Source organism: Notechis scutatus, chromosome 1 (genome assembly GCF_049901735.1).
Source record: "Notechis scutatus isolate UNSWTSFEM ecotype Mainland chromosome 1, rNotScu1.2, whole genome shotgun sequence".
NCBI classification, from domain to species: Eukaryota; Metazoa; Chordata; class Lepidosauria; order Squamata; family Elapidae; genus Notechis; species Notechis scutatus.
The window spans coordinates 200,842,249-201,359,603 of NC_142009.1; the positions used below are offsets into that span (position 1 = coordinate 200,842,249).

Sequence of the window (517,355 nt, forward strand, 5' to 3'; positions counted from 1 at the left end):
TGGCCTGTTCTCTTTATCGTGTCATAGAATGAGGTGTACTATTTTCCTAGTCTGAAAGTTATATCCACCAAACATCCTTAATCTTTTCCATCAAAAGTAATATACCGTGATCATTATGCTAAGTTGGCCTTCCACTTGGATCTTGATCTCAAATGTGCTGCAGTCCTTATTTGGACTTCCTGCTTCTTCCTTCCTTCCTGGAGTGAAAAAGCAGCCCTGAGCACATGCAGCCCATTGTACGTATAGGGGAATGTCTTCATTGAAAAGGATGGGAAAACTGGCACGCCAGAACTTTATAAATGCATCATCAAGAAGATGTTTTGGAGCTCTTTGGTTAGTAAGGGACTGTCAGGTCTAGAAATGTCAGAAAACGTCGCATCACGTACACTTCACATCTCAGATTGTTCTCAGAATGGCAAGCTTGGTGTTTATTTTCCACAATAAGCTGCTAATTACAAAATGATAGTAAGGAATACACACACAGAGAGAGAACCTTCTGACCAATATATTCAGTACAAGATTCTAGCGCTCATATTTCTGCATAAGAATGGCTGTTTGAGGAATAGGTGTTGAAAAAAGTAGGTGAGATTAGTGTTCAAGTATTAGAAAAGAGCAGAAAATTATAAAAATTTTCTAAAATTTTAAAATCTAAAATTATAAAAAGTAGAGTTTGATACAAGGAAAAGGTGCACAAATAGCTATATTAAGAAGGGCTATACCAATAATGTGAAGTGGACTAAGGTTACATTAGTTTGACAAAGATAAAATAATATTCGTGTAACTGATATACCTGATTGCTAGAATACAGCAAATGAAAGAATTGGATAGGACATTTCTGTACCTTTTCTCACTAAGCTATGTTAAGATATGTTCAGATAGTTAAAGAATTGAAGCATGAATAGAGTGGTATTTATATATATTTTTTCCTCCAAATGAGAAGTGCACACTACTCACCAGAAAGACTTCAAATACATACACATTATAAGGCACTCAGGTAACTGGAACAGAAATATTCATATTTAATCATCAAAGCATAGGGCATGAGGTTTAATCACATATCAGAGGCCTTCGTTTTAGCACAGAGAATGCCAAATCATACATGATGTTAATTGTCTTTAAGGCTCTTTGGAACTCTTCAAACATGAGGAAATTGCAAAATGTCGTACACATTTTCCCATTGCATGCTGCTGGATACTTACAAAGTAGACATTTTTGTATTTGACCATCAAATCTCAGGTCATGAATGTTACCTCATAACGGAGACCAGTACTCCAGCACAAACCTGCTTATAGACAGTCAGTGGGATGTGGAGCTGCAGTGCCCTTTAGTTGTTTGGAATTAAGGGGGAAAGGACTGTCAGATTTAAAACCAGCAAGGAAGACGTATCCAAGTTGGCCAGATGAAAGATTCATTTCCTACCATAATATTACGAGCTCTCTAAGAATGAATGCAAAATTGTAGAATCACCTCTGTAATTGGCTGCTGCTGATTTTGTAATCTGGGCAGAATGTTTGACGGCACCGTTGGTATCATTCTGGAGCCTTCTTGGTGAGCAGGGTATCTTCTGAGCACTTGCACTTTAATGTATGCCCCAAACTTACATATTATTGGAAATATTTCCTATACAGGTAGTCCTTGACTTACAACCACAACAGAGCCCCAAATTTCTGTTGCTAAGCAAAGCAATTGTTAAGTTTTTTCCCCAATTATGACCTTTTTGTCACAGTTGTTAAGCGAATTGCTGCAGTTGATTAGTGAATCATATGGTTATTAAGTGAATCTGGCTTCCCGCAATGACTTGGCTTGCAGGAAGCCAGCTGGGAAGGTTACACATAGTAATCACATGGCCCCAGGACAGTATAAGGGTCATAAATATATGCCAGAATCTGAATGCCTGAATTTTGATTATTTGACCATGGGGATATTGCAACAGTTATAAGTGTGAAAACCTGTCATAAGTCACTTTTTTCACTTCTGCTGTAACTTCAAGCAGTCACTAAAACAAATGGCTGTAAATAGAGGACTACCTATAGTGTTGTATTTGAAATCAGACGTTTGAAGATCAGTTTTAAAACCTGATTCCTTAAATGTATTTAGAGTTGTATTTTTTTATTTAGGGAAATCATATTTTATGACCGTTTTAGGCTGTTACGTAATAGATAGTCTTCTAATTCAGCTTGCGTTGTGTACTGGTCCTGTCTCCAACATAGCATTTTATTGGATGGGGAGAATTTTGATGATGAGTTCTTTGATTTGTAACTTTCATGTTCTCCCACTTCTTTGTAATTCTTAAGACCCTTTGTTAGGGTAGCCCTTAGTTGCAAAAATTCAGAGAACCACTAGATGACAAGGAAGAAATTGGCTGCTATCTGACGTTTCTCTGGATTTTTTTTCAGCCCCAAAATTGTAACTAAGGAGTAAAAGTGTTTTCCTTAGCAACTTTAGAAGGTGTCCATTTGGAAGTAGCCTACAGAACAAGAAGAAGGCAAGCCTTAAAGAAGATACTCCAAATAAGAATGGGAGGAACCTCCTTTAAAGGGTGGGCAACTGTGGCCTCTTTACGACCTGTGGAGGTAGAATTCCCAAGCCAGCATGGAATGCTGGGAGTTGAAGTCCCCAGATCATGAAGAGGACATAATTGCCCAGATTAATATATGAAGCCTGGCTTTTAATTGATGAGATAACACCTCTATTCTTCTTTTAGAGAAGTGTTGCTGGTAATGTCCACTTTAAAAAGGCAATTGAAGCAACAGCTGTAGGCCATTTCTCCAGCAGCAATTTATGGCACTTCATAACATCACCTAGCCATTGCTGAACTGATGTATAGCTATTTGCTTTACTATTATTTTGACACACTCGTGGTAGGGTGAATTTTGAAGGTGTTATAAATCTCTTCTGGGGAAATATTCCTAGACACAATTTACTGGGAAGAGTAAAGATTAAGAAAGAAAGGCATAGATAGGATGGTACTGAATTTACACTTTTTATTAGGCCGGGCATATCGTTGCAATTTTTAGAAAGAAAAATTGGGAAATAAAGGAGCTTGGGAAAGAGCAGAGTTGTTATTTAGTCACTGTTGGTATTGTAAACCCAATTCAATACGTGTATTTAAAATTTGTGTTACCACATTTTTAATTCGCTGTTGTAAATAATGGGCTGGCTGGGCAGGTTTTTTGTTTTCCCTTGCAACAAAATACAGCCCCCCCCTCAACTTACAACCACTTGTTCATGGAATGAACAGCCACTTGTTCATTTTACTCCAGACTTCATAATACTCTGTCTCACCCTTATCTTTGATTTCTAAAGTTAATCTGTCCAACTTTGCACAGACTAATATTTTCCTTATTATTTCACTTTCTGTAGGGATATCTTCATTCTTCCAGTTTTGAGCATACATCAAGCTCAACTTATAACCATTCATTTAACAACAGTTGTAAGTATCTGGAGATAGCAGAATAGAAGAGAAAGAACAGGAGAAAATCACAAAATACAAAGACCAGTAAATAGTGGTAGAACGGCTGTGGCAAAAGAAAGCAAAGATAATAGCACTAAGAGTAACAGACACTTTGGATGTACTCTCAAAATAGAATAGAACAGAATAACAGGGTTGGAAGGGACCTTGGAGGTCTTCTAGTCCAACCACCTGCTCAGGCTTACCCTATACCATTTCAGGCAAATCGTTTTCCAATTTCTTCTTAAAAACTTCCAGTGATGGAGCACCCACAACTTCTAGAGGCAATTTGCGACCCATGCCTAAAGTTATAGTCATTGCAGCACCTGTGTGGGTCACACGATCAAAATTCAGGTGCTTGGCAGCCCACCCACATTACCACAAGGGCGCTGCAAATTGCCCCACCCCCCTGTTTCCTGGCCTTTTGGCTTCCTGCTGCCTTGCCTCCCCAGCTTGTCTTTGCCGCTGCCTTGTTCCCACTGCTGATGAGGCATGTCTGGTCTGGGGCTGGGCCAGCCTGAAGCTGACTTTGTTCTGTAAAAAAGGGGGGGGGGGAGCCAAAAGCAGTCAGGATTTCTCTTTTTCACAAGGTGAAATCAGCCCCAGCGTGGCCCAGCAAACAGGCCAAGTAGCGCCATTAGCAGTAGAAGCAAGAATTCAGTAAAGAGCCAGGGTGGCGCAGTGGTTAGAATGCAGTATTGCAGGCTAACTCTACCGACTGCCAGCAGTTCCATCCTGACCGGCTCGAGGCTGACTCAGCCTTCCATCTTTTCAAGGTCAGTAAAATGAGGGCCCCGATTGTTGAGGGCAAATAGGGTGACTCTTCTTAGAGAGGGCTGCAAAGCACTATGAAATGATGTATCGGCATAAGTCTTAAGTGCTGTTACCTGGGGTGCAGGGCAGCAGTAGCCTCGGAGTGCAGGTAATAAGGGTGACTGGAATTGGCTTCCTGGAACATGGTAAGCAGCCCAGAGCCAGACGGCTTGGGGGCTGCTTGCCCATCTCACAAGGCAGGGTTGCAGGTCGGCCAAAGGGACAGTGATGGGGAGGGGATGAGATAGGCAAATCAGGGAATTGGAGGCAGTTCCTTCCTTACTGAGGCTGGAGACGGGGACAACCCTTGAATGGAGTGAATTGGGCCGGGTGCTCAGCTAATGACCAATAAAATTTGCTTAACAATAGCAGTGGCTTTACGACCGCATTGCTTAGCAATTGAAATTCAGGTCCCAACTGTTGGTGTAAGCTGAGGACTATCTGCACCTACTGTTAAGTTCGGAAAAATAAAACCTATATAGCTGAAGTGGTTTTGTTAAGGTAGCAAAGATGAGTAACTGCATTTACAGCAAGGAGAAATAAATTGGAGCACCTTGGGGAGAAAGATATGTTTGACAATAAATATGTTTGACAATAATGTGGCTATAGCTTGTTGGGAAGAAATATGGGTTCAGCATGTTTGGACTACAGGGAAACTTGATTTTTGGGTCATACTGAGCATCATTTGTCCTCCCCTATAGTGTTTATTTATTGCAAGACATAGAATTGTTTCTGAGGTTTTGCTCCCAGACATGCCAAATTGCTTGGCCAGTTTTAGATGCTGTGCGTCTTGATATGGCTGGATAAGGAGTCCCATTTACTAATCTGCTTCAGGAAGCAGCACCACCAAACCCTTTCTTCTTTCATGAAAAGCATGCACTCCGACATATAACACACAGCACACCCAGTATTCCTGCCTGACACTTTGAATTGAAAGGTAAGAAGAGATTTTGGCACAACTGGGGATGTTCAGGTAGCACCTCCCTACAGCTCGAAGCGGTAGCAATTTTTCCTGGGGTACACAGTCACCTTCTGCCCCACTATCCCAAGAAAAAGCACATTTACCTTCAAGAGTTGCAAATGGGCTACATGACTGCAGTGGGGAAGCTTCCCCACCCTTGGAAAGACAGGATTGCCTTTGAGTTGGAAGCACTATAGAGTTCTAGAAAGCTACTTTGGTGAAGTGGTGAAAGCACCTGGCTAAAAACTGGTAGATGGTGGGTTCTAGTTCCATCTAAGGCACAGAGTCCCTTGGATGACCTTGGGCTAATCACTCTAATAATGCAGTGGTGAACCACTTCCAAAATTGTCAACAAAACTTGTCTAGGCAGTTGCCAGGAGACAAAAGATGACTCAAAGGCATGCAAGTATGCACATGCACGCACACATATAACACACACACACACACACACACACACACACACACACAAAACTCCTTAATAAGTCTAAACCAGAAAGTATCAAAGAAGTCCTATTTGCAGACTTTCAACAAAGGAAATATGCACTACAGGGTAAATGTTTGGGTGGATTATGAATTAGACTAGACATATTTCCAGAAAGAAACTCACAACCAGTTGTACAATGGGTCAGAAACAGAGGCAGGCCTGTGTGTGTGTGTGTGTGTGTACACATATATATTTTAAAAGATGGCCTGCCTCTGTTTCTGACCCATTGTACAACTGGTTGTGAGTTTCTTATATATGTGAAGTTAATGTTACTGCTTGTGCGCTATTTGCCAATTTGCCCTGGCAAAGCAATGCTTTTTTCCCAGAGGAAAAGGCCCAAGCACATAAAATGAATAAAAAATAAACAGAGGAAGGAAAGTTTTTTAGTTTCCATGGAAACAGACTGGAAAGCAGTATCTCTATTTTCCCTGTATCATTGCCCTCTATTGCTTCTTCCTCAATTTCCTTCATCCTTAAAACTAAATTAGTGATCTTTTAGTTATTCTCTATTTGTAGTTTGGGAGTCTGAACTCGGAAAGCTAAACAGAGTTGGACTTGGCTAGTATTTGGATAGGAGACCACTAGGAGATAACAAGGCTGAGGACCAAACTGAATTTACTTTAAAATCCAGAAAAAAAGGCAGTGGCAAACCACATCTGTATTGCCGCTCGTCTATGAAATTACCAGGAATTGAGCTGGATTCAAATTATCTTTATGTATATTACCCTTAATGTAATTGTAAAATTGTTCAGTCTGACGGTACTCTCTGTGAAGTCTCTATTGTTAAAATCGTGTTATGGTATTAAAGTAAAGGTGGCTGCTGTTGTCCATGGAATGGGAGTAACGATAAACAGTACTTGCACATCAGAAACTCTGCACAGCACCCCAGCATAAATGCAAACTCCTTTATTGCAATTGATGATTACATTTTTAAGACAGAGAACTTTTTTAACCATGGTTTAGCCTTCTTTTAGTGTCAGAATTAACCTATGAAAAGTAGACTATCATCTCCTGTGGATAGGAGAGTTGTGCAAGGCTTTGGATTCAACCGGGAAGACATGCTTTGAACATGTGGGAGCATGAATGCAGGCAGCATCTCTGACTCTGATTCATTAATTCAACTGCATCTTTTTCTCAAACTGTGGCTGCTCTAGGGAAGATACAAATGCTTTATCAAATTACCAGAGCTGCGTTCATATTTGTATGCATTCCACATAAATAAAAAGAATTGCACCGTTCTAACAGATACATTTTCCAAGCTATCTTATTTAAGTACAAGTAACTTTTATTTCTGTGTCTAGGTTTTTCTGTTTCCCTCCCTCCCCTCTCCCTTCTGGATAATTCCTTGACAAAAGACAGTTGGCATAGAATTTATCTGGAGGTTCAGTGCAATCCAAAGATGCTGGTTCAGTGGTTATGTAAGGCTGCAAATAGAATTATTTCAAAAATCATCTTAATTTGTATTCAAGATAGGTAAAATATATTTGAAAACTTAAATGGGGAAAAAGTTGAAGAACATAAAGAGTTTTGCAGACTGGCAGCTTTTGGTCATCCCGATTGTATATTCAGAAGTCGAGTCACAGTTAGTTAATAGCATAGCAATATCAATCGTTGCTGGATCATTTCACAATTCCAACAAAGTTTCCAACTTTGTGCAGTGATACTCCCGGGCAAAATAGGATATAAAGATAATGTGCCTCCTTTTTATTCTGTAATCAAAACATCATTTCTTAGTAATGTTATACCTCTGAGACGGTAATGGTGATGAGGATGACTGATTAAAGGCCATTCACAGATCTGTAAAAAGCTCTCCAAGCTAATGGCTGCCATCAGTACTCCTAAATTTGCTTAAGTGGGTTTCTCATTATAATTACAATACTTCCCATGGACATCACTGCAGTGAATAGTGAATTTGGCTAATGAATTGCTGTTGAACTTCTGCTTGCTAGCGCGACAGTTGCACTTTTTTACTTACAGGGGTGTCAAACTGACAGCCTGTGGGCCGGATGCGTCACACACAGGCCACACCCACCCCAGCTCCGCAAAGGGAAAAACCATTGTGAAAATGTCACGTGACAACAACGTAAATGCTATGAGTTTGACACCCGTGATTTAGTACTTTATACTACAATCCAGTAGAGCCTTTCCTTCAACGTGGACCCCTTTAAAGTACCTTTTGTGGCCATGGAGCCCCAAGACTTAAGATTTAAATCATAACATTTCTTCAAGCCCTTGCGGATACCACCCCCACCCCCTGTGATGACACTGTCCCACCCCCATGGTCTACAGACCTCAGTTTGTGAACCACTGCAGTAGAGCATTTTAGAATAACATTTAATGTCTTGATTACATACTGCATATACATGGGCATGAAAAAGGAGGCATGGGGGCGGGGCGCTGTGGGAAATTCTCACAAATTTTAGCAAATTTAGAACCTCATTAAATTGCCACAAATTCTTTGAAATCAATCCATCTGGTTGATTGCTTTTTTTTGTTTTCCAGCAGCATTATGACTGGACTATTGAATTGCTTGAAGAGATTTGTATTGTTAGTTTTGCAATGGTGCTTGACATACTAAAGGCATTTAGCATTTCAGAAGAAAAAAATAATTAATTTTGTAAGATTTTTTTTCCACACAAGCTGTTGACAATTCTAATGCAGGGGTGTCAAACTCAAGGCTGGACCCGGCCTGCGGGGTACTTAGATCTGGCCCATGGGACCGCCCTAGAAACAGCAAAAGACCGGCCTGTGGTGCCCCTGCCAGCAAAAACAGAGCTTGGGAGGACCCTTCGTGGCCCTACCAAACTCAGTTTTCACTGGCAGAGAGCTGCAGGAGGCCGGTGCAGACAAACACAGAGCTCGGGAGTCTGTTTTCCCTGGCAGAATGCTCAGACCATCACAGGCGCCCCCGACATGAGTGATGTCAAGCTGGTCACGCTCACCCCGTCCCCCCCTGCCCTCCTGAGGTCAAACACAACCCTGATGCGGCCCTCAATGAAATCGAGTTTGACACTCCTGATCTAATGAAACACACTAAGGAAATAATTCACTAAATGACATTATTATCTTATGGTAGAAAATTACTTTTGCATACTCATTTAAAAAAAAAAAAAGTGCTAATATAGTACCTTCCAGATGTGTTGGATATACAATTCTTAGGACACTTACATAGTATTGTCATCAAGTAAGCTGGGAATTCTGGACTAACACATCTGGATACCACCATGTTGGGTGAAGATTTATTGATGGAGTCTCCTCTTGTTTGTTATGTAACAATAAGTTATTTCGTGCCGTCTTTAAATTTAATTGCTGGTACCTGCAACTCTGGGAAAGACTATACAAGTAATAATCACACACAAAAGTTAGCATTGTGTTTTTTATTTGTATTCCTAGCAAGGCAAACATGAAAAATAGAAAGTTTATCTTAGAGTCAATCTAGACTATAATTTAGGTAGTCCTTGACTTACAATCACAACTGAGCCCAAAATTAATGTTGTTAAGTGAAACATTGGTTTAGTGAATTTTGCCCCATGTTGTGACATTTTTTGCCACAGTTGTTGAGTGAATCACTGCAGTTGTTCAGTTAGTTGTTAAGTGAATCTGGATTCCCCATTGACTTGGCTTGTCAAAAAGTTGCAAAAGCTGATCTCATGACCCTGGGACACAGCAACCGTCATAAACACGAGCCAGTTGCCAAGTGTCTTAAATTTTGATCATGTGACCATGGGGATGCTGCAAAGATTGAAACTGAAAAATGTTCCTAAGTCACTTTATTTGCGGTTGTAACCTTGAACGGTCACTAAATGAACCGTTGTAAACCGAGGACCATCTGTAGGTATAGGAGATCCCACTCAGTTCCTTGATCAGGCTTTTTATTTAAGTCAAGAAGTTCTCAATTTTTGTCCTCTGTATGAGCAGAGAACCGGTTTGAAATATGGCCAAGAGAGAGAAGTTAGAGCCCTCAAGATGTTGCTGAACAGCAATTGTCCACACTCCCAGTCAGTGGGGAAGACTGCTGGAAATTGTACTCCATAGAGGCATATAGGCCTTTCCTGAATGGCTTGGTGCTTCCAAACAATCTTTCTGTATGCAAATGTTTTTCCGTGCTTGACTAACCAGAGCCCAGAATATAACAGGTAACGAATTTTCAATTAAATAAATGCCTTTTCTTCTCTTCTTTGAACATTGGGGGAAGGAGGCGGGGGTGGGTGGGTAAATAGAGTATTACTGTGCTTATTCAACCTATTTAAACTATTAAAATGTATGTTCGGTTTTCAGCAGTGTTGTTGTTTGATTGCTGATTTTTTGTGAACTTAATGAAGAATTGAAAAAGACCGTGACTGCAATTCTATGTAAACTACCTATTGATCCTAAGGGTAATTTCCGTGCAGATTTACCTAAGATTCAATATAGGAATGATTTTGCAGTTGTAATGTAAATGCTTATTTAAAAAGTGTTACCCTGCCTCATATGCAGATCGGGTCCCTGAAATATTATGTACAGTATACAGATATTTCAGAATATTTCAGAAAGTGTGTCTCTGGGTGTGTCAATTTTAAGACATTTGAGGGTTGTTTATAATTTACTTTCTGGGAGGAAAGAAATCTGTTCTGAGATGATTAGGATGCATCTTTATACAAAGTTTTCGAAAGCAGGCAGAAGTGCATCAGCAACACTTTTGATCCTAGCAAAATATTTCCCCTAGCTGGGATGTTGCACAAATAACTGAGTAGCAGAAAGACATCTCCCTTGGATTATTTCCCTTTGCCTTGATTGTTTTGCCAAGTTGTATTTTCAAGATTGGATTGTGAAAGGTTATTTTTGCAATCTGTGTAATTGAACAAAATTGATCATGGCATGTGCACCTAAACACTGAATAGCGTTTTAGATCCATGTTGCTTATTAAAATAAACTCTATAGCAAACCCTCCTATGCACAATTGAACCATAACCATTCACTAAAACTGCTTTTGAACTTATTTTGGAATGTGCTTTGAGATCCATAATACAAGGTAACTCTCGGATATTCTGAAGTTCAAGGGAGTTTCACCCGGAATTATTCTACTTGGTAGAGTTGGCTTGGTCTCGTGGTTTAGTCACTAAGCTAGAAACTGGGCGATCGTGAGTTGTAGTCCTGCCTTAGCCTGAAAGCCATCTGGGAAACTTTGGGCCAGTCACTCTCTCTCAACTCACCTCACCTCACAGGGTTGTTGTTGTGGGGAAAATAAGAGGAGGAAGATATGTTGGATATGTTCATTGCCTTGAGTTATTTGTAAAAAAATGAAGGCAGGATACAAATAAATAAACTTGATAGGACTTTTGCTTTGGAAGTGATAATGTGCTATCTACCTATTATAAAGGCACTATAATTGGTGGGGGGGAATGTTTGTTGTTTTGGCTTTCTGGTTTACCTCAGTGAAACTCTTTTACATCAGGTAGGCTAAAGAGATGTATAAAAATGTGCAATGCATAGCATTAAGGACATCTAATATATCCATCGTTCTCATCTGTTCTATTTTTTCTGGGGTCTCCCTATCTTTTAGGGCCGACCCCATCTATTTATTTCTCCTTATTTGGTGGGGGGGGGGGAGGCTATCTATTGCATTTTGGGAATGAGAAATTATAACAACAATGAAAAAGAATTTCTGAAAGTATAGTTGATGAATAAAAATGACATATCAGCAGGGCTGTAATTTAACCATCCAGATTAAATTTCCATAATTTATTCAATCTGCATGAATTTATAGTTGACTCAAACAGTATTTTCCAACCACAAAAGCTTAATGACTGTCCTTAGCCACCATTCAGACTTAACAATGGTGCTGGAAAAAATAATTTTGTGACCAGTCCTTACATTTAGGATGGTTGCAGCACCCCATTTTCACCTGATCACCATTTGTGATCTTCACAGCTGGCTTCCAACAAGCAGCCAATGGAGAAGCTGGCAGTAAAATTGCAAATCAGTATCATGTGATGTCTTAAATCCTGCGTGATTCATTTAATGACCATGGTGGGAGTGACTTAAGTCTGGCCTGGTCGCATGATGTTTCACCTAATGACCACATTGCTTAGCAAAGAAAAATTGACAGTCCCAATTGTGGTTTGTTAAGTGAGGACTACCTGTGTCTGGTTTTCACATAAGAAAAGAGTAACTTTTGGAGCGGGCCTAACAAATGTAAAAACTAGCTAAGTGAAACCATTAAAGATACTCCACGCTTAGTAATATTGTCTGTAACAACCCTGCAGCCTAATCCATAGTGCTGAAGGAAAAGCAGTTAATGATAGGAATTGATGTTAAAAACATTGCTGGTAAAACTTGACTATGGCCGTTTCTATGGCCAACAACAGGGGCCTTCTGATTGATTCACCATCTGGAAACTTCAATCTCACTAACTGAGCTTTGCAATGCTGGGTTATATTGAGCTATTTCATCTTTTTTTTAAATGACCTTTAAAGTGCACAATATTATTTGTTCCCCATGTAATTTTAAAGTGATTAACATATTGACTTGGGTCTTTTAATCTCAATAAAGCGAACTGCTTATTTGTAGAATTTAACATGTAAATGTGATTACTGAGACAATTTATGTTATCTTCATAAAATACTTCCACACATTGAATGGTATATTCCAAACTGAAACTGCAAAGTATTATCAATGTAGATTTGTCTTTGGTTTAATTTGTATACTTAATTTGGTCAAATTAGGTTTGTTCAGCTGTAATTTATTTTGCTCCCAGTAATTTTCATTCCTTTACATTTTAAAAAGCTGAGGTGTGTACTCTGTTAAGTAAATAAAATAAAGACATAATCATCAAATCATACCTTACTTAATGAACATTCAGGAATGAATGCATTTTTATTAAATTAAATATTGTTAACCTAGCCCTGTCAATTTAGCTGAAAGCAACTTTGTTTCAACAACTAACATAAGGAAAGATTAAATGAAGAGCTGTAAATTCTATCATGGAAAAAATATATGAAATCATACATAAAGGAACCATTAGCATTTGTTCCAATTTACAAGGTTTTTTTTTTACAAACACCTAGTTACCAGATAATTTCTTTATCTCATTCTCAAGTATATTTTAGAAACATCAAATTAAAAAAACTTCATGTTGTTAATGTAATGGTTTTATTTGAAATTAAAGTGGAAAATAAGGACTATGGACAATATTTGATTGCATTAACAGTGTTCAGTAAATTTGCTTTTACTTTTTTTTAATCTCAGGCACCACTAGATTTAACAATGGGGAGCTCATTCCATTATTTTGGAGTCTGGATGTTGTTAACTTGTGCTATCAGCTACAGATTTACTATTGGAAGTTGGTTCCACTAAAAGGAACAAATCAGAGAGTGAATATACTACTATGCCCAATAGTTCAGTGTTTTTATATGTCGTACATGCTTTCTGAAAGTTATTTCAAAAGCCAACATTCTATTGCCAAAACTGCTATGATTTACTGCAGTGTATTATTACTAAAAAAAGTTAAGCCATGCAGTGAACTATCATAATGTACAATAACAGTTTTTACAATAACGAATATAACATAGAGAATAGCACATTTATAATAGCACAAACTATAATTCCATTGCTAGCTTTGGCATTGAAATTTTCAAAAAAAAAGTACTTATTCCAGATTCCAGAATGATATTTTTGATCTTTTTAATCACATGTTAGACTTCTTCAATGGTTCATTTTAAAATTGTCATGTTCATAAGTAATTTCATTTGTGTTAAATATACACTGGTAAAACTGGGATGAATTAACTTCTCCAAATCAACTGCCTGGATTGATAGAACCTTTTCTTTTTCTTCTTCTCCCCTTTTTGTACAGTATGACCTCTTAAATTTGTATCAATTTGAATTCATGCTTTTTGCCCATAATACAGGTAGTCCTCTGCTTGTGACCACAATTGGGACCGGAGTTTCCATCACTAAGTGATACAGTTGTTACGGGAGTCATGACATGATCATGCGTGACTTTGACCTATTTGTCATGGTCTTTAAGTGAATCACATGGTCGTTAAGTGAATCCAGTGCCTCCCCCTAGACTTTGCTTGTCAGAAGCTGGCTGGGAAGGTCACAAAGGATGATCACAACAGCAATTGTCATAAATTCATACCAGTTGCCAAATGCCCGAATCATGATGACTGCAGGGACATTTCATGGTCATGAGAGATTCAGTTGTATGTCACTTTTTTCACTGCTGTCATAATTCTGAACAGTTGCTAAACAAATTGTTATAAATGGAGGACTATCGGTATCCCCAAATAGGGCATACTTAATAAGTATCTTAGTGAACAATTCATTCTTCTAACAGTGCTCCTTGAAATAATAATAATTGCGGAAAGATTAAACCTGGCTTGAATAATTTAGTGCTGAACCAATCATAGCTCTTATGATTGGTAGGGGAATAGGATGTTTTGGTGGATGGGAGGTTGCAGCAGAGCCTTACGCTAATTGTGGTTGTGAATGTTTATGGAGATTGTCAATCATCACCCAGGCCATGGTTATTCCAATGGTGCTTTTTTTCAAGAGGCAACTAGCCTTTCTTGGTTTTCTTGGAAGACATTTCACTTCTTATCCAGAGCTGAGGAAGCTTCTTGTATGAGAAGCAGAGGTGGCGTTCAGCAGGTTCTGACCAGTTCTGGAGAACCGGTAGCAGAAATTTTGAGTAGTTTGGAGAACTGGCAAATACCACTTCTGACTGGAGATTTTACAGTATCCTTCCCCTGCCATGCCCACCAAGCCACATCCATACAACTGGTAGTAAAAAAAAAAATTGAATCCCACCACTGATAAGAAGTGAAACGTCGTCAAAAAACCCAAGAGTGTCCAGTTGCCTCTTGAAAAAAAACACCTTTGGGACTTGGTTGTGGATGGCTATAAAGAAGACACCATCCAGTGGAAAAATTGTGCTAGACTTCAATTTCTACCTGAGGGCCTTAGGCACACTAAATGGAATCTTAAGGTTAAAAAATAAGATGGTGCAAATTATCCAGCACCGGAATCTGAAATCTCAGAAAATGCCTACTAATCTATCCTAAACTCTCTCATCGTTAACACAGATTAACATTTTCTACTGAATTAATAGGGACAGGAGGACCCAACACAGCCCAATAATTTGGGAGTACAAAAGTGTATGACATTACCAAATCAAAGCATTGAGTTCTTTTCCTTTTGTTCTTTCTTTCCTCTACTTCTATAGATACTATACGTGTAGCATTCTACAGGCATGCTGGGTACAATATACTATGCAAATGAGTATAGTGTTGCATGGTTTGCAGCCTCTCTGCTTTTAGTGGCTTTCAATGAAAATGAGTGTTTTGTTCTTTTTGTGAGCCCAGGGCATCTAACAGAAGAAAATGCGGACTGCATGCTTACATTATTCTAATTTCTATGGAGTTGTTTTATGGAATTTAAATGTATTAAATTGCATTAACATTTTTTCTACAATAAAAGAGACAAAAACATCTCAGCTACGTTTACATGTTTGGCTTGTATGTTAATATCAAAAAGGGTATGAGATGGTATTAAATTGTTAGAGAAAAATCTCCACAGGCGATGACAAAGTTATTTATTATAAAGCCAGATATGTTTTAGAAACATCCTGCTTAATTTTTTCCCTCTCAAAGTATACCTTGGAGAGGAATTCCTTCAATTTAATACAAACCAACTCTGTGATATTGATTGAGCTGAAAGACAGTGATTGGCCTAGTCATCACATAAGCTTTTGCATTTGCATTTGCATAAGGCTTTCTCCATTCCTAGTGTAACACCTTAGCCATTGACTACACCAATCTGAACTTGTAACTACTGCAGGGTAATTCACACAGGCGATTTTATGAATCATCTTTTCTTTGGCGAAATCCTTGACATCAGCGGGGTTTACTTCTAAACAAACATAGCAAGGGTCGCGATGTAAATAAATTATGAGGGATCAGACTCTGCTTGAGACAATGCCATTTTCTTTCCAGAGTAAAGAGCCATACATGGCACTGCCTGCTGGGACAGAATCAGTCATGACTGCCCTGAGAAATGACATCCTGCAAAAAAGTGGATCTTGCTTATTCCTTCAACAGCTTTTGGTGCAACAGTGTCCTCCCAGAGTGGACTGCAAATTAAGTTAGGGTCAGTGGTGGGATTCAAATAATTTAACAACCAGTTTGCCCAGGATCAGGTTGCTTGTCGTGGGACGCGTGGTCCATCCCCATCCTGCAGCTCCGAACCTGACCCTGGGCTAGTTGTTAAATTAAACCTGCCCCTGGGCTAGTTGTTAAATTCCACACACACACACACACACCAGTTATCAAAGTGGATCCTGGGAGCTGCACTGAACTGCAATGGAGAAACTGGCAATGGAGTGGCTGGCACAAGGGAAGGAGAAGGAGCAAAGAGAAGAAAGAGGGAAAGCGGCCTTTTTCCCATGCACTGGCCGATCTGTTGCCTGTTTCTCCATTGCAGTGCAGCACCCAGGATCCACTTTGATAGCACGGGGGTGGGATTTCACAACTGGTTTGCTGAACCGCTGCAAACCAGCTGAATCTCACACTGATTAATGTCGCTGGGTGACAGTGGTTCCATTCCTACTTATGGGAATGGCCACAGAGAACAGTATTGAACTACTACATTTCTGACTCTTAGCAGTTACATTATAGGCTTCAACCAAAGCTGCCTTTTCTTGGTTGCCTGTGCTTTTGAGGATCCATATTAAACCCAGTGATGAGCCAAGGGGGAAAAGTCATCAAAAGATATGTAGTGCTGGAAATTGAAATTCAGCAGGAGCTTCTTGTTAGAAGATGGATTCCTGAATACTTCTGAAACTCTCAAAGAACACTGAGGTCCCTTTCTCCTAAAGTCTCTTCTATTTGGGAGCCCAAATGATTTCTCAGGTCAAAAAAATGCCAATCAGCAAGATCTCCCAGCTACCTTTGGTTGGGCAGGGAAATCCTGAGCTACAGTGAGTCTCACACTCACACTCTCAGATTACTGTGATGCATTTTATGTGCGGTGCTCTTGCATTTGATCTGAAGCTGTAGCTGGTGTGGAAGAAGCTGGCTGGGTTGCTGAGAAGGCCACTGGCTGAAGCAACTCTGTTGGCTGCCAGTTTTGAACCTAGGACAAGACTGTGCTTTTAACATGCAATATATGGCCCTTAAAAGTTGTGTTAAATGAAAGAATGCCTTTGCCATTACATTCTGGGTTGATCAGGACGATTGCAGATCTGGAAATGTAATCAAAATAAAAGAGTGCCCTCTGGTGGTTTCTCATGACTTGGCCTTTTGGGCAGTTATTGGTACTTTGTAAATTTTGTATCTCTATCCCAGAAAAACGATGAAGCCCATACAATTATGTTTTTAAAGTAGTAGTTATACATGCTATTTTTGGGATGGGGGGAGGATGAATATTGTAGGCACTTAATAATTATTCTTTTGGTGCTTCTGATTGAGCATTTTCCAATTCTACAATGTATTGTGGTTTACATTTGAATTGATTGGAAACCATGTTGAGATGTGTAATAGGATATAGTACATAAATAAAAGAAGCAATAAATGAGGAATAATGTCCTTTTGTGCCTCCTCTGAGGTTACCTATTTGATGTGCTGAGAAGGCTCTGACAATGCCACTATAATAGCAATAAGTTATATACCACACATCACAGAGAGAGAGATTTCTCAAATTTCTTAACAACTGGTTATGTGGGTGTGGCCTAATTTGTGGGTGTGGGTTGGTGGTCATGTGACTGGCTGGGCAAGGCTTGTATGTAAATATTTATATAATATTGAACTTTTTATAAAAAAAGAGCAACTTTTACCCAAAATCAGGCAGAGCAGGCAGGCAGATTGAGTTGCTCACAGAATCACAAATTCATTCAGAGATTTATCTTTCTGCAATCGGCTACCTGAGTCTGTCACATAACATTTGCTTGCAAGCAAACCCATAAAATTTGCTAGCAAGAAAACTCACAAAATTAACTCACACAACACACCATATATGTAAATATTGATTTTTTTTATTTAAAAAAGTGCAACTTTTACCCAAAATCAGGCAGAGCAGGCAAGCAGATTGAGTTGCTCACAGAATCACAAATTCATTCAGAGATCTGTCTTTGTGCCATCGGCTAGCTGAGTTTGTCACATAAAATTTGCGTGCAAGCAAACTCACAAAATTAACTTGCAACACACCATGTATGTAAATATTGAATTTTTTATATAAAAAAGAGCAACTTTTACCCAAAATCAGGCAAAGCAGGCAGACAGATTGAGTTGCTCACAGAATCACAGATCCCCTTAGAGATCTGTGTTTCTGCCATTGGCTAGCTGAATATGCACTGCTTCAGTCCTAAAGAAGGTTCGGCTCTGCTTAAAGAGCCGAAGATCTAAAGGTTAGCTAGAAAGCAAGAAATACAACGATTTCCTGCTTTCTAGCTAATCTAAATCTCCCGGCACATCAGAACAGCTGATGGTTGGAAAAAAGAAAAATAGCAACTTAGCAGGCAAGTTTGCCAAGTAAGGAGTGAGTGGGCGGGGAGGGAGGGCCACGTGGGTGGCGCAGCCTTGTGTTCCGGAAGCCTGGATTAATTGCTTTGGTGGGGTGCTCTGGGGGTGACATTTCTCTGCGGACCACCAATTTTTTCTTGTGGACCACTAGTGGGCCGCGGCCCATCGGTTGGCGACCACTGCTTTAAGGCGATTACAGAGTTAGCATATTGCCCCCAACAATCTGGGTCACTTCACTGACCTGAGAAGATGGAAGGCTGAGTCAACCTTGATCCAGTCAGAATGCAGTCTGCAGAATTAGCCTGCAAATACTGTATTCTAACCAGTGTCACCACGGCTCAACAATAACTGCTGGCCTTCTAGAAAGTCCTCAAAACAAAGTTTTATAAATTGGCTGAAAAATCCCATGATACAGCAGTGCCTGCTAGATGGTTCACATTATGGTTGACTAAATGAAGTCATGATATTTTTTTGCCATTTTAAAAAACTCGTTTAAAAAAAGATTTTTGATTTTTTTGGAGGGGGGGAGTTATTTTGTCTTATTTATTTATTTTGATCGTATTTTAATTGCTTTTTATCTATTTGGATTGTATTATTGTCTGCACCACCCAGAGTCAGAAGATGAGATGGGCGGCTTTATATAAAGTCATATAAATAAATAAAACTCCTGGTAGGGCCACCCATCCCATTAAGGTGAAAAGGGAAGGGAATGAAAGCTAGCTCTTCAAGAATGAGGTGACCAATCCTTAAATGAAGGAACCTCAAAATCAATCCCAGAGGGTGACAAGTGGTTTGGTTTGGAATGGCAAACCATTTTTGTATTTCTATGAAAAAAATATGCAACGTTCTGTATAGACTTGGCTGAGGCATTTAGGCAGATTGGGTACCAAATGCTAACCTACCCACCTTCCCCCGCCCATCAATAACCAAATTTCAGGACAATAGTGAAATAGCACTATATCTCTACAAGAGATCTGACAGCAAGGACAGGTCCCCAGATCCAAGTTGCAAGGAAGGCTGGGTATGGATGGTGCCCGTAATGAAAAGATACATATGATAGAAACACGGTAGGTGAAAAACATGGACTACGAAACCATCGAGGCTGTCATAGTGGAAAAGAAGCATACTGATTGTTTCAGAAATGTTTTAGAAATTAGTAAACTTAGATTGAATCAGAAAAGTTAAATTAAAAAAAAAAGTTAAATATCGGCTACTTCCATGTAAATGGATCATATCTTCAAGAACTAGTGGGTATGTTGAATCTCAGTGATATATTATAGATTATATACAGGTAGTTCTCGACTTACAACCATTCATTTAGTGACTGTTCAAAGTTACAGTGGCACTGAAAAAAAGTGATTTAGGGCAATTTTTCACACTTACAACTATTGCAGCATCCCCATGGTCACATGATCAAAATTCAGAGGCTCGGCAACTAGTTCATATTTATGACGGTTGCAATGTCTTGGGGTCGTGTGATAAGCTTTTGCGACCTTCTGACAAGCAAAGTCAATGGGGAAGCCAGATTCACTTAACAACCTTGTTACTAATTTAAGGACTGCAGTGATTCATTTAACACCTGTGGTAAGCAAGGTCGTAAAATGGGACAAAACTCACTTAACAAATGTTTCACTTAGCCACACAAAGTTTAGGCTCAATTGTGGTCGTAACTCAAGGATTACTACCTCTACTCTTATTATAAGTACAATAGTGGAAAACACTAGGTTCTAGCACTTTGCAAGAAGTACTAAAGAATCTTCTAGAAAGGCAAAATGTTATTAATAAAGTAGTCACTAGTGCAATGCAAAAATTGAAGAAATTGATTGGTTAATCAAGTTCTGCAAAGTGAATTCTTTGTTCATTGCTAATACCTTCTTCAAGCAACACAAGCACAAACTCTATTCCTGGACAACGTCCAACTGGAATCAAATCAACTACATAATAGGAAACAAATTATGAAGAATGATAATCCAGCCAGTCGGAGCATTTTCCATGGAGATACTGGAACAGACCATGAATTGCAGATGCTAAACCTGGAGAAGGAAAGAGTAGCATATCAAAGTGGAGGCTGTCAAGTCACAACGTAGGATCAATTTAAGGTAAAATTGGAAAAGAAACCGAAGCAACGAAATTAAACCGAATCGATACTATCTTCTGAGCAAAAAGGGTAATTGATCTTGCAAATGAATAAGTGAAGCATGTATATGGGACAAGGGATACACGGATCTGTCAGTTTAGAGCGAGATACAAATGCATGGATTCATTTCTGGACCCCTGTACACTGCACATATATTTCCAAATCTCTTTCTCTTAGCCTCAAGATCAGTGCTCATTACAAGGACCAAAGGAGCAATAGATCAGAAAATGATAAGGTCGGAGGAACTGCCTTTTTCCCCCCCAACGAAACCACATTTCCTTTCTTCAAGTTAGATAAACAAGGCGACAATAATCAAGTTCCACTCCTCTTTTTATTCAGTTATTAATTCAATGACCCTCCTCAGCCCAGCCCTCGCTCTTCCCAGTCGCCCCAGAGATGCGACGAACCTGTCTGTTTCTTCCCAAGCTCCGCCCAGGAACGCTTCTCCTCCAATCACAAAAGAGGAGAACACCGGACGGGTTTCATCGAAGAGGCAGCGTTTCTCGGCTGATAGAGTCAGCGAGGAATTCAGCGCCCGCCAATGAGCGTCCCTCTTCGGTAGCCCCGCCTACTAATGCTTGCTCCATCTGTCCCCTTAAGCCCCCCAAAAGCCAGATTGCTTGGCGCGCGGGCGGGCGGCCAAGCGCCCGCGGGGCCGGTGAAATTGTTCCGGCGCGTGCTTTTCGTGTCTCTTGGACGGTGTCCGACGAGGCTCATTCCACGGCCGCTATCCTCTCCCTTAGGACCGCGTAGGCCTGGAAAAGCGAAGCCTAACGAAGGAGGCCCTTAAGAAGTTGCGGCGAGGCCAGGCCGGCGGCAATGTCCGTGAGGAGCGGCGAGGGGCGCGCGGTTGCGTTGCTGCGGGTGACCACGACGGCGACGACTACTACGGCGACAGCCTCGAAGGCGCGGGGCCTGCACCGCTTCCTTTCGTCCGCGCCGGCCTGCCTGTTGTCTGCTTTTCCTCCTCGCCACGGAGCCCTGCCGGGGCTCTGGGCCCGACAGTGAGCCGCCTCGGGCTGGGCCCGGGCGGAAGAGCGCGGAAGACCGAGATTGCGGGGCGCAGGGAGCTGCCGAGGGGGGCAGCCTGAGCTTCGGCCGCTTGAGCATGGGAATCCTCTTCACTCGGATATGGAGGCTGTTTAACCACCAGGGTGAGAAGGAAGGCCGTGGGGGAGGCACGCAAGGCGGCTCGGCTGGTTAAAAAGAAAAAAGAAAGAGAGAAGGGCTGAGGGGGAGGAGAAGAGCGCTTTGAATGTGGTCGGTTCGGTTCCCGGCATCTAGTCCCGGAAACCACCTCCAACCCGGGTGCTTTGGGCTTCTCCCCCCGACGCGTCCTGGCCTTGTTGGCCGGTGGGAGTACGGGAGCTAAGTTGCAACGCGTCTGGGAAACGCCCAGCACCACTTTGTGTATGTGGGGTGGGGAAAGAGGTAGACTTAGATAAGAGCCCCGTAACCGAGACTCAAATAAAAGACTGCAGAGAAGAGCAACACAGATAATTAAGGGACTGGAGTCTAAAAACATGAAAGACACACGGTTTCAGGAATTGGGTGTGTCTAGTCTAAAAGGAACTAGGGGTTGACATGATAACAGTCTTCCTATATCTCAGGAGTTGCCACAAAGAAGAGGGAGTCAAGCTATTCTCCAAAGCACCTGAGGGCAGAACAAGAAGCAATGGGTGGAAACTAACCAAGGAGAGAAGCAACCTAGAACTATGGAGAGATTTCCTGACAGAACCTTTAATCACTGGAACAGCTTGCCTCCATGAGGTGTGGGGGCTCCAACAATGGATTGGTACAGGATTGGTACTCCGAGGTACCAATGGATTGGTACTCCGAGGTACTCGTTCATTGGTTTCTGGAGGCACGATGAGTACCAAAAACGATGAGCGCAAACATGTTTTTCCCATAAGGAATAATGTAGTGAGTCACAAGGCAGACAACCCAGAAAAGTTCCAAGTTCTGGCTTGTAAGTTGAGTACTTAACAAATGATGAGTACCGGGACAAAATTTTTGTGTCAAAACACATTGAGCACCAAATTTGATGAGTTTCAAAGCAGTTGAGTATCAAGGTTCCACTCTATTAGAAAAGGCAGTGTAGTAACAGTGTGTGACACTGTTATAAACCATCTTGGCCAACCACTTATGATATCCTGCTTTTACCTTTTTTAAGATTAAATACTTAGCCATGGAAACATTGCATAGTTGAAATTATGGTTTACCTCTTTCTCCAAACTGCACCCCCCATATTGGCTTAAATTTTGAAAGCAAAGACTGAAAGTGGTTGGGGTTCCTGTTTTGGAGATTTATTAGATGCTTAAAAAACAAAGAGGAACATTGGATTTCACAATTGGAGTTTATTCATTGGAGGCAGAGGGGGAACAACAATAGTCATTGTTAGCAGATAAATTCCTATTTAAAAACAAATAGCTTGCATGCTAAGTGTGGCTATTGAATAAATGATTGGCTTCCTAGGTTACTGACTTGTTTGTGGATTTATCAGTCCTTCAGATATTGCATGTCTCTTCTCTAATGCTTTGTATGAACCTATAGTGAGAGGATTCCTTCATAGTTTGCATACCACCTAGAACTCACTGGCACACAAAATGTAATTATGACCACTATCTTGAATGACTCCAAAGGAGGATTAGGTAAATCTGCAGGAGAGAAGGCTGTCAATAATGAAAACTGTATATTGTAAAATCTTTAAAATGTTAAAAGGAGGGTGCTATTACCCTTGCTTGCTGGTTGTGTCCTTTTCATATGCATCTTGCTGGACTATTAGGCCTGTGGTCAAATTCATCAGGGCAGTTTTTACTTTATGTTAAATATTTTTTCAAGTGCTCCAAAATAATTTGTGGTGATTGAATGTCAGGAGAGAGATGTATGAATGTGTCATATGTTTTTTTTTTAAGGTGGGCACTAAGCTTATAATAAAGTGGTAAATTTGGGTTTGCTACAGGTTTGTAGTTTAACAAAATAGTTCTATAAAGTTACAGAATCTTAGTTTCGATGTATTGAAATTATATTCTTTAAAAACATCATGTAGCCTTTATTAAATGTAAAATAGTATCAGAATCATGGAGTAGTGTTTGATTGTGTAGCATAACAAATTGTAAAGGAATATTGGCTACATTTGTTTGTCAAATACAGAATTTCCCTTGAAAACTTAAGCTTGAAGAATACATGGAAATAGTTCAGAGGGAGGGTGTAAAAGAATTAAATAAAGGTAAATATTTAGAAACTCTCTTATCTACAGAATTCTGGAGGTTGGTTTTGGTTATTTTCTGTTTCTATCTTTTATGTACATAAGCGGGGAAAACACTGTTTGCTTCTTGCAGGTTTTGAGCTGTGTTATTTGAGCAGGTACCACCTGAAACCAACTGAGAGCTGAGGATACAGCTCTCTTGCTTCTGCCCCATCAATAATTGAAATGCTATAATAGTTGATAATCAGTTGATAGGGAAGAATTGGGCAAATGGGAGTTCCAATGTATGTATGTACTGGGTACATAGACGACTTATGCATCATTCTGAAATTGTAAAACTGTAAGACTGACTTATTTCCTTCATTACTTTGATGCTTCTCAGACGTACAAAAAAATTCTGATAAATTTGTTACATATACAGTATCCTCCATATAGAATTCGTTGTTTATTAACCGGGTAAATAGATTTGCCTAATGCTCATGTGATTAGCTTTATAACTGGCGACTTGCTTTATGGTCATTGTAATGTTCTTATAATTGAGCCTGGTCAACTGCAATGACTTATGATCAAAATTCCAGGCTCCATTGTGGTTGTAAGTTGAGCATTATCTCTGCAAATAAAATGTTTTAGATTATGATGCACACAAAGACCAGTGACTCCTTGAGTTTTACTTAGAGCAAGGATGTCAAACTCTCATCGCGTCATCACGTGACGTATCTTAACTTTTTTTCCCCTTCGCTAAACCGGGGGTGGGCGAGGCCAGCGCGTGATGCATCCGGGCCATGGCTTAGAATTAAAAGGAAATTGTCAAATGTTTGGATCTTGCAGAAGAAAATTATAACTTTAGTTTTTAATTAAGCATCCTGTGTCTTTGCTTTGCCATTATTTCTTTCCCTTAGGAAGTAATTATTATGTGAGAGAAATTAGTTCATGTAGTTATTGCATGTGTTTTCAGTCATGCAGTAACTACTATGATTGCTTTTAAATGTAATGCAACAGGTGATCTGCACTTGTGCATTATAGTGATTCCATTATTGGAATAAAAACTATTTATTAAATAATTTAGATATATCACAGATGAATTAAACTTACCAACTATGTGCCATCTAGTTAGTGTTGACTTTTAATAATCTTCTCCAAGATAATAACACAATAAAACTCAAAACAAAATTCAGTAAAATTACTATTACTATAAGTAAATAAAATTGTGAACTGCATAAAACAACCAGTAAATGCACTACTAGAATACCACTACCAGATCTTTACCATTTAGTACCAAGCTAAAATTTACAACAGTGCCAAAATCTGGATATTACTGTACTAAAATATCTGGGGAGATAGAAATATTAATTTAGTACCAAAAAATAATAATATGGGCACCAGTAAAGCTATATAGAGAGAGATAAGCCCAAGATATTTGAAAAAAAGCCTTTATCCTGGATAGATACATATGGAATAAGATACATTTACTTTCTGCCAAGTAAGTTTTAAGTTAATTCTAGTAGGAACATGAATAGGACTTAAAAATAAAATGAAATCTAATCACAATGCCTGAGGCAAAAAGATCTGAAAACATATTTTACACGCTGAAATATCTTGTCTGTTTTGAGAAACCAACCCCTGTATTATCAAATAATACAAATAGTAAGGCAGGATCTCTGTAGTTACATATCCTTGTTTGGACAGGGATAACCACAAATGATAAGGAAATACCCAGCAAGCTAGCATTATTTAAAAGAACCTATTTAATACTTAACGATATGTTTAGGCCTTTTGCATCAATTGTTTGAGAAAATTTAAGATTATTTCATATGGAAATAAGCAGTAATTAAGTCAATTCTTCTAATTCTAGCCACATGAAATACTTTTTTCTTCTTTAGTACAAGTTCAGAAACCAGGGGCCATACATATAAACAAGCATGAGATCAAAAACCCCAATGATTTGGGACTTTTTCTAGCTATGTACCATTCAAAGTGTTGGTGCTTGTGTTTTTTTCCAAGACAGCCGTCTCTTGTTGGCAGAGAAGAAGGATGCTCCTTGATTTGAGTTGGGAATGGGGAAAGATGGCATAGCAGCATGCACATGGTCTTTCGGTGACCTATAGACTCAGTTTCAAGCAAAGTGCTGCTTGTTAAATCTTGGGAGATCAAGAACAGTTGGTCCTCGACCTACGACCAAAATTGAGCCAAGATTTCTATTGCTAAATGGGACAGTTGTTAAGTGAATTTTGCCCCAATTTACAATCTTTCTTGCCATAGTTAAGCACATCACTGCAGTTGTTTAGTGAATCTGGCTTCCTCATTGACTTTGCTTGTCAGAAGGTCACAAAAGGCAATCACATGACTCTGGGACACATGGTTAAAATGGTTATAAATATGATTCAGTTGCCAAGTATCTAAATTTGGATCACATGACTGGAGATGTACAACTATTGTAAGTGTGAAAAATTGTCATAAGTCATTTTTTTTAGTTCTGTTCTAACTTTGGTCACTAAATGAACTGTTGTAAGTCAACGACTACTTATATTAACAAATTCATCCTAGGCCAGTCCACTTCAGTAGTATCTCACATATAAAAAAGACAGTAAACCAATGCATGGAAATAATAAATATTACATTTGAATTGCATCTTTCTGCATTGTGCAGTTGGTAAAAATTTGATATTTAGAGAATAACTTCAGAAAGTAAATTAAAGTTCATAATGTGTGGAATACATTTTGAAAGAATAAAGTTGAAAACACAAAAAACGCTAATATTGTATGTGATGTGTTTTACATACTGTATGTTAGGTCTCCTATAGAAAACAAACCTGATATGAAGGTATTGTGAATTCTGTACAAAACAATATTTACAAATGTTGTAAATTATTACAATTACTATTAAAAGCTTTATTATAGAAACATAAAAAAGATAAAACATGTATTAGGCAAAGAACAGGTGTTAATGACAGTGGATCCACGTCAATATTTTATTAGTACTCTGAAGTCCCCAGGCATTCATTGTCATATGATAATCATTTTTTGTCAAAAAAACATTCAGAGACCTGAGCCGTATATACATTATTATACAGGTAGTCCTCGATTTATAATCACAATTGAGGCCAAATTTTATTTTGCTAAGTGAGAAATTGGTCAAGTGAGTTTTGCCCCTCTTTATGACTTTTCCTGCCACATTTGTTAAGTGAATCACTGCAGTTAAGTTAATAACACAGTTGTTAAGTGAATCTGGCTTCCCCATTGACTTTGCTTGTCAGAATGTCACAAAAGGTGATCACATGACCCAGGGACACTGTAGCTGTCATAAATATATACCAGTTGTTGAGCGTCTGAATGTAAATCACATGACCATGGGGTTGCTGCAACAATCATAAGTGTGAAACATGTCATAAGTTACTTTTTTCAGTGCCATTGTAACTTCGAACAGTCACTTACAACGAACTGTTGTAAGTCAAGGCCTACCTGTAATGTGTTGGAAGTTTATTTCCAAAGTGGTCTTAATATAAATAGTGTTGTAATATGACAAGCTGAAATTCTCTGTTCCACATTCTTGTGATTTATATGAATGGAGTTAGAAATAATTGCAGGGAGGGAAGTAGTGTCTGTGTGGGGTCCTTGCTGATCTTTGAGCTTGCTTGTTTTCTTGCAGGCCTTACAGTTATCAAACCAGGTGCTAGACAGCCAAGCTCAGATGACAACTTTATGATTTATGACCATAATGGACAGGCTCCATTATGGGTATAAGTCAAGAATTATCTGTAGAATTCACAGTAAAAACAATAAAATTGGTGATTATGGAATCAGTGACTGTTTGACTAGAAATAGGCAACCTAGTGACCTCCAGATATTTTGGGGTCTGTTTCCCATCAGCTCCACATAATTTAGCTAGCAGCAAGGGTGTGTGAGGCATGAAACATGACTATATGCTCAACCATTCTGTTTTCTTTTTCTTTTTTTCATTGCAGAACACAAAGTGATAATAGTTGGGCTTGATAATGCCGGAAAAACTACCATTCTTTATCAGTTGTAAGTATAAAGTAGCATGAACAAGTGATTTGAATTGCCTTGTTGATTTTAAGTGCTGCCCTTGACAGCAATAGGCTAAAATCTCCATGTGTATGTATATATGTATGTATGTATGTGTGTATGTTTGTATTTATACCCCACCTTTATTGTTTTTACAAATAACTCAAGCTGACAAACATATCTAACACAAAATGGTGACATTTTGTAATTAAATGGTGGCCTAAATTTATATCGCTGTGTAAAGTTCATTTTAAGATCTCAGAAAAGGCGTTCTGTACACATATCTTGCAGTACTCTCCTTATTGCTAAAATCTATTGATTACAGTATATGCCAGGTTATCTAAAATGATGAGGTAATTCAATCATTATTTCAGACTTTTTGCTGCCCCCACCAGAACCTCATGATTTCTTATAAGTTTAAGGTAGAAAAGATTAAAATTACAATGTAAACCCTAAACGAGGTTTTACCTATTAAAATTATAAAGAAAATATTTCTTCAAATAAATAGGAAAAAAACTGAAAATTTCAGCATCACTCAAGTGCAGTGTTGCCCAGAAGAAAATTTTAAGTTGCAAATAATCATATTTGGCAATGTAATTATTTTTTATTAGTTTAGAGTAGAATGAAACATTCTTATTTTTAAGACTTGCAAAAAATATGGTTATACTAAAGGAATACAAAAATTAAATTCTATGCTCAGTTACTCAGAATTTAATTCTATTGAAATGTATAGGATTATATTACAAATATTTCAGAAATAAATGTAAGTGTATTTTTATAACTATTACAAAGAAAAGAAAATTATTTTTTTTTTCTTTTGCAGTTCTATGAATGAAGTAGTGCATACTTCCCCAACAATAGGTAGCAATGTGGAAGAGATTGTAGTTAATAATACACGCTTTCTTATGTGGGATATTGGAGGCCAAGAATCTCTTCGATCATCATGGAACACATATTATACAAATACTGAGGTAAGAGCATAATCCCTATAGGGAAATCTTAGAAGTAGGGGCGCAACCATATCTGAAGTGCAGAAATCCACACAACCTTTGGATAGTTTCTTTGCTGCTTTGTAATGGTTGGATATTTTTACCCCAGATATGGTGGCTCTAAAACATTGCTGTGGGTCATTTCATATAAAACTTTTTAAGATATGAATCAATAATTTGCTTTGTTGTTTTTAAAATGAAACATCACTTATTTACTTAAATTAGCCTATTAATTTAAAGTGCTTATTAAAAGTGCCTATTTTTAGAGTTAACAATCACCTTTGTTCCAAGAAATTTATATACCTCATTTAAAATATATTTTGGAGAGAAAGTGCTTGCTTTGAGATTAGCTCAATAAACCAAATTCACTTTTCTGTTAAATGATAAGGCAGATTTTGAGAAAGAACCAACCTCCTGTACATGAGAATAGGATGTGTGTGTACATGTGTGCTTATGAGCATGCATTTGGAGGAGTAGGATGGTTTCCATCTTTTTTCAAGATATAGTATCTGTAATTCATTTGGTTTACAATTTTTGAAAACCCTTGGGGAATATATACATTATAACTGTACATCACAGACATAGATAATTATGACACCTGACCTTCCATGAAGTGAGGCTGCTATGAAATTATCTCTACTCTTTATAAGATTTACCCAATTGAAGAACTGTATACTCCTTTCAAATAGTGCAGGAAAGATCATGTCCTGAAACCTTAGTGCAGGGTCATTATGAAGAGAGCTAAACATTCCTCACTGGCTGGCTAGGCTGGGAGGGGCTGTTGAGGTGAAGAAAACAAAAACTCATAGCAGCATTGTCTTTGAGATCAGTGTGAACTACAGAATACATCAAACAAAAAGATGAATTCAGTAATACAAATTAAGGTACTGCCAGAAAAAATACATGTATCTTTTACTGGGTTAGAAATAAAACACTAACAATTTAGGTGCTACTTAAAAACATGGTTGCTAAGCTACCATGAACAATTTTCTAAGAATGTTTATATTGGACATTTGGATCAGTAGTTATGGTGTTCTAATATTTAGTAGAATACTGCTAATAATGCAATCAAAAATATGGCAATTGCTATTGGATACACTCCTCAGAAAATTACACAGAACTACTTGTTAGATTGGGCAGTTTCATTTAGTGTTCCATTATCAAGTCTTGCAATTCTTGCAATATTATAATTGTCTTAATTGATAGTGTTTTGATAAGGAATTGTTTTGTGGAAGCAGCCTTAATCTTTATCTGATTTATGATTCAAGATATGTATGGATATTAATTTACAAATATCTCTGATTCTTACAGTTTGTAATAGTTGTTGTGGATAGCACAGACAGAGAGAGAATTTCTGTAACTAAAGAAGAATTGTATAAAATGTTAGCACATGAGGTAAGTACTTTTTAAAAAGTTAACCTGAAGCAGAAACAATTTCTAAGTTGATGCTTAAGTTTTGTGACTGGCTTCTGATTGTACTTCCATGTTGTTAATCACCTCCAGAATTATATTTTAAAAAGTCATCCCCCCTGGTCCGTCATCCCCGCCCCCCCAGCCCTGGGATTGGGGAATTTCTAGATTTAATAACAATTTTTAGAACAGTACAGTATCTTTTATTTCTGATTTTTTTTCACTACAAACTAAAAAATGGTTTTGCATGTTAGGGAAATAATAAAATGTATTTGTAGAAATTAATATGTATGTTTTCCAAAATAACATTAGCCCCAGATTTCTTAAAGAGAAATTAAAAGTATGATACTTTTTGTTATTAAAACTGCCGTCCGCAACTTTGTGAAGTAAGTGTATTCTGGGAGATGGTAGCAGAGGTGATACATGGTATTAATAATTGCATTTATTTGATAGTACTACATATTAGGATATGTTAGGATATTAGGATAAAAATGCCATATAAAAGAAGTCAAATGATTCTCTTTCATTTATTTTGTATTATATTAAGTTGAAAGAAAGAAAGGTTTTATAAGCATTACAATTTTTGATAATGGATCAAATATCAAAGAGCATTATTTTTAAACTCTCATATTTTAAATGCTGTATTATGGAAATTAAATTCAGTTGGTATGACTGTGACAAGGTAGATGCTAGATTTGCTACCTATTTTAAATAGGTAGATTTAAATAGGTAAATGCAGATTTTAAATGTAGGTTGGCAATATATCTGCACATTCGGTTAGGAAATCATAGGCACTGAAGTAAGAAGTCTGTCCATCCACATACCCCACCTCAAATACTTGCAAACCGACAGCTGTACAGACAGTGAAACCAACATTCCTCTTCCACATATTTAATATGAAATAATTTAATGCTAACAATGTGTCCTTTGTTCTAAGAAGTTGTTAGTATTTAGCTTTTGCATACATCACAATATTTTCTAATTGTGAACCAAATTTCTCTAAACAATGATATCTTTATAAAAATATATACAGAGATGTTTGACAGTATTCCATAGCTCATTATCATTATCGTCTTAGAAATTCATTCAGGTTTAAATGTAAATATTTCTTAGAATTGTTGGAAGTGACCTTTTAGTTGAATTCTGATCGTTTGACATGGAGTTGCTCTGGTGTGATTTTTCATAGAATTTGTGTTGGTTTACTGCATTTTAAAATCAATGTTAATTAAATACAACAACAAATATAATAATTTAGTGGTATAATAGAAAAGAAATAAAATTGAGAATATACATATATATATTTTACTATAGGACTTGAGAAAAGCAGGCTTGCTCATCTTTGCTAACAAACAAGATGTTAAAAACTGCATGACGGTAGCTGAAATTTCTCAGTTCCTAAAACTAACATCTATTAAAGATCACCAGTGGCACATCCAGGCATGCTGCGCTCTTACTGGCGAAGGGTAAGAAGTATTTTGATTGTGAATACTTTTTAAAATAAAAATCTACATAAAGTAATGAGATCATGTCAACCTCTGCAGATATAAGTAAGTCGATAGAAGAGAATATACACTGCTCAAAAAAATAAAGGGAACACAAAAATAAGACATCCTAGATCTACATGAATGAAATATTCTTATTAAATACTTTGTTCATTACATAGTTGAATGTGCTGACAACAAAATCACACAAAAATTATCAATGGAAATCAAATTTAGCAACCCATGGAGGTCTAGATTTGGAGTTACACTCAAAATTAAAGTGGAAAAAAACACTACAGGCTGAGCCAACTCTGATGTAATGTCCTTAAAACAAGTTAAAATGAGGCCCGGTAGTGTGTGTGGCCTCCACGTGCCTGTATGACCTCTCTACAATGCCTGGGCATGCTCCTGATGAGGTGGCGGATGGTCTCCTGAGGGATCTCCTCCCACACCTGGACTAAAGCATCCCCCAACTCCTGGACATTCTGTGGTGCAACGTGGTGGATGGAGCGAAACATGATGTCCCAGATGTGCTCAATTGGATTCAGGTCTGGGGAACGGGCGGGCCAGTCCATAGCATCAATGCCTTCATCTTGCAGGAACTGCTGACACACTCCAGCCACATGAGGTCAAGCATTGTCTTGCATTAGGAGGAACCCAGGGCAGTGTACATAACTTCTATAATTCCACATAATTCTAATCATCAAATTCCCAAATTGAAATTATTTGTTAGTTTCTTGCAAAATGTTGAAAAATTCTCTCAAAATTCTTATAATCTTTCAAGTCCACTTGTAGTTTCCATGAAGTAACTTCAGTTAAATTTCTTACATTTCAGTTTGAAATTGTAATCTACAGTGTTTTTCAATTTTGATTCTCCATTGCCTTTGTAAATCCAATAAGAATAATAATAAGAAAACCTCAGTTTTCTCCAGAGGGATTTGCTGATCACCAGTAGTAACTTCTGATTCCAGTAAAGTATTAAAAAGATTAAGCACTTCACAGATCCATAAATCAAATATTTCCTTTAGTTCCATATTGTGCAATGGTAATTGACCATAGCACATTCAAAGTTTAGTTTTACAATTGATAATGTAAACAAGTCAGCTTCCCCACACGAGTTTGTTTCTATTCTCTCTTTTTTTTTAAAAAAAGTTGTTTCGTTCCATTTAAACATTTTAATGTCTTTAGTTCTCAACTTTTTGCAAGGCAAGCAAAAAACCAGCCAAATTCTCAGACTTTTCTAAATATTATGGTACAATCCCAGAATTTATTAAAATCACCAAAGAAAAATACTTATTTACTGAAGAAAGTCTCTCTTTAACTGAAGAATAAATTATAATCCAAAAATAGCATTAGAAATAAATAAGGTCGATTCTAGTGGCCCTAAATTTATGCTGTGTCACAGCTAAGAACTTGATGACAGACCCCTCGTCCCTGTTTCTCCCATCGGAGAAATCTCCGTTTTTGTAACTAGAGGACCGATCGGTTAATTTCAGATTTCCCTTCTTAAATCTGAGGAAGAAAAATCACCACCACCACCCTAATTGGGAGTGAAACTTGGGTGCAACATTGTCTTCCTTTGGAGGCAATTAAACCACATTTTCCTTACCAAAAGCTAGAACTCAGATCTGTCCCTGGATTTCAAAATGGAAAGTGTCATGAGCTACAGCACATTACTTTGGTGAAGTTTATTATGATTTCCATATTATTTTGTAAGGGTGTGAGAATGGGAGCCCTAATATATCTAACAAAAAACCATAGCTGTGATTTGAAGTTTGACACAAATGATCTCTATTAATGAATTTATATTTTTGTTTAATTTTTTTTACAGATTATGCCAAGGACTTGAATGGATGATGTCAAGACTTAAAATCAGATGATTCTAACTCTGTACAGACATTGTACAAAAGAGAACTGGCTATTTGGCTGTGAATTATTGGCTTGTGTATATTTATAAAAACAAGATGACTTTTTCTTTGCTACTTAAAGAGATTTCAAACAAGAGAAAACAATTGGAAGCTCAGCCTTGACTTTCTTTGATGATTTCTTTGAACTGACATTTAAATACTGTGGCTGGCCTTTCTTTTATCAAGAAATAATGTGCAGAGATCAAATACAAGGAAGAAATTTTAACTTTGACTTTTTATTATTCAAGTCTAACTCACTAAATAGAAATGCTGACTTTATTATTTCCACAAATCAGAAAAGAAAATCAGTGGTACAGGTATTGACTGTTTAGTATTGAAACCGACTGGGATGCGTTTCAGAAGTGCAAAAATGTTCCTATATGTGAACTATGTGTTTATGTAATTATACCTCATGTTAAGCTTGATTAAAATCTGTTGAGCAAATTGGTTAATATCATTAATTCTGCCATAGTACTCCTTAAGTAGCAGTATGTGATTTGAGCCACTTGGGACCTATTTGAGTTCCATGTGTTACAGCCAATCTTTTTTGTCTGACCACTGAGCAGGTTCTGTCAGGACAAATTCTTTATCTACTTTCTAACTCCTCTCACTCTTCACCAGAACTTTGGTGAAGCTGTAGCAAGCTTTGGGATACGTAGGAGGGGGCTGCTAGTTGAACAGGATGCTGAAAATGTTGAACCAGGTCATCAAAACCCTGTGCAAGCAATGTTTTGTATCACTGTGCCAGTAGGTTTGGGGTCAAACTGTTTGAATTTGTAATGGTTTATTTAAAAAAAAAGGTGGTGTGGTGGGGGATGCTGCTAGTATATCATTATCCTTTTTGTATTACTCAAAACCAACAGAGACAAAAGTACAGGTTATGTATTATTTTATGTATTTCCTGCAGTTCAAAACAACCACAAAAGAATTAAAGATCCAATGTATTATTATTTAGAAATTTACACTTTGATTGCATTTGCTGAGATATGCATTGCTTCAAATAGAACATTTGAGTTACCTAAATATACACTGTGGTTCAAAAACATATTTATACTTGTGGTGTGCATAGAACATTCCCATTTGATGTGTTATGTTGAAGTTAAAAGTGGGTTTAATCCAAAAGAAATAGACTAATTAGGAATTTCACAGAATAGGTATAAACTTGGGAGTTTCTTCTGGGAAAATTGGTGACGTGCTCTTTATGTGATCACCTAAAATGAACAGAAATTTGTAAATACACTAGGTTGCACTTAAAATCACTTGAATGAGAAATCTTGACCAGTCTTATTGATTTACTAGATAAGATCAGCTAAGTTTTGATCAATTCCATTGCTGCTTTATAGGGGGCAAAGACTAGAATATAAATAGCTATGTTAGTAGCCTATTAATTGAGCCATTTGCTTTTCAGATTCTCTAGGAACATCCCAAGTGTGTATCTGTGTGTGTACACACATGCACATTTATATGACTTGATTCATTGTTCCTTAAAGAGAAAATTTAAACTAAATGCATGAACCCTACAAAGCAATTTTCCAGTTTTATATCTTCCCTGTTTCAAAACTTGAAGTGCATTAAAATATGAATAAACTTAATTTTCCTGTTACTTTATGCTGCAATGATGGTAAAGGTGGATAGGAGAATAAGTTGGTGCCTGGTATAGGAAAATACAAATTATTTGAGATACTATTTTAGTCTTCTGAATGTTGTGCTGAGCATTCTTTCCAGGCTTAGGGGGTTATTTAGAAACAAGTGTATCCTTAGTATCGGATAAACTAAACGCCTTCCCTCCTTTTCTTTTTTAAATCAGGCATTAAATATAACTTGGTCTGTATATTTCAAGTTGGATTAAAGCAATTTAAATGGTTGGAACTCAATACAATGGCAGCTTTGTACAGCACCTCATGAGTTTTTCTGATTGGAGACATGCTTAAAATTAGTGCCATTAAACTACAAATCAGTATTTGGCAGGAAAAAAAATGGCACACAATTGGTTTTTGTTTTTTTAATGTTTTACCACAAACTGGTTTTGAAATAACTCTTAACTTTGAAATCAGTTTGCTATGAAGGTATTTTTAAGAGGCATAAACAAATATTTAACTACTTGTAAGTTGTTCCATGCGACTTTGATTCTTACTCATATATTTTTTTAAATCACTTGTCATCAGATGAATGCCATGAGAAAAATTGTTTCAACGTACACATAATTACAGTTAAAATTGAACTAGAATGCATAAAGCTTTTGACTGTATCCAAGTTACCAAATGTATTAAATACCCATACTAACTTTAACAAATATAAATATGAGTGCATGAGTTCCCAAACAAGATGAGTTTCTCTAGGTTAAAAAGAACCAATTTCCTTCCAACATTCTTGTCTCGACTCTCGACTAAAATGGCAGATGGTTGTGAGAAGGAGTTACCCTTTTTTCAATGACTTCAGTAAAATTGAAAGCATAGAAAATCCCACAGGCATAGTCCAGCTCTGATTCTTGACTGACTCTCAGCATTAACAAAAATGCTTTATTTCAACTTTATTTCAGCAACGGGCAATTGGGTCAGAAGAAAGCTTAATACAAAGCCTTTGGATAATTAATCTTATTTTGAGCAAGACGTTATCAATCAGTTCTTTAAAGCTAAAGCCCTTTTTTGTTTTCATATATATTTTTATCCAAAGCAGGCTTTGGACAGAACAGCTATGTGTGAGCATTAATTTCAAATTGATCTGTTACTGCCATTCCTCTAAAATGCGTTGGGAGACTTTGGGTGTCGTTCCTACTTTTGATTTTCAAGCCACACCATTTTTTTTCCAGAGGATTTATGTGTGCTTATTACAATAATATTTCTTTACATATATACGAGAAAAGCATACATTGCTGTGTGCACATTTTGTGGTTAGATATAAACAACATCTATTTTTAAGAGTGAAGGAAAATGTCCTGTGCTTCCATAGGATCAGTGAATGATGGTATCTTGGTTGATGTCAATCTGTAGAGTGGAAGAAGCAGATCAGGATAATATACCCAAGACAAGCTGAACATAACTAGTTTCTAGATTTAGGTTGATGAAAGAATTGACTTACCATTTTGTTTTTGTTTTTTCATTAGCCCTGGCTGCATGCTTGCTTCTGTGCCTATATGTAATGCCTACTTAAATGTGTAAATTTTGTAAATAAAGGATTACTACAAAGATAAATATAGTCTCTCTTATCTGTAAAACCAGCCTGCAAAGCAGCCCACACTGATGCTAACTATTGATGACAGATTTGTCAGACTTGCGGAGCTTAATACGTTTAGTAAATCTTACTATTTGGGAAATTATATTGTTACAAAGAAGGAAGTTTGAAACAGTACTACGTTAAACTTTCTCTGTGGCAGTATTAAAGTTCACTTGGGGATAGCGATGATGAATCATACAATCAATAGCTATGTAAACTGCTAATGTAATACGCATGATAGTGATCTTCGGTGAATGATTAATAGACTGCATCTTGTTTCCAAAGTACGGTAGAAGCTGCTGCTATTCAAAAGAAACAAAGACTACCCTGAGTATTACAAGTAGCGGTTTTTGTTTTAGTCCTTTTTTAAACAGTCACAAAAATTTATGACAAAATGGCATTAGAAGAGGGAAAACTAAATGTTGAAAGGGAAATGAATACTTCTCAAATACAAGATTTCAGGGTTAAGTTTAGTTATACTTTTAATTTGGTTTTTAAGGAGTAGTCAATATGCCTGCTGCCTGAAAATATTTATAAACAATAATAAAGAAAGGATAAAAATCAAGTTATGGGCATCAACACCCAAAATCCATGGATAATTGTGCTTGATACTCAATATTTATAAAATAGACTCAATGCCTCATCTACTTTGCCATATTAGATACAGGTAGTGCTTGGCTTACGACCACACTGAACCCAAAATTTCCATCGCTAAGTATGTTAAGAATTTGTTACATGAATTTTGCCCCATTTCTTGTCATAGTTGTTAAGTGAATTGCTGCAGTTGTTAAGAACATGGTTGTTAAGTGAATCTGGCTTCCCCACTGACTGCTTGTCAGAAGGTTGCAAAAGAGGATTACATGACCCTGGGACACTGCAACCATCAAAAATACGAGTCGGTTGCCAAATGTCTGAATTTTGATCATGTGACCATGCAGATGCTTCAAAGGCATAAGTGTGAAAAATGGTCAAGTCACTTTTTAAAGCATTGTTATAACTTTGGTTATTAAATGATCTCTTGTAAGTTGAGGACTATTTACATAGTATTTCTACTATATACATATACATGCCTCCCTCTACCTTACTAATGCTCCCATCTCATTTTTATAGATTACCATTTTTATAAAGTACCTGTTATCTTAGTCTCATAAATATTTAGCTTATTATTTTGTACATTGTATAGGTTTTTTTTAGATACTCATTTTTTAATCTTCCATTGTTTGCATCTTTTACATTTATAGCTATTTTCCTTTCACTTTTTATGTTTCTTCCTAATGATTGTAGCCCATCCATTTATGTTGGGTCTATGATCTTAATGAAGACCGAAACTGAAAGCTATACTTTCTCAAATGTTACAGCAAATTATAATTGTCCTGCTGAAAGCACATCATTTATTGGATTAGGATATATGTGAATAATTACACGGCTTTGACAGATAAATGTGACCAATGTTTGCCTGCATGGGGGGGAAAAAGTCACACTCAGCTATTTGTAACCTTTTGACTATAAAGTTAAGCCAGGCATCATTTTTCCTCATAAATGAATGATGAGCTCACATGATAAAACTAATATGCTGTATAAACGCAGCTGATCCTGTTGTTGATACTGCTGCTAAACATGAAGTATGGAAACCTTTTGTGATAAAAACTACAGCAGCTGTCTTGGCGTACATGATGCATGACTCTCCTGCTATAAATAATGATCATTTGATTGTATAACAGCATCAGAAGAACTATATTATTATATTGGCCACAACATTTCACCAGCCTTCAGATGATTCCGAATGAGCAAAACATAGGCTGGGACCCTCACTCTGGTTATACTGTGTGGAAATATCTTCCTTCTTGTCTTGTTTTACCTATATTTTATGGGATTATGAACAGTTTTAATTATTTTTTTAAGTTCTTGGACCCGGAGTCACTTTAGATGGCTGGAGTGTGGATGGCCATATAAATCTGACAGCACAAATTGCACTCTTCACTTTCATGTAAGCAACCTTGTGGAAAACTCAGGGGGAAAAATCAGATACAACACAAGAAAATACAGCTTATTTTAAGCTGTATTTTATTTTAACACCGTTCACTTTATTCCTTTCTGTCTTTGTAAACTTCTGCTTCTGCTTCTGCTTCACACACTGGAAATCTTTAAATATCTTGCCTCTCATTTGTAGACTTCATTATTCTATCCAGGGGTGGGCTTCAAAAATTTTAGCAAAGGGTTCTCTGTCTAGTTGCTGGGTGGGTGTGGCCTAGTTGGCCTCCTGCACCATGGCAGGGGGGTGTTTTTGCCCTCCCTGGGCTCAGGAGGTTCTCTGGAAGCTGGAAACAGGCTGATTTCCAGCCTTCCCAAACATCCGGGTGGCCCATTTTTTGCCCTCCCAGAACTTCCATGTGTGCCCTGCACTTACCTATATCCAAAACAGGCCACATGGGGACTCATGGGAGGGGCGGGGAGTGGTGAGTGGGGCCAGCCAGGAATGGGATTTGGGCAGGGGTGGGATTCAAATTTTTAACAACCAGTTCTGTGGGTATGGCTTAGGTGGTGGGTGTGGCTTGGTGGTCATGTGACTGGGTGGACATGGCTTGGTGGTCCTGTTATTGGCTGGGTGTGGCCAACTCAAGATCACTCACATCGAGGCAAGCATCTCCTCGCCTGGCCTCTCATGACTGTGGGGATGCTGCAACAGTCGTAAGTGTGAAAAATGGTCATGTCACTTTTTTCAGTGCCATTGTAACTTTGAATGGTTGCTCCACACAAGCAAAGTACCAGCAAAGGAGGGGGGAAAAACTCCAGAAAAGTTCCTGAGACAGGAAGTCTAGTCTTGCCAGGAATGTAATAAGGGTTAACGGAGAGGCAGTTTCTGTAAGCAACACCAGAATGTTTCCTTCCTGCCTTCCTTACAGGATTAGGCCAGGAATTTCTTCTAACAACCGGTTCTCCAAACTGCTTAGAATGTTAACAACTGGTTCTAGCAAATAGGTTTAAACTGGTAGAATCCCGTCCCTGGATTTGGGGGGGTTCTCCAAACTGCACAGAATCTTAGGGACTCTTCTGAACCCCTGCGAAGCCCCAGCAGCCCACCCCTGATTCTATCCAACTGTGACTTAGTTATCATTTTGACTCATTCACTTTAATATACAGGTAGTTCTCAACTTACAAAAATTCATTTAGTGATCGTTCAAAGTTACAACAGCACTGAAAAAAGTGACTTAGGAACGTTTTTCACACTTACAACAACCATTGCAACACCCCCTTGGTCACATAATCAAAATTCACGTGCTTGGCAACTGACTCATATTTATGATGCTTGCAGTGTCCCGAGGTCTGATGATCATCCTTTGCAATCTTCTGATAAGCAAAGTCAATGGGGAAGCCAGATTCACTTAACAACCATGCTACTTAACAACTGCAGTGATTCACTTAACAACTGTGGCAAGAAAGGTTATAAAATGGAACAAAACTCACTTAGCAAATGTCTCGCTTAGCAATAGAAATTTTGGGTTCAGTTGTAAGTCGAGGACTACCTGTATTTGATTTGTCCTTTGATTTGCATTCATGACCAAACCACTAAGAGTATTTCTTACGTTTTCTCTTTAATGTACACGTATACAATAAATGTTCATTGATACATTACATTGCTCAACGATGAGCAAAAAACCTGCACATCCCTTTCAAACAGAAAGCCCCACTCCACTTCCCAAATGTTGTTAATTGTCACCTCTTGTACTCAGAATTCTGCAAAGGCCAGATAAAGCATATGTGACAAACTATTTCCAGTGTAACACTAACTATTGCTAGCTTTTCTTTTGTCCAGGAGGACATTAGCAGCATTCTTCCCATCGTTGGGTGCAGCAATGCAGCTTTTGTACAAGTCACATTTCCAGAGTGGGTTTCTTTATTACTTGGCTGGGCTTTGTTATATTTAGAGAAAAGTTTCTTTGGAGTATCAGCTGTTTGGGAATAGTACATCAGTTCTTTGAATATTGCTGGTATTGAATTCATAGAGGAGTCAGTACAATAACACATCAATGCATGGGCAAACTATATATATTTAAGATTTATCCCGCTATATCATCTATTTTTCCAGCTTTACCATTTCTCAACAGTCTCTTCTTTCATCAACCCCCTTTTGTTAATATTTATAGCATTTGTTCCTATACTAATGGTTGTGAATCAATAAAAGTAACTAAGCCCAAATGCAAAGCGGGTTTTGGAAGCCTGCACACCTGATTGGTACTTAAACAACGAACAAGGATTGGTCCATAACAAGTCCCTGATTGGCCAATACTAGGACACTTCTTATTGGGTATTAGTTGAACTTGTTGCACATATTATTGGTTAATAGGGTAGCAGCCAACCCTATAAAAGGGTTACTGCTGCCCATAGCCTTGCTCTGTTCTGTTCTAACTACTGTTATTAAAGAGTTTGAAGTCACTGGTCAGATGTCTGGTCTCCATTATTCTCCAAACTTAACACTGGCGACGAAGGTGGGATGCGGAGACCGAAGAGCTGACTGATCTACAGAGCAACCAACAGAGCACGTGGTCGAACACGCACTATCAACGGCAACATGGCCAGCGGTGCCGTACCACCCGCTCCATTCGACCCAGAAACCGAAGACTGGGAGTCGTACATGGATAGGTTCCAGATGTTTCTGGAGACCAACAACTTGAAAGATGCAACAGCCAGCAAAAAAAAAAAAAAGAGCTGTATTTCTAACCCACTGCGGGCCTCACCGTGTTTAAAATGGCAAAATCACTTGCCAAGCCAGCCAAGTAAAAGCATTGGACTGGGACGTCCTCGAGCCTTTGCTACGGGCCCACTACGCGCCCACCGTGCCAACCTTAGTCAGAAGGCACGAATTTTACCAGAGGGTCCAGCGGAAGGCGAAAGCCTTGCCAACTACGTCGCAGACCTCCGAAACCTTGGAGGCCTCTGCGGATTCTCTAACTTAGAAGAAGCCCTCCGAGACCGCCTAGTTCTGGGCCTGAAGACTGCACGATCCAGAGCAAAATCATGGCTAAGGGGACATCCGGGCATCGTGCGAATGAAAGCACTCGCACGGAGCTACGCCTGGTGGCCGGGAATCGACAAAAGAATCGAGGCCTGGGTCGCTACTTGTCAACGTTGCCAGGACGTCAGCAACGCCCCACCTAAAGCAAGCCCAACCGAATGGGAAACCCGAGGGGACCATGGTCGCGTATTCATATTGACTTTGCGGGGCCTACAAAGGGCACACTTTCCTTATTACAGTCGACGCCTATTCAAATTGGCTCGAGATCCATCGAATGAACACAACTACAACGGACTCAGTCATCAACAAATTAAACAGGCTATTTGCCACACATGGTTTTCCGGACATTCTGGTCTCAGATAACAGCCCACAGTTCACAGCATTACCATTTGAACAATATCTTGCTGACCGGGCATCCGCCATGCGCTAACCTCGCCTGCGCACCCTGCGGTGAATGGACGTGCAGAGCGCATGGTACAGTTTGTAAAAAGACCCTCCACAAAATGGAATTCGGCGACATTGATGAAAAAATCAATCGAATTTTATTGTTGCAGCACATTACACCTCACAGCGTTACCAACAAAACGCCCGCCGAACTTCTTATGGGGCGGAAACTACGATCCCACCTTGACCGGCTCCACCCGCATACACACCGAAAAGCCTTTCGGCTCCAGCAGCAAATGCCGGGAATTTAAGGTAGGTGATTTAATCTTTGCCAAAAACTTCTCCGGTAACCCTTTATGGATACCCGCAACCGTCACCCACCTCACAGGGCCTAGATCTTACCGCCTGCTAACAGACGATGGGAGGGTGTGGAAACGCCACATAGACCAACTCCGTTCGAGATTACCACCCAGCGCCCATGGCTCCCGGGTTCACCAACTGAGGGGGAGGAAATATCGAGGAAATTGACTTCGATATGACAGATAGCAGGCCAACGGAAACCCTATGGCCCAGCGAAGTACCGGGAATTGAAGCAGGGAGGGAGTTGACTTTCCCATGGGACGTGAACACGGGGAAACCGAACTGCAAAACCCGAAGAAACACTGATTGGCGGGGACAACCACAACGAAAGCAGCACGGAATTTCCGTGCAGCGAAACGAAGCTTAACAGAGATCATCCAAACGCTCCACGGAACCGGACCTTAGGCCAAACCGGGGGAACCACGGAAATCATCCAGACAGACCAAACGGCCTGTCTATCTTGAGGATTTTGTTACAGCTCCCTCAAACGGAGCCCAAGGGGAGGGTGTTGTGAATCAATAAAAAGTAACTAAGCCCAAATGCAAAGCGGGTTTTGGAAGCCTGCACACCTGATTGGTACTTAAACAACGAACAAGGATTGGTCCATAACAAGTCCCTGATTGGCCAATATTAGGACACTTCTTATTGGGTATTAGTTGAACTTGTTGCACATATTATTGGTTAATAGGGTAGCAGCCAACCCTATAAAAGGGTTACTGCTGCCCATAGCCTTGCTCTGTTCTGTTCTAACTACTGTTATTAAAGAGTTTGAAGTCACTGGTCAGATGTCTGGTCTCCATTATTCTCCAAACTTAACACTAATGATTCTATACAGACTTCTCTAATACTCCCACCCATATTCTCTCAATTCATATTCATTCAAAATAATTTCACTTTTATTTTTAATTCCATTCACTTAATTTATGTAGCTCTTCCCTTTTTACTCCTTTTACTGCTACTTCCTAAGACTGGTAATCATCAATACATTTTGTTCTCTATGAGTTATTAGTCTATTAGTAGTTTATACTGTATTTTTTGTTGAACTTTTATGTATAGATTTGCCAGCCAACAAATACATCACAACTTTCCCTTAAATCTCCCTTATAAATGTAATTGAAATGATTGGACGTTCTTGTTGTGTGTATCATGTATCATAAATATTAGTTTCATTTTCTTGATGGTATTTGCAATTTCCATATCTTTACCCATTTTGGGGAAGACCATCTCATTCCTGTATTTTAAATACTTCTTTTGTATAAATCCACATTTGAAGTAGTCTTCTGATGAGCAGGTAAACCAGACAAGACACATAGCCAGACAAGTTTTTTTCTAGTTTATTGATAAGCTATGTTAAGAGCCAGGGTGGCGCAGTGGTTAGAATGCAGTACCGCAGTCTACTTCTGCTGACTGCCGGCTGCTAGCAGTTTGGCAGTTTGAATCTCACCAAGCTGAAGGTTGACAGCCTTCCATTCTTCCAAGGTGGGTAAAATGAGGACCCAGATGGTTGGGGGCAATATGCTGACTGTAAACTGCTTAGAGAGGACTGTAAAGCACTGTAGAGCAGTATATAAGTCTAAATGCTATTGCTATTAACAGAACCTTGCAAGTCTGAAAGTATAGTTCACCTGCCTTCACCTTTACAGCTTGATAAGTTAGGTAAGATCGCTCCTGAGCCTTTTGCTCCACACACCATGCAGCCATGTGCTCTTATCTGATCACTCCCTAGGCAACATTCCTTTGCTCAATCACCCAAGGTCACTCTCACGTCATGCTTCTATTCCATTTTTTTAAAAAGGTAAAACAAAACAAAAAAACCCACACATGGCCCTGAGGGTATTTGTTCCACTAGATTGGATAATTTGCATGATCCAGGTGCCTTCCCTCAAATGTTGCCATCGAGGGGAATCTAGGAATCATATTCTTTCCATAGTGGCCTCTGCCCTTTCTAACAGGAAGAGTTGGCTTTGCCCCCCAGGCACTAGGACAGTGAGTTTCGATCCTGGGGGATTGAATAGGTGAATGGGTGTAATTCTTGGATTCGGTGCTTGGTTTTTCTTGACTTTTGGTTGTATTGTTTTTATTGTTGTTTAATTTCTGTTGTTAGCTGTTACAGTTGAATGTCACAAGTTGGGTGGCCATATACTTTTACCAAACTAACAAATGAATAAATAACAATATGCAATATGTCAACCATGCACCAATTTTAAGGCCTGATGTAGTTTTCAAAGCCACTCTTGCCTGTTCAGTTCTCCTATTTCCATATTATAACCCCCATCTTCCCTCCAAATGCAGTCTAGCTATTTATATTGTTGCCCTTCCTGCATTTTATTTCCTTTTGAGATAATAGTTCATCTACATAGTTAAGCTAATTATTATTATTAATGATTATTTATTCCCAATATTCTTTTAAAGACTCTTAAAATAGCTTCAGAGTGCATATTAAATAACCAGGATAATAATATAAACTCTGGTTGCACTTCAAATAATATTTGAACTTTAGTTGCTTTGTCTTCTAATTTTAAGAGCTGTACTTTGCTTGCAATAAAAATTCATAAAAATGAACAATAATACATTCAGTCCAATAGTTTTCAGAATGTCTATTAACTTACCATTTTCCCTACTTTTTATGATCAGCAACCATTCACATTCAAATCTCGGCACCTTTCTATTCAAATCTGTACATTAAAAGAGAAGTCTTTTTCACCCATTCCGTAACTGACTTTTAAATTAATAAAAAAAGCGCTCTGTTTTTACACTTTTTCTGCCTTTTAAAATCTGAACTGTTCACTTCTGAGTCCATATTTTTGTAACTTTTTACTTCCATGCACAATTTAGAATATCTTCCTTTCTCACAAGATGCTCTTATTTGTATTTTTTCTCAGCTATAGTCAGTTTCACGTCACCATTTCATCATCCTTTTTTATACTTCCCATTATTGTAACTTTACATACTTTTTATACTCTGCTACCATAATTATTTCTACCCTGTTGCAAGGAGTTACCACACTCTCTTTTCTTAGACCCAAGAATCATTCATTCTGCTGAGAGATCAACTTGTCTTCCAATGTGTTTTCATGAAAGACACATTTTTCTCTTCTTGCAAGAGACTTCTCTCAATCTCTTCCCTTCCTCCTCCCTCCAATTTCTTCTATTCCTTTCCTCAAATCTTTTCTTGATGCCATCACAAAAATAGTCTGTGTATGTCACCAATAAGGCCTTTGTCCCAAATGGGCTGCCTTATTTTGGCAGCTGGCTGCAGCAACAAGTGTGTAGACTGGTAGAAAAACCACTATTTCCCTACCCCAAAACACTGGAACTTAAATACTGAGAGAATGCAATACCCTTGTAGCACCGAGAAAAAAATATGTTTGCAGTAAATGGATATTGTAAAACTACTGTAAGTTTGTTAAGCTCTTCTATATTAAGACCTTGGGCTGTTGCTATACTGAAAGGCACAACTGGGGAACAATAGAGAAAACAGACATTGAATACCCATGTGATTGTCCTCTTGATATGGGCCATGTTGAAACATTCATGTACTGCTTAACATTAGGCATACATTACCCCACTTGTTGAATGGGTTCTTTGGGAATGGCCAAACATAATAACCATTAATTAGAAAATAAGAATGCTCTCTCTCTCTCTCTCTCTCTCTCTCCACTCCCTCCACTCCCTCCCTCCCTCCACTCCCTTCTCCTCCCTCCCTCATATATAGATATAATTTCTATCTGTAACATTTCTCTATCATCTCTATATATCATCTAACTTTATCTATCTATCTATCTATCTATCTATCTATCTATCTATCTATCTATCTATCTATCTATCTATCTATCTATCTATCTATCTATCTATCTATCTATCTATCTATCTATCTATCATCTATCTATAGTATCACCTATCATCTATATATTATCTATATTCTGCCTTGGATGCTTCTACCATTCTCATACTGGAGAAACTGCCCCTCTTGTAGGCCTGCAATAAAATTCAGCTGCCAATAAGGCCTGGAATGGGGATGATGGTAGAAGGGGAAGTTCTCCCCTTGGGCTGAGACAATATATCTGTGCAATAGTCTGGCATATGCATCTTTGCCTTTAAACAACATGGCTTCCATACTTACTTTAGCCAGGTGAAAAAATAATGAATAGTTTATTAGCCCATAGCAGCTCTTCTACCAATTATAGACCATAACATTTTATTTTTAAAGATAAATTTGCCATTGAAACAGAAATAATATTTTTCTGCCCTATTACCTCTCCAAATAAGCGATGAGACGGAAAACATTGATCAGTTGCTTACTCCCATTAATATGTAGAGCGTTCAAAGCAATTTCCTTCCATTAGAAACAGCCAGAAAATTAATTACTAAGCATTTCAAGGTAAGTGGGTTTTTTTAAAAAAATATTATTATTACATGAAAGTATCACTATTTGTTGTCAGAGTCATTTTCTGCATGCCACGCTACTAAGAAAGCAAGAATTCTCCTCACTGCTACATATGAGGTGGCAAATTGCCCCAAAATAAGCAGGCTGCCTGATTCGTGAGCATAACGCTGATGCTATCTTTACCGAGGACAGGGAAATGCTGCACCTGGCTCTGTCCTTTCGCTATTATAAAAAAAGACCAGGGAGTAATAGACAGTCTGTTCCACTGCCTAGGCCAGGGGTGTCCAACCTTGGCAACATTAAGCCTGAGGACTTCAACTCCCAGAATTCCCCAGCCAGTTGAAGTCCTCCAGGCTTAAAGGTTGCCAAGGTTGGAGACTCCTGGCCTAGGCAGCAATTGCAAAGAAGCACAAGAGCAGCAAATTCTGCAGGGCTACACACAAGTTCTGTGCAGTATGTCGAAGGAAGGAAATGAAGGAAGGAAGGAAGGAAGGAAGGAAGGAAATGAAGGAAGGAAGGAAGGAAGGAAAGGAAATTTAGTTGGTTATTACTGGAATTAATATCATTGTAATCTATTTAACTTTCAGTGTCATTCTGAAAGTAGAAGCAGGCATGTTGGACAGAGGGCCTGGAAGCAAGAAAAAAGGAGAATGTTCTTACATGAAAGTAATCGGGTAATAAAAGACGACAAAGGAAAAAAAAAACATGTGCAACAAGAAAACTGAAGTGGCATTTTTTTTTCATGTTCCAAAAGAACAAACCAAACACATTTTAGACTAGAGTGGCTGAGAGAGCAGCTTGATCTATCACGTTTCTTTGTTGGAAATGTACAATAAACCACATTGCCTTACTCAGCCGTTTACTCCTACTTGCATCAATATTATATGAGGAAGAGAAATTATGGCTGAGCAAGGGGTATAGAATAGATCCCTTAGGAATAGAGCTTCAGCTGTAGTTTATTATCTCCCTCGCTTAACCAGATTGCCTCAGGAATATGTGAGACATTTGCTACCTTCAAGTATTTAAGGCTACATTCAAGGAGAGTCTTACTGTGCAGGCCTAATATGAATTCACATCCTGCAGAGTCTTGGATAAGCTGGATATAAATCAGGAGATCTGTTGTACTGTTCATAAATATTTTATTTAGTTAGGATTTATTGGCTTCTCACTATCAGGCTCCCAAAGTTACTAGATGCAGTCATAATAACCATTGCAAAGGAACCAACCAAGGGCTGATGTTCAAAGAGGGCCTTTGTGTGCAGGAAAATGAGGCCCAGCCTCCAAAAAGTAGCAGAGGAGACTCCAACCAGTAGTAGATAATCCAAAGCCGCCTTGTAGAGCTAGAGGGATGATGAGGTTAATGTTGGTTTCAATTAGTTTCTGGTTTTTGCCAATCTGTCCAATCTGTTAAATCAATGTTTTCCGAACTTGGCAACTTTAAGGTGTGTGGATTTCAACTCACAGAATTCCACAGCCCAGTGTATTTTTTGCTTTTTTTACATTTGAACTTAAAATTTGTAGGAGTTTCTCTTTCTCCAGGCACCAAATTTGTTTTCACAGTAGTTTCTCTCTAATATAATTGATTTTGTCTATTTTCCCCATAAGTGCATTTTTGTATGGAGTTTGTATAGTACTCAATATCCATTTTTATTGGCAAATTTCTTTGGGTTTTTGAGGGGTTAACGTGTAAGTTTTGATTTGTGGATTGGCTCAAAATGCCAAATTAGATTAATGTGAGAACTGCCCCTTCCTTGTAGAAATCATTGAATCGAGCTTTCTTGGTTTGTTAATTGTTAATTTTGAGGGTTTTAGGGCAGGTTTCAATGATTTTTGACTTTTTTTTTACTCTTTTTGCATTTTTTACAAATGCAAAATCTGTGCTGTCACACTGGATCACTGCTCAGGCACAAAGCTAAAGGAAGTATGTACAAGGATCACTCTGTTCAAGATCTTGTGATCCTAAACTCTGTATATAGAACAACAGGAGGTGGAATCAGGGTTGTGTTGGGACCTGTTAAATTGTTCTGAGCCCTTCAAATGTATCTCCTGTGAACACACAGGCATGTATGTATAAACACATATCCATATTCTTCAAAAGAAATATTACATACAATGGTGCAAAGCCCTTTTTAATGTGTTTTAGAGGAAGTCATCTTTCAGGCAGTTTTAGAAGTAAAAGATGAATCATTTTTCTTTCTTGGAAAAATAACAAACGAAGTCCAGCACATGCATTGACACCAATCCCTAAGATTCATCCCTAAAACGGTAGACATGTGTTCATTGCTGAATTTCCTGAAGGGAAAGCCTTCTTTCTAAGAAAATTATTGATTAGCATAACATTGTAACACTTTGTCTACATCTCTGATTTTTACTAGGACTCCCAATTTGGCCTTTTATGAACCTGAAAGCAGGGAAGGTTCGCTTTCAGAAATCTGGGAAACATGGCTCCATCAAAAAAGATGTGTTCTGTACAAATCAATTTACATACTCGTAGCCCCGCGTCGCGATTGGTTAAAGCGCGTGGCGACCGGATTGGTCGAGCGAGCCGCACTGATTGGCCCGTTGCGAATCCCCCGCGATTGGTGGAAACTAATCGCGGGAGATTCAAGCGGTGTCATTGGCGCGGCCGCCGCGCTCGGAAATAAAAGCCGCAGTTTTCCCTTCAAGCTTAAGCTGTATCCGGAGCCAATAAAGAGCTGAAACTCAGTCACTGACTCCGAGCTTCCTTTCTCGACGGACACGACACTGGCGACGAAGGTGGGATCCAGAGAATAACCACCGAGCACGTGTCCCGAGGAAGACAAAGACCGACGAGATGGCCAGCATGACCCCACCAGCACCCTTCAACCCCGCTACGAGGACTGGGAATCATACACGGATAGATTCCTGATGTTCCTCAAAGTAGCAATTTGAAGGATGCGAACGGGCAGAAGAAAAGGGCCGTCTTCCTCACACACTGCGGGCCCGCAGTGTTTAAGATGGCCAAAGCCCTCGCGAAGCCCGAGGACGTGAAGGCGATGGACTGGGTCGATCTCGAGTCACTCCTTCGAACCACTACGCCCCGCTGTGCCCATCCTCATCCGGCGGGATGAGTTCTATCGGCGGAACCAGCGGCAGGACGAGAGCATTAGCGACTTCATAGCCGCCTTGCGAGACCTAGGGGGATGTGCGAGTTCAGGGACCTGGACGATGTCCTCCGAGATCGCGTGGTCCTAGGCCTCAGGGATCAGGCGCTAAAAGTCGACTGATGGCAAAAGGCAACATCGACCTCGGGGCGCCCTGGCCGAAGCTTCCGCAGCCGAAGCCACCCGGAAGTCAGCAGCCAGACTTCGGAGGGCAGACAACGGAGACCACACTGAAACCCCGAGACAAGCCGACGAGAAACCACCACACACCACGGGGACCTGGACTCCGCCTCCGATACCACGGACGAGGAGGAAGACGTCCACCGACTACAAACAGGACGGGACCGGCGAGATCAACGGGTCGTAAGTCGGGAACCAGTGCGCGGGTGCGGGGAAATCACCTTCGATCAGAGTGCCGTTTATCGACGCGATCTGCCGGCATTGCAACAAGAAGGGCCACATCGCCCGAGTCTGCCGACTCAAAAGACACACAGCCCCGCCGGCGAGAACCAAGCAACCGGGACGAGACGACACCCCCGAGAACCAGAGATCGCCAAGCCGACTATCGCTGGAACCGAGACAACCGAGGACGACGGAGCGGGAAGGCCGCCAGAGAGAAGAAACCCACCAGACGGTCACCATCGGCCATGCCGAAACCACGGATGCCCGGAAGGTCTACGTGGAGGTGAGCATCGAGGGCGAGCCATGCCGGATGGAGGTAGACTCGGATCCTACCTCTCCATGGTCGCCTGGAAAGAACTCAGCGTCTGGTGCCAAACATCCAGAAAAGAGGACTGGAGAACCAGAAGCTGATCATCAAGGACTATCAGGGGAACCGCATCCCCGTCATTGGGACCGGACAGTTCGAGGTGACTTTCAAAAACCGCACCGCGAAACTTCCCCTGACTATCGTGGACCGGAACCGACCCAGCCTTTAGGACTCCAATGGTTCGCGCCACTCGGGATCGAGGTCACGGGAGTAAACCACACCACAGAGGCCGACTGGGAGCAGCAGCTGGCGAGGATTTCCAAGAAGTATTCGACGGCACCCTAGGCAAGTACAAAGGGCCCCTATCTCTTTTAGCCTAGACCCAAATGTCGCCCCCATACGCCTAAAACCCAGACGGGTGCCTTTTGCACTCCGGAAGAAAATAGACGAGCAGATTGACAAGCTCGTCAAACAGGGGTTTTGCAGCCAATCGACCACGCCCGGTGGGAGACCCCTATAGTCACCCCAGTCAAACCAGATGGGTCAGTAAGGATCTGCGGGGACTATAAGGCCACCCTCAATTGCGCCCTGCAACAAAGCGCCTACCCCGTCCCAGTAGTGCAACACCTATTACACTCGTTGGGGGGCAAGGTCTTTCGGCTCGACCTGGCGCAAGCCTATCAGCAACTGCCGGTCGATGAAGAAACCGCCGAGGCGCAAACAATAGTCACCCACCGGGAGCGTTTCGTTGTAACCGACTCCAGTTTGGAGTCAGCGTAGCCCCAGGAATTTTCCAGAGCCTCATGGAGAGACTGCTTCGAGGAATCAAGGGGTGGTTCCCTATTTTGACGATGTATTGGTGTCAGCAGCCAACCAGGAGGAACTAGAGGGTCGCCTAAGGGAGGTACTAGAAAAATTCAAAGGGGCTGGGCTAAAGGTGAAGAAAGAGAAATGCCAGCTATACACAGAGCAAGTCGAGTTTCTGGGGTACCTCCTAGACCGACATGGCATCCACCCAACCGGAAGCAAGGTCAAAGCCATAAAGGAAGCCCCCACACCCAAGAACAAAACAGAGCTGCAGGCATTTCTGGGACTGCTAAATTTTTACAATGTGTTCTTGCCCCAAAAGGCGACCGCGGCGGAGCCTTTGCATAGGCTCCTGGACAGGACGGCCAAATGGACCTGGGGGAAACGGGAGGACACCGCATTCAAGAATACCAAAGACCTGCTCACCTCGGATGCCGTTCTCATTCAGTATAATGAGACCCTACCATCGCCGTCACATGCGACGCCTCACCATTTAGGCGTCGGCGCCGTCCTCAGCCATACACTCCCAGACGGAAAAGAAGCACCCATCGCTTTCTTTTCAAGAACACTCAGCAAACCCGAAAGAAACTACAGCCAATTAGATAAGGAGGCACTGGCCATCGTCGCAGCAGTAAAGAAGTTCCACGAGTACCTCTACGGCCGCCGATTCACCCTCATCACGGACCACAAGCCGTTGCTGGGCATCCTGGCGGGGAACAAGGCCACCCGAACATCCTATCCCCCAGGATGACAAGGTGGTCTGAGTTCCTCGCCGCCTACGACTACCGGCTCACACACAGACCCGGTAAGACGATCTCCCATGCAGACGCGTTGAGCCGCTCGCCGCTTCCCGACCTAGACGACGATCCAGCTCCCACGACGGCCACCCTCAGCATAGAGACATTGCCGGACCTACCCGTAACCGCGTCAGACATTGCCCGAGAGACTAATAAAGACAAGCGTCTGGCGCGGGTATTACATTGGGTAGAAAAGGGATGGCCAGAGAAAGACAACGATGAAGCATTCAGGACATTCCGAAACCGGCAAACAGAACTGTCACTACAGAAAGGTTGTTTGCTATGGGGGGACAGGGTGGTCATACCGGAAAAACTGCAAGGGAAGGTATTAAAATTATTACACGAAGGGCACCCGGGGATTGTGAGGACTAAAGCTTTGGCCAGAAGCTATGCTTGGTGGCCAGGTATGGACAAGGAGATCGAGGCCTGGGTAGCCAAGTGCTCGCGCTGCCAAGAAACCAGACCAAATCCCCCGCAGCACCAATATTAGAATGGGAAACGCCCAGGGGACCATGGTCGAGACTCCATATAGATTTTGCCGGGCCCACAAAAGGGAACACATTCCTCATCACGGTGGATGCTTACTCCAACTGGCTGGAGGTAAGCAACATGAAGACCACCACAACAGATGCGGTAACCAAGGTCTTAAACAAACTTTTCGCAACCCACGGTCTCCCGGATGTCATCGTGTCAGACAACGGACCCCAGTTCACCTCGCTGGAATTGAAAGATTCCTAGCAGAACGAGGCATACGACACGCACTGACAGCGGCGGCGCATCCGGCGGCCAATGGTAGGGCAGAACGGATGGTTCAATTTACAAAAAGAACCCTCCAAAAGATCGAACACGGGACATACAAGAAAAATAAATAAAATGCTCCTAATACAACATATCACCCCAAACACAACGACTAACAAAAGCCCGGCAGAATTACTGATGGGGAGAAAACTAAGGTCACCACTCGACAGACTACACCCCACATATAACCCGGAAAAACCCCCGACTCATCTAGCAAGCACCGGGTTTTGCACCAGGCGACGCAGTCTATGCAAGAAACCTTACCGGAGACCCACTATGGGTACCGGCAACTATAACTCAACTGACAGGACCCCATTCCTACCGGCTACAGACAACCGACGGACAAACATGGAAACGCCACATCGATCAAATAAGATCAAGAACAAAAACACAACCGACACGCAACCAAACACAGACGACCCCGATAACACAAACCAAGAGGGAGGGAAGATACAGGGGATCAAATAGGAAATAACCAGCAATACTCACCAGTCAACAGCCAGCCCGAAGTCTCACCAGGAAGGAACAGCCAGGCCAGCTCAACCAGCCCGGAAAGACCAGGCAGGAGCGGCGAAAGTCGCAGCTCGACCGACCCGGGTAGACCGGGAGGAGGAGCTGCAACAAGAGGCCCAGCGACACCTTCCAGGGGTTCCATCGACAGGACCAAGAGAAACAGAAGTCCCGACCGAACCGGCCGGGAGCCAAACAACAACTAAGCTGCGCAAGTCAAGTAGACAAGTACGAAGCCCGCCTACCTACGGGACTATGTTACGTAGGACCGAACCAAGAGGGAGGGGTGTTCTGTACAAATCAATTTACATACTCGTAGCCCGGCGTCGCGATTGGTTAAAGCGGCGTGGCGACGGATTGGTCGGCGAGCGCACTGATTGGCCCGTTGCGAATCCCCGCGATTGGTGGAAACTAATCGCGGGAGATTCAAGCGGTGTCATTGGCACGCGGCGCCGCGGCTCGAAATAAAAAGCCGCAGTTTTCCCCTTCAAGCTTAAGCTGTATCCGAGCCAATAAAGAGCTGAAACTCAGTCACTGACTCCGAGCTTCCTTTCTCGACGGACACGACAAGATGGAATAGCATGGCTATGATATCTAAGCTCAAAAATAAAGATGGGAATTGGGTGGCAACTAAGACTTAGGCATTCTGTCTCTTTTGTTTGCCATTTAGTGGCCATTTAGATAGCCAAAACTCAGCTATGATAGCTCTATGGGATGGTGACTAAGAAGCACAATCCTAGAATAGTATTTATTTATTTGTTGGAAGTATGGTGTTGTTCAATTCCTATCTTGTCTTTCTTTAGCCTATGCAGCACTCCCTTTAGCTTTTCCCTACAACAACCACTCTCTTTTGTAGGTTGGACTGAACAAGAAGGGCTCAAAGTCCTTCAAAGGCCTCAGAGCCATCTTACGAGCTGTTGTGACTTGAACCTGAGACTCCATAGGCCTTGTCCAGTTTTTCAACTGCTACACCACACTGACTCTCTTTTATCAATGAAGCGCTAAAACATTTTTATGTAGTACAATAAAAAAAAAGACTGAGAAGACCGGCAGAAAAAAAGAGACCCAACAACCAGGAGCAAACTCCCTATTGATTTATTACAATATCTGTGTATTCATGTTGCTGAGAAGACTCCTGAACACACCCAGCAAACGGTTTGCTTCTAATCCAAGCGAAGGCCGGTTGAAAGCTGGAATCTTTTAAAAGATACCCTGAAGGGTTAATCTTTTGTGGGTAAACTGAATGCTGCATAATATGCAACATTCTGTACATGCAGCCCTCCCTTTGGTAGTCAACTTTAATAGATGACTAAGCAAAGCTTTATTCAGCCAAGGGAGTCCCAGGAGGTGAAATGTAGGATGCATCTGAGTAATGTATCTTTCACCTCGCACAAGCAGCTAGGAAAATGAATTCTCAAAATTGTATTAAGAGCTGGTGCTTGAAGGAACCGTGGAGGGGAAGACTAATAGGGTTCCTATGCATATGTGACACCTTCTGTATCTACATGTATTGCATACAATTGAATGGGGTGATTTAGTTAAACTGGGACAAGGACTCCCTAGTTATGCTTTGGCATCCCCTTAATGAGTCTGTTTTGCAGTTAAAATGATCTCATCTGAATATATTAACGAAACATCAGGTAAAAGGGTATCAACCCATCATCACCCATGCACTTTTTTTGTATTAATAAAGTATTTGAAAAAAAAATGGCTGAATGAGAATGGTCTAAATGCACAGTTTATTTCCATACAATGTCCAAAGAAAACTTACACGGAGAACAGGAAAGGAATAGTATGTACCTTTAGCAATAATATATTTAATTCCTTGTCATCTAGGAAGTTGTTGATCCCCTAGATCAGGGGTCTCCAACCTTGGCAACTTTAAGACTTGTGGACTTCAACTCCCAGAGTTCCTCAGCCAGCTTGAAGTCCACAAGTCTTAAAGTTGCCAAGGTTGGAGACCCCTGATCTAGGGGATCAACAACTTCCTTCAACTTCCTTCTATTTTTCATTTACTTTAAGGTTTATTTTACAGTTGTTCTTAAAATTATGAGTTATATGACTTTCAGAGTCTCTTTTTGCATCTTTTATTATTTTCTTACCTATGTTCAGTACATTTTTTTTCTTATTGTTTGGACAATACTGTCAAATTTTGCAGGAAGTTTGCTTTCTTCCTACAACTTTTACACTATTTATAAATTGATTTATGTCTTATAGGATTTATTATTCAAAGCTGATTATCAGCTCCTTCTATACTGTACATGTAAACATAGCAGAAATAAGAACTACTAATCTGGTTGATGTTCTTCCTGTCTACCTCTTAGATTTTGCTAAACAAGAACTTAAAAATCCAGTGTCTAGTAGCAATAGCATTTATATACCACTTCATAGTGTTTCACAGCTTCCCTCTAAGCAATTTACGGAATCAGCATATTGCTCCCAACAATCTGGGTTCTTATTTTACCGAAGGATGAAAGGCTGAATCAACCTTGAGCCACTTAGAATCAAACTCCTGGCTGTGTGCAGAGTTTGCCTGCAATACTGCATTGTAACCATTGTGCCACCATGGCCGTATTGATCTAGAGTCCTGAAAATGCAGCAGTCCCACAAATTTGGGACCCTTAATGGAATTAGTGGGCAGGGACCTGTCGAGTACTAAGCACCAATTAGTACCCTGTAATGAATGAAGCTCATGTGAGTCCAACCATTGAAAATATATGAACAGGATAACAGATCCATAAAGTCAGAATTGAATTTAGCATAGAAGTCAGTGTATTATAAATCTTGTACATAAATAAATATAGTACAATTATTCATGTCTTTCAAATTATTGATAGGTCTTCTAATGGACTGATGGTACCAAACATTTTGAGTAATGAAGAATGTTCCCGTCCACAATTTAAATTTGGAAACTGGATTCATCATTTCAAAATCAATGATGAAGTCACCAGTCCCACATGCTTATGCTTCATGATGAACTATGGGGGGATCGTTCAGCATCTGTCTTGAAGTATCATAAAAGTACTGTGGTGACATTCAAAGGGATGTCTCATCATTGTAATCAATCCCATCTCATTATACATAAGACTGTTTTTAAAACTCATTATCAAGGAGGAAGTCATGTAGTCATTAAGTAGCGGGCATAATTTAAAATAAACAAAGAAAAGAAAAAATTAAACACTAGCTTACATTGTACACATATAATGGCATTCAGCTATCAAGATACAATCAATATGCAATGAAGCAACCAATGGCATGAACGTAAGGGAAGGGAATAGAGGCTAGATAAAGATCACCTTGAATTTCATGGGGATTCATCCTTCACAGTAAGCCATAATAATGTGGCTTTGATTTTGGCAATCCATACCTTAGTAACATACATAAGCTCAATCCATATGTATGGCCTTGTGTTTCAACCTGTAACCACTGTATTTGGCAGTATTCTAGGGGGGGGAATTCAGGCCTGACATGAAAACATAACCTTTTATTCAACTGAGAAGACAATTAGCTATATCAACAAATGTAAAGTAGGAATGTCTTAGAACTAGAATAAGTAGCATTTTTATGGAGAAGCCCACGGCTGCAGGAGGTATGAAGATGATGATAATATGATCATGATGATTATGACAACAATTATACAACTTAGAACATGGAATCACTGTCTTCCACTTTGCATGTACAATCTACTTCCCAGTCCCAGAAGACTTTGAGATCCAGCAATTATTTTAACCCCCCTCTCATATCTCAAAGAATGATTCTGGGCAACAAATGGAAGTAAAATAGAATAAAAACAATAGCAAGCATTACAAAAATTAAAATATAAGTAGCTAAGAAACAACAACCCAATCATTAACACAACCAGGCACCTACAGATACCTGGGCCTCCAAGCTTGGGCATAGAACTGGGTATTTAAGGCCTTATGAAAAGCTGGCAAAGTTGGGGCCATCCTGATCTTCAGAGGAAGAATGCTCTCTAAGGTGGGTCAACCATCGGAAAAGGCATGTCTTCTAGTCCCCATCAACTGTTTTTGACAGTACCCATTTTGTCAAACTTTTCTGAATGCTATAACATAGAACATAGAAACCACTTTGGTCTTCCACTTTGAATCTACAACCTATGTTCCAATTCTAAAAGATGTGAGAACAAGAAGAATTGGAAGAATTGGATAGAGAAAAGACATCAATACCTCACTCCTGATTATCTAAAGCAAGGGTCTTCAAACTTGGCAATTTTAAGACTGGTGAACTTCAACTCCCAGAATTCCCCAGCCCAGCATGGTGAGTTCTAGGAGTTGAAGTCTACAGGTCTTAAGGTTGTCAAGACTGGACACCCCTGATCTAAACTGTTATCTTCCCTGTCTTTGATGAAAGACTATGGTAAATCATCTCAAGTTCAAAAACCATAGATCTTCTGGGAGAGTGGGATGGAAAAAAAAGTCCTTCCATTAGCTTATTGTCTTGAACTTCATTGTAATGAACAACCCTTAATAGTGGTTTATATTCCACAAGTCTTTGTGAGTAACAGTTGAACCATTTCTAAGGGTCTGATGCTCCTGCTGTGTTTTGATTGAGTTTAAAAAAAACAAAACCAAAGCAATGATTTGTATGAGCTACTTTCCTTTGCTTGGAGGGTTTACCGAACAGGTGGTCCTCCAAAGGGTCACTATGTATATTTAGTATCTGAAACTTGAGCACGCCTAACCTGATTGGCTCCCCCCGACCACATGATGGTTTAGGAGCTGATGCATCAGACTAACATTGCCTTTGCCCAGCTTGTCTCAGGAGGGAGGACAGTCAGAGAGGCTTTGCTCCTAAGGAAATTTATTTAAATATAACGGGTAAGCTTGCGCCTTTTACTTTTTTTTTTTTTTTTTTTTAAAGAAAGACAGGTTGGGTTTTTCTTTCTACCAAATGATTGTTTGCGGTTGCTTTTGTTTGTCTGTTTGTTTGCAGACTTTATGCCCTAGGGGATTTTTTTTTATTTTTTACTATTTTACAAATGTTAACACACTTTTTTTTCAGCATCAAAGTAATCCCGCTTGGGAAGAGATCAGTCCTGAGTTTGATGAGGCTTTAAAAGCAGATGAGAGTTTGCCTCTGTTCTTTGGAAACATTTTGCACATGGAGATCAATGGCTCCTTTGGCTAAGCTCTCTGGAAGTCTCTCTTTCTCTCTCCTTTAGGACTTGTCCTATTCCCTTGGTGAAACAAATATTTTATCCTTTGATTTTTTTTTTTTAATGTATCACCTTGATTGAACAGAATTGGCACTAGGAAAAGGCAGCATTTGAAGGGCCTATATTTAACCTACAGCACTGGAGTGCTGCTTGCCTCAGAAGGAATGGCAGTTCAGCTAACTAGACAAAACCAGGCAATCACTCTGGCGTATTGGCTTACAGGGCAAATATTTTTGTACTAGGAAGCAGCTGTTCTAACCCTTCATCTTCCCTGCACCAGAAAAGAGGCACCTGCAATCTCTCACAGCAGGCTCATTCCAGTGCATTAATTCATTCCAAGGCATTCATTCATTCATCGCTTTTCTGCCCTCTGAATAACCAGAGTCTTGGATCTTTTCTAGGACTGAAGTTGGAGAAATACATCAAGCACCCCAGAAGCAAAGCAAGAGAGCATCCCTGCAGATAAATGGTGGGACGAGAGAAATTAACTTCATTAAGTTAAGGTCATTTGAACAACATTTGTATGACTTAATGTTTGTGGTTGTTTACTGTTGTATAAGTAAGACCCCAAGTTTATTAGCTTATATAGAGTAATGTTACCTTGGCCTGCAGGTATTGTGGCAGGATCTGAAAAACAAGGGGGGGAAAGCTCAACTAAATTTCTAGGTTAGGAAAGCTTTCATGGAAATGACCTAGCAAGCTGCTTTTCGTCTGTAACACAATTAAAGTGGAAATTTCTTCAGCTTTTTGTCCCTGCCCTAGCCAGCGTACCTCATTGCAATGCTATTGTTCTATGGTACCACGTTGGCTCAATCCTTATCCTAAGGATTAATTTATAGCTGCTGGAAAACATATTTAGGATCTTCTAGTTGCAGTTCACAATCAAAACTGTAAGTGAATGTCCATTCAAGAAATATTAATGGGGCACCATTAATTTTGGTTGGCTGGCTTTGGTTTTGGTGCTGGCTGAGAATTGTCAATTATTCGTCTCCCTGCAAATGTTTTTGCATGAATTCTCAGTGCACAATGCACAGCCTCAGGATTGTTATATATTCCATTTAACATACTCTGTTGAGCTAGGAAGAGATTTTATGATATCTAATTTTTCATTTCAAGTACATCACTCAAGAGAGTTGGTAGATATGATAATCTATGTTTGTTCCTTGTCTGCATCCTAAGCAATTCTATTAAGCAGAATTGCTATATTTATGCTCATAAAGGAAAATAACAGTGCAATTTGGTTGTAGTTGGTTTTTTTTTTGCAAAAAAAATGTTACTGGCTAAAACATGGAAGGAGGCCAATGTCTCCACAATAAGAAACTGGCTTTTTCCTCTGTGTATGAGATATTGGAAAGAAATACAAGTTATGAAGGGATAATAGCAATCTGATGCTAAACATCTCAAGATAAATGGTATCCCTTTAATATATTTTTAGAAAGATGAAAGGTTTGATAATGTTCTTGGTTTATTAATATTTTGAAGTTTTCTGAACAATATTTTCTAAATATTAATCTTTATAAATATTAAATATTTAGCCTATATTGTTGAACAAACTACGGATGCATGTCTGTCTGCCTATCTCACTCTCTCTGTGTGTATGCCTTTCTGTCTGTCTCTGCGTGTGCAGACGCATTCTTACCATATGTTCATAGTACATAGAGATACTAGCTTTGATAAGTGAGCAACATTGACTTCATCATGCTGATATTTATTTATCTGACTTGCATTGTTACCAGTGAGTAGGTGGACGGGCTTTCTGCAAAGATGGCAGATGAAGACGATTACGATGAGGTTGTGGAGGTAAGACTTAAATGTTTGATTTACTGCCTTAAGCTATGCAGATGAGTTCATTATTTCGAAGAAACAGCAAATAATGGCAGGTCAGGAACTTGAGATGGCTGCTTCAGAAGTGAGTGTGTCTCCAAATTCAGAGCTGGTGACCGGACAGTTATAGAAATTGATATATTCTAAATGGCCTCCAGCAGCTGTTGGATACTCCAAGGGAAGGCCTAGGACGTGAGGTTGTAAGAGTGCATGATGACAGTAATGCCCAGTGATGCCCTTTCTTTCCTCATCTTCCTGCAGATTAAGCCTTTTCCCTTTTAAAATATATATATATATATATATATATATAGAAAAATACAGCATAAATGATGCTAATAATGTTAACATTCATATGTGCATTTAAAATGCCCGTAATTCTATCTAGCAACAACTTACTGGCCTACATAGGACCTGTGTGAAAAATCATGGATACATTTCCTTGCCGGGTTCCATTTTACCATGCCAGTTCTCTGTGCAGCTTTTGCAAGTCTTGGGTTGTAATTCCAGATGCACATTGATTATCAAATTGAATGTGTTGCACATTCATCCTACTAGAGTAAAACTCTTCAATATTTCTGATGACCAGCATCCAGAATTAAGGAAATGTTTTTAACTTTTATTACAAAAATCTTCTCCTCCTCCTCTTCTTCCTCCTCTCTTCTCCCCTCTTCTCTTTCTTCCTTCTTCTTCCCATCTCATGTATGTCTGATAGCCATGCCCATTGTCTTATCATTGTCTGTCTCTTAGAAGACTAATAGTGGTTTTATCTTTCATATTATCATTTCAGTTTTATATTGTTGCATTGTCTCTTCAGATGTCTGTCTTTTTCAAAACTCTTGTCTCTTGGGATGTTTGTAGCAGGTTTAAAAAAAAGGCTGCAATTGTTTCTAATTTTACTGTTAAACAAGATGACTTTTTCCAGAATCATCTTCCTGGTTTTTTTCCGCTCATCTTTTGCCCTCATGCTTTAATTTTGTGCGAACCAGAATTAAACGTGCAACGTATTAGAAAGCAAAATAAGTATTTATTTCTGAAGAGATAAATTTGTATTTTAAAGGGCATGCAGTAGAGTCCTCTTAAAAGTAGCTTATGCTTTTCATTTTGATTTGGACTTTTTAATGCAGAATACTTAGGTGAGAAGAAGGCTCTGTTTTTGCTTGGCGTGATAGCCAGATTGCCAATTTTAAGTTGGTCAGTAAGCCATGTGAGAGAAAAAAATGGTCCTTTCATGTTTCTTCCATGCTGGGGTAATATTCTTTCTCTCTAACATACACACATAAACACAGAGACACACAGATGTACATTTGTATGTATGTAATCTGACATGGAATTAATAAACAGAAATAGCAATTCATTTATAAAGGCAAATGAATGCACACATTCTCTTCCTTCTCCTCCCCAAAATTTTCTTAAATTTTCCTTTTCATCTATGGAGATTCTCAGTCATTCATGTCATGGTTGTCCCAAAGCTGTTTTTTCAAAAGGTGACTGGACTTTGTTTTTCCTTGGACATTTCGCTTCTCATCCAAGAAGTCAGAACTGGAATTGGTTGTCAGAACCGAAGAAGCTTTTTGGATGAGAAGAGAAATATCTTCAAGGAAAAACAAAGTCCAATTGCCTTTTGAAAAAGCACATTTGGGATTTTCCTTTATTTGTGGTAGTGCTTTAGCAGGGATATGCATGCTGTTAGTTGTACAAGCACCAGGCTAAGTGGTGCACAGTGAAGAAAAAAGCAGGAGGACCATTATCTCTTGATATTCTTCTCATAAAAAGAGCCAATTATATGTAAAGCTTGAAATAAACAGTACCTTGACAAAGTTATCTGGAGAAGTATAAATCATCTGCAAAGAGTGGCAGTGAATCAGGCTCCGTTGAAGGGTGCCAGTATCTTTGGAGGCTTCTTGTTAATGTGATTCATGGAAATGGAGAGGAACCTTAATGCACTAAGTCTGAGAATTTAATCAATGTTTTAGATCCTATTAAATTGAGCACGATAAATCTTTTAATACCAAAAATACATGAAATCCAGTAGAATTTATTGGTGGAATACATGCTTAAAAGTCTAGGCCGATCAATAAAATGAATCTAATAAGGTCAAACAGTAAAAGAAAGACATGGAAATAAATTATATTGGGTCCTACATGGACGGCATTAGCATCTTCTACATCTCCATTTTTCAAGACTTTTCAATATACCGGAGAAATAATTCTAACCAAATGCATTAAATAATTTTTGGTGAATTAAGCTTGCTCTTATGGTGATGAATGCTGTTTTAAAGTAAAATGCACTTTGAATATTTTGCTAATTTAAAGCTTGATTTGATGCTCGGCAAAGTTAGGCTAAAATTAGCGGTTGCTATAGTATTAGTGAAAAAGAGTTTGGGGAAATAATTTGGCACTATCTTTAATATTAAAGCAGGGACATTTCTAATAACGATGCAAGTTCATTCTTATTATTAAAGATCATTCTGGGCCATTTCAACATTTCTGCTTCTTCTTTACTTACCCTGACTCATATTTAAGAAGGTCCTCCTATGAAATTAGTCTAATATATTTTTACCGGTACTATTAACATTCCAATATTGCTGAGAGCTTTTCACAAGAGTTTGTGCTGGTGTAACGTAAAATGAATGGCGTCTTATTAGCAAAATGATTTGTCCCATTTTTTTAGGTTAGCTGATTTGAAGAAACATTTTATTGACATAGCTGGTCTTAGTACATTCATTTCTATTAGATTTGCCCTGAACACCTGCTTAAATTTGATGAAATTTGTAGGCAATAGTTCCAAAAGAGAGTATAAAATCCACATAAACAAGCTGCAACTGAATTCTTTCTTGGCTTCTTCATGAACAAGAGAATATTTCAGACACTGTTCGTTTCATTATGTATCTTGAAGGATGATAATACCACTTTCTTTCCTGTGTTGAAATCAGCATATTGATTTGAGGTGATCAAGTGGACTTTAAAAAATCTTCTTAAAACACTGCAGTCATCAATCCCTCTTTACAATTGTCTTCCACATCTTGGTTCTTTGTTTCTTATACCTCTGTCCTGCTTTCTTTGGAAGATCAAGGGAAATGAATTTCGTTTGTACTTTTCTGGGAGCTGGATTGTTCCATAGGCATTGGAGTCCTTTTTGTGGAATTTGAGTTCAGTCATGATATTGAACTTTATCTTAGTTAAGATACTGAGAAACAGTAGTTCAGCCTTGATACAATAGCAACTTCTTCCTCTCTCTCTCTTAGTAGTAACAAGACCCAATTCAAAACATGAAAATAGCCTAGAAGGAAAAAACACAGCAGTTGTAAGATATAATCTCTATATATAAAAGTGAAATACCACGCACGCATCATCACAAAATCTCCAGAATCGTAAAGCCTACAAACTTGAAATTTGGCGCATAAGTTCCTCTTCGTTTCTAGGTGCTCACTAAGAAAGGATTTTTCGAAATGACCATTAGAGCATTAGTATTTCATATATTATTATTAACACTCTCTGATGCTAAGGAGTTCTACTCCCCCTCCCCACCTGAAAAGAAATCTGTTCCAAATGCAAAACACAAGCAGAGGAGAGGAGTTTCAGTTACAGTTTCACAGCACCAAGCAGCTTTAGTACAGACCAGTTAAGCTAAGCCATGCCCAGGCTCCTTGCTGTCTCCTTGCTTCACACAGCAAATACTGTTTCAGTTTCCAAACAGCCTCAACTCTCTCACACACTGACAGGACACTAGCCAGATGAATACTGATGGATACTGGTAGGCAGAGGCAGAATTCCCCCCCCTTATTTTTCTCCCCCAAAACTAAGCCCAACCACATAGTTTCATAGTAAAGCATGGATATCGAGCTAGTCTAATATAATATAGTCTATTAAATGTGAGTTAGTATCCACGAGTAAGACCTATAGATATGCACAGTATACTTATGTCAGTTGTGTTAATAAAAATAAAATCAGCTTATCAAATATAGCAGGCAGACAGAAAAATCAAGATATTCAATTCCTTGTGGCTTGTAGGAGATTGGATACAGGTGACTGATAGCTTGTATTCCATTTGGTCAGTCACATATATTGTGCAGAACTATCAGAGAGGTTTTTCTCCCCCTTCAGAGAAAGGGTTGTTTTAGATTGCTGATAAGATTTTTTTTTTTGTCCAGTAATTCTTGTTCAGGCACGGTTTCTTCTGAAATTCAATGCCTTCTTCCTTTGAAATTAAATATGATAATTCACCCTGAAGCATAAACAGTCCTGAGAGATCAAAGAGAACTTCTGTAAGAGTATTGGCTATGCTTCAGTTCTGGCTTGAATTATTTCAAATAAAATTTGAGTCATCCATTCGAATAATCTCACTGCAGCTTTGCACAGCCCTAATTAAGAAATATATTTAAAAATTTTTGTAATGTGTAACTGTCATTCTAGTAAACTATGATCATGTTTTGACAATTCATTTGCCATTTTATGAAAACCTTTCTTTTACAAGAGCAAACTTAAATGAATAGTCCATGACAAATGTTCCTAGGACATTCAATATTTCCTTTTAAAAGGATTCACAGATGAATAAAATCTTTTTCCTGTTGCAGAGTTGCTTAGTTCTCTTACAATGCCATTTTCACAAGAAAACAATTAAATGCAAGATTGTCAGTGAGAGTTGCAGATGTATCACTTTGGAAATATTGTAGGTTTAACTGCTTTCTGCATTGGTATTTGAATTATCTTTTGGATTATCTCTCCCTTTCCTTAATACCCGAAATAGTACATACAATGAAAGGGTGGTGCTTGATCATGATTTCAGGTTATGGCTAATGATCTGGTGAACTCATGTATCCTGTTTGCTTGCCATTCAGTCATGACTTTTAAAAGATATCTGAACAAGTCAATGGGTGTCCAAAATTCCTTAAGTGCAAGCAGGAGATGTGAAGTCTTGGAATTCTTGAACTGGATCTAATACCACATTTTAAAAGCTAATTTTTTAATGATACAAGAAAAAGTCACTTTTTAAACAGTTTTAAGTATTATGAGCAATTGGCAGCCACAAATCCACTGGTGTTCATGGAACAAAATGCCCGTGGATCTTACCAGCAGCTAAATCTTTGAGCACTTTCCATGAAACATCCTTATTAATCACTTCATTCTTCAGACTGAGATTTTGTTCTTTGCCTCAAGAGAAACACACGTTTTTATGAATGACCGTGGGAAAAATAATGAGGTTTCTTCTTCGTTTATAGTACTACATAGAAGAGGAGGTCGAGGGTGAACCAGGCGAGGTAAAAGCATCTGTTTTATGCACAAATGTCTGATTTTGTGGAATTTAATGTTTTTTTTTTAAGCATTTTGTGTGTATGTGTAGAATATAAAATAATTTAATAGATTTTTTTTTACATAGTTGAGTAATCTAATAATAACCTCTGGGAAGAAAAAGTCAACCAACAACTTATATAACAGAGTAATGATCCTGCTCTGAGTGTCTTTTACTAATGCAATGATGGGCAACTTTTTGATGGTAAGGGCCAGGCATATAAATTTTGTGGTTAGGAGGTGCAATAGATGATAATACCTGCACTTATGCCTACTCTACATGAATGGAATAATCTTTTTTAACTCAGGTGAGGCTCTGATTCCCCAGTAGAGAAAAATGTAGTTTGGGTTAATAAGTTAAGTGACTTTCTGCCTGCATGATTCCTATATTCTTTTTTTTTTTTTTTTGGGGGAGTGTAGGAGAAAAGACAAATAAATGAAAATCCAAATTTTTTTCCTCCAACAAGAGTTGGAGACTTGTTTTAGTTAATGTATAATTGTTCACTTCTACCTTTATGTACCTTAATTTGCAGCAGGCTTTAATTACACTGAACTTTTTTCCTTGTCCATATGCTCAATGGTTTGTAAAATACTAGCTGAGATGTTTTAAAAACACTTTATTTTCTTTTGGGAGATGCAGATGTATAGTGATGCCTGCATCCTAGTGAAATGGATGAGTAATTTTTGATTGGCTTGAATGGTATGATTGGTCTAAAATGTATAGATATATATCTCTGCTCTGGAAATCTTGGCCATCTACCAGAAAACAAAGGGGAAAACACTAATTCTTAGAGGTTACTTAATGGAAGGGGAAATTTGACAACTCAGCGAAGAAGAGAGTAAATGTGTATCTACAGAATATTTCTTCCTGCAAACTTCTGTTAGTGTGTTTCCATTCATTTGTCTGATGTAAATTCACTTTGGAATGTCCAATGTTGTTTTCTTGTTTTTGTTTCTTGTTCAAGTTGCATAACTTATTCATACATTGTTCATTGTGTTCATCTTTGAAACAAGACTTTTCTTCTCAGGGTTATGTTTTCATAAATGTCATGAACAACCTGAAGATAAATACTGTAACATTATTTTACTCTAAACATTTGTTGTTTATTCCTCCTGACAATTCTTTTAATATACTTTTTTAATTAGAAGTCTAGCATTGTTTATGATATCAGCATGACTGTAAATATTAGAAGCACAATCCCTGGCTACCTTTTCCAGACTTCAGAATTACTTAAGAGGATCCTAGAATCTTACAGATTAGATTACAGATTATTATTATTACAGGCTGGTGCAGGACAGATAGGACAAAGTTATTTCTTCATTAAGAACATTAATTTTTGTGTTGATGGAGAAATACAGTTATATGATTCTGAATTTATGTGGTTTATTTGTGTGTATCTCACTTTAGGGGAATAGTTCATAAAATAACCTTTGAGCATATATTCAGAAAATATAAAAAAAAGGCTTATTATTTTCATAGATTAATTCTCTTATACATTTTGGAATAATCTCACTAATATCGAATGAGGTTAAAGCAAAGGGGGAATTTGTCTGTTTCCATATATATATTGTCAAAATTCAAACTGCTATAAGTGAGAACGATGGTGAGGAAAATCCTTGTAAAATCCAAAAGACTTGGTTGAATAAGACAATTCCTTTATTTAGAAAACAAATATTTCATTTTATAGGAATAAATTGAATGATACGTGCACATTATAAAGCACTTTTCAAATTGAAGGGAAACTTGACTGGGGACTAGGGAGAAAGTTATATGTCTTTTGTTTTTGTTTTTTTAAACAAAATTCATGGTTGATTCAATTCAGAAAAATAGATGTAACATGTCAAAAGGACCTTCCTGAATTCAAGAATATCAGGATATAATACTATTGAATATAATACGGTAGCTATATGACTACTATCATGTAGTAGTCATATATGACTACTCTCATGTAGTAGTCATATAGATCACTGTATGAACGATTCTTTGCATAGTCTCTACAACTATTCCATTATTCCCTGTCCAGAGGTCTAATCTTGGGAATTTTCTGCCTTCACTATTTATCTTGAGGATAGGTGAAAACTCAGTTCAAATTTGTAATTTTATACATTACACAGCCATATGAAATGACATATGGTAAAAAAAAAACTATCTAAATAAAACATTCATATAATCTATTGTGGTGGCTAGATTACTAATTTTGAAAATTCTTTGGAAATTGTCAAAGACTGGTTCTCAACGAAGTGTATCTGTATCGCAGTTGCGCTGATTTTCAAAAGATTATCAGGAATATAGTCAATTATAACTCTACAAATATCAACTAAAAAGGCTCTGAAACTGAGTCGGGAGATAAATTTGAAACACCTTTCCACGTTTCTAGATGACTACTGAGATCACAACGACCACATACAGCACTGGCTCCGCACCGTACACAGTAACAACAAAACAGACTTCAGAAACAAGCAGACATCCTTCAGCAACAAGAACGCATACTTATGAAACAGCCACAACCACAACACATACTTTGGATAGTACAACACAACCTCCGGAAGCCATAGACACTTCTCACAAGGCCTCCCATCCTGTCAGAAAAAAAGTTGTACGGAAAAAAGTGGACACATCTAAGTTTCGGACACCTTACTTGGATCACAGTTCAAAAATGCAAAAGCTCTTCAGCGATGTAAGTCAGACATTTATATCTTTTCAAATTCAAAGCTGTTTAATCCTACTTTAGTGAGTTTCAGTCAATTTTTAAAAAGATTTATTTTATACATGTTACTTTTTCAATGTATCAGAAATTGATAATAGCTATCAATTACTATAGCACAAGGGGGAGCTGGAAATCCCGGTCTCTAGAATAAGCTAGTCAGAAAGTATCAAAGCTTAGGGTCATCCCAGTTTAATATTTAGAATAATATGAAAAAGTTCAAATTTATAGCCTTTCCTTATTCAGACCGTAATTTCTGTGGCTAAATGAAATAACCTAATTCACCTCATCTATATCTCTTTAAACTGTCTCTCTCTCTCCCTCCCTCCCTGTGGATGTGTGCAAGTGTTTTGTACTCAGAGCATAAATACGGTACATTCAGAGGGAGCCAAAGATGATCTGTAGGGCCATAAATCTGGAGGAAAAAAATGTCTCTTAATCAGAACATTATGCAATTTATATATAAATCAAACTTTCATCTAATTATGCATGGGGATATATCTGCGTTTGTATGCATGCCTGCAGATACACCCCCCTCTACTCACATACCAACTTGATGCCCCCAGATCTTATGGAGTCTATTTCCTATTACAGGTAGTCCTTGACATACGACCACAATTGGGCTGAGACATTTGTTAAGTGAATTTTGCCCCATTTTTTAACCTTTCTTGCCACAGTTGCTAAGTGAATCACTGCAATTGTTAAATTAGTGACACGGTTGCTAAGTGAATCTGGCTTCCCCATTGACCTTGCTTGTCAGAAGGTTGCAAAAGGGATCACATGACCCCAGGACACTGAAATGACCATAAATATGTGTCAGTTGCCAAGCCTCTGAGATTTGATCACATGACCATGGGGATGCGATAAGTGTGTGTCATAAGTGTGAAACGGTCATAAGTCAGTTTTCTTCAGTGCCGTTGTAACTTCAAATGTCACTAAATGAACTGTTGTAAGTCGAGGACTACCTGTAGTTAAGCCTTTTTGGCAAATAGTAAGGAACTGTGGGATTTGAAATCAAAAGAGTTTATTTAATTCGGATGCGCCCACCTATAGAAATACATTAAAGCTTTAAGCGCAAGGCATTTCCACAGGGACTCTTAACCATAACACTTCAACATGCTAAAAATAGATCTACATTTTGCTGTCTTCTCTGCTCCCAGAAAAAGTACAAGGAAAAATTTGAAAAAGAAAAAGGAAAACCATCTGGAATAACAACTGATACTCCCCTACATCGGAGAATCAAAAAAGTCCAGGACCAGCTCAGTGAGGTAAGGATGAGGAAGAAGAAACCATGACTAGGTAATACTGTTTTAATTCTAGTCAGGACAGCAAGTCAACTCATGATATTACAGTAAGCCAGTCTGGAACTTTAGGATATGAATACTGCTAAATCCTTGGCCAAGGAAACTGCAGACTCTGCTTGAAGCTAGAAATTTGAGACTTCTTACCACATACTTGCAGGTTAAAATTACAGTTCTTGACTATCTGAAAAATACTACAGGCATGAAAGCTGCTGGTGTAAGAGAAGAGGAGGCAGAGCCCGGGTGGGAGAGTCAAGAGAGGAATCAGTTTGGAGTCAAGCAATCCAAGTCCAGCCCCTCTGTTGGCTCTTATCTAGCACCAATTTAGTGCTGGCTGTTAGTTGACTAAATTCCTGTGTATAGCATGAGTAATAAATTAGCTTGACTGGAACTTAACATGTGGTCTTGCTTCTTCACACCTGACAGCTGGCTTTTATGGATTGTCTCAGCATAAGAACACTGCCAATCATCCCCAAACCCTCTGACATGGCCTCCAAGAGTTTTCCCAAAAGCTAGCACTGTTTTCATTTTAAATGTATGCTAAATAAATTTGAAGAAATCACATTAATTACATGCTAACTTAATTTCAGTTTGCTTTGGCTCCATTTTCTGTTTGCAAAGCAATGGTTTACTACAGTTGTAATGAGTTCTAGCTGTATGTTCCATTTGTGGGTTTCATCCCACCAAGTTTCCGTAATGGCAACAATATCATATCCGCCCTCATTTACCTGAATTTCTAATTCACCCCGTTTATGGCATTGGTGTGTAGACATTTGAGTCCTTTTTGACTGACCTTGTGTTAATTTACTTTCTACATAGCCTGTGTGGTGCCTGAGTTCCCCTACTTCCTTACCTCCTGTTTGATTGATGCACTGTTAACCTCACTGTTAGCAGAGGGTTGGACTAGAAGACCTTCAAGGTCCCTTCCAACTCTATTATTCTAAACTTTAAGTTTTCTATACTGCAGCCCAGTGGTAGTCAACCTGGTCCCTACCGCCCACTAGTGGGCGTTCCAGTTTTCATGGTGGGCGGTAGGGGTTTGGTCCCCTAATCACCATTACTGTGGAACCGGTGGGCGGTTAGAAAATTTTACTACTAACAGAGATACAAAAGTGGGCAGTAGATATAAAAAGGTTGAAACCCCTGCTGTAGCCTATATGTATTTTCTGTAGGTTAAGTATCGCATGGCTGGGGAGGCAGCTAGAACCGATTGCCACCTTGATGAGAAAGCAAGAGACATTGAGCATGCAAAGAAAGTTTCTCAGCAAGTCAGCAAGGTAAGTTATCCTGTGATGTAGAAATTATTGAGATTTGTAAAAAAAACCAAAAACCCTTAAGTGGTGCTTATGCAGCTCAAATGGTTTGTTTTTGGAAAAATTATGAGAAGAACCTGTTATTACACATCAACAATATATGTGTTTTATTACTTGTCATCCAACTTTCCAATAGAATAGAAGTTTATGCATTTCTCGTGAGTTATAAAGATAATCCTCATTCACTGACTGCTTCTTTTAGCAACCATTGCAGTTATGATAGTGATGAAAAAAAAACTTTATGACCAATCTTCTCTTTGTGACCTTTGCAGCTATGTAAAGGAAAGGAAATCTGAAATAAGATTATAATCATAATTGTGGTTTCATTTAGCAACTGCTTTGCTTAATGACTGAGGTGCTAGTCCCAATTGTGGTCACTAAACAATGACTATCCCTGTGATGGGTGGAATGCCTTTTCACAACTTTTCCTTCCACATTGTGATGACCCGGGGCGTGGCACAAACAATACAGTCAGATAATCAGTAGCAGTCCCTTTATTAGCTCCAACTTCGCCCCCAATCTCCTGGTTACCTTCTGGCTGGAGAAAAACTCTACCAGGAACAGCCTTTGGCTGCAGAGAATCAAGTCCAAAATGTGGTCAACAAAAACTGTAACTATAAGTCCAAACAAGGCAAAATGAGGTAATTAGTCCGACAGGGCAGGAGCAAGAAGTCCAGACGTGAAGGCACAGCAATAACTCAACATGGTTGGGAAGATGCCAGGGGCACAGATAAGCAAAGTCAACACAAGATAAACTCATGTTTTCTCCCAGCAGCTGCCGCACTCAGCATGCATTTCTTTTAAACTCTCATTCCCAGGTGTGGCTAATGAAGGGAATGAGGGCCCTTTCCTCCCCTGTATGCCACGCAAGCTATGTTGCTCTCTTCTCCATTCCTCCCTGTGTGCCCTAGGATGAAGAGGGGGTGGGCCTGGGTCCTCCTCTGAACTCCCTCTCCCTTATTCTGCCTCTCCCCTGCTCCGCCCAGCTGGACTTTGCCCTTCCCCAGTTTTCTCCATAGCCAATGGAGTCACACTCCCAGTCAGCTGTTTGTCTTCCTAGAAAGACATAATAGTATTGTGTGAATAAATGGAAATATATATGAAAATATAGGCAATATATATCAGATTTTTCCAAACTGGAGCTCTCTGGGGACTTTGGATTACAGTTCCATGATTTGCAATCATTATGGCTTTTGAATCAGGAAGGATAGAAATTGAAAGCCGATGCACCCAGAAAATATTGGGTTAGGCAAAACTGGTTTGTTTGGAGTCATCGACAACATCACATTCAGATGTTCAGTTTTTCAGGTGATACAGTGTAAGTCACATTGCCTATTTCAGTTTAATGCTTGAAATATAAAATAATACCTTATTCTCCTCAATCCCCAATAAATATTTACCCAGACAGTGAAATATGTGTAAACTCTCCTTAATCAGTTACCAAGAGGTCTCAAAAAGGTTGCCGAGACTTCTATTTCTCCTTGAAACTGCAATTTTACCACGATGCAGCTTAATTTTGAAGGAATTTGCCTGATATATCCAAGCTATAGGTAGACTATGATAATACCTGTACTGATCAGTGGTGGGATTCAATTTCTTTTACTACTGGTTCTGTGGGTGTGGCTTGGTGGGCATGGCAGGGGAAGGATACTGTAAAATCTCCAATCAGAGGTGGTATTTGCCGGTTCTCCAGACTACTCCAAATTTCTGCTACTGGTTTTCCAGAACTGGTCAGAACCTGCTGAATACCACCTCTGGTGCTGATCCTCCCTATTCTAGATAACATAAACCACACGTTTCACACAAGGGATTGTCTTGAAATGTTTGTCTCAGTATAGTCGCTTCCTGTCTTTCTGGATTGGCGCTAAACTGTTAGTATCAGCTATTGTGACCAAAACATTCTTCCATTGTCCTACAAAATGAAGCAAGGACACAATCAACAACTTTGGTTATTAGATTGGGCACTGGAGATATGACTCCTCTGTTTATTACTGGAGAAATTATTTAAAAAGAACAAAATGTCTTTTTAGCAAATTCTCATTTATTCACTTAGGTGAATGAATACAATAAATCACCTTTTGAGGCTGCCTACCTTCACAGAACAGCTTAACATAGTAGAAATTTGACTTTGTTCTGTGCTTTTAAACAGTAATTTTGAAGAATCAAGGCTAGGCAATTATGTATAAAAGATGTAAAGGAACATTGAGAGGGATTGGCAACTATCCTGGCAAGTGAATTCGATTATTGTTGGACTTTATGAAGAATCAGACTTAAAAAGGAGTTTCTTTACAGTTCCTTTAGCCAATGTGGTATTTTTTTGTTTTTATCATTATAGGTTTTATACAAACAGAACTGGGAAGAAAACAAGGAAAAGTACTTGCTTCCTCCTGATGCTCCTGAGCTTGTTCATGCCATAAAAAATACAGCCTTATTCAGTAAGGTAGGTGTACTTCTGGTTAGAAGAATTTGTTATCCTTTCTTATGTAACTTGTGCTTCTTTCCAGCCTGGGCCTAATGAGTTTTATGGTTACTTTTCCCTCAGAAACCTTACACTGAAGAGTGGGAAGCAGACAAGTCCCTCTTCTATCCTTATGATGACAGTCCTGAACTTAGGAGAGTTGCAAAGGCACAAAAGGCCCTCAGTGATGTAAGTAACAGGGAAAGAGAAAATTCTTGGTTTTTCCTTTAAAATGTTTTGTTTCTCATCCAAGAAGAAGCAGAGGTTGTATTCAGCCATTCTGACCGATTCTGACATACCAGTAGCGGAAATTTTGAGTAGTTCGGAGAACTGGCAAATACCACCTCTGGCTGGGCCCACCCATGCGCTCTCGGCCCTTTCCTGACCTATATTTCCTTGTTTTTTTAGTTCAGCTGATTCACATGGCAGAGCGGATTGCCGGGCCTCAGCTGAGCTAAAAAACAGCTCATCTCACTAGCGCTGACACAGAGGCCGGTTTCTGAGTGAACTTGCAAAGCATGCTTTCATAGAACTAGTAGGAAAAAATTTGAAAACCCACTGAGAAGAAGCAAAACATTTTCAATGAAAACCAAGTGTGATGACCCGGGGCGTGGCACAAAAGCAACAAAGTCACAAAAGTAGGTAAAGTCCCTTTAATACCTCCAACTTGGCCCCCAATGTCCAGTTATCATCGGCTGGAGAAAAACTCTCCCAAGAATAGTCTTTAAAGGGAAGAAATTCAGTCCGAACCCAAAATAAATATAGATTATAAATAAAAACCAACACAAACCATGCTGCAGCAATTAACGAGACAGGGCAGGATAAGGAATTGCAGACTTCCAAAAGATAGCGAAACACACACAGTTAGGAGGATGCCAGAACCCAGATAAGCCTCGACAAACAGAGATAATACACACTTTGCTTCCAGCAACTTTGCTGTGCTGCAGCTAATGAAGGGGATCAGGGCCCTTTCCTCCCCCATAAACCACATAACTCATGTTGTTCCATTTTCCGTTCTTCCCTGCGTGCCCTAGGTGAAGAAAGGGTGGCCCTGGGACTTCCTCTGAATGCCCAGCCGGACTGTGCCCATCCCCAGTTTCTTCCACAGCCACTGGAGCCACACTCCCACTCCCTGTCAGCAGCTCGACTTCCCCCTCAGAATCAGATTCCAACAGGGGCATGACACCATGAAACTCCAGTTGCTTTTTGGGAAAGCACATTTGGGACAACCATGACCTGGATGATTGAGAATTTCCATAGACATTTGGGAAAGGGCATCTAAGAGTGATGGATTAGAACAGTGGTTCCCAACCTTTTTTTCACCCCGCACCCCTAAAGAAATTTCACTCGAACCTCGCACCCCCTGAAATTTATATTTTGCTCAGTTAAGTTAATCCATTGCAAAAGAAAATAAAAATGCCAACATATAGCCAATATCCTATTATTTACCTGGACTTTTCTCGCACCCCCTGGAATATCAAGCACCCCAGGTTGGGAACCCCTGGATTAGAAGAATCTAGATTTGCATCAGTATGTTGTTTAGTGGGTAAGCAATGTTTAGAAGCTGACCAATCTTGAAAGGGCTTTTGCAAGAATGAAATAGAAGGCTATATGTAGCACATTGTCTTGCCCTTTGGCACGGTCACAGCAATAGAGGAGGCACTGGAATGGGATGGACAGTGCATTGAAGGTGATAGAGAAAAAGTCTCTGGAAGCACTTAGTTGACATTGGCTGATCTCAAAAGCCTAGCGGAGCTGAACCTGAGTTAAGACTTGAATGGGAACCTACAAGGACATTCCAGAACTGTAGGTTAGACAAAAGTAAAAAAAAAAAAACTGGAATGAAGATGACAGCAAGTCATTTTTCTATTCTGCCAAGAAAATTGGAAGAATATAGTTACTAAGAACTGAGTCTTATTTGAAGGAATGAAGGCAAGAATGTTCCCATTTTGGAAAGTATATATTCCCAACATGAGCCATTAAAATAAATAGCCCATTAAAATAAATGGTGCAGCAGAAACTTTCCACACCAACTCTTAATTTATTAACTTCTATAAAGATGGCTAATTTGTTGTAGTAAAGAGCAAATTTTACCACCTAGCATGCCGAAAGCCAAGCAAATTGAACAATTGCTTCCTCTGATTATCTTGTTCTATTCCTGGTATAAAATCCTAAAATAACTATGCTAAATTAACAGAGGCATATTTTGCTTCCATGAAAATTAACTCCTATTTAGACAGGTTGCAAGAATAAATATGCTTGTTTAAATAATCAGCCCTCTTCTTTTCCTGACGATTTCAGATTGTTTACAAAAAAGGCCACGATGAGCGGAAATCGAAATACACGTCTCTGCCTGACCCACTTGATGTGGAGCTTGCCAAGAAAGTTACTCGACAGCTCAGTGATGTGAGTATTTTGTGACAGAATTCATTATAATATATTCACCTGAGTTGGGAGCAAGACAGTAATTAAGGATCTGTAAAGTATCTTACAAGGAGGGGAAAATATCAGTGCCCTTTACAGGTGAATCTTGACCAGAGGTGGTATTCAGCCGGTTCGGACTGGTTCTGGTGTACCGATAGTAGAAACTTTGAGTAGTTTGGAGAACCAGCAAATACCACCTCTCGCTGCCCCCACTCACCCACCCACGCCATTGCCTCTCCTGTATTCCCTTGCTTTTTAGCTCAGCTGATTCACACGGCAGAGCGGATTGCCGTGCCTCAGCTAAGCCAAAAAAACAGCTGAGGTCACCAGCGTTGACACAATGGTTGGTTTTTGAGCCTTGCATGTGCCAGTGATCTTGACCCTTGCCATCCCAATCATTCTGCAATAATGCTTCTTCCCATTCTACCTGTTTTAACATAAAGATTATCAACCAATACATTGCTTATTGTTGATAGATTACTCATTCCCTTTTTAATGTCTCTAGGAAGCTTTCAAAGTTTTGAATAGAATAGAATCCAATTTAGAGTTGTTTTAAGCTTCCTCTTAAACCATAGTAAGGATTGAGTTGATTTATCAAGGAGATGAGAGAGATACATTTTATAATAAATAAATAAATAAATTTATGCTACCTAAGTTCCAACAGGAAGCTGTTTAATGATTTGAGGCCAATAACTGAAATATAAATGTGCCAGGACCTAAGTAAGATTGTAAGGGTGTGTGTAGACTTTACAGAAAGAGGCAATCCTGCAAGCAGTCTCACAATCTTGCAATGATTTACAGATTGGCTGGAGGTTAGAATTGGTTGGATGGCCAAAGCAGAGACTTCCAGCATTGTAGAGAGTAAGGAAGTTGACCTTAATGGAAAATGCAAGCATTATTATAGAAGCAAGAGGAGCTGAAATATATTTAAGTCCAGAAAAGCAAGATAACATTTGGATGCAACTCAAGGAGATAACTCCCTAATTCATGGAGGAGGAGGAGGAGGAGGAGGAGGAGGAGGAGGAACATCACAATCAGAACATCACAAGATCCTATTAGTATAGTCAATTGCAATTAGAGTATTGAGATATCAATTCCTTGCTGTGGAGTTGCTATGGGGCTGACCTACAGTAGAATTATGTACTGTATCATTTATGAGAATATCTACGTAGTCCAGATAATACCAAATATGAAGCTGCCTCAGATTCCACAGACTATTCTTTCTACTGTGGCAAACCAAGAATGGTGTTTCTAGCCCACTGTCCCTGGCAACTACTTTATAGTTCCACCTTTTTATATATCTTAATTTAGGTTTGTTTAATAGGGCAACATTCATGTTTTTTTTGAGTGGCCTTTATACTTTGGACTAGGTATGGTGAAGGTATTTCTTGTACTTTTAATTGTTGAAATTTCTCCTGGCACATTTTGAGTAATTATTGTTTGTGTTTGTAGAGTAATTCATGTATAGAAAGAGCCTCTAAAGACCCATTGTTTTGGTGAAGCCAAAATAAATCTCCCTTTCTAATTTTAGATTACCTTTTCTGATTCCATGTAAAATAATGCCTGATAAGATTAAAAAAACAACAACGGGAGAGAAACAGGCATTTAGCACAATGGATGAGATTCATGAAGCATGACTCATAAACTTGATATTTATATATATATATCATTAGATTTTATTGATTATTAATGTGTTCATAATTTATTATCCAACCATAAATTTAAACTTACTAAATTCAGTGCTATATCTTTAATGGAATGCAATGTGACCCTTCCCTCCACATTAGTTATATTTGGCATCAGAAGCAAGCAGGATAGGTACCAGACTGACTTCTCCAGGAAGATTTCCATAATGGATACACTGAGACCTTCTGCACTGGAGACAAATTTCTTCTGTGTCAAATCATACTTGGTCAAATAAAATATTCCTATTCTATTCTATTCTATTCTATTCTATTCTATTCTATTCTATTCCATTCCATTCCATTCCATTCCATTCCATTCCATTCCATTCTTCTGAGAAGATTTTGGAAAGCTATAGAACAATTATGTTTTATTCAAACCATCCCTAAGACAGAACAGTCCAAAAAAGTTATAGTTAGTTACTATTATGCAATAGCTCATCTGTAGCTGGAAAGCAAACCTACTTTAAGAATATATTTCTTTTTCTAAAGTAGTTTATCTACAGTCCAATATTTTTCTCTTTTTTGTTGTAGCACAATTATCATGAAGACTATAAAAAGAAGAAGGGCAAATGGAGCCAAACACCATGCTATGATGTCGTAATCGCCAAAATGAACTCTGACAACTTGAGCCCAGTAATATCAAAATGCCATTTTGTGTTTGCTTCTCCCCCCCACTTTCTCCCTCCCCCTATTTTATATTGATTGACTGCCTTTGTAATAAAATTCCAATTTTGAGCTGTACATTCTTGCACTTTCTGCTCTTTGCAGAGAAAATACCAGGAAGACTGGGAATCGAAGAAAGACAATATTTATTTCATGCAGACAGAAACACCAGAGTATGCAGTTAATAAGCGTGCTGGAAATGCTGCCAGTAAGGTATGACAATAAGTTTAGCTATGTGTTTACATCGAGTCCATTGGGAAAATCAGGAGATGGCCTTGCCCATAATGTGCTTGGAATCTTCTGATATTTCAGTTTACATACAAAGAAAATTCTCAGGGACAACTCACATCCCAGTCAGCACTTCTTCACTCTCCTACCATCTGGTAGGAGATAGAGAAGCATAGTCAGCCACATCAACAGGCTGAAGAACAGTTTCTACCCGTGGGCTGTCAGACTTCTGAATGGAAAATAACTTAATGTCAACATAGTATGATAGACTTGCAGGGCCGGCACATTGTGCAACAAGGTCACATAGTGTAATAATATTGGGACTGGGTTAGGGACTTCTGTCCTCACCGTGAGTTGGGTGCATGAAGGGAGGCTCAGCCAATCTTATTGCACACATGTTGTACTCTGACAATAAAGGTAATAAAATCCCATCCAAAACAGGAGTAGTTCAAAGCTTTTGGTCATCTCACATGGGTTGAATTGAAACGAAGGCATTTCTGTGTAAATTGAAAGTGTGTCACACATAGGGATGTTTGCTGGAGGGGTCAAGAAGTGAAGATGGCTGTTGCAACCAGATGAACAAAGCCCCTGTTTGCTTGTGACATTGACACATGTACAAAAAAGGCTTTGTTCATGTGGTTACAGCTGGCATCATGCTCTTTTTGACCCAGTCTATTCCACTCTGATGGAATTTACTGATCAGGGAATATTCTGCTCATTTATACAGCTGGTATTCCATATATACTGTGCAGTCTCTCATCTCATCTTGGTGGTCAAGGAAAATTTTATGTGAAGCACTATTAAGTTAGACTTGGATGCATCTGTTAGGTCTTGGCATTGTTCAAGAAAATGTGTTTGAGCTTAACAAGGGAGTTCTGCAAAAATTGAATTCCTTTGTCGCTTAAGTTGGTGATCCAATGGAAACTTTTGTTGGTGGAAGAGAGAACTTTCATTGATTCATGTTTCCCCTTAGTCACAATCCTATTTTTCTGGGAGGCAAAGGAGACCATATGGAAAATGATGAAAATTGCCTCCCTCATTTCTGTTGGGGTGTGTGTGTGTGTGTGCATGTGTTGTGCCCACATGTGTGTATATGTGTCCCAACAGTATAACTGTGCTAAAACATAGTTTTGGATCCTAGCTGTTGAGAACGCAATGTTCATCATTTCATCTTTGAGTGTTTACTATCCTTTTTAGATTTAGTAATAAAAGTTTAGCAGAAGAGATAATAGAACTTGAAAAGGATTTTTGCTAATGACAAAAGGTACTTAACTCTTGAAAGCACAACCCATTCTGGTTATATTTCATCAGCAATGGTTTTTTGACTATGGAATAATTGCCAAATGCAAGTACAAATAGCATTTTCCAGTTGAAATTGTTTTCTTAATTGAACAGATGGCATCTCTTAAGAGACGCCAGTGTGTTTGATTTAGAATGGTACATGAATGTTTCCATTTTTTAAAAAGTCTTTGAGCTAAAAGCCCAAATAAAAAGGTCATCGGATTACACCAAAATGAATTAATTTTTCCCCTTATTTTTTCTAGATAAAATACAAGGAAGATTATGAAAAAGCCAAAGGTTCAGCAGATTATAATGTACTTCCAGCAACGGAGAATCCGATGCTCAGGCATCTAAAAGCTGTTTCAAATAATGTAAATGATGTAAGTGTGCTATTTTTTCCCCTCAGCGATGTTTGACAAAACAAAGTTTCAACAATTCATCATTATATGTTATTTAAAATTAGGTTTCTTTACTAATAGGTTTGCTGTGAGACCTCTTGTCTTGTTATGAAAATGCAAAATTTAATCAACAAATTGGTTAGATCAGAGTAGATAATAAAATTTCCTTTGAGTAGAATGTCCCTACTCAAAGTAGGACAAGATACATGATCTTGTTTGAGGATAGTAAGCTTATAGCTTGCTTACTTCAAACATACGGTGCTTACCACAGAATCCCAAAGTATAATATCTACGAAAAATATCTTGCTCTCTATTCCATTTGTATTGTAAGAGCTATCAACTCTGTGCATCTTTTAATCTTGGACAATGGCTGCACAAGGGGACGTCAGATAAAGCTTTCTCCCTTGTTGCATTCATATTGTAAACCGTCTATGAGAGTGTCTCGCTTCCCCAGGTATATCGCGAGCCAGGTCAGCGAGTGAAAAATGCTCTGGGATTACATTTTGTTCAGCACATGTGAATTGGGAATGACATAAAATGACATGGCTCAGACTACTCTGGTGTTTTTTTTAAAAAAACCTTTGATTTTATGAAGAGGTGTTTGGGGAATTTAGCTTAAAATTATCTAAATTTTAGGCATCACAGGAACCTGTGTCCAGGGTTGATAGTATTTTGAAGACTACACATGGACATAATGCTGGGCTTTTAACAAGGCAAGATATACATTGGGAATCTGGTTTCTGGGACTTAAACAGAAACCAATCAAGTATTTAAACTGGTTAGTGGTTGGGGACGCAAATGAAAGGATGTGTTCCTAGAAAGTTTTTTTCACTATGTGTTTTAAAATCTATCTTTAGTAATTATTCTTGTGCAGTTAGTCCTCAACCTATTACCACAACTGAGCCAAAATTTCTGTTGCTAAGTGAGACATTTTTTAAGTGAACTTTGGCCCATTTTAGGACCTTTTCTGCCACAGTTGTTTAGTGAATCACTGCTGTTGTTAAGTTAGTAATGTGGTTGTTAAGTGAATCTGGATTCTCCATTGACTTTGCTTGTCAGAAGGCTCACAAAAGGGGATCACATGACCCCGGGACACTGCAACTGTCATAAATATGAGCCAGTTGCCAAGCATCTGAATTTTGATCACATAGCCGTGTGGAGATGCTTGCAATGGTTGTAAGTATGAAAAACAGCCGTAAGTCACTTTTTTCAGTGCCGTTGTAACTTCGAACAGTCACTAAATGAATTGTTGTAAGTCGAGGATATCTGTGTTTCCTCTTATTTCTTTTCTTCCTTTTGTATTCTATTATTTTTATAACCATTTTTTTTAAAAAAAGAAGCGTAATAAAGAGCATTGCAAAGCTTAGAGAATGCAAGAAAAAACGAAATCTCAGAGCTTGTGCCATTCAAAAATTATCCCCAGGTCCAGAAGCGACACAGCTTTGAGTTAAAAACAAAATAAAGGGAGGAAGAGACATATGGAAGAAGGGGTTTTCCTTTCATTAGAAGAAGCAATTGTACAGAAATCTTGTCTACCATCGTAGAAAAGAGAATGCTGGTTCTCTTATTTCTTCCAGAAATGCTTTTCTTTCCCAATGTTCATAACTTGGATAAGATAAATAACTGAAAATAAAGAATTGCATTCTATACCCTCTTGCTTCATTTGAAGGCAGCACAGGTTTGATGGCATCGTAATCAGCAGAATAATTTACATTTGTTTTTCTGTGTTCCTCTTTATGCTAATACTGCTATAATACTTTATATTCTTTTTTTTTTTTTCCCGGCAGAGATTATATAAGGAAGCATACGAGAAAGCCAAAGCAAAAAGTATAAACTATTGTGAGACTCCAAAGTACCAAATCGACAATGTTCTGAAAGACTTTAGTGATGTAAGTGTGATAGAAATAGTTCTTTAATGCGCTCCAGATAAAGTCATGCAGTTTCTTATAAAAAACTGATGGCATTCTGGTTTTTTTTTAGGTCAAATACAAAGAGCCTTACAAAGCCAATGTCTTGGGCCGGTACATAGGCACCTTTGAAGACCCCTATCAAGCACATTGCATGAAGGTGGCCGCTATGAAGAGTGACGTGAGTATGAGTTCTGTCTACCTAATCTGGCTTTGCTGTTTTTTTAATGGTTACTGATCCCTTATTGTTTCTCTAGAAAAACTATAAAGCAGACTACGAAGAGGAAAAGGGTAACTTCTACTTCCCCCAGACCTTGACTCAAGAATATGAAGTCCAGAAGAAGCTAGACAAATGCAAAGATGTAAGAACCGCTGTGAAATCTCGTATCTGTGTATGGCTCAGAACCTCAGAGGGAGGAAAGCATGCCTTTCAAAACTTATTTCAAGCAGCTGGAATCAGTGGTGGGATTCAAAATTTTTTACTACCGGTAAAACAGCTTGGTGGGCGTGGCAGGGGAAGGATACTGTAAAATCTCCAGTCAGAGGTGGTACTTGCCGGTTCTCCAAACTACTCAAAATTTCCGCTACCGGTTCTCTTGAACTGGTCAAAATCTGCTGAATACCATTTCTGTTTGGAATGCCTGCATTATGAAATGTGTTTTGAAGATAGACAAACACTGGACCTGCAGAAGTGAACACAGACTTAAATCTGACTGTTTCTAGCTCAGGATTGACATGAGGGCTCTTCGATGCTCTCTGAGTTTGCTTGTTTTCTCGCAGTTGTTTTGTTATCCAAACTAGGTAACATCATCAGTGCTAGTGCTGTAGATGTTACCTAGTTTGGGTAATGAAACATCTGCAAGAAAACACCAAGGACCCTTTAAATCTGACCACTGGTTATGTTTTAATATTGCACAGAAGTGGAAAAAAGCTATCTTCTATTGGAATATTTATTCTGCTTTGTATTTAAGAATCATGGTCTATGTTAGATAGAATAGAATAGAAATCTTTATTGGCCAATTGTGATTGGACACACAAGGAATTTGTCTCGGTGCAAATGCTCTCAGTGTACATAAAAGAAAAGATCCATTCGTCAAGAGTCAAGAATCATAAAGTACAACACTTAATGATAGTCATAGGGTACAATAAGCAATTGAATCATGCTAGGAAACAGCCAATATAAATCGTAAGGATACAAGCGACAAAGTTACAGTCGTACAATCATAAGTATGAGGAGATGCGTGAAAGGAAGGATGGGAGGATTAACAGAAATACTAATAGTAATGCAGACTTAGTAAATAGTTTGACAGTGTTGAGGGAATTATTTGTTTAGCAGAGTGATGACGTTCGGGGGGAAAACTGTTGAATTAGGATCACATCACTGAGTCCCATTATTCCAACAGGTATACTGAAGAACTGGCATTTTGAATAAAGGAGTGAAATAAGACAAAAAAATATTGAATTGAACTATTTATAGTCTATGCTATTTGCTTGGTCTTGGCTGAAAACTGCAGCCTGAAGAGGTTGCTTTGTATTAATTTTAAAAAAAGTTTATTTGCATGTAATGTGTAGTTTGTCTTCAGGTGGTATCTTTCTAACATCTTACATCATCATATTAATTTATAGGCAGCTCATGACATCTAGTGGTTAACATGTGTTTGGGTCATATACCATAATTTCTCAAGCAAAATCTTATTTATCAATTCAATTCACTTTCTGTAGAATTGGACATGGTGGTGTAAATGATCACCTTTAATACTCTGTACACTCGCTCACTCACAAACACATTAAATGACAATATGTATGGGCTGGATTAAGGATAGTTCACATTACTGAATAGTAAATAAGTCAAACATCTCTTTAATTGAGCATCTGATAACTTTTGATGTTTTCATAATTATCATAGGCTGAAAACTTTCGGAATTGAAGGAAATACGGGTAGTCCTTGACTTATGACCACAATTCAGCCCAAAATTTCTGTTGTTAAGTGAAATATTTGTTAAGTTGATTTTGCCCTATTTTATGAACTTTTTTTCCACGGCTGTTCAGTGAATCACTGCAGTTGATAAGTTAGTAACACAGTTGTTAAGTGAATCTGGCTTTGCCACTGACTTTGCTTGTCAGAAGGTTGCAAAAGGTATCCACATGACCTTGGGACGCAGCAATAGTCATAATCATGAACCAGTTGCCAAGCATTTGAATTTTGATCACATGATCCTGTGGATGCTACAAAGGTCGTAAGTGTGAAAAATGGTCCTCAGTCACTTTTTTCAGTGCCATTGTAATTTTGAATGGTCACTAAATGAACTGTTGTAAGTCGAGGACTACTTGTAATACATTTTGATTTAGCTCATGCTACTGTATTTATAGCCTATTTGTATTTGCACAATGCCCTTAGCCTTGCCATGGTAGGGCTTATTGAACCGTCGAAATAAACCATGGCTAAGTTTGCAAAAAAGGTAAGATGCCTTAACTATAGCCAGAAGTGGGAATTTGTATATGACGTACCTAGTTATGCCAGATTTATAAATATCTGACTAGCTTCTGGTTTGCCAGTCATTATCTCCCTGGATAATGAAATGGATTCAGAAGTGATCACAAGACAGAGGCCACTGATTCCCTCCCACTGTTACTTCTGCCCTTGATGAATCTTAATGTGTGTTATTGAGAGAATGTATTCTAGATGCAACATATATATTAAAATCTGCTATCATTCCAGATGCAAAACATACTGAGATGTCTTGATTATATGCTTTGATATATATATATAAAACCTCTGAGAACTCCAGACAATATTAGTATATCAAGGTTTTGTCCAATTAGATGTTTTTTCAATCAGCATCATTAACTGCAATGCTATTTTTTTTCTGAATGCTGCTTCTTTTTTTTAATCATTTATATATGTTGATCCAAAAATGGAAGACCATAGCATGGCAGCTTGAATATTCATTATGCTTTGCTTTCATTTCAACCAGGTTGTCTACAAGAAACCTCCAGATCAGATTAAGTTTACTCAGGTGGCGAATTCTCCTGTTTTGGTACAAGCACAGATTAATACCAAGCAGTTAAGTGATGTAAGTTAACCTGCAAGTTAAAGAATGAGTTCTTCTCTGGTTTTTAATACTTCATGAAACTTTATGTGTGATAAAATGTTTCCAGCCATAATACTGCATATTTAACAATGAAAGGGAGAATTAATAACTCATGGTTGACCAAGAAACATACCTATTCTGCTTTTTAAAGCATTATGCAGTAGAATATTGCATCTTGAATAAACAGTGGTTAGTTTCCAATAGAGCAGGGGTATCATACTGGTGGCCTGTGGGCCAGATGCATCACACACAGGCCACGCCCACCCCAGCTCCACAAAGGCAAAAAACATTGTGATACGTACATACAATCATGTGATGTGATTGAGTTTGACACAGTCCTGTTTCAGGACTGTGTCATCTTAAGAATCTGATATTGTGGAGAAGGATATAGAAAGAAATTGATGGAGATTGGTGTAAGAGGAATCTCTCTCTCTTCACTTATCCTGCCATATTCTTCAATATGGTGGTTGTTTACTTTCATGTCTTAAGTCCTATAGTAAAAAAAAAAATCTTAAAGCACAAAACCCCACTTTTTCAGACATTATAATAAACTGAAAGGTGGAACCAGACTTCTAGCAATAAGACAGGAATTTATTTTTCTTCTTCCTCTGTACACATATAACACCTGATTTTGTGGGGCAGTGGTAAGACTACTAGGGGAATAAAATTGGCTTCCTGCCATTACATTTGCATACATGATTTCTATTAACATAACAGTAAGTTAGATCTCACACAGATAAGATATCAAAATAGGAGGGTGCCATGCGTTTTAGACTCCAGCAACCAGTTTTAATGACTTGGTGGTTGTTGTGTCTTTGAATCAGGTTTTTGAATTCTGGTGACTATTTGGACTAATTCCTGCAGTTTTCTTGGCAATATTTTCAGAAGTAATTTGTGCCTATCTCCTTCTTAAGGTTGAGAGAAAGAAAGCGATTGGCTCATCATCACAGCTGGTTTTGTGTCTAAGGCGGGACTAGAACTCACAATCTCCTGCTTTCTAGCCTGATGCCTTAACCACTGCTCCAAACTGCCTCAAGTCTTAATGACAGCACATCCAAATACCAGCCTGAAATTTCCCTATCTCTTACCATTTTTATTGAAGAAGCTGTATCATAGAAATGCAAGCAAACTGTTCTGTCTGCATGCGAGGCATATTTCATTCCAGATGATTTATACTGATACAGTCTACCAATACACATCCTTATGTTGCTGAACTATGGCTAACTATGGCCTGCTTTTGAAATATTTGAGTTGAAACATTTGAATCCATTGTCTTGATCAGATCTCATCTTAGCAATACATGATAGTGTTGTAATTCAACTTTTTTTCCCCATGTGAACTCATTTTATGGCATTGCTTATTCTGCATTTCAGATGAATTACAAAGCCAAACATGAGGCAGAAAAATCCAGATTTTCCATACCTCCAGATACTCCTTTGCTTCTCCAGGCCAGAGTCAATTCTTATAATATCAGTGATGTATGTATTATGGACAACTGTCCTTGCAATTCAACTTCATAATTAATAATAGTGTTACTACTATGAATTACTAATATTATAATATTAGTGATGTAAAAATTGATAGATAGATAGATAGATAGATAGATAGATAGATAGATAGATAGACAGATAGATAGATAAATAGATATAATAGATATATGTGATGACAGGGGCATGACATATATGATAGAGATAGAAGTAAAGATAGATAGATAGATAGATAGATAGTAGCTAGCGATATAGAGATAGAGAGATAGAGTGAGAGAAATGACAGACAGACAGACAGACGGACAGACAAATTGATTGCTGGTTTAAACTAGTTATGTTTTGAAGGAGAAAAATGTAAAAGAAGAAAGTCCAAAAGAATGGGAGAAAGCGAAGGACCCAAGTCTAATGCTTATTTAGAAATATCTTTTTAAAAATTGAAAGCAAGAGGAAGTAACAATGGGTACTTACAGATGTGGCTACTATGGTGCAGTTACTCTTTCATATTTATAGAATTCAATGGGTGAGCAGAGGTTTTCATCTTCTATTTATCATTGTTGTAGTTCCCCCTTCCCAATCTCACTGCCTGTTTCATTTTTTATTACCATGAAAAATCCACTAAGGAAGGAAGGTGGCATACCTGGACAATACCTTTGAATTATTAACACAATGAATCCTGTATCTGGATGGCATCTTGGGGATAATTATTATAAGGTAGTAAGGAAAAGAAGAAATCCTTAAAAGGGAAAAATTAAATGACTGAATGGGAGAGAGAGAGAATGAGAGAGAGAGGGTGGAAGGGAAGGAGGGAGGGAGGGAGAGAGAAGCAGGTAAAAGAAATGGAGGAAAAGGAAAGGCTAAGTGGGAAAATGACTGACAGGTGGAATGATTGAAACAAAAAATTCAGTAGAGATGAAGAAACAATATAGAATGAAGCAAAGGAAATAGAGAGATAAAGGAAAGAGAAATGTGTACCAATGGATAACAAATAAGAGGAACATTGTGTGGATAACTCAACACTGTTAATGGAATTTTTTTTTTTGATACAACTATCACTGAATCAATATATGATCTCTAAAAACCAAGAGGGATCTAGTCATTTCATGAAATCAACACAGAGATGAACCTAGTACTTCTTTTTCTTCAATACCAATATATATTAGTAATAAACCAGGTTTCCGAAGCAGCGCTGATTTCAATGCATGACTTGAATATGCCAGATTGTTGTGATGTTATATATTTTCTACAATAAATGGCTGCTTCGGTTCTTTATGTTATACTTCCCTTATGTTTTCTTATCATTCTCGTTTGGTTAGAATTGGTATAAGTATGACTGGGATCAATCCAAAGCAAAGAAGTTTGATATCAAAGTGGATGCCATCCCGATTCTGGCTGCCAAAGCAAAACAAAAAATTGCAAGTGATGTAAGTGTTACCCTGAATTTTAAAAAAGGCAATTCTTGGCTTTCTATTTTTATACAAATTTATAGCATACGAAACTATGTCATTCTCATTTCCCAATTAGGTTGAGTACAAAAAGGGCTATGAAAAGAACAAAGGGAAGTTTGTTGGAGCTTTGTGTGTTGAAGATGATCCTAGGATCATGCACTCACTGAAAGTAGGCAAACTGCAAAGCGATGTAAGTAACCCCAATGTATAGTATTGTGAAAACAGGAAGTGTGGGAGGCATACAACATTTTCCTTGGATTCCAGGAACTTACAAGCAAGGGGACAGAGTATGGAATAACAAGTCCTAAACATTTTTTAAAAAATATTATAATCTTGACTCTATAATTAATTTCAAATAAATATATTGGCTGTATGATATACATACTGAACAGTGGTTTTTTTTGTTCCTTAAACTTTTCGCCTGTCAAATCCATCTAACTACAAGTTCCTTAGTCTTCTCCTTCCTATTGGCCCGTTGACTATTATTTTTCATATATTTGATTATGCTATTTATTTCCCATAAATGTTTGTTATTATTTCTCAAGATAACCAACACTTCAATAGCAAAATTTTCTAAATGGGAGACAACATCATGCATATAAGAAATATTGTCTAAATCCCTGATGCATGATTATTTCTACTTTTTCACTCTTGCAGAGATTATATAAGGAACCACATGAAAAAGCAAAAGGAGTAAGCATTAACTATTGTGAGACTCCACAGTATCAAGTGGACAATGTTCTTAAGAACTTCAGTGGGGTAAGTGTGGTGAAGATTTCTCCTTTGCTTCTGCTCCAGACATAGTCTTGCTTGTTTTGCTACAATGTGTGACTGTTGCTCCACAGGTGAAATACAAGGAGCCTTATGTAACCAATGTCTTGGGCCGGTACATAGGCACTTTTGAGGACCCCTATCAAGCGCATTGTATGAAGATTGAAGCTATGAAGAGCGACGTAAGTATGAATTGTACCTATTTCTCTCCCCCACCCCCCTTATTCAGTTCATGGTACTTACTGAATTCTGATGGTTTCTCTAGAAAAACTATAGAGCGGACTATGAAGATGACAAGGCTAAATGTTATTTCCCTCAAACCATAACTCCAGAATATGAAGTCATGAAGAAGCTGGATGTGTGCAAGGATGTAAGTCATTGTTCTAGTGAGGTTATATTATGTATGATTTTCAGAACTAAAAAAAATATAAATATCTCAATTATTATTATTATTTCATGAAATTCTTCAAACAATAAATAAAATAAAATATATTATATGATCCAAAAATATCTGAAGTATTGCTGGTGGCACAAGAACTGAATTCAAACTTCATATAGCAAATACTGTCAATTTAAATGCTACCTTCTCCAACAGTACTTTTGCTGAATGGCTGCATGGATGATGGTAACACAATGGACCTTCATATAATGTATTATGAATTATAAAATCATAAACTTGATGTCTACCAAAAATTAATTGCCGCTGAATTTTAAAAACTTTCTCTCCCTAGTCTGCCTACAAAAAGCCTCCTAACCAGATCAAGTTTACTTCAGTGTCGGATTCTCCAGTTTTGCTACAAGCACAGATTAATACCAAGCAGCTGAGTGACGTAAGGCTTTGCATGCTTTTGTATTTTCTGCTAAGTTGCCTGACAAAGAGCCCACGGTTATTTGGGACTTTCAGGGACTTAATATTGCAATAATGTTAAGTGATTGGAAGGAATTGTCAGGAACTACAGGTTGATACTTAACTAGAGTCAGTTTTTGCAAAATGAAAGTGATCATTTTTGATTGCTGAGCCACTGAAAGTCAAAGACATTCTTAATCTGATGGTGCTAAGAAACTCTTTTCCTCTGCTGTGCAGATACTAGTAGACATTAGATGTCAGTCTCTGACATTAGATACATATGTGGCACACTGTTGAGAAATTATCTGTCTTCTGAACAGTGTGTTTGCGTGGCATTTTTATACATCCCCACAAAGTTGCTTTTTAAGTCCTCAGTAACTCATTCTGCATTTCAGATGAACTACAAAGCCAAACATGAGGCTGAAAAATCCAGATGTTCCATGCCTCCTGATGCTCCTGTTTTCCTTCAGTCCAGAGTCAATGCTTATAACATCAGTGATGTAAGTATAAGACTTGTGATAATTTTGCAGTTAGAGTGATATGTAATTTAAGTTTTGACTCAATTACGTGAAATTTTACTATTGCTAGTAGGATAATAGGGCATGAATCTAAAACATTGCAGTGTGATATCAATCAGGTAAGCAAGGAGTAAGACTATGAATGCCTTCTGAAGACACTGGGATTCTTTCATAATCCATAGTCGGTATGAGCAAGGGCATTAAACTGGAAAAGAGAACTAACTTAATTTTAGAACCATAGAGAAAAGAGTACAGAACACATTGATTGTTGGGGAAGAAGAATGAAGCTTGTCAAAATTATGACATAAGAAAGGTAAAAAAGAAAACAAAACTTCAACAAATATTTAGGAAAGACTATATGGGTCAGGAGAAAGGAAAAAGGTAGCAGGAATGATAGGGAAAGAGTCTAATCAAGTTGTGCAGACTTAACACAACCTGGAAAAAAAATAGATCTAAAAGCAGTTGTTGGGAATATTATGGAAGGATGTGTGATTCAGCAAACACATCTCCAATTATGTCATAAATCACAGCTTGGTTTTGAGGCAAGGATCAGGTGCTGATAAAGAACTTGATTAGGTGAATGCATTGTGCCTTTATGTTCAAGTACTGCAGAGGATAGATTGGTTACATCATTTGTTTGCATATGGTGTACTGTTCATCTCCTAAGAGGCTTTTTTTAACAACTTCCAAATTTTAAAAAGTGCTTATATATTTAGTAGTATTTCATAGTAGCATATAGAAAGGTTAGAATTTATATTTCAGTTGGCTAGAAATGTTTGCCCTTAACTTGAAGAACGTTTTCATTTTGTCAATCAAACTGAGGTATGGTTACAGATAAAAGTTCAAGTTGACCCACTTTATTTTCTTCTTCTCTCTTTGTTAGAATTGGTATAAGTATGACTGGGATCAATCAAAAGCAAAGAAGTTTGATATCAAAATGGATGCTATCCCGATTCTGGCTGCGAAAGCAAAACAGAAAATCACGAGTGATGTAAGTGTTGGACAGAGTAATAAGGGTAACCTTTAGCATTCAATATGCATACAAAGTTCGTAACCTATGCAAGTATTTTATTCCAATGTCCCCTTGTAGGTTGAGTATAAGAAAGGCTATGAAAAGAGCAAAGGAAAGCTTATTGGAGCCTTGAGTGTCCAGGATGATCCCAAGATCTTACATTCTCTGAAAGTAGGGAAACTGCAAAGTGACGTAAGTAAACCCAAATTACAATAAAGTGAAAATGGAGTTTGTGGCATATTAGAATCTTTGTGATGATGTAGTACAGCTTTTTTTTTTGCTCCCTGTATTCTAGAGCAGGGTTGTCAAATTCATGGCGTCATGTTGTTGTCACATGACATATTCAACATTTCCCCCCTTTGCTAAACTGGGTGGGCATGGCCAGCATGTGATGCATCTGGCCTGCAAGCTGCAAGTGTGACACCTTTGTTCTAGAGCTATAACACAAGAAAAATTAGTAGCGAAATAAGAATTCTCACATCATTTTTTAAAAACTATAATCTACAGTTTTACTGTTCTAATAGCTAGTAGAGACGACCATAAGCACCTTCAGTAATTTGTTAATATTTTTATGACTATCAAATTGGGAACCTCCAGCTTTATAATAAATATTTATATAATTATCCCAATTATCCTAATTCATTCAGAATCAAGTTAAGTAGTCAGTTGTCTGATGAAAAAAATGTTTCAACTAAAATAAATCATGAACATCAACATGTTAAACCATGAATGAGATAAAAGGAACATCCATATCAGAAAGCTGCTTACACAGAACATTAATAGCTATTGTTAATTGATATGAAGTATCCTTGCCATTTTATTTATAACCTAATTTGGGTTTCCCATAAACACTGCCTTGCTACTCTTGGAGAGAAACCCTTTGCTAATCTATAGCCTGGAATTAAGCCAGAAAGATAGTTCTTATGTACCCATTCTAATTATGAATTCACAAATGACATTTTCCACATGACTTCCTATAACACTTCCTCCTTTATTTTTCATTCTTGCAGAGACTATATAAGGAACCATATCAAAAAGCAAAAGGAGTAAGCATTAACTATTGTGAGACTCCACAGTATCAAGTGGACAATGTTCTTAAGAACTTCAGTGGGGTAAGTGTGGTGAAGATTTCTCCTTTGCTTCTGCTCCAGACATAGTCTTGCTTGTTTTGCTACAATGTGTGACTGTTGCTCCACAGGTGAAATACAAGGAGCCTTATGTAACCAATGTCTTGGGCCGGTACATAGGCACTTTTGAGGACCCCTATCAAGCGCATTGTATGAAGATTGAAGCTATGAAGAGCGACGTAAGTATGAATTGTACCTACTTTCCTCTATTTTTTCCTGTCTTGTTCAGCTCATGGTGCTTATTGAACTCTGTTGGTTTCTCTAGAAAAACTATAAAGCCGACTATGAAGATGAAAAGGCTAAATGTTATTTCCCTCAAACCATAACTCAAGAATATGAAGCCATGAAGAAACTGGACATATGCAAAGATGTAAGTCATTGTTTTAGTGAGGTCATATTTTTAATGTGTTTCAGAATTGAAAAAGAATCCCAGTAGTGTAATATGTCACGACGTTCTTAAAATAATAAATGAAATACAAAATACGTGAAAATATCTGAAGTATTATTGATGGTACAAAAACTGAATTTTAACATCATGCAGTAAATACCAATATAAAAGCTGCCTTACCCAGCTATATTTTTGCTGAATGGATGCATAGATGATAGTAGCAGAGCAGAATGTTGTAAAGCATATCATGCAGTAGAAAAACGTAAGCCTGATCTTTACTGAAAAGTAATCTCTGCTGGTTTTTATTTTATTCTTTTTCTAGTCTGCCTACAAAAAACATCCTTACCAGATGAAGTTTACTCAAGTGTTGGATTCTCCAGTTTTGTTACAAGCGCAGATTAATACCAAGCAGCTGAGTGATGTAAGCAACCTGGAAATGGACAGGACCCGGCTTTGCATGATCTTACATTTCCTGCTAAATTGTCTGACAGACCGCCTAGCATTTAGTTGGGACTTGCAGATTATTTACATTGCAATAACATGAGTCTCTATTCGGAAAGTGAGAATTTTGTGGCAACACTTTTGAAAAGAAATTGAAGCAGTTGCTTAGAATGTGTCAGAATGAGTATGGCAGCGCATCTCAGTTTTCCAGAAGCTCATCCTCTTCTTCATGTATGTGCTTATTTAGCAAAAGATTCTCAGACATGAATCAGATAGATTAGGTTCTCTGTCGCAGACAAGAATTAAGCCCTGGGAGGCAGGCATGCCTTTACATAGGGTTGTGCTTTGGAATTTTAAATATGGGCATTTTTTCTGTCACCCTTCTCAATTAACAGGAGTTTGTTTGGTGCTCAGAATAGCTTAGAAAGGGTAACAAACTGATCGTTTTTAACTTCTAGAAACTGCTAGTTGCTACTTCAGCAGATACCACCTCTTTTCTTTTGTCTCTCTCTTCCCCTCTTCAGGCTCTGGAGAAGCTGACTATGTCATTGATGATGATTTAGATGATTCTAAAAAGTTTATAATTGTACCCTTAGCTGTTTTTTTTCTTTTCTTCAAATCATGAGATCCTTTCCTATGTCCCGCTAACTGTGGCAGGAAGATGCCTTCATAGCTATTCCAGAAGTATAGAAATGGATATGACCATCTTTAAATTCAATCTTGTCCCATTGGAAAAACAGTCTGTTGTCCACTATTTTTGTTCTGTTTTAAAGGGGCATTTTCCACCATAGGCAATAAGAGTCTTGTAGTTCAGCTGGTCTGCAGTACCTCATTTGTAGGTAAAGTTAAAGAGGAGGACAAACTGCCCTGCTGCTAATGGCTTCCTCTGGCTCCCTACTCATTCAACATTTTACAACAGGAGAATCAAAACTTTCCCATTGAGCCCCAAAGCCATTTTTACCACAGCTCGGGCAAAACTTCAAGAGAAAGCAAGAAGGATACCAGGGAATAAGCCATGATAAAACCTCTAATTCTCCTGTTCTGCTGAGATATTCTGCAGGACTGGAATGCTCTGGGGAAAGAAAAGTAGAAGGAAAGTTGTTCTTTAACTGTCAATCCCCAAGATGAAGCTGTTCATCCTGGCTTTGTGGAGAAGGCATAACTGGTTTTCAGGGTTGGCTGGGTGGATTTGTTGACCTCTACCAGTGGTCCATCTACAAGTCTTCTGCTACCAGTAATTGACACCAAAGAGGCATTTCCCCCCACCTCTTTGTTTACTTTCCTCATTGATCAAACCTGTTTACCTCATTACTGAGGTAGAAAATAGTCAGAAATAGAACCAGTGCATTTGAAGCCATTGGGCTTTGAGCAGAAAAACACTTCACTGCTCAAGTCTGCATGTGTTTTTGATCATCTCTGTCTGTCTCTCTTTCTGTGTGTGTGTGTGTGTGTGTGTGTGTGTGTGTGTGTGTGTGTGTGTGTGAGAGAGAGAGAGAGAGAGAGAGAGAGAGAGAGAGATTCAGAAGGAAGTTAAGAGAGAGAAGTTAAATGTCCAGCAATAAAACTGAAAATCTAAAAAATCAACACCATCATATTCTGAAAGGATAGTCATTTGCATAAAGAAAATGTAGACATTTGTCTTTTTCATACAAATGTTTGTAATAAAGTTGCAGTCTCCCTAAAATACATTGAAAGTATTAAAATAGGATTCCCCCTAAGTACCTATATTGAAGAAATATTACTTTTTGTAACATTTAACTTGTTCTGTATAGTCAGGGGAATTGTAAATAATCTGTTAATATCAATTATAGATAAAAACAATGGAAGTATTTACATTGACAACTAGATTTCCTTGGAATATTCCAAAATATTTAAAATAATTCCAACACCAAGTAAAAATCCACAAATTTCCATTAACGCTTTAGAAATAATAGGAATTATATGAAATTATATTAATTAAATAATTTGATAATCAATCTTTTATAGTTTTATTTACCATTTTGGTAAATAACATTCATAGCTATTCAATTAAAAATATCAAGGGAAAAATGTGTTCAGCTCTAGCCATTTTTAAGCCCACAATGTCCTTCTGAGGCCTAAGAAAATAGGCTAAATGTTCCAATAGAAGGAGAGGAGGATGGAGTTCCATCCTGTCAGGGCAGAAAAGAATTACACATGTGTTATGCCCCACTTGTATCCACAGGTGAGCAATCACAATTCTGAAGTTCCAAAAATATAAGCAAACAGAAACAAACCCCAAACAAGATAACTGCTGAAGTTTTTCCAGTCCTCAGCAGTAATTCCGTTATCTGTTTGGCAAACCTGAAGTGCCTATAAATCACAATGCCTCAGAGAATCTTCACAAGACTTTCTCTCCAACAAAACACTTTGTTTCTGGCAAATTTCTCAAGCCAATCCGTTTCCTTTTATCCCCTAAGGGGGCGTGTTAGTCTCATCAATTAATCATCGGCTCGACGCCTCCTTCCCAATTGAGATTGACGTCTCAATCTCTGTTTATTTCTCACATCAAGCCAGGATCCCTCAAATCCCTCCTCCTCTCCTGAAACCTCTCGCCCATTTTCCTGATTATCTGCCACCGGCTGCTGCACAATCAGAGAGGGAGAACTGGAGGAGGCAGAAGACTCTGTCAGCTCTAATAAATTAGGTTCGTCTCTCATAGCCAAGTCCACTTCCTCATCCTGGTTATCTTCGAAATCACTCAGCAATGCGGGCTCAAATTTCACTGCCAGATCCTCTTCACTCGAGCTCACATCTGCCAATGGAACAGATTCAAATCCTGGAGTCACAACACATATGTATTAGTGTACTAATGATATCTCCTATAAATCCTGTTGAATCTGAGTGGCATATAAATCCAAGAAGGAAGGAAGGAAGGAAGGAAGGAAGGAAGGAAGGAAGGAAGGAAGGAAGGAAGGAAGGAAGGAAGGAAGGAAGGAAGGTTGTTCCATCCAAATGAGAACTAAAATTGGACTATATTTCAGGCCTCTTTATTCCCTCCCTCTGCCATGCACTGGATAGCAAAAGGGGGACATATTTTTACCTCTTCTTGGTCAGGAATTCCTCCCATTCCTCTCCTCATTGCCAAATGAGCCATTCTCCAGATCATATTAGTTATACAAATATCTGTTATTCACTTGACTAGATCTTCAAAGTTAACTCTCAAGCACACCACAAAATTACCATGGTTGTCTGAACTTTTCTGAATAAGCACTAGGGGGGAGAGGTTTTTCATTTTATAGCTCCCTCCATCAGCAAGCTTATTAAAAATCCTATATCAATTATGTTGGAAATAAAGCATTTGGTCTCAGGCAGAAATATGACTCATGTGAGATAGGAAAGTAATAAATTTTCTTAGATTTCTAATATTTTTGTCAGGAAAAGAGGTTGGTATTCACAAAGTTGAAATTGCTGCTTTTGGTGTAAGGGAATAACTGGTACTGCATGGGCACCACCATTTTGTCCTATCTGCTCCTTTAGAAGGTTCATTCATTTGGACACCATAGTTTGGGTACTGGAGCAAGGCACTGATGATTTGATCAATAGTTAGTGGGGTTACAAAGACCTCTATAGCCACAGTTGGTCTCTAGAAGAAGGAATTCTTCCCATATTGAAGAGCAGTGTGTATTAGTCATTTGTATACCACTGTTTGTTCATTCTATATTTCAGATGAATTACAAAGCTAAACATGAAGCTGAAAAATCCAGATGTTCTATACCTCCAGATGCTCCTTTGTTTCTTCAGTCCAGAGTTAATGCTTACAATATCAGTGATGTGAGTATAATGGACAACTGCTCTTCTGACTCAATTTCTTAATAAATACTATTATTGCTACTATGATAATAGGCCGTGAATCTAAAATATTTGCAGTGAGATGTCTATTAGGCAGACACCAAATAAGCCTAGTTAAATGTTTTTTTGAATACATTGGATAGACTTTTGTAACCTAGAGTTACCATGGACAAGGACATCAAGCATGAAAAGAACCAATCTAATTAGCTATATTTAAAACAACACAAAGACCAAGATTTATTGATAGAGGATGAAATAAAATGAGAAAATGATATGATGACATAAGAAGGAAGAGAGAAAGCAGGATTTATCAACATGTCTAGGAATGTGTTGTGCGTATTTGACAGGAGAAACAATAGAAATAGAAATGATGTAGAAGAACGAAGTTGGGTTCTAAGGATCTCACAAGTACTTAGAACATGAGTGATTGTAAGCATAGGGATTACTAGAAAAGAGTCTGGGTAGTGAGTAGGAATGGGAAGTGAAGGACAGGGAGATAATGGTTTTATTTGTCCAGATGTTAGCTATAAGAAAATAATCATTATATGAAGATATGCATTTTCTTTATGTCTAAGTGTGTCTATATAGTTATATCTATATCCTTGTTGATAAATAGATATATTGATAGATGATAGATAGATAGATAGAAAGATAGATAGATAGATAAAGAAATATTCTAAATCTGTCCCATTAATATGGGATAGACTGCCAAGACAATCTGTACATATAGATTTATCTTAGAATGGACTCATTTTGTGAAAGTTCCAAATATGTAAAGACAATTCTTTTTCTTGATGGTATTTTATTGAAACCTAAAGAAAGTTAGAATTTATTGTTCAGTTGGTTAGAAATGACAATTGTTGCTCTTACCTTAAAGAATATTTTCATTTTGTCAATCAAATTGAGGTAGGGTTATAGATTAAAAAAAAAAAGATCTATCCTCCTGATTCCTAGTTCGGGTTGATCCACTTTATTTTCCTCTTCTTTCTTGGTTAGAATTGGTACAAGTATGATTGGGATCAATCGAAAGCAAAGAAGTTCGATATCAAAGTAGATTCCATCCCGATTCTGGCTGCTAAAGCAAAACAAAAAAATGCAAGTGATGTAAGTATGGCACAGAGTAGTAACACTTACCTGTAGATTTCAATTTGCATGCAAAGTTTGTAGCCTACGAAAATATTTTATTCCAATATCCTCCTGTAGGTTGAATACAAGAAAGCCTACGAAAAGAGCAAAGGGAAGCTTGTTGGAGCCTTGAGCGTCCAGGATGATCCCAAGATCTTACATTCTCTGAAAGTAGGAAAACTGCAAAATGATGTAAGTAAGCCCAAGATATGGTAAAATTGGGTGTGTGGCATGTTGGAACCTTTGTGATGATATAGCACAACCCCCCCCTTTTTTTGCTTCCTCTATTCCAGAGCTATAAAGCAAGAAAAATTAGTAGTGAAATAAGAATTCTCAAATCATTTTTGAAAATTATAATCTGCATCTCATAGTATTTTATTAGTAGCCAGTTAAGAAGACACATACCACATGCATCTTCAGTAACTTGCTAACATTTTTATGGCTCTTATAATCTTCTTTTATGACTATATCAAATTTCGGACCTTCCAATTTTGTAATGTATAATGTATAATTAATATAATTTATTCACAGGTATATTAAGTAGTGAATTGTCTGATGATACCAATAGAGCTGAATATCAGTAGCTCAGACTGGTAACAAAATATCTGCAAGCAAACAACTTTGCTCAGAGAGCAGCAAGGATTCCACAATTGTCTGATGAAAAAATATTTGAAATAGAATAACATTATGAGCCATGGTGGCTCAGTGGTTAGAATGCAATACCGCAGGCTACTTCTGCTGACTGCCAGCTGCCACCAGTTTGGCAGTTCGATTCCCACCGACTCAGTGTTCCATCCTTCCGGGGTCGGTAAAATGAGGAGCCAGATCGTTGGGGGCAATATGCTAACTCTGTAAACCACTTAGAGAGGCTGTAAAGCACTGTGAAGCGGTATATAAGTCTAAGTGCTATTGCTATTAATTCATCAACATCAACATGTTAAATCATCAATGACCTAAATGGGACATCCGTATTTGAAAGATGTCTAAATAGATGATTAATAGCAACTATTGTTAAACTGACTTAAAGTACAGTCACTGTTGCCATTAGAATTTATGATAGATTTCTCATAAACAACTTCAGGCCATTCTTGGAATTAACTTATTTGACCATACAGATCATGGGCTTAATCCAGATTACATGATTTTATTTTCTAGGTGATTAGGGCCCAATTCCCTTTTGGGTGTTTTTTTTTTAAATATTTGGTTGTTATTTTATATTTTATGTACTGAGCTTTTCTTTTATATAGTTATATATTTTTTAGTCTTAGTTTTATTGTATGCTGTCCAGAATCAAATTGTTTCAGTTGGGTGGCCTTACAAATGTATGCAAAAATAAATTAATACATAAAATATCTACTTATGTTTCCATTCCAATTATGGATTCAGAATGCAGATTTGGATGAAATCTTTTGGAATGCATTGTGATGTATATTTCAGGATGAAAGGGAAACAGAAGTGTGTAAATGGGAAGCCAGGCAGACACAGAAGGAACAACATTTGTAACATCATTTCCTATAACCCTTTTTCCATTTTTCCCATTCTTGCAGAGACTATATAGGGAACTATATGAAAAAGCAAAAGGAGTAAGCATTAACTATTGTGAGACGCCACAGTATCAGGTGGACAACGTTCTTAAGAACTTCAGTGGGGTAAGTGTGATGGACATGTCTCCTTTGCTTCTGCTCCAGACATAGTCTTATTTGGTTTGCTGCAACGTGTGACTGTGTTTCTCCACAGGTGAAATACAAGGAGCCTTATGTAACCAATGTCTTGGGCCGGTACATAGGCACTTTTGAGGACCCCTATCAAGCACATTGCATGAAGATTGAAGCTATGAAGAGTGATGTGAGTATGAATTGTACCTATTTTCCTTTATTTTTTCTTTCCTTTTTGTTCAGTTCATGGTGTTTATGATGTTTTATGGTGGTTCCTCTAGAAAAACTATAAGGCAGACTATGAAGACGAAAAGGCTAAATGCTATTTCCCTCAAACCATAACTCAAGAATATGAAGCCATGAAGAAACTGGACGTGTGCAAAGATGTAAGTCATTGTTACTGTGAGATTTTATATTTGTACATACAGTAGTCTGGAGTCTTTAAAAATTGTTTTTAAAAAGGTAAACTTTAATATTACAATGCTGATTTATGTTTCCTTGGATTGATCTTGACCTATGGCTGATTATGCACATGAGGGCTCTAGTTCCACATTCTTGCCCTCTGCAGAAATCCATCCACATAGTTTTCTTGGCATTAGAATGGAATTAACTATTTTTCTTAAACACCAGACATAATACTGAAAGACTTTTCCAATGTAAATTGGAAAGAATAGGTCACATGTGATGCCAAATCAGAATTTAAGAAACCACAGAACTGTTACAACAAAGTGGTACAGACTAGGGGTATTTTCCTTATAGTGTTCATTGATTCAAACACTTCTTCCTGAAGAGATCAGTCTGAAGCCTGGTAACAGATGCCTTTGTAGCATCATCTGGGCATCTTAATTTTTTTATGTTTTGGCAGGCCAACATTGGAGTTTGTAGTACACCTTGCATTATACTTGCTTCTCCAGTTTTGTTACTATTCCTCTATTACTGCGCTGAAATGTGGCTGTTCAGATATACACGTAGGATACATCTGGTGGTAAAGCAGACTGCAGTTGAGTTACTTACTGGAGGAGACTATCCTCAGTATAATCATCCATTTTCTGCTGTTTCAATGGCTTGAATGAGCTCTGTGCTGCAGAGTGAGCACACTATCTCTTTCTCCTTTTCCCCATTTTTAAAAATCCTGGCTTGTAGTATTGTTGCAATGTATCTAGAATAGATTGGTAGCCTCTCCAATACATGTGAGTTTGTAAAAGTCAATCATGGGTTAAAAATCCAAGGTTAAAAAAAAATATTTTGCTTTTGGAGGAACTCTTTACCGCAATTGCTGCCTGTCCACCATCTTGGCTTCTCCCCACATCTGCTGATTGTCTTTTAACGTAGTTTTTACTTGTGGTTATTGACTATTTTGGCATTTATTCATGTTTCTATTTTATATTTACATTTTTGTTATTCATTGCAGATGTTTTATATCTGTGTTTTCTGAATGTAAGCTACCACGAGCCCCTGTTGTTTGCAGCAGGAAACAAATACAACAAATATTGTCATGAAAGCTGATACATGCATGTATGAATGTTCTTCGTGCAAAGTGTTTGAAGGGGATATTTCACAAACGGATGCCTTCTAGACATGGTTATGGTTACTAAACCCTGAAGCTCAACATTGCCTGAGAGATATCGGCTGTGAAAGCCTATACTAGTGTAGTAAAATAAAGCATCTTTCTTAGGAGTACCAAAGTTGTTTTTTCAAGAGGCAACTGGACTTTCTGTTTTTTCTTTGAAGGGAAAACAATCACTTCATAAATACATGGCACAACATAGGAGAACAGACCCATGAGGACTAGATTCAGCAATCCATCTGCATTTAAAAGACAAAGGCCACTCTTTTGAAGACAGCAAAGTCCACATTTTGGACAGAGTGGACCGCTGGTTTGAAAGAAAGGTCAAAGAGGCCATCTTTGTCAAAATTGAGTGGTCCTATTTCAATAGAGGGGGAGGGATATGACATCATCTATCTCCAATCTACAACACAGTTTTTTCAATAATTCTAAGAAGGTTCCACACACATTTGCACCACTGATGACACAGATAAACCTCCAGGCGGTCTTAACCACTTGCTAAAAGAATGCAAATGACCAGCTGTCTGCAAGGAGTATAAATTCCATTCCCCGCCATCCAGTCAGAGCTGTAGAAGCTTCTTGGATGAGAAGTGAAACATCTTCAAAGAAAAACCAGAAAGTCCAGTTGCCTCTTGAAAAAGCGCCTTTTGGATAACCATGATCTGGGTGATTGAGAATCTCCATAAACACTTCCTTGGGAGTGTTAAGGTAGCCTTGACTTTTTCAAGGCTTCCTCATGTGCTTGAAAAACTGTCCTGGTTGTTTGCACACATGTGCATGACACTACCACTTCATTTTACAGACAACCCCTTCACAGGCAGACCTGCAGACCCTGAAGAAACAGATCTGGAAACATCTGTAAAGCCTTGCAAACAATTGGTGCTTTAGTCCACAGGTGTCAAACTTGTGTGACATATCACAACATTTTTCCCCCCTTTGTGGAGCTGAGGTGGGCGTGGCCTGCGGGGGCCACCAGTTTAACATCCCTGCTTTAGATTTTTGAAGTGAGAGGATTTGTTTCCAATATGTTGCATAGATTTACTAGTAGTAGGCTTCATCCTCAGCAGTGCAAATATAGGTTATAGCACTGTACGTGTGTGTAACAAGTATGGGACAATATGCTTCTATTCACATCTTTTCATTAAAATAGCAATATATATATATTTGATAATCAGAAGGCTTTAAGATTTCTAAACGGCAGTGGGTTTAGACATATTGTTGATGAATGAATGGACCATGTTTGTATGCTAGAATTTTTTTAAAAAATATTTTCTCGTAGATACTGAAAAGTAGAACTGTATTTTGATACATACTAAAATGTAAATGCAATTACCTTTTGTTTCCTCATTTTGTCTAGCATGCATACAAGAAACATCCTTATCAGACCAAGTTTACCCCTGTGACAGACTCACTGGTTATGGTACAAGCACAAATTAATTCCAAGCAGCTGAGTGATGTAAGTAACCTAGCAACTCTAACAAGGTCCCATCTGGCCTTATTTTGTAGATGCTTTCTCTTCTAGTTTCTATTCATGAAGTTGTAGCTTTATTACCTAACCGTTGAAAATGTTCCAGTTTATGATTTTCAAAACATACCATGCGATGAACACAACATTTTGAAGAATGTCAGAATGCCTCATTATTCTCTAGACCAAGGGTGGGCAATTAATTTTCCCACATGAGAAATGGGGATTCTTGTGAAGTGCCGAAACAATAAGGCCATGAAGATGTGTAGACATGCACACACAAACATACATAAATTTAAAAAAAAAAATAGCAGTCACCTTCAAAATAAAAACAATTCTTGTAGGCTTGGAAGGGAGAGCCAAAGGGTGGGATATGACTGAGGAGCCATAAAATGCCCCGGTCTGTTCTAGACAAGGGGTCTCCAACCTTGGCAACTCTAAGACTTGTGGACTTCAACTTCAGCCAGAGGAACTCTGGGAGTTGAAGTCCACAAGTCTTAAAGTTGCCAAGGTTAGAGACCCCTAGTCTAGACCATACCAATCCAGCCATCCTGAGGGTAATCCAAAAGCTCAATGTAAAGTTTATGGAAATGTGAAGCTGGATTATGCTGGGAACATCACAGATTACTTCTTGTTCCAGAAGATTTATTTCTGGAATTTTTTTGGATCATCTCTGGAACAACCAGATCCATAGTAGTAAAAAAATAATAATGGAATAGTTCAGTATTCCTTGGAATGTTTTGTTTTCAGACTTGTATATTTTTGTACATATTTAATACCAGAGCCAATGAAACAAGTAGCAATATAACTGGGAAAACAAGGGCTGAGCTTGTAATCAATCTGCAGGGATGTGTAGGTTGTTAGTGTTGCTTTAACACAGGAGATCTATTTTTGACATTGTTTTGTGGTAATGCTTCCTATTTTTAATTTTCAAAAGATGTATGTTATGAAAGCAGATGGGGATCTGTTATTGTTATGTTCATGAAAACCAAAGTCCAGTCATATCTTTATGTTGGCTGACATTGACACAGCCTTTCCTGAATTAACTGAACAGCGTAAACATACTTATTTACTTGACTTATACCGTGCCTTTCTATTATGATGGTTATTAAACTATAGTGGTATCTTGGTGCTTAACTGCTTTGAAACTCATCAAATTTGGTACTCAATGCATTTTGACATGGAAATTTTGTCTTGGTACTAATCATTTAACAGATTATCAGAGTTGGAAGGGACCTTGTAGGACATCTAGTCTCCCCAAGCGGGCAACCCTACACCAGTGGTTCCCAAACTTTTCCAGTCTATTGCCCCCTTGGTGCTACAAACTTATCCTTGGTGCCCCCACCCAGGGGTGGGATTCAAATTTCTGTGGGTGTGGCCTAATTTGAGGGTGTGGCTTGCTGGTCATGTGACTGGCTGGCCGTGGCTTGCTGGTCACATGACCGGTAGGTGTGGTTTGGTGGTCATGTGACTGGGTGGGCATGGCCAGCTGATTGGCACACTCGACATGCAAGTGGTCCTCACTTAATGGCGAGTTGCTTAGCAAGTGTTCTAATATACGACTGGCCTCCCCAGAGCTACTTGAGCCTGTTTTGGAGTTTTGACAGCCATGCGCACAAATACACACACATTCCCTTCTAACCCTGCTGGAGCAGGTCATTGGACTAGATTTTTTGTTTGGTATTCAATGCACAAGCTAGAATTTGTTGGTATTAGGCTGCCTTGTGACTCACTACATCATTCTGTATGGAAAAAATTGTTTTTGGTACTCATCAGCCTCCCAGAAACAACTAAGGATGAGTACTGAGAGGTACCACTGTGCAGAAACTGAATTTACTTTAAATGGTTTTGGATTTCCCTCTTATTTTGCACAGGCATTAATTGTTTGGTACTCATGCTAGCATGCTTAGGATGCTAGCAAAAATACTTTTTAAATGGATTTCTCGTTTTATATTCCCTCCAAATGATAACTTTTAAATGTGATTTTCATTTTATATTTCAGTTGAACTACAAAGCCAAACACGAAGCTGAGAAAAACAGATGTTCTATCCCTCCAGATGCTCCCTTATTCCTCCAATCCAAAGTCAATGCCTACAACATCAGTGATGTAAGAATCTTATGAATGATACTTTCACAGCTAAATAAAACCAAGCTACTGAGGAGAATCATAATGCTATTCATGATAGTGAGGACAATAAGGCATAAAACAGGATATATTTGATTGTCAGGTAACACCTGCCAGGAAGATTAGTTTAGAGGCAGAGAACTTAGATCACCACTTAGATTTTCTTCATAATCAGTTGTCATCACCTCTAGTTAGTTTGGTGAGTGGCTTCAGCTTTGCGGAAAGGCCAATGATGAATTAAGAAATTAGATACTAAAGAGGAAGAATGATGAACAGAAGGCAATGAAGAAGAGATAAAAGAAAAGGATCAAAATAGATATTTAGGATAGCCTATAGGTGCTGGCAAGAAGAAACATGCTAGGGAAAGAGACTGTTGAGGTTCTAGGAGGCTATGAAGACCAAGAAAGCACAGCAAATGTTAGTGTGTATGTGTTTGCTCTTATGTGAGAGTTGACTGACAGAGACTCACCTGAAAAACCTCATTTAATAAATGTTTAATTATTTACTATGGATAAAAAACCCATTTGTTCTACAGACTGCTTTCCAGCTTTGAAAAAAGATTCTTTAGGGTACATGGAGTCCAATGAAGAGCTTCATTCTAGACTGATGTTCTGAAATTAGAATTTACATTGTTTGGATCATATCTTTGACAGCCCTTGCAATATAAAGTAATGTTAATCTCATAAAGGGACTACTTTATACAAATTCTACATATTTGATGAGTGGATGTTAAAGAGCTTGAAATCTTGTGGATCAAAAGATTAGTAAAAAGAATATTCTATTCTGTTATTTTACTCATTATTCTACTCTGTTATTCTGTTAGTCTACTCATAATAACATGCACATTGAAATAGTTATGCATATAGAAAATCTAGAATGGTAATAAGATATGGAATGGTGTATAAAAGTGAGCATGAATTTGAATTTATGTCTGTACAAAGAGATGTAATCCGGGATCAAGCTGCTTTCAAAAAAGAAGTTTTATGTTTTTATGTTTTGTGTTTGGTCTGTATGTTTGTTTTTTAAAAATTAATAAAAATTTGGGGGGAAATAGTTATGCAGTTATAGGGTTATCCACTCCCTAAGATAAATATATTGATTATATAGAATACATTTTGGATGTTATGTCATGACTTGTTCATGTATTTTTCTCTTCTCCCTTGGGTTAGAATTGGTATAAGTATGACTGGGATCAATCAAAAGCAAATAAATTTGACATCAAGATGGATGCCATTCCAATTCTAGCTGCAAAAGCGAAGCAAAAAATTGCAAGTAATGTAAGTGTTACACAGAAAATAAGGTAGATCTTGGATTGTTTTACATTTGCAGCCAGGTTTTTAGAATACCAAAGTACATTATTATCTTGTGACCATACAGGTTGAATACAAAAAGGGTTATGAACAGAGCAAAGGCAAGTTAATTGGAGCTCTGAGTATTGAAGATGATCCCAAGATGATACATTGCCAAAAAGTGGCCAAGCAACAGAGTGATGTAAGTACAGATAAACCAAATAATATGTGGTTTGTTGATGATATGCTGCATTCTCTGAAAAATGTTGATTTATCTAGATATAAAACCTTTCTCAGAAGATATTTCTTTAGAGTTTCCCTTTAGGTGAAGTTTACATTCAGTGAATTCTTAATAAAGAACCACTGATCTCTAATTTTTGAAAACACAATGAGCAAGTCCAGAGTGTTAAATCCTCTGATGGGAAATAATAATAATACACCCTTTGAGGAAAGTAGGTTATCATAATTGCCTAACAAAATGATCAGGAAATGCAAATGTTAATAAAAATAATACTTGGGCTATTAACCTGAATGCTTATGAAGTACAAAAAGTAAGTGAATCTTAGGTTATTAGTAGATGCACCACATTTTTAGCATAAGTTGGGCATATATTCAGAAGTGCATGTAACTGTTGACAGTGGCTTATTTGAAAGTCAACATAACCCCAACCTAGCCTGTTTCTTGCTATGACTGTAGTCATTTCAGAAGACCTACTCATGTTGCAGAGAAAGGATTCTTTAAATAAACTGTGCCTGCTTTTTGGATATTGTAGAGGGATTATTACCCACATTTTACAAAGATCTGTTTTTTTTCCCCAACTCCAAATGGTAAATTACTTGTATTAATTGTATCATAGCTGCTCTATAAAAAAGATTATGAAGCATCAAAGACCATATACACAGCACCACTGGATATGATTCCTGTTGTACAAGCAAAGAAAGCTCAGGCGATCGTCAGTGATATAGACTACAGGCATCGGATCCATAATTACTCCTATCCTCCTGATAGTATTAATGTGGAGCGGGCCAGGAAGGCTAATGCTATACTAAGTGATGTAAGTAGCAATGTTTGTTCAAACCTAGCATTGTTGAAGAATACTTCATACAGAAAAGAGGAATGGCAGTGTATTTCCATAGCAATAGCACTTAGACTTATATACCACTTCATAATGGTTTACAGCCCTTTCTAAGCAGTTTACAGAGTCAGCCTATTGCCCCCAACAATCTTACCGACCTTGGAAAGATGGAAGGCTGAATCAACCCTGAACCTGGTGAGATTCAAACTGCTAAATTTCAGGCAGTCAGCAGTCAACAGAAGTAGCCTGCAGTACTGCATCCTAACCACTGCGCCACCGTGGCTCTGGAATAAGCCTTTTCCAGAGTTTGACTACTGGAGCAGGAAGAAACCCAATTGAGGATTCTCTATTTTGGCTTTCCCTAACTGCTGTCCTCCAGGTTTGTTGGGAATATAAGTCCCAGACAACTGTTGGACATGTCTACCCTTAAAATCTAAGTTGGCCATCAGCTGTCTTGAAATTATGCTTACCTGTAATTATCCATACAGCATCAGTTAAAGAAGAATGATTTAAAATATTAAAATGTTGACTGGTGAGTATTTGTGAAAAAGAGAATAGATTTAAAGACTGAAAAGAAATTCTGCATCTGAAAGGAATAATAGGTAGCTGCTATCTAGGACTGTACAGTACAAAGATTAAATTCAAAGATTTGATTCAAATGCTGTTCAGTGAAATGTCCAAATCAAATTGACTTTTTAAATCAGTTTGATTATTCAGGCTGAATCGCTTAGTCAAATAAAGTATATTTGAATCAGTTCAATGATTATGAATGTTCCATGCCTGCACTGAAGCTATTTTTCTGAAGAAGTTCAGAAACTCAGGTCAGTTTGATCGCATGTTTGAGTCAAGTTGATAAACAGATTTGAGTTCTGAACCCAATAATTGATTTGAATTAGATTGAGGGTGTTCCATACATCCCTGCTTTCAATGTTTCCATCTTTAAAAACTTGTGTTCAGTATAATTTTCAATAAATGTTTCTTGGGATATAAAATAGAATTGAAGGTTTAAATCTATAAAACATTTTGTAGCTTGTTTAACAGAGATAATATCTATTTGCAATATCCTATTGTTTGTAAAGGATGATCTGGAATTCAGAGAGCTTTTAAAAATATTATACTATTCCTGCCCATGAAGTCCTAACTATTACACAGAGCCAAGTGTTGCTTTCAAACTGAGTTCAGCTTCTAGTGATTATACAGAAAAGTTCTTATCCCAGGATATGTTTCTTTAAAAATGTCTTAGTATTGCCTACAGGTCTGGTTTTTCCAGATGGACCTTATAGATCAAGCACCTTTCAAAGCTGATTCTGCTTTCATTTAGGTAGTGCTACTGTTTAATGAAACATATCACACCAGTTTTGGAATAATTTAATCATTTTGCTTTTGGCAATAACATTATCATCCTAATTTTAATTCATGAATTATAGTTTCTGTTGGCTACCTTTTAAAAGAATGTTCCATCTACACCAGGGGTGTCAAACTCATGTTATCACGGTGGTGTCACGTGACATATTGTGACTCCCCCCCCTTTGCTAAAACAGGCGTGGGCATGGCCAGCACATGACACATCCATCTCGTGGGCTGTGAGTTTGGCAGCCCTGATCTACATATAGGACAGCTCGAATAAACTGTCACATGAACCCAAAGGCAAAAATTTCCCATTTTAAAACTCATTATGGTCTTTTCCAGAATGAATATAAAGCTGATTACAACAGTTGGATGAAAGGATGTGGTTGGATACCTTATGGATCCCTGGATGCAGAAACAGCAAAAAGAACTTCAGGATACGTAAGCGAGGTAAGTAAAAAAAGCCCGAGTTGTTTCAGGTTAGGTATAGTATTCATTTTTTTTTCTTTTAACAACTCTGAAACCCCTCTTGTATTGGGGTAGAGTTGGGGTGACTAAAGGAAGCTGAGTGTTTACTGGCCGGATTCTCTTCCTGATGCCTATGCAGAGTTCGCAGCAGATATTTTCTCTTTGCGCCCAAATAGAAAAACATCTGTTGCTACCTAGAATTGAACTCTTAACCTCCTGAGTGTGAGGAGGGAGTCTACACCTTTAGGCCATTGCAGCGCTTACTGGGCTTCTCCATATTTAATTATAGCTAAATGGGGAAAAATCAGATACCCTAAATGGAGCTATACACTGAATCCCCAGTCTAATCAATAACCCTCTCACTTATAACATGTTTTGCCCACTGTTTTTCAACCCAGTTACCCAATACTTGCACATTTTTAAAGAAGACTCACATCAATGCAATTCCAGCAGTTACACTCAACCAGAAGGCAGATTTGTAGACTTAAGACAATGTTCTGATACAACTAAAATTTAGAATATTGTAACCCATAACCTTCAGGTCATATCTGTTAGAAAAGTGGGTTTGTTGTATAATTTCAGTAACAAGATTATGGATTTCAAGAATATAAGCAAGTCATTCAGTATCAGTGGCACCTCATCCTGGATTGATAAATCCAAGGGAGGACCTTCCAACCAAGTATTTTTGTAGAAGACTTCCTGAGAGCAACAAAGGATGACATGGTCCTCTTCTGACTCCTGGACCATCATAAATGCAACATGTCCTTGTATTTTTCTGCTTCAATTAAAAACCTCTGTTTTCTAATCAGAATTGACTTAATCCCTGTTTAAGAGCAGATGGTCTCCAGCAAGTCATGCTGATCTAGCAGCAACTCCAGGTTTGATTGGCTGCAGGATCTATCATTGTACCTTCCCTCCTACAGTTGCAAGCTTTAGCTGCTTGCCTTTTGGGTTCTCTGATGGTGGGCAGTTGTTGGTTTTTACAGTCATCTTGTATTGAAAAATGCAAAAAGGCCCATAAAGTGCATAAAAGATTATTAATCCTAGAAGATCATTCTTCAGTCACCTCTTATATCTCCCTATGGACACCCTTTTGCTTTATGCCCAGGCTGGGTGATGCATGATCTCCTTGTTTTCCCACTCCTAGCCCACTTCTCTTCCTTTTAGGGTTTTTTTAAAAAAAATATTAGGACATATGAACATTGTTATTTGTTTTTATAAGCTGAACTATCCTTCTTCCTAGCTTAATATTTCCTGTGAATCTACAGAGGGCCGGAGGAATGAAAGGACAACTGTTGGCTATTGGTTTCATTCCCATGGCATTAGAGTCATAGTGGTGTCATAAGGAAAAGATAAAAGAAATGAAAGGGTTTTGTGTTAAAGGAGTTAATGGGAGGGCAGAGAAGTGGAACACGAAGGCATCTATGTGAGCAGACATCAGGAAACCAAGGGAGACTAGTAAGAAGGGAATAGCTCCTCAAAGGAAAGAACAGGCACTAGTAGTGTGGTCTAGCAAGCCAGTGAGTCCTGCCTTCCTTACGCAGATGGGAAGGACAAGAAGTAGCGGAAAGACAAATCAGTTTGAAGTCTGGTTTGAGCACTAGTCCTATTATGTTATCAACTCACTGCAATGTGGACTGGAATTTCTGAAAAGGACAAGCAACTTAGATCGTTGCATGAAATTTGTTTTCTCTTTCTCCTCCTCTTTCTTTTTCTATAGTAATAGAAACAAATGGAAGTTTTATGTTCATGTAGTTGGTTAAATTATCCATGAATGCAAGTTTCTGTAGTTAGTTCTGCTTTGCTCCATCACTCTTAAGCCATAATGTGGTACAATATGATCTATGAAGTGGTTAATTGTGTCCCAGTAGATAGAAAAATTGACTGCACTTCTTTTAGGAAAGCTTTATTTATTTGCTTGTTTCTAATTAATTAATTACAACACCAAAACCCAATTCTTGGGGTAGAATAAGTGTTTTGCATAGAAAAAAAGTGTTAATATTTTAGATTTGTGGAAGTCTTTCGGCCTTGATTACTTTTTAAAATCACTTGGACTTGGAAAAAAAATCTTGAAGATGTATTTTTAGTGAAGTGGTAGATAATGATTAGAGGGAAGCAATGAAAAAATTCAGTAAATGAGACTGATTTGTTTTTTTCACAAACAGAAAAAATACCGCCAGCCTCCAGACACTATTAAATTTACACAAATTGAAGATCATCCTACTGTGGTTCAGGCTAAAATCAATCAAGCCCAGCGGAGTGATGTAAGTATGAGTAATGTCTATATGTCGGTTAACGTTTAGACTAACTGCATTATAAATTTGCTGCAGGTCATAGAATCTTTAAAAGACTAAGGGGCCTTGATCAAATGTAACCTATACTTCTGAATTGAAACAAAATCTGTAATTTGGAATTATTTTTATAATTATAAAATTATAAATTATAATGTTTGTTTTTGGTTTTGAATGTCTCACTGATTTTCATACTTGATTCCTCTTCAGGTACTTTATAAAGCCAAAAATGAAGAAGTAATTCACAATTATAACCTCCCGGCAGATGCGCCTCAATTTATCCAGGCAAAGGTTAATTCCTACAATATCAGTGATGTAAGTTTGCTTTGGGCAATTTTTAAAACGGAACTTTAACTGCACATGTAGGTGGTGGGCAATTCATGACTTAATAAATTCATTCTCTTTCAGACTTACTACAAACTGGGTTTGGAAGACCTGAAATCGAAGGGCTATGACCTGAGGAGTGATGCCATTTCCATTAGAGCAGCTAAATCTGCCAGAAAGGCTGCCAGTGACGTGAGTATACCCATCATAAAGAGTGGTTTTCTTAGGGGCAAAGGGAAATTCCACTACCGTAATTCACCTTTAGGACTTGGCACTAGTTCATCTGTCTAAGAAAAAGGCCATCCGTGCTCCATCACCTGCATTCTAGTGGACCGATTTCTGAATTAAACCAATCCCAGAAAACAGTGGTACTTTTCTGGAGTCACTCTGGGTAGTGAGATGGGGGCGCATACATTAAATAAGTAAAGAAATAAATAATTCAATAAACAAACAAGTAAATACATAAATAATAAATAAATAAATCTGTTTATAATGGATTTACTGATTTGTACAATTTGCCAGCCATCGTTTAAATACCTCGACATGTTAAGCAGTGGCTGAGCCTGTATCATTTGGTAACAAGGCTTTGACGACTCTTGAGTGAAGCATATCTTTTGACTTCTCAGTTTCATGGAACTTCAGAGCGCAGAACTTGAATGGCACTGTGCCTTGTCTTTTTTTCAATGAGCTCACTGCATCATTTGCATCTTTGTTATGGGTAGCCTTTGCAGAGGGGAATGCCCTCCCATCTATGACTTGCCAGGCCCCAACACTGATTCATTTTCAGGAGCCTTTCCAACCTTTAACTTTTCATGAGTATCTTTCTGAGCTGGTGACTCTTCCAATAGTGTATATTTATTATTTTCCATGAATCGTTTCAATTATTTCTTTTCTCTCCCCTCCATTTTATTCTGTTTTATAATTACAGTAAGCTGCTTCAGATATTTAACCAGTGGTGTTTAAATACTTTTGATTAATAATGCATTAGTGCACTAAGTTTGGTTTCTTATTTGGCTTTCCTTTTCTCAGATGGTAACATTTATGTTATCTTACTGTACCTTGATTTTTGTCTTTTAATGACCCCGTAATCCCTTACATCGGGGCGGAGTTGGGTAACAGAATGGAGCAGAGTGTTTACTGGCTGGATGCCCTTCCTGTCACCAATGCAGAGTTTGCAGCAGATAATTTCTCATTGTGCTCAGAGAGAGAAATATCTGCTGCTACCTAGGATCAAACTCACAGCCTCCTGATTGTGAGGCGAGAGCTCCACCTCTAGGCCACACCACCACTCATTTTACTCTACCTCGATCACAGTTGCAAATTCTGTAACAGTGCTAGAGAAAATCTGAGAATTGCGACTATAATCTCATAATCTTACCTTACCAATCAAGCCTTGCCATAGACAATGGGATATACATTTCAAATGAAAGGGCATAGGGTGGATGCTGGACTTCCATTTAATTCCCAGTGTATCAAGTGGGAACTATCATCAAATAATTTAACCATGATCAAATTTCCACATTGTCTTAAATATTAGATCCGTGATGGCAAACCTATGGCACACATGCCACAGCCATTTTTGCGGGCACACGAGCCTTGGAAGTGATGAAAAGGGCCCATTTTTTTGGCCTCCAAAGGCTGCAGAGGCTTCCCTCGAGCCCCCAGGAGGGCGAAAATGGCCTCCCCCAGGCCCCAGAGCCCCTTTGGAGGCTGAAAACAGGCACTTCTGGTATTTCTGGTATTTCTACAGAATACTGCTTACCCAGAATTTAGCACAATTCTGCAAATGCCCGGGAATTTTCACCAGTACTCCAAAAGCATACATTATATGCTGTCGCTTGTTGCAGTTCTTGTGGCACTACTAAATGCATGCATTCAATCTGGAAAGTAGACACTTTTCTGCTCATGTTGACCTTATTGTCTTTTTGCGTTCAATATTGCTTTTATGTAGTATCAGTTATAGGATGCTCACCAGGAAATAAATCTCTTTCTCAATCTTATTTTGACAGTTTGAATATAAGAAGGGCTACGAACAAGCCAAAGGCAAACTGATTGGCTTCCAGAGCATTCAAGATGACCCCAAATTAGTCCATTATATGAATGTGGCCAAGATGCAATCAGGGCGGGACTACAGGAAAGCTTATGAGCAAAGCAAGACTAAGTACAACACTCCACTTGATATGGTGACTGTTGTAGCTGCTAAGAAAGCCCAGGAAATTGTCAGCAATAGCAATTACAAGCATCCCCTGCACAATTATACGTTATTGCCAGATGATATTAGTGTGGAGCGAGCTAAAAACATGATGCAGATTCAGAGTGATGTAAGTTTGCTCAGATATTTGTGTTCAGATAAATGTAATTTGAAAATAAGTTTTTTCAGCTAACTAGTTCTTCCCTCCCTCCCTCCCTCCCTCCCTCCTTCCCTTTCTTTCTTTCTTTCTTTCTTTCTTTCTTTCTTTCTTTCTTTCTTTCTTTCTTTCTTTCTTTCTTTCTTTCTTTCTTTCTTTCTTCAGAATCTTTACAAGACAGATTTTAATAACTGGATGAAAGGTATTGGGTGGATCCCAATTGGTTCCCTTGAAGTGGAGAAAGCTAGAAAAGCAGGAGAGGCTCTCAATGAGAAGAAGTACCGACAGCATCCAGACACTATTAAATTTACAAGTATTGTGGATTCTCCTGTCATGGTCCAGGCTAAGCAGAATGCACTTCAGCTCAGTGATGTGAGTAAGGCTTTGGAAAGATAGGTGAAATGCTAAGCCTTATGGAGTTGGAGAGTCCTCTAAATCCAATGAATGAATGAAATTAAAGAAATGGAACCTTGTATTTAATAATTATGCAAATGTGGCTAATCCTATTCTATTTATTTTCGTCTTGCATGTCAGTATTTGCTTTATGAAGAGTACAAAAGAATGTCCTATTTAGGAAGGGTATGAGATTGTGCGTGGGTTTTTTTTTTGTGTGTGTCATTATTGACTCCTGGCAAATGCCTGGACTAGTCCCTGCAAATTTATTGGAAAAGTTTTCAAAAGGAGTTTATCACTACACCAAACTTTTTCTATCTTTGCTTCCCCCCCACAAATGCTATGGAGTTCACCATTGTCTGCTCACAATACTAAGGGACTTAGAAATTATCTGCTCCTTTACATTTCTCACTATGTCAGATTCCAAAATCTGTGCATTCTTTCCTTTGCATTATAAAGTACCAGCCAAGTTACTTAGATCACCAAAGGCTTATAATATCAAAATCTACTGGGGAAAAAAATAGACTAAAACAGAGTTCAGACAGGGGTGGGATTCTCCTGGTTCGGACCGGTTCAGGCGAATTCCTTCAGCCTGAACTGGTTCACTCCGGTGAGCATGTGGACCCGCCCACCCCTGCTCTTTCCTGTGCTTTATGTCTTTTTATTAGAGCACAGCTGATTCGCGTGGCAGAGTGGTTTGCCATGCCTCAGCTGTTTTCTTCAGCTACACTTGAAGGTAATTATTAACTTTTTAAAATGTGGAGCATGTGTGGGTGTTTGGTGCGCGTGCGTGCTCCAAGCCCACGCTCACCGAACCGGTTGTTATACCGGTTGAATCGCACCCCTGAGTTGAGGGTATTGTTGATGGTACATTGTCCCCTGGACAATGGCACCTGTTTTCATGAGTTTTTGGAAAGTCCTGAAGATAAGGTTATGTTCCAGATATAGGTTGGATCATTAGTTGGACCTGTGAAGAGTTTGTTCAATTTGGGGCAGATAGGTGGATTTTTTTTAAAAACCCGGTTATGTTGTGTTAGTAGACTATGTTTGTAAATGTTCTTAGCTAGCTAGCTCAGAGTCATGATGGTAAGATGGGCAGCCACATAAATTGGATAAATGAATAAAAATTCTAAGGTATTTTGTTTTTAAACAAAATAGGCCAGGATGTAATACCTGAAAATGTATTGATTCTGCAGTCATTTGTATTGTCATTTAAAAAAAAATCAGTATATATGTAACAGCTTTAACAACATAATTAGAAAGTAAGATAAATCTCAGAAATTTTCCACTAAATTCAATATTGCTGTGTCTAAATTTAATAGCTCAAGAATAGATTTGTGTTCTATTAATAGTATTTGAGATAATTCATTTTTAGTTATTGAATAAGCTTTAAGAATAAACATATACTCAAGTGCTTGAGGCTGAGATTGTAGTTTCTAATAGTAATAGACAGAGCCATTTGTTTGAGACTGAAGGAAGTTAGGTGTTTCCTCTTTAAAACTTTAGTTTTCTTACATCTAGCTTTCCAGATATCTTTGTTCTGCTAATGAACCTAGAAGGATCTTGTGGGTTTTATAATGATCTGGAAGTGGTTGTTTGATTAATTATAATTATTATAATTATAATTGTTAATTGATTCAACTTAGCTACCTTGTAGCAACATTTTTCATAATGACAAATAAGTACACATGGAAATGTAGTAACTGATTCTAAGGATAATTCATATAACGCCTTCCTATGGACATTCTTTTCTCCCATGGAAGAAAGTACAACTTGTTTTCAGTGGCTGTTAAGCAGACAGTTTTACGCACTAAGGTAATATGTAAATTCAACTGTTAAGAAACACCAGGATATATTATTGTCTTGTTTCTTTGATTTTCAGATATTATACAAATCTTCTGGGGAAGAAATGAAGCATACTTACAATTTGCCTGCAGATGCCCCTCAGTTTATCCAGGCCAAATATAATGCAGCTAATATCAGTGATGTAAGTGACTATTCAAAAGCTGTGCATAATTTATACTATGGCAAATAATGCAGAGTTTTATAATAAATATTATTCTGATAATTTGAAAATCAAATAGATAACATAATTTGGTATGTGATGATATTATTGTTTATCACCTGATGCTGTGCATGATATAAGTAATTTTCTTTTTTCCTATTGGGAGAAGGGAAACAAGAAATGGAGGGATCAAACATTGATAGTCATATCAATAGAAGCTCTGCTAACATAGTTAGCCATAGTTTCAAACCAACAGATCAAGCATAATCCAGAAAAAGCTAACTTTTAGTCGAGATAAATGCATTGTATGGACTACTAGATTCTAAGTAATTCTAAATTAATCAACAGTAATGACTTAAAATGACTTGTTAAAGTACAGTATGAGACAATATTATATGTGGATGTCAATGTTGTTGAAAAGGTAAGATTTGTACTGGTGGAAAATAATAAAAATTTATTGGGGGGAAAAAATCACTTGTTAAATCAGTAAGATGCTCTTTTTTCAGAATTATTATAAATATGGCTATCAGGACCTCATAGCCAAAGGACCCAATGTACTGGGTGATGCCATTCCAATTACTCATGCCAAGGCCTCAAGAAACATTGCTAGTGATGTAAGTAATCCTTACTAAGTTCTCTTTATATACTATCAAAATGATTAAAGTTGCTCTTAGCTTGCTATGTAAATGATTAAATTATTTTCTCACACATTACCTTCTCAGTTTGAGACCATTATATCCTTAGGCTTAAAGATTTTTGTTGGCAAAATTTCTTGTCACTCTCATTCAATTGTTTCAGTGTTCTTCACTACGGAGGACAGGTGTGAATCTATCATTGTTTCTTCTAGTGGAAATGATTGGCTGCTTGTTCAAGAGGGAAAAATTACTGGAAAAAAATGGAAGCAAGCTATTGCACAACATAGATAGAACTAAATATTATGCCATACATTTTATCCCATTTCCAGCAATTTGGTCATCTATATGTATTCTTCTGCACAGACTATAACAGTAACTTTCAGAAATCCATTATTTTCAGTTTCTTAGTCCAGCCTACAGGACTGCCAGTAATGCATGATTATAATCCAGGCATAATTATGCATGTACACAGGCATAATTTCACTTTTTCCTACTATGGGAGGGTTTTTTTAAAAAAAGAATCATGTCATGTCCATCTTAATGATTCACCTAAAATTATTTTTCTTCATTACTAATTAAAAAAATGAATTGCCAACTAGTCCAGACACTTTTCTTAGCTGCTTGTATACCAAATCTCACAATCCAGGCCTAACTAGTTACTCTCTCTCTTTGTCTCTCTGACTGGAACTTTAGTTCAAATACAAAGAAGCTTATCAAAAGACTAAAGGCAAACAGGTTGGTTTCCGAAACTTGCAAGACGCTCCTCTGCTTGTCCATTCCATGAATGTGGCCAAGATGCAGTCTGGGCGTGAGTACAAGAAGGATTATGAGAAAAGCAAGACATGCTACCACACACCAGTGGAGATGGTCAGTATCCAAGCTGCCAAGCAGGCTCAGGATGTAGCCTCCAATGTCAACTACAAACATCTGATCCATCACTATACCTACCTGCCTGATGCTATGAATGTGGAGCTGGCCAAGAATAGGATGCAAATCCAGAGTGATGTAAGTGGGGCAATATTTAAATGGTCATGGTTGCCTAGAGACAACACAGCATAGTTTACCTAGCAAGCAATGATATCTCTTTTCTAGAATCATTTCTAAGAATAAATTATTTAAAAAAATATTTATTTTTTAATCACAGGGTCAGATTAATCATTCTTAAAGATGCTCAAATTATTAAAATGGCCTTTTGAGCTATGGAAGAAGGAAGGGGAGGTGTGGAAAATGACAGTTCCTTGAATTCTTAATTATCTCTAATTCCCAGGGAAATATTGCTTAATTCGGCAAGGGAAATCCATCCGCACTGATGATGCACCCCAATTTTTCAGATAACTTCATCAGTGTGATAGATGGCTATATTTTTAAAAGCCACATTTGACAAAACAATTGGGTTGGGACCCTCATTTAAATAGGAAGGGGAGAGCAGTTGAGAATGTTAGAATCATTCGTGTAAACTGCTCTTTGTTGGGAGTTAAAGCATGCTATGTCAGCAAATGATCAGTGAAGCAAGTTTAAGAATTATAACAGAAACAAGATTTCATTGCAGTAAATTTACAAAAAGGCAAATGCTTGGTATCTAGCTAGTTATGTCTCTTCCATAGGAGAATCACATCACATGTGCCCTTTGTGTGTGTGTGTGTGTGTGTGTGTGTGTGTGTGTGTACACAGGCATGCGTGCACCTGGAAAGATGAAAGTGACATCAGATTAGCAAATAGATTAGCATTTCTTAACTCTGTTAATTCTTTAATCTGTTAATCCTTAACTCTCTTTATGGTCATCAGGTCATGGAGAGACTGAAGAGTTAAATCTACATCTCCGACACTTCTCATTTAGCCAAGCTTCAAACAAAATAAATTAGTACCATTCTGTATTTGAGATCTCACTTCCAGTGTCAGCTTTATACTCTTCTTTGCTTCACTTGCCACTTTCCCCCATAACTTTTGGTATATGAACACCAAGTTGGACTTGATACACAAATTAATTAATACCTTTTCTGTCAATGTAACAATTTTCACAGGAAAGCACACTTGAAAACAGTTTTGGGGTTTGAGTTGGAAATTCATATATAAAAATGAGTTGTTGCCTTGAGCATTGCCAAAGAAATGATTGCATGAATTTTACTTGTGTTCTCCTTTCTCTTTCAAAAGGGATGCTCTGTTCCTGTCTGATTGTGATGGATTTTGCTTGAATGTGTATACCCAATTCCATTTCAGTATTTTAGTGCTCAATAGATTTGCCTTCCAAGCTCACAGATAAATGGAATGCTAAATTGGATGCTAATGTTGGCTGGAAAACTATACTTTTTCCTAAGAGCTTTTGTCTCAGTCTAAAATAAATAAATATTGTTTTATGATTATGTATATAGCTAAAATTTATATAGAGTGACAAAAACAAAAGAAGTCCACCTTGGAAGAAAGTTATGGAAATACTATTATCAGATAGCCAGAAAGTGAAGGATTTTTGTCTCTCACTTTGCCTAACTTTGCAGACTTTATGTTATAATAAGGACATCCAAACATTTAACTTAGACAATATAAATGCATCCCATTGGAGTGCCAATGCTTATCTTGGGAACTACTGTATGTACTTCTTGATCCTTTGAAAGGCTTTCCCCATGCTTCCAGAGCTTTGAATCTCCTTTTGGTTTTCCTCAGATTGCTTACAAAGATGACTACAACAACTGGTTGAAAGGTGTGGGATGGAGTCCCTTGGGCTCCCTAGATATGGAAAAAGTTAGAAAAGCTGGCGATGCAATATGTGAATCTAAATATCGCCAGCACCCAGACAAACTCAAGTTTACAAGTTTGATGGATGCTATGCCGATGGTTTTGGCTCATCAAAATACCAAACAGCTGAGTGATGTAAGTTCAACCCCAAAGGGCATCATTTCCTTCTTTTAAGTTATTGTCTTAAAAGTGCTGTGGAATTCTAAAATATTTATAAGCGGTCTTGGGCTGGTTCAAAGTTTTGGCTTTATCTAAGAAATTCCTGTAGAGGCTCTTCCATATAACTTTCAAGAGTTTTGCAAATCCCCAGCTATACAAGCCTAAATTGGATTTGTTTTCCTATGTGCTCTGGGTACAAATTTCCATTCTAAAGGAGGCTTTTCAAGTCTTTAAAATATGTTGGGATTATGGTTTCCAGAATTTCCAGACTGTATTGCATTTGACTATAGTGATTATGAATTTTAGGAGTAAAAGTCCAAATATACCTGGAAGATACTAGTTTGAGCAACATAATTTTAAATTAAAACTTGTACCTGCTGCATAAATTGTTTTTTTTCTTTCAGATAAACTATAAGATAGAAGGTGAGAAAGTGAAGCACAAGTATCATTTGGATCCAGATGTACCTGCATTTATTCAAGCAAAAGTCAATGCCTACAATATAAGTGATGTAAGTACTTGGCAGTTTCTTTGATGTCTAAATTAATTCATAAACTGATGTAAGACCTTCATCTATAGAAAACCAAAATTAGTGATTCATTTTATTCTTGGATTTTGCATTTCATTTTTTAAGCCACTTGTAAGAAAAAGATTAGGGTTTTGTTCATTAGAATGGGTATAAATTATCTTCATTCTAATTGTAACTCTCACTTTAAAAAAACCTTTCATGTTAATATAAGAATATTCATGGACCTTCACTGCTAGAACTTAACTAGAGGCTTTAAGAAAAATGATTTCTTCTCTTTAAGAATCTCTACAAAGCAGACTGGAAGAGGCGGCTTGCTGAAGGCTATGACATGAAAGCAGATGCTATTCCTATTGTTGCCGCGAAAACTTCACGCCACATTGCCAGTGATGTAAGTTAGTCCTAATAAAATCTTTTAAGGCACTTTCAAAAATTTTAAACAGCAGGGTTTGGAAGAAAGGCCTTGGAGAAATATAGGTAGCACATGAAGGGGAAAAAAACCAAGGGAGAATTTAGTTTTCTAGTTTGATATACAATAACTGAATGCAATTGTGACATTTTTAACAACAACAACAGCAACAAGAACAATGGGAAAGTGGTTATAGCCAGAAAATAATCAAAGCAAGGGTAGAAATAAATACCCAGCATTGAGATACTCTCTATCACAGAGAGTGATACCACTCGTTTTGCAATGGCTTAAATGTCTTCGTTTTGATTTTTCCTAGTACAAATATAAGGAATCCTATGAGAAAGGAAAAGGAAAGCAAATTGGCTTCCTTAGTCTGCAAGATGATCCTAAATTGGTTCATTATATGAAGGTGGCAAAACTACAATCAGAACGTGAATACAAGAAAGGCTACGAAAGCAGCAAAACTAAATATAATTTACCTCTAGACATGTTCAGTGTAGTGGCCGCTAAGAAAGCCCAAGAAGTTGTGACTGACACAAACTACAAACAACCTCTGCACCATTACACTCTTCTTCCTGATGCCATGAGTATGGAATTGTCAAGAAACAGGATGCAGATTCAGAGTGATGTATGTAATTATTAACACTATTGTGCCTATGATTAATTAATAACTTGGAGAAAGCCAGGACAGCTTTTTTTAAAATACAATTAATACATATAAATATAGATAAATGTACAGATAGTTAAGATTTATGTAGAAGTATGTATACCGTCATGGAAGCGTTGCAATGAATGGAAATGATGTTGTATATGAGAAAAATTGTTTAATAAAAATTAATAAAAAATAAAATAAAAGGGTATATACAAATAACAGACCAACATAGTGATCTGGATAATTTTCCTGTATTAGATTTACAAAAGTACTTTTTAAAGTTTTAAAGAATTTTGTGAGACAGAAAAAATGAAAAGAAATAAAGTCCAACAACATTGTTTGAAGATCAAGATTGTTAGCAGTAAACAGAAGGAATATAAAGATGGTTTATTTAATTAAGGTTAAAATAGACAAGTTATTACCTAAGGTATCCCTTACTGGACTTTTGCTAACATTAGGACTGAAGTGATGAGCCTTTAAAGATTTGTTTATATAAGATATGAGAAGAGATAATTTGTTGTATTTTAGAGATGATGTTATTAAAATTGTTTGTACTTCTAATGAATGGGGAAGACACTTCTTTATATATTTCCTTTTTCTTCCTATGTTTTTGTTTCTCCCTTTCCCTTTTAATTTTTATTCTTTTAGTTTGCATTAGTTTTTACTGTTATAATTATAATCTTTAATAAAATTACTATTAAAAAGAAAAATACAATTAATACAATTAAAATACAGTTGATTAACCTGACATAAGATTGTTTTTATTTCCAGATATGTTCCAGTCTATTTACTGGAAGTGTAAAGTTTTTCATATGACCACAATTAATTGTGGTATGAACAGGTTTTAATAAATCACAGAGACATTTTGTACTGGAAGAATGTGACATACATCACATTCTTATTGGAAGAACATAGGCTTAGATACTTACATAGACTTGTTCTCCTTTAACTGGAGAGAAGATTTTCAGTCAAAAGCTACCATTTCAGTGTGCATTTTGATGGAATGCATTTTTTAGGCCATGCTACAATTACGATTATTTTGGAATATTATGAATATTTTTGATTCATATCAAGTTATTTCTTCTCCTTGCTTGCCCCCTCCCCCCAGAATCTTTACAAAACCGACTTTAATAGCTGGCTGAAAGGAGTAGGCTGGGTGCCAATTCAATCTCTGGAGGTGGAAAATGCAAAGAATGCCACTCATATTCTCAGTGAAAATAAATATCGTCAGCACCCAGACAAACTGAAGTATACCATTGACATGGATGCTATGGAACAGGTGTTGGCTAAACAAAATGCCCATACCATGGATAAGGTAAGGAAAAACAAAATGTTCCTAGGAACAATTTTTCAGGGACAAATTTAATTTAGAGTCTATAGTCAAATGACCCAGTAAAGATGTACTTCATTCTTAGTAAAAAGCATTTATTGGAAGTTCTACTGCTTCAATGGCTCATTAGTTTTAGTTATGGCTTATTGAATGACTAATTAGCCAATAATAAAAGAAAGTAGTTCTTCACCCAGTGCATATTCATAAATTTGCTATCATAAGGTGTCTTAATGAGATCTGTCTCTGGTAAATTGTTCAAGATGACTAAATATCAAATTAATGTAGAAGTTACCTGCATGGAGAATGATTATGGCCTTTGTAATTTGCATTTTAATTTTCTTAAAGGTTTTGGATGATGGTAAACTGGATTAAAAGGAATTTTGATCCAAACCAGGGATCAATAAGCTATGTGCACAAAACAAGAATCAATATGGCTTTTTAAGAACCATTGCAAAAAATCCAGATGGAACACAAACCAACCTGCTTGAAAAAAGAGCCCGCATAATCCATTAATTATGCTGAGAAATTTCTCTATAAATAGGGCTATATCTTGATTAACTGTAGTGGCCAAAATTGTTTTGGATATGGTTTCTTTCTAATATTACTTGTTCTTATGTCCTGGGTTTTCTTTTAAGCTGAGACCTGCCTCTAGAACAGGGGTGGGCAAACTTTTTGGCTCGGGGCCGCATTGACTTTTAAAATTTGACAGACGGGCCGGGTCAGCACAAGATTTTTGGGAATCGCCCCCCACCTTTCCCCTCTTCTCCTCCTTCCCCTCCCCTCGGAGGCCCCAAGTCAGGAGTTGCTACCACCAGCGCGGCTCTGCGCGGCTCCAGTCCCACGTTGCCTCAGGAAGGAAAGGCAAAAAGGAAGAGCCGCGGGCGGTGCTTTGCAACGGCAGCAGCGGCACCGAAGCTCAGGCTCAGTGGCTCCTGGTTTTGCCATTTCCTTCCCAAAGCAATGCGGGACTGGAGTCGCGCGAGCTGCGCTGGCGGTAGCAACTCCTGACAGCCCCAGCTGGACACCTGAGCGGAGCCCGGGTGGAACTGCCTGTTGCTGCTGCCGGAGCACTGCCGGGTCACCTCCTCCAAGCAGCCCGCCCGCCCGCCGGGCTTCCCTCCGCTGTGCGGCTCGGGCCAGGCACGAGCGCCCGTGAGTTAAAAGGAAGCCGAAAGTTGCTGGGAAGTTGCTCGGTTTCCGGGCTTCCAGGCTTAAACTTTGCACAGGCAAAGTTTGCAGGCGGGCGCCTTCTTCCGCCGAGGAGCGGAAGGGTTCCGCCCGGCGGGCGGGCGGGCAGGCTGCTTGAGGAGGCGACCTGGCGGCGCTCCAGGTTTCCTCCGCCGCACAGTTCGGGGCCAGGCGCGCGCCCGCGAGGAAAAAGGAAGCCGAAAGTTGCTGGGAAGTTGCTCGGGTGCTGGGAGCAGGCTTTTAAAGTGCCCCGAGCAAAGTTTAAGCAGCCCACCCACCTGCTGGGCAGAACCCTTCCCGCTCCTCGGCGGAAGACGCTCCAGCCTGCAAACTTTGCCTTTGCAAAGTTTAAGCCTGGAAGCCCCGGAAAAAAAGGGGGATCGGCGGAGACTCACCTTCGGAGAGGTCGCACTCGAAGGTGATTTCGAACTCCCAGCCGAGGCCTTGCAAAGTTCTTTTCTTTCCTACCCTGAGAGCGCTCTGCACTGTTTTGCAGCTTTGGGAGCCACGCGGCACAGGGCAATATGCCACACCCAGCGATTTTTTTTCAGGGGCGGGCCGGATTGGACAGACCAATGGGCCGGATGTGGCCCGCGGGCCGTAGTTTGCCCACCCCTGCTCTAGAAGCTTGGCCATGAATAAGTAGAATAAAAGATCAATTGAAAGGGGGAAAATGTCTTCTTAATTCTTATCATATTAATTGCACAAAAATTGGATCCTCTAAAATACTGTAGGTAAATTACTAAAATAGATATATTAAAATAACCATACAGGAGAAAATGACATGACTATTTGTTGTAGTAAGTGGTAATACTGTATATACTATAGCAATAGTGTCCATTTTACATTTATTTAGAAATTCAGCCAACAGTTAGGGTTGAGCTATAAAAAAAAACTAATTTTATATACTGTTATTTTGAGTTTGTACAGCTTCTTTGTGAAATCAAGAAATTAACAATTAAATTAATATTTAGTTGGTTTTTTTTTTTTTTAAGAAAATATTGTATATTTCTAGTTTAGGAAGCAAAAGCAATAATAAAAGGTTTATCATTACAGATTTAGTTTTATTTTGCCTAGTGAGAGGGAGTGTCTTAGTGGCACAAAATGTGCAAGCAAATAACTTGGCAACATGCAACAATGTGATTTGTTTACAACTTTTTATTTTAACTGCAGAGGCGGTATATAGAAAAATGGAACAAAGACAAGACTGATATTCACGTAATGCCTGATACACCAGAAATACTTCTGTCCAGAGCCAACCAAATCACCATGAGTGATGTAAGCTAAGTATAGGATTGGACTTACGTATCAGTACATTAATATGGGTCATATTAAAGTACATATCCATCATTCTATTTTTTCCTTGAAAAAAATAGTTCTAAACATCTACCTGTGTTTCCTTCTGTTGTGGAACAGAAAATATATAGGTCTGGCTGGGAAGAGGAGAAGAAGAAAGGCTATGATCTACGATCAGATGCTCTGTCCATAAAAGCAGCTAAAGCTTCCAGGGATATTGCAAGTGATGTAAGTTTAATTTTTATATTGCCTTATTATTGGAAAATGTATTTTTATCCTTAATCTGACAATTTCATTTGCTGTCTGATATTTAATGTATACAACCATATTAGTCTGAATTATTTATGTTGCCTGAAGTATGAATTTGCTCTGGCAAATCTATGGAATTTGTTTCCTAAAAATTTTAAGGGCTTCATAGGTTTTGTGGATATCTTGTTACTTGCTCAAACATGCTCCTGGTGGAATATGTTTAGTATATTTTATCTATCATGTCTCTTTCTCTCTCCCTCCCTCCCATCCTCCCTCTCTCCCTCTCCCTTCCTCCCCCCACCTCTCTAGATCAGTGTCTTTCTATACTTGTCAGTAAACAATTATATCCCAGTATAGTTCTTTGTTGATTGCCTCATTAACTCTGTCCTTGTCAACAAGTCTTTTACGATCTCTAGGGAATTTACCAGAGGGAAATATTGAAAGATAATTGGTACAAACTTCTATCTTGCTAGTGGATAAAGATAGTATTTATTCCATTCCTCCCAAATATTAGGCTACAATGTAACCCATGAGTTAGATTGCAGCCTAATCAATATTATTAATTTGAAAGGGCTTAATGGGATTTAATTCTATTAAAAGGTTAATTAATGCTATATTACACCAAACTTATGGTGACCTAGGTGATTTCCAGGTGGCAATGCAGATATGCTTATATTTAATTTGGGTCTCCAATGGGTGTGCAGTCACCCAGGTGTGGTGGCTGGATGTTGAGAGTGGATAAAGGAGTCACTGTGCAAGTTGTGTGATGATTAATCAACATCACAAGCTTATAAAACTCTCATCATTTACTCTATTTATACAGGGCAATGGTTTGTTGTGCAAAACTGGGGCAAGTGGGATGCAGGCAAGCATTGTCCATCTATTACCAAGAGGAGCAAATTCTGTTTGGTGTTGGCTTTTTGTTTTGCCGGTTGAAAAAAGCAAATATTTCTGTGCCTGTAATATTCTGGTATTTTTACAGATCCAGAAATATTTAGAAAAGTCCAAGCAATTCCTGCTGAATTGTAATTGTAAAATCAATAGATTTGGGTGATAGGAAATGTTACATTTTATATACTCGATATATAGTAACATATATCAAATTTTTTATCAGTCACTGTCAATGAATAACATAACTAAATATCTTTTTGTGTGTGTGTGTGTGTGTGTGTGTGTGTGTGTGTGTGTTGTTTCGTTATTCTATACGGCTTATAGTACAAATACAAATTGGCCTTCGAACAATCAAAAGGAAGGCAGATCGGCTTCCGTAACGTAAAAGATGACCCTAAGCTTGTGCACTATATGGAAGTTGCCAAGATGCAATCAGAGCGTGAATATAAAAAGGACTATGAAAAATCAAAGACCCGGTTCCACATTCCTGTCGACATGTTCAGTGTTGTGGCAGCCAAGAAAGCACAGGAAGTGGCCACTGATACCAACTACCGGAATATTATCCACACTTACAGCGCTTTGCCTGATTCAATGAACCTTGAATTGGCCAAAAATATGATGCAGATCCAGAGTAACGTAAGGATTTTTAAAATATATATATATATATAACTGCTTGAATGACAAAGTTAGAGAAGTGAAGTCTTTGTTACTTTGCAATTGGGAGAGAACATTTGGAAGATATATCACAACTGTTTTTTCACTGCAAGTGGCATTTAGCTTTTCCCCTGAAGAAGCAGGACATAGAAAATATGCAATGTGCTGCTATCAAACTCCCATTTACATGATGGAAATAGACAAAGCTCTTCTTCCCTCTGTAAATTTAGAGAAGATTTGAAAAGGGTTTACTGAGAAGTAGATTGACACTATAGAAAACATTATTAATTTAATATATGGGTGATCTTATGGAGCGCCTGTTTATATTAAATGTTAGAATACCAGAGTGGTAGTCATAGTTAACAGCAGATTAAGCCATGGTCTACCTCTAGCTCATGGGGCAGATTTATATGTCTATCCCAAATTCAGCTGGTGAGTTGACTGTAAATGCCAGTTCTCTCTCACAACATTGCTATGGAGAGAAACTTGAGGAGGAAGTCCTGCTACTTTGAATTCCTACCACAAATTTGGTGTATCAAACTAATAATAAAACTGTAATGCAGATAGCATGCAAAATCATGGGATAAAATAATAAACAGACACGCTCAGATTAGTGCACAGTTTCACAATGATGAAACAATGCAGGATCACAACAATGATATGTATATTTTTCATTTGTGTGTCGAAACATGCTTCCTTTTTGGTCTTTTCTAATATCATTTATAATCGAGACCGCACACTAAACTATTCTCAGAAGTTCAGTCTTTTTGTTTCAAATATAGAAAGTTGTTTTTCCAAATATTTTATATAAACTTTCCTTTCATTTTGTTTTCCAGAATCAGTACAAAGCAGATTATGATGAATTCATGAAAGGGATTGGATGGATACCACTAGGATCTCTAGAGTCTGAAAAGAATAGGAAAGCCATGGAGATTGTCAGTGAGAAGAAGTACAGACAACATCCAGACAAACTGAAATATTCTATTCTAATGGATTCTATGCCAATGGTTCTGGCAACAAGTAATGCAAAAATAATGGATGATGTAAGCCAAGGAATATTTATTTATCTACTTGCTTACTTACTAAGATTTGGGTGGGCTTATAATCATATAAATCAAATATCTGCAGTCAGGAAATATGATTCATCACAAAAACAAATAACTAAAATATGAAGTGAGACACAGAAATATCCTTGCCCAAAGTCATTGAACAAATCTGTAAGAATATAATAAAAAAGATTAGGCACAAATTAACTTGTTTGTTGATTCAGTGGATATATATCTAGCTCTTCACAAATGTATATTATTTCTTCTACAGTATTAAGAAAGTTACTGTGAGGACAATTAATTCAGGAGACAACTTGCCAATAGCTGTATACATTGGTCATATATATATTTCTAATTCATAGGTTTGATTATGGATTGTATAATATTTCTAGGTTAACAAGTATCATCGGTTTCATTTCTTTGAGATGTAATCATATTATTTACTAGTATACTTAGGATGAAGTGGTGAATAGATTTCTATTTGCTAATATTTTCTAATTGCTATGATGTAACTGGCTTTTAAAAGATGTAATTTAGGGTGATATTTACATGTTTGTTTTTCTCCCAATGAAAGGGGTAAATTTTCTTTTATATTATTGTATGACCAACATACAAATGCACATGAAGTCTTTCACAATCCCATGACACAAACCCTTTTCAAAAAGGGTTACTTTGCCACTTTACTAATTACAAACTCCAGGACAAGTTTTAATGGGAAAATTTCTGCTATTTTTGTGGTCCAAAACTTCATTTCCGGCCCCTTTTGAGAAATCGAGGCTTGGAAGGATATATTTATGAGGGGTTCAAAAATGTTCAAAGTATACAAATTTACACGGGTTCTTAAGGAAGAACAAAAGGAGGCAACCCTACAACTAAAAGGCCGTGAGCCCGACAGAAGCTATGAAATCTGAAAATTCTATACATGAGCAAAACCTGTCATCTGGTTGAGACCCAGGGGTGAAAGCAACACGCAAGACAGGACTTTAATTACCCCAAACGTTTCCACGTTTACTACAAGTCCTGGAGCAAAGCTTTCACATGCACCTTCAGCAGCTTCTGGCTGTGAGTAGTCCAGTAAGCTAGGTTATCCAAACAGTAACCAGGGCCAGCAGTCCAGTAAGCCTGGTTAGCCAAATAGTAACCAGAATAAGAAATTCAGTGAAGCAGGCAAACTGGGGAAGCCCCACAAGTCAGAGTACAGTAATCTCCAGGTGTCGGCAAGTACACAAAAGGCTCCACAGATTCAACGCTTGTTCCCAACAAACGCCCCTCCCACCGGCACCTCCTTACATCTTAGTCCCCAGGTGTGCCTTTGAAGGGGGGACAGGGCACTCTCCTCCCTTGTAGCCGGCTCAGTCGGTGTTCTCGTCTTCTTTCTTCTCTCCGTGCTCTAGGATCAGAAGGGGGTGGTCCTTGATCATCACCTGAACTCTGTCTCTCCTGCTCCTCCCTGTCTACAAGCCTTTCTAATCCTGAAAAGCCCTGCCCGGACTGGCTCTGCCCTTCCCCAGTTTCCTCCAAAGCCAATGGAGCTGCCCTCTTGATCTCTGTTGGCTCTTGTTCCCCGCAGATTCAGACTCCAACAGGGGCATGACAGCATGGTTCAGTCAGATTAATCAAATAATTCCATTGTCTAGTAAAATGGACTGGTGAAATATTTTTCAATCATCAAAGGACTGATATAAAATAAAATTTAATTATGGTATTGCTTTTATTATGGTGTGTATTTTTTTAGCTGCGTTTTTTTTTTTAGGTTTATTTCAAAGTTATTTTTCAATGATACATGTTCCCTTCATTTTATTTCAGCACCTTTACAAAAAGGATTGGGAAGCAGCAAAGACGCAGATTCATATCACACCAGATATTCCTGAGATTCTTTTGGCAAAAGTCAATGCGTATAACATCAGTGATGTAAGTATGCAGGTTGATTAAGCTTAGTGCTAGTACTAGTGAATCAGCAAAACTACATGTTACATTATTTGTCAAACAAGTTACGACACATCGCCTAGCAGAAAAGCTAGCCTTTGAGTCAAATCCTGCATTATTGTTCATTGAAAACTCTAAGTAGCAGAATTATTTGTTTGTGTAACTTTTTATACACCACCTTTCTAAATAATTATTCTCAAATTAGCAGCACAAAATTAAAAAAACCCACCACACCAAGTCAATAATGAAACAGGGGAAAAAATACAACTTAAAGAAGAAGAAAAAAATCAAAATCACTATTCACCAAAATTTGAATAGAAACTTGAGAATTATCTTGGCACCGTATTTAAAATGCTTGTGAAAGCTTTCCAAAACCAGTGTTCATTTACTGAAATGTTCCTTTGCTAGGTAGGTGTAATTAAAATAGGTCTTTTTCTAGCCAGACACCATAGTGCCCTGGGGATCTTTGGCAATAGTTTTGCATCCTACTCTGACTTACTCAGATTCTTTCTTAGCTGTCTTTGCAAAAAGGGAGGGAAAAAAAACACGACAACCTGTTGGTGGTGTGATTGTTGAAGGAAATGGCAAACCTGCCCCACTGGAATGCCTTGGAAGCGGAGGGGGAATTGTGGTCACAGACACCTTAGCAGCTCAACTACAAGAAGGAAGCGAAAATCTTGGGATCCCTTGAGCAGACTAAGTTTCAGTGTAAAACTGCCTCTCTAGAGTTCCAGTAGAATTGCTTTAAAGCTTTCATTGCTCTTTTGGGTGCTAAGAATAGTTATATATGTTAATTAACCAAGTCCACAGCATCATATATCCATATGGGGACATGGCACCGACTGCAGATTGTGTGGCTTGTTTGTAAAAAGGGCCCTAGTGTAGGTTTGTAATCTGGCATTGATCAACATATGAATGAATGAATGAATTATTTATTTATTGGCCAAGTGTGATTAGACACACAAGGTATTTATTTTGGTGCATAGGCTCTCAGTGTACATAAAAAGAAAAGATACATTCATGAAGAATTATAAGATAAAACACCTGTACCCTATAGTGATAGGGTACAAATAAGCAATAAAATCATACTAGGAAACAGTCAATATAAATCATAAGGATACAAGCAACAAAGTTACAGTCATACAGTCACAAGTGATGAGAAGATTAATAGTAATAGTAATGCAGACTTTGTAAATAGTTGGACAGTGTTGAGGGAATTATTTGATTAGCAGAGTGATGGCTTTCGGGAAAAAACTGTCCTTATGTCTAGTTGTTCTGCTGTGCAGTGCTCTATAGCGTCGTTTTGAGGGAAGGAGTTGAAACAGTTTATGTCCAGGATGTGAGGGGTCTGTAAATATTTTCACAGCCCTCTTTTTGACTAGTGCAGTATACAGATCCTCAGTTGAAGACTGGTGGGTAGTAATTGTTTTTTCCGCAGTCCTAATTATCCTCTGAAGTCTGTGTCTCTCTTGTTGGGTTGCAGAACCAAACCAGACAGTTATAGAGGTGCAGATGATAGACTCAATAATTCCTCGAATATAAATTAGCAGGGTAGACTTTAAAGCCTATTGTGCTTTTTGAAAGATTCAGGATGGCTCTCAGAACAAAGAATCATAACTTTTAACTGGAAGAATCATTGCACTACATTAATTTAAATGTGCTTCGGTTTTAATTCTACTAAATCAAATTTACTTTTTCTTCTGGATCTTCCTAATTTTTCAGGGTGCTAAGAAATAATCACACCTTATAAAGCATTAATTTCTGTCTCTGTACTGAGTATTTTTTAAAATATTTTGGTTTCTTTTTCCACATAGAAAATATATAAACATTCTCTGGAAGAAGCTAAGAAGAAAGGCTATGACCTCAGAAGTGATGCAATCCCTATTAAAGCTGCTAAAGCTTCTCGGGAGATTGCCAGTGATGTAAGTTTGCAGTCAATGTTGTTGGCTTTTTCTCCTGCTGAAGAAATGTTACAGAAGGCCCCGGTGAACAAAAAAGGCACCTTTGGAACCAACTTTACCATATTTAACAATCTGTTCAATCCGTACCTATACTCATTTTCATTTTATTACTGTATGATAAAGTTACAATTCAGTATTGGCCTTCTCGAGCTTACATTTCACTTTCTGTTTTCTCTGCAGTACAAATATAAATTAGGTTATGAACAGGACAAGGGTAAGCTTGTTGGCTTCCGCAGCCTCCAAGATGACCCCAAGCTTGTCCATTTCATGCAAGTGGCCAAGATGCAGTCAGATCGCGAGTACAAGAAAGCCTATGAAAGCAGCAAAACGAGATACAACATACCTGCTGATGCTGTCAGCGTTGTGGCTGCCAAAGAAGCACAAGACAATATTACCAATATCAATTACAAAAGGCTCATCCATAAATATATCCTTCTGCCGGATGCCGTAAATGTAGAACTGGCCAGAAACATGAACCGGGTTCAAAGTGATGTAAGATCTTGCAATCTCTCTCTCTCTTTTTTCTTTTTTTACTATTAGTTGAAAGTTTTTATATTAGCTTTTTATGTTTGTTTATCTTTGGGGGAGATGGGCAGTTCAAAAATGTGAAAAATTAATAAAAATAAAAATGCTTTAGTAAACAATATTTTATAATAAATGGATTTAATATATATAAATATACAGATTATTTGCAATATTCAGTTAGAATTGTCCAGGATAGAAATGTCTTGAGTGATCAAAAATCAGAATTATACTTCTTTCCCACTCAACAGGATTTTTAACAATTTACCGTATGCTGATTTTTTTAGCTGGGGAAAAAATTCCTTTGGAAAATTATTCCCACATAGTTAAAGGGGAAATCCCAATTTTTACAGATGTCAATAAAAACATTTCAACTAAATGAATTTGATAAATTACCAAATACACTATCAATACATTTTAGTATAAAATGCATAATTATAGAGAAGACGTAAGCTATCATCAACACATTATAACAGTTTGGGTTCAACTCCACCCACTGTAAAATGTGTTCCATTTGTAATAGCAAATCTGTACCTATATTAACAGATTTAACAGATAATCAGAGTTGGAAGAGACCTTGTAGGTCATCTAGTCCAAACCCCCCCACCCAAGCGGAGACCCTACACCATTTCTGACAAATGGCAGTCCAATCTCTTCTTGAAAGTCTCAAGGGCAAGCTGTTCCATTGGTTGATTGTTCTCACTGTCAGAAAGTTTCTCCTTATTTCCAGGTTAAATCTCTCCTTGTTCAGTTTCCATCCATTGTTCCTTGTCTGGCCTATAGGAGCTTTAGAAAATAGCTTGACCCCTTCCTCTCTTTGGGCAGTCTCTCAAATATTGGAACACTGCTATCATGTCTCCCCTGGTCCTTCTCTTCACTAGACTAGCCATGCCCAGTTCCTGCAACCATTCATCGTATGTTTTAGCCTCCAGTCCCCTAATTATCCTGGTTGCTCTTCTCTGTACTTTTTCTAGAGTCTCAACATCTTTTCTATAATGTGGTGACCAAAACTGGATGCAGTACTCTAGGTGTGGTCTTACTAAGGCTTTATAGAGTGGTATTAGTACTTCCCTTGATCTTGATTGTATCTCTCTGTTAATACAACTTGGGATTGCATTAGCTTTTTTGGTAGCTGCTGTACACTGCTGGCTCATATTTAGCTGGTTGTCCACTAAGACTCCAAGATCCCTCTCACAGTTACTGCTATTGAGCCTGGTTTCATGCAGTCTATATGGGTACTTTTGGTTTTTCTTGCCTAAGTGTAGGACTTTACTTTTCTCTACATTGAATTTCATTTTGTTAGATACGGCCCAGTGTTCTAGTCTGTCAAGATCCATCTGGATCTTGTGAAGTGAGATAAAGGACGTTCTTGTTAAGTTCAGCAAGATATCTTGCTAGATGAACAGATCATTCCATTTGTAGTATACTTAGCAAAAAAGAACAGTGTACCACGTATTGATCCACATTCTGTGACCACGTAATCCACACTATGTGATCACATAAAAAAGGAGGAAATCTATAGTTAGCCAACACTTTTTACAAACTTTCACATTTGATTGATTGATTATGTGCCATCAAGTGATTGTTGACCCCTAGTAATCACATATATTTTCTCCATGACAATCTACTCCTAACTTGTTCTTTCAAATTTTCCAATGTTGCATTCATTGCCATTAGGCCTATCTACCTGGTTGCTGGTTATTCTCTTCCTTTCCTTACATCTTTCCCAGCATTACAGCTTTCTCCAGAGAATCTTTTCATAAAGTGCCCAAATTAGTTAATAGTTAATGAATACTGAATAGTAAGCCAAAACTTTTCTTTAGTCATTCCCATTGCACCATCTCAAAAAAAAAAAAAAAAAAAATCCAGCGAGATTACTGCTGCAGATTTTAGGGTTTTTTTTGAATGTCAGTAATCTAATAATATATTTTGTCAACTGTGTACAAAATGATATTGTGCAAGATGGATGATTGAAATCCATCTGCATTCTATATGCCAGGGTCCACAGCAGTAGTTTTGCATTAAAATAGAACAAGTAAATTAGTCAGCAGAACTGCAGAGTCAGCAGGTTAGTCACCAGCCTTCAAAATCATAGTTATATAACTGACAGAGAAAGGGGGGAAAGTATTTTAAAAGGCATTATTGTATAGATCTGCAATGTTTGTTTTTCTATGTCAGTAGCGTAACAATTGAAATAAGGCATACTGTATGACACAAAATTTAAAATATAAAATGCAAGATTAAAATATGTACAAGTTAAACAGATCTTGCCCAGAAACTGGCAACATTAATTGTGTTGTGTTGGTTGTCATGAGGTCCTCAAGTATGCACTGATCAGGATAATCTGCAATGATATTGGGACAAAGAATTCAATACTGGTCTTATACCACTCAGTGGAATAATTATCTGGACTAGATGCGTTTCCTGGTTCATAGATATAGTATAACTATAATTTCTTGGAAAGATGAAGTTGCAGCTTAATTAAATGTACTTTTAGGAAAGATCTATACCATGTACAAATGTATTAAATGCTTTCTCAATGGTGTGATACAGTTGAGAATAAAAATTAAAATCTGCTAATTTATAGAGTCAGAATTATTACTGCAGTATTCTTTAAAAAATCATATGAGAGACACTGTTGTTCAGTACTTTAGAAAGAAAACACTTGTTTATTAACTAAATAGTAAACCAAACATTTTTTTTACAATTTTCCAATACTTATTGATTAAATAATAAAGCAAACAAAAGACAAGAGGATTATCTCTTCCTCAAGGGTGACTGAAACTGTAATTCATTGTGTCCTCATTTAATCATAGGATGCCTCTTTTTGATATGTCCATATATTATTATAGTTAAGAGCTGTGCAACTATAAATGTGTTTTATTTTCTGCCTACAGCATGAATATAAGCAAGATTATAATGAATGGTATAAAGGTCTTGGTTGGAGCCCTGCTGGGTCATTGGATATTGAGAAGTCCAAGAAAGCCACTGAAATTGCTAGTGATACCAAATATCGCCAGCATCCAAGTGCTTTCCCATTTAAGAAGCTGACTGATTCAATGGATATGGAACTCGCCAAGCACAATGCTAATGTTATGAATAAGGTGACTGTTTCTTTTCTGAGTGCAAATAATGGCATATGCTACATCCCACTTTACCCCTCTAGCATTACTTAAGCAAAAGAGCCTCAGCAGATTGTAGATGCATGTTATGAGTGGTAGAGATTTTGTAAAAACCACTGAACAATTCCTAGCAGATTTTTATTTTATAGGACATAATTATTTGTTAGCTGATTTCTCAACTTAATGGCATCTGTTAGTGGTATATGTTAGCAGTATTTTTGAATTAATGTTGTCATTCTCACTTGTTACTTAAACGGACTTTGTGTGTCCCTAAAAGGGTTTATGCAGATGAAATTTGTGAGGTGTTATATAGAGAAAAAAGCTAATTTATGGCCAGAAGATCATCCCAAGCTCATTATTAAATATAGGTCATCTAGGACATATAAATATATTTCCTTTTCAGAGTACCTGCACACACTTTCAATTTTATATTAGAATTTTATTTTAAAATCAGACTCACATATGCATATTGGTAGAACTGTCCACATGCCAACATTATTGTCTATGAATGCATTTATGGATCTTTATTGTTTTCTTCTCTAATAGCGTGCATACATAAATGCATGGGAGAAAGATAAGATGACGATTCATGTCATGCCAGATACACCAGATATTATGCTGGCTAAAGCAAATAAGTTTAATTACAGCCAGGTAAGAAAATATTCAAGCATGTGTTTTAGTAACTAGCCTTCATCATGTTGGTTATATTATCCCGAATGAAATGATTCCTTCGTTAAAAATGTAAAAAAATGTCAATTTTTGGCATTGCTGTTTCTTGAAACTCTGATTTGAAGCAAATCAAAAGATTTCTTGTGAGGCAAAAACACGAAAGAGAAAAAAGCTAAGTCTTATACTAATATTATTAAACGTTAGCAGGGCTTTCACAACTACTGAGATAACAGAATGCTGGACTAGACAGATGTTTGCAGAATCTAAAAAAAAAGTCATATTACTTTGTTTAATTAAAAAAAACATTTGAAGATAATATGTTCCTCAAATAACAGACAATATTTGAGGAAAGCTAAGGCATTACTAGGCAGGTTTCTTAGGGATTTTCCCATTGCTGTCACAAGATTAGATTTCTCCATGAGGAATAGCATATATGGGGTGTGTTTCAATTTTAGGACTGGGTTGTAAATGTTTAATTTATTCAAATTGCTTTCCTTCTTTTTAATCCATGCTACTTTTTCATGCTAGAAACTGTACAAAGTTGGATTGGAAGAAATGTTGAAGAAGGGTTATGATCTCACTACTGAAGCCATATCAGTGAAAGCAGCTAAAGCATCCAGAAACATTGCTAGTGATGTAAGTTATCTTGTAAATTCTCTCTGATATCATACCTTAGTGTTGAGGTAATTCCCTGTTAGGAGAATGAGTGCACACAGGGAGACGTAGTGAGAGTAGTGAAGAATAACACACACACAGCACACAGCCACACTGTATAGTAAAATGTAGGTTTTTACTTCCAGTAAAACGGGTAAGCAAAGTTCAACAAAACAGTCCAAGTCATTCACAGTTAAAGCAGTCAGTTTTCAGTCCAGGGATAATCCAAATAACAAAGTCCAGTATCAAAAACAGTTCAGTAACAGACTTACATCAACGATCAGCAACAGTCAATAGGAGGAACGACAACACTCTCAGCAACAACAGAATAGGACTACCCAGGTTTCTGACTCCATCTTATGGACGTTTGAGGAACCATGCCCAATTACAATTTTAGCATTCCCTTAAAGAGACAGTATTAAAATGTCTATCCTGGTTTATATATTTTCCAACCTAACTGTTAGGTGAACTTACATTCCTAACACTTAGGCTATGACTCTTTTTAATGTTGGGGTTTATTAATTTCCACTGCCCACTAAGTAAGAAACCTGTATTTCTCTCATGTGGGTCCTTGAGCGGGATTTTCCATTGTGTCACTGAAACACAGACTTTATTAATGTGCCCTGGGGTCTTAATCAAGCATCTTTATATTTAAGGCAGGGGTAGATGAACCCAGTTTTCAGGGGGGTGGGGCTGGCCTGTAGTCTTTTATAGTTATAATATATTGATATACATTGATATATATATATATATATATATATATATATATATATATATATATATATATATATATATATATATATATAACTACACACACACACACACACACACACACACACACACACACACACACACTTTGTCCTTCCTATAAGATTCAACTTTGATAAAGCTTTGCACTAAAAAAAAATTGAGCTATGTCCAGACCATTTCTTTACAAGTAAATTATACAGAAATCTGTAGAGACTTACTCGGTTTGTGTACATAAATATGTAACCCCAGTGAACATGTTAGATATTGTCATGCCCCTGTCAGAATCTGATTCCGAGGAGGAGGCCAAGCAGCTGACAGGGAGTGGGAGTGTGGCTCCGTTGGTTGTGGAAGAAACTGAGGAAAGGCAAAGTCTGGCTGGGAAGAGCAGGGGAGAGGTAGAACAAGGCAGAAGAAATTTGGAGGAAGACCCAGGCCCACCCCCTCTTCATCCTAGGGCATGCAGGGAGGAACAGAGAAGGGAGCAACATGAGTTGCGTGGCTTATGGGGGAAGAAAGGGCCCTGATTCTCTCCATTACCTGCAGTTGGGAAGTATTTAAAAAGGGAAAGTGCACACAGCCAACTGTTGAGAGCAAATCGTGAATTATCTGGCATTGTCGAGAGTTATCTGGGTTCCTGGCATCTTTCCAACTGTGTGTGTTCTGCTGGCCTTTCAAGCCTGCAATTCCTTCTCCTGCCCTGTCAAGTTAATTACAACAGCGTGGTTTGTGTGGATTTTTATTTACAGTTTGTATGTACTTTGTTTTCGGATTGAATTCCCTCCACTTAAAGACTGTTCTTGGGAGAGTTTTTTTTCTCCAGCCGAACGTAACCTGGACATTGGGAGCAAAATTCGAGGTACTAAAGGGACTCTTCTTACTGATGTGACTGTGTTGCCTTTGTGCCATGCCCTGGGTCATCACAGATATACTTCTTAATCTGACACACAATAAATTTGGGTCTGCAAATTATTGCTGATGTTGACTTTTTCTCAATCTTTCTATTCTTTTTTTAATTTTAGTACAAGTACAAAGAAGGTTATCGCAAGCAACTCGGCCATCATATTGGAGCTCGCAGTATAGAAGATGATCCTAAAATGTTGCATTCTATGAATGTGGCCAAGATGCAGAGTGAGAGGGAATACAAGAAAGTTTTTGAGAAGCTGAAGACCAAGTACATCAGTCCTGTGGATATGCTGTCAGTCTTGGGGGCAAAGAATTGCCAGAAGCTGGTCAGCGATATTGATTACCGTAATTATTTGCACCAGTGGACATGCCTCCCAGATCAAAATGATGTCATCCATGCCAGGAAGGCCTATGAACTACAGAGTGATGTAAGCCGCATATTTCAACTACTTCATTTGATAAAACTATACTGACTATGCAGGCTGGAAGTCTTTCCCTGTCTATTATTTATCCTATTACCAATTAATGATCCTGCTTCTGTCTTCTGCATTCCTTACTGAGATCTGAAAACGCATGTTTTATTTTCTTATTACTCTTCTGCATTCTCTGTGTCCGTAACTTAGAGTAATTGCAGACTCTGATATCCAATTTACATTTCCCTGTTCCTCTATTAACTTGGTAAGGTTGTGTTGTTGTTTTTAATTTCCTGAACGTCTCTTTTCCTTGCAAAGGGATTTCTTTTTTAAAGTCCAAGTCTGTCTTTTTCTTCTCAACCATTGCTCTCAGTATCTAAATCTGGAAAAATTATGAAAGAAAACTATGCAGAGATGGCATTTTGAAGAAAATATATGGCATCCGTTAGTAAAATATGGGCCTAGTACAGGAAAGCAAGAACGTATAAAAAACACACACCAGGATATACTAAAAAGTTGGACTAAGAGGAAGGGAAGAGGAAACAGTGTCTGGTTTTCAATATTCTGTTGTTATACTCTTTATATTATAAAGGAGTGTTCTTGTATCTCTTGTGGCCTGACATAAAAATACGTTTCTAACCTTAAATCCTACTTTGCACTTGTATTCATAATCCACCAAGATATATTACAGAGTCCTAAATCAAAGAGGCATCATTGGATGAGACAAAAATATGTACAAAATTCTAGTTCAGTAAGTAAGGAACAAAACACCTTCAGAGATTTTGTAACATAGAATGGTGGCTTCTTTTTTCCCCCCTGCCAGCTTGCATATAAATCTGATCTCGAATGGCTTAAAGGCATTGGATGGAATACATTGGGATCTCTCGAGTCGGAAAAGAACAAGAAAGCTTCTGAGATTCTGAACGAAAGAACTTATCGTCAACATCCAGACACAATTAAATTCACAAGCATTCCTGATTCAATGGAAGTTGTTCTGGCAAAGGAAAACTCAAAGCATAGAAGTGATGTGAGTGCTTCTCAATTTGAGGGTTTTTGCCGCGTGGGGAGACAGTCAACCACATACAAACAGCTTGAAAGTGGGAGAGGGGAGAAATCAGTAGATTCCGCAGTATAACGTAGTTGTTTGATTCCATCCTTGAACCTATATTTCTTCAAAAGTAAGTTACATTCAAGTAAACTGAAGATAGTTTAGAAATTTGTTTTTAGAACTGTAGCTCTCTTTAATAAATTGCAGTTAAGATCCCCTGATCAACAGAATTTGCTTCCAAGTAAATAAGAATAAAATTTTATGATGGTAAATATATTTAAAAAATAAAACTTAGTGTAGGAAGAATGAAGTTGCTCATTGGATTTATTCAGAAAAATGATATTTTTTTGTAAGTTTGATTTCAGTTTTCTTCTAAAAAATAATATAAATGAGCATCTTTGAGGATATAATGAACTTTACTTAATGTAAAGATGAAACAAAAGAATCTCTTTTGCCTAACCATTCCACTTTGTAGATAGGTTATGAAGAAGGAACCTTCTAGCAGCATTTTCATAACTATTTCTTCTGCATGCTCAGAAAAAACTCATAATGTTTTTCATTATCTGAGTACATATTTTACTGTGCTGGGAAAGGTCATATTGTATATAATTATTTTTTTATCACTGAAACATATTGATTCAGTCTTTGTTTTTGCTTTCTAGAGACTTTACCGAGAAGCTTGGGACAAAGATAAGACTCAGATTCATATCATGCCTGACACTCCTGAGATTGTGTTGTCCAGAATCAACTTAGTTAACTTGAGTGATGTAAGTTTGATACTGGTTTGATTACAGAAGCAAACATTTAGTGTTGCACGAGTGTTGAACTCCTAACTTTCATTGGTTCTCTTCCTAGAAACTCTATAAATCAGGATTGGAAGAATTGAAAAGGAAAGGCTATGATCTTCCACTTGATGCCATACCGATCAAGGCAGCAAAAGCATCTAGAGAAATAGCCAGTGAAGTAAGGAACTCTGTTATGTGTTTTAAGGAAAAATGGCATGCGGTCTTTTGTTAAATCTTTCTCTTATTTGGTATCTGAGGAAGGGTAAACTGAGGCCCTAGCATACTTTTTAAAGGCCTCTGAAAGCAATCCATTCACTCTTAAGGACTCAGAGTCTGATTCTTGATGGAGAAGTAAATGAATATCTTGCATATCATAACTGGTCTTTGATTTCCACAGGGGCTTTGTTTCAGTTTTGTCTCCCATTGGCATGATGGCGCCAATCCTTGGTTTATATGTATGACCACCACATACCCCGCTTTTTAATATAGTCTCATTTATCAATTAAGTTGCTAATTAGTCCTTGTGAGATTTTTCAATAGAGAGTGATATATGCTATAATCATTATCTTCTATTTACATAAAATAATTTAAGGTAGCATTTTAATTAAAGGTATTAAATTTAAAGGTATTAAATTTCCTGCTGGACTAACCATTTTCAATTTTGAATGCTCATCTGATTAATGAAAATGAACTGGTGATTTTTAACCCTTTTTGAAAATCATAAGCAGGGAATTCTAAACCCCTTTCTTATAACTTAATACTGCTTCAAATCATTCTTCACTTAGAAGGCGTATATTTGAGATAGGCAACTGTATCAACTGAATAATGAATGAATGCATGAATAAACAAACAAATGAATACTAATCTCACATATCTTTTATTGCTAAGAAAAAATATTAACCTGTTTTACTATTTAGATTAATAATTTCATCATTAAAATAAATAATATGAAGTCCACTTTAGTTTTCATTTTTGAAAACTAATAGGCAATTAAGGAATATGAAATGTAAATAAAAATGTACTACGGACTAAAAGGAAATCCTATTTTGATAAATATATAAAAGTAGAATTTTTCATATAAACAAACCAAATTTCCCCCCATAATTCTTTAATATGTTAGCAATGTTACTGGAATTCAAAGAAACACCCTAAATCATCCCCTCAAGGATGATTAAACACGCTCCATACATATACTCCTTTAGGTACAGAAACCATCTGGGTGATTTTGGGCCAGTTCCACTCTTCCATCCCTAGACTGGAAAGTTCAAAAGCATCTACTTATTAACCTGCACTGGGTTAGCATAGTGATACTCTATGATGTACTCATTAAATAAGACCTTTAAGAAGGAGCCAAGTCTCAGAGTTGTGAGACTCGGTTGGGTTCATTAGTTGGAGCCTTGACATACAGATCTTTCAGCTGAGAGACACCTCTGGATGTTACCCAGTCATGTTGGAACTCAGCACGTGATCAAATTGACTGAAAAAAGATTTCAGTTTAGCACATTTAGTTATATGAGGAACTAGATAAAAGGGTATTTTTCCCCCTCTCTCTCTTTCTCTCCTGTACAGTATAAATACAAAGAGGCATACCGTAAACAGCTTGGTCACCACATTGGAGCTCGCAGTATAGAAGACGATCCTAAAATGTTGCATTCTATAAATGTGGCCAAGATGCAGAGTGAGAGGGAATACAAGAAAGTTTTTGAGAAGCTGAAGACCAAGTACATCAGTCCTGTGGATATGCTGTCAGTCTTGGGGGCAAAGAATTGCCAGAAGCTGGTCAGCGATATCGATTACCGTAATTATTTGCACCAGTGGACATGCCTCCCAGATCAAAATGATGTCATCCATGCCAGGAAAACGTATGACCTTCAAAGTGATGTAAGTGGCATTTTAACAACTTTGTAAATGTAAAGCCATGCTTAATAGAAGCTAACCACCTTCTTCAGCTCAGCGTTAGCTGTGTTCTAAGAAGAACCATTATGGATCACTCAGTTTGTTTGAATGAATTTCACTGTTACATTGTTTCTCAAAGTTTAGAGATGTTTTAAGAAGCAGTAGCATTAATAAAATGTTGAATAATAAAATGGAAAAATGAATAACGTTTCCTTCCTACAGATTAATTATAAATCAGACCTTGAGTGGCTCAGGGGTATTGGCTGGTCTCCTAGTGGTTCTTTGGAAGCAGAGAAGAATAAAAGAGCTTCTGAGATCTTGACTGACCATGGATATAGGCAGCACCCTGCTACCTTCGCTTTTACCAGCCCTATTGATTCCTTACCTTTGGCTTTGGCAAAACATAACTCTGAAATTATGAATCGGGTAAGTTTTATCTATGATCCTTTCTTTAAATACACACACACACAAACACACACACCCTACACTTTGATGGAATAATATTGTCTTCTGTAATAAGACTTCAAAGTAGGTTATATAGTTGCTCTACTAAAGTTTTAAAGATGCATATCAGTATATAATGCACCTTAAAGATGCATTGACTTTAGTTGGCTTTTTAGAGTTGAGGGGAAAGTTCAGAAGACACAACAAAGCATTTCTTAGTTTTAGGTCAAAATATGTTCTTTAGAACAGTATGGGAGCTTAACAGAACTCATCAGAAATGGCCTTGGAAACCTATTAAATACCTCATTATTGATTAATTCCTGATGAAGAAATTCCTTGATAAAGAGGTTAGGATTTTATTTGCGCAACAAGATTGTCACAAATATGGAATCTATTTATATTCATCTTATTTACAACCCTGGCTTTAAAAATGAACACATTAAAAATTAAGTAATTCTTTCTCATCTATTTTTGGATCTAGCCCAATCTTAGACACTTGACTGCTGTCTGTATCCTGTAATTATAATGATCGTAATTAACAATATGAAATGGGTTTCATAATATCCATCCACAACACATAATTAGAACTGATCCTATATTTCAGTTTTAATAAACCACTGATTATTTTATTGTGCTTTTTTTTAGCGTATGTATGTTGATGCTTGGAATAAAGATAAAACCACTATCCATATTATGCCTGATACTCCTGAAATTCTACTGTCGCAACAGAACAAAATCAACTTCAGTGATGTAAGTGGATTTCTATTTGTCAAATCTATGAGAAGGGATGGGGAAAAAATGCCCTCAGAAACACTAAAGCGATATTTGCCCTCCATTTAGAAACTGTACAAACTGTCATTGGAAGAGGCCAAGAAGAAGGGGTATGATCTTCGGATAGATGCAATTCCTATCAAGGCTGCTAAAGCATCCAGAGATATTGCAAGTGAGGTATGTAGTTACATGAAATGATACAAACCACAATTTTTTATTTGATTGCAATGTTACCTATAATTTTAGACTTTTCCTTTGCAGCAAGAATTGGATTTTTTGAGGCTTGGTTGATTATGCAAATTATTTTGCAAGTGCTACAAATGTTCAGGATATATTTAAATGGACTAAATAGTTTTCCTTGGAAGTATTGATAGTATGGGCATTTAATTTTTCAGCCAAAATAACTACAAAGATAAATGGAGCATATCTTCACCAGCCTGATTCAATTACTCCATGGTTTGTTTTTTTTAATGTAAATTTTATTTGGGTTTTCACAAAAAACATAATATAAATAAAACATCTTTTTTTGAGAATAGCAAGATTCCGGGTTATCACTTCTTCATACAGACACAAACTCAATTTCATGTTCATCTTTGTGTTCTATTCCATGTCTTATTACTGTTTAACTTTTTCTACATAGTTTTTCCCCTCCTTTTATTTTCTCAACTTTATTTTTAATTATCTCATTTTTCAATTCAAATAATTATATTTGTACTTTTGTCTGTCCTGTTCCAATTTCATGTTATCTTTTCTCCTTAAACGAATTTTCCCCTGTAGTTACTAATTGGACTATGACACCTTTATATCTCTTAATTTTGCCCACTCAACTCTTATTTAAACTTCAATTTATACCTTTAAGATTATAACATTCAATATAATACATAACTTTCAATCGTATTCTGCTTGGCACATTCTTAAAATACACACTATATTCTTAAAAAATTATATATATATGTAAATAAAACACTCATTCCATTCCAATTCAATTCTATCGTTAATATTCATTAAAATCTTAACATTTTTAACATTTCTTTTCAATTGAATATCATACTTCCTTGTGAACACTTATAAACTTTCCATAATTAATTCTTTTTTCCCCATATTTCTCTTCACTTATATTTTTATAAATCATTAATAATAATTAAAGTTCCCATCCTTTCCTAATTTCATTCTCTCATTCACTTTATTTCATTTATTTATTAACAAACATTCCACTGCATTACAATAAATATTTTATCCATCATTTTAGTCATCATATTTTCTGAAATTATTTTTATTTCTAATATAACAATACTATCTTATGTACCTTTGCAGAATCCCTTTTTCAATTAAATTTTCACCCATTATCTCTAAACAGGCTTATATTTTCAATCCTTATACCTTTTCCCTGTTTCTCTATATCTTGTTTCTGTCTTTTATAACTTCTTTTCCTTTCCTTCTTCCCCCACTTCTTCTCCCTCCCCTTTTTACCCCCTTGTCTCTCTACTTCTACTTCTCTCTTCTGTAATCCCCTCTTCTGTTGCTTTCTAGTATTGTAATTATATTTCAAACTATTCTTTTTTGGGGTTGTTTTTTCCCCCCTTTCTTTTTTTCCCCCCACATAAAATTACTTGATCATTAAAGATGGCTTCTTTTTTGTCCCAATCTTCTTGTTCTACAAGCGTTTCTTGTTGTTTCTCATCATTCCAGATCTCCATTTCTAAGAATTGAAATATGAAGCCAAAAGAAATTCTTCTTTCTTGTGCGTCTTCTTTCTGCTTTTTAAGTTCCATTTTCAGTTCTTCTAAAAGTGATGCCATTTTAAACACTTTTAAACAACCACCCTATTGATTTTAGGCATTTAAATGCAATAGCCAAAAATCCAAAAACCACCAAGTAATCCAAATAATCCAAAGCTGTTTCTTCTTGCTTCTTTCTTCCACTTTCTGTTCCTGGGGTACTATTATTTTGTTACAAAGTTTCAGTTAGAATGTATCTTTTAGGAATCTTGTTAAGGTTTCACTGTAAATTCCTTTTAGTTCCAGGCAGTTTCCTCCATTTTTCCAGATCCTGCCCTTTTATTCTTTTTCTCTCCTTTCCTGCTTTTAAAATTTTTTAAGTATCCAAAAATCTTTGTTATCCCTTTGACATTTTATTTTCAGCTTAAATGCCTATTAATGTCAAAGTGGATTTTTGTCAATTTCTTACTTAAGTCTCTTAGCTGTCAGTATAAGGAAGGGAAGAAAAAAAAGCCAAATCCTTTCCCTTCCCTCTCTCCTTCGCTGCTTCAAAGTCTTCTTTGGGAACAATGTTATTTTTTATAGTTTAAATTCCAGGGTACCTTACATTGTTGCTTTTTCAGTTTAACCCAGTCAACCAAAACTTTCTCTTCTTATCTTCCTCCTGCATATTCTTTTCCGGTCGAGTTCTTCTTTGAGGTGGCCATTTCTGACCACCACTGCAACCGCCTTCGGGAAAGGAAGTAATGGCCAGCTGGGGAGGAGAGATGCGGCTCTCCTCGACCCTGCTGGCAGTCTCCCCCCTCTTCACCACCTCTACGGGGTGGCTTAGCCCCGAAACCAGCCGGCTTGGGGCGCTCTGACGGCGAGCACGGATCGAAGCCGCGCACGATTGCGGATTTCAGTCCGTCGCCGAAGGAGCTCAAACCGGAAGTCCAATTACTCCATGATTTTTCATCTCTCTCTGTGGATATATATTAGAAACTAGTAATAGCAACCTAGAAAATGAAATGAAGGTATGAAACATTGGAATTAATTATATTTTCTCCTTGTAAATTTGCCAAAGATTGAAAAAGTGAACATGAACCCAAACCCAGATATAAAAATCTAAGTAGTTTGGTACAAACAATCTGGATAAAGTTGCAAATATGTACAATACTTGATTTAAACTCTTCTAGGTCTTAGGAAACCCAGGATAAGTAACCATTATGTTTTAAACTGCTTGTTATTGTTATCAACAGTACAAGTACAAAGAAGGTTATCGCAAGCAACTCGGCCATCATATTGGAGCTCGCAGTATAGAAGATGATCCTAAAATGTTGCATTCTATAAACGTAGCTAAGATGCAGAGTGAGAGGGAATATAAGAAAGTTTTTGAGAAATTGAAGACCAAATACAGCAGTCCTGTGGATATGCTGTCAGTCTTGGGGGCAAAGAATTGCCAGAAGCTGGTCAGCGATATTGATTACCGTAATTATTTGCACCAGTGGACATGCCTCCCAGATCAAAATGATGTCATCCATGCCAGGAAGGCCTATGAACTACAAAGTGACGTAAGTTGTGATGGATTTTAACTTCACTGAAACTTATCTCTGAGAATAAATTTCTTGAGTTTTGGAAAAAGTTAACAAGATTTGGTTCATTAAAATATGTTTAGCTTGGAAAATATTTCTAAAAATATTTGAAGAAACACTCAGTAATATTTGTACTTCCAAAATTCTGTCCCTTCATTGACTTTTTATATTACTTAAGTTGAAGTCAGAAAATTAATAGAACCTTAATGTTAGAATAAGGGTGTGCAATATTCAAGTGCTGGGCTTATTGACTGAAAGGTTGGAAGTTCAAGACTAAGTATTGCATGAAGAAATGAACTTCTATTACTTCCTACATCCTACCAAGTTAGCGGTTCAAAAGCATATAAATGCAAATAAACAAACAGGCACCACATCGGTGGGAAAGTAACAGTGCCTTCAGTGTATATTCATGCCAGCCATATGACAATGGAAGCATCTTCAGACAATATTGGCTCTTCTGCTATAAATTGGAGATGAGCATCACCCCTTAGAGTTGGATATGGCTGGCAGGGATATCATTAACCTTTTTTTTTAACCTTCCATATATAAATATGGAAGAGTCTAACTGGGGCCCCCAACATGACACCTGGCATATGCTGCAAGGTTCCCTGATTCTTTTAATATTTTTTAACCAAAAACACATTATTTAAGTTAAAAAATAATGAGAAGCTAGTGGAGAGCAAATCATGCTTTCTAAAAAATGCTTCAGAGTATCTGATCAATTTGTAATTTAAGGGATGGAATTTTTCTGTTGTGGCAATTTTCTTTTGCTTTGATGTCAAAAGACATTCACAGTAGTAATCGTGTGTGATCACAACCTTGTCTTAATGTTTCAAATCTGAACATCGCCTAAAACAGTTGGGGATCACAAGTCTAAAACAAGTTTAGTTTTATAAATGCATAAATGGAGTGTTATTAGAAACTTGTAATTGTGACAATATTGTAATATCTAATTTAGCCATTCTTCTTGGGTTTGTAAAAAAAGAAATTGGGAAAATGTTTTAGCTCAGCTGAAAAAAACTAAACCCAGAAATTATTGGTTTCTGTTTTCTTAATAAGGACCCTTATCTCTGGCATTTGCTAAATCAAGAGTTGATGATTTAGCATTTTATTTTAAATGGTGATGTTAGGTGATGTTATTAGAGAATAAAAGATACTCATATTGAAGACAATTGTGATTACAAGGGTGTGGGGAGGTGATGGGATATATTTTAAAGGAAGTATAAAGACAGCTGTTGTGTTAATACACACAATAGTGAGTTTCAATTCATAAACTGTCTTAAAAGAGAAGAAATAAAATTCAATGATTAAAGCACTTAATTGAGGACCATAAAAACTATAAGGCACGTGAACCTGGTGTAATAGATAAAACTTTGGACTGTTAGGCCTTCAGTTCTGACTAAGTACCCTTTTCAATGTTCTGCTTCACAGAATTACTACAAGTCTGATCTTCAATGGTTGAAAGGTATTGGGTGGGTCCCAATTGGTTCCTTGGATAATGAAAAAGCCAAGAAAGCTGGAGAGATCCTAAGCGAAAAGTTGTATCGTCAGCCTCCAGACAAATTCAAGTTTACAAGTGTGACAGATTCTCTAGAAATACTTTTGGCCAAGCATAATGCAGAAAATATGAATAAGGTGAGCACTGGTGGTTTGTTTTAGATATATAACTTAGTATTAAAATAACATTTGTACAAGAAGCTTAAGAGATTGAATGTAATAATTAATATGGCAGTTTTAAACTTTGTACTGGCTTTTTGTTTAATATAAATATTATTTGTAATACTTTATTTAATTGTATATAATTAAATAATATGCATATAATTCACATGTACATATTAATTGTCATTGTTTTTCTATAAAGAATGTTTTTGAACATAAAGCATCCTTTGGATCTTAGGATTCTTTTATTTGATACTAGCAAATAGAATTAAAAGAATGATTTATTGAAGTCCTTATTAAAAACCTGCAAAGCTTCTATTTAAGCAACACTGCAAATACATCAAACTAGTTTTAAAGAAGTATCATTTTTCAAGACGTATGAAATCCGACAGGTACAGCATTTGTTAAATACAAAACCGTGATGCTGTTAATATCTTTGTAAAATCAATAATCCACTGCCTCATTTTTGTTTGATATACTTTAGAACTAAGGAGTGCTTTCTGATGTAAACTGCATTAATTATCAACACAGAACTGTAGAATGGGATGAAAGATGTGTGAAAGATGACAGCTGCAACTGCACATTTGCCTTTTTTGTATGCATTAGAACCTAGAATTTAGAATAACAGAATTGAAAGGGACCTTGTAGGTCATCTAGCCCAACCCCCTACTCAAGCAGGAGACTCTATACCATTTCTGACAAGTGGCTGTCCAGTCTCATCTTGAAAGCCTCCAGTGATGAAACACCTACAATTTCTGAAGGCAAGCTGAAGTTGCCTTCAGTGTTTCAGACATTGCATTGGTCATGGAATATATACAAAAAGAGGCAGGATTTTGATTGCACATTGAGGCCGCCATCTTGACTTTTTTTTTTTTTTACATCCTCTGAGAAACCCTGCTTGGTAATGGTATTTCTACTTGAGCTTTAAGAGCGATACAATGGGATTAGAGAAGGACCCAAGTTGATTTCATTCCAATACCCGTCTTACTTTCTTCCTTGTCCTCTTTTCACAGCGCTTGTACACTGAAGCTTGGGATAAAGACAAGACGCAAATTCACATAATGCCTGATACCCCCGAAATCACTTTAGCAAGACAGAACAAGATCAACTACAGTGAGGTGAGGTCACTGGTTTGAAGCTCTATCAAACATTCTCGTTATGATGTGCACCCTCCATATGAAGAGGGTTCTCTGGGAGAAGATAACTGATCGCCGAGGAAGAGCTGATCATCATCTGCAAATAGGGTACAGGGCTGAGGGAAGAGGGAGAAAGGATAGTAACAAAGGACAGATGCAGTGGGGTAAGAGAGAGAAGTCTGTGGGAATCCTTGTCGTAGCTCCAGCATTTTTCTCACTGGTAGTCTAAAAGGGGGTGTACAGTGTATGATCTACTAAAGCTATGGGCATGAACCTCACTCTCAAAACTTACTGTCAAGTTGTAATATCTAATGTACAGGTAAGGAGACTGATGACATTCTTGGATGTTTTATATCTGAACTAAACATTGCTGTTTCCCCTTTTTACTAAAATAACTTTAAAGAAGTTATTTAGTAAAGACTGTTAGACTGTTTGATTGTAAGATTCAGTCTGTTTACCTCTGTTATGGCATTGTTTACCAATAGGTAAAAACTGTACCTATTAATATTTTCTTTTTCTCTTTTTTAAAAAGAGTTTATATAAGCTTTCCATGGAAGAGGCAAAGAAGAAAGGGTACGACTTACGAATTGATGCAATTCCAATTCAGTCTGCCAAGGCATCCAGAATTATTGCTAGTGATGTAAGTCTTTATTTCTGTGGGAAGAAAATGAATTCATCAGTAGTTTTTGTTTTAAAACAAAATGAATTTCCTACCCTGGGGAACTTAAAATAAACCTGTTGTTCAAAACTTAAAATCAGAGAGTATTGCAATTAACAGAACACTTTCTCTGATATGAACTCTGGAGCAGCAGCCAGACTGAATGGAGCAGCTAAACTCAACCACCTGAATGTCTTAATAGAACTTATGAACAGATTGGTCACAGATTTTAAAAAATGGAAAGCTTCTCCAAAGGAACAGGAGTTATGTTACTTCATGCTAGTTTTGGAAGGTATTAGATGTTACATTTTCTTGGTTAGTGAAACAAACTATAGTTCCTACAGAGCTGTAGAATTAGCTTCTCAGGCAAATGGAACAGATTTTAACTCCAGGCAAAAAAGGCAGCATTTCTTGCTAGTAGACATAGGATTATATACTTTAATTTGAATTATCTTTTAATATTTGATTATAAAGTGTCAGTTGAAGTTCTTCAAGGAGTTAAAATTGGCAATAGTGTTGAATAGTTTAACTTTGCAAATTTTAACTTTGCTATAGTTCGGGCACGAAAAAGAAACATAAAGATATGTCTTACTGTATGCTTGTACATTTATTTCAGTACAAATACAAAGAAGGTTATCGCAAACAACTGGGCCATCACATTGGAGCTCGTAGCGTAGAAGATGATCCTAAAATGATGCATTGTATAAATGTAGCCAAGATGCAAAGTGAGAGGGAATACAAGAAAGTCTTTGAGAAACTGAAGACCAAATATAGCAGTCCTGTGGATATGCTGTCAGTCTTGGGGGCCAAGAATTGCCAGAAACTAGTCAGTGATATTGATTATCGCAACTACTTGCACCAGTGGACATGTCTACCAGATCAGAATGATGTCATCCATGCTAGGAAAGCTTATGATTTGCAGAGTGATGTAAGTATAATTTTGTCTTATACTAGTTGAAAGAGGGGCAATTACACTGTCTCTGGCACATTTGTGCCACATGCATGTACAAAATATGGATAGAAGTGGTGTTTAATTGTTTAATCCATGTTGTTATATGGATGAACTGAGATGACTCTTTATCCAGTCTGCTCTATTACTCCAGGGTCTTTTCCCTTTCTGAAGGTCCACATTAGAGCGTTAAACATGATTCTAAACAATGAAACAAGTGTTATTGGTGTCTTCTGGACTTTATATGTTGTTCTGTCCCAAAGGACAATGTTCTTCACATACTCATGGGACATATGCTTGAGTTTTATCTAAAACGGGACATTATTTTATTGGATAAAATTAGGAATCTCCTGGAAATGAATTGTACCTTGGACCTTTTTCATGGTATTCAAGGTTTTTATTTTGTTTTACATTTCCCTCAGCAGCAGGAATACAATGTGCCACAAGTGTCATTAGATCTAATTGTTTTTCCAAAAATTACGAGATTACCTTTCTAATGAAATTTTAATTCACAGAATTGCTACAAAACAGATCTTGAGTGGATAAGAGGCATCGGCTGGGTCCCTATTGGTTCACTGGATGTTGAGCGTGCTAAGAAAGCAGGAGAGATCCTGAGTGAAAAGATGTACCGCCAGCCTCCAGAGAATTTCAAATTTACCAGTGTGACAGATTCTCTAGAAATGGAATTGGCCAGGCATAATGCTGAAACCATGAACAAGGTGAATTCTGGCTATGCAACTGATAAATTAGCTTGTTTAATCATAGCAAATAATATTTGGTGTGATTCTAAATATAATTCAGAAAGTCAGTATTGTCCTCAAGTTTTTTCCATCATCACAGATTTCCATTCTGTAATTAGATAAATAAAATAATATGGCTATAAATGTATTAATTCTTGCTGGACAAAGTAGTTTATATTGCACATGAATCATAAGATAGTAATGAGTTTTATATAGTCTTCTGGTGCAAAGAATCTTTGAGCCTCTTTTTGGCATTGTTAACTTCCTATTTTGCTTGGATGACAATTTCCAGAATTTCCAGCCAGGATATTAATTGTGAAATTAATTTGTAAATATCAGGGATAAGACAATCTAATATAATACTGCGTTTCCCTGAAAATAAGGCCTAGCATGATTCTTCAGGATGCTCGTAATTTAAACCCTACCCCCAAAATAAGCAAGTTAAGATCATCAGCCAGACTGACTCATTTACTATATTTCCCTGAAAATAAGACCTAACTGGAAAATAAGCCCTAATGAATCTTTTAGAGGAAAAACTAATATAAGACTCAGTCTTATTTTCCTACAAAATTACACAAGGTATGGTGACAGAATAATAAACTTCATTCTTAGCAAACTTTTTAATTTAATTGCAAAGGTAAACCTCTGTCATAAGACCTAGATTACTAGAAGACTAATAAACAGCAGCTATCACTTTGGGTTTACTCTCTTTCCGATTCTGTTCTGCAGAGGCTGTATACTGAAGCTTGGGATACTGATAAACTCACAATCCATGTCATGCCTGATACACCGGAAATTGTCCTAGCAAAGTTCAACAAATTGAACTATAGCCAGGTGAGTATAAGGATGAATAAGATAAGAGCCACTGGAAGACTGGGTCTCCTTCAAGATTTACAAGCAATGGCAATGTTTACTTCAGGGTCTGGGGTCTAATTGGATTGTGTGGGGATCCAGTTTCCAATTTGCACCAGAACTTCCATCTAACATATCTGCTAAGGGATATGATGTTCTCTTTATTTCCAAGTGTAGCAGAAAAAACAACACAGCATAGCATAAAACCAAACATTTTTCTCCTCCCCAGAAATTGTACCGATTGGCCATGGAGGAAGCAAAGAAGGATGGCTATGATCTGCGTCTTGATGCCATCCCAATTCAAGCTGCCAAGGCTTCAAGAGCTATTGCCAGTGACGTAAGTGTCCATAAATAAGAATGGTTTTTAAAGAAAATGTTTTGAAAAATAGCTACTTGGCTCCATAAATATCAGTGGTTTTTAAAGTAAACTTTTTGAAAAACATCAAATCACTTGGTGCAATTTAAGAGCTGGTTGCTATCTATAAAGTCATAGATGGCATAGAGTCTGGTTACTTGACTCCCATAGTATCTGTCCAACCCGTTTTATCTGGTAGGGCTGGTGCACTCCAGGTTCCATTGATTTAGCAATGCTACTTATCGGGATCCTAGAAACAGTACCTACCCTCTGGAATATGATTCCCCTGACAATTGAACAGCCCCAACCCTACTAGACTTTGGAGGGCCTTAAAGACTTGGTTCTTCACTAGGCTTTTGGAGAGGAGAGGAGGATGCCCCTTTATTTTTGTTCTCCTCTGGGTTTATTTTCTTTGCCATTTTTGTCCTTTGCCTTGTGCTTGTCTTCTGTTTCTTTGTATTGTTCCCAATCATTAAAATGTTTTAACAATTGAAAACCACTTGGAGTTTCTGGAAGTCAGGAGGCATATGCTTTTAATATACTATACTATGTTTATATCATTTATATTATGGTAAAAGAACAAAATATAAAATCTTGATTATAGATTATGATCAAATAAATTCTTATTAAAATCAAAACTTGGAGATTTTTAAACAACAGATACCAAAAAAATAACCATGTTAAATTAGTCCTTCAACTATGAATTAAACATGGCTGAGAGGTTCCATTTGCTAATTCCATTTGTTTCAAGTCAATGAAAAGGATTCACAAAATTATTTAAAATGATAATGGGATCTCCCTTTTAAAAAATGCTTAACAATAATGCAATCCAGGTAGTATTTAATCTGTGATTAAAATATATGTGTTTATTTCAGTACAAATACAAAGAAGGTTATCGCAAGCAACTTGGCCACCACATTGGAGCTCGTAGTATAGAAGACGATCCTAAAATGTTGCATTCTATAAATGTAGCCAAGATGCAGAGTGAGAGAGAATATAAGAAAGTCTTTGAGAAACTGAAGACCAAATATAGCAGTCCTGTGGATATGCTGTCAATCTTGGGGGCAAAGAATTGCCAGAAATTGGTCAGTGATATTGATTATCGCAACTACTTGCATCAGTGGACATGCCTCCCAGATCAAAATGATGTCATTCAAGCCAGGAAGGCTTATGAATTACAGAGTGATGTGAGTATAATTTCATCTTCAATCGTATCAGTTGAGAGAGAGAAAACTATAGATGCATTTCTGCCACATGCACATACAATACAAAGTATTGATAGTAGTAGCGTATAATTGTTTAACTCAAGCAGATGCATGAATAAGCAAATAAAACCTAGGTTGCGCTATTGCTTCATGGCCTTATTTCTTTCTGTAAGCATAATAGCGTATATTAGAGAATTATACAAAACTCTGGAAAATTGTGAAACAAATATTATTAGTGTCTTCTGAAGTTTTTTTTTTTTTAATCCATAGTAATAGTAATTTTTTTTTCATATGTTCACATGTTTTATATCAAACAGAGGCTGAGATTAGGACTCACATGGGCATGACTTGGATATTTTCATGGTTTCAAGGATGTTATTTTTTACATTTCTTTCATCAACATGAACATAACGTGTCATAAATGTCATCGGATCTAATTGTTTTTCCAAAAATTACGAGATTACCTTTCTAATGAAATTTTAATTCACAGAATTGCTACAAAACAGATCTTGAGTGGATAAGAGGCATCGGCTGGGTCCCTATTGGTTCACTGGATGTTGAGCGTGCTAAGAAAGCAGGAGAGATCCTGAGTGAAAAGATGTACCGCCAGCCTCCAGAGAATTTCAAATTCACCAGTGTGACAGATTCTCTAGAAATGGAATTGGCCAGGCATAATGCTGAAACCATGAACAAGGTGAATATCAGCTAATAAAGACTGGCTTGCTGAATAATATTTGAAAAAAATAATGCAATTTGTCCAAGATTCTTTTCAGACCCAATGATTCCCATTTTGGAAAGATTTAAAAATTATATTTTAAACTTCATAATTGAAATATTGGGTGCTTTGAAATATGAATATGAGAATTTTTCTTTCAGTTAATAAAACAAGCTTATCTTATTATAGTTATTGAAAGATTCCAAATAAAATTCAAAAGATCAGAATTAATGTAAATCTTTTTTCAAGTCCCAGTGATTTCCATTTTATTTATTTATTTTTATTATTTTTTTATTATTATTTTTATTATTTTTATTATTATTTTATTATTATTTTTATATTATTATTATTATTATTATTATTATTATTATTATTATTATTATTATTATTATTATTATTATTATTATTATTATTATTACATTTCTATGCTCTCCATCTTATTATCCATATACATGTTTGAGATTCCTATATACTTTTAAATGAAGTCATGTGGACCTTAAGATATCAATACTAATTCTTGCTTGTTTATATCATATACCATCCACAAACTATTTTGACCTTCATATAGATTTCTGCTGCACAGAACTTTAAACTGTCTTTCCATAAATTGATGCCTTCTACATTTGCTTGAATGAGAATTTCAGTAATTCCACACTGGTACTTTTAGGAATTATATTTACAAATTTGATGAGTTGTAAGAAACCAGGGATTTGGAACAAAGTGGGATTGACACCTGTTGTCAAGCCTGAAACTGACCTGGCCAAAGCCATCTTGGAGCTTCAGTGCTGACACACTGGAGCTGAGGGATAGGGAAGAGGGATTAGTGATAGCCGGGGTTGTGTAGTCAAAATACAATACTTTTTCTTGGGAACCAAGGATGTTCTCACACCTGGCTGGAGGAAAGAGGAGTAATGTCACCAGACCAGCAGAAGCTGCATTGATTGGGCCATGTGACTGAGGGAAAAACTTTCACTTTTAATTAGGTGAAAACCAAGCGCCCCCTCAGACCTGTCTTATCTAACAAATCTAAAAGAAGGATAAAACTGAAGTAAAACAAATGTTAAACTTCACACACAGTCCTGACTGAAAAACATTTTGTATCTGGATTTTCCTCTGGAATATGAGTCATAAACATTAATATATTATACTTGCTCTGAGTAGTGTCTTTCCTGTTCACTAGATTTTTAATTTGATCTCAGAAAGCAGTTTCCATGCTGCAACAGCTGGATGAATGGAGGTCTATTCGTAAACAGCCATCACTTTGTACTAACTCTCTTTCTGATTCTGTTCTGCAGAGGATGTATACGGAAGCTTGGAATACTGATAAATGCACAATCCATGTGATGCCTGATACGCCAGAAATCGTCCTAGCAAAATTCAATAAGTTAAACTATAGCCAGGTGAGTATACAAACTAATAAAAGCCACTAGAAGAACTGGGTCTCCTTCAAGGATTTGCAAGCAATGGCAAAATTTCCTGCAGGATCTGGGGTCCTAATTGAGTTCTGTGAAGATTCAGTTCTTGAGTTGCACCGAAGAACTTCCATCTATACAGTATAGAACAATCAAGAATTATATTTCTGCTAAGTATAAAATGTTTTCTTTATTTCTGTTTGTAGCACTGAGACTAACATTTTCTTCTTCTTTTTTTACAGAAATTGTACCGACTAGCCATGGAGGAAGCAAAAAAAGATGGCTATGACTTGCGTCTTGATGCCATCCCAATTCAAGCTGCCAAGGCTTCAAGAGCTATTGCTAGTGACGTAAGTGGCTACTTGACTCCATAAATAGTAATGATTTTTAAAGGAAATGTTTTGAAAAACAGCAAGTCACAAACTACTCTATATCCTACTGAACTTAAATTACAGGACGTACTTCAGATTTCCCCAAGCAGATCTGTCTGAGAATTTATGGGAAGGAATTCATACTGTGAATTACAAAATCACAATGAACAGTTGTAATTCTTTCTTAGTTGCACTGAGGAATTATGTCACTGTTTGTATGTTGCTTTGAGTCAAAATGAAACTGAAGCAAAATAAAATAGCGTGTAATAAATAAATACATTCTGTGAGTAAGCAAGTTTTGCAAAATTATGCCAGAAAAATATCAGCTGTTGTATAGGAAGCTGAGAATAAACTTGGGAAGAGAGATAGATAATAATTTGATATATGGGCAGCTGTAAATCTAGACAATAAATTTAGAAGAATTACTGTAGGATAGATTTTCAAATCCAGGGTATATCTGGATTTCTACGTCATATAAGCATTGCTTTAATGGCACAGAATGAAAAAGCCTTTTAATTTCGTGGACATTTATCTGCACATTTTAATTTATGTGGAAGAGGAAAATTTTAATATTCCACATGGCAGAACTAAATTCTTGAATTATCTAATGTTGTTTTAAACCTATGAATTCAGTTAACTATAGATAGAAAAAGATTTTACGTGCCAAATACAAATTTCAAATTTGATAAGGAAAATCATTAATAGATAGACTTAGACTTATTGTCACTTTGAATTGTACACTAATCAGCATACATTAAAATGAAATTTCATTGCATAGGTGCACCTCCAATATATACTACATAAACATGACTAAAGAAATAAATGAGTAAATAAATACAAAATTATGCATATACCGACATATATGACACAGAGAAACAACACAGTCTAGTTCGGAAGTATACATGTACATGGCAAGAAAAATGAATCTTGCAAGTTTACCATATGGAAGGCATAGGGAAGAAAGCTGTTACAGAGTCTGACAGTCCTGCTAGAAACACTTCAAAACCTCCTCCCAGAGGGGAGCAACAGAAACAGACCGTGAAGTGGGTGTGTGGGGTCTCTAACAATGCTTTGAGCTCTAAGCACATAGCACTTATAAGCAGTATCCTGAATGACAAGAAGCGAGCTTCCCATAATCTCGGTTGTCCTTACCATTCTCTGAATGGACTTTGTTAGGTATAACATTGATACCAAATATGGTTTGGGTGAATAAATATATAAAACTTAGATATCATGGTTTAAGTGCTTATCACTTTAAGCACAATGCAGCAGAAATTAGCCGATTAAGGGTGCGGTTAGAGTTACAATATAAGGAAGCATTAGAAGCTGGAAAGCTTACTGACTGTTACTGTCTGTAGCTGTTACTGTGTGCTGCTGCGACTAACTGTGATTACTGACTGTGAGTGCCTGTGACTGAACTGTTTTTGTTTGCTACTGTTTGCTGAATATCCAGCGTTTGTTTCTCTGGAGAGTGAAACCGGAGGAGGATAAGATATCTTTATCGGCTGATAAAGATATTGCAAGAGACTCTTAACTTGGACTATACTAGTGAGTCTTACTGGATGGAAATACTGTGAATGACTTAATGGACTGAATGACAATGCTTAAACTCTAACTGGATTAAAAACTATTTAAACTACAAACAGTGTTTGTGTTCAGTGTGTGTATACTCTGGGGCCCTTCCGCTCTCCTTTGGTTGCCTGGCTTGACTACTGCTGCAATACTCTGCTGGGGTTAATCCTCAAACCCTAACATTGGTTATGGGCCCAGCAGCATAGTCTAACTAACCAGGATATAGCAGAGAGAGTTGGTGTGAGTTGCACATTACTGTAAAAACAAACTGTTTTAATTAGTTTAAAATAGTTAAAATATCTGAAGAGCAATGGCACAAGTAAATTTGTCACAACTGTCCATGATATCCAGGCTGGATGGAACAAACTATGTTTCATGGTCAATGAAATGCAGTTTACTTCTCGCAGAGAAGGTTTGTGGGACATTATAGCAAACCCACCAGATGTGAGTAGCTGGGATCCTGATAATGATGATGATAACGAAAAGTTACAAGACTTTAAACTGAAGAATGAGCAGGCTTTATGCATCATAGGACTGACTCTCTGTGATCAGCAGCTTGTCCATATTCGTGGAGAAGAAAATGCTGCAAACTGCTGGGAGAACCTCAGGAAGATTTATGTTTGGGACAGTGTAGGAGCACATATAAATCTTACACGGAAGCTTTTTCGAGCATCTTCAGAGGAATGGAGATATGTTAGTTCATTTAAACTGTATGAAGAGCATTTTCAAGATTTGCAAGAAAAAGAGCTTATATTTAATGAACTGCAACAAGTCTACATAATATTATCTTCATTAGATCAAAGCTATGATGACTATGTGACTTCGTTAGAGGTATTGACAAAAGAAAGCCTCTCATTAACCGAGATTACAGGCAGGCTACTAGAAGAAGCCAGAAGAAGGCGTGAGCGTGACGAGCTGAGAGAAGATAAGAAAGAAGAGAAATTATCTTCAAAGCTTGAAAGAAACCAGCAAAGCAAAGTAAAGCACCTGGAAGAAGAGAATTTATCTTCGACAGCATACACAATTAAAAGTGTTTTAATTGTGGAGGCAGAAGACATTGTAAGATTCTGCAAAAGAGAAAAAGCCAGAATGTAAAAAGCCAAAGAAAGCATTTGAACTAGCCATGTTTAGCAACTCTGATGTGAAGAATAATTTATGGGTGGTTGACAGTGGCGCATCCCACTGCATCACAAGAGATAAGACAAAATTTATAAAAATGTATACAAGTTCTCAACATATATCTCTTGCAAATGGCTGGAACCTGAAAGCAAAGGTCAAGGTTTTGCACGTTGTCCGTACATAAACCAGGATATAAAAATGTTGTATGTACCGCAACTAAAGTTTAATTTGCTTTCAGTAAGGGTATTAGATAAATTAGGTTATGTAATTACTTTTAAAGATAATAATTGCATAATTGAAAAAGATAACAAAGGGTAACTGCAGCTTTAAATGGAACATTATATGTCTTAGATAATAGTAAGAAAGGGAGGCTCAAACTGTATTTAATAATATAAAGCCTCATGATGAATGTATCCATTTATTGCATAGGCGTTTGGGGCATGTAAATTTTAAAATGCTAAAACGCATGCAGTTGAGTTATCTGAAGGAATAAGGTTAAAACCTTGTGATAAATATTTGCGTTGTAATGTTTGCTGTGAAGATAAGAGCAAGGTATTGCCTGCAAATAGGCTAAATGGTTTCAAAACAAAAGAACCTTTAGAAGTAGTATTTGCAGACATAATAGGTCCAAAGAAACCCAGTATGGGGGTGCTAGATATATACTGAGCATTATGGACCATTATTCTAGATATGGGTTTTGCTATTTAATGAAAAGCAAAACTGAAACATATCAACATTTTTCAATTGGCTTAGGTTTGCTGAAAGAAAGTCTAAGCGTCAACTGATAACCCTGGTGACAGATAATGGTACGGAATTTATTAATAACAAATTCCAGAACAGACTTAAGGTAGCTGGAATAGAGCATAAGAAGTCTGCTCCATACAGGCCAGAACATAGCGCTTTTATTGAAAGAAGAGGCCAAACACTACAGGCAATGGTTAGAACAATGTTAAATGATTCTGGGTTACCTGATTCTTTGTGGGGAGGCTACAATGTGTGCTAATAACATATTGAACAATGTTGTTAACACAACGACAGGTGAAATACCATTCACCAGGTGGCATGGCAGGAAACCTGATCTAAGTTACCTGCACACATTTGGTGCACCAGCATGTGGTGCATATTCCTGCACAACTCAGGAAAAAGGGCAACATAGAGCTAAAAGATTTTTCTTCGTTGGTTATCAGGCAAACCATAGGGCATATAGATTTTGGGAGAAAGGCACATCTAAAGTGTTATGTAGTGCTAGTGCCCAATTTCTAGAACATGAAGGATGGGAGAAATTAGAACAGGATGCCAATAAAGATGTAATTATTGAATCATATAGAAATCCCATTAATTATCCCTGTAACTTTAAAAATAAAGTAAAGAGACAAATACAGGATGAAATAGTGCCCATAAAGGAAGAAACAGATTCAATAGCTGAACAGGATGAGGAAGATGAACAGGTAGTAGTTCAACAAAGTCCTCCTGTAAGCCCTGTAATTCCCAGAAGAACTACACGTGTATCTAGACCGCCTGATAGGTACCAGGCTAACACAGTGTGCCAGATTAATCAAGTTCCTAATTCTGTTGAAGAAATTAAAAAAGTATCCTACTAAGGAAAAAGAAAAATGGTATGCAGCAATGAATAAGGAACTGAATTCATTAAGAGATATGAAGGTGTATGAAAATGCCAAATTACCTGTAGGAAAGAAAACCATTGGCTGCAAATGGATATTTAAGGTAAAAATAGATAAAGATGGTAATTTAATCCATAAGGCAAGGTTAGTAGCCCAAGGTTTTAGGCAGAATGCTAATGACTATGATGAGGTGTTTGCACCTAGTCTTAAGGCAGCAACCTTGAGGGCAGCTTTAGTGTGGGCAGCTAGTAAAAACTATATAGTTAACCATTTAGATGTGGAAACTGCTTACTTGCACGCCCCATTAAAACATACTATTTATATGAATAAACCTGTTGGTATTAAAAGTGAAAATAAGGATAATAATGATTGTTGGTTGTTAAAGAAAAGCCTCTATGGTCTTAAACAATCAGGCTATGAATGGAACCAGTATATTGTAAAGGAACTAGACAATATAGGATTTAAAGCTGGTTTAGCCGATCCATGTTTGTTTAAGAGGGAGACAAATGGGAAAGTATCATTATTATTACTATTCACAGATGACATTGCATTGATAACTGAATCTAATGATGAAGCAAATAAAATAATATCATCATTAGGAAAGAGAATAAAGATCAAGCAATTAGGGAGATAAATAAGTATCTCGGTTTGAATATAAAGAAAACACGGAAAGGTTTTAAGATATCTCAGGAAGATAAGATAAGCAAATTACTAAAAGATTACAAGATGGAGCTTTGTAAGCCAGCTAAGACTCCAATGAGTCAGGAGTTTAGCAACACTGATATACAAAGCCCTGAGTTTGATAAGGTGATTTATCAATCTTTAATAGGTAGTTTGAGTTATATTAGTAATTGGTCTAGACCAGATATATCGTACTGCGTGAATCAGTTGGCTAGATTCAATTCTGCACCATGTGAAAGACACTGGAATGCAGCTAAGAGGATATTAAGATATCTTAAAAGACAATGAATTATTCATTGTATTTAGAACCAAAGGGTGATTTAATTTTGAGTGCTTATGCAGATGCTAGTTTTGCATCAGAAAGAGACACTAGAAAGTCGACTTCAGGAACAGCCATAATGCTGGGTAATACATTAATAGGCTGGAAGTCAATAAGACAACAGCATATAAGTTTGTCTACTATGGAGGCAGAATTCTCCTGTTTATCATTGTTATGTACAGAGTTAATAATGTATAAACAAATGTTAATTGATATAGGTATAACTGTAGATTATCCTATAATTATACATGAAGATAATCAGGCAGCAATTCAAATGGCCACAAATATTGGAGTAAAAACAAGGAGCAAGCATACAGATCTAAGATACCTAAACGTGAGACAATCTGTAAGAAGTAAGATGATTCAGCTAGAGTACTGTATGTCGGAGGACAATTTAGCTGATAATTTTACTAAAGCCCAAGGTGCCAGTAAGCACCAGGAGAGTTGTGAAAAATATGGGATTAGATTGTAAAGTATTATATATTTATTTCACCCAAAAGGGAGTATGTTAGGTATAACATTGATACCAAATATGGTTTGGGTGAATAAATATATAAAACTTAGATATCATGGTTTAAGTGCTTATCACTTTAAGCACAATGCAGCAGGAAATTAGCCGATTAAGGGTGCGGTTAGAAGTTACAATATAAGGAAGCATTAGAAGCTGGAAAGCTTACTGACTGTTACTGTCTGTAGCTGTTACTGTGTGCTGCTGCGACTAACTGTGATTACTGACTGTGAGTGCCTGTGACTGAACTGTTTTTGTTTGCTACTGTTTGCTGAATATCCAGCGTTTGTTTCTCTGGAGAGTGAAACCGGAGGAGGATAAGATATCTTTATCGGCTGATAAAGATATTGCAAGGACTCTTAACTTGGACTATACTAGTGAGTCTTACTGGATGGAAATACTGTGAATGACTTAATGGACTGAATGACAATGCTTAAACTCTAACTGGATTAAAAACTATTTAAACTACAAACAGTGTTTGTGTTCAGTGTGTGTATACTCTGGGGCCCTTCCGCTCTCCTTTGGTTGCCTGGCTTGACTACTGCTGCAATACTCTGCTAGGGGTTAATCCTCAAACCCTAACAGACTTTGTCTCTGCAGCCACCAAACCAAACAGTGATGCAGTTTGTTAAAACGCTCTCAATTGTGCCTGTGTAAAAAGTGGCGAGGACAGAAGGAGAAAGATGTGCTCTCCTCATCTGATGCAGGAAATGCAGACACTGGTTTGCATGCTTCACTAAGGATGATGTATGGAGAGATGTTGCTATCATAAGATAACCCAAAAACCCCAAATATGAAATCTTGTTTATAAATGTAATCCAGTATATTGACTTCAAAAACAGAAGGGGGCATTTTGAAAAAACAGATAATGGAGATTAAAAATCCCATTTAAAGGACTATATTTAATATAGTCTTTAACTATGACATAAAATTGGATGAGTTTTTTCCTAATATTTTGTTATAAGTTCAAAGAAAATATTTAAGTTAATCACTTTTAAAATGATGATCTAAGATTTCCTTTTGAATTACTGAGCAATTACAGAATGAGTACTTTTCTGTGTTGGCAACTCAAATATTTGTGTATATTTTAGTACAAATACAAAGAAGGTTATCGCAAGCAACTGGGTCATCACATTGGAGCTCGCAGTGTGGAAGATGATCCTAAAATTTTGCATTGTATAAATGTAGCCAAGATGCAAAGTGAGAGGGAATATAAGAAAGTCTTTGAGAAACTGAAGACCAAATATGCCAGTCCTGTGGATATGCTGTCAATTTTGGGGGCCAAGAATTGCCAGAAATTGGTCAGCGATATTGATTATCGTAATTACCTACATCAATGGACATGTCTGCCAGATCAGAATGATGTCATCCAAGCTAGGAAGGCTTATGATCTGCAAAGTGATGTAAGTATGAGGTGGAAAATGTAAAATAGATGCATTGGTATTCTTCTATTGAGATTGGTCTGTGATTCATTAAATGTGTGCAGGATAGAGCGGGAAAATATTTGAAGCTTTCCTTTTCTCCCAACAATTTTGCCTTACAGTTCCACATGATTTCTCGAATGTCTGAAATAGACTGATGTGGAATAAAGAATGCCTACGTGTGGGAAAGACTTGCCCTGTGTCCGTTTTAGGAAGAACATTCTGTCAGCTGACAGATATATTTAAATACTGAGGAAGTTTTCCTCTTTAAACTACCTACTTGTGTATCACAGTCTAAATATCTATTCATACCATTTCAATTTAGACAGTATTTTTCTCCCAGAAAATCAGAAGTAAAATAGACTTTGCAATTTTTTCCCCTTTCCCATCTTATTAGATGTTTAATTTATGATTATTTCTCACTGGTAGTTCACAGATGTATCAATTTCACATTCTCATGGTTTCTTAATTTTCATTTGTACTGTTATCACATTCACTTGGGTGTTTTAAAAAATAAGTTTGGACTAAAATTTATATTGGTTCTATGTATAATATAAGAGAATATTTTATGCCTAATAATAGTTTTTTGCAAGGATTTTTTTTATTTTATTTTTGCACATTATATGCGTTGTTCAGGTTTTTCATATGTAACTTCACACCAGAGTAGCTGTTTTATATAGTTTTAAAGTATGACTAGGTTTTGGGTTTTACTTTGGATTGAAAATAAAATTAATAAACATATTAAAGATGAGTTGAGATTCTGTTGCTCAACATTATTATTTGATTTTTTAAAATGTGTATTCATTACATTTGTCCTAAATGGATAGCTAACTGCAGCATTACACTTAATATGGTTTTGGCTGTCATCATTATTCCTTAAATATGCATATCATGATGCTTATTTATAACATGTAAAGTTGCTGAAAATCAATTGAGTCACTTTTAGTGAATTTCAACCTCATAGATCAATTTTCACCTGAAGTTTTCAAAATCAAATTCATAATTCAATTAGCCAGAAACTTTCCCCCCCAAAGCTGTTATAATGCATGTTTGTTGACTTCTCTAAATACTGTTTATTGCTATTTATGTTCCAGTCTCTTTACAAGTCAGATCTAGAATGGCTGAAAGGCATTGGCTGGGTGCCTCTTGGTTCGTTGAATGTTGAACATGTCAAGAGAGCTGGAGAAATCCTAAGTGAAAACAAATATCGGCAACCTCCTCATCAAATGAAATTTACCTGTATCACAGATGCTTTAGATGTAGAATTAGCAAAGCATAATGCTGAGATCATGAGCAAGGTAGGTTTTCTGACTAAAGTAGTTAATCTTCCATAACAGACAATGCTTAAGAAATGAATGATCACATGCTAAATTTAGGATTTATTTAGGCTGCTCGGAGCCAAAATCCGAATAAAATCATCCTTCACTGATGTCTTTCTATTTTCTGCTTGAATCAATGAACTACTTTGTTAGTTAAGAAATTGGACTTTCAAACTAGTCAGATTGCAGCTCTCATAATTTCCAGCCAGTGTGACTATTGACTGTATTGAAAAAACTAATAGTACAGAATATCGCAGCTAAGAGGAAAAAATAGCAGCATGGGCATAGGAATGTAAAGACAAAGATTGCTGCCCCATGAAAAATGAGCTGAAATCATAGAATTGTACATGGAATGAACCACAAAACCCACTAATCTCTCAAAACCTCTGTGGCAATATTTGGCATATGAATCAAAGTATCTTACAAAGTCATGTTTTGATTTGGATGCTGCTTTGATGTATTGGAAATCTATCTGCCTTTTTTCTAAGTTTTTGAGCACAAGAGCTTGGCCTCAGACTTAAAGTGGATTTTTTTAATTTTTTTTTTAGAAAACTGGAGAATTCAGATGCTCTTTGTTGACTTTCCTTGTTAAAGTTGAGTTCTTGGGTCTTGAACACAAGAGTTCTTTTAAACAAGTTCAGCCAGAAAATCTGAACTAGAAAAATGTGTTGATAATGTCCGTAAAATATAGTTTACCATATGGTACATATGACTTTGGAGCATAGTTCATTAAAATAGAAATTTCCCTCATTGAGGTTCATTACAAATTTTAGATAACAGTTTTAATGAATATGACTTTGTCTAATGTTATAATCTCACGTTCTGTTTTGAATTGTATTTTCTGTAGGCAAAAATCAAATATTTTTTCCTTATTCCTTTGCAGAAATTATACACTGAAGCATGGGATACTGATAAAATCAAAATCAATGTCATGCCAGATACCCCAGAAATTCTGCTGGCCAAGGCAAATGCTGCAAATATCAGCCATGTAAGAGAATGTTAACATTGTTTGAATATTTAATAATTGGGGGTGGGGGTGGGGTTGTTTTCACTTTACAAAAACTAATATGACTATATGAACACATTGATTTTAAATTATAGATGCTATAAGTGGTTTTACAGTCAGATATCCTTTTATCACATCTTCTACAGAAACTTTATGTCCAAGGATGGGAAGATACTAAGAAGAAAGGCTACGACCTGAGAACCGATGCTATTCCAATTAAAGCAGCAAAAGCTTCGAGGGATATTGCTAGTGATGTGAGCAGATGCTTTCCTGTCCAGTAACTTCCCCACATTTTTTTTTTTAAAAGAAACCACAAAAATAAAAAATAATGGAACAGACAGAAGATATTAATGGAACAGATTTTTAGAAAAGTTCATTAGACTGACCCAGAATGATATATAACAAGGTTAGATCTATAGCCATTAGGGCTATAGATGGCAAGGACATAGGGAGATTAATTTAAAATAACATCTATTGATTTTTGGCATTAGGATCATGGGTGGGATTCAAATTTTTTAACAACCAGTTCTGTGGGCATGGCTTAGTTGGTGGGTGTGGCTTGGTGGTCATGTTATTGGCTGGGTGTGGCCAACCCAATATCATTCACATCAAGGCACGCATCTCCTTGCCTGGCCTCTCATGACTGTGGGGATGCTGCAACAGTTGTAAGTGTGAAAAAGTCACTTTTTTCAGTGCCATTGTAACTTTGAATGGTCACTCCACACAAGCAAAGTACCAGCAAAGGAGGGGAAAAAACTCCAGAGACGTTCCTGAGACAGGAAGTCTAGTCCTGCCAAGAATGTAATAAGAGTTAATGGAGAGGCAATTTCTGTAAGCAACACCAGAATGTTTCCTTCCTGCCTTCCTAACAGGATTAGGCCAGTAATTTCTTCTAACAACCGGTTCTCCGAACTGCTTATAATGTTAACAACCGGTTCTAGCAAATAGGTGCGAACTGGTAGAATCCCAGCCCTGATTGGGATGCATTATTTGTCCCAGGTCAAATAACATGGAATAAATTTTTCATAATAAGAACTGCGCTTAGACAGCAGGGTTTCTTAGCTGAATGCTTTAAATGCTCATTTAAGGTTCCCTTCTGGTAAATAAAAAGAAGTCTGGAAGATGAAGAAATCTACTTTCCCTATTTGATTTTTGTCATTGGAATCATTTTGTGTGTTAGGCAAATACTGGGTTTTTTTCACCCTCAATCAAAAACCATTGTAGAAAAAAGTATATTAAGAGCAGAAGTGGTATTCAGTTCTGGAGAACCGGTAGTGGAAATTTTGAGTAGTTCAGAGAACCAGCAAATACCACCTCTGACTGGAGATTTTACAGTATCCTTCCCCTGCCATGCCCACCAAGCCACGCCCACAGAACCAGTAGTAAAAAAAATTGAATCCCACCACTGATTAAGAAACCTTCTGCTGATACCATGGTACAAACAGATTTTTATTATATTTTACAGTGATATTCAAATGTCACAAAAATGTTAGTCAACAGTTGGCTCAATATGATATTTTGAAGAAATTTGAATCCAAATTTCCCTTCTCTTGATTTTTATCACTTTAGTAGCTGAATCGTTGTTAGCTTCCCTAGCAGCATTTTTTTATTCATTTCAAAATGTATTGTTTTCTGTTACAGTATAAATACAAAGAAGCGCATGAAAAGCAAAAAGGGCATTATGTTGGGGTTCAAAGAATGGAAGATGATCCCAAGTTGGTATGGTTTGCCCATGCAGGCAAGATTCTGAGTGATCTGGAGTACAAGAAGAACTTTGAACAGTGTAAAGCAAACATCCATTGTCCCGCTGACATGCTATCAATCTTAGATGCTAAGAATTGTCAGAAGTTGGTTAGTGAAGTGGACTATCGCAAACATTTGCATGAATGGATGTGCCTGCCAGACCAGAATGATGTTATTCAAGCAAGGAAAGCATATGACCTCCAGAGTGATGTACGTATAGTTCAAATGTAAAATGCATATGTCTGAGTAAGACTAGTGTTTAGTGAAAGAACCTGTGAAAGGCATGCAAAAAGTTCCCAAATAAATTCCTTCCTGAGAATGGAGAGCAGCTGACCAAATGGGTAATAGTACAACTTTGAACAAGATGGAGAAATTTCTCATAGAAAATCCCTGAATACAATTTATCCAGGGGTGGGCTGCTGAGGGTTTGCAGGGGTTTGGGAGTGCCCCTAGCTAAGATTCTGTGCAGTTTGGAAAACCCCCAAATCCCATTCCTGGCTGGCCTCACCCACCCTGCTCCACCCCTCCCAGGAGTCCCCACACAGCCTGTTTTGAATGCAGGTAAGTGCAGGGCGTGTGCGGAAACTCAGGGAGGGTGAAAAACAGGCCTCCTGGAAGTTTGGGAAGGCCGGAAATGGGCCCGTTTCCAGCTTCCAGAGACCCTCTGGAGCCCGGGGAGGCTGTTTTCACCCTCCCGGAGGCTCGAGGAAAGCTTCCAGAACCCAGGGAGGGCAAAAGCGCCCCCCCTGTGGTGCAGGAGGCCAACTAGGCCGCACCCACCATGGGCATGCCCACCCAGCAACCAGGCAGAGAACTCTTTGCTAAAAATTTTGAAGCCCATCCCTGAATTTTTCCCCAACTCTGGGATAAGCTACATTAAACTCATTGTACTATTATTTGCAAATCTATGAATTTGTTTGGAAGTAAATCATGTATGTATGTGTGTGTGTGTGTGTGTGTGTGTGTGCACATCTGTGCCTTCAAGTCAATTTTTAACTCCTGGATTAGGTGACCTACAGTTTTCTTTGCAAGGCTTTTTGAGAGTGATTTGCGCTTGTTCCCTTCCTAAGAACTGGGCCAAGGTCTCACAACTGGCTTTGTGCTCAAGTACAAGAACTAGAATGGATGGTTTCCCGGTTTCTAGCCTGGTGCCTTAAACTACCACACCAAGGTGGCAATCTTGGTTCTCTTTTAAGCCCCATGGGTCTTTTTAAAAATTATGTGCTACTTTTGCATTGCTGGAATAATATGTCACCTGTGCCGTTGTAGTAGAATCTACTTCCAAATGTTTCAGTGGCATACAGTAGACTGTCCATAGTTGGTGGGATTCAGGCAGCACATATATTATGCTGGTTGCATAGTCAGCCAGATGTTTACCTTGGATTTAGTATTTTTGTCCACCTGTCAATCTCTTTCCAGGGACTTGGGATAAGCAAATGTTTTATTATGGTTGGTCATACAGCCAGCCAGATGTTTAGACTGAATTCAGCATTTTTATACATCTATCAAGTCTTTCCTAAAGACCTGGGATAGGTAAATTCTGCTGTTTGATGATGCTAAGGATATAGGCTGTTTCAAGTAATCCCGCCTTTTGTAATTGATAGTAATTTTGTCAATGTTTATTTTTATTATGGAAGTTGCCCTTTATTTCCATGGGAATGATTTCTGATTAAATAATTATGAATATCTTTACTGGAAAAGAAGTTGGAGAAGTTGATCAAGGCATTCATTACCCTGATGAACTTACATTACTTGGATTAGCCCAGAACTTCTGTTCCACCTAGGAAATGCTTGGTTTTTGTTTTTTTTACAGAATGTGTATAAGGCAGACTTGGAATGGCTGCGTGGAATTGGCTGGATGCCAGAAGGCTCTGTGGAAGTCCAACGAGTGAAGAATGCTCAGGATCTGATGCGTGAAAGACTATACCGGCAGCGGCCAGATTCTCTGAAATTCACAGCTATTGTTGATTCCCCGGACGTTGTCTTGGCTAAGGCCAATGCTCTGATGCAGAGTGGGGTGAGCAGTATTTGTCATGCACCAATTACTGGGGGCCACATGTTTCTATTTAAAATCAGCATTCATTGACGTGAGATACATTTCTATGAGGTCAGTGAGAACTCGAAAAAAGTGCAAAAGCTGCAATTTTGTCGATTGATACTTTGCTAGATGGATGTAGAAGGATTGGTATCCCCCATGAAAAATATTGTCATTGAAAACAGAAAAAGCTTTATTTTGTAAAAAAAAAAAAAAATCTGAACAGTTAACTACCAACTTGCTCCGGCTTTATCTCTTTAAACATTAAATGGAAAATAGTTTAGGAAGATTAGGGATTGCAAAGGAAGGGAAACTTTACACATTTTCTTTCAGAAGACAGATTTTGAGGTTTCCTTTTGTTTTTTTATAAAACTATAAGACTTATATTTTCATGCATTCTCATTTCAGTATGGTAGAAAAAATGTATGAAAAAGCAAACATTAAGATTTTTTAAAATTATAATTTTTAAAATTAAAATCACCGTTCTGATTTTCCATATACCCACAACCCATCTTCCATACTGTCTGTAGATATATTGTCTGAAGAAACTGAGTCAATTTTAATCTAAGTGAAGGCTTAATTCTTAGACAATGGGAATAGAAGCTAAGATGCACATAGTAGTAGTGTTTGAGTTATGACCATAATAGGACCTGTCCATTACAATTGTAAATTGTGACGGTCATAAATATCATCTTAACACAGTTGTTAAGTGAGCCAGTGGTTCTCTATGGGTTTGGTTTTGCCAAAAAAAAAAAATGGAAGTAAATGCCAGTTTACAATCACAAAATGCAGTCAGATGACTACAGGATACTGCGAAGGATCATAAATGTGCCTGCCAAGTGCTGGTCATAAATCGAGCACTACCTGTATGGGATCTTTTCCCATGGTTTAAAATAATGGACTTACAAGGGATTTATCTTTTGCTTCAGATTTGGAGATTTTAAGTCTACCTAAATTCCACTCAATTACTGATAGTTTTAGAAGGCTTTCTTGACCAGGACTTGGCAATAAATATATCACACAGCTAAGCTTGTGATATATGCATTGTTTTCTCAGCCAGAACTCTGCAGATATTTCATAGATACTGTTTAGCTAGATAGGGGATTTTATTGCAGGTAAGATGAAGCCAAATTGATTGCTCACTTCCAGTGTAGCATTATCAAGGCCTCTTAATTTGGACCCATTGCTTCCTGATCTACCTTCCCATGAAATATCAATTCTTTTGCAGAGCTTACTTTGGTCTTGAAGCCAAATAGTTGCGTGCAATCCTAATTGTAAAACAATTTGAATGTCAATGTGTCCAACTTCAAATGAGGATATTTTTGTCAATGAAATATATCCTACAATAGTATGATATGTCATTAATCTATGATAAAAAATACGTTTTTCTCCCTTCAGGCTTTATATCGTGAAGTTTGGGATAAAGAAAAAACACAGTACACCCTTCCACTTGACATTCCTGAGATTGTTCTGTCCAAAGCAAATTCTGTGAACTACAGTAAAGTAAGAAATTAAAGAATTAAATATTAATGTTTCCATTATCTCTCCTTATGCTTCTTCCTCTTCTGAGGATAAATCTTCTTCTTTGACAGTTTATGACACTCTCCATAGTTACAATTATATAAATACAAATTTGATAATGTGAGAGTACCTTTGCAAGCAATTTTTAAGAGTAACATGAAAAGCTTTTCCCTATTATAACAATCCCATAAATTTATCATTGTTTGCAGTCCAAAGATCTTAATATACCATGACAGGGATGTCAAACTCAAGGCCCAAGAGCTGGATATGGCCCACAGGATGCTTAGATCTGGCCCACAGGGCTGACCTGGAAACAGTGAAGGAACAGCCCTTGCAGCCCTCCTGAGCTCCATTTTCACTGGCAGAGGGTTGCAGGAGGCCGTCACAGCCAAAAACGGAGCTCAGGAGCCATTTTCACTGACAGAGGACTTGGGCCACCACAGGCGCCCCAACATGAGTGACTCAAGCTGTCTATACCCACCCTAGCCACACCCATCCTAGTCCCCTGAGATCAAACACAACCCTGATGCGGCCCTCAATGAAATCAAGTTTGACACCCCTGTACTATGATATGATATTACATAATATATAAACAAATGTTACATATTTTTTATAAATATGACATGCCTTGAAATGGAATATGCATTATTTATTTTCCCCTCATAGAAACAATATCAACTTGGATTGGAGGAGTTGAAGAAGAAAGGCCATGACTTAAGATTGGATGCTATTGAAATCCAGCATGCCAAGGCTTCTAGGAATATTGCTAGTGAGGTAGGGTCTGCTATTCTTTGGCATTTCTACACTTATTTCATCTTCTGTAAAATAAATATTTAATATTATGTCCATATTTTTTATAAATATGTCCAAAAGGATCATATAGAATCCTGGCAACAAACCATATCTGTCAGTTTAATTGCTTACAGGTCATGTATTGAGTATTGGCTATTGGCAGATCATAACTATATAAAAAGAGGGCGCAGTGCAGCGTATAATGTTGAAGAGTTGAAATTTAATTTTAGTAATAGATCATGTGTAATTTATAAAATTGATGTTTTGTTTTTATTTCATCATTAGTACAAGTACAAAGAAGGTTACCGTAAACAAGTGGGACACCATATTGGATGCCGAGATATTCATGATGATCCCAAATTAGTGTTGGCAATGCATGTAGCTAAATTGCAGAGTGAAAGGGAGTACAAGAAATATTTTGAGAAATTTAAAACCAAGTTCAATAGTCCAGTGGACATGCTATCCATCTTGTTGGCCAAGAAATGTCAGAAGCTGGTTAGTGACATTGATTATCGCCGCTATCTCCATGAATGGATATGTTTGCCTGATCAGAATGATGTCATCCAAGCCAAGAAAGCCTATAACCTACAGAGCGATGTGAGTAGAAAGTTACTACATCTTGCATTATAGTTTTTGCCTCTTGGCTTATTTTGTCTCATACTGCATTTGGTGAATTATTATGGTTGCATCTACAGTTGCATCCAAGCCCTGCTGCATACATTCTTGGCAATATGTAGCCATCATCACCATCATTTAAAAAAAATCAAATTCCATTTGTGATTGACTGTTAAATAGAACAGAGCTGGCTATCCATATATAGAGAATCATTTACATATAATTATAATTTGTTTCTTTATTCCTGTCTATTGACCATTTGTTTTAAATTTTAATCACATTTTGGTATTAAAAAATAGGTAAACCTGTGATGTATCTGTGCTGCTCTGTAGTGAATAGGGTTATCATAAGCAGAGTTACTTTATAAAAAATACAATTTTCTGTAATTGACTCTTGTAAAAACTATGTGGCTTAGAAAGAGGATCAAGAGGAATTCATTTTTCAAGTATCCTCACCAGCTAGTATGAGGATTGTATAAACCTTCAATAATTAAAAACTAAATAAATACGTATATGACACCACATTTATGTCAATTAAATGGCTCTTGTTGAGATAAGAGCAATTATACAATAATTTTGAGTAGAGAAGCCTCAGTGCTGTTTTTAGTAAGTGGAAGTAGCATCCTAATAGATTGATGGGTTTCTTTGTAGAATCTTTACAAGTCAGATCTGGAATGGCTCCGTGGGATTGGATGGATGCCAGAAGGCTCTGTGGATGTGGTCAGAGTGAAAAGGGCTCAAGACCTCGTGAATGAGAGGTTGTACAAACAACGCCCAGATGCACTGAAATTTACCAGTATACCTGACCCACCCCCTGTTGTCCTGGCTAAAATCAACGCACAACAGATCAGTGAGGTAAACTGAATGTAGTCCCTACCCCTGTGTTATATGTGAAATGATAATGGGATGTAGCTGAGATACAGTGACCTTTGAAAAATTAAAGGGATTTTCACAAAGCAATTAAAATTGTCTTTCCTTCTTCCCTTTCTCAGCACCTGTATCGTGAAGCATGGGATAATGAGAAGGCACAGATTAATATTCCTCTCGATACCCCTGAAATACTGCTGTCTAAGATGAATGCTGTGAATGTTAGCCATGTAAGATAATTAACTAATTGTATAAATTCTGTTAAGAATGTCAATATTCCTTTATTACATTGTCCTAAATATATTGCCCTACTGTTAATTGTTCTTAAAAATATAAAGGTATTTGAGTTATAAGTTGTATGTCTATTCTAAATTTGTATTTTAAGAACAACAATTAAACGGATACTTCAATCTCAGGAGCCAAAGAAGCATGTATAGGATTATAAACTTGTCCTAGTATTAATTTATTTGCCAGATCATGTAGTATGATCTAAAACAATAGTTTTAAATAAAATGCAAATGGGCCATGTAGTATGAAAATTTAAAAATAGTTTTAAATAAAATACAAATCACTCCAATAAAAACAAAATATAGATATAAACACATACACATGCACATGCTCAAACATGTGCATAATTATATAGAAGAAAAAAACACCATAAAAATAAAATTTGTTGTTGTTAGTTGCGAAGTAGTGTCCGACCCATCACGACCTCATGGAGAACATTCCTCCAGGCCTTCCTATCCTCTACCATCTTCCGGAGTCCATTTAAGCTCATGCTTCCTGCTTCAATGACTTCATCCAGCCACCTCATTTTCTGTCGCCCCCTTCTTTTATTGCCCTCAATCTTTCCCAGCATTATGCTCTTCTCCATCGAGTCCTTCCTTCTCATTAGGTGGCCAAAGTATAGCAAAACAGGAAACAAATGATTGAAGAAAAAGAAGATCCATATACAAAGTTTTCATAGAGATGATTAGAGAGAAATCACAGAGAGGGTTCATACCAAGTATTTATAGCAGCTAAGGTTAAATTGAATGCACTTTTGGATCTCTTTAAATATTCCTTGAAATACACTAATCTTATCTATTAGGAATCAAGAAAGAAAGAAGGAAAATTATTGTCTTATTTGTTGAAATAACAAAAACAATGACATTTTATATCTGTAATTCAGGCCAGCGATGGTCAATTACAAAATCAACTAGAATAAATGAATTAATAGTTTTATTGTTTTTACATTGAGTTTATATGACTTGGGTACATCTGTGATTGAACAGTAAATTATTATTTTTTGTAACACAATTGAAATGGAGATATCTCTTAGGAGGGTAAAAAATAAATTGGCACAACCATTGGTATAATCAGTTTGGCAGTGACTGTTTGGGATACAACAGCATGCTACACTGGAATTAGTTGCTGGAAAAGTTCTTCATGTGGTTCAGATCAAATTAATTAATTGCATTCTAAGAAGGCACAGATTTCCATAATATTTTGTCAATTGTCTTATTTCTGACTAGAGTGTTCTTTTAAGAAATATCTGTAGTCTCCTGTAATTCATTCAATATTTTTGACTATATTGAAATTTGTGCATATATTTTAATTGCAGAAACATTATACTGGAGCCTGGGATGAAGCCAAAGCAAAAGGTTATGATTTTAAAGTGGATGCTCTTTCATTCAAGCATGCAAAGTCTTCTAGAGAAATTGCCAGTGAGGTATGAACTCTGTAACTTAAAGGTTGCTTCTAAAATTACCATATCATTTCATATCAAACAGATGGCAGAGTGTGCTACCAGGTATCTTCATCTGAAACTCATATAGATTCAACCAGTTGCTATTCTTCAAGGATACTATATTTTTGCATATATACTCCATTTTTTTTTACATTTACTTATTTCAAAATTTGAGATTTTAATATTAGCTTAAATTCAAGCTTTTTATTTTTATTTTATTTTATTGTAAACTGCCAAAGACATAGCAGGGAAGATATTTAAGTAAAAGGAATATTTTATGCCCTAAAGTTTTGAATTCAATAAATATTACTTTCTCCTGTCATTTTAAAAAGGGGAAATCACTGTTTTAGTATATTGCTTTACAATCGGTTATTAAAACATATTATACATGGTTGATGTTCACTTACAAAACAACATTCCTAAATTCTGATGTGTTCAAATATTATTGAATGGTTACTTTTGAATGATGAAATCGACCTGTTCCTTCTTTCCAAGTCCCTGAATCATTAAAGAAAACCAATTTTCACCCTGTCTGGCATCATCTTAAACATTTCAATTGTTCTTTGCTTTCCTCTTCAGTATAAATACAAACAAACTTACGAGAAACAAAAAGGTCATTACATTGGAACCCCGTCAGTCAAGGAAGATCCTAAACTTTCATGGGCTGCGCGAGTAATGAAGATGCAAAATGACCGTCTCTATAAGAAAGCATACCACAGCTCAAAAGCCAAGATCACCATTCCCTACGAAATGGTGGCTATCCAGGCAGCCAAACAAGGGCAGGCTATAGCCAGCGACATTGATTACCATCGTTATCTGCACCAGTGGTCTTGTCTGCCAGATCAGAATGATGTGATCCAAGCAAAGAAAGCATATGAACTTCAGAGCGACGTAAGTACAATTCTGGCAGGAATAGCCAACACCCCAGATGTTAGACTCAAGATCCAGAATGATCTCAGCAGCTTTTTAGGCCCCAACTAACAAAATGAAGTTCAATCAGGAGTAGGATCCTACTGGCATAACAACCGGTTTGGTGGGCACGTGTGCACACTATTTACAAATTACCGGCTCCAGCAAGCATTCACCTTCTCCTGCTGATAAGCGGCATTCAGCTGTGCCACGCAAAGCAGCTGAGGAGGAAAAAGCAGGGAATAAAGCACAGCCTAGAGCCCTGGTGGGTGGGTCAAACAGAAGATCAGAAGATTGTCGCAGTGAACTGGTTCGGTGTCAGCTGCTCTCCGGAGCTACTGGTTCTATAGAACCAGGCCAAACCGGTAGAATCCCACCCCTGAGTTCAATGCTGAGAAATGTAAGGTTTTACACTTAGGCAATGTGAACAGGTATAGAATTGACTCAATAGCAGTAATTGTGATAAGGATCTTGGAGTCCTAGTGGACAACCACTTAAATATGAGCCAGCAATATGCTGCAGCCACCAAAAAAGCTAACACAGTGGTAGGCTGCATTAACAGAGGGATAGAATCAAGATCACGTGAAGTGTTAGTACTGCTTTATAATGCCTCGGTAAGACCACACCTGGAATATTGCACCCAGTTTTGGATGCCACAATATAAAAAAGATGTTGAGACTTCCCAAATTATACATACTTATCAGATGTGCTTTGGCTTCCCAATTTATACATACTGTTAGGGTTTGGGGATTAACCCCTAGCAGAGTATTGCAGCAGTAGTCAAGCCAGGCAGCCAAACGAGAGCGGAAGGGCCCCAGAGTATACACACACTGAACACAAACACTGTTTGTAGTTTAAATAGTTTTTAATCCAGTTAGAGTTTAATCATTGTCATTCAGTCCATTAAGTCATTCACAGTATTTCCATCCAGTAAGACTCACTAGTATAGTCCAAGTTAAGAGTCCTTGCAATATCTTTATCAGCCGATAAAGATATCTTCTCCTCCTCCGGTTTCACTCTCCAGAGAAACAAACGCTGGATATTCAGTAGAATTACGCAGTAAATCAGCAAACAGTAGCAAACAATAACAGTTCAGTCACAGGCACTCACAGTCAGTAATCACAGTTAGTAACAGCAACACACAGTTAGTCGCAGCAGCACACAGTTACAGACAGCTCACAGCCAGTTACAGTCAGACAGCCAGAGACAGTCAAGCTTTCCAGCTTCTAATGCTTCCTTATATTGTAACTTCTAGCCGCACCCTTAATCGGCTAATTGCCTGCTGCATTGTGCTTAAAGTGATAAGCACATAAACCATGATATCTAAGTTTTATATATTTATTCACCCAAACCATATTTGGTATCAATGTTATACCTAACATACTCCCCTTTTGGGTGAAATAAATATATAATTCCTTTACAATCTTATCCCATAATTTTCACAACTCTCCTGGTGCTTACTGGCACCTTGGGCTTTAGTAAAATTATCAGCTAAATTGTCCTCCGACATACAGTACTCTAGCTGAATCATCTTACTTCTTACAGATTGTCTCACGTTTAGATATCTTAGATCTGTATGCTTGCTCCTTGTTTTTACTCCAATATTTGTGGCCATTTGAATTGCTGCCTGATTATCTTCATGTATAATTATAGGATAATCTACAGTTATACCTATATCAATTAACATTTGTTTATACATTATTAATTCTGTACATAACAATGATAAACAGGAGAATTCTGCCTCCATAGTAGACAAACTTATATGCTGTTGTCTAATTGACTTCCAGCCTATTAATGTCTTACCCAGCATTATGGCTGTTCCTGAAGTCGACTTTCTAGTGTCTCTTTCTGATGCAAAGCTAGCATCTGCATAAGCACTCAGAATTAAATCACCCTTTGGTTCTAAATACAATGAATAATTCATTGTCTTTTTAAGATATCTTAATATCCTCTTAGCTGCATTCCAGTGTCTTTCACATGGTGCAGAATTGAATCTAGCCAACTGATTCACACAGTACGATATATCTGGTCTAGACCAATTACTAATATAACTCAAACTACCAATTAAAGATTGATAAATCACCTTATCAAATTCAGGGCTTTGTACATCAGTGTTGCTAAACTCCTGACTCATTGGAGTCTTAGCCGGCTTACAAAGCTCCATCTTGTAATCTTTTAGCAATTTGCTTATCTTATCTTCCTGAGATATCTTAAAACCTTTCCGTGTTTTCTTTATATTCAAACCGAGATACTTCTTTATCTCCCTAATTGCTTGATCTTTATTCTCTTTCCTAATGATGCTATTATTTTATTTGCTTCATCATTAGTTTCAGTTATCAATGCAATGTCATCTGTGAATAGTAATAATAATGATACTTTCCCATTTGTCTCCCTCTTAAACAGACATGGATCGGCTAAACCAGCTTTAAATCCCATATTGTCTAGTTCCTTTACAATATACTGGTTCCATTCATAGCCTGATTGTTTAAGACCATAGAGACTTTTCTTTAACAACCAACAATCATTATTATCCTTATTTTCACTTTTAATACCAACAGGTTTTTTCATATAAATAATATGTTTTAATGGGGCGTGCAAGTAAGCAGTTTCCACATCTAAATGGTTAACTATATAGTTTTTACTAGCTGCCCACACTAAAGCTGCCCTCAAGGTTGCTGCCTTAAGACTAGGTGCAAACACCTCATCATAGTCATTAGCATTCTGCCTAAAACCTTGGGCTACTAACCTTGCCTTATGGATTAAATTACCATCTTTATCTATTTTTACCTTAAATATCCATTTGCAGCCAATGGATTTCTTTCCTACAGGTAATTTGGCATTTTCATACACCTTCATATCACTTAATGAATTCAGTTCCTTATTCATTGCTGCATACCATTTTTCTTTTTCCTTATTAGGATACTTTTTAATTTCTTCTACAGAATTAGGAACTTCATTAATCTGGCACACTGTGTTAGCCTGGTACCTATCAGGCGGTCTAGATATACGTGTAGTTCTTCTGGGAATTACAGGGCTTACAGGAGGACTTTGTTGAACTACTACATGTTCATCTTCCTCATCCTGTTCAGCTATTGAATCTGTTTCTTCCTTTATGGGCACTATTTCATCCTGTATTTGTCTCTTTACTTTATTTTTAAAGTTACAGGGATAACTAATGGGATTTCTATAGGATTCAATAATTACATCTTTATTGGCATCCTGTTCTAGTTTCTCCCATCCTTCATGTTCTAGAAATTGGGCACTAGCACTACATAACACTTTAGATGTGCCTTTCTCCCAAAATCTATATGCCCTATGGTTTGCCTGATAACCAACGAAGAAAAATCTTTTAGCTCTATGTTGCCCTTTTTTTCTGAGTTGTGCAGGAATATGCACCCATGCTGGTGCACCAAATGTGTGTGCAGGTAACTTAGATCAGGTTTCCTGCCATGCCATCTGGTAAATGGTATTTCACCTGTTGTTGTATTAACAACGTTGTTCAATATGTTATTAGCACACATTGTAGCCTCCCCACAAAGAATCAGGTAACCCAGAATCATTTAGCATTGTTCTAACCATTGTCTGTAGTGTTTGGCCTCTTCTTTCAATAAAAGCGTTATGTTCTGGCCTGTATGGAGCAGACCTCTTATGCTCTATTCCAGCTATCTTAAGTCTGTTCTGGAATTTGTTATTAATAAATTCCGTACCATTATCTGTCACCAGGGTTATCAGTTGACGTTTAGACTTTCTTTCAGCAAACCTAAGCCAATTGAAAAAATGTTGATATGTTTCAGTTTTGCTTTTCATTAAATAGCAAAACCCATATCTAGAATAATGGTCCATAATGCTCAGTATATATCTAGCACCCCCATACTGGGTTTCTTTGGACCTATTATGTCTGCAAATACTACTTCTAAAGGTTCTTTTGTTTTGAAACCATTTAGCCTATTTGCAGGCAATACCTTGCTCTTATCTTCACAGCAAACATTACAACGCAAATATTTATCACAAGGTTTTAACCTTATTCCTTCAGATAACTCAACTGTACGTTTTAGCATTTTAAAATTTACATGCCCCAAATGCCTATGCAATAAATGGATACATTCATCATGAGGCTTTATATTATTAAATACAGTCTGAGCCTCCCCTTTCTTACTATTATCTAATACATATAATGTTCCATTTAAAGCTGCAGTTACCCTTTTGTTATCTTTTTCAATTATGCAATTATTATCCTTAAAAGTAATTACATAACCTAATTTATCTAATACCCTTACTGAAAGCAAATTAAACTTTAGTTGCGGTACATACAACATTTTTATATCCTGGTTTATGTACGGACAACGTGCAAAACCTTGACCTTTCGCTTTCAGGTTCCAGCCATTGGCAAGAGATATATGTTGAGAGCTTTTAGACATTTTTATAAATTTTGTCTTATCTCTTGTGATGCAGTGGGATGCGCCACTGTCAACCACCCATAGATTGTTCTTCACATCAGAGTTGGTAAACGTGGCTAGTTCAAATGCTTTCTTTGGCTTTTTTACATTCTGGCTTTTCTCTTTTTGCAGAACCTTGCCAAATGTCCTCTGCCTCCACAATTAAAACACTTTTTAATTGTGTATGCTGTTGAAGATAAATTCTCTTCTTCCAGGTGCTTTACTTTGCTTTGCTGGTTTCTTTCAAGCTTTGAAGATAATTTCTCTTCTTTCTTATCTTCTCTCAGCTCGTCACGCTCACGCCTTCTTCTGGCTTCTTCTAGTAGCCTGCCTGTAATCTCGGTTAATGAGAGGCTTTCTTTTGGCAATACTTCCAACGAAGTTACATAGTCATCATAGCTTTGATCTAATGAAGATAATATTATGTAGACTTGTTGCAGTTCATTAAATATAAGCTCTTTTTCTTGCAAATCTTGAAAAATGCTCTTCATACAGTTTAAATGAACTAACATATCTCCATTCCTCTGAAGATGCGTTCGAAAAAGCTTACGTGTAAGATTTATATGTGCTCCTACACTGTCCCGAACATAAATCTTCCTGAGGTTCTCCCAGCAGTTTGCAGCATTTTCTTCTCCACGAATATGGACAAGCTGCTGATCACAGAGAGTCAGTCCTATGATGCATAAAGCCTGCTCATTCTTCAGTTTAAAGTCTTGTAACTTTTCGTTATCATCATCATTAGCAGGATCCCAGCTACTCACATCTGGTGGGTTTGCTATAATGTCCCACAATCCTTCTCTGCGTAGAAGTAAACTACATTTCATTGACCATGAAACATAGTTTGTTCCATCCAGCCTGGATATCATGGACAGTTGTGACAAATTTACTTGTGCCATTACTCTTCAGATATTTTAACTATTTTAAACTAATTAAAACAGTTTGTTTTTACAGTAATGTGCAACTCACACCAACTCTCTCTGCTATATCCTGGTTAGTTAGACTATGCTGCTGGGCCCATAACCAATGTTAGGGTTTGGGGATTAACCCCTAGCAGAGTATTGCAGCAGTAGTCAAGCCAGGCAGCCAAACGAGAGCGGAAGGGCCCCAGAGTATACACACACTGAACACAAACACTGTTTGTAGTTTAAATAGTTTTTAATCCAGTTAGAGTTTAATCATTGTCATTCAGTCCATTAAGTCATTCACAGTATTTCCATCCAGTAAGACTCACTAGTATAGTCCAAGTTAAGAGTCCTTGCAATATCTTTATCAGCCGATAAAGATATCTTCTCCTCCTCCGGTTTCACTCTCCAGAGAAACAAACGCTGGATATTCAGTAGAATTACGCAGTAAATCAGCAAACAGTAGCAAACAATAACAGTTCAGTCACAGGCACTCACAGTCAGTAATCACAGTTAGTAACAGCAACACACAGTTAGTCGCAGCAGCACACAGTTACAGACAGCTCACAGCCAGTTACAGTCAGACAGCCAGAGACAGTCAAGCTTTCCAGCTTCTAATGCTTCCTTATATTGTAACTTCTAGCCGCACCCTTAATCGGCTAATTGCCTGCTGCATTGTGCTTAAAGTGATAAGCACATAAACCATGATATCTAAGTTTTATATATTTATTCACCCAAACCATATTTGGTATCAATGTTATACCTAACACATACATATCAGAAACTTTTGAACAAACAATTGGCAGAGTCTAATATCCTTTTTAAACTTGCTTAAGTTTTGATCTGTTTTGATTTAGGGCATTGTAGGAGTGCACTTCAATAAAGTTAGAGTTGTCCAGACTGATTGGCATACATTCCATGCCTTAATAACTTTTCTGCCTAACTTTTCAAGATGATTAACAGATTTGCATTTTCTGATGACTTTGTTCTGTTATCTAGTTTGATTTTCTTTCATTTTTGTTGTTTCATAAATTTAACCATTTAAAGTTAAGTGAACAACTTTAGTTAGGACTTTCTGACATCCTATAAACCATATACCTTATAACTACCTATTTACTATATTATTGTTAAAAGTATGAACTTAATCATCTTATTCATCTTTCGTGATCCATTGCCTCATAGAATTTGTATAAATCTGATCTGGAATGGCTCCGTGGGATTGGCTGGATGCCAGAAGGCTCTGTGGATGTGGTTAGAGTGAAAAGGGCCCAAGATCTCGTAAATGACAGGCTGTACAAGCTACGCCCGGATGCACTGAAATTTACCAGTATACCTGATCCACCTCCAGTTATCCTGGCTAAGACCAATGCTCAACAGATTAGTGAGGTAAACTGAATGTAGTCACCTCCTCTGTGTTATATGTGAAATGATAAGAGGACGTAGCTGAGATATAGTGACCTTTGAAAAATTAAAGAGATTTTCACAAAGCAATTACTATTGTCTTTCCTTCTTCCCTTTCTCAGCACCTGTATCGTGAAGCGTGGGATAATGAGAAGGCACAGATTAATATTCCTCTCGATACCCCTGAAATACTACTCTCCAAGATGAATGCTGTGAATGTTAGCCATGTAAGATAATTTTATTAGTTAGCTTATAATCAAATTTAAACGGCTGTTCCTCTATCAGATCAAACTCTGAGCAGTCAAAATAAAATATAGACATTAACAAAAAAACAAGAATTGCAACACATAGATTGAGGCTCTCTGATTGAAAAATGCCAAACACCTACAATATGAATCTATAATGAGATTTATTTACGAGTAAATGTGCATAGGACTTCATATTTAATCAACGAATATCTGTAGTTTATTTTCTTCCAGCTTTGAAAATTGTGTATGTGTTTTAATTGCAGAAACATTATACTGGAGCCTGGGATGAAGCCAAAGCAAAAGGCTATGACTTTAAAGTTGATGCTCTTTCATTCAAGCATGCGAAATCTTCCAGAGAAATTGCCAGTGAGGTATGAGACCTATTGTTTAAATATAGCTGCTGATATCACTGAATATTTTCATATCACCCACCTGGCAAAGTGTGCAATTTTATTTAAACTTAAATTTCTACGTAAACTTCATGTCATACAAGGCACACCACAGCAGATTTTTGATGTTTTTACACAATTATTTTTCATATTGATTGCTGCAGACCTATCTTTAAAATAAATAAAAATATTTTTTACTTGGAACTGCCAGTCAGATAACTATGAAACATTTAATTTATATAATGTTTGGTTTGAAAGGGAATCTTTTATTCAAAAAGCATTCTCCATTTACTAAATACCTCTCTTTAAGCTATCATTTTCAAAGGGGAAATCACTATTTTAAATATTGTTTTATAATGGTTTATTACACAATATAATTTCATATTGATGCTTAACCTACAAAACAAAATTCCTAAAGACACATGCATTCAAAATCTACTGAATGATAACTTCTTAATAATGAAATCTACCTGTTTCTTCATTCAAGGTCCTCCAGTTGTTAAAGTACTATTTTTCACACACTGCATCATCTTAAACATTTCAATTGTTCTTTGCTTTTCTTTTCAGTATAAATACAAACAAACTTACGAGAAACAAAAAGGTCATTACATTGGAACCCCTTCAGTCAAGGAGGATCCTAAGCTTTCATGGGCTGCGCGAGTAATGAAGATGCAAAATGACCGTCTCTATAAGAAAGCATACCACAGCTCAAAAGCCAAGATCACCATTCCCTACGAAATGGTGGCTATCCAGGCAGCCAAACAAGGGCAGGCTATAGCCAGCGACATTGATTACCATCGTTATCTGCACCAGTGGTCTTGTCTGCCAGATCAGAATGATGTGATCCAAGCAAAGAAAGCATATGAACTTCAGAGCGACGTAAGTACGCCAGTAGCTTACAAGATTGCCTAAATGAGTCATAGTCAGGCACAGAACAAAAGGCACCTTGAAGTGCGTAGCTGTAGGACAGATGCTTTGCACTTCAGCTTCCATTATCCTGACCCACATAACTTTCTCCCAGCCCCACTAATCCCCACATCTGAAGAACATATGTTTTAGAAGGTGCTCTTGAAAATTATCTTAATTCTACTTTTATTTCCTTGATTACATGTCAGAAAGACATCAGAGACACTGTTCCTTCTCTGAAGTCTTCACTGAGTGTAGCTAGCCTTTGCACGCCATATTAGAACCACCATGCTGTGATGGTGGAAATATTTTTAAATATTGATCACAGAAATGAGGATTTTCAATGCGCTTTGGCTTCCCAAAGTGTAGATAACTCTAAAATGCTTTTGAACAACCAATCGGCAAATTCTAATAACCTTTTAAAATTTGCTGGCATAAGTTGCACTAAATTAACTTATTTTGAATTTAGGGCATTGTATCAGTGTACTTCAATTGATTCAGAAAGAGTTGTCTAGAATGTTTGGTGTACATTCCATTTGAATTTTTGGTATTGTTGTTCCATTACTTAGTTTGATTGTTTTGTTTCATAAGAATTATTAATTCATTTTAAAATAATTGAATCACATCAGTCAGGACTTTCTAATATCCTATTAATTCTATTTATCACATGAAATATTCACTAAAAATATGAGCTTAATCATTTTTTTGTGATCCATTGTCTCATAGAACTTGTATAAAGCTGATCTGGAATGGCTCCGTGGGATTGGATGGATGCCAGAAGGCTCTGTGGATGTGGTTAGAGTGAAAAGGGCCCAAGATCTTGTAAATGACAGGCTGTACAAGCTACGCCCGGATGCACTGAAATTTACCAGTATACCTGATCCACCGCCTGTTGTCCTGGCTAAGACCAATGCTCAACAGATTAGTGAGGTAAACTGAATGTAGTCACTACCTCTGTTTAATGTGATTGAAATACAGTGGCCTTTAAAAAAATTAGAAGGATTTTCACAAAGCAACAGATAATTGTCTTTCCTTTCTCCCTCTTTTAGAGCCTGTATCGTGAAGCATGGGATAGAGAGAAGGCACAGATTAATATTCCTCTTGATACCCCTGAAATACTGCTCTCCAAGATGAATGCTGTGAATGTTAGCCATGTAAGACAATTTTATTTGTTAATTTATAATCAAATTTAAACAGCTAGTGATCTATCAGATGAAACTCTGAGCAGTCAAAATACTATGTAGATATTAACAATAAAACAGGAATGGCAAAACATAGGTTGAGGCTTTCACATTAAAAATGCAAAATGCTTACAATATGCATTCATGTCAGGTCTCCCATAGCAACCTCCTGGCCCCCAATGCTTGGGGTAAGAGCCAAGTCTTTCTGTCCTTCTGAAAGCAAGTAATGTTGGAGTTGAATGTTAGGGAAAAGCTGTTCATGCCTGGAAAGTCTTGCTTCCTTGGTTCTTCCTAAGTCGTATCCAGAGGTGGGATTCTACCAGTTCACACCTATTCGCTAGAACTGATTGTTAACATTCTAAGCAGTTTGGAGAACCGGTTGTTAGAAGAAATTACTTGCCTAATCCTGTAAGGAAGGCAGGAAGGAAACATTCTGGTGTTGCTTACAGAAACTGCCTCTCCATTAACCCGTATTACATTCTTGGCAGGACTAGACTTCCTGTCTCTGGAACTTGTCTGGAGTTTTTCCCCCCTCCTTTGCTGGTACTTTGCTTGTGTGGAGTGACCATTCAAAGTTACAGTGGCACTGAAAAAAGTGACTTTTTCACACTTACAACTGTTGCAGCATCCCCACAGTCATGAGAGGCCAGGCAAGGAGATGCGTGCCTCGATGTGACTGATATTGGGTTGGCCACGCCCAGCCAATAACATGACCACCAAGCCATGTCCACCCAGTCACATGACCACCAAGCCACACCCACCACCTAAGCTATGCCCACAGAACCGGTTGTTAAAAATTTGAATCCCACCCCTGGTCGTATCAGATGCCTTTCCAAAGAGCCCAGAATATGCTCAGAGCCGGATTTGGTGGGATAGGTAGAAACCACTAGAGATAGACTATCCCACAAGTAATTTGGACCTTAGCAACATAAAGGGTTAATAGCAACAATAGCTGGAATTGCTCCCAGAAGCCTTCTGGCAACCTTCTGGCAGTTAACATAGCTATGTTATTATATAAGTGTATTTATATGAGTCTCCCAGTGCTGTATGTGCCACCATATTCAGGAGCAGCTGAACCTTCAGATTTCTTTTCAAAAGCAGTCCTATGCAGAGCACATTTCTCTAATCTAATTGGGTGGTGAGTAAGTCATGAATGACCAATCTAGGAAGGGGGTGCAACTAGCACACAAGATGTACTTCTGCAAAGGTCCTCCTGGCCATAGCAGAATTCTTTGAGCAGAATCTGTGTACCCTGAAGGATGCCATCATTGAGCATCTACTCTTCCTTGGGGAATATTCTCCCATTTAGATTTAACAATGGAAAATTACAAGATATGGGTGGCCATAAAATCTACAGATACTCAGGTGTGTTATGATTTAGTCAAGCCAGTTCCTCCCCTTCCAGTCTGCAAATCACCAGCCGCTGGGAAAGTACTTTAATAGCATCACTTGCATGGCACGTGACAGAGATGTACAATTGAGTGTCTTCATCCCTGTTGATAAAACCTCAACTTGTGCCAGTGGGTAAAATCTGATTTAGACATTAATTAGAAGTGTGGAAAAACATGGAAGAGCAGAGGTCAAGGTCTGGATATTTCCCGAATCAGAAATCAGCCATGGAAAAATGAGACCCACAGCATCATTCTTCTCCCAATTTTGTCTGTCATCCTGGGAGGATACCATGATCAATGATGGTTTCTGAAGCTATTGAGAGGATTTTGAGATGGCACAAAGGAGATGTTTTTGTTTTGTAACTTTGGTTGACAAGTTGCATCTTGTTCTAAAGATGTTCTTGGTGTACCAAAAAACATTGTATTTTGTTACTTTAAGTGTTAGGTCTCCCCCTCTTACATAGTTACATTATTGCCAATTCACAATAAATTCCATTTGGTCTATTAATATAAATCCATAGTATTAATATTAAACAAGTAAAATTGTTATAGGTTATTTAACATGTACATCCATAAATATGCATGCATATACTGAATTTATGCAGTGTCCATCTGATTATTTTTTCTGAAAATTCAATTTTTTCACATACTTCACTGCATTTGTCTATAGATGTCTTCTGAAGGACAGTCAAATAAACATAATTAGATTTATTTCTCGGCATAGGACTTCATGTTTAATCAAGGGATATCTGTAGTTTATTTTCTTCCAGCCTTGAAAATTGTGTATGTGTTTTAATTGCAGAAACATTATACTGGAGCCTGGGATGAAGCCAAAGCAAAAGGCTATGACTTTAAAGTTGATGCTCTTTCGTTCAAGCATGCAAAATCTTCAAGAGAAATTGCCAGTGAGGTATGAGGCCTATTGTTTAAATATAGCTGCTGATATCACTGAATATTTTCACATCAGCCATCTGGCAAAAATGTTCAATTCATTTATTATATGTATCAATATAAACATTATATTGATTTAACCACATACAAGGTACCCTGCTGTAGAGTTTTGATGTTTTTACACAATTATTTTTCTTATTGGTTGCTGTAGAAATAATAATTTAAAACAAATGTTTACTCGGAACTGCCAGTCAGATAACAATGAAACATTTAATTTATGTAGTTTTTAATTTGAAAGGGAATCTTTTATTCACAAAGCACTTTGCATTTATTAAAAAATGACATTTTAGGCCGTCCTTTTAAAGGGAAAACCACAATTTTTAAATGTTTTATAATGGTTTATTATTATAAATTGTAATTATTATTATTATTATTATTAACTATATAAAATCATGTTGATGCCTAACCCTAATCATGGCTCTTTTTTGTGCTTTCCTCTTCAGTATAAATACAAACAAACTTACGAGAGACAGAAAGGTCATTACATTGGAACCCCTTCAGTCAAGGAGGATCCTAAGCTTTCATGGGCTGCACGAGTAATGAAGATGCAAAATGACCGTCTCTATAAGAAAGCATACCACAGCTCAAAAGCCAATATCACCATTCCCTACGAAATGGTGGCTATCCAGGCAGCCAAACAAGGGCAGGCTATAGCCAGCGACATTGATTACCATCGTTATCTGCACCAGTGGTCTTGTCTGCCGGATCAGAATGATGTGATCCAAGCAAAGAAAGCATATGAACTTCAGAGCGACGTAAGTACGCCAGTAGTTTAAATGAATCATGGTCAGGCACAGAATAAAAGGCACCTTGAAGTGCGTAGCTGTAGAACAGATGCTTTGCACTTCAGCTTCCATTATCCTGACCCATATAACTTTCTGCTTGCCACACTAATTCCCATATCTAAAGAATGTAAGTTTTAGAAGGTGCTCTTGAAAATTATCTCAATTCTACTTTTATTTCCTTGATTACATTGTTCCTTCACTGAGTGTAGCTAGCCTTTGCAGGCCCTACTAGAACACCATGCTGTGATGGATGAAATATTTTAAAATGTTTATCACAGAGATAAGACTTTTAAATGTGGTTTGACTTTCTAAAGTGATCATACTTAGAAGACATTTAGGACAAGTCAGTTGGGTAGAGTCTAATATCCTTTTTAAATATCCTTGCTTATATTGCACTGAACTCTTGCGTTTAGGGAGTTTTATGAATTTATTTATATTAACTGATTCAGGAAGAGTTATTCAGAATCATTGATGTATCATGCCATAACTTAATACACTTTCTACCTACTTAATCAAGATTATTATCACATTTGAATTTTTTGTTATCTTTGTTATCTAATTTGACTCTCTTGTGTTTTTTTGTTGTGTCACAAGAAAAAAACAATCCATTTAAAAATAATTGAATCACATTAGTCAGGACTTTCTAATATCCTATTAATTCTATTTACCAGATACAAATATTTGCTAAAAATTTAAACTTCATCATTTTATTCTTTTTTTATGACCCATTGTCTTATAGAACTTGTATAAATCTGATCTGGAATGGCTCCGTGGGATTGGCTGGATGCCGGAAGGCTCTGTGGATGTGGTCAGAGTGAAAAGGGCTCAAGATCTCATAAATGAGAGGTTGTACAAACTACGCCCGGATGCACTGAAATTTACCAGTATACCTGACCCACCGCCTGTTGTCCTGGCTAAGGTCAATGCACAACAGATCAGTGAGGTAAATTGAAATGTAGTCACTACCTCTGTGTAATGTGGCCGAGATACAGTGGCCTTTGAAGAATAAAAATTATTTCTCATTCATCAATTGAAAATTATCTTTCCTTCCTTCCTTTCTTAGAACCTGTATCGGGAAGCGTGGGATAAAGAGAAGGCACAGATTAATATTCCTCTTGATACCCCATCAATGCTGCTTTCCAAGATGAATGCTGTGAATGTTAGCCATGTAAGATAATTAACTAACTGTATGCATTCTTTTGTTAAACATATTACTATTCCTTTGTTTATTACATTGTCTTAGTTATTATACTCTCCTGTTAGTTGCTCTTAAAAACATAAAAGTATTACATGTTGATTCTTATATCTATATCCCAGCAATTGAAGGAAAATACACACACACATACATATCCATAGGTACACAGACTAAGTTATCCTTGTGTCATTTATTTTTTTGAGAAATATTTATCTCTTCAAAAAAATGTCTCAGAGCAGATTGTGTACTTATGCCTGTGTACCAATATACAATGTAGAACAATTACATGTATTGTAGATGTAAGTGATGATGAAAATGATGATGACTGTTTCAGTGGACACAATATCCCAATCATCCCTATTGGAAGTACGAGGTTCTGCACAAAAACTTTATGCCTTCTTGACCAATATTGTTTTTTTATTTTCTTTTGTTAAGTATGCATCCCCAATTTTGTAGCTAAATCAATATAATTCAAAACATTGTAGATGTTTAAATTCAAAACATTGTAGAGTGAACATACAACTATAACAGCCATAAATAAGCAAATCATTTTGGACAAACAAGCTCCAAAAATGTTTGCCTAGCCTGAATTTTACCATTTCCATTATATTTATGCAATGTTTATCCCATTGCTCATTCTGAAAATTTATATTTTTCACATTTTATTCTTCAGTAGTGTCCCTGGGAATAAAGTAAGTTAACCATAGTGGTACTTATATTTAATAAGACAGTATGTTTAATTGAGAATTGTCTGTAGTTTATTTTCATCCTGTTTTTTCTGATTATATTGAAAGTTATACATGTATTCTAATTGCAGAAACATTATACTGGAGCCTGGGATGATGCCAAAGCAAAAGGCTATGACTTTAAATTGGAAGCTCTTTCATTCAAGCATGCAAAATCTTCCAGAGAAATTGCCAGTGAGGTATGAGCTCTGTTTATTAAATGTTGCCTGTAAAACAACTATATCTTTTAATATCACACAGATGGGAGAGTATGCATCCAGTTACCAATGAAACACATAGATCCAACAATATATAAGATGCCATTGTTCAAGGAGATGTCGTTTTTGCATTCTTTTACATTTATATGCTTAGAAATTTGAGATTTAAAATTTTATTAAAATCAAGCAGTTTAATTCATGTTTTATTCTGAATTGCAAAAAAAATATAACCCATTGAGATATTTCTGTAAGAGGAGTTTTTATACCCCAATGATTTTGGATTCAATGAATGTTATTTCTATTGCTATTTTTCAGTGGCAAAGTTATTGTTTTTAAACATAGTTTTAGAATGGTTTAATAAATTACATTACTTTGATACATAAATTATAAAGCATACTATTGAATGGTTTAGAATTATGAATTCTACCTGTTCCTTCACTCAAGGTCCTCCAGTCATTAAAATACCAATTTTCACATTAACTGGAATAATTCCTATCTTTTTAACAATTCTTTTCTGTGCTTTTCTCTTCAGTATAAATACAAACAAACTTACGAGAAACAAAAAGGTCATTACATTGGAACTCCTTCAGTCAAGGAGGATCCTAAGCTTTCATGGGCTGCGCGAGTAATGAAGATGCAAAATGACCGTCTCTATAAGAAAGCATACCACAGCTCAAAAGCCAAGATCACCATTCCCTACGAAATGGTGGCTATCCAGGCAGCCAAACAAGGGCAGGCTATAGCCAGCGACATTGATTACCATCGTTATCTGCACCAGTGGTCTTGTCTGCCAGATCAGAATGATGTGATCCAAGCAAAGAAAGCATATGAACTTCAGAGCGACGTAAGTACGCCAGTAGTTCATTTTACAAGGTTACGTAAATGAATCATGGTCAGGCACAGAACAAAAGAGACTTTGAAGTGCATAGTTATAGAACAGATATATTGCAGTTCAACTTACATTATCCCCACCAGTGGGAATGTATGAGAATTCAAATCCCTATAATGCAAATTGAAAAAGGTGTTTTTGAGGATTATCTTAATTCTGCTTTTGTTTCCAATGTTCACATCTGCAAAAATATGACCAGAAACATTGTTCCTTCATTGAAGTCTTCACTGAATGAAGTTAACCTTGGCAGGTCATGGTGATGGTGAAAATATTTTAAAGTGACTTATTACTTAGATAAAAAATTTCTAAAATGTCACATATAGCAAATTTACCAATAAACCTAGTGGATGTGGTTGAGTATTATTTTTAAACCTGTTTTCTCCACTCATTTAATTCAGTGGAGTTTATATGTTTGTTCAGTGATATAGAAACATTTATGCAGCCTGTTTTGGATATTATACCAAGGTTTGGGATGTTTTCTATTTACTTAATCTAGGTAATTAATACAAATGGAAAGTGCCATTAATATCAGAAGATATATGACCATTTCTAACTTCACCTGTCCAATTTATCTACCTTTTGCCTTAGAACAAAGAAAGTAAGGAACACTAATTATTAAAATAATTAATTGTGAATTGGTCAGAATGGATGTCCTATTAGTTGTCATCACATAAGAATGTTTATTTCATTTAAAAAAAATAACCCTTCTTTCCCCTCACTTTCTAATTTGCTATCTCATAGGCTGTGTATAAGTCAGATCTAGAATGGCTCCGTGGGATTGGATGGATACCAACTGGGTCTCCAATAGTGAAAAGAGTCAAATTTGCCCAGGAAATCCTGAGTGACAATGTATACCGCACTCCTGCTGACCGTCTGAAGTTCACCAACATTGTTGATACACCGGACGTGGTCCTTGCTAAAACCAATGCGGCACAAATCAGTATTGTATGTTAATTCTTTTCAGTAGCTTCACATAAATTCTGGACATTATGTCCTATTAATTTTTTTTATATCAGTTTATATGAAATTAGTTTTCTCCCTTCAAAAGTGAAAATGTGATTAGATAAGAATAACATCAAATAAACAAGTAACCACTTTTTTATTTGTGTAGCCTAAATACCGAGAAGTTTGGGATAAAGATAAAGTTATGATCCATGTGATGCCTGACACACCTGAAATAATGCTTTCCAAGGCCAATTCCATCAACGTAAGCAATGTAAGTATATTTCTACCATACTTATTAAGTTCTTTAGATTAAAACGGTTTAATACATTGCATTTCCCCACCTTATAACACCTTAGCTTTCTACTTACTGAGGCAGGGGTGTCAAACTCAAGGCCCACGGGCCTGCCCTGGAAACAGTGAAGGACCAGCCCATGATGCCTCTGCCAGCAAAAACAACTTGGGAGAGCCCGCCTGGGCTCTGTTTTCAGCCACAGTGGCCTCCTGCAGCCCTCTGCCAACAACAATGGAGGTCACGGAGGCTGTACACGACCCACCCAGGCTCCATTTTGGGCTGCAACAGCCTCCTGCAGCCCTCTGCTAGTGAAATGGAGCCCAGGTAGGCCACACGCAGCCTCCCTGAGCTCTGTTTTCTGTGGCAGAGGGTTGCAGGAGACTGTCACGGCCAAAAACAGAGCCTTGATGAGTGATGTCGAGCTGGCCACACCCACCTTGGCCATGGTCCCCTGTCCTCCCGAGGTCAAACACAACCCTGATATGGCCCTCAATGAAATCAAATTTGACAGCTAAGTTCTAAGGCTTCAGCTTTTATCATTTTTTGAAATAAAGTGGACACTTGAGACAGAATGTGGGGAATACCTGTTGAATAATCATGTCTGTGCCTCTTACTAACTTTTTTCTTTTTCTTTTGCTTTGCTGGCCAGCTGTGAAATATTATTGCAGATCAATTCATTATGACAATAATGCTGTTTTTTATACTTTGCAAACTATTGGTTGCTTTATGCAATATTTTCAATGCTTTGACTCAATTTTTGTTTGGATACAGTGTCTTATATAATCTATATTATACCAGAACACATGGTCTAACCTGGAGGCTGACCTTCTATATGGGTAGTCCTCGACTTACAACAGTTCATGTAGTGATCGTTCAAAGTTACAATGGCACTGAAAAAAGTGACTCATGACCATTTTTCACACTTACAACCACTGCAGCCTCCCCATGGTCACATGATCAAAATTCAGATGCTTGGCAACTGGTTCATACTTATGACGGATGCCCTGTCCCAGAGTCATGTGATCCCCTTTGCAACCTTCTGACAAGCAAAGTCAATGGTAGAGCCAGATTCAACCAACAACCGTGTTACTAATTTAATAAATGCAGTGATTCACTTAACAATTGTGGCGAGAAAAGTTGTAAAACGGGGCAAAAAATTCATTTAACAAACGTTTCACTCACCAAGATAAAGTTTGGGTTCTATTGTGGTCGTAACTCAAGGACTGCCTGTATTCCTTAATTCATGAAAAAGTAATTCAAAAAAATACATGAGACTTTCATTCATTAAAGACATTACAAACTAAAAAAAACATGGAACTTTCCAAAGCAAGCAGATATGGCAAAAGCCTATTGAAAATATTGTTGGGTTTTAATGAATTGGGTTTTTGTTTTTTGTTTTTTTTTGCAGAAACTCTATAGGGACGCTTGGGATGATGTAAAGAAATACATTGATTACAGGTTGGACGCAATTCCAATCAGAACTGCCAAAGCCTCAAGACAAATTGCCAGTGATGTAAGTAGTTAACTATATGTTCTTATCTTGTGTGTGTTTGTGTGTGTGTGAACTCCAGACCTTCATCAGGGTAAATGGTATATGAAATGGTATATATATGAAATCAAATATTTATATATCTTCATTCACTGCAAAATAAGAGATTGCAAGCATCGTTCAACTATTGTGAATAAACCGCGCAAGCAACAGACTCTGGCACATGAAGTTCCATACATTTACCGGATATTTAAATTAGCATTGTAGTCCACAGTACTGGAAGCAATATAATATGGTGAGCTAGGTAGTCATTAAATCTAACTTATAAAGTTAAGACCCAATCACAATTCAATTCCAATGGATTTTGAGTGTTGATCCACAGAACTGGGCAACATTATATGTTGCAGCAGGGTTGGTATTTCAAACATCCACGTGGGAGCCACACAAATTTCTTAGGGGGTATTGTTCTAGAGGGCAGATACTGAAACAAGTCACTCTCAAAAAGTAAAGAGAAGAGCAACCAGGATGATTAGGGGACTGGAGGCTAAAACATACAACGAACGGTTGTAGGAACTGGGCTTGGCTAGTTTAGTAAAGGGAAGGACCAGGGGAGACATGATAGCGGTCTTCCAATATTTGAGGGGCTGCCACAGGGAGGAAGGGGTCAAGCTATTTTCTAAAGCGGCTGTAGGCCAGACAAGGAATAATGGATGGAAACTGAACAAGGAGAGATTTAACCTGGAAATAAGGAGAAACTTTCTGACAGTGAGAACAATCAACCCTCGGAAGTTGTGGGAGCGCCATCACTTGAGACTTTCAAGAAGAAATTGGACTGCCATTTGTCAGAAATGATATAGGGTCTCCCGCTTGGGCAGGGGGTTGGATGACCTACAAGGTCCCTTCCAACTCTGATTATCTGTTATCTGTTATCATGCAATTTCTATACAATTTATGATATTACAGATGGAAATTTTATTTGTATCTTTCTTTAAAATTAGTACAAGTACAAAGAAGGTTACCGTAAGCAAGTAGGACACCACGTTGGATTCCGGAACATCCATGATGACCCCAAGCTAGTGTTGGCGATGCGTGTAGCCAAATTGCAGAGTGAGAGGGAATACAAGAAACATTTTGAGAAGTTTAAAACCAAGTTTAATAGCCCAGTGGACATGCTGTCCATCTTGTTGGCCAAGAAATGCCAGAAACTGGTTAGTGACATTGATTACCGCCGGTACCTCCATCAATGGATATGTTTGCCTGATCAAAATGATGTCATCCAAGCCAAGAAAGCCTATGAGTTGCAAAGTGATGTGAGTAGAAAGTTCATTACTATTATATTTTGACTTTTTTTTTTTACATTTTCCTTTGGCTTTTGGCTGATTATTATTATTTGCTGTTCAAAATTGAAGTACTTGTGTTGCTTCAATTATTACAAGCCATCTTTGTATGAATCAACTTCCTTCTGTAAACATGATGTTTATTATGGGAACCATAACATGTATATAATTCTTTTAATGAAAATTACATTTTCCAATCAGAATCCCACAGATGCAGTCGTGTAAATGAACATCATTGATTTCAAATAAATAGGTATTTTAGATCTCCAGTAAAATACGACACCAGGTATAAATGTGAATGTGAAAGAAAATATTTATCAAACTATGGAAAGATAATAGAAAGTGATTCATTTAAAACAGCATCCAAATTGTAACAATACAATATTTTTTTCCTTATATGCTATGCCTAATTAATTTGCTCTTCTCTGTGAGAAAAGAAGGGAAATTTTTATCTTACAGTTAAAATGAATGAGAAATTGCCTCCTGGAAAAAGTGTAAATAGTCTCAACTTTATTTTGTCTGTCTATGCAGGCTGTTTATAAATCTGACCTAGAATGGCTACGAGGAATTGGCTGGATGCCAAGTGATTCTGTCTCTGTCAACCATGTCAAACATGCTCAGGCCCTTATTAACGAGGTAAGAGGTTTTCTCCTACAAAAATCTCTCTTGTTTCACACAAAAAAAAACCATTTATAAAAATGTGGCTTTTTCACAGTGCAGCCTTTAGTTCATGCAAAACTGTTTCTCCTTCGTGCATGCTGGATCCTATGGACTGAGTATCCACTGAGTGATTTTTATTTCTTTATTAGATATATATGTCTGGCCAGCTTAAGAAACAGAATTCTTGGAAGCACACAACATCAATAAAAACAAAACAAACAAAAATAAATACAAAAAAGAAAAAGTCTCCAAATAATAATCTAAAAACTATTAAATAAGCTATGGTTTATTTTACTGTGATTTATTGGATACATTATTGTTGGCTAATTTCATACACAATGTTAAACTAAAAAACAGATTTTGATTTAATGTGACATAGAAAATCCATGTTGCGCGGCTCAAAAGGAACAGAAAGGTTGGGGTTTAATTTAATCCAATTTAATATTTATTTATTGGATTTACAACCTGATAAAATAAAAGCAACCAGATAAATATTAAAAAAATAAATATTACTATTTTAGATATTTAATTATTAATTTAATAATTTAACATTAAAATTTCAGATCAAAGACCGAACTGAACAGCAATAGCACTGCTATTTTTTTTAGCATAGTTGAGGAGAAGAATTATTAAAAAAGCAAAAGCAAAAAAAGTAGCTGTCAATGCAGACTAATATACAGGTAATCCTCGACTTACAGCAGTTCATTTAGTGACTGTTCAAAATTAAATGGCACTGAAAAAAGTTACTTATGACCATTTTTCACACTTATGACTGTTGCAGCATCTGATTTACATGATTTACATTTGACCTACCTTTATGACAGCTGCAGTGTCCCAGAGTCATGTGACCTTCAGACAAGCACAGTCAATGGGGAAACCAGATTTACTTAACAACCATGTTACTAATTCAAGAACTGCAGTGATTCATTTAACAACTGTGGCAAGAAAAGTCGTAATATGGGGCAAAACTCAATTAACAAAATTCTCACTTAGCAACAAACTTTGGCTCAATTGTGGTTGTAACTTGAGGACTACCTGTATTTTCCTCCTGTCTTTCTTTCTTGCATGACTATTTATTTTTGTTATTTGCCTTACCTCTGTATTCCTTTCTCTTTTTACAGAGGTTATATCGTACCAAAGCTGATAGACTGCCATTTACTCCGGTGGCTGACAGGGTTGATTATATCACAGCCAAACAAGGTGGAGAAATACTTAGCGATGTAAGTATTGACTTTTTGTTTCAGTCCACCTACATTTATCTCTTAGGATAAAAGGAATAAATCTTGGAAAAGGAAGCGATATATTGTGAACAAATCACTAGATAACTCCAGCAGAGCTCACCAGCTTAATGAATCTTGTGAACTGTGGCAGTCGGAAAATGACATTTTCACAACAACTATGTCAATTATTTTCCTCTACTATAGCATATTTAAACTTTAATCCTACTGTCTCCTACCATCAGTAAATCCTTTATAAAGCAAACTAAGGAATGTCTCCTTTGCGTTTAAGTGCAAAGTATTGATTATTCTCAGCCATGTTGCACTGTGGGGGATTAGCATAGGTCCAAACACCTCATGATTGGGCTGACAGGATTGCTTTGAAAAGATGCTTCCAACCCTTCCCCTTGCCACAGCAACTGCTTTGATTTTATTCTTTAATTAACTGTTTATTTTGACTTGCCTGTATTATTTTATAAATAACTCAAGGCAGAGAACATATCTAATCCTCTACAATAACAACACCCCTGTGAGATGAGTTGGGCTGAGAGAGGGAGATCAAAGTCAGCCAGCCAGGTTGGATGCCTAAGGTGGAACTAGAACTCACAATCTCATGATGATTGAGCCAAAGTCACCCTGTTATCTTTCATGTCTAAGGGTGGGGCTACGGCTCTCAGGCTCCTGTTTTCTAGACTTGCACCTTATCTATTACACCAAACTGATTTTACCTAATAAATAATTAAATTATGAGATCAAGTAATAAATCAAACCTATGGTTACATAAAAGATTTCATTAAACAATGAATAAAGTAGAAATACATAATGTCTTGAAGGCAAGACTAAATCCGTGTGTGTCTTTTTTCCTCTTGTGAAGTGCATAAAATTAATGGCATTTCAGCACACCCTAACTATATTTACATATCACAGTAACAATACCTAGGGATTTGCAAGAGCAGGAAGGCAGGCCAACCATGATAGTTTCTAACAGCTTAAAAGGCTGAATTTAATGTATCTTAACTCTGATCTAGCCAATAAGCTTTTCTGTTTCTCCATATATATTTTTTGCAGAAAGGCATGTATTATGCAAATAAGTATACACTGTGTGTGTTTCTGAATTAGAGGTTATATTCTTGTTCTCTGTCTATTCTTATTTTTCTTATTCACAAAAATGAAAAGGCAGACCAGTATCCACAAATATAAATCAGAAACAGAGTCAGCTGGATTTGTTCCAGATATCTGGAGACTTACCTTCCATTGCTATGTTGGATGAGGCTGATGTGAATTGAAAGCCAAAGCATTTAAAGAGCATCAGATGGTCTGCTTAAGATGCAATTTGTACAACTGTAACTTAGATCTGTAATAACTCTATTGTTAACTCTATTTGTTTCCAGGTTAAATACCACCAGGAATGGAATAATATCAAGGCCATTTATACACTAACAGATACACCTCGGTTGCAAGCAGTTAAAAAAGCAGCTAGGATTCTTAATGAGGTATGGAGTTTCCTCCCAAGAATAATAGTAAATAGAAAATTCAGAATAATTTTATATCTTTAAATCATGAGTCCTGATGGGATAGTTGGTGAAAAACTATAGTCAAAGAAAATAAAGATATAAATATACAGGTCTCTTTCTGGAGGTTTCACGCAGCCAGGCTGATTTCAAGAGATTTCTATTCTATCTTCCTCTCCCACAGTTTTCCACTCTATTGACTGCAAAACACATTTACTTATCACCATTGACCCATTGTGCTTTCATTGGACTGTTTTAGTTGCTTCCATTTGTATACACCCCTCTTTTTTCTCTTTATTTATGAACCCTTTGGATATTCTCATATATGCTCATACTAGGACCTGGTATTTTGGCAGTTCACAAGTTCTTTTAACTCAAAAGCTACAACAAAATGTTGTAGTGACTCTGCAATGACATCCCCTGCTCAGAATTCCATTCCTTTTCTCTCCCTGCAAGTTTCCTATCTTCTTCTGCATTTATTTATTCAGCATTTCTTCCCCTTCAGTGAAAGAGAAAGTTTCCTGTATTTTTGCAAACTTTGTGATTACAGCAACAGAAACTATGCACAGATGTCAGCTCCAGGCCAAATAAGACAATTAAGTGATTGTTAAGAAATATAATGACAGAATAAAAACCACCTACTCTTTCCGCCAAGTTTCTCTTTAACCAGTCTCATTTTAGTGTGCCATTTCTTTAAGGAATTTATCATGATTCAATTCCATGCTTCTGGAAAAGTTGTTCCATAATTCTATTTACTACCAATGAGAAAAATTCCATTCATTCCATGTATGTGAAGGAACTTAAGTTCTGGAGATGACCTTATCTGCAGGTGTGCTCAGATGGGAGTGAATGTTCCAGTTTTAATTGAACACAGAAACAAACTCACGGCCATGAACAATCTTAACAAGTCAAAACATGAACATTTCTCTGTGACTACATCTGTGTAACATTGCTCCTACAAACACAGAATCACAGTTAGAGAGGACTTTGAGAATTTTCAAGATGAACTCATTGATCCAAACCCAGATCTATAGTATGCCCAGTCTCTCCTGAATAACCTCAGTAAGGGACAGCACTCTAGAAATTGTTTTGAAGGCTGTCATATATAACCAAGCTACACTAATAGAGAACTTCAAAGGGAAAGAGATATAGCTCAGTGACTCAACACAGGAGTGTGTGTGTGTATGTGTGTGTGGTGTGTAAAAGGTTCAGGACCCAATCTGTGGGATCTCCAGAGACAGACCTCCATCTGAAATCCTGTAGATTCGCTATCAATTAATCTTGATGGTGCTAAAATTGACCACTTGCGTATCTCTGAATATGGCATTTTTAAATAATTAGTTATATTTGAAATATTGAAATACAGTTTAATTATTTTGAAGAGACAAGAGACAGTGAGTTTATGGAGAAAAAAAAGGTCCAAGGGAAACATTTCCATGACATGGAACAATTTGCTTAAACAGTTATTTTTAATCTGAAGTTTAATCTGGGTGCGTTTTTATTAGAACTAGAAAGAATTATAGTATTTCAGAAAATATTACCTTTTTACCGCTCTTTTTTGCAGCATCTGTACAAGGACAGCTGGGAGAAACATAAAGCTACTGGCTACAGTTTGCCTCCTAACAGCGTGCCATTTCGTCATGCCAAGCATTCTGATAATGTCCAAAGTGAGGTAAAATCTTTCTACCTTTCAAAAATCTCACAGATTTCAAATATTTGCCATGCTCATCCTTCATAATATTGCAAAGCCTATCAAAGCCCATCCAATTTCTGATCACAATGACCCAGTCAGGTTTATCATTTCAGGGACCCATGTTCTTTGTAAGTTATGCAATTGCACCCATATTTTTCTTAATCTTTCCAGAAACTGAGGACAGTAAAAAGGAAGAAAAGATTCAAGGCTGATATTTACACTTATGTCTTTTCTCCCTTTTAGCTAAAATATAAGGCGGATTATGTCATCCAAAGAGGCCACTATGTTGGAGTCAATAATATGAGAGAGGATCCAAAACTGGTGTGGTTTGAGCATGCTGGCAAGATTCAGAATGACAGGTTGTACAAAGAATCCTATCACAAAACAAAGTCCCACATTCACATACCCCCAGATATACGCTCTGTGATTGCAGCCAGAGATTGCCAGCACATTGTCAGTGAAATTCCATATCGTCATTACCTTCATGAATGGACATGTCACCCTGACCAAAATGACTGCATCCAGGCAAAGAAAGCCTATGACCTTCAAAGTGACGTAAGTAATATTATTATTAATATTATTACTTTTTTCACCTTTCTATTATTTATTCAGATTTGTTATAGCCACCCAACTCCAGTTTTACCAAAGTTAATTTTTTTACATGCTAGATAGGAAAGTATATCTAAGAGAAAGATCTAGGAAAATAAATCAGGTACATATTCATGTATATATATATATATATATATGTAAACTGTACTTATGGTTTATTAATGTTTACAGAACCTTTATAAATCTGATCTTGAATGGCTCCGTGGCTGTGGTTGGATTCCATTAGATTCGGTGGATCATCGGAGAGTAAAGAATGCTCAGGATTTAATAAACAAGGTAAATTATTGTTTTGTATACTCATAGCAGCATTCTAGACTTTCCGCAGAAGATAATTATGATTATGTCATGCTTTTCTACAGAGAATCTACACAAAGGAAGCCATTGATAATTTTGACCATTTCACATCCGTTGAAGACACTCCAGATGTGGTTTTGGCAAAGACAAACTCGATCATGCAGAGTGACGTAAGCATTCTTTAAAACAAGATGGCTGCAGGAAGTGTCAATATATGTGTGTCCCTGTGTGAGAGAATATATATTTTAAGATGCCATATTATAAGTTTGTCGTTGTTTTGCTTGATCATTGTATCTACAGTAATGTTAATTATTCAGTAGATTGAGGGTTAAATTAATATACTATTCTATAATGCAATGTTATTTTTATTAAAACCTTCAGTATTATGGGAGTTATATATAGCATGAATGCTCTACAATGCTTTTAAATTTTTAATCCATATTTAGGGCCAAAATAGCTGTGTGAAGTCTGTGTTAATGACAGAATTCCTAGCAACAGTTTGGTCTATATAGCTTTAGTGTCTTTCATTCAGAAAAGAAATACACACAGGAACTGGGTATGTCTAGTTTAATGAAAAGAAGGACTATGGGAGACATAATAGCAGTATCCCAATATCTCAGGGGCTGCCACAAAGAAGAGGACATCAAGCTATTCTCCAAAGCACCTGAGGGCAGAGCAAGAAGCAATGGGTGGAAACTAGTCAAGAAGAGAAGCAACTTAGAATTAAGGAGAAATTTCCTGACAGTTAGAACAATTAATCAGTGGAACAACTGGCCTCCAGAAGTTGTGAATGCTCCAACACTGGAAGTTTTAAAAAATATGTTGGATAACCATTTGTCTGAAATGGTATAGGGTTTCCTGCCTGAGCAGGGGGTTGGACTAGAAGACCTCCAAGGTCCCTTCCAACTCTGTTATTCTCTTCTATTCTATATAAAGAAGTGATAATACTTTATAAATTCCTAAAAATTAGAACAAATTTTCTATATTGCTCTAAAATGGTTTATCATTCTAGGCAGTCAACTTATCAAGTTAACCTTAAACTCAACCTGAAGCCTGAAATTTCCGCCTTGCCTTTCATTTTTTTTGTTTAGGTGAAATACAAAGAAACCTTTAACCTTCAAAAAGGCCACTACATCGGTTCTGATGACACACCAGCCTTGAGTCATTCCAGACAGATGGTAAAACTCTACAGCGATGTAAGTTATCTTGTATTTCATATCATGTAAATTCAAGATCTCTTGTATTGCTAGGAAGACATTTAATCTGGGGAAGCATACTGTATTTTTGATGCAAATGCCTGTTGGAACTTCACTTTTCCCTGAATCCTGTATCCCACACTGTGTTTTAATTCTGAACCAGCAATTACATTCACAGTAATTTAAAGTACTGAATATTATTCATTGATACAATTTAAATTTACAGTTGAGATAAAATCAATGGGTAATACATTTTTTTTAATGGGCTGGAATAAATTTTGTTCATGTTAACTGTGCAAGTATATTGCTGGGTGCCTTTTCCTTCTTCAAATGATTATCTAGCTATGGCCTTTCAAATAGATTATTAATCGTGATAGATCTAAAGAATCTATAGGCCAAAGATAGAGAAAACAAGCTCTACAATAGAGTTGTTGACAGATCAGTCAAAGGAAATCAATTTAGTCACGAACGAAGACTTCACAGAGGAATTTCTCTTGAAGAAAACTTTATATTATACAGTACTTCCCCCCCACCAAATGAAAGAATGGATTTGCCTATAGGCATACAGATCTGCCTTTTTAAGTAGGAGAGAATACATTGAGACTCTGGACCCACTGTGGCTCCTGTACTTGTTTTTATACAACTTTTGGATTCCTCTTCAATAATGGAAGAAAATTCCTGCCATTCTAAGGGAACAGGTAGTCCTTGACTTACTACCACAATTGAGCCCAAGGTTTCCATTGCTAAGTGAGACATTTGTGTTAAATGAGTTTTGCCCCATTTTACAACCTTTCTTGCCACAGTTGTTTAGTGAACTGTTGCAATTGTTAAGTTGGTAATGCTACTGTTAATGAATCCGGCTTCCCCGTGGATGTTGCCTGTCAGAAGGTAGAAAAAGGTGATCACGTGACCCCAGGACACTGCAACTGTCATAAATAGGAGTCGGTTGTCAAGCGTCCTGAATTTTGAACTTGTGACCGTGAGGATGCTGCAACGTTCGTAAGTGTGAAAAACTTACATCATAAATCACTTTTTTTCGGTGCCCTTGAAACTTTGAACGGTCACTAAACAAACTGTTGTAAGTCAAGGACTACCTGTGCATAATTGTAAGATAAGCGGCAGTATATCAGAGAGTGAGAAAAGGAGAAGTAGGAAGAGATAGAAATAATATTCCCACTAAAGACAGAGAATTAAACAAAATGTGGGGCAACCACCCATTTTGCATTATCTGTGCGTTTCAGACTGGGGAAAGGATCCTGCTCTTGCTTTAAGGCAAAGCTGGGAAAGGATGGACCCTTTATGACTTGTGGACTTCAACTCCCAGAATTCTTAAGCCAGGATAAAAGGACACTCCCCCCGCAGCTTTAAAGGCACTTGCATTTTGACTCTTTTAAACTTACTTCATTAAATCTAATCTGCCATTTTGGTCCCTTCTAGTACATCTACAAGGATGCTTGGGAATCAAACAAGGCTTATGGTTACACTTTGCCTCCAGACTACATCCCAATTGTTGGTGCCAAACATGCCGATTATATTAACAGTCAGGTCTGTATTAGTTTTCTTTTTATTATTCCTTTTGTGGGATTTTTTTTTGGGGGGAAATATACACCTAACACTTTGTTTATTCGTCCTTTTCAGCTCAAATATAAAACAACATATGAGAAGCTAAAGGGCCATTATCTGGCGGGGAAACATAAAAAAGACTTTCCAAGTGTGCTCCATTGTCTTGCTTTCCAAAAAATGCGGAGTGCGGTAAGGAATTATTTGTGGCTTTTCTTGAATGGTGTCATAGCAAGGAAGCTAAATACAGGTAGTCCTCAATTTATGACCACAATTGAGTCCAAAATTTCTGTTGTTAAGTGAGTTTTGTCCAATTTTACGACCTTTCTTGACAGAGTTGTTAAGTGAATCACTGCAGTTGCCAGGTCTGCCTCTGTCCATTTCCTAGGAAAGAAAAATCCTCAGCTCCATAGATTTAGAGGCTTTTACTGAGTACTTTTATTAGGAACGAACTGAAAGCAAGAAATTCCAGGCAAGCTCTGAGGCAAAGCACGTGAAAACAGCAACTTGAAACAAACTGTGCAGCCCAACCCCCTTGTAGCTAGGCAACCAGAGGCTGCTGCATACCAGAGCTAGCAGAAATAACCTTGAAGAGATAAGCAAAACCCAGGCTGTAGTTGCAAATCTACAATGAAAAACTCTGAAAACCAGTCATAAATCACATTTTCCAGGGCCACTGTAACTTTGAACGGTCACTAAATGAACTGTTGTAAGTGGAGGACTACCTGTAATATAAAGAGAGGAAAACATGTCTGATGATTGGGGATGAGGCTGATGTTGTGCGAACCGTGCTGCTCATTTCTTCAGAACAATTCTGAATCTGACTTTGGCAACAGATTGTTACACGCTGTTTGTTTTTTGATGGAGCCCAGAGCCCAGAAACTCTTTATTTTACTAATATTTTCCACTTCTATCTTGTTTTCCAGTTGGCCTACAGGAAAAATTATGAAGACACCAAGGCACATATTCATATCCCAAGTGACATGATCAACCATGTGCTGGCTAAGAAGTGTCAGTATATCCTCAGTGACCTTGAATACCGAACCTACCTACACCAATGGAACTGTTCCCCTGAAGAGAATGATGTGGTGATGGCTAGAAAGGCTCAGGAGATTTTGAGTGATGTAGGTAACAGTTTGGTCTCACGGTGCCTGAGAAATGCTTCATTTATTGCAAATCGGTAGTCAAGCTTTTCAACATAATCCAGAGCTTTTGCTTTATATGCTGGCATAGTACAGTACAACTATGATCTTCATGGGCTTTCATTGGATATCCCAAAGGTGCTTTTTCAGGAGGCAACTGGATTTTCTTTGTTTTTCTTAGAAGACGTTTTGCACCTCATCCAAGAATCTTCTTCAGCTCTGACTGGATGGTGGGGAATGGAAGGATTTATATTCCTTGCAGATAGCTGGACATTTGCATCCTTTTTAGAGAGTTGTTGAGGCCACTTGGAGTTTTGTATGTGTCCTCGGGGTCAGTTAAATGGTGCAAATGGGTGTGGAGCCTTCTTGGAACTGTTGAAAGGACTGTGTTGTGGAGCTGTGCTTTCTGCGGGATGTTTTTCTCTGCCCTGTGTTCCTTCTGTGCAGAAAAAACATCCTGCAGAAAGCACAGCTCCACAACATACTCCTTTCAGCAGTTTCAAGAGGGCTCCATACCAGTGGTGGGATTCAAATTTTTTTACTACCGTTTCTGTGGGTGTGGCTTGGTCGGCATGGCGGGGGAAGGATACTGTAAAATCTCCAGTCAGAGGTGGTATTTGCCGGTTCTCTGAACTACTCAAAATTTCCACTACTGGTTCTCCAGAACTGGTCAGAACCTGCTGAATACCACCTCTGCTCCATACCCATTTGGCACTACACAGGTGGTCCTGAGGACACAGACAAACCTCCAAGTGGCCTACCAACAACTCCAAAAGAATACAAATGACCAGCTGTCTGCAAAGAATATAACTCCTCCCATTCCCCACCATCCAGTCAGAGCTGAAGAAGCTTCTTGGATGGGAAGTGAAATGACTTCAAAGAAAAAACTAGAACGTCCAGTTGCCTCCTGAAAAAGCATCTTTGGGACAACCACGACCAGGATGACTGAGAATCTCCACAGACTTTTATTGGATAGTGCTAATTGTCCCCAAAATAAAGACTGCCTTAAACTGAAAGTGATAAAGATCCTAAATTGATATAGCCAAATAGGGGGAATGCTGCAGACTTATTCAGCAATGCTTTGAAACCCACTACATCTCTGTTTTAAATCCTCCACAATGTAACCTGATATAATGACTAAAATTGATTTTTTTTTTAAAAAAAAAAAGAAGTAGGAATGATATCAAGAAGAAGCTCAGAAAGACATTCAACACGCTCTATGTTGAGATTTGCATACGATAATTCAAATCCAATGTTTTTGATGTTCCTTCTTTTGTAAAATTTGCCCTGGAATCAAACTGTAGGATGATTGAAGATATCAGTATGATATGCAAGGGATGATAAGAGAAGTTTGATGTTTTCCTTATTATTTTCTCTTTAACTATAGGTGATATACAAAGATGATTTGACATGGCTGAAGGGAATTGGATGCTACGTGTGGGACACTCCTCAAATCCTGCATGCCAAGAAGTCCTATGACCTTCAGAGTCAAGTAAGAAGAAGCATGAACTACATCTGGGAGGCATATTTAGTTAACCAGTTCAGCCATGCATCACTAGGGCTCATCCATAGATCCACTGAGGAACATTAGGTAGTACAGTTAGGAAACAGTCATTTGTGTTTTTTTTAATGCAGGAAAGCTGCTGTGAACCAGAATGAATCATTTTGCACTCTGATTCAGGTGTCTCTGAGGATACAGATCAACTCCCAAGTGGCCTCAATGACCCACAGAGTGCTAATACCCAGATGACTGCAAGGAATATAAGTCCTTCCATTTCCCACTGTTAATTATAATTGAAGAAGCTTCTTGGAAGAGAAGTGAAATATTTTCAAGGAAAAAAACCCCCAAGAAAGTCCAATTGCCTTTTGGAAAAGCACCTTTGGGATGATCTGAATGGCAACTCTTTTACTGCCTGATTCACTTCATTTAATGTTTTGTGTGAATCAGACAACATGATTTGCTTACAGTCGTGGCTTGCTATGCTTGCTATGCACAGCCAAGTTAAGGCATCTTTATTTATAGAATTACTTTCCCTTGTGGAAAAAAAAATACAGGCATAAATAAATGCAAGGATAGTGTCTCACTTTCTGGGAACAAAGCAAACCTTTCTAATTTTTCTAAACCAAAAAGGGCTTTAGTAGAAATATAGCTCTGCAATATTTTTTTAAAGCTATCAACTGCTCTGTATTAGAGAGACTCCATAATACTCAGACTTCAAAAATATAATCTCATAGACTGTGCACATTATTACTAAAGAGCTAAGCCCAACTGCCTTTTTTTGCCTTGATTTTACAGCTGAAATACACAAAACAAGGGAAGGACAATTTACCGAACTATGGCGTGGTTATGGACACTCCAGTTTATGTAACTGCCGTTCAGAGTGGTCACAATGCTAGTGAGGTGAGTCATTCTCGTTCTTTGCTTAGATTTATTCCTTATTTTCTTTTTTCTGTAATTTGTATGGAGAGATTGAATGACTGTAACTCACTTTTATTGCAGCTGAGATATAAAGAACACTACCATAAAACAAAGGACAAATATACCACAGTATTGAAAACAGCAGATCATGATAGGATCCAGAATCTCAAGCACCTCTTCAGTAATGTGAGTATTTTTCTTTTTAATGCTATTCTGGAGTTATGATAGCATACTTTAGACGGTATATCAAGCAGCATGCATGCTCATGAATATGAAATGGCTCAAATTTTGCCAAGTTCAGAAGTCTCTTGAAATTACTTTTTGTGCACATTTAAGGAAAACTGATTTTGGCTTACAGCTGCTCTGATAACTTCTTATACCAATATATAACAGCCAAAGTGTGTGTGGATTATTTAGTATTGACTTCTTTTCCTGCTTAGTCTGGCTTATTTAGGACGGAGTGGGGATGGTATTCCTTTCATTTCCAACCAACTCAAGAGGATTATGAGGAGATAAAGTTATGTGTGAAGGAATATGTACCGTAGTTCTGGGTTACATCCTGTATAAGATTGATATGGAGTTGTATGTTAATCACTGACAAATTTTCCTTTGTGCCATCATTGGCAAGAATGCTAAAGAGGATCCAAATGTTTGTTCTATACAAAAAGCAAAAGGTATTCTATATACCAGTGATGGCTAACCTTTTTTTTTTTAAACAAGTTTTATTTTCAAGACAAACAATACATAAAACAAAACATAAAAGCATAAAAAATCTCTTATCTGAAAGTTGATTAGTCCCGGGTTAAAACTCTTGGTGCAGACACAAATTCAAATTCATATTCATTTTACATACCATTTCATATCTTATTAACATTTTCAGTTTTCTATATGTCTTCTCCTCTCCTTTAAATTTTCTCAATTTTATTTTATTTTATTTTATTTATCTCCTTTCAATTCATATCATAATATTTATTATTCTTTGTCTGTTCTATTCCAGCCAGCCCTTTATTTTCCTTCTTTAAAAAAAAGAAAAAACTTCTCCTGCACACTATATGGAGTATGATGCCTTTATCTCTTTCCCCTACATTCATAATACTTGATATAAAACACATAACATATATTGGGATTCTGTCTGGTACATTCTAAAATTATACTATATTATCAAAAATAATACAAATCTATTCATTAGTATTAATATTCATTCATATCTTAAACATTTAAATCATTACTTTTCAATTAAATCACATACTTTTATGGGAGCCCTATTTTCCATAATTATATATTATATCCCTCATCATAAATTATAACTCATTATTTCATTAAAAAGTACCTCCTTCTTCTACTTCAATTCTCATTTCACAAAAAATTTCGCTAGTATACCATATTCTAATCATTAATATTAACAATCATTTATATCTTAAACATTTTATCCATTTCAATTAAATATCATGCCTTTGTGGGAACACTTATGCTTTTCAAATATTATTACCCCCCCCCCACACATCACAATCTTGAATTATGTTTTGTTACAGTACTCCCTTTTCTTAACCAAAAATTTCACTAATTTATGTTAAATATTTTATCACATTTTAGATTACATATTGTTTCTAATTTTCTATGTTTACTTCTAAATACAAGTATAAAAAATACAGTCTTATGTACCTTTCTAGAATCCCTTTCACCATAAAGCTTATCCATTATCTCTAAAAAAAAATTGCTTCTTAACATCTTGCTCCCCACCATTAGGACTTCTCATCCCTTCCTTTCTTTCTTGTTCCTTCTTCTCCTTATCCTCTTTAACCCCTTGTTTCTCCACCTTCCTTTTATTCTGCTTTCCCCCTTTCTGTTGTTTCTTAACATAATATCCCCTTTTCACCTTATTCTTCTCTTTTGGGGCTATTTTTCCAGATCTTAAAGACCTTTTTCCCTTTTTCTCTTGCTTTTTCTCTTCTCCAGTCAAAGTAATTTGTTCATCAAACATGGCATCTCCTTCTTCTTTGTCCCCATCATCCTCGTTCTGCTTCACATAAATATAAACCGCCATTTCCAAGTATTGAAAAATAGTGTCAAGACCATCTTCCCCTCCTTGTTTTTCTCTTTCAAATTTTTGATATATAAGTTCCAATTCATCCATAGATGATGCCATTGTGTAGAGAAAAAGTTTTTCCAAACAACCACCCAGATGATTTAATCAGAAGTAATTTCCAAAGGTTCCAAAGTCACCAAACAATCCAAACAGACTATTTCTTTTAGATACCTTCTTCTTCTTCACTTTCTCTTTCTGGGGTTAAAGTAATCACAAATCCTTTTCAAATATATTTTTGGAAGTTTTTAAACTCTTTGTAATTCTAGGCAATCTTCTCCTTATTTTCAAATTTTGCTCTAATTCTTTTTTTCACTCTCCCTTCCCACTCACAGCCAAAAAGGTTTTTGTTTTTTTTCCGCTGTCACTTTAGGAAGGAGAGTAGAACAAAGAAAAACTTTCCCCTTTAGAATATTCACAGCTTAAAACTCTCACAGGGAACAATATATACTTAGCAGCCTTCAAGATTCCAGGTCATTTTCTCCCGTCTTGTCCCGGTTAGAATCAACTTTCACTTTTCTTTCAGCTTCCTCCCTCCTGCACCTGCTTGTCCGGCTGCAGCTTTCTTCGTGGCGGCCATTGCTGACCGCCGTTCCTCCGCCTCGGGAAAAGGGGTTTAGCCGGCTGGGGAGGGGGTTTGCGACACCCCCAAACCCCTTGCCGGATCCCCCTGTCTTCAGCTGCCTCTACGGGGCAGCTATATCCCCCAGATCCAAATGGATCGGGGGAACCTTGACGGTGAACGCAGCAGGGATCGCGCGGTCGCGAATCCCTGCCACCGCCGAAAGGTTGCAAACCGGAAGTCGCTAACCTTTTTGTTGTTGTGTGCTGAAAGTGCATGCTGCCTACACCCAGGGGTGGGATTCTACCAGTTTGCACCCGGTTGTTAACATTCTAAGCAGTTTGGAGAACTGGTTGTTAGAAGAAATAACTGGCCTAATCCTGTAAGGAAGGCAGGAAGGAAACATTCTGGTGTTGCTTACAGAAACTGCCTCTCCATTAACCCTTATTACATTCTTGGCAGGACTAGACTTCCTGTCTCTGGAACTTCTCTGGAGTTTTTTCGCCTCCTTTGCTGGTACTTTGCTTGTGTGGAGCAACCATTCAAAGTTACAATGGCACTGAATAAAGTGACTTATGACCATTTTTCACACTTACGACTGTTGCAGCATCCCCACAGTCATGGGAGGCCAGGCGAGGAGATGCATGCCTCAATATGAGTGATATTGAGTTGGCCACACCCAGCCAATAATATGACCACCAAGCCACACCCACCAACTAAGCCACACCCACAGAACCGGTTGTTAAAAAATTTGAATCCCATCCCAGCCAACACCCATAATGCAATGCATGCCACTTCTGGTACATATGCCAGAACACATGTTCATCATCACGGCTATGTACTGTGCTACTTTTACAAGTATTCCTTGACCACAAGTGAACCAAAATTTCTCTTGGTAAGCAAGACAGTCATTGAGTTTTTTTGCCCCATTTTATGACCTTTCTTATGTCAAACATTTTTATTAAGTTATTAAGTATTATAAAGTACAAAATACAAAAGTAAATAAAAGAGCAATGAGGAGAAGGGGAAAGAGAAGTGAGGAAAGGTAAGGAAAAGAAAAGAAAGAGAAGCATTGACTTCCGACTCTCTCTGTTGCAGTACAATAAGGCATTAGCATCAAATCACAGCTTTTTGTTTTTCCATCATAATCTGAACAAATCATTTCTGTAAAGAGCTATCAATCTAATCTATAAAACCCTAATCTATAAAACCCAAAGTCAAAATTACATTCTTTTCCACATCAAGTATGAAATTCAGAAGCGGTTTCCATGTGGGATCAAAAATATTTATGTTCTTTTCTGTAATCACAGTAGTCAGTTTTGCCATTTCAGACCTTCCTTGCCACAGTTGTTAAGTGAATCACTGCAGTTCAGTTAGTAGCAGGGTTGGCAAGTGAACCGAGCTTCCCCACTGAACATTGTCAGAAGGTCACAAAAGGGGATCACATGACCCCAGGCCACTGCAACTGTTATAAATACACGCCAATTGCCAAGCATTCAAATTTTGATCATGTGACCGTGGGTATGCTACAACGGATGTAAGTGTGAAAAATGATCACGTCCCCTTTTTTCAGTGCCATTGTAACTTTAAATGATCACTGAGCGAATGGTTGTTGTAAGTTGGTTTATTCGTGTCTGAAGCATTACAATTAAAATAAGGCACACTGTATGACATAAAGTTTAAAATATAAACATGGCTGTAAGTTGAGGACTACCTGTTTTACACTGCTGTTTCATAGATTTTGTCTCAAATATAGATATAACTGTTTCTTCTTTCTTCAGAATGTATACAAGAAACTGTGGGAGAAAATCAAGTCCATCACTTATAAATTGCCTCCTGATGCCGTGCCTTTCGTTCGTGCTAGGCAGCTGAAATATAATGCCAGTATTGTAAGTAGACCTAACAATGCATTTATAAATCTGCTTTAGAAATAAGGCATAGTTCCTGTGTGGTTTATTTTTCTTTTCTTTGCCATTAGGTGAAATATCGGGAAGAGTATGATAAATTCAAAGCTCTCTACACTATACCTAGAAGTGTCCAGGATGATCCCAACACTGCAAGATGCTTACGAGTTGGCAAGCTAAACATTGATGTAAGATATTTTAAAAAAACCTATATTATTAAACATTTCCTACTTCTCCAAGTGGTGAGATGTCAAACACAAAAATTACAAGCCTTGATTCCTTTGGATTTAGAGAGAAACTTACGTTGCCAAGATATTTTAGGCCAGCCAAGGCTTACATGTATTATATTGCTGTAGTTATATTAAATATTCAGTGATTCCTAGTCATTGTATTTTTGTAAAACTATTTTAGCATGATTAGAGCACTATTACGTTCCAAAATAAATCAATAAGCATTTGCTTACATTTATTCTAATCATAGTATTCAACTCTTTAGAAAATTATCACAGATCCTATTTAGTTGGGAAGCTTGTTAGTATACTATTAACTAAGTTTTCTGTCTGAATTTCCTAGCGTTTATACAGAGACGTCTATGAAAAGAACAAGGCTAAAATCCATATTGCACCAGACATGGTGGGCATTGTGACAGCTAAGAAAACACAGAAGAAAATCAGTGAAGTTGATTATCGTGTCCATCTCCATCAGTGGGCTAGTATTCCAGATCCTCATGCCAATATTCTTGCCCGAAAAGTCAATAATCAACTTAGTGATGTAAGTCAATTATATTATAACTCCTTCTTAGAAATCTATTAAACGAACGTTACACAAGGCAGAAAAAGTATGAGTGATGGCATGTACTTCATTTTATACATTGCAAGCTATACTGAATTAATTTGAATGCAACTTAATTCAAACACAAGCTGAAAGTATGATACTGATGTATAACTGCCATATGTTGGTTTAGATTATAAAACAACCATAAACATCTATAAACCAAGGCATTAAAAATAGAATCATTATCAGTTTTTGTTTGGAAGTAATATAGGAATTGTATAGCATATAACTTTACAGGGAAAATGTAAAATTTTATATAAATGACCATTTTTTATTTTGCTAGATTTAAAGACCACCTAATCCCAGAAGAACTCTGGATCACTGACATTTTACAAAACTTAAAACAATAAAAACAAGAAATTATGTATACCTGGACAAACCATGCACATCACAAAAAATTACAACCGACATCATTTTCTGATTTGCAATGGAACATTTTAGGATCTCATTTTATAGCAAATACTTATAAATACAAAACTTCCATAAAAATAGTAATTTATCCTAATTTTTTAATATAATGTCCATGCTATTAAAATACAATTGTGAGCTCTTTCTCACTGCATCTCCATGCCTACCTTTTGCTCCATCTCAGCAATGAAGGTATTTGTGTTGCTGCCATTACACATATTGTTTTGAGGGCAGGGATTGGTGGGTTCCTGGCCCTCCTATCTTCTTCTGTCAGAGTCACCCATTAGCAGAAATACCAAAGGTCAGCTGCCCTTGGTCATTCTGGGGTGATAAGCGAATGAACCTTATAAGTATTACTCTCAGAACAAAATAAAAAAGAGTGGTCAATGAAAAAAAAAGCGGCAAACAACCTTTAGAGCAGGGGTGTCAAACTCACATCATCATGGCGATGCCACGTAATGTGACTTTTTCCCCCTTTGCTAAACTGTGCATGGGCGTGGCCAGCGCATAACGCATCCGGCCTGCGGACTGCAAGTTTGACACTCCTGCTTTAGAGCATTCAAGCAAAAAAAAAAAAGTGTACTTTGGGAGTGAAAGAAATTCATGAGGTAAAAAGAAAAAAGCCAAAAGGGCATAAAATTAGAAATGCAGCACCTTATTAGCCATCTCTTCTCTTGTTGATGAAACTAAGTACCATCAGAAAACTAAAGGCTTAAGAGCAGCAGGCACAGAGAATCCTTGGATGGAATTGAGTTTAAAAGGCTGGTTTAAACTAACTAGCCACTTTTGGTGTCTTCCTGCTTCTAGTAATTATATTTTCTTCAGATGGCAGAGGCTGGTAAAAAGAAGGCCCAACTGAATTATATTCTGCTTGTCTTTCAAGACTTTTCAGACCAGACCTGATAAGCATGGATACTAGAAAGACATGAAATTAACATTCAGATTAATCTTGTCGGTTGTATTTCTTCCAGGCCTGGAATTAAATTAATAGATCATTTTACATGAAATAGAGCTGGACCCAAGCTGGGAAGTTAACTTTAGTTGATAGATAAAGCATTCTTGAGATTGCATAGAATGAATCCTCACCCTTTCTCTTGGTTTCTCTTTTAATTTTAATACCTCAGTTTGTATACAAAGATGATCTCAACTGGCTCAAAGGCATTGGCTGTTTTGTTTGGGACACTCCTGAAATTCTTCATGCTAAACATGCCTATGACCTTCGCAATCTTGTAAGTATGGTTGGCAATTTCTGATCACTTCAAACTTCTACCAACCCAAACATTTTCAAATGCAAAAAATATCTTTCTTACTAACTGGAAGGAGCGAAGCACATGAGGCACCAGCCATCTTTCCAAGATGGTTTTAGTCTTGCCAAAGCTATTGTTGCTTGCAATTTTCCACTGCATCCTTTCTTCATAGAGGAAGGATAAAGGAGGCTCCAAGCCAGATACAACTTGATTTGTTTTAACAATGCTACTTTCACAAAACTATTAAATGGATATTATTTTTGAAAAATAAGGTGACAAAAAAGGAAGATGTAATCTATGTATTCTTCCCCCCTCACAGCTCAAATACAAGGCGGAGGCAGAGAAAATGAAGAGCAAATATTCGGTAGTCACACACACACCTCTCTATGTTCAAAATGTGCTCAGTGGCAAGAATCTGAGTGAAGTGAGTATCTGCATTTCTGTTCCCATCAGCTTCTTCCCTGGTCCTTTAATGATCATGGCTTGGATTTTCACTAACATGCTTAGCATGGCTTACTAGTATTATGTCCACCAGGCAATCAGTGGCAATTGAAGAAACAGTTCAAATCTGCAGCTGGAAATAGTTCAGGGATGGGTCATCTTCCCATTTCAGCCTCAAAATCAGAAATTGCTTTCAGAGTGATCTAGTTTCATTATTATTTTTTTTGCAATTTTATCAATCAAATAGAGCATGTTCACAAATACTGCAGACATTGAATGGGGATTGATTTTCCCCCAATGCAAATGATTGCATACTTCAGAAAAAAAAACTGCAGCAACAGAAGATCCCCCCGCCCTATTCTTGCTTTTACATCTAAGTCACACATTAGAGGCACAGGACCATTTTATTTTTCAGTTCATTTAGCTCTTGTTGAACAGCTATTTATATCATAAGATAAAAGGGTCCTTGTTTTTACTCTATGTTTTAGGTTGGTTACTACATTTATTGCTGTTACTTATGAAGCTCTGGTGTGGGTTTTTTTTAAAACCATGGATGTTTTAATTTGTTCTACTATGTTCTATATAAGCTACTGAAAGCCTTTTAGATTGCCGCAGGGTAAAAAATGAATAAATAAATTAATAGGACTGACTTTTTTTCTTTACTCTTCAGCAAGTGCTTGAAAAGTCCACACCTGTTGGCTTTCCAGGCAAAGTAATGTTATGTGATCAATGTTTATGCAATCATCATAATTGCATGTACTAGTTCAAGTTATAATTTTTAACAAAACTATAGCAAAGTAAAGATATTTCCTCCCCATCAGCTTTTTGTCGCACTAGTTCCTAATTCACTATATTTCTGCATCATTTAGAACTCTGGATCAGATGTGGGAAGGAAAAAGGAAGGAAGGGAGGGGTTCTTTTTTCAGATCTCATGAGAGAGAGAGAGAGCATTAGGATTTTCCTTTGAAACTCTACTTTTGCTCTCTCTAGATCTGATCGATATCTAACCAGCATTTAAAAACTAAAACAATGAGGAAGCTTTTGCTAATATTCAACATAGCTTATTTTGTTTCGTCAATTCTTAGGCTGTTTACCGCCATAACTATGTGCATCATATCAAAGGGAAATATACACCAACAAATAAGACAGTGGATTTGGAGCGGGCAAATCGGGCTTACAAGATACAGAGTGAAGTAAGTACTTGGATTTTGGCTCTTGATGACAATTTTTTAAAAAAAGAGGGGGGGAAGGGGTTTGATGGAATTTGGGGTCATGAAGCTGCAGAGGAAGAGCAGCAATAATGTACAAATAATACAGTATCAAAAGAATAAGAAGGAGATGTTCAAGACAGGCAGTTATAGTGAACCATACAAATGACCCAGCTGTTTAGAATATTTAGGTATAAAACTTTAAAGTGTGCTGATATGTCTCTTCCTTAGCAGTGTGATTTTAACTACCTTTTTTTGGAAGTGAGATTGCTAATAGAAAGTGCACTCTCTCAATTCATGATGCCAATTTGTAGAAATGTTCTGTTTCCTTGGCAATAAAACAGAAGGGGCTTGTTACTTCCTCTCTCAGAATGCTGTTCCTATTCTAAGTTACAGACATGGGATTTTTTTGGGGGGGGGATGTCTCTCTATCTAATACTAATACAGATCTGTCCCTAATGAGCTGCAGGGGCGCAGTGGTTAGAGTGCAGTACTGCAGGCTACTTCTGCTGACTGCCAGCTGACTGCAATTTGGCAGTTCAAATCTCACCAGGTTCATAGGTGACTCAGCCTTCCAGCCTTCCGAGGTGGGTAAAATGAGGTCCCAAATTGTTGGGAGCAATGACTGACTCTTTAAACCTCTTAAAGAGTGGTGTAAAAGCACTGTAAAGTGGCATATAAAGGTCTAAATACTATTGCTATTGCTAATCCTTAGGTTTCTGAAGACCAGCCAAGGCCAGCAAGGGGCAGAGTTCAGCACACTTACCTTTTTCTGACCATAATCCTAAACTTAGCAGACTGTGGAATCATAGAGTTGAAAGAAGGCTCATTAGGCCATCTAACACAACCCTTTCTTAGTGGAAAATCTAAATTCAACTGTATCCCTATCAGATTGACTTGCCTCTGCTTGAACATATCCCATCAAAAGGAGATCATCACTTCCCTTGTTGAAATGTTATCACCATTGAGTACTGCAATTAAAAGTGGTTAGGGTTGCATTTCTCAATGTATATTTTCAATTTACCAACTCAGGCTGTGAAGAAGTTCTGAGAAAAAAATGAGTGTGGGCGGAGCCTGGTATGACTTCTGCTTGTACAGTGGTAGAGCATACCCAAAGTTGATTCTACACGTTTAAAGTTTCCCAACAATGGCCTTAAAGGGTTTTGTATATTATTATACATTTCAGTTTTTATTCATTTATTCGTTTGTTTTTGGCAGCCTCTCTACCGGAATGCTGGCTTGCATGCCCTTCCCACTGGGTACAAACTCCCACCAGATACCCCTGGTTTCAAGCATGCTAAACATGCCTACTATATTGGCAGCGATGTAAGTAACTGTTTAATTAATTTTTAGTTCCAGACAGAGAGAGACAAAAAGACAGAAATACTGTCGGAGTAATATTAAACATACCAGTAGCACCCATAATAATTCCATAATGCAATCTTTATGCTTATTCATGCTTAAGAGTATAAAGATAGTTTTTAGATATGAGGTTGCATGAGATAAATAATATGCAGGAGATATCCTTGTGTTAACAGCCACATACCCTTAGTCTTTTGTTAGCTATAGAAAATTTGTGTTACATTGGAAAAATCCTCTCATTTATGGAAGAGATTTTCTGCTCATGGGAGGGCCTCTCTATAGCAAAACTTAACTGTATCACTATAAGATTTGTATGACTTTATATTTAGGATAAGATGAAAAGCTTTATCTTACTGCAAAAGACATGAAAAAGTCACAATTGTTTCAAAAATCTGTCATATAATTTTCTTTCTGCTTTGTATGTATATTTTTAAAATGTAATCCTAAAGATCTTTCTTTTATTGACTTATTCTTTCACTTAAGTCATATAATTTCAAAAGAAACAAATAAAAACAAACATAATAAAAGCAGAGGTTTTATTAAATATTCAGATGAATTAAGGAAGGTATTGAGATAGACAAACATCATGACTACCTAACTGCAATATGGGGTCTTTTGACTATATGTTTACATGGAATATTGGTTTCATTATATATAATACTTGATTCATTTGGTTTTTGGGTTCTGCTGAAGCTGTTTTTATCTATTAAGGATACCTGAAACTGAAGTCTATGTATACATTTGTTTTTCAGATAAAATATAAAGAAATTTTTGAACACATCAAGGGCACTGGTTACAATTTTGGGCCCAAAGCGGTTCCATTTGTACATACAAGGAAAGTCAATAAAATCCTTAATGAGGTAAGTAATTAATTCATTTCATAAAACCAAACATTGCTCTGACACAGTACTTGGTTTTAGAAAACTACTTGTGATCACTGTTAGAATCTTACATGGGAATCTTACATTAAAAATGGTGCACTTCTGTACAATGCTTATGAAATCATTTTAGATAAAGTGGATAAATGTGTCTGTCAGAAATATTAATGATTTAAATTATGTATTCTAATCAATAACTTTCAAAATCTCACAGTTATACACTTTTGTAATGAAGAACTGTATGTGTGCATAAAATCTGCATGCCTACAAAATAGTAAGAAGCAGTGATGGGATTTAACTGGTGTAACAACTGGTTCGGGGAGCATGCGCTTCACATTAGAAAACAGCTCTAAAACTTACCTTATCTTCAGCTCCGGTGAGTAGAATAGCGGAGGCGCAGCAATCCGCTCTGCCATGCCTATTAGCTGGGCTTCAAACAAAGGAAATATAGGACAGAATAGTGCAAGGGTGGGTGGGTCCAACTCATCGCGGAACTACTGGTTCGCCCGAACCTGTCCGTGCCGACTGAATCCCATCCCTGGTAAGAATGTTAATGCTCAGTATTAATGCATTGGCTGAGGTAGTAAATGTTTTAGGTTTATCTGAATGGTTGCGAATGTGTTTATAGATTTTGTGGGGAGGAGGGGCACCACGGTGAGTGTGTCCATTTACACACTGGCTGTATGGAGAACATGTCCAGTCACAAGCTTTTCATTTCATAGAAAGGTAACCTGATGAAAATAACAGTGAAGTCAACTTTTTGATCATCTACAAACAGCAGAAATGGGATCTGAGCATTAAAATGGGAGGGTGGTTTTTTTAAAAAATAAAGAAAATAATAAATTACACCTGAAAAGGCCAAAGTACTCCAGGTAAGAATGGTAGTAGGAATGATAAACTGCTTTCTCTCGATCTGTTGCTTGTTGTAAAGCAACTGCTTTGAGCATGGAGCTCCATGAGTATTCTATTTCTTTTAATACAGATAGCCCTCGACTTACGACCACAACTGAGCCCAAAATTTCTATGTGGAACATTTGTTAAGTTAATTTTGCCCCATTTCACGACCTTTCTTGACACAATTGTCAAGTGAATCGCTGCAGTTGTTAAGTTAGTAACATGGTTGTTAAGTGAATCTGCCTTCCCCATTGACTTTGTAAGAAGATCACAGAAGGTGATTATATGGTCCCGAGACATTGCAACTGTGATAAATATGAGCATCTGAATTTTGATCATGTGACCATGGGGGATGCTGCAACAGTTGTAACTGTGAAAAATGGTCATAAGTTACTTTTTTCAGTGCCATTGTAACTTTGAACAATCACTAAATGAACTGTTGTAAGTTGAAGACTATCTGTGTTAATTTAAGTGGCATAGCTCATGTGTTTACTATTTAGCATTCATGGGTTAGTTCTACCTATTCAAATGACTGGAATAAGTGTTTTTTAAGGAAATACTGTGCAAAATAGATTAAGATTTAATTTTAATTTTTTGTTTAATCCTTTTTCTTTTCTTACAGAGAATGTATCGGGAAGTATATCACAAAAATAAAGATAAGATTCATACTACACCTGATACTCCACACAATCGCCAAGTGAAAATAAACCAAGAAGCTTTCAGTGATGTAGGCATATCTTATTTTTCTATTAGATGCACAATTTGTGTTGTGTTTGATTTTGCTGGGAGGGGAGAAACTTATTCTTCTTCTCTGTTTATTTTAGCTTATCTACAAGACTGATTTCTTCAAGATGCAAGGGCACTTGATTTCCTTACCGTTTACTCCACAAACTGTACACAACCGTTACGTTGGAGAAATTACAAGTGATGTAAGCAAGACTTGTTTTAAAACTTTAGAATAAGTTGCTGTGAATAAATATAGATGGGTTGCAACAGATATTAAGGCCTATAGTAATATCATTTTTTGTATACTGCTTTCCCTCCCTAAAAAGAATTTATCAAAATGGAATAAATAATAAATAAATGGAACATATATCTGCTTCTGGGTGCAATTCAAGTTGCTAGTTGTCACTTTTAAAGCCCTCATAGCATGGTATCAGGTTATCTAAAGAACTGTCTTTTCCCAGTAATGTCTAGCTGACCCAACAGAGCCAGGAGGCAGGGAACATTGTGGGTCCCTCCTCTTAAGGAGGTGCATCTGGTGGAACCCAGAAGAAGGGGCTTCTCTGTGGTAGCTCCCTTCTCTTGGAACATCATCCCTGTGGAGATTAGATTGGTCCTCACATTGACACTCTTTTGCAAGGCCCTGAAGACCTGATTTTATCAATGGACCTAGGGAACCCAGAGTAGGATGGAGCCCATCAAGTGGCTTGTTTGTTGTCTCCAGTGGGTCTGAGAGTATTGTTTTTATTGTTTGTATAATGGGTTTTTAAATTTTTGTAAGCTGCCCAGAGTCACTGGGCAGCCAGAAAAAATTTCTTAAATCAATCAATAAATATGGAGCAGGGTTAATTCGTTATATCAACTGCAGCTACTTTGGATACTCCTATGGAAACGTGTGGATTTCAAGATTTTGGACTACAATAGTCATCAGTCTTGGCTATGCTGGCTGGGTTGTTCAGAATGGAATCAAACAACATATGGAAAATTACAGTTTTCCCATTTCTGTGTTAGACAAATGCTCCAATACAATGGCTTTGTGATTTCCCAGCATTCCAGACCAGTTTAGATTATTGATTTATGTGAAATATATATTCTGATATGGAAGAGCTATATTCAATCAATGTCTTTATTTGACAGATTAAATACAAAAGTGATCTACAATGGCTCAAAGGTCTGGGCTGCTTCCTGTATGATACTCCGGATATGGTCCGTTCAAGGCATTTACGTAAACTTTGGGTATGTCATTTCTCCACACAATCATGAATGCTAAATTATTTTTTGATCCTTAGTTAAAAGATAAGACTCGCTATAAGGCAAGATTTAATATTTTTAAAGTGGCATTTAAGATCAGTATAAGGTCAATTAATTAATTAATCAAGCATAAGTGCCATTTTAATCTCCATAATAAAGGGCTTACAAATAAACCTATACTATACATATATTTAAAACATAAAATAACATGAATCTGTATTACACTAACACTGAGAGTGACATTCCATAGAAGTTTTGGAAACTTTTGGAAATCTTAGCTTTCTTTTATTCTTCACTTTATTACTTAATTTTGTGGGCTAATGTTTTAAATCTATTTTCCTTTCTAGTCTCATTATGTGTACACTGATGCTGCAAAGAAAATGCAAGATAAATACTCTGTGGTTCTGGACACCCCTGTTTATAGAAAAGACCAGGAGCTAAAGACCCACCTTAGTGAGGTGAGTTCAATGTATTTATTTATTTATCTGTCAAATTGGTATGCTGCCCATCTCACCAGACATAACTGTAGGCCATTTGTTAGTTTCCCCATAATGAAAAGCCCTTTAAATTCAAGAGGAAAGCTCACTTGTTGCTTTCTAAGGAACTGGCAGAAGAAGGTTAGACATTCCCTGTGGCAGACAACTGCCAATGAAAAATACAGCCGAGAGACATGATTCTATTGATATCAATACAAATGTGAGATAGAGTTGATGGTGGGACTACTTGGTAACCTTGCAAAGTGAAGAAAATTCAGCACCTTTTTTGGTAGATATATGTAACCAGGGGGATCTGTAGTCAATCTAGCTTTAAGCATATCAAACAGCATACATTGTAGTTTAGGTTGGGTAGAAGTGTCAACAAAGCTGAATACTTTTCTTAGCAGGAAGAATAGAAGACTAGGGGGATAAGAACAAGAGCAGAAACAAACCCATCAGATTAACTATTGGTCCTACGAGGAATCTATGACTTGGGCAAAAAAAGCCATGAGCTTACTGAAGGGAAAATAACCAAGGGTCTTCTAGAAATGCAAACTCATGCTCAATGACAAACAAATAGCATGCACCATCAGGCCCTCATCTCTTCGGGCCTCCCCTCCTTTTCCATAATAGGCTTTGATTGTTATTATTGGGAAGTTATGATCTTATAAACCAATCAACCCAGTTTTGACCAAATTAAAGCCAAAGATTGGTTATACCAGAAGCATGCTTGCAAATGTCAAGGAATGTCAAGGACGAAGGAAAATAGCTACTGTTCCATACTGTTTGCCAGAAGTGTAGCACAATATCTTTGGGCTAAAGGATCTTCTTTCTATTGTAGTCAGTGGCGCAAGTGAGGTTAGTGCAAGATATTTCCAATAATATCCTGTCCCAAAATGAAGGTGAAAAATTGTTTGTTTTGATAATCTTAGATGGAAATATTGAGCATCAACATTCCAGGAAAAAAGGATTTTCAATGATGAGTTAATTGTTCCACCTTTTAGCCCAATTCAACTGCTTTAAGGAGTTACTTTGGTTTCCTTAATGATGGGCATGATTAAATGTTTAGGGTTGTTCTCACAGTATTGTATTCATATAATCCTTTCCAGATTGTATACAGAGCTGCGGGTAAAGAGCAAAAGACTAAGTACACATCAATCCTTGATACACCAGATTTCAACAGAGCCAAAAGGGGACAAAAACTGCAGAGCCAGGTATGTTACATGTGCAGCTGCAAATATGAAAGAATGGTATCACATTTTCTAATTATATTTAATTTTGTTGAAAAACATTGTGCCATCTTCCTTCATATTTTTGATTTTTTATTAAAATATTAATATTTAAAGGAACAGGATAAATAACTGCATAGAAGAAGAAAAAATAGATTCATGGAAGTTAACGAACAAAATACGGCAAATAAACAAGACATTTACAATTATCAATTTTGAAATTAATTGTTTCACTAATTAATTAAACATAAGGAACTTAAGAAATACACAGTCTTAATTAAACTCTAGACATAATATTGATAACATCAATATTTGTAATTATTTTAAAAAAGAAGCTAAAGAAAAGAAAAAAGAGAAAAAAATAAAAGAATGAAAATTGTATTATGCAATGATTAACTCACTTCATATTAATAGCATAGATGTGAGGGTTTTTTTCACCAGTCAACTTAATCATGACAATAAAAGAAAGCAACGTATTCTCATAAACCTCTAATGTATTTTAATGGGAACTCTGTCAAGCACATGTATATCTCTGGGGTGTTTTTCCAAGTAATAAGACATACCGGCCCTCCCCAGCCAGGAACCATTTCTTTGGTAAATCTGTGCTGTTGGAATTTCTGCCAAGTAACTGTGAACTACTCAGCTCATCGGAAAGGATATATTAAGAACTCTTCTCCTGCCATTGTTATGTGCTTTGTAATTATGCAAATTACAGTAACAAATGATTTCCTGTGCTTGTAATTATTGAGTCAGCTTAGTGGAATCTTCAGGTCTTTTCCACCTCCAAGAATTTTCTTTGTCTTAATTCCAACACAGCTCTGATCTGTCTTCTATTGTTACATTCTTTCTCCTTCAAAAGCTTATGACCAATATTTCCTCCCCCTCCCCCTCCCCCCTCCCCCTCTCCCTCCTCCTCCATCATCATCATCTTCATCTCCATCTCCCTCTCCATTTGTCTTTTATCTCATTTGATTACTTGAAAGAAATGGAAAAAAATACAATTTAAAGTTGAAGACTGTACTAAATTTTGGTAACCAGACCTGAGTTGATATGGGTACAGGTTGTTTGTCATTTTAACTTTTGTTACTACTATACTTTGACTGTACTGGAAGAATGGACATGAATCATTTATATCACATATTTGGCTATATTTCTTGTTAGAAGCTTGTCATAGAAAACTACCAGGCAATATTCCAACTGGATTAATGAATGATTTTATTAATTAATTTAGTGTATTGCAGTTTCCTTTGTATATATATTTGTATACATATATACATGCCCTTTTTCTTCAGGGTGTTTGGGGTTTCTATTCATATTTTATTGTTTTTATTGTACACTGCCTAGAGGAATTATAGAGTTTGATGGCCTTATATGTTTAACTAATTATTATGAGTATGTAACAGTATGGAACACAGCACAAATATTTACTGTGAGAAATAGTAAAGTTATGATGACCCAGGGTGGGATACAAAATAAACACAGTCACAAAAAAACAGGTGAAGCCCCTTTTATTTCTTCACTTTGCTTCCAAGCTCCAAATATCCTTGACTGGAGACAAAAAACTCCCACACAAGCAGTTACAAGAAGGAGGAAATGCTGTTTAAATTATAAAAAGTAAAAAACAACACAAACCAGGCAAGATAAGGGCTGGAAGACCTCCACAGATATCAGAACACACATGGGGAAGGATCCCAAACTCAGAGAGGAACAATAAACTAGAGATATTCCCACACTTTTTTTCCAGCACTCACCTATACGCATGTCCATCCTCTTATCCAGTTGTCGCAGCTGCAGCCCATGAAGAGGATCAAGGCCCTCTCCTCCCCAGTAGACCACGTCTCTCCCTTATCCTCTCCTCCCTGCGTGCCCTAGGATGGAGAGGGGATGGGCCTGGGTCCTCCTCTGACTGCCCAGCCAGCCTCTGCCCTTCCCCAGCCTCCTCCACAACCTCCAGAGCCAACTTCCACTCCCTATCAGCTGTTCCTCCTTTCCCTCAGAGTTAGTTTCCACCAGGGGCATGACAAAAGCCATTAATTTGAAGGGTTTTTGCTTGGTTGTAAAGCACATTTCTTCCAACAAAAAGCAGTAGCCCCAATCTTCAGAGATCCCTGATTAAAAATGCCTGTATGTAAGCATGAATTTCCACTGAAGAGCAGAAAGACCAATGATATGAGTACAAAATTCACCAGAAGAAAGAGTCTAGGGTTTTAGATGTACATGAAACCTCTCTGACCTGTAACAACTTTATATTCTTCTACAGTACTTGTATGTTGAACTCGCCACCAAGGAAAGACCACATCACCATGCTGGAGATCAGACGCCTGCCTTAAAACTTGCTAAGCATGTGAAGGACTTTGCCAGTGAGGTAAAGTTGCAACCATTTGGGATGTCTTGGTGAGATGGATAAACATCTGGTTCTCCTAAACAGCAAACCTTCAGGCTATGTTCACTGTGATATTCAAGGTCCCACTTTTATACTTTAGCCTGTATAGAGCACGTTTCAATATTAATCATACTTTTCCTCCCTTCCCGCTTCTGTTTCTTTAGAAAAAATACAGATCACTCTACGATAAACTAAAGGATAAATACGTAACAGTCCCAGATACACCAATCCTCATCAGAGCTAAGAAGGCTTATCTGAATGCCAGTGATGTAAGTGTATGACAAAAAAGAGATTTTTTTAGATAATACATGTTTTCATGCTATAAATAATGTTATAGGGGGATAATTGGAGATAATCAATTCTTATTACATGTCTCTTCATAATGAAATATTAAATTAATAGAAAAATATTCAGCAGATGAAATAATCGTTCCTGAATAGGGATGAATGTGAATTTTTGCAGAAAACTGGGATTATTTAGAATGTATATTTGGTTTATAATTGAATATCTATCTATTTGATCTATCTATCATCTATCTATCTATCTATCTATCTATCTATCTATCTATCCCTTCATTTAAAAAAAAGTATGAAATAAAGAAAAGTATTATGTAAACTGCAAGGGAAGGAACTTTTTGCATTTGCAGAGAAAACTACATTAAACATGGAAAATTAAGCTGTGAGAATATAATTGGATAATATTATGTTCAGGTTAGAATTTGTGCCTATTTTTGTCTCTTCAAAAGCTGAATAAGTGAAGATAATGTCTGATTTGTCCCACATTAGAAGACACAATTCAGAATTATCTCATTAATGATATAGAAATACATTTCAAACATATGCCTTCTGATTTTTTTTAATCAGCTGCGCTACAAAGAAACATTTGAGCGAGCAAAGGGTAAATACCACACTGTAAAGGATGCCTTAGATATTGTCTATCACCGCAAGGTCACTGATGATATTAGCAAAGTAAGTATATGGCTTCTTAAACATGCAATTCTGTCTGACTTTAAAACTTTCTCAATCTCTGTTTATCTCAAAAACATCCATTTATAGAGCCTTGTCTTTAAAGGGGTCCAATTGTCCCCCATCCTACCTACTCACCCACCCAGCTACAGGCAAATTCAGTTGTCATTAGAGATCATTACATCAAATTGGGGTTTGGGAAGCAGTGACATCACCTTGCCAACCAAGGTCTGTATTGTCAAAGCTATGGTTTTCCCAGTAGTAAGTATGGCTGGGAGAGTTGGACTATAAGGAAGACTGAGTGCTAAATAATTGATGCTCTGAAATTGTGGTTCTGGAGAAGTCCCTTGAGATCAATGAGACAATCAAATCAGTCAATTCTAAAGAAAACCAACCCTGTCTGTCCTTTGGAAGGACAGATACTGAAACTGAAGCTCAAATACTTTGGCCACCAAATGAGAAGAGAGTACTCCTTGGAAAAGACTGTGATGTTGGGAAAGACTGAAGGCAAAAGGGGAAAGGGATGGCAGAGGATGAGATTTGAGATGGCTAGATCGTGTTACTGATGCAATGAACATGAATTTGAGCAAACTCTGGGATACAATGGAGGATAGGGGAGCCTGGCATGCTATGGTCCATGGGGTCATGAAGAGTCAGATATGACTTAGTGACTGAGTAACAACAACTGTATTGGAAGTTACTTAGCATTGCGTATCCTTGTCTTAATGTTGTGATGGCACTGTAGACATCCTCCCCAGAATGGTTGAAGTATGGATTTGGTATTACACAATACTTCATTTGTCCTCCCCCCCCTTCCCCCAACCTTCTAGTTCAGTGTTGCAGGCAGAAAGGAATTTCAAGCAGTAGAATGACTTGTGCCACCTCCTGGTACCTCCATTCAATGCATATTTTTCTTAGTCAGGGTTGCCTTCATAAAGCAGCTCAGTTTTGTGGATATGTTCTCCTAATAATCTGTTGCAATTTGAAACCGATTTATTAGGGAACAGGTTACATTACATTTAGTGGGGCTTTCTTGTGAAAAAAATAAAATAAATTCTGTTAGTGCGTTGTGTTCTTTGTTAATTTAATGTTATTTATTCATTGTTTGTGAATTCTTTTTTTTTTTTTTAGATAAAATATAAAGAAAAGTACATGAGTGAATTAGGATTTTGGAGATCTATCCCAGACCGGCCAGAACATTACCACCATCGTGCAGTCACCGATGCAGTTAGTACTGTGAGTATTAATTTATGTTGACCACTTGCATCTTGCACATAAATAAGCCTTACAGAGCAATAGGCTTGAGAAAATCTAGGGTGGTTAATTTATGATGCAATTCAAAAGTGGATGGTTTTCTATGTTTGCTCATGCACTGGAGAGCTTAGCGGTCCTAATACCACCTGCAAAGTGAACTCAAGATTTATAGTGGACTTTTGACTGCATTTTGTTTATGATCTGAGAATTTAAAATCTGTCAAAACTTCTAAGCTCCATGATGAAGTGTATCTAAAAGCAAGGAATATTTTTTTTGATTAATAGATAATATGATAGATGGAATTTGAATGGAGAAGAACAGACTCAGGCTCTGCTCTGAGTGGATGTAGATATTTAAAGGACTTTCCGTTGGAAGTTATCTTAGATTTACACCTCTTGGTCCAAGAGTTGCCAAGAGGACTTTTGCATAGATTCAGCTTATGTGTCTTGTTAGGGTTTGGGAATTAACCCCTAGAAGAGTATTGCAGCAGTAGTCAAGCCAGGCAACCAAAGGAGAGCGGAAGGGCCCCAGAGTATACACACACTGAACACAAACACTGTTTGTAGTTTAAATAGTTTTTAATCCAGTTAGAGTTTAAGCATTGTCATTCAGTCCATTAAGTCATTCACAGTATTTCCATCCAGTAAGACTCACTAGTATAGTCCAAGTTAAGAGTCCTTGCAATATCTTTATCAGCCGATAAAGATATCTTCTCCTCCTCCGGTTTCACTCTCCAGAGAAACAAACGCTGGATATTCAGTAGAATTACGCAGTAAATCAGCAAACAGTAGCAAACAATAACAGTTCAGTCACAGGCACTCACAGTCAGTAATCACAGTTAGTCGCAGCAGCACACAGTTACAGACGCACACAGTAACAGACAGTAAGCTTTCCAGCTTCTAATGCTTCCTTATATTGTAACTTCTAACCGCACCCTTAATCGGCTAATTGCCTGCTGCATTGTGCTTAAAGTGATAAGCACTTAAACCATGATATCTAAGTTTTATATATTTATTCACCCAAACCATATTTGGTATCAATATTATACCTAACATACTCCCCTTTTGGGTGAAATAAATATATAATACCTTTACAATCTAACCCCATAATTTTCACAACTCTCCTGGTGCTTACTGGCACCTTGGGCTTTAGTAAAATTATCAGCTAAATTGTCCTCCGACATACAGTACTCTAGCTGAATCATCTTACTTCTTACAGATTGTCTCACGTTTAGGTATCTTAGATCTGTATGTTTGCTCCTTGTTTTTACTCCAATATTTGTGGCCATTTGAATTGCTGCCTGATTATCTTCATGTATAATTATAGGATAATCTACTGTTATACCTATATCAATTAACATTTGTTTATACATTATTAACTCTGTACATAACAATGATAAACAGGAGAATTCTGCCTCCATAGTAGACAAACTTATATGCTGTTGTCTTATTGACTTCCAGCCTATTAATGTCTTACCCAGCATTATGGCTGTTCCTGAAGTCGACTTTCTAGTGTCTCTTTCTGATGCAAAGCTAGCATCTGCATAAGCACTCAGAATTAAATCACCCTTTGGTTCTAAATACAATGAATAATTCATTGTCTTTTTAAGATATCTTAATATCCTCTTAGCTGCATTCCAGTGTCTTTCACATGGTGCAGAATTGAATCTAGCCAACTGATTCACGCAGTACGATATATCTGGTCTAGACCAATTACTAATATAACTCAAACTACCAATTAAAGATTGATAAATCACCTTATCAAACTCAGGGCTTTGTTCATCAGTGTTGCTAAACTCCTGACTCATTGGAGTCTTAGCTGGCTTACAAAGCTCCATCTTGTAATCTTTTAGTAATTTGCTTATCTTATCTTCCTGAGATATCTTAAAACCTTTCCGTGTTTTCTTTATATTCAAACCGAGATACTTCTTTATCTCCCCTAATTGCTTGATCTTTATTCTCTTTCCTAATGATGCTATTATTTTATTTGCTTCATCATTAGTTTCAGTTATCAATGCAATATCATCTGTGAATAGTAATAATAATGATACTTTCCCATTTGTCTCCCTCTTAAACAGACATGGATCGGCTAAACCAGCTTTAAATCCTATATTGTTAAGTTCCTTTACAATATACTGGTTCCATTCATAGCCTGATTGTTTAAGACCATAGAGGCTTTTCTTTAACAACCAACAATCATTATTATCCTTATTTTCACTTTTAATACCAACAGGTTTTTTCATATAAATAATATGTTTTAATGGGGCGTGCAAGTAAGCAGTTTCCACATCTAAATGGTTAACTATATAGTTTTTACTAGCTGCCCACACTAAAGCTGCCCTCAAGGTTGCTGCCTTAAGACTAGGTGCAAACACTTCATCATAGTCATTAGCATTCTGCCTAAAACCTTGGGCTACTAACCTTGCCTTATGGATTAAATTACCATCTTTATCTGTTTTTACCTTAAATATCCATTTGCAGCTAATGGATTTCTTTCCTACAGGTAATTTGGCATTTTCATACACCTTCATATCACTTAATGAATTCAGTTCCTTATTCATTGCTGCATACCATTTTTCTTTTTCCTTAGTGGGATACTTTTTAATTTCTTCTACAGAATTAGGAACTTGATTAATCTGGCACACTGTGTTAGCCTGGTACCTATCAGGCGGTCTAGATATACGTGTAGTTCTTCTGGGAATTACAGGGCTTACAGGAGGACTTTGTTGAACTACTACCTGTTCATCTTCCTCATCCTGTTCAGCTATTGAATCTGTTTCTTCCTTTATGGGCACTATTTCATCCTGTATTTGTCTCTTTACTTTATTTTTAAAGTTACAGGGATAACTAATGGGATTTCTATAGGATTCAACAATTACATCTTTATTTGCATCCTGTTCTAATTTCTCCCATCCTTCATGTTCTAGAAATTGGGCACTAGCACTACATAACACTTTAGATGTGCCTTTCTCCCAAAATCTATATGCCCTATGGTTTGCCTGATAACCAACGAAGAAAAATCTTTTAGCTCTATATTGCCCTTTTTTTCTGAGTTGTGCAGGAATATGCACCCATGCTGGTGCACCAAATGTGTGCAGGTAACTTAGGTCAGGTTTCCTGCCATGCCACCTGGTAAATGGTATTTCACCTGTCGTTGTGTTAACAACGTTGTTCAATATGTTATTAGCACACATTGTAGCCTCCCCCCACAAAGAATCAGGTAACCCAGAATCATTTAACATTGTTCTAACCATTGCCTGTAGTGTTTGGCCTCTTCTTTCAATAAAAGCGTTATGTTCTGGCCTGTATGGAGCAGACTTCTTATGCTCTATTCCAGCTACCTTAAGTCTGTTCTGGAATTTGTTATTAATAAATTCCGTGCCATTATCTGTCACCAGGGTTATTAGTTGTCGTTTAGACTTTCTTTCAGCAAACCTAAGCCAATTGAAAAAATGTTGATATGTTTCAGTTTTGCTTTTCATTAAATAGCAAAACCCATATCTAGAATAATGGTCCATAATGCTCAGTATATATCTAGCACCCCCCATACTGGGTTTCTTTGGACCTATTATGTCTGCAAATACTACTTCTAAAGGTTCTTTTGTTTTGAAACCATTTAGCCTATTTGCAGGCAATACTTTGCTCTTATCTTCACAGCAAACATTACAACGCAAATATTTATCACAAGGTTTTAACCTTATTCCTTCAGATAACTCAACTGTACGTTTTAGCATTTTAAAATTTACATGCCCCAAACGCCTATGCAATAAATGGATACATTCATCATGAGGCTTTATATTATTAAATACAGTATGTGCCTCCCCTTTCTTACTATTATCTAATACATATAATGTTCCATTTAAAGCTGCAGTTACCCTTTTGTTATCTTTTTCAATTATGCAATTATTATCTTTAAAAGTAATTACATAACCTAATTTATCTAATACCCTTACTGAAAGCAAATTAAACTTTAGTTGCGGTACATACAACATTTTTATATCCTGGTTTATGTACGGACAACGTGCAAAACCTTGACCTTTCGCTTTCAGGTTCCAGCCATTGGCAAGAGATATATGTTGAGAACTTGTAGACATTTTTATAAATTTTGTCTTATCTCTTGTGATGCAGTGGGATGCGCCACTGTCAACCACCCATAAATTATTCTTCACATCAGAGTTGCTAAACGTGGCTAGTTCAAATGCTTTCTTTGGCTTTTTTACATTCTGGCTTTTTCTCTTTTTGCAGAATCTTGCCAAATGTCCTCTGCCTCCACAATTAAAACACTTTTTAATTGTGTATGCCGTTGAAGATAAATTCTCTTCTTCCGGGTGCTGTACTTTGCTTTGCTGGTTTCTTTCAAGCTTTGAAGATAATTTCTCTTCTTTCTTATCTTCTCTCAGCTCGTCACGCTCACGCCTTCTTCTGGCTTCTTCTAATAGCCTGCCTGTAATCTCGGTTAATGAGAGGCTTTCTTTTGGCAATACTTCCAACGAAGTCACATAGTCATCATAGCTTTGATCTAATGAAGATAATATTATGTAGACTTGTTGCAGTTCATTAAATATAAGCTCTTTTTCTTGCAATTCTTGAAAAATGCTCTTCATACAGTTTAAATGAACTAACATATCTCCATTCCTCTGAAGATGCGTTCGAAAAAGCTTCCGTGTAAGATTTATATGTGCTCCTACACTGTCCCGAACATAAATCTTCCTGAGGTTCTCCCAGCAGTTTGCAGCATTTTCTTCTCCACGAATATGGACAAGCTGCTGATCACAGAGAGTCAGTCCTATGATGCATAAAGCCTGCTCATTCTTCAGTTTAAAGTCTTGTAACTTTTCGTTATCATCATCATTAGCAGGATCCCAGCTACTCACATCTGGTGGGTTTGCTATAATGTCCCACAAACCTTCTCTGCGTAGAAGTAAACTACATTTCATTGACCATGAAACATAGTTTGTTCCATCCAGCCTGGATATCATGGACAGTTGTGACAAATTTACTTGTGCCATTACTCTTCAGATATTTTAACTATTTTAAACTAATTAAAACAGTTTGTTTTACAGTAATGTGCAACTCACACCAACTCTCTCTGCTATATCCTGGTTAGTTAGACTATGCTGCTGGGCCCATAACCAATGTTAGGGTTTGGGAATTAACCCCTAGAAGAGTATTGCAGCAGTAGTCAAGCCAGGCAACCAAAGGAGAGCGGAAGGGCCCCAGAGTATACACACACTGAACACAAACACTGTTTGTAGTTTAAATAGTTTTTAATCCAGTTAGAGTTTAAGCATTGTCATTCAGTCCATTAAGTCATTCACAGTATTTCCATCCAGTAAGACTCACTAGTATAGTCCAAGTTAAGAGTCCTTGCAATATCTTTATCAGCCGATAAAGATATCTTCTCCTCCTCCGGTTTCACTCTCCAGAGAAACAAACGCTGGATATTCAGTAGAATTACGCAGTAAATCAGCAAACAGTAGCAAACAATAACAGTTCAGTCACAGGCACTCACAGTCAGTAATCACAGTTAGTCGCAGCAGCACACAGTTACAGACGCACACAGTAACAGACAGTAAGCTTTCCAGCTTCTAATGCTTCCTTATATTGTAACTTCTAACCGCACCCTTAATCGGCTAATTGCCTGCTGCATTGTGCTTAAAGTGATAAGCACTTAAACCATGATATCTAAGTTTTATATATTTATTCACCCAAACCATATTTGGTATCAATATTATACCTAACATGTCTACTGAAAAATATACCCCTTCTACCTGGAATCTGCCAAACAGAGACTGGTTGGTTAAACTGAGGGTTTCTTGTGACTTCTGACATTATTTCATGTAGTTAAGTTTTCTCTTCCTACTTTGTTTTTGCAGGTTAAATATAAGGAAGATTTAACATGGCTCAAAGGCATTGGATGCTACGCGTGGGATACCCCTGATCTTGTCCTTGCAGGAAAAAATAAGGCTCTGTATAGTCCAGTATGTGCATTATTTGTTCCTGTTCAAATTGTGAGAGGTTGTTTCTTTGTGAAGATCTGATTTAGTTTGATAGCGAGTGGCAGGATTCTGCATACACAAAGGGAAAGACCTTTGATACATTATTTAGAAATCAATTTAATAATTTTCTTTCTAGTAAACCTGCACAGGTTTGCCGAACATATTTTTTAGGAACATAAAAACTTACCAGTTTCTACAATACTGTGTCATATTCAGATTCTGCTGATCATGAGATTGAATCAGTGGGATAAATAAATCAAGATTCATGTCATGCAGGTAATCCTTGGGTTACAACCACAATTGGGTTTAGAATTTCTGTTGCTAAATAAGATAAGTGACTTGCACCCAATTCTACAACCTTCTTTTGCCATGGTTGTTAGATAAATCATTGGAGTTGTTAAGTGACTCTAGCCTCCCTCATTTACTTTGTTTGAAGCCAGCTGAGAAAGTGCAAATGGCTATCACATGTGCTTGGATGCTGCAACTGTTGTAAATACAAGCTGGTTGCCAAGAACTGAAATTTTGATCATGAGACCATGGAAATGCTGCAACAGTCATAGGTATAAGGACTGGTTGCAAGTCATTTTTTTTTTCATTGCCATTGTAACTTTGGATGGTCGCTTAGTGAATGGTTGTAAGTCAAGTAGATATAATATTAAAATGTTGGACTGTGACTTGGGAGACCCATGTTCAAATCCATCCTCAATCACAGAGGCCCATTTGGTGACTTTGGTTTAGACACAATCAGCCCAACTTATCTCACAAGATTTTTGTTGTGGGAAAAAATTGGAGGAAAGACAGCAAAGTCAATACCTTGAATTTCTGGAGGAAGGATGGGATATCAATCTAATAAAGAAATAATGGCTTTCTGTGAGCTACCCAAATCATGGTGGAATCAGGGAATCTATAAATCTGATAAATAAGTAAATAAAAATATATCACAGTTCTGTTTTGGGATGCAGCGGACTAACAAATCTCCCAGGCTGGAAACATTCAAGGAACTCATTTTCTGATGTCTCATTTTCATTAATAATTGTGAAAAGACTGCAGTGTTTCACACATTTATATTTGATCAGTGATTGATACTGACTTTTGATTCTTTTAATCGTATCCTTATAACGGTTATATATTTGTTTTCAACAGTATAAGTACAAGGAAACATTTGAAAAGACAAAATCCAAGTTCAAGTATGTTGCTGACACTCCAATTAACAGACATTTTAAATATGCTACTCGGTTGATGGATGCGGTAAGTAGATTAAAAGATTCTTGTAATATAGTAATTGCCCACAACAATTCCACTAAATCTTCCTCAGCATATTAAATTGCTTTGTGCTCTCAATATGCTTGACTAGGTCAGGAAAGATGAGGGAACATTAGTTGGCTGAGAAACTTAAAAAACAAGCAAATCTGAATGAATTAACTAATCCATAAGTTAACTAAGAGTTGTGGTGGCATAGTGGTTAGAATGCAGTATTGCTAGCAATTCAATCCTGACCAGATTGAGGTTGACTCAGCCTTCTATCCTTCTGAGGTGAGTAAAATGAGGCCCCAGATTGTTGGGGGCAATATGCTGACTCTAAATTGCTTAGACAGGGCTGTAAAGCACTATGAAGTGGTATATAAGTCTAAGTGCTATTGCTATAATTCTCAGAAGTTTAAATATAGCCCCAAACAGATTTACTCATGCCCAAAACAAATTCCAATCTCCAGTTAGACTTTCATCTCATAGAGATACATAAGTTCAGAGAATTAATACATTTTACCTACCCAATTCTTCAAGGTAGTTGGAGAAAAGGATAGCTAAACAAGCAAGTATCTTCATTTCAGACCTTGCTCCCAATATCTAGCAGCACAGACTGCACATCTTAAACACTGATTGACAGCAATGCCCAAATCATACAAACAGCTACTTGCCTGGACAAAGGAAAGATACCACAAAGGTACTTTCCTGATATAAAGGCTACTGAGATAGTGGAGAATGTATGTAAGGACAATTAATTTCCAAAATGGTGATTTGGGGGAGGGAGGTCCAGTTAGGGTAGGGTAAGTGTGTACTGCTAGAACCACCCATAAAGAGATCTGACATAAAGAAAAGTTGACTAAAGATTTTGTGAAAGGGACAAGTGTTCTAAAAACATTTACGTATACATGTCAATATCTAGAGAGCTTAGGTGGAATAATATCTTCACGATTCCTTGATTATGTTTTTGGAACTGCAGGCATCACATGTATAGAAGTAGGGTTAAGAAGGTGTGTGAAAAACTCACAATGAATTTTCTTTAAAGAAATCCTAGACATACAAGATTTGGTATGAAAAGAGCTTGAGTTTTCTTTGTGATAGTGCCCTATTTCATTTTTAGAAAAGTGTAAGTAAATCCAATCATAGAAAACTAACTAGTTTATATTAAGGTGCAACTTAAAGAGAATTGGATGAGTGGAAGGAAAGAAGAGAGTTAAGAAATTTGGGAACAGTAGCAGGATCTCCCTGAGAAGTCAGCTTTGAAGATGTGAATACCCATCCACAAGCTAGATGTTCTCATGTCTGATATAAAATAATGTTTGAATCAATCAGGAAAATATTAAGCATATAAAGAATAGAAAATAATTTTATAAACTCCAATAATAATGCGTGTTTAACACCCCAAAAATGAGAATTTCCCATGTTCCCAAGATACTTCTGTGTTTTAGGCCACTTTATTTCTGCTGAATACATAAATCTTCTATTTCATATAAATCAAGTTCATTTTCCTACATTTGCAGCTATGAAGTAAATATATTTCAAGTCAATCTCATTCAGGACAGCGAAATTAATTGGTGCTGTAACTCTGCCCTTAGTTAAATATGTTCTATATTTTGCTTTGTGTCTTTAATGAGTTAAGTCCAGACTATTAATTTGAACCTATATGACAAGCATTTATATATTTTGAAATGCATATATATATGTATATACTAATTGTATTAGTCATAATGCAGTTGAACTTAGTATTTTGATTAACTTGAAGATTAATCTGAAGTTTTAATTCTGTATCTTTAACACTAACAACCTTATTCTTGCTGGACCTGGAAATAAAGTTATTATTCAGGCTGTTTTTTAAGTAGGGCTGTTCTGTTTAAATATATAAGATTATGTTATGTTTTAAATGTATATGTATAACTATTTTCAGGAAGGAGCGGGGATAAGAATCTTTTCTATTTTCCGAATGGGTGAATGGATTTAATGAGTAATTTAAAAATGTTTTATATAGTTGACACATTGCTGTTAAAATTTATGCCTCTCCATGTATTACTTCCTGATGCTGCTTTGAACAGAAATTGTACAAATCTGACTATGAGAAGAAGAAGGATAAGTATTCCTTGGTGGTGGATGACCCTAAAACCTTGCTGGCCAAATGGGGAGGAGAGTTAAGCAGTCAGGTACTGTTGGCCAAAGTTGGTCAAGACATCCAAAATGTGGCTGGTGTCATTTGTGGATGTCCATTTTTACATGTCTGAAGTGTCGCTAGTCCGCGATGTAATAGGTGTGATCTGGGATAGTCAAAACTTTATGTCTTTCATGTACTGAAAGACTATTTGTACTTTGCCACCCAAAATTGCTCAGTAGCATTTTGAGTGAGCCTGTCCATACTCTGTGTTCTCATGAACTATGCCCCAATGGATGAGGATGACTTCTCTACTACATTTCAACTGAAAAAGAAATAGGTCTGGTTTAGTCCTATATTCTTCTTATTAAAAGGGCAGCTCTGGGTGCGGTGATAGCTCTTTTGGTGTTCAGTTATTCAGTTATGACATTATTCATGATGCTGCCTATAGCAAATGCCATTCATTGGTGCGATTTTTGAGAATACAGGAGTATTTCAAAGGCCTAAATCTCACTACCTGGGATCTAGAGCTCTTTTTGTTGTCTTCACAAGTCTTTTTTTGTGTGTGCTTCGTTGCTGTTTGCATGAACAGAATAAATATAAGTCTAATGCCAAGTTGTTCCTACAACGGGGATGTTATGAAATTCTGCGACCAGATATGCTGACAGCATTGTACAACACGTATCAGTGTAGTCAGGTAATGTTTTGTCCTAGAAGTAGTAGTAGTTGATGTAGTGGTAGCAGTAGTAGCAGTAGCAGTAGCAGCAGTAGCAGCAGTTATAGTGGATTCATAATGTTGATGTGACAATAGTGAATGTTGAAGGATTAAAAAATCCTTCATATTAATTAAATGTGAAGTAATTAAATATATATAATAGTCCACGGTAGACATTAAACCTCAGTACAACACACACGACAGAATATGGTGAATTGACTGAAGAAAGCTTTGTCCAATAAACATAAAAACTCTTCATTAAAGGAGTAGAATTGATTTGAATGTTGCCATTATTTGCTACATATTACAGCAAATTCTTTACAACCAGTAAGACAATGAATGGGAGAAAACAACCATGTGTCTCTCTTTCTGCACACCAGGTCAAAGCTGCACCTGTCTATAGCATTTATATATATAGTAAACATACCCCTCCCCCTTAGCTATATTATATGCTATTTTAGATCATTCATTCCCTGCAAATACAAATAGATACAATTTATTTTCGTTTCCCTGCCAGCCTACCTTCATCAGGACAACTTGCATTGGGGACCAACTATGATATTTATTCTCCTTCTGGGGAGACACAAATCCCAGAAATTATTGATCTGTATTTGGAAAGCCTTCTCGGTTTTTGTTAAATGTTGGAAAGGAAACATCTGTGCACATGACAGTCATTGTTCACCTGTTCTAATACAAACATCACATACATTCTCTAAGCAGGTACAAGCTGGAATAGCTGCATTGAAGGGCTTGACAATCCAAGAATGGCATTCATGTTTAGAATTTCATAATTCAATCCTCAAGCTTTCCATAAGCCCAATTCTAAAGTGAGATATCAGTCATTCATAATCTATTCTATCATGTGCAGCTACCTGAAGATTAAGTCTATCTGCTCACATTTAAACTCCAAAGCTTGGATTCACAAACAAATCATATTTGGAAATAAAGCAGCATTGATATTTGTGAACGAATATCCATCTTATATAAATCTAGTTTATACTATGATAATCTAAATTGATTTACTTCATAATAAAAGTAATATTATGATATTATGATGTCAAACTTTATTATTTACTTGCCCTAAAATTAATAGGTTGTTTGTTTTTTATATGTGAATAATTTTAGATTTGGAATGTTAACTAATCTCAGAATTACATTCAATCTCCTTGCATCTAGTCTACACACATGCTTTATTTATGGCATTAATACGTCAGCAATCTCTTAGAATATGCTGTCATTGTTTTTTATACACGCAATTCTTTGTGCATGAATTTATGTCTTTGTGCATGCGTTTGTTGCTGTTTTCATTATAATGCATACACAAAAATGGTTATGTTTTCTCTCTTGTCTTTATACCATTTTTAAGGTCCTGGTATTCTATGTATAAGTAAATAGAAGGTTCCCCAAGATTTTCAGCTACGTACAATAATTTATAAAAATATGTACAGCCTGAGTCTGAGCAGATTACAACAGGAAGGAAACACTATAAAATGAATAAATCAATATTTCACAAATTCTTAAATTTACATTCTAAAAGATGTAACTTACCTACTCTGGTTATTCATTTTAAGAGATCCTTCCAAGCACAGCCCATGTTTTCCTCTACTTGGGTGAAATCTTGCTAATTTAACTCCTTTTATTTATCATGTTCACATCCTGTCCCAGGAAGGATATATGGGATTATCTCATATCCATTCCCATATCAAGCTGGTGGGAGGGTTAGAGATGATGATTCATAGTAGTCACTCCAAAGTTACATGACTGAGAGGTGACCTGAATGTGTGCTCTGCAGGTTTTTTTGTTTTTTTTTTTTGCATCTTGTTGGCTTCCTTTGAATTCAGCATAACCAAAAGCCACCTAACTGACATTTCCGTTGTGTGGGCTTCGCTCCCCACATAGACAGTTTCAGTTGACCTCTATGCAGCTGTTGATAGTGAGCAGGCTAATTCTAGCTCCCTTTTGAAAAGGTGTATTGGCGGTGTTTTTGTCGCTGCCATTCCCTATATCACTGTTATTTGTTTTTCCTTTCACAGTACAAGTACAAAAGGCTGTATGAAAAACAAAAGGACAAATTTACAAGTGTTGTGGATACTCCAGAACATCTGAGGACTACTAAAGTCAACAAGCTAATCAGTGATGTAAGTGCTGAGATTTGAGAGAAGTGGTGTCAAGCAACATTATTATTATTATTATTATTATTATTATTATTATTATTATTATTATTATTATTATTATTATTATTATTATTATTATTATTTTGGGAGAGATAGGGAAATAGTAGTGACTGACTGAAAATTTTCAAATTAAATAGTAAGTTTAAAGATAAATCAGTGATGGGTTTTGGGTTTTTTTTGGTGTGTTGTGGAGAAGATATGGGTCACATATCTTCAAGAAGCTCTGTGTTTCTTGAATTCTTGGCTTCCCCTCAGTTTTGTTGCCATAACAAACTTCTCGGACTAAGAAATAGAGACTAGTCACTAACCTTCCTAATTAAATGGATTTGAGCTCAAACACACTTGTCAAATACACCAAATATTAAACCGTATCCTCAAGTATACAATGTTCACTGACTGGTAGCAGACCCACACCTCAATGATACAAAATCCAATGCCAAAAGTTAATTAAAATGTCATGCTTTTGTTTTTGTTGTTCTATATATGTGTGTGCTGAATATATTGGCAATTTTCTCTACAGATGCCCTCAAGAAGACTTTAAGTTGGATAATTAAGAGAGTGCCATCAGCTCCATCATTCATGTCTGATAGCTAAGATGCAGTATAGGCTATTCAGTTAGCATGCTATCACCCACTTTCTTCATTTTGACCTATATATGTTATGTGCATGCAAATGATTGTTTCATTGGCTGATTGTTCAAATATAGGAGATCAAACAAACCAGTTTTAAGATTGTTGTGATTGTAGATACAACATTTGTATGCCTTATTCAGACAGATCTAGATGGAGGTAGTAGACATGTCACTTGTTTTTCTTGGACTGGACTGGATAGTTGCATTTTTCAAGCCAGTCACAACATTCAATAGGAGATAACTAAGGAATGAAGAGGGATTGGATATTTTGGGTGTGATTTCATTACATGTGCTAACTTTATTTATTTTTTTATGTTAGATTCTTTATAAACTGGAATTCCAGAAAGCCAAACCAAAGGGGTATACTAGCATTCACGATACTCCCATGATTCTCCACGTACGGAAGGTCATGGACAGAATAAGTGAAGTAAGTAATTTTTTACAATTGTATCCTTCTAATGAAATGCCCCTCTTGTGTAAGACTATTAATTGATATGCTTTGAATTTAGGTTGTGTTGTTGTAAATATACAGCCAGCCAGCCTTAAATAATTGTCTGCAATCCAGCCTAGCATAAATGCATGAATAAAGTTTTTGCGATAGCTTTGGTTCTGTCTTTTCTTATGTCGGTAAAACATTCATCTTCTGCTTTTCCAACAGCTGAAATACAAAGAACTCTATCAACAGAACAAATCTCACTGCAATGTGGTACCAGATTCAGTTCACATTAAAGCTGCTAAGCAGGCTTACAAAGTGAACAGCAATGTAAGTTCTTCCTTCCTTCCTTCCTTCCTTCCTTCCTTCCTTCCTTCCTTCCTTCCTTCCTTCCTTCCTTCCTTCCTTCCCTCCCTCCCTCCCTCCCTCCCTCCCTTTCTTTATCTAAATGTTATCATTGGTGACTAAGGCTTCCAAAGGAAACTAGGAAAGCAAGGTTCCCAATTCCCACTCTGTTGAACATTTGAAGAACCCACTTGTCATATTTTAATAAAAATCCAAAGTCAAAGTATTTATGTTCCTCAGGCTATTTTCAGAAGTACGAGGATGGGCTCACTCAACTCATCTTGTTGAGTTAAATGCTTAATAGAGAACGGAGAGGCAGTACAGATTCCCAGGATCCAACTTTCTTGGGGAACCTTATGCAACCCAGAAGTTAAAAATGAAGATATCATCATTTAACAAATAGAATCCTGGCAACTAGCTTTTGTGTCCTCCCAAAGAGAGAACTGAGCACATGGTCAGGCTGTGTATTTTTATTCCTGGGTAAAATCTAAACTGGTTTTATCTTTTTCCATCTATCTTGCAACATCATAAAAATGGCTCATTAAATCTATATGACTTTTAGACATAGATGGGTGATTTGCCCAATTACACCATGACATAGACACACCACTCTTCTATAAAGTTTACATCTGTCCCAGACTAATATTCTTATTAATCATATCTATTGATTGGTTGATGAATTAACTATTTAGCAAACTACAATAACCTTTTAAATTTCTAAAAAATGTCAGTTTTGCAAGAACACTTTGATTATATGTTTACATTTCTTATTAAATAGCTGGATTATAAGAAGAAATATGAAGCAACCAAAGCTCACTGGCACTGGACTATAGATAGACCTGACTTTATCCAAGCTGCTAAGACATCCTTGCAACAGAGTGATGTAAGCAAATGAGAAAGAAAACTTACTTTTTTCCCTGATGAAATAAGGCAGTTTGTTGCTATTTAGATACTTTTAGATACTTTTCTTTTTTTGTTGTTGTTGCTATTATTCCTTCTTTCTTTGCAGTATGAATACAAGCTTGACCGAGAATACCTCAAAGGATGCAAGTTGTCTGTAACAGATGACAAAAACACAGTGTTGGCATTGCAGAATGCAATCTTGGCAAGTGATGTGAGTATTTTAAAATCTTTTCTATGGAAACTTTGATCACTTTTGACCATTCTTGCTAAACAGAAACAAAACATAAATGTAATCAAATGTGCTTGCAGTGTTTACAAATAATGGTTTGTAAATAGGGTTTATCTCACATTCCAATCCAATTGGAAGAAAAATTGTTTTAAGTGCCAAAAAAGGTTCATGTCTACTAATAACAATAAAAATGGAAGCAAACACCTGCCATGATTTACGGGGATTGCTGGCATTAATTTGGGTAACCAATTCTAATTTGTACTTCCCATTTCCCTCCATTATTGTAGTGCTAAATTCTTAGTAAATTCCAAGTAATCTCAAGATTGAATTACCTCTAGTGAGCAAGCCAGTCAGCTTCCCAACTTTAGTCTAGGACCCAAAGTTTTCAGTTAAATGACTCCCTTCAGGAAGTTTCAGATTGTTTATTGACACCCCCTCTTAAGACATTTTATTGTATAGAATTAATTTAATAAATACTACTTTAGCTAACATAAATTTAATAAATAAATAGTAGTACTACAAATAATACCTTCATGTTTAAACAAAGGTTTTGTAACCCATCACATCCTTCTCCTAAGATGTTTTAGGTCAAGAATTCTCCAAGGTTACATTTTGATTTCAGAAACATCTTATAGTTGCCTAAGCTATCCTGGTTTTTGAATAGCTAAGGGAAGAAAACAACATGCTTCACTGTTAGCAATCTCATTTGTGGAATCCTGTTTATGTTTGTTGCTTGAAAACATGTTTCCTTTCTCTCCCGCCCCCCAGTTAAAATATAAAGAGAAGCACAACAAGGAACGGGGAAGCATCCTTCCTGTTCCAGACACTCCTCAGATCCTTCTTGCCAAGATGGTTAGCTCTCTTGTGTCTGAGGTAACTGACTTTTTCATTTTTGTTTTGCAATTATTTGGCTTCAGAATTTCTTCTTCTTAAAGATAAGTGATTTCTGAAATATTTTGTTTGTCTTTTGATAAATAGAACAAATACAAAGAGCATGTGAAGAAACATCTCCCCCATGGATCTTTCACAAAATTGCCAGAAACACGGGATACTGTTCATGTTAAAAAAGTCACCAGTAACGTCAGTGAGGTAGGCTACTTCTGCATCATTTTATTCACATTGCAGATGGTCATTTGCCTTTGCTGTGTTTGTGAGTGAAACTATATTTTCTCCACTGTAAATTATAATTTAGTGTTTTCTGAAGGATATTCTTTATCAACAGTTCTTTCAACTGTTCAGATATTCAGAATCTATAAAGGCTTAACATGTTGTGGGATATTGCAATTGTTGAAAAATCTGGAACGTGTTCCTCTCATTTGAACTTCCATGATTTAAAAACTTGATTATGAACACAACAAAAGAATTTTAAATACCTTGAACATTTAGAAAGGAGATAGAAATGAGGGCGGGAAAAAGTCAAATTTCAGTATGAGTAGGAATTAAGAACAGATGTGGTTGTATAATTGATGGTACTGACTTTATTATTATCTGTCAATTCAGTAATATGGCTGCTCATTGAATTCAATCAATAATGCAAAGAATTTGAGAATATAAAGGAAAATTACAGCAGAACTAAAGAATAAAACTTATTACCTTACAAGCACACACTCACACATCCCTTTTTCCAGATAGCAGTGTTTTAAATTTGTCTTTCCTATTTTAAACATCAACAGATTTTCAGTGGAGAATAATAAGTATAACTTTCTATTCCAAACAGACAAATTATAAAAAGAAATTTCAAAAACAAAAAGGCAAATCAGATTATTCCAATATGGTGGAACCTCCCGATGTGAAGCACGCCATGGATGTGGCAAAGAAACAGAGTATTGTAAGTTATTTCTGCACTTTCTTCCTTAACAAATAATACGCAATCTGTTATTGGATGCAGATCAGGGAACCATTTCAATGTATTGCTAGTATTTGGAATTAAGATATCATGATTTAACCAGGATATATAAAGGACTATGAAACTAATAGTCTCCAATAAAGGAGTTATTAGAGTTGAAATGAAAGGTCCCTGGTGGACTTTGAGCTTGGTTGTTGTTGTTTTTGCAGATATCTCATTACCCAAACTAGGTAATCAGTGCTAGTTTGGGTAATGAAACATCTGCAAGAAAACAACCAAGCTCAGAGAGCACCAAGGACCTTCATTATCAGTCTCCTTTGCAAACGAACTTACTTTACCTGGTTGCTGTTGCAATGGTAAAATGAAAGGAGCTCTAAGGAGAAACATAGAAAGTATGTATAGTGTTAGTAATACTAATTATGCTAATTGCTAGAAAAATGACTGGTTATTTATTCATTTCTTTGCATTTCTGAGCTGCCCATCTTCCTTGAAGAGGGAACAGTATACTTACCGCTCCTCTTCAAAGTGCATTCAGCTTTGGAGGTTAAAGGTTCCTTGGTTTCATTAGTACATGTATTTGATAAGGTTCTGATGGATATCACAATAATTTGATTTCTCACTTCCTGGAAATATTTTTTTTAAAAAATTCCAGAGTGCTTAATGCCCCATAGAGTTAATTTGGGCAAAAAAGACATGAACGGCATGGCTTTTGAAATATATATACTGCCCTAACAATTCTAGATGTATTTCCATCATGATAGATGTAAAGAAAAAAAAACTTGTTTCGATTTACTTTGAGTTTCTTTTTTTATTCCAGTTTAAAGCATGAATGTGTGGAATTATATTCTGCAGATGAAAAGCCTAGTTTATGTTTCAAAAGTTAGTTCTATCTCTGGCCTTTATCCTGTCCCAGAAGCCTTCCTAAACACCAGCCAGTGCATCATCCTGGACCAGAGCTGAATTTCCCAGTATTATACTATTGGCTCTGCTTTCTAAACATTCTGGGAGGTTGTGCTGAGCAGAGTCAGAGGGGAGGCCTTAACTGCTCATCCAATCAAAAGCAAATTATTAATTAATTTATTTGTTAAATTTATATTGCTACTTCTTCGCCCATGGCTACTCAATACATAGTTTTCAGATGTGAGAGAAGGGACTGCAATTGTGAAGGCTGCTGAGATAATGTGTGTATGGAAACAGCAAGAAAATTGCCTCTCTCCAATGACTTTTCCTATGGTGTTACTCTTCCTTCTTTGGCAGAAGCAAATGGCTGTGAGGAACACCCCCCACCCCGAGCAGATGTAATCATGCCTCACAAGAGCTCCACCCTTATTGATCTGGGTTGGGCGTAAGGGTCTCTTTGCGCATGACAGCTTCCATAGATGACTACATTCGTATCTCCCCTCTCCATTTCCCCATTCTCCCTTTTGCTAAGTATTCATATACAGTATATTTTGCCATTTGGTTTGCTCTGGGCAGGATCAAATCACCATATATATGGTGATTTGATCCTGCCCAGAGCAAACCAAATGGCAAAATATTAGCTGATTTTCATCCTTCTGTTGTCTTTCCTTTTTTTTTTTTTAGTTAAAAATAGTTTTAAAAGTATTTTCTTTTCTAGTTAAAAATATTGTGTTTATCATTGACCTGCCTCTTCTTTTCCCTTACTGTAGATTGAATATAAAAAAGATGCCAAATCACAGCTCCATTATACCACTGTGGCAGATCGACCTGATATTATGAAGGCCACACAAGTCTCCCATTTAGTCAGCGATGTGAGTGCAAATCAGTGTAACTGCTTCAAAACTTGTTGCTTATATAATACACATATAAGTAATATTGCTTTCATATTTGTATGAAATCCAACATTGATTGGTTTTTTTCAAATGTTTGGCTTGATCTTAGATTGAATATAAAGGCAAAGGTCGCAAAGATGCTGGAGTAGGAGTCACCATGCTTGGACGTCCAGATATTGAACTTGCCAAAGAAGTGTCCAAACTAACTAGCCAGGTACAAACAATCAAAGCAAATAATTTACAACAATAGGAACATGTGACACAGGATTTCGACAATCTCTTGAAAGTAATGTTGACACCTAAAGTAATCAGTAGAGCTGATTCTGGGTTAAAGAATTCTGTCACTGTGTACAGCATCAGCTTTTCATACATAAAAAGATTAGTTCTGTGTTGTAGACATCCTGGGCTTGCATGGACTGCCCTTAACTTTGATTAATCCTGGGTTTAGTCTGGGCTTCCAAAGAGTTAACACTGAATATACAGAAGAAATCTCGATCCTAATTTCAAAAGGCTTGACTAGCTCAGTGACGATTTTACCTTAAACTGAACTATTTAAAATGAATTGTTCCTGTTCAAATGAATACGTACTGAATGGTAAAGAACAAAACTACTTTAGCATTCATTTTGGGTAGACATCCAATTTTAAATTTGCAGTGCAATTTAAATGTTTAGAAATGTTGCAGGAAAATTTTATTAGAGGTTTAAAAACTAGATTTGCTGTATTAAAATTTCTAAAGTAAAATTTGAACAAAGGGCGAGTTCAAATTTGTCCATAAACTAATTGGAAGAAAAGGACATCCTATAGAAGTATGAAGCTTTTTTATTGATAAAATATTATTGCCTTTTACAAAACTCTCATCTATGGTTTTCATATGATTGTTGTTCCAGAAAGTAGAATAGTCACTCCTGGATTTGAGATAACTCTGTAGAAATAAAAAAATACAAACACAAACAAAGCATAATGGCAATTTCCCTTATTATCAAATATGTGTATGCAAATACATACACAAAATATACACATACATATGTTTGTGTGTACATTTATAACTTCTGATGGAAGCTATAATCTAATATAGGCAGAGTCTAGACCAAAAAATTGAATACAACCTAAGTAAAACAAATAGCCAACGAAGTAAATACTTATTTATAAAATAGATTTTAATAGGCTTAAAGATGTTTGGACTGGAATTTCCGGTTTGAGCTTCTTCGGCAACAGACCGAAACCTCGTCTCTCTGAGGCTTCGATCCATGCTCGCCGCTGGAGCACCCCGAGCCACCCCGTAGAGGTGGTGAAGAGGGGGGGAGACTGCCTGCAGGGTTGAGGAGAGCCGCATCTCTCCTCCCCAGCTGGCCATTACTCCCTTTCCCGAAGGCGGTTGTAGCGGTGGTCAGAAATGGCCACCACAAAGAAGAACTCAACCGGAAAAGAATGTGCAGGAGGAAGATAAGAAGAGAACGTTTTGGTTGACCGGGTCAAACAGCAAAAGCAACAAATAAGGTACCCTGGAATTTAAACTTAACAACATTGTTCCCAAAGAAGATTTTGAAGCTGCGAAGGAGAGAGAGAAGGAAAAGGATTAGGTTTTTTTTCTTCCCTTCCTTATACTGACAGCTAAGAGACTTAAGCAAGAAACTGGAAAAAAAAATCCACTTTGACATTAATAGGCATCTAAGCTGAAAATAAAAGTCAAAGGGATAATAAAGATTTCTGGACATTTAAAAGTTTTTAAAAGCTGGAAAGGAGAAAAAAAAGAATAGAACGGCAGGATCTGGAAAAATGGAGGAGACTGCCTGGAATTAAGGAATGGAACTGTAATTAAAAGGAACTTACAGTGAAATTTTAACAAGATTCCTCAAAGATACATTTTAATGGAAACTTGGCAACAAAATAATAGAACCCCAGGAAGAGAAAGTAGAAAAAAGAAGCAAGTAGAAACAGCCTTGGATTATTTGGATTACTTGGTGATTTTTGATTTTTGCATCTAGATGACTAAAATTAACTGGGTGGTTGTTTAAAAGTTTTTAAAATGGTACTCTTAGAAGAACTGAAAACAGAACTTTAAAAATGGAAAGAAGACGCACAAGAAGGGAGAAGTTCTTTTGGCTTCATGTTTCAATTCTTAGAAATGGAGATCTGGAACTATAAGAAGCAACAATGAGAACGCTTGCAGAACAAGAAGATTGGGACAAAGAAGAAGCCATCTTTAATGATCAAATAATTTTAAGTGGGGGGAAAAAAGAAAAGGGGGGAAAGAGAGTGAAAGGTTTAAGATTAGAAAAAACAACCAAAAAGAAGAACAATTTGAAAGATAAGTATAATATTAGAAAGCAACAGAAGAGGGGATTACAGGTGAAAGAGTTAGAAGTAGAGAGATGAGGGGGTAAAAAGGGGAGGGAGAAGAAGAGGGGGAAGAAGGCAAGGAAAAGAAGTTGTAAAAGACAGAAACAAGAAATGGAGAAACAGGGAAAAGATATAAGGATTGTAACCATAAATTTGTTTAGAGATAATGGGTGAAAATTTAATTGTAAAAGGGATTCTGCAAAGGTACATAAGATAGCTTTGTTATATTACAAATAGAAATAACTTTAGAAAATATGATGATGGATAAAATATTTATTGTAATGCAGTGGGATGTTTGTTAATAAATGAATTAAAATGATTGAGAGAATTAAAAGGGAACATTTTTAATTATTAGTAATGATTTATAAAAATATAAGTGAGAAATATGGGGAAAAAAGAATTAACTATGGAAAGTTTATAAGTGTTCCCAAGGAAGTATGATATTTAATTGAAAAGAAATGTTAAAGATGTTAAGATTTTAATGCATATTAATGATAGAATTGAATTGGAATGGAATGTGTGTTTTATTTACATATATATATAATTTTTTTCTTTTTAAGAATATAGTTTCTATTTTAAGAATGTACCAAGCAGAACTCAATTTGAAGTTATGTATTATATTGAATGCTATAATCTTAAAGGTATACATTGAAGCTTAAATAAGAGTTTGAATGGATAAAATTAAAGAATATAAAGGTGTCATACTCTAATTGGTAACTACAGGGAAAAATTTGCTTAATAAGAAAAGATAATGTGAATTTTTTTTTTGAAAACAATTTTATTGATTTTCTACAAACAAACAAGACAAACAAAACATTAAAACATCAACTCTCTTATGTGTCAGTTGGTTCATCAGTTTTGTGCATTCATTTCGTAGTCACAATTACAGTTATATTACATAACAACTCATATTGTCAATCCAAACTTATATATCCTGATATCGCTATTAAAAAATCATTTGACTATACTTTTAATCATTCATGCTTTATGAGATAACAATACTTTAAACAGTTTATTCTATAACAAATCATATAATCATACCAGATCTATCCTAGAAACACTTTATAGATATAATGTCAAATAACAAAAGCGAAAGAAAAAATAAAGATATTCCTTGCTGTCTAACATTCTAAATATTCTATTATTGTATTTTGTCATCTAGCCACTGATAAAAAAGATCCCAAATTTCATAAAATTGTTTATCCTCTTGCTCTCTAATTTCAAATGTCAATCTGCTCATCTCAGCACATTCCAATATTTTCTTAATAATTTTGTTCTTGCGTTGGTATTTTCTCATTCTTCCAATTTTTAGCAAATACAATCCTAGCCGCTGTTAATACATAGAATCCCTCTGTTTTAGAATCTTCATCATACCTTGAATGTATTTGCGCATATGAAAACCAATTCATCTTTATACCTTGTTCCTCTAAATTTTGTATCGATTTAAGTTCACCCTTTTCATCCAATAGTTCCCCATATCTAACTGTTTGTTCCTTCTTATAAATTATAGGATAGGAAAATGCTTCAATAGTCGATAACCAAACTGGAATTTTCAAATAACATTGTCTTTTTATCTTCTCCCAGTTTAACCACAAAGACTCCCGTATATAATGTCTTCTAAAATAACCCTGTGTTTTAGTTCCCTTATACCATAAAAAAGCATGCCAACCCAACAGCAAATCATGACCTTCTAGTGTCAACAATCTAGTCTTTCTTAATGTTATCCATTCCTTGACCCACATCAAATTTGCAGCTTGGTAGTACAATTCCCAATTAGGCAGGCCAAAACCTCCTCTAATTCTAGCGTCTTGCAAAAGCTTTAGCTTTATTCTCGCTTTCTTACCTTGCCATATATACTTCAGCATAATTTTATTTAAATCTTCAAAATAGTCTTTTCCGAGCCTAATTGGTATTGTTTGAAACAGGAATAGGATTCTGGGTAAAATATTCATCTTAATTGTTGAAATTCTCCCTATTAATGACAATTGTAAGTTTTCCCATTTCTTCAAATCTGAAGCTATCTGTTGTTTAAGTTTAATATAATTATTCTCTTTTAATGTGCTACATCTTGCTGTCAAGTGTATCCCCAGATACTTAACCTTATTCGTAACTTGGATTTTCAACAGGTCTGCCAGTTCTTCTCTTTGTCTCAGTAGCATGTTCTTCGTCAAAATCTTTGTTTTGTCTTTATTTATTTTCAAACCAGCCACCTCACCATATATCTCTATCTTTTCCAATAACTTTGGAGCTGTTTCTAACGGATCTTCCAAAATAAAAGCTAAGTCATCAGCAAAGGCTTGCAGTTTAAATTCTTCCTTTTTAATTTTCATTCCTTTTATGCTTTTATCATCTCTAATATTTCTATTCAACACTTCCAAAGTCAATACAAATAGCAAAGGAGATAGGGGACATCCTTGTCTTGTGCCTTTTCTTATATTGATAAAATCTGTAAGTTCTCCCTCCATCATTACCTTTGCTGTCTGTTTATTGTATATGGCTTCTATTGCTTGGATAAGTTTTCTGGCAAAACCCATCTGTTCCAATAGTAATAACATAAATCTCCAATTCACATTATCAAATGCCTTTTGAGCATCTAGGAATATCAAAGCCATTTGCTTTTCAGGGTGTGCCTCATAGTATTCCAAAGTATCCAGGATTATTCTCATATTGTCTCTAATTTGTCTCTTTGGCAGAAATCCATTTTGATCTGGATGAATGAAATTATTTAAGTATTTTTTAAGTCTTTCTGCTAAAATTGAAGCAAAGATTTTATAGTCTGCATTTAATAAAGAAATAGGTCTATAGTTCTTAATTTGCAGTGGATCAGCCTCTTCTTTTGGAATAAGTGTGATATAAGCCTCTGACCATGTTTTGGGTATCATCGAAAAGATAATGTGAAATTGAAACAGGACAGACAAAAGTATAAATATAATGACTTGAATTGAGATGAGATAATTAAAACAAAGTTGAGAAAATTAAAAGAGGGGAAAAACTATGTAGAAAATATAAAATGGTAATAAGATATGGAATAGAATATAAAAATGAGCATGAAATTGAGTTTTGTGTCTGTATGAAGAAGTGATAACCTGGGACCATGCTATTTTCAAAAAAGATGTTTTATTTGTATTTTGTTTTTGTGAAAACCCAAATAAAATTTTCAAAAAAAAAAAAAAGATGTTTGGACTTCAACTCCCAGAATTCCTCAATCAGCATGCTGGCTGAGGAACTTTGGGAGTTGAAGTCCAGATATCTTAAAGTCATCAAGCTTGAAGAACACTGGTTTAGATATTAGAAAAGAGTTAAATTCATCAAGAAGCAGCTCCTTTATTCATTGTCAGCTGTATTTTCTATTCTCAGTAAATACATGACCCACAAACATACTGTACAATCCATTTAGAGGTAATTATTATACCCCTCAACTTTCTGTTAAGTAAATTTGGTATGTCATATATTACCAGTACAGGATTTTAAAGCAATAGCTACCAGCTCTACAATTTGGGGGGCAATAAATATTTTAATGCATTTGTCTTATTTGCATTCACCATGTATTTGTGATTTCTGACAATATATTTGCTTGGAAACTTACATAGTTATACTCAAAGATTTTTCTAGCATAATACTTGGATATTTCTACTTTGCTGAAACTGTGCTTTACTGCTTGTATACATGATTTATTTTCAATGATTTGGGTACCTTATATTTTAGTGTTGTTATTAATTAACATCAACCTGTTTGTCCTCCATCAAACTTTGAACAAAAGGTGAACTTCCAAATCATGCTGCTTCTATGAGACATCTCCATCAAGAGAAAGAATGGATGATGCCTGCATTTCTGTCTTAGCTCTTTGCTTTGTGTCATTGGAGGTTGGCTAACCTAATCTTGCTATCTTGCTATGCTTTGTAGGTCAAATACATTAAAGGATACTTGAGGGGCCATGGGGCAGCATCGTATGATACACCCATGATGAGGCATTTTAAAAAAGCTAATACCCTAAGTAGTCATGTAAGAAGGATTTAAAAGTGCCTGTACTTTTCAGCTTTTTCCATTTTATGAATTTTGCAAAATGTTCTTGGCACATAAAATTGAGCCTGGATTGCCAATGGGATGCTCTTTTTTATTTTTTTAAATCAAAGTCTCATGAAGTTTAATTTTTTTTAAAAAAAAATCTCCCTTTTCTTTCTTATGTAAAATTGCTCCTGAGAGTTCAGTGTTGAAATGGAGATTAAATATTTGTTCAAATTTAATAATTTTAGAAGGTACAGTTAAGTGCATTTAAAATGCAAGACTGGTCTAATGAATGTTGTTGCGCTTTAACTAAAACATACGCAGTAAAACACACTAAAAAAATGGTCATTCATTCACTATGGAGACCGAACTGAGACAATGAGCAAGTATTCCCAATAGTGATCTCTCCTTATTGTCTTCAACCAGGCTATACAAAACATTGAGTTTTGAAGAAAGGCTTCTGGAAAATTAAGCCAAAACTAGATCTTGACTAATTTCTTATTGCTGCTACTTGATGTGAAGTGTTTCCTGTTTATTTTCCCAGTCCCTCTTAAGAAAGACTCTCTTACTATCTGCCTTCTCCAAACTGACTCCTTCCATTGAGGTGGCTTCCAAGTACTTTCAGCCCCAGCCAGCATGGCCAGTGGTGAAGGATGATGGGAATTGTAGGCCTAAACCTTAGGAAGGACATAAATTGAAGAGGACTTTTGGACATAAGAAAAAAAAGGGAGATGTTTCCTTTCTTGCTTTTCTTTCTTTATGTTGCATGCAGTTACAGACATTCTTCTGTGCTTGTGACAAAAATCAGTTGTTTGTACAGAATGGTGATAATCCATCCTCTTTGTAATAATAAACTATTCCACTTATTAAGCTGTTCTATTTAATCTTTTATTGAAGAAAAAGCAACTGCTGACTCTTGGAAGGTTAAAGGGACTAATAATCTTTTCTTGGAAAAAAAATCCAATACTCTTGTCAGATTTATAGATGTTCATATGATACATCATTTGTTTGTGTGGATGTTTCTATACTTCTGACTGTGCAGAAGTTCAACATATAATCTTTCAAAGGATTATTTGTCATCTATGCTGTCTATCATGTCACCAACTCCATCACTGTTATGGTTAATCTGCATGTCATTTCTTATGTTGTTGTTATTGTTGTTTGTCTGTATCCTGTGTTGTCCATTTGTGGATAGAAAACATAGAATTGGAAATCCTTAGCCAAAGTTCACATATATAACATCGGATGTTGTTAAAAGCTTTCCCTAGTCATGTGTCAGATCTGTCATTGTGAAAATGTCATTGTTCCTCTCAAATGCATCAGTTCATATGTGATTCTGTGTATGTTTCTCAAGGAAATCTAACCAGAAGGATATTAACTGAATGTCACCAGCATTTTTATCAGTCTAGTTTAAAAAAGAAATTATCCAGCATGATGGATACAGAATTGCGTGGATAAGAACATATCCATGTTTTAGAAATCAAAAAATCATGGAATGTGAATTGAAAGTAGATTATGGCATCTTTGATTTTTCTGATGATAGACCGCATTTACTTCTTTATAGTGATGTGTGTTGCTTCCTAGCATGATCAATTCCTTTCATCAGTTATGTCAATCAGCTCTTGCAGACAAAGTTATGCCCATCTTTTAAGAGTTTTGTCCATTTACTTTATGTTTAAACTCTACAATCTAAATAAACTGAAAATGTCCTTAGTTTTGGCCAGATAATGCCATTATTTTTATAATTTGTGACTTCTTGTCTACTAAACAGCTAATGTATTTCCTCTCTTTTATGACTTTGTTTAATAATAATAATAGTACTAAAACATTTAGGAATTAGGAACCTTGTTTATCTAGAAAGTTATATTATTTAATGTAAGTATAATATTATGTAATATAAATACAATATGCAAGTTCCACTAAAAAAAAGATGAGTTGAATATAATTATATTGGGATGAAAGGAAGCTGGCTGAATTATTTACATGATTAGAAGCAGACTATTCATCAGTGGGTTCAGATAAGTTTTTTTTAATTGAATAAGAAAAAAGCATCTCAGCAGAACTTTTATTTTCAGCTGCTTTTTAAAAACTCTTTAAAAGGCTACCACTTCTCTTAAAAACAATAATTTGGGCATCAACTACACCAGGTACAAACTTTCTTGGTGGGATAATAGGGTAGATGGTAAATAATGAGAAATCTTAGGAAAGGTATTATCTTATTTTATTGATAATTATCATAATCTGATGTAAAATGTGCTTTGATATTTTCAAAGTAAAAGCAAGACATAAACGCTTTAAAAGTCTAGCTTTACCAATAGAAGAGGATATTTGGTGCTATCTGAGCTTGGTTGATTGCTTGCAGACATTTCATTACCCAACTAGGTAACACCTTCAATATTAGAAGGGAAATTGTAATGTATATAATATAGGAGATAATAATATAGGAGAGCAAACCGTACTCCTTTTTAGCCCTGAAGATGCACAGAGAGCACCATGGATTCTACAGGTTTGCTTTTACATAAATAGAATAAGAATAGAATTCTTTATTGGCCAAGTATGATTCGACACACAAGGAATTTGTCTTGGTGCAAATGCTTTCAGTGTACATAAAAGAAAAGATACATTTGTCAAGAGTCAAGAATCAGTAGGTACAACACTTAATAACAGTCATAGGGTACAATAAGCAATCGAGTCATACTAGGAAACAGTCAGTATAAATCGTAAGGATACAAGCGACAAAGTTACAGCCATACAGTCACAAGTGGGAGGGGATTTTATTCTATTCTATATATGGAATACTGCACCACTCAACTGGAGGTTGGGAAAAGCCCTTGTTATAAGAACACAAAGGAAGTTGTGCAGCATCTCACTTTCTCAAGCATCTTGTCCATTTTTTTTGCAATGGATAAATTTGATATCTTTTGATTTGTGGAGCTGAAATAAACCACTGAATGAAAGAAGAAATGTCGTCCTGTGAAATGTAGCATGTATCAATCTTACTACTGAAAAATCTTGATCTTTCCAATGGTCTCTTTCGTTTCAAAGTAGTTCCTGTGTGATGCATCCTTTGATCTGCTTGCTTGCAATCAGATTTCTTTTGATCACCTGATTGTGGCTAGATGCTTTCTCTTCTCCTTTCCTGGTGCCAGAAATGCTAGAGTTCAGGACCCTTTTTAAAATATATGTGTGTGTGTGTGTGTGTTTTCTCAAACTCAGATCAAGTACAAAGAAAGGTTCGATAAAGAAAAAGGAAAGAAGCCTCAATACGATCTGAAGGAGAGCAAGATCTACAAGACCTTGAAAGATGCTCACCACATTGCAAGTGAGGTAAGTCTGGTTCATTAGGTTTTCTTTGTTTGGTGAGGAGAACCCAGTCCCCAGACCTAGATTCCTTTGAGGGAGGTTTGTTAGAACCTTGCAGTGTTTGCAGAGAAAATAAAAGAGATAAACAGATCAAACGCAGGTGAAAGCAAACAGTTTAAAAACTCCAACAATACAGGTAATCTTTGATTTACAAACTTTCGTGTAGTGACTGTTCAAGGTTACAGTGGCACTGAAAAAAGTGACTTATGACCCTTTTCACATGATCACGGCTGTATCCCTGTGGTCACAGGTCAAAAATTTGGATGCTTGTCAACTGGCGTGTATTTATGATGCCTGCGATGTCCCGAAGGACATGTAATCACCTTTTGCGGCTTTCTGACAAGCAAAGTCACTGGGAAAGCCAAATCCATTTTACTAACTTAACTGCAAGTGATTCACTTAACGATTGTGGCAGGAAAGGTTGTAAAATGGGGCAAACTTAACAACTGTCTTGCCTTAGCAACTAAAATGTTGGGTTTCATTGTGGTCGTAAGTTGAGGAGTACAGGTAGCCTTTGACTTATGACCTTCAGTTGAAATGAAGAAGCTTCTTAGATGAGAAGCGAAACTTCTTCAAGAAAAAGAAGAAAATCCAGTTGATTTTTTTTTAAAAGCACCTTTGAAACCACTATGGCTTCAATGACTGAAAGTTTCCATAGAGACTATTACAGCTTGTGTTGTTGGGTCATTGCATGCCAGCACAAACTGTAATACGGCCATTGAAATGTATTCCATTTATAAGCCTGCTTTACATCCTCCTGTGACAAGGTTGATGACATTTTCCTTTGTTTTACCAACAGATTAAATATAAGGCCGATCTGAAGAAACTTCACAAGCCAGTGACTGATATGTCTGAATCTCTTGCAATGAATCATGTTTTGAACACCAGCCACCTAGCCAGCAGTGTAAGCCTGTTAGCTAAACCGAGTTACATTCTGTTTAACCTTTCCATGCCTTTCTAAGATAATATCAGCTAACAACCTCTGCAACATCTTTCCTCCTCCTTGACTGTTCCCAGAAAATCACCTGGTAGTGATCTCTTATCTCCTGCCTGATGACTATCCCCCATGTTGACTAGCAACATTAATATCTCAAGTCTTCAGAACTTTTTCTTTTAAAACAGAACCACTAATAATGTTAAACATCTAACTAAATTTTAGTAGTGTTTTTTTTTACTTTTGTAATTCATATTTTTACTAACAGATACTATTTTATTAACTTTTTAGATATTTTTTTAACCCACAACTACTATTTTGAAACAATAATTCTTTAACTTTTAAAACAATTTTCAGACTTAATCTGCTTTTGTCTGAACGTTTATCATTTTGCTATAATAAATTCTGCTTGTGGACTTGGTCGATGCATCTAGTCAGCCATTTTGTGGCACAAAATGCTGAACTAAATCACCCTTGAGTAATATTAGCTAATCTCATTTTATATTCTTAAGTGAAAACCAAGGGGCATTGTTCCATTTTAACAGCATCGCTTATTCACCGTATCACATTTCTTTGATTCTTTTTTTCTTCTTTTTGTTCCTGTTTTGTAATTTGGTCCCTTTTTGCCTCATATTTTTCTTTCTTCTTCTCTTTTTATATATTTCTTTTATATTTCATTTCTGATGTCTTATTTGACTACTGATATGTTTTTTGTAAGGTGATCTAGAAAAGCTGCTCTGGTTAGGACATTTTTTAACTATTGAGGCGGTTTTTGACACCTTCCCTTTAGTACCAGTACAAGAAGCAGTACGAGAGGAATAAAGGTCACTACCACGTGATTCCAGATAACCTCGAACAGCTCCATCTAAAGGAGGCCTCAGAACTTCAGAGCATAGTAAGTCAGTTAAGTGTTTCACACGATCTATGTTTATAAGACAACTGCCACGTGCTGCTGTATCAGTATTCTCATCCAAAACATGTCAGAGTTCTATAGACTTTTGGCATATTAAGTATGCAGGGGTAGATTTGGTACATTTGGCTCGTCAGTAGGAATTGGAAACTACCCTGGAAACCTTATCTGTGATTTAAATTGACTTCCCCTGGAATTTCCCCCTCATCATAAGCCATAGGTATCATTCAAGTTTTATTCTGGGAAATATGATGCCTCTGTATTTCTTAATAAGCCAGAAACGTAAATAATATATGTGCATCCAGCCAGTTATTTCTGGATTTTAATATGGGATACCAAAGTGCTAGTAACCATCACTTACCATAGATACTGCAATGAGATGAGCATTGCCTAAATTTAACAAACAAACAAACAAACAAACACATACATACATAAAATAAAATAAACACTTCCAGCAGGCTCCATGTCCACCTAATTCTATTAGATTTTAAAGGTGTCATATTATAAAGCAAACCATAGTCTTAAACATCAGATTTATTTCCAAAATACTTCTGGATCCCTTACACACCCAAAATATAAGCTTTGAAAATACAAAGAGTGAAAGGTTGTAGAACAGTACTTTGTTTGAAAATGTGATTACTTGCCAAAGAGAATGTTAAAAGTAAGCTGTGTGATAGACAACATCATGAGGACAGCTACAGGAGATGTTTTGTAACTGTGTTTCCCATGAGGACTACTTTGTAAGAATGACCATGAAGTGATCTCAAAATTTTAAATGTATCCACTAGGTCACTAAAGTTGAAGATATCTATTATGCTATGGCATTTGGTGGCACTAGTAGTTTAGGAAATATTGTGCAGGTGAAGGAAGATTGGATTGAACCACATATCATCAAAATCAATGTCCCATATTCAGTAATTAAACTGAAAGGAGATCAGATAATTAACAAGGCAACAAAACATAATAAACAATAAAGTGTTTATTCCTATAAAGTGTTTTGGAGTGTTCTTCACAGCTCTCAAAACTGAGTATTACTGAATATTACTGAAAGTCTGTGGAAAGATTTTAAACATGTGGTGCATGAGACAGACCTAAGAATATTTCTGAGCTATAATACTTCTTGCAAAGCAAAGTAGTGAAAAGCAAAAATAGATGTTTTCAGTTAGTGGCAAGAAACATTTGAAAAGCTGTTTATTTGCCAAAGAAGGCTTTACAAATTGCTGACTGAAAGAGTATGCAAACTGTTTCACCTGATATAGTCGTTACTTCCATTTTTTGAATATGTAAACGAGACATAAAAGACACGGATCCATTCAACTTGGATATGTTTGATTTTGAACAATGCAGTCTTATTCAGTAACCAATTCATTGAAACAGTTTCATTGAAATACTGTTTAATCAGTAGTGCCTAAATATTGTGGTGCAATTCTATTGGTTGTGGCTGTTGCTTTAGTTCCCTGGCTAGAGTCACCTTGACTGATGTGATTAACACATTTATCAATAAAAAATAAATCTATTTTGACATAGCATGTTATATGACCATAGCAATTGTGTTTTGTTCATCTGGGATTAGGTTGAGTGAACGATGTATCATTCTGTATGTGTTTTTTTAATCTGCTACTGTGGGATAACACGTGCCACCCTCTTGACAGGTGAAATACAAGGAAAAATATGAAAAGGAAAGAGGAAAACCCATGCTGGACTTTGAAACACCTACATATATCACTGCTAAGGAAGCCCAACAGATGCAGAGTGAGGTAGGAGGTTACTCATCAGATATTAGAAAACATCAGCGAGACACTGAATTGCGGTTGTATTGTTTCTAGTCAGTTTAAATCATAAATGTATTCTGAAGGTATTTTTGTAACAGAATGATCATATCTTTTTGTTCACTGATTAAATGACCATCACAGCTTATTTTATGGTGCCAAATAAAAGCCCAGCCCCTCTGCCCATTCCCCGACCTCATTCTACATCTATACAATTTTGTTCCCATTGTTTTGTTTTGAGAATCAGTTGCTCCCTTGCTGGGCTTCTAGACTGTATATTCTTGCCTCTATTCAATTTTATCCCTTTCATACACTTTCTTAGGCATTTCAAAATATGGTTGAATTATTGAAATATGTTCATTCCAATATCAAATTTATGCAAGGTGAAACTTGAGTATCTTGTTTGATTCTGTCAATTTTTTTTCATTCAAATGAAATACACTATCCAAATGCATGATCTATGGAGTTGCTCACTTTTTTTTAAACTTCCTTGGACCAAGTATGCTAACTGGAACAAATTTCCTGGTGTTACTGGTGTTTTCTAATACTTTCTAATGTGTTAGATCGGAACTCCCATCATCCCAAGCATATTGAGTGAGAACTACTGGACGTGTCATTCCACACATTTTTTTGGCACTGGGTTGCTAAGACCAATACCTGACCAATGATCATTCTGCCCTTTTTGTACAACCTGCTCTTCAGATACTACAATGTAGAAATTTTGCTTGTCTAAAGGCCAGATGTAGCTACTATTGCTTGCAAGTACCTAAAATATTAATTCATCATAGGTTAGGACAATGAAAAGCATTAAAACCTCTCCCAAATGGCACAAAAGCAAAATTGGATCCATAACTATTATGGACCCAATTTTAAACTGCCTGGAAATTATTTTTACAATGCCAACATTAATTATGTTTCCCCCCCCTTTTCTTTCCTTCTTTCTTCTCCCTTCTTCTTCCAACTCCTATTAGAAAGAATATAAGAGAGATTTTGAAGAGTCCATTAAGGGCCGGAATCTTACCGGTTTGGAGGTTACACCATCTTTACTGCACGTCAGATATGCCACTAAAATAGCAAATGAGGTACCAACTACTCTTCTGATTTCTGCAGTGGAAATTATGTTCCCCAAAGTAGACCCTTCACTGTTGTCTTTGCCATGCTTAAACTTTAATTTTAAATTTAAAAGTTAATTTTTTATTTTTATTTATTTTAACTTTAATTATAAGCATGATTTAACTGACAGTGATGCATAGTTTTTTTCTGTATCTTTTAAAAATTTGTTATATTGGTGGAACCAATGAGAATTGTCTCATTGTATACACCTTTGTGTGAATTTTTTAGGGAGAGTTAGTGTAGCAAGGTATGCATGTTTGGAAAGCAAAAACAACTATTTACTCTAGGAATCATTTCCTAACTCTTTAGGAAACAGAAGGTAAAATATATATCTCACTCTCCACTCAATTTGGTCAGCTACCCAGAATCACAGGTGCTTGGTGGTTCTGCTTTTATCTTTTTTCCTCTCATTGGTTTCTCTTTGTCTCCTACTTACTTACCTCTTTTGATTTATTTTCTTGTTTTCTACCCTCTAGAAAGAATACAGGAGAGATTTAGAAGAAGGTGTAAAAGGCAAAGGTCTAACCATTCTCGAAGAGACACCAGATTTACTGAGAGCAAAGAATGCAACCTATATCTTGAATGAGGTAAGGTAAAACTGGAATAAAGTTTAGGAATCTGGAAGGTAGATTTCTATGGAGTATTAAAATGCTTAGTAGTGGTCTGTCCATTTCATAGTCTTGTGTCCAGCATGTATTCAGACAGAGGAAGGACATTTTTCAATTTCAGTTTCTAAGTATTTGGATTATTTTAAATTACACAAACTAAGTGTAAAAATACATTGAACAATATTAAGGATCAATACAAAACTGATAGGGAAAGGAAATAAGGAAGTTATATTACAAGAAAGAACTTATAAGAACTTCAAGGAACAAATCATATTTTTGAAAGTCTTCTTTATTTCTCTTGTCAAAAAAGACAAATTCAAATATAGACAAATAATATTATTTTGCCCCTTATCTTGTAATTTATTGATAACTTCAAACTTTCTGATTATGCAGGCCAGCAGTTCTAAAGCAAAAAAAGAAAGAAAGAAAGCATTTTGATAAGAGATTTAACCAAGGGAAAGGAAAGCATTCTATTAATAATCAATAATCTGTGTTTTAAACATTAATAAATTATATCCAAACTATAAAAACTTTGTGGTGACCCGAAATAAATGAAGGCTTTCTTACTCCCCAGAGTGATTGTTGATGGATGCTTTAGGGTTAAAGGAAGAACATTTATTGAAAAACCAATATTGTCAGAAGTTTGATGGCCCTGTTTAAATCCAGTCTGAGCTGTATTCTGTGATTTGCTCATAAAGTAGCTCATAAAATCTAACTTCCACATTTATTAAGAAAATAGATCTAGAATGGGAACAGATTGCTTGGTTTTGGAATAAACTTGATGTTTGTTTCATAAAAAAATAAAAAATAAAGGCAGGGATTTGTGTGAAAAAGTTTTATTACGGACTCCTCATAAAACAGGGGACAAAATATAAGGAGACAAAAATCCAATCTAGTTTTTATACCAATCAAATGGAAAATCATCATAATCAATAGTCACTTCCCAGATTTGTAGTGATAATTTCTTGAAGAAATAAAAGTCACTTCAAGAGTTGTTCTTTGAATTTCCTTTATAAATTTTTTTCTGAGTAACATTTGATAAGTTGAAAGCAAAGATGGCTGAAAACCAATAAGATATTGAAGATTCTTCTCATAAGCAATAGTTCTCACATTTTTAATCTTTTTTTTTTCATTGTCAGATTTCCTTGGTAAAATCTCAAAAAGTTTGATACTTTTTTTTAAAGTTCAGTTAACCATACATAGTAAACCAACTGGTCTTTCTCTGTAGCCCATCAAGAATGACATTCCAAAGGCATTCTTTATCCTGAATATGGATATTCTTCCTGGTTCCATTGAATTCCCATGATCTTGCAACTAAAATACTCTGTTTTCAGCCAGATCCATTTTGAAATATTTAGTACCAACAGTGTTTTTAACAATGGTTAACATCTTCTCTAATCTCAAGGAGAACAGCCATTACCTTATACTTTCCAACTGCCAACAGTGACACATTAAGGAGGCAAAAAATGTGTCAGAACTTCCTAGGGCACTTCTGAGGCAGATAGAAAACAAGTTCTCCCCAACAATCAAAAGATACAACAACCAACTTCTTTTGGCTCCGATAACAGCAGTTCATGTAGCAAATAAGCAATGATCCAGATATATTCTAGCAGGATGATGAAGATAACTTTCTTCCACACATTTTAAAGCCCAATGTTAGGGATAACATTGTTTACCCTAACTGGTTTGGGTAAAAATAATAAATATGGTATCATGGTTTGTTAGTTAAAGTGTATGTGACTTTAAGCTAAAGGAATGTAATTAAGGGTGCAGCTGTAAAAGTACTATATAAGCAGCAAGGCACTCTCTGGCTCTTACTGGCTGGCTTATTGAAGACTGCATTCTTGCTGGATCGGGGAGGAGAAGAAGTGTTGGATTACTTTGAAGATATTTCTCAAGGGAGAGAAGATAAGTTTTGGACAGATTTATTATATGTGTACTGACACTGGCTATTCGACACGGACTTTGCAATTAGAGTATCCTCGACAAGACTTGACTGAAATTGATATATGACTACTGGACCGTTTACATGACTATGCTATAATTCTTAAATGGAATAAACTATATTTTTGATAGCACAAGCGTATCTGTATTTTTACTGTGTGTTAACTAGAAAACTTATCTCACACATTTACCTGTCTTCCTATCTGACTTCGCTGCACGTTCTGTTTAGTTTGTTTTCCTTAACACCCGTTGGGGAATCCAGGCTTAACACTGGTTATGGGCCCAGAGAGACTGCAAAGTCAGTTTAACTAGGATAAAAACAGGTTTATGTAAAAAGTGAGATTTTGTGTTGTTACACGTTACAGTAAACAGACAGCTGTGTTTTATCAATTATAGTTTTATATCCATATATTGAAACATGGCACAAGTCAGTCTACAAAGTTTGTCCCTTATATCCAAGCTGGATGGAACAAACTATGTTTCATGGTCTATGAAATGTAGTCTACTTCTACGAAGAGAAGGTCTGTGGAACATAATTGAAAACCCACCAAACGTAGAAGAATGGGATCCTGAAGATGAGGAAGATAGTCAAAAGATAGAAGAATTTAAACAGAAAAATGAACAAGCACTTTGCATCATAGGACTATCATTAACTGATCAGCAGCTTGTTCATATACGCGGAGAGCAAACTGCTGTTGGGTGTTGGCAAAAACTGAGGAGGATTTATGTCCGAGATAACGTTGGTGCTCACATAAATCTAACACGGAAGCTTTTCCGCACGTATCTTCAAAAGAATGGTGATATGCTGAGTCATTTGAATACTATGAAAAGCATTTTCCAAGAACTTCATGAGAAGGAGTTAATTTTCTCTGAACTACACCAGGTCTACATAATTCTATCTTCATTAGACGAAAGTGTTGATGACTACGTAACTTCCCTTGAAATATTGCCTAAAGAAAGTCTAACTTTAACTGATATCACTGGCAGATTGATTGAAGAGGCCAGAAGAAGGCTTGAAAGAGATCAGTTAAGGAGGGAGCAACCTCAAAAGGAAAATAATGAATCTCCTACTGCATTTGCAATTAAAAAGTGTTTTAATTGTGGAGGGAGAGGACATTTTGCAAGATTTTGTAAGAAACCAAAGCGCCAGAATGCAAGCCAGAATGCTGTAAGCCAACAAAGAAGAAATAAGAATTATGAGTTAGCAATGTATAGTAATGGAGTTGTAAAAAATAATTTATGGGTGGTTGACAGTGGTGCGTCCCACAAATGATAACAAAAAATTTGTAAAAATGTCCATGAGTTCACAGCATATCTCATTGGCAAACGGTTGGAAACTGAAGGCAAAAGGTGAAGGTATAGCTCATTGTTCTTATATAAATCAGAACGTAAAAATGTTATATGTACCTCAACTTAAATTTAATTTGCTTTCAGTTAGAATGTTGGTTAGGTTAGGATACATAGTTACCTTTAGGGGAGATACTTGTTTAATTGAAAAAGAAGGTAAGAAAATTACTGCATCTTTAAGAGGTGAATTATATGTGTTAAATGATAATGGTTTAGAAGTGGCTAACACAGTTTATGATAATATGAAACCTCATGATGAATGTATTCACTTGTTACACCGAAGGCTAGGTCATTTAAATTTTAAAATGATTAAGAGAACTGTTCAACTATCTAAAGGAATAAGTTTGAAACCTTGTAATAAGTATTTGCAATGTTCTGCTTGTAATCAAAACAAAAGCAAAGTTATACCGGCAAATAGAATTGATGGATTTACTACCAAAGAGCCTTTAGAGGTAGTATTTGCCGATATAATAGGTCCTAAAAAGCCAAGTGTAGGTGGTGCTAGATACATATTAAGCATTATGGACCACTATTCTAGGTATGGTTTCTGTTTTCTAATGAAGAGAAAAACTGAAACGTATACAAATTTCTTTAATTGGTTAAAATTTGCAGAGAGGAAAACTAAAAAGAAATTAGTAACTCTTATAACAGATAATGGTGCAGAATTTACAAATAATAAATTCCAGAGTAGACTTAGAATGGCAGGTATTCAACATAAAAAGTCTGCACCATATAGGCCTCAACATAATGCATTTATAGAGAGACGAGGCCAAACATTGCAATCAATGGGAAGGACAATGTTATCTGATTCTGGATTACCTGACAATTTGTGGGGAGAAGCTATAATGTGTGGTAATCACATATTAAACAATGTTGTTAATTCAACAACAGGTGAATTACCATTCACACTGTGGCATGGTAGGAAACCTGATTTGAGTTATATTCACACATTTGGTGCACCAGCATGGGTGCATATCCCTACACAACTCAGGCACAAAGGACAACATAGAGCTAAAAGATTAATTTTTGTTGGATATCAAGCAAACCATAGATCTTATAGATTCTGGGAACCAGGTACATCTAGAGTATACTGCAGTGCTAGTGCACAATTCCTAGAACATATAGGATGGAATAGATTAGAGCAGGATTCAGATAATGATATTATTATAGAACACTATAAGAGGCAGAAAGAAAAGACTAGTTATAAGAAAAGTCCAATTAAAGAAAAAGTCCACGAAGAGCAAATAGAATCAGATCAAGAGGAAATAATTGATCAAGAAGTGATAGATAGTCAAGAACAGGAAATAAAGGAAAGTCCACCTGTAAGTCCTGTTATACCTAGACGCACAACGCGTATAACTAAACCACCTGATAGGTATCAGGCAAGTATTGTTTGCCAAGTAAATAAAGTTCCAACTAGCATAGATGAACTTAAGATGTATCCTGCTAAGGATCAGGAGAATTGGAAAAAGGCAATGGAAAAAGAGTTAAATTCATTAAAGGAAATGAAGGTTTATGAAGAAACCAAATTACCTCCAGGAAAAAAATCCATTGGGTGCAAATGGATATTTAAAGTAAAGACTGGAAATAAAGGGCAAGTAACTTATAAGGCTAGGTTAGTAGCACAAGGATTTAACCAAAATGTATTTGATTATGATGAGGTATTTGCACCAAATCTTAAGGCTACAACTTTAAGAGCAGCTTTAGTATGGGCAGCTAAGAATAATTATATAGTTAACCATTTAGACGTAGAAACTGCATATCTGCATGCACCATTGCAGCATACAATATATTTGAAAAAACCAGTTGGTATAAATGATAATAAAGTAAATAGCAATGATTGTTGGAAACTCAAGAAGAGTTTATATGGATTGAAACAATCTGGCTATGAATGGAACCAATATATTGTGAAAGAATTAAACAATATAGGGTTTAAATCTGGTTTAGCAGATCCATGTATGTTTAAAAGAGAAAATAATGGAACGGTGTCATTATTGTTATTATTTACAGATTATATTGCTTTGATTACTAAGACCAATAATGAAGCTACTGAGATTATTTCATTATTAGCCAAAAGGATAAAATTAAAGCATTTAGGTGAAATTAAAAAGTATCTAGGATTGACAATTAACAAAACCACAAAAGGATTTAAGATATCTCAAGAGGATAAAATTTGCCAATTAATTAAATTGTATAAAATGGAACTTTGTAAGCCTGCAAAGACTCCAATGAGTCAGGAAATTTGCAAAATTGATGCTCAAAGTCCCAAATTTGATAAGACCATATATCAATCTTTGATTGGTAGCTTATCATATATAAGCAATTGGTCTAGGCCAGATATAGCTTATAGTGTTAATCAGCTGGCACGATTTAATAATGATCCACATCAATGTCATTGGCAAGCATTAAAGAGAATTTTAAGATATCTAAAAGGAACAATGCAGCATGCATTGTATCTAGAGCCAAAAGGTGATTTGAATCTTAGTGCCTATGCAGATGCAAGTTTTGCAACTGACATAAACACTAGAAAATCAACATCTGGGATGGCTATATTATTTGGTAAGACACTAATAGGGTGGAGGTCAATCAGACAACAGCATATTAGCTTGTCAACGATGGAAGCAGAATTTTCATGTCTGTCATTACTATGCACTGACTTAATTCTGTACAAACAGTTATTATTAGACATGGGTATAACTGTTAAAGATTCTATTATTGTGTACGAGGACAACCAGGCAGCTATACAGTTAGCTACTAATATTGCTGTAAAGACTAGATCAAAGCATACTGATTTAAGATACTTAAATGTTAGAGAATCTGTGAAAAATGGTCTAATTAAACTTGAGTACTGCATGACGGAAGAAAATATTGCAGACCAGTTTACAAAAGCTCAAGGTGTTGTAAAATTTAAAGAGAGTTGTGACAATTATGATTTAAATGTGTAAATGGTTATATTATTGTAATATTATTATTATTACCCAAAAGGGGAGAATGTTAGGGATAACATTGTTTACCCTAACTGGTTTGGGTAAAAATAATAAATATGGTATCATGGTTTGTTAGTTAAAGTGTATGTGACTTTAAGCTAAAGGAATGTAATTAAGGGTGCAGCTGTAAAAGTACTATATAAGCAGCAAGGCACTCTCTGGCTCTTACTGGCTGGCTTATTGAAGACTGCATTCTTGCTGGATCGGGGAGGAGAAGAAGTGTTGGATTACTTTGAAGATATTTCTCAAGGGAGAGAAGATAAGTTTTGGACAGATTTATTATATGTGTACTGACACTGGCTATTCGACACGGACTTTGCAATTAGAGTATCCTCGACAAGACTTGACTGAAATTGATATATGACTACTGGACCGTTTACATGACTATGCTATAATTCTTAAATGGAATAAACTATATTTTTGATAGCACAAGCGTATCTGTATTTTTACTGCGTGTTAACTAGAAAACTTATCTCACACATTTACCTGTCTTCCTATCTGACTTCGCTGCACGTTCTGTTTAGTTTGTTTTCCTTAACACCCGTTGGGGAATCCAGGCTTAACACCCATCTTTCTATTTCTTTTTTAATCTGTGCACAATTTCCATGAATTTATGCATTTTTGGCATGCCGGTTTCTCTAATTGGCACATCACAGGACTATTCATGAATGGGTCTATGAATTACACAGTCATATTAAAATAGGAACCAGATTATTTTCATGGTAATCACATTATGCATGTAAAAATTATTTTATCTTATTAAAAATAATTTTAAAAAATAGAAAATGGGGCCAATAGTACATTTAATCATTGGTTTTGAATTGACCCTTCATACATTGAATTATTTTACTTTCCTGTCTTTATCCACAGAAAGAATACAAGAGAGCTCTGGAGATGGAAATCAAAGGAAGAGGATTAACAGACCTTGCATTGGAGACACCTGATTATTTGAGGGCAAAGAATGCCACAGATATTGCTAGTGAGGTTAGTGATTAATGAATTTAATTTCCTACTGTATTAAATCAAGAAAAAGCTACATCTGTAAATTGATTATTCTGGATAATTCCCCTGAGATGTTTCTCTCAACAGCTTAAGTATAAGCACTCTGCGGAAATGGAAAAAGCCAATTATACCACAGTTGTTGACACTCCAGAAATCATCCATGCACATCATGTGAAGAACTTTTCCAGTAAGGTAATGATGGCTCTGCAAATGGAGGTGAACTCCAACTTCCAAAAGCCTTAACCAGCATGATAAATAATGTGATACAGAGACCATCTGAAATAGGCCTCTGTCTGTGTGACCTTGAGAGTGCACCATAAGTCCTTCCAATAAGTGTGAGGTATTCTACACTGTTGGACATTTTGCTCTGATTTTCACTTTCACTTTGCATTCATTTTTGCAACCATTTAAATATAGAAGAAAACTACTAATAATTAAAGGGGAAATTCATATAGATTTCAAAGCGGGATGGTGGCCACAGATCACATGCCCCTAAAATGTCTTTTTATGCCTTTAGAGTATCGCTGAATTTTTTCAGTCAACTGCCAAGAATCAACAATACAATTTCTCATTTATTTATTTTTTTAGCAGAAAAGCGTTTGGTAAATGAGTTTCATTCTTCGTTAGTACTTAACAACTTCCTAAAAATACTAAAAACCCAATCTTCCAAAATCTGTGGCTTTCAACTTCCCCCATTTTTAAAAATCCACTTCTGACAACTAACCCTTTTGGCCAAGTCTAATGAATACTTCTCAAATGAATACTTAAGTCATAAAATCTATGACCTGAATGTCTTTGATTCTAAAATTAACAGGTAATGCCACTGTTTTGGCTTCTCCTCTTAGAAGGAAATACTTTCTTTAAAAAAAGAAAATTTAGCTTGCTTGATCTATGGACTAGATCACATTTGACAGATGCAATCTAGAAAGTACAAACCCAAACCATCAAGCCTTCTAATAAATGTCCTTATTATATTGGTATGCAATGTTTATCATGCATCTGCTCTTATTTTGAAAGCATGTCTGTCTTAGACATTGAAAATTGACTGATTGCTTACGTGCCATCAGGCTGGTGGTGACTCTTAATGACCACATAAATAGATATTCTCCATGATGATCTGGTCCCTAACCTGGACTTCAGGACTTCCAATAGTGCATTTTTTCACAAGTGTAAATGACCCATCAACCTTGCTTCTGATTGTCCCCGTCTTCTTTTTCCCTTCATCTTTCTCAGCATCAGAGCCTTCTCCAGAGAGAAAGACTTCCCATAGTATGTCCAAAGTTTGATAATGTGAGCCTGGCTGTTTGAGCCTCAAGTGAGAACTCTGGATAGAGTTTGTTTTATTTCTGTGGTGACTTTGCTATTGTCCCTAGATAACAAAAAAAAATATGTGTCTTTGTATGGGTATTTACAAAGTTATAATTTTTGTTTTGTTACTGCAATGGTACATTTTCTTTTTTTTTAACCTATGTAACAGAAAAAGTATAAGGAAGATGCAGAGAAAACCATGCCATACTATGTGTCCGTGCTAGAGACTCCAGAAAATCAGCGGGTCCGAGAAAATCAAAAGAATTTTAGCATGGTAGGTATACATATAGTCATGAATTCCAACAAAGCAAGCAAGCAAACAATGTTCCCTGGAAAGGCAATTTTTCTTTCCTATCTTAGATATTAAGCCTAGTGGGTAAAAAACGTTTTGTATCTGAAATGTTTTGAGCCTTAGCCACTTGCTTTGAGTTTGAAATAGGTTGCTCGTACCTTACCAGAAGCATATCTGATGCTGTTCTGACCATGATGGCAAAGTCCCATGCTCACAATTGTCAGTGATGCTGGTCATGTAGATTCCAGATATTTTTCAGAGATACTTACCACTCTTTCTAAGGTACATTCTTGATTATTGTTTTGCTGAGCAAGAAACTTAAATTTTCCCCATAATAATTAAGCCCTTCTTGGTTATTTTGAAAACAAGTCTAACTGAGATTGGGAGGCTTAGTTACAAATAACTTAATAGAATTTGTGAAATAATTCATGAATTCATGAATGCAGAATACTTCATAGCTTACCAATATTTGACTACATTTGATACTATATTTTGAAGGACCTTGGTTCATGCTCCCGTAAATATATTTCTCATATATCTTTGTCAGTTCTATAACACTACAAAGCACTATGAAACGGTACATAAATCCTATTGCTATTACTAACATTTTAAAAAGTCAGTCTGGAAGCAAGAAGACTGAGTTCTTCTTGGAGCAATTCTGCACACCAGCAATAAGTTTTTGTCTCTCAGGCTGTTTCTTAAATAAACTTCAGAAATTCCAATCTAGATTACATTGGGTTGGCAATGGGGTTATGGTTGTACTCAGTCCAGAGATTATGGCCAGATGTGTCTTTCCTCTGTTTCTTGACCTTCTTATCTGTGCAAGGAAGGAAGGGGTTCTTGCCTGGTTCTCAGTGGACCACTCTACCAGTGCCTCCTCTTTCCTTTGTGGGATTATTCCCAACAAAATGGCTGCACAGGACAGATGTGAGCCACTGGTGAGCAGGGATGCGCTATGCACTGCAGCCAATCAGAGCTGGGCTGATCCTGAAGTGGAATAAAGCTCTGGAAGCCACCTGTTCTCAAGGACTTCAGAAGGCTCAGGTTGGAATCAAAGCTGGGAAACTAAGGTGCAGGGGGCATTGGCAGAGAGCGAAGAGGGGGAGGAGGAAGATGTCATCTGTTCTTGCACTCAGGGAGCAATGAATGGCCTGTACTGGTGAAGGCCAGGCAGAAATCTGTTTTGACATTAATGCACTGAAAAACATGTATTCTCTTAACAGCTTCAGTATCAACATGATCTGCAGGACAGTAAGGGAAAAGTCACCGTTGTAAATGAAACACCAGAAATAATACGAGTTAAGGAAAACCAGAAAAATTTCAGCTCGGTAAGTTTATATTATTTAGCGAATTATTGGTCCCCAGTTGGCTAAAACATTTCAATCTTTTCACTAATACCAATAAAGCCTCTTGACAATAGATAATTAAGAATCCAGTTATGCACAGCTGAAAGCCCTTCCTTCCTTCCTTCCTTCCTTCCTTCCTTCCTTCCTTCCTTCCTTCCTTCCTTCCTTCCTTCCTTCCTTCCTAATTTAAAAGACCCACATTTTGATCCAGAACTTAGCCCTGAGTTAGTGATAAGGGGTTTTAACCCACTCATTGTTTACATAAAGATATGACATAAAGATCTGATTCACAAACATATACATTTTTAGCAAAGTAAGTTAGGGATGGATAGTTGAAACCACCATCTTCCCACACTGGAATTCCAGAGTAAAAAGAAGATGTAGCTGTTACATCCATTTTTAGAATGGTTTGATGTTCAGCTTTTATGAAACAAAGTGATAGGGTGGGGAAAAGGGTTAGTGCCACTTTTATTTTAAAGGGAATTGTAGTTGCCCATCAGGAATGGGAAACCAATCACTTTGCAGAAATAGTTCACCTCGTTGCTGAACTACAACTACCAGCAGCCTCTGCTAGATTAGGCAATGAAGATGGATGCTGGGTTTATAATATAATTAGAAGACCCACATGTTGCCAACTTCTGCCTTATATTCTATTTCTTTTAACATTTTTTTAAAGTAATGCAATAACTTGAGTACAACATACATGACAATAATATTTTGACATATCTCTATATATCTTGATGGAGCTTTTTGGGCTCCAAAGTTGTAAGCTTCATGTGTTTTCTTTTAGCAGCTAATCCAGGAATGCCATAAATAAATATTTTTACTTTATTCTAAAATCTAAAATTCTCAAAGGGCTCCAAGGGGTAACTATTGTCATTTTGTGATGTCTTTGTTAACCAAAGTAACTGATAAGTGTTTGACCAAGAGAGGTAGCTCTATGTTAAAAACTTCGTGATTTATTTTCAATACCTGAAGTTTGAAGCTTGAAGATCCTATCAAATCCTTGCCTACCTCAGCCTTGGAAAACTAGATAATGAATAAATATTTTTTTAAAAAACTGTTAGTAAAAATCAGAAAAAAGCCTTGGAGCTTCATTTGACATAACGGTGAATAGAATCTATATATTGCTCATGTGTTTGCAAATAAATGCCTTTGTTTTTAGGCTATAAAAGCTAAGATTCTTACCTTAAAGGTTAAAGAGCTATATCCTCATATCCTTGTTTTTACTGGTCTGATTTCTTTCCTTTTATATTGCTTGAAATTATAAACACCAAGTGGTTTCTCTATACAAGCATCACTAGTACACTTACGCACAAATGAGATGGGTATGATTATTTATTTATTGAAATAGATATTGTGATGCTTTTTTATTTTTATTGAGATAAATGTTCTGATGTTTTGTAGTGCTGCTGCAGAAGTGACAATATCTCTTTCTATGCTTGATCTTGTTTTGCTTTAGGTTTTATACAAAGATATCATTGGAACAGGAACAGCAATTGAAAAAACACCAGAGACACAGAGAATTAGAAAAACCACAGATGCCATTAGCACGGTATAAAAAAATCAAAATGATTTAAACACACACACACACACACACACACACATTCTTTGCTGTTTTAACTTATAAAATTGAGTGTCATTTATGCTAATATTAGACTTAGTGTTGAATGGAATTAAAATATAATTAGATTGGAAGTGAAAAGGATAAATACGCATTGAAACAATAATTTTTGCTGTACTTAACAGTATATTCAGCAAAACCAATGAAGTTAAAATTGGGAGAAACTGGATCCAATCCATAATTCTTACTTTGATCCAGTGGCTCCATTGCATGTATAACATTTCATATTTGAAAGGATTCTATTAAATATGAAGACAACCGCCTCTTTCATTCCTCATTTTGACTGGGAGGACTCCTTTGTGCATTCAGTTACATGCAATAATGAGCTATGTCCTAGGTTTCAATGAAGAAAGTACTAGGATTCAAATGGATGCATTTTGATACACCAGAACTGAAAGGCAGTCAGAGGAATACCATCATTCACAACAAATGCTTATACCCAGCATGCCGAGATGAACATAAGTATCAAATTTCCGCTTCCACTGTCAACAAATGTAGCCTTAAGTTTGTAGTGAAAGAGAGCTTTTGTGGGAAATAAAGCAAGATCAAAATGAAGAACCTGTGGCCTTCCACAGGTTACTACAGCTATAAATAGCCATAGCCAGCATGACCCAAGATAAAGATTGCTAGGAGCCTTAATCCAACACAGTTGGATTAAGATTAAGTGAAATGAGATGGATATGTACATCTCCTGTACATGACATCATTTTTTTGGTCTTTCTTCTGAATGCCACTTTGTAGATTAAGTACAAGGAACAGATTGGAAAAGGAACTCCCATTTCTGACCTTCCTGAAGTAAAACGGGTCAAGGAGACGCAGAAACACATCAGCTCGGTATAGTGCTAAATTTTATTTCTCTTTTGATAATGAGCTGGCCAATTGTGACATGCTGCTGTTCACCCTACTAAAATGCTATTTATTCCCCTTGTTAACATGTACTAACGTAATCTCCTGTATTTTTAATGGGTATTCTTCTCGTTGTATTCCATCTCAAAGTTCCATTTGCTTTGCTAACTTTTGTATACAAACTTTGAAAGGAGAATATAAATGTATTAATGCTGAGCTGATGAGGATGAGCCATAAGTTGGTTTCTCAAATAGAAAAAAATCAAGCAGGGATGGGATGGGATGGAATTAAAAATATAATGGCAAAACTAATTGATGAAGTGCTTCCTATAAAGCTACTATAAGCAGGAGTATTTAGTCAGTATGTTTGACAGGTTTCTGGATATACTTAGAGACACAATCCTAGTACCATTACATTAATGTTTATTTGTATCTATTTTCTTAGCTTGTGAACTATGCATTATTTATTTAGCTTGTTTATTGATTTGTCTGTGGTGATCTGATTCCAGGCTTCAAATTAGCTTTTGCAACGTACCTCTTGAAATCTGATGTTAGGGATTAAAGTTTTGAAAGTTAGAAATTCTAAATAATTCACTACCCTTTACTGAACTTAATTTTTTAGCTTATTCTGTCAGGTAATCAAATCAAATTACATGGAGAAAAATCTATTTATATGATCACAAAGAGCTGGAAACAACTTGATGGTACATATTCAATCAAATCTTAATTGGACACACATTGGGTAGTATAAACCAACGGTCCCAATCTTTGCAGATTGGCGGCCTGGCTGGGGTGGGAGAGGGGAACCGGGCTGCATGAACAGCGGCCTGGTGTGAATGTGTGCACGCAGTTCAACTTACATGAGTGGCGGGGCAGCACACATGCCCGACACTCATGATACACAGTTGCAAAATGGGCTGTGGTCCAGGGTTTGGAGACTTCTGGTATAAACCATTAGGGTGGTTATTAGAAATATTAATGCAGTTTAATAATCAGTACGATATTGTGCCACAGTTTTGCCTGGAAAATAAGGCCATTATGGCTGACCAGGAAGCTTCAGTTGAGGTCTTTTTAAGGTAGTAACAATGTAACATCTCTAAAGAAACCATAAAACTTCATCCATAGGTATCGTCTTCTCCTTTCTTGTTTTCTATACTGTCTGCTTTGCATGGTTGGGTCAGAAAAATCAAGATACATGGCACACACTTCAGTTTTTTTAAAAAAAATTATTATTATTACATTGGACATACAATCAGCCAGTTGTTTAGGCTGAATTTGGCATTTTTGTCACCTATCAGGTCCTTACCAAGGATTAATTTAAATTTATTGTAATCACTCAACTCTAATGGATTCCAGTTGTATGATCACAGCCAGCATCTTGATTTTTTTTTGCCTGCCCACCCACTTCCCCATCCTAAGCTTTTCACCAATGAATTAGTTTTAAAATATGTTTTTGTAAAATCTGGTTCCACCAGACCACCAGAAACATATTTCATGTTTTAACTTCAGGTTTATATTATTTGTTTTTGTATTTTTTCAACTGACTGAATACTTGGCTCTAATTATAATTTTTCTATGTGAAGAAATCAGCATCTTTTTAAAGGAGTGAAATGCAGGACTTTTATTTTTTTAATGGAAGGACTTGGTGTTCTTTTTTCCTCAATTATTTTCATTTTTTTTTAAAGTAAAAAATATGTGAGACCTGTTTGATATTATGTTTAAATCTTTAATGTACTTCTTCTTTAAAAACGGCCTGATATTATGTTAAAGGATGTTTTTTAAAGTTGAAACAGAATTCTTATTAATTCAGGTATTTCAAATCTGATTCAAAAGGAACTTTCCAGATATTGGTTTCCCAAATAAAAAAAAATTAAAGGGAATTTTATAGTTCCAAGCTTTTGTGATCTCTTTTCCCCAACCGGAGACCCATGAAAGAGTTTTAAACAAAATGTTCAGTGGAATACAGATGGTTCTCATTTAGCAACTACAACTGGAACCAGCAACTCAGTTGTCACTAAGTGAAACATAATTTTACTATTTTATTTCAGCTTTCCTTGGCTTTACAGACCTGCAAAGGTTTGTAAATATGAGGACTGGTCACAAGTTATATTTTCATCACAGTCGTAACTATGACCAGTCACTAAATGAGACAATTACTAAATAAGAACCTTTTTTCCCCTCATTTAGTCATGTCCAATTTTTGGAAACTGCTTGGACTAATCCTTGCAGTTTTCTTGGCAAGATTTTGAATGTGGTTTGCCATTATCTCCTTCCTAGAACTAAGAGAAAGTGATTGGTCCAAAGTTCTGCTGGCTTTGTGCCTAAAGGCATGGCTAGAATTTACAGTCTCCCAGGTGCAAGTTACCAGGAACAGGAGTTTGGTTCAAAGTTCTTCAAGTTTATTACATGTTACCTATACACATTAATCTGATCTAATGGTGAAGGTCAATTGACACTAAATAAGAATCAATGGAATTCACAGATGGTTGGACTTAGGTCTCATATGGAAGGGCAGCAATTCCAAACAGATAATGCTTATGATTCCACCTTTGGGCTCCTTTTGGTCATCCATTACAGTTTCTAAATGGGTGTCTTAACCACTACACCAAACTGGACAATCTGTAGTAAAAACTGCAGTATTTCCATTTATATCATTCCTTTCTAAAACAACATGTGGTGTTTTCAAAAGAGAGTGGAAACATTTCTCACAGTGCAACTGGGTGTGTATGTGTGTGTACATATTTTATTTTTATGAAATAAGTCTGTTAATCAACATTTGCATTGCGCCCTGATGTTTTCCTAGCAGTTATCCGATTTCTCATGTTGGTGGGTGTTTGTATTCTGCAGGTAATGTACAAAGAGAATGCAGGGCAAGGAACTGCAATATCAAGTACGCCAGAAATAGAGAGAGTCAGACGCAATCAAGAACACATTAGCTCGGTATTTCTCAATAAAATCAAATCTATTTTAACAACTCATAATTTTTTCTTTAAAAAAAAAAAAGAATAATCTCTAACTATCCTACTCTATTTTCTACTACCTCTGATTTTTGTGACTCATCTACCTTTCTAACTTTTAACTAATGAAAAACTTTATGCATCATAAAATAAGTTTTAAAAAATAAAACAAAATATAATGAACAATTTGTTCCCGTAAACTTAACAGTGTTTCCCTTCCATATGCTTTCCTTAACCTGCGATGTCATTCACATATTTAATGAATAATATTCTCTTTCTTCTAGCCTTTTCTTTTTGTGGCACTAGTCCAACCGTAGGATTTAACCGTGCATTATTTACTACCTACTACCAGTTGAAATTCAATTCTGGCTATTGCACTTCTTTGCTGGGGTCTTTTGTGGATACTTTATTGTACCCTCACAGGTGTCTTACAAAGAACAGATTGGCACAGGAATGGCAACTCCTGTTACGCCAGAAATGGAGCGGGTCAGACGTAATCAGGAGAACATTAGCTCGGTATAGCTCAAAATATTTATCAATACATAATTTTAACTGTCATGACCTTATGCTAACTTTCCTTTTAATTTTAAACCCTCCATGAGATTTTGACTATCTCTTCCCCTTCCTTTTAATCCCATCAGGAGACGTGGACAATTAATGCTTTAATTATTTTTGTTTTGCAGTGATTTTTAACTTCTTCTTTTCACCATACACCTTTCCTATCTTCCTTCCCCTCCTCAAATAAAACAATATGATTTGCCTTAAACAAATATTCAGAGTGCTTTCCCTTTACCCTTATAACAGGAAATCTTTCTAATAGCTTTTGACAGCCACGTGTTGGTGCAATGCAAAGTTAGAATAACACTTTGATCCTAACTAATGAGCCTCAACAACTATTATAAAATATTTTTCTAAATGTTCTTTTGTTGCTAATCTTTATTTTTGTTAATGAAACTTTGAGACAGTTTGTGATTCTGGACAGGAAAATAAGAGCACGATTATAATCTTCCAAGTTCCAAACTCTGGTACAAAAGTTCATATGTACATGTATATATTTAAACATATGCCAATGACCCCTTATTGCAATTAAATTGGGATAATTATTCCATTGGATTCCAGTATTTCTTTATCTATCCTGTCACTTCCAAATCCTTTCTCATTCTTTCAATCCTGTCTCACTCCAGAGGAGGAATAGCATAGATGCCACTTTTGTAGTAACAACTACTCCATCTCCACCAGCTTTCATTTATTTGACTGGAGAACATGAGGCTGAAGAACCAAGACCAAGCTAAAAGGCTACCTTTTTGTCCCCTATTCATAAAAAGTGTGAATCCTTGAATTTGCCAAGCAAGAGAATTCAGTTCCAAATATATTTAAGCTGTCAAAAGAATGTAGGCAAATAAAAGTGTATGTGTGTTTGGCAATGGGGCTTATAACCTATTAGTGGTCATATGACCACAGATCGCAATTCACTTCCAAGAAGAGGTCCTCATATTCCAAGACTACATCAGAAAAGTCTGATCAACCCAAACTGAGTTCTGATTGGTTGTTCTCTTCTCCTTGTATCCTTCATAAGGGAAAATGAAAAGAAACTACAGAGGGTGTAAAGCAGAGGTGGTATTCAGTAGGTTCTGACTAATTCTGGAGAACCGGTAGCAGAAATTTTGAGTAGTTCGGAGAACTGGCAAATACCACCTCTGACTGGAGATTTTACAGTATCCTTCCCCTGCCACGCTCACCAAGCCACAGAACTGGTAGTAAAAAAAATTGAATCCTACCACTGGTTTAAAGTATTCCTAAAATTATAGCCACATCCAATTATTTGAATGCAATTAAATTATAATCTTGGGTGGGCTTTCATATTTCAATTTAGCAATAGGAATATTTTTAAAGATAGTATTTAAGGATGGAGTTTATTTTTAAGAGGATTTTCAAATTTCTGTAGACTTCATGAAGAAAACATTTCTTAAAGAAAATTGCACCAAATTATTTTTCTGTGCTGATTTTTTTTTTACGTATATATTTCTTCTTACACAGGTATTATACAAAGAGAATTTAGGGTCTGGAACTCCAACAACTATTACTCCAGAGTTGGAGAGAGTCAGACGCAATCAAGAAATCTATAGCTCGGTATTTTTGTAGTTAAAAATGCCCTTTAACTTTATTAAAATTGAATTAACTTACAAAACCTTGATATTATTCATTCCAAGTAACATAAAATGGTTATTTCTTTTAAAAAAATAAACCCTTTATTTTAGTAATTGAATGGTTCAATTACTGACCTATTTGGTTTATTTGATTTTTATTTCTTTAATGATAGTATGTGTATTCCCAACTCATATTGATAGTTACTGTGAAAAGTGTGGGAAGTAGATCAAAATAACAACAAAATTTTGGATCTGTAGATTTAGGCTACAATCCAGCCAAAATTAAATACAATTAATTTGGTGGGTTTTTACTGAAAAAGCAAAGCTTATACTTAAGTCTACTGACTTTTCTTATAATAAATGGGCTTACAATGGAACTTTGGATCCAATGTAAAGTTTATTTCATTGGATGAAATTGCATTACTTAATTACCGCTGAAGAAGCTTCTTGGATGAGAAATTAAATACTTTCAAGATGAAAGAAAATTCAAGAAAGTCCAGTTGCCTTTTGGGAAAAGAACCTTTATGTAGGCAGTTTACATTTATGATTCTGTGACAGTGTCAGCCAGGTTTTAAGGAATAGTCTTAAAGAATCATGGGCCAAATTATTCTATATCTTTTCAAATTGTAGTTCAGCTCAAAGATGTTCAGTAAAAGTTCAGCTTTGTATTTCAAATAACACAAAGTTCCCATTTGACCCCATTCAAATTATCATTTGAATCTTGATTAGCTGCCATATATAATCCACTGATCAAAATAATATTGAATCTATCAATATAGTTAATTTTCCAATGGATTTATTTTGTTCATTATTTTGTATTCTAATAGTCTGGAATATTATTCACTTTTTTGCTGTCCCTGGAATATTGTTAACCATCTGGAATACAATCCTGACTGTGCTTTTCTTTTTTAACTCCTGTGATTCTTTTTTTAAAATCATTTATTTAGCATATCTTAAATTGTAAAAAGAATATGGTCTAAATCTCCAATTGGGTAGAAGCAGGTGGATAGTACTTTTTCAGATGAAGTTTAGAAATTAAAAAACAAACAAACAATATGGACATGCTCAGAATAAAATATTGGAATCATTTTTTGCAATGATTCATAGCTGAATCTCATTTCCATCACTTCAACATCACCGTATGTCCTATTTCTGCCAAACCAGTAACCTTATGATATCTTTTGCAGTGGTTTCTTTGCTCAGTTCTGTTGGAGACTATTGTATTATTTTAGCATAACAAAAAGAACCCTTGATTTTACCACCATGGTATATAGTTTGATGTTTCCGAAATTTTGAATGAGTAATCTTTATCACGCAGTTCTACAGTTGCAGCATTGTTTACTCTCTAAAACAAAGCCCTTCCCCAGCCAGATTATTTTAAAAACTATTTATTCACTCTTTTATTAAATTTATATGCACAGTCTGAAAAGCGATTCTAATATAAAAGATCTAATGGAAAAATCTCTTGGGTAATATTATTGATATCTTATGATAGTTTGGGCATTTGGGAGGATTACCAGGCCATTTTACAAGACTGCATTCTGATGTCCAAAATCTTAACAGTTTCCAACATCTTGAACCAATCTTTTCTGTCTTAGAGCAAGTTCATCCAGGAAGGGGTGATGGTGGTAGTGACGGAAATATCAAAAAAGTAAAGATAATGGCTGCAGCATCATAACCAAAGCCTCACATTATGTATGGGTGGAGCCAAAGAGGTGGAGCTTGGATCATGCCATCGTGGTTGCCATCTTGTGTGTTTTGACCTTTCTGAACACATCACAGTGCAGAGCCTCCAAAAAATATAGGATGATGAATGAGTGACTCCCAACCTCAAACTATGCTGCAAAATGTTATGTATAGTTAAAAATAAAAACTACTGCATAGAGACAAACCTAAAGTTTTGAAGCACCTGTATAAATCCCACACATAAAATCCATTTAAATATTTTAATTTTTAATATTCATTTTTCATAATATTTAAAGGGTTTGTTAGTTGCATGGCCATGATCTACCTCAGAGGTATCTTAAAATACTATTGGGCTTAATCAAAACATAAGAGCCATGGTGGCACAGTGGTTAGAATGCAGTATTGCAAGCAAATTCTGCTGACTATCAGCAGTTTGATCCTAACCAGCTCAAGGTTGACTCAGCCTTCCATCCTTCCGAGATTGGTAAAATGAGGATCTGGATTGTTGGGGGCAATATGCTGGCTCTGTAAACTGCTTAGAGGGGGCTGTAAAGCACTGTGAAGCGGTATATAAATCTAAGTGCTATTGCAATTGCTAAAAAGCCAAATTCTTACATCATTTAATAATCTTGGATGACTTAAACATTCCTAGCTTATTAAACATTGTGGTTTGCTAGCAGTGTAGACAAAAGCAAGAAACCACAGAAAGAATATCGTGGAAATAGGACTTGGAAAAGTTCTTATAACTTTGAAAGCCTCAGACTCATTCCCAGGAGATTGAAGACCAACACTCTTGGTATATTTGAAGTGACTGCTGTTTTTCATTCTTATTTTTGTTTTGTCCCACCTTTTACCATGCAGGTCCTATACAAAGAAAACCTAGGGACAGGCACCCCAACTCCTGTCACTCCTGAGATGGAGAGAGTCAAACACAACCAAGAAATCATTAGCTCGGTACTTCTAGGAAACTGACATTTTAATTCTCTTTTTTTTTAAATAGCTTTTTCCCAATCCCTGTTCCATCTTGCTAATGTTTTCATTGTGCTTTCTACGACACTTTGATCTTTGTTGTTCAGCTTATGATAGCATCATTTTGGAGACTTTTAAACCTTTCCTGCTATTCGATACCTTGCCTCCAAATTATTGCCAAAATATAACACTCCATTTTCCTGTCACTGGTGTGTTCGATCTTCTTTGAATACTATACAAAGATCCAAAATGCTCCTTCAAAGGATGACACTGTATGTAAAAAAATACTAGTGGCTGCTTTTTGAAAAGAAAACTTCTTATGATGCCACCATCCAGCCAGATGTCCTCTTCTCAATCAACTTCTTTATAAAGCATCAATAACAAAATACTTCCATTTTAGTTATTGCTGGCTTACTTGGCTGCTCTTCTATCCCACAGGTGTTGTACAAAGAGAATGTAGGGAAAGCAACGCCAACTTCTGTCACTCCAGAGATGGAGAGAGTCAAACGCAATCAAGAGCACATTAGCTCGGTATTTGAAAGAAGAAAAAGAAAAGAATTCTTTGAATTCTTTGAAATGGGTTAATGATGTGTTAATGATGTCCCTTTCTAACTATCAGTAGTGCTGATTCATCTCCCAGAAAAAAGCCTCCTTTCTTTGGAATCCTTTCTTCAACTTAGGCGTACTACTAAGAGTTGACTCACAATTTTTAATTTTCCATATACTTAGAATCCTCTCCACCCACCCACCCCTTTCAGCCTTTTTGATCCAGCTACATAATTTTCTTCCATGGTTGTTGATTAAAAAAAATCTCTGTTCCAAGCAACAGAGGGAAATCAACAGCCAGCTCTCTTCCCTGGAAGTTGGTGTGTTTCAAGTATTAACACCGAATGCTATTAACATCTTTTGAGGAACATTGCTGTTTTGTAATTACCAGATTACCTTTTTATATCCTATAGGTTTTATACAAAGAGGACATAGGGAAAGGAACTCCTGTACCCGTCACTCCAGAGATGGAAAGAGTTAAATGCAATCAAGAATACATTAGCTCGGTATTCAAAAGAAGAAAAAAATTACCTAAATTCTTTGTGTTGATGACTTTGCTTCCTAACTATCAGTACTGCCAATTCACCCAACCCCACCCCAATCCTCAGAAGCTTTAGTTCAAGCTACGTTTACTATTACTACTAAGATTTGACTCACTACTTTTAGTTTTCAAAACTTAGAGAAATTTCACATTTTTAAAGCTTTTCCGTCTTTCTTGTGCTACCGGATTGTTTTCTCTTGTGGGTGTTGATTACAGGTCTCTGTTCCAGATGACAATGAAATCAACAGCCAGCTAGCTTCTTTGGAAGCTGGCGTGATTCAAGTATTAACACCATATAAACGATTAATATTTTTTCATGAACATTGCTGTTTTGTAATTATTGGGTACCTTTTTTTTGTATTCTGTAGGTTGCATACAAAGAAGATGTAGGGAAAGGAACCCCTACCCCTGTCACTCCAGAGATGGAGAGAGTTAAACGCAATCAAGAACACATTAGCTCGGTATTCAGAAAAAGAGAACATGAAACAGATTTCTTTGAAATACTGTAGATTGATGTGTTAATGATCTTACTTCCTAACTATCAATAATGGCTTTTTTTGCCTATTACAAGCCTCCTGTCTTTGAAATTTCTTGCCCAGACCAGATCTACTTACGCTACTAAGATTTGCTCATTCTTTTTTTTTTTTTAACAAACACGGTCTTTCCTCCCCTTTTGTTTTTGCATTTTCATCTTTCTTATCCTATCAGTTTCCCCACCCCCACCCGTCATATGGGTGTTGATTCTAGTTCTCTGCTTCAGATGACCCTGAAATTAACAGCCAGCTGGCTTCACTGGAAGCCGGTGCAATTGAAATATTAACCATGCTACCTATTAATATGTTTTCTGATTATTGCTGTTTCATAATTGCTGGATACTCTTTTGTATCCTTCAGGTCTTATACAAAGAGGGACTGGGAAAAGGTACCCCTATACCCGTTACTCCTGAGATAGAGAGAATCAAACGCAATCAAGAACACATTAGCTCGGTATTCAAAAAAAAAGAGAAATTATACCTAATATTTTAAAAATAAGTTGTTGTGTGAATGATCTGTGCTTTCTAACGGTGAATTTTCTGGTGAATGTTACCCTTAAAACAAGGTTCTGACCTTTGGAATTCCTTCTTCAACCTAAATCTTCTACTACTGCTACCACTGTTACTACTACTAAGAATTGATTCATTACCTTTATTTTTCAGCAAACCAGTGTTTTCACCTTCCTTTCAGCTTTTCTATCTTTCTTATCCTACTAGAACATTTTCTTGTGTGGATGTTGATTAAAGGTCTCTGCTCCAGATGACCCTGAAATCAACAGCTAGCAAGCTTCCCTGGAAGTTGGTGTGATCCAAGTATTAACACCATAAGTTATTAACATCTTTTGATGAACATCACTGTTTTGTAATTACTAGATTACTTTTTTTATATCCTGTAGGTGTTGTACAAAGAGGACATAGGGAAAGGAACTCCTACCCCTGTCACTCCAGAGATGGAGAGAGTCAAACGCAATCAAGAACATATTAGCTCGGTATTTAAAAGAAAGAGGCAACGGAATGAATGGCATAAAATAATATTAAATATATTAGAGCTTTGTGTTTTCTAACTGAACTATAGCTCCCATTTCTGGCTCTTGGCATAAACCATCTACCTTTTGAACTCTTTCTGCAACTTAACTTTAACATATTCCCAGAAACATTTGAGTTACTATTTTATTCAGCAGAGTGTTTGATTGGCGTGTACTGTCTTATCAGCTTCCTTATCCTACTAGATTTTTTTTCTATTTGGCTGTTGACTGAAGATTTCTGACCCAAATCAACAGCCAGTTTCTATACTGAAAGCTGGTGTGCTCCTGGCATTAACATTGTAAACTCTTGAAATATCATTTTGGTTGTTGCTATTCTATGGTTACTGGACACCCGTTTTTTACCTTGTAGGTTTTGTACAAAGAGGGTTTGGGGAAAGGTACCCCAATACCTATCACTCCTGACATGGAGAGAGCGAAGCGCAATCAAGAGTTCATTAGCTCGGTATTTTAAAAACAATTTTTTTTGATATAATAAAATATAACATGCTAACAAAACTTCAGAAATTTTGCCTTTTGTATCTAAAAATATCCCTGAAGTAAAATACTGATATATTGATCACTTACCTTCTTCTCATAAGATATCTGTGATATTAATATTAATATTCAACCATCAGTTTTTGAAGAATTTTCATAATCTAGCAATGATGGCAATAGGACTCTATCCAGATATTACTACATGCTATGATTTCTGGTCCAGATAACTTGTTCTTGAGAAGAGGTTTATGCAGATAACTGTTTTGTAATAATCAAAATAATGGATGAACTTAAAATATAAGCTCATCCAGTTTGATGACTATGAAAGGCGGAGTCAGACAAACACATGGCTAACATTTCTATATGCGCCTCAGCTGCTGATTATATAAAATTGCACAGCAGAGAAAACACAACATAAGCAGAGTTTTGTTCTGGAACTGATGTAATGAAATGTGGGAATGAGTTCTTGCTGAAAACAAGATTTAGGAAAAATGAAATAACTTAGACTATCAGTGCTTTGTTCTGTAGAAATTATAATTGCGATGGTATGTAGTCTGAATTCCTAGGATGCAGGGGCTGTTGAGGGCAAAGAGGAAAGTTTGCTCAGCAGGAAGAAAGGTAAAATGTCTCCTCCCTAGTTTTTCCTAGAGTATATCTGTAGTTATGTAAATACTTTCTTTAGTCTGGCAAGTTTCTGTCTATCGGTGAAGAAAAGGAAACCATTAGAGGAAACCATTCAGAAGTAACTCCGCAAGTTATCGTGGTTCTTGGGACCTAACATGGATTTCAATGTATTCTTCTGTAGTAGTTCATGCTCTTGAATTTTTTTAGTATGCTGTAGTGAGGAATGCAGAGAAATTATATCATATCCAAACTAAAAATAAATAGAAACTTAATGTACCAATAGAAGAGAATCTATGTAGATCAAGATTAAACTGTGGAGTCCTTAGTGCTTTCTGAGCTTGGTTATTTGTTTGCTGATCTTTCATTACCCAACTAGTAACATCATCAGTGCTAGAGGGTGTGGTATTTGCTCTGTGTTTATATACCATAGCTTGCCCTGCCAGTGTTGGTGGGGGCATGGTTTTTTGCTTGGTAATATACTGGCAGGGAAAGCTACTGCTATATAAATAGGGAGCAAACTAGCACTGATGATGTTACCTAGTCGAATAATGAGACTTCTGCAAGCAAGACTTCCAAGCTCACAGCTCACCAAGGACTCCATAGAACCTTAATATCGGTAGGAGTAAGCCATGATCAAAAGTATCTACAGGAATGAGAATGAAGTTGGTATGGAGAACTATACACCGTGCTTTTAGTCCATTCCCTATGAGAAAAACATCTCAAGGTAATTTCCTGTTGCGTGGTTTATACTGAGCAAGCAATTGCTAGCAAACAGAAGTTATTTGATTATTATTCTATTAGTGAGATAACCACTATTGGACCATTATTTTAACCATAAATACTTCATAGAAAACAACCATTGCACAATGTAATGGATCTTGCTAACTGGATAGAATCCTTATCTTTAAAATAATATTTTCTGTATTAATCATCTCACCTTCTTAATTTTTCCTTCTAAATGCTGCTACTTGAATGTTGCCTTTATTAATTTATTTCCAAATATACTACTATTTTTCTTTGTGGATTTCTCATAGAATATTTTTTCATATACTGCAGAGATCCCTTTAACAAATAACTGAGGTTTAATTCAAGCTCCTCTTTGTCTTGTGTTCATATTGCAGTTTTATTATATGTCTTTGATTTCATAAGAATCTAAAACCATGCAACTGTGATCAATGAACTATGTTTTCCTAACTTGTGTGAAATAGAGGAAAAGATAACTATATCTCAAATGACATTTCATTTTTATTAAGTTTATCTTGGACATCATGAAGTTTTTATCATTATTTTTATATATTTTTTGTATTCTTTTCAGATAAAGCCTTCAAGCACATTTTTTTTGGGCAAAAGGAAAAAAAGCTAGATATTGTATTTGAATTATATTTTTGTGAATTTTTGTGATTGTGTGATTTTTGCATACTTTTACAATCTTTAGGTTATCTACAAAGAAAATTTGGGGAAAGCAACCCCAACACCAGTTACTCCTGAGATGGAAAGAGCCAAACGCAATCAAGAAAACATTAGCTTGGTATTGGGGGGGGAAAAAAACGAAGTAACTTAAAATAACAAATTTGATCAATCTTGTCCTGCATCTAATATAGCTCAATCCCATTCATTTTACATTTTTTAAACACAACACTCCTTTTATTCTCATTTTTGTTCTTCTTCTTGATTTTATTTCACCCTGTTAACTTTTTAACCATTCTGTTTCCTGGGTTCTGTGTCTACTTATGTAGTGATTACACTCTTACTTCATAGTAATCCAGTTTAACAAAATTGTTCACAAACAAGCATTTAATCTTTGATTTTTGAACACTTTCTTGTATCCTGTGTAGGTTTTGTACAAAGAGAGCCTGGGAAAAGGAACCCCAACTTCTATCACTCCAGAGATGGAGAGGGCCAAACGCAATCAAGAAAACATTAGCTCGGTATTTTCAGAAACAACCAATTTATATTTTATATACTTTATATATATTTATTGTTTGCACTTATACATACATTATTTCTGTAATGTTCAACATATTTCCAGGCTAATAACTGCTTTAGTGTTATAGCATTATGTTGGCATTTAGAAACGAATATATTACCTAAGCATATGATCTGGTTTTTAATTGTGCCATGTTTCTACTTAAGCATGGCATAAGGATTTTTAAATTGCCACTGCCTTCAGTAAACACTTGACTTAAAAAAGAAAAAAGATAGCCTTTATATTATTCATGTTACATGGATCAAAATGATCTTTGCATTTTAAAAACAACAACCCAAGCCTGCATTCTTCTAATGTATGTTTAGAAGGAAATGTAAGATTTCCTCAGAGTGCCTTGAAGCAGTTCTTTAAAAATATTTTAGACAAAACACTTGTGTTTTGTGTAAATGTACAAAAGCATTTGAGCCACATTGAGATGATGGTGGAGCTACTTTAAACATCGATATTGGTTTCCTATGGCTTTTATCATTCTCAGAAGACCAGTTCTGGACTTCATGATCTGCCTTATGAGTACTAATCACAGAGTTGGTTTCTATCTGCTATAGGGTATCTCTTCCTTACAAGTCTTCATAATCTAGGAGCAAGTGAGACGACCCTTGTCTTGAGTATATATCACTTGTGCCTTAGGTTTACATGGAAAGAGTTTCCAAGTGCTTTTGGGGGCTGCCAAATCATGATAGAAGCCCCACTGCCTTTGGAGCAAACAAAATCTAAAGCTGGCACTTTTTCTTGGAATGGCGTAAGGTTGATTTGAGTGCCTGGCTATTGTATTGCACCATGTTGGAAATAGAACATGTTTATAAGCAGGTCTTAGAACCTTCTATTAGCCATGCAGAAAAAAACAACCAAGGTCTGAGATAATAGAAAACACCTCTTGCTGTTGTTTTGAAAGCTATCTCCTTAAAACCCTTCAGATTGAAAGGTTAAGAGATTATATAGATTTTTTTTTAAAAAAAGCAATATTACATGCCCAATAACTTTTTAAGATCAAGAGTTGGTAAAGAATAAATATTTCTGATATGCTCCTAACCTTGTTTGCATGCTTGGCATTTCTTGATTCCTTACAACTTCTAAATGAAGCATCTCTTAAAAATCTGTTCACTAATAGCTGTGGGCATTGATTCAAACTTTCTAATATTGTCAGATCCTCTATTCGGATAGCTTCCGGAAGCAAGTACAAGGTAAAGCACCCTTTGTCCTGGATACCCCTGAAATGAGGCGAGTTCGAGAGACACAACGGCACATTTCCACAGTGAGTACTGCTTTCTATGAAAGCCAAGAAATAGCCCAAGTAAACTATTCATAACATATTTTAAGGTACAGCAATTCACATGTAACATCCAAAGCAAAAAATAAAATCAGCTTCTGGAGTTTGGACAACTTACAATAGAAATTTTTATAATTTCAATGGGTAAGCAGATATTAAGCACTTACTTAAGATAGTTTTCCTCAACTTGATGCCTTTCAAGCAAAAATACTATGGATGCCTTCTTTAATCAGCAAAATCCATTTTGGGGGAAATAATTCCTAGTTATTAGAGGCTGAAAATTATGGGTGTTGTACCCCACTTATTAACTCTTACCAGGTTGAAGAAAGCTATCTCAAATATGACTATCTGTATCTGTAAACTTGTATTTTTTTAAAAATTCCAGGTGAAATACCATGAAGACTTTGAAAAGACAAAAGGTAGCTTCACACCTGTTGTCACAGACCCCATAACAGAACGTGTAAAGAAGAATATGCAAGACTTCAGTGACATTAACTATAGGGGCATTCAGAGAAGAGTTGTAGAAATGGAGCAGAAACGAATTGGTCAGGATCAAGAACTGAATAATCTAACAGGTATATCTTATATTGTATGCATTTTCCTAAATGAAGCATACAAAACTATAATGCATTGTGTCAAGATATGCGGCAGAGAATTAATTTTACCAAATACATTTTTTAAAAAAAGTTGATTTATTTTGAGAGTTTACCTGTACTAAAATTTACGCTATGTCTAAACCAAATCTGCTTGTAAAATCCATTCTTCATAGCATGCAGACATTATTCTGCACATTGGTGAGTTTATATTGAACTCGTCTATTGAGTTAATGGTCTATTCCAGATTCAATTGTTTGGAGAGTATCTTAGATCATCTAACCATAATTGTTTGTCTGTTATGTTTACAGAGAATAACAACAGCTTTGTTGTTTCCTAATCAAGCCGTGTTTCAAGCATAACTAATAAACTCATTTTCTAAATGTGGCTTGTAAAAACGACAAGCATTCATTTACTTACATTTTGACTGTTTGATTGCAAACTAAAACCGCAATAACACAAAACAACATCCCACTCTCATCCTACGTTTCTGCAGGCCTTCGTGTATGGCGAACCAATCCTGGATCAGTCTTTGACTATGACCCAGCAGAAGATAACATTCAGTCAAGAAGCTTACACTTGCTGGCAGGTATGTTGTGCTGTCTGTGAAATTGTGAGCATCATACCGATAGAAAAGAATATTTGAGCTTCATTATGGATGAAACACAAAGTATCAGCTTATGGTTTTAGCTCTCTCTAAATGCAGCTTTATTTTGTTAGGAATTTAATATATCTTACTTTCCTGCTAAGTAAGAAACCAGTGTCCCCCCCTCACTATTATTTCTTCATCTCTGGCTCCCAGTTCAAGCCCAGAAACGAAGCCGAGACCATTCACGTTCTGCCAGTGCTGTCAGTCTCAGTGGTGGGGATGAAAAATCTGAGCATTCGGAGACCGCTGATCAGCATTTGTCATATTACAGCAATGGAGGCTTCTTTCCTACAACTACAACAGGTAAACACATAAATAAATTAATATGTGTATGTATGCATGTATGTATGTATGTATGTATGGATGTCCAAATGCAAAATAGAAGTAGAGGAGAGGAGTTTCAGTTTTAGTTTCACAGCTCTAAGCAGCTTTAGTACAGAACAGTTGAGCTAAGCCATGCCCAGGCTCCTTGCTGTCTCCTTCTTGCTCACACAGCAAATACTGTTTCACTTTCCAAACAGCCCACAAATCTCTCACACACTGACAGGACGCTAGCTAGATTAATACCAATGGGTGCTGGTAGGCAGAGGCAGAATTTTTCCCCCTTATTTTCCTCCCCAAAAACTAAGGCCGACCACATAGTTTTGTGTAATAAACTGAATTGAATTGAATTGATACAGAAGGGTTGGTTATAGCATGATACCACCTTCTTCAGAATGTAACATATAATGACCAAAATTTATTTAAAGTACAATACCAGAGTGATTCTTTTCAATCAAGTACTAAAAAGTAGCAACACTTGCATGCCCAAAAGAAGAAAAAATGTTAGTATCATCTGTGGGCAAATATTCTTTTACATTTTTTTTGACAAAGAGATGTTCTTACAATAAATATATCAGTGCTATATTAATGTATAGCCTCAACCACTGACAAAATTTGAAAAAAAACATACCCAGTGTTCAAACACCATTTAACCATGTATTTTAAAAACATACTAGGGTGGGGTTTTTTGTTTGTTTTTTGCTTCTTCTGATATATTTCAACTTCATTTCCTTCGTTAGTGGATTACAAACATGCCAAAACTGTAGAGCTGCCACAACAAAGATCATCATCTGTTGCGACTCAACAGACTACAGTATCTTCCATCCCCTCTCATCCATCTACTGCAGGGGTAAGCAAATCTGACAAAAGTATCTATAAAAACGGTGTTTTCTGCAGGCAGAAGGTATTTCTGAATTGAGCCTGTGTACAAGTGAGTCCACCACAAGCCAATGACCTCATCAAAATGGTGGAGCCTGATTCATGACATCAAGCTTTGCTCCTTACATGCTTACATATTTAAGGTCTTGATGGCAAACTGTAATGGGGAAGAAACTTGGATTAAGTTATGTTACATTTTATCATTAACTCATCATTATCTGCCCGGTGTAGAAGGGCTGCCATTTCTTAGGAGAAAAATAAAACCTTCATATGTCTGAATGGATGGTCATCTTTGGGATGAATATTTATTCATTTGAGGGACTGAGGTGTATTAATGTGTTTGGGAAGGAGGTCTTTATATTCAAAGTTTCACAGAAGTGTTAAATTGATGGTTCCCGTACTCTTGTGTTTATGCTAGTAACATTTGGGCATTATTTTTCTCTCTAATATGACAATAGAAGACTTATCGTGCTATGTATGACTACATAGCAGCGGATGCTGATGAAGTCTCTTTCAAAGATGGTGATGCAATTGTCAACGTCCAAGCCATCGATGAAGGATGGATGTATGGAACTGTGCAAAGAACAGGCAAAACCGGCATGCTTCCAGCCAACTACGTAGAAGCAGTTTAAATGGAGGAGACTCACACTGACATGGACAATAAGAAGGCCCTTTATGCCACATCAGTTCAGTACAATCCATAAGTCGCCAAAGAGCCTTATTATTTTCTCTCTCTTGATACATGTGAAGAATTGTCTGACATCTATAACTTTCAGGAAACATTATCAATCCTAGTTTAACTAGGTGTTTAAGAGAGTTTTGGGTACCCGAAATTCAGGATGTCATCCCTCTTTTAATCCATCTGAATTTGCACGATTCAGTTTACTTTCATGAATCATTGAATTATATTTGTTGACGTGGTTTTTCTTCTCAAGAGATGCAGTGATCACAGACAATAAACACAGCCGAATGTATCCATGTCTGTTTCTAGTGTACAACACCTTAAACTAGTTAAAAGTGGAAAGCCTCTCTTCTGCTCTACTTAAGAGAATGCTGATGTGATGCATGCATTTTTAGCCTGCGTGTTCTTGGGTCGCGGTGGTGTTAATTTTCTCTCAAATTAGTGACTAATAAATGTCATGTTTCCGCAAATCTATTATGTGCTCTATTTCTTCATTTTATATACTTATTTGTTTCTCAGAGTTCTTGCTGGTGTCACTACAAGAGTACAATAAAATTATCCAACATCCATAATATTAATACTAAAAGAATTTAAAATGCAAATTAATTCTAAAACTATTTGATGCTAACATTTAGTCCATGAACTTGAGAGTGTCCATCCATCGACCTCCAGAAGCTTGCCAAGGCAGTCCCATCTTTAACATCTTCTGAAAAATCCATTACCATAGGGAGCAAGTCTAATACCCAAGGGGTATCCCATAGCATGAGCCATTACACAAACACCAACACTTCCTCCTGACCTCAGCCTCCCTTACTTCATAAAAGTAGGGAAACCAAAAATATTATCCACATGTGTACACATCAAGCAGGAAATTTCTGGCTGGAGATTGTTCAAATCATATATGGCTTCATGAGGCTTTAAGTGGCAGCCAGAAGCTGTGAGCAACCAATGCAGTCTATTTCTGACAGCTAATGACTAGAGGCCACTTCAGTTTGCACCTATTGTAGCTTTCAAGAGGCAGATCCGTGTACATGGGATACATTACTCTTGTGAGATATTCCATTCCAGATACAGCCACAGTTAGTGCAGCACCGAAGGCTGGATAAAGGCCCTACTGACCATGCCTTCCACCTGCCCATCTAGCAGTAGCTTTGAGTCCAGGAAGACCCACATGTGATAGTCCTGCCCATTAGCCGTGCTTCCCCGTGAAAAGATAATGCCAGAGATACCCAGTAGGCAAGTTGCCTCTCTCTCTTCTCTTGCTTGGGTTAAACCCGATTCGCTCCACACAGACCCCAACAGCCTCCAGATAACAGGACAAGACTTTGTATCATGGGTTTAGCTCAGAAGGACATATTGCAATCGGGTATCACCAGTATAATAATGACACTGCATCTTGAAACAGCGGGTGCAGTTCTTCTAGGAGACTGGAAGCATGTTTCCCCATTTACACAATTTTATTAAAAGCTATAAGTTGAGGAGCTGCATCTCACTTCATCAATTGCAAAACTGATGCTGGATTAAAACTAAATTGGGGGCAGAGTGATGAAGATAGGTTGATTACCCAGATGCAAGCAACACAGGAGAACAATTAGAAATAACTTCCCCATTAACAATTATAATGTGTTAAAAATCAATTCTTTGAGCCTTTTAACATATGTTGAGTTCAGCAATCTCTTGGTTAATTAATGGTCACTTTGAAATCTACAACAGGGAATCCTGGGGGGTTAAACTCTGACGCAGACTTCCAAGAGATCATTTTGGAAAAATGACCCTTTAATTGCATAATTGAAGAGATTGCTGAACCAACATATATCAAGATTTCAGGCTATCTCAAAAGGCCTCATAAGTTGGAATCTGGCAGAATGTTCATATTTTTCACATTGACATTTTAAACAACCGGGGCTTCCTTCCTTAATCTACAATCTACTTCACTGGAGATTCTTAGGTTACTGCTTTCAGAATCAAAATCCAACTCACTATACTAAGATTTTCCTGCTTCCCAACAGCATCCTGAGAACAGTAATTTTAGCTTTCTCCTTAGATTTTGGCCTCTTTCCTCCAAAATAAGTGATTTACAGCAGTGGTGGGGTTCAAATATTTTTACTACTGGTTCTGTGGGCGTGGCTTGGTGGGTGTGGCAGGGGAAGGATACTGTAAAATCTCCAGTCAGAGGTGGTATTTGCCGGTTCTCCGAACTACTCAAAATTTCCGCTATCAGTTCTCCAGAACTGGTCAGAACCTGCTGAATACCACCTCTGATTTACAGTCTCCCAAGGTCTCTCTGGTAGGCCACCTCTTCTGTCACCTGAGCACTACCAATATATTCAATTCTTTTCAACCAACATGCCTTATTTTTGTCCTCTATGATTACTTCTCATTGTCAGGCCTTTGATCCTTAATTAGCATTGAGGGTAATACAGTATACTTCACAATGACTATATTCCATTTGTAGCAGTTTCTCCTCATCATGATTAATGGGCGCAGTCATCATGTATCTATTTGTCTTAGCTTTGTCTTCCTTAAGGAGGTAAATATGCTTGCTGTAACAAAATAATTGAACAGAGGGATTAAAAGGGTCAAGCAAAAAGCAACAATTATTTCAGGTCAGTAAATTACATGGATACTAAATTTTGCCTTGCATTTTTAAGGGGCTTGTTGAGTCTAATTTATAATCCTCATATGACGATTGCAATAAATATTTTTGAATGATGAGCATAGGTAGAGATATTACAAATGGTAGAAAAGGTGAGATTACACGATAACAGGAAAAATTAAAACTTCAATAAATAGGAGTGCTGAATTGACATAATCTTTGATATCCTATTGAACCTATTCTATAATATCAAACAAGTGGGAAGCAATAACAACTAAAGGTAAAAAACTCAAGAATCCTCATCAAAAACCAAGAGGATTAGATGATTGTTCTGAGTCATTTCCAACAGCTTTGGGAATAGATGAAAGACGACATTGTTTAATAATATTTGCAAAAATGGCTTATAAAATTCCTTTATGGCTTGTTCTCCCTTCAATATTGAAAGCATATTCCTAATTTAATGATAGTCTTTGATTCTCTTGAGGTTCTCTCATACCCTATTATTCATTAACACTTTATGCTGAAAAACTAAAATTGGAATTAAATTAGCATATATTCAGAGAAGGTGCAATTGCCAGATTAATTTGGTTTTAAAATCCATTTCTATTAACCTTGACAAAGGCTCAGATCTACTGATTCACCCTTGTCCCTTTTTTCTGCAATAAAAAATCAACAATTTTGCCATGTCAGTCATTAATACATGGTTTAAATGCTGTTTTAAAAATGCATTTTCACTGAAACTGATTTTAATCTTAACACAACACAGTTCTTCCCCAAAATAACAACCATTTCATTCAACAATTTATATATTTTATTTATATATATTTATTTCCTAAAACATAAATCGATCCCATTGTTAGGTCAAAAAGCACAAATATGCTCTATACAAAGTTCCTCCCATTCAAGCATGTTAGAGACTCTGCCTTTCATACAGATATAATTTAGAACATTTGCATTTAGTACATCTATACATAATATACAAAATTATTCGTATGTCCAGTTTATATAGGACTTATGAATGGGGCAAATAAAACCTTTGTGGTATATAAAAATTCAAAGAGCATGTGGTCAGATCCTGAGAATTACTTATTGGAATTATGTACTGACACACTTTTTTCTTTTGCATACTACATTCATGAAAAAATATACTATGTCCTATGAAAAAGTTTGAGATATTTTTAGTATGCTAATGAAGCACCATACTTCTTAATATGATAATGAAGCTATAAAACTAGTACCTTCCAAACTACTATCAGTTGGAAGATTTGTATCACTTTTGGTAAATTAATTAACACTTCAAACTTTAGTCAGAACAATAAAACCAGAGCTTTAAATATTGGTGATGCATCAAAGCCCTTTGATTTAAAATACTTAACATTTAAAAAATATACTGCTCTGTATTGTGGCATGTTTCACAGTCATTACTGCACATCTTACCACATTTTGGAAGTTGTGCATAGCAGCAATTTAAAAAAAAGAAAATATTAAAATGCAAGTCCACAGAATTTAGAAATTTAACATTTATACTCCAATGCTGTATTTGCTTCAAGTTACAGGAATCCCTTTTACTTAAAATATGTAATGAAACTAAATATTAACCTCAAATTTAAACCTTTTAAAACCAAAACTGCCCTCAATCAAATCTATTCTTCAAAGAACTTAATCAAGAGTAACTGCTTTTTTTTAAACAGTGGTTTCGCAAGATCTTGAAAGCATCCAACGGGACTTCAGAGTTTTCATGATGCAGTCTGTAATGGTATGAAGTTTCTCTTGCATTTCAAAGAGTTCGTTCCCTGAATAGTTTCGAAGTCTTTCAGAAGTAATTTGCTCAGCAAGTAGATTTACCTGAGCCCAAAGGTCTATTGCTGATGACTCACCCGTACTGGAGACCTCGGTTTCACATACGTCTAAAATGAAAGAAAACTGGTTTGTAAAGACATTCTAGGTGAGACCAAATTAAAGCCATTTCAGACGTAGATATCCTGTAACTCTTGCTCTTGTAACTAACTGTGTAACTATAGACCAGGACTGTCAAACTCCCGGCCCTTGGGCCAGATGCGTCACATGCTGGCCAGGCCCACGCCCAGTTTCGCAAAAGGGAAAAACATTCTGATACGTCACATGGCGCTGCTGTGAAGCTGTGAATTTGACACTCCTGCTATAGACAATTGACCCACTAACTGGAGAGATTTAGCCAGCAAAATAACTTAGTTTGGAATGCTAGCATATCAGAGCAATTAGCCTTTCTTTTTATGGTCTACCTCACAAAAGCTGGTTAGTGTTCTTGGAATGTACCACACACACACACACACACACACACACACACACACACACACACAATTAGCAATCAGGCCCTACAAGCTAATCACAAAGTTTTATCAATATTATTTTCAGATGAAATGTTACTACCGTGTTTCTCACAAAATAAGGGCCGGCCTTATTTTTTTGACCCCAGCAAACGGGTAGCCCGTTTTTGGGGATGGCGGCTGGGCGCTTCTCCCAGGGTGGGCTGATCCTGCGCTGCGGCCCGGAGATCGCCTCTCCACGGGGTTGGGCTGCCCTCTCGGGCAGGGGAGGCTTTGTCGTAGTAGGGTGTCATTTTTAAAAGAATGGGCTTTGCCTTTGAGCGATGCCCGGAAGGCGGCGACAGGAGCACCTGAAACCGAGTGTCTCCGCCGGGCTCTGGTTGCAGGAAGAGCCCTGGCTGGCCGCATGGCTGCACCAAACGCCACAGCGTTGCTCTAAAGCGCGGCAGCACAGGGAGAAGGGAAAGCAATGGTGGCGGAAGGTCTCCTGATACGAAGTGCCCCACCAACGCCGAGGTCAACGCAGGCAGCACCATATCCGGGTATGCAACAAAAGTACTTCCTAACGGCAAGCCCCCACCGCCATTCCCCCCATTTCACATGTTTAATATAGGCCTTAATTTGAGGGGAGGGGCTTAAATTTCATTTTATGCCTATAAAACATGCTGGGACTTCCTATTGGGGGAGGCCATATTGTTGGAGAAACACGGTATACTTGGGAATAATCAAAGGTCATGTATCAAGTGAATAAGTGTTTAGAAGAAAATGGTAACCAATTTGGCATACCTTGAGTGTGCATATGCTACTTTTCTGACGTTTTTGACCTTTAGTTCTGCTGTATGCCACTCAAAACTGTGTTAGAAGTCAGCAGCACAGAAATACCAACAATAAGTGTAGGAATACATACTTAAACATATATAAGAATCATATAACCAGATTAATTATCCAGAAGAAACAGAGGAAGAGAACAATAACAAGGATACTGCCATAAGCTACACAGCCACTCAGTTTCATCTGGGATTTGAATTGCTTAAAAGCATGCTTTCTTATGCTTTATATTAAATACAGCAAAACAGATTGCATAGGTTTAAGTGATACTTACCTGCATTTTCATTTGTGGAAAAAAATGTCTCATCCATAACACTGATTGATTTCTCTGTATCATCCAGGCCAGCATTTTCCTCCATTCCACGAGATTTTACCTGTAAGTATTAAGGTGGGAGAAGGGAAGAATACTGTTTAATCTACAGATGAAAAAGATAAAACTGTAAGTGTGGTTCTTTTGAATGGGCCACTGTAAAATTATACAAGCATCTTCTGCACTTGTAGGTTCTGCTCAGAACTGTCCTATGCTTAAAAGCAGTGCTTGGAACCTGATTTCTGTCATATAATACATTTTCCTAAGCACGGCCTCCACAAATATTCTTAGTTCCTGAAATCAAAATGGCAGTTCCCCAAGTTGACAGTTGCGTAGTAGTTAAAATACAGTATTGCAGGCAAACTCTGCCCATAGCCTGAGAGGACTTAAGGCTGACTCAGCATTCCATCCTTCCAAGGTCAGTAAAATGAGGATCCAGATTGTTGGGGATAATATGCAAGTAATGCTTCTACATTGTAAACTGCCCAGAGAAAGCACAATAGGGGTGGTATATAAGCCTAAATGCCATTGCTATTAACAGAATCAAAAAGTAAAATGTGTACATTGCATGAATTCAGATACCACTAGAAGAGTTGAATTCAGAAATATTAACAGTTTGTCTTCACCCTGAATCCCGTGTATATATGGATACTGGATTATTATCTGAATACCTAACTTCTAGAAGGTAACAGCCCTCTAGAAGAAAGTGATTAAGCCCATCAAAATATCTCAGGTAAAGGAATATGATTAAAATAAAATGGCTCACAAACACAGGTTTGAGGGTGAATGTGGGAAGGGGGAAAGGCAAATTAAACAGGATTAGGGGGTAAAGAACAGTTTAAAACTACTTGATCTCGTGCCACAATCAGATGGGTGAAAGTATCAATGAACTAATGAGGGGTATGGAACTTATTCCAAATTTAAGTCTTTCACTATACTGCTATTCAGTATATTCAGGATGGATGTTAGAAAAACCAGAAACAAAGATGTCCTCCTTACTTTTTTCCCACCATCCACAAACTACAAGTTCTAGATTATTTAAATCATTTATTTCTCCCACTGCTCTTCTCCGTGGAGAACCAACTTTTATTAAAGCAACTCTTCCACTTTTGCATATTTTAATTTAAAAGTACAAATAAGCTTACTTACCTGCTGCTCATGATAGCCTTTAAGAACCTTTCTAAGGTTTAAAACTCTAGGAGAGCGAATAGGAAGTGTTTTGATCTCAGCTGCGGTGAGAGAACTCAAGTCACCCACCGTTCTGATATTCTTTGCTCGAATCAGATGTCCTAACCCTCTTGTCCTAAAGGTACACAAAAGAAGGAGTTTTAATCTTATGTACCATGGAAAATATAACTTTACCATCTAGAAGTGTTTTTTAAACTTCAATACAGGTTCTAACCCAATGCAGCTTATATGTTTATGTGCCTATTGAGGTAGTATGTTTCCCTCAATCTCCTTATATATGAAACTTTTGCAAAAATAAGCAACACTAAATTACTACCCCAAAACACAATATTTCTGCTCAAACTATGTGTCCAAAAGGGCATTTTATCTTCTATCCCAATTTCAAAGATAGTCTTCTGGGTTAAAATAATTTTGTATCAATCAGAATGAATTTAAGATTAGGAAATATTCACATTGTACAGAGCAATCTTTTTTAAAAAACAAAAAACAAAAACAGAACACCTCATACAGCACCATTTGAATTTTTTGCTAGTATAAACAAGAATGGGATGCACTATTTGTATAGACATTTTCTGTCTATACAAAATATATATTATTCAGCTGTATTTTCAACATGGTACATAACAATATACCATTGTTATGTTATACAACAAATATATAAAATATATTTCAATATACTGAAAAAGTACAACTTTATATTATTATGAACATTTTCAGATATATAATTTAACAATTACCCCAGAATATCAGCATGCAACGTACCCTTCAAATGTAGATTCCTGTCATCCAGTGCTTGCTCCTTTGATGCAGCTAGTGATTAACTTCAAATGAATACATTATTTTACCTGTTAGGAGCACTGCCTAAACGTATAAACATGCAACTTTTTCAGGACAGCCTGATTCAATGTTTTCCTACTTACCAAGTATTTGAAGTAATTTGAGGCAGAATTACGTCGACAGATGCTTTACAGCCCATCAGGGCAGGATATACGCTTTCTGTAGGTACTGGTGTTGGCTCCGTGCCCATTTCTGTGATCTTAAGTAAGACAGAAAATCATGAATTTGGATAAGTTTAAGAACTGAGCATGGGAGAAATTGAGATGAGGTACATAAAAGGGATACAAATCTTACTAAACACTTCTTTGAGGTCTTATATTTATGGCTACGGGTTCCAGGGGACAGAGATCCTTTGGTTGGAGTGGTTATAAGCTGGATAGGAAAAGAGGAAAAAATGTTGCTCAAGATCATAGGAATCATCTACAACCCTGTGATTCTTTTTAAAGCAAACAATTAAGATGGGGTCCTTTATTTAAGAAAAGGGCCAATGCATCAGGAGCATACTTCCAGAAGCAGTTAATACTTCTTCAACAAACTAGCTCAGCTAGGGAAAAAAACACTCACAAGGAAGATTCCTTACTGTTGAAATGACTTAAGGCATCTACAGAACGGGGTAATTCTTTCATTAACTGGATCAGACAAGAAATGTGTGACTAAGCTTTCTCCTACTGGGCTTCTGGTTCCTTCCATGACGAAATTGTAGAAAGAGCAGCTACACATGAAAACCAGTCAAGAATAACAATATGACCGAGTGATCATAACGTCTAATTCAAAAAGCAAAGGAGGGATGCCTAAGTCACATCAACAAGAAAGAACCTTCATTCCAATGTTCGTTTCCCAATTGATGTATGGAGACATCCATGTAATAGCAAATAGGAAAATCAACTCATGTTATGTCTTTTCACACCAACTGGGTGTAACTTAAAATTTTATTTTAGAGTTAACATCCCTACATGAAAAAAGGCCTTTCTGTATACACATGGGTACATTTGCTTTGCAACTACACATTTTCTTGCGTTATGTTGTACAATGTTCTGGAGGTTCTAAAGGCTTGCATAAAGTTAGATTTATGGAGTAGAAAATTGGATTTGCAGTAAAAGAAACCCTGGTGTATTGGTGTGTGTGTGTGTGTGTGTGTGTGTGTGTGTGTGTGTGTGTGTGTGTGTGTGTTTGCTAATGCAGAGCATACTCAGAATCCAAGATATGTTTTTTTCTACAGATTAATTTGTTACAAAGCTCCTGCATCGCTGATGTTATTTTCTAAGGGAAAAAAAACTAAGAAGAAGCTGAGTAACTACCTTGGCTTGGTGACTAGGTGAAGATTTAGCACTTCGCAAAGATTGAGAACCATTATTGCAAGGATGAATTCTAAGTACAGGACTTCGCCGATCAATGTCATCTGCCAATTCTTCTTGGTAGATTGGATTGGCAAAGGAGACTCTTCGGTTCTGTTCACACATATTTGACAAATTATTATTGGAGTAAATATGAAGCATCATACAAATGCAAAAGCTACAATTTCATAGCTTGGAAGTTCCCATGGCTTACATGTTGCTTAAAATACAGATCCTTTCAAACTTCCAAAGAAAATCTATACAAGTTTTCATAAAAACTTTCATAAAAACAAACTATTAGATTATTATCTATTAAAGAAACATAGAAATCTATCACATGAACCTAAAATGTGCATTTTTAGTAAAAGCAAATTTATCTAGGTTCCCACAAAGTAGACATGCTCTCCCAGGAAAGTCATGTACCTACAAAGCCAAATGAATGAATATTACAGTGAATATTATGGTGATATTTTAAAACTGGAATGCTAAACACATTTCCTTGAGGAAGCAGCACTTATTGGTGATGTAATAGGGAATTGTACTGCTAATAGTACTGGGCAAATTAAGTGATAGGTCGCACATAAATAAAACAGGAATAATGAACTTCCTTTTTTCATATTTCATTGGAATCCAAGTTAAAAGACCATGGATTTACATTATACTTTGGACAGAAAGATACTAAATGCTATCCTTTTCTTAACTCATTGAGGTTCCTTCATTAACAACACTTGTAAGTAGCCTTTAAACTCCACTAAGTGGAATACAGATAGTCCTTGACTCTCCTGTTTAGTAACATTCAGTTATAGTGGGACTGAAATTGTAAGTTTACAATCAGACCTCACATTTTTTTAAACTGTTGCAGCATCTTGTGAGATATTATATATATATGTATGTATGTATGTATGTATGTATGTATGGCATTCAGCTTTGTTCGGGTATTTTCCCACGTCATTGTAGTTGTGCTTTTAAAGTTGTAGCAACGTTTCGGCAGAATCTCATCTGCCATCATCAGGCTTCTGTAATTATATAATATTATATATTATATAATATATATATAATTTATATGAGATATTATTTATATATATATATTTATATATATATTTATATATATAGAAGCACAGAGCCGAAGACACAAGCCTGAAGATGATGAATGAGACTTCATCGAAACGTTGCCTAGATACTTCTAATCTTACGCGGGAGAAAACCCGAATAACCAAAGATCCACATACATACATACATACATACATACATACATACATACATATATATACACACACATACACACACACACACATATATACATATACATATATATATCTGACGAGCAAAGTCAATAGAGAAGCTAGCAGTAAAACTGCAAGCCGCAGTCATGGGACATCTCATTTTATGACCAATGATTGACTTAACTGTGGAAGTGAGGCAGTAAACCACATCATCTCACTTAATGACTTCATTACTAATCCCAATTGTAGTCATTACGTGGTGACTACCTGTGGCAAACAATGGCTGTTATAACTTCAGCACATCTGAATACTGGAATTTCAAAAAATTAACTCAAACTTTACATTGTTATTTTTATTCATTAAAATCTCTAAAGTCCTGGCAAAACTGCAGATGCCAGTAGAGAGAAAGAAAATATTATTTAAGTATGTAAACTCTGTGCACAATATTCACTAACCATGGAGTCAAATGAAGGCATATTTTTACACAACCAAACCCATTAAAGAATTATTTGGGGTTGTGACCAATGCATTATCATTTGAATGCCATTAGCACTTCATTTAGGCTCTGTATGAATTACTCCAAATGCCCAACCATCAGGCATAAGAAATAATTTGCTGAATAAAAACATGTGTCAAGTAGGATATAAATGTTCAAGTGGCTGTACAATTACATTAAAATAATGTATTCTATAAACCAAGTAATGAAAATTCCAGTGCTGATCAAAAGATCTCCCTTCACCCAACAGTCTTCCGAGTTTTATTGCTTCAGGCATGCCACATAGACTTTAGTAGCTTAAGAGGCTGGCGAATCATGGATTTCAACTATGGCAAAGAAACTAAAAATATATGTAGGGTTTCAAAGGGAGTTTGGGTAATATGCAAATAATCACAGGTAGAGTGGCACAAATTGCTTAAAAATACCTTGTTTGCAGGTGATGATGACTCTTCCTCTGGTTCTCTTTTGATGGCTCTCTTTAAAATACTTATAGAAGGAGAAGCTGATGGGGACCATAGACAGCGAGCCTGTGTCCCAGTGGGACTTCCACTGACCTTGGCTAAAGAAAGAAAATCAAGTTCTTTACATTTTGGTGGAGAATCCAAGGTGTTACTTTTCTCCTGCCACAAGACTAAGGTTGGACGTTCACTTGGTTCACTTGCTGCATTATCTTCTGCACCTTCTTCCTCACTCGTCTCATTTTCCTGCAGCTCTGCTACCTCAGTGGCAGATGTTACTGTAATCTCTTCTACAATATTCTGAATGACTCCTTCCTCCTCAGGTTGTGCTCCCACAACTTGAATAATTTTGATCTCTGTATCTGTTTCACTTTCCAACTGACCATTTTGGTTACTACTGGCTTCCATTCCAGTCTCTGCTTCTGCGTCAGGTTCTAAACCCTGATCCTTAGCACTGACTTCTTCTGAATGAGAATCCTCTGAATCTGGTTCTAAACCCTGATCCTTGGCAATGACCTCTTCTGAATGAGAATCCACTGAACCTGGTTCTAAACCCTGATCCTTGGCAATGGCCTCTTCTGAATGAGAATCCACTGAACCTGGTTCTAAACCCTGATCCTTGGCAATGGCCTCTTCTGAATGAGAATCCACTGAACCTGGTTCTAAACCCTGATCCTTGGCAATGGCCTCTTCTGAATGAGAATCCACTGAACCTGGTTCTAAACCCTGATCCTTAGCACTGACTTGGTCTGAATGAGAATCCACTGAACCTGGTTCTAAACCCTGATCCTTAGCAATGACCTCTTCTGGATGAGAATCCACCGAACCTGGTTCTAAAGGCTGACCCTGAGCACTAAGCTCTTCTGAATGAGAATCCATTGATCTGGATTCTGAAATTGTTTCAGAGAAAGGAACATCCGGAATTCCTGCAACTGGCTTGTCACTTTCATTTTGGACACATGCTAATTTCTCCGGTTCAACGTTTGGCGTATTGTTTCTTGGGACGCCACTGACAGATTCAGCAACATTGCTGGCCTCTTTCCGATCAGCGGCATCCTTAACAAAAGGCAGCGGGGTGCTTGTTGCACAAGGTTCTATGCTCAGCCTCTCTGCCAAATGAATCTCTTCAGCAACAGGGATCAAGGTCAGGGGCACGGTTACTTTACTGAGGCTCTTCCTTGGTTCTTTTAACTTTGTTTCTGGAGTGCTTGCCTTTTTCGGTTCAGGGGATACTTTTTCCACTTGGGGAGACAGCTTTTCATCACAGCAGTCGCAGCTCCTGGATTTCCTTGTCCGTTTGCTTCTTTTGTGCTGGCATTCGGACACATCTAGAAATCTCTTGGGTGAAGGAAAGGCACTGACAGCGGTAGCAGAAGCATCCTCTTTTGAAACGCCATTTGAGTTGTTAGGTACCACAGAACTTGTGTCGAGAGTATTAGTTTCCTGTCGGTTTTCTAAAATAGGCTCCGAAGTGGATTCCTTCCTGTTAGCAGGCTTTCTCCCTGGATCTGAAGAGGCTCTAGGACATGTCGACCCTGCATTTTCTTTAAGGTTCACACTGGGACGTAACGGGGAAGTACCTTTTTCTTCCTTTGTACCGATTTCCTTTGTATTAGTAGACATCGAAGGCACTTCTGTCTCTCCGCCAGAAGATATTTTCTGCTTTCCTACTGACCTGGTTTGGATTTCTACTGCAGCTTGTGAAGAAAGCTCTTGGCTGTCTGGCTCTTCCTTTGCTTGGTTCCCAGGGGAATCATTTTTTTTCAATTTCCCAGACCGTTTCCTCTTTGCTCCTTCCTCTCTTGTTTCACCGATATCAGTTTCAGAGTTTTCCATACTGGTAAGTAATCCTTGTGAAGCTGCTCTTCTTGTATGATACCGTGGAAATACTTTTAGTTTCTCCACAGATGTATCTGAGCCTGGTTCTTCATGGTCATTGCATTCAGATTTCCCAAGACTCATGTCCAACTCTTCCTGACTGTTCTCTTTAGAGTTTATATTTTCTGTAGCATTGTTTACAGGCCCACATATTGGTGCATCTGTTGCTTTTTCAAGTTTTTCAGCCTTTTCTTTTTGCCCAGAAGTCTCCCTATTTTGTGCCATCTTCTTTGGCAGAATCTTTTCATCATCTTTTTGCTTGGCCTTTTGTTGATTGTTCTCTTTATCTTGGCTATCCACAGCTCCATCAGTTTCTGCTTTTCGTCTTAAAGAACGTCTTAATGTTTTTTGGTTAAGTGAAATGTCAGGGCTTTGGTTAACAACAGACACTGCTTCTTCACAAACTTCTATTTCTGGAGATGTATTCTCTTTGTGCTCTACATTTGGTCCCACATTTTCATTTTTAACTATGTCCAGGAGGACTTTACTCTCCATTGTTGTGCTGTCAGCCATACTGGGGATCTGAGACTGATCATCTAGCAAATGTTCTGCTATTTCCGTGTCCACAGATAATTCCTGCTTATCCTCGCAATGCGTATCAGAAACCTGATTTTTGTCCTCTTGGTCTGATTGCATTTGTTCTGAAGCTTTGTCATCCAAAGTTTTATTTTGTCTAAGACTTGACATCTTCATCTCAACCATGTTGGTAGACTGCAGTTTTGGATCAGGAATGTTTTCTTCTTTGGTTCTTTTTGATTTGACACACATCTCTAGAGCATTTAAGAATTCTAAGCGTGTCCTCTTTGTGCCGGTGACAGTTTTCCTTGCTTTAAGTTTTACACCATCTTTATTCTTCGGATTTGACTTTTCTTTTGAAGAGACATCTGTAGCAACTGTGCTTTCCTTCTGGATAAACGGGCTTGTTAATGTTATAGAAATATTACTAAAAACTGAAGGACTGAAAGGTCTGTTCTCTGAATCATTGAATTTTTCCAAAGTAACAAAGGCTTGCCTTCTGTTCACCACTACCTGTGGTGTTGGTGAAATTATACCACTAGAACCCGAAGAGTTGCTGCTGCAATTAGGAGGATTTTCATTCAAAGTAGAATCTAATATTGGCGATTGTACTGCAACGCAAACATTCAACTCCTCATTTTTCAGATCCAGCTCCTCTTTCTGAAAGTTATTAGGTTGCTCCGTAACAGTAGAAGTAATTTTCTCCAGAGATATATTTGATTTGTAATTTCCAGTTACTGCATGCGGAATGACAAGCTGATGACTTGTTGCCTCTTTTTTCTGCAATTGAACAATTTAAAACATTAGACATTATGAGTTTACTGCTTCCATCATTAACATACCACCCTCTCTATAAAATGATTGCATTAAGCATTTTGTGGGATTTCTAGTCTCTCATCCATGTATCTACTTAATGGGATTAAAACACTGTAACTACTTGGGATGACATTTGTTTTAGTAATTGTTTTTCTATCCTGCCTCTAAAAGTGTTTGGCATTGCTTTAATAAAACGATAAGAACACAATGGTATTAAATTAGTGGCTTGCTCCATTTAAAGATAAACAGCTCTATCAAGAATAAAATGAATTTTTCTCCAATTGAACATCCAAAACCACAGGATTACTAAACACAATATAAGCAAGCCTAGATAATTCTACATATATGTAGAATTATCTATGTTATAAAGCCTGGATTACTGCTAAAGTTTTGTAAAAATAAATAAACAACTGATTTATTTCAGGTAAAATCCTTTCATATAAATCATTTATCAAGAAAACTCTAAAAACATGTTGTGTTATCCTAAACATAAATTACATTCAAAGTAGAAATGTACCTGGGATGTTAATTTGTCCTCTTCTGTCCCTTGTTCTTCCTTTATGTCAACAATGCTTGATTTCTCCCTACAACAAAAATCATTGGTTAAGATGCAGTGAAAATACAGGTGAAACTCGAAAAATTAGAAGATTGTGCAAAAGTTCATTTATTTCAGTAATGCAACTTAAAAGGTGAACCTAATATATGAGATAGACTCATTACATGTAAAGCAAGATAGTTCAAGCCGTGATGTGTCATAATTGAGATGATAATGGCTTACAGCTCATGAAAACCCCAAATCCACAATCTCAGAAAATTAGAATATTGTGAAAAGGTTCAATATTCTAGGCTCAAAATGTCCCACTCTAATCAGCTAATGAAGCCATAACACCTGCAAAGGGTTCCTGAGCCTTTAAATAGTCTCTCAGTCTGGTTCAGTAGGAATCACAATCATGGGAAAGACTGCTGACCTGACAGTTGTGCAGAAAACCATCATTGACACCTTCCATAAGGAGGGAAAGCCTCAAAAAGTAATTGCAAAAGAAGTTGAGATGTTCCCAAAATGCTGTATCAAAGCACACTGATAGAAAGTTATGTGGAAGGGAAAAGTGTGAAAGAAAAAGGTGCACACGCATCAGGGATGACTGCAGCCTGGAGAGGATTGTCAGGAAAAGGCCATTCAAAAGTGTTGGGGACTTTCACAAGGAGTGGACTGAGGCTGGAGTCAGTGCATCAAGAGCCACCACACACAGATGGATCCTGGACATGGGCGTCAAATGTCGTATTCCTCTTGTCAAGCCGCTCCTGAACAACAAACAACATCAGAAGCGTCTTACCTGGGCTAAAGAAAAACAGAACTGGTCTGTTGCTCAGTGGTCCAAAGTCCTCTTTTCTGATGAGAGCAACTTTTGCATCTCATTTGGAAACCAAGGGCCCAGAGTCTGGAGGAAGAATGGAGAGGTACACACTGCAAGATGCTTGAAGTCCAGTGTGAAGTTTCCACAGTCTGTGTTGATTTGGGGAGCCAGGTCATCTGCTGGTGTTGGTCCACTGTGCTTCATTAAGTCCAGGGTCAACGCAGCCCTCTACCAGGAGATTTTGGAGCACTTCATGCTTCCTTCTGCAGACGAGCTTTATGAGGATGTTGACTTCATTTTCCAGCAGGACTTGGCACCTGCCCGCACTGCCAAAAGCACCAAAACCTGGTTCAATGACTGTGGGATTACTGTGCTTGATTGGCCAGCAAACTCGCCTGACCTGAACCCCATAGAGAATCTATGGGGCATTGCCAAGAGAAAGATGAGAGACATGAAACCGAACAATGCAGAAGAGCTGAAGGCCTCTATTGAAGCATCCTGGTCTTCCATAGCACCTCAGCAGTGCCACAGGCTGACAGCTCCCATGCCATGTCGCATTGAGGCAGTAATTGCTGCAAAAGGGGCCCAAACCAAGTCCTGAGTACATAGGCATGCTTATACTTTTCAGAGGTCCGATATTCTATGTACTATCCTTGTTTTATTGATTGCATGTAATATTCTAATTTTCTGAGATTGTGGATTTGGGGTTTTCATGAGCTGTAAGCCATAATCATCTCAATTATGACACATCACGGCTTGACCTATCTTTCTTTGCATGTAATGAGTCTATCTCATATATTAGTTTCACCTTTTTAAGTTGCATTACTGAAATAAATGAACTTTTGCACGATATTCTAATTTTTCGAGTTTCGCCTATACAAACCCTTTAAAAAAATATTTCTGGTGCTTATTACTTACAAAGAATCCTCCTGGTTCTGAGTGTCCTGGGAAAAGAGAACAGCGTCTTGAGACATGTCCAGATTATTATACATGACAGGAATATCATCCCTGAAAAAAATGTATAGAAAGGAACACAACATAAACCAAACTTGTATTTCTGCAGAGGATGTTTGAGGAAATTGAACTCTTTCTTTAGACTATCATTTTCAAAACAATTCTAACTGAGAAATCTAGAAAATATCTAGATTCAAAGTATCTAGAGGACACCATGTGGAGAAGGGTGTTCTCTGGTAAACTCTTCTATACACACAAGCCTGGTTTAGTAAGCTCCTTGCTAGTTATGGAGTGGATATGCAGAGAAAAGTATAGGAGATTATATTCTTCGTTCCTTTGAGGCCATGGAAGCCTGTTCATTGCAAAACCTGCTTCTAGCATTTCCTGACCACAAAAGGAGTAAACTCTAAAGTCAGAAGTTGGCTGGCAAAATATAATGGGTGTAATTTTGACTCCTAAGTTTCATAGCACAGAGAAGATGCAGGCAAAAACTAAGTTAATGTGATTGATGACAAACCTTTTAGTTCTCAGAACTTCTTTTTGGTGCTCTGTTAAGACTCGCTCTTTTGTTTCTACAGGAATGTACACAAAGTCCATAGTGTTTTCTTCTTCCAAAGGAATGTTTTTTATATTTGATTTTGACCGTGAGAATTCTAGCTTTATCTTGTATGAGGAAAAAGCATTAAAAGAGAAAAATAGCTCATAAATAAGCATGGAGTCTGTATCTCAGGCATAACACAAAAAAATGATGCCCACCCCGTCTACAAATGAGTAGGAGACCTTCTGCTCATGTCTGGGAAGGAGAGCAAGTTTGTAAATTGTAAATTTAACTACAATTCTAAATGAAGGACCCCATATCTAGACTACCATGATATGCCTGGGTCTCACTGATATTTCCTATAACTATTAAAGATACAACTACCAAAACTATAATTTTATTAGTAAGCTTCTATGTCTTACCTTTTTAGGTGTAATGTGAAAATCAATATTTTCTTCCTCTGGCTCACCGGTTTGGGCCAGGAATGAGTCCCTTTTTCCATTAGGATTTACTTTTATTCCGCTGATGTTTGCACCCCACTGGGAGTTCTCTGTCTGTTTTAACATATATAAGCATAACTTATTAAAATTAATAAGTTTTATTAAATTATTAAATTAAAATATCAATAATGTGGCTGAACTAAAGCTATATATAAGTTTGTGTTTACTCAGATCAAAGAGAACTGCTAACAAAATTCCAAAATGGAATTGAAAAAAATCAGAACTTACATAATCAGAATAAGAAGTACTAGATCCCTCCATTATATCACAGCTTTCAAATGCAGGCAGTAAGAGTATGAATTTTTGTTTTGCTTTATTTAAAACAGTTCTGCAAGGAAGCATAAAATAGCAGTGAAAATTTGAAAATTGTGGTGATATTTAAAAATGTGTTTTTATCAAAATGTTTATAGCTAAACTTTAAAAAGACCTATATTTTTTCTTTAGTAATTCCAAACATGAAGATATTCCAATTAAAAATGCTTAGAATTCAAATAGAACCTATTTTCACATATACTTTCCCCAAATAATTACTACCTCATTCATATCTATCTTAAACAAATCGAAGAGAAAAAGATTAGAAAAAGAATATCATTGTATTTTCATACAGAATTTCACTGTCAAGTGTATGGTTACATGAAGTTCTAAACACAAGACTACCAGGACAGAATGAACTGAGCTCCAGATCTTTTTTCAAATTCCCAACTCTCCTAAGGCCGATTCTAGTTCTTAACACACACAAAAAGTGAAACATTAATTCACAGCTAAAAACAACTCTCATAAAGTATAATGTCATATAATACTGCATTGTTTAACAATAGCAACCACAGCTTATATAGCCAGAACTTCAAGGACTATTCTGAGTCCCAACTTTTCAGCACTATTGTAGTTCTGCATGGTCACTGAATGAGTCTTCGGTTGAAATATTAGAAAAAGTTATTGAAATTGTTTGTACTTGTCTTTTCTTATTCTCTTTCTTTCTTCTTTCTCTCATTCAATCATTTTTTCTTTCTTCCTCTCTCTTCTTTCTCTCCCCCCTTTCTCTGGACATTTTTTCTTTTTAATATTTTATATATTTTATATTTTTCTTGGTTTGTATGATTTTTTTAATTTTTATATTTTTAAACTGTAATAAAATTATTTTTAATAAAGCCAAGATGTGATCCTTTCTTTCTATCAGTTTTGGTTCTGAGATGCTCAACTGAATGAAGCAACTGGTAGAAATAATAAATTCCTTCCTTCTTGTACAGCCTCTTTTCATGTGACTATATAGAGGGATGCATCAAGCACAGGAAAAACGGTGTCATAAATAGAAGGAATGTCTAGATCCAAATTATGTTATATTATGTTATGTGTCTGTTTTCAGATAATACAAAATGTTACGATGAGCACAAGAACAAAAGATGTCTTACTTAAATTCTTCAGGGTATTCCAGGCTTTCCTCTTTTCCAAATGTTGTATTCCAAAAGCGAGCAGCATGGCTGCTTATATGCCTATTCTTATTTAAAAGCATTATACTTAATAATGGAAAAATCTCTTTCAAGACACAGCTGTCAAAGGTTGCAGTATAGTTTGACTGCAAACAAGTAAGGCTGTCTGCCAGTAACTTTTCACACTAAGAAACAAAAATGGTGTAAGAAATATCATTATTTTTTTTTAAATGAGGTATTAATCTCATTTGCATTTACATAACAAGCATATTGCCCTTTCTAATTTATACCCCGTTCAAATTAAATTTATAACAATTCAAATTAAAAAACAAGTTATCTTCTAAAGGCAATTAGCAATTGGGAACTTGGTTGAACTCTGTTGGCTTAATGGACAGTGTTATTTATTTACTTATTTATTTACAAACCATATATGCAATAAACCTAGATGGCTCATTGTATCACCAGTAAAAATAACAATAAAACACATCACTCATACATGAAGCACTATATTTCCCACCATGTCACTTTAGTGATCCCCAACAATTGGCTAAAAGCCTAATACGGAGATAGTTTGTCATTGCATAAACCTCTGGGATGTTTTCTTGAGTTCTCAGTCTTACTCTATTAGCAGGGAAATAACCAAAGACAGCATCAACGGTACCTCCCAATACAGAGCTTTGCATGCATCAGGAAGGATGTTATGCTTATCCCTACCTATACAGAATATCTTCTCTAGATCTGAAGAGGCAAATAAGGTGGTATAGGAGGTATAGTCCCTGATCTGGCCTTATCACCCATATTTGGAATTGATATAGAAACTCACTGGTAACCAGTGTAGCCCTTGAAAGTCTTGTTAGGATCTGCCTGAAAACATCTACCAAAACATTTTCTGCTGCATTCTGAACCAACTGCAATTTCTGAAGGCCATTTGAAATGGCAATAGCTGTATTTTAACAAAATTTGGCCACAGTATATATTAATCAAGGTAAAAGGATGAGAATCTGATACTGCTGTCAGAATAGGTCCCCACATGCATGCTAGCTAGAAGTGCCACTGCAATCTGCAGTACTCTCCCAGCCAAATCTGTATTTCTATGGCAGAGTACATCTGAATTGGGAATACCTCTCACAAATGAATAAGTGAGCACCATTTATTTATTAAAAGCATTTATAAACTTGACTCAACTTCAGGGGCTTTAGGTGATGTACAAAGTCTATCACAGCACAAAGCACAATATAATAAAACAATAAAAACCATAAGCTGTATTTTTTCCTAAAATTAACTGCAGAACAGCAGCATATTGAATATTGTTACCATTTAGGAATCAGAAAAATAGCTTTTTTCTATATATAAAGTACCTTGAAAATGAGCGCAGGACTTGTTCTAGAGGGATTAGTAGACCTTGCAGAAAAAAAATAGTTTGCACGTAAGTATCTATTCACCTATAAAGTTAACAACTGCAGTTTGACTACAATCTTAAGCTGAAATACAGCTAATAGGTAAGATATACAGTAGATACTGGTTTAGTGAATAGGTTACACTACATATATTAAGGAAAGAGTACACTGAATACATTAAGAAATTATCCAAGTGCTGAGCACTTTATTCAACTATAATATATATTTCATATTCTGCCCTTTCATTCCAAATGATGTTCAAGGTATCACCAAAAATGAAGATAAAAACAGAATGACAACACTAAGCTACTCAAGTCAATTAAAAAAAAACCCTCAGCAAACTGCATTCCAGGAAAGTAAAGCACATTTCAATGAATGAATGCACTAAACGTTTTTCCATTTTTTAAAAAAGTAAAACAAAATTATTTGCTTGCTGCCAGAAGGTAACAGGGATAAACCCACCTGGCAATGAGGGAATACTCACTGAGAATGCCTTCCTGCATTTCTACCAAATATGTTTCTGACGGCCAAAAGACCGAGAGTAGGGACTCACCTGAAGATACTAAAAATCAAGGTTTGTATATAAAACTTCATAGTGATTTGACAGTCCCACAAAAACAGATTAAGACAGTTTATCTTTGTTAAGCAAGTTACATACTCTCTGTAACTTCCCAATCAAGAATCTGGACTCAGCCTTCTGAACAATTTTTAAAGGCAGCCCAGCACTTTCAAATGAGATGCAGCTAAGGTAAATATAATTGTGCCCATATCAACACAAATTAAGGAATGGCCCAATGCTCTGCAACACAATTAAATTGAATTTTTCAGAGAAGGATTAACATTAATCTGTAATCATGTACATACTTCCAGGCTGTTGCTCAACTAAGAAAATTTTAGCTGCATAATCCTGTAAGATTTTTAACAGATCAGTTAATGAGCATATGGGTAAAAAAAATGTCTGCAATCAAAAACCCCAAATCTGTTTTAAGATGAAGCTTTTATGTGATGATCACCTTCTCTTTCCTAGTAGAAAAATGAGCAATCTTTTCCTTGGTGAAGCTTGCTTATGCAGTTGTAATAAATGTTTGATGATAAAGCTACTTGGTTCAAGTAATTTAAAAACTGATATTAAAACCTAGTTTAAAATGGGATGTTTTAATTACAGAACTTTAAATTAGGATGCCACCAATAAAGTATATCTAGAAAGTCAAGAGCTGAAGTAAGAGTCAAAGGGTCTTCCATGATTATGATTACATGCCCTCAAATCAATGTCACCTGTTAGGAACCACAGAGATGCATTTTCTCTGGAATTATCTTTCACTAACCTGGTCTTTCAGGTCTTCCAAAGGTGCATCTCTCACTCCTGTACCTTGTCCACCCATCTTTAATCTGCTTTTGTTCTCTTTTAATTTGCAGTCTTCATGAAAGGCCATCCCAAGCACCATCATCATTACTTCAGATTATTTGTATGAGACAAATTCATCAGAATAACATCAGTGTGCAACTGCTACATCAGTGAAACCCAGCTCTATAATATACATATACTTACTCTATTTTTTGATACAATGCTGTGAAAGGTTTTGCAATAAATCCCAAGACCGCTCTGATGACAGAAGGCAAAGAGATGCGGGCAATGATATTCTGAAGAATACCAACGATCCCAGAAGCAACAGGAGCTAATTGTTCAAAGTCAGATTCCCCGGATATAAGCATCTTAAGAGAGTTTATCAGTATTATCAGAAGTTTCATTACAGAACACAGCTTGCCAAGGGGATTTTTTGACCTTCTGGCCCATTCCGCTAGCTTCTGTGGAGCTGAAGAACAATTTAACATTAATTTTACTTGAAACATAAAAACTTAGTAGCATTTTAAAATGAAAAGTTATTCAGATTCAACCATCCCTCATACCCACTAGTTGCAATATCACTTGTGGGAGGCTTGTGGGTCATGCTTGTGGGCATGCTTGTGGGAGACTTGTGGGTCATGCTTCTCTGTAACCATGTTCTAAAGCTTAGCTTGTTATTATTAAAAGCAGTGGGACAGAAGATGATGAGCAATGGAATGGTGGGAATAGAACAAAGGATACTGTACTTATGACAGCTGCAGGATCTTGGGGTCATGAGAATGCCATTTGTGACCTTTCCAGCCAGCTTTCGGCAAGCAAAGTCAATGGGAGAATTTGGATTTGGGCAAAAAGGGCACAAAATTGGTACATAGCCACGTGAGGACTCAATAACTACATTGCTTAGCGACAATGTTCTGATTGAAAATGTGGTTATAAGGCTGTTGAAGACTATGTGTATTAGGAGAGGTGGAAAAAATATAAAAGAAAAATAGAGATAGGCCACTGAATATTGCAATATCTTCATACTAGCAAATCTTACGTTTATGTGCTGATAGAAATCTCTTATCATAAGGTGCAAAACAGACGCATTCAACTATGACTGTTGTAATATAAGAGAGCCCTTCCAACATGGGTTGATTCTGAAACAGAAATAAGACAGATATGTCAAGACAGCATACAAAGGAACACAGAAATATTTGTGTACTAGGATAAGGGAACCTCCACTTACAAGATGTGCTTCATCTTTTAATCCAGATATTATTTTGGCACAGAGTTCCTCACAGCATGTGTTATCGTCTGCTGTTGCTACTAGTAATGCACAACGGGCAAATGCTTTATACAGTTCTGACCAAGAACGCAATAGTGTTTTCATGGCAAGCTGTAGCAAAACAAATTATATATTAACACACCTTAGATTCTGAATGACAAGTACTACTATAGATATTCAAAGTTTCCTACCTCTGGGAATTCAGAAGATGAAAATATATAGTTTACTGGTAGCAACAGTGCACAGTAAATTGCATTGAAATTATGCTCCAAAGCATCCCCTTGATTGACTTCATTTGTCTAAGGAAAAAAAAAAAGTAGCCCAAATTGAAAACATTGAAAAATTTTAACATTCAAAGCATTTAAAACATTGTTCAGGTAGTCCTCGACTTAAAACAGTTCATTTAATGACATTCGAAGTAACAACGGCACTGAAAAAAGTGACTTAGGGACATTTTCCACACTTATGACCGTTGCAACATCCCCATGGTCACGATTTACATTTGGATGCTTGCCAACTGGTTCATATTTAGGACACTTGCAGTGTCCCAGGGTCACATGATCTTCTTTTGTGACCTTCTGACAAGCAAAGTCTACAGGGAAGCCAGATTCACTGAACAACCGCGTTACTAATTTGACAATTGCAGTGATTCACTTGACAAATGTGGCAAGAAAAGTTGTACAATGGGCAAAACCCACTTAACAAATTTCTCACTTAGCAACATAAATCCTGGGCTCAACTGTGGGCATAAGTCAAGGACTACCTGTATCTAGGTTGACACATGAACTGTTTACTGTTTATATATTTAAGACACATTAAAACCTTAATATTCTTGTTTATTTTTTAAATCTAGTTCTGGAAAGTATTTTTATTTCTGTAGTAATATTTTGGTATCTCTATATAATTGATACTTAACTAGACAAATTAGTTGACTATACCTGTTTAATCCATTCAGTTAATGGGTTAACCATAATACTCCACATTCGCCACAAATATTCCTTATTTTCCAAGTGCATGGCATTTTGACTCACAATTGTGAGTACAGACTCAGTAAAAGCCAGAGGAGACGTAGGGCCAGACAAAGCACAATCCACAAGAGTTTCGTAGTTTGACAAGAATCTAGTTAAGAAAAATAAGTAATTAGAATCAAAATTAAAGAGGTGTATTTTAGCAACTAAATATCCAGTTGTACATAATCAAATTAATTGGTGTAGTTTTAACTTTTAGAGATGGGAAGGGTAGTTAAGTTATACATAAGCAGGATAACACTACCATTTGTTGATGCATTATTGTACTTCACAAGGGTTATTTTAAATAAAGTAGCACTTTCGAATAAACTTCAGTATCAGCATACAGAATTTTTAAAACTATGTTTTTATCATCATATAGATTTTTTAAAAAACTGTTCAGGAATATCTACCTTCTATTTTCAACTCCACATTTCAGAACATCTTCACAGAATAAAAGCTGAACCAGGAACAGTGCTGGAGTTCCCTGACAAGAAAAGAAAACCTAATTATTCAGGCAGTTAAAGTCTATTATTCATTGGAGTAATGTAAAGTTTATTCTGCCTTACCAACTCTGCCCACCATCAACGTTTTCATCATGACTACATTTCTGTTTCACAACTGTCAACCAACATACTTTTATGAAATAATTCAACCCTTCGATATTACCTTGACATTATAAAGGTTGACCTTGTGACCAGGCATTCTTCCTATAGCATCTTGGCTGGCAAAATTATGTAAATTAAACTGCCAAATCCTCAGATCTTCCTGCTTTTAATTAATATGTTAATTGTGTCTAAATTCATATTGCCTTTTAAAAAAATATTCACCTTCTTTCAGGATTTATCAAAGTTTGCGCAAAAGTCTCCACTGAATGTTATTTGAGCTTCTTCATATGGATCTTATTGATATTTAAAGGGGATCTAAGTGACAAAACAACAACCAAGTCTGGTGCCTGTTTTGTAAGTAATCCAACATGAAATATGTCAATAAGAGAATATAATTTCTTCCTTCTAATTATGAATTGTTTGAATTAACTTTAGTTATAATAGCTCCACCATTGATTACTCTACCTGTAATCAATGATCAAACTCTCATGACACTCTGCAAGAACTTTAACCCACTTTTCCATGGTAAATTGCTTTAACTCAATAACATCTGAAAGTTTCCTAATGTGAATTGCTCGTTTCAGGTCTTGCCCTACTATTACAGTACAATAGGGTTTGGTCTGGACTTTGCAATATATTTTGCATTTAATAGCAAGCAGACTATTCTTAAAAATAAGTATGTTTGCATAATTAATATAGAAGAGATAATCTCATATGAGAATGTTGCAATAAATACACAAGTATTTGGATCAAATTACTGGAATTCTTTTCCTTCAAAAACAAAAATACTCAACCATTGCAATGCAACTTAGGGAGCAGTAGCAGACTCCTTGCCTTTATGTGCCTTCCTAACCTAGTTAGTTCTTTCTTTCACTATGTAAAAATGAATTCCGAGCACCATGCAACATATTTCATCTTCCTGACTCTATGAGAGAGAAGATCAGGATAGTTTTTCTATGGCACTTAGGAATATGTTTCTCATTTGTGCCACTTCAGATTTTAATTGTGAATTAGTACATAGTACATTTGATAGGCTGCTGCTCTGGTGGAATAAGGTTATAGTATACAAGACAGGGTCACGTCTTACAGTTAGATATTCCTTTCCTTACAATTTCCTTACAATTGAACACATTTTGTTTAAATGGATTATTTCTTGAATCTAAATGATGAGTGCATTTCTATACAGGAAAAAATAATTAAAAGCAGTTCCTGGTTTTTGAACAGTATGAAAGCTAAACTGGCTTGCTCTCACACTGACATGTTAATCTTTATCTGACTTGGGAATGTCTGTTTCCAATCAATGTCTTAGACTTAAAGGAAATGGACATGACATTCTGACTCATCAGCTTTTGATTTCTGCTTTAGGAGGGTCAACTTAACCAATGTGTAGAAATTCCAAATCCATTCTTCTAATAGTTTAGGAATTTGGACTCTAGTAGGATTAAGAGAACCACTGTTCTGACCCAGGCTTCGTCAAACATAATTAATAACAAACTTGTTTTAAAAGCAAAACCTATTTTATTGCAATGCTGGGAATTACTTTCATTCCCAGCCAGAACTAATTATAAACAGTTCCTCAAGATAAGCAGACACCTTTCAGTATGGTGGAATGTTGCCAAAAACAGAAGTATCCAATTAATTATAACAGAAACCAACCAAAGTACCAGAAGAAACCAACCAGAGTACACAGAGTTTCAAGGAGGACTCGGAATCTATCGAGCTACTTTGCTTCCTGCAAAGGTTTCGTCATTGAGGTCTGACTTTTATCACTTATGGGAGGGGCAATCACCTCCCAGCCTTACTCCTGAGGTGCCCCTTCTGCTTCAGCTGCTCTTGCCTTCTAGCAGCCCTGTGCACACATGCACTGGGAACAGGCTCCCCTGGGTCCTCTGCTTTGCTGCTGCCAGACTCCGAAGGAAGAACCCCACTCCCAGATGGTCCTGATTCCATCCCTGCACCGGATGCAGGACCCTCGTCCAAGTCCTCTCCAGACTCCCTGACTGGTCCCCTTTCTTCCTCATTGTCCAATTCCGCTGCCATCCGCATCGGCTCCCGGTGAACCAAAGCAACCACTTATCAATATCTGTGCCTGGTATCTTACCAGTTGTATTTCTTATAGGAAACAAAGCATGTGGCAATACCATGCTTTGTGTAACTCATCCAAGCAGCATCACACATCATACGTATTGTACTTACATTCAGAAGATCCATGTCAGCAATCTGATAGGCTGGTGATCCCAATACTTTTGGAGGCAATTCTTTAATAGCCACTTCTAGCAAGGGCTAAAACAGAAAAAAGCAAAGCCTTTCATTTAACAGGTAACAAGGTAAAAATATTAACTGGTATCTACATCAGATCAACATGATTAAAATTATAAAATACTCTTCTCCTTTGTTTATATATTCATGTGCATTTGGAAACTGAACATATCATGAAAAAAAATATCAAGATTATCCAAACCAGCGTTCTGCTGCACAGGAAATAAGCACTATTTATAGCTTATAGCTTATCATACAAATATGACTTATCCAAAGGATTATGCTGTATATGAGTGCACATAATAGCAAAATTTGCCCTTAAGCTCTAATAAATGAAATGCTGAATCACTTTTGTAAGTATATAAACCAATAAAGGAGAATATTTGTAGCTCAGGTTTGAAATGAGTGGATCCTTGGTGCTCTCATAATAGGTAATGATGTTACCTAGTTTGGCTATTGAAACATCTTGAAGAAAACAACCAAATTCAGGGCATCAAGGACCCCTCAAATATATAAACTTCTGAACAGCAAAATATTGCCTTGAGCTCTAATAAATAAAATACTGGAACCACTCTTATAAATATATAAGTATCTAAAAAGGATATCCAATTTAGGGTTCGTTTTACATAAGAATGGTGAATACGATAAATTTAAATTTCACACATGTAAAAACTCTATCAACACTTACCAATGAGTTTAATACTGGTAATTCTTTTGACAAAATAATGTTTTTTAAAGTCTGCAGCAACATAGTTAATACTTCTGAATTCTGCCGTTCTCTTTTGTTGCCTAGAAATAAGTTATGCATGCGGTGGTCAGTCAGATCTTATAACACTGGACATAGTAACAGGCTTCATACACTTAACTGCATCTTTACCCAGATCCCAGTTTGGGCAAATCACTTCTAAATAATGAGGTTTAACTGTAAGCTGTGTTCAAACAGTAGCATGGTATGATACCAATTTACTTAGATAGCTCTAAGTGTACATGAATAAATTCAGTAATTCCTCATTTTCATAAGGTCTCTATACAGTTGAATCATATAAACAATGATTACCTGATTCAATTGCAGCTTTCACAAAACCAACTAATTCTCTCCATATAGCAGTGAGCATAACATCTGCAAGGCGTGATTTAAACAAAAGGAAAATCAAGAGAAAAATCAGTTAAGTATATTTATATTATATAAACAGGTATCTGAAAGATGCCAACTACTGCACTATAAGGTTTTTTTAAACAAAAAATGCCCACTAAAGAATTTTTCTATGAGTAGAAGACAAAAGCTGCAAACAACTTGTTGAGTTGTTAATATCCAAATCACCATGGCAGTCAGCAATAGGGTTTCTGGGGCTTATCTTGTCCAAAAGGAGACAAGGAACTAATTCAGTTTACTTTTCAGGAATAGTAAGGAACAAAGAAAAAATGGAATATGTCTGCAAGGACTCAAAACCAAAGACTCAAAATCCAGTGCCAATGGACTATAGACAGTAAAATGCTCAGTTCTATCTATCTGAACAATTAAAATGAACCACAATCATCAACTTTTTTTCCTCATCTTTTTATGACATGCCTCTTTTCCATTTTAAGCCCAATAGCAAGAACTAGCTAATTGATTTTTATTTATTTATTATTTATATTTATATAGCATTCCTATAGTTAATGCCTTTTGTCTTTAGAGTTGAAGATTCCTGCTTACAATAAATATCTAACCCGCACATAAAAGTCCTTACCAGAAACATCTCTTCCAATTGCAATGAAACCATCCCGAGCTGCATTTATGAAAACACTGGCATACTTGCAGAAAAAGGAAGGACTGTTGATTACTGGGCACTGAAGAGGTTCTATATAAGGAGACAGTAAAGAACTTCTCTCACTGACAAATCAGCAGTTTTTAAAAATAAAACTAAGGCTACAGTATTTTACCTTATTATAAAAGTTATTTTACCCAACAAATAGTTACCTAAACTAAGTACGATTTTATTTTCCTTGGCGAAAGTCAATACTTCTGGTCCCATAAAGAAGTGAAGTAGCATTTCAATTCCTAGAAGCTGAATAGATGGAATAACAGCTCCTTCACTGCTAGAATTCAAAGTCATCTTTGGAGTGGCAATATTTCCAAAAGGGAAAACTCCTGAAATAAAAACATTGCATTTTTCTCTCTCTTCTAGCAAAGAAAATGGTTTATATGGGGAAACCCCACCACCACCACAACACCCCTCCCCAGTAGGAGTAACTTGAAGAACTGGCTGATGGAAATGAGGTTGAAGATCTGATTATGTCTCATGCTTCTAACAATAGGATTGTACTTCAAAGCTAGCCAGTCTATTTTATTTAGAAAGTTTCCCCAAATGTATATGACATTATCTTCCATTAATGGTCCTATGCTTAAACTATAGTTCTGAACTGCAGTGCTTGTTGATATCACCTTAACAAAGCTTACTTTCAGGAATGGCAAGGAGCAAAGAAAGTCTACTCAAAATGTTCTACTTCTCAGGGCAAGTGCTTTGGAACAGACTAGGAGTGTGAAAGAACTGGAAAAGGGCTCTTTTTTTCTTTTTAAACCCAGAACTAACATATTTTGCAGGTTGTGTGAACCATTTCGGGTCAGTGGTACAATTGGGCAGAATTGAGATGACCCTCTTCCTCCCCCTTCACAACGCCATATCCCACCAGTGTGGTCATCACCTCCCAACCTTCCCAGTGCTTCCCCCTCCCTCCCCTCAGCTGCCAATGTACTTGTATCTGCTTGCTTCATACCTGGTTTTCGTGAACTACACGGCATAGTTAAATTCTGATTAGAAATTAACCATGATGAATTGTCTTGTAGCGGAGAGGCAACTAGGCTTAAAGTGTTCAGAATTAATGGTACACAAACCTAAAAAAGAAACACTGAAGCATAAGCCCAAAATAAAATAAATTGGCAGATCAGATCTCAATAATTTATTCTAGCAATAAACAAGAGATATTTAATGCATACATGTATTATTTATTGAATGGGATAATGCATACAAGAGCACAATCAATATGTCAGATATTGCATAGAAATGTAAATGTCCTTCAGAACCCCATTTTAACTAATGCTCAATATTAGTTTAACAACAAACATTAAGCTACCTGTTCAAAGTGGACTGGAAGCTGAGATCCAAGCCTCATTAATAAATACCACCAAACTTCAAGCTTGGTCAGTGCCAGAGTTTCAGTTCTCACATGAATAGAGGTCAGTGGCTGCATCAGCAATCTCAGCCTTTTTGCACTGCATAATATATCTTCGAAAACAGAAATTGAAAATATTGATTATATTGAATAGAAAGAGAAGCAAAGTTTAATCCTTCTTGCCTCACTGGGTTGCTATGAATTGAAAATGGATTTGTCTAACAAATATGGCATCCTCTTTTAAAAAAAAACATTTTATTGAAGATTTTTACAATTGTAAAAGATAACCCAAACTAATATCAGAAAGAAAAAAATATAAATATAAATACAAAAAGGAAAGAAAGGAGGAAAACCAACAGCAAAACAAATACAAATAAGCCACTCCTTTTCTATGGGTGTTTCAGAAAGATAATTCTCTTACACTTGTGTAATTATAGCAATAGCATCTAGACTTATATACTGCTTCATAATGCTTTACAGCGTTCTCTGAGCAGTTTACAATGTCAGCGTATTAGCCCCCATAATGTGGTCCCTCATTTTACTGACCTTGGAAGGATGGAAGGCTGAGTCAATCTTGAGCTGTCAGAATTGAACTTCTGGCAGTCGGCAGAGTTAGCCTGCAATACTGCATTCTAACCACTGTGCCACCATGGTTTTTGTATTTGAATTCTGTACTCCCTATCTCTAAAAGCTTTAAAATGTAGTCTTCTATAAGCTTTCTCATGGGAAAGGCTAATAATCCAGAAAAGTATTTTAAACATTGGTGTTTCAATGGGCCTTTGGCAAGCATGATTGAGGCCCATTTTCCTCTTTTTCTTCTTCCCATCCAGGGGTCTATGGAGATTCTCAACCATCCAAGTCAGGGCTATCCCAAAGGTACTTTCCAAAAGACAAATACACTTTCTTGTTTTTTTCCCCCTTGAAAACGTTTCACTTCTCATCCACGAAGCTTCTTCAGTTCTGAAGAACTGTTCTCAGAATTGAAGAAGCTTTTTGAATGAGAAGCAAAACATTTTCAAGGGAAAAAAACCCACAAAAGCCCAGTTGTCTTTTGAAAAATACCTTTGGGGCTTTCCAGCCAGGTTTCTTATCTCTGTCACCTTTGTTCTTTTTGATTTGTGTTCTTTGTTTTTAAAGGTTTTTAACCATTTGAAAATTGCCCAGAGTTGCTGGGAATCAGGCAGAACTTATATTTGAGTAAATGATTTATAGTGGGTGAAAAGCACATTCTCATAAGAGATAGCTGGTATCTGGCAATGATAAGAACTATGTAAATCTTATACTAAATATAGCCAAGATGGCAACTAATTTAATTTAAACTATCAACATCACTAATAACTTCTTATGTTTTTGTGTCAGCTTAACCACTGACTTTCCTTCTGCATGTGAGAAACAAAGCGTATATTCATTGCTGATACTTACTGCTCAACATTTTAGCATACCTGGATTTAAAGCAAAGTTATCAATCAGACTTTTCCATGCAATGAAAGCTATTTTCTTTACCACCGGGGAGCCACTACGAAATCCAAGTTCTTCTAAATGCAGCAAGGAATTGATAAAGCTTCCACTATGATGCAATGTCTAAAGGGAAAAATACAGTATCACTGTACGCTGTAATGTACTTCCGGTATCATAGCTTATAAAGATTTTTTTCTCCAACTTACTTTTCCAAGCAGCTTTACAAACAGAGGCCACAGTTTCAGAATATATGTTTCATGTTTTGAAAAAAATAGCTTTTGGAGTTCTGGAATTACTTTCTGTAGGATTATAATAGAGAAAATTTATTAAAATGTTAAATTAAATTAGATAAAAATGCACTTTGATGAGATTCTTGGGGGTTTGTTCAGAATTGGTCAGCTAGGATCCTAGAACAGCATTCAGATTTTTTTTTTAAATGAAGTTTTATTATACGTTTTCATTATGCATTAACAGCTTCAATTTTACAGCCACGATATACTGGTTGTATCAACATTATACATTATGCATTCTATTATACTTCCTATGTTCAACTATTTAACTTTTCTTTATACAATACCATATTTATCTTTCTTATTCCTATAATTCTAACCGGGTTTCTATATGTATATACTTTTAACTATTATTATACTCATATTGTTTCTAGTACTTTGATCGTCTTTCATTGTAGTTTTCTAATCTTTGCATCTCTTATCTAACCAACTGTACCATGTCCCAAACGGAATAATATTCTATTCTCCTTTATCTTTAATTTCCATTGTCAACCTGTCCATTTCAGAGCAATCAAGTATTTTCCTTATTACCATTTCCTCTGTGGGTATATTTCTGTTTTTCCAATTTTGTGCGTAGCTAATTCTCGCGGCTGTTATTACACGAATCATCAAGTACTGAGGTTTTTTTATTATATTTCCCTGTTAGTATGCTCAATAGAAATAGCTCTGGCTTTAAGTGTATCTGTTGTTTTATCATCTCCTCCAACCAATCTTTTTTATCCTTGCCCAATATTTTTTTTGCCATTGGACAGGTCCACAACATATGGTAATATGTTCTTTGTGTTTCTTTACATTTCCAGCATTCTGATGGGCTAATTTGGGAACATTTTTGTTAATCTTGCTGGTGGTAGGTGCCATCTATAGAACATTTTGTACAAATTTTCTCTATATGCTGCTGACATAGTCAATCTATAATTTTTTCCCCACAGTTTTTGCCAATCATCCAACTCTATGGTGTACCCAAATTTTTTTGCCCAGGTTATCATATTTTCCTTTACTGTTTCTTCTTCCATTTTAAAATCTCAGTAAGTAGTCATAACATTTTTAATTAACTTTTCATCCATCCCCTGTAATATTTTATCCAAATCTTGTGGTCACATTCTGAATTATTTTAAATGTCTAAGAGTTGTTTATCAAATATCCAGAAGGAAATTGCAGTTATGCCTCTCCTATCACTCCAAAAAATATCAAAGCAATTTTAAAATTCCATGTGATACAAAAGGGAATGATTAAATTACTTGTGGCAAGTCCACTGCATAATTGTGCCATACGAGGCACAATTCAGATATCTATTCTCTGAGACTGGAAACTGGGTTGCTGAGAATAAAAATATGTTTTGAATAGATTTAAATTGACTCTAGCAACAGGGCTACCATTAATATTATTGGGTAATTATAGGTCAAAGTGATGGAAGAGTATTACAAACAAATTGCTCTCCTACCGATTGTCGCCTGATTATTCACTATCCTTAAGATTTAATAATGGAAAATATGTAATCAAACTGTGGATCTGGGACAGAGCCACCAAATAACCTAAGAGGATTTTTAAACATTTATCAGCTTTTCATCAAATCTCAGAGATGCTCTTCCAAAGCCTGTTTTTCTCTCTTATTCTATGTTATCAATACCCTCAGTATTTTTTTTAAAGATGCTGTAATAGCCCAGGTCCCAAGAGTATTTCTCCTATGAGAGTAAGGTAAGATAGAGAAAACTGTACATATTGTGAATTTAATTCAGACTTTTATCAAATGCTAATATTGTTTTTATTTTAAAAAATCCGAGTTATTCAGATAAATTTTGCATTAAATATTAATTGGCTGACAGAGACTTCATAGTTACATACTATACACAATTGCAAAATGTTATTGTGCAGCTATAAAAATTAATTGCATTCTTGTAACTCTTACAGAATTGATCTGTATCATTCATATGAAATTTGACTTAAGTTTTTAAACACCGGATTGACTTATTATTTTATTGCTATCTTATATCTATTGTTTTGTATCAATTGTCCTTTAGTTTGCATGTTTTAAGACTACAATAAGGTATACATTAATTCAGTTCAGAATAAATGTATTAGTAACATCAAAATAATCTAAAGGATTAGACTGAAAAAATATAAGATATTGTGCTAGAAATCACAAATGGGGAACTGTCATTTTAATACTTTTTACAAAATAATGCATTTCAGTTCAGGCTTCATTTGCATTTATCTTCCATATATGTAAAGTACTGACTCTGGTACTTATTATATAATATTTTTACACTTTTCAGTGATTTCTATTCTGGATTTTTAATTTATGCCAGAAAGATACGACTGAAAATCTAGTAAAATAGCTGTATGGGGACTGAATGAAGGTCATTCAAAAAATACGCCTGGCTCTGTGATACTCTGCAATTACATTTAAGGTAGATTTGACTTACAGTAGTCAGGAGTTGCTCAGCAACTGCTATCACTTCTTGGTTCTGCTGAAGAAGTGGTAGACCCATTTCCAAAGCACTAGCAGCTTTTAACTGTACTTTATGAGCTGAGTGAACCAGCAAAGGAATTATCATCTTAGCCCACGTCACAGCCTGTTCCTCCATGTCAGATGGAGCCTGTTCTATCAGCCTAGATTTTAGAAACACAATATGAATAAGTTTTGCAAATACAAATATGAATAAGTTTCCAACGTTTTTGCAAAAGTTTGTCAAAAGAACTAAGTATGCAGGTGTATGTAAATCTCTTGCTCTCACATGGTAGTGGTTTGCAGTCTATTCTGAATAACATTACAGTGCTTCATAGGCTAATTGGAGGGATCTACAGACCATGAATAAGATAACTTAATCCATTGTCAATTATCCCATTGGCATCAGTGCAATAATGAGGCCATTTCAGCTGATTCAGACCACAAATAAATTAAAATCACTTTAGATTAAGTAAAACCTAGAATGATTCAGAATTCTTTGCTCATATCAAGAGACTGGTGACAGTTGAAGCAATATGGAAAACTTCCCCACACTAACTCTTACAAGCAGCAATTTCCTATCTACTACATTAAAGAACATTTGTTAAATTGCTCCAATTGAAGTACTCCAATTATAATATGAAATACAATATCAATAAAGATCTAATATAGTTAGTAGCTTAACTGGAAAATAGAAATTCCCCCCCAAAATATAAATGCATATACAATTTCTTTGACACATACTCCAATAATGCGATCAATTCAAAACATAGCTGCTACTAAGCATGTATTACAACCATAACTTTAGCTTTCAACATAAACAGGTCAAAATTTAAACAGAAGTCTTTCTCCTCTTTTTACAAATGTACAAATGTATTTTGTACATTTGTACTTTTTTACAGATGTATATCTTGACACATACCGGATGATAACATTTAGCGCTTCATATTCAACTACCATGGAATGTGAATCTCCTTTATGAAGTAGTGTTTCTAGCATCGCAATAATATTGGGTACCTGAAAAAAATATCATGAGTTAAGTAAAGCAAGACTTTTTATCAACTTTTATTTATAGGTGATGAAAACAAATCCTACTCACCAACTTTCCAACCGTATCTGGAGGAAAGGACTGCTTTGAGATCACCCAGAGTGCTCTTGTTCGAGTGTGTTTGTCTCCTGAATTTGTAGCAACACTGTTTAATATAGACAGTAGTTCATGTATTTCTATTTCTGTTTAAAAAAAAGAAAAACCAGTAATTATTGTTCTAGGTATTATCACTGTGTAATAATTGATAGTAGCAAATTTCTTGGTCTGTAATGAAGTTCAGACTAATTTCATAAAGGGATGGCTTCAAGTATTCTGTATATTCTGTACTGGATAGAAGCTTCTTTCATAACGGTGCATACGCCTGGTAGTATGCCAACAGGTAGCAAAACAAAACAAAACCAAAACAAAACACTAAAGTACTGTTCATGTGACTATTTTGAGTCAGGGAAATTTACAGGTTGTTTGTATTTGTCTTTTGTATTTTTAAACTTGAATATAAATTATTATTTCAAAAAATCATTCTTGGATCCCTGCAGGTTTTATTTTGGCTGAAGCATGGACCAACCAAAATATTCTGTGGTTTATTTATGCTGAAATTTAGCCAATGGGAAACAGATTTAAAACTAACACATTCCATTTCTGTGATGATGTAATTCTGTTAATATATGCATAAGTGTCTGTATATGCAGTATCTATAGATATATACATAGACCAAGGGTCTTCAAACTTGGCAAGTTTAAGACTTGTGGACTTCAACTCCCAGAATTCCTGAGCTAACATGACTGGAGGAGGAATTCTGGGTGTTAAAGTCCACAAGTCTTAAAGCTGTCAAGTTTGAAGACCCCTGACATAGACTATGGATGTCAGTCACTGGAAGAAACTGGTTAGTCAAATTGATTAGTGTTTATCAATGTGTTTAATACAAAAAGGTACTTACCGCATAATAAGGAAGCAATCTTTGGATTACACACACAGAATCCTAAAGCTTGTAAAGCTGCACTGCTCAACTCCGACTTTTCAGTAGGAATATGTGTCTAAATAAGAAAGAAAATAAATCTAAACTCACACAACAGAAGACTGATCAGTTATATTACTTCAATTTGTCAAGATCATTCTCTAAAACATTCCCCAATCATTCTCTGGTATCATTCTCTAAAACATTCCCCAATATGGTAAACCTCTTCAATTACCATTGGTAGTCACTTTACTGGAAGGTATGAAACTGAATTTCCAGCTAATTTGGAGGCTGACCAAATTGGAGAAGGTTGCTATAGTTACTTAAGTTCAGATTATTTAATATAATATTTCAACTTATCCTCAAATACAAAAGCAAGTTAATTTGCAGATTATTTCTCCAATTCACAAACCAAAGTTGATATACTGTATATCAGTAATTTAGTGATCTTGATATGAATAATGACTAAACCTATTTATCTGGCTTAACAGGCAAACTTGATGGCATATTACATTTCTTTACACATTTATCTTCAATAAAAATAAATAAATAGCAGTTTTTATTTGATTCAAATTGTTAAAAACTTACAAAATATGCACTTCTTCAAATTAAAAGTTTGAACTACTAATCTTGCCCAATTCTGATGAGAGAAAGCAACTCAAACTTTTTTTTAGCCTGAGGTATTTAGACAACTAAACAGGGAAATAAAGTGAAATACATACCATAAATATATTGTAAAGCTGAGGAAAAGAGTTTTCAACCTCAGCTGCAAATTCTTTTCCTTCATCTTCATCCTCTTCTTCTTCAGTCAAACGACTTAATATTGAAAAAAAAAACAGGCTTTCAGTTAAAAAGTGCTCAATTGTAAGCAAATACATGATATTTAAAGGATAGCCAATACAACCTATGACTCAGTTATGAATTTGATCATAATAGACATTTATATCAGTATCAGGCTTTGCTTGCGAAAACTTCCAAGCTCTTCAAGCTTTCTGTTAAGACCCAAATAAAGTATTTGGGGATAAATGTGAAGGGAATGCTAATAGTGATGTTAAAAGTTTGTCTGGCATCATGAATGCTGTTAGCTGAGAATCTGAATTATTTCTAGCAAATGTTACATAATTATATTGTAAAGCAGGGGTCCCCAACCACCGGTCCACGGACCGGTACCGGTCCGTGGAACAAGTCCTACCGGGCCGCTGGTTTGCTGGGCGCCGCCATCTTTTTTTGATGAAAAAGTGCTTCCGGTGAGCTTTTCCGGGTAGAAAGATGGCGCCGCCATCTTTTTTTGATGAAAAAGTGCTTCCGGTGAGGTCACTGGAAGCACTTTTTCATCAAAAAAAGATGGCGGCGCCCAGCTGACGCTGGTACCGGGCTGCAGCGCCCAGCTGATGCCGGTACCGGGCCGCGGCATAAAAAAGGTTGGGGATCACTGTTGTAAAGACTATGATGGTAAAGAGGATCTGAAAAAGAATGTATTAAAGACCAAGGTATCTGATAGAGAAAGTGGCAAATGATTTCATATGTTTATTGACAATGGGAAAATAAGTAGAAAAATATCAAAAACACAAATACAAAATAGTGAGTGGTAAGTGGCCTGCTGATAAAAATAAATGCATTGACAAAAGTAAAAACAACTCGGCATAAGGGTGTGCTTCTGTGACTTTGCTACATGGAACAAATAGTTGGTCATATGTCATGAGAAGCTGAACCCAGTGGGAGTGCATGTGTTAAATAAGAAGTTAAATAAATAAAGAAGGACTGGGTATTCCAAAGGTGCTTTTCAAAAGGCAACTGGAATTTCTTGGTTGTTTTTCTCTTGAAAATGTTTTGCTTCTCATCCAAGAAACTTCTTTAGTTCTCTTGGATGAGAATTGAAATGCTTTCAAGGGGAAAAAACCCAAGAAAACCCAGTTGTCTTTTGAAAGGTACCTGTGGGACAACCATGACTTGGATGATTGAGAATCTCCATAGACAAGGAATGGGTGCTGAATTAACATAGACTGAACATAGAAATTAATGAGTACGAGGAAGGAAGTAAAATGCAATAGTTTGTTACGCAAAGGGCATTTCCTTTGCATAACAAACTTTCATTTTACTTCTTTCATAGTACTTGCATTTTACTTTTGCAAGTACTGTTGCATTTTATTTTTTACTTCTTTACTTCAATAATGATTGAAAATTGCCATTAAACAGTTGCTAAGATTCCAAAAAAGAGATGAGAATGTTAAAGAACAAAAGGCAATGTATGAAATATGTAGGAATGGGGGGGGGGGGAGCAAAAATGGTTTGTCAGAATATACATTTATGACATGGTACAACAAATAATGGTGTAAACCATATTTAATCATATTTCCCTTTTTATCTCATGCTTTCAAGAAAGCAAATTGGAAGTCAGAACAAACAGTGAAAATTACGAGAGAAGATAAGCCAAAGCCAAGACAAAAATCCCAGAAAGTTTAACAGGTAATTTAAAGAGAACAGTTAGAAGAGCAGTATTATAAGATCTGCAAATGGCAGTAAATTTATTCCTTTTAATTTATGAATATAGTAAATATTGATAAATAAAACCTATACAGTGATACCTTGGTACTCAACTGCTTTGAAACTCATCAGATTTGGTACTCAATACATTTTGATGCAAAAAAATTTCCCCGATACTCATCATTTATTTGGTACTCAATGCATAAATTAGAACCTGTCAGTGTTGGTTCCTTATGACTCACTACATTATTCCTTATGGGGAAAAAATGTTTGGTACTCATTGCGTCTCCTGGAACAAATTAATGAGTTCCAAAGTACCGTGGTATAAAGAAAATATCTTTTGGGATCCTTCATAATTTGTTAAAGTGGGAAGAGATCTTAAGAGAAAAAAGTTTAAGCAACACTCATTCTATTCACAACCCTACTCACAAGAACCTCTTGTATTAGGAGATGAAGTTAGACAAGTACTCCCAGTCATTACCAGATTGGAAGGCTACAAGATGGAATACTGATTGAAATATGGCAAGCAAACAGAAGGAAAATCAGTCAAGGTTTAACCAAACTATGCCATTAAATTTACAGAACTACACAGTAGACAACAAATTGGAAGTCACTCAACATTTCAGTGAATGAGAGGGGAAAGAGAGAGCGTGCACGAAAGAGACTACAGAGTATGGAAACTATCATTCTTTTTTTTTTTCTAGACTACTGTAATGTGCTCTACATAGTGCTCCCTTGAAGAATTATCAGGAAGCTTCAACTGATTTAGAATGCAGCAGCACAGGCAGTTATGTCTGTACCTAACAGAACACACATTACATCACCATACCAAGAGCTGCATTGACTACCAGTTTGCTTCTGTGTCCAATTCAAAGTGCTGGTTTTAACCCTTAAAGTCCTTTATGGCATGGGACCAGGTGATCTGGATCCCATGGATCATCTCTCCCAATTACATCAGCCTATCTCATTAGAAGTGGCAGAGAAGGCATGTTGTGGGCACCATCTATCAGGGACCTGCTTGTGGTAGACCCCAGAAGGCAGGCCTTCTCTGCTCTGGCACCTGCTCTATGGAATATTTCCCCTATCTCCTCAAGTCATATTAGGTCTATTCCACTTATCATTCTAGAAGTCCCTCAAGACCTGGTTGTGTCAGCAAACCTGGGGTCCCCAGGGAACTGCAAACTTTCTTAGTTTGAGTTTTTAATCTCTCTGCTTAAGTTTCTATATTTTACATTTCTTTGTGTTTTTTAATTTTTTAAATAATGACTATTTTTATGATTATTTTTATATTTATTGTGTCTACTGATTGCTGTATATTGCTCATTCTTGCAAGATGGGCAGGCATATAAATCTGATTAATAAATAAAATCATACAATATCCCTTATGTTCACATTAACAAAATAATGAAGATTACAGCCCTACCTGGAAAAGATGACAAACCAGTTTTAGAAAAAGCTAAGGAACACAAAGCATTATTGCTGATGTATCCTGTATAACTGAGAAAGCCAAAGAAAACCAAAAGGAAGTATCTGTGTGCTTCATTAATTATAGTAAGGCCTTTAAGGTTGTTCATGTCAGACTGGCTTCAGGTTATCAAAGGAGTGTAGCAAGGCTATATATTCTCATTTTATTCAACTTATATGCTGAATATATATTAAAAGAAAATGGGATGAGAAAAGACGAGCATGGTTTTAAAACTAGAGAAATAAGTATCAATTATATGTGCACTGTTGATGGTACTACTAATAATGCAAAGAATCTCCAAGCTCTAGTAAATAGTCAAGGAACAGAGTAAAAAAACGGAATTAAAATTAAGGACACCAAACTAATGACAACAGGTACAACAACCAGCTTTAGAATTGGAAATAAAGATACAAGTAGACTTGTATAATGACTGCCTATTTCACATTCATAGTTCTGATGGTGATGAAAAAGTAACTTTGTAACCAGTGCTCGCATTTATAACCTTTGCAGATCTACAAAGCAAAGCTGAAGGAAAAGCACAATTAGCAGTGACCACTTTGCTTTACAGAATAACAGTTGGAAGGGAGCTTGGAGGTCTTCTAGCTCAAGCAGAAAACCCTATACCATTTTAGATAAATGGTTGTCTAAATCTCTTCTTAAAAACCTCCAGTGTTGGAGCACCCACATAACTTTTGGAGGCAAGCTGTTCCACTGATTGTTCTGTCAGGAAATTTCTCCTTATTTCTAAGTTGGTTCTCTCCTTGCTTGGTTTCCATCCATTGCTTCTTACCCTGGCTTCAGGTGCTTTGGAGAATTTATGATCAAGTTGCTAGCCCCAATTGTGGTCACTAAATGAGGACTTATCTATACTGATGTGATGGATAAGCTTGTCATTTAAGATCAATTAGCAACAGTACAAATAGCAGCAGCCAAGAAATACTTCTCAATTCAGTTCTTGGTAGAGTAGTCATGAAGACCCTGGAAAATATATGCAGATGCTTGGAGCTATCTGTATCTTCAAAGATCAGAACTGTGCAGGCAAGTCTTCCCTGTGACACTATTGAAGTGAAAGTTGGATTTTGAAAAATGAAGAAAGGAAAAGAACTGATACTTTTGAACTTTTGTGTGGGAGAAGTCTCCTGAGTGTACCTTGGATAGCAAGCAAGGGGGAAAAACCCCTCCAAAAGAAATGCATCACAGAATAGATCAACCCAGAGTTTTCACTGCACCACCTGTGATCAAATTTTCATATTCTGGACACATTGTGTGAACACCTACAGCTTCCTAGCTAAGTCTGCAGTGCTGGGAAAGTGGAAAGAAAAAGAAGAGGATGACCAACATCAAAATGGATGGACTCAATGACATTAGTGATGGGTACACCAATGTACTCATCAAGTACCTGAAGAACTAGATTGGGAACAGATCATCCTATGAATCTATTTGATGACACATAAACAGTACCTTTAAAAAAAAAGCTGTAATGGGATATGGCACTAATGTCTTTTTCCCTTATGCCATTATCAGAATATTTTTTGCCTTCGATTGTGCAGCAAACAAATATTCCAAGAAAAGGTGCCCCACACCAAAGCTTCACCAGTCAAATTGCGATTCAGAAAAGAAAAACAGAAAAGACTGCAACGACGACACTATTAAAGCCAACCTCTTTAACACATTCTTTGGCTCAGTATTTGGTAACAGCAATGGATCATGCCCAGTATTTCCTAGTCGAACCACAGACAACTACAATGATCTAATACATATCGATTTTACAGAAGACAATGTTGAAAAAGCACTTCGCAATCTAAAACCATCTCTATCTATTGGACCGGACGGAATATGTGCCTACTTCTTAAAAAAGCTATCCACTGCCATAGCCGAACCTCTAAGCATAATCTTTGAAAAATCTTTCAGGACCAGCTCCTTGCCAAAACTCTGGTCACAAGCCACAGTCATCCCCATCTTCAAAAAGGGAGACCCCAGCCTAGTTGAAAATTACAGACCAATCTCCTTATGCTGCGTCACCTGTAAAGTCATGGAATCAATTATTAACCAATCTATTATCCTCCACTTAGAGACAAACAACCTACTCTCTAATAAACAATTTGGTTTCAGAAAAAAACTATCCTGTAATCTGCAACTCTTACACTGCAAAAACATATGGACTACACAACTCGATCAGGGCAAAGCAATAGACGCAATCTACATAGACTTCTATAAAGCCTTTGATTCAGTGGTACATGACAAACTACTCCTAAAACTAAAATCTTATGGTATCCTGCATAACTGGATAGAAGCATTCCTGTCAAACAGGCAACAAATGGTCAAAATTGGTAGTGTCCTATCAAATTCTGTACCTGTCAACAGTGGTGTCCCCCAAGGCAGTGTTCTAGGACCAACTCTCTTCATACTCTACATAAATGACCTCTGTGATCATATTAAGAGCAACCGCAATCTCTTCGCTGACGATGTAAAGCTATTCAACACCACAGACAATACTGCTAACCTTCAAAAAGATCTTGACTATGTATCAGAATGGTCAAACAAATGGCAACTTCAAATCTCAACAAATAAATGCTCTGTCTTACATATTGGCAAAAAAAAAAAAATCAGACAATAAAATACAAGCTGAATAGTCAAGATTTTGTTGATGATCCAAGCTCTGTAAAGGACCTTGGAGTACTCATCTCAAATGACCTAAGTGCTAGAGCCCACTGTAACTACATAGCCAAAAAGGCATTAAGAGTTGTTAACCTAATCCTACGTAGCTTTTTCTCTGGTAATATCACACTACTAACTAGAGCATACAAAACATTTGCTAGACCAATACTTGAATACAGCTCATCAGTCTGGAACCCACATTACGTATCTGATATTAGCACAGTTGAGAAAATCCAGAAATATTTCACAAGAAGAGTTCTCCACTCCTCTACTCGTTGTAGAATACCTTATGCCACCAGATTCAAAATTCTAGACCTAGAAAACCTAGAACTATGCCGCCTTCGGACCGATCTAAGTATAGTGTATAAAATCATACATTGCAATGTTCTACCAGTCAATGAATACTTCAACTTCAACCATAACAACACAAGAGCAAAGACTAGATACAAACTCAAGATTAACCACACCAAACTTGATTGCAGGAAATACGACTTCAGCAATAGAGTGGTCAATGTCTGGAATACCCTACCTAACTCTATGGTTTCTTCCCCAAACCCCAAAAACTTTAACCTTAGACTGTCTACTATTGACCTCACCCCTTTCCTAAGAGGTCTGTAGGGGGCGTGCATAAGCACACCAATGTGCCTATGTCCCTGTCCTATTGTTTCTTTTAATTTTTCTTATATGTATCCATGTATTCATAACTATGTTTATACTTATACCTATTATCTTGTAAGCGAATGACAAATCAAATCAAATCAAATAAACAGTGCAAATAAGAATCATCAGGATGTCAGAAAAATCCCTGCAACGGTATGTCCAAAAAGAAAACAACCCACCCTAAAAAAAATATCTCTTCTTCTCTACAGCATTTTAAAAGAAACACCCACAGAATTCCTGCTGGCACGTTTCAAACCCAAGAAATAACTTTAAAAAAAGAAGAAGCAGAGAAAGCATGTGACTTGTGGGACCTTTTCAAGGCAAGACTAAGAATGGCAGGGGACAAAGGTTTCCCCTCTCCCCCTTTTTTCATCATCTTCACCACCACCACCATCATCATCATCAATAACTCCATTTCGGAGGGTTAGGGTGAAAGAAATCCGAGGTGGCGAAGGCTGAGGAAGCCGCATAGCCTCAGGATGCTGCGCTGCAATTGGAAGAGAGACTCTCGGGAACCCCACGGATCCGGCAAAGAGGTGTCTGGATTACATGCATATATATTATATATAAATAGGCTTATCGGGCAGTCCCGTAGGAGCACCAAGAATAACGCCGGCCCTCAAAACGAACTTGGTTCTGGTTTGGTTTTTCTTTGAAATATCCTGTACGCGGCTGGCCGGGCACGTCTCCTCGCATCCCTATGGCGGAGAGCACAAGGAGTCGTAGTCGGGACTCACTTCGTCAGGGTCAGCCACGCGTCTGTCAACACCCCCGGCGAGGCGCTTGGGTCCTCGAGGGTCTCCAGCAGGGCCCGCATGCTTGAACCGTCGCAGGGTCCCATCGCGGACTAACGGCTCGAGGAGTGGGGAGGGGGAGGAAAAAAAAAAAACGGCTGTGAAGTTGCCGCCACCCGTTCTCGAACGCCGTTCCCGCGCTCGCGTTCCTTTTCTCCCGGGGGTAAGATGGCGAAGCGCGGGAGCCGGAGCCTTGGGGGGGGAAGGGAGGGCCGCTCTCGGCCAATCAACGCGCGGCAGGAGGCGGGGCGAGGACTATTGAGAGGCAGAGCGCCGAGAGGTCGAACGCCTCTGCTCTTCTTGCCCCGCCCGCGCCGTGGCGAGGGAGAGTGCGGAATCATCGATCGACACGTTCTTTCCCCTCACCGCCTCCCGCCCCCAAACCGCCCTTTTCTCCCTACTGTGGAATCGAAGGCGTTGCGGGTCGCGGTTTTTTTCTTCGCCAACTGCAAACGGCAGCCGGGGCGTTTGATCCACGATGCCGGCCGTTGCTGTCTCCTCCCTTGTGCTTTCCAAACACCAGCACCTCCTTGCCTTCCTCCTTAAAATGAAGGCAAGGAGGTGCTTGGTGTTTGGAAAGCGTTTTGCGCCTGCCAAAGGCGCTTTCCAAACTTGAGTGGGCGATTCGACTCATTTCATTGTCTTGTAGACTAAACTGATATTGCAATCCGCGCTCATTTTAGGACTCGCCTTCACTCCACTCAGTAAGATCGGTCGAGCTTTCTCCAAAATAAGCCCCCAGACTAAGCTTTGAAAGCATGGAATGCATGAATTGGACAATATCTAGGGAGATTCTCAGTCATCCAGGTCATGGTTGTCCCAAAGGTGCTTTCTCAAGAGAAATTTGGACTTTTCTGGTTTTTCTTTGAAGACATTTCTCAACTTCTCATCCAAGAAGCTTCTTCAGCTCTGACTGGATGGTGGGAATAAATTGGTAGAACCAGACCGTCAACGTTGATCTAAGCCGGCAAAACTTGAGTTAATGCCCCCAATTCAGTAGCAACAGGGTTAAAGCAAATCATGAGTAGAGTTTGCATAAAATAGAACTTTAAGATGACTTTAGCTAAGTTGATAGATTAATAAATATGCATCAATTTTACATCTAAATGTGCTAGCGCACAAACTTGGCACCATCCACTTCATCCACTGAGTGACCAACATGTATGTAGAAGTTGCGGTTTCTTAGCAAACCCGGAATTGTGAGAAGCGTTTAATAGATTTGATTAAAATGGAGTGTTAGCAGCTCACAGTTCAAACATGTTTTGCACCTAAAACTGAACTTCAGTCCAAATCCAATTTGAGTGGTTGGAGGGAGATCAGAATTGTGGAGTTGGTTCTGTTGAAAACTTCAAACGGGTCAAAAGTATGCACAAGCACAAGAATCAATTTGGCAATTTTCATTTGAAGGTTCGGTTAAGAATGTTTGGATACATTGTAAACTTAACTGCAACTCTTTACACACCTCTTAATTAAATGCATATACGTGTTATTTGTTCACCTTAATCAGAAGAGGACATCATCAGAGCCTGGGGGAGTCAAGTTTGTTGCCTGATTTTTAAGCGGTATGGTAATTTGCCTTTCAGCCTTGGTAAGGGTATAATTGTCCCTCTTTTATCTAGTACTGATCTGGTTGTTGAATACTGTAAGAGAGCGAGTAGTTTATAGATAAAGCTTTTCTCAATTTGCCTTTTAATGGCTGATTTGTCAAAGTGCCAGTTTCTAGGAATTCTGTTGAATTTTTATATCTGACTTGTCCATAGCTTTAATTTTTAAAAATGTCTTCTGCAAGTGCTCTTTTGTTTTTATTATTATTAATGGCTGGCTTAACTCAAAACTAAAAAATACCTACCTGTTAAAAGACAGAAAAAGAAAAAAAAAAGCTGGAAACCAGTTGGACAAGTAGGTTATATAGTGTTTTGCTTTCCACATGTTTTCTTAGCTTAGGGGTCTTAGCTTCTAGAACAATTAAGAATTGTGAATATGAGGCAAAGGAATGGGGTAGGCAACTTATCCTGGCTAGTTGCACAGTCAGTCAGACGTTCAGACAGGATTTGGCATTTTTATTCACTTGTTGAGTCCTATTAATATATAGGGAAACGGGCTGAATTGGTGGGATTTAGAGATGTTTTTCATTTCTTGCTCTTTGTATTTTCAATTTGGAAAAACTCTAATTCTTGAGCCTGGATTTACACAGCAGCACCAAATGCAACTTGCTTAATATTTTAGGCTTGGTATGATGCATAGTATGATCCATCTAGTCTGGTTGATTTGTGATTCTGTCTTTTGTGAACCCAAAATATTGGGCTAATCAGCAGACTTGTGTGAAGGCTTCTTCTTTGTCTTCTTCATGATATAGAAGTGGTGGGAGAAGCCACTAGGACCTGCCTCATCAAGGTATTTCCTGTTTCCTCTAGCATGCCCTCCAGCAGTTTCAGCAGTTAAAGAGCCTTTAATGTATTTGCATATTTATCTCTTTGCTAAAAAGATTTAAGGCTATCAGCAAAACCCCAAAACCATGAATGGCAGGAAGGGAGAGTGAGTGTTTGATTCTTGGCTGTCAAATCATCTTATGGATATTTGTAGTGTGGATAGCCCTAGCTTTCAAGTATACATAGGAGTCTGGTCAAGGCTACTAAACTGCCAACAGAGAAAGGTTAAGCATACAGTAGTACTGTAGTACACCAGTTTTCTTTTATAAGAGAAGAAAGAGAGTGCTTGTTTGCTTTAATCAGCAGCTGCATGAAATTTCATCAGAGTGAAGGGCTATTTTGAAGTTTTAAGCAACCCTGTTAATTGGACAAACTATGGTAGTGCTGATGTGAGAACATAATTACCTTTCCATCCTATTTCCCTCTGTGTCCCGTTTATATAAATGCTACTGGTACTTTGGATGCTGCTCTTTGAAACCGCTAGATGGCAGAATTTAATTAGCATCATCAGATAATCTATGGATTAAATTCTTATGTGTGCTCGTCTGAGAGTAAAATCAGCTGTTATACAAGAACATATGAAGCCTTAATTTCTCTCTCTCTCTCTCTCTCTCACACACTCACACACACACACACACAGAGTATGGTAGGCTTAGGACTTTAATTCAGACTCCCATTTAGTGAATTTTCTATCTGATCATCCCCTTGAAATATTCTGTAAAATGAAGTAGTTCAGACAAGACACTTATATTTACATTAATTTTGTGGTAGATTGTGGAAAGTGCCACAATGACATCCTAGGGATCTTTGTAAGACTTGGAAACAAACCTTAGAAAATATTTAACAACAAAATGAAAAATAAAACATTCTTGTAAACTTAAAGGCAGACCCGAAGGCTTTCCAACAGTCAGTTGCTGAGTAAAAGGTGATTTATCTAATATTTGTATATTGCATTATGCAAACTCAACTTAATCAATAAAGGGATTTATTCATATCCATTGACATAAGACAATAGTCTGAATTAAGGAAAACTTGGGGTAATCATACTCTCACAGCCCTAGGAAGAAGGCTGTAGCAAACCACTTCTGACATCTTGCCAAGAAAACTGCAGGGATCTGTCCAGGCAGTCATTAGGAGTCAACACTGACTTGAAGTCATCCTTCACCCCAAAAATAATAAGCAAGCAAACAGATGTTGTGAGGTCTGCCTACAGATGTTGTGAGGTCTGCCTCTTCCTCCTCAGTTAAATTAAAGGACCCCAAAGGTATTCCTTTAAATATTTAATACCTCAGCTTTTTAATAATACATCAAATGCAGGGTAGTTTTTAGAAAAAATTAGTGAGTGAATACTTCACAACTTTCTGGCTCAAGAAAATCCCTGTTGTATAACAACTAAGGGAATTACCACAGAGCAGTTTTTTTAAAAATATAATTTTATTAAAAGATTTTAAAAGGATAAAAACTAGTACAAACTAATGTAAAGTAAAAACAAAAAAGAACGAAAAATCAAAACAAAAGCCAAAAGTGCAAGAAAGGAAAAAAGTAAAATAGGAAAGAAAGAAAAAAGATACAAGTGGCTTCTGATTTTCTTTACAGCAGTTATATGTACAATTATAAATGTACTTCTTTCTCTAAAGTTACAACAAAGTCTTTCTATAATCCTGTCTAATCATCAAAATCATAAATTCACTGTTTTCTGTTTTCTATTAAAAAAAATCCATCAGAGGTTTCCAGTTATATTTTTGCATTTCCAGTCTTATGCTTTTGTTAAAAAGTTTTAAGAAAAATAAGATAAAAAGTGTTGGATGCAAACTAATGCAAAGAAAAAAAGAAAGCTGAAAAGTGCAAGAATGGAAAAAAGTACAAAAAAACGAGAAGAAAAAAAGAGCTCCGAAGCAGAAAGGAGGATACTACCACAGTCGAGTATCACTCCCCCAGACCCTTGACTCAAAATATTAAAAAGCAGATTCAGCAGGAACAGAAAAGGAGGGAGGGCTCAGCTCAGTTCAGCAAAAGGTACCTGGATTAATGGCTAATAAAAGGAATGGAAGGAGAGGGCAGAAGTCGTGGAAATGGGTTCTTCTGGGAGAAAGTTGGCAACTTCCACAAGGTGTAGCATTTACAGGTTTTTATCTTTCTTCGTTGAAAAATTATTTTACACAATGCCAAATTTTCCTGGAAAATACTTTGTAGTAGCTTTGGGGTTTATCATCTTTTTAGTTGAGTTGATAGCAGTGTATTCAATCTGAAAGCCTCCTGCTGTCACTGAAGCATCTGACAAAAATTTCAGTGTCATAACATTTCCTGGAGAAAGAAAAAGAGAGACCATGTATGCATGGGATAAAATATTACCATTCCTTTTTTATTTATACAAACAATGGAAACATTTTTGGATTTAAAAGAAAGGTATAGATTTTTTTTCCTTCAGGGTTCTTACAGATCTTTCATCAGTACTTGGATGGGATACCACCAGCAAATCACAGAGGTTGGATGCTAGACTGAAAAGTTGAAAAAAAAATCTGAAGAATGTTTGTCTGACAAAATGATTAAACTTAGTGGTGTCTTTCCTACCTTAAGGTAATGCTATATGTAGGGCTACCAAATTGCTGCTGAAAACATCAAGATGATCATTAGAGGGCAATAAGAATATAAGGGAATGTTTGCTGCCATCTAGTTATCGTTGTGGGTTTTGAAGAAATAGGAAGAGTATTGACATTTGATCTTTGAAATTGAAGGCTCCCAAGAATACCATGGACAGCCAAAAAAACAAACAAATGGATCATTGAACAAATCAACCCAGAGTTCTCTTCAAGACACAAATGACCAGCCACCAATTATCTTACTTTGGACATATTATGGGAATACTTACCGTATTTGCCGGCGTATAAGACGACTTTTTGCCCTGAAAAAGATGCCTCCAATTGGGGGTCGTCTTATATGCCGGGTCGTCTTATACGCCGGCAAATAGTAATTGGGAAGCACTGCGGCTGCCTGCGGCTGAGGCACTTTGCGCACCGTGGAAAGCGAATCCCGTGAAGCCGAAAGGAGCAGCCAGCCTTCTCCCAGCTCCCAAGGAAGCGAGGCTCGCACCGCCCGAGCTCTGCTGAGGTATCCGGCTGGGGCTGTCAGGAGTTGTTACCGCTGGCGCGGCTCCGCGGCTCCAGTCCCGTTGCCTCGGGAAGGGAAAGGCAAAAGCGCGGCTCTTCCTTTTGCCTTTCCCTTCCCAAGGCAACGCGGACTGGAGCGCCGCGAGCCGCGCCAGCGGTAACAACTTCTGACAGCCCCAGCCGGATACCTCAGCGGAGCCCGGGCGGTGCGAGCTCGTTTCCTTGGGAGCTGGGAGAAGGCTGGCTGCTCCTTTAGCTTCATGGGATTCGTTTCCACGGTAGACAAAAGTGCCTCAAAAAAAAAAAAAGTGCAAAAGTGGAAGGCGTGCGGAAGAGGGGCGAGTATATAACAAACTATATTTTGAGTGGAAATGTTGGGGGTCGTCTTATACGCCGGGTCGTCTTATACGCCGGCATATACGGTATCTCTGGAGAAGGCTATAATGCTGGGAAAGGTGGAAAAATAAGAGGATGACCAGCAACAAGGTGGATGGATTCGGTTACAGTAACAATGAATGTGGTTATGGAAGAACTGAAAAACCAGGTCAAAGATAGATCATAATGGAGAAAACCTACAATGACTTGATGGCCCATAGTCAAGTGATCATTCAGCTTAATGCAACTCAGATTTCGTGGCTTCTAGCTCGTTGAATCAGAGAGGGAAATGTTATATTGCAATTTCATCTGTGGTCATTGTATTACCTGTGCTAACGATGCTATCTGGTAGTTCATCACCACAATATCTGAAAAACATAACATTACAAGTCAGTTGAATAACAATGACATGTTTGCTACTTTCCCCCCAAAATCAAATGGCAAATGAGACGAGTGTTGGATGCTTTGGATTTTGCAACAGGTAGCTTTTTGTAAAGCAATGTTTGGCAGACGTTTTGTGAATGGTCAGGCCCATCCAACAGCCATTTTGTGGGAATGAATACAACATATTTTCAAATGTGGTTGCCAAAGAGTTAGCTCCCCTCACACAAGGAGGCTTTGATCCTTTAATGTTCAAGAAGTGTTCAAGAAGTGTTTAATGTTCAAGATGTTCAATAAGGTATTTTCTCCATTATTTTTTTACTCCTGAATATTTCACTGTATCCTCCTGATAGATACATTTTCCATTACTAGAAGTCTCAAAATTATTTTTTTTAAAGTGAAAGTAGGCAAGGGGACGAGGATGTTACCTCAAATTTTAGGCTTTTTTTTAGCATTTAAAAAAACACATCACTTTTAACATGGCAGTCTAATGCCTCTTAACTTTGAGAAAATTAAAATGTTTTTCTCTCTTCAGTCAAGGCCATTTCTTTGGTATGTGAGAACTTGCTTTTTCAGTAACATAATGAGAGCTGTATGCTAAAAAATCCTTGAATACACTAGCAAATTTTAAGAAAGATGTAGTCCAGCTGAGAAAGAGTAATGTAAACCATACATTTACTAATTGCTGAATGTTGTCTAAAATCAATGTTTTTTGTTGATCAAGTCCCAAATAATAATCAATGTCTTTATTGTTTGATCACTTGCTTTCTGATGTATCATATACAAAAAGTATGTATCTGTACCTTAGGAAAAGACACACCCCCTTAATAAATGCTTTTTGCTTTGTCTGAATTACTTGATTTGTGTTTTTGGCTGGGCAAAAAAACCCTTTGCAAAGGTAAAAATCTCTCAAATTCAGGGATCAAGCTCTTATTAGCTCCAAGCAAACGTTGGAGTGCTATTAATTTACCTAAGATTGCATGAGTTCTTTATAAAAAAATAACAAGGGTAGGATATAAATAAAATAAAAATAAGCTTAACCTAAATGCTAAAGCTGCACGAAACATTTGAAAGATAATGCATTACTTGAATTAAGCATCTCTCATTGGTGCTTTAAAGTAGCTGTGTCCTTTTCAAGGGCTGCGTAGCTGATTCAAAAGCTCTCTGTGGTTACTGGTCCATGTGGCATCAGAGATAATACTTCCGGTGTGAGATCATTAGCAATGCACAGGCAGGCAGGGATCATTAGGAGTTATGTTTTGAGTAGCCACGCAAACATTGGACAAGATTTGGCTACTGCTTGAGCAGTTAAAAGAAAAGTGTTCTGTTTGGGTTAACACACTTTACAAAATATTTTTTAAAAATGCCTAGCACATCTGCTACTAAATCTTGCTATGAAGGGTAGGAAAAATAGGTGGATGGTGTTAATTTGTAAGAGTAAGAAAATATTATCTGAAGCATCTGTTCTCCAATTCCTTCCATCCATCTTACATCTAGTGGGATATATTTAGCTCCTTAAGCAAAAGGACTGTCTGCAGGATGTAGTAAAAACAAACAAACAAACATGGAGGCAACAATGGTACAGTTCAAGCTCCTCTTGTTTTTTTTGTGGTTTTAGAGAGCCAGTTTAGTCTAGTGGTTAAGGCACCAGGCTAGAAACCAGAAGACTGTGAATTCTAGTCCCACTTTAGGCATGAAAGCCAGTTGGATGACTTTGGGCAAGTCACTCTCTCTAAGCCCACTCCATCTCACAGAGTGGTTGTGGGGAAAATAGGAAAGAGTATTAAGTATGTTTGCCACCTTGAATTATTTATGAAAATAATAAAGATGGGATATCCACCATCTTGACTTTTTGACAATATCCTTTTGCCGAGATCCCCAACTCCCAGGCTGCGGCCTAGTACTGTCCTGCGGCCTATTCAAAACCAGGCCATGGGAAAAATCAGCAAGCACACGTGTATGAAGTTCCATTTGTGCAAGCGGAGGGCGCTTGCACTTGTGCGCAAAGCTCCATTCTCACGAGTGGAGCTCCGTGCATGATCACAAGCGCCCTTCGCTCGTGTGAGTGGAGTGTCACACGGAATGCAAGTACCTTCTGCTCGCGCACGAAGCTCCATTGTCCCGAGTGAAGGGTATGTGCACCCATCGCTCGCATACACAGAGCTGTGTGTGCATCTGCCACTCCCCCTCCCCCTGTGCTGGGCCACCAGGCTGGAAAGTTTGGGGACCGCTGCCCTACAGGCATCCTTGGAGAATTTTCTTAGTATGGGAAGGAAATGTTTTACTGAATAATGTATTTTTTAAAACATTGGTGTATTACATGCCCCTACACATTTGTAATCAGATATATGTGAGAGGGTGAGAGAAAAACCAACCCTAGGTTCAGAATTGTTCAAATCCAGCTTCTGGAGAAGCTTGAAACACAATCAGCGGGCTCAGTTACAGCACTTCCTGCCTGAAAAAAAACAACACCTTGGTGGGCAGAAATCCAAGGGCTCCTTCAGTAAAGTAGCTCCAAGTGCTACATTGTATGTTTATCATAGCCTGTGTCAGAATATATCAAAAATCACATTGGACTGAATCAGAAGCAGGTCCAACAGAATACATTCGGCTCCCCAGAGGATAAATCAGCAGGATGAAAAAAATCCATAAGAATGATATACATTTGACACTTTTCCAACTGGTGTTACTCTGATGCCCGCATTCTCAAGAGAGCATTTAAAGAAAGGAAAGTCAGAAAGCAGTAATTGATGCAGTATCTAAAGAGCTACCCTATCCCACCATGCCTGGCCAATAAAACTAGAGCCTAAAATTAATATCTACAAGTCACAATGCCCACAGGAGAAGGGACTCATTTCCCTCATTTTTCCCTTTCTGTTCGGGTGGGACATGAAATACTGGGGTGGGTGGGGAGGCTTTCCACTAATCTTTGCTAAGATAAAGGAAGTGAAGACAATTCCATGGAAGAAGATTAGTTAAGCCAAAGATCTTTGGGTGGGTCCAAACTTCATCTGCCATAATCCTTCGTCACTGTCATTCTGACTGCAGCTGAAAAGTATTTTAAAAAAAAAAACCAGGAGTTTCCTATTGGAATCAGAAATACTTCACAGTGAGAGGTAAGGGAGAAAAAGAATAAGTGGGGAAATAGATGATTACAATCAGGACTGAGAGGAGATTGATTGGGATTACAGCTTTCTCTAAGCAAGTGTCATGAGTTTGGAAGATGGTGAGGACTAGGTCTAAGATGGGCTCCCCAGGGTAAGGGACAAAGAAGGAGTGGGTGGAAAAAAGAAGGAAAAAGTGTGTGGCTATTAGTATTTCTTTGGCACTTATTAGCTAGGTTTGTACTGATATATGCTTATTAGCTTGGCTTCTGTGTGTGTAAACATGATACATAATCCTTTGAGACTGGGTGGAATTTAAAAAAAACTTGGCTTTTTCTCTGATCCCTTCACCCAACCATTTGCAATTTGTACATCTTGTATTATGAAAGATTTGAACATTTTACCTGCCCACAAATCCATTTATATCATCATAGCTGTCGTATATTTCCAAGTAATCAGCCATGCAGGCGGTATCATCCTCAAGGTCAAAGTCAAGAAACTGGATTTTGATTCGTTGGCCATACTTCACTCTTACGTGCCAATAACAGACTTGGTCATCTTCATATTCCTTTGGGTACCCGGGAGTTTTAAAAACATGTTTTGAAGCTGTGAAGATTCCACCACAATCTTTTCCTAAGAGAGGAATAACAACATCAGATATCATACTCATCCCAGATGTCAAATTGTGCCTTTGCAGCCTTATAGCACATGGGTTTTTTTGTGTGTGTGTGCCAACCTTCTACAGCTCAACTCTAACAGTCCTGAAAGGGAATTTAAATCATATACGCTTTTGTAAATCTGCATATTAAATTGACTGGATACGTTGTTAGCCATCTTTCAAACACATGGTTTTCTCCATGTAGGTTACTATTTCCTATCAGTAGAACAAGCTCGTAACATACTGCAGGTTGGCCACCTGCAGATAGCAGTAAATTCAGAAGCCAACACAAATTATGAACACTTTCAGAAGAAATGAAAACATACTCAGTATCTCTATCCAGGTTATTTTTCTACCTTTTGTATTGCTGTCTAGTCTAACTTCTACTCTTTTCACTCTAATTCATTCCTAAATCACCTCCAAGCACCTAAAGGTAGTCCTCAACTTACAATTATTCATTTAGTGACTGTTCAAAGTTTTCAGTGGCACTGAAAAAAGTGACTTATGACTATTTTTCACACGACCGTTACAGCATCCCCATGTGATCAAAATTCAGATGCTTGGCAACTGGCTCATATTTATGACGGTTGCAGTGTCCTTCAAAATGTTGCAAAGCTTGCAAAATGGGATCATGGGCCATGGGATCCCATTTTGCAACCTTCTGATAAGCGAAGTCAATGGGGAAGCCAGATTCACTTAACAACCATGTTAGTAACTTTAAGAACTGCAGTGATTCACTTAACAACCATGGCAAGAAAGGTCTTAAAACAGGGCAAAATTCACTTAACAAATGTCTCGCTATGGAACATAAATTTTGGGCTTAATTGTGATCATAATTCGAAGTCTACCTGTGTTCAAGGGATTCCACTGCCTTCCTGAAATGAATAACTGAATAACAGAAATATAAAAACCTGTGTGCTTGATGTGCTTTTAGCCACAGCCAATATCTTCCCAGATATTTACAAGCAGAAACAGGCCAATTCAATGCCTTTCTGCTGAATCTAAGAAGGCATATTTATGTAATTTATTTAAAGCATTTATATAACTTGTGTCAACTCAACAACTAAGTTATGATCCCAGATGATTAAGAACCATGTTTTGATTCTCCGGGTCATCCAGGAAACAGATAGGAATAAAAAAAGCAAGCATATAGAAACTATTTTTAACTAGAAAATGGACTAATACTTTGACACTGAGTACAGCACACAAGTCAATTCTTTTTGATTGGAACATGAGACAATCCAAAGTGATATAATGATGAACCTCCCAAGACCCAACTACCTGCAGTTTTGTTTTTAAGTTTCAACATCATTCACTAGTAATGGAGACCTATTTTTTTCCAGAATGGAAAGAACATGACTCACCAGCCAGTGCAAACAACTTGGTTTAATTAAGCTTTCCATCACTCAAATAATACATTTGGGAAAAAAATCAGATTTGTCTCTCAGAGGATATGGCCAAATAGGAAAGGAAGAGAGGTGGACTATATGTCATTTTATGAACAAGAGGCCACTCCCATTTTCCTGACATCTGTGAGTGTTTTCTGCGCTGAAAGATTATTCAGTGTTTACATGGAGAAATCTCCATAACTTTTCATCTGTGGTGTTTGGTTCTCTGCAGGACATTTCAAAGAAGGCACAGTACCATTGTGTACATCACTCAGAGATATAAAATTTTGCATTTAGGAGAAAGAAAGAAAGAAAAGAAAAAAGAAAAGAAAAGAAAAGAAAAGAAAAGAAAAGAAAAGAAAGAAAGAAAGAAAGAAAGAAAGAAAGAAAGAAAGAAAGAAAGAAATGGGAGTAAAGAACATAAATCAAGCACTCCCAATATTGAATATAGTGTAGTTTTTAATATTAGACTATTATGGTATCTAACATATTATGGGTGAATCTATATATTAATTAAACAGGGCTATATTATTCTTCCATGTTGGAAGCAGTGAAGTGTTTCTGTGACAAAGTAATCACCATTGCCCAGAGGAGGCCCAGTTGGCTCCTTTCGTGTCCCCATTAAGTTGTCCACTGAAGTAGTACCCATTTAACTACTCGTGGTTATCTGCTTTTGAACTGCTGGGTTGACAGGAGCTAGAGTGAGTGATGGAAACTCACCCTGCCACATGGCAGCAATGGATGTCAAATGCAAGCCGGCAGATCATCAGACTAGTGTCCTAGCCACACAAGCCGCTGGGCTCCCTAATTAAACAGCAACGAGGTACTTCACATTTGCTTCTAAGCTTTGGAGGGTACAACATGGCACCTTTCTCTTTTAAGAGTTATTTTCTGAAGTAACTTTCAAAATTGAATCCAAAGTATTGCAGAAGTAATAATGAAAGATCTCCCAAAATTGAAGATCCTTGCTACTAAAATAGAAGCATATTCTCTATATTATCCAGTTTAAAAGGTAAAGGTGTTCTTGTCAGTCATGTCTGACTTCAAGGCATGGTACTCATGGTACTTGGCCAAGGGAACCAGTGATTTCCAAAGACAATTTCCATGGTATCTAGCCAGCATGGCTATGGCTATACATCAAAGGTGCACGGATATACACCTTCCCACCAAAGAGATACCTATTAATCTACTTGTATTTACATGCTTTTGAACTGCTCTCTGCTCTCTTTACCTTTTAAACTTCAGCGTCTTTAACTGCTGAGACTTAATTCCCATTTTCAACTGTTTCTTCCCGTAATGGGTTTAGAAATTATGCTGAGCCATAATACGAGTTGTTTCTTTAGTTTTGTCTTTAATGTACAGACTCAACAGTTATTTGTGGCGTAATGTTAAGCGTGAAGTGGGCTATTAAGTTTTGTTCACCAACCATGGAGGAACCAAAGCACGGTTTGGTGTGACATGTTGAATTAACCTCTTTTGAACTTAATAGTTTTAAGAACATTTCACAGAATGATAAAAGTCTCTCCCCTGAGTATTTCCTGCTTATGAATTGCACCTCCGCAAGTATCCTAAAGTAACCTCAAACTTCTGGCAACTCAAGTCAGGGCTGAATGTCACAAGCAATTAACACTGACAAGCAGAGAGGCCCTCCGGCCCACTTGGTAGGCTAGCCAGATGGAATGGGTAGGACTTTCCCAAACAGCAACCACTGGGGCACAGCAATAAGCTTAAGAACGGGTTCTGCTGCCAGCAGAAAGTGGACTTGGCAGAAACAACGCTATGTGCTTTGACATGGTTGGACACTGGAACCCATCCTGAGGACTAGCCCTGTCTTCACTTGCAGCTGTTTTCCTTACAGTTCCTTCTCCAGAAAGACTCTGGCAAGCCAAGGAATGCTCACAAAGATTTGAACTTATATTTGTCATTGTAAATGAAATCTGCCCTGAACATAGGACAGAAACAAAAGGGAGTTGGTTGAAGATGCAGATGCTATTGGAATAAGGAATTTAATTTAATTTAATTTGAACTTTAAATCCTGCTTTCTGCATGTGGCTTTTGGCAAGTCTCTTTGTGTTGGCATACAAGCACGGTACAATTAGGCACAGTATGGAGCGGCTGCTCAGAATGATGTCGATTGCCTGGTTGTTGTCTTTTCCATCTCTCCTGTAGGGTGTTAAATCTCTTACCATGTGATACATTGTGACAGTACATATTTCCCCATCATTTTGGAAGAACATTCATTTTTCTAGGGCACTTCATCGTAAGTTTTAATTTGGCCATTCAGTACTACCTTACTTGTTCAGCAAGAGGCTCTGCTCAATCTTCTTCAGCTGGCATAGGACAAGTTCTTTTTCTCATGCTCCATATGGCATATGAAACAGGCTGAGCCCCATAAAATGATGTCCTTCAAACAGGCAGGATATCTCTTAGAAATGCTGCAGTGCAGGGAGGGCAAACCTTTTGGGTTGGCGTGTCAAAATTTCAGAAAATGCCTAACTTGACTCTGCTGGCATGTCACCTCCCCACCCCAAACAAAAGAGAAGTAATTGAAAAAAAAATACAATTTAATCATGCGCGTGATCCCCAGAATCTGCCGTGCACTGCTTATCTTCAGGCAGTGTTCTCTTTTGGTTGACAGCCCCCCGAGGTCTGCCTGAGGCAGCTCTGGGCCAAAAGGAGGCCTTCATTCTCGGAGGGTCTTTGGAGAATGGTCTTCTGCAGCCTCCGAAAACTGTATGAAAGCACACCCCATTCTTATGCGATTTTGGGAGGTTCTAGAGCAGGGGTATCAAACTGGCGGCGTCACGGTGGCATCACGTGACGTATCGTGACTTCCCCCCTCTCTTTGTTAAACCAGGGGGTGGGTGTGGGCAGCACGTGATGTATCTGAACCACAGGCTGCGAGTTTGACAGCTCTATTCTGGAGGCTGCGCAAGAGCTGCACAAAAACATAGCCCATTCTCAGGTTGCCTCTGAAAATTGTGTGAGAGTAAGGTGTGCTTTTGAGAATAGTTGTGGGTGTTGGTGACTACTAGCCCAAAACATCGCGGTGTAGCATTCCTTTTTTTACATGGTCTAGTGCAGGAGTCTGCAACCATGGCATCTTTAAGACTTGTGGACTTCAACTCCCAGAATTCCTCAGCCAGCAAGGTTGGAGACCCCTGCTCTAGTGAATCCAAGAATCATGGAGCAAGGGGATAGATCAGATAATTTTTTAAACTCTCTTCAAACTCTAGTATTCATTATACGTTGATTACCCTTCCAATATGAGGATTTCTGTCTTACTGTCCATCTTGTAAGCAGTCACTGCTAATGAAATTATTATCACTGGCTGTACCTTCTACATTTGTTTCCTTGTAATGTTATCATTTCAAATTGCCAGGATAATTTTCTCAACCATGAATCCTAAATCAAAAGATGTTAAGGCATCTGATGAAATGGGTTTTAGCCTATACAAGTTTTTGCTAGCTTTAAGCGTACATTATTTTTTAAGGGGCCACAGCAGTTAAAGGCAGGTACTTTTGCAAAGGTGTATCCTTAAGTCTAAACAGCTGTAAGAAATATATTTCATGTTCACGTACCATTAGGATTATAGCAATAGGCGTCCCACTTCTCACTTTTGTTGAGCCGAAACCCATAATCTACGATCCCGGTTTTCCCAAAGCCACAGTTGCTTCCTGGTTTGACAATAGGATATCCGACTCTTCCCTTAGATAACCAGCCAGCAGCACACATATGGAAGCCTGAGAGATGAAAGGCAAGTGTCATAAAAGACAAGTGTTGGCTAAGATGGGATGCTCAACTTCAGGTTCACAACTTCTTGTGCTCTAAACTACCACCATACAATAGAGTCCTAGTTATTTAAAACATGAATTAGGCTTTGCTAGCAAAGCACTTTCCACCCCTGACACATAGAAACGTATATGTCTGGTTCATATTTTTTTTCAGTTGTGTCATCTTTGCTTTTTAGCACAAAAAGAACCGTTTCACTTTATATAATTAAAACGTATTGGAGGCATAGGCTGAGTAAATTGTATTGTAGTCCTGAGAGTCTTTATTGAAAGATGCCTGATTAATATAAAACATTACATACTGTAGTCTTGATAAGTTAATTTCTATTTTACCCAGATGCAAATTTATCTGACACAACACCATCCCCTGTAGAATACACACATTGTGTTTCAGAACATGTACATTTATTCTTTATAAAGGTAATTTTTTTTTCCTTTCCAGTTGTGTCCGACTGTAGGGGGCACTGCTCATCTCCATTTTTTTTAGCTGAGGGAGCTAGAGTTGTCCCAGGACAAGCAAGAATATTTTCTAATAATTTAAACTCATGTATAAATAATTCATTCTGTACTTTAATTCTGAAAAAAAAATTATACCTTTGTTTATATTTTTCTCCTGTTGCTGAAATATCTTTGACTTGCCCTATTCTGAATTTTCTGTTCAACAAATGAGGCTGTGGCTGTGCATATGTTACTTGATAGTGTAAGCAGCCCAAGCCATATATCGTTAATATTGGTCATTGGTTTACATCATGTATGTGAATGTACTTTACTTTGGTGAAAGTTCTAGAACTATGTTGTACTGCTTGTATGGATATTTTAAAATGCATCTGTCCAGCATATGATCAACTCAAGACCAAACGGATGTGTATCCTAGGACACAGAGTTCTCAGCATATTGCCCTTTGTGCTGCTTATAACTTACTTTTTGAAACATGGGCAGCTCTTTAACAAAACAAAATCAAAAGCCCCTGATGGACAGACATCACAAAGTTTGCTAATCCCTAGAGGGCCACAAGGGATTGGAGTTTTTGGTGCTGCCATCTAGTGACTGACTGTATTTATGCAGCCCACATATGGAAATGACTGATAAATGCATTCCAGTCTTATTATCCTGTGCAGTGCTTGTTCTGGTGGATTTTACTCTCTAGTGAAATCAACCACACCGTCGTACCTATTTTTCTTGCAGCCTCCAATTGCTTGAGTGTTGCTAACCGTCCTCCTTCATATTCACACACCGATTTTGCCTCGTCGTAAGTCAGCTGGTATTTCCCAGACCGTCCTTCTCTGTGATACACTCCTGCTGCTCGTTCTGTTAATACAAAGTAAAAGTTGCAATGAATATTAAAAAAAGAAAAGTTGGCATAATGACTACCATGTTGGAAAACTAAAGCATGGAGATTTTTTACTCCCCTTGGATTTTTAAAAACTTGCTGTGTTCCTGATTTAAATTAGGGAGGAGGGATCTCATTAAGACCAGAGAAAAATTCTATATTTGCTCCAGACCTGGAATTGATTAGCATCGGGAATGTAATTCTTGGAGGCACCAATTTGTTCCTTGGTATCCCTCAAACCTACTAGCTTATTGCATTAAAAACCATTTTTTAATTTAAAAAAGAAAGGAAAAGATGCCTGAGATGCTGAAAAGCATAGGCACAGCCTCCAGGGCATCTGTACTGCCAAGAGCACTTCTCACCCCAAATTAGTCTTTAAACTTCATTATAAAAATAAATTTTAAAGAAACGGTTGGTTGCATCCACTATTTTGTTTGGGTATGTGGCTGCCTGCCTAGAAAAAGGACAAAAGGTGGAAGAAGCTGTAGGGACCATCCTGTGGAAGATGGGATAGAGGCCCCTGTATAAATAAATCAGCGTTTGGAACAGTTTAAGTCCTAATCGCTATGTACCTTTTTCATCTGTGATGCCCCAGGGATCTGTTTTGAAAGTGCACTTTCAACAAGTCCTAAATTTTAAATGCCCATCAACCTCAGGACCCATCCCAAAAGTTCTGAGATCTCCAGATTAATAGATGTAGTAGCATCTCCTACAACCAAGAAAGTCTTGGATTCCTATCTCCTACTCCTGTTCTTTTGTCTCCTTTATCCCAGGGGTCCCTATCCCCGGTCCGAGGACAGACACCGGTCCGTAGCATGCCAAAAACCGGGGCACGCGCAAACAAGCAAAACTACATCCACAGGATGCAGGCAGCCTGCGAAACCACGGTTCCTCCAGTCTGTGGAAAAACCTCTCTCCATGGAACCGGTCCCTAGTGCCCAAAAGGTTGAGGGCCACTGCTTTAGCCTCTGACACCACAGCTACAGAAATAAGGATTATAGAGGTACTGCAATAGCTGGGAGATGAGGTGAAAGTCTCCTGTTCCTATATTATAACATCTACAGAATTCTTTTCAGGAACCAGAGGATGGCTGTCCAAGTATATTTAGAGTAAAACAGCAGAAATAGATCTGTTTTGTCCCCATGCTAAGGATAGTGTTTTTGCTGGCCTTTGGCTGTCAGAAATTGATCTGATTTAATTGGATTTAATTTGAAGAAAAGCGTTAAAGTGTTAGTAAGCCTTAAGTGAAAAACTGGTTGTGTTCCAGGAACATATTTTCCCAAACCAAGATTGGAAGGTGGGGTTTTTGTTTGTTTGTTTGTTTGTTCTAACATAAGCATGGAGAACTCCCAGCATCCCCATGTGGGCCGTATTAGGAACATTCAAGTGGTGCAGAAATGACGTAATAAAAATAATAATCACAAAATTATAATTATATAACATGAATTATATAATATATAAATATTAAAACCACACAAATGCATATGCTACCCGTTTCCCTTAATTGTAAAACACAATTAAGAATGCATGGACTGTTTTTGCTGCCTCGAGTTGAGTGAAGAACTCAAACTCCATTTTTGCAGTCCTCACAGCTATCTCAAGAAGGCATCAAAGGATTATAATAGCATGGATTTCCCAAAATCAACAAAACAGTGTTAATGCTATTTTGAATTTAGAATAACACAAAAAAATGTTGGGTAAACTTTAAAATAAGAGCAATAAAGCAAATAAAGGAAAACAAAGAAGTTCTTTCTTAAAAAGAGAGGGAAAGGAAAGGCTGCTACATGCAAATGTAGACCATTTTGAATCATGATTTGGGTCACTTAGCCTTGAGAGAGAATCAGCAAAAGCCATTGTTATAAAGACCAAGTTGACCAAACTATGCTGTTTTCCTTTCTTCCTTTTCTACCTTGAAGTAAATTACAATTATCCTTAGCTTTTGTCTGTCCTTTGCCTAAAATCCATTGAAAGACATGAAGTGTTTCTGAACACAAGTAGGGAGCGAGTAGGCTATATTATAAACCTCACCACAAGTCTGTAATAATTCTGTAAATTATTATGAAGGAAACTTGCTATTCACAAATGGCTATGGATAGCCAAAGATGATCAATTAACAGAAAGTAAACTTGTGAGGTAGCTTCCTTCCATCTTTTCTAGATTGAGTTGTGCAAAATTTTACGTGTGCCAACAAGGAATTGTCTCCAGAATGACTCTGGAAATCATAGAACCATCTGAAAAAGGCAAGATTTGGCCTGGTCTGGAAGTAAATGGAGTATTCTACAATATTTTGGAACATTTTGCCTACTTATTTTTTTCACTATCCTGCCATTCCAGGAGATTTACTATCAGTTCCCATTGTGGTTATTCTTTAACACAGGTAGGCATATTTGCAATCAAGTGGCCTCCAACCACTCAGCATTTTTATTTGCTGAGCTTTTATGAATCTGCGGGCATTGTTAAAAATAAAAATAACAGACTAGTACTTTGCTTTATAATTGCCAAATTTCATTTACATTTTATTTACAACTAATGGTTTTTAATGTTAAAAAGTAGAACGAAACAGGGAGCCTGACAGGATAGAATGATTTTTAAAAGTGAAACCAGAAGCATTGTAAGTAAAATAGGCCCTGATGGAGTGAATGAATTATAGCTATTTAGTATAGGCTCCTTTATTCCATAATATTCAAATTACGGTATAATGTTCAGATAGTGATAGGTCCATTCTATGAATGCTATTTTGGAATATTAAATGTACAGCAGTAGGATACTAGAAATTTTGGACTTTGGAAGAATGAAATGTATTATTTTTATGGAACAAATAAAATTGTAGTTATTATAGAAATGTACATCAATAAATAAAATATAATTAATTGTAATTAATTAAATGTAAATAGTATTGAATTAATGTCAGCTTAAATCAGCATTCTTGATTTTGATAGCATTTGTCGTGCTCCTGGTGGAGACTGACTCTGAGTCAGAGGAGGGCCCAGGCCCATCCCCTATCCATCCTAGGACGTGCAGGGAGGAGAGGATCAGAGAAAAACGTGGTCTCTTCAGGAGGAGAGGGCCATGATCCTCTTCACTTCATGGGTTGTAGGTGTGAGATCTGCAAAAGAGTTTGGACCTGCATGCTAACAAACGCTGGAAACAAATTAGTGTTTTATTCCTGGATGAGATTTATCTTGGTTGGCGTTCTTCGAACAGACTGTACCTGGTTATCTTCCTGAAGTTTGCAATTATTTATCCTGGTCTGTTGTGGAACTTTATTCAGTGAGGTTTGTTTTTGGTTTTTGCTTTGTTATCTGCTCTTTGAATTTGAACTGTGTTTCTTTCGTTTGGAATGTTATTTTGAAAATAGTTTAATCTTCAACTGTGAACAATTAAACAGTAAAGCCAAGTTGAAGGCATTAAAGGACCTTTATTTACATTTTGGTTTTTGTTATATTTTTGATACACTCTGGGTCATCACAGCATTGAGATATGTTATAAACAAATAAGTATGGTCTACACATTAGTGCAAGATTGGCTAATCTTCTGTAAGGAGATGAATAACAAGGGTTTTAGGTTTTTTTAAATGAAAACAAAAATGTTTTATTTTCACATCCTTCCAGCTTGATTAATAGATGGTCCATGAACGCACTCCTCAAATTGTATTTTATTTAGATTTTGAGATTGAATCTTCCCTCTGACCTGCTCAAACAATTGGGGCAGGGTTTTCAGTTTATTCCAAAATTATTCCATAACAGAAGCAACTTACTGGACTGATGTAATTTGGCTACTCATATCATCTATCATGAGTAACTTTCCCAGGTTTGTTTGGAAAAACCCATACATACTGTTACATATTATATTGTTATATGACATAACATATTGTTGTTGGATCAGCCCAATAAATGACGTCAACAACACGAAAAAGCAACTCACTGAAGTTGAATCGGTGAGTGGCATCAAGGGTGCAAAACAGAGCTCCCTGGGCCCCCAGGCAAATCTTACAAATTCCTCTTCCTACCTCCCCCCCACCCAACCTGTGCCATCAGGATGAGAGGACTCAGGCGCTCCGTGTCTCTAGAGATTCTCGGTCATCCAGGTCATGGTTGTCCCAAAAGTGCTTTTTCAAAAGGCAACTGGAGAAGCTTCTTGGATGAGAAGCAAAGAACTGGAGAAGCTTTTTGGGTGAGAAGCAAAATGTCTTCCAGCAAAAACAAAGGAAGTGCAGCTGCCTTTTGAAAAAGCCCACTGTAACTACATAGCCAAAAAGGCGTTAAGAGTTGTTAACCTAATCTTACGTAGCTTTTTCTCTGGTAATTTTACACTAATAACTAAAGCATACAAAACATTTGCTAGACCAATACTTGAATACAGCTCATCAGTCTGGAACCCACATTACATATCTGATATTAAAACAGTTGAGAAAGTCCAGAAATATTTCACAAGAAGAGTTCTCCACTCCTCTACCTGTTGCAGAATACTTATGCCACCAGACTTGAAATTCTAGACCTAGAAAACCTAGAACTACGCCACCTTCGGTCCAATCTAAATATAGTATATAAAATCATACATTGCAATGTCCTACCTGTCAACGAATACTTCAGCTTTAACCAGAACAATACAAGAGCACACAATAGATACAAACTCAAGGTTAATCACACCAAACTTGATTGCAGGAAATACGACTTCAGCAATAGAGTGGTCAATGTCTGGAATACTCTACCTGACTCTGTGGTTTCTTCCCCAAACCCCAAAAACGTTAACTTTAGACTGTCTACTATTGACCTCACCCCTTTCCTAAGAGGTCTGTAAGGGGCGTGCATAAGCGCACCAACGTGCCTACCGTCCCTGTCCTATTGTTTCTTTTTATTTCTTTTTATTTTTCTTATATGTATCCATGTATTCATAACTATGTTTTTACTTATACCTATTATTTTGTAAGCAATTGACAAAAATAAATAAAATAAATAAATAAATAAATAAATAAATAAAAGCACCTTTGGGACTCAGGACCTGAGCTCTATGACACTGCAAAAATCAAGAAAGACAGAAAAAAAGGAAAAACACATAGCCCCATGATGGCGAACCAATGGCACACGTGCCAGAAGTGTCATGCAGAGCCATTTCCCCTGGCACGCGAGAGCTCAGCCGTAAAAGCCCTACTGCGCATGCACACATGCTGCTGCCACCGGACAGCTGATTGTCGGGTATATGGCGTGCGTGTACTGGGGGGGCGGGGGCACATGGACAACACATGCACATGCACAGAGATGTGCGGTGTGTGCACCGGCAAAAAGCTTATCTTTCACCACAGGCTAATAAGTCTATCCAGCAGGGAGATGAATAGTTGTCTGCCACATCTATTTATCTCCGCCCCCTGCCTTTTATCCCCAGAGCTAGGGTGGGGCTTCACTAGCAGCAGTGGCTCTTCCTTCCCAAGGATTGGCTCATAGATTTCCACTGCTCTCCTCTCCTCTGCCTTCTGTGCATCCATGTGTCAGGCACTGGACCCTGCTGTTCCTCCTCTTCTTCATCAGCCATCTCCAGAGCTGGGGGCTGTTGATTCTCCATCCGATGGGCATCCCAGGATCCGCCTCTGTCTCTCCCGCTCTCTGCCAGTTCCATCCCCTCTTCCCCCTCAGAACTCTCAGGTTGCCTTGATGCTTACCCTGACTCCCATGCCTCCTCCTCCACATCTGATTTAGCTGCTGGAGGGATGGCTACAACAGTGCATTGGAATACATACCCTCACCCCATTCTACATGCATCAGGATGCTGTTGACCAGTTCTGTATATTTGTTCTGGATGACAATTGCTTGTTTATTCTGTGTGATTTGCAGCATACCATAACAGAGTGGAAAACAGAACAGACAAGATCAAGTAAACCAATAGCAACAGACCCTTCAAACCCTCTTGTGTTTGGGCAGCCTGGTGGAAGGATGATGTGGATCAGGCCAGATGTTCCTTTGGTGAAAGGATAGTTCAAAGCACCCTTGTTTACCATGGAAAACTTGCCTCTGGGCCCAAGCCTTCTCACCTCTCCCAAGGGTGGTCATCTTGGTTTTTGCAGCCCTACTATGGCATTTCTATTCTCTTTCTCCTTGTTCTTTCACAAACAGGAAAGAGAAGAACATCTGGAAGAGGAAGACAGCGCCCAACAATAATTCCAGGGAAATTGCCAGGGTGTTGAAAGAAATATCCTTCTGGGTTCAGTTCCAAGTGGGGGGAAAAGACAATGGAAACATGGAGGCTGTTAGGAAAGATGGTTAATGGTGGACAGCAGGACCACATAGCTTGAAGCTCCAGGGAACGATGATCACATGCTCCAAGGAAGGAAAAGAGAAGGAAGGGCTGAGATGCTGAGAGTGCCTGGGTTTTATAACCATTGTTGGGATTTGAATTGGAGTTTGTATTCTGATTGGTTGTCAGACTCCCATGGGGCCATGCAGGGGCAACTCTGTAGGCTGTCCTGAGTTCCAGGCTTGGTTGAGCCTTGCTGGATGATGGTGCACTGAAAAGGGCTTTTGGCAATTGCTATAGCTTTACCTGCAGATCTTTGTTATGTAAAGTATTCTGGCCCAGGCCTTAATGGCCCACCCATTAACAAAGGTGGGGGTGAGTTTCTTCTTCTGAGGTGAGTTTCTGCTCTTGAGTTTCTACTCTTTTTAGGGGAAATATTTTGCCTTTTTAATATTTCCTAGGATATTTCAATTTTCTAGGGGAGATGTGGGTGCTAACTTCCTACAAGGGCTTCCAATGCCTTTGGCGTTAGCAGTGCTGCTACAACCAAAGCAGCGGCTGACTTGGGAGTAGCAGCAGCAGGAGTGGGGACTCCTCACTTGCTTCTCAATCCTTCTGTGGAGCCCTTTCATTAGATTTCCTGCTGGGGCCTCACATCTGGACTACCATGGTGGGTACAGCAATCCAGAGGAACAGTAAATATAGCAGGAAAGAAATACCAAAAAAAAAATAATCTATTTCTTTTGTTTTGCAATGTACTGATCATCTGAATTTCCGAAAGCCATGTAAGCTTGTTACAAAATCTTGCCTGGTCAGATTTTGTTGAAAGTCTGGGACAAGAAATGGCCAGAACGAGAGCCTGGTAGGACTCCATGCTTTCCCTGCCATCTCTATATATTAAGCTTCTGAATAGCATGCAAGGATCTGGGCAAGTTACAAAAAATAGTTTCAAAATGAGAAAGTGAGTGAGTTCTAAAGCAACATCAGCCTGGAGGCATCTGAAAGGTTCTACAGTTCTGTTATGAAAGATAAAGGAGAGAGAGAGAGAGTTCTTATTTGCAAGGCATAATCGTGTATGGCACGGTCCTACTTAAAAGCATCCTACACTAGTTCTTTGTCTCATCAAAGCACTGACCAGTAATTGTACTAATGACTATTTATACATCATGTTGGGCCATATTTCATTTTAATCATGCCTTGTTGAGTAAACCTCTGTGGCCAGATTTGCATTTGCCAAGCCCAAATGAAACAAATAGACATTATGGCTTTACACAAAATGAACACAGTCTCGGTGTTATCTTCCCATCCTTTTGCTTCCTTTGTTTTCTTTTAGTGCTGGTACACATGCAGTCATAACAGGGTCAATGCTTGTATAACATTAGTCTTTACTTCCTCCATAACATACAATTTTTTATTTGGGATTTGGGAGAGCTATAAGATTAATATAATTAAAGATAATAGCCAGTTGAATATAATTTTTAAAAGCTACTTAGTTGTAACCTACATATTTATTTTAAAAATAAATTTTAAACTCAATTTTAACACAGAATTAAAAATGTGCTTTAATCTCTTCCACTGATATGCATGCAATAAAGGTATGTCCAAAATCTAAAAGTCTTGATAAAGGCTATACATTTACTAAACCAACTCATAGTTTAGAAAATAACATCCCAGTCACAGAATTGTCAAGAAGGATTTCTCAGATAAAATGATTGAAGGATCAGAGGAAGAGAGGTTTGTGACCATTATTTAAGTCAGGTAGAACAAAGAAAATGGAATGGAAATTTGGGGTGGAAATTTGGGATGGAAGTACTTTTTCAAAGTTTGCTGGGAAAGAGAAACAAGCAAATTGGTTCTGACCAGGTATAGAAAGAGGTATTATACTGTATTGTTTTGAGGTCCATCACTCTTGAGAGTCTACACCACAGTTACAGTGGTGATGGGTGCAGTGTTGGAACACATTTGATTTGAGGGGTCAAAATGTAGACAGATGCTCCTGGAGAAGGTCTGTCTATATTAGGGATGGGGACTGATGGGCCCTTTATGAACTGAGGTCTTCAACTCCCAGAATTCATGAGTCAGCCTGACTCATGAATTCTGGGAGTTGAGGACCTCAATTCATAAAGGGCCCATCATTCCCCACCTCTGGTCTATATGGTCACTAAAAGTCAAGAGTCAACATGATGGCACATAAAGAATGCTAACCCATTTCCATCCTTAACAAAATAAGCATTTATAGTTATGAAGCTAGAGATAATGTTGGCTGCTATACTATGTGAAAAGAAGCACAATAAGCCCAGTTAAGTACTGTAGTAGCACCTAGAGGTGTGAAAGCATTTCTTCTCACAGAATGCAGTGCCGAGGGCATGAGAGCTTGCTGTTGAATGGGTAAAACATTCTTTTTTACTTATTGCATAAAAAAAATAAATCTATCTGATGGCCAACCTTCTGATGGCCAACCTTCTGATGGCCTTATTAGGCCCTATTCTCTCAACATGGTTGTATGCCACCCAATGTCACTGTCTTGTGCAATGTGCGGTTATATACAAACAGGATAAATCAATCAGAATGGTTCTGGATTTTGTTCTTCACTAACAACAATCCACTTATACTCTTATAAATGTGTAGATATATAGTAAAGCCTGTACATTGTATCTAGGATATTGAGAATTTAATGCTCTGGTATCAAAGCACAGAAAAAATCCCAGCTGGATATCATTAGAGTACCCAAAGCAGTTTGAGGAAATCCTTCACCCTGGGAGGCTTGGAAAAAAAAGCTGTTTTCTAATGGTATGTGAAAATCTAAACACATTTGCACATATTTATGCTTCTCTATTATGGAAGGGCAACCAGCAGGATTAATACACTGGAATACAAGCTTCTCCTTCATGGTTGAACATCAAAAAATTTTTTTGGGGGGGGCTTGGAGATATCACAGCTATATTCACCTTAGCAATCCATGTCTGTCAAGCCACCTCTTGTAGCTTAAATCAGGAAAAGTATCCCGTGGCTGAGATGGCACAACATTGGAATTGTGTGGGGTTCGGGATGTTGTGGTAACTCAGCCACTGTCTGAGCATGTTGCCTTTATAGTTTGGCCTTGACTTATGACAATTGACCCCCAAATTTTTGTTGCTAAGTGAGATAGTCATTAAGTGAGTTTTGCCCCATTTTACAACCTTTCTTGCCACCGTTATTAAGTGAATCACTGCAGTTAAGTTAGGGACACGGTTGTTAAGTGAATCTGGTTTCCCCATTGATTTTGCTTGTCAGAAGGTCACAAAAAGTGACCACATGATCCCGGGACACTGCGACCGATCATAAATATGAGTCACTTGCCAATGCTTGGAGAGAGGAATGGTCCAAGAAACCTTCTTGTGGCCTGACCATTAGTGATCCCTCTATCAAACCACCTGGTTTTGACCTGCCTTGCTCTGTCTGGTTAAAATAGAACAGAATTAGGTGTGATGCTGGAAGAAGTACCTCTGGCCTGGATCAGCAGGGATAGAAAGTTTCCCCTTGTTGTAATTGTGATGCTGGTATGCAAACGATTAAGCATACTGTGCAAGATTGACCACAACGTGAGTTCCCTGGTTTCCTAGAAGAACTGCATGAAGCAATGCCAGAGGAAATCACTTGGAGAGCTAATTTGGACATCCAGTTATAAGGCCACTGCCCTACCTCCACAGAACTAGTATATAATTACATGGATTGTGTGTGTATATTTACTTCTCTTCTGTCATGTTCTCACCATATACTAAATAAATAAGTTGTCAAGTGTCTGGATTTTAATCACATGACCACGGGGTTGTAAGTATGAAAAACAGTCATAAGACACTTTTTTTCAGGGTTTTGGTAACTCCAAACAGTCACTAAATGAATTGTTGTAAGTTGAGGACTACTATATCCTCCTGAGTTATCAGAAGGACCTTCCTTCTCACTTTTCCCTCCCTCCTTATCTTTTTCAAACAATCAGTCCAGTTCTCTTTCTTGTTTTGGGGGTAATTCTTGTCAGCTAAAAGATGTAAGCACGGCTTATCTTCTTAAATACTGATACAGACTGCAGAGAAAAGCTTGGGTGGCTGGGTGCAGCTTGCAGGCTGCAAGTTTAAGATCCCTGGTTTAGAGGACAAAATGCATGTTCATTTAATCAGGGCTTTTGGGTTGTGTGTCATATGAACATAATCAGTGTTAGAAAAAAAAATTATCTTTTGGCCTGAGGTGGAAGGGGCAATTGCCTCAACCTTTGAAGGAAGGAAGATGTGAATGCAATAAATAATGCTATAACTTAATAATATTTTCCTTTCCAACTGCTTAAATCTGCATTTAAATTGTTTTAATGAAAAGAGGTTATTCTGACGTTTGACCTCACATATGAGAGAATTACTGAAGGATTCCATTTCCTCTCTTTAGAGACTCCCAAAGAATGCAATATTTAATTTAGAAATGCTCAATCCCATGTCAATGCTTATCTTAAACTATTTTTTTTCTTTCCTTGCTGATGACATTCTCTCTGTCCCCTTCCCCCTTTGTCTCTGTATATGTTAAATGAATCCAGAAAGAATGAAAAGCCAAGTTTACATTTGGCTAAAACATTCCCTTTTCTTTCTTTTTGTATATTTGTGACTTTAATTGCTCCCTATAGAAATAGAAATGATATTATTTGGGCCATGTCAGATTTAAAATATCCTATCCCAGAGCTGCTATAGAGGCCTACAATGTTGTATATGGAATGTAAGCTGTCTTGCTTTTGGAAGTTACAGTTTAGACATTCATGACATTTTCAATTTAAAAAGAAAGTTTCCATAGCAAGTGACAACAGTACTAAAAATAAAATTCAAAAAAGAATAGAGGGAAAAGACAAAGAGGAGTACATAGCCAGAGCATTCTGTCAGGATACAAGGATATGAAGTTTGGGATGAGTTCTAGGCATGGCCCCATATCTAGCCAAGAATTATTTTCAACAGCAAATATAAATGTGGTATGGGAACATGCATATGCAAATGTTGTCATATGCATAATAAGTACATAACATTTGTGTTTATAATGCCATACATGAATAACACTCAAGACAACATGGTATCTGCTAAATGGAATTTTTTTTAAAAAAGTATTCTTCTTTGTATGACGGGGGAATGATGTCTATGAAACCCAAGCCTCATTCTCAGAGAAGATCACTAAACCTTTCCAAAATGAATTAATATCTCAAAAGATGTGAACTCGCACATGTTTCACTTAACTATTTCCTCTCTATCCTCAGTGGCGGATTAAGGCTCAGATACAGATACAGATAATCAGAGTTGAAAGGGACCTTGTAGGTCATCTAGTCCAACCCCCCGCCCAAGCGGGAAACCCTACACCATTTTTGACAAATGGCAGTCCAATCTCCTCTTGAAAGTCTCAAGTGATGGCACTCCCACAACTTCTGAGGGCAAGCTGTTCCATTGGTTGATTGTTCTCACTGTCAGAAAGTTTCTCCTTATTTCCAGGTTAAATCTCTCCTTGTTCAGTTTCCATCCATTATTCCTTGTCTGGCCTTCAGGCGCTTTAGAAAATAGCTTGACCCCTTCCTCCCTTTTCTACTTTCCTCTGCAACACTGGGCATTGGTATTCATTGTTGAACGCAGCATGTTCATCTTAGTGAGACTTAATGATAGCTGAACATTGCCTACTATCATTTGAATGATTTTGAAATACTGCTTCCGTTTTGAGCCAGCAAGAGAGTGGTTTAAAGGCAAAATTAAGTTATCTCATGGAAGCTCACTGTACCTATCATGCCTCTTGTTTTGGCCCTGGATATTCTGCCCAAAACAAACAGCTTTGATGAACTTTAGCAGTTCAGTCCAGAAGGGCTCTGGGCCAGCAACATGGGCCTGGAAGAGTTGCAGATTTCTCCCCATTCATTAAGCTATAAGCTGTGGTTTATGAATCACAGTGGCTGACTTCACAGAAGACACTAAGCTGAAACCAAGACAAACTCGTTCCGAAATAACATAATGTGATAACCAGGCCCTGGGATAAAAATTATTTGGAACACATACAAAACTGCTTTGTATCAATAGACTGTTCATCCATCAAACCCAGCACTATTCTGATTAGCAAGAGCTACCTAAGATATGCTTTTTGAGGGTTTCTTCAGGCTAATATCTGTTCCAATGCTTTTTTCCCCCCCAGCAGAAAACAAGATGAACAACAGTTCCAGTATTGCTCCATCTTATGTTGTGAATGAGGAATTGGAAAGAGCAATTTTAACTGGGGTTTGAACGAGTGGTGCTGTTCCAGTGAATGGACACTCCCAGCAAGATAAATAAAATAAATAAAAATGTTTCCTACCCCTCCGTTTGCTTACATTGCCAGAATTTTTTAAAAGAATTACAAAGAACAATGTCTGAACCAGAGATTTTTAGGAAAAGTTTCACTTCACAATACGCTATGGTCCCCTCAACCCAGTATCTCTGCTAAGTCCATCATCTGTAGTTTACAAATCAAAACTACTGAGTTTACAACACTGAGCTAAGCCCAAACCAAACAAACCACACTTAAGCTTAATCTCAAAAAAACTAAGCAAGGTGAGTGGTCTAGTTAATACTTGGATAAGACACTCAGAAAAATTCCAAGGCTTTATATTTATATAAGATTGCAAATATACCTTGGAGGCTGGCAGTAGCCAATCATTTTCATGCTACTACTAAAGTCATCCAGTGTTGAGCTTGACAGGAGGAAAACTTGACATGACTGTCCTTATGTTGTGAGACAATGTTTTTCTGGTGAAGGAGTATGTTTTTCTATTTTGTGGGAGCAAGGGCTTCCTGCAGTGGAACAGAAATGAGTTGGCAGCTTTGGGGCATATAGTATGATGATGTTGTATTTTAGATTTAAATATCTAGGCTATTCAGCTCCAATAACTGTAGGTGGCTTAAGCTGTAATCTACCCTAACACTCCCAGAATTTTAGCTGTTTTAGAAAGGTTTCATGCTGCCATGTTCATATGCCTACTGGAAGGTTGTTTTGTTGTTCATGGGTGGCTTGCAGTGATGCAAGTTTTAGAAGTATGAGATCTGTAAAAAAAGGAGCTTAGGAGAGAATGAATGAATTTTGGGCCATATAATTTTATTTCACCCCATAACACCCGACTATGTAAAAATTGGTTTTCAGGAAGAGAGCGATAACATCTAGTCCAGGGGTGTCCAACCTTGGCAAATTTAAGACTTGTGGACTTCAACTCCCAGAGTTCCTCAGCCAGCAAGCTGGCTGAGGAACTCTGGGAGTTGAAGTCCACAAGTCTTAAAGTTGCCAAGGTTGGACACCTGTGATCTAGTCCTAGGGAACTTCAGCTTCCAGCAATTTCAGCCAACATGCGATAGGATGAAAAATGCTGAGAAGGGTAGTAAGCTGTGGAGGGCCACCAGTATTCTGATTCTTCTGCAGTTCTGTACCTGGATAAGCAAAGCTGTTTCTCTGAAGCAGAGATGGCTCCAGACTATTAAAATGTGGGTAGTACAACCAAAGAGGTAGGAAAGAAGAAATGGAGCAGAAGAAATAGTACTACCTTCCCCAGTTTAGTATCATTCACTACATTGTCCATCAACTACAACTGTTTCAGCCATGCTAGTTGGGCATGATTGGAAGCTGCAATTGAACTCTTCCGAGAGTTGCCAGATTAGGAAATCTAAATTAATCAATGAAGAAAATGCAGTACAGGGAAGGACATGTAACTACCTGGAAACTATAGTTTTAGGCAGTATTTCCAGGAATTATTTATGTTCAAAGGAAAAGCTGATGTGTATCTTGCACAGCTGTTTCTCTTTAAGTCTCTTCTCTCCCCATACACATCTCTAGAGGTCCTGCTTTCTGTATAGCTCATGCTTTCAGATAGCATCGCTCTTGCAGCTCATGTTTCAGAGGCATTCCTTTTCTTTAAATCAGATCTCTACAAAAACATCGTTTAAAATGGAAAATAAAGAATATTAACTCCACGGTGCTATTATTCAGTAAAGATTTGTATCTTTAATGCAAGCTACACAAAAATGCCGGGTTGGGTATAAGAAAAAGTAGCTCTTTCTGCAGTTAAACATGTATTAATAGAAGCACAAAATAAAAATCCATCAACTTACCTAACCAAATAGAATTGTGAAGAACTCCATCCTTGAATCCCCAGTTAAAACCTCTATCCCATAACAAGGCAAAAAGAAAAGTTAATGCAATCATCTTTTCAGTTAAATATTCTGTACCTTCTGTTCAAGCAGCCTGGAAAACCAGTGCTCGCAGCTGCTTAGTTGCTAGTGAAACATCTGGTTGGCAGAACTTAAATAGTGTTTTCATCTGTGAGGTCAGAATGCCTTCTCCAATTAAAGTGGTCATAGGATTGCTCACAATTAAAACTGATCCTTGTTTTTGTGTGTGTGTGTGTAGCTGACTCATTTTCTGCTTCCCTTAAAGAAAAGTCCAAAGTCTGCTGTTGTAAATGTGCAAGTGTACAATTGCCAAACCAAATGTCTAATTTTTGAAAAAAATTCAAATTTCAGATATCTTTTAACGCTTTTGTATGTGGCAAGCTGCCCCATACAATTTTGCTTTTGGTCAGATGAATTGATTGCAAGATAATTTCTTTGGGGTTTCTAACTATTACAGCTCAGCAGCTATTCGTGAGAAATGTTTGCAAAAACTAAGAGTCAGAAAATTCTAATTGAAAATAGAATGTACAGTGGTATGCACTAAAAAAAAAAAAGCACATTCATAATCTCCTATATTACTTTTTGCTTGAACGAGGGCATGTAATATAAAGTCATGCAAATAGAATGAAACAATACTTTTGCCATAGAGCTTATAAATGTTTTTAAATGAGTAGATGGAAAGGGGGGAAAAGAACCCCCCCGGCGGGCGGGGGGGGGGGGGGGGGGGGGGGGGGGCCCCCACACAAATTTAAAAAAAAGAAACAAATAAAAAAAAATAAAAAAAAAGGAAAAATTTACTAAAAGGGATATATTGAACTAATTAATGAAATAAAAGTAAAAGGTAAAAGTAGTAAAAATATGTTACCTCAAAATTAATAAACCTGATTTTAAAAAAAGTAAAAGTAAAAATAGATCTGGGAAATTATGTGATAAACAAAACCATTCCTAAAAAAAAGGACTCTCTTGATCAAGACTTCTTCCATGCCCTTTTGTAAAAAAACCAAACAAACACTATTTCAAATGTTGACACACACACACAACACATAAAAGTATATTGGTGCAAATCAATCAAGCATAATTTTTTTCTTTCCAATATTAAATGATAATTTTTAGCCAGCCCTTAAAAGTTTAGTGTTTGATGTCTTGATAGATTTAAAATATCATGGATATAGCCAAGAAGAAGTTATGTTGCTCCTAACGTGCAGCAGTTGATCCAAATCATCTTAACAAACCTCTTTACGTCAACCTCAAATGGGACAATAACAGAAGATCAAAACATAGGTGTAAATGTTCTACTTCCTAAATCCACGACCAAAGCAACTGCAACCAATCCTTTCAAACATTTTCTGAATGTTTATTCAGTCTGAACTTAAAGGTTACATTTTTTGTCTCCAGGAAATATTTTTGAGACCAAGTCTGATTCTGTTAAAGAATATATTAATTATTGACCCAGCTGTTAAAGCACCATATATTGACACTCAGTTTGTCAGTAATAATTGAGTATAATTAGGAACTGGATATACTGTAGTTCTACATACTGTAGATTGGGGATTCTGGGACTTAAAAGAGTTCCAGCACACTTCTTGGGAGCCAATTTAGTTCATTAAGAATGAACTGCAGCTTTTCATACTTGTACTTCATACTCCATACTATTGAATTCTATCCCCAAGTTCCTAATTTTCATTTTGTATAATGGTTACACTTAATATTACATCATACACATTTCCTTGCTGGGGAAAACAATAGAAATGGGACTTTCAGGTGGGTAAGGAGTTGCCCACTTCAATCCCTCATGATGTTGGGTTTATAATGGTGTGCTGGGTGTACAGAGAATTGGGTTAAGTTCCATTCATTTGGTGATGATAATGCTTTTCTTCCAGCATCCATGTATATATGGCTTAGTATTCCCTATAGCAGGGAGGTCAAACTCGCAGCCCTTGGGCCAGATGTGTAATGTGCTGGCCCCACCCCTGCCCAGTTTAGGGAAGGGGGAAAAGGTCCCAATATGTCACATGATGCTGCCGTGTCAATGGCGAGTTTGATACCCCTGCCCTATAGGGAATTATTTAAGTAGGAAAGGTTTGAAAAATAGCATTGTCTTTACACCAAAGGGTAAATTTCATTTCCTTGCTCCTAGCTCATGCTTGATTCATAATATGACAGCTGTCTGCCTGTATCCTCCCTTGTGGTTTCAGCAGCTGTTTTGTGGTAGGTGGAACTAAGGAAGAACACTTTGGAATGGAAAAATATCTCAGAACTTTTCAATGGTCTTGAGGAATCAAGTTCATTTTTTTTATTGCCCAAGGGACTTTAAAAGATCATTTTCAAATACCTCAAGAAGAGGGTGTCAGGTCAGTTCAGCCTTGAATTTTATTTAATAACAACAAAACAAGCGGGAAGTTAAATTAAAGGAAATACGATCCTGCCTCTCTCCTACTTGTCTGTTGTGTAGAAAGCTAGGAAACAGTTAATAGGAGCAAACAGTCTCTCACTGTTCTCACAGGGGTAGATGTGTTAATATTTTGCAGAAAAATAAGAAAAGTCTCGTGGCACAATGGAAATACTATTGTATAAAATAGAGTGGACAAATTTTAATTAAAAGCTTACTTTCCCAAGTCCCAAGGTTTTTAAAAGAGCCTATTTATCAGTGGTGGGATTCAATTTTTTTTACTACCAGTTCTGTGGGTGTGGCTTGGTGGGCGTGGCAGAGGAAGGATACTGCAAAATCCCCATTCCCTCCCCACCCCACTAACCTGCTTTCCAGCTCTGTTCTCCTGTGCAGGGCATCAAAAGAAGACCCAGCAGATCAGCTGGGACTCCGGAGGCAGAGAATAGATGGGGGCGGGGCCAGTCAGAGGTGGTATTTGCCAGTTCTCTGAACTACTCAAAATTTCCACTACCGGTTCTCCAGAACTGGTCAGAACCTGCTGAATACCACCTCTGCTATGTCTTCTATACAGGCTCAGATTATCCTACTTTGGATATGTTCTTAGATTATCCTACTTTGGACATGTTCTTAGATTATCCTACTTTGGACATGTTATGCAAAGAGCTAGGTCTCTGGGAAAGGGGGAAGGAAAGAGGAGAAGGGGACAACCAACAGCAAGGTGGGTGGATTCAGTTATAGTGGCAGTGACTGCACCATTAGAAGACCTGAAAGACCAGATCATCAAGGAGGAAAGCCACTTATGGTATTATGGCTGGCAGAGTCAAAATTACTTGATGGCGCATAATCAATCAAGTAAACTTCCTGCTTGATGGTTGTTGTTTGTTTTACAAATTTCTTTAAATTTGTTTTTTTAAAAAATTAAACATAATCTGTATTTCCAGTATCCTACCATATCAGTTGAGGAAAATTCTTAGAAGATAAAATGGTGGATAGTAGTAGCAGCAGCCCTCTGCTTGGATGGAAGCATGTCTCCCTGACCAGGTGGTGGTGGGACAAAGAAAACAACAATCCAAAAGGTAAAAAAAGAACACATGCTGAGAAGTAGAAGGGGAGGTGACAGGGTCACCACTAGAATCATTTTATGATCAACTACCCTGGTAGCCATCTGTATGATAGCGTCTGGATAGCAAGATGCAATTCAAGATGCAAAAGTTGAAGACCACTGGCTTATATGAAATTTGTATTGATTTATTTATTTAAAAGATTTGTATGGCCACCCCTCACAAACACAACTGTGGTGGCTCCCCACAATAATAAAACCCCTGAACTATAAAAGCCATAAAACCATAACATTGTAAGAACGATAATGGCTCTCTACAACAATAAACAAAACCTGAATTTCAAGCAATAAAAAGTACAATTGTAAAACACATCCATGGCTCTTTAGTCATTTCAGATGCTCCAACAGCCAATCTCAAGCACCCTCATTTTGCCCAACTATCAGAGAAAGAAGTCAAGTCTTAATTGCCTACTAGAAAATTGCTGGATTGGTGGAGATGGGGGCTACCATGTAAAGGCACGCTTCTGATGTTCCACTAGATGACAACATTTCAGGGATGGGATCTGGAGCTGCGAATGGGGCAACTTGCCACAGCCAACTTGCTGTGACCAACTCACCATGGTCAACTCGCCATGGCCAACTCACCATGGTCAACTCACCATGGCTAACTCACTACTGGATAAGTTGCCATGGCCAACGCAACGTGGGATAACTCATTGCTTGACAATTTAACAATTCTATTTAATTACTTAAAACAAATAAAAATTGTTTTAATTTTTTTTTTGGTAAATTTTATTTGAGTTTTCACAAAGAGAAAAAAAATACAAATAAAACATCTTTTTGGAAAGTAGCGTAATCCCGGGTTACATTTCTTTGTACAGACACAAATTCAGGTTCATGCTCATTTTTATATTCTATTCCATATTACTATTTTACATTTTCTGCATAGCTTCTCCCCTCTTTTAATTTTCTCAATTTTATTTTAATTATCTCATCTCAATTCAAATCATTGTATTTATATTTTTTGTCTGTCCTGTTTCAATTATCTATTATCTTTTCTCATTAAACAAAATTTCTCCTGTAGTTACTGATTGGAGTATGACGCCTTTATATCTTTTCCCTAAAGTTGTAACATTCAATATAATACATAACTTCCATTCGGATTCTGCTTGGTACATTCTTAAAATACACACTGTATTCTTAAAAAAATAAAAAAATATAAATGTATATAATTAAAACAACATTCCATTCCAATTCAATTCTATCATTAATATTAATATTCATTAAAATCTTAACATCTTTAACATTACTTTTCAATTAAATATCATACTTCTATGGGAACAATTATAAACTTTCCATAGTTAATTCCCCCCCTTCACTTATATTTTATAAAACATTAACTAATTAAAATGTTCCCGTTCCTTCCTAATTCAATTTTCTCATTTATTTTATTTCACTTATTTTATTCACAAACTTTTCACTAAATTACACTAACTATTTTATCCCTCATTTTAATCATACGTTGTTTCCAATTTTCTAAAGTTATTTCTATTACTAATATAACAATACAATCTTATGTACCTTTACAGAATCCCCTTTTCAGTTAGATTTTCATCCATTATCTCTAAATAGGTCTTGTTTCTCTATATCTTGCTCCGGTCCTTTGTAACTTCTTTTCCTTTCCTTCTTCCCTCTCTTCTTCTCTCTCCCCTTTTTACCCCCTTGTCTCTCTACCTCTATTTCTCTCTTCTGTATTCCCCTTTTCTGTTGCTTTCCAGTATTATACTTATTTTTCAAATTATTTTTCTTTTCTTTGGTTGTTTTTTTAAGTCTTAAATGCTTCATTCTCTTTCCCCCCTTTCCTTTTTCTTCCCCACATAAAATTGCTTGTTCATTAAAGATGGCTTCTTCTTTGTCCCAGTCTTCTTGTTTTGCAGTCTTTTCTTGTTGTTTCTCATAGTTCCAAATCTCCATTTCTAAGAATTGAAAAATGAAGCCAAAAGAACCCTTCCTTTCTTGTGCATCTTCTTTGTACTTTTTAAGTTCCATTTTCAATTCACCCAGAAGTGGTGCCATTGTATAAATTTTTAAACAACCACCCGGTTGATTTTAGTCATTCAAATCCAAAGACCACCAAATAATCCAAATACACGCAAGCTGTTTCTTTTTTGCTCTTTTTTTTTCCACTTTCTCTTCCTGGGGTTACTATTTAGTTGCAAAGTTTCAGTTAAAATGTATCTTTTAGAAGTCTTGTTGAAGTTTTACTGTAGATTCTTTTTAATTCCAGGCAGTCTCCTCCCTCTTCCAGATCCTGCTCTTATTCTTTTTCTCTCCCTTCCTGCTTATGAAAAAGAAAATTTTTAATGTCCAGAAACCTTTATTATCCCTTTGGCATTTTGTTTTATTTTCAGCTTAATTGCCTATTGATGTCAAAGCGGATTTTTCCGATTTCTTATTTAAGTCTCTTAGTTGTCAGTATAGGGAAGGAGAGAGAAGAAAAAAAAAAAAGCCAAACCTTTCCCTTTTCACTTTCCTTCGCTGCTTCCGACTCTTCTTTGGGAACGATGTTATTTTTTGTAAGTTTAAATTCCAGGGTACCTTAGTTGTTGCTTTTACAATTTAACCCGGTCAGCCAAAACTTCAACTTCTTATCTTCCTCCTGCACATTCTTTTCTGGTCGAGTTCTCCTTTGTGGTGGCCATTTCTGACCACCGCTGCAACCGCCTTCGGGAAAGGGAGTAATGGCCAGCTGAGGAGGAGAGATGCGGCTCTCCTCAACCCTGCTGGCAGTCTCCCCCCTCTTCACCACCTCTACGGGGTGGCTTAGCCCCAAAACCAGCTCAGGGTGCTCCAGCGGCGAGCCCAGACAGAAACCGCGCATGATCGCGGATTTCTGTCTGTCGCCGAAGCCCTTCAAACCGGAAGTCTCAAAAATTGTTTTAATTTTTGCCATTCACACTTCATTCTGCCCCTCCCTTTGCATCCTTTCTTTATTCTATTCCACCATTTCTTTGATATTAGTGTAACTCTTGTCCCACAGTGAGATGTCCTGTGGTGAGATGGTTGTGGCGAGTTGTCCTGCAGCAAGTGGGCCGTGGTGAATTGTCATAGACACTCAGAAGCTTGGCTATCCTAGCCTATCTGATCTGGTAGGATGGGAATAGATGAGAGATGATCTTTCCTTTATTTTTTTGCCTCCTGGCAGGGCAGAGAGATTGCTTAAACAAGTTATCACTTCTAAGCTGCTTTTCTCCCTAGTGCAGTACATTCCTAAAAAGTGCTAATAGCAAGTTAACAAGCTGAGCTCTGTGAGCTTAATTACTTGATTAGACCCTTCCCACTCACTTGGGATATTGCCTGAAACTGACCAGACTTTAATCAGTTTCACACTGAAGACCCATAACATTTTATCAAATCATGAATTGGTGAGAAAATTAACTTTTAAAATGGTTGCTAAATGAGGTAGTTGCTGAACGAGAAGTGCTTGTCCTTGACTGCGTGGCCAACATTTAAATAACACGCAGTGAAAGGACACATGCATGTGAACTGTTCCAGGATTGATCTGAACAAAATATTTTTATTATACTTGTTTGGAACTGAAGATAATTGTGATTAGTAATGTTTTCTTTTTCTATTATGCACCTTATTTACAAGCCATAATCTAATCCAGAATGCAGGTCAAAAATCAGTGATGAGAAATGTACGGTGATCTAGATCCTAGATGACAGCTCCATAACCTATGACCAATTTTCTGGGTCAAAGACACAGAAAAGTATTTGGAGGCTCATGATTCACCCAACAGCATTTTCTTTGCAGAATCCAGAATTCTTTGTGGAATCTTTGTATGTGAACTCAATGGAACCTCAACTCTGCTGACATAAGCTTCTCTATATATGTTGGGTGAACCAAAGTGTTCTGTCTGTCTCACAATTATTTACAACCAAGCTCTGTTCTAATTTTGCCCTTTTTTTTCCTGGAAGACCTAACAGGGTAAACCAGCATCTATTTCTCCATGGACCCATACATGTTAGGACATAGAAACCGCGGTGTGGTTTTTCTTTGAAAAATACAAGAATGGGTAAGCTGCATTCACATAACTCTGAGGTAGTGGATTCCCACATAATAATTAGGAAATAGGCCGAATGTATTTCTTCTTCGCCTCAACTCTAAAATAGTATAATGGGAATAGTTGCCTTGAAGCAAATGGGCTTCAAATGAATATCTGCATCATGAGCCAGGTATAAGAGGCACTGTACTTTCCAGATCACTAATCTATAATTTTTCATTCATATAATGCTGAAATGGCCCATTTTTTTCATTCTTGAAATCCATTCTGTGTTCCAGCCAATACTAGGACAAAATTCATTTTATTATTCAATCACAAATGGACAGGCTCTACTCTATAACAAAACACCCTAAAAATGACTAGTTTTCCCCCGTCTTTGATATGAACTTGAAAGTCAGTATGGTAAGAGCAGGGGTGTCAAACTCAAGGCCCAGAGACCAGATTCAGCCCACGGGGTGCTTAGATCTGGCCCACGGGGCTGCTCTGGAAACAGAAAAGGACTGGCCCATGGTGCCTCTGCCAGCGGAAATGGAGCTCAGGAGGGCTTTGTATGGATGGCCCTCACAAGCTCAGTTTTTGTTGGCGGAAGGTATCAGGAGGCCATCGCAGCCGCAAACGGAGCTCTGTATCCCACTGTCATTGGCAGAGCGCTTGGGCTGCCACAGGTGCCCCTGACACAAGTGACGTTGAGCTAGCCAGGCGCACCCTGGCCATACCCACCTCAGCCCCCCAAGGTCAAACACAACCCTGATGCAGCCCTCAATGAAATCAAGTTTGACACCCCTGGGTAAGAGTGGGCTAGGAGAACAGAGAACCAGTTTTGAGACTACCCTTAGTTGTGGAAGGTCACTAAGTGAACTGGGTTCTCTTTTAGCATATTCCTCAGGGTGGCTATTACAGAGGAAAATGTAGAAAAAGTGCTATATATTCACCTGAAATTTCAGATGTGGTTTGTCATCTAACAAAGTCAAACATGCTCAGATAGTCAAGGGAAGGTTACAGCAAATTGAGAGAATGCCATTTGGGAAGGGTTTGGGGTTGCAAGAATTAAATAAAACAATTGGGCTCTCCCTGAAAGAAACAACTAAAAAATAAAAAGCATATGTAGTTCCAGGGATGCGATTCAACTGGTGTAACAACTGATTCAGTGACCACGTGCGTGCAGAGCATTTACTATTGACTTTCTCCAGCAATCCCTCTGTGTTAAAACAGCTGACATGTGGTAATCCGCTGTGCTGCACAAATCAGCTGACCTTGAAAATTGTGGGAAAAACAGGATATAAAGCACAGACTAAAGCCGGGACGGGTGGATAGGCTCAACAGGTGACCGTTGGAGTGAACTGATTCGCTCACAGTTGATCCTCGGAGCTACCGGTTTGCCTGAACCAGGCCGAACCAGTAGAATCCCATCCCTGTGTAGTTCCCAAACACTCTTCCAACGCTCCAAGCCACCCCAATGACATTGGAGAGCAGATGGGATGAATATCACTGATGAGAGAGGTTGTGTGGGAGGACTGTTGCAGTTTGGTTTGAATCCTTATCTTGGAGAAGTGGAGTCTGAACGCTGGGAAATAGAGTCTGATACTTAGAGGATAATAGATTTCCAAACCTCCTTTAAATGTATTCTGGATGAGTGTCCAGCTGGTTGATCTTCAATGTTTGTTAGATGATGGAGGTACAGCATTTTATCATAGGTACCATTATGAAGCCTGTGCTCTTCAATGAACTAGAGAAACTTGAGATTGTGGGAAAAACAGGATTTCATTAAAACTAAGGATAGGCTAAAGTAGTGCCAAGGGACACACGATCCCCTGGTAGACTTGCAGCTGGCTGGCTGGAGTATACTTTATTTTAATGGATAAAGACCTCATTTTGTCTTTTCTGACTGTGATCCCACTCTGACTGAAGTTAATGTACAAGTTATTACGAGGTTAGACTTCTCAACAATTACCACTTTTCCAAGGAAAACAAAGCTACTTCTCATAAAAAGAAGCTTCCTGGGAATATTTGGGATTATGAAATACAAATATTAGAGAACATGCAAAGATATGTATTATACGCTGCTCTGAAGTCAAGTCCCAAATTATGTGAGAAATAAAAAACAAAAAAGTATATTGAACTGTGGCCTTAGGGGGCTCAAATTCTGACTGTTAGGCAAAATAAAGTAATTGTCTGAATTCTAAATGAGGAGTGTAATATTTTCATCTGACTCCAACCTCTCTCTCAAACAAATGTAAAAAAAATATAACAATGGATATATTAGATAGCATCTTTGATCAGCATACAAAATTGAACAACTTACTTTAATCAAAGGACTTTCCCACACTTTAACTTCTCTCTCTCTCTCTCTCTCTCCCTCCCTCCCTCCCTCCCTCCCTCCCTCTCTGTCTCTCTCTCTGTGTGTGTGTGTGTGTGTGTATTTTTGCACCATCTATGCCATTTTGCTTTACCTATTCCTCAATGACTTTTCTCTGAAATTCTGCAGTCCATTTCAGGAGCAAAAAAACAAAGGTAAAATTGGAAATATTCAGCCAGGGTCTTCCAGTAGTTCCTTTCAGCCTCCATGGTACAAGGTCTGACTCTGTAAATCAGTAGGGCTCCGTGAAAAAAGGAGATGCTCCTAAATAGGGCAGATCAATTTGCTGTGTGCACATTGTAAAACAACAACAGGATCAATGTATTATATTTGTATGTGTGTGTGTGTGTGTGTGTGTGTCTGTGTGTATTTGTTTTCTGAGGTTTTCGTGGGTATTTGTATGTGGATCTTTGGTTATTCGGGTTTTCTCCCACATAAAATTGGAAGTATCTAGGCGATGTTTCGATGAAGTCTCATTCATCATCTTCAGGCTTGTGTCTTCAGCTTTGTGCTTCTCGGAGTAATGTGAGCTTGCAGCTGCTTTTAACTGCTAGTGGGGGTGTGACTTGATTGGGTGGGGGCTTGGCTATGTGTTCTGATTGGGTGTTGGTTGGGGGTTTGGCTGTGTTCTGATTGGTTGGGGGTTGGCTGTGTTCTGATTCGCTGGGGGTGTGTTCTGTTCAGGTGGGAGCTTGGTTGTGCTCAGGTTAGTCTTAGTTGCTGGGGGATTTGAGCTGGTGAGCTGTGATCCTGTTGTTTGGCTTCGTGTTAGTGGTTGTGCCACATCTTCATGGTGGGCGTCCATTCGCTTCATGTATGGGTCGGAGGGGTTTGAAGCGGGTAGTGATGCAGCTGCGGTATGGTTTCTGGTCCGTGGTCGTGTCTCATCATCTGTGTGGGTGTGAGTCTGCTTTCTACGTGGAGGTGTGGTGGTAGCATCTTGTGTGGCCCGCGTGGGTGTAGGTCTGGCGTCATTCTTCATGTTAGGTACTCATTTGTTAATGAGGGCGAGTTTCCAAATGGCTGGTAGGCGGGAGGTATCATCTCGTTTATTCATGCTGTGTGGGCGTTTTTCTATCTCTATGGCTTCTCTGATTATTCTGTTGCTGAAGTGTTCGGTTTTGGCGAAAGTTCTGGTATTTTTAAAGTCAATCTCATGTCCTGTGGCTTTGAGGTGTTGGACCAGGGAAGAAAAAAGGAAGAACCAACCTCTTCCTTGGTCCAACACCTCAAAGCCACAGGAGGGGAGGAGAGAGACGGGGAGAGAGAGAGAGAGAGAGAATGAATGAATATTTGGAGATTCCCCAATCTCCCTCAAGGAGCGAATCTGGGTGGTGTGCAAATAGACATAAAACAGAGCTTGTGAAACTATGAAAATATTGAAACATATTTTCTAAAAGTTTGTTTTAATAATATATATTTTAAATATATATTTAAATATATTTAAAATCCAGAAAGATTATAATGCATTCGTGTTTTTTTTTAAAGAGAAAGCTTCCAAATAAATACAGTTCTTAAGACTGAAAATAGCACCAATATATCACACTCATAAAGTCAATCTATTTCACGGGAGTATTAGAGAGTGGTAGGTTAATTTGTGCAGCTTTGGCACCTTTGAGCACTGTTATTTTGATTAATAGGATGCTGTGAGATCTGGGCTGCTAAAACCAGACCATCCATATCTTTTTGCTTTTATTTAATGGAAATTTAAAAGTTTTGCATCCCAGATCTCATAGCTTTAACTTACAGGCAGAGAGATTACAGTGTTAGTTGGAAAGTAAATAGGGAAACAGATGAAGGCAGAAATAATTAGGTATATTTGCCACCTTTATAAATACATATATATGTATGTGTGTAAAAATGTAATAATTTTGTGGAAAAGGAAAACCCAATGAAGATTGTGAGAGAATTTGATTAAAAATCCTGACAATTATCTTTCAACCTTAAATGGGAAACATAAAGCTATTTGTCATAAGCATATAAGCCAATATGTAGAATAAGTTATTTATGATAAGGTTAAAGACAAGCCTTCCACGCCCTTTAACAAAGCCTGTTGCAACAAGGTAAAAACTAATAATAATGACACCATGTAAGAATGAACACAAAACACACAGAAAAGAAAGAAAGAAAGAAATTAGTCTTGGGATATTCTCATTTGAGCAATAGGATTTAGCAGCAAAAAGACCTGCACTTCTGTTGATGGGAGCTAACATGAAAATAGGTACAGGTCCAAGAGACTTTGCAGGGGATCTGATTAAAAAAGGAGAGTAATAAATCATAAATCATAAGTACTCTGTGTGGTAGAAGCTTCGAATAACGCTACATGATTGAATGATCCTCCAGCTTCCATCCTGTGGGAGCAGATGTGACTGTCATATGTTATACCCTGGAAAAAGTTTGATTAGCAATGCAGAAGGGAGGGAATTAAATCTGGTTCTGGGGGAAAAAAAATACCACAGTAGCGTTAAAGTGTTCAGATTTTACAATGTAATTTATTCATTTATAAAGGACCCCAATGGATAGAGTAGATCTTACAAACCACTGACAAAGAATACTGGAAATTAGTATCCTTGACGCTCAGGTTAGATGGTATCCCTTTATGGTATCCCTTTATGGATTTAGCCCAGCTATTTTCTATCCTTTTAATGTTCTATTCTTGGCATAGTTTAATATATATGTTCTGCTTGATTCCACGTAGAGATTCTTCTTTTTCCTGAAGATACCATTTAGTTTATAATTTTTAGTATTAACTGGTTATGTCAGCTTGTTTCCTGGTCTACTGTACAATCTCATAAAAAGCAGACATCCATGCATGTTGGCTTCTATCTTTACTCCCAAACTGCCTCATCTAAGCCTGTGGATTGATTTCTTTTTTTTCACAAGAAGGCTGCTAAGGGGGGCCAATCTTTTGGTTGATTTAAATACCTGCAGGGCAGCTGGAAGGAACAGCCCATACACATTAAACAGAACTATAAATCGTGCCTTCAGTGCTATTAGCAGCAGATTAATCTGCATTGGTTATTTGGAGGGATCTGGAAAGAGAGAACTGAAAAAATATTTAAATTGCTATGCTTGTTCTTCAAGCAGCTCACCAGAGAAGCATTTACAGAACTAGTCTTCAGTCAGAAAAGAGTATTTTCCTAGATTTAACAAAAAGGGAAAGCATTATCAGAAATGTGTAAGTAAACATAAAATACGACTTATCATTATTAGAGAAAGAAGGATGATATTGCCAACGTTTAGCTCCTGTAATGATTCTGGGGCAGTAATAAAGGAGTAAGAGTTAGAGGCATAAAGTTAGATTGATTTACATTGCAGAAATGATTCAGTTTTTGAATCTTATTCAAAAACAAATTGAATAAGATTGAATAAAAAATTGCAGGGGACACAGAAATAAAAAGCAAAGGTATCCAGACTTCACAATTAGAGAATATATTTATTATATCATATCAGTCATAAGATAGGATGCAAGACTTGAATTCTTCAGAACCATTCACTAGGCAAAATGGTCCTGGAGAATCTAAACATTTTAATATATTTGATAACCCTGAATTATAATATGAATCCAAATACTATTATGTGAAAATCCAAATAGTATTATATGAAAATAGCATTTCCTTTTATATTTGTAATACATAAAGACCTTTATTATGATATATAAACTTATGCATCTCTTTGCGTACTGCTACAAACCACGACTAAAAGGATGGCTCTCTCATTTTCTCCCTACCTCTCTCCCATCCTTCTCCAGTTCCCTCTTTCTTCCCCTCATCTCCATTCTAATCATTTTTTGCTTCTTCCTGCCTTTCCTGGTATAGCTACCCATTGGTTACGACTCTGAAGGATTAGGATACGTACTTGGAATATTAGGTAGGCAGGTAACTAGGTAGGTAAGTAGACAGACAGTCTTAGAGTGTGACTTCTGGCAAGTATACATATATGTACACATGTATCTATAACTTATATGTGGTCTGTTTTTTGGGGGGGAAAGACCATCTTAAATTCAAAGTACACTTCCTTTCAGACATTTCCTGTGTTACTCCGCTTTTGAGTGTTTTAGGCAAAATAATTCAAAGTCAATTCTGTTAAAATAATATGCTGTGTTTCAACAAAAACATCAGCACATATTAATCATCTGATGTGATAATACCAAAAAGTCATTTTATTCCCAGTAATAAATAACAGACGTGAGAACTTTTCTTGTATCAATCCATTTTTAAAAATTCCTCATTTATTTTAGTTGATCACCTAAAAGTTTTTTTTAAATATATATCATGACTCATGATACAGGAAAGAGAAAGAGAGTAGCTAAATTGACAGGAGAGTCATGAAAAGGCAGCTAACAAATCCCACCTCGGTTTGGTGATCCAGGAAATCTTCTGGCCATAAACTCATGAATCAATTGAATTAAGTCATGAAGACAGAAAGCTCCTCCTTAGACCCATCAATTTTCTCTGGAACAGACAGCATTTGTGTATGGGTGAGTTATTAACATTATCTCCTTTCTGAGTCAACTGTAGGTTTCCTATAAGCTGAGTCAAGCGGTTGTAACCACCAATTCCACTATACTAACTCTTCCATTATGTATTTGCTTACAAACTTGGTGGTAAGGACGGAGAACAAACTTTTCTGTGTCACCTCAGCCAGCTGCTGGAATGTAAATGAGCAAATGATGTAATTCTGCATCAACCAGAGATAAGTGATCTCAGGCTTTTATACAATTTAAAAATAAGCAACCTTGGGGGAAAAAAGTCATTCTGCAGGACCTGGAGGGTAGACTGTACTCTAATCAAATAGGCCAGACACATATCAAGAGCAGTAAACAAACAATCCAGTCAGAGGTGGTATTCAGCAGGTTCTGACCAGTTCTGGAGAACTGGTAGAGGAAATTTTGAGTAGTTCAGAGAACTGGCAAATACCACCTCTGACTGGAGATTTACAGTATCCTTCCCCTGCAATGCCCCCCAAGGCATGTCCACAGAACTGGTAGTAATTTTTTTTGAATCCCACCATTGAATCAAGTGATGAATCAGAGGAGAATTAGAGACAAGGCGAGGCAAAACCCATAATCCAAGATATGACAAAGCAACATATACTGAAATTAGACCTAAGTTTTGAAGAGTGCTTCTCAGCAGTCTTCATAGGGAGGGCGGCAGAGGTGGTATTCAGCAGGTTCTGACCAGTTCTGGAGAACCGGTAGCGGAAATTTTGAGTAGTTCGGAGAACCGGACAATACCCCCTCTGACTGGAGATTTTACAGTATCCTTCCCCTGCTACACCCACCAATCCATGCCCACAGAACCAGTAGTAAAAATTTTTGAATCCCACTACTGGAGAGAGGGTTATAAATAAATCACACTTGAGCCGGTTCCCAGTGTTTCCTTCAGACAAATCACATAGAAACTGACGATAGAAACTATGCTGTATTAACACTTCCATGCCTTTTAGCTACGGTAGTCTCCAGGCTCTGTGAAGTTCAGCTTTCTGCCTGCCTTTGAATCTTCATTAGGTGCTTTTTTTTGTGGAGGGGAGGGAAAACAGAACTTCTGAGTTAGAGAGAATATTAGGGGGTGCAGGTAAGGGGTCCTGAGAACATGGTGGTTCCGTAAAGGTCAGAGTAGGGCCGATGGTTTTACTACTGCTGGAATCTCCCACTACACTACTTGTCTCTGACTTCTCCTCCTCCTCCCCATTCTTCTTGTTTGAGAACATATCTTTCACAGGACCATAACATGACCTGCAGTTTGAAAACCCCCGCTCTAAAGAATATAGCCACAATCTATTTAATAATTAGTATTTATTTTATGTGTTTGTTAAATAAATGTCACACTGTAAGCTGCTCAGAGTCACCTTGTGATGAGATGGGTGGCAAACAAATTTAATAAATAAATAAAATATATATCCTGCCTTTCTTTCAGGAACTCAGAAGTGGTACATGCTGTGCTCTCTACTCCCATGTTTTCCTACAGCAATAATCCCAAGCCATAGGTTGGGCTGAGAAGGAATAACAAAGTCCTCTAGTAAGTTTTCATGGCTAAGAGTCTCCCTCGTTTAGATCCCAACACCTTAACCACAACATCACATTCTCTCTAAGAGTAATTAAATATCATGGAAACCATTAGAACAAAGAGACGCTAATTAAAAAACCCACATTGTCTTCTATCAATATCATGTTTCCTTTGATATTATTGATATTGTTCAAATTAGTCATTACAGCCCAGTAATCTTACAGCTATGTTCGCATGGCTTCCTTAACCCTGATTTATTGAAACAATCTAACAACCTGTGTTTAATAACATGCTGGACAATAGGTTAATAATAACAATGACTGGATTCACAGAGCATGCTAAGCCAAAAGCCTGGCAACCACAGCTTAGTTATGTACATCCAGCTAGCAGTGTGTTTGTAGTAACTCATTGAAATAAATTATCTCTGTCAAGATGAGAGGGAAGGAGCTGTCCTGGCTAACATAATGTATCGTTTGTTTACTATAGGTGTATGGCACTTATTTATTTATTTATTTGATTTGCCAATTGTTTACAAGATAATAAGTATAAGTGTATACATAGTTGTGAATACATGAAATGGGTACATATAAGAAAAATAAAACAAGAATAAGAGAAACAATAGGACAGGGACGGTAGGCACGTTGGTGCGCTTATGCATGCCCCCTAGAGACCTCTTAGGAAAGGGGTGAGGTCAATAGTAGACAGTCTAAGGTTAAAGTTTTTGGGGTTTGGGGAAGAAACTACAGAGTCAGGTAGAGTATTCCAGACATTGACCACTCTATTGCTGAAGTCGTATTTCCTGCAATCAAGTTTGGTGCGGTTAACTTTGAGTTTGTATCTATTGTGTGCTCTTGTGTTGTTATGGTTGAAGCTGAAGTATTCATTGACAGGTAGGACATTGCAATGTATGATTTTATATACCATGCTTAAATCAGACCGAAGACGGCGTAATTCAAGGTTTTCTAGTTCTAGAATTTCAAGTCTGGTGGCATAAGGTATTCTACAACGAGTAGAGGAGTGGAGAACTCTTCTTGTGAAATATTTCTGGACTTTCCCAATTGTGCTAATATCAGATATGTAATGTGGGTTCCAGACTGATGAACTGTATTCGAGTATTGGTCTAGCAAATGTTTTGTATGCTCTAGTTAGTAGTGTGATATTACCAGAGAAAAAGCTACGTAGGATTAGGTTAACAACTCTTAATGCCTTTTTGGCTATGTAGTTGCAGTGGGCTCTAGCACTTAGATCATTAGAGGTGAGTATTCCAAGGTCCTTTACAGAGCTTGGGTCATCAACGAGATCTTGACTATTCAGCTTGTATTTTATTTTCTGATTTTTTTTGCCAATATGTAAGACAGAGCATTTATTTGTTGAGATTTGAAGTTGCCATTTGTTTGACCATTCTGATACATAGTCAAGATCTTTTTGTAGGGTAGCAGTATTGTCTGTGGTATTGAACTTATTCCTCAGACTCTGTGCAGCTAATAATTTCAATAGAATAATATCAAAAAAGTCCCAAAATATATCTAAAAATAAAAGTCAATAAAGTACATCAAATCAGTAGGTAACAGAGTCATGCACCTGCAAACCCCAGCTTCAAATATATGTGTGTGTGTGTATATATATATATATATATATATATATATATATATATATATATATATATATTTTTTCTTAAGTTTTCGCGGGTACTTACATGTATGGCCTTCAGCTTTGTTCGGGTATTTTCCACGTCATAGTAGTGGTGCTTTTAAAGTTGTAGCAATGTTTCAGCAGAATCTCATCTGCCATCATCAGGCTTCTGTATTGTGTCCGTCTGTGAGTCAGACTTTACAGTGGTTTCAGATTTAAATTTGGGGCAGCAATAGGCTGCCCCAAATTTAAATCTGAAACCACTGTAAAAGTCTGACTCACAGACGGACACAATACAGAAGCCTGATGATGGCAGATGAGATTCTGCTGAAACGTGCTACAACTTTAAAAGCACCACTACTATGACGTGGGAAAATACCCGAACAAAGCTGAAGGATATATATATATATATATATATATATATATATATATATATATATATATGTATGTATGTATGTATGTATGTATGTATGTATGTATGTATGTATGTTTTCTTAAGTTTTCGCGGGTCCTAACTAATGATAGCCGTCCATTTACCCGGAGCCAAGCTGCACTAAAGGCCTCCAATAAAGTAACACAATGCGGCCAGCCAATCAAGATACAAAAAGAGCCAAAAAAACAGACAAAAGATATTAGAAACACCAATCAAGCAGAACACAGCAAACTCCAAGACCAATAAACACAGACCAAGACTCTCAACCAATCAGGATGAAGAAAAAACCATTCTGGCACAGCAATAGGCTGCCCCAAATTCAAATCTGAAACCACTGTAAAAGCCTGACTCACAGATGAACACTATACAGAAGCCTGATGATGGCAGATGAGATTCTGCCGAAACGTCGCTACAACTTTAAAAGCACAACTACTATGACGTGGGAAAATACCCGAACAAAGCTGAATGCCATATATGTAAGTATCCGCGAAAACTTAAGAAAACAAATATGTGTGTGTGTGTGTGTGTGTGTGTTATGTCTCACCGAGTCACAACATATATGTATATATATATATATATATATATATATGGTATTCAGCTTTGTGTTTCCTGTATTGGAGGCTTTTCGTGCGGCTTGGCACTCATTTATTAGGAAGCTAGATTTCATCTGGGTGCCTGGTTGGGGTGTGTTTGAGCTGGAGGTATCAGAGGGGGGTCTGTTTGTGCCCAGGTGTTTGCCTGGCTTGTGGTGTGGAGATTTTTTTGATTTGTGAGTGCAGGCTTCCAAATAATCGACAGTCTGGTGGAGTCATCTCTTCTATTCATGCTTTCAGGTCTTTTTTCAATCTCTATGGCTTCTCTGATAATTCTGTGGCTGGGGTTTTCTATAGTGGCTAGGGTTTTGGTGCCATTGAAGTCAATGCTATGACCTGTTGCTTTCATGTGTTGGACTAGTAAGGAAGTGTGTTCCAGCTTTTTTACTGCATTTTTGTGTTCATCCAGGCGGGTACTTATTCTTCTATTGGTCTGTCCAATGTATGTGTCAGGGCATGATGCCCAGGGGACTTCATATATGCCTTGGTTTTCCAGGTCAATTTTATCCTTGGGGTTTCTTAGGGTAGCTGCTATTTTTCTGTCTGCTTTGAAGGCAGTCTTGATGTGATGCCTGTGTAGTATCTTGCTGATTTTGTCTGTAGTACCTCTTATGTAGGGCAGGACAGCTGTTCCATAGGTCTGTTCATCTTCTAGGTCTCCATTATGTCTCAGTGTGTTTTTGTGGATCAGGCCAGTGATTTTGCTTTTGTGGAAGCCGTTGGCTGTCAGTACTTTAGTCAGGGTGCATAGTTCAGTCTTTATGTGTGTCTTGTCTGCCAGGCGTTTGGTTCTGGCAATTAGTGTTTTGGCCACGGAGTTTATCTGTGCTGGGTGGTGGTGGGATTGGGCGTTGATGAAACCTAGCTTCCTAATAAATGGTAGCCGTCCGTTTACTCGGAGCCAAGCCGCACTAAAAGTCTCCAACACAGGAAACACAATGTTGCCAGCCAGTCAAGACAAAAAAAAGCTACAAAACAGACAGAAGATATTAGAAACACCAATCAAGCAGAACACAGCAAACTCCAAGACCAATAAACACAGACCAAGACTCCCAACCATCAGGATGAAGAAAAAACCATTCTGGCACAGCAGTAGGCTAGCCCCAAATTTAAAACAGAAACGGCTGTGAAAGTCTGACTCACAGACGAACACTATACAGAAGCATGATGATGGCAGATCAGATTCTGCTGAAAAGTTGCTACAACTTTAAAAGCACAACTATAATGACGTGGGAAAATACCCGAACAAAGCTGAATACCATACATATAGATACCCGCGGAAACTTAAGAAAACATATATACACCCACAGCCAGAGCTTCACGACTTTCCCTAAACTAAGAAGAGATGAAGATGACTAAATCTCTGCAGGGAAGAAATTTTAAAGGGGGCAAGCAGTTGAGAACACCTGTTTCTAAGATGACAGTGATCCTTTTGAGCTTGATGCGTCAAAATTTCAGAAAATACCTTACTTGATTTTGCCTGCATGTCATTCCCTCACCCCCAACCAAGAAAACCATTTTTAAACATATTCATTTATTTTAAAAAATACAGTCTATATTCTTAATCATATGTAGTACTATATATTATATAAAGAAAAGTTAAATAATCACAAAACTGAATTATATTTGGAGGCTGCACATTCTTATGCAGCCTTAGAAAATTATGCGAGAACTGGGTGTGCTTGGGATAGATGTTATAATTCGATATTTAAGGAAGCTAACCATCTATCTGCTTCTGATGTGGTACGATGAGATGATCCCTGATGCCTTTACATTTCCTGAGAAGACATACTTGAACTATGTGTGTTACTGTTTGTTTTGGAGAACTAGAGTCACATTGCGGCTCTCAGCCTTAGTTCTAACATGGCATGTCCTGATTCTATTCACATGGCTTCATATTTTTCAGGGAAACTGCATTCCTTCATGTGGTTTTGTTGGATCTGCATGATCTGTTTTGGTTGTGGCTATTAAAAGTTAAACATCTTAATCACCATTCTTCATCTAGATGTAAGACTGTGGTATGTTGTCTCAAATTGGTTTCTTAGACTTAAGGCTGGTAGAGAGTATAATATTTTATGTATTGGAAAATCACTAGGAATCAATGGCACATTTAACTTATTCCACTCTCGGACTGTCTTGTTGTTGTTGCCTGAGATTAGGAGGGGCAATGTTAGAAAGAACATGGAGCCATGAGAGCGGTGTGGATTTAAGGGTTCCAGTTATTATTCTCATTGTGTGATTAAGTGAACATCAATCTTGTTGCATGAAAACTTCTTCCCCAACTTCTTCCCCGGCAACAGGGTATATCAATGATTGTGCCACTATGCACAATTGCCCCATTTGGTGGCAATTTATAAAGATGGGGTGTAAAGGGAGTTTGCACTCTTCAATCTAGTTGGATTGGGAAATGAAAACAGGAGAAGGAATCAGATGATAGATTCAGAGTCAGAGAGGGCCTCAAAGATGACAAGCAGAAATGTGCAGAAACTGACTGGCAACTAATACAGCTCTCAAAGCAGTGTATCATAATATATGAGAGCAGGGCTTTCTGGTTGAGGAGTGGTTGCAACTGGACAGAACTATGCAAAAGCCCTTCTAGCTACAGCTGCTGCTTGTTTATCAAGCAGAAGCTGAGTCCAGGAGAATCACCTCCAAGCAAGGGAATGCAAACCTATTCAGTCTCAAAGATGGACTTTCCCTTGAAGCATTAGGTCTACAAGTTCAAAGCCATTCTGCCTTGAAGATATCCAGATACTGATACCTTCAGGAACTGGGTCAGGTTTTCCAATGCATCCTCCTTTTGGCTTGGAGTTGAGATGCTTTTTTAATTTATTTTAATTTATTTATTTTTGTCAATTGCTTACAAGATAATAGGTATAAGTAAAAACATAGTTATGAATACATGGATACATATAAGAAAAATAAAAACAAAAGAAACAACAGGACAGGGATGGTAGGCACGTTGGTGCGCTTATGCACGCCCCCTACAGACCTCTTAGGAAAGGGGTGAGGTCAATAGTAGAAAGTTTAAAGTTAAAATTTTTGGGGTTTGGGGAAGAAACCACAGAGTCAGGTAGAGTATTCCAGACATTGACCACTCTGTTGCTGAAGTCGTATTTCCTGCAATCAAGTTTGGTGTGGTTAAAAATGAGTTTGTATCTATTGTGTGCTCTTATATTGTTATGGTTGAAGCTGAAGTGTTCATTGACAGGTAGGACATTGCAATTTATGATTTTATATACTATCCTTAGATCGGACCGAAGGCGGCGTAGTTCTAGCTTTTCTAGGTCTAGAATTTCGAGTCTGGTAGCATAAGGTATTCTACAACAAGTAGAGGAGTGGAGAACTCTTCTTGTGAAATATTTCTGGACTTTCTCAACTGTGTTAATATCAGATACGTAATGTGGGTTCCAGACTGATGAGCTGTATTCGAGTATTGGTCTAGCAAATGTTTTGTATGCTCTAGTTATTAGTGTAACATTACCAGAGAAAAAGCTATGTAAGATTAGGTTAACAACTCTTAACGCCTTTTTGGCTATGTAGTTACAGTGGGCTCTGCTTTGGTTTCTATAGCAAGCAAGTGATTCTGGAATCTGGGTATTATCAGTATATTAATGACACCAAATCCCCAGCTGAAAGATGACTTTCTACAGGGATTTCATGCAGAGGTTAAAAAGAAGTGGAGGAGATCATTGAAGTACTCCACAGAGGTAGATAGACCTCTTTTATTTGAAGCACAAACAAGTGGCGACTCACATTTTCCATAGATTATCCACAAGTATGATATAGTTTCCATGCTGTACACTGGTAGGAACCTGACCACCAATGATTCAAATATTCCACTTTGTCTAGGAATCTTTGTAGCTGTAGGACTGCTTTTCATAAAAAAATAAAGTTGGAGATGGACCTAAAAATATCTAAAGCAGATACAATTGTGACTTCTTGATCAGGATGTGCACCATAGTGTCTTTTAGTGCGGTTCAATTACTGACATTAGTAAGTTTTTGGCCACATTGGTCATTTCAACATCTCAAGTCACATGTAAATTACACTAACTCTGGTTGTAGCTTTATATTATTATTTAACTCTTTAGTTTTTCTTATATTTTACACTGTTCTGTGAGCCAATTTTTCCAGAAATTGAACTGTTGGTTAATTTATCCATGTTTAACAGAATGGACAGTTCTGCATGTCTAGTTTGGTCATAAATGTTCTACTTTGATGATCATTGTCCATTTTGGCTTTCAAAGAGTAAACCAAAGGGGAAAAATATTCAAATGATTCATGTTTCTCATTCAACAAAATTCTACTCATGACTTATTCATTCAACTGTCTAGCCCTTCAGCTGAGTCAAAACTGTTGCTTCCAATGCTTTAACAATTGAGGATGACCAGTGGTTCAGATGAAAACAATGATACGTGGAGGGAATTCTGCAGAGGATGTGGCAGAGGTTGGTTGAGAATTAGTTGTATCATACGGAAATAGCTCTACTGCATATGATTGCTTACAAGACCTATGTCAGATAAGATTTAGATTTTTAATTCCACAACCTAAAATTATAGTACCGTAATCTTGATGGTATAAGTTTAATGTCAACAAACAACCCAACTGTAATGTGTGAGATGTAAGATTTGATAGACTGTGCCAATGGAAATTCTAGTGCCCCAATTTCTTCCTATGTTACATGTAATATCCTTGTTGAACTGTTTATGCCCATCCATAGGTACTTTTTCATGGGATATAAGAAGTAGGGGGCACCCCAGAATGGATGGCAAGAGCACCCCAGTTCTGTTCTGCTGTCAAGAAAGCTAGATGGTCACAAATCTCCAAGAGCTAAGTTGTGTCAGGTAGTAAAAGCATGTCAGGAGAAAGGTTAAGCCGATTTAACTTTGTATATAAGACAGAAAGCAACACCACCTATCAAAAGAAAACAAGCCTGAAGCTTTGAAACCTCATGATTTACAGACCCAAAAACAACTCTGAAGGAGAAGCAGGCAACAAGAGAGGGCAAAACTCCACTATAATTCACTGAGAATTAGTACACTTAACGAGGACACAGTGCTTTTACAGGGAAAAACTGATCATCAGCCCTTTAGGGTAGACAAGGCTAGAAAACCAATGTCATATAAGTCAGTACCATTTTGTTATTGTAACAGAGTCTTAAAAGTCTGAATGTACCCCTCCTCCTCCACTTTACCTTTCTGAGAAGTAGGTAGGGGCTTGTCTGAGATGTTTACATGTTACATTTTTGCCCTGGGCTCAGGTTCCTTTTATCTAACTGTTGCCATAGTAACAGCTCTTCCTCCTGTCCCTCACAGCCATTTTCTCTGTCCTCTTTTATGAGAGGCCAGCTCTTCCTCCTGTCCCTCAAGGCCATTTCCTTTTCCCTGTACATGGAGAGATCAGAGATGGAAGAAGAAGGAACAAACTATCCAGCTAGAATTCCATGCATGTTCACTAATACAGTGGTCCCCAACCTTTTTGTACCAGGGACTGGTTTCAAGCAGAAAATTTTTGCAAGGACCGGGGGAGAGAGAAGAGAAGGAGGTCGCTCTCTCGCTGCTCCACCTGCCCAGGAAGAAACTGCTTCAAAGAAGCGGGGGCTTTTCTGTCGCCGCAGCTATTCCAGCGCCCGTTTCACCCCCACCCCACCACCCCGCCTCGCCTGCGCAGCGCTTCAATCCACAGTGTCCAGCTTCTGCCTGCCTGCCTTAGTTTCTGGTTGTTTGGGAGCAGCTTCGCTGAGAATAATAACTATTCGCCTTTTACTCAGCCGAAGCTGTTCCGATTCAACCATTAACGAAGGCAGGCAGGCAGGCAGGCAGGCAGGCAGAACGGAGCACTGGGTTGAACCCCCAGCGCGTGCGGCGTGGGCGGGCGGGCGGGCGGGCGGACGGATGGATGGGGTGGGGTGGGGGAGAAACGGGCGCTTCAGAGGCGCTGCGGCGACAGGAAAAGCCCCCCTTCTTTGAAGCAGTTTCTTCCTGGGCTGGTGGAGGAGCGAGAGAGCGACTGAGAGAGCTGACCCAGAGAGAAGGACAGGCTTCGGTTGCTTCCTCCCTCCCTTCTTTCATTTGTGTCCTGATCCCCGATCCCAGCAGCATTCACGAAGGTGAAGAAAGCCGCCATTTTTTTAAAAAAATTCTTTGCGGCCCGGTAGAGAGTGCTCCACGGCCCGGTACCGTCCGCGGCCCGGTGGTTGGGGACCCCTGCACTAATAAACGCTTTTAAAAATACTCTTTGATGTCTGGGTATCTCCAGTAGACATTCCATTTCTGCACAAGCAGCAACAACAGCTGAGCCGTGTGGCATTTAGAATATTTATTTAATTTAAATATTTATTTATTTACTTATTTAAGAAGATTTTATTTATTTTTGTAGTCGCCCATTTTAAAACAACTCTGGACAACTTAAAACTAAATATAAAACTAACTCCATACCCATGCTTCGCTATGAAACCATGTGATCGGGCTTAGTTTTTGGGGGGAAATAAGGAAAAAAAAATATGCCTCTGCCTACCAGCATCCATCAGTATTCATCTGTCTGTGTGAGAGAGTTGAGGGCTGTTTGGAAACTGAAGCAGTATTTGCTGTGTGAGCAAGAAGGAAACAAGGAGCCTGGGTGTGGCTTAGCTCAACTGTTCTGTACTAAAGCTGCTTGCTGCTGTGAAAGTAAAACTGTGAAAGTAAAACTGAAACTGAAACTGCTCTCCTCTGCTTGTTCCAAATTTCTTTTCAGATGGGGAGGAGTAGTAGAACTCCTTAGCATCAGAGCATGTTAATAATAATATATGAATACTAATGCTCTGATGGTCATTTCGAAAAATCCTTTCTTAGTGAGCACCTAGAAGCCAAGAGGAATATACGTGCCGGATTTCAAGTTTGTAGGCTTTGCAGTTCTGGAAATTTTGTGATGATGCTTGAATGGTATTTTGCTTCTATAAATAGATATAAAATATAAGATATAAATATAAACTATAAAATAAAATATAAATATAAAAAACAGTATAAAAAGCGATACAATGAAAACAGAAAACCCTGGCGCAGCAGCCACACTTGTCTAATGCACTTACATTCTCATCCCACCCTGAGCTCGCTCTATTTCAATGCCTGGGGGAAGAGCCAAGTTTTAAGTGCTTTTAAATATCAATAGTTTATATTGCAGTACTTCTATAGACAACAACTACTACATGTAGAAATCATAAGGCACTTAATATTTCTTCGTATCCTTAGCATTGATGATGGTAATCATTATTTTACTAATTTTCTTGTGGGCACGTAGTCTTTAAATTAGCAGTGCAAGTTTAAATGCTGAAATTAGATATTTTAGCCTCTATATTTCATAGTATTATGAGAACACCCTGTCATATCATGAAGCCCAGCTTCTAGAGAGCGATATAGCAAATGCATTTACTTCAAAATACAATATTACAATCCAATCGTTCTGTATCTGGTGATCTTTTCACTCATTCTACATGTTGAGTGGGCCCTGGACTTCTCCCTCAAAGGGGCAGGATAATTAGATAATTAAGCGGGGAAGCTTAATTAATGTTTAGGATCTATATACTGTATATGCTAGTCAGAAATCATCAAAGGATGCAACTTCAGTGCAGATTTGACTGGAAGGATGCTGTACATTTGTTGGCTATAAAGGGGTCTGGCCATTAACATCAATTTAGGATTCCCTCTGACAGAAGGGGCATAAGACCCTTCATCTTATTATATTCTTGAATATTCAAAGTTGCCATTATGTGTCAATATCCTTTGATTGGTGTCATGGTTTATGTTATATTCTTTAGTAAATATATATATAAAATGACCCAGGAGATTACAACGCAGGACCCAGGATACCACAACAAAAGAACTCGCAAGCCCATCACACAACCCATTACCCAAGCTGTTAAAACACGAGAGGCTAATGGAAAAAAGATCACTACAAAACAAACGACCCAGGAGATTACAGCACAAGATCCAGGATATCTCCACAACAAAACTCACAAGGCCATCACACATCCCATTACACCAACATCAACTCCATCAACCAATCAAGAGTCAGCAGTGCAGCCAACCAGCCCAGCACACCAGCCCCCACCACCAGTATTTATAGAGAGACAGCAGCTCCGATCACACACTGCTTGCACTGGCACAAAGCCGAAAGCACCAGCCTGAGGATGGCGGGTGGGACCTCGCCGAAACGTCGCCAAGATACACTTAATCATACACGGGAAAAGACCCGAACACACCTAGACCTCTCTCTCTCTCTCTCTCTTGTGTGTGTGTGTATGTATGTATATATATATATATATATATATATATATATATATATATATATATATATATATATATATATATATCTAAGAAACCCTAAAGACAAAATCGAGTTAGAAAACCAAGGAGTATACGAAATCCCTTGCACTGCCTGCCCCACCACATACATTGGACAAACTAACAGAAGAATAAGTGCACGTGTTGAAGAACATAAGAACTCAATCAAAAAAGAAGAACCGACCTCTTCCCTGGTCCAATACCTCAAAGCCACAGGACATGAGATTGACTTTAAAAATACCAGAACTATCGCCAAAACCGAACACTTCAACAACAGAATAATCAGAGAAGCCATAGAGATAGAAAAACGCCCACACAGCATGAATAAAAGAGATGACACCTCCCGCTTACCAGCCATTTGGAAACCCGCCCTCATGAACAGACGAGTACCTAACATGATGAATGACACCAGACCCACACCCACGAGGGCCACACGAGATGCCACCACCACACTTCCACGTAAAAAGCAGACTCACACCCACACAGAAGATGAGACACGACCACAGACCAGAAGCCGCACTGCAGCTGCATCACTACCCACTTCAAACCCCTCTGAGCCATACATGAAGCGAACTGACCCCCACCATGAAGATGCAGCACGACCACGAACTCGAAGCCAAACAGCAAGATCACAGCTCACCAACTCAAATCCCCCAGTAACTAAGACCAACCTGAGCACAACCAAGCCCCCACCTGAACAGAACACACCTCCAGCCAATCAGAACATGGCCAACCCCCAACCAATCAGAACACAGCCAAAACCCCAACCAATGAGAACACACCCCCACCCAATCAGAACACAGCCAAGCCCCCACCCAATCAAGTCACACCCCCACTAGCAGTTAAAAGGAAGAAGCAGCTGCAAGCTCACATCACTCTGAGAAGCACAGAGTTGAAGACAGAATCCTGAAGATGATGAATGAGACTTCATCGAAACGTTGCCTAGATACTTCCAATCTTACGCGGGAGAAAACCCGAATAACCAAAGATCCATATATATATATATATATATATATATATATATATATATATATATATATATATATATATATATATATATATATATATATGTGTGTGTGTGTATGGTGTTCGGCTTGGTTCGGGTTTTTCCCACGTCATTGTAGTTGTTCTTTTAAAGTTGTAGCAACGTTTCAGCAGAATCTCATCTGCCATCATCAGGCTTCTGTATTGTGTCCGTCTGTGAGTCAGACTTTACAGTGGTTTCAGATTTGAATTTGGGGCAGCCTATTGCTGTGCCAGAATGGTTTTTCTTCATCCTGATTGGTTGGGAGTCTTGGTCTGTGTTTATTGGTCTCGGAGTTTGCTGTGTTCTGCTTGATTGGTGTCTCTAATATCTTCTGTCTGTTTTTTGGCTCTTTTTGTATCTTGATTGGCTGGCAGCATTGTGTTGCTTTAATGGAGGCCTTTAGTGCAGCTTGGCTTCGGGTAAATGGACGGCTATCATTAGTTAGGAAGCTGGGTTTCATCTGGGTGCCTGGTTGGGATGTGTTTGAGCTGGAGGTATCAGGGGGGATCTGTTTGTGCCCAGGTGTTTGCCTGGCTTGTGGTGTGGAGATTCTCCGAGAAGCACAAGGCCGAAGACACAAGCCTGAAGATGACGAATGAGATTTCGTCGAAACATTGCCAAGATACTCCCAATTTTACGCGGGAGAAAACCCGAATAACCAAAGATCCATATCTATCTATCTATCTATCTATCTATCTATCTATCTATCTATCTATCTATCTATCTATCTATCTATCTAATCTGCCTCCTGTTATGTGCAGAGGTGGTATTCAGCCAGTTTAGACTGGTTCTGGTGTACCAGTAGTGGAAATTTTGACCAGTTTGGAGAACTGGCAAATACCACCTCTGGTTAGCCCCGCCCAACTGCCCCTGGTCTTTCTCAATTCTTTATTCCATTGATTTTTAGCTCAGCTAATTTGTGAGGCAGAGTGAAGTGTCGTGCTTCAGCTGAGCTAAAAACCAGGCCAACTCTCCGAGGGCGATCTTTGAGTCCTCTGTGCGCGCACAAAGCATGCATTAGGTGTATGCGTCCTTTATTCCACTGATTTTTAGCTCAGCTGATTCATGCGGCACAGTGGATTGCCACTCCTCAGCAGAGCTAAAGAACAGCTCAGGCGATCTTTGAGTGCTGCGCGTGCAGAACTGGTAGCATGCAATTTGGAATCCCACCACTGGTGATGTGATTACTTCTGGTTTCTGACAAACCCCCCCCACACACACACACACATTTGTATAATGAATGTGGTGTTTGCTCTATGACCGTAGCCTTTGACTAACTGTTATAAAAATGGTTATAACTTTGAATTTGATCACATGAGGCTTGCCTTATGACAGCAATGGCCATAATTCTAAGCTCAATTATGGTTGCAGATTTAGGACCACCTATATATTCCTATCATGTAATATTCTTAGATTATGTTTTACAGGTTCTCTTGAAAGCCTTTTAAAATATTTGGGGGAATGATTTGCAATTTGAACCTGGCAAATCTCACTGAAACTCTCTGAGACATAAAATTCCTTTCGAACAGTTTTCAATCAGAAAGTGACCATGAAATCAATCCACAGGTGATGTTACATCTTACTATATTTTAATTTTCTAGAATGTGGTATTGGGCTAGTTGTATACCAGTTGTCATATTTTCCTTTGGTGGCAAAGCCCAAATAATATCCTTGATTGAAAGTTTCCAAAGAATTTGGGGAAAAATTCTAAACAATCTTTCAAAATTAATGCATTTTCCCTAATTCATATAGACTGGTACAATCTAAGGAATTGCTTCAGTTCCTCTGTTAGCAGCAAAATTGTTGTAATTAACAAGTGTTTATTGCAAAATAATAGAAATCCAGTATGTTTTATGTTGAGACAGTGGTATTTAAAATTCAAAGAGCTTACAGTATTTTGGCTGTAAAACTGACAGTTCAATACAATGCTTTGAAAAATCCAATAATTAAAGATTTTAATGTAAAATGTGTTCTTAATAGATTACTTTCATCTACACAAACGTCATTCGGAAAAGAAGTACTGAATATGGGTATTTTAAAATATTTGAATATGAATATGTATTTCTCTTTAAGATCACACCCACCCACACCCACAAATTGTGTGATGCTTTGGAACAGAAGGCAAAAATGTGTTTTTGACAGATCATCTGTCTTCAGCAAAATAGGAACACATTTTCCCGGAATTGCATGGCTGTCCTTGACAGATGCAGTACAGCCTTAGAAAAAGGCTTATTTGTTTAAAAGAGTTGCAGGGAGGTTCCCCATATATCTCCAGCATGTTCCTATGAGTAAAGGGGCTTTTTGGTTTTGTATCCAAAGCATAAATACGTACCCTAAGGTTTTTGGCTGGTTTCATTATTAACTTGTTTTCTTATGAGTCTGTATTTTAGGGTTTGTTTGTTTTTTTGTAAAAATAAAAATGTAACCAAATCAAAAGGTGACCTCTTTTTTTCTCAAGTTTCATAAGTTATCTTAGCTCAGTCTCTGGTGTGTAATTATTTTTCAGATAGTTTCCCCCCCACAGTCCATATGTGCATAGAAATATAACAAATAGCAACATATCATCCACATTTATTTTATCCTGTCAGAATCCTCTAGTTTGAGTTCCTCCCATAACTATCCATTCATAAATTCTTGACAGAAGAATGATGTTGTCTTTGTTCCTAAATTCTATCACATGTTAATAATGGCAATGTATCTGTCTAATGTATTTAGTATTTTGGTGAAACTTTACACACTGGATCAGTTAAGGGACAATATACATCAGCATTATTAATATCACTGTGGAAAATGTTTTATGGAACATGGATCTGTGCCTGATCCTTTTGAAAGGTAAATCCAAATTATGCAAAGAAGTACAGTATATCTTTTTTTAATTCATAGTTTTATTGCAGTTTTTATATGCTGAAAAAGAAACAGCAATATACTGAAAAGAGAGCAACTAGCTAATTTTGACTCACACACTGTGCTGTCATAAAATAAGATTTAGAAGCCACAAAGGGCAAATACTAGAACAAAAACCCAATAAAACATGCTATGCTTAGTGTGACTTAAGAATGTGCTTCAGATAAAGAACTAGAGAATAGGGAATATTTTCTTGTTCTACTATGATTTAGAATAGGAGTTGTCAACTTTTTCTAATATTTATAATAATTAATTACATTGTACATGTAATATCAGCATAGATTAACTCTAAGGTTAACATCAGACCAACAATCAAGGAAACAATATCCCAATCAAGAATCTGCCAAAGAAGCGAACAGCAAACAACCGAACCAAAGAATCCCTAACCACCCCCACCAACACTGGCAAGCCACGAGAATATAAACTGACAGCAACCCACACTTCTTACTAGCACTGATGATGTTATCTAGTTCGGATAGTGAAACGTCTGCAAGAAAACAAGCAAGCAAGCTCAGAGAGCACCAAGGACCTCACATTTAACATGTACTTAACTTCCAGTGACTCTAGACAATTGCTGTCTAGATTGTTTAAAACATTAAAAATGAAATAATAAAACAAAACATAAAAAGTAAAAGAGAGCAAAAGTGACAAAACTACTAGGAAGAAAAAAAAAAAAACAACTCTCACAATCAAAAGAGGGTTTCAGTCACATTACCCAAAAGGACTAGGTGAAGAACCTGATCTTCAAAACAATAGTAGAGTGGGGACAATATGAATCTTGGTGTGCACGTGTGTGTGTGTGTCCCCTAATTTCAGAGGGCAGGTATGCACAATTCTGGGCTCCTGACAGAAGACATCATTTATCGATAAAGGAGAATATCCGTAGATTGAAATGAGGAAAGTCTTTAGTGCTCTCTGAGCTTGCTTGTTTTCTTGCAGATATTACATTACGCTAACTAACCTCCTCAGTTCTAGTAAAGTGTGTGGGTTTGCTGTCAGTTTATATTCTAGTGTCTTGCCTGTCTGTGTGGGTAGGGATTCTTTGGTTGAGGCTATTTACTGATGGCTCTTTGGCAGTTTCTTGATCGCAGTATTGCTTAGTTAATTGTTGGTCTGAAATTAACCTTGGAGTTAATCTATGCTGATCAGGGTGCTGATTCCTAGTGGATAGGTGCTGGAGTTTTTTTCTCTTTGGGGCTGGTTGATTGTCTCTTTTGCACAGTCTATAGATGTTGTTAATGCCTATGTGTCTATTGATGGCTGATTCGTTTAATCGTTTAATCAAAATAACCCAGACTTTACCAACAGTGCCAGCTTCAACTGGACAGGTAGATACTATAGGAAAGTGGAATTCAAAGGCAGCTCCAGGGTTTCCTTCTGAACTTCAATTACCTCTGTGGCCCCTCCCCATAGTTGCCATTAGCTGGAACCAGGTAACTTACCATATGCAGTGCTTATTAATATAAACTGTACCAAACTATTAGTAGTAGCTAACAAAAATGATTGTTTATGCAGACAAGAAATTAGCATAGTGAATAAGATGTGGTTATAACAAACTGTCCATAATAGCTAGAAGTTAAGGTTGCCTGACCCCCTAGAAATATGGTATGGTTCCCTGGTGGGGAGGCACCATATGTTTCACACTGAGAATCACTAATCTAGAATAGAAGTCTCCAACCTTGGCAACTTTAAGACTTGTGGACTCCAACTCCCAGAATTCCTCAGCCAGCTGGCTAAGGAATCCTGGGAGTTGAAGTCCACAAGTCTTAAAGTTGCCAAGGTTGGAGACCCCTGATCTGTAAGGCCACATGACTTCTATGTTTTGCCTGTAGCACCTACAACACCTGGGTTTCTACCGGTTCTGTCCACCTCTGTAGAACCGGTAGCTCTGAAGAGCAGCAGACATAGAACTGGTTCTATGTCTGCTGATGATTTTGCCCTCCCACCCATCCGGGCTCTTACCTGACCTTTATTTCCTGATTTTTCAACTTCAGCTGCCGAACGAGGCACAGCTGCAGTTTAAAAAACAAGAAAAGAGGGCTGTTTCAAAGGCTGCTTCTCCGCACGCAGCGTGCTAATGACGATTAACAGGTGCGTGGCTCACAGGGAAGCTTGTAAATCCCAAACCGGTAGTTAACCCTGTTGTATCCCACCCCTGACCTATAATACATACATACATACATAAATGAATGAATGAATGATAATGATCTTCCATTACTAAAGATGAGCCACTTGTGTATTGAATATGTGACTGCACTGTTACAGTGTAATGACAGTGACATTCCTGCTGAAAAATAAATGAGAAACAAGATGATTAAAAAAGGCACAAGCACAGTGTCCCTATTAGATGTTGACAACCTGGATAAAGAAGCAAACACTTTCCAAATTCATAGATAAAATCACCTTCGATGCAGCTATATCATGTTGACAAATGCCTGATTCATTTGATATGGTTTCTTGCCCCTTCTTTCTTGGGGGAAAAGAAATGCATTCATAGTCATATAGAGCATCTAAGATACACTTGAGATACCAAAGGAAGGCAACTATGAGTCCCTCAAATATGTGAGCTCATAGCATTTAGTGTAACAGTTTATATGGTACTGTGGCTGGGTTCATCCATACTAAATTTAAGTATGGCATTATAGCTGGCTTAACATATCATATGAAGTCAATCACTGTGTAAGTTTGTAAGCAACAGTTATATCTTTGAATCAGTGGTGGGATTCAAACATTTTTACTACCGGTTTTGTGGGCATGGCTTGGTGGGCATGGTAAGGAAGGATACTGTAAAATCTCCAGTCAGAGGTGGTATTTTCTGGTTCTCTGAACTACTCAAAATTTCTACTACCGGTTCTCCAGAACTGGTCAGAACTTGCTAAATACCACCTCTGCTTTGCATGTTCTGGGACTCCAACAATGATTTTTAATAAATCACTGTTATAGAGGTCACTGTACAGCCAGGGGTGGGATTCTACCAGTTCGCACCTATTCGCTAGAACCAGTTTGTTAACATTCTAAGCAGTTTGGAGAACCGGTTGTTAGAAGAAATTACTGGCCTAATCCTGTAAAGAAAGCAGGAAGGAAACATTCTGGTGTTGCTTACAGAAACTGCCTCTCCTTTAACCCTTATTACATTCTTGGCAGGACTAGACTTCCTGTCTCTGGAACGTCTCTGGAGTTTCCCCCCCACTCTTTTGCTGGTACTTTGCTTGTGTGGAGTGACCATTCAAAGTTACAATGGCACTGAAAAAAGTGACTTATGACCATTTTTCACACTTACAACTGTTGCAGCATCCCCACAGTCATGAGATGCGTGCCTCGATGTGAGTGATATTGAGTTGGCCACGCCCAGCCAATAACATGACCTCAAAGCCACGTCCACCCAGTCACATGACCACCAAGCCACACCTACCAACTAAGCCATGCCCACAGAACCGGTTGTTAAAAGATTGAATCCCACCCCCGTGTACAGCTTAATACAATGTACAAGCAAGGCAGTTGCTCTATATTGTCTTCTCATTATTAATCTCATAGGCCTCTCTTACTGCATCCCTGATTTTCAATTGGTGGACAAAGAGATTACATGCAACTGAGTTGGGTGTTGGTCTACAATTTTTAACCTGATGAAGCTTGTGCAGCCTAAAGTAGGAGCAATCAAAACTTTTTGCTCCTTATTTTTGCTCCTTAATTTCTTGAGTTGCTGTCTTTGATTTAAGCCATCAAGTCAGCGATGACTCTTAGTAACCACCTAGGTATTTCCTCCAAGGTAAGTTTAAATCCTGGTGACATAGGTGTTAAAATTTAATTATTACAAGTGTTTTATTTATTTCTTGCCAAACTCTAACACCAATGAAATCTTCTTATGGAGGGGGGGAAATGTTGCGCACAAAAAAGTGAGTTTTAGAAGGCTGAGGTACTGCAAAGTTTGTGAACCATACCTGTACTGTACAATCTTACTTTTTTTTTTTTTTTTAAGAGAAGACATAGGGGAACCAGTTTTGAGATGTCCTGGGAATCAAGTCTATTTCTGAGGCAGCTTTCCGGACTCTGCCTAGCATCATCTTGCTGGCAATTTTGGAAGACGAATTCCACTCTGCATCAAATTGGGAAGCTTATTCAGTACTGTCTGCTAGGAAAAGGGTGAGAATTAGAAAGCTCTGTGATCTTTTCTTGGCTTGCCTACTGACTAATGGCAGCGCGTTATTGAAATAGCACTTAGACTTATATACCACTTCACAGTGCTTTACATACAGCCCCCTCTAAGCGGTTTACAGAGTCAGTATATTGCCCTCAACAATCTGGGTCAGATTCAGACAGCGCAATGAGGCACAGAGTGATTGTCTGTGGACATTCTCAGTCATCCAGGTTATAATTGTTTCAAAGGTGCTTTTTCCTTCAAAAGTGGTCTGTTGTTTTTTTTCCTGAGGGAAAAAAACAACGTTTCGCCTCTCTTCCAATAAGTTCCACACAGACTATACGCAGAGCTAACTAATCCTATTTCAGTTTCGGGAGGCGCGAAAGGCGCCGCCGTGTGTCAACGCTTGGCAAACGTGAGAAACCCCGCCGCTCTCAAGCTGCTCTCTTGTCATGGGCAGAGGGCGGATGGACTTCCCTCTTTGGCCTCAAGGGGAGATGACTTCCCAGCTGCAGGCGATAGCCGCACCTTCCCGCCCGCTTTCTTTCCTTCCTTCCACGTGATCTGTAGTCAAACAAGGTTCCGACCTTTCGTTTCTTGCTGCTGGGGAAACGGGCCTTTTTATTTATTTATGTATTTTTAGCGAGAAAGCTTCTTCGGGTATCTTGCAGTCTCTTTGGCTTGTCCCGCCGTCGGAAAGACTCTTGCACGTCAATCCCGCTGTGAAAAGCGGGCCGAGTGGAGTAGGGGAAACGCCTGCGTGCAAATCTATTGCAAACAGAATCTGCTGGCAGAGTTCGAAAGCGAAAGTAAACTTTCTCCGTGGAGGACAGCGGTGAGCGATTTTTTATTTTTTTTTACTATAGAAAGCGAACGATCCGGTCAAAACCAGGATCATTGGAGATCTAAGATCGTACTATGCGCTTTAGTTCGGCCCGGTTGGCACGCACGTAACTGAACTAGCCTAAATTAGAAATAGGATTAGTTAGCTCTGCGTATAGTCTGAGTAACCGATGGAACTTATTGGAAGTTCCATCCCCCTGCTAACTTCCTCCGGAGTTTGAACTTTGCCCCAACATTCAATACAACTTCGCTTGATTTCGAAAACAAAACAGCGTCGGCTCGGTTAGTATTACCGTAGGGCTTCATCTGACATTTCATGTTTTTCCCATTTAACTTTTTAATTAGTTTATCAAAGTATAAAATACAAAGGAAAAAAAACATGAAAAAGTAAGAAGAGAGGGACGGTGGCGGGGAAAGGGATATAGTGTAAAGGGAGAGAAAAAAAGAAAAAGGCACCGACTTCCAACTCTCTTTAGCACAATAGAAAGTAACAACATTATAACCACAACTTTATCTGACATTTCTGGATTTTTTGGGGTTTTTTTTTGTTTTTGTTTACCAGAGCTTTGGAAATATGGAAAAAGCCCGGTTGCTTTTTTAAAAAAATGCTGTCTTCCAATCTACTTAATAAAATAAGCTTGCTCATGAAAGAATGAATATAAGGAATCTACATAGACAGAGCTATTATCCTGTTACTGAATTAGTCCTGTTTTACTTCTAGTTCTCATATGCTGTACCTGTATTTTAAAACACTCATTTAGATAGATACCGTAGATTATTGGCCAAGTGTGATAGATACCGTAGATTATTGGCCAATTGTGATTGGACACACAAGAAATTTGCCTTGGTGCAAATGCTGGTGCAAATTAAAAAAAGATACATTTGTCAAGAGTCAAGAATCATCAGGTACAATACTTAATGATAGTCATAGGGTACAATAAGCAATCAAATATACTAGGAGACAGACAATATAAATCGTAAGGATACAAGCGACAAAGTTACAGTTATACAGTCACAAGTGGGAGGGGATGGGTGATAAGGAGTAATGACAAGATTAACATTAGTGCAGACTTTGTAATAGTTGAACAGGGTTGAGGGAATTATTTGTTTAGCAGAGTGATGGCTTTCGGGGAAAAACTGTTCTTGTGTCCAGTTGTTCTGGTGTGCAGTGCTCTATAGCGTCGTTTTGAGGGAAGGAGTTGAAACAGTTTATGTCCGGGATGTGAGGGGTCTGTAAATATTTTCACAGCCCTCTTTTTGACTTGTGCAGTATACAGGTCCTTAATGGAAGGCAGGTTGGTAGTAATTGTTTTTTCTGCAGTCCTACTTACCCTGTGTCTGTCCTGTTGGGTTGCAGAACCAAACCAGACAGTTATAAGGGTGCAGATGACTGACTCAATACTTCCTCTGTAGAACTGTATCAGCAGCTCCTTGGGCAGTTTGAGCTTTCTGAGTTGGCGCAGAAAGAAAATTCTTTGTTGTGCTTTTTTGATGATGTTTTTGATGTTAGGTGTCCATTTTAGGTCATGTGATATAGTAGAATCTAGAAATTTGAAGGTCTCTACTGTTGATACAATGTTGTCTAGTATTGTATCTAGTATTTGCTTAGGTGAAATGTTCCAATAAAATATTGGTTAATGAAACCATTTTGAATGGTGGTTGGCAAAATTTTTAGAAATTATTCCAATAATTCACGATTTATTTCAGTTTCATATCTGATGGGAAAAAATGAAACTCTGGGAAATGTAAAAAACAGCTTTTGATGCAAAATGGAAAGAAACTTCCATTTTTGTTTTGCAGACTATGGCAGAAGATAAACTTTCAAAAATATTTATAAGTGAGACTGAACTACTGGAAGAACTAGAAAAATGGAAGGTAAATTTTTACAAACTCTTGAGGTTTTCCAATGATAGTGAAGCTATCTATACATACTATAACAACTAGAGAGGCTGTGCTTTTCTGCTAGTCCTATTTGATTGGCAATCCTGCAACTGCATTAATGGATTCTTAATTTGCCCAGGAAAAGCTGGAAAAAATTGAAAAGCAAAAGTCTGAAATCCTTCTTTCAAAACTTGACCTTGATGAGCAAAGAAAAATGAAGCAAAAGGCTCTGGCAGATCTACTAGCTCAAAGTAATAAGCAGGCAACTGAAAGAAAGAAGATACAGAAGAACCAACAGGTAAAGAATGGATATATCTACGTTCCATCAGTTTAAAGAATAGAACTCAACCTTGATGCTGGGAAGTGTGAATGTTTACAGAGTGATATTGAGTCAAATTTGCCAACATTTGGCTGGAGGCCCCTAATTGGTAGCATGTAAGTCAGATAACAGATAATCAGAGTTGGAAGGGACCTTGTAAGTCATCTAGTCCAGTGGGCTGGGGACCACTGGTGGTCCGTGAGAAAATTTTAGTGGTCCACAGAGAAATGTCCCCCCCAAAAGCAATTAATCCAGGCTGCTTGGGAACACAAGGCTGCGCCGCCCACATGGCCTGCCCACTCGCTGGCCCCCATCCTTCGGCCGAGCGCAAACCTTACCTTGAGTAGAGCCACGCGAGCTGGAATTGGAAGGTAAGACCAATGGTGGGGGAGGAAATTCCACCCCAGGGTGGCTTGCTGACGTTGGTGGGAAAGTCGGTCCCATATTCCAGAGCTGCAGTAGTCACAGGACTGGCTCTTTGGTCATCCCGGAGCAGGTGCTCCTCCACCCAGGTGCACTGGCCTGCCATGGACTGGAGGAGCTTTGGGATGACCAAAGGCCAGTCCTGTGACTACTGCAGCTCTGGAATATGGAACCGACTTTCCCGTCAGCAAGCCACCGTCAGTCAAAATTCATATTAGTGGTCTGCGGGATTTAAAATTATGAGTTTGGTGGTCCCTGAGGTCCAAAAGGTTGGCGACCCCTGGTCTAGCCCAGCGCCCCCACCCAAGTTCTTGACTTACAACCACAGGGGGCGTGCATAAGCGCACCAACGTGCCTACCATCCCTGTCCTATTGTTTCTTTTTATTTTTCTTATATGTATCCATTTCCTGTACTCATAACTATGTCTATACTTATACCTGTAATCTTATAATCGCTTGACAAAATAAATAAATAACTTATGTTATATAAATATAAAAATTATGTTGGTAAGGAAGACAGTTGTTAAGTGAGTTTTGCCCCATTTCATGACATTTCTTGCCACAGTTCTTAAGTGAATCACTGTAGTTGTTAAGTTAGCAATACGGTTGTTAAGTGAATTTGGCTTCCCCATTGATTTTGCTTGTCCAAAGGTCATACAAGGTGATCCCATGTCCTCCGGGACATTGCAACCGTCATAAATATGAGTCAGCTGTCAAATGCCTGAATTTTGATCATATGACCATGAGGATGCTGCAGTGGTCGTAAGTGTGAAAATGGTCATAAGTCCCTTTTCTCAGTGCCATTGTAACTTCAAACCGTTGTAAATCAAGGACTGCCTGTACGTGTTTTCACCGCTGCCACCTTTTTGCTCCTCTATCTTTATTGTTATATTATTGTTTTTTGTCTGTTTGTTTACTTTATGAACTGCTTAGAACAGGGGGGCCGGATGTGGCCCTCGGGTCGTAGTTTGCCCACCCCTGGCTTAGAATCTCTGGGAGTTGGGTGGTGTATAAATTTAACAAACATCTTGCAAACTTTGTTTCTTATGCCTGGTCACTGTATCTCGCTGAGGAAACCAATACTTTTAGTCCTTGTAGAAAATGTGTGTCTTGCAGTCTGTAATAAAGTAGAAGCCATCAATTCAGGGATTATAACCATGCTCATATTTTGCAGATTTATTTTCTTAAAAGTTGAGACCAAAACAACGAGTCTGAATATTAACTGATGCCAGAATTTGGAATCTTCAGACTCAGAAACAGACAGTACAGGTAGTCCTTGACTCATGACCACAACTGAGCCCAGAATTTATGTTGCTAAGTGAGGAGTTTGTTAAGTAACCTTTGTCCCATTTTATGTTGCTAAGTGAAAAGTTTGTTAAGTTACCTTTGACCCCTTGGCCACATTTGTTAAGTGAATCACTGCACGGTTAAAAGTCTATTTCAAACTAATTGTCTCTGATAAGAACGAGTCTTGCCAATGTTGTGCAAGGCTGCCAAGAACACTAGATAAAGTTACTAAAAAATATTTCAAACACAAAGAGTCTCCAAACACCAACCAAGATATTCCAAACATCCACAAGGCTTGAGTGCAAAAACTTCCTTGCTTCCTGCAAAAACTCCGGTTTCTCAGCTGGCTTTTATATCTTAAGGGAGGGGCCATTACCTTGTAGCCTTACTCCTGAGTCGCCTGTGCTGCTGCAGCTGCTCTTTCCTTTGAGCAGCCCTGTGCGCGCGCACACTGGGCACAGGCTTCTCGGGGACCTCTTCATCACTGCTGCCAGCCTCCACAATCTCCAAAGGCAGCACTCCACTCCCTGATGGTCCTGGCCCCATCCCTGCATCACACGCAGGCCCCTCATCTGAGTCCTCGCTCTCCAAGCCCTCAGCCATCCGCACCTGCTGCCAGTGAACCACAATACTTACTTTGCTTGTCAGAAGGTCGTAAAACATTACTACATGACCCCGGGACACTGCAACTGTCATAAATATGAACCAGCTGTCAAGCATTCAAATGTAAATCACGTGGCCATGGGGATGCTGCAAAGTGTGAAAAACAGTCATAAGTCACTTTGTTCAGTATATATACAGTATATACAGTATATACAGTATATAAGTACATAATACATACATACATACATATTTAATATACTTAAGAAAACAAATTATATATTTATATTTATATTTATATTTATATTTATATTTATATTTATATATATATATATATATATATAGAGAGAAAACATCTGAGAGAGAACCCACTGTAGTATTAGATGAGATGTTCGGAATATTTACTTTAAAAGAACTACAATGACGTGGGAAAATACCCGAACCAAGCCATTGTAGTTGTGCTTTTAAAGTTGTAGCAACGTTTCGGCAGAATCTCATCTGCCATCATCAGGCTTCTGTATAGTGTCCGTCAGACATATATATTTAAAACATCCATACACCAATTCTTCAGCACTTAAAGTCTTTTTTCATATTCCACAGGAGCAACTTTTCTTAATACATGAGCAAAATAATAAGCTGAAAAAGGAAATTGAAGTCCTTAAGATGAATCTGGCAACAAAGAAAGTGAAACGTGAAGAACTTAGAAGGAGTTTTTCGGTAAACTTGTGCATTAATCAGCTGGCGTGCATGTGGGGCTTAATTTGGTGTTCTAAAATACTGTACTTGCTTCATAAACTTACTTCATCCTTCATAAAAGGATTCTTCATCCCTTATTTAAGAAATAATGCCTTTCCCCTCCCAGGGAATTTGTGGTTTACAAAAAATTAGTATCTTTAGCAATTTTATCCCATTAGACAATTTTTGTGCCATAAGTCTATGACCTAATAACTTTATAGAAATCTCACTGAACTCTAGAGTTCTTTTTCCCAAGTAAATAGATATAGACATGCTGCTTCATTATAGTAATTGCTTTTACTTTCTTACTAATATATTGTAGTAGTGCAACTATTCAGTCTCAGATGAACCCCAGATTTAAAGCTTTAAAATGTTTGGATACCTTAAGAGACAACATGTAGCTCCTAATTCCTGTTGAAATTATTCAGCCCTTTGGCAAGAAACTGCCTGATTTCCTGCTGATTTTTTTGTAGAAGATTGTTGTGTTAATCTTCCCCAAATCCCTCAAAGAGTGGACAATGCAATGAAAATTCTGTCCATTATACCTTTGGACAAATGGGAGAGGGAGGGGAAACTATCTGGTGAAAGCTTCTTAATGACCTTATGTGTCACTGAAACTAGTAAATAAAGAATATGCTTACTTAATAGTCTTTTGTCCTAAAAGCTATCCTCTCCTGTATTATTACTAACATTTCAGCTTCAGCAATGCCTACTTAAAAAAAAAATGAAGTTTGTGCACCTAGAGGAGGCCAAGGATGAAGATGACTGCACAAACATGTCCTGCAGTTTTCACCTAGCTACAAAAATCCCATTCACAGTGAACCAAGGAGAGGCTCTCATTCAGTTTGAAGAAGAATCTGGTACATGGAGTTCATATTCAAATGTCGTATTTCTTCCTGTTTTAAATAAGAGAGGTTGTATTAAGTGAGCTCTTCATTTTCTGACAAGAACATTTTAGGATCAGTTCAAATATCTGCAATTTATGAATCTGTCTTAATAGGTTTTGATGTTTGAAATTCTAACCTTATCATCCCCACTGTAAAAATGATAAAGAAAATAATTTATAATTTGATGCTCTTTAAGGGCCCCAATCTCTTACCAGCCTTCCTGTATATGGGTTAGCTATGATATTAAGTGATTGAATTCACACATCAGGTAAGATAGGGCTTGCCTAAACGTGAATTGTCTATGAATGATTGGGTTCGCACACCATGCCAAGCTTTGAACCAGAAGAAAACACTTTTTTTTGTTAAGGAGCCCTTCCATTTTTAAAATTAATTAATTCAAAGTTGTTTGCCACCCACCTCACTGTCACATGACTCTGGGTGCCTTACAATCGGATATGACTACTGTATAAAAATTAAAAGAGGAAAAAAAGCAATAAATGTAATACATTTAATGTTTGGAGAAAGATAGCAAAATATATATCCATATGGCAAGATCATTCATACATATATTTATTTATTTATTTTTTAAATTATGTTAAGTCTAGTTAATGCTTACCATTTTTGCCAAAATCAGATAATGACCCAATTAGTCAGTGAAAAGGGACAAAGGTGGCTGTTGACTACCTTGCCATAACTTATACACTAAACCAAATCAGATCAGATTATTGCATAGCACGATGTATCATAGCCAGTGCTGTGGTCAGGGTGGATTTGATTTAAATCAAGTCAATTTAAATCACGATTTAAATCACTAGTAAAAAGGCTTGATTTAAATCAACTCGATTTAAATCATAATTTTTAAAGAGCAACCGTCATCTCTGTCCCGCAGCGGCTCCTCCTCTGACCCGCTGTTGACTCACGGACAGTCCCAATATTGCAAAATATACATTCTCGTGCTAATATAACTAAGCTCCATTGCATGCTGAATAAACTAAATTATGAAATAGAAAACTACCTTTAGATAGATTTTTTTTTTACTCCAAAAGCATTTTATTAAAATAAATTTGATAAAAATAAAAATCCAATTTAAATAAAAAAAGCAGATTTAAATAAAAAAAAGCAGATTTTTTTAATTTAAAAGAAAAAAAAATCATCAACTTTTATCCACCCTGGCTGTGGTGAGGCATATTTTTATGCCAATAAAAATAACCTTGCGCCAACTTCTGAATTATGAATATTCTGAGTTGTTAGTGGATCTATTAGCATTCAGTGCAAGAATGGAAAAACACAACCTTTTCAAGAATACTTCCTTCAGGGATCTGTTACCCTGCTTTCCTTGGCAAGAAACTTTGACCATTACAGTGTCCTAATTGTAGGGGTGATATTATGTTTGAGTTGGGAAACCATGCAAAACTAGCAGCAATAATTGTCAACAAAATCCCATGTTGAAAAAAATCATTGTTGAAACCTTAGCTTCCTCACAATTGTTGATTAATGTGACTGCATGTCTCATGTGAAATTGAAGTATTTAGTCAATGTTCAGTATGGAAACCTGTTAATCTGTTGTTCTTTAGTTGCTCAGCAGCTGATTAGAAAACATAACCATGTCATCAACCTGGAAAATAAGGAGGTTGCTTTGAAAGCCTGCCCTGTTGCTTTGGCGATGGGAACAGCATTTAAGGTAATGGCATTATCATGAAAGATGTTAAAATATATCCAAATAATCTGAACTATTCCTTACTGGTAACTGGACCTCCATGCATAGACAGCCTAAATTCAATGGTCTTTGCCCTACATAGAAATAAAGACTCTTAAGGTCGGGATACAGTAAATTTAGGCAGAAGAGTTTTCTCCTTTTATCTTTTTCAAAATCACATAGAAAGAAGACAAGCTTTTTCTTAGAATTTTCGTTCCCCCCCGCCCCAGATATGTACCTTTCCAGATGTTAGCATCTAATTCAACCAAAAATACATACAGACATAACTGCATCCTTTTTCCTGAGCATATCTTGTTATAATACTATGTTCTGTTGGCCAAACACTGGATTGAGAGTTTATTGGCAAAGATTGTCTGTAGGTCTAATTTAAATACTGTTTTATGAACATTCTCTGGTCTTTATTATAAAAAGGGAGTATACATGCTTATTGACTAAATTTCATTGGGCTTATCAAGGATTTATCTTCTTGGCAACAATATAGAAATTGATTCCCATTGTCTTAACAGTTAACAGATAATCAGAGTTGGAAGGGACCTTGTAGGTCATCTAGTCCAACCCCCCTGCCCAAGTGGGAAACCCTACACCATTTCTGGCAAATGGCAGTCCAATCTCTTCTTGAAAGTCTCAAGTGATGGTGCTCCCACATCTTCTGAGGGGAAGCAGTTCCATTGGTTGATTGTTCTCACTGTCAGAAAGTTTCTCCTTATTTCCAGGTTAAATCTCTCCTTGTTCAGTTTCCATCCATTATTTCTTGTCTGGCCTACAGGCACTTTAGAAAATAGCTTGACCCCTTCCTCTCTTTGGGCAGCCTCTCAAATATTGGAAGACTGCTATCATGTCTCCCCTGGTCCTTCTCTTCACTAGACTAGCCAAGCCCAGTTCCTGCAACCGTTCATCGTATGTTTTAGCCTCCAGTCCCCTAATCATCCTGGTTGCTCTTCTCTGTACTTTTTCTAGAGTCTCAACATCTTTTTTATAATGTGGTGACCAAAACTGGATGCAGTACTCTAGGTGTGGTCTTACTAAGGTTTTATAGAGTGGTATTAGTACTTCCCTTGATCTTGATTGTATCCCTCTCTTAATGCAACTTAGGATTGCATTGGCTTTTTGGGCTGCTGCTGCACACTGCTGGCTCATATTTAGCTGGTTGTCCACTAAGACTCCAAGATCCCTCTCATAGTTACTGCTATTGAGCCTGGTTTCACCCAGTCTCTATGTGTACTTTTGGTTTTTCTTGCCTAAGTGTAGGACTTTACTTTTCTCTACATTGAATTTCATTTTGTTAGATACAGCCTAATGTCCTAGTCTGTCAAGATCCATCTGGATCTTGAGCCTATCTTCTTGGGTGTTAGCTATTCCTGCCAGATTAGTATCATCTGCAAATTTGGTGAGTTCCCCTTCTGTTCCCTCATCTAAGTCGTTAATGAAGATATTGAAGAGTACTGGGCCTACGACGGAACCTTGTGGCACCCCACTGCTTACTTCCCTCCATGTAGACTTAGACCCATTAAGGGCTACTCGTTGAGTACGGTTTGCCAGCCAGTTGCGAGTCCATCTGGTGGTGATGGTATCTATTCTTCTTTCAGCATGTTTTTTGACTTCCCACTCTAAACTACAGTTTTGATGGTATTAACCATGTCTGGCTCTGCTAGTATTTTCAAAGTCAGCTGTTACGGCGAACAAATATTGTAGATGGAAATTACACTAATGCATGGTTTAATGATGGTTTGTTGAATAAATCACTGTGTATTTAATGCTAATGTATTAACAGAGCCTGGAGGGGGGAAATTGTGCTAATTTCCCTAAGTATTGACTGGGCATACAAACCACATTGAGCCATAGTTGCATTATGCTTTGTTGGGTAACTACAATTTTAGCTTAGTATATTGTACAAATCATCACACTATCTCAATGCAACTGTTACGTTTCTATCTTAAAATCTTGAGGAATAATTTAACTCTTGACTATTATAGTATTTTTTTAAAATTAACGCTGACTGTATCTTTTGTATAGTTCAGCCTTTCCCAGTTCTCTTGTCCATAACTCCCAAATTTCATGCCAGTATGAACAGAGAACTCTGGGAAAGAGAGAACCTTGGAAGGAAAGGCAGTAGAGATAACGAGAAAAGGTTCTTCCCAATTAGAAATTGATCATAACATGTTTTGAATAGTTGCACCTATAATTTTTTTTTACGTGCATAATTTTGACACCGGCTTGTATTGTTCTTCCAGATCCATGTTAAGCTCTCTCAAAAGGTGATTTATGTTTCTAACATCCCAAACGTAAACATTGCTAAGGAGTGGATGAGAGAGAAATTGGAGCTCCTTTTCTACAAAGTGAAACTGGGTGAAATTCAGTCAATATTATATGATCCATCCCTACAAGAGGCCATTGTTACCTTTTGTCAGCCTATAGGTAATTTTTGAATTATTCTGCCGGTTTATTTTTAGGTTATGGTCTGTAATCAGCCTTGCTCACTTGACTTTAAGCACATAGTCTTAGAACAGAGGCCACACCCATCCCTGTGGCTGTGACTGTCTGGCCCACGTAAGGTCAATCAGAAATTAGAAGTGAAATATATAAATAAGTATGCCAGAAGAGCTACAATTTCACATACAAGAGCTATACAAAGCAGGAGAACCATTTGGCTTAAAAATATGGATCGATGACAACAGCAAGCATTGCAGGCCCAACTGGCAAAAGAAAGCTCAGGACCATATTGGTTAGAAGCAGGCAAAAGAGACCCGCATCCTGCAGTGAATAGACAATGGATAAAATGATGGTGATGATGCCATGCATGCAATACAACTGTGTTGCTTTTATTTTGAAGATGACTGCTATTTGTTTTTCAATTGATGTACGTGCATACGTGCATGCCTATGGACCTTTACAGCCCTATTGGTTTGGCCCTCCACAGCAGTCCCAGTTTATCATGTGGCCTCTTGGGGAAATTAATTACCCAGCCTTATCTTAGAAGAAACTAGTTGCTTAAACCTTGTCCCAAGTCCAATGTGGTTTTATGCTAGCAAGCACATGGATCACTATGTAGGATGACTTTTAAAGCTGACTGGGAAGAATGGAGTCCCTGAGGATCACCCTATTTTTTAAACTAGGGGTTTTTTTTTTAGTTTTTTTTATTTTTTTTTTTAAAAAATTATTTTTTTGTTTCGCTTTTTTTTTGTCTTTTTTTGGGTTTTGGGGGTTTTTGGGGGCCCCGCGCTCCCGTTCCCCCTGGCTCTTTCCCCTTTCTTTCCCTTCCCCCCGCCCCCCCCCGGCTGGGGCCTTCTTTTTTTTCTTTTTCTTCCCCCCCCCCCCCCTCCCGCCCCGGGGGGGTGTGGGGGGTGTTTTTGGGGGGGGGGGTGGGGGGGGTTGTTTGCCCGGGGGGTCTTTTTTCCCCGGCAAATACGGTATGTACACTATCCCCCATCATTCTGTCTCAAATATTTCACTTGCATCTAGCCAGGCCATTATTACAGCATTTCCAGTCTTACTAGTTGTCACCAACAAGTATTGCTCATTTTGTAAGCAGGTCTGTGGATGTGAAAATATTTTACTCTGTTCATCCCTGAGCTATATACATTCTCTTCTATTGGCATTTCAATATCTACACTATGCCATTTTCTTCACTAGAATGCAAAGTAGCCTTCTACAACTGGATTTTTCCAGATGTTTTAGAAAACACACTGCCACAGCTGTTGCCATCTGGCTAATGAATGAAGAAAAACATAACCTGTTTTATCTGGAGGTACCAGGTGCTACACAAGATTTTTCTGTTAATGTTACATTTCATCTTGTTTACTTTGGATTAAATTCCACTGGACTTTTGTGAGTTACAGGTAGATCTGTCTAGAATTGCACTACACTATTACTAGGCTTGTGATGAATATTTTATTACTATATTTGCCTTATAGTCTGGTCCATTGGTGGCTTATATTGAAATAAATACCTTTATGTCCCATAGTCTCCTAAATAAGTATACTATTTAAAATATATGAGGAACTCTAATGTTTAGGGTTTAATTTATTTAAATTTTAACCAGCCATTTTCAGATGTGGACCTCTTCATATAATTCATTTCTAATTTTTTTTTATTCTAGCTCTTAATAAAATAATAAGTTATGGACAATACAGTATCAATGTGTTTGGAAGGACTCATTTTCTCAGTGTTTCACCCCTCAAAAAAAGCAATGTGGAAAAAGTTCAGGTAAGTAACAGAATAATCAAGCATGGCAGGCAATTCAGCAGCTGAATGAACCTGTTGCAATAATAGCAATAGCACAAACTTATATATCGCTTTATAGAGCTCTACAGCCCTCTCAAAGCGGTGTTACAGAGTCAGCATATTGCCCCCAACAATTTGGATCCTCATTTTATCCACCTCGGAAGAATGGAAGGCTGAGTCAACCTTGAGCCTGGTGGGATTCGATCTGCCAAATTGCAGTGGGAGTAGTTTGCAGTACTGCACTCTAACCACTGCGCCACCGAGGCTCTGTGTAGCTGTGGGCTACTGAATAAGCAACAATAAAGCAGACATATATCACATTGTATTATTGATTATAAGCTTGATTTAGAGTCGCTCACAACTGGACGTAGGCATTGCCATAACTACACTGTGAAGTGGTTGATGGGTAAGTGTAGGTTTAGGATGATTGCAGACAGGCTGATGTGCACATCTCCCAAATCCCAGTTGTGCGGAGGTGCACATCCTGTGTGCTGATTGCTTGAACTGATTTCCTGTTCTGTGCTTTGCTGTTTTGAGAGCTCCTTAGCCATAACATAAACATTTGCAGAAATACAGCTGCAACATACATGCAACTATCCCAATACAATAGATGGTTACATGCTCTGATGTGCAGTGATGGAGAAATCTAATCCACGCTTTCCAGACTAGTGGCTGGGTTGATGCTGCATGATACATTACAGTTAAAAATGGCAGTCAATATGAGTCATTGAGTTGACAGGGACTTCCTTTGGAATAAGGTTTATAGCTTTTGTAATAGTTAAACTGTTACTCCCCTACTTTCCAAATAACTTATCCATTGGATTTCCAGCCGCTGGCAAATGTGTTCTATGGGTAAACAACAGAACGAAGTTCTTCATATTAAATGTATGTAGAATGAAGTTGAATCTGCTTACCTCATAGTATCAACCATATACTGTAAAAATCTGGTAATTCACTAGATGGGCTTTAAATAATGTAAACCTCTTTTAAGCAATGTAAAACCTCTTTGCTGCCACCTACTGATCTTCTCAAGTTTTACACTACAGATATGGTTGGCCCAATACTATCAAGCACTTATGGTGGTTTGATAATGATTGGGTCTTGATTTTCTTCCATTTAGCAAAGATTTGGTATGTGTTACACATTGAATTAAAATAAATATTAATATCTGACTGTCCCATTGTACTTTCTGCCACACACTGCTTTTAACAAGGCATTGTACTTCCTAAACAAAGAAAAAAAAAAAGGCCATCATTTTGCGATTCTGGAAATGGGAGTTGTACCCAGGGTTTGTCATAGATTACAAGATCAGGTTTTCAGACATGAGCAACGTAATCGTGTGAGGTGCTGACACTATCAAACTGTAACAGGGTCAGTGGCATCCACCCAATGGGAAGTAAGAATTAGAGTTTATTGCTTTCAAATTGTGATGTTGGAGATGACTCTTGAGAGTCTCTTAGACTGCAAGGAGGTAAAAGTCAGTCAATCTTAAAGGAAATCAACTCTGACTGTTCTTTGGAAGGATAGATATGAAGCTGAAGCTCAAATGAGAAAAGAGGATTCCTTGGAAAAGGCCCTGATGTTGGGAAAAAATGAAGGCAAAAGGAGAAGGGGACTGCAGAGGATGAGGTGGTTAGGACCATTGATACAATAAACATGAATTTGGACAGTCTCTGGGAGACAGTAGAGGATGGGGGAGGAGGAACTGGCATGTCATGGTCCACGAGGTCTCAAACAGTTGGACACGACTTAGTGATTGAATAACAAAAACTATGTTTATTTGCAAACATAGCTTGAGTGTTTGCCGCTGCTTTATTTGGGTCAGGATAAAGTTGTATCGAGAAGAAATATACTGATGATCACATTAGACTGAAAAGGGAAAATGTGCTATGACCTGGATGGCGATTCCTTGCCAATTTTGTTTCATTAGGATCACAGCAGGGGAGCAAATGGTTCATTTCCCAGCCTTCACCCTGCTGTGATCCTGTAATAATACATGGCTATTTTAGAAAGGGCATGTGAGGTGCAGCTGCCTTATCCAGGTCTCACATTTTGTTGGTTCTTGAACAGTGCATTTATATTTTGTAATCAGTAGAAAAATGAAAGGGTGTAATTATCTCTTAGTGATGGTTTCTTTCAATATTAGCTTTCTCCAAGGAAGACTATCGAAGTAACATATGGTATATGCTTCTTTTTTGTGCCAGATGTTTTCAGGGACTTCCAGGAAAGCTGTACTATTAATAGGAATCGTTGCAGAACAGAAAGATGAGAATGTGGAAGACATGATTGAAATTCACTTCCAGAAACCCAGCAATGGAGGAGGTGAAGTGGATCGAGTGACCTATATTCCCAAAGGAATGAAAACTGCCTATTTTGAGATAGATAAAGCGGATTTTATATGAGAGTCTTGAAGATGTGGACCAGGGGTCCCCAAACTTGGCACCTTTTAAGACTTGTGGACTTCAACTCCCAGAATTTCCCAGCCAGCTATGCTTAAATTAAATTTGCCAAGTTTGGAGGCCTCTGATGGAGACTGTCTCAGCTTCCTACTATGCCAAGAGTTTAATAATTGAATACTAAACCTGCAGTTTTTTTAGGAGCGAAGCTGCTTCTAACAGAAGCTTTGAACACCCTTGTTAAAAGTCTCCTTGTTTGAGTAGTTTTTTTAAAAATGTTGAAATCATGAGACTTAATTTGTGATCTAATCGCAACTCACATCAGTGCTTATAGCGCAAATACTCAATACCAACTGCATTTGGCATAATTGTAGGAACTGGCTGAGATGGTGAAAGTACTACTTTGATTAAAGAAAAGAGTTGTTTGTTTTTACATGGAAATCATTTTGGACTTTTTGCTACAAACTAAAATATTTAATTTTAGGATTTGATGATTAGAAATATTCATGATTGTATGAATACTGAGTTTGAAATTTAAAACAAAAGGTTGATGCATTTTATATCTGTAACTACTGAAGAAAGAAGCTATTTTTTTCTCACCTTTTTATTCCTTTGCACCTTCTCTTCCCTTATCTTTTTCCTTAGTATTTTTTTGCTTGGTTGGTTTTTACATTTTATCTTTTTATAGAAATTTAATACAATAAAAAAAACAAAACATAATGGCTTATACTGTAACCGTGATTGTTTCTATTAGAAGCCCAGAATTGTATAATCTCTATTTTATTCACGGTACTTGAATCTCAATAAATTTCACAAGTCAAAACTATTTGGAATGATTTAATTTTTTAAATAAACATGGTTCAGAATAGGCTATAGATAAATTTTATAATCAAATTAAAATCTATTATTACTTCATCAAAAGATGCTTTTCATGAGACACATCCAAAAGTCAAAGTCGCAGCATATATTCTAAGACTTGCATTATTCTAGTGGGTGATCTAATATGTCACAGGCATTGCTTCTTGGCCTTTTGGCTAAGATCAAGTGTAGTCATATGTCACAGGCTTGAGTATCATTTCTAAGCCATGATTAAGTGAACAATGATGCTTAATGAACTTAAAACCATTGTTAACAAGTCATATGGCTGAGTTCATCATATGCTCCAGGAAATTAAACCCATAAAATATGACTGGGGAGGCATAGAAGCAGGGGGTGGGCTGCTGGAGGTTCGCAGGGGTTTGGGAGAAACCCTACCTAAGATTCTGTGCAGTTCGGAGAAGCCCTAAATCCCACTCCTGGCTGGCCCTGCCCACCCCGCCCACTTCAACTCCCAGAATTCCCCAGCCAGCTTTGCTGGCTGGGGAATTCTGGGAGTTGTCCTCCAGGCTTAACGTTACCAAGGTTGGACACCCCTGTGCTAGATCAACAATAGCCACTAAGATGAAGGCACTACAGTAAATAAAATGCTTGCCCTGAGCAATAATACAGCAGTAGATACAGCTGTTTGTCATTAATTTGACTGCTTTCTGCTTCCAAATACTCTATAAAGGAAGAAAAATCTTGGAATAAAAAAAGCCTTTGAAAACAATAAATCAGCATGCAATATTGTTAAATATAATTAAAAGAGGCAGAGGATGGACTGTGCATGCCAACATGCAAACGTCTACTGTACTGGTTTAGCAAAAACTGAGGGAAAATGAAAGGCAAATGTAAGTCACTGTTTTATTGGGAAGGGGAAGTTTTCCTGGTTAGGCAAACACAAGTTTTGCTCTGTTGGTCCTGCACATAACAGCAACGAGGGAAAAACATTCATCCGTTGTCCCTGGATTGTCATGCAATCACCTGGGCTTTGGAAATCGATCATTGGAAGCAGTGGTGGGATTCAAATTTTTTTTACTATCGGTTCTGTCAGTGTGGCTTGGCGGGCATGGCAGGAGAAGAATACTGTAAAATCTCGGAGGTGGTACATGCTGGTTCTCCAAACTACTCAAAATTTCTGCTACTGGTTCTCCAGAACTGGTCAGAACCTGCTGAATCCCACCTCTGTAATTGGAAGCGTGGGTGGCTTCTGAGGTACCAGAGGTTGGTCACATGACTGGAGACCTTGTGAGGGTCCAAAAGGGCCACTGGTTTTGATGTGGGCTAATCTTGCTTGTAAGATCATGGGACCATATTGGGGTCATAATTTTGGCATGCAGGTGGAAGCTTACTTTTGGGGTGCCCTTGCTAATCTGAATGGACATTAAGTGTCTAGTTGTAAGTCGAGGACTAACATATCGGGGAACCAAAAACGCAATTCGGAAGAGTCAGAGTCAGTTTAACATCACGTTAAATACAATGTCCATTCTGTAATTGATTGCTTCAAGCATTTTTAAACATCAGAAGCTGATAAGAATTAGCACTGAGTTTAAATTAAAAGTTTGCAAACTCTCTTTGAACTCGTCCCTTCACTCAAGAGGAGACAGAATATTAAACATTTTGATTCTTGTCTTTTTCTTCTTCTTTAATTGCTTTCCTACAGAAGGGCCCGTAGGCACTATGGTTCTGCTTTGCTTTCTGAAACAAAACTCCAGTGAATAGAGGTTAAGGACCTTGTCTAGATATGAGGCAAAATTAACTTGGTTTGCAAAATGTCAGCTTTTTGCTTTCCGTGGGTGTCCTTGTCCTGATGTATCAACGATGCACTTTTTACACAATCACCCGCACACAGCTCTTGATGTTGAATGAGGACATTCATTTCTCATGTAGTTTCTCATTTTCCTCATTACAGGTGCTTTTCTTCTTGCCAGTGTCTGAAGTGAAATTGGTGATGTTGTTAAGATTAAGATGGTGTGTCTTCCCTTAAAATTGAGACCCCACACTACAAGCTCACCTGGGCCTCCATATTATTGTTTTTTTTTTTTTTTACAAAAGGAGCAGAAACTTGTTCTGTTTACCGTGAATAATGGTTCTTGAATCCGCATTTCTACTGAGAATGAACCAAAAGAGCATGCGCGCATGCACACACACACACACACACACACACACACACACGAGCAAATTATTGACTTCTGCATACTCAAGGTAGTGTAAGGCAGGCAGGTGGGTATTAGGACAAAAGAAAATTCAAATACGAGAGCTGGAATTCAGAATCGATCTGAAAGTAAAGATTATACCCCTTTATGGACTTTTTGTGTAAAGCAGAAAAAAAAATGAACTTATGATTTATGATTTTAATGATTAGACAGGATAGATTTTAGAAAGAAAAGTTTGTTGTAACCATAGAGTAAGAGATAAATTTATAACTATTGTAAAGAAGGTCAGAAGCCACCACTTTGTACTTTTTCCCTTTCTATTTCCTTTCATTTTTCACTTTTTTTGCATTTTTAGCTATTTCTTTTCTTTTTTCATTTTACTTAATATCAGTTTGTATTAAACAGGTAGTCCTCAACTTACGACCACAATTGAACCCAAAATTTATGTTGCTAAGCAAGACAGTTATTAAGTGAATTTTGCCCCATTTTACAATCTTTCTTGCCACAATTGTTAAGTGAATTGTTGCAGTTGTTCAGTTAGTAACACGGTTGTTAAGTGAATCTGCATTGACTTTGCTTGTCAGACGGTCCAAAAAGGTAATTGCGTGACCCCAGAACACTGCAACTGACATAAATAGGAACCAGTTGCCAAGCATCTGAATTTTGATTTATGGGGATGCTGCAATGGTTGTAAGTGTGAAAAATGGTCATTAACTTACCTTTTTCATTACTGCTGTAATGAAAACAATCAGTCGTAAGTCAAGGATTATCTGTAGTGTTTATGTTCCATTTCTTTTTAAAAATCTTTAATTATATATAAAAATGAAAATAGACATTGGCTGCATTAGTTAGAGTAAATGGCAATAGTTAGGATCAAAAATTAATGGCTGACACTTGCATCCCTTATATCTTGAAGATATAAAAGTTGTAAGCGACTCCAGTCAACCTCCTGGAAAAACTTATTTCTGTGTCAGCAGAAATAGAAAAACTTGATGTTCCAGTGAGGCCATAAAAATACCATAGAGCTTTCCACTGGAAGCAACGAGAAGAAGTGTGTGGTTTTCCGAATGAGGGTTACACAAAAAGGCACTTCTGGGAAAAACAATTATGTGCACAAAGGCTGGTGGAACAAGAGCGAATGTCTTGTGTTCCAAAACCTTGTGAAATGTATGTGAAACCAGAATTTGGCATCAATTAATATGTAGCAAATTCCCCTAAATTTATACAGTACGGCATTGTTTCAAAGTTGGATGACTCCCCTTCCAATGTCTTTTTTTTAAAACACATTCATGTTTCAGTAACAAACCATTCCCTCCTGTCAAGTCTGCAGCATACTTTCTATAGCAATAGATCAATAAGTTATTTTTGTACAAATGAGACAGCGTGGCAACACAGATGCTACCACCCAGGTGGCACTATTATAAGCAGTAGCATACTACCTGAGTGGGAAAAGCAGGTGAAATGTATTTAATATGAACATGTCAGTAATAAGCTTTTAATTTAATTAGTGAATCTTAGGCATCCTGCTGAGAAGTAACATAATCTCTCAGGAAAGCAGCTTTGAGAGTTATGGTGGAATCACGTATGGAGTGTTGGATTAGGAGTGGAGACATTCGGCCTTCAATTCTCAACTCTGAAGACCATTTGGTCAGAGGCAGTATTCAGCAGGTTCTGACCAGTTCTGGAAAACAGGTAGCGGAAATTTTGAGTACCGTATATACTCGAGTATAAGTCGACCCGAATATAAGCCGAGGCACCTAATTTTACCACAAAAAACTGGGAAAACTTATTGACTCGAGTATAAGCCGAGGGTGGGAAATGCAGCAGCTACTGGTAAATTTCAAAAATAAAAATAGATACCAATAAAAACTTTCACTAGGACAGTTGAGAATAAGTTTGATGTTCACAATTTCCTCTTTGAAAAAGACCAGTAAATAGGGAACAAGAAGATGAAGAAAAAGAAGTGTGTTTTTTCACACTTTTCACACTGCAGTGAACAAAAATGGCATCATAGGAACAGGCTTATTCTCAGTCCAAAGGTTTGTTTCTGATTTCTTCCCTGATTTAAGGGAAATTTGGGAAACGACCTCACTATCATTAAAGGTTTAATTGATTCACTAACCCAAAAGAAGATGATGATGATGACAGTGGTAGGCAAGAGTCACTCTCTCCTTGCAAGAAAAAAAGCAAGAGTCGTTCTTATGATCTCTCTCTCCCCGGAATAAAGTCAAGCCCTTTCCAACACGCGCGCGCAATCCGCCACCGCCCCTTTGCACCTTGCAAATGCAAAATCCCGGGGTTTTGCATTTGCAAGGTGCTTGCAGCGCGTGGTGGAAAGGGCTTGACTGTATTCCAGGGAGAGAGAGAGAGAGAGAGAGAGAGAGAGAATCATAAGAACGGCTCTTGCTTTTTCGCCAGCCCCGGGCACTGGGGGCTTGCAAGGAGAGAGTGACTCCTGCCTCCCACTGTCATCATCATCTTCTTCTTTGGGTTAGTGAATCAATTAATTTGGGAAACGATCTCACTATCATGAAAAGTTTAATTGATTCACTAACCCAAAAGAAGAAGATGATGATGACAGTGGGAGGCAGGAGTCACTCTCTCCCTTGCAAGAAAAAGCAAGAGCCGTTGTTATGATCTCTCTCTCTCTCCCGGAATAGTCAAGCCCTTTCCAGCAGCGCGATCCGCCGCCGCCCCTTTGCACCTTGCAAATGCAAAACCCCGGGATTTTGCATTTGCAAGGTGCAAAGGGCGGCGGCGGATTGCGCATGCTGGAAAGGGCTTGACTATTCCGGAAAGAGAGAGATCATAAGTGAATCAATTAATTTGGAAAACGATCTCACTATGAAAGTCAGTGTTCTCTGCCAGTGGGGCGTTTGAAGAAAACGCCCGCGGCATATCCACGCGTGTGTAAGGGGAATCAGAAATCCCTGCGTTAAGCCACGAAGTTCCCCAATCGCACAGCCCAGAATCGCCCTCCCCTCAGGGGGCAGCAATGACGCCCGGCGTTTCCCGAGAAGCTCCACCGTGTCAGATTCCCCTCTGAAAAAAAATGGTGTGGAGCTCTGGAGCTGGGCAGCCGCTTCCCTGCTTCCGTGTTTCCTTTGCAACTTGTAAGCATGGGGGTAATCGGAAGCAGAAAAGTTCTTGCATGAGGATATATTGTTTTTCTTTTTAACTGTTTTTAGGGGGAAGACCCACCATCATGTGAGAATGCTCAGACGAAATCTATCCTCCCGAAAATAAGTGTGTGTGGAGGATTTTAACAGAGGGAAGACGTAGGGAGAACGCAAAAGCAACGGAAGATCCTTCTGGGGAAACTGAGGGGAGACTCACCCTTGGTCCAGATGAGCCCCTTCCCCACCCCTAAGGAAGCAGAGGCAGCCAGCAAGGGCAGGCAAGCCCCACTTCGCGGACTCCATCCGTCTTCGCTCCCACCCAAAGCCACGAAGTCCCCCAATCGCGCAGCCCAGATTCGCCTCCCTCAGGGGCAGCAACGACGCCCGGTGTTTCCCGAGACAAGAAGCTCCGCCGTGCAATGAAAGCGCCCTGGCTCTAGGCTCGCAGGCTCAGAAAACAACGCGAGCCGAGGTGGCTTCGGCTCCGCTTGGTTTTCCTCAGCCCCAGCTGCCTTCAGTCCGCTCGGGAGGAGGAGGAGGAGGAGGTGGTGGTGGTGGTGGCGGTGGTGGCGGCTGCGTTGTTTTCTGAGCTCTAGGCTCGCAGGCTCATAAAACAACGCGAGCCGAGGTGCTCTCGGCTCCGCTTGGCTGTTTCCTCAGCCCCAGCTGCTTTCAGTCCACTCGGGAGAAGGAGGGAGGAGGAGGTGGTGGCGGCGGCGGCGGCGGCGGCTCGCGATGTTTTCTGAGCCTGTGAGCCTAGAGCCTAGAGCTCAGAAAACGACGCGAGCCACCACCACACCACCACCTCCTCCTCCTCCCAGTGGACTAAGCAGCTGGGGCTGAGGAAGCGTTGCGAGCCGCCACCTCGGCTCCCGCTTGTTTTCTGAGCCTGTGAGCCTAGAGCTCAGAAAACAACGCGAGCCGAGGTGGCTTCGGCTCCGCTTGGCTTCGCTCTCAGCCCCAGCTGCTTTCAGTCCACTCGGGAGGAGGAGGAGGTGGTGGTGTGGTGGCTCGCGTTGTTTTCTGAGCTCTAGGCTCTAGGCTCACAGGCTCAGAAAACATCGCGAGCCGCCGCCGCCGCCTCCGCCGCCACCACCTCCTCCTCCTCCTCCTTCTCCCGAGTGGACTGAAAGCAGCTGGGGCTGAGGAAACAAAGCCAAGCGGAGCCGAGGCACTCGGCTCGCGTTGTTTTATGAGCCTGCGAGCCTAGAGCTCAGAAAACAACGCGAGCCGCCACCACCGCCACCACCGCCACCACCACCACCACCACCTCCTCCTCCTCCTCCTCCCGAGCGGACTGAAGGCAGCTGGGGCTGAGGAAAACCAAGCGGAGCCGAGCCACCTCGGCTTGCGTTGTTTTCTGAGCCTGCGAGCCCAGAGCCAGGGCGCTTCATTGCACGGCGGAGCTTCTTGTCTCGGGAAACACCGGGCGTCATTGCTGCCCCCTGAGGGAGGGCGAATCTGGGCTGCGCGATTGGGGACTTCGTGGCTTTGGGTGGAGCGAAGACGGATGGAGTCCATGAAGTGGGGCTTGCCTGCCCTTGCTGGCTGCCTCTGCTTCCTTAGGGTGGGGAAGGGGGCTCATCTGGACCAAGGGTGAGTCTCCCCTGAGTTTCCCCAGAAGGATCTTCCGTTGCTTTTTGCCTTCTCCCTACGTCTTCCTCTGTTAAACCCCCCACACACACACACACTTATTTTCGGGAGGATAGATTTCGTGTCTGAGCATTCTCACATGATGGTGGGTCTTTCCCCACCTAAAAACAGTTAAAAAAAAAAAACAATATATCCTCATGCAAGAAATTTTCTGCTTCCGATTACCCCCATGCTTACAAGTTGCAAAGGAAACACGGAAGCAGGGAAGCGGCTGCCCAGCTCCAGAGCTCCACACCATTTTTTTTTCAGAGGGAATCTGACTCGAGTATAAGCCGAGGGGGGTTTTTTCAGCACAAAAAATGGGCTGAAAAACTTGGCTTATACTCGAGTATATACGGTAGTTCAGAGAACTGGCAAATCCCACCTCTGACTGGAGATTTTACAGTATCCTTCCCCTGCCACGCCCATCAAGCCACGCCCACAGAACCAGTAGTAAAAAAATTTGAATCCCACCACTGCATTTGTTCTGGCCACTGTTTCTCATCCAAACCTACTTTTTTCTTGTTGGAGGCATGTAAATCAGAACAAACAATGAAGCAATATATAAATATACATAATAATATGTAATGTATATTATATGCACACATTATCATCATTATCATTTTAGTCATTGTCCATCCATTACAGGATGAAAACCTCTTCTGCATGTTTCCAACCAATATGGTCCTGAGCTTTCTTTTGTCAATTCGGCCCGTAATTCTTCTTTGATCGTCAACCCCAGAGACGCTGCCGAGAGGTGGCGGCAATACTTCGAGAAGATCTCCACCGAGGAGTTCCCACACCCACGAACCCCACGAGGTGACCCCGTCGAAGGCCCAGTCTCAGGCATTCATGCCAGCGAGGTCACCGACGCCATCAAGGCCATGAAAAACGGTAAGGCAACAGGACCAGATGACATCCCTGCCAACTTCTGGAAAAAGGCACTACCGGGCTCGGCATTGTGGCTGTGCGAGCTGTTCAACAACATCGTCTCCACGGGAATAGTGCCTCACGACTGGTACCGCAGCACCACTGTTCCGATCTGGAAGGGAAAGGGCAGCCCAGCGGACTGCTCCAACTACAGACCGGTCAGGTTACTGTCACACACTATGAAGATCTTCGAACGCGTCCTCGATAAGCGCATTCGGGACATCGTCGACATCAGCGCCAACCAGGCCGGATTCATCAAGAACTGCGGCACCACCGATGCCATCTTCGTGTGCGGGTGCTGATGGAGGCTCACAGAGAGAAGAAAATCCCGCTCCACACCGCCTTCTTGGACTTGGAAAAGGCCTTCGACCGAGTCCCGCACGATCTCATCTGGTACGCACTGCGAGATCACGGCGTGCCCGAGCTACTCGTACAATGGGTCCAACTCCTATACAGATGTCACAAAAGCCGTGTAAAAGCGGCAGCTGGGATATCAGAGGAGTTCAATATCACCGTCGGCGTACACCAGGGCTCTGCTCTCTCACCACTGCTGTTCATTCTGGTGATGGACACAATTACACACGACCTGCACACGCCCGCCCCATGGACGCTGCCGATGATGTGTTCCTGGCCAACCTGCGCAAGGCTGAACTCGAGCACCTAGTCCAACAGTGGCACGACCGCCTCGAGCAGTTCGGGCTCCGGTTGAACCTAAAGAAGTCCGAATACCTGACCACTGACAACGAAACGACAGGCTCCATCCACGTGAACGGGCAGGAGCTACCGCGCGCCTCCACCTTCAAGTACCTGGGAACTACTCTTGGGAAGAAGGCCTACTACAAACTGAGGTGGCAGCCAGGATCAACGCAGCGTGGGGCAAATGGAAGTCCGTCACGGGCGTCCTCTGTGACAAGAAGATGCCATGCGCCTGAAGGCGAAAATCTATAACTCTGTGGTGCGCCCGTGGCCATATACGGCGCAGAGTGCTGGCCGATGACCAAAGAAGTCAAAAGCAGACTCCAGACAATGGAGATGCGAATGCTCCGATGGTCGGTAGGCCTCACCCTACTCGATCGCGTCAGGAATGAAGAAGTGCGCAGACGGTTCAACGTCGTGCCCATCCCCACGGTCATGAGGCAGTCCCGCCACGATGGTTCGGCCATGTGAGTCGCGCCAAGGAAGAATCCATCATCAAATCTGCGATGAAGGTGATTGTCGGAGGAGCGAGACCGCGTGGTAGACCTAAGCAACGCTGGATGGACACGATCAAGGCCGATCTAGAGATCGCGAAGGCAGACCCGACATACGTGGCAGACAGAGAGGCGTGGAAGCAATACTCAAGGACATTAGCGGACCTCGCCAGAGCGCGAGACAAACGCTGAAGAAAAAGAAGAAGAAAGAAGGCCCGTAATTCTTCTTGATGTAATCAATCCATCCTGTTTTAAGTCTCTTTTGTGGATACTTTTCATCAAGTGGGATCCATTTTATGTCTGCCTTGGTCCACCTGCCATCAGTTCTTCTTGTTATGTGCCCATTTTCCATTTCTATTTCAATTCTCTTGATATATATTTTCATTTGTTCTCTAATCCATGTGTAGGTTTTTCTATGTTGTCTTGTAATGCTGAACATCTATCTTTCCATGGCTCTTTGCACCACTCATAGCTTTTGTATCAATTGTGAGGTTAGTGTCCATGTTTCACCAGCATATGTTAGAGCAAGTAACACACACTGATCAAACACTTTTCTCTTCAGGCATAGGGGGAGGTTGATCTTGAAAATTGTGCTTAGCTTGCTGAATGCCTGCTAACCACATTTAACATGCCATTCAATTTCCTTTATTATATCACCTTCCATTGAGATCTGTTGGCCATGGTATATGTAGTGGTCCACTATGTCTAGTTCTTCTCCAGATACAGAATTCTGATGATGGCAGATGAGATTCTGCCGAAACGTTGCTACAACTTTAAAAGCACAACTATAATGATGTGGGAAAATACCCGAACAAAGCTGAATACCATACATATATACATACATACATATACATATACATATACATATACATATACATACACAAACACACACACACAAACACACACACACACACACACACACACACACACACACATATATATATATATATATATATATATATATATATATATATATATATATATATATATATATATATATATATATAGCCTTCAGCTTTGTTCGGGTATTTTCCCACGTCATAATAGTGGTGCTTTTAAAGTTGTAGCATCGTTTCAGCAGAATCTCATCTGCCATCATCAGGCTTCTGTATTGTGTCCGTCTGTGAGTCAGACCAACCGCTACCTCAACGCCCAATCCCACCACCACCCAGCACAGATAAACTCCGTGGCTAAAACACTAATTACTAGAACCAAACGCCTGGCAGACAAGACACACATTAAGACTGAACTATGCACCCTGACTAAAATATTGACAGCCAACGGCTTCCACAAAAGCAAAATCACCAACTTGATCCACAAAAACACACTGAGACATAATAGAGACCCAGAAGATGAACAGACCCATGGAACAGCTGTCCTGCCCTACATAAGAGGCACTACAGACAAAATTAGTAAGATACTATACAGACACCACATCAAGACTGCCTTCAAAACAGACAGAAAAATAGCAGCCATCCTCAGAAACCCCAAAGACAAAATTGACCTGGAAAACCAAGGCATATACGAAGTCCCCTGTGCATCATGCCCGGCCACATACATTGGACAGACCAATAGAAGAATAAGCACCCGCCTGGATGAACACAAAAATGCAGTCAAAAAGCTGGAACACACTTCCTCACTAGTCCAACACATGGAAGCCACAGGTCATAGCATCAACTTCAATGGCACCAAAACCCTAGCCACTATAGAGAACCCTAGCCACAGAATCATCAGAGAAGCCATAGAGATTGAAAAAAGACCAGAAAGCATGAATAGAAGAGATGATTCCACCAGGCTGTCAATCATTTGGAAGCCTGCACTCACAAACAAAAAAATCTCCACACCACAAGCCAGGCAAACACCTGGGCACAAACAGATCCCCCCTGATACCTCCAGCTCAAACACATCCCAACCAGGCACCCAGATGAAACCCAGCTTCCTAACTATAAACTCACTCGCCAAAACCAACACCAACCATAAGAACCTCCGTTGCCGCCCTGACCTAACCATACAGCAACGTGCCCGCTCCCGTGCACTCCGCATTGAACTCAAAAACCGTCTAGACAATGGAGAGAAGGACCTGTACATTGACTACCATGCTGACTGTATCAAAAGTAAGCCACGCAACCCAATACTCAGCTTCTACCCTCAACCACAACCCTACCTCAACCGATCCACCATCACCCAAGACTAGGCACGCACGCCCCCAACTACCTCAATTCCAACTACTGCCGGCCTTAAATGCAAACTACTCAATGCAAGAAGCCTCGTGAATAAAATGCCTGAATTTCTCATCCTCCTAAATATGGCTAACTTCGACATTATATTTGTCTGTGAAACATGGCTCAATGCATCTCTCCCGACTCCATTACCACAGTAAGAGACTATCATGTTTACCGATCAGATCGTGAAAATCGTCGAGGAGGTGGTGTTGCTATATTCTATAAAAATCCTTACATCTAAAAATATCCAAGTTACCCAGGAGCTTGCTCTTCCTGAGACCATCATCTGTGAACTATCCTTAAATATCACAATTCGATTCTTACTATGTTACAGAGCACCTGATTATGACATCGAACATGTAAACAAGCTAAATACATTACTAACATGGGCTGCATCCTGCCCATACCCTTTTATCTTTCTTGGTGATTTCAATCTACCTCATATTGACTGGACCCTAAATGATTGTACAACTGAAATCATACACACAACCTTCTACAATGCTATTACAAATCTGGGACTGGAACAACTAGTAACCAACAACACTAGACTAAACAACTGCCTCGATCTCATCTTCTGCAATAGTTTGAATTTAATTTATGGAGTACAAACTAAAGAACCCTTTTCCAGTAGTGACCACAATATGATTGACTTTTGTCTCAACATACGTCCACACAAAAATCACCACAATGATGTAATCCCCAATTGTAACTTCAAAAAAGGCAACTATGATCTTATAGACAACGATCTCTCATCCCTGGATTGGCAATCTCTATTCACTGGATGCAATACTGTTGAAGACCATTACAACATATTTTTACTTGAAGTCAAAAGAGTCATCAAACTATATGTACCAACAACAACTCACAAAACAAAACAAAAAAGTAGATTACCCATATCAATAAGGAAACTTCAATCCAAAAAGAGATCACTCTGGAGGAAAAACAAATCTGGTCATGTTGCCAATTTCAAAAACCGATACAAAAATTTATGCCACCAGATAAAGACCGAATGCACCAATTATCACATTAAACAAGAGGAAAACCTTCTAAGCACCAATTCCACCCGTGCTTTTTACAATTTTGTAAACAACAAACTAAAAGACTCAAGTTCCATCCCTCCCTTGATAGGACCTGATGGTAAAGACTGCAACGATGACACCATTAAAGCCAACATCTTTAACACATTCTTCGCTCAGTATTTGTAAACAGCAATGGATCATGCCCAGTATTTCCTAGCCGTACCACAGATAACAATAATGATCTAATACATATCGATTTCACAGAAGACAATGTTGAAAAATCACTACGCAATCTAAAACCATCTCTATCTATTGGACCGGATGGAATATGTGCCTACTTCTTAAGAAAGATATCCACTGCCATAGCCAAACCTCTAAGCATAATCTTTGAAAAACCTTTCAGGACCAGCTCCTTGCCTAACCTATGGTCACAAGCCACAGTCATCCCCATCTTCAAAAAGGGAGACCCAAGCCTAGTTGAAAATTACAGGCCAATCTCCTTATGCTGCGTCACCTGTAAAGTCATGGAATCAATTATTAATCAATCCATCATCCTCCACTTAGAGACAAATAACCTACTCTCCAATAAACAATTTGGTTTCAGAAAAAAACTATCCTGTAATCTACAACTCTTACACTGCAAAAACATATGGACGACACAACTCGACCAGGACAAAGCAATAGACGCAATCTACATAGACTTCTGTAAAGCCTTTGATTCAGTGGTACACGACAAACTACTCTTAAAAATAAAATCCTATGGTATCTCTGGACAACTGAATAACTGGATAGAAGCATTCCTGTCAAACAGACAACAAATGGTCAAAATCGGAAGCGTCCTATCAAATCCAGTACCTGTCAATAGTGGTGTCCCCCAAGGTAGTGTTCTAGGACCAACTCTCTTCATACTCTACATAAACGACCTCTGTGATCATATTAAGAGCAATTGCGTACTCTTCGCTGATGATGTAAAGCTCTTCAATACCACAGACAATACTGCTACCCTACAAAAAGATCTTGACTATGTATCAGAATGGTCAAACAAATGGCAACTTCAAATCTCAACAAATAAATGCTCTGTCTTACATATTGGCAAAAAAATCAGAAAATAAAATACAAGCTGAATAGTCAAGATCTTGTTGATGACCCAAGCTCTGTAAAGGACCTTGGAATACTCACCTCTAATGATCTAAGTGCTAGAGCCCACTGCAACTACATAGCCAAAAAGGCATTAAGAGTTGTTAACCTAATCCTACGTAGCTTTTTCTCTGGTAATATCACACTACTAACCAGAGCATACAAAACATTTGCTAGACCAATACTCGAATACAGTTCATCAGTCTGGAACCCACATTACGTATCTGATATTAGCACAATTGAGAAAGTCCAGAAATATTTCACAAGAAGAGTTCTCCACTCCTCTACTCGTTATAGAATACCTTATGCCACCAGACTTGAAATTCTAGAACTAGAAAACCTTGAATTACGCCGTCTTCGGTCTGACTTAAGCATGGTATATAAAATCATACATTGCAATGTCCTACCTGTCAGTGAATACTTCAGCTTCAACCATAACAACACAAGAGCACACAACAGATACAAACTCAAAGTAAACCGCACCAAACTTGATTGCAGGAAATACGACTTCAGCAATAGAGTGGTCAATGTCTGAAATACTCTACCCGACTCTGTAGTTTCTTCCCCAAACCCCAAAAACTTTAACCTTAGACTGTCTACTATTGACCTCACCCCTTTCCTAAGAGGTCTGTAGGGGGCGTGCATAAGCGCACCAACGTGCCTACCGTCCCTGTCCTATTGTTTCTCTTATTCTTTTATTTTTCTTATATGTACCCATTTCATGTATTCACAACTATGTATACACTTATACTTATTATCTTGTAAACAATTGGCAAATCAAATAAATAAATAAATAAATAAAAACTAATGATAGCCGTCCATTTACCCGAAGCCAAGCTGCACTAAAGGCCTCCAATAAAGTAACACAATGCTGCCAGCCAATCAAGATACAAAAAGAGCCAAAAAACAGGCAGAAGACATTAGAGACACCAATCAAGCAGAACACAGCAAACTCCGAGACCAATAAACACAGACCAAGACTCCCAACCAATCAGGATGAAGAAAAAACCATTCTGGCACAGCAATAGGCTGCCCCAAATTTAAATCTGAAACCACTGTAAAAGTCTGACGCACAGACGGACACAATACAGAAGCCTGATGATGGCAGATGAGATTCTGCTGAAACGTTGCTACAACTTTAAAAGCACCACTACTATGACGTGGGAAAATACCCGAACAAAGCTGAAGGCCATACAAGTAAGTACCCGCGAAAACTTAAGAAAACAAATATCAAACCTCTACGGGGAGGGATTAAACAGCCAGATCAAAACCTACGAGAAACTGGAAATTAAAACAGCAGGAATACTATGTGACCTCCAATTCCTACGCAGCTGCAGAGACAACAATACTACACCAACCTGCTTCAAATTAACATTTCATCAAAGCACAGCAGCCACTAAACGTATCCTGAAAAGAACTGAAATGGCTCTACTAAGGAACGAGCTCCACAGTAAGAGATTCCAATTAGATCAGTTAAACAAAGATTTGCTAGCACTACACCTGGAATTGAGCAGCAAAATCCACCCTCTACTTTGGGACAAGATAAAACAACTCACAACTTGGAGATCAGAATCTGCAAGCACTTACAAACAGGAAAAGCTCTTGAAAAAAATTAAAGAAATTAGAACATGACAAGAAAACCCCCAACAACTCACAACAACACCTGAAACAATTAGTGTACAATGTTTCCAACAGGGAACTCACCAAAACAGAAACAGAAGTCCTAACCAAAGGATTCAACTATGCTATAGCACCCCAAAAAATCCCCACAGAATCCATCATATGTGCAGTAGAATCCAGCCTAACTAAATTAAATACAGATGAAGCTGATAAAATAAGACACCAAGTTACCAACATCCTATGCACAAGCAAACCACCCAAAAGCAACTTGCAGCAAAATGAAATTAAAGCGCTACAAACCCTGAAAAGAGACAGCAGCATAATCATCCTCCCAGCAGATAAAGGGAATGCCACTGTAGTAATGGACAGAAAAGACTATGAAACAAAATTGACAGACCTACTCCAAGACTCCACATACAAACCCATAAACACAGACCCAACCACATATCTGGAAAAATTAACCAAGAAGAAAATTATAACCAGCCACATAAGCAAAGAGATCCAACACACGATCATACCCAGAGAGAAATCTTCCAGATGCCCCAAACTATACGGCCTCCCAAAAATACACAAAGAAGGCATACCTCTCAGACCCATAGTCAGCTCCAGAGGAGCACCACTACAAAACCTAGCTAAACACCTAGCAAAAGAGCTACAGCCCCATGCTGAAACAGCAGCTTCTCATGTAAAAAGCTCATACCACTTCTTGGAAATGATCAAAGATCTACACGTGGAGCAAGAAGATCTGCTTGTAAGTTTTGACGTGGTTTCACTATTCACTCAAGTCCCGATAAAAGAGACCCTTGAAATCATCAAAAATAAATACCAACCAGCTAAACACCTCATGGAACTAACAGAACACTGCTTAACCAACACATATTTCATATACAAAGGACAAAGATACAAACAAATAGAAGGAGCTCCCATGGGATCACCACTGTCACCTGTCATTGCAAACCTGTTCATGGAAGAATTCGAATCCAGAGCCCTGGCCAATGCCGTCCTCAAACCCAAACTATGGTTAAGATACATCGATGACACATTCGTGATTTGGCCCCATGGACAAGAAAACCTAAACAATTTCCTAACACACCTAAACAGCGCACACCCCAAAATCAAGTTCACCATGGAAACAGAAACAAACAAACAACTACCATTCCTAGATGTACTAATCTACAAAAAAACAGATGGCACACTAGGACACACCATATACCAGAAGAAAACACACACCAACCGCTACCTCAACGCCCAATCCCACCACCACCTAGCACAGATAAACTCCGTGGCTAAAACACTATTTACTAGAACCAAACGCCTGGCAGACAAGACACACATTAAGACTGAACTATGTACCCTGACTAAAATATTGACAGCCAACGGCTTCCACAAAAAAGCAAAATCACCAACTTGATCCACAAAAACACACTGAGACATAATAGAGACCCAGAAGATGAACAGACCCATGGAACAGCTGTCCTGCCCTACATAAGAGGCACTACAGACAAAATTAGTAAGATACTATACAGACACCACATCAAGACTGCCTTCAAAACAGACAGAAAAATAGCAGCCATCCTCAGAAACCCCAAAGACAAAATTGACCTGGAAAACCAAGGCATATACGAAGTCCCCTGTGCATCATGCCCGGCCACATACATTGGACAGACCAATAGAAGAATAAGCACCCGCCTGGATGAACACAAAAATGCAGTCAAAAAGCTGGAACACACTTCCTCACTAGTCCAACACATGGAAGCCACAGGTCATAGCATCAACTTCAATGGCACCAAAACCCTAGCCACTATAGAGAACCCTAGCCACAGAATCATCAGAGAAGCCATAGAGATTGAAAAAAGACCAGAAAGCATGAATAGAAGAGATGATTCCACCAGGCTGTCAATCATTTGGAAGCCTGCACTCACAAACAAAAAAATCTCCACACCACAAGCCAGGCAAACACCTGGGCACAAACAGATCCCCCCTGATACCTCCAGCTCAAACACATCCCAACCAGGCACCCAGATGAAACCCAGCTTCCTAACTAATGATAGTCGTCCATTTACCCGAAGACCAAGACTCCCAACCAATCAGGATGAAGAAAAAACCATTCTGGCACAGCAATAGGCTGCCCCAAATTTAAATCTGAAACCACTGTAAAAGTCTGACTCACAGACGGACACAATAAAGAAGCCTGATGATGGCAGATGAGATTCTGCTGAAACGTTCTACAACTTTAAAAGCACCACTACTATGACGTGGGAAAATACCCGAACAAAGCTGAAGGCCATACATGTAAGTACCGCGAAAACTTAAGAATATATATATATATATATATATATATATATATATGTTTTCTGAGGTTCTCGCGGTATTTGTATGTGGATCTTTGTTATTCGGGTTTTCTCCCGCTAGATTCAAGTATCTAGGCAGCGTTTGATGAAGTCTCATTCATCATCTTCAGGCTTGCTTGGCTCTGTGCTTCTCAGAGAAGACCTCTGAGAAGCACAGAGCCAAGAAGCAAGCCTGAAGATGATGAATGAGACTTCATCGAAACGTTGCCTAGATACTTTGAATCTTACGTGGAGAAAACCCAATAACCAAAGATCCATATATATATATATATATATATATATATATATATATATATATATATATATATATATATATATATATATATATATATATATACACACACACACACACACACACACACACACACACACACACATACATACATACATACATACATACATATATTTTTCAGGGTACTTACATGTATGGCATTCAGCTTGGTTCGGGTATTTTCCCACGTCATTGTAGTTGTGCTTTTAAAGTTGTAGCAACGTTTCGGCAGAATCTCATCTGCCATCATCAGGCTTCTGTATAGTGTTCATCTGTGAGTCAGACTTTTATGGTGGTTTCAGATTTAAATTTGCGGCAGCCTATTGCTGTGCCAGAATGGTTGGCAGAAGATATTAGAAACACCAATCAAGCAGAACACAGCAAACCCCAAGACCAATAAACACAGACCAAGACTCCCAACCAATCAGGATGAAGAAACAAACAAAAAAATCTCCACACCACAAGCCAGGCAAACACCTGGGCACAAACAGAACCCCCCTGATACCTCCAGCTCAAACATACCCCAACCAGGCACCCAGATGAAACCCAGCTTCTTAACTAATGATAGCCGTCCATTTACCCGGAGCCAAGCTGCACGAAAGGCCTCCAATAAAGTAACACAATGTTGCCAGCCAATCAAGATACAAAAAGAGCCAAAAAACAGGCAGAAGATATTAGAAACACCAATCAAGCAGAACACAGCAAACCCCAAGACCAATAAACACAGACCAAGACTCCCAATCAATCAGGATGAAGAAAAAAACATTCTGGCACAGCAATAGGCTGCCCCAAATTTAAATCTGAAACCACCATAAAAGCCTGACTCACAGATGAACACTATACAGAAGCCTGATGATGGCAGATGAGATTCTGCCGAAATGTTGCTACAACTTTAAAAGCACAACTACAATGACGTGCAAATCATAAGTGATTTAAAAAACGCCATTGGTTTTTATTCCATCTTTTCCCCAGTCTAGTTTGCAAAATACTTCTTCAAGGCAGGCTGAGAAAAGGACAGGTGATATTGTTTCGCCTTGTCATTCCCTGTTGATTTCCATTTTAAGATCATTAAGGCAAATTGTTGCCATTGTTTGCTCATATATTGATTGTAATAAGTTTGGGTAAACAGCTTGGTTGAGCAATATACACATATATGCACCTGTAATTTGGCAAGAATATACCAAAAAGTGTCTTGGGATGCCTTCTTATGCCTTGAAATCTCTCTGTAGGATTTACAGATATAAATGCAAACAAACAATGAAGCAATATATAAAGAGAAATACACACGTGTGCACCTGTAATTTGACAAGAATATACCAAAAATAAAATATAAATCAGAACAATGAAGCAATATATAAAGATATATGATATAATCCTTCACAACTTTTTTGGGGGGGCGTTCTTTCCTGAAAATTTCCAAACATTGAGAATTAACTTGAATTAGTAATAGCTGATCCATCAATATCATACTAATTGTTTGTTCATTACTACAGTGAAATGGAACCAGCTTTTTCAGCGAGGCTGTAAACTGATTCCCCAAAGAATGCTTGAAACTCTTGTGCAAGAGGGATGAAGAGGTTCTCTCTTGCCTTTTGAAAAGATGAGATTTTTTTTTATTCCACAGGCTACTGAACAGTCTGTCAAAGCCCGATGTGGTACTACACATGGCCTTCAAAAGTGAGGACACAATGGACGGACTTCCAGTTTGTCGGCTTCGCAAGCGGCAGGGATTCGCGATACTGCGCGATCCCTGCTGCGCTAGCCGTTTTTGGTGCTCCGATCCGGACGGGTTTGGAGCTAAGGCTGCCCTGCAGGGGTGGCTGAAGATAGGGGGGATCCGGAGAGGGGTTTGGGGGTGTTGCAGACCCCCTTCCCGGCCGGCAGAACCCCCTTTTCCCAAGACGGTGCAGCGGCGGTCTGCAATGGCCGCCACAAAGAAGCTGGCAGCCGGGTAAGAATGCGCAGGAGGAAGAGGAGAAAGCCTTTGAAAAGAGAAAGTTTTTCTTGGTTCCCAGGACTCTAAGACATATTTAACATAATTCCTGGAAATTATGGTTTTTTGAATGATACCTTCCAGAAGAGAAAATAAGCGGCAATTTGGAGGTGCTGAAAGGAAAGTTTACTCTCCTTCCCTATGGAATTAACAAGTGGATATTAAGAAACCTGTCTTTTTCAGGTAAAAACTGGCTTTATGTGATAAGTGGGAAGGGAGAGGACTAACATATATATTTATATGTTAAGATTTTGTTGGAGGAGATGCCTTAAGGATTTGAAGACTGAAATATATTGCAATAAGGCTTTAAAATACAGATTTGGACTTTTTTTTTTTTTTTGATTGATACTACCCCAGGAAGAGAAAGTGAGAACTTTGCCTTGGCTTGGATTGATTGATGAATTTGGGATTGTTCTATTTTTTTGAAATATCTTGGTTGCAAGAAGAAAGAAGGGGAAAAAAAAGAAAAGAAAAGATTTATAATGGCTTTTTCTGCTGAGGAACTGAGAAAAGAATATGAGCAAACAAAAAAAAATGGCAAAGATGGTGTGAAAGAAGCCTTCCTTTTTTTTAGAAATGGCGCTTGCTAACTATCAACAAACATTACAACAGATGGAGGCAGCAGAAGAAGAAGAAGGAGAAGAAGAAGCCATCTTTAATGAATTTCAGAATTTAACTAAGAAAGAAGGAAGAGGGAAAGGAAGGAAAATGAAGGACTTAAGATTTAAAAAAACACTCAAGAAAGGGAAAAATAAGGTGCAAAATCAATATAATGATAGTAAACAAAAGGGAAAGGGAACACAACAGAGAAGGGAAGCCAGTAAGGCAGAGGCTAGAAGAAGGGGGGGTAGAAAGGTCTGGTGGGGGAAGAAAGGAAGGGAAAAGGTGGAGAAAAGCCACAAAGTTTTGAAATTAGATGGGAAAAAAGGAATCTTTTTTAGGGACAAAGGGTAAAGTATAATTTCTTTAAAAAAGATTTTGCAAGGTACATAAGATGGTATTGTAGCATTGTATTAGAAATAGAAAATTAGAATGGTTTAAGAGTTAATAAGAGATTAAAATGTTGAAATGTTTAGTAATGATTGATTTTAAAATTTAATAAAATATTAAAGGGAATGTTTAGAATATTGAGTTTTAATTAAAGAGTTTAATATGACTATGGTATTGATGTTATTATAAAATTTTTATTGTAGCATTTGTCTTTGGAAAAGGCAATGGGAATGTTATAAGATTCAATATTTAGATCTATTGCTTAGCTATGTATTTAATCATTTTGGATTTATTATTTTTTGTTTACTTTTTTTAAAAAAATTAGTAGATAGAATGTACCAAGCAGAATCAGATTGGGTATTAGGTGTTATTTTAAATGTTAATTTGATTAATTTAGGGGGAAGATAGAAAGGCATCATACTCTGATTAGTGATTTCAGGAGAAATTCTTTTTTTTATTATTATTATTATAAGGAATGAGACAAAGGGATAATAAAGAATGGACAAAAGATACAAATATAATGACTCAAATTAAGATGGATTAATTAAGATAGAATTAAGAAGAGTGAAATGTGTGGAGAAGCTAATATAGAAGACATAGAATGGTAAATAAAATAAGTAATGACATGTAAGATGAGCATGAATATAATTGAAGTCCATGAAGAGAGAGATACCTGGGGCCAAGTTACTTTCCTAAAAGATTTTTTTTTATGTTTTGTGTGTTGTGTGTTTATGTTTTTGGGAGATTTAATAAAACCTTGCAGAAATATAGAATGAGAATAATGGTAACCAAGTCAGAAAGAAATAGATGAAATAATAATAGTGAAATTGAATAAGAGTAAAGAGAAGTAAAGAGAAACTGGATAAGAGGTATTTGTATGTTCATATGGAAATGGTTTAAAATAGAATTATATTGTATAAAATAAGGTTTTATTTGACTTGTAAAATTTATAATGGAAAAAGGTTTAAGTATGTAATGGTTAATGATGATTTGTTTGTCTTTAAAAATTAATAAAACTTGTTTTAAAAAAAAAAGTGAGGACACAATGACTGACATCCTGATGATTAATTTTCAGAAGACAGAGGATAATGGAGGAGATGCAGGGGGTATAGACTACCCTACATCAACAAAAGAATATATACCTTGAGGATAAACAAGGTAATAGGGAATAGCTCGCTTGATCATTAAACATAAACCGGAATTCATGTTTTTCAACTCCTTCATTCTCAGTGCCTCAGGATGCTTTCTTAAGCCTTGAAATCTCTCTCTGTGTAGGGTTTATAGTCACTCATCAGATGTAAATGCAAACAGGATGAAGAGAGAGTGAGCGTTAGAGAGTATCTGTGTGAGGTTTGAAAGTATTTGCACAAGACTAAAAAATATCAGCTGCCTGACAGATGAAAAATTTGCAGCTAAAACTTGGGGGAGTCAAATTGCTGCCAATTAATCTTGTCAAGAGACAGGCTGTTCTCTCTCCCTTGAACAATCTTGTGCAATCCATACAGTATTCGGGATCCAAAGTTCAATTGTGGGATGAATTCAGAAGGGAAATTATGGGGACAAGAAGTGACTCTAATGTGGTATCCCAACCATCAAAGCATGCATATAACAGTGTGTGTGTGTGTGTGTGTGTGTGTGTGTGTGTGTAGTGTGTTGATGGTAAGCTAGGGAATAGGATGATGGGTTAACAAAAGGAAATCTGAATTTCTGCTCAGTGCAGAGAATGTTCTCAGAAAAGGTAAACTCACTTTGAACAACAAGAGGTTAAGGCTTTTCCCCTCAAAATATAGCCATATGGAGCAGTGGTGGGATTCAAATTGTTTTTACTACTGGTTCTGTGGATGTGGCTTGGTGGGTGTGGCAGGGGAAAGATACTGCAAAATCTCCATTCCCACCCCACTCCTGGGGGAAGGTTACCACAAAATCTCCATTCCCTCCTCACCCCACTAACCTGCTTTCCAGATCCGTTCTCCTGTGCAGAGCAATAAAAGAAGACCCAGCTGATCAGCTGGGACTCGGGAGGCAGAGAATAGATGGGGACGGGGCCAGTCAGAGTTGGTATTTGCCGGTTCTCCGAACTACTCAAAATTTCCACTATGGGTTCTCCAGAACTGGTCAGAACCAGTGGTAGGATTCAATTTTTTTTACTACTGGTTCTGTGGGCGTGGCTTGGTGGGCATGGCAGGGGAAGGATATTGTAAAATCTCCAGTCAGAGGTGGTATTTGCTGGTTCTCCGAACTACTCAAAATTTCTGGTTCTCCAGAACTGGTCAGGATCTGCTGAATACCACCTCTGGAAGGAAGCCACTTTGTGGGAGATGTACATACATATAACTAGTCCTTGTTTAGTGACTGCCTGTTTCAGGGACCATTTGCAGTAATGAAAAAGTAACTTTGAGACCAATCTTCACATTTACAACCTTCACAGGTCTGTAAAGCAAAGGACAGCTGAAGTAAGTTCATAAACACAGTTGTGGCTTTGCTTAATAACCAAGATGCTGGTTCCAATTCTGATCAGTAAACAAGGACTATTTATAGTGTTGACAATGGTTATTTCACATTCTCACATTGTGTTTTCTATCCCAAAGTTCACATGCAATGCAAGTATCATCTGCAGAATTTTTTTTTCAAATTACAGACACAGGTATCCACTCTGCATTTTTTTGTTCTTTTTGTTCTTAGCTGTTTGTATGCTCACACACATGTGTATTCAGGTTGCCTGTATCTTTTCATTCTGAGCTCAGGGCCTCATACTTCAATGCACAAGTCATGTCAAATATAATTCCCTTGTTCTATCCTGTGCCACAATCATCTTTTTAAAGGCCTGTCTCAAAAATGCTATAATTCAAATAGTTTCAAATGTTCCTGAACTCGCTCTTCATGGATAAATAAGTTAAATATATAAGCAATTGTATAGTTCATCCCTGAAAAGTCATCATCATGAACGGTTCAAGAATAACTTCTAACATTTTTCTACAGATAATCCTCACCTTATAACCACAGTTGGGACAAGAATATCTGATGCTAAGCAAGGTAGTTAAATGAATTGCATCCAATGTTACAACAATTGTTAAATGTCTAGTTGTAGTTGTTAAGTGAATAAGTGTTAACACGATCATTAAGTGAATCTGGCTTGCCCCGTTGACTTTGCTTGTCAGAAAGTGGTTGGGAAAGTTGCAGAATGCAGATGGCAACTTTCCTAATTACATGATCACATGAGCTGGGATATAAATATATACCAGTTGCCAAGTGCCTAAATTTTGATCACATGACTGTGGGGATGCTGTGGCAGTCATAAGTGTGAGGATCCTTGTAAGTCACTCCGAACTACTCAAAATTTCTGCTACCAGTTCTCCAGAACTGGTCAGAACCTGCTGAATACCACCTTTGATATGGAGGAAGTGTAAATTATAACAACTTTGCATTTAATGGGAGTATCTACCTGCTCTGACTTTGTCCATTATGTGATATATCTGACTAAGTAATTCTTGGGTCAAGAAGTGATTGTCTTTGCTTTTTCTTACATTCCTGACACAATCAGCATGCGTCAAATAGTTTTCCTTTGATTTCAGCTAGTCACAAAAAAATGGGAATTGATTTGTCATCTAATCCAGCTGTGTTTGGAACTTCCGTGACCATGTTCCTTGTCAAAATGAAAAGATCAAAAGGTATCATTCCAGAGATACTTATAGGATATGTAATGGGTTTAATCAAAATCAATCCAAGTGATTTAAGCAAGCAAGCTCGGAGCCCGACACAAGCTAGCTAGCTCTGCTGCTGTAAAGGAAGAGTTTGCTGAGGATCTATACACAATGTACAGCCAGCAGTTGTTGGTTGAAGTGTTGTATATTTATTTCCATGAGATTAAATTATACGGAATCAAGGCCATACATAAGAGTGTTCATATCATTTGCAGCTCACAAGAGATTTTTTTTTTTAAATTTGAGCAAATCCACTGATTTAGCTGTGATTTGCACAGGGATAAAATATTCAAGTTAAAGTCATGTGAAATGGTTCTGAAAAATGCATAACATTAAGCAGATACCCTCGGATTTAAAAAGAGACTCATTCTGTTAAAAAGCTTTTCCTGAATAAGAATCTTTCTTTTTACAGTCTATTTTTAGTTTTGGTCATGTTGTTATCCTGGGACAAAAGAAGAACATTGTTGTTTCAATAGCTGAGCATTTGGGAAGGCAGATTGATTGAGAATGACATCTTACCATTTATTTGATTTTGTCTGGTTCAGCTGGGATCTCTAAGGAAGAAATACACTAATATGAGACATCTTCTTCCGAATAACACAAGCACGATGCCATATTTGTATAGAAGTCTAAGCAAGGTTATCTACGGTAGCAAATATATAAGCCTTAGGATGTATAAATATATTCACCTTGCTTGTATGATGAGGGTGTTTGGTTGCCCATGAATTGAAATACCTTTAAATGGTTAAAGGCCATTTGTTTTGCTTTCTTGTTACTAGAGTACTGATCATTCGTACAGTACAGTATTTATTGACTCTGCTTTTCTTATATAAGTTTTATGACATACTTTCAGAAGTAAGAAAGTTACAACCTAGAAGACAAAAACACAAAGATTGACCACTGGGATGTTGAAAATTTCGTAAACAGAAAAACCACAGGAGGGAGCCAAATACCAGACAGTTGTATTTCTTGTTCAGAACAAAACAACCAGTTTGCATCTCTCCAATCAGCCTCTTCTAATCTAACATGTTTTGGAACAGAGATCTTGCATATATAATTAACCTTGCAGTGGAGTCTCTACCACCTAATCACAAAGATTTCGGCAAAGGTACATAGAAAAAAATCCAGGTGAATATCATAGACCTCCTAAGATTTTGATTTTCCTTAAACTGCAACGATCCTAACATTCCCAGGATCACTGTTTTTTAGTGGTTATCTGATTTTTGCATTTCAGCTATGATAGGTAATGAATATGATTTTTCCTTATATTTATAATAGGGGACCATTACAAGTAGTAAATCTTTTTCTGCTTATATGTGGCTCCCAACATCTACAATGTTGGGCTTCTTAGGGAACGTGCTTAGGATTGATCTGTTTGTAAGCACTAAGCTCTGTGAGATAGTTAAGAAACTACGTACATTTAAAAAGTCTCCACATCCTTGCATCAAATAAGATTAGAAAGTCTGTAAGTCTTGTGGATTGTTTCCTGGCTACACTTCGTGATAAGCTAAATCAGGATGATCCAAAGGTGAATAAGTTACAGTTCAATGTTAACGATACAAAAGGTCCAGAGGTGGTATTCAGCAGGTTCTGACCAGTTCTGGAGAACCGGTAGTGGAAATTTTGAGTAGTTTGGAGAACCGGCCAATCCCACCTCTGACTGGCCCCACCCCCATCTATTCTCCGCTTTCCATTGAGTCCCAGCTGATTGGCTGGGTCTTCTTTTGTTGCTCTGCAGAGAAGAACAGAGCTGGAAAGCAGTTAGTGGGGTGGGAAGGGAATGGGGTTTTTGCAGTATCCTTCCCCTGCCATGCCCACCAAGCCACACCCACAGAACTGGTAGTAAAAATATTTGAATCCCACCACTGAAAAGGTCATAGGTATCCTATAGCTTAGCTTAGAGAAAAATCCATATATGCAGTTCTCTATTCTCCACAGGTGAATATTTTTATATTAAAATGAGTACTCTCTCTGCAGATGACCGAATCCAGTGACAATGATGGTCTCAAGGTACAATCCTGTACATTCTGATCTATGAGAAAGCCTCACTGAATTCAGTGGGATTTAGCATGGAGTAGACATTTAAGAACTGCACCACTAAATGTTTGAATAGGGACAGGTTTTATAATGGCAAGAATCACTAAATTTGGCTTTTAGAAAACAGAAAATAGGAAAAATTTGCAAAGATGGGAGTCTGCTCATAATTGCTAATGTGAGTTGCCACCTTACGCTAGCTTGTGCTTCGCTGCTATGTGGTGACAGACTGCCATGAACTGTGGGGAGGGGGAATGCTTGGGAAACTGAAAGTAAGCGCTCTACTTCCTCGAGATGATGCCTCAAGGTCACCCAACTGGAAGAAGGAGGAGCCGCATACCAAATGGCGCTTGGACTGACCATTATGAAAACATCTTGCTGGACCTGACTGGTTACAATGGGGTGGGCAATAAGAGACGGTTAAGTAAGGGAAAAGTAGAAGTTAGGGATTTTGGCATGCGATTCTCAGTTCTGGCTATGCAATACACTTGATCTTTAATAAAACGATACCTTTATCAGCAAATGGAGCCAAGGATCATGTCTATTTAGAAGTTTAAATTGTGGCAGGTCCAACAGCTTCATGAGGCCATACAGTTTCCTATTATCTCTTGGTAATTCTCACAGTATGAACCTTGCAAGGATATGGTGGTGGCTTAGAATGATGAAGTGACATGGGGCATCAATGTGACAATACGTAGATGGATAGCATCTTTGGTCATTTCCCTCATTGTCCCAAAGGTGTTTTTTTCACCCCAAAGGCAACTGGATTTTATTTTCTTCTTTGAAAATGTTTTGCCTCTCATTCAAGAAGCTTCAGTTCTTCAGAAGAGTTCTTGGATGAGACATGATTGAGAATCTCCAAAGACATTTCCCTCATTGCTCTACATAGATAATGCTGGGCTAACAACACTGATTAGGCTTATACATGTATACAGTTTTATGGTGAATGGTGCTCCCATCTACTATAAATATTCAGCTCAGGGACATGTGATCCTTCAGTGGTTGGTAAAAATGTCCTGAATCAAATGTCTGTGGAGATTCTCAGTCATCCAGGTCATGGTTGTGAAGCTTCCAGAACTGAAGAACCTTCTTGGATGAGAAGTGACTTGTCTTCAAGAAAAAACAAAGTCCAGTTGCATCTTGAAAAAGCACCTTTGGGACAGTCTGAATCAAATGCATTTCTTTCAGCAGATTTTCTAAAGAGCTATGGCTGGCATGCTTTTTTAAAAAAAATTAAAAATGCAATAGCTTTTGATTATCTCTTCTTTTAGGTAACTTAGTAATATAATCCAAGCAATGATTTTCACTGGTAGCAAACAGCCCAATGTGGACAAATTTTTGTTTGGTCAGCTGGCCCTTTCCCAGTTTTGAAAAACATAGCTAACTAAGATAGGAAAGTGCCTGTGTGACGCAAGTAAAGATTCATACAGATTGACTGAAAAAGGACGAGAAAAGTATTTTGTCCTTTTTAAAGTACTTTTCTCTGATGATAATGCAATTTTGGCTAATAGAAGGAGTAAAACCTTCACACTGAATTAAATTAACTTTTACAAACAGCTGAACAGTCTGCTGTTCCCCTTGTTTAGAGGGTGTGAACTCCTACAACTACTCTAAACTTAGGCATGTTTTAGGCAGACACTACTGGTGACTGTTTCTAATTGTTCAGAAATAATGGATTTCACACTGAACGATGTTACATTCTCCATTCAGGCAGATTTGTATAGAAAGGAGACATTCCAATTCTCCCTGGAAGTGACTTCTTCTTTTTTTTTGGCATGGGCAGCTTGATAAGGGGGAGGGAGAGTGCGGGTGGAAGAGAATGCCTAGAGTAGAAGCAGTTGTTAGTGTTGTCAGTGTTATAGCCACAAATAAAGTCGCCTGTTGCTCGTCCAGCTAAATGAGAACTACTGAACATTCTGGGACCAATTTCAAAATAGGTGGAATATTGCAGGGGTCCCCAACCACCGGTCCGCGGACCGGTACCGGTCCGCGGAACAGGTCCTACCGGGCCGCTGGCTTGCTGGGCGCCGCCATCTTTTTTTGATGAAAAAGTGCTTCCGGTGAGCTTTTCCAGGTAGAAAGCTCACCGGAAGCACGCTTTTCATCAAAAAGATGGCGGCTCACAGCACGGGCAGCGCCAGAGCGAAGCGAGTGAGCTTTTCCGGGTAGAAAGCTGATGCTGGTACTGGGCCGCGGCGTAAAAAAGGTTGGGGACCCCTGGAATATTGCATATAACTATTAGACAGCAAGTCCTTATTGTTCAGTTTCTTGGTTGAAGGCTCTCCTTTTATGCATAGATATATCCTAGTTTTCCAGAGAGTCGGCACCTCTTCATGTAAGAATGTGTCTAAAGCCAAGAAAAGTTCCAAATAAATCATCTTTTGGGATGGAGAGCCGCCTTATAGTGGTTGGGGAATGCAGGAGGACCTAGCTAGGTGCACTTATTTATTTTTTTAATATATATTTTTATTGTTTACAACTATAAATACAAAACACAGTGCAGCCATTTTGGCATTACTTTGCCATACATACCAAAGATGTAGTCAAACCCATTAATATTTCTATTATTGGTACAATATTTACATTGTGCTTCCAATCCTCCTAGTTGTTTTTGTTCTGATCTTCCCCTCCTTTTTGCGGCAACAGATAAAACTTGTTCCAAGTATTGTAATATTCTGAATCCCCCTTATTTTTCATTTCTAAAGTTAGTCTATCAGATTCTGCAAACACCATTATTTTTCTTATTATCTCTCCTTTTGGTGGTATATTTTGATTTTTCCAATATTGTGCGTCAATACATGTATTATTAAATATGCTGTACCTTTACTGTGGCCTTCTGTCATTATTCCCAACAGGAATAATTCTGGCTTAAATTGAATGTGTTCTCCCACCATTTGCTCTACCCATTCCTGTATCAATCTCCAATATTGTCTTGGGTGATTACATATCTACCACATGTGGTAAAATGTACCTGGTAGATCCTTGCACTTCCAGCATTTTGGTGATAAGTTTTTGTGCATTTTAATAAGCCTTGCTGGAGGTCGATGCTACCTGTAGAACATCTTATATAAATTTTCCTTTTAGGCCATCACCATAGTTAATTTCCTCTTGTTATCCAGAGTTTCTGCCATTTTGCCTGTTTAATGTTATAACCAAAGTTTTTTGCCCAGTCCACCATTGTCTTCTTGACATGCTCTTCCTTTAATTTATATTCTAATAAGTATCTGTACAACACCTTAATCAGTTTTTCATCAGTCCTTATCAGCAATTTGTCTAGAATTGTTGGTTCTGTACTGATGCTCCATATTTTCCTATCCTGTTTGATGCATTTATTAAGGTCTGTAATAAATACCCCCTCAAATAGCACTTTCCCAATTCATATGTGTATTTATGCACATACAGAGACATATAAAACTCTTAATCAAAGGCCATTAAAATTCCATAATTTGTCCAAGGTTTGGGTCCATGGGATCTAGAGGGAAAACTTGCTGGGAACCCTGTTTAAACTCCCTAATGGGAGAAAAACAGATGTACTGAAAGAAATTAATAGTGTATCATTAACAATGGCTTGCCAATTGTTTTTTTTTTTCCCTCACCAACTTGCTATTTCCTGGATGAAGAAAGTAGGAGATATAGAAGGCAAAAGATCTGTCTGCTCCCAAGTCATACCACTAGATTATCTAGCTTTATACAATCCAAACAGGCTTGCCTCACTAAGAAAAATAGGTAAACATTTGTAAACCATGGTTCATGGCTTAGTTTATGCATACATCTGGCTAGTTAACCAGCCAGAGTTAATCGTGGGTTAAGGGAAGTGCCCCTTGATTATAACCTCTGCAGTGTTGGAACAGCTAAAGCTTATAAGTTACTTGTAAAACTTGTTTTATTAGGTCATGACTGTAACTACCCTAGAAAAAAATACCGCCAATGTATTTTAAGATTGAGGATTTAGCTAGTAATGTTTTTTATTTTTATTTTACTGTCTAAACATTAGTGGTTCACTCTCCCTCTCCCTCTCCCTCCCTCCCTCCCCCCTCTCATATATATAACAATAGTAGTATATAATGATTACATTATTAATATATAATATAGTATATAGCATTGGCAGCGAGGGGTGAGGCATCAGGATGGTGGTGGCACTGGGACAGCGTCAGGGGTGGGGTGGCAGCCCTTCACAACAATCCCAGCTTCTTAGATGAGCCCTTGGGAATGGTCCAAACTCTATCAAGGACCTTGGAATACTCGTCTCTAATCATCTAGGTGCTGGAGCCTACTGTAACTACATAGCAAAAAAGGCATTAAGAGTTGTTAACCTAACCCTATGTAGCTTTTTCTCTGGTAATATTACACTACTAACCAGAGCACACAAAACATTTGCTAGACCAATACTTGAATGCAGCTCATCAGTCTGGAACCCACATTACATATCTGATATTAACACAGTTGAGAAAGTCCAGAAATATTTCACAAGAAAAGTTCTTCACTCCTCTACTCATTGCAGAATACCTTATGCCGCCAGACTTGAAATTCTAGACCTAGAAAACCTAGAACTACGTCACCTTCGGTCCAATCTAAGTATAGTATATATAATTTTATATACTGCATGTATACATATGATTTTATATTGCAATGTCCTACTTGTCAATGAATACTTCAGCATCAACCATAACAATACAAGAGCACACAATAGATACAAACTCAAGGTTAACCGCACCAAACTTGATTGCAGGAAATACGACTTCAGCAACAGAGTGGTCAATGTCTGGAATACTCTACCTGATTCTGTGGTTTTTTTCCCCAAACCCCAAAAACTTTAACCTTAGGCTGTCTACTATTGATCTCACCCCTTTCCTAAGAGGTCTGTAGGGGGCGTGCATAAACGCACCGGCGTGCCAACCGTCCCTGTCCTATTGTTTCTTTTATTTTTCTTATATGTATCCATTTCATGTATTCATAACTATGTTTATACTTATACCTATTATCTTGTAAGCGATTGACAAATCAAATAAATCAAATCAAATCAAATTAATTGCCCACCCTTTCCATAAAGTATCATCTTTTTTTGAGACTTGGTGTCAGCAGAAAGTCTCTTACGGATTTACTTACTTTTAGACACAGTCTAACCATAGAAGCCTACATTATTATTGACATTGTTGATATTAACTTGGGATTCCATTTTTCAAAAGTGTCCTTTAATATTTTCAATATTGATTATAATGTTTTGAATAATTTTATAAGTATTAGTTAATAACTTGTCAATCAGGCTTGTGTATTTTTCTTCTTAACTAAAATCTTTAATTCCTTCCAGTGCCCAATTTTTAAAATTACTTACCTTTATTTTATATTGCAAAAGTCCAAACAATCTATTTCCCATGGGAAGCAGGGGTGGGATTCTACAGGTTCACACCTATTCATAGAACCGGTTGTTAACATTCTAAGCAGTTCGGAGAACCAGTTGTTAGAAGAAATTACTGGCCTAATCCTGTAAGGAAGGCAGGAAGGAAACATTCTGGTGTTGCTTACAGAAACTGCCTCTCCATTAACTCTTACTACATTCTTGGCAGGACTAGACTGCCTGTCTCTGGAACTTCTCTGGAGTTTTTTTCCTCCTTTGCTGGTACTTTGTTTGTGTGTAGTGACCACTCAAAGTTACAATGGCACTGAAAAAAGTGACTTATGGCCGTTTTTCACACTTACGACTGTTGCAGCATCCCCACAGTCATGAGAGGCCAGGCGAGGAGATGCGTGCCTCGGTGTGAGTGATGTTGAGTTGGCCACGCCCAGCCAGTCACATGACCACCAAGCCATGCCCACCAACTAAGCCATGCCCACAGAACCGGTTGTTAAAAAATTTGAATCCCACCCCTGACGGGAAGGATTCTTTATAATTGATTACAAAAACTTATTCCAAAGATATTTGTGACTCTTAATCCACTCATAACTTTTTAGGATCGAAGTGTTGTTTAGCTTTTTGTTTTTTATTTCAATTTTAAAAAACAATTCTTAAGCTTATGATTAATATTTTATTTCATTAAATTTTGAAAGCAAACTCATCTGTGTGTTTTCAGATGTGTCAATTCAAAGTCTCTAATGTCTTAAAAGTATTAAAAGCAATGTTTGAACACGATTAGAAAAGGAAGTTCACAAACTTAGTGTCATTTCAAAGTTGCCAAGCACGGTTGAGAACAAGATGGTTATTCCCATAATTTCCCAGTGCTCAAAACCTATTGGGGACCAGTGTCTTGAGTTCTCTTTGTGAAGAGCACCTGTTTGAAGCTCATGTGGACAATTTCCCATCTACTCCTTTTCTGGAGAGGTTTCATTCTTGCCACAATCATTAGCTTCACTTTTCCCGGGGTGATCTTCAGTCTGCCATTTTTTTCTTCTTCAGAAGTTGTAGTGCTTGTAACTTTTCAGTGACGTGCATCTCTAGGAAGGCCCAACTAACTCATATTCTGGTAAACAAGATCTTAAGTATATCAAGAGGATAATAGGCTGAAGGAAACCTCTCCACTAAATATCTTTTGCAATTTATTTGAAATACTTCAATGCAATCTATCATGACATCACACTTCTACAATTGCTTTTGATTTAGTGGCGGTCATAGTGACAAACCATCCGGAAATGTCTTTTGTTTGTTCAAGGGAACAAACAAGCCACAGGATGTCTCTGTTAACAGAAGCATGCCTTCTTATTGCACTATAATGTTCTTTCTCTTACATGCTTTCTCTCACTTTCCTAAAATATGTTATTTTAAATATATTAAAATATATAATAATTGACAGGAATTATATGCAGATTAAATTGATTGAAGCATTGGAATGAATGAGACACATTAGTCAAGATCTAGAGTAGCCTAGAACATTGGAAAAAAAGATTATGCCTTCCTACCTGGCATGCCAGGATTATGTTTTCTTTCCTGTCTTTAACCCAGTTAGTGATGGATTTAATTTAAATATCACACATGTATCTTCTTAACCTTTTTCTTTCCATTCAATTGTGTCCGATTCTCAGAGACTACCTGGCCAGTCCCTGTAGGGTTATTTTTTGGCAAAGTTTTCCAGAAGTGGTTTGCTTCCTAGAACTTTCTAGAGCTGAGAGAAAGTGACTGACCCAAGACCACCCAGTTGTCTTTGTATCTAAGGTGGGACAAGAATTCACAGTCTCCCAGTTTCTAGCTGGAAGCTTATTCCACTATAGGTAGTCCAGGACCAGTGACCACAATTGAGCCCGACATTTCTGTTGCTACGCAAAGTAGTTGTTAAGTGAGTTTTGTCCCATTGAATGACTTTTTTGCCACATTTGTTAAGCGAATCACCTCAGCTGTTAAGAGAATGATGTGGTCATTAAATGAATATGGCATATCCCATTTAGTTTGCATGTCAGAAGCCTTGTGGGAAGGTTACAATGGTGATCACATGACCCTGGGACCATGCAACTGTCATAAATACATGTCAGTTGCCAAGCACCTGAATTTTTGATCATGTGACTTCAGATGCTTGGCAAGTAGCTCATATTTATGTCCATTGCAGTGTCCCATAGTCATGTGATCCCCTTTTCCAAACTTCTGACAAGCAAAGTCAACCAAACATTGACAAGCAAAGTCAATTCTGGAATTCCAAATTCACTTAACAACCGTGTTACTGACTTAACAAATGCAATGATTCACTTAATAACCATGGCAAGAAAAGTCGCAAAATGGGGCATATACACTTAACAAATGTTTCAGTTAGCAACACAAATTTTGGGCTCAATTGTGATCATAACTTGAGGACTACCTGTACTACAAACTGGCTCTCCCCTTCTTAACCTACAAATGCTCCAAATTAGGCACCCAAGGATCACTAAACTTTACTTGCTGCCTTTTCTCCTTTTCATAGTTTTTGGACGCACCTGCCTAAGTCTTTGCATTTGCAGTTCTATAACCTGAAAATGGCTGGAGTCAAATTACTTTTCTCACTATTGACTCTATTAAACAATCATCTTTTGAATTTTGAGAAAGAATAGGCTTTGCATGGGTTCTTTGTGCATTTAATTCCTTTTTCAGGGTTCCAGCATATAACATTGGGATCAGTCTGCAGGAGGCATTAGGGACGTCCAGGCGATGAAAGTGATTATTGCAGCCATTTGGCCTATGGGTGATATATTACACTATATAAGCTGTATAAGAATAAACTTTTCTGTGGTTAGTTAATTTTTCTTGTATTGGAAATTGAATGTAATCTGGCAAGCCTCCCCCTCCCCCATTTTTGCTAGCAGTAAATGTAATGGAGATTTCAGTTGCCTCCTTTGGCAGCTGAGTTCAAGCTAGCTTTAGCAAGTGCTAAATTTAAATTATATTCTTGGCAACAATTATAATTTTCCCTTACTTACAAACAGTTCATTAGGCTGGACCCAGAGAGTTGTTATTTAATGAACCACAAAACATGCATGGCTTGTTAATGAAGTTCATTCACATAAGAGACTTAGAATGAGGTATGTTACGAAGTCCCCCACCGAGCGTCAAGCCCTGTTGAATGTCAAATGCAATTAGCCTTGCCGTTTTTTTGTTGAGAATTTGTCCACCCTTACAATCACCATTTGGCCTCTGCAGAATGGTGTCCAGGTCGGGAGGGATGGGATAGGCTGGGGAAATAGAAAAATCAGATCGAATCTATCCAATTTTCAGCCGTTTTACAATTCTGCAATTGTGATTCTTGCACTTTAAGGGAAATGATTTTGATAGGGCTGTGATTTGGAGTGACGGGGCCATGGAGAGATTTGAATCTCTTCTACAATCCCCAAACAAGGGGGGGGGCTTTTCTGATCCTCTTTCCCCTTCCATTATCCAGATGCAGGCTCAGATGCCTTTTATCTGACTGTTTCCTTGGCTGTATCCCTTTGACCTGTCTCCCAAGGCCATTCCAGCTAGGATGTATCACCATAAGGTTAGGATGAACCCACATAATGGTTTGATTCAAATACCAGTGGAGCAATGGTTCTTAATGTGTGGTCAGGGCAGGGGTGGGATTCTGCTGGCTCGGACTGGTTCGGGCAAACCGGTAGTTCCAGCAAGCATTTGGCCCCACCCACCGACCTCTGTTCTTTCCTATGCTTTATTTTGTTGTTTTAGAGCACAGCTGATTCACGCGGCAGAGCAGTTCGCTGCACCTCAGCTGTTTTATTCACAGGGGCTGCAGTAGAAGGTAAGTATTAGAGCTGAAAATGGACTTTTTAAAAAACACTGAGTGCGCACACAAAAGTGTGTGCTCACCGAATTGGCTGTTACACTGGTTGAATCCCACCACTGGATCAGGAGATTCTGAAAACATTTCAGAGAGACTCACTGAGGTCACATAAACGTTTTAAATTTTGTGACAGATAGATAGAGACAGGGATAGATAGAAACCCCATAAACCAAAACTCTTTGATGTTCTCTATCATTTTCAAGAATGTAAAGGAGACCGTAAAGTTTGAGATCCAATGCACTAAATCGGGGCTGTCAAACTCGCGGCCCACAGGCCAGACGTGTCACACGCTGACCTCACCCACGCCCGGTTTAGCGAAGGGGAAAAAAAAAGTCACGGTACATTACGTGGCACAGCCGTGACGATGCTAGTTTGCCACCCCTGCAGTAGAGCATGCTGAGAATCGTGTAGGCTGAGCTTGAACCACACACTAGGCTAAGTTCAAATGGCATGAGATAGTTTTTAGTTCTGGAGTTTTGTGAGCCATTATCTTAAGTACATTTAGAACCATCGTTTCTAAGCTATGAAAATTTAGATGAGCGCTGGAGAGCAACCAAAGACAGAAGACTCTTTTGCTGCCGTCTACTGGTAGTAGTAGTCCCTAGAAATTTTGCAGCCAAGATAACACTGTGCATGCAGGTAGTCCTCTACTTGCAGCCATTTGTTTAGTGACTGTTCAAAGTTACAACGGCACTGAAAATAGACGACTTCTAACCAATCCTTGCACTTAGAATTGTGGCAGCATTTCCATAGTCACGTGATTAGGACTCTTGGCAACCAGCATGTTTTTACAATGATTTGCAACGTCCTGAGGTCACGTGATTGCCATTTGGGACATTCCAGGCTGGTTTCTGTCAATCAGAGTCAATAAGGAAAGCTGGATTTATTTAACAACTATGGGATTCACGTAAGAACCGCATTGATTCGCTTACATGGCTCCTGTCACTTCCTTCCTCTCTCACAGTTCTTTTCTCTTTCTAATCCTTATGCTGAACTGAGTTCTCTCTCTCCCCCCTCCCTCCCTCCCTCCCTCCCTCCCCCAATGGAAGAAAGTGTACCTCTGGTCCTTAGTTGTAACTTAAGTAAACCTAGGTTCTCCTATCATCGTATCCTTTTTTCTTTCTTTCATGCAAGCACCCGCCTCGACAACACTTTCTTACAAAAATTGTACCATTGATTTCAGGGTTCCTCCGAGACTCCCCACTCTGAATTATTCCATCCTGCTATCTTTAATTTTATCCGCTGGCGTAGTTTTCCATAACTAGCCCTCCTGATGCTCCCTATAACTAGTTTCCCCTCCCCAACTTTCCTGTTTGGACTCTAAAGAGAAATTCACCTTTCATTGGGTTTATCCAAATCTGCTCCGGGCCAGGTAACGCTTTCCATGACATTATCATTACTCAGATCTATTTGAGGAAACAGCTTATAGGAAATCCTGAAACGTTGGCTTGGAATTAAGACTTCCTTCCTTCCAAAACCAAACAATAGCCAGAACTTCAGTGGTTTGGAAAGCTGTGTGATAAAATAAATTCTTCTCAAGCCTTCCAGGCTGGTACAAAAGTCAGGTATTTGCTATCTGTCGGTACCTGCTATTAACATTCTCCAGGAGACACGATTGAAACCCCTAAATTCCTTTTCTCTGTGTGGCCTGCATTGCTTTTCCATAATTATTGCTTTAAAGGGATATCTAGCTTGTACAGCACTAACTTTTTTTTTCTTTTGTAGTGTAGGAAACCATGGCAACACTGTGTTCAGACTATGTGTACATAATTTCACATTTTACAACTATTACTTTGTCATTCTCTTCACACACTTAGATTTGTGGCTTTGGTTTTTTTAAAGCAGCAGGGCGTTTACTTGGCCTGCCAAAATACGTCACTCATTATGAAAAAAAGAAAGAAAGAAAAAGACGTTCTCTGGACCTTGATTTGTATTAGATTTGTATTAGATTTGGCCACAACATCAGAGTAGGTTGGAAGAAAACACCTAATCCTTCGATCTGTGTTTTACAGAGCTTGGCATTTCGTTTTACTTCTCGAATCAAGTGAAAAGAATTCAATGTAGCATTGAACCGGAATGGCCTCAATCTGTAATTTCTCAAAAGATTTCTCAAACGTTCACAAATGTTTGATTTTTCCTGCAAAAAAAAAAAAAAAAAATGCCACTAGGTGGTTTGAAGGGCAAAATGCAGTGGGACAGAATTCTTCTTCAAAAAGATGATACAACAAGGGCTTAGAAATGGCATGTAAGAAATAGGCTCTTCTGGGTTGAGAGGAAGGAGGTGTGGATGTTACTGTAGGAACAAGGTATGAGCAAGTTTGGGAACTGAAGACTACCAGCTGCTATTTTTCAATTCCAATTAGAGCCAAGTCAGTGGTGGCATGGCAAGGAATGTTGGGAACTGTAGTTCAGCAACCTAGAGGGCCACATATTCTTCTGCCCTCAAATTGGGGCTACCATAAATGTATTTGGTTCCATCCTTAGGGATCATCAGTTTCAAAGGTGGTATTCAGTAGTGGAAATTTTGAGTAGTTTGGAGAACCGGTGATAACCTTCCCCCTGGAGTGGGGTGGGAATGGGGATTTTGCAGTATCCTTCCCCTGCCACACCCACCAAGCCTTGCCCACAGAACCGGTAGTAAAAAAAATTGAATCCCACCACTGATCAGTTTTGACCCAATGTCCTTAGAACTTGTTCAGCTGAATGAAAAACCCTTTGGTAGAGGAGTATTTTTTTTTTTTTTTGCATATTACTGTATATACCTGCAAATAAGCCCATTGGCAGACACACCAATCCTTGAAATTTTTAATAAAAATACCATGAAAAATGTACCTCTTGCAGATAAGCCAATCCTCGACATTTCTGTATGTGATTTCAATATATGCTGAAGAACTTCATTTATTTTCATATTTTGTACCAATAAATGTTTTCCAGAACAGATTCCATTTTAAACTTTCACATTGGCTTATCTGCAGGTGGTATATTTTTCATGGTATTTTGGTTTGGCTTATAAGCAGACATATACAGATACTGTAGAAAAAGTATATTTGCAAATCAGCTTATCCACAGATAGGAAGTACCCAGTTTGGGGATATATTTTGAAGTCTAACATTCTCAGCTTATCTGCAAGTATATTTGATAATTTGAATGCAAATAGAAGGTAACTCATAATTACAAATTCTTTTAAAAAGTCATTTGGAATGTCAAAACAGCAAATTATGGGACTTAGTTATGTTACATTAACACAGAGTTATATTATTCATTTACCTACCTACTTTTTAAGTTGTACATTCTTAAAAAAGTGATTAATGATATGTTAATATCCTGGAATAATCACATCAGGGCTGCAAAGTTTCAGATGTCAGGAAGAGATACAGACAATTCTAAAATTTTGCTGTTATCTAGGGTTATCTGAATTTTTGAAGCAAGCTATGTTGTTCATACAACATCCCCATTATTTAGGTATTTGATTGTTATGCTGCCTTTATTACTTTAAAGCTCAAGGAAGTGACATACCTAATGCTCCTTCTTCCTCTTTTTCCTGTGGGGTGGATTGAGCTGAGTGGGAGTATCTAGCCAGGGGTTGGACCAGTGTTCAACCAGTGTTACTACCAGTTCGGTGAGAGTGCGTTTTGCGCACGTGTGTCCAGCATTTGCAAAATGCCGCCCGGACAGCTGACAAGCGCTGCACTCAAGTGTGCAGCGTTTGAAAGTCCTCTTCTTTCCTGCTTTTCCAACCTCAGCTGTGCCATGCAAAGCAGCTGAGGTTGAAAAAGCAGGAAATAAAGGACAGCCAAGAGCCCGAGCGAGCGGGTGGGCCAAACAGAAGAGCAAAAGGTCGTCGCAGCGAACCGGTTCTGTGTCTGCTGCTCTTCAGAGCTACTGGTTCTATAGAACCGGGCCAAGCTAGTAACATCCCACCCCTGTGTCTGGCCCAAGGACATGACCACCATGCCTTAGCTAGGACTAGATCTCACAGTGTCCTGGTTTCTAATGTGGTGCCTTAAAAGCACTTGTTCTTCGCTTTTAACATGCAGAATACCAAAAAAGGAGTAAGGAAGCAAAAGAAGCTAATGCTATATGATAAGGCAAGGAAGGAAACCTATTTTGCACAGCACATTGATTCTTCCTTCACATGAGTGCTTTAAATCTGAATTCATTCTCTTGAGACAACCAAAACTTTCACGCTGGTCACTCACTTCGGATTCTATTCATTTTGCTCAACACCAATTCATTCTTAAATTCTGTGGATGAAAAAGAGACAATCCAGCCGGTGGAGATTCTGAAGGGATTTTTAAGTGCTTTCCTCTTTGTCTCCCACCTTGCATTCATCCCATTATTCACTTGATGATAAGGCAAATCCAGGTGGAACAGGTTATGATTTGCCTATTGTAATTTGAAAGAATTCAAATGCTCATCAGGGTAACCAAGGATAAATCTCAGTTTGATCAGTAGTTAAGGCATCAGGCTGGAATCCAGGAGACAGTGAGTTCTAGTCCTTCCTTAGGCACAAAGCCAGTTGGAAGATCTTGGGCCAGTTCCTGTCTCTCACCCAATGACAAACCATTCCCAAAACTGCATGGACTTGTCCAGGTGGCCACCAGAAGTCAGTACTGGCTCAAAACCACAGATATACATGCATACAAAACATCAGTGAATAAAGGGAGGGAATAGCATAATGGAGTTTATTATAATCAGCAAAAGTTGTTTGAGTTCAAGTTTACAAATTAGTGTTGTAATATCAGGTCCAAGTTATGTATGCCATATGCCAAAAAAAAAGTTTTGGTTTTCTTTTTGGATGTTTGCAAAGAACAAAAATCTTTGCATGGTTTTGAGGCTTTCTGTAGATAAGAAAGTACTGCATTATATAGGGAACAGTCTATACATAGACAAATTCAAAGCAGCTGCTTTGCTGTAGCAAAGTGAAGTGTAGCATGTGAAGTGAGCAAGTTGCTAAATTGTTTTACAAACTGCTTATAATAGAACAGAGATTGCAGTGAAGGAGGAAGAAAAAGCACAGATTAGTGGATGTAAGGTGGAGGGAGAGCTTGCTAGCATTTGTGAAGCCATTTGATTCTTTTTTTTCCCTTTTGTAAATTACTTTGAAGACCTAGGAAATCCAGATAATTTTTTTTTTTTACTTAAGTGACTATATTATGTCTGATATTTTTTTTCCAAGTGCATTAGCTGAATGATCTTCAGATAGTTCAAAAAGGTTTTGTCAGGTAACAGGCTGTATGTCAGATATAAAAGCTTAATAAGCATCTTGCACTACATTTTTGGGTGCAATCAGTCTTTAAATGCCTCCATTCACTTAATATTACTGGAGGTAATTTGAGCACTTCAATCAAATTGTTTCCTAGAGATGGAATATTACTTTAGCAAGCTTCAACTCAGAATGAGATTAATTCACGTTTGTTCAGTGTTTCACCAACCTTCAGAATGGAAGTATAACTCACTATCTTCCTCAGCTTCAGAAAAAGGTTGCCTTTTTAAAGGGATTTTCTTCCTGTAAATGAGGACTTCACTTTCACAACTGAACTGCGATATTTTTGACTGAAAAATCCTGAACTTTGACTGAGTATGCGAAGTAAAAACTTGCCCACACAACACAAGTGAATAGAGGCCTTTGGGCAGTTTTGCAGTGGTGTCTGTAACAGATGGAATTATTACTCATTGCAGGAGGCACAAACATCTTGAAATTATAGAATTGTCTTGTTCACTTGTGACCAAAGTGTACAGCAATTTCCTTCCATTTTTCTTTGCTCAGATATAGTAAAACACTGTGCTCAAAAATTATGTCCATATTTCTAAATCAATCAACAACGGAAGAACAGAACACAACAGATTATTTTATTGTCCAAGTGTGATTGGACACACAAGGAATTTGCCTCTGGTGCAAAAGTTGTCAGTGTACATATAAACAACAAAATGATAAAATCAGCAGATACCAATAGAAGTTAGTAGAAAAGATGAGAAGGGTATTAGTAATACAGCCTTACTACATTGGTTAATATATTTAGACATAAAACAATACAGTACTGTGATAATTAAATGTTCAACAGAGTGATGGCACAAGGGAAAAAACTGTCTTTGTGTCTAGTTGTTTTGGTATGTAATGCTCTACAGTGGCATCCCGATGAAGGAGTTAAATCAATTTATATCCAAGATGTGATGGATCTGTAGATATGTTCTCAGCCCTCTTTTTGACCTGTGCAACATACAGGTCCTCAACAGAAGGCAGGCTGGTTGCAATTGTTTTTTCTGCAGCCCTAACTATCTGTACCAAACCAGACAGTTATAGAAGTACAAATGACAGACTCAACAATTCTTCTGTAGAACTGTATCAACAGCTCCTGTACTGTTTTGATGATGATGATGATGATGATGATGATGATGATCTATTCAATTGTGTCCAATTCTTGATGGTTCTTTGGGCCAGTCCCTCCACTTCTTCTGATGTTGCATTACTTCTTGGAGTTTTTCTATGCTCTGGCTGTTGTCAGCTTTGATGGTATCCAGCCACCATGTTCCTTGACCTCCAGGTTTCCTTTTACTGTTAACTCTTCCAAACATTATTGCTTTCTCTCAGTCAACAATAATAACCAATAATACTGTTTAGATGCCAAGCCCAAAGTACATTGCATTGTTTTTTCTTCCTGCTCATTGCATTATTAATCTCAGACAATAAAATGTAAGATAATCTAAATTCTTCTCCTTTGATTCGTTCTGAGAGATAAAACACCCCGAAACTAAATACAACTCTTTAGAAACTCTTTCTGTTTGATTTGTGGGTTTGTTCTTTATTTTATGGATGTCTTCCTTTCAAGTTTATACTAATTCTTACTAGCTTTTGTTTCCTATAGATTTCTCATCCATTAGCTCTGTCTTTGTTGTTTTCACATTCCAGACTGTATTCTTTACATACATTTCTAAGAAAGAAGGTGTACTTTGATAGAAAAGAGCATTGTAATATATAATATTATTTTAAATAGTCATCTGCTGGGTTCTAATGCTCCAGTTTTGCTCCAAGCAGTCTGAACAATGGAATTTCCCTTTTCCCTTTAAGAGAGAAAGAGCTCCGTTAGTATGTGGCACCTCAAAGTCTTATTGAACCTTAAAACAAAACAAAAACAAGATATCAACTTATATCAGGGGTCCCCAAACTCGACAACATTAAGACTTGGGGACCAACTCTTGAGTTGAAGTCCACAAGTCTTAAAGTTGCCAAGTTTGGAGACCTCTGACTTAAATGGATCATGGTCAAGATCACCAGATGCACACCAGATAATTGTTTTTCAACTTGCTATAGAAATGTACAATTGCCATCTCTATACCAAGGAAGTAAGCATTCATATTCTCTCCCACATTTGACCTTTGTAAAGTATAAGACCTTCTTTTTTCCTTATTGGGAAGCAATTGTCCTGAGATGGATAGCTTAGTTTTTCTATTTTTTTCTACCACCTTTGACCTTTTCCCAGACTTTCTAAAGATTTAATGAATTATTAGCTAGTCTAATCCATGTCTTTTATGTATAACTCTTGAATGAGGAACCTCTACAATTCATCCCAGCCTTAAGTACTGTGTTTCCTTTTTTTGTTTCTGTACAGTATGACTTTTGATTCCTTTGTTTTCACACATTATTCATTCAGAGATTGGTGAACTATTAAATAGTTTTTGATATATACTCAAGACTGATGGATTCATTTCTGAAAAAACATCTTCCAAATTTGACTAACCAGATATAATAGAGTGGGATAATACGGGTGGCCCTTGACTTATAACTATTCATTTCATGACTGTTCAAAGTTACAATGGCACTGAAAAAGTGACTTATGACCAGCTTTCACACTTATGACCATTGCAGCATTCCTACAGCCATATGATTGAATTTTGGGTGTTTGGCAACCAATATTGCATTTACGATGGTTGTAGCATGTTGGGGGCCTGGAATTGTCATTAGGGAGCTTCTGACAATCAAAGCCAATGGGAAAAGCCAGATACTTTGAACAACCAGACAATCCAGTGAACAACTTCAATGGTTAACCACCATGGCAAAAGAAAAGTTATAAAATGGAGCACAACTCACTTAACAACTGTCTTGCTTAGCAATGGAAATTTGGGGCTCAATTGTGGTCATAAATGGAGGACTATCTGTACTGCATTTTCTTGTCTTGTATGTAAATTGTTTAGTATGTACTGTAAGTATCATAGATATAATTTGTGTGTGTTCATGGCAGTGGTGGGATCCAAATGTTTTTACTACCAGTTGTGTGGGTGTGGCTTGGTGGGCATGATGTGGCTTGGTGGGTGTGACATGGCTTGGTGGGCATGGTGGGGAAGGTTACTGCAAAATCCCCTTCCCTCCCCACCTCATTAGCCTGCTTTCCAGCTCCGTTCTCCTGTGCAGGGCAACAAAAGAAGACCCAGCCAATCAGCTGGGACTCAGGAGGCAGAGAATAGATGGGGGCAGGGACAGTCAGAGGTGGTATTTGCCAGTTCTCCGAATTACTCAAAATTTCTGCTACCGGTTCTCCAGAAGTGGTCAGAACCTGCTGAACACCACCTGTGCTTCACGGATACTGCACTAATAGTTACCAACCATCTCCTGCCTACTTTCAATGAAAGCTATAGGATCGGTCCATAAAATTGCTGAATAGCATGTGGATATTGCCAGTGATGTGCACTTGAACATCAGGAGGAGGCTAACTTTGAGGGAATCTGCCCTTCCACGCTGATTATTTTGGCCTCTAAGAAACAGTGCAGGGACTATGATGTCATGCTATCTCAGGAATTCTGGAAGTTGTAGTCTACAGGTTGTAAAGGGTCATAGTTGCACATCCCTGGATTAGGAGAACACATGGGAGCATTACCTTAACCATTTTATGCAAAAGAGGATTCAGTGCTTCAGATGAATTTTTCCCATTTTGTGTAGCTTAGTTTAAGCCTGATACTTAGCAAGACAGGACACATAATTCATATACATGTACAGAATTCAAAGGGAAGGAAGCCGTGGTGGGATTCAAATGTTTTTACTACCGGTTCTGTGGGTGTGGCTTGGTGGGCCTGGCAGGGGAAGGATACTGTAAAATCTCCAGTCAGAGGTGGCATTTGCTGGTTCTCCGAACTACTCAAAATTTCTGGTTCTCCAGAACTGGTCAGGATCTGCTGAATACCACCTCTGGAAGGAAGCCACTTTGTGGGAGATGTACATACATATAACTAGTCCTTGTTTAGTGACTGCCTGTTTCAGGGACCATTTGCAGTAATGAAAAAGTAACTTTGAGACCAATCTTCGCATTTACAACCTTCACAGGTCTGTAAAGCAAAGGACAGCTGAAGTAAGTTCATAAGCACAGTTGTGGCTTTGCTTAATAACCAAGATGCTGGTTCCAATTCTGATCAGTAAACAAGGACTACCTATAGTGTTGACAATGGTTATTTCACATTCTCACATTGTGTTTTCTATCCCAAAGTTCACATGCAATGCAAGTATCATCTGCAGAATTTTTTTTTCAAATTACAGACACAGGTATCCACTCTGCATTTTTTGTTCTTTTTTGTTCTTAGCTGTTTGTATGCTCACACACATGTGTATTCAGCTTGCCTGTATCTTTTCATTCTGAGCTCAGGGCCTCATACTTCAATGCACAAGTCATGTCAAATATAATTCCCTTGTTCTATCCTGTGCCACAATCATCTTTTTAAAGGCCTGTCTCAAAAATGCTGTAATTCAAATAGTTTCAAATGTTCCTGAGCTCGCTCTTCATGGATAAATAAGCTAAATATATAAGCAATTGTATAGTTCATCCCTGAAAAGTCATCATCATGAACGGTTCAAGAATAACTTCTAACATTTTTCTACAGATAATCCTCACCTTATAACCACAGTTGGGACAAGAATATCTGATGCTAAGCAAGGTAGTTAAATGAATTGCATCCAATGCATCCAATTGTTAAATGTCTAGTTGTAGTTGTTAAGTGAATAAGTGTTAACACGATCATTACGTGAATCTGGCTTGCCCCATTGACTTTGCTTGTCAGAAAGTGGTTGGGAAAGTTGCAGAATGCAGATGGCAACTTTCCTAACTACATGATCACATGAGCTGGGATATAAATATATACCAGTTGCCAAGTGCCTAAATTTTGATCACATGACTGTGGGGATGCTGTGGCAGTCATAAGTGTGAGGATCCTTGTAAGTCACTTTTTTATAATACTATTGTACCTTTGAATGGTTGCTTAATGAATGGTTGTAAGTTCAGGACGATCTTTCAAGTGTAAAAAAACCCCAACAACTTATGACTTCCCCTTCTTTTTTTTTTTTAAACAAACTTTATTAAATTTTTTTTAAACACACAAACAAAACATAGGATGTAGTAACATAAAATATCTTTTCTAGAAGAAACAAATAAACCATCTTATTTAAAAAGAAGATAATTCCAAATTATCACACTTCTATATATATATTTATCTTATCTAATCAACTTCATATCTTTTCAAAACTTTTCTTTATTTCTCCCTTTCCTTCTATTTAATCATATTTCTTCTGCCTTAAAAATGTATACTCATTGAATATATTTTCATTAGTATTCTTCCACATCCTGTCAGACTTAAACAAACATTACACAAAACATAAATACATAAAACTTCTTTTTAGAAGGCGGCTTACCCCGAGTTAACTCTTTTTATACAGACATCAATCAAAATTTATACTCACTTAATATACTATCTCATATCTTATTTAACATTCTCTATTTTCCATATATTTTCTCTCTCCTGCTCATTCTTTTAATTCTATTTTATTTATTCCATCTCAATTAAATAATTATATTTGCATCTTTGGTCCGTTTTCTTTCAATCACCTACTTATCCTTTCTATCTAATACAATATTTCTCCTGTAAACCCAGACTGAAGTATGACAACTTTTTATCTTCCCCCTAAATAACACTTAAAATAATACATATTTTCCGTGCTGATTCTGCTCCGTACATTCAAAGTATTACATTTCAAAATAGTAAAACAAACAAATAATATTGAGTTTGATAAGTAATAATAAAACTAAAAACAAATAAAAAACAAATATTAAATTTATAATATAGTAAAAACAATGTTTCATAGGAAATTAAATTCTATTATTAATTCTTAAACAATAAAGATAATATTTCATAAAAAATTAAACTTTATAATTAAGTCATGACTTCCCTTTAATACATTTTTAAATCATATAATATTCTAATTTTCTAACCCAGCTTCAAATACTAATGTCTACAAATACTAATGTCTGCATTCTTATGTACTTTTGCAGAATCATTTTTTTAAAAAATTATCTCACCCCTTATCTCTGAAAAAAATTCGTTTTTTTGCATCTTGTTTAAAGCCTTTATGACTTCTCTTTCCTTTCCCCCTTTCTTTCTTCTCCATTCTAACTTTTTGACCCCCCGTCTCTCCAATTTCACTCTCTTAGTCTTCCCTCTCTGTTGTATTTCTCTTTTCTGCTGCTTTCTGACATCATATCGCTTTTTCATCTCATTTTTCTTTTTCTTGGTTGCTTTTTTAAGTTCTAAGTTCATTTTTTCCTTGCCCCCTTCCGCTTTTCTTCCTCCACTAAGTGTGTTTGTCCATTAAAGATGGCTTCTTCTCCTTCATCCCAGCCTTCCTGTCGTCGCATTTCTTGATAGGTAGAAATCGCCATTTCCAAAAAGCGAAAGATAGATCCAGAAGAGCCCTTATCCTCTTTTTTCAGTTTTTGAAATTCCATTTGTAGTCCTTCAAAAGATAATGCCATTTTTTCTTTCTTTCTTTTTATACGCAACCCTAATGTCTTTAGTCCCTTTTTTTTAAACAAAATTTCACAGAAATCTCAAAGTCACAAAGCAAACCAAATCAGAACAAACAGTTTCATTTAGCACTTTCTTCTTTCTATATTTTCACCTCCTGGGGTAGAATTCAAATACACACTTCCAAGATGATCTTCTAGAAGTCTTAATGTCTTTTAATCCTGTTCTTATAGACTCAAAGCAATCTCCTTCAGTACAATCTTATAATAAGTCTTTATCTCTTCCCTTCCCCTTGTAAAAATATAAAAAGAATTTTAAGTTTTTTTAAATCCAATGTCCAGAAATCCTTTATCCCTTGGCTTTAAATTTCAAATTGAGTTACCTTCTGTGCCCAAGTAGATTTTCCAGATCTCCATCTGCTATTTCTATGGGGAGGGAGAGTGAAGAAAAAAAAAATTTCCCCTTAACAGCTTTCACCGCAGCTTTCCGATCTTCTTTGGGAAACAATGTATCCTCAGGCAATTCAAGCAGTTCAGTTTCCAGGGTATTTAAGAGTTGTTATTGTCTCGGCTCAGCCAGCACTTTCACTTCTCCTGCTTCCACCAGCACAAATCTTACCCGGCTGCAGGCTTCTTTGTGACGGCCATCACTGACCGCCGCTCCACCACCTTGGGAAAAAGGGGTTTTTCCGGCTGGGGAGGGGGTCTGCGACACCCCCAAACCCCTGTCCGGATCCCCTCTCTCTTCGGCTGCCTCTACAGGGCAGCCATATCCCCCAGACCCATTTGGATCGGGGGCACCTTGGCAGCAAGCGCAGCAGGAATCGCAGACAAGCGAATTCCTGCTGCTGCCGAAGCCATGCAAAACCGGAAGTCTCCCATGACTTCCCCTTCTAAAGTAACTCACAAACCCATGGCTTTCTTTCTTTTCTTTTATCAGCTCAGAAGTAAAACCTGCAGCTTTGAATTTTATACAGTAATTAGACAACTCATGACTCATTGATTCACCAACATCTGAGATATTTTCGTTCCTAAAAGACAAACAAAATAGAATAGAATAGGAATAGAATTCTTTATTGGCCAAGTGTGATTGGACATACAAGAAATTTGTCTTGATGCAAATGCTTTCAGTGTACATAAAAGAAAAGATACATTCATCAAGAGTCAAGAATCATCAAGTACAACAATTAGTAATACTTGGGTACAGGTGGGCAAAAAAGCAGTAGCAGCGGAAACAACCTCTAACCGTAGAGCATCAGAAACTTTCCTTCCTTCCTTCCTTCCTTCCTTCCTTCCTTCCTTCCTCCCTCCCTCCCTCCCTCCCTCCCTCCCTCCCTCCCTCCCTCCCTCCCTTCCTTGCACAGTGGTAGTGAAGCAGCCACAACCTACCCAAATTTCATTCCCGTAGAAGTAATGGTCCTGGCATTGTGTAAGTTAGCCCATTTGAGGTACCTTGTTTCAGTAATTGATGCCCTATGATGGACTGGTTCATTCACCTGAAAGTTACAAACAGACAAGAGTATTAGTAGTATATGCTGAGTATTAGTAGTATATGCTGATTAGTAGTACAAGAGTATTAGTAGTATATGCTGATTATTAAGTGCTAAAGCAGGAGTTGGCAAACTACGGCCCAGGGGCCACATCCGGCCCGTTGGTCTGTCCAATGCGGCCTGCCCCTGAAAAAAAATCACTGCCATTGGTCTCTCCAATCCGGCCCGCCCCTGAAAAAAAATCACTGCCATTGGTCTGTCCAATCCGGCCCGCCCTGAAAAAAAATCGCTGGGTGTGGCGTATTGCCCTGTGCCGCGTGGCCCCAAAGCTGCAAAACAGTGCGGAGCAATCTAGGGGTAGGAAAGAAAAGAAATTTGCAAAGGCCTCGGCTGGGAGTTCGAAATCACCTTCGAGTGCGACCTCTCCGAAGGTGAGTCCCCGCCGATCCCCTTTTTTCCGGGCTTCCAGGCTTAAACTTTGCAAAGGCAAAGCTTGCAGGCTGGAGCGTCTTCCCGCCGAGGAGCGGGAAAGGTTCCACCCAGCGGGCAGGGCGGGCTGCTTGGAGCCACCTAAAGCTAGGCCGCTGCTGGTGGAGCCTTGCCCTGCCTTGGTGCCCCGTTTCCCGGCTCGGCGGTCCTGCTCGGGCGGCACTTTAAAAGCCTGCTCCCAGCACCCGAGCAACTTCCCAGCAACTTTCGGCTTTGTTTTAACTCGCGGGCGCCAGGCATGATATTCCGCTCTGAAAAAAAAATCGGGCCGGCCAAAGAGACCCCCGCTGCGCGCCCGGGAATGCCCGCTGCTTTCCCTCGCCGGGGCCGGGCGGCGGCGTGTTGCACGGAGGCTGGTCTGTGGCTGGCCTAGCTCCCTTTTCCTGCCGCTCAGCGGCCTCCGCCGCACCGCCCGGGCTTCGCTCAGGTATCCGGCTGGGGCTGTCAGGAGTTGCTACCGCCGGCGCAGCTCACGTGGCTCCAGTCCTGCGTTGCCTCGGGAAGGGAAAGGCAAAACCAGGAGCCGCTGCTGCCGTTGCAAAGCACCGCCGCGGCTCTTCCTTTTGCCTTTCCCTTCCCGAGGCAACGCGGACTGGAGCCGCGCGAGCCGCGCCAGCGGTAGCAACTCCTGACTCAGGGGCCTCCGAGGGGAGGGGAAGGAGGAAAAGGGGGGAAGGGTGGGGGCGATTCCCAAAAAATCTTGTGCTGACCTGGCCCGTCTGTCAAATTTTAAAAGTCAATGCGGCCCCCGAGCCAAAATGTTTGCCCACCCCTGTGCTAAAGCATCAATACTATGCTTTAGCCTACTGCTTAAAAATAGAAAGGCAGAAATAGTTTCCATAACATAAACCATGCTCAATCAATATAAATCAGTAAAAATATTTAAGTATATCCAGGTGTCTTAGCAATACTTCTTTTTTTATGAATTCCAGTTGTCTCTGCCTGCTCTCATTTTTAGGCTGCTTGGTGTAAACAAATATCTACTGGACTAGAGACAATAAAATTAGTAATGTACCAAACATCACATAGTCTTCTTTCCCCCCTTAAATGTTTTAAAAATGTTTTAAATATTTTTTAAAAAGGCATAGTGGGAAAATTTTTGGCCCCTTTTAGTTCTGCTTGTATTAATCTGAGGTATGTCCTGGCCATATGTCCTTGATCTATTCTTCCATTCCCCCCTCCTCCAATTAGATGTTCAGGAAACCAGGACAAATATTATCCTGATGTCTTCAGTTCAGGTAAAAAAAGACGTGATTGTTTCCTCCTTCCAACCCTGGTACTTCCTGACCCTGTACTGTTCATATATCTTTTCTCTACTCCTCTTTTGGGGGGGGGGGGGGGGGGGGGGGGGGGGGGGGGGGGGGGGGGGGGGGGGGGGGGGGGGGGGGGGGGGGGGGGGGGGGGGGGGGGGGGGGGAAGGGGGGGGGGGGGGAAAAGGGGGGGGGGGGGGGGGGGGGGGGGGGGGGGGTGGGGGGGGGGGGGGGGGGGGGGAGGGGCGTGTGGGGGGGGGAAGGGGGGGGGGGCCGCCACCGGGCCCGGGGGCCGGCCCGCCCACGGGGGGCAGGCCCGAGGCGGGCTCAAAAGGGTGGGGATCACTGCTTTAGATGTTGGAAAGCATAATCTCTCCTTCAGTTCATACATGTATTTAATGGAAAGGTGGGGTAAACAAGAATGCATTATTTTTGGCCATGAGTCTTTTAAACTTACCAGCAGGACTTATTTTATATTAAACAAAGGCAGATATTGACCATCCAGGACCTCAAATTCTTGCTGCCTTTCCCAATAGCCCTTGCGCAGAACAAGTGACCTTATGCTGGCTGCAGTGGTGAGATTCAAATTTTTTTACTACCAGTTTTGTGGGTGTGGCTTGGTAGGCGTGGCAGGGGAAGGATACTGTAAAATCTCCATTCCCCCCCACACTCCAGGGGAAGGATACTACAAAATCCCCATTCCCTCCCCACCCCACTAACCTGCTTTCCAGCTCCGATCTCCTGTGCAGGGCAACAAAAGAAGACCCAGCCGATCAGCTGGAACTTGGGAGGCAGAGAATAAATGGGGGCAGGGCCAGTCAGAGGTGGTATTTGCTGGTTCTCCAAACTACTCAAAATTGCTGCAACCAGTTCTCCAGAACTGGTCAGAACCTGCTGAATACCACCTCTGGCTGGCTGCTTGCAAGGATGGTTACTACCGCTATCGCTGCTTCCATTGCCTGCTTACCTTTTCTTTGCATTGTTACTAATCAAGATCAAATTATTTCTTTAAAATGTTGCTACATTATGTGCAAGCTTCATCCACAAATGGTTCCTTACAATTCTTGTTGGTGTAGGATAGTTTTGTGCAAACTGTTGCACTGATGATGTTATCTAGTTTGATAATGAAACATCTGCGGGAAAACCGCCAAGCTCAAAGAGCACCAAAGACCCCACAGTTCAAACTTGAGATCCAAATATTCTCATCTATTCCTCATTCCTGCAAAATCAAGAACATCAGCAAAGTTTATAATTATGTATGTTTTGAGTCTCTGGGCCAAAACCTACTGTTTTTTCTTGTTGCTAGATTGGGCTTGGGGTTTCTCTTCAAATGCTGCTATTAAGGAAAAAAGGCTTCTTGTACAAAAAGACTAACAGGCTAATGAAGTTATAACAAAACTTTATTGTCTGGCAATCTGTGGAGCATTTCTCTAATGGGATAGGCGCCCCTCGACCAAGAAAGTTAAGCTTATATGTGATTTCCACATGCATATTCATTAGTTAATTAATGTAGACATGATTTAGCAGTTTACCTGTGCACGTTTGATCAGCTAGAACATTTCTTATCAGAGCATGCTACTTCTCCATTCTCCCAACTCAACTAGTTCCAACTAGCATTGTGAGTTAGAGAATTAAATCGGGACTCCCTGCTAGTTCCCTCACAGAAACATAATAGATTTTTCACAGAGCATTCAGCTGTTAGTTTTCTATTTAGAGTGAGAAAGAATGTCCACCACAGGAAAAAAGAATAAACCTTGAAGTCTGTTGATGGCAATAAAATTAAAATAAAATAATAAAGTAAAGTAAAATAAAATAATATTTTTTTTGTTCCCAAATAGTATCTTTTTTTACTTTCAGAGAGCTATTTATTGACGAAGATAAAAGAAAACTGTTACAAAAAACAAAACCCCAAACCCCCAAACAAACAAAAAAAAAAAATGGGTACAGTGAAATGATCTGATTATACCAAGCAGTATTTTTTTTTAATCTAAGGACTATAGCAAACAGTCTGCCTATCAGAACTGATGATCTTACCACTAATTGAAAAATAATAATAAAAGCAGTTATGTGGAGAGTTACCTTGAATATTGTTTCAAGGTAACTGAAACCATTAGTTCAAGTCAAAAGGAAATAAAACTTTCCGCTTTCCGGCTATCTTCATCCTTTCTTTGGGAAGAGTGGGTGGGAGGCAGAAATGAGAAGGAGTGTATTTTATCTGTGCTGTATAAAATATTAATTACCCTTTTGGCAGTTTTAGAAGGTTTAAAGTTGGGAATGTATTTGATAGTAAAAGCAAAATATATTATTTACATGAAAAGATCACTCTGACCTAGGTTTAGAGCAGATTTATTCATGCTGACTGATTATAACTGGGACAGTTATAACTTCCACATTTGAAATATGTATAGAAATGGAAATCCTGCAGGCTGACCTTAATACTTTCTAATTTTATTAAAGAAGCAATACTTTTGTTTAAAACAGTACAGCAGATATTCTGTGAAAAATAGCTTACCTCTTATTAACACAATGTATGTCACTGGATATATCTTCCCTTTATGACACTGATTTGCTCCTGAATCGTTGTTTGGAATATATTGTGTGCAGTTGTTGGATGACAAATCGAAAGTGCCCCCTTTTTTTTACAGAAGGTAAAGATTGATCAATATGACTTTGTGAACTCATCATTATTTGAGAATGGATATCTGAGTGTGATATACTGTAGTTAGTGTAGTGTGGATGTGATATACTGTATACATCTGTAAAACAACAAATAATCTCATAACATGTTAAATAACAATATGAATATTTTCATTAAAAGAATCATTATAAATTGGTGGGTCTATTAAGTGCACAACAATGTTGTATTGGCTGCAACTGTTTACAAGAAAATGTTCCATTATCTAAAGTTTCTACAAGTTCATCTATTTTCTGGTAAATTTTAAAGGAAAGTTTTTAAAATTGTGAGCAAGTAGAAAAAAACATGGGTAGCTCCAGTGGGTACAGGAATAAATAAGTATCTGATTTATTTCAGAGGAGCTAATGACAGTTGTAGTTTATTAGAAATCTAGTGGGAGTATGTCTTCAGATGTATAATTTTCCTTGGAATAATTATTGCCAGATACTTTAAAAAGCTGAGACACTAAGCAAAACCACAGCTTTTATCAAATGTCATATATACTGTATTTTGTATCCTATAGAAAGTATGTGAGACTAGTTTTAATTAATTGAATCGTCTGAATTTGTCATATTTACCATACATTTCAGTTTACAGCATTCATAATTACCCAAAAGAGATTATATCACCAGTGTATAATAACAATACATATAAACAATGTGTAATAATTGCTGTCCAGATTGCAATTTCTTTCTTTCTTCTTAGTGTTGAAATACAGAGAAAAAGACTATTAATACCAACAGAGAAAATAGGTATTGATTATATAACGAAGAAAGAAAACTTAGATATATTTTATTAAGCTAAAATAACAAACTAAACTAAAAGGACAAAACAAAGGAAACTAATGGGAACACACATACACACACAGCACACACACATAAATCATAAAATTAACGCAATCCTTAATGTGATCAGTATATTTAAACCGCATAGTAACATATTACATCCGTTTCCATTTTAGAACAGAAAGTTTTCAAAAATACTTAACAAACTTATATCTTGGATCCTTTCCTTAAAATCCCAAGAGTAATTTTATTTCCAATTGAGTTGGAGCTTTCAAATTTCTTACAATGCCAGCAAAATGATCTGATGTTTCCCCCCTTTAAACATTCACGTGGAAGTCCCTTAAATGTGTAATAACATTTTCAGGTGAATTAATTTTATATTTAAACCATAAGCATATGCTTGTAAATTTCCCATTGATTTTCCATAGTTGGATATCCTTCACTCCATTTTTTCCCCTCTGAATTTTTGGATACGGTCAGGAGCTGCCTATTTATTAGTCCTGATTCCAAGCAGGAAGCAAGAAACTTGGCAGAAACTTGAAGTGTGGTTATTTTAGGGAAGAGTAGAGGAAAGGAATGCAATACACAAACATACCTTTTCATGGGCCCAATCCTGTCTTTTCAGTTGCATATAGTAGCTGTTGGTTCTCAGCCTTCCAGCTAAAGTCAAAGACAAAGGCACTTTATGGAAACTTCACCTACCATTACTGGACACCAAAGCAAATAATAGCCAAGAACGGCAATGCAGGTATTATCGATCAAAATCTTCTGTTGTTACTTGAAAATAAGGAAATGAATTTATGAGAGGTCCTTGGTGCTCTCTGAGCTTGGTTGTTTTCTTGGAGAAGACTATAGGAAGCTCACTTCTCATTATTCAGGATACTGCTTATAAGCGCTATGTACTTAATGCTCAAAGCATTGTTAGAGACCCTACGCACCCATTTTAGATTCTGTTTCTGTTGCTCCCCTCTGGGAGGAGGTTTCAAAATATTTCTAGCAGGACTTCCAGATTCTGTAATAGCTTTGTTCCTTATGCCATCATTCTGGTAAAGTCACAAGATTCATTTTTCTTGCCATGTACATGTATACATCCGAACTGGATTGTGTTGTTTCTCTGTGTCATATAATATATGTGGGTATATGCATAATTTTGTATTTATTTATTTTGTCATGTTTATGTAGTGTATACTGGAGGTGGTGACCCTTTGAGAGCTGTATGCAACAAAAATTCATTTTAATGTATGCTGATTAGTGTACATTCAAAGTGACAATAAAGTTATTCCAAGTCTACATCCATAATTTCTAGCAATGATGTTGTTACCTAGTTTGAGTAATGAAATGTCTATAAGAAAACAATCAACTTCAGAGAGCACCAATGACCTTTCTTTTCAACCTTGAACTACAAATATTCTCCATTGATATTACAGTTATTCAGAAATGGGACATGATACAATCCTGTGGTAAAAGAGCCAAATTCGCTGCATGGAGATATTTCTTGTTGTATTTATTTAACAGGGTATTTAGAGCAGAAATGAGGTTCTATTAGGATCATTCATGTACTGTTAGTAGCATTCCAAATGTTGCAGAGCCATTGGGTGAGGTAGGAGGGAAACTGACCCAAGAGAAATGAATATTTGGGTAAGTTCAGAATCTGAATGGACCAGCTCTAACAGCTGGCCTAAGTCCTTAAAGGCCTGGAGGGCAACTGCAAAGTGCCACCGGGGAATTAAATTGCTCCTTGCTCCTTGTAACCTCTCTCTGCTCTTCTTTGTCCTCTTCTCCCCTCTTGATAGCACCCTTTGGAGGAAAAATATTAAAAAACCATATGCCTCTGTAAAAAGCATGACATGCTAAGAGTGAGTTCCAATAATAAATGAGAGACAAATGTTAGTTGTAGCAAAAGCAAAGATTATGCAGTGTGCTGAAGAACATCTACATCTAGTTAGCTAAGAGGCTTTGTATCCATTATGACTAGAATATTGTTAAGCATAGAGATGCTGAAAATACCTTTATATTAATATTTTTAATGTTTTCTTGATCTTTTCCCATGTTGAATGTGACTAGCAAATGTTATTATATTGAAAAATGTAGTTTTATCTCAATGTGTGTACCCTCTTCCTACATTGAATACTTTAAGCAGGAGAGATGCATATTTCTTTCTCTTAGTACTGTTACCCTGCAATTGTTATTTCAAGGCATATTCCTCTAACCAGGAATGATACTGAATCTTTGGAGCCAGTAGTCCATAGACAAATCTGTGTATCCTTAATGTATCCAATACCCTTTTGAAGGTATACAACTTAGTAATCATCCACACATCTTGAGGTACTGAATTATATAAGGAATATAAGACATAAGACATAAGAATTTATTTGTCATTACACTCGCAAGCGGTGCAACGAAATGAGGTGCTCTTCCACAAAGTAAAAACTGGACAAACACCACTAAAAAAAAAAAAATTAAACTAAACACAACCAACCATACAATCATCTCTATGCAATTTAAAAATGTAAATACCCCATTACTCTCAGCCATTTAATTCCACAAAAATCTTATGACCCTGCATTCATATATGCCCTGTATCAAGAAATCCTTGTTTTGAGAGTTTTAAATCTCCTTTTGATCAGCTCCATGGGATGATCTTTGGCCAAAGTATTTGGAGAAGGGAAGGAAAACATTTCCTTATCCACTTTTTCCATGCTACTAGTGACTTTATAGACCACAACTATTTTATTAACCAAATATTTCCCAAATGTCCTGTGCAGAATATTTCATTTTCAAAAGAGTGGGGAGGGGGAGAGAGAGAGAGAGAGAAATGAGGACTTCCAGCTTTTTTCAGTGGAGTAGAATGCAAAATTAATGGAACTTCAACCTTCTACTTTACATGGCACAATATTTCAAGCCATTTCTATAATTACAAAACTATTCTAATCTCAAAATCAAATTTCATTATTTTTCAATTTTCAGTTTCAAGTAAAAGTCCAGAAGTGATTTCCAAGGGGAAACAAAACAAGATAAATTCTTTTCTTTAATTAAAACAATTTTACCATTTCCACTAACTCCATAATCTTATAAGCAGGGGTGGGATTCTACCAGTTCGCACCTATTCGCTAGAACCGGTTGTTAACATTCTAAGCAGTTCGGAGAACTGGTTGTTAGAAGAAATTACTGGCCTAATCCTGTAAGGAAGGCAGGAAGGAAACATTCTGGTGTTGCTTACAGAAACTTCTTGTCTGTTAACCCTTACTACATTCTTGGCAGGACTAGACTTCCTGTCTCAGGAACTTCTCTGGAGTTTTCCCCCCCTCCTTTGCTGGTACTTTGCTTGTGTGTTGTGACCATTCAAAGTTACAATGGCACTGAAAAAAGTGACTTATAACCATTTTTCACACTTACACCTATTGCAGCATCGCCACGGTCACGAGAGGTCAGGCGAGGAGATGTGTGCTTTGATGTGAGTGATGTTGAGTTGGCCATGCCCAGCCAGTCATATGACCAAGCCACGCTCACCAACTAAGCCATGCCCACAGAACCGGTTGTTAAAAAAATTGAATCCCACCCCTGCTTATAAGATGTTTGAGTTCCGTGATCATGTTGGCTGTCCTCTTCTACATTGTTTCAACTCAATTCTATCCTTTTCCAAATGTGTCAACCAGAACAATACATGGTAAGGATGTAATTATTCCATAGATTTGTATAATTGTATCACAATACTGCACTATTTTTTTTACAGTTCCTTTCTTATTATGTTTGTTTTTACCACCATGAGAAGTTACAGACCCTTGAGGGACTCTTAACTCTCTCTATTGAGAAAATTGCCTATTTATTTGTATTCTGCTTTCTGTTCTTTTAAACCACTTAGCAATCAAATTGGTTGAAAAGATAGCTCCTTTTATCATATGGCCACTAAATTTATTTGGGAACCTTTGATAAATCTTTTCTTGCAGAGGGTTTTTGGAAACCAACATAAATGGATATGAACTGGAACCTCAGTGGAGTTACAATAGCTAATCGTTTACTCCGATTGGTATTGTTAATCCTTCCTTTTTCCTAGCCATCTATGTAAGCTAACAGAAAATAACAGTATAACTTTTCTTTGTTATTGGCAATATTAAAGAAGTTAGAAGCATTCAACATTTCAGAGTGACTGCTTACAATATTGCAACAAGCTCTTCTCCAGACAGAGATGCTATTATAATGTTTTCCATCTTCTCTCCCTTACCACCTGTTTCATTCACTTAACCTTTTCCCCCTTCTTATGGTCTCCACAGAGCATGTAATTATTGCACAGCATATAAATGTGGGAAATGATAACAGAAAGCTGACAATTAAACTTTGCTTGCCACCATCCATGAATGCCTCCCAGGCGTGGTCCGTTTATTGTGTCTTACTGAATACTATTGTTTAATATGGGACAAAAGATATGTAAAAAACAAAACAAAACAAAACAGAGAAATGATGGGGAAATACCAAAAGTACATATCATGAACTTTTAAATGGATGCTGTTTTGAAGCATACTATTATTGTTTATATTATAGGATTCTTAAAGGATGAACAAGTTTATTTATTTCCTGCCTTTAATATTTTTATGAATAATTCAAGGTGACAAACATATCCAACACACTTTTGTCCTTGTCTTTCCCCCACAATAACAGCCCTGTGAGGTAGTTTGGGCTGAGACAGTGTGACTGGTCCAAAGTCAGCCACCAGGCTTTCATGGCTAAAGTGGGACTAGAACTCCCAGTCTCCCGATTTCTAGCCTGGTGCCTTAGCCACTAGACCACACTGGCTCTTTAAATGAAACAATTATGACTTTGGGCCAGGCGCTATCTCTCAGCTCAACCCACCTCAGAGAGTTGTTGTTGTGAGGAAAATAGGAAAAGGAAGGAGTATTATTCTGGGGGCAGGGGACATCGTGAGCTTCATATCACGTACAAGTGACTTGAGTTACAAAAATTGGGTCACCGTTTATGTGATGAAGTTATAATGGCTTCTTTTGCGTTTGAGTAGATATATGAATTTTCTAGAACACTGAAAAATAAAAGGGGTTTTTCTTTTCAAATATGCTTTTGGCTATTTCACAGCTTGATCTAGAACACATTACAACATCAGTGTGGACCAATGATGGAAGAAGACTTTGCTAGTCTTTAATATTTACATGTTCCATCAGGATTTTTTTGGGGGTAATTTAGCTACATATTTAGAGATTAGGAATACGTTTTCAGAGCAGGTTCTTTAAAAAGTATGCTTCGTATAAATATAAAAAAGAACACAAATACAATACCAGCTTGATAGTAGTAGTGCCTAAATCATTGCTCTGGCATATTTATATTATGGACCTGAAAACTCAGAACTCAGCCTGTCATGGTAAACCCTGAGGTACTTTCTCACATATGGAAAGACATACTAAGGTTTTTTATTTAATTATTTGACTATTTCTAAATTATTCATCATCTTTCATTACTCACAGGAACATGCATTTTACCTTGTCTGAATGGTAATATATTCACTCCTATGTGGATTTAAAAAGGATGAGGTTGTACACATCCCTTAAAACCCCTACAGTAGTAGGCCTTTTCCTCAGTGAGTATTTATTTACTAAAGGTCTGTTGGAACACAAATGATTTTCCTTACGCTGTAATGCTGATGAGCTAGATTACTGCATCCTTGCTATTTTGAGAGGTTTTATTTAAAGAAAATAATTTTAGAGACACTTTTTAAAAAATCCCATTTGAAGTGTATTTGAAGTGTCTATGTAAAATAGAATCGGTTCTGATCTTTATATGTGAGATTTTCCTTTACACTGTAGTATGAGTAGTTCTTTTCTTTCAAAAACTTTAGCAAAATTCTCCGGTCTTCCAGATAATGTAAGCTTTTAGAAGTAGATGGAGAAGAATTCCTGTTTATCATTCAATCTTATAAGCAGGATTTATCTCTCCTTAGGATTGAGAAATTCTCTTATACGCAGCATCCTCAAAATGCTGCCTCAGTTTTGAAGGAATCTGCATTCCTATTATTGGGAATTCTTGCCTTCCTTTCAGCTCCTGGGCTTGTTATTTTGCATATTTGTCCTTTGTTCTTGTCACACTCACTAGTTATGAGTGTGGCATAACTTTAAGGCATTGGCATGGTTGGGAAAGCTTCCAGCATGCAGAATTCCTGGCATTCCAGATTCTGAAGGCAGAAAAAAGAAAAGAAAAAGGCATGCTACCCATAGTGAGGGTTTTCAATGTATTTGTTTTAGTTATTTTAAGAACTCCTTTCTCATTGAATTCAGAATAATAGAGTTGCAAGGGACCTTGGAGGTCTTCTAGTCCAACCCCCTGCTCAAGCAGGAGACCCTATACCATTTCAGACAAATGGATGTCCAGTCTCTTCTTAAAAGCCTCCTATGTTGGAACACCCACAACTTCTGAAGGCAAACCATTCCACTGGTTAATTGTTCTCACTGGTTAAATTTCTCTTTAGTTCTAGATTGCTTCTCTCTTTATGAGTTCTCATCCATTGCTTCTTGTCTTGCCTTTTGGTATTTTGGAAAATAGGTTGACCCCTTCTTCTTTGTAGCAGCCCCTGTGATATTGGAACACTGCTGTCATATCACCCTTGTTCTTCTTTTCATTAAAATTCCTGCAACCATTCTTCATATGTTTTGGGATTTTTTTGTGTGTGTTTTTCAAAGCAGTGGACAAACATTCATAAATATATGTACAGCAATGCATGGAGCGGAGAAAAGAGGACACTAACTATTTTTCTTTTTATTCTGTTTATGGCAGAGAGAAGAAATACTTGTTTTATTATAAATCCAGCAGAACTTGAAAAAAATGGGATGCGATGTTTAGTTTTTGTCCAGTTTGCAAACACAGCAAAGGAGCTCAGCTGACAGCTGTCTGAACTCAGCCACTGGTCAAAGAAGAAACACGGAATTGCTCAGAAGTCTTTAAACAAGAGTCTGAGTGTCTTTATATCTAATAGATCTGCAAATAGTTAAAAGAACCCTGGATCAATCTTGGATACAGAAAGGGAATAACAGAGTTGGAAGGGACATTGTAGGTCATCTAAGGCATACATTTTAAATTGAGCTGAAAAAGATTGGGAGACTAATTATGTGCAAGGTCTTAAACATTTCAGTGCTATAGAATGAATAGTTTCATTATCTACTGTCATTTAAAGCCTTTATTTAGACCAGTCAATACAGTGTTGTAAATGACTTCTTGGAAGAGGAATTAGATGAATTACTGGCTTCATCAGTTTGTTCACATATATAGGTAAATAAGCCCCCACAGATTTAAGATCAAATAATTTCAGCTAATTTCTTATTGGGTAGGTTCATGAATAATAAAATTCCATGTTTTATATAATGGATTAAATAATAAGATGTTCTTCGTAGTGTGTGTATCTGTCCACTGCCATAAACCATACTTTTACAGCCACCATGACTGATTTAGTACGACGTGTAAAGCCAAAAGCAAACAAATAACTTTGTGATGTGAGATATATTAGCTGTTACAGTGTTTTTTTAGTGGAGTTTGTTAGAGTGTTCACACATTTGTTGGCATTTAGCTAAGAGCTCTAAGAAATGGCATTTAGGTTGTTGGTTTTAATATTGCTAATACAGCTTTCTCAATTGAAATCTTCAACTTGTTAGTATTTTAAAAAAAAAAAAAAAAAAAAAAAAAATTATTTTTAAAAAAAAAATTTAAAAAAAAAAAAAAAAAAAAAAAAAAAAAGAAAAAAAAAAAAAAAAAAAAAAAAAAAAAAAATTTTTTTTGGGGGGGGAGATGAGGGGGGTTTTTTGTTTTTTAAATTTTAAATTTATTTTTATATTTAAAATAATTTTTTTTTTTTTTATTTTATTTTTTTTTTATTTTTTATATTTAATATTTTTTAATTATAAAAAATTAAAATTTATATTTAAAAAAATATTTTTTTTTTTTTTTTTTTTTTTAAATAAAAAATTTTTTATTTTTTTTTTTTTTTTTTATTTTATTTTTTTTTTTTTTTTTTTTTTTTTAATTTTTATTAAACACACCAGTATTACTTATGCACAGGATAAGTTAAGTTATATTATTAAAATATTGGACACTTGTCCATTTTCCTGTTGGTTTATGTCTCTGTGTTTTATGTGGCTAATAACAAATATAATTCTTGTCATAGTTTTATTCCGAAAAGAGAATAGTAGGAGATTCCCCCCAACATAAAAGCACTAGTTTTACTTCTTAAGCAGGAGTTGCAGTTGGTCAAAGTTTTAAAACATTCCATGAGTTACAGGAGTCAGCTGGAGAAAGAATCTGGGATTGAAGGAATTAAATCAAATGCTTGTTTGTTCATTTTGCCATTAGCTAAAAGCAGCTTGGATTTATTGAACTACTGTGTTGGTACAAATGATCTAAAAATAAGGACACATGAACAACTGATAATCTGTTCATCTCATATAGTAATGGGAGTATTGAACATGCCATCGAGAAAGTACAATCTGTAGCTAATGAGAAATCTTACTTGCCATGGATGAGGAAATGGTGCTCCCAAGACCTTTTCTCTTTTTGAAGAAATTCCAAAAGATTGTTTTGAAATGCAATGAAACCTATTGAGATTTTTGTTTTTAATATTAAAATAAATGGAAAAGATTAACTCTTCAGAAAGGGATGATGAATGGAGAAAATAGATTGGCTTCCAGTTTTTATTTTATATTTATATTGCAAGAGTTTTGAGATCTTTTATTCTAGCCTGAAGTAGAGAGGATCCACTGAGTATAACCAAATTAGTGGCTGAAATTGAAATGAAGTCTCTAGCTGCCTTTTCCTTGCTGATACTCTCCAGATTGTGTTCAACTAAAATGATGTAATTCCCAAACATGAGTGTGAATTATGAGACCTGTCATCTAATATTTCCGGAGATTCCAAGTTAGGGAAAGAAGTTGTATATTGAACCCAAACATGCTTTTTCATCAATTGGTATTAACATTTGAATGGCATTTACTTACTTTTTTTTTAGAAATTATATTTGAAATTGCAGCCTATTGCTGGTGTACAGTGATTTCCAATTTTCCTCCAGACAGTGACCACACATCATCCCAAACCATTATTTGCTTAATTGGATACCAACTTGAATAAATTGACCTGGTTTACATAATATACTAAGGTGTAAAGCATATTCTACAAATAGAAACAACAGGATTCAGACAACACACTAAGACAAATCCAAGTAAACCAGATTAATATTTAGTGTGAATGTTGAGCCAGAAGAATCTGTGCGTATTTTCCCCAAGACTGTACAACAATACAAAGTAAACTTGGTAAATGTAGAGCGGTGTGACTAGCAATTCTTTGCCATAGTTGATGCCTTTGTTCTGGAATATTTAATAAGCTTCAAACTTTTCCAATAGAATCCAAAACCCTGCTCTAATAGAAACATTTCCATGGTATATTTAATGAAGAAAATTGATAAATGCTTCCTTATTCTTCCTCCAATTAATCAGCAGGTCATCTCCATATGATATTTCTCAAAGATCTGAGTATACAAATATAGTATCTACACATGGCCATTCCTTCCATTAAGCAGGATTTAGGTACACATGAGGAGGAGTGAATTCATCCACTTTCTTTGATAGCTAATATCAAGGAGGTGGATGTATAGATAGTCCTCAACTTAGAACAGTTCATTTAGTGACCGTTCAAAGTTACAGTGGCACTGAAAAAAGTGATTTATGACCATTTTTCAGACTTATGACCATTGCAGAATCCCCATGATCACAAGATTTACATTCAGATGCTTGGCAACTGATTCACATTTATGACGGTTGCAGTGTGCCGGAGTCATGTGACTTCCTTTTGTGGCTTTCTGACAAGCAAAGTCAATAGGAAAACCAGATTCACTTAACAACTGGGTTACTAATTTAACAACTGCACTGATTCACTTAACAAATATGGCAAGAAAATGTGTAAAATGGGGCAAAACTCACTTAACAAATTTCTCACTTATCAGCATAAATTTGGGGCTCAATTGTGGTTGCTAATTGAGGACTACCTATTGTGCCCTCCCTTTTGCTGAAACTCTCTTTCATATACTGTGGATTGCTGAAGTTTCCCTAGGCTGTACCTAGAGAAAGTTCTGGTTTAGGTCTTCATGCCAGGTAGAGTGCAGAATTATTTTTCTGAAAGCTGTAGAACTTGTATGTGTAGTTAGGCCAAACGTGCAGCATAACTGAACAAGTAGACTTAGGATTTCGCCATATAAAACCAAAGACCAAGTTAACTTCTTTGTGCGTTTATTTGTATCCTGCCTTTATTATTTTTACAAATGACTCAAGGGGGTGAACATACCTGATACTCCTTCCTCCTTCTGTTTTCCCCATAACAATAATCCTGTGAGGTGGGTTGGGGTGAGAGTAACTGGCCCAAGGTTACCTACCTGACTTTCTGGCTAAGGTGGGAATTGAGCTCACAGTCTCACAGTTTCTAGCCTGGTGCCTTAACCACGAGACCAAACTGACCCAAAGGTCCAAAAGTTACATTTGTCATGGTAAAATTCTATATTCTGACATTAGTAAACTTTCCTACATTTTGCTTGCACATTTGTACAATTCATAGAAATATGACTGTTGCAAAAATTCGTGTATTACTATTGAAGAAAACATATGACTAAATAACAGACGGTCTCTTTCTCTCTCTTCCCTTCTTTTTTTTTTTTTTTACTAAAGCTTATCTAGACCAACAGCTGTTGTAATTATTTGCATCACAAATAGCAAGTATATAAAGTTGTACCTTCCTAGAGAAGATAACTTATAAGAAATTTATAATTGGAACTGTTCTCCAATTAAATAATTCTAATTCTTCAACCACCTGCCTTTGAAGAGATTAACTGATCAATTCACTACATGTGAATAATAAATGTGCAAGTTATTTAAATGTCAGTATAGTCCCTTGTTAAGTTATTAACTGCTCTGGCTCAATTTAGGATTTCTGCCTAAATGGCAAACAAGATCATCTACAGTTCAGTCAACAGAAAGCTATCACTTATTGTTGGAAGGAAATGAAATGACAATTGTTAATTAGTTCTTTCTAATTCATTGTTACGTTGATGAGGTAGCCAGCACTGAAAAAAAATTCAGAACCAGCCAACCTCATCTATGTAAATTGACATTTCATTGATCAAAAAATTCAGACTTCCAGTTAATCATCTGTTCGAGAGCATCAATCAATTTGACAGTCTCCTTTTATTATAAGCCAGGTATTCCTAACTACAAATCCCACTGAGTAAAGTGGGTGTGATTTACTGAAATTATATTAAATATCTAGAGAGCACCTGGTTTGAAACCTAACCCTGACTTAAGCATTCCAAAACAACATAGATGACTGAATATATCATAAAGGCATGAGGGTAGAAATAGGAATAAGAGATTATTCTTTGCTGGTAGTGGAGATTTTGGTGGTAGTAACCGCTCTCTTCATATTTCTTACTTATTACTGAATGCAAGTAATGTCTATTCAGTTTTTGCTGATGTAATGGGTTACCTTTAGATGTCCCTCCTGGGTGCTGTTTTTTTTGTTTTATTGCATTTTAGTTCCTGTGTTTATCTATCAGCACTAGCTAGATCCTGAGGCCAAATGATATTGTTAAAATGGCTATATTTCCTTTTTTTCAGAGGAGCAGAACATCTGGAATTCTAGAATACACACAAGGAGAAAAATAGACATTTGCAAAATTTTGAAAAAAAAAACCCCAAATGTTATGAAGTGTGTCAAATATTGTAAACAATTACGGAAACCTTGAGCTGAAGTCTTCACTCAGGTGCGCTGTTTAAGCAGGAGAGTTGCTTTAAAATGATTGGTCGCCTGGCTGACAGCTCCCTATAAAAGGAGCACTGTCAGCCAGACTATTTTGCTGGGTGTTTTACTGAGTTAATAAAGAGCTTTAGCTGAAGATTACTTGGTGTCTCTTCCATTCCAACCCACAACACAACAAAGTAGAAAAGTATGAAACACCATTATGCTGTGCAAACAGAAATTTGTAAACAGTGCTTAACAATACATTTAAGACAGAAATTGCATTTAGAAAATAGTTTTAGCCTCAAACGTGCCAAGGGAACCCAGTTAGTGAAGTTAGTGAGTAAAATGCTTTTTAATAATTAAATTGATTATTCTGTAAAATGATGTAGACTGTCAAATAAATAATAACAAGTTCATTCAAGAAAAGTGTTTTTTTTAAAAAAGCAATTGGACTTAGTTGCTTTTTTTTTTTTTTTTTAAGTACCTTTGGGACAACTATGACCTGGATGACTGAGAATCTCCATAGACAATGATTCAAGAAACTAATATAAACTTTTTATAAAATGAGAAATTTACATGAGTAGAAAGAGTTTAATTTTATATTTTATATTAGAGAGAATAAAACAAGGAATGTTTGCGGGATGTGAAAAGTAAGAATTTAGTCATTTTTAATACACTTTATGTTAATAAAAGTTTTATTGATTTTAACAACAAATAAAAACACATAAAACATAAAACATAACATAAAAACATCATCATTCTTCATAAATTTACAGACAGTGTATCGGTTGGTTTACCACTCCTTTTGTGCATCCATTTCGTAGTCATCATAATAATTATATTACATAATAACTCATATTATCAATCAACAATTATATATCCTAATATCATTATTAAACAATCATTTGACTATAATTTTACTAATTCATACTTAAGCGAGATAACTATAATTTAGTTAATTTATTTTATAACAAATCGTAAAATCATACCAAATCTATCTTAATAAAATATTCTAAAAATATTATCAAAACCAAAAATATATATATATTCATTGTTTCCTAGGTTTCTAAATATTCTATTATTATATTGTTTTATCTAACCATTGATAAAAAGATCCCAAACTTCATAAAATTGTTTATCTTCTTGTTCTCTAATTTCAAATGTCAATCTACTCATTTCAGCACATTCCAGTATTTTCTTAATAATTTCTTCCTCTAATGGTATTTTCTCACTCTTCCAATTTTTAGCAAATACAATCCTAGCCGCTGTTAACACATTTACAATCAAATACTTTAAGTTTTTATTGAATGTATCAGGTAAGATTCCCAATAGAAAATCTCCGGTTTCAAATCTATATGTTCTTTTGTCATTTCTTCCAACCATATGCGAATTCTAGTCCAGTATTCCCTGGCCTCCTCACAAGTCCACCACATATGGTAATATGAGCCAAGGGTCTGATGACATTTCCAGTACTTTTCAGATTTGTTCTTGAACATTCTTGCTATTCTTGTCGGGGAAAATGCCACCTGTAAAACATCTTATACAAATTTTCTTTATATGCTACTGACATTGTCATTTTATAATTTTGAGACCACATTTTTGCCATTTCTCTAAATCAATCCCATATCCAAAATTCTTCCCCCAAACAATCATTGTTTCTTTGACTTGTTCTTCCTCTAATTTAATTTCCAACAAATAACTATATAGTTTTATAATCACTTTTTCATCAGAACCTGTCAAAATCCTATCTAGATCGGGTCAATTTATCATAAAATCCTTCTGTTTTAGAATCTTTAAGATATCTTGAGTGTATTTGCGCATATGAAAACCAATTCATCTTTATATCTTGTTCTTCTAGCTTTTGCATCGTTTAAGTTCACCCTTTTCATCCAGTATTTCCCCATATCTAACTGTTTGTTCCTCCTTATAGATTATGGGATAGGAAAAAGCTTCGATAGTTGATAACCAGACTGGTATTTTCAAATAACATTGTTTCTTAATTTTCTCCCAGTTCAACCATAACGATTCCCGTATATAATGCCTTCTGAAATAACCCTGCGATTTAGTTCCCTTATACCATAAAAAGGCATGCCAACCCAATAATAAGTCATGTCCTTCCAATGCCAGTAATCTAGACTTTCTTAACGTTATCCATTCTTTAACCCACATTAAATTTGCAGCTTGATAATACAACTCCCAATTAGGAAGGCCAAATCCTCCTCTAGTTCTAGCATCCTGTAAAAGTTTTAATTTTATTCTCGCTTTCTTACCTTGCCATATATACTTCAACACCATTTTATTTAATTCATCAAAGTAATCTTTACCAATCTTTACACTTTATGTTGTACCGCAGTTGTGCATTTCATGATAATAGCCTATCATACTCCCTTCTTCTGGTCTGATGCCCATTGAAATATCTGTATGTAATTAATCTTGACAACCCTTGCCAACAGTGTCTATATGTTTATGTAAGTGCCACTGGATGTAGTATTCTATATATGGAGAACTAAATCTGTTTGCAGTATTATGCCAAGGACAGTTTCTGAGATCATATAGTCTGGATGAATGGGAAAAAAAGAGAAGGAGAAGAAAAAAGCACCACCGTTCAAATATATTATTTGTTATGGAAGTATATTAGCTAAACCTCATTACTTAGTGCATTCTTAATGGGAGTAGTACTTTACTCAGTGGCAAATGTGGGTTAAGAAAAATGGTAAGAAAATCAATCTTTATTTACTGATACAGCAGTTTAAGTATCTATTCATAGAATTCCTCCTGTAAAATATCTGGCATTTATCATTCAAGGTTACATTCAGAGCTTTTGTGCAAATCAAATTCTTTATTATTTTATTTATTTTTTTCCAATAGCTTTTCTATAGAATTGGTTTTGGATTCTCACCTTTCAAATTACATACATTAGTGGATAGCGATTCCCTTTGTATGTCCTGTAGCAGACAGATTAATCACAACAGAACGAATGGAAAGTAAGCATAGGGTAATAGGAGGTGCAAGCTGCATGGAACAGAGTGAAAATAATTATATTACAGAGTGTCACAAAAATATGTAGATGTATGCCAGGGGTGGGATTCAATTTTTTTTAACAACCGGTTCTGTAGGTATAGCTTAGTTGGTGGGAGTGGCTTGGTAGTCATGTGGATGTGACTTGGTGGTCATGTTATTGGCTGGGCGTGGCCAACTCAATATCACTCACATCGAGGCATGCATCTCCTCGCCTGGCCTCTCATGACTGTGGGGATGCTGCAACAGTTGTAAGTGTGAAAAATGGTCATGTCACTTTTTTCAGTGCCATGTAACTTTGAATGGTCACTCCACACAAGCAAAGTACCAGCAAAGGAAGGGAAAAAAACTCCAGAGAAATTCCTGAGACAGGAAGTCTAGTCCTGCCAAGAATGTAATAAGAGTTAACGGAGAGGCAGTTTCTGTAAGCAACACCAGAATGTTTCCTTCCTGCTTTCCTTACAGGATTAGGCCAGTAATTTCTTCTAACAACCGGTTCTCCGAACTGCTTAGAATGTTAACAACCGATTCTAGCAAATAGGTGCGAACTGGTAGAATCCCACCCCTGATGTATGCTATTGAAAAATATTTTAAAAATGCTTTGGTGAAATGATAAAGTGAAAGAGGTTGTGAATGAGGATTATAACCATATAAAAAAAGGTTTGCTGAAAAAACAGGGATGAAATATGTTGCAATATACAGGTAAAATTAAAAAATAGAATCAAAGAAAGCAAGCGGCAAATAACATTAAAAGAGGCAGAGAAAATGCAGAACAGTTTTTATGGAAAGAATTGTTTGGGAAGGTGATGAAGAAAGCCGTAAAGTGGCTGTTGATTTGTTTAATATATGAGTTTGACTCTGCATCTTTACCTGATTGTTGTAAGAAAACTGTTATTGTTCTCTTATACAAAGGAAAGATTGCATATTGTATATTTATTGATTTAGAGAAAGGTATGATAGCATGAATAGTGAACAGTGTGTTGGCCAAGTGGTGAAGATACTAGCCTGCCACTTGGAAGGTTGAGAGTTTGATCCTGGATAGTGGCAGATGTTTCTTTCTCAGGGAGCAAAGAGAAAATATCTGCTGCGAACTCTACATAGGTGTCAGGAAGGGCATCTGACTAGTAAATGCCCAGCTCCATCCAGTCATCCTGACCCCACCTGAATCAAAAGATTACAGGGCCATAAAAAAGAAAGAAAGAAAAGAAGGCACGAATAGTCTTGACTTATGGAATGTTTTCTGTAAATATGCAATTGAAGGTTGGTTACTAGATGTGAAAAACAACTGTGTGATGTCCCCTTGGTAATACAAAGAAAGCTTGTAGTGATGGTGGAAGTATATTGGCTTGCTTTAATAGCATGCTTCTGCCATCTTTATTACAGGGGAATGAGAGTTATATATAGTAGGAGGAGATGTACTTATACCAGTTAAGTACAATGGAAATGGATATTTAAGAAGTAGATATGGAGGAGGGCGGAGCTGGCGTCGCGGCAGATGGACGGGCGATCTTGATTCTCCAAGATCACCGTTGATATCTCAGCCGCTGGTCAGTCCCCATGGACCTAAACCGTCCCGTAGAGACAGTGATTGACAAGGGCACGTCCTGTTGATCCCAGGGACATCACAAAGTCCCTGGTTGATCCAGGGAAAGCCCTTTTTGCCAGCGGTGGAGAGGCAGCCTTCCAAGCTGCTGAAGCTGGGACAGCTCTGGAACGGAAGAGATTGGAAGAAAGTGTGTCAGTTTGGTGAGATGAACTTTCACTTATTATTTCTTGGAGAGAACACCCTGAAAAAATTAAAGTCGACTAAAAGTGAAGAGGAAAGAGTTTAAGCATCGTGATTAATTGTCAAAGTGAAAGTTTTGTTCTTCCCCCCCCCTTTTTATTGGAATGTTGAACTTGGCAAAGCTGTTTTACTTTAAGCTGGACTGGTAGTTTTTAATCTTTTTATTGCTGTTTGTATTTCTTTCGCCTTTTTTAACAATCCTTTTGAAAATTCTTTTTTGATTAAGACTCTTCTGCTCGATTTAAGATTTATTTTTCTCCCTTTAAAAAAAAAAGGGGGGGGGGAGATTTTACTTTTGTTTTTCTTTTAGATCCTGGTTGTAGATTGAGGAGGGGGAAGTGAAAATGAAGGAAAGTAAGTAGCACTGCCACCCAGAGGCTTGGATACATTGTTTCTTTCTTTCTTTTTTTCACTAGTTTGTGTTACAGTCAAGGACTCTGAGCTTTGTATTGGAAAAGATAGAGATGAGCATGGCAGTTTGTTTATTCAGGTGCTCATTTTTGAACAGATAGCTGGAGTCTGGAGTTGAAGTTGAAAGAAAGAAGATTGAAGTGACCTTGAAAAACTCTGAGCTGATTTATCAAAGAGCCTTGGATATTTGGCGGCAGAGGCTTGTTTTATATTAGAATTGCTTTTTACCTTTTGCCTCCCTTTCTACACCCCCCCCCCCCATTAGTGGGGCTCTTTTTTTCTCTTTAATTGGATTTTAACTTTTTAAACCAGGAACTAGAATGTAAACCTTTTATTTTGGTTTTCTTTTTGTTTATTAAGAGGAACATATAGAATATTTTTCGTTTTTCGTTTTTTATTTTTTACATCTACCATTGCAAACAATTGGATTAAGGTATACAAGTGCCTGAGAAGTTTCTTTTTCCTTTTTTCCTTTGGAGTGGCAACTGTTCGCCTTCGTTTTTTTCTTTTTTCTTTTTCCTCTTTTTTTCTTTTTTCTTTTCTCTCTCTCTATACATCTATTAGAATTTAAATTGGAGGAGGAGCAAATTAAAGAAATGATGATTGCTTGGGGGAAAAATTTTGGATATGGGATTGATTTGGAAAATGGCAAAAATTGTGGTCTCAAAATTATAAAATGACAATGTCAACTGCATATAAAGAAAATTTGTGTAAGATGTTTTACAGGTGGCACCTACCCCTGACGAGACTTGAGAGAATGTTTAAGAATAAATCGGATAAATGCTGGAAATGTCATCGGATACCTGGTTCATATTACCATATGTGGTGGACATGTTCGGATGTGAAGAAATACAATAAAGAACTGAAATATTTGATTGTAAATGTTTTAACAGCGGCTAGAATTGTATTTGCGAAGAACTGGAAAAATGACAAAATACCTATGCAGGAGGAAGTTATCAAAAAAATTATGGACTGTGCTCAAATGAGTAAACTGACATTTGAAATTAGAGAACAAGAAGATAAGCAATTTTATATGATATGGGATTTGTTTTATCAATGGTTGGATAAAAAGGCATGGTAATATAATAGACTAGATAATTTTGTGATAGAAATCTAATAGATTGATATAAAATATAATATAGATATCTAGAAAATAATAAATATATAAAGATGTACTTTTTAAATTATAACTACAAAATGATATTAGGATAGATTTGGGATGATAATATGAACTGTTATACAATAAATTAAGTAAATTATGGTTATCTTGTAAAACATGAATGAATAAAAGTATAGTCAAATGATTGATTAATAACGATACTAAGGTATTTAGTTTTTGATTGACAATATGAGATTATATGCAATGTAATTGTAATTGAAGATTATGAAATGGATGCACAAAACAATTTGTAAACCAACCGGCACACTGTATGTATACCTATGGAAGACAGCTTGATGTTTTTATGTTTTGTTTGTTTATGTTTGTTTTTAAAAACCAATAATTTTTTTTTTTAAAAAAATATAATATAGATATATATAACCACTGGTTGAAAGTATAACATAAATTTTAAGATAAAACTTGGAACATCTCGTATAAAATGATGGAATAAATAGTTTAGTCATGGATGATTAATAACTGATAAATATATAAACATATGTTAGTTTGACAATGTGAAGACTGATATAAATTGTGAGTAAATGACTACAAAAGTATACCACAAAAGATATGTAACCAACTGACACACTGTATTTATATAAAATGGAAGAGGATTTTATGTTTTTGTATGTGTATGTTTGTGTTTAAAAATAAAAAAAAACTTTATTCAAAAAAAAAAGAAGTAGATATGGTAAAATAAGAGAAAGCATAAAAATGAGCAGAAACCAAGAATAGTGTGGTCAGAGGTAGAATGTAAAGATGACTGGATTACGAAATATGTGAAGAAAGGATAACTGGAGGAACAGAAAGAATGTTGTTGAATGAAGTTAACGAAATATATTTATTTATTTTATTTATTTATTTATTTATTTGATTTGCCAATTGTTTACAAGATAATAAGTATAAGTGTATACATAGTTGTGAATACATGAAATGGGTACATATAAGAAAAATAAAAGAATAAGAGAAACAATAGGACAGGGACGGTAGGCACGATGGTGCGCTTATGCACGCCCCTACAGACCTCTTAGGAAAGGGTGAGGTCAATAGTAGACAGTCTAAGGTTAAAGTTTTTGGGGTTTGGGGAAGAGACTACAGAGTCGGGTAGAGTATTCCAGACATTGACCACTCTATTGCTGAAGTCGTATTTCCTGCAATCAAGTTTGGTGCGGTTTACTTTGAGTTTGTATCTATTGTGTGCTCTTGTGTTGTTATGGTTGAAGCTGAAGTATTCATTGACAGGTAGGACATTGCAATGTATGATTTTATATACCATGCTTAAGTCAGACCGAAGACGGCGTAATTCAAAGTTTTCTAGTTTTAGAATTTCAAGTCTGGTGGCATAAGGTATTCTACAACGAGTAGAAGAGTGGAGAACTCTTCTTGTGAAATATTTCTGGACTTTCTCAATTGTGCTAATATCAGATACGTAATGTGGGTTCCAGACTGATGAACTGTATTCGAGTATTGGTCTAGCAAATGTTTTGTATGCTCTGGTTAGTAGTGTGATATTACCAGAGAAAAAACTACGTAGGATTAGGTTAACAACTCTTAATGCCTTTTTGGCTATGTAGTTGCAGTGGGCTCTAGCACTTAGATCATTAGAGGTGAGTATTCCAAGGTCCTTTACAGAGCTTGGGTCATCAACAAGATCTTGACTATTCAGCTTGTATTTTATTTTCTGATTTTTTTGCCAATATGTAAGACAGAGCATTTATTTGTTGAGATTTGAAGTTGCCATTTGTTTGACCATTCAGATACATAGTCAAGATCTTTTTGTAGGGTAGCAGTATTGTCTGTGGTATTGAACAGCTTTACATCATCAGCGAAGAGAACGCAATTGCTCTTAATATGATCACAGAGGTCGTTTATGTAGAGTATGAAGAGAGTTGGTCCTAGAACACTGCCCTGGGGACACCACTATTGACAGGTACTGGATTTGATAGGACGCTCCCGATTTTGACCATTTGTTGTCTGTTTGACAGGAATGCTTCTATCCAGTTATTCAGTTGTCCAGAGATACCATAGGATTTTATTTTTAGGAGTAGTTTGTCGTGTACCACTGAATCAAAGGCTTTACAGAAGTCTATGTAGATTGCGTCTATTGCTTTGCCCTGGTCGAGTTGTGTCGTCCATATGTTTTTGCAGTGTAAGAGTTGCAGATTACAGGATAGTTTTTTTCTGAAACCAAATTGTTTATTGGAGAGTAGGTTGTTTGTCTCTAAGTGGAGGATGATGGATTGGTTAATAATTGATTCCATGACTTTACAGGTGACGCAGCATAAGGAGATTGGCCTGTAATTTTCAACTAGGCTTGAGTCTCCCTTTTTGAAGATGGGGATGACTGTGGCTTGTGACCATAGGTTAGGCAAGGAGCTGGTCCTGAAAGATTTTTCAAAGATTATGCTTAGAGGTTTGGCTATGGCAGTGGATAGCTTTCTTAAGAAGTAGGCACATATTCCATCCGGTCCAATAGATAGAGATGGTTTTAGATTGCGTAGTGATTTTTCGACATTGTCTTCTGTGAAATCGATATGTATTAGATCATTGTTGTTATCTGTGGTACGGCTAGGAAATACTGGGCATGATCCATTGCTGTTTACAAATACTGAGCCGAAGAATGTGTTAAAGATGTTGGCTTTAATGGTGTCGTCGTTGCAGTCTTTACCATCAGGTCCTATCAAGGGAGGGATGGACCTTGAGTCTTTTAGTTTGTTGTTTACAAAATTGTAAAAAGCACGGGTGGAATTGGTGCTTAGAAGGTTTTCCTCTTGTTTAATGTGATAATTGGTGCATTCGGTCTTTATCTGGTGGCATAAATTTTTGTATCGGTTTTTGAAATTGGCAACGTGACCAGATTTGTTTTTCCGCCAGAGTGATCTCTTTTTGGATTGAAGTTTCCTTATTGATATGGGTAATCTGCTTTTTGTTTTGTTTTGGGAGTTGTTGTTGGAACATATAGTTTGATGACTCTTTTGACTTCAAGTAAAAATATGTTGTAATGGTCTTCAACGGTATTGCATCCAGTGAATAGAGATTGCCAATCAAGGGATGAGAGATCGTTGTCTATAAGATCATAGTTGCCTTTTTGAAGGGGATTACATCATTGTGGTGATTTTTGTGTGGACGTATGTTGAGACAAAAGTCAATCATATTGTGGTCACTACTGGAAAAGGGTTCTTTAGTTTGTATTCCGTAAATTAAGTTCAAACTGTTGCAGAAGATGAGATCGAGGCAGTTGTTTAGTCTAGTGTTGTTGATTACTAGTTGTTCCAGTCCCAGATTTGTAATAGCATTGTAGAAGGTTGTGTGTATGATTTCAGTTGTACAATCATTTAGGGTCCAGTCAATATGAGGTAGATTGAAATCACCAAGAAGGATAAAAGGGTATGGGCAGGATGCAGCCCATGTTAGTAATGTATTTAGCTTGTTTACATGTTCGATGTCATAATCAGGTGCTCTGTAACATAGTAAGAATCGAATTGTGATATTTGAGGATAGTTCACAGATGATGGTTTCAGGAAGGGCAAGCTCCTGGGTAACTTGGATATTTTTTAGATGTAAGGACTTTTTATAGAATATAGCAACACCACCTCCTCGACAATTTTCACGATCTGATCGGTAAACATGATAGTCTCTTACTGTGGTAATGGAGTCGGGAGAGATGCATTGAGCCATGTTTCACAGACAAATATAATGTCGAAGTTAGCCATATTTAGGAGGAAGAGAAGTTCAGGTATTTTATTCACGAGGCTTCTTGCATTGAGTAGTTTGCATTTAAGGCCGGCAGTAGTTGGAATTGAGGTAGTTGGGGCGTGCGTGCCTAGTCTTGGGTGATGGTGGATGGGTTGAGGTAGGGTTGTGGTTGAGGGTAAAAGCTGAGTATTGGGTTGCGTGGCTTACTTTTGATACAGTCAGCATGGTAGTCAATGTACAGGTCCTTCTCTCCATTGTCTAGACGGTTTTTGAGTTCGATGCGGAGTACACGGGAGCGGGCACGTTGCTGTATGGTTAGGTCAGGCGGCAACGGAGGTTCTTATGGTTGGTGTTGGTTTTGGCGAGTGAGTTTATAGTATAAATGAATTTACGTTTGCTTGATTCATTTTTGCAAATGACCCTGCACAAGCGTGGGGCCACAGAGCCGTCTCTATTTTTGAGCTCTCGGTCGATGCGGAAATGTCAAGTATTTCATCAGCGGAGATGGTTGATGCTTGATAATCTCTGATGATGTTTCGGACAGTTGTGATGTCATCATTGACATTGATGTCTTCTAGACCAAATAAGATGGCGTTTGGACGTTTCCGTTCACGCTCAACGGCTTCTCTGATGAGAATTGGGATATCAATATTTGTCTGGGTTGTGTTTATTTGTGGATTGGGTTTTGGATTGGATTGTGGTTGTTTGGTAGAGATGTGGTTTGTAGCTATTGGATGTTCAGGTTTTTGCGTTGTGTCTTTTTTTCAAGGTTGGATATTCTTTCTTTTACGGCGTCCAGGGATGCTACTATGATGTTGAGGGATGTTTTAATGGTTTCGATGGTAGGGGATGTTTCAATGGTTTCGATGGTATCAACTCTTTCAGAGAGATCCAGTTTGGGTCTGCATGATTTGCAGAAATATGGAAACTCATTGGATGATTTTAGGTATTGAATCATCTGCTCAGGTAATCCCAAGCAGTCATGATGAGTGTATTTTTTACACAGAGAACATTTGATGGAGTTTTCATTATCCTTTAGATTTTTGTAGCATTTAAGGCATGTGCAGGAGTCTTGTGGTTCATTGGTGGGGATCATCTTCTCTTTAGGTTGTGGTTTGATGTAGGATTTTCTTTTTGGCATGGTAGGATTGTTAAAATAGTACGTTGATTGAATTAATTAAAGGAACAATTTTGGGTAATCTATATAGCCAATATTACATCAAACAATCAATTGCAGTAATCTCTCAAGTCAGATAATATTCCTGAGCAACAATCAGCCTGATCAATTAATTACTCTAATCACTAATCAATTAATTACATTAATCATTAATCACACTGTTCATTTAAATTCACTAAATCAATGATTTTGCTATTCAATTAAATTACATGAATTTTGATCTTTTAAACTAGTCAGTAATCATACTATTTGCACTAAACACTCTAATCACACTAATCAATTAAAAACAATAAATCAGTTAAACCATTAATAAAATATTTTATAGAAATTGATTATCTAATCGTTGATATAGGTGATGAGGTAGAAAAGTTGTAAGATTTGAGGTAATGAGGTAGTATTAAGAGTCTGCAAGGAACGGTTAATTGTTTAACTGGCAGCTGAATGGGAGGAATTTATCGCTGTTTGAATAGCAGATCGCTATTACTCTGTAAACAGGAAGTTGTAACACAATGTTCCAAGGGTTTTTATCTGAGTGAAGGAAAGATTGAACAGCTCACAGGAAACTATTTGTTTTTGTTTTCCCTTGATGAATGAGATTTCTGGGCCCCTCCTAGTTAACTGAATACTCTTTCAAAGTTTGTTGCTTTTAAGAGAGAGAGGCACGTCTTGCACTGGTAAATTCAAACAGTTTATATTTTTACTGTGTAGACTCAGATTTGTATTGAGCATTCACTCCTGGCTTTAATATACCTCTGCTTCTATCACTCTTGGAGTCCGGATTAGCAATTTGGTGAGGAGAAAAGAGGGAAGAGGGAAATGGGGGCGGCAGGGTAGCAGCGGCAGTGGCAGCGGTGTCACCTCCGACTTCCCCCTCGCTGCTCGTCATCTCCCAACCAACTTTGGGACAGAAAATCCTAACTCCTAAGACGCCAAGTTCCTGGGATCTTGGATTCCCAGCGGATCCTTGCAAGATCAAGCCCTGCTTTTCTGCGGATCCGCCGCTCGGATTCTTCTTTGCCTGCGAGGCTCGTCCCGGTTAAAAAGGCGTCCCCCTCCACTCCCGGCCCTCGCCCGCTTGCCTTTGCACCTCCGGGCTGTCTGTTTGCGCTCTTTCGCGGGTCGTGAGAACGCTCGCTCCGTGCCCCGAACGAATCTTTGTATCTTTGTCTTCTCTTACTTTTCCCTTCTCTCGTGACGATCGAGGATGCTCTATCCGCCGCCCGTTTATCTCTAATTACTTCTTAGTCCAGGTTTCTTCAGCTTTCACGTGGGCCGATATTGTTTTGAAAGGCCAGCAATCCGCCAAACGTTTACTCTAAACTAGTTCTATTCGAGTCTAAGTCCCGAGAGCGCCAAGCAAGAGGCCCGGTGGGCTATCTAGGCGAAGTTCGCCTGATGCCGCCGTTTCCCTCACCGTCTTCCTGCCCGCCGATCACAGGCGCCGCCATATCAGACTCAGGAATTCTAAAGAATAAAATGCAGTGTGCGGAACATTAAATCTTGTAAATATCTCACAAGATTAACAGATTAAAAGATACAGAGAAGCATATTGAAAGCTCTAGGCTGGTATTTTTCAAACTTGGCAACTTTAAGATATATGGATTTCAACTCCCAGAATTCCCCAGCCAGATGACTCAGGAGTTCTGGGAGCTGAAGTCCACAGATCTTAAAATTGCCAAATTGAAAAACACTGTTCTAACTATTAACTATCGTTCCTTTTAAAAACTGTGCTGCTGCATGTAAGCAGTGATGTAAAACAGCTTTAGCTATATCTGCTTATTTCATCTTATGGCTTTCATTGTTTTGCTTTTCAATTTCTTATTTCCTTTCTGCTCTTTGCATAGCCTTCTTTATTCCAAATGAGAATAGGTGACAAGTATGTATGCAATATGCATACGTAAAGTTGACAAGCCAAGGTGAAAAAAAAAAGTTTACTATCGATCTGAGAAGGAGATACAAGAAATTATTCCCTAGAGGGCAATATACGATATTTAAGGGGAGAGGGCAGTCTTAATTCCCCATCTTTGTCCTTCAGCAGAAGGACTATCTATATCTTTCAATCCTTCACAATGACAGTTAGTGTGATTTATGCTTCCAATGTTCTCTTGACAAAGAAAATAGCCTAAACAATACATTTTAAGAAATGAAGGTCATTCTTCTCCCTCTTTCTCTCCTATGTTTGGTGCAAAATTTCAGTGAGCCACAGCCGTGGCCTCCTTGAATGCCACAAGCAGATTCTTAGTACTCATTCCATCATTAATCCCTACTGCAGGAGGTAATATGTCTCAAGCCATATTATTTCTTAATGATGCATGACTTGATGTATCATCTTTAGCTCGCAGTTCACGGGAGAGTTTTCATACACATAATAAAAGTATTTCTTCCCCTCCCCTCAACCTGACAATTTCGTCCATGTAAAAACAAGCAAAGGTTTTTATAAAATGAAAAGCAAGATTGGCTTTTAATACTGTGGAGTGAAAACAACTAGGGATGGAGAAATTCAGATTGTGAGCTCATGAAGGATGATATTTAATTCTTGTGGTTTAACTCCCACCCATTTTTTAAAATATCAATTTATGAGCAGGTTACAACTCAATGTAGGAAAAAAAATTATGACCAGGTGCTGCTAAGAGACAACTCAGAAACCTCTCCTTTCTAAAGGTTATTTAATTTATTTAAATCTATTATGGCTGTCCTGTAATAGATGCTAGCCAAAATCAATTTAAATTTGATATTCCTTTCAGAAGTGAATGTGGCTGCCCCATTGACTTTGCAGATTAGAAGGTCGCAAGAGATGACTACATGACCTTGGAACACAGCAATGGTCATCAATATGAATGAGTTGCCAAGCATCTGACTTTTGATCACATGATCATGGGGGAAACAGTCATAAGTCACTTTTTTCAGTGGCGTTGTAACTTTGAGCCATCACTAAACGAACTGTTGTAAGTCAAGGACTACCTGTATAAATATGAGGATGACATCTGATTGATGCAATAAGGAAGGAGGAGTAATCCATCTTGACCTTCCTTATCGCCAAGATATAGGTCAAATATATGTATGTACCCATGCTTGGTCAGGTTTGCTCGTCATCTTCCTGTCCCAGGCAGGTGTTTCATTTCCTGGAGTAGATCTCATAAAGGCAAGGCACCACTGGGATTGGCTACCAGGAAGAGACTGCTTTGGAAAAATATTTTTTTCCAAAGACCGTCCAATTTCATGCTGCCAGTTGTACAGCAGGCCTTGGAGGTACTTGCCAGAAAGATAAGAATCACTCCAAATACCCTTTGGAATTGAAATGGATCTTTTAAAGATCCTCCAAGGATGGTAAATTCAGGAAACCAGAACTGCTTGAATTTCTGGGTTGATCTTTATTACTAGTTGGGTAATGTTACAAGATCTGTTTCCAGATCATCAATAATCTCAGAGACAAAGATAAGGTTCAAGGACGATCACTAATATAAACTGGGACCAGGGAACAGAGCTGGTGGTTTCCATGAATTCCCAAGCTTTACTGGAGTCAGTCCCTAGGGAAGGCAACCACTAAATATAGCTGTTGGTGCAGTGACAAATAACCCAATGGAAAACATTAGTGGTAGCTTACATTCCACAATTTTATTCCACTATTTTATTTTAAATGTAGCTGTTAACAGTATCTTCAGTGCATATGAACATTTTTTTTTCCATTGTAAAGTGCTTTTTTTATGCAGTACAGTCATGTGAAAAAGAAAGTACATCCTCTTTGAGTTCTATTTTTCAGAACTGCTAAGGACTAGATGGTTTTTACTATGTTCTGATCAGTGGTGGGATTCAAACACTTTTACTACCGGTTCTGTGGGCGTGGCTTGGTGGGCATGGCAGGGGAAGGATACTGTAAAACCTCCAGTCAGGTGGTATTTGCCGGTTCTCCGAACTACTCAAAATTTCCGCTACCGGTTCTCCAGAACTGGTCAGAACCTGCTGAATACCACCTCTGATCCTGATATATAAAACTCAAACATAGCTAGATAGCTTAGATAGGTAGAACACAAAGAGGGTAAGTTACATGAAACCAAACAAAACTGTAGAAATAACTTGAAACAAATGATGTGGGTGGAGAACATGAATAGTTAAAATGAGGTTGGAATGAGGACGTTGATAAGTTCTATTCCAGCTCTATTTTGATAGACTTTGGAGACCCTCTGCTCAAACAGGAGACCCTATGCCATTTCAGACAAACAGATGTCCAGTGTTTTCTTCAAAATCTCCAGTGATGAAATACCCACAACTTCTGAAGGCAAGCCATTCCACTGGATAATTGTCATCACTGTTAGGCGGTTTCTCCTTAATTCCAGGTTGCTTCTCTGCTTGATTAGTTTCCATCCATTGTTTCTTGCCTTGCCTTCTGGTGCATTGGAAAATAAGTTGACGCCCCCACTCTTCTTTGTGGCAGCCCCTCAAATACTGGAATACTGCTAATATGTCACCTTAATCCTTCTTTTGTCCAGACTAGACAAATCCAATTTCTGCAATGTTCTTCATATGTTTTATCTCATTCCAAAGGTCCTCGGCAAGAAACATGTCTGCATATCTGATCAAAACTCTCTTTCACAACTTGAGAGAGAGAGAGTAGAGCGTATGAGAAGAAAATGTTGGAGAGAAAAAGAAAAGTGTTATAAAGCAGGAAAAAAGAATATGTTAGGAAGACTATATGTACAGTATATTCACTACTTTTGATTTTGGCCTCATTTGCTCCCTGATTTTGCCTCATGCATTATGTAGCCTCTAATGCTTTATCCCCAAGGAAATGTTGCTGCCTTTGATGAGAAAAAAAATCCCAACCCTTGACCTGGATAATCCAATTTATTCAATTTATCCTTCATCTTTTAAAAATGCATATTTAATCTATTGGTATACCTTTGATATATTATAGCCCAAGGTTTCTACAATGTCCTTTGGAAGAAATCCATTGAGCTCTAGTACACTATAAGTTGGCTTTGCATTTCATTGGATCTGAAAAATTAGAATTGTTCTGGGTAAATGGATGCCATAATGGGCATTTGATGTGAAATAATGTGATTGGCTGGGAACTATTCTTCAACAAACAGCCTCTGTGTCAAAGCAGATTTTTTTGCTTTTTAAATAACTAAACTAAAATCTAGTGGGTTGCAGTTTAAATGCAAACTGCAACCCTCTAGATTTTAGTTTAGTCATTTAAAAAAATAATAATAATTTGCTTTGATGCATATAAAATTCAACCAAATCCTCCTGGAGAAAGTTAACCTCACAGGGACTACATCTCCACAATATAGACTTCTAAGTGGGATTTTGGAACCAGTTACAAATATTCATCTTCTTTAAAATTATCATTTCTTTCTGTGCCTGCCACAACATAAACCCAGTTCAGAAGACTGCAGAAGAGTCCCCAAGTTCTGGTAGCTCTTCATTAACTTCCCGAAATTCTGTCTGCAGGACGTTCACATGGTCATTAATTGTACTTGATCACTGACATTCTCAGACTATAGCAACCTTCTCCAATTTGGCACTTTCTAGATGTAGTGGAACTAAAGGTAGTCCTCACTTAGCAACTGCAATTAGAACGAGCAACTTTGTTGCTCAATGGTTATAAAATGAAAAAAAAAAGTGACCGTGTCCAATAGAGCCTCGGTAGCGCAGTAGTTAGAGTGCAGTACTGCTGGCTAGTTCTGCTGCCTGCCGCTGCCTGCAATTTGGCAGATCGAATCTCACCAGGCTCAAGGTTGATTCAGCCTTCCATCCTTTCGAGGTGGGTAAAATGAGGACCCAAATGGTTGGGGGCTGTATGCTGACTCTGTAAACCGCTTAGAGAGGGCTGTAAAGCACTATAAAGTGGTATATAAGTCTATTGCTATTGCTATTACAATGACTGTTTGTCAGTTCTGGTGTGGATAAATGAATCACTGCAGATGATCCTTATATCATGTGACCACAGCTAGTGCCTTACTGCTGGCTTCCCCATTGACTTTGCTTGTCAAAAACTGGCTATAAAGTTCACAAATGATGATCATGTCATATTACTTAGATCAGAGTTTGAGACTTCTGGATAATGGGATTTTTTTTTTTTAGCCTACTAAGATTGGGAGCAAGATGAAACTAGATGGTGGTTTATAGAAAGGTTCATTACCTTGTCTCAGCTGGCTCGAGTTGGTGTGATGGAGTTCAATGACCAGTTATTTTGCAGGGTGCCAAGACGTCTGACTGCCTGTGCAGCATTTATTGCTTTTATATAGTTTTTACAAGCAGAAAAATACAGAAACAGCATCTGGATTGGCGAACCCCCCCACCAGTCCTTAAGTATATACAAGTAAGGAAGTGGTGATGTTAGCAGGTAAGATTATGTACCAGCCAGAGACAGGGAGTGAGATCATGTAGGTATTTGAGGCCCATGTAGGTATTGAGGCACGGCAGTGTGCTGCTTGCGCCCCCTACAGGACCTTTTTCTCTACTACATCGGTGGCTCTTACAGTGGGACACATTCATTCGATTGCAATTATAAGTATATAACTCAGAATAATTCAGCCTGTTCATTTAAAAAAATAATTAAAATTATGTTTTCCGTGTTATTACTCCTTTGATGATAAAAGCAGTGTTCACAAAGCTAAGCAGTTTTGTTTAGTCCTGTATAAAATAGTATAAAATGCAGACCAGTTCATAGACAGTTCTTGGTGACTGTTATGTGATACTTTAAGCAGCTTAAATATTGATAACATAATTATGCCCTGTGCAAAAGCTTTTGATACTGGTGTGAACATGTAAGCTTCATGCCAGCATTCATTTGCTAAGACATGTTATAATATGCAGTGACAATGTTTAATTGTCTGCTTGCTGACCCCACTATTTTCCCTTTGCACTGAAACATTCAGTGCAGTCACAGACCGTTTTTTGCTGTAGTTATAAAAACATGAATTAAACATTGGATTTGTCTAATATGCTTTGGTAAAGATTTGATAAAGATTTGAAACATGATCAAGAAAGCCTACTGCTGCCTATGGAGAGTACATTTAATTTAAACAGTTGAAGCATGGCAAAAGATGATTCATGAATGCATAGATAGGAAGACTGTTTACTGAAATGTCACAGATGATTACAGCACATTATTTTCCTGATATGTCATTGAACTCCCACCCACTGGTGGTATACAGTTCAAAATGAATTTTCATATTACAGTGTGTATAAGTACAAATTTTTCCTCTTTTTTTTAAAACTAGAAGGCAACCACCACAACATAGACTTTTTTGTTTTGTTTTTTCCTATTTTGCTGAAATGCACAAGTGCACTGATAAAGAAGGAGCTTTTCCTGGAGGAAAAAGGCTGAATATTGAGGAGACAAATATTTAAAAGAGAGTGTTGAAGGACATGGATGAGTATTTTGTTACAGTCAGTGACCAGTATTGAAACGAAGTAAACTTACCATAAAATGTCATAACCATCCATATGTATTAGAACCTTAACCCTAAATCATACATATGTAGATAAGTAAATAAATAACTTTAACATAAGATCTATATTGTTGACAGAGAACTCTTAAAACACATAAAGCTCACTTAAGTAACTAAACCTATAAAGCATATTGTTTATGAACATGTTGCATTGTCACTATCTTACAGATCTTTGTAAGGCACACTTAAATAGATCAGAAACAAGGAAAAGACAGTAAACAGTTTCAGGACGTACAATGGTAGAGTAGTAAAGATAAAATCAAATGTAAATGTTGCCTTTCTAAGTTTCTGGTGTGTTTTGTCCACAAGGCACTTGTGCCTTTATGTACTGTGATTTGTTCTGAAATATCAAGAATTTGTATTCTTTACTAGTAAATGGAAGTGAGATTTAGTGGTCTGTCCTTTAAATCTTTCAATAATTGGGGTTAGCCTTTGGCATCTAGCTTACTCATAAAGATTACACATTAAAAGAATATGAGCCATCGGTTCTATTTCCTCCTCTCTAGGTTGACAGACTCTGTCCAAAAAGAGAACCTTCTTTTATTTGTCCTCAAAAACTGCAGAAAGGGAAATATTAATGCATGTCCTTGAAAAGACCCATGAGTGTTTGTGAAAGGTAAGATTATGTAATTAGCTAACTGGGACCCTGTTTAGAGCCATCCACCAAAGAACATTAATGTTAACATTAAGCCCACTTTTTCCGATGTTCTGTATCAATAATCTTCATGGTGTCTTCATAATGCAGTTGATTTAAGTATTCAGATGATAATCCATATAAAATAGTTTATGCCCACAAACTAAGTGCCAGTTATCAAAAAACAAGAGTGGAAGTAATCTACTGAGATTCAATGGAACTCTGATTCAAGTTGTTAGTATTTTAGACCATGCCTAGCTTTCAGTGCTTGGCAATCTTGCTTCCAGCTTCAAAATTACCTCAGTCACACATTTAGAAGTAACAATGGTGGCCTGAATGGATTGATAAATCTGTTTGTAGGTGTACAATGTTGTGGACCATTAAAACAGCCTTATCATCAGATTGAATTTCCCTCTCTGATTTCTATAAAATCTTAAAATAGATGGAGTGCTTCTCTGTACTTTTGAGGTGGCATTTGAGCCTTTAATGTCCTATTGTTTTCAAAGACAATCCCTAAATGAATAGAATAGAATTCTTTATTGGCCAAGTGTGATTGGACTCACAAGGAATCTGTCTTGGTGCAAATGCTCTCAGTGTACAGAAAAGAAAAGATACATTCATCAAGAGTCAAGTATCAAGAGTCAAGAATAAGGTACTTTGTAAATAGTTGGACAATGTTGAGGGAATTATTTGTTTAGCAGAGTGATGGCATTCGGGAAAAAACTGTCCTTGTGTCTACTTGTTCTGGTGTGCAGTGGTCTATAGCATCGTTTTGAGGGAAGGATTTGAAACAGTTTATGTCCGGGATGTGGTCTGTAAATATTTTCACAGACCTCAGGTCCTCGATTGAAGGCAGGTTGGTAGTAATTGTTTTTTCTGCAGTCCTTTTTTTTTTTTTTTTTTTAAATAAATTTTATTAAATTTACAATTAAAAACATATCGACATTACATACACAAAAGGAAAAAAACAAAAAGAACACTCGGTCTTACAAACTGGAAAGAAAAGAGAAGAGGAGATGTAAAAGAAAGAAAGAAACAAAAGGAAGAAAGAAAAAAAAAAAAAAAAGATGCGTTTAAAAACAGACAATATCCTTTTTGACAGTCTGCAAGATCCAATTCTCCTACCTTAATTTGAATACACACATCTTATCGATATCTATGCTTAAATTACCCATTGTCCATTAAGCAGTTTATCTCTGGACTAACCAATTATACCAAGAGTTCCAATTATCGTAAAATGTTGAAGCCTCTTTGTTTTTAAGTGCTATAGTTAATTTATCCATTTCTGCACAATCACATATTTTCTGGATGACCATTTGTTCTGTAGGTGCATAGGGTGATTTCCAACACTGGGCAAACGCTAATCTGGCTGCAGTTAGGATATGAATTGTTACATATTTCATCTTTTTGGGTAAATGTTTATCAGAGATCCCTAGTAGGAAGAACTCTGGTTTGTATTCGATTTGTTCTTTGGTTATCTCCTCCAACCATTTTCTGATTTTTGCCAATATTTCTGGGTTTCTTTGCAAGACCACCACATATGAAAGTAGGTTCCTTCTATGCTTTTACATTTCCAGCATTTTGGACTCGTGTTTGGGTTCATTTTCGCCAACCTCGAAGGGGCAAGTGCCATCTATAAAACATTTTGTATGTATTTTCTTTATATGCTGCCGATTTTGTAATCTTAATATTTCTATTCCAAATCTTTTCCCATTCTGATAATGTAATACTTCTTCCGACATTCCTGCTCCAGGCTATCATGTTCCCTTTGACTATCTGTTGTTCTAATTCTACTTCCAGTAAGTATTTATAGAATTTGGATATGTTCTTTTTGTTTGATCCTAGTAAAATTTTATCTAAATACTGCAGTTTGTTATAAATTCCAAAGTCTTTTATATCTTGTTTGTATCTGCTATGGATTTGTATATATAACCACTGATCAATTTTAAATCCCTGTTCCTGTAGTTCTTGTCGAGTTTTTAATTTCCCTTGGATCTAATAAATCTTTATATTTAATCATTTTTGTTATGTCCAAATTATTGGGATGTACCATTGCCTCCATTGTTGATAGCCAGATCGAATTTTTAGATAGTGTTTTTTGCATATTTTTTCCAATTAATTAATAATGAGTCCCTAATGAGGTGTCTATGAAAGTAAGATTGCTTGGGTTTCCCCACTTCCCATAAGAAGGCATGCCACCCTCTCTGGAGGTCATGCCCTTCTAATGCTAAAATTCTTTTGTTAAGTAAGTTCACCCAGTCTTTTATCCATAATAAGATAGCTGCCGAATAATATAATTCCCAATTTGGAAGGGCTAGACCCCCTCTACTTTTCGCATCTTGTAAGGCCTTTACATTGATCCTGGGTTTTTCCCCTGCCAAATAAATTTAAGTGTGATCTTATTTAATTCTTCAAAAAAAATTTTTGACAACTTAATTGGGATTGTCTGGAATAAATAAAGAAATTTTGGTAATATATTCATTTTAATCGAGGCAATCCTGCCCAATAAGGAAAGCTGCAACTTATTCCAGGATTCTAAATCTTTCTTTGTTTGTTGAAGTAGTTTATCATAATTGTTCTCTTTGAGTGATTTACCTTGTGGTGTTAACCATATTCCTAAATATTTGACCCTTTTTGTTACCTGTATCCCCATCATTGTTTCTAATTCTTCCTTCTGGTTTTCTGTTAAATTTTTGGTCATTAATTTCGTCTTTTTCTATTAATTTTTAATCCTGCCACTGTGCCAAATTGTTCTAATTCTTTTATTAGATTATAACCTTTTTCCATGGGTTCCTCCAAAAGAAAACCATATCGTCAGCAAACGCTTGTAGTTTATATTCTTCTGATTTGACCCTCACTCCTCTAATTTCAGAGTTTTGTCTAACCCGTGTTAAGAGTGATTCTAGGGCAAAAATGAAAAGAAGAGGTGAGAGAGGGCAGCCCTGTCTGACACCTTTTTCTATATTTATTGGATCTGTTTGTTCGCCATTGATTAGTATATTAGCCTGTTGTGTGTTGTAAATAGTTGTTATAATGTTTTCAAATTTGGTGCCAAGACTCATATTGTAAATTTTTTGAATTAAAAAGTGCCAATTTAAGTTATCAAATGCTTTCTCAGCATCTAAAAACATGAGTGCGGATTGTTTCTCCGGTGGGCTTCATAATATTCTAGGACATCGATAACGGTTCTTAAATTGTTCTTTATTTGTCGGGACGGAAGAAATCCATTTTGATCTTCGTGTATATGTGGATTTAAAGCTTGTTTTACTCTATTAGCTATGATAGAAGTAAACAATTTATAATCGGCATTTAAAAGTGAAATCGGTCTATAGTTGTTGATGTATCTATGATCTGCATCCTCCTTCGGGATTAGCGAAATCAGCGCCCCCTCCACGAGTCCGGCATCTTGGCTGCCAGAAGTACCTCATTAAACACTTCCAGCATCAGTGGTCCTACTAGTTCCAATATTGCTTTATATAGTTCTGCCGGAATCCCATCTGGTCCTGGAGATTTGTTATTACTTTGATTCTCCATTGCTGACTTCAATTCAGACCATGTAATATCTTTATTCAATAACTCTATCCATTCCTCTCCAATTACCTTGTCATTCGTCTCCTCTAAATAAGTTCTTATTTTATCTTCATTAACTTCCTCCTTTTTATATAATCTTTGAAAATAGTTGTAAATGATATCTTTTTTCTTCTCTATCTCATGTTGTAAGATATCTTTCTCATCCATTAGTTGGTGTATCAATCTCTTTTCTTTCACTTTTTTAAGTTTATGGGATAGCCATCTTCCTGGTTTATTTGCATGCTCAAAATAATTTTGTTTGGACCTTTTCAAGTTAATTTCTATTTTATCTTGTTCAAGTAAGTTCAATTTATGTTTAATTGTTATTAACTGATTTTGTGTTCTCTGGTTTTTAGGGATTTTTGAAGTTGTATTTCTAATTCTTTAATTTGTTGTTGGAATTTATTTTGTTGGGCATGTATTCTTTTATTTCTCATGGCATTATAGGAGATTGTTGTTCCTCTTATAATTGCCTTCATTGTATCCCAAATATTTTGTTTCGTGGTTGCTTCATTATTATTTTCTTTTAGAAAATAATTTAATTCCTCTTTCAGCTTCTTAATGTACTCTTCTTCGTTTATTAACTGAGTATTTAGTGTCCATCTTTTCTTTGTTTTTCTCCTATCTCTCCAAATTAGTTGTATTGGGTTGTGGTCGGCCCATTCATTTGGTAGGATTTTAATTTCTTTTATTTCATTGGCCAATTCCCCATCCATCCAGGCCATATCTATTCTGGTCCAGATTTTATGTGGATTTGAATAATATGTGAACTGTTTCTCTTCTGGGTTTAGTTTTCTCCATAAGTCTATTAAGTTTAATTCTTTCATCATGTCCTTACAGGGCATAGAAAATTCTCTTTTCCCTTTCTTGTTCTTATTCACATTACTATGGTCTTTTTGATGATCAGCAATGGAGTTGAAGTCGCCTATCATGCAGATATTCCTTTTTTCGAAACCTATTATTCTCTGATGAAGATCTTTAAAAATTTCCTTGTTCTTCATTTGGCGCGTAGATTGCTACCAATAAAAATGTGATATGATTAATCCAAATTTGTATAACCAGAGTTCTTCCTTCCGGATCCGACCAGATTAGTTCTGCTTTTACATCATCTTTCACAAATATTGCAATTCCTTTCTTTTTATGTTTGTCTGTCTTTTCTGTTTTTTCTGCAGTCCTAATTACTCTCTGAAGTCTGTGTCTGTGTTGTTGGGTTGCAGAACCAAGCCAGACCATTATAGAGGTAACAGACTCAATAGTTCCTCTATAGAACTGTATCAGTAGCTCCTCCATTAAATACTGAATGGTTTACATGTTCAACTGTATGATCATTAATTCCCAGGCATTTGCTTACTATTGGAAAAGATTAACATTTCATTTTTTTAGGATGAATGTTCAGGTACTCACTTTTATAGAAATATGCAAAGGTTTTTGGTGCATCCATCATACCAGTTTGTATCGTTCAAAGTTTAAACAGATCACTTACATATAAAAGAATTGGAATTCTTCTATCTGCTAACCTGGGACCATGAATATCAATGGAGTGGAGTGGAGCATTTTTACTAGAGAATCTATATAAATATTGAAAAACAGTGATGTGAATGTACTGTTGTATTTCATCCTCCTGAAAGTCTTAAGATAGTTAGAAAGGGCTCTCTGGTGACTGCCTCTTATTCTTAAACCTGTCTTCTCATATAATCTGTATACTAGAAGCAAGAGGCAGTTGTCTATCAAGAGGTTGCTTAAAATTGCCCATAATCTGTTCCTTGAGATAGAATCAAATGCTGCTCAAAAATTAACAGATGCAGAACATAATTAGGAATGTAATTGCATTATGTATGTTTTAGAGATTGTAACAGAGGTGGTATTCAGCAGATTCTGACCAGTTCTGGAGAACCAGTAGCAGAAATTTTGAGTAGTTCAGAGAACCGGTGGTAACCTTCCCCCTGGAGTAGGGTGAGATTGGAGATTTTGCAGTATCCTTCCCCTGCCACACCCACAAAGCCACGCCCACAGAACCGGTAGTAAAAAAAATTGAATCCCACCACTGGATTGTAACACTGGGTAGTGATCAATTGTTGATCTGGCTATCTGGAAGCCTGCTTGTTCAGGGTCAATAAAGTTCTCCTCAATAGCCTATGTGGTTAATTTATTATATACATACTTTGTAAAAATGTTGCTAATTATTCTTAGAAAGAGTAACTGATTTGTTATTGGCTGGGTTATTCGCATCCCCTTTTTACACAGGGATATAACGATGGATATACAGAATACCAAAATATTGGGCAACTTCATTCATACTTACACAAAACAATGAGCAGAACAAAACCAGGCAGCATCCTAAATGATTTTTCCCTAAATCAGTTGATCATACAAGAAAGGCAAAACCCTGAACTTGAATTAGGATTGATTTGAAATATAACATATTTTCTATTTACTACCCTGTTTCTCCAACAATACGGCCTCCCCCAATAGGAAGTCCCAGCATGTTTTATAGGCATGAAATGAAATTAAGCCCCTCTCCCCAAATTAAGGCCTATATTAAAACATGCGAAATGGGGAGAATGGTGGGGGGGCTTGCCGTTAGGAAGTACTTTTGTTGCACACCGGATATGGTGCTGCCTGCGTTGACCCCGATACGAAGTGCCCCACCAACACCGAGGTCAACATCCAAGCCGTCTCTGCCAGCCCGCCTGAAGATGCAAGGGGGGGGGGGAATTAAGTCACCCCTGAAAAGACGGCCTAGCCATTTTTGGGGGGCTCAAAAAAAAATAAGACCCGGCCTTATTATATGAGAAACACGGTAGAAACATTGATCATAGTGAAACCAAAGTCAGTGTATAGGAAAATGGTCAGCTTGCCAGATGGCAGAGAGCAATCTTTCATAAAATAAGATGTAATTAAAAAGGATGTGTAAAGATGAAGAAAAAAAGATCATTTTTCCCCAGAGAGCCTTTAGAAATTACTTTAAAACAATCTGATAGAAGTGCACATGAACCTGAGCTCTTTTTTCTGTGCAATAAAATGCCTACAGTAAAAATCCATCCTTTTGAGGTTAGTAAACTGAGAACCCAGATTATTGAGGGCAACATGCCGACTCTGTAAACCACTCAGAGAATGCTGTAAAGCACTACGGAGCAATATATACTGTAAGTTTAAGCGCTATTGTATTGCTACTGTTTTACACCTAAAGACAGAATCTTGCCAAATTGAAGCATATACACTGGGAACTATGAGGGAGGGGCAGTCTTCACCCTCTTTCTCTCACACAAACTATCTCAACTGAGTTGCCTTTCACTCCTCTTTCACCCCCTCTCTCTTGCGAATCCAGGACACTACATACCATCACATCAACTCCCAATGGAATAAAAAAGGAGTATTGTCATCAAGTGCCCTATGGGATAGAATCCCCCTCCCCACATAAATGGTTAATTTTGCTTTTAAAATTCATGTAGACCATTGCATCATTATGGTTTTCTCTGTTAGAAATAATCCAAATATTCATAAGATCTTGAGAACAGTAAAGCGATTCCCAAGCTACTAAGGGCAAAGGCAACTTCCACAGAAAATTGAACTCCTGAAAAAAATGAGAAGAATGATATTTCTGTATTATTAAAACGATCAGCACCCCAAAGTGCAAGTAGAAAGACCCACAGGGTTTCTGCAAAGTTCAGATCTGTCTCACTTCCCTCACTCTGAATGTTTGCATTTGCAAAAACTGACTGCTAGACACTGTGCATTGGATTATTAAAAAAATAACAACAACTTTTGACGAAGACTTCTGAGCCTTCTTATCAGAAAATGTTGAGAAAACATAGCAGTCATTAGATAAGAGGCATTCAAGAAATGCCACACCCACTCAAAAATTGGTATACTTAAGAGTATTATGCACAATATTATTCATCACATTTCAAAAGTGATGTAGAGTAAGAGAAGGTGTATAGAATGGCAGTCACAATTGATAAATGGCTCAGCAATTCTCTCATTAGGAGAATAATTAAGGTGTGGGATTTTTAATTTTGAAATAGGGAAGAATGAGGCTCACGACAAAGATGTATAGGCTTATATGTAGAATATGTAACTCAAATATTTAGTTAATAGAACTGAATAGTGGCAGATGTGAATCAGAGAAAGTATTTATTCTTACGTGGGAATATGCTACCTCTAACCCCAGTGATAGTTAACACAGATATTTTTAAAAGGGAAGCAAATTAATGGAGAATAAAGTTTTCAAAGCCTATTAAACATTTTCAAAGCCTACTAAAGTTACTCTCACCCTTCCAATATGCTTCTTTTGAACAAATGATTGGCTTCTGTAGCAATAGAATGCTGGGCAGATATCCATAGAAATCTTTCAAAAGATACAACATATTCACAGAGTATATGAATATATTTGATTCCTGAACATGCAGGTTTGATGCTCTCAAAGTTTATATCTAGGAGTCAAAATTGGAGTTTCCTATAAGCATCTTGTTGACTGTACTGGAGTAGATATATAAGCTAGATAATAAAAGCTCTTCTTAAACCCCTTTATGGAAAACCTGAAAGCACAGACAACTTATATATACAAAGATTTAAAAACAAAAAACCACAACATTTTAAAACACTGAAACAGATGAATTTCTAATGCATCAATTGCACTTTGGAAGTAAGGTCAGATACTCTGTATGTACTTCATTCCCTGGAGAAATTCAAGGATAGCTTTGGATGGAAGCATCCTAAGAAAAAAAAACTCCCCTTTAAGAAAATAAAGGAAAATAAATTTGCTTTGGCAAATAAATGTGTGGTGTCCTTTTGGTAACCTGATTTTTTTTTTCAGTCATGAAAAATCATTATAGCTATAGTCGTGTGGTCTATGGTTTGTTTTCAGCATTAAAATTGTATAGGCGATTCACAAGTTGTCATGGTAGAAGACCCTTTGAAAAAAAAAAATCTCCCAAGGAGCTTCCACATGACAGCTACTTGGCAAATGAAAATAAATTGCCCTCTGCTGTTGAATGGAATTATAATGAGGCAAAGCTGACATGGTGTAACACTGGAAAACCAAGAACCCTCTGTTAATAACCTAGAAGATGTGGAAAGTTTGTTTCAAAGCCTTACATGAGACAGATCTGAGAAACTGAACACATAAAAGTTTAGGCTGACATCATTTATGACAAATATGAGTAGACTTCAGGCTGGGAGAATTCATTTTTCATTGCACTGGTAACTGGAAATCTACTTCCTAGACCTAACTTGTGGCTCAGAAGTGAGACCAAGACTAGATATAAAGTTGTGTGTCTTACATGAAGCCAATAGTCTTTTGTTCCTACTCAGTCTCTTGGTGGGGTAATCTATATCTCAGGGTATATCAAGAATCCTATCAGTTTCAGCCAGGCATGGGGGACTTCAATAGAGGGAAATATATATAGCACAGAGTTGAATTGTGGAGTTCTTGGTATGCTCTGAATTTGGTGGTTTACACATTGTTGAAATAAGTCTCCCAACTGATATCACTATTCACTCTCTAGTTCAGGGGTGTCAAATTCATGCTGTTCGCGGTAGTGTCATGTGATGTATCGGACTTTTTTCTCCCTTTGCTAAACTGGGTGTGGGTGTGGCCAGCACGTGATGCATTCGGCCCACGGACTGTGAGTTTGACAGCCCTGCTCTAGTTGGATCAGCTAGGAGTTGTTTATCAACATCTGAAGAGCCAGATATTCCCCCCTATAAAAAGAGGGAAGACTTTCTATTGTTGCCATTGTTAAATGATAAGAAATTGGACATCTTAGCTAATCTAATGTCAGTTATTTGCAGAATTCTACAGTTACATCCCTAAAGTGTAGTAGAATATGTTGATGAAGATTCCCAGTCAGATAGATAGAATTGTCTGGAAGTCATGACAACTGGATTTCTTGATGGTTCAAAATGTTTGGCAAGTAACTTCTTCAGTCTGAGCAAGTTGGTTAGAGAGAACTCAAATCTATCTTCCAGGAAGGTTTCATTTATCACCTAATCAGGATAGGCTCATTAAATGAGTATGCAAAGAGGCATTGAGGTGTAGTAGAGAATTTGAGCATTTGGTACATACAGGAAGATAAAATCAAAGATGTGCAATTAAGTAGTGCTTCGATAATCAAAATTGATTTCTCTGTGTCTACTGGCTAATAGTGAAATTTGCTACATTAGCATGGAAATTCCATGCCAGGTTGAATTAACACAATACAAAAGTGTTTTAAAAAGGATCAGTGTTCTAACACTTTTGTGGTTGATCTCCTGAATTCTACATTTTGTGCTCCAAAATCCAAGTTTTTAAAACAGCCAAATATTTTAAGATCTTACTGATTTCAACAAGGGAGTTAAGCATATTCTTAGAAATAAATCATAGGAAGTTAAAAGAAAAGGACAGATTTTTCTCCGTGCTTATTCTTTTTAAATATTAACCTCTGAAAGAACACAGAAACACGATTAAACATTAGATTAATTTTACCTGTGCATAATGTAGAATGGAATATGAAGTGTAACTTCCGGCACAAGCAGAAATCTCTTTAAATGGGATGTCTGATCGAATCAGATTGATCTAATCACAAGCAACTCTGAAATTCATCACCTATTAAAATTGTTTAGGATGGTGACTTTAATTACAATTGCAATAGGGAATTTTAGTTGATTGTAATATATATGAGAACTTTGCCTAACTAGCTGCTTTCAAGATAAATCGGTCTACAGACTAAAGCTCTTAACCAGATTCACCTATAGTTTGCCACACATGGATGTGTAAGTAGAAAATATAAAAATGTTTTCCTTTAAGTACTGTATGATGGATGTCGAATAAACTATATGCACATATACTTTTAAATGTCTGCCTTTAAAAGCTACAGGAGGTCCATAGGGGTCTTATTGGTTTTTCTTTATATATGGGAGAGTTATGGAGGGAAAGGTCATTGGAAGGTAAGTGCATTAATCCTGCAAGTGGCTTAATGAACTTAGATTCCATGGATGTTTTCACCAATAATATTTGGGTATTGCTAAATTTTTGAGGATTCAGATATTTCAGAAATAGGATCAGGGGGTTGTATATGATCTGCAGACTAAGGGTTGTGTATTCTTGCCCTAATAGTTGAAGAGCATTGAAGGAACAAAATAAACAATCCTTTCCCATAATAAAACAATCTTACAGAGAGCTAGCTAGATTAATAAAAAGCATTATTTTTCTCTAAAGTGATATGGTTAACTGAGAGACCTTACCAAATGAAAATTCCCCCAGGAGGCAAAAAGGGGATCAAAGTGGAAAATAGTCATAGCCATATTGTAGGACAGTCTTTCTGAACCTTAGTGATATTGGCTGGCGAATTCTGGGAGTTGAAATCCATACATTCTAAAAGTTGGAAAGATAGATAAACCACTGATGTCAACCTTGCGGCATCATGTTGCCCAGTGATGGTATTCATTTTTTTTTAACTACCGGTTCTGTGGGCATGACTTGGTGGGTGTGGCATGGCTTGGTGGACATGGCAGGAGAAGGATACTGTAAAATCTCCATTTCCACCCCACTCCAAGGGAAAGATACTGTAAAATCCCCATTCCCGCCCCACCGTGCTAACCTGCTTTCCAGCTCCATTCTCCTGTGCAGGGCAACAAAAGACCCAACCAATCAGCTGGGACTCTGATCAGCTGGGACACAGAAGGCAGCGAATAGATGGTGGGGGGGCCAACCAGAGGTCGTATTTACTGGTTCTCTGAACTACTCAAAATTTCCACTACCGGTTCTCCAGAACCTGTCAGAACTGGCTGAATACCAATGTTGCCGTCATGTGATGTTTCCTGATATTTTTCCTATTGATGGAGCTGGAGTGGGTCTGGCCTGTGCATGACACATCCATCCCACAGGCTGCCAGTTTGACACCCTGGAAATCAACACCCCTGAAGAGACACGTTTGCTCTTTTTACTGGTCCTTCCTTACTGATTAAAGAACTCTTATATACTTTATATTTAATAGGACAACTTTTAATGCATAAGAGCAGCCATAAGGTATTTTTCTGCAAACCAGGTGCAAAGTCTTGTAAAAAAGAAAGAAAGAAAGAAAGAAAGAAAGAAAGAAAGAAAGAAAGAAAGAAAGAAAGAAAGAAAGAAAGAAAGAAAGAAAGAAAGAAAGAAAGAAAGAAAGAAAGAAAGTGTAACCTGAAATAGTTGGATGACTGCAGGGTAAAATACACAGTCATGAACTTTTGTCACGGAAAGATGAGTTCGTGTTCAAATGATCAGAGGGAGACATTTCCCATGTAATCTTGTGTTCTACCTTCTGCTT

The 517,355-nt window shown here is 37.5% G+C and overlaps 5 protein-coding genes across 59 annotated transcripts; 3 read left to right on the forward strand and 2 right to left on the reverse strand.

The window, feature by feature from the left end:
- Window positions 1-20,808: 20,808 nt before the first annotated feature.
- ARL5A (ARF like GTPase 5A) lies at window positions 20,809-36,553 on the forward strand. The gene is made up of 6 exons (XM_026680091.2): window positions 20,809-21,499; window positions 27,515-27,575; window positions 28,399-28,546; window positions 29,876-29,959; window positions 31,286-31,437; window positions 33,287-36,553. The coding sequence occupies exons 1-6, from the start codon at window positions 21,454-21,456 to the stop codon at window positions 33,333-33,335; spliced, it is 540 nt and encodes a 179-aa protein (XP_026535876.1). The 5' UTR covers window positions 20,809-21,453; the 3' UTR covers window positions 33,336-36,553.
- A 21,611-nt stretch (window positions 36,554-58,164) lies between these two features.
- On the forward strand, window positions 58,165-293,901 carry NEB (nebulin). 50 transcript variants are annotated; one of them, XM_087949995.1, is made up of 187 exons: window positions 58,165-58,303; window positions 59,043-59,144; window positions 60,378-60,441; window positions 65,684-65,722; window positions 68,132-68,431; window positions 69,619-69,726; window positions 70,932-71,036; window positions 73,408-73,512; window positions 73,615-73,719; window positions 75,832-75,936; window positions 78,171-78,272; window positions 78,408-78,515; window positions 80,075-80,191; window positions 81,997-82,098; window positions 82,190-82,297; window positions 82,374-82,478; window positions 85,092-85,190; window positions 86,582-86,686; window positions 88,009-88,116; window positions 88,217-88,330; window positions 88,798-88,899; window positions 88,986-89,093; window positions 89,177-89,281; window positions 89,643-89,741; window positions 90,154-90,258; window positions 91,160-91,267; window positions 91,367-91,480; window positions 92,299-92,400; window positions 92,487-92,594; window positions 92,681-92,785; window positions 93,126-93,224; window positions 96,932-97,036; window positions 98,051-98,158; window positions 98,258-98,371; window positions 99,727-99,828; window positions 99,917-100,024; window positions 100,116-100,220; window positions 102,759-102,857; window positions 104,869-104,973; window positions 106,161-106,268; window positions 106,369-106,482; window positions 107,137-107,334; window positions 109,045-109,152; window positions 111,336-111,434; window positions 111,672-111,776; window positions 111,870-111,977; window positions 113,795-114,106; window positions 114,299-114,505; window positions 116,409-116,513; window positions 117,038-117,145; window positions 117,860-118,171; window positions 119,825-120,031; window positions 120,460-120,564; window positions 120,863-120,970; window positions 121,305-121,616; window positions 122,749-122,955; window positions 125,332-125,436; window positions 125,575-125,682; window positions 126,919-127,230; window positions 128,085-128,291; window positions 130,101-130,205; window positions 132,035-132,142; window positions 132,362-132,673; window positions 135,601-135,807; window positions 136,372-136,476; window positions 137,023-137,130; window positions 138,918-139,229; window positions 140,038-140,241; window positions 140,925-141,029; window positions 141,118-141,225; window positions 142,617-142,928; window positions 143,166-143,369; window positions 144,033-144,137; window positions 144,228-144,335; window positions 147,118-147,429; window positions 148,882-149,085; window positions 150,123-150,227; window positions 150,778-150,885; window positions 151,520-151,831; window positions 152,368-152,571; window positions 153,322-153,426; window positions 153,674-153,781; window positions 154,675-154,986; window positions 155,495-155,698; window positions 157,015-157,119; window positions 157,374-157,481; window positions 164,415-164,726; window positions 165,839-166,042; window positions 166,947-167,051; window positions 167,216-167,323; window positions 168,711-169,022; window positions 170,626-170,829; window positions 172,246-172,350; window positions 173,035-173,142; window positions 173,446-173,757; window positions 174,426-174,629; window positions 174,767-174,871; window positions 176,245-176,352; window positions 176,950-177,261; window positions 183,800-184,003; window positions 184,141-184,245; window positions 184,530-184,637; window positions 185,223-185,534; window positions 186,288-186,491; window positions 186,611-186,715; window positions 188,936-189,043; window positions 189,528-189,839; window positions 190,609-190,812; window positions 190,933-191,037; window positions 191,882-191,989; window positions 192,540-192,851; window positions 193,638-193,841; window positions 194,008-194,112; window positions 195,542-195,646; window positions 196,621-196,932; window positions 197,491-197,595; window positions 198,741-198,839; window positions 200,228-200,329; window positions 201,912-202,019; window positions 202,284-202,595; window positions 202,821-202,925; window positions 203,009-203,113; window positions 204,035-204,139; window positions 205,577-205,684; window positions 205,778-205,891; window positions 206,626-206,823; window positions 208,229-208,333; window positions 209,138-209,242; window positions 209,342-209,446; window positions 213,687-213,794; window positions 213,884-213,997; window positions 214,382-214,579; window positions 216,175-216,279; window positions 216,617-216,721; window positions 217,824-217,931; window positions 219,165-219,272; window positions 220,061-220,168; window positions 221,703-221,807; window positions 221,905-222,009; window positions 222,941-223,039; window positions 223,402-223,512; window positions 224,640-224,744; window positions 227,020-227,124; window positions 227,307-227,411; window positions 228,006-228,110; window positions 229,239-229,343; window positions 235,237-235,341; window positions 236,503-236,607; window positions 238,671-238,775; window positions 241,469-241,573; window positions 242,560-242,667; window positions 242,899-243,003; window positions 243,797-243,901; window positions 244,028-244,132; window positions 244,919-245,023; window positions 245,129-245,239; window positions 245,868-245,978; window positions 247,667-247,768; window positions 247,899-248,003; window positions 254,034-254,132; window positions 257,352-257,462; window positions 258,298-258,402; window positions 259,223-259,327; window positions 260,995-261,099; window positions 262,083-262,193; window positions 262,701-262,811; window positions 269,981-270,094; window positions 270,200-270,304; window positions 271,590-271,694; window positions 272,936-273,040; window positions 274,521-274,613; window positions 275,424-275,516; window positions 278,375-278,467; window positions 278,908-279,000; window positions 284,246-284,338; window positions 284,742-284,834; window positions 285,267-285,359; window positions 285,802-285,894; window positions 286,301-286,393; window positions 288,485-288,577; window positions 288,885-288,977; window positions 290,181-290,288; window positions 290,689-290,878; window positions 291,393-291,485; window positions 291,699-291,848; window positions 292,607-292,716; window positions 293,204-293,901. In XM_087949995.1, exons 3-187 carry the CDS (start codon window positions 60,406-60,408, stop codon window positions 293,375-293,377), a joined length of 25,605 nt encoding a protein of 8,534 aa, XP_087806121.1. In that variant the 5' UTR covers window positions 58,165-58,303; window positions 59,043-59,144; window positions 60,378-60,405; the 3' UTR covers window positions 293,378-293,901. The 50 variants fall into 50 exon arrangements, with proteins under 50 accessions (XP_087806121.1, XP_087806122.1, XP_087806123.1 ...); XM_087949996.1 differs by lacking the exon at window positions 288,485-288,577; XM_087949997.1 differs by lacking the exon at window positions 284,246-284,338.
- Window positions 293,902-296,811: 2,910 nt separating this feature from the next.
- On the reverse strand, window positions 296,812-338,485 carry RIF1 (replication timing regulatory factor 1). Of its 2 annotated transcripts, XM_087950048.1 has the most exons (35): window positions 338,225-338,485; window positions 330,943-331,036; window positions 330,203-330,299; window positions 329,317-329,447; window positions 329,140-329,234; window positions 328,195-328,381; window positions 325,688-325,780; window positions 325,466-325,604; window positions 323,985-324,136; window positions 323,628-323,745; window positions 322,831-323,001; window positions 322,601-322,711; window positions 321,928-321,990; window positions 321,559-321,659; window positions 320,808-320,894; window positions 318,417-318,490; window positions 317,935-318,115; window positions 317,188-317,295; window positions 316,958-317,107; window positions 316,769-316,868; window positions 315,934-316,198; window positions 314,346-314,388; window positions 312,970-313,172; window positions 311,789-311,888; window positions 311,483-311,614; window positions 311,040-311,185; window positions 310,487-310,576; window positions 308,731-308,797; window positions 304,971-308,177; window positions 302,791-302,940; window positions 301,787-301,864; window positions 301,576-301,691; window positions 300,617-300,770; window positions 299,432-299,531; window positions 296,812-297,930 (listed from the first exon to the last, which is right to left on the reverse strand). In XM_087950048.1, the coding sequence occupies exons 1-35, from the start codon at window positions 338,326-338,328 to the stop codon at window positions 297,707-297,709; spliced, it is 7,431 nt and encodes a 2,476-aa protein (XP_087806174.1). In that variant the 5' UTR covers window positions 338,329-338,485; the 3' UTR covers window positions 296,812-297,706. The 2 variants fall into 2 exon arrangements, with proteins under 2 accessions (XP_087806174.1, XP_087806175.1); XM_087950049.1 differs by lacking the exon at window positions 301,787-301,864.
- A 3,650-nt stretch (window positions 338,486-342,135) lies between these two features.
- Window positions 342,136-369,364, reverse strand: TNFAIP6 (TNF alpha induced protein 6). 2 transcript variants are annotated; one of them, XM_087950050.1, is made up of 6 exons: window positions 369,187-369,364; window positions 354,685-354,822; window positions 353,305-353,466; window positions 348,082-348,310; window positions 344,520-344,560; window positions 342,136-343,014 (listed from the first exon to the last, which is right to left on the reverse strand). In XM_087950050.1, the coding sequence occupies exons 1-6, from the start codon at window positions 369,278-369,280 to the stop codon at window positions 342,866-342,868; spliced, it is 813 nt and encodes a 270-aa protein (XP_087806176.1). In that variant the 5' UTR covers window positions 369,281-369,364; the 3' UTR covers window positions 342,136-342,865. The 2 variants fall into 2 exon arrangements, 1 of the variants encoding a protein (XP_087806176.1); XR_015746542.1 differs by having other exon boundaries at window positions 342,839-343,574; window positions 344,239-344,560; window positions 369,187-369,350.
- Window positions 369,365-404,660: 35,296 nt separating this feature from the next.
- Window positions 404,661-420,305, forward strand: NMI (N-myc and STAT interactor). Of its 4 annotated transcripts, none has more exons than XM_087950052.1 (9): window positions 404,661-405,007; window positions 406,816-406,890; window positions 407,036-407,194; window positions 410,126-410,242; window positions 410,958-411,120; window positions 412,722-412,828; window positions 415,096-415,279; window positions 416,961-417,067; window positions 419,290-420,305. In XM_087950052.1, exons 2-9 carry the CDS (start codon window positions 406,819-406,821, stop codon window positions 419,485-419,487), a joined length of 1,107 nt encoding a protein of 368 aa, XP_087806178.1. In that variant the 5' UTR covers window positions 404,661-405,007; window positions 406,816-406,818; the 3' UTR covers window positions 419,488-420,305. The 4 variants fall into 4 exon arrangements, with proteins under 4 accessions (XP_087806178.1, XP_087806179.1, XP_087806180.1 ...); XM_087950053.1 differs by having other exon boundaries at window positions 404,705-404,986; window positions 406,797-406,890; XM_087950054.1 differs by lacking the exon at window positions 404,661-405,007 and adding an exon at window positions 405,144-405,297.
- The last annotated feature ends 97,050 nt before the right edge of the window (window positions 420,306-517,355 follow it).

Coding starts and splice junctions, on each gene's coding strand:
- NMI (XM_087950052.1), top strand. CDS start 406,819: ATGGCAGAAGATAAACTTTCAAAAATATTTATAAGTGAGACTGAACTA. Junction 406,891..407,035: donor AAGAACTAGAAAAATGGAAG/GTAAATTTTTAC, acceptor TAATTTGCCCAG/GAAAAGCTGGAAAAAATTGA. Junction 412,829..415,095: donor CGATGGGAACAGCATTTAAG/GTAATGGCATTA, acceptor TTGTTCTTCCAG/ATCCATGTTAAGCTCTCTCA.
- ARL5A (XM_026680091.2), top strand. CDS start 21,454: ATGGGAATCCTCTTCACTCGGATATGGAGGCTGTTTAACCACCAGG. Junction 28,547..29,875: donor CATATTATACAAATACTGAG/GTAAGAGCATAA, acceptor TGATTCTTACAG/TTTGTAATAGTTGTTGTGGA. Junction 29,960..31,285: donor ATAAAATGTTAGCACATGAG/GTAAGTACTTTT, acceptor ATTTTACTATAG/GACTTGAGAAAAGCAGGCTT.
- TNFAIP6 (XM_087950050.1), bottom strand. CDS start 369,280: ATGATTGCATTAACTTTTCTTTTTGCCTTGTTATGGGATAGAGGTTTT. Junction 348,311..353,304: donor CTATTGCTATAATCCTAATG/GTACGTGAACAT, acceptor TTCCTCTCTTAG/GAAAAGATTGTGGTGGAATC. Junction 343,015..344,519: donor AGATAGCATCGTTAGCACAG/GTAATACAATGA, acceptor TTCTTTCTCCAG/GAAATGTTATGACACTGAAA.
- RIF1 (XM_087950048.1), bottom strand. CDS start 338,328: ATGGGACCCTGCGACGGTTCAAGCATGCGGGCCCTGCTGGAGACCCTC. Junction 318,491..320,807: donor CTGACATGGATCTTCTGAAT/GTAAGTACAATA, acceptor TTTTCTTGTCAG/GGAACTCCAGCACTGTTCCT. Junction 314,389..315,933: donor GCATTGTATCAAAAAATAGA/GTAAGTATATGT, acceptor TTTTTCTGCAAG/GTCTACTAATCCCTCTAGAA.
- NEB (XM_087949995.1), top strand. CDS start 60,406: ATGGCAGATGAAGACGATTACGATGAGGTTGTGGAG. Junction 157,120..157,373: donor ATAAGTTAAACTATAGCCAG/GTGAGTATACAA, acceptor CTTTTTTTACAG/AAATTGTACCGACTAGCCAT. Junction 236,608..238,670: donor CTACTCGGTTGATGGATGCG/GTAAGTAGATTA, acceptor TGCTTTGAACAG/AAATTGTACAAATCTGACTA.